The following is a 556,221-nucleotide window of genomic DNA, read 5'->3' as shown; positions in this document are numbered from 1 at the left end:
GAATTTAAAATGGATTTAGGTTTTGTGTCACCGGCCTACACACACAATACCCCATAATGTCAAAGAAAAAAAAACGTTTTTAGAAATGTTTACAAATTAATTAAGAATTAAAAGCTGAAATGTCTTGAGTCAATAAGTATCCGACCCCTTTGTTATGCCAAACCTAAATAGGTCAATGAGTAAATATGTACTTAACAAGTCATATAATAAGTTGTATGGACTCACTATGTGTGCAATAATAGTGTTTAACATGATTTTGAACGACTAACTTATCTCTGTACCTCACACATACAATTATCTGTAACGTCCCTCAAAAACAAGGTTTTCCAATGCCTCGCAAAGGGCACCTATTGGTAGATGGGTAAAAACACTGAATATCCCTTTGAGCATGATTAAGTTATTAATTATACTTTGGATGGTGAATCAAGACACCCAGGCACTACAAATATATATCGTCCTTCCTAACTCAGTTGCGGAGAGGAAGGAAACCGCTTGTGGATTTCACCATGAGGCCAATGGTGCCTTTAAAAGAGTCAGGGCTGCATCATGTTATGGGTATGCTTGTAATCGCAAAGGACCACAGAATTTTGGGGGGATAATAATACATGGATTAGCGCTAAGCACAGGCAAAATCCTAGAGGAAAACCTGGTTCAATCTAACAGACATGGGGAGACAAATTCACCTTTCAGCAGGACAATAACCTAAAACACAAGGCCAAATATACACCGGAGTTGCTTGCCAAGACAATATTGAATGTTCCTGAGTGGCCTAGTTATAGTTTTGACTTTAAAAAAATTGGCATTCAAATCTATGGCAAGACTTGACAATGGCTGTCTAGCAATGATCAACAACCAATTTGACAGAGCTTGAAGAATTTTCAAAAGAATAATGTGCAAATATTGTACAATTCAGGTGTGTAAAGTGCCTAGAGACTTACCCAGAAAGACTCACAGCTGTAATTTCTGTCGAAGGTAATTCTAACATGTTAACTTAAGGATGCGAATACTTATGTAAATCAGATATTTTTGTGTTTCATTTTCAATAAATTTGTAAAAATGTCTAAAAACATGTTTTCCCTTTATCATTATGAAGTAGCGTGTAGTAGATGTCACGTTCCTCAACAAGAAAACCAACAATGCCACTCAAGCAGAAGGAGGACTTCACATCCCTCCTGATATCAATTCTAAAATGTTTTCTCTGAATAATAGGATAAAGAAGAGTAATGACACAAGGGTTTAATGAACCTCTCATTCTTGATACCAGACCTTGAGCAACATTGCCATGGTAACATGATCTCAACCATATGTAAATGATCCAATCGAAATCAGAACTCTAATCGAAATCCGAACAATCTTTGCTGCATCTTCACATTGTAAAAAAAAATATTTTGGAAATATAGATCCACACTCATCACAAAGTGTACTCGCAAAATAAATAACTTTGCTAATTTATTACAGACAGCAGTGCTGTATCCAGGGAGCACGTTCCTGCCTGAAGAGTTGAATCCTGTTTTAGCTGAGATACACAAATAATTTTTGCCTTTGTATCCAAATAAACAAAATGATCCTCTGGATTTCGTCGACCCAAACTTCACTTCAATGTTTAGCTTTCCACTTCCAGACATAAAAGGGGCACTTGACATTCTTTTCAAGAAAAGCACATGTGTAACAGTAGCCTACTCAGTACACAATTTGGACCAGCACTCCAGATATTATTGTACTTTATGTTTCTTGTGTGAGATCAAAAGTCTATAACATATTAAGCAGTGACAACAAGTGGTTTAATGACAGAATAATTGATTCATTGGTACAATGATCTGGTGAAGTTACATCTGAAGCAACAAACTGTGTTAATAAGCCCTGCGTATTTTGAGAGTCAGCGAATACAGTCTGTTTATTGGCAACAAAGAGGTTATGCCAAATGAGCCAAGAACGGCCCACATCTGGTGGGATTTTAATGCCACATTCAAAATAACTGGGAATTAGGAGAAATACGAGGTCAAATCATGACGACAGTGATCTTGGATGACCATTCAAATAGATTTTTCCCAGTCAGAGTTTGTGTTTTCCAAGTTCCCAGTAGTTTTGAATCCACTGAAGTCGGAAGTCTGAAATTTCCAAGTTCCCAGTTGTTTTGAATGCAGCATAAGCATGTGATAGTGCCTGTGAACTTAAAGTCATGTGGGACAGTAATAGGCATAGATATGCGACATAAAGTTAGTAGTAGTAATTGCTTTAATTTAAATCTTAAAATGATTGATTCCTTAAGCCAGTATGAAAAAGAATTTGAGGATACACTACTTTCAATTCAGAAAATATCTGGCATTACAGTATCTAGCAATACGTGGGATTGTGGTGGATGTAACACTAAACTATGAATTTTCTTATTGGTGCCCCCATTTTAGAAAACAGTCAGACGGTAATAATAGTGGTGTTTATGTGTGCTTGTTCTCTAACGCAGTTTTATTAAAGCGCAATGTGAATGCGCTTTGTTACAATGGCAAGCAAAACTATGTTTTACATTAGTTATCGGAGGGGATATTACTTAGTTTAAAGAAGTTAAGCTTTTAAGCTTGAAGAATACAGAAGAGTGTTTCTTGTAATGCAATTAAAACTGTACAGAAAATGTATTTTCTGACATTGAGAGATAATAATCACAATATAACTTGTAAATAATCTTTTATTGTTTTATTGTTTTTTGAAAACGAGTTAATAGGCCTATGCCTACTGTACTTGGACGGCAGGTAACCTAGCGGTTAAGAGCATTGGGGCAGTAACTGAAAGGTTTCTGGTTTGAATCCCTGCACCGACTAGGTGAAAAATCTGCCAATGTGCACTTGAGCAAGGCACAACCCTGATTACTCTGGATAAGAGCATCTGCTAAATGACTCAAATGTAAAATGCCTTCACTGTATACTGCTAACCTGTTAGATATTACCTCTAAATAATTTTCTTCATTGTCGTTCTGAAAGCATTACATTTTCATTTGGACTAAAAGGTTTGCCTCATGTGTTCGAGTATGTATAGTGCTGCTGGGTATTTAGAACTCAGTCCCCCATGAAATAACACCATACACTAAGTGGCCAGTTTGTTTATTAGGCACACCACCCGCTCACGAAAATGGTTCACTCCTACAGACAGTGAGTCACTTGGCCATGGCTTGCTATATAAAGCAAGCAGACAGGAATCGAGGCATTCAGTTACTGTTCGATTGAATCTTAGAATAGGCAAAGCGAGTGACCTAAGCAACTTTGAGCGTGGTATGATCATCGGTGCTAGGCATGCCAGTTCCAGTATCTTAGAAACGGACCGCATCCTTGGCTTTTCACGCACGACAGTGTCTAGAATTTGCCGACAGTGCTGCGACAAACAAAAAACATCCAGGCAGCAGCAGTCCTGTGGGCAAAAACAGCTCGTTGATGAGAATTCGAAGGAGAATGGCAAGAATTGTGCAATTTAATAGGCGGGCCCCAAACAGGTAAATAACAGCGGAGTTTGTCACGGATGGGCTATTGCAGCAGACGACTACACTGGGTTCCACTCCTATCAGCTAAAAACAAGACGAAGCAGCTCCAGTGGGCACACGATCACCAACACTGGACAATTGAGGAGTGGAAAAACATTGCCTGGTGCAACGAATCCCCGTTCCTGTTGCGCCATGCTGATGGCAGAGTCAGGATTTGGCGTAAGCAGTATAAGTCCATGGCCCCATCCTGCCTGGTGTCAATGGTACAGGCTGGTGGTGTAATGGTGTGGGGAATGTTTTCTTGGCACACGTTAGGTCCCTTGATACCAATTGAGCAATGTTTCCATGCCCTGACGCATTCAGGCTGTTCTGGAGGCAAAGGGGGGTCCGACCTGGTACTAGATGGGTTTGTACAATAAACTGGCCACTGAGTGTATATACAGTGCCTTGCAAAAGTATTCGGCCTCCTTGAATTTTGCGACCTTTTGCCACATTTCAGGCTTCAAACACAAAGATATAAAACTGTATTTTTTTGTGAAGAATCAACAACAAGTGGGACACAATCATGAAGTGGAACGACATTTATTGGATATTTCAAACTTTTTTAACAAATCAAAAACTGAAAAATTGGGCGTGCAAAATTATTCAGCCCCCTTAAGTTAATACTTTGTAGTGCCACCTTTTGCTGTGATTACAGCTGTAAGTCGCTTGGGGTATGTCTCTATCAGTTTTGCACATCGAGAGACTGAATTTTTTTCCCATTCCTCCTTGCAAAACAGCTCGAGCTCAGTGAGGTTGGATGGAGAGCATTTGTGAACAGCAGTTTTCAGTTCTTTCCACAGATTCTCGATTGGATTCAGGTCTGGACTTTGACTTGGCCATTCTAACACCTGGATATGTTTATTTTTGAACCATTCCATTGTAGATTTTGCTTTATGTTTTGGATCATTGTCTTGTTGGAAGACAAATCTCCGTCCCAGTCTCAGGTCTTTTGCAGACTCCATCAGGTTTTCTTCCAGAATGGTCCTGTATTTGGCTCCATCCATCTTCCCATCAATTTTAACCATCTTCCCTGTCCCTGCTGACAAAAATCAGCCCCAAACCATGATGCTGCCACCACCATGTTTGACAGTGGGTATGGTGTGTTCAGGGTGATGAGCTGTGTTGCTTTTATGCCAAACATAACATTTTGCATTGTTGCCAAAAAGTTCAATTTTGGTTTCATCTGACCAGAGCACCTTCTTCCACATGTTTGGTGTGTCTCCCAGGTGGCTTGTGGCAAACTTTAAACAACACTTTTTATGGATATCTTTAAGAAATGGCTTTCTTCTTGCCACTCTTCCATAAAGGCCAGATTTGTGCAATATACGACTGATTGTTGTCCTATGGACAGAGTCTCCCACCTCAGCTGTAGATCTCTGCAGTTAATCCAGAGTGATCATGGGCCTCTTGGCTGCATCTCTGATCAGTCTTCTCCTTGTATGAGCTGAAAGTTTAGAGGGATGGCCAGGTCTTGGTAGATTTGCAGTGGTCTGATACTCCTTCCATTTCAATATTATCACTTGCACAGTGCTCCTTGGGATGTTTAAAGCTTGGGAAATCTTTTTGTATCCAAATCCGGCTTTAAACTTCTTCACAACAGTATCTCGGACCTGCCTGGTGTGTTCCTTGTTCTTCATGATGCTCTCTGCGCTTTTAACGGACCTCTGAGACTATCACAGTGCAGGTGCATTTATACGGAGACTTGATTACACACGGGTGGGTTGTATTTATCATCATTAGTCATTTAGGTCAACATTGGATCATTCAGAGATCCTCACTGAACTTCTGGAGAGAGTTTGCTGCACTGAAAGTAAAGGGGCTGAATAATTCTGCACGCCCAATTTTTCAGTTTTTGATTTGTTAAAAAAGTTTGAAATATCTAATAAATGTCGTTCCACTTCATGATTGTGTCCCACTTGTTGTTGATTCTTCACAAAAAAATACAGTTTTATATCTTTGTGTTTGAAGCCTGAAATGTGGCAAAAGGTCGCAAAGTTCAAGGGGGCTGAATACTTTCGCAAGGCACTGTAGATTCTACAGACCCTACTGAGTACTCCCAATTCACGTTTACATCAGCACATAGTCATTTTTTCTCTATAAACCAATATGTAATTAATATGCAGCGTATTGCAGTGCAGTGAATGGGATGGGTGGAGTAAGGAGTCACCAGCATTCTTTATTAAACCCGTTTCCCAGCATAATAGACCAATTTAAGTTTTGTAGACTCTATTGAGTAATTCCAATTACATATATTTTATTAAAGGTGTATTTATTTTCACTTAGCCTACATATTGGCCGTGTTCGAGAGGATCAAAATCGTAATTTATCATGGGTAAATTGTGACTGACTGACTGATCTACAAATAACAATGAGGCGTTGTTTATGATGGAAGGTGATTTGTAGATCAGTCAGTCGGAAGTTGCCTGCACTGTCAGCTGCAATGTTGAACAAGCCCAATTGCTTTCAATATACCAGTATTGGTGTAAACTTTCTAAAGAAATGCTGGTATAAACAATACAATATTAAAAATAAAAGTACGTAAAATGATCCATGCATTTTTATAAAGGTGGTTGCAATGCTGTGAAAAACAATTGTACTGTACTGATATGCAAAAACAAAATCGATATTTCAAAAGTTTAGCATGTCTTTGTAGGGGAACTCTTATTTTGAAGAAAACAAATCCGAATCGCGATGTACCAGCATAATATCCTGCTGCCAGGAGAACGGTAATTGGAAATCCCACTAGCGATCCAGCCTGCGAGTGAGGACAGAGAACCACTTGAAAGGTGGAGCCTATAGCCTGCGTTAAGATAGGCAGTCCAATTCTCCTGATATTTTGTGAAAAGATCTGATGTGATTGGTCAAAAGTGCAGGGGTATTCAACCGGCGGTCCACGGAGGTACTGCAGGGGGTGCACAAAATGTTATTTTTTAATTATGCATGTCGCTAGCAACAACAGAATTAACACATTTTGAATTACATACCTATAGTAGAAAATATGATAATATTTTCTTTCTAATGATGTCAAGTGTATTTCTCAACTCTAATATTAAGCAAATTAAACTTATTAAAGCCAATTACACTCACCGGAGTGTCTGACATGGGCTTTGAAAAAGCACCAGTGAATAGGCTACCAGTGTGGCAAATGCTGCTGGCTTCTGGCAAGCTTTCTCAACCAGGACATTATTTTATAACAACACATGGCTAACCAGCTAAACAGCTGCTCTTAGCGAAAATGTGTTCAGTTACCTTTCTAGCTAATAGGCTATGTTATAGTTTACACTTCCTCTTCCAATTATAATGTGGGGAGGTCAAAATAATGAAAAACTCTTCCAAATCTATTAATTTTAAAATGTTGATTACTTTTCCTTGGCATTATCATTCACCTAATAAGACAAGACGTGAAAAAAATATTTTACCTAACGTATGATGGCGGTCCCGGGGGGTTCTGTTTTGGGCAGAATTGGGCTGCCTGTGTAAACGCGGCCATAAACAAAGAGGCTGTGATGCTTTAGGTTACAGACAGGGACCACACGTTTATCTCAAACTATATTAAATATTAAAAAATGCTTGAATAAATGGATTTATAGCCTACATTTTATTTTGTTACGTTTGCACATTGAAAAAAATTCACTCATCGTTTGTTTTGAGTCATTCATCATTTGTCCATCATTTTCTCACTCACACATACATTTATACACTACACACCTGCACACCCACTCACATACAAGCTGCTGCTACTCTGCTTATCTTTTATCCTGTTGCCTAAGTCACCTTACATATCTACCTCCATCACTCCAGTATCCCTTCATATTTCTTATTATTTCTCATGTTTTTTTTCTAGTAATACATTGTTATTAATTATTGCATTGTTGGTCTATGAGTTTGTAAGAAAGCCCTTTCACTGTACTTGTGAATGTGACATTTAATCTTGAAATTTGATTTTTTTGTTCGTTATTAATCCCCCCCCCCCGGTAATTGGTCTTTACTGTTTCAGACCTGATCTGATTGGTCAAAATATCAATTAGTGACCCCCCCCGAAATGCATTACCATTACAATAAGAATCTCCACCATCTTTGTCCGATTTCCCCAGTCTTCTGAAGTTTTCATCCTTTTTTAAAACTGTGAGCTCCCTCTAGTGATGCATTATTTGATTTGTTCGTTTTGTTCCGCGACATTCGCGTATCGTAATATCTTCGCTAGCTGTTTTTTTGGCTCTAGCGAGACACCGTAGGTCCAAGCCCTGTGTATTTTCCTTTTGGTTTATCTTCAAGCCTGCAAGATAAGTGATTCGAAATAGCTTCATAATCTGGACTGGAGTTATTTTTAGCTGGCGATTAAAGTGTCGTTGGAGGGTATTTGCTGTGTCCCTGTACCTAGAAAGTGTTTTAAATCCACTGACCAGAGAGGCGGACCTAGCTTGGTCTGGATTAGACGCTCTTTGAGACCGCTGGATGCTACATTCCTAAATCGCTCTACACATTGGGCGTCATTAGCAATTTAGCCCGCTACCTAGTGAACACAAATTGCACATCGTCGCTAGGTTTTTGCAACATGTCATATCGGAGGACAATCAAACTCGTGTGTGGATTCGCTGGCGGATCAGCGGTGCTGGTTGTGGCGGCTGCCGCAGCCGAATCCCATGGCTATTTCGGTGATACGCAAGGAGAGCGATCAGGTCAGTGGAGTCGGTTCAATATTCTCCAAGCTGCACAGCCAGCGACATGGTCAACGGGGAACCACACGGTTGCATCTACTGGACATGCCTGGGACTTCAACTGGGATAAGTATGCCTGCTTTATGAGCTCAATCTGATGCAGACTACTGTAAAACACAAGAGGGGTCTGATGGGATGTGGGTCAAGTAGTTAAGTCTACGCTGAGTGTGATTGATTCATATTTGCAGCCAGCAACATGTTGACAGACTGACAGATGACTTCTCTGGGCACAACACACACAACTGATTTGTTCCCTCTGTACTGTACTAGGCGGGACCCGTCCCCACTGTTTACAAATGGGAAGAAGAAGGAGAACACCAGTGAAGACCCAAGCTCAGAGCAGGAGAATGGCAAACCCAAAGCCACACGCAACATCCTTTTCATCAGGCACTCCCAGTACAACCTGAGTGGGAATGGAGACCATGAGAGAATCCTCACCCCTTTAGGTTCTGTACCCTGTTCTGCTATGTATTCATGTTGCTGAAAGCATGGCACATAGACCTAGTTCTCCAATCTACAGCTCAACAGTTGCGTTTTACTAGATAAGAAGAGCATATTCAGCAGCACTCATTAGAGGTGGTGAAAGTGGTACACAAGTATAATCTGCTCATTTATGGGACTGTGTTGGTGTTCTGCAGGTCGGGAGCAGGCTGAGTTTACTGGCCAACGGTTGGCTGCCCTGGGGCTGAAGTATGACATCATGGTCTACTCCACTATGGCCAGGGCCACCGAGACGGCCAACATCATCAGCAAGTACCTCCCAGGTCAGAACCCTAGACAGGCAGACTCTACAGCTGAGGCATATGCCAGAGTCTGTACAATATTCAGAGACACAATTGTCTGGTTCCACAAGTCTAACCAGTGCTGTACAGCCTTAATCTAACTCTCCTGATTCAACTTTAGAATCACGTTTTGACTTCAGAACATGGATTGGTTGAATCGATAGACCATTTGGTTAAATCAGGTGTGTTTGTGTAGAGCTGGAGCAAAAGCCTGCACTCTGCTGCTATTCATGGTGCAGATATTTACATTTCCTTCAGAAAGTATTCACACACCTTGACTTTTTCCACATTTGTTGTTACAGGCTGAAATTAAAATGGATTCAATTGAGATTTTGTGTCACTTGCTTACACACAATAAATACCCCATAATGCCAAAGTGGAATTATGTTTTGGACATTTTTACAAATGAATAAAGAGCTGAAATGCCTCGAGGCAGTAAGTATTCAACCCCTTTGTTATGGCAAGGCTGAATACATTCACAAGTAAAAATGTGCTTAACAAGTCACATAATAAATTGCATGGACTCTGTGCAATAATAGTGTCTTAACATTATTTTTGGATGACTGTCTCATCTCTGTACCCCACACATACAGTTATCTGTAATGTCCCTCAATCAAGCTTTTAAATGCATTTTGTTCTGTCCTTGAGCTGTTCTTGTCTATTAATGTTCTGTATTATGTCGTGTTTGGTGCGGACCCCGGGAAGAGTAGCTGTGGCTTTCGCAGCAGCTAATGGGGATCCTAATAAAATATCAAAGCAGTGAATTTCAAACACAGATTCAACCACAAAGACCAGGGAGGTTTCCAATGCCTCGCACAGAAGGGCACCTGGCAGACATTGAATATCCATTTGAACATGTTGAAGGTATTTAATTACACTTTGGATGGTGTATCGATACACCCAGTCACAAGAAAGATACAGGCATCCTTCTTCACTCAGTTGCCTGACAGGAAGGAAACCGCTCGGGGATTTCACCATGATCCCAATGGTGACTAAGACAGAGTTTAATGGCTGTGATAAGAGAAAACGGAGGATGACATTGTATACTAACCTAATTGACAGAGTAAAAAGAATGAACCCTGTGCAGAATAAAACTATTCCTAAACATGCATCCTGTTTGCAACAAGGCACTAAAGTAATACTGCAAAAAAATGTGGCAACGCAATTAACTTAGTGTTATGTTTGGGGCACATCCAATACAACATATTACAGAGTACCACTCTCTATATTTTCAAGCATAGTGGTGGCAGCATCATGTTATGGGTATGATTGTAATCGTTAAGGACTGGGAAGTTTTTCAGGATGAAAAAGAAACGGAATGGAGTTAAACTCAGGCAAAATCCTAAAGGAAAACCTGGCTCAGTCTGCTTTCCAGCAGACACTGGGAGATTAATTAACCTTTCAGCAGGACAATAACCTAAAACCCAAGGCCAAATCTACATTGGAGTTGCTTACCAAGAAGACGTTGAATAAGGCTGAGTTACATTTTTGACTTAAATCTGCTTGAAAATATATGTCAAGACCTGAAAATGGTTGTCTAGCAATGATCCACAACCAATCTGACAGAGTTTGAATAATTTTGAAAATAATAATGGGCAAATGTTGCACAATCCAAGTGTGGAGAGAGACCTATCCAGAAAGACTCACAGCTGTAATCGCTTCCAAAGGTGATTCTGACATGTATTGACTCAGGGGGTTGAAACCTTATCTAATCATGATACTGTATATTAGGGTTTTATTTTTCAACTTTTTTTTTCTCCAAATGTTATCATTTTTCTACCACTGACATTTAGAGTATTTTGTGCAGATCGTTGACAGAAAAGACTTAAAACCATTTTAATCCCACTTTGTAACACATCAAAATGTGGAAAAAGTCAAGGTGTGTGAATACTTCCTGAAGACACTGTTCGTCACCTGATATCAAGGTTATACCTCTGATAACAGCTTCAGAAGCTTTGATCTCAGATTTTCAGATGTAAAAATTGTCATTAAACATCATAGATAAGCATTTCACTATTCATCACTAACTAACTCATCTTCTGATCTGTTTTTGATTTAGGGGTAGAGCTGGTGAGCTGTGATTTGCTGAGAGAAGGAGCACCCATCGAACCTGTGCCTCCTGTTAATCACTGGAAGCCTGACGCTGTGGTGAGACGCCCAATTCTCTGTCCTACTTACTTCCTGTTTAGTTTCACTTATTAGTTACTGCGGTCTGCATCATTCAATACATAATTCAATGCAATGTATTCCAATGAGAGGTCAGAGGTCATCTCAAACCCTCGCCTGACACCACCACTGTGGACCTCTACCGCTCTACAGCAGTACCACGAGGACGGGGCCCGGATCGAGGCTGCCTTCCGCCGCTACATCCACCGCGCTGACCCCAAGCAGAAGGAGGACAGCTACGAGATCATCGTCTGTCATGCCAATGTTATCCGCTATTTCGTGTGCAGGTGTGTTGGTCTCCCCAGGCAAGCTGGATCAAAGCCTCATTCAACAAGATGCCAATCTACCTTACTTTGTCTAGCAATTTCACTGTCTTGCTGATGTCTTTTTGTATTTCATGACTATGATGATGTGCGTTTCAACATCACATGATATATGTGAATATTTATTTTGAAAAATAGACCAGCTCTCATTTGGGTGTTTTGGTGGATCTGACAGGCTCTATCCCTCCCTATGTGTCTCAGGGCTCTGCAGTTTCCCCCAGAGGGCTGGCTGAGGATGGGCCTGAACAACGGCAGCATCACCTGGCTCACGGTGCGCCCCAGTGGCAGAGTAGCACTGAGGACACTGGGAGACTCAGGGTTCATGCCCCCAGACAAACTCACACGGACCTGAGAAATGTTCCACCTACAGTATTCACTCGTTCTCTCCCGGAGAGCTTTAGATCTCAGTCACAGGGTGAACTGAATGGCTCTTGATTTCTCCATAAGTGTCTTGAAAGTTACTTTTGGTGTTATTTTTGTAACTTCGACATGCAACGATATACTTTTATGTGGTGTTTTGTGATCAACTCCTGTGCCATCGTTTGCCAACTACAGTGCAAAAGGGGAGTATACAGTATGAACTATTGCTGTAGCCAATCACTGAACTCCGAAAGCTGATGGGATGACTGCCAGTGCCCACTCATTATGAATGTAAAGGGCATAAGAGTTGAGGGACTGAAGGATTTTAAAACCAAAACCATTCTAAATTTGTATGGCATATTTACTGTAATGCTGTAAATGTTTAAGCTCAGTACTTTTGTATTTGGATCAAGGCTTCCTCTGAGGTTTAGATAGTTGTTGTATTCAGTAGAAACATGCAATAAAGGAGACATGTAAATGTTTTGTGTTCCTCAGTAGTACGCCAAATAAGTACTCGTAGTCTTAATAGGGTTAGCTCAAGCTGAGACATTGTCTCAAGACTTAACAGCAAATCCAATGCACCTTAGTGTTGGCACTACAAAGCTTGAAAATTACACAATGTCATTTGTTAGAGGACAAGAGCGCAACCACCATTTCAGGCAGTAACAATGTTAGAAAGTGCTCAAATGACAATTCAAAGGTGAGGAAACTTGTATTTATTAGTCAAACGCAAATGAGAAGATCTGGACATACAGAAGAGGGGAAAATTTGCGATCAAGGTAAACTTTATGCCTTTAAAATAAAGCACAGAATGCCAAAGCACAATAAGCATGTTTAAGTATTTAGGTGCAATTTACAGAACACCACGTTCATAAAACAGAATCTAATCTGTCACCTGTAAGCACAAGTACGACAGACAATACAATCCTCTCCATGAAAGTTTGTGCCTTTGATCAAGATTTAAATTCACATTCAATATTACTCACGTCTCTCATACTGACAATATAGTAAGGGTGATTTCTATTGAATTGACAGCTGTTGACTTCTAGATTAGTTTTGCTGGAAAACCATACATTTTACAGCAGTTTGTACATCGACTATTTTAACAGTGATAGCAATCTTCCTCGAGTTTGGCTATTGCAGGTTCTTGCACATACATATTCAGTCAGCCATTGGTTATACATTAGTAAACATGTCTTTGTTGCACTCTACAGTAATCTGTTATGTACAACTTGGTATTTTGCAGACATTTAGAAAAGCCAAGCCTTCAAGAAGTTAAGCTTTCAGGTTTTGTGTAAGACTGATAGTCGTTAGAGAAGTAAAATGTCAAGACAACACAGAAATGACCAGGATGCACAAAGAAACATTGGTACCTAGAAAATGAAAATATTTCAATTTATTAAATAACAAAATAAAAGCATGGAAAAACTCGTATGATCATTTTCCCCATGTTTGCATTGCAGCCATTTGTTGTGCCACCTCCAACAGGATGGCGGTTGCTATGCTGTTGTGTGTCAGGATGCATCAATTTTGATCAAACTGGACAGGATGTGCCTAAATCTGATTGGGGACTGACTGGTCCATCGTTTCTGACAATTAAGGCAATTCCCGAACTGAGAAGAAACAAAAATCATTGGCAGTTGGTTTAATACACACAATAAAAAGTTGGTTTTGTGCTACTTACTGACATACCAAAAACTTTTTACTTTTTAAAAACATTTTTTCAGTTAGTGAATCCTATCGAGGATTATATTCTGAGGTTTAACAAACATCTACTCAATCTTTTGGGGAGTGCAGCTGTATTCAAAGTAGACTGAGCTATGATACAGGTGTTTAACACTATTAATAAAATTAATGTCTATTCAACACTTATACAGTATGTAGTACAGACTGAAGGAAACCTGTTTCTTTAAAAAAAAAGTGAGTATGTCACAACCCAACATACTGAGAATCTCATGTATGCTATATATAGTATTACCATACATCACTAATACAAATCTTCAAGACACTTGTGCATATTTTGTTAGGTACGTGATTTTCAGCTCTGGCATATTTAACCACCGTGGTGGCAGAGTTGTAGCCTATCGTTTCTGGCCTGGAGGGAGGGGGGGGGTGTCGTTGATGTGCCTGAGGCGGATGCGCTGGGTGTAGCTGGCGTGTGCAGGGCTGTAGCGGCTGGTGAAGTCTGGAGAGCCCGTGTGCCGGGCTGGACTGAAGCGGCCACCAGCAGGGGACAAAAGGCTGCTGACAGGAGAGCCATGTGTGAGGGGAGAGGCCCGATGTACCCTGGCGCTGCTTTTTACCGCCACAGGGCTGGGCCAGCTGAAAGACAAACAGAAACAAAGACATAATTACAGTCTGCGTTTATTACTTCCATACGATAGCAACTGACATTTTAAGCACTTGTCAATGTGTTTCCATATTTACAAGACAACTTGCAGGCAATGACAACTGTTCATGGGGGCATTTTTTTGTTTGTTGCTGTGAAGAATCGTCAAACCAACCTTTGCATGTCTGAAGAGGTGTACGTTTGCATTGTACTTTTCCATTTCTGAATGCTGGGGAACTTTGAGGGGTCAATGTCTATGACTTCTATTGCGGACAGGACCTCTCTGTCCAACTTAGTTGGCGAATCCCTGAAAGACAAAACGAGAGAGACAAGTTGAAAGTGTTGACAAATGTAATTTCTGTTGCTTGCTAATGTCCTTAACTAAAAACCTCAGAACCGTCACTGTAATCCCCATCACTTGCCCTTCAATGAAAAGTCCCCTTCTGAAGCGAGGTGGGGTCCGTGCTAGGAACTCATGGGAGTTGTCCAGGGATGTATAGGAGCTGGATGATCCGGAGCTGCTCAGATCCCTCCCCCCGTGATCCCACGACTTAGATCTGGAGCAGAGCGTGCGCCCCGACACCGTCCCTGGCCCGCTAGTCCTCTGGCCCAGAGCCTCCAAGCTCTCCTCAGCCGTAAAGTACTCCTCCGAGCTGCCGCTTCCACCACTGGCCCGGTCTTCCACCTCTCCCTCCCTCACACGCCTCTCCCTGTCCCCAGGCTCCAAGCTACAGCCCCTCTCAAACAAATAGTCCTCGTTGCTGTTACCCCCCAGCGTGAGGCGGCCCACCCCAGCTGCCAGTTCGCCCCGGGAGAGTCCCTCCCTGTGTCCCCCGCTACTCCTCCGCTCCCTGGTAAGGCTGTCCAGCCCATCCTGCAGGGACATCCTCTCAAACTCTACCATCAGGTTGGAGATGGGCGACAGCAGGTGGGAGGGGGACGAGGAGGTGCGGGGGGACCCCTTGTCTCCGTTGTGAGTCCTCTCTGCCCCCGTGGAGGGACAAAGGCCGTTGTTGCAGACGGGCGAGAGGAGGCTCTCTGACACGGAGGAGCACAGGAGGTCTCGCTCGGCAGCTGTCTCGATGAGGTCATCGGCGCCGTGGTGGGACACGGGCAGGATGTGGAACTCATGGAGGGCCAGCCCACCCACAGCGCCCGCCAGACTGTCCTTAGAACACGCTGAGGAGAAGCTGGTGAGCGCCGCATTCTGACGGTTCTTTATCTCCTCCAGGCTGACGTCATCACCCTCATCCAGGAAGGCCCCCACCGAGATGGAGTTGCAGAACTTCTTGGGCTTCCCTGTGAATGGCAGAGAGGAGGGACAAAATGTTTATGTTAAGCTACAAGAAATACATTTACTGGCCAGTCTAAAATAGTACAGGAACACCAATTCAAGACTGATGGCAGCATCTCATCTCTCTCCTTTCTCAAACTAGATCATTGGAATTCAATGCCACAGCTATAGAGTTTATCAAGAGTAACTGGTGAGGGTAACATTACCTGGGGAAGGGGTTCTGAAGCGGTTGCTGGTGATGTTCTCCCCTGCCTCTTCGTGTGCACGCTGACTGAAGTCCTTCTTGTTGAGGTACTCCTCCAGCTTACGGAGGCCGTCTGCAGACGACAGGTCTGTGAAACTATCCAGGAAGTCCCAGTACTCAGCCCAGGGGTGGCCCAACTCCCTGGCAAGGTCTCTGTGAGGGAAAACATAACACACTACTGTTGGAGAAGCGTGCGTACATTTTGGTGGGTGTAAAAATGTATTCTTCCTTTTTCTAAGACATTCAAATGTCAAAGTGACTGCACTGGTAAAGTAACGGAGACACAGTAAAACAACATTGTTGAACTTTTGGACTTCCAGAACGTACCTGCCCACTCTCTCTGCTCCACGGTCAGGGTCAGACTTCAGGATGTGCTGGAAGTACCCTGCCCTGTCTCGGGGGGGCGTCTTCCACACCCGACGGAACTCATCTGCCTGCAAGGAAGACACCAATTAGAAGTCACATACGTCCTGTGTTTCGACAACAGCTTCCCACATGAAAATAGAAAAGAAAGAAATGACGTGTGAAAATAAGAGAAAAAGAGTGTGAGGTGAAAGGAGAGAAGGCGATAGGAGAGAAGGCGATAATGACCTTAGATGGGCTGAGTGGGCCAGCGAAGGCCCTGACTGCCATCACCGGATCCATGGGACTTCGTGTGAGCCTGGGAGCCAGCGAACGAGGAAGAGTTTCTGATGGCTCAGGTGACCAGGGAGCATCAATGACAGGCTGGGATGAGTTGTCTATGGCCCTCAGTAGGCGTATATAACAGCGATCTGTGACAGAAGAGAAGGTGTTATTGGGTAAATAGTGAAGTATAGGAAAACAAAACGTAAGTCGTGTGATTGGGAGGCAGTGAACTTACCTTCCAAATAGTCACATATCTTCTGTTTCACCTCTTGGGTTTTGTTTTTTCTTTCACAAATAACCTGTCAGGGAAACAGAAGAATTTCATGAAAATCAAGTAGTCATGTGGACCAATCAGCAGTCGGTAGCTAGTTGTTAAAAATCTATATTTCTGGAGCAACTCACATCAGATGGCTTCTGGTCGTACTTGTTTTTGCAGTTTTTATCTGTATCAGGATGTGAACACAGGACATTCACCACTTCTGGACACCCGAACTTACAGGCAAAGTGGAGTGGTGTCTCAAAGCCCTGGGACAGACAACCAAAGTTACACACATACAGAGGCACTTCAATCCAAAACACACAAGTCGGTTACAGTTCAACCTAAACATACAGCAGGCAATAGCCATGCACTCAAAAAGTAGTTTATATCATTTGTCGATTTTTTACAATTATTTTATCTGCACAAACGGCTGGCTTATTCAGTGTTATACCTACAGTTAGACCTACAAGGCAGCAGGCAATATACATATGGAGAGAGCCAGTGGTGTAGTGGATGGTATACGCAGGTATACCCACTTTCTTTAAGTGGCCATTGCGTATACTAACTTCTTTTTCCCAACGCTGTGTATACGCCGTACTAATTAATAAGGCTGATGGAACAGATCAGAATGTTTCGCTTAAAAATGTTAGCAAACTATTATTTCTTCACATTTTAAGCGTAGCAATGTGCACACGGCGGTAGGCCTACGAGCAAATGTTCCAACCTGCAAGAAAACACCGGTCTAAAATGCGACACCGCACATTCTAGCGGTTTCATGGACAGAGACGGATATATCCGTTAAGAGACTTAGAAAGAGGGGAGATCTAAAAGATGAAACTACTGTGTCACAGGTAGCTAATTTGACTAGGATAATGCCTTTGGCTGCTAGACAATGAAAGAAATGAAACTACTGTGTCACAGGTAGCTAATTTGACTAGGATAATGCCTTTGGCTGCTAGACAATGAAAGAAATGAAACTACTGTGTCACGGGTTGCTAATCTGACTAGGATAATGCCTTTGGCTGCTAGACAATGAAAGAAATGAAACTACTGTGTCACAGGTTGCTAATTTGACAAGGATAATGTCTTTGGCTGCTAGACAATGAAAGAAATGAAACTACTGGGTCACAGGTTGCTAATCTGACTAGGATAATGCCTTTGGCTGCTAGACAATGAAAGAAAGTTAATTTGAAAACCAATAGAACAGAAGAGCACATATGAGAAAGAAATTATTATTTTATAAAGACTATGGTGGAAGTTTGGTAAGGCTACTTTGAAGCAAGGGATGACATGCCCCATAATATGAAGTAAAGACTATGGTGAGGTCTGTCCAACGCTGGTCCGACCAAGCTGATTCCACACTCCAAGACTGCTTCCATCACGTGGACTGGGATATGTTTCGTATTGCGTCAGACAACAACATTGACGAATACGCTCATTCGGTGTGCGAGTTCATTAGAACGTGCGTTGAAGATGTCATTCCCATAGCACCGATTAAAACATTCCCAAACCAGAAACCGTGGATTGATGGCAGCATTCGCGTGAAACTGAAAGCGCGAACCACTGCTTTTAATCAGGGCAAGGTGACTGGAAACATGACAGAATACAAACAGTGCTGCTATTCCCTCCGCAAGGCTATCAAACAAGCTAAGCGTCAGTATAGAGACAAAGTAGAATCTCAATTCAACGGCTCAGACACAAGAGGTATGCGGCAGGGTCTACAGTCAATCACGGACTACAAAAAGAAAATCAGCCCAGTCACGGACCAGGATGTCTTGCTGCCAGGCAGACTAAATAACTTTTTTGCCCGCTTTGAGGACAATACAGTGCCACTGACACGGCCTGCAACGAAAACATGCGGACTCTCCTTCACTGCAGCCGAGGTGAGTAAAACATTTAAACGTGTTAACCCTCGCAAGGCTGCAGGCCCAGACGGCATCCCCAGCCGCGCCCTCAGAGCATGCGCAGACCAGCTGGCTGGTGTTTTTACGGACATATTCAATCAATCCCTATCTCAGTCTGCTGTTCCCACATGCTTCAAGAGGGCCACCATTGTCCCTGTTCCCAAGAAAGCTAAGGTAACTGAGTCAAACGACTACTGCCCCGTAGCACTCACTTCCGTCATCATGAAGTGCTTTGAGAGACTAGTCAAGGACCATATCACCTCCACCCTACCTGACACCCTAGACCCACTCCAATTTGCTTACCGCCCAAATAGGTCCACAGACGATGCAGTCTCAACCACACTGCCCTAACCCATCTGGACAAGAGGAATACCTATGTGAGAATGCTGTTCATCGACTACAGCTCGGCATTTAACACCATAGTACCCACCAAGCTCGTCATCAAGTTCGAGACCCTGGGTCTCGACCCCGCCCTGTGCAACTGGGTACTGGACTTCCTGACGGGCCGCCCCCAGGTGGTGAGGGTAGGCAACAACATCTCCACCCCGCTGATCCTCAACACTGGAGCCCCACAAGGGTGCGTTCTGAGCCCTCTCCTGTACTCCCTGTTCACCCACGACTGCGTGGCCACGCACGCCTCCAACTCAATCATCAAGTTTGCGGACGACACAACAGTGGTAGGCTTGATTACCAACAACGATGAGACGGCCTACAGGGAGGAGGTGAGGGCCCTCGGAGTGTGGTGTCAGGAAAATAACCTCACACACAACGTCAACAAAACTAAGGAGATGATTGTGGACTTCAGGAAACAGCAGAGGGAACACCCCCCTATCCACATCGATGGAACAGTAGTGGAGAGGGTAGTAAGTTTTAAGTTCCTCGGCATACACATCACAGACAAACTGAAATTGGTCCACCCACACAGACAGCATCGTGAAGGCGGCGCAGCAGCGCCTCTTCAACCTCAGGAGGCTGAAGAAATTCGGCTTGTCACCAAAAGCACTCACAAACTTCTACAGATGCACAATCGAGAGCATCCTGGCGGGCTGTATCACCGCCTGGTATGGCAACTGCTCCGCCCACAACCGTAAGGCTCTCCAGAGGGTAGTGAGGTCTGCACAACGCATCACCGGGGGCAAACTACCTGCCCTCCAGGACACCTACACCACCCGATGTTACAGGAAGGCCATAAAAATCATCAAGGACAACAACCACCCGAGCCACTGCCTGTTCACCCCGCTATCATCCAGAAGGCGAGGTCAGTACAGGTGCATCAAAGCTGGGACCGAGACTGAAAAACAGCTTCTCTCAAGGCCATCAGACTGTTAAACAGCCACCACTAACATTGAGTGGCTGCTGCCAACACACTGACTCAACTCCAGCCACTTTAATAATGGGAATTGATGGGAAATTATATAAAATATATCACTAGCCACTTTAAACAATGCTACGTAATATAATGTTTACATACCCTACATTATTCATCTCATATGTATACGTATATACTGTACTCTATATCATCCACTGCATCTTTATGCAATACATGTATCACTAGCCACTTTAACTATGCCACTTTGTTTACATACTCATCTCATATGTATATACTGTATTCGATACCATCTACTGTATCTTGCCTATGCTGCTCTGTACCATCACTCATTCATATATCTTTATGTACATATTCTTTATCCCCTTACACTTGTGTATAAGACAGTAGTTTTGGAATTGTTAGTTAGATTACTTGTTGGTTATTACTGCATTGTCGGAACTAGAAGCACAAGCATTTCGCTACACTCGCATTAACATCTGCTAACCATGTGTATGTGACAAATAAAATTTGATTTGATTTAAAACGTCCAGGTTTCAAAGAAATCAGGAACAGGACAAATATATTGATGCTAATGATAGACCTAACTATCTTCTGATAGATGGAAAGGCTTTCCCAAAAACCTTCTCTATTAAATGTTAACTAGCTACAAAGTAGCCTATGCCTACCTGGCAGAATGATATGATTATTTTAATCAATCCAGTGGCCATTTGTTTTCACAAACTCCATCGCATGTCCGCAACAGAAACACCGCTAACCAAAGAAAACAGTGCCAGTTGCCTACACAGCTGAATTAAAGAGAGGCCTTACTACACACACACAAAAAAAAAATTTTCATATCTCAAAATGTCCTGTTTTTAAGCATTGTTCTGGACTATTTAAAAGGAGGACCATTCATAACGCCTCATTTATTTTTTATAGACACAATATCAGAATAACCACTTCTCCATGACAATGTCCGTCAATAACATTTTACACCGCTGGAGATCAGCGGTATCGTTAGGAGACTCACAGCTTTGTCTGGAGTGTTGAGGTAAAGGTCCACGATGTAGCGGATGCGTTTCTGCATCATGGCCTCCAGGTCATCAGGGTACATGAGCCTCATGAAGTCCGGGTTCTCCAGAGTCTCCAGCAGGAGCTGGGCGATCCCTGGCTCATTCTCCTTGGCTGCCACGTGCATCACGTTGTACCTGCATCCCTCCTGGGAACACACGGAGGAATGAACTTAGTGTGTGGAGAACCTTTAAGATGAATTATTCTACTAACTAAAAAAAAAAAAAAAAAAACGATTGATTTCATCCACACCACATATATCATTACAGTATATTAATCTGGTGCAGTAGTATAGGCTGTATTAAAGGTGGCGCACATCCACTAAAGATTATTGTTCCACCCTGACTCGCCTGCACTACGGTAGGGTTGTCTCCAGAGCCGATGAGATAGCGTGGGTTGCTCCAGACCAGCTCACTGAAGGCCACCACATCCCCCTTCTCCACAGCTTTCCTCAGTTTGGCTGTCAGGTCCTGGCAGCGAGGGCTTTTGAAGCTGTTGGCCCTCTCCCTGTTGATGGCGTCTACCTCCACGACAGGGACGTTGTCTAGTGCGATAGACCCGAGACATGGAGACAGCGGAATGCGATAAACAGCTTACTCTTGTTTCAAACATGGACGTGTGTCCAAGAAATGAAACGCTATCCAAATACCCTTGAAAAGCACTGACTTTGTGTATCTGTCTAGGATTGTACAAATAAGTACTGAGCTAATGTCTTTTTTTGTGAGGAGAGAATAATTGTCCTCAGCCCAACACTCACCCTTGCAGAAGACCAGGCCTGGTACGACAGGGGAGACACAGGGGGCAAATTTACTGGGAGAGGGGTAGTAGTCACTGATCCCTTTGGCAAATTTCTCAGCATCCTCTCGATTGGAGAAGGCTTTAAAGCGAGCTCCTTTCATCATCTTCACAGCCTGAAGAGCCTCCTTCTTATCTCCATACACATGGGAACTCTCTGAACCAGAAAAAACAAATAAACATTGAAATGTATGTTTAGATCGCTCTGGATGTCTACCTACAAATAGAAACATTCCAGAATTGGATATAGAACAGATCATGGTCAGATATTATGCCATCACAAGCAAAGCAGCTCAAAGTCTTACTACTGCTAAAAATTGTAGTCGCCATGCTGATCCAGAATGCCATATAAGTTGACAGATGTTCTATGCGTCTCAACCACTGACTTCAAGTCAAAACAAAAATAACTCCTGAACATCATGATGTCATGGACAACATAAAATGTCTGAATTGGACATTGACTGTGGTGACAGCATGCGGGGTCAACTTCATTCTTGGATCAACATAGCTTGCCTGCCAACAGTTCTCTACCTTTGCATTTCTGTGTGAAAATAAATAATTACATAAACTTTTGAATGATTAACAGGCCAAAGTAAATTGCAGGTTTGGGTGATTCCTCCAATTTTTTTTTTTTACAAAAATATACATGTTCCCCCCCACAAAATTGGATTCATAGGTCCTTTGGAGGAAGGATTGTTAACATACATTTGAATCTTAAAGCATAATAATTATGCTTACAAATATATGACATATACCCTATATATACACAAAAGTATGTGGGTGCCCTTTCAAATGAGTGGATTTGGCTATTTCAGCCACACCCGTTGCTGACAGGTGTAGAAAATGGAGCACACAACCATGCAACCTCCATAGACAAACATTGTCCTTAATGAAGTGCTCAGTGACTTTCAACGTAGCACTGTCATAGGATACCACCTTTCCAACTAGTCAGTTCGTCAAATGTCTGCCCTGCTATAGCTGCGCCAATCAACTGTAAGTACTGTTATTATGAAGTGGAAACGTCTAGGAGCAATAACGACTCAGCCGCAAAGTGGTAGGCAACACAAGCTCACAGAACAGGACCACCAAGTGCTGAAACGTGTAAAAATAGTCTATCCTCGGTGGCAACCCTCACTACAGAGTTCTAAACTGCCTCTGGAAGCAACATCAGCACAAGAACTGTTCGCCGGGAGCTTCCTGAAATGGGTTTCCATGACCGAGGAGCCACACACAAGCCTAAAAACACCATGCACAATGCCAAGCGTTGGCTGGAGTGGTGTAAAGCTTGCCGCCATTGGACTCTGTAGCAGGGCTGCCCAATTCCCATCCTGGTGGGCTGAAACACTTCTGGGTTTCCTTATCTCCTAATCAGGGAATAATTCACACATGGGACACCAGGTGAGCACAATTAACTACCAGGTAGAAACAAAAACAAAAGTGTTCTGCTCTTCAGGACCAGAATTTCTGTAGAGTATATTATATTAAACAATATATACAAAAATTAAGCAAATCAAATGTTATATTTTAAATATGCATGTTTATAATTTCAATATTGATCAATTAATGGCAGATTTTTTTTATTGAAATCAAAGTACTACTCATAGCAGAGCAAGTGGTACAGCTTCATATAGTGCATTCTGAAAGTATTCAGACCCCTTGACTTTTTCCACATTTTATTACGTTAGTCTTATTCTAAAATGAACGAAATAAAAAATAAACAAATATTCCTCAACCTATACAAAATACCCCATAATAACAAAGCGAAAACACGTTCAGAAATGTTAGCAAATGTATTACAAATAAAAAACAGATCTTATTTACACAAGTATTCAGACCCTTTGCTATGAGAGTCGAAATTGAGCTCAGGTGCATCCTGTTTCCATTGATCCTCCTTGAGATGTTTGATTGGAGTCAACCTGTGGTAAATTCAATTGATTGAACATGATTTAGAAAGGCACACACCGGTCTATATAAAGGTCCCACAGTTGACAGTGCATGTCAGAGCAAAAACCATGCAGTGAGGTCGAAGCAATTGCCCATAGAATGCCGAGACCAGATTGTGTCGAGGCACAGATCTGTGGAAGGGTACCAAAAAATGTCTGCAGCATCGTAGGTTCCCAAGAACACAGTGGCCTTCATCATTCTTAAATGGAAGAAGTTTGGAACCACCAAGGCTCTTCCTAGAGCTGGCCGCCTGGCCAAACTGAGCAATCGGGGGAGAGGGGCCTTGGTCAGAGAGGTGACAAGAACCTGATGGTCACTGACAGAGCTCTAGAGTTCCTCTGTGGAGATGGGAGAACCTTCCAGGCAGACAGCGATCTCTGCAGCACTACACCTATCAGGCATGTATGGTAGAGTAGCTACTCCTCAGTAAAAAGGCATATGACAGCCCACTTGGAGTTTGCCAAAAAGGCACCTGAAAGGACTGACCATGAGAAACAAGATTCTCTGGTCTGATGAAACCAAGATTGAACTCTTTGTGCTGAATGCCAAGCATCACATCTGGAGGAAACCTGGCACCATCCCTATGGTGAAGCACGGTGGTGACAGCATCATGCTGTGGGGATGTTTTTCAGTGGTATGGACTGGGAGACTGGTCAGGATCGAGGGAAAGATGAACGGAGCAAAGTACAGAGAGAGCATTGATGAAAGCCTGCTCCAGAACGCTCAGGACCTCAGACTGAGGAGAAGGTTCACCTTCCAACAGGACAACAAACCTAAGCACACAGCCAAGACAACGCAGGAGTGGCTTCAGGACAAGTCTCAATGTCCTTGAGTGGCCCAACCAGAGCATACTTGAACCCGATCTAACATCTCTGGAGAGACCTGAAAATAGCTGTGCAGCGACTCTCCCCATCCAATCTGACAGAGCTTGAGATAATCTGCAGAGAAATTCTCCAAATACAGGTGTGCCAAGCTTGTAGCATCATACTCAAGAAAACTTGAAGCTGTAATCACTGCCAAAGGTGAGTAGATTGAGGGGGGTGAACGATGTAATCCATTTTAGAAGACTAAGATAACAAAATGTGGAAAAAGTCAAGGGGTCTGAATACTTTCAGAATGTACTGTATGACAGTTTGCTTTGTAGCACATACAGATTAAATAATATGGCGTCTAAAAGGAGGCCAAAATGTAAAATATTCTAAATGAAATTAATTATTTCTCAATTATGCTTTAAAATGCAAATGTAAAAGATATGTCAACAATGTGTCTTACCATTTGTAGCCAAGACATCATCCCACAACGGACACACTCCATAGAAGAACGTTGGTGACATTTGTGCTGTCTTTGAAGGAGTCTCTGTTTTAGACTGAGAGCCAGGGTCTTCCACACCGATATTACAAGGGGTCCTTGACTTTACTGTCAGGCCAAGTTCCTCTTCCTCTGGGGGATTGAGCCCCATTCCGTAACCAAAATCCACCTCATCACTGACAACCTTAAGAGAGTCAGTGCCAGTGGGTGTTGATGTTGTGGCACATGATGGCACCGGTTTGGCCTGCCCTGCTGCACTGGCGGCCTTTGCACTGCTGCCTGGGCCTGTGGTGGTGGCATTACTGCTACTGTCCGTGTCTGTGGCGCTGCTGCTGCCCTCGGCTTCTGTCAAGACGCGGGCCAACTTCCTCTCGAAGATGGCGCGAGTGGTGGCCGTGATTGGGCCGCACTTGAGGTCGGCCCTGGTGAACTCCTCTCGCAGCTCATCTGTACTCAGCCCTCTCAGCCCTCTCAGAACTGCCTCCATGCTTCAGCTAGGCTACCTGCATTGGGGAGGGAGGGATTTGATAGTCAAACTGCTGTGTAATGATAGTGACACTGACAGTATAATACAATACAATGATTAATGTGCCTATGGCGGCTACTTAATCTTTGCATGGTTAGGAAATAGATTTTAAACATATTTAGGAAGAATTAAAAACACAAAACACCCTTTTGAGCTTATTGATAACAAGTCCACCCCATTCACCCTGATCCATACTAGACAGCCGTTAAGTACGGCTCTGCCATTAAAGGACAAAGAGGTATAGCTGTAACTGTTTCAAAGCCTAGAACAAATTATTTATCTTGGATATGAAAAAACCCTCAAACAAACCTTAACCCCACTGCAGCCCGCCTACGTGACACTTGGTTTTTAAGCAGCTTCACAAACATGCAAGCCATAATGAACGGAACGAGCGATTCGAAATATTTGCACCGGGGTGGAAAGCTCTGATCAAAATCTAGGAATAAAGCACATTTTAAAGCCTTTTGCGTTCGTTATTTTTTTACATCACCGATTTCAGAGGAGGCGTGGGAATATTTCGAATCTTAATCGATTCAATCGCATGGTGTCACGCCCAAGTGCCATTCCTGTTGTCTACTTTCGTGCATTAACAATTTGATATCATGTCTTCATGGTAATTTTACCGATACAAATATATTTTTAACTCAGACTTGATTACATCAGACGACACATGTACATCTCTACTTACCAGACATCACCTTAATTTATTTTCGTTCATGATCTGAAATGTATTTTAATATTCAGCAAAGATAATCTGTTGAAATAGACAAAGCTCAAGACGGTCTGGAATCGTCTCATTGTTTACAAGACATTGTACGCATGCTCACTTCCAAGGCAGACCTCATGCCAGTGAGGGGGTTCGATTATTGTGTCCCGGGGTACACCGGCAATGGCCCGTCACTTTATCGGGCAAAAACGGGGAGGGAGGAGAGCCCTTCTCAAATCGAACAGTAATATGGGCAGCTCTGTCATCATTCAAAAACATAGAACATCTCTTTTTCATAAAATAAATGTTAGAATTTTCAAATAGTTTTCATTGGGAAGGCAGATAAAGCGTTTTAATCAAAAGCAAATGTTCATGTGAAAAAGCAATCCTATTCACATTACTACACGTGCTTAGTTAAGTCTATTTTGTTTTGAGCGGACTTGGCCGTCGCACAGAGCCGGGCATCTGGCTCAAGCCCGGGTGGCAGTGCGGATCTAAATTGAATGGAATAAACTTTCAGCCGGTGCAAAACACAATTAATTGCTGGCTAGTTAAACCGGAAGTTTAGCCTAAAAACTAGCTAGCCAGCAACACAATTCTCATAGAACATTGGTAACTTTTGGCTAGTCGAGGAAAAGTATACCCCCACAACATTAAAATCAATTCGATCCTTCAGAAAAACACCACCAGGTAGCTAGCTACCCGTGTATAGGCAGACATACGCGAGTTGCTGTACAACAAACAATTAGCAAGCTCGTTAGCTGTGACAACTGTAGATTGAATAAACAAGTTGGAATACACAATGATATTTTGTTAAGGCAACAACTGGTAAATTTTGACTTGGAAACGTCACTTATTTCACAGTATTTGAAATGACAACATAATCAACGTTAGCATGCACACCTCCTTGATCTCCTCCTGTCCTCACCACGACGGTTTCAAAATGTGATGATAAAGGACCCAGGTTTTGACTAACATAATGCTTGCTCGAAATTGAGCCTGTACTCTGAAGTGAGCCATGCCAGCCATAATCTATCACTGGTTTAAAGTAAATACTTTAAAGTAATAACGTTACTTAAGTAGTTTCTTGGGGGTATCTCTACTTTACTATTTATATTATTGACTACTTTCACTTCAATACATTCCTTAAGAAAACATTGTACTTCTTACTACACACATTTTCCTTGACTCCCAAAAGTACTCGTTACATTTTGAATGCTTAGGACAGGAAAATAGTCAAATTCATACACCCATCAACCGAACATCCCTGGACATCCCTATTGCCTCTGATCTGGCGGACTCACAAAACACACATGCTTCGTTTGTAAATAATTTCTCAATGTTGTAGGGTGCCCATGGCTTCCGTAAAAAAAATTGGTGTCATCTGGTTTGCTTAATATAAGGAATTTGAAATTATTTTAACTTTTGATACTTAAATATATTTTAAACCTAGAACTTTGACTTTTACTTGAGTCATTTTCTATTAAGTCTTTTACTCAAGTATGACTGTTGGGTACTTTTGCCACCACTGTAATCTATAATAAACTATATCCTATTAACAAATTGGATATGTATTTCCAAATATCAAAGATAGCTAAGGAAAAGCCAGTTTGGAAAAAATGATAAAAGCAGGGGATCAATTAATTAACTAATTAAAGGTAATCTAATCAATTATAAATCCTACAGCCAACCTAACAATCAAACGGCAGTGTATGAAATACGAAAATGGATGAGCATTGACGAATAGTTCAACTTTATGAGAAATACAATTGTATTTTTAACATTTTATATATTGGAATGAATCTGTTTAGCAGTTCTATGCAAATATTTGCAAATTAAAAGATTGAACACCAAATACAGCAAGGTTTATTTAGAGAACTAGTATCCCAGCTCCATGTACCAACAGATGTTATGTATTCAAATATACAGATAACAGTAAAAGGTAGCTTAGAATATAGTCAATGTTATCAGTTATTAATTACCAGTCAACTGAACATAGCTTTCCCTTCAACTATAGGTTGTCCCTTTGAAAATACCCATGTAATTACAGTGTGGTTAAAAATATTCTATTTACTTTGACTGGTATGATACAGGTTGTCTCGAATTGAGTATACTGGCATATAAAACATCAGTCACATCACAACTGCATGTGCTGTAGGTTATGGTGCCCATTGCTGCATCTTCATTTGGACTTTTAACAATTGTCAGTTTAAAAAAAATGAAATACTTTGATTTACAGGTTGCATATCATTAAAAAAATTAATTCTCAAATGGTTTTTTTTTGCTCATCACACTATTACATAATGATCAAGTCATTAAATTATAGGAATAAGTAGAGAAAAAAAGTATTCTTATATTCATCTCTGCAAAGAATAATTTCCCTTGACAGAAAACCAACCTCAAAGGAATTAAACAAGCAATTAAGGGGTGGACTTTTTCTGTAAATATGAAACCATAGTAACAACAAAAATGAATACATCTCACTCAAAGTAGTAGTAACATTTTGCGTAAAAGTTATCTTACACCTTCCCCTCAGTCAGTTACAGGAAGCCCTCATTAATTGTGCAACATCGGTTGAGACTACCCAAGTATTTAACTATAAACAATTCAGTTTGGATTTGCAAACACACACTTTCAATAGGAATAATGATAATTTCATTCATAACATTTAGTCCTTCAAAAAAGATTCCTTATTAATGCTTTGCAAAACACATTACTACAGTCCAAATCAGACAACAAACAACTTAATACACAGTTAAGAAGGATTCCACACAGTTGCAGAGCCCACAGTGATATGTCCATAGAAAGCTTTATAAAACGTTTTTTTTTAAAGAACACTGCTTTTTCAACAAGAAGCAATTAAAAAAACAAATAGATTGATGTTAATGACATTAAAATGTGAGGCGTACTAAAAGGAGAATGATGGGGATTCATCAATCAGTCCAAAAGCCATAGGGGCATTTGACCAGATGACTCTCTACATCCCAAATCAACCTCTAGCCTACACCCTATACACTTGTGTAGACCTGAGAGAATTGAATGTGTGTAGTATGGTTACTGTTTCACAGTAACCATCCAGGCTGCATAACAACCGGGTGCGATTGGGAGTCCCATAGGGCGTGCACAATTGGCTCAGTGTCATCCGGGTTTGAATGGTGTAGGCTGTCATTGTAAATAAGAAGTTGTTCTTAACTGACTTGCCTAGTTAAATAAAGGTTCAATAATAAATAAACATTCATCCAATCATTTCAGATCTTCAGGAGTGTCTAAGTGGGGAGATAAGGGATTGATTTGGAATTCATGTTTACGAACCAGCTCTCATTCACAGGCACAGGAAAACAGTTCAGAGGGGTCTGTAGCATGTGTTACTAACAATATAGCTTATAACAACAATGGCAGACACTTTATGCAGGCTTTAAACTGTCTCACTTATCTAACTAGTGCATGAGAAAGTACCAGTATGCGCAAACAAACCTCTACCATAATTAAACTGGGGTAATGGTCAGATGCCATGGCAAATTTGGATTGTTTGAGAGACAGAAGAGAATAGGCCTTACATGGGGTCTATGACTTCAAAGCAGAAGACCAGAGGAATCCCCTAACAGAGGAGTTGTCAATGTTATTTAAGATTCAATCTTGTAATTCCTGAATTTTAAATAAATAAATATGACAGCCATAACAGAAATATAGACAGGGAAAGCCCAAATAAAGAGTAAAGCTATGGTATAAGTACAAATTACTTTACCCAAGCATTGTCTGTGCTAATGGGATAATAATGCCAAATGTTGGCAGCAATTGATAAGAAATAGGGGGGGAATGGTTAGGTAGGGAGGTAAAAAATAAGTGGCCTTGTGGATAAAACTCCACTCTGTCTGCCTGAGAAGGTGCTGCATTACAATGGCTGTGTCTCCTCCTCTCCTCCTCCTCTGTTACTGTCCACATGGTTTAGATGGGTGGATGTTGCGGAGTCATTGTCCAGCGGCACCCCCAGTCGAGCAAGTTCTTCCTCTGCGTTAGTCCATGACGTCATGGACTCGTGCACGGTGACTGTGTGCTCCTCCATCTGCTTCTGAAGGCTGTCCATCTCATGTCTGCAGGGGAAACACAATCACTTTAGTGTACTGGCATCAGATTCCTATTACATCATTATAATACACCATCCACATGTGAGACAATTACGTTTTTGAGAGTAAAGGATTTCATTCTGGCTATCGTGAGGTACAATAGCATATTTTCCCCGCAGGTTTTCCACTCCCAGAAGGTAAGGAAGACATGGTGGTATTTTCTTACTTGAGCTGGCGCAGACAGTTGTGCAGGTTATTGAGGGGCTCCTTGCTGACGGAGGCAGAGGGCTTGAGCAGCTCATCCAGCAGGGAGGCAGGCACAGGGCAGTCTGGGATCTTCACCGGGGTCACTGGGTTCGATGGCTCCATCCTCTGCTGCTCAATCAGGAAAGGAACACATCAGCACATAAAGGAAGACTACATTCTGTGTGATATATGCTCTCAAGCGTGTTTATTAAGAAAAAACAACTTTTTATACCCCTTCATCAAACTAGAACAAAACAGAGTGCATTCGGGAAGTATTCAGATCCCTTTACTTTTTCCATATTTTGTTACGTTACAGCCTTATTCTAAAATGTATAAACTAGTCCCCCCCCCATATGGATACAATAGCCCATAATGACTAAGCAAATACAGGTTTAGACATTTTTGCAAATGTGTGTGTGTGTGTGTATATATATATATATATATATATATATTATATATATAAAATAAAATTTAAAAAATTAAATATCACATTTACATAAGTATTCAGACCCTTTACTTAGTACTTTGTTGAAGCACCTTTGGCAGCAATTACAGCCTCGAGTCTTCTTGGGTATGACACTACAAGCTTGGCACACCTGTATTTGGGAGTTTTTCCCATTCTTCTCTGCAGATCCTCTCAAGCTCTGTCAGGCTGGATGCGGAGTGTCTCTGCACTATTTTCTGGTCTCTCCAGAGATGTTCGATCGGGTTCAAGTCCGAGCTCTGGCTGGGCCACTCAAGGACATTCAGAGACTTGTCCCGAAGCCACTCCTGCGTTGTCTTGGCTGTGTACTTAGGGTCGTTGTCCTGTTGGAAGGTGAACCTTCGCTCCAGTCTGAGGTCCTGAGCACTCTGGATCAAGGATCTCTTTGTACTTTGCACTGATCATCTTTCCCCCGATCCTGACTAGTCTCCCAGTCCTTCAGACTGAAAAATATCACCCCACCATGATGCTGCCACCACCATGCTTTACTGTAGGGATGGTGCCAGGTTTCCTCCAGACGTGACACTTGGCATTCAGGCCAAATATTTAAATCTGATTTGTGGGGTGCTGCAAAGATGGTTGTCCATCTGGAAGGTTCTCCCATCTCCACAGAGGAACTCTGGAGCTTTGTCAGAGGGACCATTGGGTTCTTGGTCACCTCCCTGACCAAGCCACCCCCCCTCGATTGCTCAGTTTGGCCAGATCTAGGAAGAGCCTAGGTGGTTCCAAACTTCTTCCATTTAAGAATGATGGAGGCCACTGTTTTCTTGGGGAACTTCAATGCTGCAGACATTTCTTGGTACCCTTCCCCAGATCTGTGCAGATCTGTGCACAATCCTGTCTCGGTGCTCTATGGACAATTCCTTCGACCTCATAGCTCGTTTTTTGCTCTGATATGCGCACTGAACTGTGGGACCTTATAGACAGGTGTGCCTTTCCAAATCATGTCCAATCAATTAAATTTACCACAGATGGACTTCAAGTTGTAGAAACATCTTAAGGCTGATCAATAGAAACAGGATGCACCTGAGCTCAATTTTGAGTCTCATAGCAATGGGTCTGAATACTTACGTAAATAAGCTATTTTCTGTTTTTTTTGTATTTTTTTTTTTTTACATTTGCTCAAATTAAAAAAAACAAAAAACAGTTTGTCAAGGGGTCTGCATACTTCCGAATGCACTGTATACCATGTGACACTTGGATATCCACCGCCTTCTCAAAACCATTGGATGAGCTGTATATTCTACCAAACACACCAATATGAAATACCATCCCTACTGATAAAAACATGTAAATAAAAAAGTGCACCTCAGTCTCAGCCAGGTAGGTCTCAATTTGACACAACACCAATATTAAAAAGCCATAACATCTGACAAAATTTAAAAAATGTCCTCTTCTTCCTCAGGTAGCTTACCTTCCGGAGGCGGTTCTGTTTGAGGTCCAGTTTGAGCTGCTGGTTCTGCAGCAGGACAGTCTTCATGCTGTTCCTCAGCTCCCCCACCTTGGCCTGCAGCATGAACTTATCTTTCCTGGTGCTGCTGAGCTCCTCCTGCACAGACTCCAGCTCCACCTTAATCCCCTAGAATGCAGAGCAAGGCTAAGTCAGTTACAAAATGGCAACACAATGGTCAATGATAGAGTGATGCATCTGTGGTTTAGAGTCTGGATGATAGCACTGTGCAGTGGAACTAGCCAGCTACAATTGAAGTCTGAAGTTTACAAAACACCTTAACCAAATACATTTAAACTCAGTTTTTTACCATTCCTTTAATCCTAGTAAAAACGTACATACATTCAATTAGAATTTGGTAGCATTGCCTTTAAATTGTTTAACTTGGGTCAAATGTTTTGGGAAGCCTTCCACAAGCTTCCAACAATAAGTTGGGTGAATTTTGGCCCATTCCTCCTGACAGAACTGGTGTAACTGAGTCAGGTTTGTAGGCCTCCTTGCTCGCACATTCTTTTTCAGTTCTGCTCACAAATTTTCTATGGGATTGAGGTCAGGGCTTTGTGATGGCCACTCCAATACCTTGACTTTGTTGTGCCACAACTGTAGAAGTATGCTTGGGGTCATTGTCCATTTAGAAGACCCATTTGCGACCAAGCTTTAACTTCCTGACTGATGTCTTGAGATGTTGCTTCAATATATGCACATAATTGTCCGTCCTCATGAAGCCATCTATTTTGTGAAGTGCACCAGTCCCTCCTGCAGCAAAGCACCCTCACAACATGATGTTGCCACCCCCGTGCTTCCCGGTTGGGATGGTGTTCTTTGGCTTGCAAGCCTCCACCTTTTTCCTCCAAACATAACGATGGTCATTATGGCCAAATAGTTATATTTTGTTTCATCAGACCAGAGGACATTTCTCCAAAAAGTACGATCTTTGTCCCCATGTGCAGTTGCAAACCATATTCTGGCTTTTATTATGGCGGTTTTTGAGCAGTGGCTTCTTCCTTGCTGAGCGGCCTTTCAGGTTATAGGACTGTTTTTTACTGTTGATATATATACTTTTGTACTTGTTTCCTCCAGCATCTTCGCAATATCCTTTGCTGTTGTTCTGGGATTGATTTGCACTTTTTGCACATAAGTACGTTCATCTCTAGGAGACAGAACGCTTCTCCTTCCTGAGCGGTATGACGGCCCATGATGTTTATACTTGCGTACTATTGTTTGTACAGATGAACATGGTACCTTCAGGTGTTTGGAAATTGCTCCCAAGGATGAACCAGACATGTGGAGGTTGACAATACCTTTTCAGAGGTCTTGGCTGATTTCTTTTGATTTTTTCCATGATGTCAAGCAAAGAGGCACTGCGTTTGAAGGTAGGCCTTGAAATACATCCACTGGTACACTTCCAATGGACTCAGGCTAATTGACATAATTTATCAGAAGCTTCTAAAGCTATGACATCATTTTCTGGAATTTTCCAATCTATTTAAAGGCACAGTCAACTTAGTGTATGTAGACTTCTGACCCACTGGAATTGTGATACAGTGAATTATACGCGAAATAATCTGTCTGTAAACAATTGTTGTAAAAATTACTTGTGTCATGCACAAAGTAGATGTCCTAATAACAAACTATAGTTTGTTAACAAGACATTTGTGGAGTGGTTGAAAAACTAGTTTTAATGACTCCAACCTAAGTGTATGTAAACTTCCGACTTCAACTGTATGTCCTCACTACCCTGTTGGGTGTGCGTGCATGTTCCCATCTAGCCGGTTACTCAACCCTGCACCTTAAGAGGCTGCTGACCTATGTACATAGACATGGACTCACTGGTCACTTTAAATGGAACACTAGTCACTTTAATGTTTACATACTGCTTTACACCTTTCATATGTATATACTGTATTTTAGTCAATGCCAAGGAGACATTGCTCATCCTAATATTGATATATTTACAATTTTTTTCTCCCCAATTTTATGATATTCAACTGGTATATCTGTAGTGACGCCTCTAGCACTGTGATGCAGTGCATTAGATCACTGCACCACTCGGAAGCACTGCACCACTCGGGAGCTTAATTCCATTCTTTTACTTTTAGATTTGTGTGTATTGTTGTGAATTGTTAGATACTACTGCACTGTTGGATCTAGGAACACAAGAATTTCTCTACACCTGCAATAACATCTGCTAAATATGTGTATGAGACCAATACAATTTGATTTGATCTGTGTGTGTGTACCTGTAGAGCGGTCTGCAGGCTGTCCAGCTCCCTCTGGCTACACTGCTCCACCATCTCGAGCTGCTGTCTCTGGGCCTCGATTTCCCTCTGCCTCTGCTCCACCTCCCACTTCAAATCCTCCACCTGGGGGAGAGAACACATTCAAGAGTCATTGACCGATGTCACTTTCAACAAACTACTTCCCCATTCAGTCCTGGGTTGTGTTCAGTAGGGCACACCATAGCAAAACAAAAGTGTGTTCTTATTGGAAAAGTTCTGAATGGTTTCTCCCTACTGAACACGACCATGGTTGTGCCTTTTGTATAGCGTGGTGTGGCATAGCTAGTTACCTCCTGGTTGGTGAGAGGCTGCTTGCTGAACTGCTCATCCAGCTGTTTCTGCAGGATCTGGAGGTGGGAGTGGGCCTCTGACAGCTCCTCCTGGAACCTGGAGACCTCCTGAGAGTGTTTCTCATCCTGAGCCCTATGGAGGGGAAGGAAATGATATTAGGGTAAGACAATGTTAAAATAAAGGGGAGACATTAAATCAAAAGAAAAAGATTATTTGAGTTGGATGGGGTTATTCCCTAAAATACAAGGACAGAGGATTCCCTAACGATTCCATCAACTCATAGGGTAATCAAAATCTTCTCTATCTGTTAAACACAGCATCATTGCAGGTCTTATTCACTAAACTATAAAGTGCACATTTAGACTCACTGTAGTTTGTGTGCCTCGCTGTGCAGGACTTTGACCAGCTCCTCCTTGGCCTGCAGGTCCTTCTTGATCTCACACAGCTCCAGCATGGCTGCCCGGTAGTGCCGCCTGTTGTGGGCAGCCTCCGCCTTGGCTGCTGCCACCTAGTGCACAACACACACTTACAGTCTGTCTCCAGTTCATTACAGTATGTTTCAATGTGTTAATGACAACACAAGACTATGTTGTGACTGGGCCAGTTTGTCTCCTTCAGGGGGGGTTGTATGTGTATATAATGTGTTACTGACAACAGGTTATGACTGTTGGGTTGGGAGTCTTTACCTGCTCTTTCAGGTCCTTGACTTTTGTCTTTTCCTTCTCCAAGGCGACCTGTAGTGTCTGGACCAGCTGTTTCATCTGCTGGTCTTCCTCCTCTTTGCGTTTTAGTACGGCTTGCACCTGTGGATAAGGGAAGAGAAGAAAAAATCTCTTCTGTTAGCTTTTTAATGAAAAAGGGCAACCATTAATGGTGTTATCGTATGGGTTTAGTCAGTTAATTGATCATTGATAGTAGTAACTGAATGTAACATTGAAGCCTTTTACCTGGAGGTTGAGCTGGACCAGGTCTGCCTCTCTCTTGGCTAGGGCAGTCTCCAGAATATTGGAATGCTCCCGCAGTGCATTGTGGGACTGCCCTAATCCTGTCAACTTTCCTTTCTCATGTTCCAGCTCCAAGGATAGCTTCTTGTTGGTGTCTTCCAGCCTCCTAATCCGCCTTTTGAAGCATCGTGCCTCCTGCAGCTGTGGATGCCAAAGATCTACGATTTTACAATCAAACCTTTGAGAAGCACTTATACCATTGGCTGCGAGTAATTTTCAAAGGGGTTGGGATAGCATGGACAAAAAGTAATCGCTACGAGAAAATATTTTACCTAAAAAATACATTACAACTTTTAAAAATCCTGCATTGCAGAAAAGTTCTCCTGCAAAATGGTGATCAAATTAAGATCCTGCATTGTAGGTAAGACAACCACTCACCTCATCCTCAAGCTCCATTACTTTCTCCTGGTACTCCTCCAGCTCAGTGCTGGTGAGGGAAATTACCTCCTGAAGCTCTTTCTCCAGCATGGCCTTGCTGTGGCTCACAGCCTGGAGCTCACTCTGCAGAACCTCAATTTTATCCTGGAACAAGTATAGGTTAAGCTATAGAAATATCACCACAGCTAAAGATGTGCTGAAATCTTATGTTATGAGTATTGCCACATGATGTGACCAGAAACAAACTCTGGACCCTAGTTCCTAGTTAAGTCATTTGATCAGGAAAAACACTGGGCCCTTATCAAGGTAGTACTATATGTACCTGCAGGGCCTGATTGTTGCCTCCATCTGAGACCTGGGCCTTGACTTTGACCAGCTCTGCCTCTGTGGTCTCCTTGTCTGCCAGGGCTTCCTGGAGCCTGCGACTCAGGATGCCGACTGCGTTCTCATAGGCCTTGTGCTTGGCCTTCATCTCCTTCTGCGCGCTGGTCAAATCAGTCCCCAGCCGCTTCATTCTCACCTTCTGCTCTGAGATGGCCCTGAGAGAGGAAAACAAGACAATTAGACACATCAACAGTAGCGCACATCTAAGCAAACTGACTTAGAGATTGAGAGAGAAACTTATTTCCGTTCATATAAACTCAGCAAAAAAAGAAACGTCCCTTATTCAGGACCCTGTCTTCCAAAGATAATTCGTAAAAATCCAAATAACTTCACAGATCCTCATTGTAAAGCGTTTAAACACTGTTTCCCACTTTGTTCAATGAACCATAAACAATTAATGAACATGCACCTGTGGAACGGTCGTTAAGACACTAACAGCTTACAGACGGTAGGCAATTAAGCTCACAGTTCTGAAAACGTAGGACACTAAAGAGGCCTTTCTACTGACTCTGAAAAACACCAAAAGAAAGATGCCCATGGTCCCTGCTCATCTGTGTGAACGTTCTTTAGGCATGCTGCAAGGAGGAATGAGGACTGCAGATGTGGCCAGGGCAATGTCCGTACTGTGAGACTCCTAAGACAACGCTACAGGGAGACAGGAAGGACAGCTGATCGTCCTCGCAGTGGCAGACCACGTGTAACAACACCTGCACAGGATCAGTATATCCGAACATCACACCTGTGGGACAGGTACAGGATGGCAACAACAACTGCCGAGTTACACCAGGAACGCACAATCCCTCCATCAGTGCTCAGACTGTCCGCAATATGCTGAGAGAGGCTGGCCTGAGGGCTTGTAGGCCTATTGATGATGTGATGGTCGTATTCGCGTTTATCATTGAAGGAATGAGTGTTACACCGAGGCCTGTACTCTGGAGCGGAATCGATTTGGAGGTGGAGGGTCCGTCATGGTCTGGGGCGGTGTGCTACAGCATCATCGGACTGAGTTTGTCGTCATTGCAGGAAATCTCAATGCTGTGTGACATCCTCCTCCCTCATGTGGTATCCTTCCTGCAGGCTCATCCTGACATGACCCTCCAGCATGACAATGCCACCAGCCATACTGCTCATTCTGTGCGTGATTTCCTGCAAGACAGAAATGTCAGTGTTCTGCCATTGCCAGCGAAGTGCCCGGATCTCAATCCCATTGAGCACGTCTGGGACCTGTTGGATTGGAGGGTGAGGGCTAGGGCCATTCCCCTCAGAAATGTCTGGCAACCTACAGGTGCATTGGTGGAAGAGTGGGGTAACATCTCACAGCAAGAACTGGCAGATATGGTGCAGTCCATGAGGAGGACATGCACTGCAGTACTAAGTATCTGGTGTGGCCACCAGCTGCATTGACTGTTACTTTTGATTTTGACCCCTCATTTGTTCAGGGACACATTATTCAATTTCTGTTTGTCACATGTCTGTGGCACTTGTTTAGTTTATGTCTCAGTTGTTGAATCTTGTTATGTTCATACAAATATTTATACAAAATAAACGCAGTTGACAGTGAGAGGGCGTTTCTTTTTTAGCCGAGTTTACTTATACCATTTATAGAGATTCATAATGAATCTTGTTGGGCCATTACTATGGTAATCAGGCTAGTTCCAGAAGTCAGTCTGCCTTTAGAAATGTTTTGACTCACTTCTTGGCTTCCGACTGCATCTGCTCCACCTGTTTCTTCAGGCCCTCATTCTCCTCTGTCACTGCTGCTAGCTGACTCTGGTCAAACTGCAGGGACTGTGGAGGGACATCAAACGCACACTGATTATTATCAAATGCCTATCTAAGATAGCCAGATAAGGCAATGGGATATGTAATGCAAGTACTGTCATGGAAGTAATGCAAAGAAAACCCTTAGGAAATCCTAGAAAAAACCTAAAGCTTCTAGGGAGGCATTGTGTACCTGGATCTGTATCTCCAGCTGATCCCTCTCGGTCTGCACGGACTGCAGGTGGTTCTGCAGGCTGTTCATCTGCTGCGAGACCTGGACCACCTCCTTCTGCAGCCGGCTCTGCTCCAGCTCAGCCTTCTGCTTCTGCCCCTGGGCCTCCAGCAGCTCCTGCTTCAGCCCCCTCACCTCCGACACCAGACGCTTCTTCGTCGACTTCAGCTCACTGATCAGCTGCTCCTTGGAGCCCGCGTCCCGCCGATAGGCCTCCACCATCACCTGATGGGTGGGGAACAAGAAGAGGTGTGAAGAGATGAATTATATGTGTGTGTGTCAACAATCCTCCCAAAGCCAAAAAAGTGACAAGCACCTTTTGCTGTATGAACTGCTCTTTCAATTTCTGGGCTTGTTTCTTCAGGGTGCCATTTTCCTGCTGCAGAGTTTCAATCTAAAAACAAAGAGGAGAAGGGGTTTACATTCTACGTAAGCTCAAACATGGTTGCTCAACAGCCATAGTAGGGTAGTGTGTGATGGGACCCATTGGCTCGACGGCGGTTTGCTTCTCACCTGTGAGGCTTTCACCTGGACCTCCTGCCTGAGCTGATCCAGGAGGTACGAGGACACCAGCACCTCCTCCCCCAGCCTCTCGGCCCCCTCGTCCAGCTGCCTTTTATCAGTCCTGGCAGCCTGGAGGGCCACCTCCAGCACAATCTTCTCATTCTGTAGATACTGGATGTTCTCGTCTTTGGTGTTGGTCTCTATCTGCAGCTCTGCCAGAGTGGCCTCTATCTCTAGGTAGCGTGCCTCTAGCTGGTTGATGGACTGCTCTTTGGTGTGTAGGCTCTCCTGAGTGGCTGTCAGCTGTCTCATCAGCTCTAGGTGGTCTTTCTGGAGGGCCTCCAGCTGCAGGTCCTTCTGCGATAGGGTCAACTTCATCTGTGGGGGACGCAGAGAGGGGTTACATTAGGCAAATGTTGCTGCAAAATAGCAAACCAGTGAGCGGACATTCAGTTTTTCTCAAAGTATTAGACCTTGTTATTGGACCACACCTTTCAGTGATATTAGACCACTGCCCCAGACTATCAAATACCATTCATTTGAACAATACAAAGGTTCTCATAAGTGTTTTCATAAACCCACAATTAGTTCTTTACCTGCTCTAGTTCCCTCTCCAGAGAGCTGGCTGTGTTGGCCAGTTTGTGTAAGTGCTCTCGCTCCTCCTCAAACTCATCTAGCTTGTGCTGGAGGTCATCCTCCACCATGTTCTTGGCATCCTGGATCTGCTGGTAGGCAGCCTCCTGGGTCATCATGTCAGTCTACGGCCAAAGGAAGGACAGAGGTCAGATCACACGCTGCTTAATAACCTCAAATCTAATTCCTCATATTTTATTTTGCCAGTAAATCTTATATTATTTTTCAGTAAAATGTTTAATAATCACATAACACAATCTAACTATCACCAATCACATAACATGTCATATTTCCTCATTTTCAAGGGGACAGACCTCAATACTCTGCAGCTGTACGGCGATGCGCTCCTTCTCTTTGATGGAGCGATGCTGGGTTTCTGTCAGCTGGTGGGACAGAGTCACATTCTCCAGCTTTAGGTGCTCCATGACACCAATCTGGGTCATCTGCAAAGCCTGGGAGGGAAAACTTGTCAACTCAGTCAAACAGCATATCAACTCCGTACCACATCAATTTCATAACACGTCAACTCTGAAAAACATCAATTCAGTAGAAGGAGGAGCCCTTGTCACAGATAGCCTTACCTGCATGTTGGACACTTCACCCTGGAGCCGTACTCGAGCCTCCTGTGCCAGCGCTAGCTGCTGCTGGTACCATTGGCGGACCTGCTGCAGTGAGTCAATCTCGGCCTGGGAGGTCTTCAGCCGGCTCTGCAGGGTGCTGCGCTCTAGTTGGACCTGCTGGAGCTGAGTCTGGAGTCCACCCATCTGCTGACGCAACTCTTGGACTGCAGAAGGACAACACCAAAACAAATCATTCACAAAGCGTTTTGTTTTTAGCACAGTAATAAGTGAGGCATCGAATTTCATTAGTATTATTGTGTGGAGCATGTTGTGAGGAGATAGTTTTAAAAGCATGATGTCAAATCTGGGCTCTCCATCCATCCAATTTACCAGCGTTGTCCCTGGAGGTCATGTTCTGCTGCATCTCCTCCACTTTCCCCATGAGCCTCTGGTACTGCTCCTCGGCCACCTGCAGGTCATTGCCCAGTGAGGAAAGGCCGGCGTTCTTGCGCTCTAGGTTGCCCTGCAGCTCCACCATGGCCCTCTCCAGCTGGGAGCAGCTCTGGCGCAGGGTGGAGACCTCCTTGTTGAGGGAGCTCTGTTTCTCCTGGCTGGCCTGGGCCTGCTCCACCTGGTCCCGCAGCTGGGCGTTGACTGTAGCCAGCTGGGCCTGGAGCTCAGTCTTCTCTTTCAGAGCCTGGAGAGGAGAGGGAGGAATTGTAGGGTGCTAACCTAGCTATTCTAGTGACGGTAAGTCTGAACATGTAAGGAGTGTTAATTACCTTAGGATCAACTATGTTTAAAGTGTTAGCCATTGAAGACAATGAAGTCCTTACTACCTTGTCTGTATGTTAATTATACCTGGTTGGCCTCAGAAGACAGAGACTCTAGCTGACCCTCCAGTCTCATCTTCTCCTTCAGAACCTGGAGCATTTCATCATGTCCCATCACAGAGCTCTCTAATGACACACTGCAGGAAACAAGCAATTAAACAATATAAGCATACATCTTGCAAGTGCAATTGACTGGGGCATTCTAGAACAATCCATGGTAAATTATGATTGGAAAAATAAGCAAACATAAACCAGTGTACATGCGGATTCGATATATAACAGCAATGATCTAAAGTAGACTAGTGTTCCTGCTTATTTACTATCTGCAACCGCAATGTGCTTATGTTATTCACTAGTTCTACACCAGTCAGTTTGTGTTGCTATGTGTCATTACAGAAGTGCTGTGCTGATGATGGTGTGGCCTACCTGCTGGAGAAGCTGTCCCTGCGGCTGCGTGGTTCTCCGGTGCCCTCTCTGTCCTGCTCCAACTCCAGCAGGTGCTGCTCATCACTGGCAGCCTGCAGAACCTCTTGCAGTGAGGGGAAGTTTCCCATAGCCTCTGGGGCAATCTCCCTACCCTCCACTGTGTAGTTCCCGCTCCTCTGCCTGCCCACTGCTGCAGCCAGCATGCCGTAGGTTCCAGTGCCCCTGGTGGAGGTGGACACGCTGCTGTAGGTCGAGCTGTCGCTGTCGTTCCCGTCTCCACCGGGCCTCGACCCCATCCCTGACTCGCTGCTGGCGTCCACCTCCGAGATGTCCTGGAAAGACATTGACGACCTCAGCGGGGCCTCCGAAGAGGTCGTCTCCATGGAGCTGACCTCTGACCTCATGCTGCTCTCTGACAGGGTGGACACAGAGCTCAAGTTGGACCCCAAGGAGCCCATGGAGGAGTCTGCAGAAGTTCTGACCCCACCTCCACCACTACTGCCCCCTGCTGGCTCAGGAGTCTTGTAGTCGGCCAGGGAGTGGATCTTGCTGGGGCGGGCTGACCGTGACTTCCTCTCCTTGGCTGGGGGGATGCCCAGGCTGCCCAGCTTTGGGCCCCGGGGGACGTTGGTCCGCAGGAAGGAGTACTCTGTGGTCATGGAGGTGGTGTTGGCCCGGGGGAGAGCCTCTGGGTGCATCATGAGGTCTGGGTCCAGAGTGCTGAATCCAGTGCGGCTCTTTAAGGTAGAGCGGTGGGACTGGATGAGAAGAGAGGGTAGCATGAGCAGAGGATGTAGTCTACTTCAGACCAATGTTTCCCCTAGCTTGTTTTCTTGTATGGGCACAAAGAAGCAACATTCAGGGCTGCAAACATCAGACCCTTCAACTAAAACTAACAGAGGATCATTTTTATACTATACTGTAGATAGTGGATAGCAACAAAACTAGGCAAGAAGGCCTGCTATGCCAAAATAATGCTAGAGAAACACTTCTGCTTCAATTCAACTCTGTAAAGCTTGCAACTGACAGCTTCATCCGGATGAATGCCTGACTGGTGACTGACGCGGTTCACACACACACTCACCGTCTCCTTGTGCCTCTGCACCCTGTACTGTTTGAGCTGCTCCTCCAGGCGTCGCCGAGCATCATGCCGAATCTTCTCCTCATTCTCCATCTCCAGTGATTGCTCTTCGACAGCTACAGGAAGAGCAAGTTTAACACAAGAAATAGAAGGTTCTAACTGCACCACCATACAACACAGAATATGCTAACAATAACTTAGACATTGTCATACAAGCATACAATACATTTTAGAGGGAAACCACAACTATGTGTGCTACAACTACTTTGTCGCTCAGTTTAGAGCCCTTTTTATGTAAGAAATGAGTGCTTGTATGACACGGTTTTCCATCCACCATGGTTAGTTACCACCATGTGAAACTGCACGTAACCCAGTACTTACAAAGCCAAATGAGTAAGACTCAAATCAATCCCATATATTAGCCAGTCACTTAGTTATTACAGTAACGTTAATAAAAATGTGACACACAACGTAGTTTAGTATACAAACGTATTCTGTTTTTAGCTTTTTTGGTTAGTTAGTTAGTTAGCAGACAGTTGGTGATATGCCTGATTGATGATGCTCTGACTGCAATTGGCCAGGTGTGCTGAAGACCAACCAACAGGTGTCAAATCAGTGCAACTTAGAAGTTAGCATGAGGACTTCCTGATTGCAGCATCACTTAGAGCAGAGAGCACCATGAACGGAACGAAACCAAGAATGTGATACTCTAAACGAGTTTATGTATGTGACACTGTAAACATTCTATGTGGGAGTGGTTAGCCTAGTGGCTCTTCAGGCAAAATGAGACATATTCTGTAATATAACTAATAAACTTCAAATACTTTGCATATCATGGTACCTGTAAGCCTCGGCCGTCATCCAAAACAACATACACCACATGTAAAGGGGTAGTTTAAATACAGCCACTACCAAGAGAAGCACCAAGACCCAAATCAAGCAATTAAATGACCACTGGCATTGCACAAAGTAAGCAGGCTCAAACCACCAAACAGATAGTCTCTCGATCTAACTCTTTAATGGGAGTGTAGTAAGTACAGGCAAGGGAATTAAATTAGGATATGGAGGTAGGCCTAATCAACAAGTCAGCCTCTGAAGCAACATCCCAGAGCAAAAGGGGGGTGGGGGCACTCACTGCAAGAACAGGTTACAGTATGCTTACACAATTCAGTCTCCTGCATAGGCATACTCAGTCTGAGTGACTGCAATGCGTGGCCCTTGTGAACAGGGCCCTCAGCACTAGTTCCCTCAGACTTCTCTAGTATGGGTGGTGGGAAAGCGGCCACACCTTGGGATGGCTCTTTGGAATGGGGGCTGACGGTGGGGCTGGTGCCCTGAGCAGCAGGGGGCGATGGAGGAGGCAGGGGGCCATTTGGATGGCCGTCCCCTCCAGCACCTGGCCCCGGGCCCCGTGCCACTCGTTCTCCATTAGGCACCACGTCTGCTTTGAAAGATCCTGCAACAAGGGAGTGGGGTGAGTTGGGGGTTGACAGTGGAGTGTGTCAGTATAGTAGGTCATTTACGGCATCCATCCATCCAGTTTGTATTTCACCACACAATGAGAGAAGATTGTGACATACTTTAAATTTAAAAAAGGAAAGGACTTGGAGGTAAGGCTCCTTTTCATGACAAAGTCTATTGTGGCTTTCACAGGAAACCAGTCAAACAAGCTTTGTTGTCAAGCCAGACTAGTGCTTTAGGAACTGAAAGTGGCAGTTTGATATTATTAATTGTGTCAAGATAGCCAAACTATTTTTATTGAAGGTGAGATGTGTAGGAATAACGACAGCATGCAAATATGCCTTAGTGCACTGGTGACTGCGAAGTGACAGTGGATTGTAGATTAGTTATAAGGCCCAGATCTCTGTCCAGACAGTACTGCAATTCCCCATACAAGTACAAAGAGAGATGTAGCAGGGAGGGGCAGATGGCCTGAGGCGACAAAGTAATGGCAGGTCGCACACAAGCATGTCATGCATAGTTGGGAAAAAATACTGGTAGAAGACAGGGGAATTGCCTCCATATAAAGGACATATAATTATGTCCTGTGAAAATAATACAAGCATTCAGTTATGCTTTCCTATTAACTTTTGAAATGAATTGTTCTCCTACAATTAACTGGTTGAGGAAGAACACACTCCATTGTTTGATGATGAGAGTGGATGGAATCATTAAATCAGTCAGAATTAGGTCAGAGTCAGGTTGCCTAGAATGCCTATATATATATATATATATATATATATATATATATATATATATATGCCTATATATATATATAAAATAAAGCTAATCAAATCCTATCATTTGAGGGGCAGGCTAGGGTATTAACTAATTAACTAACACTTACCATTATGCCCTCCTTTCTTCAGTAGCTGAGCATCATTCTCCACAGGATCAGCACCATCCTCTTTGGACTGCGGTATCAGGTCTAGTTGATGGTTTTCTCCATTGGCTGTCTCCATCTCAGCAACGGCTGCTTTGTGGTTTTTCATTTACATACAGAATCAAATGATGTTGCACTGGAGCCCATGGAAGAGAGTAGCTATAATCCTTTCAAAACATTTTCTTCCCGTTTGTCCAGTTGAAAAGGTTGAATACAATTCATGCGTCCAAGGAAGGACAACCCAAAACAATGGTCTCCGCTGAAAATGTAAGGTTTAGTTAGTTAATATTTAAGTAGTATGAGCATCATAACGTATTTACTCTGATCAAAGAAAGAGTCATCTAAATGCAAATTAGCCGTCAACTGAAAGGATTTGCCACGGTGATGGCGTAGTGTGGATGTAGCGAAAATAAACGAAAGTGGGCGTGGTCTGCAATAATAACATTGCAAATGTATTGATAAAGTACATTATTTGCAATAGATTTGGTCAAATGTTCTGACCAACTGGGAGAATGTGGTTGGGAGGAACAACTCCAGCTAAAGCTGTCTAGCTAACTGACGATAAGTGGATTGAGTTACTAAATATAGCTAACTTCATTGCCAAGCTAACGTTAGGCCTTTGAATATTGTAAGTAACAAATGTGTATGTTTTTAAGATGGCTGGGCTTTACAAACGACATGCATTTCACTACACCCGCAATAACATCTGCTAAACGTGTATGCGACCAATACATTTGATTGGATTCAGTAACAAGCAAGGTAGCTAGTTGGCTTTACCAACCTGTCAAGCAAAGACAGCCTACGTTTGCAAGTTAGCTAGTTAACACATCAGTCCCATAACGTTACTTTAGTTATACAAATATTTGCATTAACTGTGTGTTGTGATCCTACGAGGTTTATGGGGCTAGAATTATTCTAGTATGTCCCGATTTTCACACCGGTACAAGTTGTGTAATTTATATATCAACGCACAACGTGAAAAGGTTTAATAAATAACCATAATATATATATATATATACATAAAAATTGACATGACAATGGTTGAAATGCACGGAAAATGTTTACAAGCCAACCTTTTTCAGACGACTTTTCGTTCTGCTTCTACGTGGCTAAATGGATGCCATTTAGGATATTTGACATCAGGATACTTAACATCGTTCTGTGACTTGATGTCTAGTAAACACTTATTAAATAATTCTCTCTTTGATAATTATATATTAATTATTGTTATTTTTCTCTACCTAATAATGTATACATTATAAGCCTATGCTTGGAAATGAGCTAGATTTAAAGGTAAAAATGCCAAACCAGTTGCTGGCCGAACAGTAATAATGAACGGACACCAATGACGTTTTGTCTCGCGCGGGGCGTTGTGGGTGTTAGAGCCCGCCCCTTTGTAATGAATAGAAAAAACATTTACTCCCTCTGGCGGTCGTGGAGTAAAACTGCGGTCTTTTTATCAGACATTTTTTCTAGTTTTGTCAAAACTGTAACAAAATGTTTATTTAATTCTGTATCCCCATACAATATAAAGGTTACAGTGTGTATTACCATGTGGATGTTTTACTGTCATTATGATGTCTCTCTATGCAAAATAGGGTGTGATTAGATAATGCCTTGTCATTAATGATGAGGATTGTTTCTACCTATTCAGCACATATTTAAGGTTTCATGAATATCAATAATTACACAGCTAGTGACAAATATACATAGCCTATTATTATATCCATTTGCAAAAATATCTCTCCAATGACATGAATAGAAGTCTATTTTAGTGTAGTTAGGAATACAGTCTACAACACCTTTTCAGTGTTGAATTACTGAATTTGATTACTGACTGTCTAATGATCTCAGATAGGAGATAAATGTGGCAATTGAGAAGGAACAGTCAGAGAGGGGCTTGAACCAGCAACCCTTCAGTGTAGTACAAGCACATTTTCACCTGTGCCATAAAGGTCCAGACCTCTTGGCAGAGGTAGCAATACTCTGAATAGGGAGGCTACATAAGGATTTCTCTGGCCTGCACATGTAGTCAACAAGAAAATGTGCCGAATCTTGTTTCACCACAAGACTGTCCCATATACTCGCTGACATGCTTATGAGTGAGCATGCTCATGAAACAGTGGTGTCCCGTCATTCAGAGCGAGCTCCACCGGTTTAGCTAAAGAAAATATGTTTTTTTTTGTTGATGCCTGTTTTGCATGTTATTTTTGCATTAATACGTGTGTCACATATCCGATCGCAAACAATGTACATTTAAAAAAAAAAAATCATTAAGTTAATAAAGCCGCATACAAACATGGTCTGGCATGCATCTACATTTTTGTTGTTGTGGAGTTTTTCCCCACCAAGATTGACATGCTAAAATCGCCACTGTCAAGGAATGATTATTTAACATTGACAGGGCAGACAACAGACGCTATTTCCTCCTGATTTGCCATTAACGCTGTTAAAGTCAGACAAACAATATGCTTAAGGGTTTAGTGAGCATTTTGTTCTATAGGTCTACAGCACTGTTAATCAGCATGCTTATGAATACCAGCTAATCTTAGTAACTCCATACAGAGTTTACACAAAAGGATTCTCAACTCTGCATAAGTCAAGTAATTTATGCTATATATGCTACATAGCCTTCCTATATGATGGTATATTGCCTCTGCCAAGAGGCATGGGCTTTTATGGCACAGGTGGTAGTGCATTTGCCCTGTAACCAGAGGTCCCTGGTTCAGCCCTGCTCCACTCCAGCTTTCCCCTCTCAATTTGCTGGAAATTCATTCATATAGTCACTATACCCACACCTACACTGCTCAAGCTCACTCTTCGCCCTGTGTTTCGATGCCCCCCCTCTATTGCTTCATTGGTGGCATCAGTGCAAGAGTTGGCTTCACATGTTCACATTGGGTTTGTGCTCCGGACACTTCTAGAGAAAAGGGGGAATAGTGTAGCCTGTTTGAGAGTACTACTACCCCTCTGTCAAGATGCCTGGGCTTTTATGGCACAGGTGGCAGAGCTCTGCTCCTCTTAAATCACTACATAACCATAAAGTATCTCCATTATCAATGGTCTGCAGCTGACCAACTACAAGGAAATGTAGGTTACTGTTTCTAATCCCACAGCTGGTGCATTGGAAGCTATGTTCGTCAAAATTATTGTTGACAAATAAGACTGACTGACAAATTGTGGGCGCTTCAGGACAACCCCCTGTGATTTCTGTATGCGGGTCCACGAAGGATGAAAGCGCGCTCCCGAGAGTTCAGGTGAATGGAGAGTGGGAGCGAGAGCGGGTCACGGTTCAGTGTGCGTAGGAGAAAAGGACGAAATAAGGAAAATGAACTGCAACAGCTCGTTCTGGGCACATGTGTTCTTGACAGCGTATCTACTATGGGTCACGGGATGTGTTGCACAGAAAGTAAGTAATACATGGCTGCTCTTTGTTTACAGTCTCATTTGCCTCATGGAAAAGCGCAATCAATCGTTTAACCCGTCAGCGGGCTCCTAGTGACTGGCAGAAAATTTGTAAGCAAGAATGAAACACGTTTCCTTGTTGTGTAGTTGGTACCCACACTGGGAAAGACATAATATAGCCTATCCAGGGTAATTCGTCATTATGGTGAACGTACATGATGCAATGCACTGTAAACGTGTTTTAGTAGAATAGTCCAGCGAATACAGCACCCGTGCATACAGGGCTCACGTACAGAAGTTTGTGTATAGTTTTACATCATCTTTATTGTATTATTATTTATTTTTTTAATCCAATACCATTATACTAACTATAATCTTATCGAAAGCTACAAAAAAGTTTATTGACATGCATTTTAGTAGGACGCTTCCAATTCTAATAATCCCAAATTCAAAGTCATGCTGGGTTGGTAACTATGGAAAATAAACCATTATTTTTATGGGATTTTCCATTGCTCGTGTTGTCAATGAATGCATAATTGCAGATATCACAACTGTAAGACATTGCAAATATACATCAATATTAGGTTATAGCCACGTGTTTGAACGGAACATATTGAGTAATGACGAACTTTGGGACATCTCAGGGCTTAATGCCCTCTTCTATCCCTCTTGTCTATGTATCTGTCTGTTGAAGGTCAGGTTTGTCAAGATACAAGAGGGAGGTGGTTGTGGAATTATTTTTTCCTCCTCAACTTGATTTGGTTAAAACAAACTTTAATGGATTTAAACATATAAAGAAGTAAAGTAAAACAATTATAATAATAAAATAGAGAAGGGGTTTGGAAAAGGATACGAACCCGGTTTAGGGTAAAATGATTTGGGTTGGGGGAAAGGGTAAATAAAAATAGGACGTAGGGGATTCTTCAGGATACTGGGAGGGGAGTAATGGTTTGTAATATTTGAATAGTGGGATGAATGTTTTTTTTTTATGTTTGTGTCTCCATTGAGTTGTGTGAAAAAATAGAAAAAATCTACTTACAGCGAAATAAAACCGTCTGTTTAGGTTGTTAAAATGTCAGCTTCTATTGCAGTGGCCCACCATCCTGGACAGATGAGTTTAATTATTTAAATAGATCGGGTAAAACCCAGACTTTAAAATGTTGAGATATCAGCGGGAGTAAAAGTGGATAAAATCACAATAAAATGCATAAATTATCCACTCTAAAAGGGTTTTAAAAGTGATAAATATGCGCAGTATTTAATAAGCACGGAAAGGGAGTTGATAAATAAAAATCTTGGCGGGTGAGCTTGTTCCTCCCCAATCATGGGCTCAGGTCCACCGACCCGAGGGTTCAGAGATCCAGATTGTTGCAGGTGTGATTGCAGGGTACAGTGAAAATCTTAGGTTTTGAGCTCCAACATACTAGACTAGTGAAATAAAATAATGAAAATGGTAAAAAAAAAAAAAAAATATTTATATATATAAATAGACATAGCACTATATATATAATAACAGCTGATGGATATTTATTATGAATAAATAAATGTCCATTGGGATGTGTGCAGAGTAAAGACAGTTGGGGGGGGGGGGGGGGTTTGAAGAACCATAGGGTGAGCAGCAGGCTGATCAATGAGTGAAATAGAAATCAAAAAAGTAATAATATACATATTAACAACTGCAATAGTGATCAATGCCATTGGGGTGGGGGCAGAGTAAAGTCTGTTGGGGAGGTGAAATGCCCATAGAAGGGGTGGGGCAGCAGGAGAGAGCATGTCGATAAGGGGAGTAGAAGGGGTGGGTGGAGCAACAGAAGAAAGAATGTCCATAGGGGGAGTAGCAGGCAAGATAAGTGAGAGTTGAGGATGTGCATGAGGGAGAGTAGCGAGGGAATGTCCATAGGGGGGAGTGGGGGGAGCAGCAGGTAGCTAACTAGTGGTGGCTAATCAGCAGCCTGATGGTCTGAAGGTAGAAACAATTGGCTCTCAGTTTTTGCCATGATGCTCCTGTACTGCCCGCGTCTGAGTGATTTGAAACGGGGAGAACAGGGCATGGCTGGGGTCCCTGATGATCTTCTTGGCCTTCCTGCGACACCTGGTGTTGTAGGTGTCCTGTAGGGCGGGCAGTGTTTGCCCAATGGTGCGTTAGGCTGCATATATCACCCTCTGAAGAGCCTTGCGATCCGCGGTGGTGGTTTTGCCGTACCAGGCAGTGATGCAGTTTGACAGTATGCTCTCGATGGTTCTCCTGTAGAACACTGTGAGGGCACTCAGGGTAAAACTGAACATCTTCTTGAACATCCGTGGCAATACTTGGTAAAGCTACATTTACAACCATGGGGAGAAACACGTCCTCAAAGTGACTGTACCTTAGTAGAGGTTAACGGCAATGGTATGCCATAGTCAGACAGAGAGAGCAGAGAGCAGGGCATGTTCATCTCCTGTTCCTCTCTCTGTCTGTCCCAAATTGCCTATAAAGGGCTCTGGTCAAAAGTAGTCTACTACATAGGGAATAAGGTGCCATTTGGAACACAGCGCCGGCTCACTCTCTCACTTTGTGGTGGAAACAACCCAACCTGCTTGCCTGCCCGACACTGACATGGACTTCATGTCTTCATTCTTGAACCATAGCTCTCATGAATCACCCTGTACATAGTGTAGAATAGTGACACCTTACCCCTGCTCTCTGCAAGTAGCTACACAACACACAGCATTTTGTCTGAGAGAGGGGGTTCTTAGTATAGTAGTATTTAAGTGTAACCCAACCGGCCCATACAATTCATGGTCGGAGTGTTACATGGCACTGGATTGCATGGTGTTGGGTTTCCACATCCACACTATGGTGGGGTTTGGAGGTGTAACTCACCTGAAACGTGTTCAGCTGGTTGTGCAGCAGAGATGATGGTGACACTAGTTAGGGTTTATTCTCAATTCGGTATAATTTCCAAACTAGGAAGAAACCTGCTAGCCTCGTACAACCAGACTGATCTTGCAAGATTACATAAATTATTCGCTACACTGATCCACTCTATCTATTTGGCCCCCCTTTTATGTCAAAATTGTTGGACATAAAAGACAACAAAAAAACAAAAAACACCAGCAAATCAACTCCCAGGTGATTTTAATTTAGTAAATCTCTTCCAAAGTATTCCAACACATAATAGAGAGATATATGTGATTGTTTTAGTCAAATAATATATCTGTTTGGGCTTCTTGTTGTCAATTTGCAGTCTACAAATTATTTGTAATTTTGTTCCTGCCCCCTCACCATCCGCTCAATAAAAAATGGTCCCGTGGCTGAATCTAGTGGATTATCCATGCTGTAGGCATTCTTAGTCATATCTGCTCTCCTCTTCTGACTGTTCTGTATGTGACCAACGGACACTACAGTATTGATTCACTGCACATGTACTTCTGCTATTTATCTGGGGAAAGGGAAGCTATTGATCTGCCACTGTACTGTAAAAAAAATAGAAGGCAGACATGACCTAGTGAATCCATAACACGACCATGCTATAAGTAGTGTCTATGGGCCATGTTAATGTGGTATTTAATTATGTTCAGTTGTTAGCATTTGGAAAATACCCCCCCCCCCCCCCCTCTAATCTGTTCAGTGCTTACAGGTGATTAACAGAGTCTGGCAGAAGGCGTTCTTTTTAATGACCAAATCCTTCCTGACAACTTTGGCAGCAGAGTCAGATTGCAGTACTATAAAATAATTCTCCCACTTCCTGTGTATTCTGGTGCTGTAGCCTACTGTCTCCACTATGAGTTGAATATCACATGGTCATTGTATGTCTATGGCAATGTATGGTGTCATTTACATAAAAGGCTTACCTGTCTCATTGCAGAGTTCTCCTTTGCGCCATGTCAGAAGAAATATTATCTATGACCACACACTACTATAACACTAGGAAGGAGAATCGATAAGGCCACGAGCTGTCAAGACTCGTCTCCAGCCACTGTGACTGAGTGAGGGTGAGCAGCAGAATTCTTAGAACTGAACAACGAAAGCCCTTAGTATATTGAATTGTCAGCGTCCCCAGCTTTAGTTTCTGTGTGCATAGGGTGCTCACTATCTTTGCAATTATCTGCCTGAGGGGGCACTCTAAATGATGTCTTTGTCCTCTTGTCCTCTTTTGTATTAAGTTGATTTTTGGAATAGCGTAAACAAGCTTGGTATTCATTTCATCCAACCCCAAAATGAAAGGTTCAACTCTGATAAATCCACCACCCTAACAGCTCCAAAAATGAGTGCATGTTTGACGTTAGAAGATACTGCAATCATTTCATTGGCTATTGTCATGTTGATTAAAAGAGGGAACAACCTAAAAATAGAACCACTGAGGAATTCATTGCCTAGCTAAATGTTTAAATTCCGCAAAGAGACTAGATCATACTGTAAACACATATTGGTCAGACAGTGAGGTTGGCATGGTGGTAAATAACCTATACTGTTACTTTAAATGAGATGAATGGGCCAGGCGGAGAGAGCTGCCCTGCCCTGCTAGCTGGTCTGGCTGTGTGTGTTGTTGTCATCCTGCATGGTGGGGCTACTCGCTCAGCTGCTGAGAGATTAATTACTTAGGATGCATCTATTCGCTGCCTGGGTCACATTCCAAATCTGGAAATGATTTATCCTAATTGGTCCAAACCACCATGGTGACAGATAACACTGACTGACTGCATTTCGCCCACATGCTTTACTTTCTAGGCTAGGCATACTTAGTTAATGACGGTTACTGCAACCTCCTTCCATCCAGAGAGGAAGAAAAATCCAGGGAAACTGTTAATTGGTGTGTGCAGCGCAAATCTGGAACCCCTCCATCCAACAGCCCGCCCACCCAGCCACATATCTATGTGGAGTTGGAGGGTCCACCACCACCACAATGCTGAGCATTCCACTGTCTCATGCAGAGCAGAGATCATTTGTGGCACCAACATTGACGACCAAAGAACTTTATGGTCTTGATGGAGGTTTGTAAAGGTCCATATTTTGTGAGGTGAAGACTATGCTCTCAGAGGTTACTGGGGGCAGCTTCAGTTAGAGCCCAATCAGGAAGCTAACCGGTTGTTTTGTAAATTCACCCTGAGTGAATATGATGGCACAGAATAACCGCATGCACGCACACCATACTTATTGTTCAAGTCGTGGGCTTGTGTATCAGTGCCTTTTCACAGCTGTGGAAAAACAGCACCGGGTGCAAGGCAAGGACCTCCTTTCTTCTCTTAAAAAATACACTATATATACAAACGTATGTGGACACCCATTCAAATGATTGGATTCAGCTATTTCAGCCACACCCGTTGCTGACAGGTGTGTAAAATTGAGCACACCGCCATGCAATCTCCATACACAAACATTGGCAGTAGAATGAACTTACTGAAGAGCTCAGTCACTTTCAACATGGCACCGTCATAGGATGCCACCTTTCCAACAAGTCAGTTCGTCAAATTTCTGCCCTGCGAGAACTGCCTCGGTCAACTGTAAGTGCTGTTGTAAGTGTAAGTGCTCAACAAAGGCTCAGCCACAAAGTGGTAGGCCACACAAGATCACAGAAAGGGACCGCCGAGTGTGTAAGAATTGTTTGTCCTCGGTTGCAACACTCACTACCTTAGTTCCAAACTTTCTCTGCAAGCAACGTAAACACAAGATCTGTTTGTCGGGAGCTTCATGGAATGGGTTTCCATGGCTGAGCAGCCGCACACCAGCCTAAGATCACCATGCGCAATGCCAAACATTGGCTGGAGTGGTGTAAAGCTTGCTGCCATTGGACTCTGGAGCAGTGGAAGCATGTTCTCTGGGTTTGTCGGATGCCTGGAGAACGCTACCTGCCACAATGTATAGTGCCAACTGTAAACTTTGGTGGAGGTGAAATAATAGTCTGGGTGGTTTTTCATGGTTCGGCTAGGCCCCTTAGTTCCAGTGAGGGGAAATCTTAACGCTACAGCATACAATGATATTCGAGACACTTCTGTGCTTCCAACTTTGTGGCAACAGTTTGGGGATCTAGTAGAAAGCCTTCCCAGAAGAGTGGAGGCTGTTATAGCGGGAAAGGGGGGACAAACTCCATATTAATGCCCATGAATTAGTAATGAGCTGTTTGACGAGCAGGTGTCCACATAATTTTGGTCATGTAGTGTAGCTCTTCTAGCTTCTATGACACACGGATCTAGTATGCGCCATTGGAGAAATGACCCTACAGTCTATGATCTAGATTTCTGTCAGTGTCTGACCTGACCAGCAACAGTGGCTAAATTATTGGACCGAGACAGAGCTGCTGAGTTCTGGGTTATACACATCATCTGGGGGTTGACACAGCTGAAGCGTTAGCCTTTTGGGGCAGTGTCACTTTTCTACTCCCAGTAAATAGCGCATGTGGGAGTCCCTGCCCCTTTTGAGGGGCCCGTCTGTCTGTTTAAGAGCCAGTCAGGAGTTGTTTGTGCATGTGAAGGAGTGAGGGAAGGGAATGAGTGAGTGTGTGTGGGTGACAGCAAGCGCTATGGGAAGTTGGGCGTCAGTGTTTTGCAAGGTTTTAGCTGGGGGTTTCATCATACTAGTTGTATACTCACTAACCTGTTGCTAAGGTTCAATTAGGCAATAGTAGATTTCTCTAAGCTCTTCAGTTAAGTTCTATTTGTCACATGCACACAGTGCATGTGAAATGCTTAAAGGGCAACTCCACCACTTTTCCAGCACAATACCAGTGTCTACATATGTGAAAACAAAGTTTTACCCGATGACGTCATCAAAATATTTTCAAAGACAGATTTACCATGGCTAGAAACTAGTTGCAGGTTTTGAAATCACTTTTTTTTTGGGGGGGGGGGCTTTAATTAAAATATTTTAACAGCACTTTGTTTTCACATATGTAGAGACTGGTTTGGTGCTGGAGATAATGAATATGAGGTTGAAAAGTGGCGGAATTGCCCTTTAACTTGCAGGCCCTAGACTCCCGGGTGGCGCAGTGGTTAAGGGCGCTGTACTGCAGCGCCAGCTGTGCCACCAGAGACTCTGGGTTCGCGCCCAGGCTCTGTCGTAACCGGCCGCGACCGGGAGGTCCGTGGGGCAATTGGTCTAGCGTCGTCCGGGTTAGGGAGGGCTTGGCCGGTAGGGATATCCTGGTCTCATCGCGCACCAGCGACTCCTGTGGTGCACTGCACGCTAACCCAAGGTTGCCAGGTGCACGGTGTTTCCTCCGACACATTAGTGCGGCTGGCTTCCGGGTTGGATGCGCGCTGTGTTAAGAAGCAGTGCGGCTTGGTTGGGTTGTGTATCGGAGGATGCATGACTTTGTCTCTCCCCAGCCCGTACGGGAGTTGTAGCGATGAGACAAGATAGTAGCTACTAACAATTGGATACCACGAAATTTGGGAGAAAACGGGGTAAATTTCACACACAAAAAAAAAAAAAAAAACTTGCAAGCCCTTCCCAACAGTGCATTATTCAATATCAAATTAAACACGAAAAAAAGAGACTATATACAGGGTCTGTGTCAGTACCAAATTCATGAAGGAACAAATGGGATGCTTGAGGGGAGGAGTTTCTGCAGATGCTGGAATGCCCCAAATTGCGGGTTGCAGTTGCACACTTTGAAAAAAAACCTTGCCAAAGACCAAAATGAACTAAAACGTCAAAAAATGTGGTCATAATATATGCACGCACTGTTCCGAACAGTTTCGTATGGGAAGCATGTGAACGCCTTCTGTGTGTGTGTAAGAGTGCCAGTGTAGGTGTGAAAAGTGACTGGCTGAAAAGTGACTGGTGGTGGGAATATATAAATACTTATGTTAATATACTAATGGTAATACATGTAAATACATGTAAACAGGAGTGATAGTGACCAGTAGCGGGATAAATAGATACAGTAGATACTATTGGTAATCAATGAACAGAAGCGCAGTGGTAGTAATAAATCTTTTGAATAATCATTTTAGCAGCAGCGTAGGGGTGAGGGGTACAGTAGTTGTTAGCCATTTAACAGTCTTATGGCTAGGGGCTAGAAGCTGTTTAGGAGTCTGGTCTAAGCCTGGATGCACTGGTACCACCTGCCGGACGGGAGCATGGAGGATAGTTCATGATTCTCTGATCCACCTCTACGCAGACGATACCATTCTATATACTTCTGGCCCTTCTTTAGACACTGTGTTAACCTCTTACATCTATGGGGGCGCTATTTCATTTTTGGATGAAAAACGTTCCCGTTTTAAACAAGATATTTTGTCACAAAAAGACGCTCGACTATGCATATAATTGATAGCATTCGAAAGAAAACACTCTGACGTGTCCAGAAATACCAAGATATTCTCTGTGCGTGCCCTAGAACGTGAGCTTCAGGCAAAACCAAGATGAGACGGCATCCAGGAAATGACAAGGATTTTTGAGGCTCTGTTTTCCATTGTCTCCTTATATGGCTGTGAATGCGAGAGGAATGAGCCTGCCCTTTCTGTCGTTTCCCCAAGGTGTCTGCAGCATTGTGACGTATTTGTAGGCAGATCATTGGAAGATTGACCATAAGAGACCACATTTACCAGGTGTCCGTCCGGTGTCCTGTGCCGAAATTGGTGCGCAAAAGTCACCTGCCAGTATTTTTTTTCCATGGGATACAGAGAGGAAAGCAAGCTTCCACGAACTGCATATCAATGAAGAGATATGTGAAAAAACACCTTGAGGATTGATTCCAAACAACGTTTGCCATGTTTCGGTCGATATTATGTAGTTAATCCGGAAAAAGTTTTACGTTGTAGGTGACTGAATTTTCGGTTCGTTTCGGTAGCCAGACGCAATGTAGAAAACGGAACGATTTCTCCTACACACAGACGCTTTCAGGAAAAACTGCGCATTTGGTATGTAACTGAGAGTCTCCTCATTGAAAACATCAGAAGCTCTTCAAAGGTAAATGATTTTATTTATTTGGTTATCTGGTTTTTGTGAAAATGTTGCGTGCTAAATGCTACTCAAAATGCTATGCTAGCTTTGCATACTCTTACACAAATTAGTCAATTTCTATGGTTCAAAAGCATATTTTGAAAATCTGAGATGACAGTGTTGTTAAGAAAAGGCTAAGCTTGAGAGCAGACGCATTATTTTCATTTTATTTGCGATTTTCAGAAATCGTTAACGTTGCGTTATGCTAATGAGTCTGAGGCTTTAGTCACAAACCCGGATCCAGGATGGGGAGTTTCAAGAAGTTAACTAACCTCCAGACGAGCTTCAATGCCATACTCTCCTTCAGTGGCCTCCAACTGCTCTTAAATGAAAGTAAAACTAAATGCTCTTCAACCGATCGCTACCAGCACCTGCCCGCCCGTCCAGAATCACTACTCTGGACGGTTCTGACTCAGAATCTGTGGACATCTACAAATATCTAGGTGTCTGGTTAGACTGTAAACTCTCCTTCCAGACTCCCATTAAGCATCTCCAATCCAAAATGAAATCTAGAATCGGCTTCCTATTTCACAACAAAGCATCCTTCACTCATGCTGCCAAACATACCCTCGTAAAACTGACTATCCTACTGATCCTTGACTTTGGCGATGCAATTTCCAAAATATCCTTCAACACTACTCAGCAAATTGGATGCAGTCTATCACAGTGCCATCCGTTTTGTCACCAAAGCCCTATATACTACCCACCACTGCGACCTGTATGCTCTCATTGTCTGGCCCTCCCTTCATATTCGTCGCCAAACCCACTGGCTCCAGGTCATCTATAAGTCTTTGCTAGGTAAAGCCCCGCCTTATCTCAGCTCACTGGTCACCATAGCAGCACCCACCCGTAGCACGCTCTCTAGAAGGTATATTTCACTGGTCGTCCCCAAAGCCAATTCCTCCTTTGGTCGCCTTTCCTTCCAGTTCTCTGCTGCCAATGACTGGAACGAATTGCAAAAATCCCTGAAGCTGGAGACTCCTATCTCCCTCACTAACTTTAAGCACCAGCTGCCAGAGCAGCTCACATATCACTGCACCTGTACATAGCCCATCTATAAATAGCCCATCCAACTACCTCATCCCCATACTCTTTTTTTTGTTGCTCCCCAGTATCTCTACTTGCACATTCATCTTCTGCACATCTATCACTCCAGTGTTTAATTGCTAAATTGTAATGAATTTGCCACTATGGCCTATTTATTGCCTTACCTCCCTTATCTTACCTCATTTGCACACACTGCATATAGATCTTTTTTTATTATTGTGTTATTGACTGTCTGTTTGTTTACTCCATGTGTAACTTTGTGTTGTTGTTTGTGTCGCACTGCTTTGCTTTATCTTGGCCAGGTCACAGTAAATGAGTACTTGTTCTCAACCAGCCTACCTGGTTAAATAAAGGTGAAATATATATTTTTAAATGTTTCGGTTGGCCAGAGTCTTTGGCATTTTTTCTGCCCTTTTTCAGGCAGCAGTTAGGGAGTTTTATTTAGTTAAGACATTTGAATTGTGTTTCAAGCAGCAAAACAGTATACAGAATGTGTCTTTTAGAAGGCTTTTGTATTAAGTTCAAACTACATTTTTGGTAATTAGCATTTTAGTTCTGACATAGGATTCAAGTTCCTTAACAATATAATTATGGTAAACCTCAAAATAATGACTGTGCTTAATTTGACCATGCACAAGTAATTTCAATCAATTATTTGCTTGGGTACTTTACTTTTGTACAAGGATAGTCTAGTCATCTCCATATAGCACAACTGGGGCGCGATGACCGACGAGCAGGGCCTTATGTAAACTTTCTGCCTGCTCCTACTTATTAGCTTCACTTCATTAAAATGTTATCTCCCATCCCACCATGAAGTGGTGCAACCAAATGGCACTGTGGCCCATTGTGCCCCATGAGAAAAGGTTTCCTCAAATAATGACCGCCTTGGCTGCCAGTGGAGAGGAGAGGCCTGCGTCTGTGATGTAACAGAACTGGGATGTTTGGCATTATAAGAATGTCCCATTTCCATTAAACACTGTGGCACTTTGGAGACCATTCATGTGTAGTCTACCTTGTGCATCACATCACAGTGAGGGTGGCAGACCTCCAGATAGCCAGCCCAGTCCTATTGGAGTCAGGTCCATGGAGATGACACAGTCTCTGACCCTCTCTCCCTCCTTGACACAGTTCTCTCTCTCTGATGGGGGATGGATATGTAGCCCACAAACTGTGAATAGAAAGAGCATGCATAAAGAAAATTTGATTTGGTCACTTTTTTTGGTCACAGAGATACATACACATACACACACACACATACCCCTCCCTCCCCCCCATGTTGTCAAGTTGCTCCCTTCAATCTATAGTGTATTGCACAACACCGTTGAGCAAAACCGAAAATTGGCTTACTCTCTGCAACCTCTCGGGAATGACATTTGACCAGTTAAAATGTCATCTGTGTAATTATGTGTTGTGGTTGTGGCATTCACGACACGAGTTCCTAGTAGGTTCGAAGGCCATTTTCTTGGTTGTACCTTACTATGATGTAATGCTTTCATGCTAAACTGCATTCTGAGAAAGGAAAAGCCATCATACAACACTCTTAGAACTAGTTGGGCATCAAAGTACTGATTGTACCATGACGTTTGTAATTTATCACGGTACCAATCACTTTACCAATGGGCAATTACACATTAACAGAAGGACGCCGAGATGCAGATTCTTCACTTTAAACGTGTGCCAAAGAGAAACTATTGTTTGCAGTTTAACAAACCATACAGATCTATGCACAAGGACTACTTTACTCGAACAGTGCAGGTGTAAAGTTTGGTAACTATGCGAAAATGTCTGTGACCACGTTTTCCAAAAACTGTTAAATATCTACTCCGAATAAAAATTCAAAGATGTCTGCAGAAAGAATGGGGTGTCAGCTATGATATGAAACCTTGAGATTGAAAAAAATCTATTTGGTTATTGAACTACAGCAAGTGAAGTGGATTAACACCCGGTAACAGAATGACATCATGGGTCCCTGATCTGTACTATACAGAAATGCCATTCTCTTCATGGTGATGTATCCTGAATAGATACACAAAGGTAGACATTTTGTATATCCTCCTTTGCATGTTTGGGTATTAACCTATACACTGTGGGTTAACTGCCTGTTCAGGGGCAGAACGACAGATTTGTACCATGTCAGCTCGGGGATTTGAACTTGCTACCTTCCGGTTGCTGGCCCAACGCTCTGGCCACTAGGCTACCCAGCCGCCCCGGTTGAAGCACCCTTCGCAGCGATTACAGCCTCGAGTCTTCTTGGGTATGACGCTACAAGCTTGGCACACCTGCATTTGGGGAGTTTCTCCCATTCCTCTGCAGATCCTCTCAAAATCTGTCAGGTTGGATGGGGAGTGTTGCTGCACAGCTATTTTCAGGTCTCTCCAGAGGGTTCAAGCACGGGCTCTGATTGGGCCAGTGAAGGACATTCAAACACTTGTCCCGAAGCTACTCCTGCATTGTCTTGGCACTGTGCTTTGGTTCTTTGCCCTGTTGGAAGGTGAACCTTCGCCCCAGTCTGAGGTCCTGAGCGCTCTGGAGCAGGTTTTCATCAATGATCTCTCTGTACTTTGCTCCGTTCATCTTTGCCTCGACCCTGACTAGTCTCCCAGTCCCTGCCGCTGAAAACATCCCCACAGCATGTTGCTGCCACCACCGCACTTCACCTTAGGGATGGTGCCAGGTTTCCTCCAGATGTGACGCTTGGCATTTAGACCAAAGAGTTTAATCTGAAACAGAGAATGTTGTTTCTCATTGTCAGTCCTTTAGGTGCCTTTTGGCAAACTCCAAGCGGGCTGTCATGTGCCTTTTACTGAGGAGTGGCTTTCGTCTGGCCACTCTACCATAAAGACCTGATTGGTGGAGGGCTGCAGAGATGGTTGTCCTTCTGGAAGGTTCTCCCATCTCCACAGAGGAACTCTAGAGCTGTGTCAGTGACCTTCGGGTTCTTGGTCACCTCCCTGTAACGTAACAAAATGTGGAAAAAGTCAAGGGATCTGAATACTTTCCGAAGGCACTAAGTGCTCAGCATATATGGGAACTCCTTCAAGACTGTTGGAAAAGCATTCCAGGTGAAGCTGGTTAAGAGAATGCCAAGAGTGTGCAAATCTGTTATCAAGGAAAAGAGTGGCTACTTTGAAGAATCTCAAAACACTTTTTTGGTTACGGCATGATTCCACATGTGTTTTTTCGTAGTTCTGATGTCTTCAGTATTATTCTACAACATAGAAAATGGTTTTTTTTTAAGAAAGAAAAACCCTGGAATTAGTATGTCCAAAATGTGACAGATTCTGTATATATGCCTTAATTAAGAACTACAGACTCTTAGCTTTCATTTGACACCACATTTGATGTGCTCCTACAAACTTCAAGTTAATGCTCATGGGGCTTTTTACATGGAAATTCCCCAATGCATACATTATAATTTAATTTATGTTATTTTTTGCCCAAACTTGACAATCGGTGTACTGTGTCCACAGCAATAAAAGTTAATCTTAATTTTTTTAACAGAAGCTGACCAGTGGAATCAAAACAGCCCCATAACATCAAATATCCAATACCATATTTTACAGTAGGTATGGGGTTCTTTCTGCTTATGCATTCTCATGTTAATGCCAAACCCACTACTGTTGTGTGTGTGTGTGTGTGTGTGTGTGACCAAATAGCTCTATTTTCATGTCATCTAACCCAAAGCACTGGTTCCAATCCAAGTGGCAATGCAGTTTAGCAAACTTCTTGCCTGGCTACCCAAACTCTTTGCTCCAGCCAAATGCTAAGCTACGCATAATGAGTCTGGATCGGACTACCTCCTCAACAATTTCTAGAATTTAAATCCATTCTAGACCATCTGTTTGGTCCCAGAACCCGACGGGTTGGCCAGAGTCGGAACACACATGGGTAAAGCGACGTTTGAAAATGTGTCATTGGTTTTGATACTCTGATTGGGACTTTGTTTTGTACAACACCACAAACGACTTCAATGATGGCCTGAGGTTTGACTTCTGAGTTTGACTTCAGAGGTCTGAGATTTGACTAGGCCATTCCAATACATTTAAATGTTTCCCCTTAAACCACTCGAGTGTTGCTTTAGCAGTATGCTTAGGGTCATTGTCATGCTGGAAGGTGAACCCCCGTCCCAGTCTCAAATCTCTGGAAGACTCAAACAGGTTTCCCTCAAGGATTTCCTTGTATTTAGCGCCATTCATCATTTCTTAAATTCTGACCAGTTTCCCAGTCCTTGCCGATGGGAAAACATGATGATGCTGCCACCACCATGCTTCACTGTGGGGATGGTATTCTCGGGTGATGAGAGGTGTTGGGTTTCCTTGATGGCCGAAAATCTCAATTTTAGTCTCATCTGACCAGAGTACCATTTTCCATATGTTTGGGGAGTCTCCTACATGCCTTTTGGCGAACACCAAACGTGTTTGCTTATTTTTTTCTTTAAGCAATGGCTTTTTTTCTGGCCACTCTTCCGTAAAGCCCAGCTCTGTGGAGTGTACGGCTTAAAGTGGTCCTATGGGCAGATATTCCAATCTCCGCTATGGAGCTTTGCAGCTCCTTCAGGGTTATCCTTGGCTTCTTTATTGCCTCTGATTACTGCCCTCCTTGCCTGGTCTGTAAGTTTTGGTGGGCAGCCCTCTCTTGGCAGTTTTGTTGTGGTGCCATATTCTTTCAATTTTTTTTATAATGGATTTAATGGTGCTCTGTGGGATGTTCAAAGTTTTGAATCTTTTTTTTATAACCCAACCCTGATTTGTACTTCTCCACAACTTTGTCCTTGACCTGTTGAGAGCTCTTTGGTCTTCATGGTGCCGCTTGCTTGGTGGTGCCCCTTGCTTAATGGTGTTGCAGACTTTGGGGCCTTTCAGAACGGATATATATATCTCACACACACACACACAGTGGGGAGAACAAGTATTTGATACACTGCCGATTTTGCAGGTTTTCCTACTTACAAAGCATGTAGAGGTCTGTAATTTTTATCATAGGTACACTTCAACTGTGAGAGACGGAATCTAAAATGAAAATCACATTGTATTTGCATGACATAACTATTTGATACATCAGAAAAGCAGAACTTAATATTTGGTACAGAAACCTTTGTTTGCAATTATAGAGATCATACGTTTCCTGTTGTTCTTGACCAGGTTTGCACACACTGCAGCAGGGATTTTGGCCCACTCCTCCATACAGACCTTCTCCAGATCCTTCAGGTTTCGGGGCTGTCGCTGTGCAATATGGACTTTCAGCTCCCTCCAAAGATTTTCTATTGGGTTCAGGTCTGGAGACTGGCTAGGCCACTCCAGGACCTTGAGATGCTTCTTACGGAGCCACTCCTTAGTTGCCCTGGCTGTGTGTTTTGGGTCGTTGTCATGCTGGAAGACCCAGCCACGACCCATCTTCAATGCTCTTACTGAGGGAAGGAGGTTGTTGGCCAAGATCTTGCGATACCTTGTCCCCATCCATCCTCCCCTCAATACAGTACAGTCATCCTGTCCGCTTTGCAGAAAAGCATCCCCAAAGAATGATGTTTCCACTTCCATGCTTCACGGTTGGGATGGTGTTCTTGGGGTTGTACTCATCCTTCTTCTTCCTCCAAACACGGCGAGTGGAGTTTAGACCAAAAAGCTATATTTTTGTCTCATCAGACCACATGACCTTCTCCCATTCCTCCTCTGGATCATTCAGATGGTCATTGGCAAACTTCAGACGGGCCTGGACATGCGCTGGCTTGAGCAGGGGGACCTTGCGTGCGCTGCAGGATTTTAATCCATGACGGCATAGTGTGTTATTAATGGTTTTCTTTGAGACTGTGGTCCCAGCTCTCTTCGGGTCATTGACCAGGTCCTGCCGTGTAGTTCTGGGCTGATCCCTCACCATGATCATTGATGCCCCATGAGGTGAGATCTTGCATGGAGCCCCAGACCGAGGGTGATTGACCGTCATCTTGAACTTCTTCCATTTTCTAATAATTGCGCCAACAGTTGTTGCCTTCTCACCAAGCTGCTTGCCTATTGTCCTGTAGCCCATCCCAGCCTTGTGCAGGTCTACAATTTTATCCCTGATGTCCTTACACAGCTCTCTGGTCTTGGCCATTGTGGAGAGGTTGGAGTCTGTTTGAGTGTGTGGATGGTGTCTTTTATATAGGTAACGAGTTCAAACAGGTGCAGTTAATACAGGTAATGAGTGGAGAACAGGAGGGCTTCTTAAAGAAAAACTAACAGGTCTGTGAGAGCCGGAATTCTTACTGGTTGGTAGGTTATCAAATACTTATGTCATGCAATAAAATGCAAATTAATTACTTAAAAATCATCCAATGTGATTTTCCGGATTTTTTTTTTAGATTCCGTCTCTCACAGTTGAAGTGTACCTTTGATAAAAATTATAGACTTATACATGCTTTGTAAGTAGGAAAGCCTGCAAAATCGTCAGTGTATCAAATACTTGTTCTCCCCACTGTATATACTGAGATCATGTGACACTTAGATTGCTCACAGGTGGACTTTATTTAACCTGTCTAGGACTGGGGACCCTGTTCCGCTAGCGAAACCTCTCGCCAACAGCCAATGAAATTGCAGGGCGTCATACAAATCAACAAATCAAATCTCAAATCAAATTTCTCAAACATACAAGTATTAGGCACCATTTTAAAGATACAATTCTCGTTAATTCAGCCACAGTGTCTGATTTCAAAAATGCTTTACAGCGAAAGCTCCCCAAACTATTGTAAGGTCACCACCAACTCACAGAAAAACCCAGCCATTTTTCCAGCCAAAGAGAGTCACAAGAAGCACAAATAGAGATAAAATGAATCACTAACCTTTGATGATCTTCATCAGATGACACTCATAGAACTTCATGTTACACAATACATTTATGTTTTGTTCTGGAAAGTTCATATTTATATCCAAAAATCTAAAAATATTTAACATTGGTGTGTTACGTTCAGTAGTTCCAAAACATGCATTGATATTGCAGAGAGCCACAAGAATTCACAGAAATACTCATAATAAATGTTTATGAAAATACAACTATTATACATGGAACTTTAGATACACTTCTCCTTAATGCAACCGCGGTGTCAGATTTAAAAAAAACTTTACAGAAAAAGCATAATCTGAGAACGGCGCTCAGAGTCCAAACCAGCCAGAGAAATATCCGCCATGTTGGGTAGTCAGCATTATTCATAAATAGCATTATAAATATTCACTTACCTTTGATGTTCTTCATCAGAATGCACTCCCAGGAATCGCAGTTCCATAATAAATTGTTGTTTTGTTCGATAATGTCCATCATTTATGTCCAATAGCTTCTTTTGTTATGGCGTTTTGTAAACAAATCCAAAAGCGTGATCTGGTCCATTCGGACGAAACGTTCAAAAAGTTACATTACAGGTCGAAGAAACTTGTCAAACTAAGTATAGAATCAATCTTTAGGATGTTTTTATCATAAAACTTCAATAACGTTCCAACCGGAGAATTCCTATGTCTGTAGAAAAGCAATGGAACGAGAGCTACCTCTCAAGTGAAAGCGCGTGACTGAGAACGAGGCTGCAGGCAGACACCTTAGTCAAACAGCTCCCATCTGGCCCCCTTCACATGAGAAGCCTGAAACAAAATTCTAAAGATGGTTGACATCTAGTGGAAACCTTAGGAAGTGCAAAATAACCCATATCCCACTGTGTATTCGATAGGGGAGAGTTCAAAAACTAGCTGTCTATCAAGCTAGCAGGGTTTTCATGAGGGCTTGAACACAGACCGCGACATGGTAGGCCATTGTGGCTAGGACCTCAGATTGTCCCAGGCTTGTGGCTGTCTAGACCCCAGCTGTTTGTTGTTGGATTTTCAATCTTCCCTGCGTCCTTCCCTGTCTGGAACGGCGAGGAGTAACAGCGTAATCTATTGTTGTTACCATTATAAAGACCAAAGCCAACGGGAGTACCGTTGAGGACAGTGGTGTCTCTCTATCACAGGTGAAAGATTTTTTTAAACAAACAAAAATTGTTCCACAAGCAGTTGTTACAACAAGAAAATAGCTTCCAGTGTTTTGTCCAAATCCTGGTGGAGTCAACTAATAGAAGAATCGACAACCTGACCAGAGGTCGAGGACCTGAAGAACAGTTTGCAGTTCTCCCAGGGTCAGCTTGACGAGTTTAAACAGGAGAATATCAAGATGACAGCAATCTGTAAGTCATTGTGAGTGTACATCAGTTCTGTATGTGAATCCATGATATCAATGACGGATAAATCAGATTATCTTGAGGGACAATCAAGGCAGAACAACATGGTTGTGGACAGAATTGAAGAATCTCCACATGAGACCTGGAAGGAGTCTGATGATAAAGTGAGGGAAATGATCTCAGAGAAACTGAAGATGAACCACAGGAAGATTGAGGTGGAGCGCGTACAAGGATATAATATCTATAGAAGAAACAGGAATGCTTATGGGGGAGGTGTTGCTGTATATATTCAGAGCCATATTTTATTTATATTTTTTTACCTTTATTTAGCAAGTCAGTTAAGAACAAGTTATTATTTACAATGACGGCCTACCCATATCCCTGTAATGCTTAGAGAAGATCTTATGTCAAGTGTTATTGAAGTGTTGCGGTTCCAGGTTCACCTGGCACATCTAAAGCATTTTATTTTGGGGTGTGGCTATGAGTCACCAAGTGCTACCAGTCAGTATCTAAATAATGTGTGAAATGCTTGATAATGTTTACTTTCCACTTTCTTGGGGACCTGAATATTGACTAGTTTTCATCAAGCTGTCCGCTCAAGAGGAAGCTTCTCACTGTAACCAGTGCCTGTAATCTGGTTCTAATGTATTAATCAACCTACCAGGGTGTTTACAAACACTACAGGAACAAGATCATCCACACATATTGATCACATTTACTAATACTGTAGAACTTTGTTCTTAAGCTATATCTGTACACATTGGATGCAGTGATCACAATATAGTGGTTATATCCAGGAAAGCCAAAGTTCCAAAAGCTGGGCCTAAAATAGTGTGTAAGAGATCATACAAAATATTTTGCTGTGACTCTAATGTGAATGATGTTAAAAGAATTGTTGCTCTGGTGTGATTTAATAAGGAGCATCCAGGCACTGCACTTGATGAATTTATGAAATTGCTTCTTCCAATTGTTGGTAAACATGCACCTGTTAAGAAACTGACTGTTAGAACTGTTAAGGCTCCATGGATTGATGAGGAATTGAAAAACTGTATGGTTGAAAGAGATGGGGCAAAAGGAGTGGCTAATAAGTCTGGCTGCACGTCTGACTGGCTGAATTACTGGAAATTGAGAAATTATGTGAATAAACTCAACAAAGAAAACTGTATTCTGAAGCCAAGATCAATGATATAAAGAGTGATGGAAAAAACATTGGAGTACTTCAAATGAAATTATGGGCAGAAAGACTAATTCAACTCCCATCTTTCATCAAATCAAATGGCTTATTTATCACAAAAAACATTTGATTTTGCCAATTATTTTAATGATTACTTCATTGGCAAAGTTGGCAGATTTAGACAGGAAATGCCAACAACGAACAGTAATCCATCATACTTGTGTATAAACAAACTAATAATGAAAGAAATGCATTGCAAGTTAGAATTGTGTAAAGTTATTGTGGGAGAGATGAGGAAATTGTTGTTGATCAATAATGACCAACCTCCTGGCATGGACAACTTAGATGGAAATCTACTGAGGATGGTAGCTGACTCTATAGCCACTCCTACCGGTCATATCTTTAATCTGAGCCTAGAGGAAAATTTTTGTTTTCAGGCCTGGAGGGAAGCCAAAGTCATTCCGCTACCCAAGAGTAGTAAGGCGGCCTTTACTGGTTCTAACAGCAGGCCTATCAGCTTGCTGCCAGCTCTTAGCAAACTGTGTTTGACCAAATACAATGCTACTTCTCTGTAAACAAATTAACAACAGACTTTCAGCATGCTGATGGAGAAGGTTGCTCAACATGTACTGCAATAACACAAATGACTGATGATTGGTTGAAAGTACTTGATAATAAGAAGATTGCGGGAGCCGTACTGTTAGATTTCATGGAGCCTTTTGATATTATTTACCATAACCTGTTGTTGAGAACTTGTGTTATGACTTTTCAACCCCGGAACTGAATCCGCAATATGGCAATCTATCTAATATAAATCAGAAGGTTTTCTTTAATGGAAGCTTCTCTAATGTTAAACATGTAAAGTGTGGTGTACCGCAGGGCAGCTCTCTAGGCCCTCTACTATTTTAAATTTTTACCAATGCCCTGTCACTGCCATTAAACAAAGCATGTCTGTAATAAAGAGATGCTCTGCTTTTTTGACTCCACACTCCACAAAGCAAGTCCTGCAGGCTCTAGTTTTATCTTATCTTGATTATTGTCCAGTCATATGGTCAAGTGCTGCAAATAAAGACCCAGTTAAGCTGTAGCTTGTCTATAACAAAGCGGCACATCTTGCTCTTCATTGTAATCCGAGGGTTTATTAAAACTATGTATGCCATTCTCTCTTGGCTAAGAGTTGAGGAAAGACTGACTGCGTCACCTCTTGTTTTTATAAGAAACATGAATGTGTTGTAAATTCTAAATCGTTTGCATTGTCAACTTACACACAGCACTGACACACACACTTACCATAGCAGACATGCCACCAGGGGTCTTTTCACAGTCTGTTTGAATTGAAGAGGGCAGTTCATAAGCGCAGACGAAGGCTATCAAGGATCTGGAAGATTTCTGTATGGTGGAATGGTCTTAAGATCCTTCCCAATGTGCTCTCCAACTAATTTTAGAAAAATGCTCAGGGCTGTTATCCTTGCAGGGTGAGGTATTGAAAACAGGGGTGTCAATAATCCTGATCCCTACCTTTTTGGGGAAAACAAATTTTGATTGTTAAACAAAATATCTTCCTCTATGCAATTGTATTAGAAAAAATTATATAATTTCTCCTTTTTTTTGTTGCATACAATGTAGCTCAGTATTTTAATTTATTTGATTCAGTAATTTATGCTCATTATCATGGTGTCAATGGCAGGAGGTCTGAAATGGATGACACAGAATACATGGGCTATGATGGTCAAGTGGTCAGGACTGTCACACCGCTGGGGTGATGTCAGTAATTACATTTATTCAATATTTTCATTGCATTCATGTGCTTTGAAAACACCTGTTTCATCACTGTACAGAACACACACATATGTATGCCCATACTGCCCTTCTTCTCTCTGACCTGGCTGTGAGGATGCCAGCTGTATCAGCAATAGAGAGGCCTTTGAGTTGCAGTCAGAAGAAGGTTGGGTGAGGGGGGGTACTGGGGCCAGACCTAGCAACAGCCCTTTTTATACAGTCATGATTGCAAAGTACATCTAGATTTGGCTTGTTAAAATAAACTGTCTGAGGGAATGCTTTTGATTAATGCACTCATATGGAGAGAGATGAGATGGTCCATGTAGCAGCAATCAAAGTGCCTGTCTGGCGTTGGTCGACCGCAGTGGTGCTGGTGCTCCTTTTTACAAACACACACACACACACACCATGTCTCGAGTGCATTTTAAATGTGTTCACAGCCAGTACTAGTGTTGCCTGGAGGTAGTTTAATTTGTTACCTGTCTGGTGGTGCTGGTTGAGCCCCAGGTGGGTCTTCACTCGGTTCCCACAGTCCAGAACCTGAACCAAGAGGAAATCTCATAAACACACCATCCCCCCCACAAAGGTCTGGACCTGAGCTCTGGGGCCCAGTGGCCCCAGCAAACACATCTGCCTTTGCTTAGCTAGGCTGAGGTTCCCCTCAATCGTCCACCTCTCACACCTGGGAAGCATTACAGCCAGCTCGGCGTGTTTGAAGAAATACCCTCCCCAGAGTTACCCAAGCACAGGCATGCAAGGCACCGCCACCACTTTGATATACTGGCTGGCAGAGTAGGAGGGTTGAGTAGTTCAGGTCTGGATGCTTTTTGTTGTTTTGAGGCATTCTGAATTCCGCTCAACAGGGTTATTTGTTTAAAAGTCAGACGTCATTTGTATTTCAAAGTTCTACACAAAATAAGACATATTTTCTGTAAGTTTGACAAGTGCTAGTATGGGTCGATCATTAGAGAGGCTAGCATTTTAACGTACACTCACGTCCCCCTCACCAAGCCCATGTATATTGTGATTGCAGGTCTACTTTGACTGTGGAGCGAAGATGGATGTGGTGGATGTCCAAGGCCTCATCCTGTCTCCTGGTTTCCCCTATAACTACTCCTCCGGGACCCATTGTGTCTGGCAGTTCTTTGTGCCCGTCGGTCACCAGCTGATACTGGAGATATTTGACTTTGACGTGTTCGAGAGTCACGACTCTGCCGCCCAGTATGCTGTCATCTCTGACTTGGAAGAGGTCGATGGTGCGACTATCCCAACTGGGGGTCCCATCACTGATAAAGATTCCACTGTATCTCAGGCTCAGAGTGTCACAGCGAAAGCCCCCCGGTCCTCCTCCCAAAACGACAAAGTCATGCAGGTGGTGGTGCAAGAGCAGTCCACCAAGATGGAGATAGCCAAAGTCTCCAACTCTGCTAAAAGGTCCACCTTTGATGCCACCTCTGACCATGCCTCCCCACAGCCCCTCTCAGACCTCCTCCTACCAGGGGCCCATGTACCAGGAGAGAAGGCAATGAACTCAATCACTGCTCCTCTACTCAGAGGCAACCCTGACCTTAACCCTATCCCCAGAGCATCAGCCCCAGACCAAGTCCTGGCTGTGATTGGAGACGAGGCCACCACTCGGACCCCTCTGCTTCTCAAAGACACGGACACCGAGTCGGTGAGCCCTGAGACCCAGCAGTCTGTGGTGGACGCATGCCCCCACGACGTCCTTTACATCTCGGACCTCCTCACCTTTTCCTCGCGCTTCTGTGGCTCCAACCGGCCCTCCAGCAGCCAGCTGGTGTTTGGCTCCAGCCAGGAGATGGTAGAGGTCATCATGGAGTTGATCACCACCACCCACTGGGGCCGTGGCTTCGCCCTGCTCTTTTACTACCACAACCGGACAGAACCGGGTGGAGATGATCCCCGGCATACTTACGCCCCTGCCGGGGCCAGCAAAATAGACACTCTGCTGGCTGCCATGAGTGGAGCAGCCTTCTTTGCCATGGTGCTCACCAGCGCTCTGTGTATTATATTCAGGTATGTAAAAGCATGCAGAGAAAGTTATTGTGATATGATAGCCCTTTGTCACACACGTGTTGTGCTATAAAAAGGTTTCCCTGACTCCCTGAGATCAAACCAGCACTTGAGAGAATTGTGCTAAAACATCCTTTTGTCCTATACGCCTTGTGATGGCTTTCCCTATTTACTCCCAGAGACATACTGTTTTCAAACATAAACAAACAAGATCATTTCCATTGTGCACTATTGTCCCTTTATGAACCTTGTGGGTCACCTGTGCAACATCTTCAGGTACAGTAAAGCAAGGCATGCAGAAAGAAAGAAAGTCATAAAGATACCTTTGTCATACATGTTTTGTGCTATAAATACATTTCCCTGACAACCTAACATAAACAGGACCGTGCACATTCTGCACAATGGGGAAAAATTGTCCTTTTATTTCTTTGTCATCCAAGGAAACTGGCACAGTGCTTTTCCTTTGAGAGAGCGCAACTGTTGGGTCTTTGATGTTGGCCAATGTGACAGTTTCCTCCCATGAATGAGATGGTAGCCATGAATGGGATAGTCTGCCAGTCAGTCCTCCTCCAGCACACAGTGTGGTGCTGCTGCAGTGGATGGGCTGGTTGTTGACTCAGCTGGAGGCCTTGGTCGGTCCCTGATTTGATCCAGTGAAAGGCAGTGTTCGACTGTAGCTGCCCTCATGTGCCGCATTGTCACCATTACAGAGAGCGAGCATGAGCAAGAGAGGGCCGTTCGAGGTGCAGCACCTGGCATCAATTCCAACGGACAAAGAGAAACGCAGCCATACAAAAGCGAGCAGAGGGAAAACGAGGAGAGCGGAGAACCTCATACTGCTGTGCTATGAGCCTCTGTCCCGTCGAGGTGCCATTGTAGTTTAATAGAACAAGAACAACATATCAAAAGGTGTCATTTACAGGTTGTTCCCTCGGCAAATCCCATGAGGAGACAACATTAGTACATGTATCAGTTTTTGCAGGGTGTAATATCATGTATGCCAGGTAACTAAATGAGCATCACTGTTTAATCTACTGTCATGATTCTCATCTAGTTCCCTCCAGGAAGGTTCCAATTCCCATAAAGATAAACCCCCTTGCATCCCCCATGCATGTTGGAGAGAAGTTTAAGCCGTATCGGTCTCGTCCTGGGGCCATGTTTTTAATTGTGCCAAAAATTGACACACAAAAGCATTTACATCTGTTATTGAACAGAATCACTTTAAGTCAACACTTTCACTGTTATGTTGATATTATCCAGTGAAAATTCCCTTATTGGTATGTCTTTATGCTGATGCCTTATAGTGAGACCACCCCAGATAGTGTAGTTTATGGCATTACATGGGTTTAGCTACTAGAGCCATCCTTGAGAGGAACAACCGAGGGCAAGTTTAGGCTGTTTGTATGTAGTGAGTCAGCTAGCTAGACGTTGATTATGTTTGGAAGAAAATCTTCAGTGAAGGCAGTCTAATCTGTTCCAGTTTCTAATTGTGGGAGAATGTTCATTTTGTACATTTCTGGTCAAATTTGGAGAGCAGTTGCTCTAAATAAGTCAAGCTTTCACAAATAGCATGGAAGAGAATGTTTCCAAAAGTCAATAAAGTAAACAACATACATAAAAGAAAGTATGCTAATGGGTTTCAAAGATATGTTAAACAGTCAAACACAACTGAAATGTTGTGGATCTCTTTTTTGTTTTCCAGACCTAAACTATGTCTGAAAAGAGCCAGCTCCTGCTCATCCAACAACTCTGAGGTAAACGGATAAAGACCCCTGTCTGTCTGACTGTCCAGACATTCCTTTGTAAACTAGCTTCTGACTGGGATCAGGGAACATTTCCTTCATATCCTCTAGACCAGGGATGGGCAACTTTGATGGGGGTTGGTGCCACACAAAAAAAACAGAGAAAAAATGTCCTGCAATTCTACACATTTTGCCATGGGGCAGAGAGATAAATATGCAGTTGTACAGCTAATTTCCTGCAATTAAGGAAAAATCCATAGGGTGGAGAGAAATGTTTGCAGTTTTTAATATTATATCTGAGTGAGAGTCACTAACAAATTTAATGGGGGCCTCCTTGGTCAGTAAATCAACCATGATTACAAAGTTTAGATGGCTAGCTAGATTTAAAATCTAAAACATGTTAGCTGACATGGGCTGAGTGATAAACAGTGCATTCGGAAAGTATTCAGACCCCTTGACTTTTTCCACATTTGTTACGTTACAGCCTTATTCTAAAATGTATTAAAAATGTATTTTCCCATCACAATACCCCATAATGACAAAAAAAACAGGTTTTTAAACATTTCTCTAAATGTAAAAAAATAAATATACTGAAATATCACATTAACATAAGTGTTCAGACCCTTTACTCAGTACATTGTTGAAGCACTTTTGGTAGCGATTACAGCCTCGAGACGCTGCAAGCTTGGTACACTTGTATTTGGGGAGTTTCTCCCATTCTTCTCTGCTGATCCTCTCAAGCTCTGTCGGGTTGGATGGGGAGCGTCGCTGCACAGCTATTTTCAGGTCTCTCCAGAGATGTTCATTCGAGTTCAAGTACCGGCTTTGGCTGATCCACTCAAGGACATTCAGAGACTTGTCCCAAAGCCACTCCTGTGTTGTCTTGACTGTGTGCTTAGGGTTTTTGTCCTGTTGGAAGGTGAACCTTTGCCCAGTCTGAGGTCCTGAGCACTCTGGAGCAGGTTTTCCTCAAGGATCTTGCTGTGCTTTGCTCTGTTAATCTTTTCCTCCATCCTGAATAGTCTCCCAGTCGCTGCTGCTGAAAAACATCCCCACAGCATGATGCTGCCACCACCATGCTTCACCATAAGGATGGTGCCAGGTTTCCAGACACGGCGCTTGGCTTTCAGTCCAAAGAGTTCAATCTTGATTTCATCAGACCAGAGAATCTTGTTTCTCATGGTCTGAGAGTCCTTTATGTGCCTTTTGGCACACTCCAAATGGGCTGTCATGTATGTGCCTTTTACAGAGGAGTGGCTTCCGTCTGGCCACTCTACCATAAAGACCTGGTTGGTGGAGTGCTGCAGAGATGGTTGTCATTCTGGAAAGTTCTCCCATCTCCACAGAAAAACTCTGGAGCTCTGTCAGAGTGACCATCGGGTTCTTGGTCACCTCCCTGACCAAGGCCCTTCTCCCCCGATTTCTCAGTTTGCCCGGGCGGCCAGCTCTAGGAAGAGTCGTGGTGGTTCCAAACTTCTTCCATGTAAGAATGATCTAGGCTACTGTGTTCTTGGGGACCTTCAATGATGCAGAAATGTTTTTGTACCCTTCCCCAGATCCGTGCCTCGACACAATCCTGTCGCGGAGCTCTAAGAACAATTCCTTTGAACTCATGGCTTGTTTTTTTTCTCTGACATGCACTGTCAACTGTGGGACCTTATATAGACAGGTGTGTGCCTTTTCCAAATCATGTCCAATCAATTCAATTTACAACAGGTGGACCCCAATCAAGTTGTCGAAACATTGAGGATCAATGGAAACAGGATGCACCTGAGCTCAATTTCGAGTCTCATAGCAAAGGGTCTGAATACTTATGTAAATATGGTATTTGTTTGTTATTTTTCAAATCGTCAAACATTTCTATAAACCTGTTTTTGCTTTCTTATTATGGGGTATTGTGTGTAGATTGATGAGGGAAACAAATAATTTAATCAGTTTTAGAATAAGGCTGTAATTTAACAAAAAGGGAAGGGGTCTGAATACTTTACGAATGCACTGTATATACTGAACAAAAATATATGTTCACCTGTCAGGTGGACTAACAGGGATGTAAACAAATTTGTGCACAATATTTGAGAGAATTGATCCACAGGCCTACAAAAGGGGGCCATGCAGCCCGCCACTTTCCAATCCCTTCTCTAGACTACAGACACTGGAGCAAATACAAATACCCTACACTGGCCTGGTGCTCTTGTTGTCCAAATTCTCCTATGCAGGGCAAGCAGCCCCAGAGGTAGACAGGTTCACTAAAGGTCAGACTAACTGACTCTCCTATAAAGCAGAACTGGACAAGTTACACTTCCCTATTTTCTAGTCATGAGATGAATTTGTAATTAAGTTGTCAAAATGTGTCCATCTGGGATTGAATTTTAGAAAGAAGCAAAACAGTCCTACACAAGTTCTGGCCACTAAGTATCTTATTGCCACTAGATCCTTATATTGACTGGGTATCGAAACATTTTATTAATTGACAAGAATAACTTCAGTTCATATGGCTTTTTCATAGTGCTGTGCAGCCCTACTCCATTGGTGTATGTGAGGTGGCAGGCATGTGTAGTAGTACTAGCTGACACTAAACTGTACTGGCTGCTGTAGGTGCAGGAGGGAGTGCAGAACTCTGGAGCTGATGTCCGTGAGCTGCAGCTGGTGGCTCCTAATCAGCCAGGCCTGGAGGTCCCTTGCCCTGCAGAGAACGACAACAACAACCACTCTCTCAGCCTCACACACAGAGGTGGGTATTCGCAAGTGGGCGGGCTCACATGCACACGTGCGCACACACACACAAAACACACACACGCCATCTACTTTCTCCCTCTAACACTCCCCTGTTTTTCCCTCTCTGCTTGTGCTCCAGCCGCCTAGCCTAGTCTAGTCAATCCCCCTCGCTCCCCCTGCCCTGCGCCCCCTCTCTTTCTCTCTCCATGATCGAGGGGTACCGCTGGGGTGTTTGGTCTGGTTCCAACCTGGCTGACTGACTTTATCTGCCCCTAAACTGAATTTACATGTTCAGCGTAAATGGGACACTTATTTCATTACGCTCTGTAACTGTGACAGAAAAATGGTACACCGGGTCTGACTATCAGATCTCCAACACACAGTAATAGAGCTGCCAGGATTCTACCACATACTGAATTATCTCATGGTGTTATGGCCATAGAATGGCTCTAATCGGGTGTAAAACATACATCCCGTGAGGGTTTTAAATGGCCCGTGGGTGGTTTTAAATCATTATTTTAAAAAAATATATAAACAAATTGAGGTGGGGGGGAAAATAAACTCGATATACTTAAAAATGACTAAAACCAAATTAAAATGATGGAGAAATTATAATGGACCTACATTCATACAGTATCTTGACTGTTTCCAGCTTGTTAATAATCACCTAAATGAAAGCTAGACAGTCTGGGAGCATCAAATTCCAAAATCTATGGACAGAGGACATTTGTTTTGCAAATTTTGACAGCGAGGAAATATTTTTTTAAATGTCAGTGCGTCCCTCCAAACCTTGTTGAATACTGAATGCGGACCTCGGGGGAAAATTATTTTGACACCTGAATGATAGCTCAAAATATGTCAAACAAAAACTGTTTCACATCTGAAGTCATGTCTAATACAGGTGCATAGAAGAAACGTTGTGTAGTAAAATTCACCAATACAGCTCATAATATGTGAAATCATTAAGGTATTCTGTGTGCTCAGTAGCTGCATATACAGTATTTAATCAATAACCTATATGAAAGGAAGTTGGCTGCAACATTGCACTGTCCACATAGTATCTTCCTGGAGTCATTTGAGTGTATTTCTTCTCTTATAAAAGTTGATCAGATTGTGTGGGAATATGCAAGGCCAGCTTGTAGTGGATTTAGCTGAGTGAATGGGAGATGCAGCATTTCAAAGTCTCAATGGAAAATTGCTTTCATTTTGGCGTAACACTGGGTTTATCCCAGAACAATCCAAATTCTCGCTCATTGTAGCTGATCCCACAGAGAGATTTACAGGTCGTGACATTTAACCTATATAACAGCGTGGGAGCATTGGGAACATCCATGTTTCTCCTCTCGCTGAGTTCAACCATGTCACTATGAGTTAACAGGAATATGAGTGGACAAGTACAGTGGCTTCACAGTGTACTGGGGGCACAGTGCAGTAATTTACAGTAGCCTGTGGAGACCAATCTGTAACATTCCATTTCTAGTGCTCTTTTAGGGACAAGCAGTGGAAATTATCATAAGCTGGTGCAATACATCTGACTGTTGTGCCTTCAATGTTTTAATTGTAGGCTATCACCATACGAGTAAGTGATTAATAAAACCACTTTCCCGTTTCTTTCCTAGGTTCACCAGGCAGTGTTGGTGGTGATCTGTCCCAGCATGCTGAAGTGGACCTCTCATCCAATGGTCTCACGGAATTGGACTTGGGGACAGATGAGGTGTTTATCATTTCATCTGTGCCTAGTCCAAGCAGCAGAATGCCGTTCTCGGCCCACACGGTAAGGAGCGAGGCAAGGCAGGTAACCCAGTTGAGGACTCACAGTGGTGCCAAGGCAGTAGAGGGAACCCAGGCTAGGACCCATGGTTGTGCTTTTCTAAAGGGTGACACCCAGGCAGTAGCAGGGAACCCAGGCTAGGACCCATGGTGGTGCCCTCTTCTAGGGGTGACACCCAAGCAGTAGAGAGAACCCAGGCTAGGATCCGCTCTAGGGGAAGGTGACACAAAGGCAGAAGGCTACATCCTGCCAAGTATTTTTTTCCTTGAATCAGCAACCCTCTGCTGGTAATAGCTATGAACCTCACCGCCTGGTGGTCGAGGTGTCAGGGTATAGAAACACAGTGGCAGGAGATTGGCGGTAGGATACGGTTTGACACAGCATTTTTGCTTGTGCTCTATTGGAATAAGAGTTGGCATAAGGCAGGCCTGGCAGCTATTAGGAAGCTGGCTTGCTTTCCTGCAGCCTAGCCTAATGGATGTATTATCTGAGAAGCCAGTTTCCCAGCTCCAATTCTCTCTCTCTCTCTGTGTGTGTGAGTGTGTGTGTGTTTATGCGCGCTGTGGTGCATTGCTGTGTGTGTGGTCTGTATGTGTATATGTTAATTTGCCTTTTTGTGCAGATTGTGTGTATGTACATATTTGTTCAGACTGATGATTGAAAGGACTCGCACAGGAAATCTGTCCAGAGCCTTATCCGTTTATGTAACTAGCGAGATGGAACTCGCGTTAATTTCTCTTGGAAAAACGACATGAATATAAATGGTACCTTAGATCAGTCATGATACGCTCAATTCCCGCTGCATTTTAAGCCCCGCCTACACAAACTCGTGATTTGTTGGGAGAGTTGTGTGTCTGAAGAGCACCCTTCCCGAAATGGCCAAGAAAATCCGACATGATCCCCAGACCTAGTGCTGGTGCCCTAGGTCTAGGATTTCTGAGACTAGGTGTGGGGGGTAATACGGGGCTCTGTTTCACATCTGGGGGGCTTATCCTCCACCTTTTTGCCCAAACTGCAACAAGTTGCCATTGTGTGGGGGGCTTTTGTGGTGAGCAGGGTCCTTCATTTAAAACCTTCCTAATTCTTGTCTAGACTAAGCGAGCTGTGAGTGATTCTGTATAAGGATTATCTGGTTCTTTCTGAGAGGAGCAACCGCTAACCCCCCTCCCCCCAAAACCTTCCCCCTATCCAACCACCAAACCTTCCCCCTATCCTGATTAACTACCTGAATAATGATGGGGGGGGGATATGTGACTAATGTGCCCTTCACCCCTGACCTGCCATTCCTATTAGTGAGACACCTACTGTATAGCCCTAGGCCCGTGTTCACAAAGACTCTCAGAGTAGTAGAGTAGGTCCTACCTGTCCATATAATCATATTCATTATGATCTAAAAGGCAAACCTGATCCTATAATCAGCAGTCCTATCTGAGAATCTTTGTGAATATGGTTCCAGGAATCACTGACAGCATCCACCTGCCAGGCAGGCAAGACTTGTTTTGGGTTACATGTCGGATTACATGGTTTGCTTGCTGCCCTTTTAGGTCAACGGCGTTTGGAGGAGCCGTTCAGCACTTGAATATAATGCGACCTCTGATACAAGCAAGCTATTTTTATTAGGGATCATTTCTTGTGAATGAGTCTCATTCACACTCTGATGCCACTGGTGGAGAACTCCATTGACTGAGGGCTTAAGTCAGTTAAACACACATTGTGTTTAAGCAGTGTTTTTCCCATGGTCAAATAAATATAGAATAGTCACAGGTAGATGCTTTCAGTCTCCAGAATAAGAAGTGTGTGTGTTCCATGGCACTAAATTGTAAACTAAGACACTGTGTAAACATTGCTACAGTGGGTTTGAGAGGTTCTGCTCTTTCAGATGCTTCCAGTTTCCCAACTAAGAAGTCGGTCTGTTTACAAACTACTGTAGGCCTACTCCACATGCACACAAATACACTGCATGCCCGGTTTGATTGAATTCCTTATGTTTTGGTTGTTTTCTCTCTCCCCTCGGCAGCGGGAGAGGTTCCTGAGACACAGTGACACCGGCCCTGGCCCTGTGACTGACTGGCCCTCTCCAGACCCGGCTGCCTCCCCCACAGACACCCGGGATGAACAGGATGGCAGTGCCAGCTGTGCCCGGCCCCGGGCCTGGAGCGTTCGTACCTTCCAGGACTTCCTCCCTCCACTGCCCCAGTTACACAAGAAGTGGTGCAGTTGGAACTCCACCAGTCCCTTCACTAAGCTGGTGGACAGCGTTAGTAGCTATTATGTTATTGGTTATTCAGCATTGCTGTTGAATAATAGTTCAACCATCATATAGTGTATTTCTTTACATTTACATCTTGGTTATTTAGCAGACGCTCTTACCCAGAGCGGCTTACATTACTGTATGTTTGTAAGTGGATTATTGTTTAGCACATTTTATTACTCCGATGCATAATAAATAAACCATGAATGTTGGGTTGCACTGCAGAGGGATATTATTGACTCATGTTGTTCCCCCAGTTACCATCCAGCTTTGTGTCGGACAGCCGTGGGGAGAACAGCAGGAAGGTTTTTTCCGACCCCCAGTTGGAGGCCCAGAATGACAGTAACGCTTCTGACTCCTCCATGAGTAACGCCTCGTACCCCTTCACTCAGCTAGCCCAGCGCCGCCTCAACTCCACGAGCAACCTTCGGCGCTCCCGCTTCACCGGGCCCTGCTTTGGCCTGCTCTCTGGGTCCAGCCCCTCAAACAGCACCAAGGCCCCCGGGGGCAAACACCTCCAGGCTTCTCCGTCCGAGCCCATTAACAACCCCGCTGGGCATTGTGTGATTTCCCGCGATTTCCCAGCGGAGAGCGACCACGTCAGTGTCCCTGTGTTTGCCATCTGTGAGGAGGAGGACCGGCAGCCCCTGGTCCTGGCTGAGCACCTGGGCCAGTCCCCCATGCTGAACGGACTGAGCCGGGGGCCATACGAGGGGAAGGAGCCTGCCAGTGGAGGCCCCAACCCTGGCCCCCGGAGCCCAGCCAACGGCCCCCTCCTCCAGAGGGGGAGGTCAGAGTGGAGGCCATGGGGGAGTCAGGCCTCAGGAGGGACCAGTCCTTACCCTCTCCCTCACCCCTCTGACTCACCCACTGCCGCCTACACCACCGAGTTAAAGTCTGCCTACGTGCAAAGTACAGCCAATCATATCCAGATGCCTTCCCTCAGCCAATCAACAGTGCCATGCAGTGTGACGGGCAAGGAGATGTGACCAGTGACAGTCCAGCATCCAGCCCATGTGACAGGAGAGTGGACAGATCATGGAATCCTGGGTTGGCCGAGCAAAGCAATAATTAACTATTTTTAGTTCCACTTTTGTCAAATGCAAAACTTACCTTTTTGATTACTGAAATCAACTTTTTATTACTGAAATCAACTTTTTATATGAAATTTCTACATTCTTGAAGTCAGTTGCTTCATGGTGACAAATTGGATGTTTTCATACTAGTAACCACAATATATTTTTTTATCAAGTTAAAACCGCTTCATCAATATATGCTGTATACCACACCAAGGCTTTTTCAGCTTCGTTATAATTTGTTTAAAAAATGAAACTTGAAATAATATTGAATATGTATTGCTTGCTAGTATTTTCCAAGAGCACTTCATTTCCCAACTAATCTGAGCACTTTTGTACCAGTTAATCGTTTTGATACTTTAAATCAAATTATTAAACATAAGCACTTTCAATGCAATAGCTCACTCATGCTTGTGGATGTTGTGCTGCATTGTGCCAACTTCTGCCTTTTGTCCAACAACCATGGGCCTTGAAGCATTGAATTATAATAGCGCCACAAAGCTCCATGGGGACTGTATACTACTGCTCTGTTCCCTCTAGTGTTCAAATGATATAGATCACATTATATTAACCTCAACGCTACAACATGTATTCCATAGGCTGATGCTGGGATATAAAAGGGAATTGATCATTATAAAAAATGTGACAAACACCGTAACTAACATTCAATAGAAGTAAGCATATGACTAGCTATAAAGATAAATGTTGCAATTTGTAACCTAGAAAATAAAGAGGGTTGGTGGGAGTTTGTGCAAAGAACTTTTAATAAAGGTTATCGACATACATTTCTGCTTCAGTTCTTGATCATTTGATGTCAGCAGAAGGTAGTAAATAGCAAGTCATGCATCTTAAATCTGTTTTTACCTCATTTCTACCAGCATGTCACATGCAACCTAAGGGGGCGGAAAAAAAAACTTGTACACCTTTACTTCACACACAGATGCATACAAAGCTCTCCCCACACTCTACTTATCAAATCTGACCATAATTATATCCTCCTGATTTCTGCTTACAAGCAAAAACTAAAGCAGGAAGTACCAGTGACTCGATCAATACGGAAGTGGCTGGATGACGCATATGCTACAGGACTGTTTTGCTAGCACAGACTGGAATGTGTTCCGGGATTCATCAAATGTCATTGAGTAGTATACCACCTCAGTCATGGGCTTCATCAATAAGTGCATCGACGACGTCATCCACACAGGGACTGTATGTACAACCAGATGCCATGGATTACAGGCAACATCCGCATCGAGCTAAAGGCTAGAGCTGCCGCTTTCAAGTAGCAGGACACTAATCCAGACGCTTATAAGAAATCCCACTATGCCCTCAGACGAACCATCAAACAAGCAAAGCATCAATACAGGATTAAGATTGAATCCTACTACACCGGCTCTGACGCTTGTCGGATGTGGCAGGGCTTGAAACTATTACGGACTACAAAGGGAAATCCAAACGTGAGCTGCCCAGTGACGCGAGCCTACCAGATGAGCCAAATGCCTTTTATGCTCGCTTCGAGGCAAGCAACACTAAAACATGCATGAGAGCACCAGCTGTTCTGGACAACTGTGTGATAACGCTCTCTGTAGCTGATGTGAGCAAGACCTTTAAACAGGTCAACATTCACAAAACCGAGGGGCCAGACGGATTACCAGGATGTATACTGAAAAGCGTGCGTGGATTACTGGCAAGTGTCTGAAATTTTCAACCTCTCCCTGACTGAGTCTGTAATACCTACATGTTTCAAGCAGACCATCATAGTCCCTGTGCCCAAGGAAGTGAAGGTAACCTGCCTAAATGATTACTGTCAGTAGCCATGAAGTGCTTTGAAAGGCTGGTCATGGCTCACATCAACAGCATCCTCCCAGATACCCTAGACCCACTCCAATTCGCATACTACCAACAGATCCACAGACTCCACATCGCCCTTTCCCACCTGGACAAAAGGAACACCTACATGAGAATGCTGTTCATTGACACCAGCTCAACATTCAACACCATAGTACCCACGAAGCTCATCACTAAGCTAAGGACCCTGGGACAAAACACCCTCTGCAATTGGATCCTGGACTTCCTGATGTGCCGCCCCCAGGTGGTAAGGGTAGGCAACAACCTATGCCATGCTGATGCTCAACACGGGGTCCCCTCCTGAACTCCCTGTTCGCCCACGACTTCGTGGCCAAACGACGACTCCAACACCATTATTAAGTTTGCTGACGACACAGTGGTGGGCCTGATCACCGACAACGATGAGACAGCCTATAGGGAGGTGGTCAGAGATCTGGCAGTGTGGTGCCAGGACGACAACCTCTCCCTCAATGTGAGCAAGACAAAGGAGATGATCTACAGGAAAAGGCGGGCCGAACAGGCCCCCATTAACAGACAGGGCTGTAGTGGAGCGGGTCGAGGGTAAAGTTCCTTGGTGTCCACAACACCAACGAATTATCATGGTCCAACTACACCAAGACAGTTGTGAAGAGGGCACGACAACACCTTTCCCCTTTCAGGAGACTGAAAAGATCTCGCATGGGTCCCCAGATCCTCAAAAGGTTCTACAGCTGCACCATCGAGAGCATCCTGACCGGTTGCATCAGTGCCTGGTATGGTAACTGCTCAGCATCTGATCATAAGGCGCTACAGAGGGTAGTGCGTACGGCCCAGTACATCACTGGGGCCAGGCTTCCTGCAATCCAGGACCTATATAATAAGCGGTGTCAGAGGAGAGCCCATGAAATTGTCAAAAACTCCAGTCACCCAAGTCATTGACACTTTTCTCTGCTACCGCACAGCAAGCAGTGCCGAAGCGCCAAGTCTAGGACCAAAAGGCTCCTTAACAGCTTCTACTCCCAAGCCATAAACCTGCTTAACAATTAATCAAATGGCCACCAGACTATTTACATTTACACCCCCCTCCCATTTGTTTTTTTTACACTGCTGCTACTCACTGTTTTCTATGCATTGACACTTCACCCCTACCTACATGTACAAATTACAATTACAACTGTCATTCTAACTGTGATAAATAGGTATTTTATTTTAACATGACTTAACAGAAACATTTTATCAGCCCTCTTCATTTACATTACATTTAAGTCATTTAGCAGACGCTCTTATCCAGAGCGACTTTTCTTCCTCAAACAGAGGTATGATGACGCAATCGGAGGAATCAGATTTCATTGGTCCTCAATCCGCTGCGCCTTGCTGGCAGGGGTAATAAAGGGCAAGTGTACTAATTTGGTAATAAAAATATATTATTTTGTAAAGTTTTCATTTTAGAAAAGTGCTGCATCACCCGCATCACCCCTACTTCCCGTGGCTCTGGACATATGACGTATGTAGTATAGGTACCTCAGATATATTTTTTTAAAAGCAACTTTCATGCCTGAGGGCAAGAGTTGTGTTCCCCTGCATTAAACGTAACTATTCAATCTGTTCAGCGCTATATTGTGATAGAAATTGAAAGGCAATGTTTGTGGAGACTGCATTCATGGTAAACACGGCATATGTTGACGCAATAGGAAATTACCTTTATATTTCAATCGTGTTATAGCACTGCACTTCTGCGATACAGATTGAATCAAGCCTTGAGTTTTGCTCTACATGCCCATTCAATCAGTCCTCCACTTCTTAGAATCTATTAAATGAAGTACAGATGGGTTTGTTCTGAATGTCTTTGGGGGGAGGGGGGGGGGTTCATGAGGTAGAATGAAACTTACCTCGACCAGCCCTTTTCTACTTACTAACTGGTCATACTGTTAGTACAGATCAGCTTGGTCCAGACACCATCACAAAGTGAGTAAATATTTGCCCTAGAATACATAGTTTCTCTCAGAGAATGCAAAGCAACCCCACCAAAGCCTCCTTAACACCAATTCCGGATCGGCGGTTTGCACTGTTGTTGGCTTAGGGTGCCCAGATCCTCCTGTTAGAAATAATTAAGGTTCAGCTCTGCTGTGGGGAGGGAACGGCTGGCTGGGGAAGGTTGTGCTGAGCTAGGGCCTGAGCCTCTCAGGAATGCCACAGTGTGAACCCACAACAGGGAAACCACGACTTAAGGCATGAGCTAAGGGCCTTGGGCAGAAGGCGGGCCCATTATTTGTCCCCCTTTATCTCCACGCAAAAAAACATGGGTGCGGGGGTGGAAATATTGCCACTAAACAGTCATCACAATGAGGGTATATCGTTAGGTTACATACAGTGCATTCGGAAAGTATTCAGACCCCTTGAATTTTCACATTGTAACATTACAGGCTTATTATAAAATGGATTGTTCCCCCCCTTCAACCTACACATAATACCCAATAATGACAGCAAATTTATTACAAATAAACTGAAATTACAATTACATAAGTATTTACTCTTTTCAGTACTTTTTAGCAGCGTTTACATTCTTGAGTCTTCTTGGGTATGACTCTACAAGCTTGGCACACCTAATTTGGGGAGTTTCTCCCATTCTTCTCTGCAGATCCTCTCAAGCTCTCAGGTTGGATAGGGAGCATCGCTATTTTCAGATGCTCGATCGGGTTCAAGTCCGGGCCACTCAAGGACATTGAGACTTGCCCCTGCGTTGTCTTGGCTGTGTGCTTATGGTCGCTGTCCTGTTGGAAGGTGCTCCGTTCATTATTTCCCTCGATCCTGACTCGTCTCCCAGTCGCTGCTGCGCAAAAACATCCCCATGCTTCACCGTAGGGATGGTGCCAGGTTTCCTCTGCTGCGGAAAACATCCCCATGCTTCACTGTAGGGATGGTGCCAGGTTTCCTCTGCTGCGGAAAACATCCCCATGCTTCACCGTAGGGATGGTGCCAGGTTTCCTCTGCTGCGGAAAACATCCCCATGCTTCACTGTAGGGATGGTGCCAGGTTCCCTCCAGACGTGGCACTTGGCATTCAGGTCAAAGAGTACAATCTTGGTTTCATCAGACCAGAGAATCTCGTTTCTCATGGTCTGAAAGTCCTTCAGGTGCCTTTTGGCAAACTCCAAGTGGGCTGTCGTGCCTTTTACTGAGGAGTGGCTTCCATCTACCATAAAGGCCTGATTGGTGGAGTGCTGCGAGAATCTTCCAGAAGGGCAACCATCTACACAGAGTGCATCGGGTTCTGGGTCACCTGCCTCCCTGACCAAGGCTCTCCTCCCCCAATTGCTCAGTTTGGCCAGGCAGCCAGCTCTAGGAAGAGTCTTGGTGGTTCCAAACTTATTCCATTTAAGAACGATGGAGGCCACTGTGTTCTTGTGGACCTTCAATGCTGCAGACATTCTTTGGCATCCTTCCCCAGATCTGTGCCTCAGAACTCTACAGACAATTCCTTGAAACTCATGGCTTGGTTTTTTTCTCTGACATGCACCGTCAACTGTGGAGCCTTTCCAAATCACGTCCATTCAATTGAATTTACCACAGGTGGACTCCAAGTTGTAGAAACATCTCTTAGATGACAAATGGGAAACAGGATGCACCTGAGCTTAAATCGAGTTAGTTATTTATTTTTAATACATTTGTAAAAATGTCAAACAGTTTTCGTTTTGTCATTGAGGTAGTGTGTAGATTGAGGGGGATTTAAAAAAAAAAATCCATTTGAGAATAAGGCCGTAACATAACAAAATGTGGAGAGTCAAGGGGTCTGAATACTTTCCAAATGCACTGTAGGTCGAGTTACAGCACCAATCCCGAGTTTCACACACATTGATTGCACAAGGACGTTTCTCAACAGATGCCGTAATCGAGAATAAATTAAGTCGTATACTCCACCTTTTCCTCAGTGCTTATTACAGTTCAGCTTGGGGCTGGGAATCAAACACAAAGGACCAGTAAACTGTGATAGACTAAGGTCTGTCTGCTCAAGCCGATATGACATCTGTGGCCTTTACAGCTCATTTAATCTCCATGAATGTTTGGACAATTTCCTTCAATCTATCGCTGTGCACAGGTCATTAATCGGTGTTTGTTTGAATCCCCACCTAATTGTAATCTTGTGTGTCATCAAAAGAACAGTTGGGTGCCGATCGCAGGTTATGGGCATTGCAGCTTTTGAAGGCAATTTCCGATTGAGCCGACATATGCAGCGTTTACGGTTAATGAGATCTCCGTGAACATTGCTTTTAAAACCCGCAATGCCTATAACACACAACCAGATTGAATCCCAGCCTAACTGTTCAAATGAATGATTCAAATTTGTCAATGTGTGCGAGCTGAATTAGAAGCAAATACCCTCAGCTAGTCTTGCTTGTAAACAGATCTAACAGTTTGGACATTCTACTTTTTCCATATTAAATCAATGTTGTAATTTAATGTCACAATTTACAAAAATCAAATTTTACAATTGATATAAAACAACTTCTTTTAATTACACAAGACATTGGATCAAAGTGAATAACCTCTTCATTTCTTGCAAAGTAATTTTTTTCACTTTAATTACTGTATATCAAGGCATTCTTGCTAGCCTAAAAGGTCTGCAGACACTGGGCCGATTAGACTTTCATATGATTGGTCACTAATTTAAAGATAATGGTAAGAGACAAGTGAGTACTGTGTAAATGCAACACTTTGTCTGACAGTGAAAACACCCTAAACAAGTTGGAATTCAAACGGCAATATAGTATTTCCTCAACTTAATACAGGAAATTTGCACCAATTTAGGTTTAACCAAACCATGGCACTTTTTCCTCTGTTTCTCCAAAACAATAAACACTGCACAAAAAAAACTGATAAACTTTGTTATAAGATTGATACAAAATGCTCCAAGGTTACACTTCAATACGGCAACATATGTCGAAAAACATGTACTCATCGTATGAACTAGAATACAAAGCAGAATAGAGTCAAGTTTAACATTACTACCTGGGAGGGGGTTCTGCAAAATTGGGCTTGCAAAACAATACAGAATAGTAATCCTTACTAACAAGTATGATACACCCAGTATGATCAAGTTGTTGGCTAAACATGTTGATTTAAGCCAACACCACTAACCTAACAATGCAAAAAAGGAGGAACAATTCTACCCCCCTGAACCCAAGTCTAACAAACCATTGTGCATTCTAACAAAAAAAAACTGCATTGGCCATTACTACTAGTTCAGAGCTGAGAAAGCTTCTCTAATACACTACTTAAAAGAAAAAAGAAATAAATCTGCTTTACGTTGATTATCCCGAGCAAAGCATATAACTGAACACCCCTGCCTTTCCCAGCCTCAGATAAAACAACATTTCAACATAACCCTCATTATCCCCACCTGACAAACTGAAATCCTATACAACTAACTATCCCATGGATTCTCACTCAGCCCTATTATGCTTAGCTTGTACATGGCTTTTTGCCCTTGTCGGGAAATCCAAAGAAACTCAGCAGAAATCCCCCTTTACCAAAACTAAGTATAACCCCCCTTTTCCAATAAACACAAATTGCATCGTCTTATTAATATGTGGAAGCTGTCTGAATTCAAAATGGTGCCACTGAGTATCTTTGTCATCTATACAGTGGCAAGAAAAAGTGTGTGAACCCTTTGGAATTACCTGGATTTCTGCATAAATTGGTCATCAAATTTGATCTGATCTTCATCTAAGTCACAACAATAGACAAACAGTGTGCTTAAACTAATAAACACACACATTGTATTTTTCTTGTCTATATTGAATACATAATTTAAACATTCACAGTGTAGGCTGGGAAAAGTATGTGAATCCCAAGGTTAATGACTTCTCCAAAAGCTAATTGGAGTCAGCTAACCTGGAGTCCAATCAATGAGATGAGATTGGATGTGTTGGTTGGAGCTGCCTTTCCCTATTAAACACTCAACAATTTGAGTTTGCTATTCACAAGAAGAATTGCCTGATGTGAACCATGCCTTGAACAAAAGAGATCTCAGAAGACCTAAGATTAAGAATTGTTGACTTGCATAAAGCTGGAAAGGGCTACAAAAGTATCTCTAAAAGCCTTGATGTTCATCAGTCAACAGTAAGACAAATTATCTATAAAATGAAGAAAATTCAGCACTGTTGCTAATCTCCCTTGGAGTGGCCATCCTGATTGAGCATTCTGCACTGTGCTTTTGCAATGAGGTTAAGAATCCTAGTGTCAGCTGAAGACTTACAGAAATCTCTGGAACAAGCTAACTTCTCTGTTGACAAGTCTACCAAACATAAAACACTAAATAAGAATAGTGTTCATGGGAGGACACCACGGAAGAAGCCACTGCTGTCCAAAAAAACAAAACATTGCTGCACATCTGAAGTTTGCAAAAGTGCACCTGGATGTTCCAAAGCGCTACTGGCAAAATATTCTGTGAACAGGTGAAACTAATGTTGAAGTTGTTTGGAACACACAACACTATGTGAGGAGAAAAAAAAAAGGCACAGCACACCAACATCAAAACATAATCCCAACTGTAAAGTATGGTGGAGGGAGCTTGGGGCTGCTTTGCTGTCTCCAGGCCTGGACAGCTTGCTATCATTGATGAAAAAATGAATTCCCAAGTTCATCAAGACATTTTGCTGGAGAATGTTATGCAACAGGACAACGACCCAAAACACAGAAGTAAAATCAACAACAATGGCTTCAAAATAAGAAAATACACCTTCTGGAGTGGCCCAGTCAGAGTCCTGACCGCAACCTGATTGAGATGCTGCGGCATGACCTCGAGAGCAGTTCACACCAGGCATCCCAAGAATATTACTGAACAAAAACAGTTTTGTAAAGAGGAATGGTCCAAAATTCCTCCTGACCGTTGTGCAGGTTTGATCTGCAACTACAGAAAATGTTTGGTTGAGGTTATTGCTGACAAAGGAGGGTCAACCAGTTATTAAATCCAAGGGTTCACAGACTTTTGCACTGTGAATGTTTACACGGTGTGTTCAATAAAGACAAAATGTATAATTGCTTGTGTGTTAGTTTAAGCAGACTGTGTTTGTCTATTGTTGTGACCTAGATGAAGATCAGATCAAATGTTATGACCAATTTATGCAGAAACCCAGGTATTTACAAGGGTTCACATACTTTTTCTTGTGTGTGTGTGTGAGAGATATAGAAACCACAAGAAGCCTCAATGTCTATATATGCATATGAAGTCTTTAGACAACACAGCTGTGATTCTACCCCGTAGGTTTGGGGGGAAGGTTCCAACATATGAATACTATTTAGAACACCATTTGCTGCTGTATTTTCACAAAAGTAGGAAGCTTTCAAATACAGAATTCTCCAAGATATCTAAAGCACTACACCAGAAGTTGAGAGAGAAAAACAAAATTCATCTTTTTTTTGTGCAAACTACTCAGGCACACGGAAATAGAAAGTGTCAACGGCTTACTAATATCAATATATTTATGCCTTCTAAGCTACGGTCACAAAAGATGCCATTTCATCCAGTGTGTAACAGTACACATTTTTTATTTACCTTTATTTAACTAGGCAAGTCAGTTATTTTCAATTGTTCTCAGTGTATTTAAAAATATATATATATATCCCTCAAACTAGTCATATGATCATGTACCCAAAAGAAACTGATACTGCAATGAAGGGTGCTGATCATTATCCCCATAGGATATTAGTCCATCATCATATAGGGGAATCCGGTCCTACTGTGTGGAGTGCATAGTACTATCCCACCCTACTATGCCTATAAGACTGGGCTAATCATTACCTAGCCAGTCTTATCAAAAGAGTTTGTATTTGATTATATGCAGAAATTACAATCAAAGTCTATAGAACCTGTTAGAGAACTACAAGTTATTACCTAAGAGAGAGACACTTTTCCTCTGGGCAATGAGCTGCTTAATAAGGGAGTGAGGAAAAAAAGGACCACTTTGTATAGAGACAGAGAGTAATACAGGAGATCCTTGGAAGTCAGTCTTTGCTCCAGTGATTGGAGAGGAGCCTTGCATAGCAGGTCACCCACAAGGCTCTTCAGCTCTTGAAACGCGTCTGCTCACATATGTGGTTGAATTTCCTGCAACAAGGTGAAAAGGAAACAATACAAATGTGTCACAACATGAACCAGAGCTGCTGTGAAGAAGTGATTGCAGCTTTCCTCTACTTGCAGGCGTTATTGGCCAAGCTGATACAACAGTGCCCCCTGCTGGTAAAATACATGTACAGCCACATTGAAGCCTCTAACAGAGACCACACAACTATACACACAGTATCAGTCAAAAGTTGACACACCTACTTATTCAAAGGGTTTTATTTAATTTTTAGTATTTTCTACATTGTAGAATAATAGTGAAGACATCAAAACTATGAAATAACATATGTAAAAATGTGGTAACCCCCCCCAAAAGTGCCAAATCAAAATATATTTGAGATTCTTTAAAGTAGCCACCGTTTGCCTTGACAGCTTTGCACACTCATGGCATTCTCTCAACCAGTTTCATGAGGAATGCTTTTCCAACACTCTTGAAGAAGTTCCCATATTTGCGGAGCACTTGTTGGCTGCTTTTCCTTCACTCTACGGTCCAACTCATCCCAAACCATCTCAACTGGGTTGAGTTAGGGTGATTGTGGAGGCCAGGTCATCTGAGGATGCACTCCATTTATTTGGGGTGAAAGGCTGGTAACTTTAACAAACTTATCCTCTGCAGCAGAGGTAACTCTGGGTCTTCCTTTCCTGTGGCGGTCCTCATGCGAGCCAGTTTCATCACAGCGCTTGAAGGTTTTTGCGACGGCACTTGAAGAAACTTTCAAAGTTCTTGAAATGTTCCGGATTGACTGACCTTCATGTCTTAAAATAATGATGGATTGTCGCTCCTCTTTGATTATTTGAGCTGTTCTTGCCATAATATGGATTTGGTCTTTTACCAAATAGGGCTTCTGTATACCACCCTTACCTTGTCACAACACAACTGATTGGCTCAAAACGCATTAAGTAAAGAAATTCCTCAAATTAACAAGGCACACCTGTTCATTTAAAGGCATTCCAGGTGACTACCTCATGAGCTAGTTGAGAGAATGCCAAGCATGTGCAAAGCTGCCATGAAGGCAAAGGGTACTACTTTGAAGAATCTCAAATATAAAATATATTTTGATTTGTTTAAAACTTTTGGTTATTACATGATTCCATGTGTCATTTCATAGTTTGTGTCTTCACTATTATTCTACAATGTAGAAAATAGTGTAAAAAAAATAGTAAAAAAAAAAAAAAGTAGGTGTGTCCAAACTATTGACTGGTACACATATATATAAGCTTGGACTGTGGAGACCTATTCAGAAGACAATGGCCACATGTAACTTACGTGGCGTGGTGTGCCTTTACTTGAGTCCGGCAGTTGCGTCCCCAATAACAGTCAGGCCGAGACGTCACAGCAACTGTGGGAAAGAATATCAAACAAATAAAGCTTCATTCATAATTTGGATATGCTAGTTCATTGCCATCTCACAGTCTACAGTCGTTAGAGGCTGTGTCGTTGTGGGCAGTGCTCTCTCACCTGGGAGCTCCGAGCCAGGAATGTTCTGTCTATATTTGTAGGCCAGCTCCTTGAAGGCACGCAGGCCACAGCAGAAACACATTATGGCATTACTGTTGATGCGATAATCTGGGGTAGAAAAATTGGAGAGCGAGGGTTACTAGTGTGTTCCAAAGGGAGGTGGAAGGATGCTCTGCACTGCCACTGGGACTTAGAACCATGTTCAAGATGGGAAGCTTAATAGAGACGTTCCAGCTTATCGTTTTTGCAGTTGTGTTGATCATATCTCATAACATCTGCAGATGTGCCTCAGAAACACTTTATTATGATGTAGCAATTTTCTGAGATGTGCAACTGCAAAAAAGGCAACCTGGAAAGCTTCCAATCTCAAGTTATGTGAGATGAAGAGGATAGTGTCAAGACTGACCAGAGAGATAGAAGGTTCCCTGTTGCAGGCCCCGAAGACCCTCCTGTAGCATGTCCCTCCACGACATCCCTCTGGCCGACAAGTAATTCTGTAAGCAGAAGACTTGAGGCTGTAATTGCTGCCAAACGTGCATCAACAAAGTACAGTGTAAAGCGTCCGAATGTTCAATGTTCAATGGAGAATCGTCATTGAAATAGTGTTTTACTCCAGGACTAAGATCAATCTGTGTCTGGGAAACCACCCCAAATAGTGCAGATACTGTTTCTGGGTGTCCAGACAGACCAATGGTTAGAGCCAAGGAGTATAAAAAGGATGTACCTGGAGGATCTCTGATTCATAGTTATTGCTGTTCAGAACACCGTCCAGACATTTGTCTGTAAGGTTGAGTTCTGTGGAAGAAGACATGGATATTATATTTCTCATACTGGTAAACATGCTACTGCAATGTGATACAGTAACAAATGATGAGTAAGACATAGGGGCAATATAGGAAATCTATCTTGGTAAACTTCCATTTGCAACCACTATTGTCAAACTTTCTAAAATGATAGTGTTACCTTGGAAATCGCCCAAAAGGCCTGGTTAACTAAGCATCAAATCACATTTTATTGGTCACATACACATGGTTGGCAGATGTTAATACGAGTGTAGCGAAATGCTTGTGCTTCTAGTTCTGACCGTGCAGTAATATATAACATGTAATCTAACAATTTCACAACAACTACCTTATATACACACACACACAAGTGTAAAGGAATGAATAAGAATATGTACATATAAATATATGGATGAGCGATGGCCGTGCAGCATAGGCAAGATGCAGTAGATGGTATAGAGTACAGTATATACATATGAGATGAGTAATGTAGGGTATTTAGACATTATATAAAGTGGCATTGTTTAAAATGACTAGTGATACATTTTTTACATCCAATTTTTTATTATGAAAGTGGCTAGAGATTTGAGTCAGTATGTTGGCAGCAGCCACTCAATGTTAGTGATGGCTGTTTAATAGCACAGTGTGAAGTTCGTACCGGTTATTTTCTACGGTCAATTAAACAAATCTCCACAAACTTACTTGCAATTAAGTACTGCAACTTAGTTTGGGATTTTGGCAATGAACTTGTGGATAAAAATGTTATGTATTTGCATCAGGTATGAAGGAAGTTAGTATAGCTATATGCCCGAAGACTTCCAGTCTTGGCGTTAAGCTAGCGTTGGCTAACGAAACTACTTCTAACTTCCTTCATACTGGACGCAGAGGCATACAAATTGTATCCATGAGTTAATTGTAATGCCAAAATCACGAACTATCCCTTTAACCTTAAATTACCATTTTGTTCCACCTTGTATTCTTTATTTACCTTTGAAAAATATCAGGGACAAACTTTGAACCAGTGCTTAGGAGTACTAGAGCAGAGACAAACCATTGAAACGTGCTAGGCAGCCTTGACAGCCGATCCTCTGGCAGCCCCAATACATGTGGCAGAAGGGCCGTTGGCACGCCACACCTGCCCAACACAAAGAACCACACCCGTCAGCACATTCAGCCAAGGCAACCGTGCCGTTGGTCCATTAACATTGACTGACAGGCCCGTGGGCCACTCACATTGCTGAGAGGAGAGTTCGGTGCGGCGGTCTGGCATGGGCTGCAGGCAGCAGGTGCAGATGACATGGCTGCCCTGAGGAGGACACGTGTACTCTCGAAGAGCTGCAGGAGGAGGACAGGACACAGAGGGAAACATTTCAGTGGGACACATACGCATATCGTCTGGGTCAAGGCCCTGAAAGGTGCACACTGTGTTGTTGTCGAATCTGCAGATGGAATGCTTGTAGCGCATCTGACCAACACGTTTCTCTGTTCAGGCGAGTGCAACATTTTGATAGCCAATTTGATCACACAATGTAAAACGATTACATATCAGATATAAAATCACTGTACAAAAAGGTCATCCATTATTGTGATCAACAGGTTCAGCACAGTTCAGTAACCTGTAGTAGGGAAGTCAGAGCGTGTTGATGATGTTGATGGCCTCTCTCCAAGGGGTTTCCCATCCCTGTCCTCAGGAGTTGGTGGGGCTGGTCCTTGAGGAGCTGGCCCTATGGCCCACAGTACCTGGCTAGCCTCCTTCCTGTAGCCTGGACACTGTCTGCACATCACAAAGGGCTGGCTATGGACACACAACAACAGGAACAAGGAGAAAAGGTTTCAGTGGGAGAGAAACAAAACACAGTCACACACACGGTCACATACTATACACACAAGACCACAAACACTCTCACGCATACACACAGCTACTCTTTTGTCTGACCTGATATCGGAGGCGTCGCTGTCATTGTCAGAGAGCTCAAAGAGATAATCAGAGCTGCCCTCATCATCGGAGAAGGAACGCTCAATCTTTGGCTGCAGCATGTCCCGAGTTATCTTGTTGTGGCCGTCCATGCTCTTCAGGTCCTCCTCACTGCGACACTTCTCTGTGGACACACAGGGTCAATATTGCAATGCTTTATCCACACACAAAAAGAGATGGTACAAACAAAAGGCCCACATATTTGTTTATAGGCTAGCCCTGTACAGATATTCGGGACAAGGAGAAACACATAAGACAAGATGCACAAATGCTGTGTTTAACAGGGGGAAGAGCTGAGGACCATGCCCAATAGTGTTAATGAGGGTCCAAGGGTAGAGTAGGGCAGATTGGATACAAACCTGGGTGTTGGATAAGGTAGGCCTCCACCAAGTTGTTGAGGATGTGGTTCTTGCGGATCCTCTCTACGGGGCAGCGACATGTGGGGCAGAGAGACGAGCGCTCCATCCAGCCAGAGTAACACGCAGCACAGAAGGTGTGCATACAGGGCTGCAGGCTAGTTGGGAGACGATAACATGAACAATGAAACAAGCAGTGGAGGCAGCTTTCTGTCTTACAGAATGGAATTACACATGTTTATATGACTATATATTATATTTATTGAAACAGTTATTTGCATCTGCTGCGAGGAGCCACAAGCAATGAAAATGTGGAGTGGGCCTATTTTCTAATTTAGTAGTAGTAGTAGGTAGAGTCTTGCTGTACCTGACACAGTCATGAAGTAGGTCCTGACAGATGATACAGGTGAGGGACTCCTCCATTTTGTCAGTCGTGGCTCCTTCCACAGTCACGGCAGCTTTTCCCAATAGATCCTTGATAAGAGTTCCCTTAGCTGGGCCCGGGCCCACCACCTCAATACTGGAAGTATGTGGCAGTCCAAAATCATAGTTCTTATCTAGGGAAGGAAAAGGGGGAAAACTGTTACAATCAAGCGTCACCAACCAAGTATCAAGACCCCACAAGGTAATGACACTGACCAGCACCGTCAGTTTTCCTCCTCTTTCTCTCTGGCTCCATGTCCCCCTCTTCCAGCATTGGGACTCTGCTCTGGGCTTCAGTCTGTCGCACGTCTGTTGAGCAGAGGAGGTTAGAGTTGGGCTCCTCAGCCTTGCCTACAGAGGATGCAGCACATTTAGGACCCTCGGAACCTGAGAGACAAAGAATTATCAAAAGCCCATGAGATTGGTGCACATTCAGTTACCTGTGCCTATCCTTGAATATCAGGAGTAGTAGTGGCCATATAAGTCTGATCAAATCGGATAAATTCTATCATATTATCAGTTGTCCAGAGCCGCCCTTGAATTTGGGGATTTTGAAAGAGGTAAAGGACAGTGAACAAAGCTGGCACAATTCAAGGGAGACATGCTATATCGGTTAAAACATTTGAGGGGGGGGGAGGGCGGCAGACTTCACAATTAACCAAAATATAGAGCAAGCACAGGCCAGATGGAAAGCCTACCTGAGGCAGAGGAGTGCAGGAGGGAGGCTGCAGAGGAACATGCTGTGGAGGGGGAGAATGTGTGGAAGAGGTGGGAGGAGGTGGAGGGCTGGGGCTCCTCTAAGGCCTGCTGTTCCCATGGAGGTCCAACCAGGAATGGCTCCACAGACACTGCTGCTGGAACAGTGCAGGGTTGGGCTTTCTGCTGCATATCTGAGCATTTGGTGGCGTCGCCTGACAGGATGAGAAAAGGGTGGTAAGCAGCAAACAAGGTAATGAGCCTACAAATGTTTTTCATAAAAAGGATGCAGAGGTCGCAGTCATACATCACATTGATTTGGGTATTACCTACTTACAAATTGAGTCTTGTGAGAATATCCTCTCTGGTTTTATGGACTGATATATGTAGGCAATATCTGTACGAGCAAAAGATTGCACACCATACTTATACTTTACTCAGTTGTTGTGGCAAACTTTCATAAACAATTCATTAAATATCCCAAAAAGGGAACATATTACTCTTATTTTGATCGGTCAAGATTGAGTTTAGCTGACCTACTTGTCCAACTCAGTTTACACACATTATGTAAGTTAATTGTGTATGTATTATATAACCAAGGTGTCAGCAGCGGAAGATACACAGGAAAGCAAGTGGCTAAAAGACATTCATGCACTATGAACTACTGATTTATATACACTTTCTGAAGAAACTTAAGAAAAACGTTATATTCTTTATACAGCCTACCACACGCCAACGTTTTTTTTTTTTAACTGTGCTCCCTGTTTGTTTAACAAATTAATTGAAGTTATCTTAAGGAAATATAACCGATGTAAAACAGAGAAACCAACATTATGGTTTAGCAACAAAGAGACCACAGAGTGAAACACCCCAATCAATATAGGGGAAAAAAAACATACTTAGCTCTGGCTCGTTTTTCCTGTACACAAAGTAGATGACGTCTCCATTATGCAGCATATGAACCTGCTTTTTCACCAGCTTTGACATGTTAATCACTGTACCATTGGTGCTAGAGGGGTGACGGGAAAAAAACACAAAAAACAACACTGGTCAGTCATTTCTATCGTGGATTTATCAGCAGCTTTGGAAGAAATCCCAGACTAGGGATACAGTTATTATTATAGTAGCAATGAACAGGGCATTGATTAAATAGTAGCTTCTCTTCATGGGATGTATAGGGATGGAATTGTATCCTACACTATTGAGTAACTACACTGTCGCATTTCGTCTTTCCATTGCAGAGGTTTCCACAATATTCAGAAGCAGAACAGAGTTACCACTGTGCTCAATGATGCATAGCCTAATGCAGTGGGTGTGTGCGCGGACACTAGAGTGATGTGTGGAGAGAATACTTTGCTGACTCAGAGCATGGTAAAACACAACATCTAATTACTGGTTAGTGTCATTTGCCTCATTACCTCCAAGCTGGTTGCTTTACACTGACAATTAGACTACACTGTGATGTGCAGGCCTAGATCTGTTCAATCTACCATTAAATACACTGACCAGTCACAACAAACAGGACAATCTGCATAACATATTTTTCTCTCATAATAAAACCTAACATAAAACACAGGTTAAAATCTATTTAGCCTGATTAGGCTAACAGGTAAAATGTTTCACATTACTGTGTTATCGCATTGTTAAACATACAGAATTGATCAGACGAGCCTTGAAAATGGGCCTACATTGAGCCTATAAGCTGTACAGGACCGAAGAGAGAGAAAAAAAAACACACAACAAAAATATTGTTAGAGACCCCCCCCCTCATACCTCATGTCCTCTAGCCACACCAACCCTGATCTCTCATCCTGGACTATCTTACAGTGATCCCCCGAGACCAGTTTGCTAGCAGGAAAGGAAAGATCACAGCCTGGTGAAAGAAAATGACGGTTCATAAAAATGCACAGAAAATCACAACATCGTCTAAGATGACTATTTTAAGCATGATTTGAATAAGCTAGATGTTCTCGTATGGTAGAGGCTACTTATGATGCCGATTAAGGGTACATCTCCTATTCAGAGGGGTTGGGTTAAATGCGGAAGACATGCAGTTGTACAACTGACGAGGTATCCCCCGTTCCCTTATGGAGCTGTTGTGCTATACCGTGTGTAAAAAGCATTACTTTGTTTACATCACGTTACTGCAAACAAGGCCATTTAAGACTTATTCATGATCCATTTTAAAATACCAGGAAAACATGTCTTTAGGTAATGGGCAGTTGATATTGTCACGAGGCGGGTCAAATTACTAGACTGAGATTGTACGATTATGATGATTTATTGTTGATATATTTACACCGTATTTTGGATGGTGCATAGCATACTAGCTCATTAAACTCAGACCACTTGTATTGGAAAGCAGACTCCTGGAATTCAATATAATAGAGACTAAACCTTTCCTTGAGCAAAATTCATACAAAGAAAACATACCATTCTGCACACATGTCCTCAATAGACACCTTTGATATCATCAGAGGGGATGTCTAAGTTTAGTGGCCTTGGGCATTGTGCCTTAAATTAACTGGTTTTATTAAAGAGCCCAGACACTGCCTGGCTCTCATGTCTATGACATGTTGTCTTTTGTCACAAACATCAAGACATTTATAAACCAGATCCTCAAAACAAGCAACATAGATTATATTTCGTTTTTAAAAAGTGTCATGCCTTATGGAATATATATTTTACACATTACTATTATTGTGGGAGCAATAATCAGTCATATTTATAACAGGTATTTTAGTAACTCATTAAATATTTATATAATTTATAGATAACAGTTAGTGTCCTACCACAGAACTTTCTATATATTTCAGAAAGTAGCCTACAATATGGTGAAGTGAGTTAATGTCACTGTGTGGAATGTTAATTGTACCTTTTCTTCGCCCGACAGTGCATTCCCTGTTGACAAGCAATACTTCCGATTCAGTGTCCACTTTTACTAACTTCCCCCATGGTTGACTTCTTTCGTGAATATCCATGTTCAAAGCTGATACGTTCCAGTCTTCTAGCTATATTTTTAGAACAAATCATGAACTATAGAAATGCAAACACACTTCTTAAATCGGTGGCAGCAAATATGTCATCTAAGAAGCGAACCCCATTCTAGTTGAAAAATGTGGAGCACTTGCTAGCTAAGTAGCTAACATTAGCTACTAGCTTAGCTTAGAAGGATATACAATGAATTAACCACCCTGTTTAGAACAAGAAACATAAAGATGTTACTGTACCTAGCTTGCTAAACTAACTACAGTAACTAATGTGGCTAAAACGTTTGATTAGCAGGGTATTTCATCCTTGAAGCTAGTCAATCAAACATCAAAACAAGTTAACGGTGGACATGCAACAACAATAAACTTCGTGTTCAAAATAAACATTGCTAAAGCTGGCTACTAGTAGCTAGCTAGCTTAACAACTTTCAAACTGCTTCGGTGCTAGAATCTAGAAATAATACGATTTAGCTACCTTGAAAATAGATTTACTATACTCTCAAAAGCGCGATTATTTTAGCTTGAAGATGTGTTGTCCCTTCATTTTCCATCTTGGCACGCACACTAGTTTACTTCCTGGCAACAAAACGTATTTACAAGCATCAGCTGATGGAGGAGGGGCGGAGAAAGTAGTCTGGGGGAAAAAGCTGTTAAAACAAGATTAATATCACATAACTCTTTGCAAAAATGCTTTCATTTGTTTATTTTCTAACGCATCTGCGTGGAATTATACTGTAAGGCCAATGTCAAAACTCTGCATATACAACCAGGGGTTCATTGGGAATTTGGAGTTGGGGAGGGGGGGGATAGGGTTGTGGTTGAGGCAACTGCTAGGGTTGCACTAGGATGTTGACATGCAGCCAGTGGTGAAAAAAGTACCCAATTGTCATACTTGAGTAAAAGTAAAGATACCTTAATAGAAAATGACTCAGGAAAAAGTGAAAGTCACACAGTAAAATACTACTTGAGTGAAAGTCTAAAAGTATTTGGTTTTAAATGTACTTAAGTATCAAAAGTAAATGTAATTGCTAAAATATACTTAAGTAACAAAAGTAAAAGTATAAATCATTTCAAGTTCCTTTTAGTAAGCAAACCAGATGGCATGACTTTATTATACATATATTTTTTGAGGATAGTCAGAGGGACACTCAGACGTGTGTTTAGTGAGTCTGTCAGATCAGAGGCAGTAGAAATGATGAGGAATGTTCATTCCTCGTTCATATTCGTCACATACTCGTGATTAGCAGATGTTATTGCGGGTGAAGCGAAATGCTTGTGCTTCTAGCTCCGACAGCGCAGTAATATCTAACAAGTCATATCTAACATATTACACAACATACAGTATACTCAATACACACAAATCTAAGCAGGAATGAATTAAAACTACAAACATATGGGCAAGCAATGTCAGAGCAGAACGGACTAAGATGCAGTAAAAAAGTATAAAAAACAGTATATACACATGAGATGAGTAATGCCAGATATGTAAATATTAAGTGACTAAGATACCGTAGAATAGTATAGAATAGAGTATATACAGTGGGGCAAAAAAGTATTTAGTCAGCCACCAATTGTGTAAGTTCTCCCACTTAAAAAGATGAGAGAGGCCTGTAATTTTCATCATAGGTACACTTCAACTATGACAGACAAAATGAGGAAGAAAAATCCAGAAAATCACATTGTAGGATTTTTAATGAATTTATTTGCAAATTATGGTGGAAAATAAGTATTTGGTCAATAACAAAGGTTTATCTCAATACTTTTGTCTGTCATAGTTGGAGTGTAACTATGATGATGAGAACTTGCACAATTGGTGGCTGACTAAATACTTTTTTCCCCCACTGTACATATGAGATGAGTAATGCCAGATATGTAAACATTATTAACCTCTTACACTTATGGTGGCGCTATTTTATTTTTGGAAGAAAAACGTTCCCGTTTTAAACAAGATATTTTGTCACAAAAAGATGCTCGACTATGCATATAATTGCTACTGTTCGAAAGAAAACACTCTGACGTGTCCAGAAATACAAATATCTTCTCTGTGCGTGCCCTTTAACGTGAGCTTCAGGCAAAACCAAGATGACTTGGCATCCAGGAAATGACAAGGATTTTTGAGGCTCTGTCTTTCATGATCTCCTTATATGGCTGTGAACGCAAGAGGAATGAGTCTGCCCTTTCTGTCGTTTCCCCAAGGTGTCTGCAGCATTGTGACGTATTTGTAGGCAGATCGTTGGAAGATTGACCATAAGAGACCACATTTACCACGTGTCCGCCCGGTGTCCTGCGCCGAAATTGGTGCGCAAAAGTCACCTGCCAGTATTTTTCCATGGGGCACAGAGAGAGAAGCAAGCTTCCACGAACTGCATGTCAATGAAGAGATATGTGAAAAAACACCTTGAGGATTGATTCCAAACAACGTTTGCCATGTTTCGGTCGATATTATGTAGTTAATCCGGAAAAAGTTTCACGTTGTAGGTGACTGCATTTTCGGTTCGTTTCGGTAGCCAGGCGCAATGTAGAAAACGGAACGATTTCTCCTACACACAGACGCTTTCAGGAAACACTGCGCATTTGGTATGTGGCTGGGAGTCTCCTCATTGAAAACATCAGAAGCTCTTCAAAGGTAAATGGTTTTATTTATTTGGTTATCTGGCTTTTGTGAAAATGTTTCGTGCTACATGCTACACAAAATGCTATGCTAGCTTTGCATACTCTTACACAAATTAGTCAATTTCTATGGTTCAAAAGCATATTTTGAAAATCTGAGATGACAGTGTTGTTAAGAAAAGGCTAAGCTTGAGAGCAAACGCATTATTTTAATTTTATTTGCGATTTTCAGAAATCGTTAACGTTGCGTTATGCTAATGAGCCTGAGGCTTAGTCACAATCCCGGATCCGGGATGGGGAGTTTCAAGAGGTTAAAGTGACTAGTGTTCCATTCCTTAAAGTGGCCAGTAATGTCTAGTCTATGCCTATAGGCAGCAGCCTCTAATGTGCTAGTGATGATGTTTAACAGTCTGATGGCCTTGAGATAGAAGCTGTTTTTCAGCCTCTCGGTCCCAACTTTGATGCACCTGTACTGACCGCACCTTCTGGATGATAGCGGGGTGAACAGGCAGTGGCTCGGGTGGTTGATGTCCTTGATAATCTTTTTGGCCTTCCTGTGACATCAGGTGCTGTAGGCCTCCTGGAGAGCGGGTAGGTTGCCCCCGGCAATGCGTTGGGCAGACTGCACCACCCCCTGGAGAGCCTTGCGGTTGCGGGCGGTGCAGTTGCCGTTCCAGGCAGTGATACAGCCCGACAGGATGCTTTCAATTGTGCATCTATAAAGAATTGTGAGGGTTTTAGGTGACAAGCTGTTTCCTGAAGTCCACGATCATCTCCTTTGTTTTGTTGACATTAAGTGAGAGTTTATTTTCCAGGCACCAGACTCCCAGAGCCCTCACCTCTTCCCTGTAGGCTGTCTCGTCATCATTGGTAATCCAGCCTACTACTTTTGTGTCATCTGCAAACTTGAGTTGGAGGCATGCTTGGCCACGAAGTCATGGGTGAACAAGGAGTACAGGAGGGGGCTGAGCATGCACCCTTGTGGGGCCCCAGGGTTGAGGATCAGCGGAGTGGAGGTGATGTTTCCTACCTTCACCACCTGGGGGTGGCCTGTCAGGAAGTCCAGGACCCAGTTGCACAGGGCCTCAAGCTTAATGAGGAGCTTGGAGGGTACCATGGTGTTGAATGCTGAGCTATAGTCAATAAACAGCATTTTTACATAGGTATTCCTCTTAACCAGATGGGATAGGGCAGATGGTGATTGCATCTTCTGTGGATCTATGTTCTCTTGATAAGTGCATTAATTTGACAATTTTCCTGTGCTGCTTAGCATTCAAAATGTAATGAGTAGTTTTGGGTGTCAGGGATAATGTATGGAGTAAAAAGTAAATCAGGAATGTAGGAATGTAGTAAAGTTGTCAAAAATATATATGTTCAAGTAAAGTACAGATACCCCAACAAAAACTATGTAAGTGGTAGTTTAAAGTATTTTTACTTAAGTACTTTACATCACTGCATGCAGCTAGAGTTAGGGTTAGGGTACAATGTACCTATGTTTGTCCTCTGTAATTGTCTACCTTTCTTTGTTTGCTGAAATCCATAAGTTTTAATAAGACGTTAATTAAATAGAACCACAGACTGTTTCCATGTTGAGATTCAATTGGCACATGCGCGTTTGCGCTGAGCGGCCATCTTAGAGCAACAGCAATGAGGATAACCGTTAGTGGTTGTATTTGATTAACGTTTTATTAAAGCTACAATAAGTAACATTTTGGGCGACCCAACCAAATTCACATCGAAATGTGAGTTATAGATATGTCATTCTCATTGAAAGCAAGTCTAAGAAGTGGTAGATCTGTTCTATGTGCGCTAGTTCTATGCTTCGTGTTCTTAAAGGGTAGGTAGCATAAATTTAACCATATGTAACAAATGGATTTGCATTAGAATACGCATCAAAAGACCCAATGCAAAGTTACGCCTCACTTTCTATTTTTCAAGTTCATCACATAAAACTGATATTCAGAAAAATGCTGAAGTCATGCTGGAAAAAAACATTTGAGAGGTGTGACGTAATATGGAGGAACCGGAAAGCCAGCCTATTCCATAAAGTTAACTCCAACAGAAATAACTTCAAATCTATAACTTCAAATTAAACCATATAATTTGCATTCATGACTACTGGCTTCAATGTAATTTTCAGCCAACTTACAAGCAAATACTTTATGAATATATTGTTACAAATCAGCTTACAAGGTTGCTAGCCAACTAGCCTGATAACGTTAGCCCTACTAGTCTGCTAACGTTAGCCCTACCAGCCTGCTAACATTAGCCTTAAAAGCCTGCTAACATTACCTTAGCACTTCATGAGTGAGCCAGTTGCTATTAATGCCTAGCTTACAGCTACATGAAAGTAAAAGTAAGTTTTTGAAATACATAACTACATCTAACCATTTTTGCGTCTTTTACTTTCGGTTTTGTACACCAGCTTCAAGCAAGCTGAAAACATAATATTTTTTGTTATTGAGAAATATATTTCACAGCGGTTTAGATGGTAAAATGATTCTGTACATTATACATTGCTTGTTTTGTCACAAACTGAAATTAGGCAAACTATTATAATTTTAGCAACCAGTAAATGGTTGACAGATTTCTGCATATTGCACCTTTAAAAAGTATGGACTTTAGCAAAAAAAAGAAAGGATTGGAGTGATGTTCATGGAGGATGGCATGAGTAGATCTGTGGAGGGAGTATGGCAGCAGTGGATGACTTGATACTGAGTTTCCTGAATTCCCTCACGAGATGGAATTCCAGTCGGAGGCCCGGGCGAGGAAGAGGACAGATGGTGAGAATGGCGCGAGGTGCAAACCCAAACCGACTGTGAAATACAAGCCTGTAACGAAGATGCTGAGAGTCGAGAAGCAGGTGCTACCTTTAATAAAACAACAAACATGGAACGAGATAACATAGCAGCGGCGTCTTCACTTAAACACAGAAACAATACTGACTTGGGAAAGGACCTAAGGGAGTACCAGATATAGGGAAGGTAATAAGTGAGGTAATGGAGTCCAGGTTTGCCTCATGATGAAGTGCAGGTGCGCGTAATGATTGGTGCCAGGTGTGCCATTTTCACCTTTGAGTCAAGTACAGGTTACGCAATTGAAAACCCTGAGCAATCGACGGATAGTGAACTTGAAATTGATCCTGACAAAAGTGAGGAGGAAGATTCTGCATCGTCAGGTGAGATGAAGGCTTCAGAGCCTCTCCCCAATGATCAGGAAAATGTCAGACATGACTCTGGCCCAGTGGGAGTACAATTGGTGGAGAAAGTGGACCCATACCCTTTGGCCGGTCCGTCTGTGGTATCAGGCTGGGTGAAGAAGGAGTTGGGTTCTGTCAATCCTGTCAAAGTATCCAGAGGTGGACTTGCATTGATTTTTTTGTGTGTCTGCTGGTCAGAGGGAGAGGGGCGCTGTATGTTTTCGAGAAACTGGGGTGGGGTTAAGTGTTAAGGTAGATTGACTGAAGTTGGAGTTCCCCAGTGTCTGTGATACATGTCGATTGGTGCAACACAGACCCGGTGGGCATCGCGAGACTGAGGAGACCCTGTCTGTCCTGAGTTTTGATGCAGAGTGTTTGCAGGATAAAGTTATGCTAGGGTATATAAGTTATCCCGTGAGAGCTTTTGTTCCGAACCCACTACAATGTTTTAGGTGGCAAGTTTATGGTCATGTCGCAGCAGTATGTAGGCGGGAGATTCCGAGGTGTGAGAAGTGTGCAGGAGGGCATGGGACAGAAAGTGTATAGATTAGGTGGAATAAGTAATGTGTTTCAATTGTGGGTGAGGCCATGTTGCTGGGGATCATTGAAAGGGAATCCCAGAAGATTGAATTGGTAGTAGCAGTAGAAGAGAAGTTTTTGGGTATCAGAGATTTTAATGCAGAAGAACTACAGGGGGTTTTGAGAGAAGGGGCTCCAGCCTGCCAGGCCAACGGCCCACACAAATTATATCACACTTAATATAATCGGAACCGTTATCTTTTCTTTAAAATTTTCAGCTAACAAGGGGTAGGCCTGTGCTTTTTGTCATTTTCTTTAGTGAAATTTAAGCCTATAGCATACCCTCTTAATTCAAATCTTTGTTTTAACATCACAGCCCTTCACTGACACGGAGGTAGCCTATAAAGAGTGCATGGTGGGTGGAAGGTTTGACAGACAAATCTATAGACATGAAGTAGCAGCCTCATTTTGTCTGTCAAACAGGTAGACCTACCTCTTATTTCTTCAATAGGAGAAATGGGCTCCAACACAAAGCCCTCTTGACGTTAGTAAAGTCCAGTGTCGATTTTAGCATGTAAATCTTGGTGGGGCAAAAAAGAAAAGAAGTGGGATGCTGTCACGAGAATTTTAATCCCAATGGTTGAACTCAACTGTCACTATAGCCTTGACCAATTCCCAGAAGTTTGTAAGACCCTGGTTAATGAAGAACTAGACAAAGCCCCCAGTCTGCAATAGATCAATCCTTTAGTCAGAGAGTACTCTGAAGTCAAAAATGAGAACACAGTCATTTTATAATTCACACACACACACACACACACACACACACACACACACACACACACACACACACACACACACACACACACACACACACACACACACACACACACACACACACACACACACACACACTCTCTCTCTTCTGCAAGCCTAGACATTTCTAGCCGTTCCTCTCCTCCCTAGATTAGAGGGGCCTTGGATGTGGCCTCTTTCCTGTTGTCAGTTTTCAGAGTTATCACAAGTCGACAGTTCAGTTGGCCTTGAATGTCTCAACTCTATCTTGCTCATATTGCGAAATAGTAACACAATGGTCTAGTCACACACATTATTAAATTATGACTCTAACACATTTCATACAATTATATGATTTCAGGGTGGAATACTTTAATCATTACTTTAAACATATAAATTCCTTTATCAGATGCAAGCCAGCAAAGCCACTACACAACACTAAACAATACATTAATTGCACTATAACGTTGACAAACAGTGCTCACATACAGTTAGGGCCTACACAACAGCAGTCCCAACAGCTTACCAAATCAAATCAAATCAAATGTATTTATATAGCCCTTCGTACATCAGCTGATATCTCAAAGTGCTGTACAGAAACCCAGCCTAAAACCCCAAACAGCAAGCAATGCAGGTGTAGAAGCTACACCTGGCTATCAGCGGAGCGAAACATTTAATTCAGCCTCATTTACTGTCTCTTAAAAAACATTGCTGATATTGCTGACTTGCTTAAACAAATGTGGTTTCTAATGACAATTGAGACGACACGCGGATAATAGGCAATCCGTAATTTCGATTAAGACATTAATGAGCGAGCTAGGACAAACGTAGTCAATATAACTATTTGTTTAGCACTTTTGAAATGCACAGCGACAGCATTCGGAACATGGGCCGTTCTTACAGTGTTCTCCCTGTACACCAAGTCAGAATCGTCTGATAAATAAAGGGGGCATATAAGCAGACAATGAAAGCTCTTACAATATTCAATGATTACATTTCTCCAAAACAGGTTATAGGCTACGTGTGCACCACTAAGTCAGAACAGTAAGCAAAATTAAATAGACCAAATGATTAGGGTGAGGCACATGGTACTGCTTGATCTACAGAAGGCCTTTGATACAGTTAACCACTGTCTCCTAATCTCCAAACTGGAGGCACTAGGGTTAAGCAGTATCCCTCTAGGCTGGGTAAAATCCTATTTATCAGGGAGGGAGCAAGTAGTAGAGGTTAATGGTTCACTGTCTCAGGCAAAACCAATGAGTTGTGGCGTTCCGAGTGGGGAGAGAGTTTGGGCCTCTACTGTTATTAATGATATGAAAGATGCTTGTTCTGACTCCTAAAACCTCTGTTAGCTACTTGGGATGTATCCTTGATGGAAGCTTGAGAGGTGTGAGCACGGCCAATAAGGTGCTAGGTTTTGTCTAGAAAGTCAAAGCTGCTTGATAAGGACTCCATGAAAGTGCTAGCTACTGCCCTCATTCAATGCCATTTTGACTATTCTAGTACTTCCTGGTTTTGGGGCTTATCTAAACTTATGAAGGGGAAGCTCCAGATAGCCCATAATAAGCTGATCAGGGTAGTATTGAAGGTGAGTCCACATACTCACATAAGCAGGAGCTGCTTTCAGGAACTAAACTGTCTGCCTGTTGAGACTAGGGTGTCCCAGATTAGACTAGGCTTGGTTTAGAGGAGTATTTATGGTTCTGCGCCCAGATATTTAAGTGTTAGGGATGCACACAATCACAGCACCAGATCAGGTGTTGCTGATGTGTGCTTATACAGGTTCAGGAGTAATGCTGGGAAAGGCACTTTCTTGTATACTGGAGCCTCAGAATGGAATGAGTTGCCTCTGCCTATAAAAACAACGTCCTCTCTGGACAGCTTTAAACATAAAGTAAAAATATGTTTGATGTCTTCTGTGTCCATATGAATAACCCCTATGATGTCACTGCAATGATGAGATAGATGTTCTTCTTTTATGTTTTTGTTTTATTATTTCACTGCCATACTGTGTTCGATCTTGTCTCAAGAGGACCACAATGGAAATAAGTCCCAGACTTTATTGTGTGTTATCCTCGATGATTAGATACATGTGCATGTTTGGCTTTTAAATTTTATGTGTGCTTGTTTTTTAAAATGGTCGAATTAATAAACTAAACTAACCTAACATCTCACTACATAACATACACTTAGTATTACTTTCCTAGCTACAGTATACATATCTCCCTGGCATATTACATCATTTATGCAGCGACATACAATACATTTTTGGACTCACCTTGTTGTGCTGTGCTCACTTTAACAGGAAGGTGGCGCGCCGGTCCTTCGTGGGCAAATGTTGTCTTCAAAGTCTGTCATTCTCTGGATTTATGGTGCTTTCAAAACAACTAGGAACTTGGAAAAAAAAACAAGATTGAATCATGATGACGTCATTGATCTTCAGGTCGTAGCTCTAGAAAGAGTCCGGATTTACAATTCTGAGTTTGAACGGATGATCGTTCAAAACTTATTCTCCCTGTCGGAGCTCGTTTATTCCCGACTTTCCAGTTGTCTTGAACTCACTGAAGTCAAGTTTTCGCAGTTCCGAGTTAACAATTGTTTTGAGCGTGGCACAAATAATGCTTCATTGACAGCATGGCCAATGTTGAATGTTTATCATTTTAAACTTGGAAAAGAGCCCTTTAATCCCAGATATGCGGCCACATCACTGATTCCTTCCAAACCACTCATTGTTGAATTTCTGATTTCCAACTTGTTGTGTAATACTTATGTCCAATGGCCGATGAGCACCAATTCGTTTCATCTATAATTTATTTTCATTATTTCTCTTCATATGACAAGGATTAAAAGGGATTTGCCAGTAGATTGTCGACTTGATTCATGATGATGACTGCTAGCTAAGATTTTGAAAGTATGATGTTGACATGATCAGTCCAATCAAAGCTACTGTACATATAACATGATTTGACATCATTTTATCTGTGGCCAATGACCTTGAGCCTTCTTGGATGGGCACTTCTAATGTAACTCTATGGCAGCACCCAGGGGGCTATCATTTTCAACGTCTAGACTTGGAGGTAACGTAGTGTCCCCATGAGTGACAGTACACTGAGCCAATCACGGCGCAACGTTCCGTATTTTCTGTTGGCTGCCCCACCACCACCACAGAATCACTGAGCTGGGCTGAAACACCTGAATTTTGGAACTGCCTTAACTCAAGAAAACAAAAAACAGACCATGTTTGTATGCGACTTTATTAACTCAATGATATATATTATTTTTTACATTGTTTGCAAACTGATATGAGACACGTGTTAATGCCAAAATAGCATGCAAAACAGGCAAGCCCCCCTACTGCTAAAAACGTAGCCCTCAAAACAGGTGGGCCTCTGCCCCACCTGCCCTGAATGACGGGTCGCCACTGGTAAAGTCTAATTAAAATGAAGATGGTTGAAATGAATTATACTCGAATTTGCCTACTTTCAGCACCATGAGCTGTCCATTTCTGAATAATTGTGCAGCGGCTGGTGCTTAAAGTTTCAGCACCACAATGTAAATTACTCAAATATGGCTTATTGTGAGTTCGATAACACATAGTTCGATAAATACATCATGGGAAAGGGACATGTTGTTTTTAATCAAATCTAATACAGCAGTAGCGAGCTATCAAAATTGACCTCTGGTCCTCCATCTAATTTTTGCGCTCTCCTTCTCAAACTGAATAGAACCTATGCTAATCCGCAAGCATTTTTTGGACTAGGCCGAATCCAAAATTATTTTCGGAAGAAGCCTTTGACTCTCCTCCTGAACTGCGACCATAGGCCTACACAGCACAGCCATTGGTTAAGTAGCACACAAAAAAGAGCAGAGCAGGCCGGGGCTCAGGGTTGGAACATCCATTGCAGTGTGTAATGCAGCTTAGATTTATTTACACCACCCTAACAACTATCTTAGAAATATAATAACTTTGCTCAGTGCTTCTCCGAGCATGCACTTCGTAGCCTATAGCCTATGGATCATTTGATTGAGACCACACTAAATAGCCTATAGGCACACTTGATATTGTGCGCCCAGCATGGAGTCAGAGATGAGGGGCGGCATCGGGCACACATCGATATATGGACTAATAAGCAACTAATTCTAAAACATTGAGAAATATTTACATTTCATCAATTACAAATTACATGACCCTCCCCTGGACTAGATTTAAAAAATACTATACCCTCCCCTTGACCGAAATTGAAAAGGCATGACCCTCTCCCATTTTCCTCCAGGCACTCATTGTGTAATTTTGAACTGGGATGTGGGTTTGAACCGGGATGTGGACATGGAGCTCGGGTTATAGTTTGAATGGAAAAATACAGCCTTTGCCACCAACACGAGGAGGAAGTTCAGGAAATAATATGATTTATTTTTCTTGATTTGTCTCTAGTTTTGTCTTTTGTCTTTAATCTATTTGACTTATATTCCACACCTTTACTAAGCACTTATTTTTGCTGACCTTAATCCCTTTTGATCAGTTGGTGTTGTTTTCATTATTTACTTATGTAGTTATTTATTCATTTATTGATCCATTTTGCATGCATTATTACATTTATTCTATTTGCTTACCCTCAGCACCTCATTAGCCCTTGTTTTCTTCCTTGAACCATCAAAAGTGACCCCTCTGAGCTCTTGGCCTCCATTGATCCTGCAGGCAAACCACCATCCCATCCCGCTGGGCACAGACATCAGTTCAATGTTTAATCAACAAAAAATGTCACTGTGACATTGGATTATGGATCAACGTTGGGTTAAAAAAAAGACAAAATTCCATTTACTTTGATGAATTTTTGCAAATTCAATCAGTTTTCCAAATTGATTCAACGGCATCACATTTAATTGTTTTTGTTGAAATGAGGTGGAAACAAGTTGATTCAACCATTTTTTTTGCCCAGCGTGATGCTTCTCTAGACCAGGGTTCAGTTTTTAGAAAAGCATTTTAAGGATCAGTTCATTGTTATGAGCGTCGTTAAATATCCAAGCTTTCCCAAAACCATCATTATTAACATTGCACTTGTAAACGCTCATAATGGAACTCCTGCCTCAGACCACTTGTAGAACAGCCGTGCTTTGCCCTCCTGCATCACTTAATACACAGAAGAGCTCCGCTAAACATAGAATCACATGGTTGATCCATCTCTCTGATACCACAAATAATGGTAGAACAAAAGTTGAATACTAATACGAAGTTGCCAATGTATTTGCAACTGATACAAACAAACGAGGTAAAAAAAGATTCCTCAAATGAAAACCGAGATGACTGCATTTAAATATTAACAGTAGGCTATAGCTGTTTTCAATCTTATTGAAATATTGTACATTTCATGTTCAGTCAATAGAGTTTTATTTTGTTATTGTAGGAAGGCTACTGTCTGTAATTTGTCTCAATATATTTAATGATGTGTATGTAGCCTAACATGTGCACAATGATGTGCTAAATCGGTGATTTTGTCATTTTTTTATTGCAAAGGGGAGAACTAGAATTGTTGGAACACCTGATAGTTGTAACACTTGAAATTTCCCCAATCATGAGCGAGGTAGAATCAAGTGATTCAGATCAAATCTTATTTTTTCACATGTGCCAAATACAACAAGTGTAGACTTTACCATGAAATACTTACTTACAAGCCCTTAACAGGCTTGCAGTTCAAGAAGAAGAAAATATTTACCAAGGAGACTAAAATAAAAAGCAAAAGTAAATAAATAAAAGTAACACAATAAGAATAACAATAACGAGGCTATATACAGGGGGCACATGTACCAAGTCAGTGTGCAAGCTAATTGAGGTAATCTGTACATGTAGGTGGGGGCGAAGTGACTATGCATAGGTAACAAACAAACAGCGAGTGTACAAAAGGGAAGGGGGGGTCAATGTAAATTGTCCGGTGGTGATTTTATGAATTGTTCAGAAGTCTTATGGCTTGGGGGTAGAAGCTGCAATTACATGGGCTTTCCTCTGACACCGCTTATTATATAGGTCCTGGATGGCAGGAAGCTTGGCCACAGTGATATATTGGGCCATACACACTACCCTCTGTAGCGCCTTGCGGTCAGATGCCGAGCAGTTGCCATACCAGGTGGTTGCCATACCATACAACAATGCTCTCGATGGTGCAGCTGTAGAACCTTTAGAGGATCTGAAAAGGTTTTGTCGTGCCCTCTTCATGACTGTCTTGGTATGTTTGGACCATGATAGTTTGTTGGTGATGTGGATACCAAGGAACTTGAAACTCTCGACCCGCTCCACTACAGCCCCGTCAATGTTAATGGGGGCCTATTCGGCCCACCTTTTCCTGCTGATCTGTTGGGGGGCTATGCATATTGGGTCTAGGGGGTCCGGGAGGATGCTGTTGATGTGAGCCATGACCAGCCTTTCAAAGCACTTCATGGCTACCGATGTGAGTGCCAAGGGGCGGTAATCATTTAAGCAGGTTACCTTCGCTTCTTTGGGCACAGGAACTATGGTGGTCTGCTTGAAACTTGTAGGTATTACAGACTCGGTCAGGGAGAAGTTGAAAATGTCAGTGAAAACACTTGACAGTTTGTCCGTGCATGCTTTGAGTATATGTCCTGGTAATCCATCTGGTCCAGCAGCTTTGTGAATGTTGACCTGTTTAAAGGTTACCGAGAGAGTTATTACACAGTCATCCAGAACAGCTGGTGCTCTCGTGCATGCTTCAGTGTTGCTTGCCTCGAAGCAAGCATGAAAGGCATTCAGCTCGTCTGGTAGGCTCCTGTCACTGGGCAGCTCACTGGTACTTCCTGCTTTAGTTTTTGCTTGTAAGCAGGAATCAGGAGGATAGAATTATGGTCACATTTGCCAAATGGAGGACGGGGGAGAGCTTTGTATGCATCTCTGTGTGTGGAGTAAATGTGGTCTAGGATTATTTTCCCCCTGGTTGCACATGTGACATGCTGGTAAAAATGTGGTAAAACTGATTTAAGATTGCCTGCATTAAATTCCAAGGCCACTAGGAGCGCTGCTTCTGGGTGAGCATTTTCTTCTTCACTTATGGCCTTATAGAGTTGGTTGAGAGCGGTCTTAGTGCCCGCTTCATTTTGTAGTGGTAAATAGACGGCTACGAATAATACAGTTGAGAACTCTCTTGGTAGATTGTGCGCTCTACAGCTTATTATAAGGCACTCTACCTCAGGCAAGCAATAGCTCGAGACTTCTTTAATATTAGATATCACACACTAGCTGTTATTGACAAAAAGACACACACCCCCACCCCTTGTCTTACCAGAGTTAGCGTCTCTGTTTTGCCGGTGCATGAAAAATCCTGCTAGCTCTCTCTATATATTTTTTTTAAATGATGATCTAGTTTTGTTGGTGGAGTTTAAACACTTGATCGATGTATATATCATAGAATAGTGTAATTGTCTTTAGGACAGCTGTTTTTAGTCAAGACTTTCGTGTTTGTTTACGTAAAATATTTTTGTTGTACTGTATGTGTGTTTATAGTTTTGTTTAATATTGTGTTAGTGTATGTAAGTTGTTTTGTCTGAAACGTTGTTCCCCCTGCTGCTATTGGACCAGGTCTCTCTTGGAAAGGAGATGATATCTCAATGAGAAAAACCTGTATAAATAAAGGTAAAATAAAAAATATTGTCCTTATCTTCGTTCAGCCACGTCTTGGTGAAACATAATGTTACAGTTTTTAATGTCCCATTGGTAGGATAATCTTCATCGTAGGTCGTCCGTTATGTTGTCCAGTGATTGCACGTGAGCGAGAAGAATGGAAGGCAGTGGGAGTTTACTCACTCGCCTCCAGATTTTCAGAAGGGTGCCCTATCTGAGGCCCCTTTTCCGTGATCTTTTCTTCATGCAAAGGTGTGGATCTGGGCCTGTTCCAGTGAAAGCAGGATATCCTTCTCGTCGGACTCGTTAAAGGAAAAAGTTCCTTCCAGTCCGCGGTGAGAAATTGCTTTTCTGATGTCCAGAAGTTATTTTCGGTCATAAGAGACGGTAGCAGCAACATTATGTACTCAATAAGTAAAGAAAAAAAACATTACACAAAATGCAAAAAAAGAACAAGATAGCACAATTGGTTGGGAGAATATAAAACGTCTTCAGCGCCATCTTTCTTTCACTGTGCACATGCTCAGTTTAGTCCTGAACCCTCAATGAAAAAGCAAGTCCCTGTCATAAACTGCAGATTCTATTGAGAGAAATCGGATTTTGAGGTAAGAAAGTAATTGTTTTGACCAAATTTGTTTTTGTGATGGCATCAACTGCTTTGTAGTTCCATTCACCAAACCAATCAGGTTTATAACCAGTCTTAAAGATATTTCATGCAAGTTAGCAATGCTAACGCTTTAACATTTAGCTAAAATGGAAGCTGGCTGATGGCTGAAAGGGTCAGGGTTAGTTGTAACAACTTGTGAGAAAATGTTACAACTAACCTTGAGTAAAACTGAATGTTTTCTTTTACTTCCAATATGTCTAGATCATGGAAAAGAAAGACAGAGGAGTACCTCTCCACAGTTTTGAAAAGAGAATGGTGTTTGCAGAGCAGGGGAAGTCAATCAGATCAGTTGCAAAGTTGTAGGGTATATGTCATGTGACGCTGTACAGATTCTGCAAAGAGAGAAAGAAGCTACTGGAGAAGGGGTTGAGAGAGCTTCCCCATGCAGGCTACCGTAGTGGAAACAGGGTCTTCATGGATGAACAGGGGCAGAAGTTGTCAGTCTCTTGAGGGCAGCTGATTTATATTATGGATTGTCTCCCCATGAGGTAAGCACTTGATAGGAATTAGTGAGGAGTAATTCAGGGAAAAGTCAGCAGTTAATGTTGGTGGCAATTAAGGTCAAGGGAGGGAGTTCTAATGTAAATGATTAATGTAAAGTTTTAATTGGGAGAGGTATTGAACATATTTGATTATATTGTTACAAGTCAGGAAATTGCCTGCCAACTCGCTGTACAATATGGTTGCAAGCATACTCAGTCATGGGATGAGACCTCTATGGTGGGAGCAGACTGGTTCTCGTCTTACCTAAAGCGGCACCCTACTCTCTCCATTAGGAGTGCTGAAGCAACTAGTCTGTCGCGGGCTACAAGTTTCAACAGAACAAATGTGGCAGAGTTGTTCAGCAAACTAGGACAGGTGATGATAAATGAATACAGCTTTGATGGCAATGACATATGGAATGTTGACGAGAATAACCACAGTACAAACACCTGATAGAGTGGTTGCGAAACGTGGCACCAAACAGGTTGGAGCGATCACCTCAGCAGAAAGGGGTACACTAGTGTCAATGGCATGTGCTATAAATGCAGTAGGAAACTCAATCCCCCACCAACTTTTGTTTTCCACCGCAAAAGATACCACAACCACTTTGTACGGGATGGACCAATTTTGGAAGTGGAAATCCTGGCTGGATGCAGGAGGATGACTTCCTTGTTTTCCTTGAACACTTCGCCAAACGTGCCACGGTCAGCCTGGAAAGGAAGGGGGTCCTTCTCCTGGTCAACCACACCTGTCTATCAAGGCAATTGATTTCTGTAGGCGGTCTGGCATAGTCTTGCTTTCTTTCCCCCCACACTGTTCACACAAGCTCCAGCCCCTGGACAGGAGTGTGTACGGGCCATTGAAGAAAATGGTGAACTCTGCCATTGATGCCTGGATGAGGATGAACCCCAGAAAGACCATGACCATATATAACATTCCAGGCCTTGTCAAAACAACCCTTCCAGGTGCCACAACACCCACCAGTGTACAGGCTGGGTTCAGGTGCCCGGGCATTTGGCCATACAACCCTAATATACTTCAGAAATATGACTGAACCCTCCCTTGTCACTGATTGCCCTGCTCCAGCTGACACACTGGCCTTGCCAGCTGCCTCCCAGGTCACCTCTTCAGCCACCACTCATGCCACTGTCACTGAAGAGCATAAAAAGTCAAGCACTCAGAAGGAAAAAATACAAATTGCCCTGTCAAAAAAAACAACTGGAAAGATGCAAGCCAAGACAAACCATACTGAACAACAAAAAAAAACTGTCCAGCCTAAGAAAAAAGTCCTAACAAAGCACATTGAGCCAGAAGGTTCATACTCCTCCAACGAGGAAAACTTCTGCATAGTGTCCATGGAGCACTTTAACAATTCCAAGTCCAAGGAGGTCCGGGTGCAATGCTGAGAATATAAATGACGGACCCACCAAGCCTGTACCTCAGGACAGCCATACTACTGTCACGACTGTGACTCTGATTTAAGTGAACATGTCCAACACTCAGTCACAGGCATGCGCACACACATACACACACACACACACACACACACACACACACACACACACACACACACACACACACACACACACACACACACACACACACACACACACACACACACACACACACACACACACACACACACACACACCGTTCAGGTGTTTAATTTAGCCCAGTTGTTGTTTGGTTGTGAAAGACCATTTAGTGGAGGGTAAAATAGTAAACATTTTATTTCTGCCATTTGATACTATCACAAACTGAACCATTCCTAAACCAGACCCTAACTTCATGTCCACATCCCGATTAAAGCCTAACCCGAGCCTCTATCACAAAAACATATAAATAACCCGAACCCTCTATCACAACCACAGATAAAACAATGAGCAAACAAATATTTTCCATAACCCTATAACCTTAGCTCCATGTCCACATCCCAGTTCATCCCCAACCCAACCCAACTCAAGCCTCAATCGTAATCCTAAACATAGCTCCATGTCCACATCCCAGTTCATCCCCAACCCAACTCAAGCCTCAATCGTAATCCTAAACATAGCTCCATGTCCACATCCCAGTTCATCCCCAACCCAACCCAACTCAAGCCTCAATCGTAATCCTAAACATAGCTCCATGTCCACATCCCAGTTCATCCCCAACCCAACTCAAGCCTCAATCGTAATCCTAAACATAGCTCCATGTCCACATCCCAGTTCATCCCCAACCCAACTCAAGCCTCAATCGTAATCCTAAACATAGCTCCATGTCCACATCCCAGTTCATCCCCAACCCAACTCAAGCCTCAATCGTAATCCTAAACATAGCTTCATGTCTACATCCCAGTCCAACCCTAACCCTCAACCCTAACCCTAGCTTCAAGTCCACATCCCGGTTGAACACTAACCCTCAACCCTTACCCTAGCTTCATGTCTACATCCCAGTTCATCCCTATCCCTCAACCCCAACCCTAGCTTCAAGTCCACATCCCCGTTGAACCCTAACCCTCAACCCTACCCTAGCTTCATGTCCACATCCCAGTTCAACTCGAACTCCAACCCTGACCCTTACCCTAGCTTCATGTCCACATCCCGGTTTAACCCTAGCCTCAACCACAACCCTAACCCTTACCCTAGCTTCATGTCCACATCCCAGTTTAACCCTAGCCTCAACCACAACTCTAACCCTTACTCTAGCTTCATGTCCACATCCCGGTTCAACCCTAACCCTCAAACCTAACCTTTGCTTCATGTCCACATCCCAGTTTAACCCTAGCCTCAACCACAACCCTAACCCTTACCTTATCTCTAACCCTAGCCTCAACCACAACCCTAACCCTTACTTTATCTCTAACCCTAGCCTCAACCACAACCCTAACCCTTACCTTATCTCTAACCCTAGCCTCAACCACAACCCTAACCTTATCTCTAACCCTAGCCTCAACCACAACCCTAACCCTTACCTTATTTCTAACCCTAGCCTCAACCACAACCCTAACCCTTACCTTATCTCTAACCCTAGCCTCAACCACAACCCTTACCTTATCTCTAACCCTAGCCTCAACCCTAACCCTTACCTTATCTCTAACCCTAGCCTCAACCACAACCCTAACCCTTACCTTATCTCTAACCCTAGCCTCAACCACAACCCTAACCCTTACCTTATCTCTAACCCTAGCCTCAACCACAACCCTAACCCTTACCTTATCTCTAACCCTAGCCTCAACCACAACCCTAACCCTTACCTTATCTCTAACCCTAGCCTCAACCACAACCCTAACCCTTACCTTATCTCTAACCCTAGCCTCAACCACAACCCTAACCCTTACCTTATCTCTAACCCTAGCCTCAACCACAACCCTAACCCTTACCTTATCTCTAACCCTAGCCTCAACCACAACCCTAACCCTTACCTTATCTCTAACCCTAGCCTCAACCACAACCCTAACCCTTACCTTATCTCTAACCCTAGCCTCAACCACAACCCTAACCTTATCTCTAACCCTAGCCTCAACCACAACCCTAACCTTATCTCTAACCCTAGCCTCAACCACAACCCTAACCTTATCTCTAACCCTAGCCTCAACCACAACCCTTACCTTATCTCTAACCCTAGCCTCAACCACAACCCTTACCTTATCTCTAACCCTAGCCTCAACCACAACCCTTACCTTATCTCTAACCCTAGCCTCAACCACAACCCTTACCTTATCTCTAACCCTAGCCTCAACCACAACCCTTACCTTATCTCTAACCCTAGCATCAACCACAACCCTTACCTTATCTCTAACCCTAGCCTCAACCACAACCCTTACCTTATCTCTAACCCTAGCCTCAACCACAACCCTAACCCTTACCTTATCTCTAACCCTAGCCTCAACCACAACCCTAACCCTTACCTTATCTCTAACCCTAGCCTCAACCACAACCCTAACCCTTACCTTATCTCTAACCCTAGCCTCAACCACAACCCTAACCCTTACCTTATCTCTAACCCTAGCCTCAACCACAACCCTAACCCTTACCTTATCTCTAACCCTAGCCTCAACCACAACCCTAACCCTTACCTTATCTCTAACACTAGCCTCAACCACAACCCTAACCCTTACCTTATCTCTAACCCTAGCCTCAACCACAACCCTAACCCTTACCTTATCTCTAACCCTAGCCTCAACCACAACCCTAACCCTTACCTTATCTCTAACCCTAGCCTCAACCACAACCCTAACCTTATCTCTAACCCTAGCCTCAACCACAACCCTAACCTTATCTCTAACCCTAGCCTCAACCACAACCCTAACCTTATCTCTAACCCTAGCCTCAACCACAACCCTAACCTTATCTCTAACCCTAGCCTCAACCACAACCCTTACCTTATCTCTAACCCTAGCCTCAACCACAACCCTTACCTTATCTCTAACCCTAGCCTCAACCACAACCCTTACCTTATCTCTAACCCTAGCCTCAACCACAACCCTTACCTTATCTCTAACCCTAGCATCAACCACAACCCTTGCCTTATCTCTAACCCTAGCATCAACCACAACCCTTACCTTATCTCTAACCCTAGCCTCAACCACAACCCTAACCCTTACCTTATCTCTAACACTAGCCTCAACCACAACCCTAACCCTTACCTTATCTCTAACCCTAGCCTCAACCACAACCCTAACCCTTACCTTATCTCTAACCCTAGCCTCAACCACAACCCTAACCCTTACCTTATCTCTAACCCTAGCCTCAACCACAACCCTAACCCTTACCTTATCTCTAACCCTAGCCTCAACCACAACCCTAACCTTATCTCTAACCCTAGCCTCAACCACAACCCTAACCTTATCTCTAACCCTAGCCTCAACCACAACCCTTACCTTATCTCTAACCCTAGCCTCAACCACAACCCTTACCTTATCTCTAACCCTAGCCTCAACCACAACCCTTACCTTATCTCTAACCCTAGCATCAACCACAACCCTTACCTTATCTCTAACCCTAGCATCAACCACAACCCTTACCTTATCTCTAACCCTAGCCTCAACCACAACCCTAACCCTTACCTTATCTCTAACCCTAGCCTCAACCACAACCCTAACCCTTACCTTATCTCTAACCCTAGCCTCAACCACAACCCTAACCCTTACCTTATCTCTAACCCTAGCCTCAACCACAACCCTTACCTTATCTCTAACCCTAGCCTCAACCACAACCCTTACCTTATCTCTAACCCTAGCCTCAACCACAACCCTTACCTTATCTCTAACCCTAGCCTCAACCACAACCCTTACCTTATCTCTAACCCTAGCCTCAACCACAACCCTTACCTTATCTCTAACCCTAGCCTCAACCACAACCCTTACCTTATCTCTAACCCTAGCCTCAACCACAACCCTTACCTTATCTCTAACCCTAGCCTCAACCACAACCCTTACCTTATCTCTAACCCTAGCCTCAACCACAACCCTTACCTTATCTCTAACCCTAGCCTCAACCACAACCCTTACCCTTACCTTATCTCTAACCCTAGCTACAGCTTTTATCCTACTTTCTTGTACAGTACTGGAGCTCTTTCTTGTGCAACACTGGAGCTTGGCTCCACCTGGCTCTCACTTTGACCCAGAAGGAAAGTACAATCAAAGTAACAATTACAAATATATATTTATATATTTATAATAGTGAATATAATAATAGTGAAGAAATCAAAACTATGAAATAACATATATTTTTGAATCATGTAGTAACCAAGAAAGTGTTGAACAAATCAAAATATATTTTAGATTTGAGTTTCTTAAAAGTAGTCACCCTTTGCCTTGATGACAGCTTTACCAAGCCTGAATATCATACAGTAGATTGCCCATTTATTATTTCCCAAATCATTCCATACACCAACTGCACCAACTGTATTCCAACCCCAACAGAGACAGATCTTCTCCTCACTGGGGTCAGGTGGTGTCATATGATAATTGTGCAGAGGTGAGGACGGAGTCAAGCGCAGGACACAGAACTGAGTAAAAGAACGTACATTACTCTGAAAAATAAATCAGCCAAAATAATCCAAGCAGGGATAACAAACCCTAACACAAACCAGGAATAATCACGCACAAAACCTAATGGGAACCAGAGGGTTAAACAGGGAAATAATAATAACTTAATGGGAACCAGGTGTGTACACTCAAGACATAACAAATGGAAAAAGAAACATGGCAGCTAGAAAGCAGGTGACGACGACCACCGAACGCCGCCCGAACAAGGAGAGGCACCAACTTTGGCGGAAGTCGTGACAGGTGGTCAAGTCAGTCACTAGGGGAACCTGTCGTTCAGGCCTACAGACAACAGTGACGTGCGTTAGCGGACCAGGCTGAAAAAGCAGCAGCCAGCTCACCTCACTGTGATGGTCCTAAGATTGGATGGAGGGTCTCTGAGGGTCCCGGGCCAGGTCAACGGACGTCTGTTCTCTGTCTGGCCCTGATAACAGAGTGACAACCTCTTTAATCTGATTGCCTGTCTGTTTGTGCTGCTCTCCTATCCTGGCTCTGTTGTTTATCTGCTGCTAAGGCTGGGTGTCACCAATTTGGATGAGGCTGAGTGATAAACACCAGGTTATAGAAAGAGGTGGGAGGGTGTGTGTGTGTGTGTGTTGGTGGTTTGGTGGAATAGCAGAACTTGTCAAATCAAATGCATCCCCCTAAAATGTGATTTATGGACTTGGAACTGAAATTCACCTTACAGTACCTTGGGGTTAAATAGTTATTCTAAAGATGGGCAGAGGATATCTGTTGGCTTTGACATATTCATCTGCAGGCAGAATGGTATTCTTGGATGATAGGTGACTAAAATTGCATCTATTTATTTCATATTTGGGCCTGATAGTATTCCCTTTCAATCCTGATGTCTCTTTGATTCCCTTACAAATCAACCAATCAACACCAGGAATTATTGCATGACAAAGATATGTGGGAATCCTTGGGAACCATTCTTCACAGTAATATGTTCCTACCATAGACTATATAGGTGTGTTAGTTACTGCGTAAATGCGTAAATACACACATGACATGTAGTCCTGTCATCACATAAGGGTAACATATGGTTATTATCTTCCATTATAAAATAACTGTATTTATAATTAAAATGGTGGTGTTTGGAGCTGTATTGAATTGACTCTATAATCATTGCTAAAACTGACCTCAGTTTAAGCCTCTCTCTAGTCTACAACACCACAGCATCCCTCTCATGCTCTGATTATATGTGTTTGTGACTCACTGACTCCGTGTGAACAGAAACCGTGCTGTCACAGAGCTCTCAGATCCCTTGGTCCAGGGGGGACAACTAAATATATACTTTGATATAGCATGTTTATCAACTTCAATTACAATTGCACTAATCTTTCCTGTTTAAGAAACACCAAAGCCTCTGTGTAATAGAAATAGCAAATGAGTCCTTAATACAGGGCTAATCTCTGCAATTCCCCCTCTTCTCTTCCCTGGCAGGCAGTGCATTATTAATGGGCAGAGTGGCTGATGAGTGCAGGGGCCTCTCCTCACTAATGCATTCATTTCTCATTATTAGCTGTCTGTCTGGAGAGGATGGCAAGGTGCGCGGAGGTCACTCACACACAAACACATTCACATGAGAAACACATACGAGACACACACTCAAACACAAATGTAGAATATTACATGTGCGTGGGCACTCGTGCAGGCATGCCCATGCACACACACACGCATGTGCGCACACGCACGCAAACCATCATTTTTCAAAATGGTCCTTTCAATTAAGAAATCACTTAACACGATTGTGAATCTTTGGCAAGTTTTCAGATAGCAGGGCCGTGATTATAAAAAAAGCTTTAAAACACCCACAATTATAATCAATATCTCCTAATTGGATCAAACATTACGCATGGCAGCTGTAGAAAACATTTTTTTTAAACAAATTAAATGAATAAATGGGAAATAGACACTCAATGTTGCCAAATGGGACCGAGAGGAGCCGACTGGAGCCCAGGAAAAACTGTTATTTTCTGCCCTCTGAAATTATCTCCCTGACTCGGGCTAATTGCTGAGGATGTCCTCTTAACTAACTGTGAAAAGCTGTTCTAATTAGTGCAGTGTTATTCAGGCATTAGCATGTTATCACAAGGTTAACTTATCAGTAGGAGACAGACAGAGGCAGCCGGAGGTGGCAGCCATCACACACACTGTGCACTGGGCTAACACTGCCACAAGGGGTAGTGTTTGTTCTATGCATGAATCATTGTACCCGATCCTACAAACAAAGCTGAACGAAGAAGGAGCAGGCTGTAGAGTTCTGTATATGCAGTGATTTCAGATGCCTGATTAAAAAGGAAACATCCAAAATCAATGCAAGCAAGCCATTTCCTATTGCTAGTAGTGCACGGAAAGGATAAAAATAACATGAATTCATATGGGCATTAAAATGTATTGATCTGCTTCTAATTTTCGGTTTAAGTATTTTAATATCAAGGGCATTAACATAGATATTTGTTTCTGTCATAGTCTGCTTCCAGCATTACACTGTCTGTCTTAAATGATCCACACAATCAATGCCAAGCAATTGTGTGCTTGGTGGAGCAGTTGACTCCACTGTAATAAAGATTGACTAGATGTTGATTGCAGCCCGATCATTCCACAAGTGAGTGGAATGTATCTAAAACAAGACAGCATGAGTTCTTTGCAATTGCAGACAGATAGTATTTTATCGGAGTACATTTTCAGTGAAATGCATTGCAATGTTGTTACTCATGCAGGAACCATTTGGTATGAATTGTTAAAATGTTATCCAAATGTGTTATAATAAACAATGAGAGAATTTGTGGCGTACAGAAATACCACGTGTGATACCTGAATGCATTGTCATCATGTGTATAACGGGTCCATATTATATTATATTAACTCAATGGATGGGACTGCTTTACATTTGTTTTTGTTTGGTTCTGCATTCATCATGAATGAATGTCTCCCAAGACTCATCAGGATTCGACATGAGCACAGCAGAAGAAGAGCCATAGCACCTCCACCTCCGTTGGTTCTGCCAAAGTCACTCGTTTGTCAAAGAGCCTGGAAGATCACAGGCTGACAAATCTCCTGTGCCTCTCCGACTGTCAAGCCCTCTGCCTGCAAATCAAAGACAAAAGAACAGAGAGAGCAGAGAGAAGTCTCAGCCATTCCATTTAGAGATGCTGCCGCGCCATTTAAAGCCCAGAGCATGCCCTTTGATAATGCCTATTAGCCTGGGTGAGAAAGATTACAAGCAAATAAAATTACATTCATTGTGATATTGGATTTCATAATAACCCCAGAATTGTAATTACACCGCACTTATACTTTTCATTTAAAACCATTCTGCCACAACAAAGAAATATCAGGGAAGGGAAATGAGAAGGTTAGTCATTCTATTCGGTGAGCACGAATGGGGGCCTGTTTAAGAAAAAAAAGTAACAATAATGAGACAAGAATGAAGGTACTAATCAAAATCTAATCAGGTGAGAGAGTGTGGTTGATTAATGTGAAATGGGAGGTAGGCCTACTATTTTGATCAGTCTCTCCTATTGTAGCTTAGATCATACTAAAAAAGAAACACAAGGTATTGTATAGACGGTTTGGTTGTTTAGCAACATAACAGATGTGTGTGCAACTATGGGGCAAACAAACTGTGTTGGCTTAGATTGCGGACAACATGTACACTAGATTTTGTCTCCATTGTTTACTGAAAACAGAAATACATTTCCATAATGAGCACGTGTTGTCTCTCAAATTCATTGTTACAATTGTTGGCTAGCTATTGAATTTGAGCCACATTAGCATTGACATTAATGTAGGAACGCCCTGAATTGTGGGCTGCAGTTGCACACTATTGGCTGATAGCTATCTGGCCATCCAGAATCACAGCAACTCACAGACGTCTGCCCTATTGAAGCGTGCACATCGTTATGGTGACGTTGTCAGCTATCCCATCTATTACCTATGCTGCATGGGTAGTGCAGAAATAATATTAGTATGGATGCATCACATTCACTTCAATAGTCCTGTAATGCAAAAAGTGAATAAATAGATGTTGTTTTCCAGCAGCCATTTTCTCGCCAACATCCATCTTAGGACTCCTGTATAGCCTGCCACATGTAAGGGTTCATTTCCCCCTTACATCTCTCACATGCAACACACACTATACATAGAGAAGTATGTGGACACCCCTTCAAATTAGTGGATACAGCTATTTCAGCCGCACCCCTTGCTGGCAGGTGAATAAAATTGAGCCCACCGCCATGCAATCTCCATAGACAAACATTGACAGTAGAATGGCCATACTGTAGAGCTCGGTGACCTTCAACGTGGCACCATCATCAGATACCATGAAGTGGTAGGCCACACAAGCTCACAGAATTGGACCGCCGTGTGCTGAAGCGCAAAGCACGCAAAAATCATCTGTCCTCGGTTGCAACACTCACTACCGAGTGTTACCGAGCTGGAGTTGCCTCTGGAAGCAACTTCAGCACAAGAACTGTTCGTCGGGAGCTTCATGAAATGGGTTTCCATGGCTGAGTAGCCGTACACAAACCTAAGATCACCATGTGCAATGCCAAGTGTCGGCTGGATTGGTGTAAAGCTCACTGCCATTGGGCTCTGGAGCAGTGGAAACGTGTTCTCTGGAGTGATGAATCATGCTTCACCATCTGGCAGTCCGACGAACAAATCTGGGTTTGGCGGATGCCAGGAGAAGACTACCGGTCCCAATGCATAGTGCCAACTGTAAAGTTTGGTGGAGGAGGAATAATGGTCTGGGCCTGTTTTTCATGGTTTGGGCTAGGCCCCTTAGTTCCAGTGAAGGGAAATCTTAACGTTACAGCATACAATTACATTCTAGATGATTCTGTGCTTCCAACTTTGTGTCAACAGTTTGGGGAAGCCCTTTCCAGTTTCAGCATGAGAATGACTCCGTGAACAAAACAAGGTTGATAAAGGAATGGTTTGTCGAGATTAGTGTGAAATAATTTGAGTGGCCTGGACAGAGCCCTGACCTCAACCCCATCAAACATCTTTGGGATGAATTGGAATTCAGACTGCGAGCCAGGCCTAATCGCCTAACATCAGTGCCTGATCTCCCTAATTCTCTTGTGGCTGCATAGAAGCAAGTCCCTGCAGCAGCTTTCCAACATCAAGTGGAAAGCCTTCCCAGAAGAGTGGAGGCTATAGCAGCAAAGAATGGACCAACTCCATATTAATACCCATGATTTTGGAATGAGATGTTTGACGAGCAGGTGAACATATACTTTTGGTCATGCCGTGTTTCTGTCATGGCTGCCCGGCTCTCCCCCATGCTTTAGTCCCACAATGCAGTCTTCTAGGGAGAATCTGGGCATATGCTGCCTGGTTTAAACCAATAAGCGGAGAAAGAGATAAGAGACATTCTTGGGTGGCACAGAAACGAGGCCTGGAGAGCGCCTGCTTGATAGCAGTACTTGTTGTTCCGATGTGTTAAATAGCTGGCCTTCAACACCACAGTAAATCGTTGAGTGAGGCACTGTGTAGCCAAGGGTTGTGTGAGATAGCCAGATGGCTGAAGTCAATGGAGCTTTGCCTGGGCCCCTTTGTGTCACACCGCGATAATTATGGACTTGGCCACGCAGGCTGGAGTCGCTGGCCATGGACCACACATTAAATAGTTCAGAATGAATATATCCCTAGTTTAATAAACATCAGATAAAACATTCTTTACAAATTAGTCTTTGGCTCATGCCTGGAATGAGTACTCTATATCTCCAATCATTTTTATAGTAGTTTTGGTATCCCAAAAATAGTCTGAAGATAAAAAGCATTGTACTGTATCATCGAGACCAATGATAGTCTCTGTTAAGCCCACCAGCCAAAGTGTTGTTTTTCAGTCATTTGACACAAGCACATAGGAGGCAAGCGAAGAGACCCATTGCATGTGGTTACGTGTGCACATAAGAACGTCTGCAGGACAAGGCAAGCATTTTTTTCCACTCCAAGCCCACAAAGGCCTGTGTTGGCTAATCTGCAAACAATCCGCTCTGCAATCCCCATTGCAAGTGGAAGAGCAGCCCTTAAGCTGTGACATTAACGAACAGAGAGCGATAAGATAGGGATTGTTATCATGTGTATGCAACTCCCGCACAGATACCAGATAAGCACTTTTCAAAGTGTACTGCCTGCCAGACAGAGACAGCTAGCCCCTCTACAGAAGCCAGACAGGCTTGTTTCTCAGGGCCAGGGGTGGAATGTCCCAACTTCTTGCTAAAGCCAGATTCATAAAGGATCTGCCCTGGATCTCTTTGTTGCTGTATGCACACAGATTGTACACCGAGAGCAGATTGTACAAAGCAAAGTCAACTATTACCAGGATAGATCTAGGATATTAGCCATTTGGAATGTTCAGATCAACTGTGTGTCAATGTGTTTGAGCACAATCAATATAATGGACTGAATATTGAATTACAAAACAACAATAATGAAAATGCATTGGACTATGATAATAGTGAATATGATTTAATATAAGTATGGACAAATAAACATTATTATCTTACACTATGTTTTATAACATAGTCATTGCACAATAAAGCCATTCATGATATATCCATGTATATTCTAAAGCAATATTCTAATGACATTATTTATATAGACAGAGTACACAGTAAACATACAGTATTTTTTTTTTAACCTATAATAACTCACACGCAAGGGACTCTACTTCGAGAGACTGTTTATATAGTAGGCCTATGAGGTATGTGTTGCCTGGCTGCAAGAGGAATTCAAACACCACGTTGTACACGAGGGACAAAATGTAATCAATGCTCTCTGCATGCACATTGCCACCATATCACAATGCTGGCATCTCCTATGCAGCTTGCTGACTGTAATTAAAACACAGGTTGTACTGTAATGGTCCGACCTCCAACCATACCAAGCTGAGACCAGAGAGGAATGATCTAACCTGAAACCATACTAAGCTAAGACCATTGTGGAATGGTATCAATTTAACATCTCCATTGGGGTGGATTGTGGAGGATGTCATTCGAATGGGCCTATGGTCTCAGCTTGGTATGGTTTCAGGTTGAATCATTCCTCTCTGGTCTCTGGGAGATGTTCAATTGATACCATTCCCTTTTGTGTGTCTTTAACATGCCATAGCTTGTTATCGCTCTCCCAGGCAACAAAAGCACAATCTAAAGGGCATTGATTGAGATTGAGTGAAATAAACATGTTGATTTAATAATTTCTTATTAGAATGGAAGCCCTCATACATGGGAGCCAAAACATGAGGTGTATGGCATATACACTACATGACCAAAAGTATGTGGACACGTTAAGTTTTCCCTTCACTGGAACTAAGGGGCTCAAACCATGAAAAACAGGCCCAGACCATTATTCCTCCTCCACCAAACTTTACAGTTGGCTCTATGCATTGGGGTAGGTTGCGTTCTCCTGGCATCCGCCAAACCCTGATTTGTCCACCGGACTGCCAGATGGTGAAGGGTGATTCATCACTCCAGAGAACACGTTTCCACTGCTCCAGAGTCTAATGGTGGAGAGCTTTACACCATTCAAGCCAAAGCTTGCGCATGGTGATCATAGGCCATGGAAACCCATTTCACGAAGCTCCAGACTAACAGTTATTGTGCTGACATTGCTTCCAGAGGAATTTTGCAACTCAGCGGTGAGTGTTGCAACGGAGGACAGAAGAAAATTTGAAAATGAACTTGTTAGAAATGTGGCATTCTATGAGGTTGCCATGTTGAAAGTTACTGAGCTCTTCAGTAAGGCCATCCTACTGCCAATGTTTGTCTATGGAGATTTCATGGCGGTGTGCTTGATTTTATACACCTGTCAGTAACGGGTGTGGCTGAAATAGACAAATCCAATCATTTGAAGAAGTGTCCACATACTTTTGTACATATAATGTATCTGTGAGGCGCGTCAAACAGAATAAATGCTTATGAATATCAAACATCACCCGAGGGGGGGATACGGATAGAGGGTAAATCATAATTCTCATTCCGCAGCTTGGAAAAACATGGCAAGATCCACATTCAAATAAACTTTGCTCTTGGCCTGTGAACACAAGCCTTGTTGTCACCAGCTGGCAGCAGCTCTCTCTCTCGCTACCCCCTTCAAACACTGAGCCACTTTTGATGAACGTCTCAGCGGCTAATCATGTGCGTTCAACGTGCCAAATTGGACCAGGCATGAGCCCTGTATGAGTACGATCTGTCTTAAATTCCCCTCCTTTTTTTTAAAGAACCCTCATTTCATCCATAAGTATTTAGAGAGGCTTCCTCCCCTGGTCCTCTCCTGCCCACACAAAGAACAGGGTGGCGGCGCCATGCCAGCCTGCAGGCCCTCAACCAGAGAGGACCACCTCCAACCAGCCAGATGCACCCAGCTGCATAAATGTTATTCGTTTTTACGGCTTGTGTACATAATACCGCCAGTGTGGGAGAATGAGGTTCCACTAAACCGTGGAAGAAATCCTTAAAAAATGAATGAAAGTGGAAAAATTATTTTGGCTGCCTTGTGGCTGGACCTGTCTGCAGCCCCCTCTCCCTCCCTCCTTCCTCCTCCTCTTTCCCTGTCTCCATCCACACCTCAACTCTCTGAGCCTCTACTGTTTTGAAATGTGCTGATTTATATTCCGTCTCTCTCTTTGGCCGTTCTGGTCTTTGCACAGCCTTACAGCGCTGTGAGATAGCAGGCATATTTGCCATTGGGCCAGAGGTGCAAAGACATTAGACAGCACTTTGTCACTGGGGCCTGGAATTAACAGGCTCAGTCTGACTCTGTCGAGTCCTCAACTGCAGTGCTGACTGTCCTGGATACTGTCAGCAGGCTATCTGTTGATGCTGAGAGCTATAAAAAGATTACATGGAATGATGTATGCATGCAGGTAGCCTTTTTAGGTTGTGAAAAACATCTACAGTTCACACAGACACCCTGTGACTAGTGTTAATGGTACACTGTAAAGCCCAACCTTCCATTTCCCCTCTTCCTGGGTCAGATACGGGTACTTCCAAAATGGCACCCTATTCCCTACATAGTGCACTGCTTTTGACCAGAACCCGGGCTATGTAGGGAATAAGGTGCCATTTTGGATGCAGATATAGTCTAGCTGTGAACACTATCAAAACCCTAACCATGAACTCTACCAAATCACCAAGCTCAGCGGAGTCTGGGAGCCGGCCGGCCCACATCAATTCAAACACGATCATGGGGCCTCCAAGTCTCAATACCAATCTCCATTTCAAAACACCCTCCAAATGGGAACTAATGCATTAGCCCTCGCTAGGGGGAAGGCTGTGGAGAGCACTGCATAGCTGCTCAAAACGTTTTCATACATGTTTTATCAGGGGGAAGAGAGAGGGAGAAAAGAGGCTTGGACCGATCCATTCATTCGCTGCCCATCTTATTAGTTTGGCACAGCGTTATTAGCTGCCATTGTGAGTGAAGAAAGCCCCCAGGCCTGCTCGTCTGTACGCTGGCTCAGGGGTGAACTCTGTGCCAGGAGCTTTTTGGAGGTATTTGAACACCATGAAAATTCAATCCCAACCTTCAGCATTCAGGTTTCTCCCTGATAAACGCAAGGGATTATCAGAACAAAATACAATGTCCTGCCTCGTATATACCATTCCTTCTATCCTATTAATTGGAACGGTGGAGGAAAATCTTTAAAAAAATATATGTATACTCTTTAGAGTCTTAGAAAGTAGCTTATATTGTAGGCTGAAACATCAGAAACACGTTCTGGTATTTTTCTTCATAAAACTGATATTGTTCCTCAGGGAAGAAATTCTATTTTACATTCTAAACATGAAATATTGAGAAAATCATGTGCAATACTAACCAATGAAGAAACATGATTTCATCCAACAGGAATGCTGAATTGCTCAACTGAACTGCTGTAAAATGGCAGACCTTGTAAATAATCCTCCTGGCTGTGTTAGATATTCCGTGAAGCAATGTGTCAATTGATTCCCAAATAAATGAACCTTGCTAGACAATGAGTAAAATGAATGGAGGCTTTCATCTCCCATAGAACCCCTTAACGCTCAACCACAAAATGAATTGAACTAAGCTGGATAAGGGATGGAGGGAGTAAGGGACGGATGGAAGCAGAGAAAATGGAAGATGTTTTTTCACAAAAGCTAGTAAATAAAAGCCCCCCCCTTCCCAAAATCATTGTGCCGTAGCCTAACAGGTAGGGGGGTTAAGTACCTGCTGTTGACTGTCTGATTAGGAATAAAAGCACATGGCAGTAAAGTGAAATACACAGCCAACAGATGCTCCCCGTCGGGCCATTGTGGAATACAGCCGGCCTAAATTGAAAGTGATAGTGATTTAAGTCTTCCCAATACACCATGCCCCATTCTGGCAAGCCCCATTTTTTTTCCAGGAGACCTTTTAAAGTGGCCTGCCTGCTGGTGAGTGTGTGAGACAAAGAGCTGCATTGATTTTCAATAACATCCCTTAATGACCTCACCACGGTTTGATCCGGGCTTGGCTGTGGCTGTCATGAAATTCTGTCAGCCGGTAACTGCCGGTCTAACTGTAATTAACCGTTAATTAACATAAACACGTTTAGCATCTCCGGGCTTCCACGCATAGTCTAACAAGTCACTGATGCAGACCTTTGGAACATCTACATTTAAAAAAAGTCTAATACATCCATTTAATATAGCCTACACCTTCACAATAAATGCATTGTTTATTTTAAGCAGGTCTAAAGAAACATTATGATATGAAGAAAATGTAGCCTATTTATGAACAGAATAGCAAATTCAGAGTCGTCCTTATGTTAGACCCTGATCTGGCTATGCCATATAGCTGTGGGATACACAAGTTTAACTGGGCAACAACAAATTCAATCCCTTTCAGGTGACTTCCTGGACAAAACGTTTCACTGCAATAGTGAAGGTTTAAACTTGGCAATAGAAAGCCTGAATAGTGTTTGAATGGCGCCGGAGGAGATGGGAACCAATTGTGCTATTGTGTTTTTCCGCTTTATTTGTAACTTATTTTGTACATAATGTTTCTTCCACCATCTCCTATGACTGAAAAAAACAGCTTTTGGATATGAGGACAGCGATTACTCACCTCGTACTGGATGAAGATTTTTTCTTTAATGAGTCAGACTCGAAGGATTTACTTCAGACACCGGACAAGGCCCAAATCCTCACATGAAGAAGAGATGGAGATATCAGAGACGTAGGTCGGGGCGCCTCTACCATCAGTCCTATTAACCAACATGCAATCATAGGATAATAAAATGGATGAGCTCCGATCAAGACTAACCTACCAACGGGACATTAAAAACTGTAATATCTTATGTTTCACTGAGTTGTAGCTGAACGACGACATGGATAACATACAGCTGGCTGGGTTTTCTGTGCATCGGCAAGATAGAACAGCTGCCTCCGGTATGATAAGGGGTGCGGTCTGTGTCTATTTGTAAATGACAGCTGGTGCAGGAAATCTAATGTTAAGGAAGACTCAAAGTTTTGCTCGCCTGAGGTAGAGTATCTCATGATAAGCTGTAGACCACACTATTTACCAAGAGTGTTTTCATCTATATTTTTCATAGCTGTTTATTTACCACAAACCGATGCTGGCACTAAGACCACACTCAATAAGCTGTATAAGCCAATAAACAAACAAGAAAATGCTCATCCAGAGGCGGCGCTCTTAGTCTCCGGAGACTTCAATGCAGGGAAAGTTAAATCCGTTTTACCTCATTTCTACCAGCATGTTACATGTGCAACCAGAGGGAAAGAAACTCTAGACCACCTTTACTCCACACACAGAATGCTCTCCCTCGCCCTCCTTTTGGTAAATCTGACCATAACTCTACCCTCCTGATTCCTGCTTACAAGTAAAAACAAAAGCAGAAAGTACCAGTGACTTGATAACACGGAAGTGGTCAGATGATGCAGATGCTAAGCTATGCTAAGGGACTGTTTTGCTAGCACAGACTGGAATATATTTTGTGATTCTTCCGATGACATTGAGGAGTACACCACATCAGTCACTGGCTTCATCAATAAGTGCATCGATGACGTTATCCCCACAGTTTTTTAATTTTTTTTATTTGACTGTATGTACATACCCCAACCAGAAGCCATGGATTACATGTAACATTTGCACTAAAGGGTAGAGGTGCCGCTTTCAAGGAACGGGACTCTAACACGGACGCTTATAAGAAATCCCACTATGACCTAGGACGAACCATCAAACAGGCAAAGCGTCAATACAGGACTAAGATTGAATCATACTACACTGGCTCTGACACTCGTTGGATGTGGCAGGGCTTGCAAACTATTACAGACTACAAAGGGAAGCATAGCCGTGAGCTGCCCAGTGACACAAGCTAAATGTCTTCTACGCTCGCTTCGAGGCAAGCAACACTGAAGAATGTATGAGCACACCAGCTGTTCCGGACAACTGTGTGATCACGCTCTCCGTAGCCGATGTGAGTAAGACCTTTAAACAGGTCAACATTCACAAGGCCGCTGTGCCAGACAGATTACCAGGATGTGTACTCCGAGCATGCGCTGACCAACTGGCAAGTGTCTTCACTGACATTTTCAACCTGTCCCTGACTGAGTCTGTATTACTAACATGTTTCAAGCAGACCACCATAGTTCCTGTGCCCAAAAACACCAAGGTAACCTGCCTAAATGACTACCGACCCATAGCACTCATGTCTGTAGCCATGAAGTGCTTTGAAAGGCTCGTCATGGCTCACATCAACACCATTATCCCAGAAACCCTAGACCCACTCCAAGTTGCATAATGCCCCAATAGATCCACAGATGACATAATCTCTATTGCACTCCACACTGCCCTGTCCCACTCGGACAAAAGGAACACCTACGTGAGAACGCGATTCATTGACAACAGCTCAGCATTCAACACCATAGTGCCCTCAAAGCTCATCAATAAGCTAAGGACCCTGGGACTAAACACCTAAATCTGCAATTGGATCCTGGACTTCATGACGGGCCGCCCCCAGGTCGTAAGGGTAGATAACGACACATCTGCCACGCTGATCCTCAAAATGGGGGCCACTCAAGGGTGCGTGCTCAGTCCCCTCCTGTACTCCCTGTTCATCCATGACTGCATGGCCAAGCATGACTGCAACACCATCATTAAGTTTGCCAACGACACAACAGTGGTAGGCCTGATCACTGACAACAATGAGACTATAGGGAGGAGGTCAGAGACCTGGTAGTGTGGTGCCAGGATAACAATCTCTTCCTCAACGTGATTAAGACAAATGAGTTGATCATGGACTACAGGAAAAGGAGGGCGGAGCACTTCCCATTCTCATCCACGGAGCTGTAGTGGAGCAGGTTGAGAGCACCAGGTTCCTTGGTGTCTATAATAAGAAAGGAAAAAAGAAATAAAACATATATATTTAAAAAAAAATGATTAAAGACAACAATAAAATAACAGTAGCCAGGCTATATACAGGGGGTACTGCTACTATTTAAGAGGACGCCATAGGCAGACCTGGCTCTCGAGAGAAGACTGGCTCCGTGCTATCTGCCCACAAAATGAGGTGGAAACTGAGTTGCACTTCCTAACCTCCTACCAAACGTTTGACCATAATAGAGACACGGTATTTCCTTACACAGACCCACAATTTTGTTTTTTTGTTTTGTTGATACATTCCCATATCTATTAGGTGAAATTCCAGTGTGCTTTCACAGCAGCAAGATTTGTGACCTGTTGCCACTAGAAAAGGGCAACCAGTGAAGCACAAACACCATTATAAAAACAATCTATATCTATCCCTTTCGTACTTCAACTATTTGCACATTGCTACAACACTGTACATAGCCTGAATATAACATTTTAAATCTCTATTCTTTTGAAACGTTTGTGTGTGCAATGCTTACTGTACATTTTGTATGGTTTATTTCACTATTGATTATTATCTATTCCACTTGCTTTGAATTTAATTGAATTGAGAGAGAAGGGCCTTCGTCGATAACGGGACGGGGCGTCTGGATGTCCCTCTCCTCGGACCACTCCAGAGAACCTTCCGGCTTCATTAGCGAAACAGATGAGTGTGGGGATAGGAGGTGAGAGAAGGAGGGGGGAGAAAGGGGAGAGTGATCAGGGGAGAGCGGCCCTCCTCTCCTCTAACATCCGATAGCCTGCTGCCTCCCTCCCTGGCATTGCTCCTCTTAATGAGTCCAGGCCGCAGGTCAATACTCCGCTCGGCCTCCAGTCAATAGTGGTTAGCTGCAACACAAACACTAAAAATCTGCTTTCTTACAAAATCAATGTTCTATTAGTCCCACCCTCTATTGCCTTTCCTCTCCCCAGACCCATCGATCCCCCAGGACAGCTGTGAGAGCCCTGCAGCTAATCCCTGTGAGATGACTTGTCAAATGTTCATAAGATCAGAGCCCCCCCTTGGCTTTAGATACTTGGCTACTGCACTGTATTTCATTTAGGATGTTCGAAATGTGCTAAATGAAATGAGCAAGCTAAGATGCCGGCAGTATTGTCAAATCTATGAAAAAAACGTTTCCTTCAGTGATTTGTGAATTATTGTTATGTCACCATTTTACATTTTGAAGGGGTTAACATCCAGTATCCCTGGTTTCAGAGAATGATCCTGAATGTGAATAAAAAGCGATATAATGCAGGTATTAGGTCCAAACTTTATTCCGTACATGAATGTTCGTTTTCATTTTTTTGCACGCCTAAAACTCTACTTGTTTTGTATACAAGTCTAAGAAAAACAACTGCACAACACCACAACGGTCGACAGAGAAAGTCCTATTGCCGCCCAATCAAACGTGTCTTCCTTTGCTGTCACTGGGGCTGTATGTAAGCTTCTGGTACAGTTTATCTGTAACCAGGAAGTCTGTAGGTTTAATTCCATGTCCCATGATTGGAAAGAAAAACATGTTGAGTTAATCCAAGTTCCTCTCACAGAATCAACATTATCCAACAGTCCATTCCATTCCAGGTGGCTCTCCATCGGGGTGCTCAGTGCCTCTTTGCATAGATTGCAGAAGATCATTCCAGGCACCCTTCTGATGCCCGCCCTCCTTCCCTCCCATTGGACAGGCTCGTCTGTTACCATGGTTTACAACCGGGAAGTGGTTCTGTTTTGATTTCATTTGTTTTTCTAGAAACATTTAAAAAGCCTAATAAATTTACATTGTCATTTTTTTTGACACGAATTCTTCTTTACAGAGACCGAACAAAGACCTCGTAATATATATTTGTCTGCATATCTCAAAGGCAAAACAAATAAAAAATGCAACAAATCTTTAATGTAACTTTGTACATGATCATTTATGAGTATTTTCAGGTACCATGAGGTTAAATTACTGGGTAAAAACTGTGGAGCATCATCCACTGTGGAGCATCATCCACTCCCATCCACTGTGGAGCATCATCCACTGTGGAGCATCATCCTTGATATGTCTCACAATGGAACTGGGATAAATATTGAAAAAATGGACTAATGCACAAAATACAAATTCATAAAAATGATGTCTATACATGGAACATGGATAGGAAATGTACAAACTCATTTCAATCAGAATCTCTCTTTTCAATCAGAATCTCACTTTTCACGGAAAAATCGACAAAAGGTATTGGATTAATATATTAATATCAAATTTTAAGTCGGCAACTAACATACACATACTTTTTGATTCGTGTTCTTCTAACCAACATTCTCATCAGCCTGTCCATATAAAATAAAAGCATGGCATGTGCTTCTTCACCCTTACAAATCTTTACTTTGTACAATCATACTGTTTTCGCTTTTACTTATGCCTTTCTCCATTGAAAAGCAGTGCATCTTGTTCTCTCTAGAAGGTTCTAAATTGGGGAGTGCGCCTTTTTAAGCATTCACGTCCTTTGTCTGTTATGTCAAGCTACCGTGCCTCCACTTCTTTGGGGTTGCGGGAGGGGGAGTAATCTCGGGGGTCCTGGGTGGTGTGGGGGGTAGTCCTTCTGGGGGAGGCTGCTCTGGTGCTGCCCGCGGGCACTAGGGGAGCGCTAAGGGCAGCAGTGGGGGGCGTCCGGTTTAGCAGGCCGTTGTGTCCGGTGGAGGGGCTGAGTCTGGGGTAGGGCATGCCGCCCAGGTGGGGCATGAAGGGGGGCATGTGTGGCAGGTGTCCCTCCATGGGGGACTGGTGCAGCTGGTGGAGCCGCGCTCGGTCCAGCTCCTCCCTCAGGTGCTGGCGCTCTCTTTCCTCTGCCTGTTGCCTCATCCTCTCGTGCTCCCGCCGTACCTCCAGCATGTGCTCATGGTGGGAGTAGTCGTGGGCCTCTCTCTCCCGGTAAGCCCGCTCCTGCTCGTACATGCTGGGGAAGCGCTGGGCCTGCTCAGCCCTCAGCTGAAAGTCCATCCTGCGCTGCAGGTCCAGGTTGCGGTAGGCCTCCCTCAGTGGGTCCCAAGGGAAGGCTTGGTGGGGCATCCGGTCCCTACCTGCAGCTGCAGCCAGGGGGCTCACCCCCATAAAGGGAGCCATGCGGGCCCGGTCCAGCACGTTGAGACTGCCCATCTGGTGCATGGCGCTCATGGAAAGGGGCAGGGAGTGGGCCATGTGCACCCCATGCAGGGAGCCGTGGGTGGGCAAGTCACTGCAGCGTGGGGAGGGGGGAGGAGGCTGCTGGGACAGAGGAGGGTGGTGGTGGTGGTGGTGGTGGTGACCGGGCTGGGGAGGTGGAGGAGGTAGAGGCTGAGGAGGAGGAGCAGGCTGAGTGGCAGGCTCGGAGCTCACCACCATCACCTCCTGGTCCTCTTTGCGCTCCTCCTTGATCTTCATGTCGTTCTTCACTTTGTGCAGCAGCAGGTCCCCCCCAGAGGACGGAGGACCTTCCTTCCTGTCCCTGTCCCCGTCCTTGAGTAGAGTGGGTGGGGGACCACCAGCCATCTTCATTCCTGTCTCAGATAGGACAGCCTTGGGGTAGGGAGAGGGCGTGCGATGGGCTGGTTTGATGGGGTCCTCTGACGAGCGTCTGTCTCTGTCAGACACCTCCTTCCCTCCTCCAGGGGAGCGGCTCTCCTTCACCTTGACGTCCCCCAGAATGGCTGCCTCTCGGTGGCGCTCCAGGAGCTCCTTCTCGGCCTCCCGGACCCGATCCACACTGGCGCTGTGGTGGCGACCAGAGTCACTGGAGTTCTGGCTGTTAGAGCGGATCAAGCTGCTGATCTGATAGCTGGTTTGGGCCGACGCAGGGGAGGAACGGTTCGAGTGACGGTTACGGTCAATCGAATCTCTGTGAGAAAGACAAACAAAATAAAAAATATGCATTTATCAGAAGGGTAGAAGGTTGGAAATAGTTTTGGGGGGGAAATATGTGTGCATGAGAATTTGTATTCAAATAACACAATCATTTGTGTTACTTACAACTAACAGAAATGATTCAGAGTTGTACTCATATAGAATACACACCTGTCTTTATCCTTCTCCTCCTTGCTGATGGATGAATCCCTTTTCTCCCGTTCTCTCTCCCGTTCTCTCTCCCGTTCTCTCTCCCTCTCCCGTTCCCTCTCTCGTTCCCTCTCTCGCTCGTGGCTGTTGACTGAGTTGCTGCGCTCCGCGTCTGCAGACTTGGGCCACTGCGGCGGGGTGGGGAAGGAGGGTGGGGTCCGGTGGAGCCTGTTCCAGGTATCGTGGTGGGGGCTGCCGAAGCCTGGCAGGCCCCCGGGGCCTTCTTTATGGCCAAAGATACTGTTGGAGCCTTAAGGAGAGGAGACATCGAGAAAAGAGCGTGAGCAAAACAAACTAAAACCCCTCCTAGGCACAGATCATCAGAGGAAGAGTCTGAAGACGAGGAAATAAAGAAAATCTACACAAAAGCAACGTTGTCTTTGTCCTGAGGGTTCTGAGTGGTCTCTTGCTGCAAAGAGCTCTGCTTTACAAAGACTGGCAGGGTTAATGGCTTCCCCCTTTGCGCTTCTAGCTGCTTGGACCAAGGGCCCTACTTTGCTCTGCTCCCCAATTCACTCCTCATTCTCAGGGCCTTTTTACTGGAAAGGGGGGTGGATGGGGGGGTAATCAATTTCCCTCTGGGGGTAAGGGTTGTGAAAAGCCAGGGAGACCTTAGCATTCCATAGCGTGTCTATTTCACTGACATCCATTTCGCTACAGGGGAAATGATTTGGCAGAGGAGAATATGAGAGAGATGGAGAGGAAGAGGGAGAGAGAGAGAGGGTGAGAGTCCTCCACAGTGGCGATGAGGGGGCTTGTAGAATAATTAATACATGAATAGCAACCAAACAGCAAGCCTGTGAGTGCTGTGTGCGTTGGCAGTGTTGCTGTCAGATTGAAGCCAAGCTACTGGGGAGAGCGGGGTGGAGAGAGAGAGAGAGAGAGCTGTGCTGTTCTGCTGCTGTGCTGCCTGCCTTTTTGCTCCTCCCTGTGCTAGTTTTATTTTGGCATTTGATGCAGCGCTAAGTGCCTTGATTTCTTTCCTTCCTGGCCCTTCCCTGTGGTCTAAAGCTGAGCTGCGCTGTGTCTGGCCGTGGGGGGGCGGGGGAGGGGGGGGGGTCGGCGCTTACCAAGCGAGGGGTTGCCTAATCCTCCGAAGGCACTGGTTGAAAGGTTGCCGAGGCCGCCAAAGGTACTGGAGCGACTGAAAGGATCTGCAAAATGCCAAACAGGGATTAGCTGAGCTGGCTGGAGGAGCCCGACCACTCGTTCCACTCGGCTTTTCTCTTACAAGCGGAGCTCTGTCGTACTACTTCCTCTAATCCTACTGTATGTAGCTAGCTAGCGAGGCTGGCTGCCTGCTCTGGCCACTCACGCCTCTTGGACACTGGATTTACTCCCACACTGTCCGTAATGGAGCGGAGAGCCTTTGATCTCTGATCCTGATGCTAGGGAGTATGATGGGGTTATGGTTGGAGCTGGACTACAAATGGAAAGGGGATTTGACATGTGCAATGTGCCATGCTAGTCTGGAGTCTGGACAGTCAGGCACATAGTTGCATGAAAGGAGAATATTTGTCTACTAGTTTTTACAGAGGCTTCAGTGTTTGATGCTTCCATTTTAACCTGCATACTCTGAGAAAAAATGTTCTACCTAAAACCATGGGGATCTTCGGCTGTACCTGTAGGAGAACCCATTTTGAATCCCGGTTCAAGGGTTATTTAAGGGTTCTTCGTTGGATGAAAAGGTTCCGCCTGGATTCAGAAAATGGTTCCAACCCGAATAAACCTTCATCATTCTACGTAGTGCTTTTAAAAATGTTATTTTACTAAGTGCCTTAGTTAAACCTGGCCACAGTTTACAGGGGGTAACGGAAATTGGAAAGGTATGCATACCTACCGGAGGAATCAGGAGACAACATTATCAAGATTTCAAGGTTGACTAACACTGTCAAGAAGACACAATGGAAAATTACTGAGGATATATCAATAATGAATGATCCTTTAATCTCGTTTTGAAAGTCTTCCACTCTGTGGTGAATGCAATGCCACGGTTTGTCAATTTATCAGCAAACAACAGCTAGGAAATCATTCCTGCCGAGTCACACTTGAGTTCGTTCTTTGGGCAGGAATTTCACCCAAAATCTTTGAGGGGTGTAATAACATTTCCCCCCTGTGCACCAGGTGTTTATAAACTCAAATTGGATTGACTCAAGAGCTTATCCCATGAAATCACCTTGCTGCACTGAAGCCAAACAACATCTTTGATAGGAAATACAGAAGAATACAAAAACCTCTATTACTCTGCCTGTGTAATAGACGAGCAAAACTTGAAGATGCTATAGAAAGAAGCCTCAAGGTAAAATGTCATCTTTGCTGAGGCCATCTGCCTCTGTCCAAGACAGTATGAAATAAGTGTTGTGCAGTGAAAAACCTTCACTTGAACAAAGGGGCTGGAAAATAAAGTTGGGGGATTAGAAATAGTACCTCAACAAGCCCAGAGTTGCCTTCCATCCACATCAGTACAGGCAGGAGGGTTATTCAAGGGTGTATTTAATGAATCACAGGGGGGAGGGCTCTCTATACACAGCTCTAAAGTCAAATTCAGTGCAAGAAATGGAGCAACAGGATGACCTCACTAGCTAACTAAGGACCTCTAAATGCCGATTATAACCTTCAAGTGAACTTCGTTTCCAATCAACAAAGGGCTATGTTATGAAATGATGCCGTAGTAGGGTTGCAAAACTACTGGTTATTTACCAAAGTTACTGGAACTTTCAGTAATTTTAGTAATTAACAGGTAATCTATGGCAATCTATGGTAATTTATACTTCAATAACTGAAAAAATATATATTAATAATATATAGTATTTGTTTTTTATCCGTGTCCATAATGTCCTAGAGTCTCTAGTGGATAGGCCATATGGCTCAAGAGAAAATAGCCTAATTAATGAAAAAAACATCCAATCAACAATGGCACACTTCCAACCACTGACTTTTTTTTTTACAACTGGCACCAGTTTGGCGCCAAAACATTTACAGGGCTCGAGACTCACTTTGTTTTACACCAACTTTTTCAGTTGATGGCACCAGCACAGGATTTGGTTGCATACATTTTTTACCACCGAGCGGCGATAATGATCTGACCTGTGTCCAGTAATGTACCTGCATTTCATACAGAACCAGGCTAATAATAACTAGCCACCTTTTAAATGATGCCCTTGCAGTGCCAACTGAAAGCTACTGGCCGAATAAAAACAATACCGGCACTGGAAAGCGGATGATACATAATTTAAATGTTATCTTTAATGTGGGGGCTGAGCAAATAGCCTAAAGCCTATAATGACCTACCGTCCATACACAAATAATTACATTTTAACTTGACAATATCATATTTACATTGCTTGTTTGGAGGGGAAAAAAATCTCAAAAAGGCTGTTATTATTTGTGATTTTGAACAGTCACTCTACAGTTGTAGGGCCCTATAGGGAGATCACTTCTGAGATCACCAACCCCCAAAAAATGTAGTTGCCCTTTAAATCAATTGTAGGGTGGCAGGTAGCCTAGCAGTTAAGAGTATTGGGCCAATAACCGAAAGGTCGCTGGTTCGAGTCCCAAAACTTATTAGGTGAAACATCTGTCAGTGTGCCCTTGAGCAAGGCACTTAACCCGAATTGCTCTTGTAACTAGCTCTGGATAAGAGTGTCTTCTAAATGACTGAAATGTAATTGCGTGCCTAGCAAGAGACAGTGTCTTTGTAACGTACAGTGTAGGCTACATGTGATGGCAGAGTTTGCAAAAACAAATGCCCCGTGATTGATACAAATCATCAGGATATCATTCACTTTGCAGTCAACATTTAATTGGGAAAGCCTTTAGAAAAGTTCATTCAAACAGGGTATGATGACTGAATTGCACATCACAAAGATTCATACCCATTGTTGCATACCCATTGCTATTTGAATAAATCTGCAAAAAAAATGAAGGTGAATTTTGAACCAAAATCTAACGCGACTTGCACCTTAGAGACCAATAGAAAATTGGTGTTGCACTGGGTCATAAACACAAGTGTTTTGGTCGCAGTTTTGAGCCCTGATTTACAGCAAAAACATATTGACATAGTAAAATAGATGAAAGTGTGTAAAAAATAAAAATAAAAAATGCTGAAAGTCTCATATTAAACAGCAGTAAGTTGATGATTTATAGTTATGATAATGTTTTACAGCGTTGTCATTCTATTAATACATTTTCTTTCATCTTATTTGATTATTTTACATATTTCTAAATGCAATAAGGCCACACAAAGGGCCAGAGATAATTCCAGTACCCAAAAAGGCAACCAGATATCATACGATAAAATTCCCCCCGAAACTTAAAAGTTACCAAAACATTGGTTGTTTACTGGTAAAACTTAGAAAGTTACCAGTAATATACCCTCCCTTCGCAACCCTATGCCCTAGTGACTGTAGAAGTATTCTCAAAACGAGTGCAACACTGTGAGAGAGGAAAAAGAAAAAAAAGTGACTGTAAAATGTGGTGCTACTTACACTTACCTGCCAAGTGGCTGGGAGGCAGGAAGCCACTGTGGTGGGGGGAGGGCCCGTACGGGGAGGCGGCCGGATGGCCAGAACCTATGGGAGGAGAGAGAGGGTGAGAGACCATGTTACCTCAGTGTTACCTCAGTGTGTCCACTCATTTAGTAGCGCGACAGCAGCCATCTGTCACAACCAATCAATATTTTACAGTAGCAATGCTAATTAGATAAACATTCAAACCACTGCAAATACAGTGAAGGATATCTGATTTTTCATCGTGGCTGGTTGAGAAAGGCTTGATAGAAATTACCATAACATTCAATAGTTTCACGTGAGCGTGTGTGTGTGTGTGGATGGGGGCGCTTTGTTATGAACAGACGTTGACCTCTCTTACAAAACGCTCTTCACCCATATATCATGAATGGTTAATGAACGAGCCAATTACAAGCCCATACACGATGATACAATACTGCATAATTACAAGCTAAAGGGCACCCGCCTCCATGTTGCCCTTCAAGGCAGGTTCTACCAGTCAATTATCACACTGATTGTGTTCCAAATGGCACCCAGCCTTGGTCAAAAGCAGTGCACTATGTAGGGAATAGGGTGCTATTTGAGAGACACACATAGAGAAACATCCATATTCATGTCCACATCTGACACAGTCTGGAACAACATTTACAACAACAGCACTTCAACTAGTCAGCTGTTGCCTGACGACTCAAAGCGAGTTATTCCGCTGCTCTATGCTCGCTACATACTTCAGTCTGAGACGTTGAAGTTGTTTGTGGTGACGTTCAAATGAGGGGTGTTTTACAAAACAAAGTCATCAGCGGTTGGATCGTCTCTAACCAATCGGAGTAACCAAGCCAATGACGAAGTTTCAAAATGCCACTTGACCCATGTGAAAAAAATGAAGGTCCGCGGGCGTGGTGTAGCGTTTGGCCAGAGCAAGGGGTCAGCTGTGGGTAAAGGAGAATAGAAGACAACCATAGCCGCGGGAAGTAGGGGTGCTGAGGGTGCCTCAGCACGTCTGTAGCGTGATCCCCACAAAATGGTCTGTACCCTCCCCCCTCCGTCCACAAAAAAAATCCTTCTGTGCCCTGTGCTGGGTGGCTGACGATGAACCCTATACTGACCTGTGGAGGAGAACATGGGTCGTGCCAGGTCGTGGGTGTAGGGGAACCCAGGAAACACCCCCGGGGCGGGGGGACGGCTGAACAGGTCCAGCTTTCCATTCATGTCCAGTTTGTGAGGGTCTACCTGCATCTGCTGTTAGCAAGAGGGAGAGGGGTAGGGGGGCCGAGGGGGAGAGAGAGAGAGAGAGAGAGAGAGAGAGAGAGAGAGAGAGAGAGAGAGAGAGAGAGAGAGAACACAAAGGTGGTGAAATAAAAAAAGATAAAGAAAAGGTAAGAGGAGGAAGAACAGAAACAGAGGAACTGTCAGTGTTTGCATGTGTAAGTAATTAACAATAATTGATGCCAGCACTGTCATAGCTCAAGGAGGGACTTGTAATCTGCTATAATCAGTACGATAATCACTGTGTGAGATCAGACAGGGGTGACAACATATATAATGCCACTAGATCCCCAACACATACTGTGTCATAACAACATCAGGGTAAGCTGATTAGGCCCACTAAACCCCATGAGGACGGGGTGCCTATGACAGTGACACCATGACAGAGACAACAGGAGTTTTCCAAGCCATAACCAAAATGTCCGCTGCTTAACTAGATACAGAAAAATAGGAATCCTCTGGAAAGGAAAACACAGCCCCCCCCCTGCCACCCAAGACGCAGACAGAAACACACACTCACTCCCTCACACACTCGCACTCAGACACTCGCGCACGGGCACACGCACACACACGTACACACACGCACACACACGTACACACACGTACACACACGTACACACACGTACACACACGTACACACACACACACACACACACACACACACACACACACACACACACACACACACACACACACACACACACACACACACACACACACACACACACACACACACACACACACACACACACACAGAGACAGCTGGCCCACCTTCATCTTCTGCTGATGGTGGTAGATCTGCCAGGCAATCTGGACGTGCACCGCACACCACTTGCCAGGCTTCTGAAAATACGCAAAAGACTTGAGGTCAGACCCAAACCCTCAATGTTATGACACGAAGGTACTGTAGAATTTACTCAATGTTATGACACGATGGTACTGTAGAATTTACTCAATGCTATGACGCGAAGGTACTGTAGAATTTGCTTAATGCTATGACACGAAGGTACTGTAGAATTTACTCAATGCTATGACGCGAAGGTACTGTAGAATTTGCTCAATGCTATGACACGAAGGTACTGTAGAATTTACTCAATGTTATGACACGATGGTACTGTAGAATTTACTCAATGCTATGACACGAAGGTACTGTAGAATTTACTCAATGCCATGACACGAAGGTACTGTAGAATTTACTCAATGCCATGACACAATGGTACTGTAGAATTTACTCAATGCTATGACACGAAGGTACTGTAGAATCTACTCAATGCCATGACACAATGGTACTGTAGAATTTACTCAATGCTATGACACAATGGTACTGTAGAATCTACTCAATGCTATGACACGACGGTACTGTAGATTTTACTCAACGTTATGACACAATGGTACTGTAGAATTTACTCAATGTTATGACACGACGGTACTGTAGAATTTACTCAATGTTATGACACGACGGTACTGTAGAATTTACTCAATGTTATGACACGATGGTACTGTAGAATTTACTCAATGCTATGACGGTACTGTAGAATTTACTCAATGCTATGACGGTACTGTAGAATTTACTCAATGCTATGACACGACGGTACTGTACTTGATTTGACAGTGCATGAAAGGAAAATGAAACCATCTCTTACTCTGACTGATGTCCTGAAAGGATCTGATACCTGCGTCGAGATAAGAGAAAAACTGAACCATTATGAACCCACAGACATAACAATCAACAACAACCAAATCAATTGAATGAATCTCTATTGTTGACAGAAAAGTGTGTGCTTGGTGCTTTCGAGGGACAACCGGGGCCTGTGTCTACTAACCCGTGGGTCCTTCTGTAGGAGTGTGTGAGGTACGGCCCCCGGGCGGGAGGCTACGTCTATGGGGTTGGAGGACTAAAACAGACGATAAAGAGATATGGAGGAGAGAAAGAGGCAAAGCAAAAGTGTTACAAAGATGGTGGGAAATATGGACTTTGCACAGACTGAAGCATAACATAGGCAAACCAGTACACACTCAAAAACATTGGCTCTTCTGCATTGATTCACGGCAAAGAGTCTCTGCAGCTAGAAACTGTGCGTGACGTCAATGGCTAGCACACCTTTAAGGGCTCTGGTGCAGTGTCAGAAAAAGACTGCAAAGGATATCTTTGAGGTCTAGAAGAACCAGAATGCCTAGATTCGCCATCGTAATCCATCCCAGAGTACTCGGTGATCCCTGTAACCCCTAGCACCACACCTTCCATCCGTCACCCTTCTGCCTCCACAGTGGGGGGATTAAGGTGGTGTACTGTACTCTGACCACCACTAGCACCAGACCACCCTCCAACCCCTCTATCCTTCAACCCCTCTCCCCTCTCTCACTGCTGCTCAGTGGTGCCCAGTGGATGGGGGGGGGGATTTAGGTGGTGAATGGAGGGGGCTAACTGTACTGCACTCTAACCATCTGGAGGCAGCCAACAAAAGGCCTCCATAATAGAGCCTGTGGGGAATAAGACCAGGGGATTTAGGCCAGCTTTGATTGGTGGCTTACAACAGGGTCAGAGCCTATTGGGCGCCTGCCAGGCCCTGATCGACACACACACACACACACACACACACACACACACACACACACACACACACACACACACACACACACACACACACACACACACACACACACACACACACACACACACACACGGCTGCTGCTTATCTCCCCTTGCACAGTGCAGCGTGGCGCGGTGGCTGGCGGCTCAGGCCCAGCCAGCTTAGAGACAGGCCTTGTTTGCATAGTCCATTATTGGGAAAAAAGAAGCAGGAGCAGATTTATCAGGCCGGTTCAATTCAAACGCAGCTGTCTGCTGCCCTGTACACAGAATGAAAAGTAAGGCTTTGGTGCTATTCAGACCCCCTGATTCTATCCTCATTTCTTGGGTGAGACGTCGAGAGAATGGTAAGTTGCCAGTGCGGGTGCGTTTGTGAAAAACCGGGTGCTCGTTTATTTGTGCGTGTGGGTTTTTTGTCCTGTGTGGGTGAGGGAACGAGTTCGGATACATGTGTATGTCTGGGTGCGTACAATGGACTTGCTTTGTGCGAGCGGAGGAGTAAAAGCAGGTGCTGTATTTTGTATGTGTGTGCGTCTGCAATACATGTGTGTGTAGGTCTGTGGGGCTAACCTTGGGCTGGAAGGCTCCTTGCAGTGAGCTGAAGGGTCCTGAGTGTGGGAGCAGCGGGGGCATGCCTGGCATTGTGGGGGGGTAGGAGGGGAAGAACTACATGGGGGAGACACAAAACCACCTCTTAAAACAGATTACAACAAGACACATAGAGACGACCCCCACACATACTTCAACACGTGCAGAAGAAGAAATGACCAAACTACCTAACCACAGTAAATATTTGATAGAAAACATACTGAGGGCACGGTGATGGAGGTGGAGAGAAGTAAATAGGATTACTTACATTAGAATGTCTAATGAATGGACTGTCCAGTTTTGGAGCGTATTTGTCGAACTGCAAAAAAAAGAAGGAAAATACAGTAACACGTCAGTGATGCCAAACTGACCAATGACAATAACAGGAACTCTGCATCTATGAACCAAAGACCATTAAAGGATATACAGTGAAACACAATTTGGACTCATTACACCTATTCAGTGATACAACAACACAGGAGAGAGAGGAAGTTCAACAGTAGTACGACAGCAGTCAGATCATAAGCCCACGTTTGACAGCAGCTGGCTTAAAGAAAACACTGAGCATTCTGGGGTAATGAGATTGATTCATTTAGCGTGCGGTTGGCCGGCCGAACGGCAGACGGAGAAGGCGTTAAATCGTCAGCGATATGACTAATCAACTGGACTACCACGATTAGGGAGACATGATTTTCGCCTGCACCACAGAAAAAGAGCCATCGAATTAGGTGTAGATACAGTACTATACTTGGGTGGGGGGAGCTCTCCTTACCTTAAAAAAAGGCCCCAGTGTAAAACGAGAAGATTGAGTAATGATTCTTATTGGGTGGAACATTTGGAGAAATGTTAATGTAATTGGCTGCGACAGATGTAGGGTTTTTACAATGATCTCTGCTGTCGAAACGGAGCACACAGAGAAACATATACTAACGGGGGGTTGTCAATTTAGTGTGTGAGACAAAAGAGAGACTTGAAAGAATATCGACATGTCAATATTCTATGCGTAAGATCATATAACTGTGGGTATAAGAACAGTAAGTCTCTTGTAGGGGAAATTGAATTGGGCAGACTATGTTTTCCATGCAAGAGAGCTCGTTTTGGACATGTACAGCATGAGACTGAAATAACTTTGGAAGCCTCAAATGGTTTAATATAATGAAACATTTTTCCGAAGCATACCCTATGACTAATAGAATAATGACATTTGGATTTCAACAGAAAGACTATAGCCTCATATACAGCATCAGATTATGTATGCCTTCATGTAAGCCAATACTGAAACTAGCTAATTGCAACGGACAGTAACTTATTCCTATTCCGTAAATACACAAACCATTTGCATGTACTTTTGAAAGTGTTTTGACAAAGACTTCTTGGCATCCACCGCTGGTTTGGGTTTACATATAAAGAAAAATGGGTTGCACATGTATCAGTGAAATGTGTGTGTGTGTGTGTGTGCCTCCCTCCTGCGACACAAACGGGAAAGGAGGCGTTTTTTCTCGCTCAACACACTCGGCACAGCTCCTCTCTCTAACTGGGCTGGGCCTCCCAGTGAAGCGGGGCCATTCAACATCCAGCCACAGAGAACGGCCACAGCGGCGGGCAGCGTGTTTGTGTTTGCGGGCGATAATTGGCCCAAATCAAACACAGACACCCTATTGAGTGGAAATGCTGACGCAGCTTCCGAGCACATTCAACCGGTCAGCTCCCCTTCTCCCCCCCCTTCTGAAGCACGGGCCTGTTTAATGTTTTACACCGGGGGAGCAACACTCGCTGGTGGCTTTATGGCTGTCTATAAAACTCCTTCTTTGTAATTTACGCGACCCTGTCAGAGGTTTATTGTAAACAGCTTTGGATAATTAAAGCTCAATAATTCATCTTTAAACAATTAAGGATGTTCCTTTTCCCTAAGAAGACAGAGGGGAAAATAGACACTCACTGTTGCCATTTGGCAAGGCCACCTGCTTGAGGGTGTAGAACAATAAACAAATACAGAGGATTCATAATTTCATTAATTACAGCTATTAGCCAAGGGCTGTTACGTAGCTGGAATGACATGGAGCACTCAAAAGTGAGCACAGCTGGGCCAATGCGATCCAACTGCACACATCATGACCAACACTAAACACAACCACAACATCAACATGACTCGTGCCTCTCTAAACAGTCAAATGGAAGTGAAATAGCGATGCTACTGGAGGGAAGGGAGAGAGAGAGAGAAAACAACACGGGTTAAGGAAAAACAGTCTCAATGAAACATAATACATTAACAGCCTTAAATTCCATTGTGACAACAATGCATCGGCCACAACATACAGATGAGAACGCACACAATCACACACACACACCACATTATACCACTATTAGCAAGCGGACAAAATAACTCCAGTTCTTTTCCTCTTCAAACAGAGTGCATATCAATGCATATAAATAATGTCCGGCTGACATATAGAGGAATGGAGGGCTCAGCTGCAGACAGAAGAGGATAACAGCAGCCTACACATGCTTTTTGACTAAGAGACACAATCTAAACTAAACAGTCTCCCTGACTGCTTATCACATAGCTGTGTAATGTACTGTAAATAAGCTAAGCCTTTTTCCTGGGGTTTATGACATGTTAGATTCCACAAAGCAAATAGCTCCCAGCGCTCTAAATGGGCCCTAGACTCTTAATCAGGGGTCATGACATGATGGATTGTATCTATTAGGCTAATGTTGAAAGGGCACAAATGCGAGTCCTGTCTGAATGGGTTTCTCAGATTGCTATATGCATTCCAAATGATTGATGGATGAATACTCAGAACTTTTCCGGGGAAATTTTTTCCGATCTAGAGCTGCCAATTTTTTGCCCTTGGCTGACTCAATGCCGGTGCCTTGCCTGATGGCGGTTGAAAAGGCACGGAAGCAATTATGCATTATCAAAACAGTCCGAATGACGTCACTCCCTTTCATCTGGAATGAAGTCATTGAGTGTAACCACAGGCTTTGAATTTGTCATTGCTGAGCATAAGCCCCCAGTGCACCGCAGTCACGCCACACATCTGTTGGAAGGCCCTTTTTGTTTCTGTTGCGGTGCAGGGAAATCAGGACATTCAAAAACATTTAAAACACATCCATATGAAAACAATGAAAACACTCCCTTCAATCGGTCTCCTTTGTTCCAGGGCAAAAAAAATTGAAATGGCAAAATGTATGTCATGTTCAGAGAGAGAATGATGAATAAATTGAATCAACTGTACTGACGTACATTGAACGGCATGGCTTCTGCAAGCTTCCTTGTGGTGGAAAGGAAAAGGGGCATATTGTGAGCCTCTGTGCATTGTAAAGCAATGAAGCTTGGGGCCATCTATACAGGCTAATCCACATGTAAAGCTCTGGTCCCAAAGCATAACGTCTAGTATTATATGTAGCAGCAGTCTGTGAGTTAGGTCTGGTTTCAGCATTGAGGATGAACCACTACAAACATGTGTACTGTTGGAGGGGAGACTACTCATTCTGGGGTTGTAGTGAGGATTATGCCCCTGCCTCCTATTTCTCAGCCCTCAGTAAAAACACACGGTTACAGTGTCACTGTAACATGTTGGGTGGGGAAGGAGGGCAGGCTCTGGCCCTATCAGTCGGGGTGGGGGGGGGGGGGTGGGGGTGGTACTGGAGGAGGGCGACCAGGGGAGGCGTTTGGAGATTTGGGGGACAAGGAATAGGGGGGGGGGGGTTGAGGTACTGTATATGGGAGCTTTACTTATCCTCACATTTCTGGCTGGGGTTCGCACCATGGGGGGTGCGGTGGGCGGAGTAATGATGGCGGCCGGGGGCAGACTGGGCGGGAAGGGCGTGAAGGTGTGCTGGTGGGTGTGTTGGTGCTGATGCATGTGCTGGTGTTGGTGAAACGCTCCCCTCAGGAGTGACACAGGGGCCAGCGGGGACCCCGCGGAGGACGGCCCCCGGCTCCGCCCCTCTGAACTCTGAACCAGGAAGCGGTTATTCAGCTCCTGCCGCAGGAGGTCATGCTCTGCAAGAAAGGAGAGCGAGAAAAGGGGGGGGGAAGGGAGACACAAGAAAGGCACGGACGCCAGTCAGTTTTAACAACAGGTAGAAGAGAAGAAAGAATAGTCACCTGGCATTCTCTGTTTCTCCAGCTCATGCTGTGAGGGTTTTCTACGTGAGGACTCATTGGTGGCGGTAAGAGAGTTGCCTGTGACAATGTGCCAATCAGAATCCCCGAATGAGGCTGGCAATACATGATTGGTTGGTTGAATGATATCAACAGGCTGGTATCTAAAGACAAGAGAGAACCAAGAGTCACCTCAGCAGAAAACACAGCAGACTCTCCCTCCACTCTGTCTTAGATGTCAATGCTACATATTCTAGCTACTCCTAGTGCTATTACTTTAATCGTCTATTACAGTACAATAAACATTGAAATAGTATCAATAAAGAATAATTGACAACAAACAATCATTTCTCTTATACAGAGACAAAGTCATTTAAAGATACAATTTGTCTACATTTGACATATTTCAATACAATGTAGACATTACAGCATTTGCACAGTAGAAGAACAAACGGGCAGCTTTAATAGGAAAGTCTTACGTCATTTCGCTCAAGTCTTATCTAATGTGACCTCCCCCTGACCTGGCATAAGAGAACAGTTAGTTGACAGCATGCAGTGTGGAGGTGGGTGAAAAGATCCTCTGCCATTTCCCCCCAAACCCAGACGACTAAAACTTTGTTTGGGTTTGGAAATCTCTACCACCTCAATACATTGCAGATGCCTTTATAATTTGTAACGGGATTATTTAATAGTCTTCTATCTAACCATTATTCCCTCTGTTGGTGCATGTGAAATTGTAATAAATCAGTTCACTTACCACATCATCAAATTAGAATTGAATGGTTAGAGCGCTTGTTACAGAACCATGTAACCTGGCATGTTAACGTCTACTTAATGTTACATAAATCACTTCATTTATTCCCTCTGTACTTGGAAGCTTGTACTGTACAGTTGGGTTTACATTTATTTCTGCAACAATTGACTTGGAAATCACAATATAAGATTGTTACTTTGGCTGAATTGCTACTTAATGTTAGAGACAGACGAGCCTTCATTCCAGAGCGGTCAGGAGGGCAGTGTTACCTGGGTAGGGGGTGCCAGCGGGGTGCCCAGGGACCACAAGGCTGTTGGTGGGTAAGGTCGGAGGTGGCGGAAGTGTGGCGGGGTTGCGAACATGGCCGGATGGCGATGGGCCGGGCTTCGCAGGGAGGAATAGTGCGAGGTAGAAAGGTTGGCTATGGACAGGGGCAGGGCCGGGGTGGAGGAGGGGAGGCCGCTCAGGTGGTGGGGAGAGGGGGGCAGGTGGTGGTGCTTGGGGAGGCCTGCACTGCCGCCGCTGTGAATGTAATGTTAGAGAAGACAGAGAGAGAAAAACCTTGTCAGCAATGAGTTATAGATTGTGTATTCAGTGAATTTGTGTTGGTTTATTACATGACTGGAAGCTGCATCTGTAAATGCTGAGAATATGTGTATATAATGTAATGTGCTGACCTGAATTTCCTCTTGAGTAGACAATATAAAAGGAATTATATATATTTAATTATATAATTATATATATATTAATATTGTAAACTGGGTGGTTCGAGCCCTGAATGATGATTGGCTGACAGCCGTGGTATATCAGACCATATACCACGGGTATGAAAAAACATTTATTTTTACTGTTCTAATTACGTTGCTAACCATTTTATAATAGCAATAAGGTACCTCGGGGGTTTCTGGTATATGACCAATATACCACGGCTAAGGGATGTGTCCGCGATGCTTCGTGCCTAAGAACAGCCCTTAGCCGTGGTATATTGGTCATATACCACACCCCCTCGTGCCTTATTGCTTAATTATATCATATCAGCAAGGCATAAAGCAGGGGTGTCAAAGTCATTCCACGGAGGGCCGAGTGTCTGCGGGTTTTCCTTTCAATCAAGACCAAGACAACCTTTCTAATTAGTGACCTTAATTCATCAATCAAGTACAAGGGTGGAGCAGAAACCCGCAGCTTCTAGGCCTCTGTGGAATGAGTTTGACACATGGCATAAAGCATAAGAAGAATGCTAGGCATAACTAAACAGACCCAGAGCATAGTGATCTGACATTACTAAACAGACCCAGAGCATACGGATCAGACATAACTAAACAGACTCGGAGCATACGGATCAGATGGTGTCCTACTGTACCTGATGTCGTGCAGGCTGTTGTAATGCAGCGGGTGATGCTGGTGCACTTGGTGGCTGATGAGAGGCCTGGCGTGGTGTTGGTGCTGGGGGAGGGAGCGAGACGGGGACCCGGTGCTCCTGGAGAGGGTGGGGCTGGGCCCTCAGCAGGGGAGGGGTGGGGAATCTGGGGATGGGCGGCACCCGATCTGACTCTCTCTTGATGAGGAGGGGGGGCGGGGAGGTAAGCTGCGCCTTGGGGAGGGGCTGAGGGGGGCCTGCCGCGGTGGCAGCAGGGGCAGGGGAGCCCGAAGGCGGGGAGGCCGGAGTGGGGCTGGACACAGGCGGGGCGAAGGACACCTCGTTACTCTGCTCCTGGCTACGCTGGAGCCCAGAGACTTTGGCCGAGCTGACAGTCTTGGACTCGGGATTCTCATTCGTTGACACACCTGCATAGACAAAGAAACAACAAACGTGAAGGGAGGCGGTAGATATACACCTGTTGGTAAGCATCCACCATAATAACAATTGAAAATGTTTCCCTTATTAGAATTCAACCCATTTCTTGGTACGGTTCACCATTGCCTGGTGAAAGGAAAAAGCTTGGAGAAATGTCTGTTAAACAGTTATGGAGAACTATGTGTGGTATGTAGGTCCAGAAGACAGAGCTAAGCCAATAGCTGCCTGCCTCCCCCCTTTCCCCTGCGACTCTCTCCCTCAACTTACTGCCTCTTCTTCTACCCAAGGTTCCCCTTTTATTTCCCTTTCTAGGTTTCATGAAGTGTTTAATCAGGTCATTTTCATGCTTGACTATAATCAGATGATCAAATTTCTGCGAGCGATCCAGTCAGTATGAATAAATCACACCTAATTAAAGTTAAATGCCGCTCCTATTCAGGGCTTTGCTGAGCACACAATCGGGCATGAAATAATTATGTTTCAATTGTGCTGTGAAAAGAGATCATTGCCCCTTATCATGGACTTTTTGCTTCTCCCTCCCCCAGATCTTTCAAGGGATTTCTAAAGCTGTAGCCAAGCACTTTGAACCCAGCCAGCCACTTCATCACAGCCAATTCATCTGGGTGCCTGGGAAGACAAGGAGCTTTTATAATGAAGAGCATTCCATAGAACTGCCCTGATCAGTACCGAGAGCACAACATTTTAATGGGTTACAATGTTTCTACGAAATAACTAATACCACAAAAAGAAATATACAGCTCAAGGAGAATTTAATCGGAATCTACTGACAAAAAAGCACTGCTGGAGAAAATGGTGGATGACAGAACAAGTGCTAGTAGTGATAATGGCATATTTCACCGCAGTCAGCTAGCTACATTTAAACGCGCAGGGTGGATACAATATTACTAAACAAGACAGTGGTAGCAGCGGTAAACCTAAAATATACGTTTCAAATTAGCAAAGCAGCAAGGAGCAAGTGGAATCCCTCTGAATATAGAAATATCACAGAACAAATATGAAAGGAGCAAATTGAGAGTGACAGATCGAGATAGAGGGAGAGAAGAGCTAAGGAGAGAATGGACCTTTAAGCATCTCTAATCTCTGCTTCTAATGCAGCAGATTCAAGAAGGCTTACTAGAGTCTCAATTAAACAGCTCCATGGGTGCAGCACAGCCCTGTAGCAAGCAGCCAGTGAGAGTTAGCCTCCAGCCTTTAGCAGCCAGTGAGAGCTAGCCTCCAGCCTTTAGCATCCAGTGAGAGTTAGTCTCCAGCCTTTAGCAGCCATTGAGCGCTAGCCTCCAGCCTTCAGCATCCAGTGAGAGTTAGCCTCCAGCCTTTAGCAGCCAGTGAGAGCTAGTCTCCAGCCTTTAGCAGCCAGTGAAAGCTAGTCTCCAGCCTTTATCAGCCAGTGAGAGTTAGCCTCCAGCCTTTAGCAGCCAGTGAGAGCTAGTCTCCAGCCTTTAGCAGCCAGTGAGAGCTAGTCTCCAGCCTTTAGCAGCCAGTGAGAGCTAGTCTCCAGCCTTTATCAGCCAGTGAGAGTTAGCCTCCAGCCTTTAGCAGCCAGTGAGAGCTAGTCTCCAGCCTTTAGCTGCCAGTGAGAGCTAGTCTCCAGCCTTTAGCAGCCAGTGAGAGTTAGCCTCCAGCCTTTAGCAGCCAGTGAGAGCTAGCCTCCAGCCTTCAGCATCCAGTGAGAGTTAGTCTCCAGCCTTTAGCAGCCAGTGAGAGTTAGCCTCCAGCCTTTAGCAGCCAGTGAGAGCTAGCCTCCAGCCTTCAGCATCCAGTGAGAGCTCAGCTCCTCAGCTCCTCTCAGCTCAGAGCCTCACAGCAGATAGACTCCTAATGGAATATCCAGGGCTTATTAGAACCCGCTTGCTTAATCGTCCAAGGATTCAAACGCCCATAAAAGGTAATAAAACGCTGTATGGCGATTTTAAACACGTTCCCCCTTCAACTTTACAGGAGCAACGGGGGAGGCAAAGGTGTCACGACTTTCCTAATGAATTCAGGTCTGGTTATAATAATACGCCATTATTATAAAAAGAGTCTGGAATTTGATGCCTTGTCTGGGTGGGGGCCTTGTCTCAGAGCGAGAGGGAGAGAGAGAGAGAGTGAAAGGCAAATCATTCTCTGTTGAAATGTCACCCTTCACTGATGTTGCCGTGGAAACCCCTCTCTTTCCTAGACACATTGTGGAGGAACTGAAGGCAGCAGTGTTGCTACCAGAGTCGAGCCACTAGGACGGCTGAAGCTGTGACACTGAGAACACAATGAGTGGTGGTGGGTTATCTTAATGATGATTATAATGGGTTGTAATGGAGGCGGGGGGCGACTCTCAATCTCCTCATTAAAACAGTTTGCCAGACTAGACCAGGCCGAGGGGGGTGGAAGTCCACTTCACACATGCATGCGCACACACAGATACACACAACCATGCACCCACGCAAGCATACACACAGCCAGGGCTGCCATTTACCTTCTCATTCTAATGAAGGGCACCAGGATCTGATTCAAAATCAATGTTTAAGGCAAGATGGTGACATAACAACCCCTACTACTGTCTGGTCTGCCTAGGGCCTGTTGCTAAAATTATATACTATCATACAAAGTTGAAGTGAGAAGTTTACATACACTTAGGTTGGTGTCATTAAAACTAGTTTTTCAACCACTCCATACATTTCTTGTTAACAAACTATAGTTTTGGCAAGTCAGTTAGGACATCTACACAAGTCATTTTCCCAACAATTGTTTACAGACAGATTATTTCACTGATAATTCACTGTATCACAATTCCAGTGGGTCAGAAGTTTACATGCACTAAGTTGACTGTGCCTTTAAACAGCTTGGAAAATTCCAGAAAATGCCATGGCTCTAGAAGCTTCTGATAGGCTAATTGACATAATTTGAGTCAATTGGAGGTGTACATGTGGATGTATTTCAAGGCCTACCTTCACACTCAGTGCCTCTTTGCTTGACATCATGGGAAAATCAAAATAAATTAGTGAAGACCTCAGAAAAACATTGTAGACCTCCACAAGTCTGGTTCATCATTGGAAGCAATTTCCAAACGCCTGAAGGTACCACATTCATTTGTACAAACATTAGTACGCAAGTATAGAAACCATGGGACCACGCAGCCGTCATACTGCTCAGGAAGGAGATGCGTTCTGTCTCCTAGAGATGAACATACTTTGGTGTGAAAAGTGCAAATTAATCCCAGAACAACAGCAAAGGACCCTGTGAAGATGTTGGAGGAAACGGGTACAAAAGTATCAATATCCACAGTAAAACGAGTCCTATATCGACATAACCTGAAAGCCCCTTCAGGAAGGAAGAAGCCACTGCTCCAAAACTGCCATAAAAAAGCCAGACTACGGTTTGCAACTGCACATGGGGACAAAGATCATAATTTTTGGAGAAATGTCCTCTGGTCTGATGAAACAAAAATAGAACTGTTTGGCCATAATGACCATCGTTATGTTTGGAGGAAAAGGGGGATGCTTGTAAGCCGACGAACACCATCCCAACCGTGAAGCACGGGGGTGGCAGCATCATGTTGTGGGGGTGCTTTGCTGCAGGAGGGGCTAGTGCACTTCACAAAATAGATGGCATCATGAGGTAGGAAAATTATGTGGATATATTGAAGCAACATCTCAAGACATCAGTCAGGAAGTTAAAGCTTGGTCGCAAATGGGTCTTCCAAATGGACAATGACCCCAAGCATACTACCAAAATTGTGTTAAAATGGCTTAAGGACAACAAAGTCAAGGTATTGGAGTGGCCATCACAAAGCCCTGACCTCAATCCTATAATCCTATAATTTGTGGGCAGAACTGAAAATGCATGTCTACAGGGCCTATAAACCTGTCTCAGTTACACCAGCTCTGTCAGGAGGAATGGGACAACTTATTGTGGGACGCTTGTAGAAGTCTACCCGAAATGTTTGACCCAAGTTAAACAATTTAAAGGCAATTCTACCAAATACTAATTGAGTGTGTGCAAAAGCTGAAATAAATCCTTCTCTCTACTATTATTCTGACATTTCACATTCTTAAAATAAAGTGGTGATCCTAACTGACCTAAGACAGAGCATTTTTCCTGGGATTAAATGTCAGGAATTGTGAAAAACCGAGTTTTAATGTATTTGGCTAAGGTGTATGTAAACTTCCGACTTCAACTGTATGGCTCTCAGCTTCTATCTGCTTCATACTGTGTTGGGCAAATGCCTTGGAGTTCTGAAATGCCCTTGTAAATTCATAGCTATATACACAATCCCCCTACAACAAACAAACAGACATGAGAAGTGAACAACCAAAGGAAAACCTTGTTTGTTATTGCTGAGAATGTACAAATCCCATAACAACTCTAGATTGTCTTTCTGTCTGAAGCGAAACAGAAGGCCTGGTGGTATCCAAGTGACAGGAAGTCTTCTCTGACATGTTTCATCACAGGGCTTAATGCGGTTACAAGAACATTTCAACTGGTAACACTGTCACCGCCCAAAGCGACTAACAGCTCTCCTCGCAACTGAACCTGGCGACTGTCAACAGTGTTTCCACAGTCAATCACAGCTGTCAGGTTTTCACTTTGCCATTTTCTCTCAGGACAACATGTTCTTTTCCTGGAAAATCCCACACCTTTATACAGTAGGAAAGTCGACCTGTACTAATAAACATCATAGACAGTGTTTAGACAGTCATTCAAATTAGGCCATGAAAATGGAGAGGTAAAAAATGCCCCAACAACAACCTGTCATGCATGGTACAACATGGCAACAGATGGAGATAGAACCAGGATGAGGACAGCCCTTCTGGGAACCTCCCAGGCCCAGTTAGTGCACGAGTTGACAGTGACACTCCCTTGGGGAGTGTTGGCATCACTGTTCACCAGATGACATTTCAGGCCACTATTGATCTTTTTAAAAGCCGTTCCTGTGGCCTGGGTACTCTGGGGATTTAGCCCTTATGTACACGTGCCTGGTGTGGCACTGAGGGGAGGGATGGAGGGAGGAGAGGATGGATGGGGTGGGGGGATGAATGGAAGGAGGGAGCAACAAAGGGAGGGATGGAGGGAGGGAGGAGGGGACACCAGACTGACGACAGGCCAAGGGACGCCCCCTCGATGACTGATGTGTCCATCGGGGATGTGTGTGACCTCTGTGACCCGTGTTGTTGCTCCTGTCTCTGATACCCTTCACATCTGACCCTCTGTGCCCCTGGAACATCGCGGAGAGCTGGCCACCAGGAATAGGGTGGGAATAGGGTGCCATTTGTGATGCAGGCATCTCCACTCCTCTTCACTCTCCATCCTGTCCCTCTACACTGACAGAAAGACACAGGGAGGCTAGACGGTCTGTGCAGCCAGCAACCCGGGCCATCAATAAAGGACAAGGTGGTCCATCATGATCATGACAACACCATTTCTCCTCACAGAGACCATTAGGTTACTCTGAGTAGATTGACTGATAGTTGATGAGGCTTGGATGTTTTACATGTAAATAAATGCAGGTTGTGCATGACCTACTTCACATGAACCATTTTGCCCCTTGGGGAAAATAGGTTGTGAATAAGAGGTTGCGTATGACAATAAACAATTCGAGAGGATTTGAATGAAACAAGAACAGACCATTGAGAACCAAAGCAGTTCTACTGTGTGCGCATATAATTACTATTTTTGCATATGTCTTTGTTTACTTTACTAGATACCCAAATGCAGGGTGACTTGCAAAGTATGGAAGAGAATCCATTGTCAATGCTTTGCTATTTATTTCAGGCACACCAGGGATGTGGCCACCTGCAAACGAACCCAAAGTCCCTCTGGATCAGTGATCTAAAACCTGTCCTAATTGGGTTGCCACAAAATCATCCATCATGCAAATCAGAGAGTTGTATGAATAACCTGGCCACCACAGCCACCACTGGCCTGCAGTCCAGTACAACCCAGGGCGGGAGGAAACAAACCTGCATGCAAATGCAGTTTTAAGATTAGACATTGGGATTACGCAAAAAATCCGCAACATGACCAGAGGCCATTGCAGCCAGGCGCTGAGAGAAAAAAAGAGAGAAGATCCAAGCCACCCCGCGCCACCACAGTCACCTCGCCCGCCAGCAGTTCTCATTGACAAGGCAAACGCTGCGGTTCGCTCACATTACATCATCGCCTTGCCGAAACATAAACAGTCAGGGATGCTCACAAAAAGAGGATATCTAAAAAAAAAAAAAGAAGACGCGAATAAATACATGAAACGAGGAGTCTCCTGAAAAAGTTGGAGGATGCCGACGGTACTGTAGGACACGCTTCACCTTGCTCTCCCTTCCAACTTGGCTCTGTTCAATAGGAAACTCTCCCGTTTCTCCGTAGAACCAGGCTTCTTTGTGTTCTTTTTTCTTTTTAATCTCTCCCGTGTCTGTCTGTGCACGCCAAGGCCTAGCGAGCTCTAGCTCACGACTGACTGAGTGGCTGTGGATGATGACTAAAACAGATAATGGCAGGAGACAGAAAACCAAATGGAGTCTTTGGAATCAATACCTCATTGCCGCCGGCCTGCCTGCCTGTGAGGCATTCTGGGTAACAAGAAGAGAAAAAGAGGCAGTGATTTGATCTAAATAATTTTGGAGGATAATGAATGAATGGGAGACTGGCTCGTCGAGTAGCGGCAAATCGTCATGTTGATAATCAAATCACAGCAAAATTTGCGATGGTCAGTTTTCCCCTCCTCAAACTATTTCATCTGCCTGGGAGCGTTTGGAATGGCATTTAGCGGGAGGCCAAGGCAATGCTTTGTAAATTACTCAGAGATGTTAATGGGAAATGAACAGGGAGAGGCAGCCAAGATATCTAGAAAGTGGGGACAGCTGGCGTGTTTCAATTAGTTCTTTCCATTGCAGCTGACAAAAGAACTCGAATGGCAACAGAATAGGATGGGTGTTAAGCTGTAACACGTTTACTGTCAAAGCCTGCACATCAATTGTGAGCACCTAATGTTAATTTGGAAGAGTTGGGCTGGCAGCCCCGTCTGGTATGAATCAGTGTCTCTGTTTCTGGATTCAAACCCATATGGCTATATGTGGCACCAGGCATATGTCATTGTCTCTTGTGGCACATGTGATTGCTGTTGAAGGGGATGGTGCAGATTCAGATTAGCGGGCGTTAAATATGGATGCCTGTATGTGCCGACTAGCCAAAATCTGGTACAAGCCATGTGCTTCAGTGGTGGCTAAACCATTAAAAAGCTCTGGTCACAATGAAATTGTGATTCCCTCAACCCCCTTTCCTACCCCAAAACCCAGCAGGGTTTACCCCCACAGTACTGCTTTGTTGCAGAGTGGCCACGTGCTTCAGCGTGCCAATCACTCCCAGGCCCATATGAAGAACCTCGGGTCGTTTGAGGTCAGTGCCACTGAGACTTCCTGAAGAGAAAAGGCGTATGACATCTTTGAGCCTTTCCACATAAAGCTCAAGTTCTAATGGCTCATCTGACACACACAGGCCACCCCCCGCAGCATGGAATGTGTCCCCTTTCACAGCCGTTGACCCCTGACTAAGGCAGTTGCCCTGGGGAACGTGTGGACAGACATACAGCGGGAGGAACAGCTATCAACTTCAAGGGTGAATTAAACAGAGAGAGAGAGAGAAAAAAAAACATCTCCGGAAGTTGTTTGTGATGTGCGGTACGGCTCTGAGCTGAGCGCACTGGCCTTATCATTCCATTAATTAGCACGACACGCTTGCCCACTGGACTCGAACGCAGCGGCGGCAGCTGTCTCGATTGATTACAGGAGCGGACGCAGCGCCGCAATTATCTAGATGACTGGAGACAACGCCTGCCACTTCTAATAAAGGCTCCAGACTCCTGTTCCCCATCATGGTGCAGTGGAGAGAGACAACCAACCAACCAAGCCTCCCCAACCAAGCCTCCCCAACCAAGCCTCCCCAACCAAGCCTCTCTGATACCTTCTAGACTTTTTCAGTCTCTCTACAGGGCACAACAGAGCTCGACGCGGGCTGTACTTCTTTAGCAGCGTGGCAGATTTATTTAGGCTTGCATAATGCCTTAACAAAACTGCTTTGTTGCCCTGGCGGAAAGCATCCTCCATTAGGACCGCCAGCATGGTTTACAAGCCACAGAGAAACGAGGTGAAAACAGGACAGAGAAAAGAAGAGAGAGAAAAAACATCATCTTCAAGCTTCAAGTCTCAGCAGAGATGTGTTTGTCAGATACGTTTCTTCTGGGGATTTGGGGAAATGTAAATAGAGGTACTTTCCAGCGTCAGTTCAAGCACGAACCTGCAGCGAGCCCACGTCACTAAGTGGATGTAATATTATATTTCAGTGACTGACTGAGTACTTCTCAATGGAAGGAAATGGCTGAATGAAAATCATTCAACGGATCCCAAGTGGCATGACAGGGAGCTGAAAGAGCCTACATGTTTTTCTTCTCCACTCATTTCAGTAAATAGCCTAACTGTTCTCCCCTCTCCACCCCAAAAACAAAGCAACAATTGGGAGGTTGACAACTCTCCACCATTTGTCATACATCATTCAATGTTTTGACGTGTTGCCACCATAGCTTTTCAGAACCATGAAGGGGTAGGATAAATACTTTCTGCAAGATCGAGTTTCGTCAAGTGCTTCCCAGATAACTGTGTCTATTCGCTTTGAATTGGACTGTGGGTTCCAGACCAGATGTTGATGTAGATTCCCACCTGTTTTATGCAAATTGTTAAATAAATAAATAGATTCTTATCCAGTAAAATACTAGTACAACAAGCTTCATAGTCATAGCTAAGCTAAAAAACGAAATCAACTATGATGTCGTTAGTTGGAACTAGATCATCCATAAACTGTTGCATGTTTCTGTCATGTCTATTTGACATGTTTTACCTTGGCGTTATTACAGGCCCAGCCTTCCAGTTCTCTACTGTTATGATCAGAGCCTGCAGACCACTGCCTGTATACCTATGTAGTTATTGGAGCTCGTCAATGGTCCATCCTTCACTAATGCATTCCTGCTTCCAGTTGAACATCCCCACTGGTGTCTCACATTGCATTTGCCCAAGATTCACATAGGATATATACGTCATGGTGTTTTTAGTGTGATGTTCTCGGAAACAGACAGGCCTAGCTCCTAAAGGTAAAAGATTGACATATGCCTAATGGATGGGCCTGGGCACAGGACACAGGACACAGGGCACAGGGCACAGGGCACAGGACACAGGACACAGGACACAGGGCACAGGACACAGGACACAGGACACAGGACACAGGACACAGGACACAGGACACAGGACACAGGGCACAGGACACAGGACACAGGACACGGGACACGGGACACAGGACACATACTGCGCCTGTGACAAAACAAATGGTTAATCAAAGTAAATATAAATAAATACAGTTCATAGTCGACAAAAGCAGAATAAGAAGAATGCACATTTATTCATTTCATCTAACAACACTATCAGACAGTTAATATGAGTTTCCATGATAAATACACCCACTGTTTATCATCCTATGTTAGAGGCTAGCAGTAACCCTATCTACCAGACCAGGGTGGAGGGTGGGGGCCTTAAACCTTTGTTGGCTGTTTTTCTATAGATAGCACCCCCATGAGATGTGATTTAAAGTGCCCGAGGTTTCAAATGCTGTCCCCCTAAGGACACAAGCTGTCCAGTAGACAGACACACTGATGCAATCAACACCAAGCCTTCATGAGGCTTCTGTTCACAGTGTGACCAGTGCTAAGCTGCTCCTGGGGTGGTTTACCATTAGGCTAGGACTGCAGACGGAGACGTGACAGCTGTTGAAGATGAGCGAGAGAAACACAATTCTCCTCTAATTGCCATATGTGCAAAATAAGTCAATCTCAGCAGAAAACTGAAAATAGCTCCAATCTTCATTTGTCAGAGCTGAGGACATTTCAACGGAGGTGACGTTTCTAAATGGCACACAGAGAGAAGAGATTAAAGACAGAAAGAAAGCCCCCATTTTGCTGCTACGAATCTCTTCCCTTGTCAAAGCCGATGACATAGTCAGAAGGCTACGGTGCAGATGTTTAGAATAGCTCTCATGCAGAGCTTAACTAGACAAACACTCAAAGCCTCCTCTGCTTTCGCTCCATTTGGGATCCCCCATGTCCTCCACACAAACCACAAAAAGGGTGAGAATACGCTGGTGTATCAGGTTAGCATACATTCCCAGTGTGTCCTAGCAACCAATCCATCATTCTTAATTAGAGTGCTTCCATGGAGCGCAAGGGGGATAAAAAAGAGACAAAGATACACACTCAGAGGGAGAGTGGAAAGACACACACTCAGAGGGAGAGTGGATAGACACACACTCAGAGGGAAAGAGGAAAGACACACTCAGAGGGAGGGAGGAAAGGAAGAAGGGAGGGGAGAGTTAATAGGGCAGAGGAGAGGAGCAGAGGGCAGGGAGTCATGTCAAGAAAACTAATGGAGACAAGGCCCAGCCCCTGACCTGTGGGGCTGCTGTAGGCTGCCTCCCTGCTACAACACATGCAGCTCTGTCTGCTCACTGACACACTCGCACACATACCCACACTTTGTGCTGACGGGGCCTGAGGAATTGGGTCAAGACTCATGGTAGCACCAGAGTAGAGAGGCCAGCACTAACGTACCGGACACCTGTCATCAATGTCTATTTTTTTTTAGATTTAGTAAATCATTTTGATAGTAACCCGCCAAAAAGTTTTTTTTACTGATTGAATGTAAGGGGATATCGGTGAATAAATGCCGTGGTCAAGGCTACGACGGCGCCAGTGCAATGAGTGGAGCTTACTGGGGTCTTCAAAAGTGCATAATTCAAGTCTAAGTTTAAATTGCGTGCAGCGCAATGGACACATAACGCACAATGTCTCAGGAAAGACTGTCTGGGCTGTCAATACTGAGTAGGCATATAGTAGGTCGCAACCTGGATCTACAGGCCATGGGAAAGGACTTCAGAATACCATGGGAATCTCTCAATCTGGATTTCATTTCATGAAATTAAATTTACCTTGAATGCAGCCCATTTGTGTAGGCCATTAGACAGACAAAAGTTGCTGCGTTCAACAATAAATAGCTGCTGAATTTATCCTTATGTTTGTTGTGTGGTAAATGTTTCAGTTTTGTTTTCGATTGTTTTATTTGTTTTTTCCTGTGAAACACATTGCGTTGCATTCCATGTCTGAAATGTGCTGTATAAATGAGGGTTGTCACGGTACCAGTATCGTGGCAAGGAAACAAAACATGAAGTGGAATATATTTCTTGAGGAAAAACTGTCCTAATGTTAGAAACAAACAGCATTATTGTTGTCACCTAGAGTAACATTTGTTTATTGTGCAAGCTATAGCACCCACAATTTTACATAAAGTAGGTTTTATAGGACCATAGAGTTTAATAACAAAATAAAATTGCCATAGAAAATATGGAATTGTAATATTGCGATACTGGTATCGTGACAACCCTAGTGTAAATAAAGCTTGATCTTATTTGATTTGAGGGAGGACTGACTGTATTATTTGGCATTAATAGACTGGTTTTACGCAAAACAACTTTCTATCTAAGTGGGAGAGAATGCGAGGATGGCTCATGTCGTGCAGGTTCATGTAGTCTATACTGGACGGTTGAATATTTAAACAAATCAATTGGTTGCTGATTAGTATGCTGTTGTATCTATACTGAACAACAATGTCAACGCAACATGCTACAATTTCAATGATTTTAATGAGTTACAGTTCATATAAGGAAATCAGCCAATTGAAATGAATTCATTAGGCCCTAATCTATGGATTTCACATGACAGGGCAGGGTGCAGCCATGGGTCTGCCTGGGAGGGCATAGGCCCACCCACTTGGGAGCCAGGCCCACCCACAGGCGAGCCAAGCCCAGCAAATCAGAATGAGTTTTTCCCCGCAAAAGGACTTCATTACAGACAGAAATACTCCTCAACACCCTTCCCACCTCAGACGACGAAGTCGGATGTGGAAGTCCTGGGCTGGCGTGGTCACACGTGTTCTGCAGTTGTGAGGCCAGTTGGACTTACTGCCAAATTCTCAAAAATGATGTTGGAGGCGGCTTATGGTAGTAAAAAATTGCACACTCTCTCAAAACTTGAGACATCTGTGGCATTGTGTTGTGTGACAAAACTGCAAATTTTAGAGTGGCCTTTTATTGTCCAAAGCACAAGGTGCACCTGTGTAATGCTGTTTAATCAGCTTCTTCATATGCCACACCTGTCAGGTGGATGGATTATCTTGGCTAAGGAGAGTTGCTCATTAACAGGGACGTAAACACATTTGAGATAATTAAGCTTTTGTGCGTTTGGACAATTTCTGGGATGTTTTATTTCAGCTCATGAAAAATTAGACCAACACTTACAGGTTGCGTTCATATTTTTGTTAATGTTAATGTTATGTTAATGTTAATTTTACTCTCTGCAATGTTTGAATTTCAAATTTTAGTACTGAACAAGTAATTGCATTATTGCCACTAGCCAGGAGTCTAAATGTCAGCCTTGCGACACCGTGTATAGCTTTGTGAAATGTTAGGCTTAAGATATGAAAATGACAACCAAATAGTTCTACCAATAGACATTTTTCCTTTAGCTAAAGCAAAGCTTTAGATTACATGCCCTGGCACCACAGAACGCTTATCATCAATTCGATAGGCAGCCGCATAGATATGTTGCAATTTCAGCACCATGGACAGCGATCGGTAAACTATACTTGGTGAGTGGTGGGTGGGGAGGTGAACTCCTTTGCGGGGGGGGGGGGGTCTAGACAAACTGCGTTACGCCAGTGTAGGCCATGGAAGGTTAACAATTGCTTGTGAGCTGTAGCATTTCACTTTACTACTCTAAGTACTGATAAAAATGGATTTGTTTTGAGCACGGAAAAGGAGAAGGTGTGACAGTTGTACGGATTGGGGATTTGGAGCCAGGGGAGAAATTGGACTTCAACCAGCCAGATCATTCAGGAGATTAAACAGGTCTACAAAAATCTTGAGGAGCTTCTGGCTCACTGGTACACACAGCAAGCTGAGACGAAACAAACAACACACTTAACTACTAAATGATAATGATGTTACAGTAGTATCTGCATGTTGTCTCAAACCCCTAGATTGGAAAGACACAAACCAAACTGAGGTTTGAGTCTCTCTCTCTCTCTCTCTCTCTCTCTCTCTCTCTCTCTCTCTCTCTCTCTCTCTCTCGTGTGTAAATGCTTGTGCTAAAACTGTCACACTTGTGAGTGTTTTTCTTAAACCGCTTTAAAGGGGTTTAGGCACAGATGGCTCATCCTCTCTGAGGACCCTGTGGCCTCCGTCTCGACCGCACCTGCTCCAAGATAAGCCTGATGTTACAGTGGGCCTGGGCTAAAAATACTGTTAATGCACAGCACTATGCTAACTTACAGCTGGTCTATTAGGCCTCCTGTAGGGTCTCAGCACAACACTGCATCCACTTATAGTCTATCCCTCGATCAACACTCCACCTCCATCTTAGGCTGGACAAAATAAGGCGAGGAAAGCAATGTTGCACATCTGGAAGAAATCCTGAGTAGAGAAAGAAAAGAGCATCCAACCATCTCAAAGACTATAACATCTAGCAAAAAAAAGAAAGAAACGTGTGTCTGTGTAAAATAGTTGACCTATGATAACTGGTGCTCAGGGCTCCCTGGGTGATGTGGCACTCTGTCTCTACGCTCCTCCTCTGTTCTATTTCCACCCAACGCAAACAGCAGTGGTCTCTCAGTACTGCTGCTTCCTCCTCTCCACAGCAGTACTAGAATAACAGGCTCTCTGGTCTGGTCTGATACCAGGCTGTCCTGCTCTGGTTGTCTGAATGGGACATTAGAGCGAGCAGCCATTAGGGGGATAGTCAGAGCCGGTCGGTCCCAGAGCCGCAGCGTGGGGAATACCAGTGGTAGCCAAAACCAACAGCCAAACAGATGACCGCTTGATTATTGGGGGGGGGGGGGGGTCTACACTGTGGTCTCCATGTTTATTTTCTCCAAAGGCGGAACCCATGTCTGAACGAATTACCGCTTGTCTCTCTTAACAAAACACTGGGAGCGATTAATGACGCTGGCCCTGCATGCCGTGGGTAAAATATGGGGTTTGATTTAAACAAACTGTTCCTTCTCAGTGGTGCATATCTGGTTACTCATTTGGCCATGTGCTGAGTTTAGGGTAATTGCCAGGGTCTATCCCTACTAACCCAACATGTGTGGTGCTGCGTGGAGCAGAGAAACCTGTAGTTTGTCGTCTCAGCCTGCTCTGTGGTAGCAGACAGAGAGGCCACTGACAGCAACACATACACTACGTTTACGATACCACATGATGCGTGTGCTGAGGGGGAGTTAGTAGTGTGCTGTACAAATACCAGAAGTGGACCACCCGCCTCCTATGAAAATGCTTCATATGCCATGGCTGATTTTTCTGTTTGATTTGGACTCACTTCCCTAGTGTGGCCTCTCATCTCACACAGCATCCTTATGGCATGCTCTCTCCCTCAGAGTGTGGAGTATGGATGTCCTTGCCCCATCATGGAATTTAAACCCTTTCACTTCCATCCTGTTCTTGGCTATGGACTTCCAATATTTATAAGCCTGTGTGAGCTGCTTCCCAAAACATAAAATCCATTACAAGCATGTTTGTAATATCCATCTAGGCTGCTGACTGTCCTCTGCCAGTGATTGTATATTATCCAAGCTGCATGTTTGCCCCAATCACCCACCATCTGGCTTTGTCAGTGAACATTACAGCCTCACAGCCTCATCTGCAAACAACATTGGCTCTGAAAGCACAACACAGACAGGCTAAAAGCACAGAGCTGGGAGCTGGGATTTTCTTCAAACAAAACACAGCAGCAAAAAAAACACACACAGCTCAGCTTAGACAACAAGTGTAGCTCGGAAGAAAGGATTGAAAAAAAGCGTGTGGGGCGGCCCGAGCTGCATCCACACAACAAACAAAGCACACTTTACATTCAAGGCTGACTAGCTTCAGAGATAAGACAACCGTCATGCATTTCCCAACCAAACAACGCAAAATACCTCTGCCTATGCTGATTGTCTTTCTCTTGGCGAAGGAGAGATAATACTGGATTCAGATGAGTGGTGCCACCGCACTAGATCAGCCCCCTACTGAAACGGTCACTTAAACGGAGCTGCCCATGGGTTTGGTTGATTGGTTGGTTGGTGGCTCATTTCCATGGAGACGACAGCATTCTGTCTACATGACAGAGTGGTTCTATGGCTCACAAGCTGGTCCCATAGCCGCAGGGGAGAGCAGATTATCTCCAAAGGAGCATTTCCATTATCAGGAACCCTCTGATCTAACAGCCTAGCCATGCCACAGTGAGATAGTTAGAGGGGACTGGGCTTCCTAAAGGGGCTCGGTCAGACAGAGCAGTGGAGACCACAGCTAAGTAGGGTTAGGTTGAGTTCTTTTTACTATCTCTATGTCCTGTCTATACTCTCAGCTCATCACCAAGAGGAGCCAGCCACTTATCATCCTCTCTCTGTTCAAAAAGTGTGTGGCCAGCCGCCACAGAGCAAACGCTAGCTAACAAACGCCACAGAGCTGATTGGCTGACAGCCGTGGTATATCAGACCATATACCACAGGTATGACAAAACATGTATTTTAATGACATTGGTACCCAGTTTATAATAGCAATAAGGCACCTCGGGTTTGTGGTATATGGCCAACATACCACGGCTAAGGGCTGTGTCCAGGCACTCCGTGGGGTGACTTATTGCTTAAATATCTCACCCTCTTGTCTCGCAAACAAGAGCCGATCAATGGTTAAATGGGCCTGCTTCGTATTTACTCATAGAGGGTGCTTCAGTACCGTGGTGTGTGGCGGAGCCCATCCGAGCGTGGGCCGATGGGATGTGTGCACAAATAGAAATGTCAGCCGAGGTGTAAAGTAGTGTCACCTCGAGGTCACAGCCGCGGCAACGCCACATCTGTTTTCCTGATTTGTTGCGCAGTGCCGCTGACGGCAGAAGTTAACACATGGGAGGTGTAAAGGCGAAGGGGAAATAAAGATGGGACTGCCCACGCGTCAGTTTACCATTTAACCCTGACTCCCGGTGTCTCGACTGGCCGGGGGAATGGCTGATCGAGCAAAGCCGTCCTCAGATGGCCACTGAAACAACGAAAACCTCTTCTGTTCTGTCTGTGTAGAGGAGGAGGAAGAGGGGGGAGGAGGACGAGGAGATGCAGAAAGGCTCTGTTGCTCAGGCTACTCAGTGGCTCCACACAAAACAGTTTCGTATGTTTCAGAGACTGGATGAAGACAGCATGTGGATTCAATATAGTAAACCTAATACTCACTAAACTATCTATCACTCTGTATTGTAGTAAACAAGCACAACTGAGATAGCAAATCAAATCAAATTGTATTTGTCACATGCGCCAATAGGTGTTCACCTTACAGTGAAATGCTTACATACAAGTCCTTACCAACAATGCAGTTTAAAGAAAATAACCCCCCAAAAAGTAAGAGATAAGAATAACAAATAATTCAAGAGCAGCAGTAAATAACAATAGCGGGGCTATAGACAAAGGGCACCGTTACAGAGTCAATGTGCGGGGGCACCGGTGTCGATGTAATTGAGGTGATATGTACATGTTGGTAGAGTTATTAAAGTGACTATACATGAATAATAACAGAGAGTAGCAGCAGCAAAGAAGTTGGGGGGCAATGCAAATAGTCTGGGTAGCCATTTGATTAGCTGTTCAGGAGTCTTATGGCTTGGGGTAGAAGCTGTTTAGAAGCCTCTTGGACCTAGACTTGGCGCTGTCCTCCGTGCGTAGCAGAGAGAACAGTCCACAACTAGGGTGGCTTGAGTCTCCGACAATTGCCAGGACCTTCCTCTGACACCGGCTGGTATAGATGTCCTGGATGGCAGGAAGCTTGGCCCCGGTGATGTACTGGGCCGAACGCACTACCCTCTGCAGTGCCTTGCGGTCGGAGGCCGATCAATTGCCATACCAGGCAGTGATGCTCTCGATGGTGCAGCTGTAAAACCTTTTGAGGTTCTGAGGACCCATGCTAAATCTTGTAAAGGGGGAAAAAGTGTTGTTGTGCCCTCTTCATGACTGTCTTGGTGTGCTTGGACCATTTTAGTCTGTTGGTGATGTGGACGCCAAGGAACTTGAAGCTCTCAACCTGCTCCACTACAGCCCCATTGATGAGAATGAGGACATGCTCGGGCCTCCTTCTCCTGTAGTCCACAATCATCTGCTTTGTCTTGATCACGTTGAGGGAGAGGTTGTTGTCCTTGCACCACATGGTCAGGTCTCTGACCTCCTCCCTACAGGCTGTCTCATCGTTGTCGGTGATCAGGCCTACCACTGTTGTGTCATCAGCAAACTTAATGATGGTGTTGGAGTTGTGCCTGGCTGTGCAGTTGTGAACTGGGTGTACAGGAGGGGACTGAGCACGCACCCCTGAGGGGCCCCCGTATTGAGGATCAGTGTGGCGGATGTGTTGTTACCTACCCTTATCACCTGGGGGCGGCTGTCAGGAAGTCCAGGATCCAATTGCAGAGAGAGCTCTTTAGTCCCAGGGTCCTTAGCTTTGAGGGTACTACGGTGTTGAATGATGAGCTGTAGTCAATGAATAGCATTCTCACATAGGTGTTCCTTTTGTCCAGGTGGGAAAGGGCAGTGTGGAGTGCAATAGAGATTGCATCATCTGTGGATCTGTTGGTGCGGTATGAAAATTGGAGTGGGTCTAGGATTTCTGGGATAATGGTGTTGATGTGAGCTATGACCAGCCTTTCAAAGCATTTCATGGCTACAGGCATGAGTGCTATGGAATGGTAGTAATTTAGGCAGATTACCTTGGTGTTCTTGGGCACAGGAACTATGGTGGTCTGCTTGAAACATGTTGGTATTACAGACTCAGACAGGGCGAGGTTGAAAATGTCAGTGAAGACACTTGCCAGTTGATCAGCGCATGCTCGGGAGAACACATCCTGGGAATCTGTTTGACCCAGCAGCCTTGTGAATGTTGACCTGTTTAAAGGTCTTACTCACATTGGCTGTGGAGAGCGTGATCACACAGTCGTCCGGAACAGCTGATGCTCTTATGCATGTTTCAGTGTTATTTGCCTCGAAGCGAGCATATAAGTAGTTTAACTCGTCTGGTAGGCTCGTGTCACTGAGCAGCTCACGGCTGTGCTTCCCTTTGTAGTCTGTAATGGTTTGCAAGCCCTGCCACAACTGACGAGCGTCAGAGCCGGTGTAGTACGATTCGATCTTAATCCTGTATTGGTTGGGGTATGTACGTACAGTCACTCATGGGATGACGTCCTCAATGAAGCAAGTGACTGATGTGGTGTACTCCTCAATGCCATCGGAAGAATCCCGGAACATGTTCCAGTCTGTGCTAGTAAAACAGTCCTGTTGTTTAGCATCTGCTTCATCTGACCACTTTTTTTTTATAGACCGAGTTACTGGTCCCTGGTAGCACATTATATTCCTTTTATCATTCAATGATAAAAACAATATATTGAACAATATGCTCGGCAGCTGTATGGCCAGACATCACACAGCCCTCATAAACCACCTTTCTGAAAAGATCCGTGGTGGCTACAAGTGACTTAGTAATTGCTCCCTTAGCTGTTGTCTCTTCAGCTGCACTATAGCTGGATCCATATTCAGTCAATAAACCACTGAGACAGCTGCACAGAGAGAGGCCTAATCACAAAGCCTTCAACTACACGCCCACTCTCTGTCACAACAGCCCTACGCCACCCATTGACACTGACGACAGCCAGTGATAAGGATGATGGACAGGTGTTGGATTTCTTGCCAGCCTGGCCGTTCTCTTTAAGGACAGGGATGACAGGGACTGGCATGACTGCAGCTTCTGTCTAGAGTTGCACTCTATTAGAATGTGGGGAAACGTTTAAAAAGGGTTTTTGCAAAGACCTCGTGGTTTCACTCTGTTTGGGACCATTTTAATCAGTTTCGTGCCTACTGAACACGACCCAGGTGCAGTAGCTAAAATATCTGCTTGGAGCCAATGTTAGGACGGCAAGTCCCCACTTAGCATAGCGCAACTCTACACGGAAAATAAGTTAATATATCATTAAGAGCGAGGTCTTGCACAGAGCAGTCCGTTTTCTAATGGAACTAAAATACCCTCTAAAGGGGACAACTAGCAAAGCACTGTGGGATCGCATGACATACCAGCATTGATGTTGCAAGGGAATTAATTGCCCTTCTAGAAAAGCCTGAGAGAAAATGGACATGAAAAAACCACCTAGTATATTTATGACAGAAAAACAGGACAAATATCTTGTGCTGCGGTCTGACATCATTTCCTAAGAGCAGAGGAGAGGAGCGACCAGAGAGGTGCTGTGGCTGTGGCTTAGCCCTGTTGGCACGCCCGTATCCCTGCCTCCCTCCCTCCCTCCCTGCCTGCCTCTCCCTATGAATAGAACATGACAATGTCGTCGTCATTTAAAACGCTATAAATATTGAAGAAGAATTAAAATAATTTATGGAAAAAGACGGTTTAACACGGTGTGTTTTTCCACTCTCGCACGGCAGAGCAATGGGCAGCTGCAGTGCAGGCTGGGAATTCTGTAATTGCTTTTTCTCTCCCTGAAGCCAGCTTCCTGCCTTAAATCAAAAAAGGCAATCTCTGTCAGTAATGGCTCAATTAATAATTAAACACGTGTCTTATCTCCGCAGCGCTCCCTCTATTCATTTTCATCTCTCTGACAGGGACGACTGCACAAACAGCATTAGCACTATCAATAAAAGGAGCATTAATAACAGGCGCTTTCTCCAAAAACAAATCATCACCCAGCTCATAAGCTCTCCTATGACCGTGAACAATAATAGCTGAGGGGATTAATAAAGAAACAAACACAAACACGCTTTGGTTTCCCCACCGATTCTAGTGATGTTGTTTTGTCCCCGGCTGGCGACAGACAGCACAGGGAGGGAGAAACATATTAAGGGGCTGGGCATTCTGAAAGGATTTACTCCTGTTTAAAATGTAAATTGAATCAGGGAAACAAATGAGCTTTAGCGCAGAGGCTCGACAATAACTACGGAGGTGGTAGTGTGGGGAGAGCAGTGACGGAGGAACCATAGAAAGATAATCATACTATTCTATGGGCGCAACATCCAGCTGAAGCATGGAAATTCTGGAACAACCCAGCTCCTCATGGCACAGTACACAGTGTGTCTGTGGTCTATGTGCCAAATGACGAACCCCCCCGAGCGCCCAGACATAAGTGTTCTGTCAATACAGGCCATCAGGCCCTGATAAAGAAGGCATTTCCAGCAAGCTGCGCTTCGTCAAAACCAATCAGAGTAGGTACCGCAGTGAGGTTTACCGGGCTTAAGATTCCTCCGCAGTGACGGCTGCATTTAATACAGCCCTGTAATCTGGCTGCGTGGGCTACAGAAAGCCCCTGCGCCCTCCCTGCGTTCTCGCTATTACGCATCCTGTCTGCCCCCAACCCAGCCCAGCCCAGCTCTGCCTGGCCCAGTCAGCCACTCTCTCCTACGCGCTCGCTCCACTCCTCCAGTCAGACTCAACAGCCTGCAAAGCTGATTAGCTGGTCATTATTTAAATGGGCGAAAGCCCACAAACACTGTGCCGCCGCCGCGCTGAGGTTAGCAACATCACAATGACCTGGCCAGAGGAGCATCGCCTGGTGCATTACAAACACACTCTCATCTGCTTGTTCTCCCTGCCCCTGACCCACCCAACCTCCCCCTCTCTAGTCTCTTCTCTCTCTTCGTGCATGCAAGAGGTATGACTGACTCTATTCTATATTCCTGGCTGTGTGTGGAGTGGACCTATAGGCTGCTATACCCAAGCCATAGCCCTGTTATTGACATGCAGCAAACAGCAGCCTTCAGGAACAAAGGGCACTCAGCACCTATTGAGTGGCAGGCAGGGCTGCAGAGCAGACAGGCCGCTTGATTAGTGATTCGACACGGGGACCCTGGGCTGTGTAGCACATAATGAGGGCTTAGAGAGCTACCATGAGCTCATAGGAGGGAGAGAGAGGGAGAGAGAGGGGGGCTTCAGCCCCACAAGGAATGGGTTCTCAATGTTGGTACTGAGAATTCTGGATATGAAAAATGCTAGGAAAAAAAGCTATTCTGAATACCATTCCTCTGGATATTGGTGTTTGTATTGTATGGTTCTTTATATATGAACAGGTATGGATAAACAAAGCTAAATCCTCCACAGGGGAAGCTAAATGGTTTATTCATTCGTTTATTTGTTTACCCTCATGTCAATTAAGCTAATTAGTCTCTGACATCCGTGACGAGTTGATGTCTATATCCAACTACAGTGGATTCCACCTCCGTGACGCAAGCAGCAGTAGCCTAAACCATGTCCTACCTTTAACCGTGGCTACAGTAACAGTTACATGGAGTGTCATTTGTGTGTGGTGGTGGTGGCTGTTGTGTTTTTTCCACCACTTCTTCTGCTCTCTCGCTCTCCTCCTTCCTTTGTTCCGCTCGCCTAATCCAGTATGTGTGGGCCGGTAAGTTTAATGGAAACAATTTATTAAGTCCAGCTTAAAATGCCATCTGCTGCTAAGCCTCTCAAAGCCGCTAAGCTCCTGGTTTAGCCCGAAGCTCGCTGTGTTCACGCTTACTGTAATGCGCTGTTTAAAATGAGCACAACGGGTCAAAATTAATCAGGATTATATGGGCACAAATCCACTTCAGAAATGGGTTTTCACCAATCTTTCTCCCCCACCTATCCCAAGATGCCCCTGGTTTGGCTCAGGGAACAAATTGGGTTCGTCTGTCCACTCAGATGAAACCCCTGTTAGACACGACAGAGCCAAAATGGCCTCCCAGGCAGAGTGAGAGAACTAGAGTGCTGTTCCCCTCAGACATTTCCTGCTTTCACTAGCGTCTCTGTGTGTTTCCAGTTTCTGGTAGGTAGGTGGTATGTCACGCTCTCTTTTTCCATAGGAGCTCTGCTTGAGTTTCGTAAGTACCCACGAAGTATGTTTATCCTCTCCTGGTGGCAGAACCCATACATCCTCAGCAGCTACATTTAGCTTTTCATTCGCCTTCCAAGAACTGAGAAATGTCAACTCTGAACTGCAACCAGATCTCTTTCAATAAATGCAATGCCCCAAAGCCCCACACAAGACTTTAAGACAGTGTTTCTCCTTCAAGAAATCAATAGTTCTCAGGAAGTTCACGACGAAGCTAAACAACAACTCTGATAATAGTTAGGTAACGTCTGTCCTTTACCATACTGGAGCTAGCTGGTAGCTACCGGAACCTTCTTACCTAATCATTGAAAGCACCGCAGTCATGCACTAAGGTCAGACTCCAGAAGGTTGAAGAATACTGTTTTCCATAGCATAAAGAAAACTGCATTGATGCTGTGAAGGAGGTAGTGATACTGAGATGAAGAAATGCTCGGATTTCTGAGTGTTACTAAAAGGGAAACATTTGCCCTTTATCTACTTCCACAGAGTCAGATGCACTCGTGGATACCATTCTTCTGTCTCTGTGTCCAGTATGAAGAAAGTTTAGAGGTAGTTTCGCAAGCCAATGCTAACTAGCATTAGTGCAATGATTGGAAATCTATGGTATCTGCTAGCATGCTAGCAGATATCATAGAATACCAGTCATTGCGCTAACAGAGATAGCAATTACACTAGCGCTAGTTAGCAACTTCTTTCAAACTGCACACGGAGACATAAAAATGGTATCCACAAGTTCCTCCTACTCTGGGGAAAAAGATAAAGGGCCTCCTTGCCAAAATCCCAACATATCCCTTTAAGGCCATTATTGTGGTTGACTGCCTTCAATGATTACTATGTTGGACTGTCAACTTGGTGATGATGCAGCTCATCTACAATGACTAATGAAAGGTGAAATTGTCAGAAACGAGCAAAATGTCAAAATGCAGGAAATTAGTCAAAATGCTCATTAGCACTTTCAGTGCTTTACCAACTGTGTGCGTGTGCGTGTGTGTGTGTGTGTGTGTGTGTGTATGTGAGTGAGTGCGCCCAATCTCTCGGAGCCAAGAGCTGTGTAGGCCCAGTGATCAGAGGCTGAGAGGATTGTAGAATGTAGATTGGTCCCTAAGGACTGAGTGGCAGACTGGTAATAGGACATAGATACAATGCATGGTAAACTAGAGGAAAACATCCTCCAGGCTGCTCTGCATTCTACACACAGGCCTGGCTTACACATACACATGTATGAACCACACATTAATGCACACACACACACGCACACGCACACACACACACACACACACACACACACACACACACACACACACACACACACACACACACACACACACACACACACACACACACACACACACACACACACAGAGGACCTAAAACTAGGATCCATTACAGTACGTTGGCAAAGGGACTGCGTGCAATGGTAGCAGCTAACACGATAATAACCTCTCACTCATCACTGAATCAGATGATCCAGCCAGAGCCATCCCCTGGCTTTTCCTTTTCATCCTAATCCTAATCTGGTGCCCTTATTGTTGCCGGACTTTCACACACACGCACACACACGCACACGCACACACACACACACACACACACACACACACACACACACACACACACACACACACACACACACACAGTGCCGTTGATCCCTGTGACAAACAGGCAGGGACCTCTGATGGGATTGCCTGGATGTAATTCTCCAGTCCTAATTCCTGGGTCCGCATGGTGTGCATTGGACATGGAATGGGATTCACATTAGCAGGATTTCCCCAAGACCCACTGACACAGCTAGGCCCTCTCCAGACTGGATGTGGGAGAGAGTCAGTGTATGTGTGTGTGTGTGTGTGTGTGTGTGTGTGTGTGTGTGTGTGTGTGTGTGTGTGTGTGTGTCTGCACATGCGTGCATGTGATAAACCAGCAACTCGGCCAACAACAACAATCGTAACTGACAACGACGGTAGTACACTCGAGGCTTGGACATGTGTCCTGGCTGTTTTGAAAATCATGAGCTCCATACTGTAATGTCTGAAAGTTGTAATTTACTGTTTCTGTTCAGGCATAAAACAGGCTGGGTCCTAATCTATCCAAGGCAAGCTGGCCCGCAGACATGCACTCTTTCTATCTCCTCCTGAAAATGGCCCCATTTTACACAATATCCATCATGCGGCATCTGTTAATGGGTCTGGTTCCTGCCCTGGGGGGGACGTGGACTACATACTGCTATCTTTCATCAGGCAGGGGACTGTCCACCCCTCCGCTCCCCTGCCCGCCTCCATATCCTTACACCAGCTCCCCATTCAGTCTGAGTACAGGTGCAGTACTCCTGTCCTACACTCTTCCGACCCCTAAACCCTCCGTCAATTCCCAGTGGACCTGTGATTATGTCGACTGAGAGGCTCAGGCCCCTCCCTCCTCATCCCTCCTCTGTCCTGGCCTCTGGCCGCCATTACTGTCTGGCCTGCTGTCAGAAGCCTTGTAGCCTGGGGGGACCTTCCCATTTATGGATTGGGAGCATGTGGCACGGAGCCTGTAAATCCACTCTAATGAGCCTGAATGTTGTGTGTGGGAAGGGAGATATGTCGGCCTTCGGTTGGGTGTCCCAACACAGTTCCACAGGGAAGAAAATATACAAATGTGGATGTTCTGATTTGTGCTCAATCAGATTAGAATCAGAAGACATTGTTGGCATGTTATAAACTGCCTTGGTGTTCATTGAAATGTAATCTATAAGGACGATAGTGGACCACACAGGGGGGAAATGGTTTGTGGTGACTAGAGAAGAACAAAAGTCTTACCTTTGGGTGTAGTGGGGGAAAATAGTTTCTCGGATCCTACGTCAGATACCTGGAAGACAAGAGGACGGAGAAACATTAATAGTCTGGTTAGATGGATGACCTCTGTGGAAGACATTGGTAGTTTCCAGACGAAGGTGGGACACCTCAGAGAACGTGACAAACTGCATTGCATTCACGACACAATAGAGGACGGGATTGGATCCTTCAAAAACCTCAGCCAAAAATGTTCATGATTATAACACACTAATTCTATTCCATTTGGGACCACCAAGATGGCTAACATGGATGTCTCTATTGGGTCCAACAGACATATTTCCACTGATCTACTGCAACCTATGTATATGGACACAATAGCTCCCCATTCCAATACAGCTCCTGTACTCCACTTCACCCATAGATAATCATCACAGTGCCTCCTTGACTTGTGTTCAATCTACTTCATTGAGAAGCAGCCCCTCTGCACCTGACTGAGTTCCTTATTCTCACAACGTCTCTCTCTCTAAGCAGAGCTGAACTCTTTCAGTCCAGACAGAGCCAAGGTAACATTAGGGGGCACTGTTGTGCCACCTGAGAGCCAGCCAGCCCACTCATACTCACAGCACATGAGGTTGTCAGAGAGGAGAGCAGAGGAAGAGGGCACTACTGTATGGTGGATCAGCCTCTGCAGGATCTTAGCAGGAGCTGAGAACGTACAAAGACCCTACACACAACACAACACACGACCCCGCCGCGACACTATGAACGACCACAACACAACGAACGACCACAACAACCTAATGCTGCTCAACCTGTCAATTGTAAATCGAAGAAAATCGAACTCTCGTTCAAGCCACACTGTAATAATTTTCATTATTGAATCATTGTCGTCAAAATATGATTTTAGAAGAAAATGTTACATTAAATATTTGCTTTATCCAACTCTGCATTAAATCACGACTATATAATGTCCACAGTTATAAAGGTTCAGTTGAGAGAAGTTGTTAAGAGGCGAGTCCCTCCTGAGAGTCGAGCAAATACACCACTGTGAGTAATGGCCAGAGACAAAAAGCTGGAAGGGGAAAAAGGCATCTGACTATGAAGTGACAGCAGAGACGTGTAGACTAAACATTGGGAGCGTTTCCCTCCCTGGTCAGATGTATGTGGAGATTCTGGCAAGCCTCTCCAGAAAGAAAACACGCCATACATTTGAACAAAAGTACACATCAAACCGGCCGGCGAGACACAGAACTTTTAAACACAGCTCTGGAGTCATAAATCAACCACAGACAACCTGCTATTTTGCGAGAGGGTGACAAAAGTATGCATTCAAAAGATAATATTAACACGAAACATCTTCCTTATCCTACGAGGTCAGTCTTGGTGTAAATCACTGTTTCCCCTCCTCGCCTCCTCGCCAGGACTAAGAAAAGCTGTTAAAACTGAGCTTCATCCATTGGGCCCCAGTGTCCTTAACTGCCACCATTGTAGTTTACACAGCACAAAGAGAACATATGTAAAGCACTGTCAGTGAATCAGAGGGAGAACACACTGTAAACACAGATGTCGCTCCTTGGCTTCTCTCAGTCTGCTCAAGTGTTTTGAAGACTCTTCTTCTAATACCTTCCAATCTAGACACTGCTACCGCCTTTACTGAACAAGAGACTAAAGTGTTTATGTGGAGACACCCTCTCTTTTAATATAAACTATAACAGTGCTCCTCCAGCCTCTAAAGTGCTCCAATAACTCTTTAACACCCAGTCAAGGTATGGTACAGTATAAGGGCATGGTGTATTTTCAAGGCAGAGGTAGAAGTGAATCCTTAGCTTCAGTAGCAGTGTTGCCGTGTGGCATTCCACCCTGTTGGTGAAGAGGAGAAAAAGACAAGTGTTCCGCATTGGCCTCGTCCATTCTCCCAGAACCAGGGTGTCTGCAACACTACGCTCTTTGTGAGCTAGCGCTCCACATTAAACGCTCCATGTAGCAAGCCTCACCACCCGTCCGCCTGTCTGAATCACAGGCTGCCCTGGAGGGCCTGTGTGAAAATATGGACCAGGAGAAATGAATGCTTGTCAAGTGGACACGGGAGCTGGGTCGAGGTCTGGGTGCTGGGAGCTCGGAGAGGCACACACGACCATGAAAACAAAATGGTTTGGTCATTCTCTAAACTACTACTATTACTAGTCCAACGCTCTAACCACTAGGCTACCTGTATTGGATGTTAAACAGGGGTGTCAAACTAGTTTTGCCCCAGTGGCTGCATTTGGTCTTTAACGAGGTCCGGATGGCTGCACTGAAAATGTATTATATTTCCTTGCGGTCAAAACTAGCAAAAAATAGTCCTCTATCCATTGTTTTTTGGAATTTTCCACGATACCTGACTGTCTAGTGAATGTTAGCGAGCTGGACAGTCAAGAAACAGAATGAATATAGGTTGATTATCATGTCTACACAGTTCCAATTTGATTTAGTCATTTTAAAGTACATTGAGTTTGTTTCCCTCCCCCGAACGGTGTTTTTTAAAACTCAAATCACCCGTGGGCCAGACTAAGACCTCTGTATCCGTATGTGTTCAGTAAAGGCGAATTCTGTTGCTAGCTAATTGTTTTTATATTCCAACAAACTTAGTTGTTTCAACAACCAGTGTTGAGATGTAATGCTCTGTTTTGTATCCACTCTTCCCCACATGAGTCAGTAATTCATAATTACAAGGCCAAATTACAAAGGCAGTTCTTAGGCATGTCAAAACAGGGTCTGCTTTTGGCAAAAAAATGTTGTTGCTATGAACTTCTGGGTTAGCTTGGTCAAGTAAATTTTTTTCCAGGGGGCTGTTCTGTTGGCAGTTTCTGCGCCTGTGGTTGCGGTGCGCAGAGGTCATGTATAAAATAACTAAATCACACTGTCTTTGTTGAGCGGAACCCTGGCCACTATTAAAAAACAGACAGGGAACGAAAGAGGAGAACTGAAAAAGAGGAGAGGGGAGGAAAGGAGAGGGGGGCACCAACCAAAGGCCAGGTTTTCCAAAGGAAACAGGGAAATCTAACAATTTAAAAACAAAGGAAATTCAAGCCTCATTGCCGCGAGCCAAAAGCCCTTGGACTGGGCTGCAGGAAGCCTGACTTTTGGGGCAGTCTGCTATTTGAGCCTGAGGCTTCGTGGCCTGGCCTTCTCTCAGGAGAGCCGTCAGCAGGCTTTAGCTTTCCTTCTCTATTCTATTCATTAGCCATGCTTTATGATTCAGCTTCCTCCGAGCCACACAAGGGCTCCCTGAGGAAACATGCTGCCTGCCTGCTGGAGAGAAAAAAGAGAGAAAGAAAAACGGACAAAAATGCAACAAGGAGGTCATAGAACTCAGCCGGGGCCTGCTCACAGCAGCTGTGAAATCCTCTCGTTTCCTCACCAGGCCTGGTGTGGGGAGAGAGAGAGAGAGAGAGAGAGAGAGAGAGAGAGAGAGAGGGAGGGAGGGAACGAGGCAGGTAGGCGGTGGAGGGGGGGAGGGGCGTGTAATCCCACCAACGGAGTGCTAACTCCCCAAACAGCCACACACAGCACCATAGTTCCAGGATTTAGGGAATGCCAAATTACGAATTACACCACAAGTTACAAGTCCCTCAACTTCCCAGAACACGTCTGACGTATTGGCTGCATAAATCTCCAGATAGTAGCACACAGAGGGAGGGAGCGGGAAAACCAATACCCAACATTTAGTGAGACACTTAATGTAGTGGGGCATTTCTACATCTGCTGTCACTGCAGAGAAATATAACAAATGGTTAGCAATTGTAAAAAGCATTAAAAGCGTTTCCACTAAATTCTGCACAATGAAGCTAATGAGCTTTGGCTGTAGCTCTGTAGCGGGCTGGGTAGAAATGTAATCAACAGAATGACCTTCAGCCAGGAATTTATGAAAGGCATTGATCAGTTAAGGATGTGATTTCACAAAGACAGGAAGGTCAGCAATTACCCACATTCAATTAACCTCATTGAGAAAAGACTGCTGAGAGACCAATTTCCCAGTGCTTTATATCAAACGATCTGTCCGGGGCGAAGCCTTACCTTTGATCTACAGCTCATATTGCGTGCTTTGCATTCCTGAACACTGAGCTAGATATTTCCAAATGGAGGAGGGGGAGGAGGGCTATAGGTATGTGTGGTGGTTAGGGAGAAAACTAAACCATAACAAAATGCCAAACAGAGACCCAAGCAGAAACCCTACTCCTAGTCCTCGTGAAAATAATCTCTGGGTACATTTTGTACAGAATAGAATCATTTGACTGTTTAACTGCGGAATATCAAAAATAGGCTTTGCTGGTGCTGTGTGAGGGATTATGTTGTGGTTCCAAACCCACAAACTTTCACATTTGACTGTTTATATTTCAATCATAGCAGATGCTCTTTTCCACATTGACTATCCTCCCAATCCCTTTCGGAAGCATGGAACAAACACCCACTGACCACCACAGACCAGCTATGGCCTATAACACTCCAACCAAATGCATGCAGTGGGTTTAGCTGACAAAGACATGGGAACAAACTTACTGTATTTCATCCATGGGCCGATACTGATCGATAGTGATGATGCCTTATTGCCTCTGCTCTACCTTCGAGCCTAAAGTCGGGATTCTTTTTACACAAAGCCAATCAATATGCACCATATTCCCTGCAGTGCTGTTTGATGCATGAACCATTCAGCCATATGTTCCTCCAACATCCCCCTGCATCCCTCCCATGGTACAACCCACCTACCACCATCCATCCATGGGGAGAGGAGAGGGAAGGCAGGGCAGGGAGGGTGTGTCACTACCACTCCTGTTCTGTCTGGACTAACACAGGTGTGGGCACTGGGCGGCCATGACATGATGCAACACTGCACATCACAGAGCATCCACTTCACAGACCATTCATTTATCAAAGCGGGAGAGGGAGCAGAGAGATATGCGGAGGGGGGGGGGGGACTCAGAGGAGGCACGCTAGCTGGCACAGACAACCAAGCTCTCAATTACCCTGGCAGCCCCACTCTGTCCCTGCCCACCCGCCACCTCCCCACACCACCCGCCACACACTTCTGTTAATTTGCGTCCCGGGTTGGTGTTTCATCACTGTCACCCTGCTCCGACACCTACTCTCCTCCTCCACTGTCACCCAACGGCCAACACCCCCTCCAACCTCCTCTACCCACCTTCTGGCTCCAGCCACCTCCTCCAGCCACCCTCTGGCTCCAGCCACCTCCTCCTGCCTCCTCTACCCACCCTCTAGCTCCAGCTACCTCCTCCTGTCTCCTCTACCCACCCTCTGGCTCCAGCCACCTCCTCCTGCCTCCTCTAGCCACCCTCTGGCTCCAGCCACCTCCTCCTGTCTCCTCTAGCCACTCTCTGGCTCCAGCCACCTCCTCCTGCCTCCTCTACCCACCCTCTGGCTCCAGCCACCTCCTCCTGCCTCCTCTACCCACCCTCTGGCTCCAGCCACCTCCTCCTGCCTCCTCTACCCACCCTCTGGCTCCAGCCACCTCCTCCTGCCTCCTCTACCCACCCTCTGGCTCCAGCCACCTCCTCCTGCCTCCTCTACCCACCCTCTGGCTCCAGCCACCTCCTCCTGCCTCCTCTACCCACCCTCTGGCTCCAGCCACCTCCTCCTGCCTCCTCTACCCACCCTCTGGCTCCAGCCACCTCCTCCTGCCTCCTCTACCCACCCTCTGGCTCCAGCCACCTCCCCTGACTCCTTCATCCCCCTTACAGCCATTCTGCCATTAAGAGCCTGGACTGGATCCAAAGCCGCCACGAAGGTCGTATTTCATCTGCCATTTATGTAACAATCATGTCAGGGTAGCCATTGCTTTGATAAATATTTCCCCCCAGCAACAACCACGCATAAAGTGAAATCACTCTCTAACCCCAACTCTCTTGCTTGCTCGCCATTTGGCATACCTGTGCCGAATTCATAGCGTCTCAGAGTAGGATTGCTGATCTCCAATCAAGTTTAGCATTTTAGAATATAATGATTACTATTACGTACTATATAATATTATGTACAGGGGTACCTGATCCTAGATCAGCACTCCCTACTCTTGGATGCAGTACAGTAGCAGTAGAAAACAAAATGTCAGGCGGTGGGACTGATACAGCAGCTAACGTGAAGGTGGATCTGAGACTGGAGTGGCTGCTGCTGTGTTCAGCCATACATGACCGGCCTGCCCGCCTGCCTGTCTGTCTGCCACCGCACTGCAACAGGGACACCAAATTAATTATCTCCCTCCTCTGATCTACGCTCGTTTGTCCTTCTTATACTCCTCCTCTGTTCCACAAACTTAATGACCTCCCGAGTGGTCGTTTATCATAAGCCCGTGAGCATTTTCCCCACACTGTCAGGCAGATAGGCAGGGTTAAGGGGGGCGGGGGGCTGGAGGGAGAGGGGGAGGGAGGGAGGTAGGACGCCCCACCAGTCAGAACAGGTGTGGCGCGGCAAGATTACAGACACCCCTCCACATACACACCCAGAAGTGTAAAGAAGACAGAGACACACTCCCACATGACTGTCAACCAGAAACCATTAGATATTGAGCCTCCCTCACCTCGAGCACAATTAACATAGTAATGCATTCCACAGTGTGAATGGAGTCGTCCCCCCAGCACACGGTGACGTTTTCACAGCCAGCCATGATGTGTGTGTGTGTGTGTGTGTTTCAAGTTTCACGTTTTTATTGTCACATGCACAATTACAGTGAAAGGCCTTTCTTGCTTGCTCTTTCCCAACAATGCCGCAATCAACATCAGTAGCACGATAACAAATAAATACAAAAGTCAAGTGTGTGTTTGTGTGTGCGCAGGGGAGACGACTCCATGGTCTTCCTTTCCCTAGCAACAGTGGCAGGGTAAGTAAATGTGGAGAGAGAGAGAGAGAGAGAGGGGCTTGAGCTTTGTGTAAAATATTACCCTGTATCTCAGATACCACTCCCCCTTCTCCCTTTACCATCACCCCCCCCACCCACCCACACACACACACACACACACACCAATCTCCCCTTCCCTCCCTGCTGTTGAGGAGCAGTTGCTAGCCCTTATCATGGCCGCCTGTCAGTTTATTATATAAATTAGCAGCCTATCAGGGGAGTGCAAGGGCCTGTTTCATCAGCAGGAGAAGGGCAGAGGCATGGCATTAAAGCCCCATGCAGCCAGAGATAGGCAGGGTCACAAATCACAGCGGCAGCAGCCCCCACTTCTACCATCAGCCTCCTGGGGCCACCGTAACCAGATAAAGAGAAATTAGGAAAACGGACATGACATATTTCACAGTACTTGGTACCTGGAGGGAGGGGGGGGAGACAAATGAAAACCTCAACCAAGGGAAGAGGAGAAAAATAAGGACTGAGGGAAATCGAATAAATCAAAAAGAAAGGAAGAAAAACTCAACTGTAAAGGCAGGAAATGACAGTCAGAGTTGCTTAAATCAGATTACCGGATTTAAATTCCCTTTGAATTAGGGAACTGGGCAAGCTATCAGTGCCAGTTAAGTGAACCTGTGCAGTGATATTCCTGTTTCACATTCCAACAGAGATAAACCGCTGAGAACGGCTTTCATTAAACAGCATAATGCACCGAGCCACATGCTAAATTGGCCTAATAAAGGAAAGACAGACGAAATCATCTAAGCTATCACTATCCATTTAACTCAATTAGCCCCATGCTGAATCTGAGCCTAAAAGATGCAGGTAATAAAACAAGGATAATATGTGGCTAGCTAGGCTAGCTCCATCTCTAGCCATGTCAAGTATAACACAGAGTGAGGGATCACACTGATAGAGATGGTGCCATGCAGGGTTAAATCACGGTCAGTAGCACAGTCATCGTACTGTGAAGAAAGAGTCCTGGAGGGGGCTATGGGCTAGGTGGAGGTCTGAAAGACCAGGCAGGAGGGAGATATAGCCTGGTGGGAGACGGTAGGAGGAGGGAGATATAGCCTGGTGGGAGATGGTAGGAGGAGGGAGATATAGCCTGGTGGGAGACGGTATTGAGGAGGGAGATATAGCCTGGTGGGAGACGGTATTGAGGAGGGAGATATAGCCTGGTGGGAGACGGTAGGAGGAGGGAGATATAGCCTGGTGGGAGACGGTAGGAGGAGGGAGATATAGCCTGGTGGGAGACGGTATTGAGGAGGGAGATATAGCCTGGTGGGAGACGGTAGGAGGAGGGAGATATAGCCTGGTGGGAGACGGTATTGAGGAGGGAGATATAGCCTGGTGGGAGACGGTAGGAGGAGGGAGATATAGCCTGGTGGGAGACGGTAGGAGGAGGGAGATATAGCCTGGTGGGAGACGGTAGGAGGAGGGAGATATAGCCTGGTGGGAGACGGTAGGAGGAGGGAGATATAGCCTGGTGGGAGACGGTATTGAGGAGGGAGATATAGCCTGGTGGGAGACGGTATTGAGGAGGGAGATATAGCCTGGTGGGAGACGGTATTGAGGAGGAAGATATAGCCTGGTGGGAGACGGTATTGAGGAGGGAGATATAGCCTGGTGGGAGACGGTATTGAGGAGGAAGATATAGCCTGGTGGGAGACGGTAGGGAGAAGGAAGATATAGCCTGGTGGGAGACGGTATTGAGGAGGGAGATATAGCCTGGTGGGAGACGGTATTGAGGAGGGTGAGATAGCATGGTGGGAGACGGTATTGAGGAGGGAGATATAGCCTGGTGGGAGATGGTTTTGAGGAGGGAGATATAGCCTGGTGGGAGACGGCATTGAGGAGGGAGATATAGCCTGGTGGGAGACGGTATTGAGGAGGGAGATATAGCCTGGTGGGAGACGGCATTGAGGAGGGTCTGATAGCATGGTGGAAGATGGTAGGTAGAAGGAAGATATAGCCTGGTGGGAGACGGTATTGAGGAGGGTGAGATAGCCTGGTGGGAGACGGCATTGAGGAGGGAGATATAGCCTGGTGGGAGACGGTATTGAGGAGGGTGAGATAGCATGGTGGAAGATGGTAGGGAGAAGGAAGATATAGCCTGGTGGGAGACGGCATTGAGGATGGAGATATAGCCTGGTGGGAGACGATATTGAGGAGGGTGAGATAGCATGGTGGAAGATGGTAGGGAGAAGGAAGATATAGTCAGGTGGGAGACGGCATTGAGGAGGGTGAGATAGCATGGTGGACAATTTGTAAGTCGCTCTGGATAAGAGCGTCTGCTAAATGACTTAAATGTAAATGTAAATGTAAGATGGTAGGGAGAAGGAAGATATAGCCTGGTGGGAGACGGCATTGAGGATGGAGATATAGCCTGGTGGGAGACGGTATTGAGGAGGGTGAGATAGCCTGGTGGGAGACGGCATTGAGGAGGGAGATATAGCATGGTGGAAGATGGTAGGGAGAAGGAAGATATAGCCTGGTGGGAGACGGTACTGAGGAGGGTGAGATAGCATGGTGGAAGATGGTAGGGAGAAGGAAGATATAGCATGGTGGGAGACGATATTGAGGAGGGTGAGATAGCATGGTGGAAGATGGTAGGGAGAAGGAAGATATAGCCTGGTGGGAGACGGCATTGAGGAGGGAGATATAGCCTGGTGGGAGACGGTATTGAGGAGGGTGAGATAGCATGGTGGAAGATGGTAGGGAGAAGGAACATATAGCCTGGTGGGAGACGGCATTGAGGATGGAGATATAGCCTGGTGGGAGACGGTATTGAGGAGGGTGAGATAGCCTGGTGGGAGACGGCATTGAGGAGGGAGATATAGCCTGGTGGGAGACGGTATTGAGGAGGGTGATATAGCCTGGTGGGAGACGATATTGAGGAGGGTGAGATAGCATGGTGGAAGATGGTAGGGAGAAGGAAGATATAGCCTGGTGGGAGACGGCATTGAGGATGGAGATATAGCCTGGTGGGAGACGGTATTGAGGAGGGTGAGATAGCCTGGTGGGAGACGGCATTGAGGAGGGAGATATAGCCTGGTGGGAGACGGTATTGAGGAGGGTGATATAGCCTGGTGGGAGACGATATTGAGGAGGGTGAGATAGCATGGTGGAAGATGGTAGGGAGAAGGAAGATATAGTCAGGTGGGAGACGGCATTGAGGAGGGTGAGATAGCATGGTGGAGAGACGGTATTCAGGATAAGATAGCCTGGTGGGAGACGGTAGGAAATGTAAATGTAAGATGGTAGGGAGAAGGAAGATATAGCCTGGTGGGAGACGGCATTGAGGATGGAGATATAGCCTGGTGGGAGACGGTATTGAGGAGGGTGAGATAGCCTGGTGGGAGACGGCATTGAGGAGGGAGATATAGCATGGTGGAAGATGGTAGGGAGAAGGAAGATATAGCCTGGTGGGAAACGGCATTGAGGAGGGAGATATAGCCTGGTGGGAGACGGTATTGAGGAGGGTGATATAGCCTGGTGGGAGACGGTAGGAGGAGGGAGATATAGCCTGGTGAGAGACGGTATTCAGGAGGAAGATATTGCCTGGTGGGAGACGGTAGGAGGAGGGAGATATAGCATGGTGGAAGATGGTAGGGAGAAGGAAGATATAGCCTGGTGGGAGACGGCATTGAGGAGGGATATATAGCCTGGTGGGAGATGGTATTGATGAGGGTGAGATAGCCTGGTGGGAGACGGCATTGAGGAGGGAGATATAGCATGGTGGAAGATGGTAGGGAGAAGGAAGATATAGCCTGGTGGGAGACGGCATTGAGGAGGGAGATATAGCCTGGTGGGAGATGGTATTGAGGAGGGTGATATAGCCTGGTGGGAGACAGTAGGAGGAGGGAGATATAGCCTGGTGGGAGACGGTAGGAGAAGGGAGATATAGCCTGGTGGGAGACGGTAGGAGGAGGGAGATATCGCCTGGTGGGAGACGGTAGGAGAAGGGAGATATAGCCTGGTGGGAGACGGTAGGAGGAGGGAGATATAGCCTGGTGGGAGACGGTAGAAGGGAGATATAGCCTGGTGGGAGACGGTAGGAGGAGGGAGATATAGCCTGGTGGGAGACGGCAGGAGAAGGGAGATATAGCCTGGTGGGAGACGGTAGGAGAAGGGAGATATAGCCTGGTGGGAGACGGTAGGAGGAGGGAGATATAGCCTGGTGGGAGACGGTAGGAGGAGGGAGATATAGCCTGGTGGGAGACGGTATTCAGGAGGAAGATATAGCCTGGTGGGAGACGGTAGGAGGAGGGAGATATCGCCTGGTGGGAGACGGTATTCAGGAGGAAGATATAGCCTGGTGGGAGACAGTAGGCTGTTAGAAGATATAGTTTACATCCCAAATGCCACCCTATTCCCTATGTAGTGCACTCCTTTTGACCAGGTCCCACAGGGTCCCATTCGGGATGCAACCATAGCCTGGCTCAGCCCAGCAAGTTCAGCATGGATAGCTGGCCCACAGCACTCCAAGCCCTCCTCCTCTCCTGCTCTTTAAAGAGCCAGTGCAGACGTTTTTTTATCTCATTATCTAATCATTTCTGGGTAACAATTAAGTCCATTACTGTGACGGTTTTCAATTAAACTGGTCAAATAGAAACGAAAATGGATTCTTATCAAAGAGCATCTTCTCAAGCAAGAATATTGCTCGGACTGTCTGGGATACTGGTCTTTGTGCGGAAGCAAAAACTGAAAAGTAGCTGCTATTGGCAGAGACTGTTTTCTTATTTATCTATGAACTCATTTACTGCCAGGCCAAAATTCCATCCCACCAAAACAGGCTGAAATCTCAAATAGCTCTTACACTAAAAGGGCATTATTATAATTTTCATAATTTAACTGTATTATTCCAACCTTATAGTGTGGAAATATATATATATATAAAACATAGGACAATCACGTTTTTAACTGCACTGGGCCTTCATGTCAGAATCCTCTCTCTCTCTACTGACTGACTGACAGACTGGCAGCTGAGACCAGAGATAGAGTCAGGAGGGAGGCGGCTATTATAGTCCATGCTTGCTGGTCTCTAATTGGTTGGCTGACAGCCTTGACCAATCCCTCGTCTTCCTCCTGTGTGGGTGTCTTCCTAATCTCCGAGGCTCACATCCTTTTGTTTGGTACCTTAACCCAATCCTGACAATAATTAAAATTATGTGATGAAAAGTACCGTCCATGTCAAAGCCTCAGGTGCATGACAACAAACTTCACATCTGTATTCAAGACCACCATTGTTTTCACCAGCATCCTCATACTTTAATTTTTTTTTATTTTGTATTTTTTATTTGACCTTTTATTTAACCAAATCTTTTTTGAATGTATTTGTTTTTTTGTTTTTTTAACTGAACCTTTATTAACTAGGCAAGTCAGTTAAGAACAAATTCTTATTTACAACAACGGCCTACCGGGGAACAGTGGGTTAACAGATTTTTACCATGTTAGCACGGAGATTCAATCCAGCAACCTTTCGGTTACTGGCCCAGCTCTCTAACCACTAGGCTACCTGCCGCCCCAACTATGGAGGCATTGTTCCTGTAGAAAGGAGCAAAGTACCACAGGATACACTATAATAATCCACCTCTGTTGCAGTGGAGCTCCATCACCAGCCACCATCCTAACAGAGACGCACGCATATCACAGAGACGCATGAGCCCACTGTGACATGAGGAGCGTCCAAAATGGCACCCTATTACCTATTTAGGGCACTACTTTTGAGCAGGGCTCATAGGACTAGTAGTGCGCTACATAGGCAAAAGGGGGCCATTTGGGCACAGGCTTGATCGCCCTGCGGTGGGGAGAGGATAGCTGGAGGCAGTGTGGTTGGTAGGCAGAACCACCTCTCCTCTTACTGCAGCTTGTTAGAGGAAGGTGTCTTAAAGCGCCGCTCAACAGAACTCTTGTTCACCCTGTTTTCCTTCCAACCAGAACAATGTGAGTCATCTAGTGAGCCTACCTCAGGCTAAAAACAAAGTTCTATTCCTCCTCCCTGACTTAAGACCACACTGACTGTAGCCGCTTTGGCTTTGACTTTGACTTGAAGGAATTCGACCGAAAAGGGATGTTTCTTTAATGCAGTGATAACAAGGCATTGTGACCCTTCTCCTTCTCTTCCCTCCAACCCACACACAGTGTATTTCCACCAACCCAGGGAGGCTGTCTCACTAGGAGAAGAAAAGGTCTGGCTGACGCCACACTGAACAGTGTGGTAGCCCATGGTATGCTCCTCCAAGCACTGAGGGCAGCTTTAACGAGAGGAAAAATGCGCAGAGGGTGGCACATTTTCACCCGGCCGTGCCATGACGTTAACATGAATCATTCCCCTCTCTCTTCTAACAAAAATAAATGTTGTGCCAGAGCAGAGCAGGGATCCAGAGCAGAGCTGAACTGACTGTGGGTGGGGTGGGATGGGGGCCTCTGCGGAGCCAAATCTCCACACACACTTTAGACTGATTACCCATACTGTCCACACCCACATCCTGGACTGACTTGAGTGATACAATTTATGATATTATTAAACACATATCCTACAACCAGATACACGAAAGAACTTGCAGTACATACAATAATACACAAGAGGCTAAACTGTTTGTGCGTTTTGGCATGCCAGGATGCGGTTGCTAGGGTAGGAGACTTTAGCCGAGTCGTAGACTTTACGTTAGGGTGCTACAGTCGTCCTGGCTTGCTACCGTAACACACCAGCTCCCCCTGACCTTTATCCTGTCAGCATGGCTCTGCACTCTCTCACACGGGTCTGCTGGAGGACTGGAGTGCGTAACAGCATCTCCCAACAGTCACAGCATCGGAATTCAGTCAGGGATTTAGGAATCCCGCTCATATGTCAGCCACCGGCGTGAAAGTAGGCCAGGCTCTCGCAGGATCAATACAGCCACTTGTCTGACGGCTGGTGGAGAAGGGGAGGCAAAGTGGAAAACTGAAATGGCAGCTAGTGGGGCAGGAACTGGCAACCCTGGGCAACACATACCCCCTGGCCGCCCCCTTATCCCCCTCCACTCCTCTCCAGCCCCCCCCCCTTCACAAACAGACATGGTATGCGCTATATAAAGGAGGTTCAGACCTAAGCCCCTGTTCATGTTGGAAAGAGACGCGGCACGTTAAGTGGAATTTACTTTTAAAGCAGACACCAGGCCTCGGGTTACTGGCAGCTGAAACCCAAACTTCTCTGGGAGGCCTTGCGCCCAGGCCAGGCAGGACACCCAACGCCCAGGCAGCCCTTTAGAAATACTTCTCCCACCCACTCAGCTGTCCTTAAAAATAGATGGATGGAGAATGGAGGAGGGAGAGAGGGGGAGCAGGGGTCAGCCCACCTTTATGTTGCTTCATTACACCTCCATGTTTATGAGGGGAGAGACTTCCACCACCGCCAAACGCGGTAACACGTCTACATCGCTGGCCGAGGAAGAAGAGGCCGGGCGGTGTGTTTCTGGGTTTGCGGTCTGTCAGGTGCTCATTGGTTGATGGACTTCAGTTGGTGACAAGCTGGTGGGAGGAGGGGTCAGGGTCCTAACACCTGAGGGGGGGGTCCAATATAGAAATGGCAGCCCAGCAACTGTGCTTTGACCCCTGTGGCGTTAGAGACATGCATCCTTTATTCTGAGGACGGCGTTGGTTTTTAATTGACGTCTTTATTTTACTCGTGACTGTATAGCATGACACAACCGGGGCCCAGGCATGTCAGAGAGACAGTTTATGGGGAATGCTGGGGCAGACAGTAGACAGGGGGCGCGTCTCAAATGGCACCCTATTCCCTCTATAGTGCACTACTTTTGACCAGGGCCCATAGGGAATAGGGTGCCATAGTGCACTACTTTTGACCAGGACCCATAGGGAATAGGGTGCCATAGTGAATTACTTTTGACCAGGGCCCATAGGGAATAGGGTGCCATAGTGCACTACTTTTGACCAGGACCCATAGGGAATAGGGTGCCATAGTGAACTACTTTTGACCAGGACCCATAGGGAATAGGGTGCCATAGTGAACTACTTTTGACCAGGACCCATAGGGAATAGGGTGCCATAGTGAACTACTTTTGACCAGGACCCATAGGGAATAGGATGCCATAGTGAACTACTTTTGACCAGGACCCATAGGGAATAGGGTGCCATAGTGAACTACTTTTGACCAGGACCCATAGGGAATAGGGTGCCATATTGAACTACTTTTGACCATGACCCATAGAGAATAGGGTGCCATAGTGAACTACTTTTGACCAGGACCCATAGGGAATAGGGTGCCATAGTGCACTACTTTTGACCAGGGCCCATAGGGAATAGGGTGCCATTTGGGATGCACAGAGTGTTGTTGGCCGGTCCCATTCCACTCCCACAAGGCACTGCATTGTGCTAGTGCTCCTCTGTCATTGGCTTGCTCCAGATGTGTGACTTACGAAGGCTTGAGATGTATAAATAACCAAGGTGGCACATCACTGTGAATACCTGGAGCTTTGCTCTTTGGCGCTGAGCTAACCTTGGCTAAGCGCGTGCTGCTATTGACAGACCAGGGAGTCCAGGGATGTTTCTCGCCGGGCTGTTTCTCTCGCCAACGTGACAACTGCAGAGACCTTGTGAGAGAGCTTATGATTCAGACTTTCACACTTACTGTGTAACCTCACCCTGGTCCCTGGCTGGCATGCCCACCGTCAGTACCACACACACCTGACCTTGTGACAAAACACCGGGGACTCAATGGGTTTTCAGTTACACAGCATTCATTGTCACACGCTGAATGAGATCTATGATGCACTCAACAACATACAGACACATATTTTCTACATCCGCTGCTGATAGAGTGGCATGTACAGTAAATAATCAGATAGTTATAGATTTGAATTATAGATTCACTACCCATAAGCAGATGGATCCGTATGATACACTCATAGACATAGAGCTTCTAGTAGTTCTATTTCTATGGCTACACCCATAAAAAAAACAAGCATTCTTTGCTACACAGCAAAGATAGGGAAACTAGTTTACTATCTATCAACTGTAGGCATACACAAGCTTTGGTGGACCTCTGTGCTGGCAACCCTAGACACGGTTATGTCTGATTAGGAAGGAGCACCTGTAGAGGAATTTGGATCTGGCAACCATCAACAATCTAAACACAAATCCCTCGACAGATTCACTGGGGGAGGATGCAACGCATGCGATACCATGAGTTTCACTTTACATTGCATCATGGGGTAGAGAAGATTTACAACTGACCGACCTCTTCAGAGACGGAGACGCATTCGAAGCTGTCTGCTGTGCCAAGCTATGCTGAGCGATGTTCACTCCACTCCAAATTCAAATACAATGAAGCAAGTAAATGCAACTTTGTCTTACATGGCGACTCCCTCAATTATTCATGTGGAAAAGGAACAACAACAGCTAGAGTTTTCCCCCTGAGCACTCATCCCATTTTCCAAGGCTGCTCATGATGGCTGCACTCTGGCTAAGTCTTTGTTCTTCTGAACTCTCGTATGAGGAGTCAACCTAATGGATGGACAGAGAGAGACCGGTAACACACACAGCACTGTAGTATCTAGAGCCCCTTGGGTGTCACTTGGTTCGACTGTCTGATCTCCATTTCAGTTGAGGCTATTGGCAGGTGCACATTATGCAGTATATTGATCATGACTGTACAGTATGGGGAAGAGGAGAGGTTAACCAGCTAATTACTCTACGACAGCGCCAGCCGGGCCAGGCAGTCGGATCACTCTAACAAAGCCACTTCCTGTCAATTAACCAAATGCGCCTCTAAAATGCACCTCTTCAATGTCAACATGTTTCTTTCTCTAACGGAAGTCTTCTCGGGCAGGCTGAGTGTTTACTATTAAGACAACAGCTGATAACTCTGTAGTGTAATTTACAAAAAAAAATTTTTTTTAAAAGGCCCTTAAGCCTTTGTCTGCAGTGCTATGAGTTCATTTTCCTGTCTCTCTTTGAGTGCTAGGATTATCTCAGTGTTTCTCAGGTGAAGCATCTTGTCTGTTTTGTGTGGATGAGAGCCATTGACGGACAAGACATTCTATCGTGTTAAGGCAACAGCCCTTCTTAATTTTCCCCAAAGAAGATGTTTCCATATTTTGTGAGAATCCTTGGATTACCAAACCCATGCTCTGGGGCCTTCATACAAACATACAGCATTCAGCGGAATAAAGCGGATTGGAAAGCTGTTTTTACGGAGCAGTGTTTGCATATTATCACGTCTGTTGTAGTAAGGAGGCATCTCAGTCAACGGCGGAGAGATATCCATTGTAAACAGGCCCTGGTGATAAAAGGTGCATAATCCAGCCAATGGAGCCTAAACACATAATCCAGAATCCCCATATCCCTCTACAGAGCCCGGGTAAAATGAAACCCTGCGAGCTGCCTCAAACACAACAGAGCCAAGAACTTCATCTACCCCCAACTCATCTCCTCTACCCTCTATCCCCATCATACAGCTCTCTCCCTCGCTCTCTCTCTCTCTGCTCACACTGCTTAAAAGCTTTAGCAGAGAGAGGGGGAATTAATCAAGTGTTAAAAGCTGTGAAACTGGGCGCAGCAGGGAGGGGTGGATGGGGGGCTAGAGAGAGAGAGACCTGCTTCCAGGCATGTCTTCCTCTCCTCCTCTGGTTGTTATTCTCCTGTAACAAGGGTCCTTAAAGCCAGTGCTGGCTGGGATTGTTCTGGGTCAGAGTCAGGACCAGGGAGGATCCAGAACTATTGTTAGAGGCGAAGGAATGAAGGGAGAGGGAGGGATTGTAGGGAGTGAGGGATTGTAGGGAGTGAGGGAGAGGGAGGGAGTGAAAGAGGGACGGGAAGGAGGGAGGGAGTGAAGGAGGCAATGGACATCCCCGCCCATGCAGGCCGCCACCCACCAGTGTGATTGACAGACAGAGCAGAGCGCTGGCTGGGCTGGCAGGGTGCCAGCGGGAGCCTGGCCTTCTGGTAGTGGTGCCCTCCTCTCTCCACAGATCAATACCTCCATATGCAATTAGGGTTAGAAAAACAGATGGGCTTAAAGACTGCAACATCCACCCAGCTCCCCAATCCCCCCAACCACAACACACTGTGGACCAAATCAGATCACCTAGCTGCCTGTTTCTCACATATTCTACTCCTGGTCTCACCAAGGGTTCTCACTTCTTTAGATATGATTTCGTGGTGAATATAGAGCAGTAGTAGATTGGAAGTGCAGAGAGTAGTGTGGGCCTACTGTAGTTGGTGCTGAGGCCTTTCCAAAACAGGGCCCGGCTCCCAATGGGAGAGACTTTACACCTGTGTCTCTGACAGCTACACTTGTTCTTTCAACCACCCACTACCAACAGGTGGGATGTCCCCACACAGCCATGTCATGGGCCTCTCACACACGCGCACGTGCACACACACACACACGCACACACACACACCAAGCCAAGCCACAGTCAGTCAGTTCTCCAGCAGCCCTGGCGCAGGACAAACCCCTGAGAGAGGCATATTCAGAGTACAGAGTGGAGAGGGGGAAGGAAAGGAAAGCGGGGAAATCTAATCTGATCAAATGAATGCCACAGTAAGCACAAGTGACATGTCTTGTTTGGGGACATCCCTGTGCGGAGCCTGAAAGGCCATGGACGCCTCCTCTTCTCAGCCGTGACCGACGAGCACCGTGGATGAGAGGAAAAGAGAGAGGGAGAGGAGGAGCAGAGCTGTTGTCTGAGTCTGCCCTGTAGCCAGGAGAGAGAGAGGCTCAATTATATTTCCTATCCCTCATGAGCCGCCTGGCCTCCTCTGGCACAGAGAAGCCTGAGCCTTCTCTCCCCCCCTTTTCTCTCTTCTTCTCTCCTCTCAGTTGATAAATAAATGGCAGGCCCGTCGGGGGCACGGTCTGGCCTCCCAGCGCACACTGCAGCCGCCCGCCTGCGTTCCCCTCACATTACCGTAGATAGACATTTTACACATTATTGTTGTTACACGGCCGTCTCTCTCTCTCTGTGCCCTGCTCAGTCACTGAATCAAGGAGGGGAGGAGGACGGCAGGGGTGCAGAGGAGCTCGGTGGAAATGTCTGTCGAAGTCGGCACGATTAGCAGAAACGAAACATGTTCCCTGAGCTCTCTCTCTCTCTCTCTCTCTCTCTCTCTCTCTCTCTCTCTCAGAGCAGGACTGACAGCCACGGATGCGTCAGTGTCAACTGATTGCTGAGAGAGAGAGAGAGAGAGAGAGATTCCGCAGACGGGGCCAGTCGACAGGAGTCAAACCTGCAGGGTCAACTCCGCTCAGTTCCATGTCATTAGTGTAGCCTGCAGCATTTCCCGCTCTCCGACCGTACGAAATACAACACACCTTTACTTACAGGTAACAGACAAAGGGCAGCAGTGTGGCTCAAGGCACCCCAAAATGGTTGCTGTTCAGTTTACATTAAAGTACATTTGTTTAATAGAGTAAATTACATACATATCACAGGTAGGTTGCAGCTTAATTGTGGAGGATGGGCTCACAGTAATGGCTCGAACGGAGTAAATGGAATGGTGATCCAACTCGTCAAACACATGGTTTGAAACCGTTCCATCCACTCCATCCCAGCCATTATTTTGAGGCGTCCTCCCCTCAGCAGCCTCCTGTGATACAAATACACCAAACTGCAGTTGTGTATTTAGCAAGGAGCTAAAAGGAGTAAATAAGTCTTTAGAAAAGTGGCACGTAACTTGAAATATCTTGTTTTTGTGCAGCTGGTCCTTTTGTCCACTGCGATTGATCTGTTTTTACAAGGTGCATCTCTGTAGAACATCACAACCGCGAGAGGAGAAGAAGAAAGACGTCACAGGATGTTTGTGTGGTTTCTTTCTCTGTCACAATTCGTTTGGGGGATCCACAAAGAAACACTACCCGAGCGTAAAACTCCATGTGGAGGCCATTTTCTTCCCACCACACATCATCACGCCCCTATAGCTAAAACCCGAACCAGATGTGAAGGATCAGCGCGGATAAAATAAAAATAAAGGGCGGAATGTGACACATGAAATACAATCAAAAAGAAACCAAAAAGAAACGAGAGAGCAGGACACTTGAATTACTTCTCACATATCATTTGGTTTTGCTGGACACTGCCAGACACTGCCGAGAACAGTAAGACGAAAGGAGACTGGAATCACACGGAGAGAAAGTCTACAGGCGTTTTAATTAACATGCATGCCGACCCACCATCCATATGCTCCACAATAACTATTGAACAAGACTGGGACGGACAGACAGACAGCCTGCCCCCCAAAATCAGCATGTCAACTAGATTACCCAAGGATACGCAAAAGCCAGGCACCGCCTCCTAACTCTTTCACTCTCGAACTTAAACACAGGCACCGCTGTGGCCTTAAAGTACTGTACGGTACGCACAAGATCGTGAAAGGCCAGCGTTTGTCAGGCTATAAATATATTTACCCAAAGACGAAAGTCTGTTCTATTTAAAAGTCTGTTCACATCTGGTAGTTATATTTGCTACCAAACATATTACAGCCTTCAGTCTTTAGAGGCAAAGTTTTTAAATATTCTATGAATAATATGCCTTTCCCTGGCTATCCTGCTGAATAGAGGGCCTCTGTATGGTTTGGCCGTGGGGGGCCTGGTCTAGGTGGTCTGGTCTCTGAAGCAGCCCTCTCTAGCCTTCCTCTGTTTGCAGAGCTTCCCTCTCTCTCTCTCTCGGCTCGCTGGTGTTGCCACAGTGCTAAATTGCACAGCTGTTCCACAATCTGTGGCGGTGTTAATTACCCTAACTTGAGCGGCAGCTCGTCAGCTCCTTGCTAACGAAGGGGCCTGCTTTCCAGCGAGGGCGCCGTATGTTTGGTATGTAGGACCATTTCCCACCCGGCGCTATACAGAGCCCCCCAGGCAGCTCGGCTCACAGACAGACCACCCGATACATCCGTATCCAGTCTCCCTCCCTCCCTCCCTCCCTCCCTCCCTCCCTCCCTCCCTCCCTCCCTCCCTCCCTCCCTCCCTCCCTCCCTCCCTCCCTCCCTCCCTCCCTCCCTCCCTCCCTCTCATCTAATTAAACCAGCTTCCAAGTCCAATCTGCTTACCAAGGGGGAAAAACACAAGGCGAGATGAAAAGAGAATTTAATACACTGCTAGTAGAAAGGGGCTTAAAATGAAATATGAGAGAAAGAGAGTGCTCAATGGTTGTACTGTAGCTTAAGATCCTCAGAGATGTTGAAAGGAAGCGCTGGGTGAATCTGTGCCGATCAATCAGCGTTTGTCAGTCGGATCCCTAAGAACCTCCAAAGCCTCAGCGGTGAAACATGTTTTTTCCAGAAAGTGCCTTCAATAGCCTGGTTGCTGCTCATCTCACTTGTCAGTGATACAAACACACCATTTCTCAACTCTAAACCAACCACAATCAACCTTAACCCAACCACAATCTCAACCTTAACCCAACCCAACCACAATCTCAACCCTAACCCAACCACAATCTCAACCCTGACCCAAACACAATTGCAATTCTAACCCAACCCAATCACAATCACAACCCTAACCCAACCACAATATCAACTCAAACTCAACCACAATCTCACCTCTAAAACAACCACAATCTCAACCCAACCTCAATCTCAACTCTAACTCAACCACAATCTCACCTCTAAAACAACCACAATCTCACCTCTAAAACAACCACAATCTCACCTCTAAAACAACCACAATCTCAACCCAACCTCAATCTCAACTCTAACTCAACCACAATCTCACCTCTAAAACAACCACAATCTCACCTCTAAAACAACCACAATCTCACCTCTAAAACAACCACAATCTCACCTCTAAAACAACTACAATCTCAACCGAACCTCAACTCTAACCCAACCACATTCTCAACCCTAACCCAACCACAACCCAACCCTAACCCAACCACAATCTCAACCCTAACCCAACCCAACCACAATCTCAACCTTAACCCTAACCCAACCTCAGCTCTAACCTAATCCAATCTCAACCCTAACCCAACCACAATCTCAACCCTAACCCAACCACAATCTCAACCCTAACCCAACCACAATCTCAGCTCTAACCTAATCCAATCTCAACCCTAACCCAACCACAACCTCAACCCTAACCCAACCCAACCACAATCTCAACCTTAACCCTAACCCAACCACAATCTCAGCTCTAACCTAATCCAATCTCAACCCTAACCCAACCACAAACTCAACCCTAACCCAACCACAATCTCAACCCTAACCCAACCACAATCTCAACGCTAGCCCAACCACAATCTCAAATTATACCTGCAGGTATATAGTCAGATATTCTTTCTCCTCTGCATTGAATAATTGAAAGTAATTCACAGTAATAGACTAAATTATTTCCCCACATAGCAATTTATTTAACATATGTAACCTTTGACATGCAACCGACAAAGTAAAGGTGTAAGCTGTTTTCACACTTCCCACGACACCCCATTGGCTACAAGCCTCTAGAACCTACCACCCGCCATAGGATGAAACATGAACACTCTAGCTAGCCTGACATAGCACAGGGAGGCTAATGAATCCATGAGCCGGGAGTCATAAGGGGGCACAAAACGATTGGGCAATTAGGCCCACAAAACATCTCGGATGGCGTGATGGAGGACTCCTGGGTTTGTCTCCTCTCCTCCACTGTGTTCTCTCTCTCTATCATTAGAGCTGCAGTAGAGCCACATCTGGCTAATGGCACGCCTGGGGTTGGTGCTCAGACAGGGTGCCACGCAGCGCCGCACAGAACACATTTAATTACGCCTCATAAAGGTAAAAAAAAAAGACAGCCTGCTCGCTGGAAAGAGCTGCTTTGGGGACAGGATGGGGCAGGCGGGGAGGAGGAAGGGGGAGGTAGGTGCAGGAGGAGAGAGAGGGATGAGGGCTGAGTGAAGGGCCTTGCAGGAAAACTGCCAGAATTACAGGTTGACCCTTGTCGGTAGCTTGAAAGCCGGAGAATTCACTCGAGTGTCTCCACCTCTCAATGAGACGGCTGTGGCACAATAAGGAGAGGACGCTGGAGAGTGGAGGCGATAGATGCTCGCGAGCACCAGAATCAAAGACCCCTATTTTCTCTCCTTTTAGATCATGGCCCTCGCAGCATCCGACGTCCGCGGCTAATTGGAGAAGGGCCGCGAGGATTAAAGGCAGAGGTCTCTGAAATATTTATGATGGGGTTGGGAGACTGTTTGATGTGAAGTGGGGGTCCTTTATCCCACGGCTATAGTGAGAACAACAACACCACCATCATCATAGACACACATTCCCATCATGGCAGATGAGTGCTGAGGGGCCAAGCTCTCTTATCCCCCCCACACACACACACACTATCTCTCTACCCTTCCATAACCCCGTCTCCCTCCCTTCCCCCTTGACCTCTCCGGTGGTGGGTGGGGGCATTGTGTTGTGCAGTGGCCCTTGCCCGAGCGGCCCTCGTCTGTCCACTGTGAGCTGTGAGCATGAAAAACACATTACCCGCTGAGTGACTGGCTGACCTATGACTGCAGCAATACCTGGAGGTATTTAAAAGGCCTTAGGTGGCCGCTTTGTTGCGGCGCACAGTTGACATTTAGAACTGAGGGGCGAGGAGAAAAAGAAGAGGACGGGCCCCCAGGACTCAGCGCAGCACGAGCAGATGCCCCAACATTTAGGAAATAACATCTGATAGGAGATGAGGGAGAAAAAGCTGCGCAGTTGACAAATTGGCTGAGTCTAAAATGGTCCCCTATTCCCTATATAGCGAACTACTTTTGGCCAGGGTCCATTAGCTCTGATCAAAAGTAGTGCACTAGGGAATAGAGTGCCATTTGTGACACAGACATTATGGAGGCAGCAATCCATTGTGTGACAGTGTCAGAGCTGGCCAACACCACGGGAAAGGTCACCGGTCACTTCCATTTGAACAAAGGCATAAATACCACCCATCCAGAGTGGTTAACAACACACAGACTCCACAGGGACCCACTGTTCGTGGACCGCAGCAATAAAAAAATAGGAAAAAATGAATTTTGTTTTGCCAACACCTCCCTGTCCCTTTATGGCCAGTGGCCTTGTGGGGCCCATTCATGTTATTTATAACGTTAATGTTAAAAACAGACATCTCTGCAGTGCACATTAAAGTGGTGCTTGCCAACCCCGTCTCACTCTTTCTCACTGCTTCTGGTTTCCTCTGTTCCTCTTTCTCAGGTCTCCCACTGCTTTTGGTGCAGAGAGAGTGCTTTATGGTCCTTCTCTTGCCAGCATTAAGACGTTATAAGTACCATGGGGAAGCCTGTAAATTCCCCATTGCTCTCTCGCTCTCAAACACACACACACACTCACACACACACACACACACACACACACACACACACACACACGCACACACGCACACACGCACACACACACGCACACACACACACACACACACGTAGAGTATAGAGGAGGGAGTGTTCTCCTCTCCAAGTATGAATACGATCACGTTACACGTCATTTGTTATATAGTAATGACGTGTTTTCTGAATAATCCTCTAGAACAAATCAATCCAAGACTAATAACAAGCAGCCGTCTCAGTCTGTATAAGAGGGAAATCATAGACTAAATACTGCGAAGGGGGCCTCTACCCAGCCAATCGGACAAAGGTATCTACCCAGCCAATCGGACAAAGGTGAGCCACATAACAAGCAATACAATTCACCCAGCTTAATAGGCTTAACACAAGTGCCCAGACAACAAATTGGTACAATAGATGTACGTAATGTGATTTATGGGCGCTGGTGCTGTGTCAGGGGATCTGCAGGAAAGAAAGCACACATTCAGCACTTGGAAGGGAATGTCCATCCATCCTTCACTGAAGTGAATGGACTGCTAATATTCTGCCATTCCAAAGAGCAAAATAAGAGATCACACTCTCTCACTCCATACTAAAAAAAAAAAAATACAAGAAAAACAGAATGAAGAGCTCGATAGAGATGAGATGAGAAACACTCCCTCTACAGTACTGCCTGAGGGCTGGCCTTGAATGAGCAGTACCACGGCTAGGCTGCCGAATGAATGTGAAGTGAAAGTGTTGCTGTGTTTTTCACTCTAGTATGTAAGACACCTACCCTACCGCCATATTTCACCATCCTGTTCTCACAGTGGGCAGGCAGGCAGCATCAGAGTAAGCCAATTTGGATTTAAGATCTACATTCCAGACAGGTTGCAGTTGGGGATTTAGAGCAGTTTATCACCCCTTTAAACCAAATAGTAAAAAAACAAACAGATTTAACATCAAATGCATCAACACATTTTTCACTGCCACGTTTTTAGTTTTCTCTCAACATTTCACGGCCCATCGCAATGTGCAGCAGCAGGCCAGGCAGGTGATTCCAACCAAAACAGCTTAACTGCTCATTCACCTTTAATGATAGTGGTTGATAGCATTACCACTTTCCAGTCGATATTGTCACGATTAAGACCTCTGAATAGGGTTATTTGCGTAACGTTTCCACTTCCTCTCCGATGTTTCATGTTTCACTATTGCTTTTAAATCCCCACATTAAATCCAACACAAATCTCCATTTAATGTTTGTCCTTCCCCTCCTCCCCTAGTTTGAGGCATGAGGCATTAGGCTTATGACGCAAGGTTTGTCATGTATCCCCGAGCTCGCTGTGATCAGCCTGAACTCTTACATTACAAATAGCTGGAGGAGGTTTTTTTTCACCCTCTTATCAGCCTTGTCAAGCAGGCCTCTTTCTTATCAGCTTTCTGCTGGAGATAAATGGGCTTTTGAAGATACGAATAAGGAGAGCTTTTTGCAACCTAATTCCAGAGCTGCATCTGTAGTAGATTAAAGATTTGGTTGAAGGAAATGGAGAAAGACACATATTTTTCAAGGGAGGTGGTAGAGGCGGTGGGTACTGTGTTGCAGTGGCGTTAATGTATTAGTAAGGTCATATTTTTCAAGGGAGGTGGTAGAGGCAGTGGTACTGTGTTAATGTATTAGTAAGGTCATATTTTTCAAGGGAGGTGGTAGAGGCGGTGGGTACTGTGTTGCAGTGGCGTTAATGTATTAGTAAGGTCATATTTTTCAAGGGAGGTGGTAGAGGCGGTGGGTACTGTGTTGCAGTGGCGTTAATGTATTAGTAAGGTCATATTTTTCAAGGCGGTGGGTACTGTGTTGCAGTGGCGTTAATGGTAAGGTCATATTTTTCAAGGGAGGTGGTAGGCAGTAGCAGTGGCGTTAATGTCATATTTTTCAAGGGAGGTGGTAAGGTCAGTGGCGTTAATTTTAAGGTCATATTTTTCCAGGGAGGTGGTAGCTTTAGCAGTGGCGTTAATGTATTAGTAAGGTCATATTTTCCCTATCCAATAGCTTTAAAATAAACATTTACGACAAGGTCAAAAAGGAAACACTAAGACCACGTTATGAACACGCCGCAAAAAGGAGACAGGAGTCTGTGTTATTGTTGTGGTAAAGTGTGAGGAGATCAATCCACTTTTCATAGAAACCACTACACAAAAAGCCAAGCATGGTTGTCCAAATCACCCACTCAACGTGTAGGCCAGTGACCCTGTTGAACTCTTGAGGCCCACCATTTTCAAACAGCTTTTCCAATAAAAATAGCAGTATTATCTCTCATGATCATAATACGGACACATTTCTAAGTTTGAAATGACATAAACATAAAAGTAACCGTGTTACAACGCACAGGTTTGTGTAGTATGGCTGTAAGAAAAAGTTCAGTATTAAATAAATGTAGGCCTATACACATGTACACCGACAGCTTTTTCAACCGTAGAGGGGCAATCTAGAGGTAGGCGCTTTAAAGTTTTCAAAGAGCTATTTGCTTACATTGTTATTACCTTACTAATGCTTTGCACACTGAAGGGAATAACCTATCCATAAGACATGAAGTTGTAGCTATCCTAATAAACACAGCATTTTGGGGTTCAGTTCTATGGTCGAATAGACACTTTCAACCTGAAATGACGATAGAGACGCCAAGACAACATAAAGTAAAGTAGCCTACAGGTGTGTGTTGTTCCAAACATAGGCTACTTAGACAGACACAACAACAGTGTAGATGCTACGGATCACTTCCATTTTTTTTTTTTAAATACATGAACACGGAAATAACTGTTAACAAACAAGCCAAAAGCCGCCATAGAATTGCGGAGCGGTAAGCGCGCAAAACAGCCTCTCTGCGTCTTTGGGTCATATTGAAAGACGTTTTGATATAACCTTGAACATCCACATTCTTGCGTGCTTTGGTGATAAAAACTAATTATATAGCCCCTCCTGTGGTACTTGATGCCAGACATAGCGCAACCTTAAAATGATGTCAATGTCGTGCGCTGCATTTATTGTCGACTGGACTAGGCTACTGTCTGTCACGATGAGACTTAGACATGTATCAAAAATAATTCGATTAATATAATTGACATATATAGTAAGTCAAAATGTGCAAGTAATTGGGGTAACAGAATAGAATACATTGTGCATAGCCATTACTCAGGGAAAAACGAGTAAATCGAAATCATCAATAGGCTACGGAATAGCCTACCGGTAGTCTTATTCTTAATTCCTATCGGCCTATGTAATAATGTAAATATTATTTGATTTTTGTGTTACCATAAATCTTACATAGGGAAAACGTTGCAATAAGGCAAAAGGTTGGCTGGCATGAGCCAATTATCAAATTTCATAACCTTACCGAAACAAATGAGTTGCGCTGTCCTCCGTGCAAAGAACCATTGGGGGAAGAAATGTAATATAGGTTCACAAAACCATTCGACCGAGCCGTATTCAAATAAATCCAGATCGGGAATAGGCTACGCAACAGAAATTCGAGCAGAATTCCGTGTAGAATAGTCGACAGCGGAGCAGACAAGACAGAAGAACCAACCTGCTTAACCAATAAATCTTTACTGAGCGTTTTTTCCGTCTGCAGCGGCAAAAACTGTCAAACCATAAGCAATATTTTTTATATTCTGTTTTTTCTTCTTTTCTTCAAAGTTCAATCACAAGCAGAAACTATTCGTGCTCTGAGAATAGTCCTAAAAACAGGTTCCTTGTTCCCGAAAAAGGAAAAACAGTAGATCTTTGTGTCAAACCAGATTACTGTTGATATGAATCCAAGTCTTTAAAATGCTCCGATGACAGATCATTAACAATAGATTCCAAGAATAAGACGGCTTCACGCTGGAAATAACAGTATGACATATCCCAGGTTGTGAAAAACCTTTCAAGTGAGTTAGGCATTTCAATAGAATGTATCCACCATTTCTTGACGCTTTTAGAGAACTCCCGAAAAAACGCAGCGCGCTCTGCGCCTCGGACACGATGCTCTCCAGGCACATACGAGAGAGACTGGCTTCAAATGCGTTGGCAGGCTGTGCTTCAAGCAGCTCGCTCCGCTGGGTGTGTTAAAAAAAGAGGACAGGACGAGACCAAAGCAATCAATGCACGAGAGCTAGATCTTTAATTTGATTCACTGTGCCGTCGTTCTCTCAATTTAACATGTCAACAGTCCTGTCTTTTTGTATCTTGAAAAACGTTTTGACAAATCGGGTTTTGCAAATGGCACAGGGACTATGTGTATAGGCCTATTATTATGCTCAATGGTTTAAATTGCAATTTACTAAGACAACACCCCCCTTTTCAAGGACATTCCAAGCCAAAAGCACAATGTATGTACATCTGAATATACAAAAGAACCCTACCAACGACCAATGATCGTTCATGTCATCCCTATCCAACAATGTAACATAAATACACATTAACATAACCAAATAATATTGTCTGATATAGTTCAGTGAAAGACAGGGTACTAACACATAATAACACAACTATTATTGTTTTGTAATGGGCTGTTATTTTGTTACACTCACAAATCCACATGCTGTGCCAGTACAGTGGAGAGCATCTTGGCCTCTTTACTTGGATTTTAAAGACATATTTCTCCAACCGAGCTAAAAATCAGGGAGTTCATCCATCTTGACCTCCCAAGTCTGCAATGATTTCTCAGACTCCCACTTTAACAGTGGTCTGGGGAATACCGACTGGCATTCTGACAGGCATCTGCCTCCCTTTTAAAGCTGCAGATACTGTTCTAAAAACGTACTGTTGGGGGGGGAGAAGAAAATCTTTGAGGCTGAAGAGTAAGTTATTTCCCACATCTGCGTTAGAAAGTCAAGTTAGCCCTGTGGTTAACTTGTTCACCATTATGACCTGCTTAACTCACATGATTGAAGTCTGATGGAGAAAGCAGATGCTACCAAACGCGAAGAATAAGAATCCGACAACCCCACTCAGTCTCAGTGGATTTGGCTAAAGACGAGTTTAAGATGAGTGTTGACTCTCTTCCATGTCATGTGATGCCCTGGAGAGAATGAGGGCTGTATTATGTGAAAAGACCTTGTTAAAAGAATGATAAATACAGTATCACAAATGAAAAAATAATACACTATCGTGTTTCCCTCAAACTGGCATCTATTTTGTCTATATTTAATGCAGCCTTCCATGTTAATACGAGTGATCGGTGGGTTTGTGTCTGGAATGCAAGACTTGTAATTATTTCCCAGCTGACTGTAATTACAGGTCATCCCCAATCCTACCGACTTTCCATTAAAAACACGAGGCATTACGCACGCACGCACGCACGCACGCACGCACGCACACACACACACACACACACACACACACACACACACACACACACACACACACACACACACACACACACACACACACACACACACACACACACACACACACACACACACACACACACACACTTACTTTATGGCTACCAGTCTCTGAGGATGTATTAATGGCAGAGGGACGGATTTAGGGCCATTATGGTAGTAGAGCACAGTAAGCAAGAGGAAACATTTTCATTATTGGACTTTTGGTCAAATAGTCAATTTCAGTTCTGTTTTTTTTTTCCTGGGCAGTTTGAAAGAATAGGAAAGCTAAATTGAAACATGCATATGCTAGACTTGGGGAATTATCCTGAAAATATAAGGAACATAAAAGCAGATGTTGGATAAAACAAGCCACCACAAACGATATGTTTAACATTTCAAGAGAAACTAGTGAGATTCTGTATCTCTGCAACCCTGTGTTCGGACCAAAAATAAAAAAATTAACCCATCACTACATTGTAACACTACAAATTAGCCATTCATAAAGAATGATTTAACAGTTGTAAAGGTTTTCAAATAAATGAAATAGGATTGAGGCATGTCTACAGGTAGCTGTAGGCCTCTCCTAAAACAATATTATGCATATGAGGACAGGTTGAGTACTACACGTTTGTGGGCCAGCCTACTCTCTGTCCTTCAGCGGTAACCTGACAGCTTTAGGCCGGAGGTCCACTGAGTTGTGGCTTGCTAATGCCACCAGCCTTGACGAGGAGAACAGTTAATCTCAGGTAAGCCAGCAGTGACTGAGTGGATATGGAGCCCCGTCCACATATCTAACCCTGTGGAAATAGCATCCGGCATACCAATCTCCCCATGCTGGCCGCCATGTCCCTGACTCCCTCAAGTCCTAAATTAGGTGTGTACTTTACAGCCAGTGGCAGTGCAGCATGTTATGTAAAAGAAGACCTTAGACAGTGGATAGACAGGTTCATTACAGATCCCTGACAGCAAACATTGCAATCAATGATGTATGCTCGGTAATTACCTTTTAGATGGCGCCCTTGGTGTCATGTTCCACAGAACACATGTACTCTATTCCCTGTTATTAACACCTTGTACAATTCAGCCTATTGGAAATGTCACTAGCATTATGTTTCCATGAATTATTATGTGGTCAAAATAATGTCTTATTTTGAAAATGAATCCATGTGGTGCCCAATTGTCAAGTATTGCAACTGGAAAACAATGAGTGCAGTTACGTGTTTCCATAAAAATGTGCACCGGCAAAATTATTTTAACTCGGCAACAAATTACATCAATATCTTTCCCCATCTAACCATGGCAAGGAATCTGTGCCATCATTGATAATGACGGTGGAGAGGCAGAACTTAGGCTGTCAAAACTCAAACGGAATGGCAGCCGATGTTCATGTTTTATTCCCTTTTTATTTCTGTGCGCATGAACATCCTGAAACACTGTAATTTCTACCCGCAAGTGCCTTCGGAAATCCATGATTTATTCATTACAGGGCATGAGTAGCTTAGACCTACACTGTTGGAAAGAGCACCTTATTCAATGGGCCCCCATCTTTCAATAAAGAGACAGCGTTTCTAGGTCATCCATTTAGAGCACCTGCATACTTCAAAATACAAGTACTGCTATCGTGAATGGAGGCCAGTGGGTGTCAGACACTCTGAAAGACTTTCGGGAGACTAGACTTACTGTAAAGGGTATTATAGTAACGGGAAGCTCTATAAATATGAGCCGCTGCCCGCAAGATATCAAGACAAAAAGCTCTCTGTATAATAGTATGCAGAAATGAAGTCAGACAGACAGTAATGGATTTTTCATTTATCAAGAAGAGCCTTTTGGAAGCTGGCTGGAAGGCATTTGGTGAGTATCGCATCAATCTATGCGTCTTGTCAGGCTCATCTTAGCTTCTTAAAGGCCCAGTGCAGTCAAAAACAAGAGTTTCCCATGTTTTAAATACATTTCCACACTTTGATGATGACGATAATGTTCTATCATTGTAAGAGCTGTTTGAAAAGACTATCTGAAATATCTGCCTGTTTGGTGGGATGGAGTTTTGGCCTGCCTGATGACATCACCAGGCAGTAAATGTGTTAATAGATCAATAAGAATGGGGTTCCAAACCTCACTGCCAATAACAACTAGTTTTACTTTCCCCCCTCCCCACTCAGACCACTCCCAGACTGTCCAAGCAAAATTCTTGCTTGGGAAATTGCGCTTTACTAAGAAGGTTATTTTGTTTTAAATTAAAATGGTCAAAAATAAACAATCCCAGTAAGGTACTTAATTGTTACCCAGAAATGATTCGATATTGGCTGGATTGGACCTTTAACTTTCCTTATAGATCTCCTCATCACGGGCCTCATGGTGAAATATTTCTGGAGGGTCCTTTTCAACATGAAAAGCCGTCCTGATTCCTGATTGATCGAGATGATGTAGATCAAAAAGCAACCCTCCATCCATCAGGCACATTAAAAATGAATTACGTCAGAGGAGATAAAAAAGGCTGCAGGGCTGGTGATAGACCGACCAGGGCAGGGGGAGACGAGATGAGAGCTGGTAACTGCACTAGTTTGCCTCAGGAACCCCTCTACCAACCAGTCCCAGTAGATCTATTCATCCATCAGGCTTCAATCCCAGAGATGAGTGACTGTTTGAAGGCTTTGCTAGGCACCTTATCCCCAGGCTTAACAATCCAATATTGGTTGTTGCCGAAGATAATGACTCTCCATTGATGATAAAATACCCTGGGCTAGCTACAGCAATTTGCATTGCCCAACACTGATGATCGATAACGGTGGGAAAGCATGAATGAAATGACATTTTTGAATGAATGATTTTCGCCAATTGGCAACCCATCTCTTATGGGATTAATTGACCCATAAATAAACATGACAATAATTCACTGTGGTAATTCAATGATAATTCTTCTTCTGGCGTTCTCTGCATTGCGCATTGCATAAAGAGGTACAAATCAATACATAATAGTACATAAGGTTATACAAAAAATTATTATATCCCTAGAGCAGTAAAATAATATATACAATAATATATACATAAATAAATACAGAAAAAAAGAAACAAAAGGCATTTGAACCCAGTCTGGCACAAAGAAAAGATTAATATGGGAGACAAGCCTATAAAAAATCAATACACACACGTACCATTTACCACATAGAAGATTCATATGGGAGACAAGCCTATAAACAATCAATACACACACGTACCATTTACCACATAGAAGATTCATATGGGAGACAAGCCATTTACCACATAGAAGATTCATATGGGAGACAAGCCTATAAACAATCAATACACACACGTACCATTTACCACATAGAAGATTCATATGGGAGACAAGCCTATAAACAATCAATACACACACATAGAAGATTCATATAGCCCATTTACCACATAGAAGATTCATATGGGAGACAAGCCTATAAACAATCAATACACACACGTACCATTTACCACATAGAAGATTCATATGGGAGACAAGCCTATAAACAATCAATACACACACGTACCATTTACCACATAGAAGATTCATATGGGAGACAAGCCTATAAACAATCAATCACCACATAGAAGATTCATATAGCCTATAAACAATCAATACACACACGTACCATTTACTATAAACAATCAATACACACACGTACCATTTACCACATAGAAGATTCATATGGGAGACAAGCCTATAAACAATCAATACACACACGTACCATTTACCACATAGAAGATTCATATGGGAGACAAGCCTATAAACAATCAATACACACACGTACCATTTACCACATAGAAGATTCATATGGGAGACAAGCCTATAAACAATCAATACACACACGTACCATTTACCACATAGAAGATTCATATGGGAGACGAGCCTATAAACAATCAATACACACACGTACCATTTACCACATAGAAGCAAATTATTTTAACAATTTAATTATAGGTAGCCCTTTTTCTTTTATTCCAGGCTTTATCTAAATATTCCGCAAAAGGAAATACACAATGGACAAAAAAACTATTTCAGTTTCCCCTCATCGCTCAGCCACATAATGTCAGGGTATATCTGGTGTGCTTTCTGAAATAAGAGCAAGCGTATATAGTGGTAGAAAGGGCAATAGAGGATAAAATGAGTTTCATTCTCTCTTTCTTCGAGGTCACAATAGTTACATAGTCTTTCCTCTTCCATTTCACCACAATACCGACCTGTTTCAATACGCAGAGACAATATCCCTGATCTGACCTGTTTCACGCAGGGGCAATATCCCTGATCTTACCTGTTTCAATACCCAGAGGCAATATCCCTGATCTTACCTGTTTCAATACCCAGAAGCAATATCCCTGATCTTACCTGTTTCAATACCCAGAAGCAATATCCCTGATCTTACCTGTTTCAATACGCAGAGGCAATATCCCTGATCTTACCTGTTTCAATACGCAGAGGCAATATCCCTGATCATACCTGTGCACATAGCGATCTCTTGCTTTTAGGAAGGTTATACATAATATATATCTCACACACAAATTCATCCTTAATCAGATAAAAGGTCCCCAATTTGGGTTTATGATTAATCTCATCCACCCATTTTATTTTCATATCGCATCAACAGTTGTTTTTAAATCATATCTATGTCTCCCTTCATTTGGTTTTCATACATATGTTCACAGTCAGACTGTAGAAAAATGTCAGACATTTCAGTTGCACAAGGTCCCCTTATGGACAGATTCCATTGAAAAACTTTACTAGCTCTTCTGGCAGTTGGCATATCCAACAGTTTATTTCAAAGTCTCACCATACATGCCTTCCACCTCACCTAAAAAGTAACGTACTGCTCTGTTATGGACATGTTCATTTTTAAAATACCTCTTAGCAACCCACACTCCTGCTGAATAGTCCAGAACAGGACACATGCATGTCTGACACAGTTAGGAACCCGTAGCATAACCAGTATCTTTGAGTGTTTTAGTTTTTCCTATAACTCCCCCAAGATCTCTACTTGCTGAGTCGGCCAGGGTAGATGTTCCGTATAGAAAGGTATTATGTTCATCAATAAAAAGTCCCAAATATTTATAATTGCTAGTAAACTCAACAATGTCTTCACCAAAACAAAACACTTCTCTTAGTAGCTGGTTTTCTAAAATCCATTATCGGTGTTTTTGTCTGGTTAACCATGAGTCTCCCTCTTTTACACCAAGTGACTCTGCACATAATAACATGTTCTGCAGGTCTTGTTCAGGTTCTGCCATCAAAATAATATCATCAGCATATAAAACAATGCTTAGCATTTCTTCATCATATCTTACTCCAATATTTAACTGTTTAATTTACTTTGCCAAGTCATTTATAAAACACACCAAACACAGTTGTTGATAAGGCGTCAACCGAGGGTGTGGGAAACCAGTCTTTACGATATTCATTAGCATGCACACAAGCAATTGGTACTTTGTAAAGAGACTGGATTGCATGATAAAATGCCCCTTCAACCCGTCTTTAACAAACTATAGGCTAAAAGATCCCTATTTACAAATTCTAGATCTTTCTGGAAATAAATTAAACATGCAAAAGTAGGCTTCTATTCGTGTATTCTATTTCTGATTATTGTACAGACCGAGAAGATATGATCTATACAGGCTCTGGATTTACGAAAACCATGTTGTTCTTCCACTAGAATATTTTGATCCACCAGAATATTTTGATCCTCCAAAAAGGTCATTAGCCTATTGTTGAGGATAGATGAATATCATTTATAAACTGTACTTAATAAACTTACGTCTCTATAGTTTAGTAGCACTCTCGGGTCAAAAAGCAGTTGGTACCCGATAAGCATGCACGTTGGACTCGTGTCGGTTTATAGGAGGAATGCCAACCTCTCTCTTGCTCTACAGTCCTCTATTCTCGCCTCCCCTCCTTCTTCCCCCTTTCCATCTCCCGCTCCTGCCCTCCCCCACTCTCTCTCCTGCATTCCTATGAGCGAGCAAATAATGGCTGCTCCTGATAGAATCAGCAAGGACATTGCCGTCTTTATTCTCCCTCAAAGACCATGCACATGTCACCTTGGCGTTCTTTATCTTCTTCGCGGCAGCGCGGCGGCGGCCAGAGGAAATGTACAAAGCAGATCCTCTATTCGATACACAATTGTTTATGGAGCCTGCGCTTGCCTTGTAGGACAACCACTTATTTTCTCCTATAAGAGCTGTTTGGGAAATGGACAAAAAATACACTTCATAGACCTACATCTGTTTCTCTCAACAACAAAAACATAGACGCTAAAGATTTTCACCCATTCTGTGGTTGTATCACATATTGGTCTCCTCTGAAGTACAAACAAAGAAATGGAAATGTAAGAGAGGCGACATTAGCTGCTGATCCAGGGACTATTATCAGGGACATATAATAACAACATCTGACAGGCTACAACATTGCTTGGCATTTGTGGACAACAATGGCTGACAGATGGACATGCTGAAAGTTAGACGCACGTCACCAAAACATTGGTGGATAATATTGATAACGGCTAAAATGATTTTGGGATATTTCCTGGCTCGTAAAGTGAATTTCGCACTGACAGTTTTGGACCAGTTTTTTCATGCACATTGATCATTTAATACCGAGTGGCGCCAGTTTATTAACATTCTATGACTTTTTGTCTCTCAGACAATAATAAGCATATAATCTTCGGCACTGGGGAGGAACAGGCATTAACGCCTCAACAGACACTCAGCGGTTGTCACCATAAAATAAAATAAAAATTCTGTAGTGTACGCTCTGATGAGTGATCCTTTAAAACTTTACTCTCATCGCAGCGTCATAATGTAGAAAGAAAAGACCATAGGGTGCTCTGTGGCTTCACACTACAGACACTGGACACTTAGCACATGGCAGACAGACAGACAGACAGACAGACAACAACGTTGTCGGATAGATAAAGGTCTATCTGAAACACAGGGAAAAGAAAAGGGTTGGGAACGTGATAGAATAGTGGGCGGTGAGGGATGGATGGCTTCCAGGTGCTGGGAACTATGCCAATTTATGCAGCGGCCTTCTAAACGGAAGTCTGGAAATTGGCGGCAAAGTTTGAGAGAGCAAGAACACTCTTTCAGGGATGAAGTATATTACTCTCCAAATCAAATCGTCTTACTGTACATACGAGGACAACAGATGTCCACAGACATCTGCAACAAAGACACGAGGACCAATAGAAAGAGCATTACTACTGTGCGGTGAATCGCAACAGTTGAAGGCCTTGGAGAGGAAAATGACAGAGTGTTTGTTATGGGGAGAAACATAGAGTAGCTGGACGGCAGAGGCTGGAGTGAGATTAAATAAAGGCTTACCAGAGCAAAGACCTAATCCATTCAGAGATAAATGCAGGGTCTCAGAAGCACATTTGTTGTGCGGCCTGAGGTTTACCAACTGGCATTATAGCTCCATTCCTCATCATTACCGACCTGTATCAGTGGCCCTAAGATAGGGTCAGCTTGGGAATAGAGGCCGGGGTAGAAGGCAGGAGAGAGGGAGAAGGGCACTGATGGAGAAAGAGGGAGATAATGGATACAGGGTGTGTGTGTGTGTGTGTGACGTGGGGGGGGGGGGGGTGCATTGATATTTCTTCCCTGCACACCTGCACACATCTGAGTTCTATCTCAGTTTCAATTTTGATGATGTGTGCGTTAGTGGGAATGTCATGCAAACGCTAGATTTGGTGTGTGTTTGAAAGGGTGAGAGATAAATAGACGATTGAGAGAGGGAGAAAGCCAGGGGGGAGAGAGCGAAAGAGAGAGAAAGAGAGATGGAAGAGCGTGCGGCTGTGTGTACGCGGTGCACCTCGGTCGCCATATGTTGCAGCACTTCACGGTGGAGGGCTGAATAAGGACACAAGTGCTCCCAGCAGTAAGCCAGGCAGGCAGCAGCACAGTGTCAGATATGGAAATACACCAGCACTCATGAACGATACAAGGCCGCTCTTCAGGTCCACACGTCAAAGGATTTGCCAGGGTGGATGCGGCAGATGCTTTGACAGATTTAAAGGAGCCAAGAGGAGGGGTTCTTGGCTCTCCACTGTGGAGCACATCGACTTCTCTAGTGTTACAGAAGTGTATAATAAGACCCCTTGAGAGAAAAGTGTTGGAGAAAAAAAAAACAAGCACCCTGGCTTAAAAAAAGCCCAAAACAACTAAATGTGATTGCATTGAAGGCCCTTATTAACATAGTCTTTCACTCAGTGAGGATGCCACCGGTTTTAATTCAGAGAGACACAGCTGCCGGGGCCCTGCAATTTCTATTATGACTCTATGATTCAATCAATTACAGCTCAAAAACTACGGCTTAATTAACTATATACTCTCTCAGGCTCTAGGTTTCCCTCAGAGCCAGTCTAAAAACAGACAAACAAAATGTCTGCCTGCCTCCTCCCCCCCCCCTGACACTGTGAGGCAAAGATGGTGGTTGGGTAAGAGTGTTAGAATGTATACTATAAATGTGCATCCCAAATGACACCCTTATATCAGGGGTGGGCAGGGACGCATGCTTGCGGGACAAATCTGGCCCGCAAGCACATTCAATCTGGCCCAAGGGAGGTTGGAGTAAAAATGATTGGGAAATGATTATTTTGGGATAATAAAACACTTGAGGCCACACTTCAAGTCTAAAACCAGATATAAAGCATGTAGACATTATAATGGAGCTGTACATTTTCAATTTTGATGAATAAATCGGTCTCCAAAAAACCTGTGCTTCCCTCAGTTGAATTTCAAAATCTCGATGTGGCCCTCGAGCCAAACAAATGTGTCCACCCCTGCCCTATTCCCTATATAGTGCACTAGTTTTGACCAAGGCCCGTATATATTGCTTCTATTAATCATACACCTACGTTCGGTGTAAGTCTAGTAGGATGCTGAGCAGGAACATGGGGCACATCGTTGCATAGCTCCAGCCCCAGCCTTCTCTACTCACTATGAGGAGGACTAGTTGTCTGTGGATGGCTTGACATTGGCCTGCTTATAGACAGTCTGCTGTTGATCTAATGGATTAAATCTTTAGGAGTAAAATGCTCAGAATTATTTATGTTAGATGGTGTCTAGTGCTTATGGTGTTTTTATATGGGTGCTACAGGCCTAGGGCATAAATCATCTGTTGACACACTGTGATAAACAAAATGGAAGGTAATACAGTATATTGGTACTGATGGGCTCCAACTATTACATCATGTTTCTTTTGCTGATCACAGTGCTTCAGTTACAGGGTACTTCCAAGCATTTCCCTTCCCCTGATCCAGTTGACCAGAATGTGGCAAGAATAGAAAATACTAGGAGTTAAATCATCCCATTTCAATTAAATCATCCCATTTCTACAACAGAAAAAAAAGTTATAAATGGGCATAAAGAAAATCCCCATTGTGAAAAACAAATCAACAGCAAGCAAATGAGATGAATTGAGTTAGGAATATCACATTACAATCATTACATTACATTTACGACAGTAGATTTCGAATCAAATTAAGAGAAAGAGGCCCGCTGTTTACACTGCTCTCCTCTGTGAACCGTCGCTGAAACTCGGAGTTGACTCGGAACTCCAATCTAACTGAGCAAACCCTAGGTAAACAAACCACGGGTGCTCCTAATTAGATTCAGGTGAGCCGTGGATCCTTCCATCCGATTAGAGGAAAAACACGAGAAGAATTGTAACCAATCTGTAAAACTTCACGCAGCCGAGGTTGAGACCTAAGCTCCGCCTCAAAAGCCTTGAGTGTCTTGGATACCACGCACAATCATTTGACCAGATTCAATAAGCCAGGACAGCTGGAAATTCCAGCCACGTGAACTGTGAATCCTCTCTATTTATCCACCCCTCGACTCCTCACAGAAACTAACCACACTCTGCTAGCCAACGACCTCTTTATCCCCATCACATTCTGAGGCGGGCGTTTAGTAACATCATAGAGCTAACGGCAATTAAAGGCGGCGGAGGAAAGCTGCACCATGAGATATGAGTGTTTTAAAAACAGCACATAAACAGCAGAGTGGCTGATTTAATCACTAGCCAACGTGATGATTTGTAGTCCAACTGAGGCCATGCCAAAATAAGAGGCGAGAGTCCCTGCATTAGCAGGTTTATGGGCAGCACTAGCATGTAGCCTAAACATAGTTCTGTGAAATAAATCAGACTTCAACGGTGAAACATAGCCTACATAGCTACATCAACTCTAGTCAACCTAAAGCAGAATGGAGAGTAATGAACAAGTATATCACCAGAAGGCGTTAAGACGTTAACACCAGTCAGATGCATTCCATTTAAGCCCATAATTGTGTGCGCCAGTAGCAGGAAATCCCATATTTTCAGCAATAAGACCCGACTTCCACAATAATGGCTTCCACAGTCTAAAGGGTTATGGTTCTAACCTTGAATACCTGAGAACCACAGAGTGTGGCAATCAATTCAATTCAATTCAATGGGCTTTATTGACCTGGGAAACATATGCTTACATTGCCAGAGCAATCTTTCTCTCTCTCTCTCACACGCGCATGCATCCTCCACAGTTCTGCTTTAAAAATATATATCTGTCTGGTCCATTTTAGCAAATAAGTGGAATTTCAATTCAGTTTGATCAAGACGTCTGCTAATCTCTGGGGCCTTTCTGCAGCTAATATGGATTAGGCACTTTAGCTGGGGAGCTCAGCCATGATGCCAGCAAAGCCTCTTTTCATCACAGCTCCCTGCTTCATCTGGCCACAAGCCTGTGATGACTTATAACCCTGTTTTGTCCAGGGACGTCCCCTCTAGGACCTCCTACTCCTTCCTCCCACTCACCCTCCCCAGGGGGCTGCTCTGCCCCTCCCAATACCAAGCCCCAATGGTGGTTGATGGAAGGGTGGTGAGAGGGCAAGGGGGCTTTTTCGCTAATTACAAGGACAGAGCCCGGGAGATACTCTTCAAAGAGTCTCTTAAATAACCCCCCCCCCCCCCCCCCTTACAAGCCCTGACTTTGCTGATAGTTACTTTATTGAGGACAATTTGACTTACTATGACTGTGATATGTGGTTGTCCCACCTAGCTATCTTAAGATCAACACACTAACTGTAAGTCGCTCTGGATAAGAGCGTCTGATAAATGACTGGAATATACATTAAATGAGACCGGGGTGGCGGGTCTACGCTCCGACATCAGTTCGAGCGCTCCAGAGGCATCCTTCAAGACTTCCCCCTGAGCTGTCTTTCATTTAACACCCGAACCAAAGAGTGGTTGGAAGAAGGACGCAGATAACAAGCAACTTTATGATTTTTTCTTTTTTCTTTCTCAAAATATCAAAGTAGTGTGTACCATTAAACGACCCAAACATTCAGAAGTGGAGCCGAATGTAACTTCTTTAAGCTTCTCGTTTCCCTGAGCCACGGCACGGGGAGTCTACACAATAATACAGCTCTGTCTTTCCCTGAGCCACGGCACGGGGAGTCTACACAATAATATAGCTCTGTCTTTCCCTGAGCCACGGCACGGGGAGTCTACACAATAATACAGCTCTGTCTTTCCCTGAGCCACGGCACGGGGAGTCTACACAATAATACAGCTCTGTCTTTCCCTGAGCCACGGCACGGGGAGTCTACACAATAATACAGCACTGTCTTTCCCTGAGCCACGGCACGGGGAGTCTACACAATAATACAGCTCTGTCTTTCCCTGAGCCACGGCACGGGGAGTCTACACAATAATACAGCACTGTCTTTCCCTGAGCCACGGCACGGGGAGTCTACACAATAATACAGCACTGTCTTTCCCTGAGCCACGGCACGGGGAGTCTACACAATAATACAGCTCTGTCTTTCCTGAGCCACGGCACGGGAGTCTACACAATAATACAGCACTGTCTTTCCCTGAGCCACGGCACGGGGAGTCTACACAATAATACAGCACTGTCTTTCCCTGAGCCACGGCACGGGGAGTCTACACAATAATACAGCTCTGTCTTTCCAGTCAAACACTTTACAGGTTATTTAAACTCGATAACAACGAGAAATGCTCCAACTCAGTGCATGCATGCTGTGATACATCAGAGTTGACAGATATACCCTGAGAGGTTAAAACAACAGCGGGCGTACGTCTGACCGTGAGGAGAAGACAAAATGGCTTCGATCATATGTGAAACCACAACACAGAAGAAGTCTAACTGCACTAACAGGGACGCATGCTACAGACCAACTCTGTGCTTTCGCTACAATTCTGAACCTTGGTACTCGGTAGAACGATTGCTACAAAACTGCAGGGGATAAGCTTTGTCAGGCTGAAAACACTTTCTATACTGTTCATTCACTTCATCAAAGCCACGAGTCTCGTGTACACCTCCACACCTTAAACCAGAAGGGCTTTGGAAGATTACTGGGATTCCTGAAAAGGGCTAAGTTCATTAAACATAACCTTTAGAATGTCATTGACATCTCCTGTTTGTCATGGGACTTCTATCATCAGGGTAGCCCTTTGGTTTGCATGTGTATTCTGATATATCTAATCGCTTTAACTGTACAGAGTGTGCTTATTGTAGCCTTGGGTAGGTCAACAAACATAAATCGCCTTTCGCTTACACGAAGTGGCTTAACACCTGGTTCCTTACACGAAGTGGCTTAACACCTGGTTCCTTACACGAAGTGGCTTAACACCTGGTTCCTTACACGAAGTGGCTTAACACCTGGTTCCTTACACGAAGTGGCTTAACACCTGGTTCCTTACACGAAGTGGCTTAACACCTGGTTCCTTACACGAAGTGGCTTAACACCTGGTTCCTTACACGAAGTGGCTTAACACCTGGTTCCTTACACAATGTGGCTTAACACCTGGTTCCTTACACGAAGTGGCTTAACACCTGGTTCCTTACACGAAGTGGCTTAACACCTGGTTCCTTACACAATGTGGCTTAACACCTGGTTCCTTACACGAAGTGGCTTAACACCTGGTTCCTTACACAAAGTGGCTTAACACCTGGTTCCTTACACAAAGTAGCTTAACCCCTGGTTCCTTACACGAAGTGGCTTAACACCTGGTTCCTTATACGAAGTGGCTTAACACCTGGTTCCTTACACAATGTGGCTTAACACCTGGTTCCTTACACAAAGTGGCTTAACACCTGGTTCCTTATACGAAGTGGCTTAACACCTGGTTCCTTCTACGTAGCAGGGTAGAGTGGCGGGTGGTATAGGGGGGAATGTACTGTATGTCAAGGGACGTTCAAATGTTTGTTATATGGGGGGGGTAAGATGTTTACCAACGGATCGAGAAGTCTACTACAGCAGAGCTTCCTCCCCTCCGACTGAACGCATTTAACAATAAAAAGTGGTTTATACAGTGATCAAGCCATGAGCAAGTGAGAGGAGAAAAGAATGTCAGAAAAAAAATGGACTCAACATGAAGTCACCCAATCCTACTCGCTAATAGAAAGCAGAAAAACGGCAGCTCACTGCTTCTCTTCTCTATCATAAAGACAAACAAGCATTAGGCGGGGATGTTTTAAAAAGCAACAACAGAGTGGTTTTATTTAATGTCTTAAACATTTAATTGGTGGCTAAGTTATTTCCTCTTTAAGGAACTGGGGTAACAGTAAACTCAGTGTTGGGAGGCCCTCCCTGGCCGCACCCGCCCTCTCAGCCTCACAGGAGCGCCAACATCTGTGATCTTTACCAATTAAGGTCAAGAGGGTACGACCCCTGGCACTGACTGCCGACAGCGCTGGCCCCTCAAATTGGGCTGGGAGTCTAATCTGCCTAGAAGGGCCCTGTCAACCTTTTGCCCCCCTGGCCACATATGGAAGTCACTAAGGCTATTCTAAAGTCACCCGGGGATATTCATAAAACTCAGGTCTGTTTTCTTAAGCTAATAATTGGAGAGACACCTCTCTGTGGCTACAAGTTGTGTCTGGCAATATTATGGTACCAATTTGGCCCCTCTCTTAGGATGCCGAGGCACGGAGGACTCCCTGCCGCACAGGAAGTGAAAATCTCTAGTAACATCCCCAAATTGCTCTCTAAACAGCCCCAGTTCCAGGTCCCCTGTAGGTTCTATTTTATATCTCCTGGAGGTTCTGTTTTAGAACATAAAAAATATAACCTATTGAGTTGCAGACAAGGCAAGGACACCACTGCTGTCTGTGTGATGGAAGAAGCACCAGTAGGTAGTCCATAGTCCATTCGCAACAGGAATACAATTTCACCCCCCGGGCCTTCTTAAGTAATGAGACCAGCTAGTCTTTAAATCACAGTATCTCTCTCTCTCGCTCTTCCCCTCTCTCTACCCCACTCTCTCTCCCACGTCATGGTTGTTTTAGTCTGCTAAACTGATGGTGGTGAGGTGGATCCGACAGAGAGACATGTTGCCTGTAAATCTTTTCCTCACTGTGTGGAGAACAACCAGTCCTTTATGTAAACAGTTTACAGCTCCATATGCGTTTTCACTTCAGATTTATTTAGTGGGGAGCTTTCTGAAGGGTCCAGTGGGATCCATAATCCTCTGAGTTCAATCTCCCCCTCTCTCGTTTGATTTACATCTTCACAAACACAAATAAGACAGTTCTCCCTCAGGAGCCCAGCTGGGAATCAGGCTGCTCTCCTCTCCATCCAAGCCAAAAGAGAGCAAGAGGAAGCAAGGGAGGGAGAGAGAGAGAGAGATAACCAAGTTCACACTACACTCCCAGGGCTAAACCATAGGGACAGACAAGCCTGGCTACCACAGACCACCAGGCCACAGCTTCATGGTGACATATGCAAGACAGTCCATAATCATTTGAAGGACAGAACTGAGGAACGTCTGGCAAGGGTAGGCTATGGGGGATTGATGGAGGTGAGGCAGTTGTCCAAGCGGAAGAAACATGGGGGCCCATGGTGAATACATCAGCCAGGACTGAGACAACATGATCTGGGCTTACGCTGTGAAACCCTCCATCCTCTCACTGCATTGTCTTGTCTGACATGTTGAGGGATGGCTTGGACCTGAGCACAGACAAAGCCCTCTCCGGGTCGGCCCATTAGCTGGAGAAAGTGATGTCCAGAGCCCTGGAGCATGTCTGGGGTCGGGTGTGGGCTGTTTTATTAATGAGCCAATCCGGTGAGTGCAGGTTGGGGGCTGGACATTGCTGACTGGAGCACCTTGGGGGCCAGTGAACGAGTGTGGGTGGAAGGTACAGGGCCTCCCTGCAGGGGCCAGCCAGTAATGCACTCCCTGGTGGGATGGCGTGCAGCACGCTGGCGGTAGAAAGGGTTTTGACAAATGGACTCCTTCAGCAGGGGGACTGGGGCCTGGCGTCTGGCTCACGGCTGGTTTACCTGCCGATACGCTCGCTCCTTCATCCACACGGCCTCTCCCCTGAGCTCAACCATGCACTGCCTGATAATGGTGCTGAACACACGCAGGCAGACGGATGGGCCCTGCCACTAAGCGTGCACACACTCAGGTCAATACCAACAGAGCTGATATGGACAGACATGGGCAGTGCTGGCAAGGTGAGGTTGGATGGCAGCATGCATTCTATGTCTGAGCATGAATCTATACCTCACAGTAATGTGGGTGAAAGAAGTCATAGAAAAGAGTGGAGGTGTTTGGAGTTTGTTTTTCATTGTGTGAGTTGCCTTTGATAGACAGGTAGATAGATAGACAGGTAGATAGATAGACAGACAATGATGAATCCCAACGCAGGAGAACCTGACTGCAACAAGAAGAAAGACGATCATGATGGTGGTATTTGGGGCGTGTTTTCCATAGATATGTTGACATTTATGCACCCACCTCCCGAACAAATCTAATCTTTAACTGACTTTTTGGGGCAAACAATCCTTGTTTTAACGGCGTATCTGTGTGAGGAGGATGTTGACGCACGAGCCAACCACCCTGACAGATCTGGAGGTATGTAAACAGGGAGCGGAGTGCATTCGTGTTTGTGAGGTTTGCCACAGACGTGGGATTGTGTGACGATTTCCAGAGTATGTCTCCAGCGAGTCCCGCTGCTTTGGTGTCAGCGTGCAGAGGGAGCAGCTGTCGGCGCAGTGATGGAGCCGGGCGGGAAGTGTTGAGCACGGGCCTCGTGGGACCGGCACCGAACAAGATGTCGCCTGTCAAGCGAGGAACATTTGAAAATAAATAACATCAATGATGATTTCGGTTTACTTGTCACAAGCCACGCGCTGCTTTGAGAAGTGATGCCATCGCTCCACCGGGAAAAGCAATCACTCTTTTTTCCTCTTTTCTTTTTCCAGGCCGTATTGGCGCAGGTTGCAGGGACGTCTACTCTGCACATTTACTATTCAGATGAGTGTACGAATCTGTCAGTGGATCATCTTAATATTCATCTTAACAAGCTCATGACAAGGGAGTGTGTAATGATCATTCATTCAGGATCATACAGTGAAAATTAATATAAACGCAACATGAAAAATGTTGGTCCCATGTTTCATGAGCTGAAATAAAAGATCCCGGAAATGTTCCATACGCATATAGTGTGCATTTCTCCTTTGCCAAGATAACCCATCCACCTGACAGGTGTCACATATCAAGAAGCCGAATAAACAGCATGATCATTACACAGGTGCACCTTGTGCTGGGGACGATAAAAGGCCACTTTGTCACAAATGTGACTGCAATTGGCATGCTGACTGCAGGAATGTCCACCAGAGCTGTTGCCAGAGAATTTAATGTTAATTTCTCTACCATAAGCCACCTACAACATTGTTTTAGAGAATTTAGCAGTACGTATAACCGGCCTCAAAACTGCAGATTACGTGTATGGTTTCATGTGGGCGAGCGGTTTGCTGATGTCAACGTTGTGAACAGAGTGCTTCATGGTGGCGGTGGGGTTATGGTATGGGCAGGCATAAACTACGGACACTGAACACTGAATTTGGTCCTGCCATACATACCTACACGTACGCTGTAGTCACAAGACGCAGGCCTCCTTACTGTCCCTAGAATGTCTAAGCAAACAGCTGGAGGCAGGGCTTTCTCCTATAGAGCTCAATTTTTATGGAATGGTCTGCCTATCCATGTGAGAGACGCAGACTCGGTCTCAACCTTTAAGTCTTTATTGAAGACTAATCTCTTCAGTAGGTCCTATGATTGAGTCTAGTCTGGCCCAGGAGTGTGAAGGTGAATGGAAAGGCACTGGAGCAACGAACAGCCCTTGCTGTCTCTGCCTGGCTGGTTCCCCTCTCTTCACTGGGATTCTCTGCCTCTAACCCTATTACAGGGGCTGAGTCACTGGCTTACTGGTGCTTTTCCATGCCGTGCCTAGGAGGGGTGCGTCACGTGAGTGGGTTGAGTCACTGACGTGATCTTCCTGTCCGGGTTGGCGCCCCCCCCTTGGGTTGTGCCGTGGCAGAGATCTTTGTGGGCTATACTCAGCCTTGTCTCAGGATGGTAATTTGGTGTTTGAAGATATCCCTCTAGTGGTGTGGGGGCTGTGCTTTGGCAAAGTGGGTGGGGTTATATCCTGCCTGTTTGGCCCTGTCCTGGGGTATCGTCGGATGGGGCCACAGTGTCTCCCAACCTCTCCTGTCTCAGCCTCCAGTATTTATACTGCAGTAGTTTATGTGTTGGGGGCTAGGGTCAGTCTGTTAAATCTGGAGTATTTCTCCTGTCTTGTTCTCTCTAATCTCTCTCTTCTCTCTCTCTCTCTCTCTCTCTCTCTCTCTTTCTTTCTCTCAGAGGACCTGAGCCCTATGACCATGCCTCAGGACTACCTGGCCTGATGACTCCTTGCTGTCCCCAGTCCACCTGGCAGTGCTGCTGCTCCAGTTCATATTTTTGCAAAGTATCAACACAGGAATAATGTATTACTCAAAAATATGTATTCCTTAATGTTGGAAAAATACAAAGCTGTCTATTATAGTGCGTCACCTTGACCTCCAGTGGACAGTTCGGATTGGAGGTTTTAAACAGCCAACAGAAGTGGGTTACATTGCGTGTATGACAACTTAAAACAAACTTTTGATTACCTGCAGTAACCTCCTACATACTGGAGCTAAAGAGTAAAGATGTTATACTTCACATCTGCTCTATCCAAAACAACATTGCATTGTTGTGCAATTTTCATATTCCCACCGCACACATCAGAAATGTCTTCATTAAAATACAATGGAGAGCCATGCACAATAGTTTCTTGTCTTGATCATCTGTGTTCAGTGAAGTCCAATACTATTTTATTAGATTTGACTTTAACAGAGTTAATTTAATAACTCACCCTGCTGAGACAGGTGAGGCTATCTGTTAGTCTGATAGAGGCCCAACTTGTGTTTGTGTGTGAATCCATATGTGTGTGTGAGTACGTGTGTGTGTGCCGTGTGTGAGAGCGTGTCTGTGTGTGTGTGTGTGTGTGTGTGTGTGCAAATGTTCCTACATGTGTCTCTCTCGCTCTCTTTCCTGGAGGAAAGTCCAACAGGAGAGCCTGAACTGATTTGAGTCTCAGAAATACCACTTGTAACAACGAGCCTCATCTCTGCTCCTTAAGGAGAAACATCTGTTGCTGCTCAGACTGCAGTCGATTGCAGGTCAAGAGCGGGAAAACAAATGTGTGCTGGGCTCACACGTCTGTCTGCCATTCCTCTATCCAGAGATTACATATCAGAATGTTCCTTTGGCAACGCAGCAAAGGGAGAAAAAACTTGCCAAAGAGTGCAGCTCAGATCTGACTTCATCAGAGAGATATCATAAATTGTTTACAGTGTGTCCATATTTTTTGAAACTAGGCTGGGGCACATCTCCAGTGGATAGAGCCTGGGAGGAGAGTGGGGGTGAGGGGATAGGTGCTGAGGGAGAGGAGGTGGAGGAAGAGGTGGAGGTGGAGAGGGGGAGCTTGTGTGTGTTTGGATTATGTTGGTTGGCTCTGAGACACCGTTCAACACGGTTGTCCTGGCTTCCTTCCTGCATTTTGTGAGCATGACCAAGGCTGTCATGGATCTTAACTTGTCTGCTGTTGACTGTTGGGGCAGCAGCAAGACAGTAAAGGGGTAGCTGGTGTAGGTGAAGTCTGTCCGTCCATCTACTGGTAACTCTGGGATCCCCACAACTCAGTCAGCACCAGGTCGTCCTCACTTACAACTAGCTAAGGGGGGTGGAAGACAGCAAGACAGTGGTGGGGGCTCTTGCGCAATGCTACTCCTTCTCAAAACCATTTTTCCTAGAATACATTCTCCTCCTTCCTGTGCAGCTAGCAAACTGAATCAACCCCTCACTGTGCTGCCCCACAGTGCTCCTGAGCTCCTAAATCTCCATGTGTTTTCCTCTCAGGCAGCAGATATCTGGGTTTGATTTGGGCCGGTTTGGGGGGGCAATCGATCAAGGCTTAAAGGCCCCCCTAATCAGGAACAGGAAGGAGGGATGAATCAAATCATACATCATGGACTTTCTGGAGAGCCCTCCTGTGGCTACTGGGCCAGGCAAGGACTGCCCCCCCCCTCTCACTACCTTCCTCCGACTCCCCCTTCTCACCCCCTCTGCCCCCATCAACTCCCACGGCTGGGCTTGATGTGTAAAACACCCAGGAGTGCTGAGTGCAGCTCTTTGCATAGAGAGGAGAGAGGGAGGGAGAGATAGAGGAACATATTACAAATCTTAGAATCAGCTATTAAAGACTACCAGAACCCACTGGATTCTCCAATTACACTGAATGAACTTCAGGACAAAATATAAACCCTCCAACCCAAAAAGGCCTGTGGTGTTGATGGTATCCTACATGAAATGATACAGACCACAAATTCCAATTGGCTATACTTTTAACATCATCCTCAACTCTGGCATCTTTCACAATATTTGGAACCAAGGACGGATAACCACACTCCACAAAAGTGGAGGCAAATTTGACCCCCCAATAACTACCGTGGGATATGCGTCAACAGCAACCTTGGGAAAACCATTAATTAGCAGACTTGTACATATTCTAAGTGAAAACAATGTACTGAGCAAATGTCAAATTGGCTTTTACCAAATGACCGTACGACAGACGACATATTAACCCTGCACACCCTAATTGACAAACAACCAAACCAAAACAAAGGCAAAGTCTTCTCATGCTTTGTTGACTTCAAAAAAGCTTTTGACTCAATTTGGCATGAGGGTCTGCCATACAAATTGATGGAAAGTGGTGTTGGGGGAAAAACACACAACATTATAAAATCAATGTACACAAACCACAAGTGTGTGGTTAAAATTGGCAAAAAACCCACACATTTCTTTCCACGGGTCCGTGGGGTGAGACAGGGATGCAGCTTAAGCCCCACCCTCTTCAACATATATATCAATGAATTGGCAAGGGCACTAGAACAGTCTGCAGCACCCGGCCTCACCCTACTAGAATCTGAAGTCAAATGTCTACTGTCAGACCTGGGCCCTGACAGTAAATCTTAGTAAGACAAAAATAATGGTGTTACAATAAAGGCCCAGTTGCCAGGACCACCAATACAAATTCCATCTAGACACGGTTGCACTGGAGCACAAAAAAACGATACATACCTCGGCCTAAACATCAGCACCACAGGTAACATTCCACAAAGCTGTGAACAATCTGAGAGAAAAGAAAAGAAGGGCCTTCTATGCCATCAAAAGGAACATACCAATTGGGATCTGGCATAAAATACTTGAATCAGATACAGAACCCATTGCCCTTTATGGTTGTGAGGTCTGGTGTCCGCTCACCAACCAAGAAAGACTCTGCATGCAGAATTCTGCAAAAATATCCTCTGTGTACAACGTAAAACACCAAATAATACATGCAGAGCAGAATTAGGCCGATACTCGCTAATTATCAAAATCCAGAAAAGAGACGTTAAATTCTACAACCACCTAAAAGGAAGCGATTCCCAAACTTTCCATAACAATGCCATCACCTACAGAGAAATGAACATGGAGAAGTCCCCTAAGCCAGCTGGTCCTGGGGCTCTGTTCACAAACACAAACAGACCCCACAGAGCCCCAGGACAACAACACAATTAGAACCAACCAAAGGATGCGAAAACAAAAAGATAATTACTTGAGACATTGGAAAGAATTTACAAAAAAACAGAGCAAACTAGAATGTTATTTGGCCCTAAACAGAGTACACAGTGGCAGAATACCTGATGACTGTGACTGACCCAAAATTATGGAAAGCTTTGACTATTTACAGACTCAGTGAGCATAGCCTTGCTATTGAGAAAGGTAGCCGTAGGGAGACCTGACTCTCAAGAGAAGACAGGCTATGTGCACACTGCGCACCAAATGAGGTGGAAACTGAGCTGCACTTCCTAACCTCCTGCCAAATGTATGACCACAGAGACACATATTTCCCTCAGATTACACAGATCCACAAAGAATTCAAAAACAAATCCAAATTTGGATCACAGCAGCAAGTTATGTGACCTGGTGCCACAAGAAAAGGGCAACCAGTGAAGAACAAACAGCATTGTAAATACAACCTATATTTATGTTTATTTATTTTCCCTTTTGTACTTTAACTATTTGCACATTGTTACAACACTGTATATAGACATAAAAAGACATTTGAAATGCCTCTATTATTTTGGAACTTGTGTGAGTGTAATATTTACTGTTCACTTTTTATTGTTTATTTCACTTTTGTTTGTCCATTTCACTTGCTTTGGCAATGTACACATATGTTTCCCATGCCAATAAAGCCCATTGAATTGAATGGACTTGATAGAGGGAGGGAGGGAAAACATAAACTGAGTGCCAGGCAGTGCGATGGATGCCTCGCCCAGATTTGGGAGCCCACCTCAGAGCAGACTCAGCTAAAACCAAGTGGAGCAGGGGCTTAAGATGTCGGTGACCAAGAGAAGGGAAGGATAAAGGAAGGAGATGGGGAGACAGCGAGAGAGAGAAAAGGAGAAAAGTAAGGAGGGATAGACTAGAAACCCAGAAGCCCCTGTCATTTGCTGGCTGGCTGATCCTTTTATCTAAGGGCTCTCGTCAGGATTCGTGTTCAGAATAAAGTGTAGGAGGACAGGTTAATGAAGAGCATTGACTGCTATCAGCCCAACAGCACACCCTGGCCTTTACAAAATAATTAAATCCTTTCACCTAATTAAAAGGAAATAGTTTTACCTAGAGGGTGACCCACTGAACCCTTTCTCTCTAACAGCCTCTCCTCTCCTCCCTCTCCCCTCTTCCTCTACCTCTCAATCCAAGCCCCGGGAGAGGAGAGACAGTGAAGTACCTACATACATAGTGGAGTACTGGTCTCAGCCTGCGCCAAAAAGCATATCTCCTCTCCTCCTCCTTGAGCTGAATAAAAAGACTAATGCCTGTCTGGCTCACCGCAAATCATTGTCTGTCCATCTGCTCTGCATTGGCTCTGATTGTATAGGACTGCCTCATCTTTCCCCCATCCTCATTCTTTCCTCATCACCAATCCACCTCCCCCATCTCCCCTAGTCCTACAGAGTAATTGACTCTGCACTGTGGTATCAGACGTTCATTGCTAATTTGGAGGCCTGTCTTATCAGATTACCGGTGAGTGCAGGGACCGAGCCCTCCTCCCTCCTTCTCCTCCCCCTCCCTCCATCGCTCCACCTCTCTCTTCCCTTTAAAGCACAACGCAACAAAATAGCTACATCAGGCATTATTAATGAAGTGAAGGGGGGAAATGAATTCCTTATTTATGAGAAGCTAACCAACTGGCAACCTCTCTGACAGTACTATTAATGATCTTTAGTGGCCCTCAGGCGATTACAGCTCTCTCTCTTAACTTACCCATTTTCCCCCTCATTCGTCCTGTGTCCACCTAGACACCCCCATTTCCCTACACAGCACTCCCCCCACCCCCCCCCGCCATGTCTTAACCTGGCCGTAGAGGCAGAGCAGAGGGGAGCGAATCAGGGCTGTAATTTGTCTGGAGGATTTAGACATTACAGGGGGAAAAAGGGGCCTCCAGGGAGCAAACAGTTGATAAGCCGAAGCCCTGCTGGAGGGAGGCAGACAAATAACAAATGACAGGTCTCTGATTAAATCTAACTTTCTACTTTAAGTGTTGAAGTATCTGCCTGTCACTAACAATCTAGAGCTTGTTAACCCTCCCTCTCCACCTTCCCTTACCCAAACACATCACTCAAACTGCTGGAGCTACGACCCATCTACCCCACCACCCCCCGCTCCCTCTTTAGCCCTCAACTCTCTGGAGATTGTATAGACCAGGGGTAGGTAACCCTGTTCCTGGAGTTCCGCAGCTACTGAAAGGATTTTGTTCCAACTCGGCACCACACCTGACCAACTGAGATAATTGTTCAGCTCAGTGATCGCTTATGTTCAACACACCTGGTCCTCCAGGTTCGGTTACCTACCCCTGGTATAGAGGAAACACAACTTTACACACAGAAATGCACGCACACACGCAGCATGGGTATACATAAAATCCATGGCCTTGTAGCGATCATTAAAAAGGAAAAGGCTTTTTTCTTCAAACTCATTTCAGAAGAGCCACCGTAAGAGGATGTCTTGGTGGCTCTGCCTGGCTAATGCAGTGGAGTACAATCATCCAATACAATCTAGATCTGAATCCATGTAATCAAGCATGCTGATTCCATTACAGAGAAACCATGCAGTACACTGTGATCCAATATAATAGCTATGGTTGAATGACGCTATCCGTTACCTATTAGTCTCTTTCTCTTCCGGTAAACTGCCTTCGGACTTGGGGTTGAACTGTAATGAATGCATAGGCTACTCTTAAAGGAGATGGGGGGGGTCTAAATCATTTGCTTGCCAGACTGAAAGTGGAGGGGCTAGAAGGCTGAGAATGGTCCATCATTTTCAGCTCAGTCCTGGTGGTAAAGGATTTGCATGGTAGTACAGTGGAAAAGTAATCCTAGCTAGTGCAATGCTATAGGGTCGGCCGAGGCTCTAGAGTATTCGAGACATGAGCTAGGCACCATATTAAACCTAGGAACATAGGAATTCTGCACATTCTCAAAGTAGCAACACAATAATAGATGTTATTACTCCTCGTCTCCATAGAGAGAATGCAACACTCATGGACACACTGTATGAACTCACTTCAGGGGTTGCAGTTGTAAAGGCCTCAGTCAATTTAATGCAAATCCCCCAACTACCATGTTATTATAGGGTACAGAGCGAATCATGAGGCGCTGGTTAAAAAACAGGACCAGCGACAGCGTTAAAACACAGCGTGAAGCTCTGCTCTGCTGCGCAACCTAGTCTTTTTCACGCCACATTAAAAATCATAACATGCCTCAACCCCCTCCCCCAAAACCAGCGCCATCAAAGAGGGAGTCAAGCTGGGGGATGGTGAAGAGTGTTTAGGATTTTCATTGTGCAGGGCCACGCCACAAGGTCGCCACTCTCTGGATATATAGAGAGATTCCATTGGTAGGCTTTATGGGCTTCCAGCATATAGTTCAACCATTAACCCCGCAGCATCTGTGCTAGGACTCCACTTAATAACCACGCTAACAGGCCCTGGAACAGCTAACATTTACAGGAAGCAGTGCTATAACCAGCTGGTATAAAAGACTGTGAAGAGAAGAGGAGACATCTTTAAAGGTTGCACTCAGACAACAGTAGAAGAGTCAAAAGGTACACTATGTCATATGGTGGTGACCTTATAAAATGTCTGTCTGTCTGGATCTCACCTGATCTTCATTTTAGGGTGTGTGGGATGGCGGGTCCATAAAGTGACAGGATTTAAAGGGAATTCGTATTAATTACACCAGTCACACGCCATTAACTTAATATTGAGAAATGCTGTGATATGCTAATTGTGATGCGATGCACAATAACTTCTACAAAATGGCCGCCTCCGCATCATCAACATGGGGCCCGATATTGCACTAGTAGTGTAGCAGTGGTTGTCTCTACAAGGAGGTCAAAACTAAGAAAGAGCATCAATACAGTGCTCCTCCTATGATATAATCATGGGTGGCCCTCTCTATTCTACCACAGTGAAATGAAAGCAGACACGAAGGCAGCTCTACCTGCTACCAGACCCTGTCATATCTGTGGCTGGGGTCCTGGGCCATGTGGATTAGGTCCAATGACAGATGCTCAGGAGACACAGCATAGATAGCACGGCCTAGGGAGAGCAATTAACACAAACGAACCTGTCATGTAATGTGCTGCCCTTTATTAACATTATGATCAGATTAGTATCCATTACTCCCTTGGTGTTGAGAGGGATTGCCGTGCCAGCGAAGCGCAGATGAAAGGGGCGCTGCTCTGGCCATTACGTCCTTGACACCACTCTGAGGGAGGTCAGAGGTCAGGGGGAGTCGGAATACAGAGCTCTCTCCCCTCATATGATCCGGATAAGTCATCCGTGACAGAATGCAACTAGGCAGAGGGCTGGATTTAATTTCACTGTACAGTCCAGTCCAGAGTACAGCCACTTTGTGAATTTTTATATCCACATAGTAAATGTCTTGAATAGTTGTTGTGAAATTACCCTTCATCAGAGCAAATTGCAGCTGCCATCATGGTCAACATTCATACGTTTTTAGACTGGAAAGTTTACCCATCAAGGTTTCATCTTTAGTCATCATGTTTAGTAGTGCTTTATTCAATGTTTGTTGCCCATTGCCTTGAGATCACTATGACTCTTCTCCCCATGCACTCTCTTTCCTGATCATGATGGCACAGATTGTCCAGTACCCAATACCCTCTATACCCAGCATCAGGTGAGCTATATGGCTTGGGAACAAGTTAACTACTGACTTTCAGCATGCATATTTTTTAAAATAAAACAATTAAATAAATAATAAAAAAATATATATTTTACCTTTATTTAACTAGGCAAGTCAGTTAAGAATAAATTATTACATTCAATTACAGCCTAGGAACAGTGGGTTAACTGCCTTGTTCAGGGGCAGAACAACAGATTTTTATCTTGTCAGCTCGGGGATTCAATCTTGCAACCTTTCAGTTACTAGTCCAACGCTCTAACCACTAGCCTACCAGCCACCTGAGAGAAGGGCACTCAACTTGTACTGCACTGACTCAGATTACAGATAATTGGTTAAAATAAATAGATAATAAGATGATAGTTGGAGCTGTATTGTCAGATTTTATTGAAGCCATTGATGTTACTGATCATAAATTGTTATTGAAGAAACTCACTTGCTATGGCTTTACATCACCTGCCATCACATGGCTGGAGAGTTATTTATCCAAAAGAACCCAGAGTGTTCTTCAATGGAAGCTTCTCTAACATCAGATACAGTGCCTTGCGAATGTATTCGGCCCCCTTGAACTTTGTGACCTTTTGCCACATTTCAGGCTTCAAACATAAAGATATAAAACTGTATTTTTTTGTTAAGAATCAACAACAAGTGGGACACAATCATGAAGTGGAACGACATTTATTGGATATTTCAAACTTTTTTAACAAATCAAAAACTGAAAAATTGGGCGTGCAAAATTATTCAGCCCCCTTAAGTTAATACTTTGTAGCGCCACCTTTTGCTGCGATTACAGCTGTAAGTCGCTTGGGGTTTGTCTATCAGTTTTGCACATCGAGAGACTGAAATTTTTTCCCATTCCTCCTTGCAAAACAGCTCGAGCTCAGTGAGGTTGGATGGAGAGCATTTGTGAACAGCAGTTTTCAGTTCTTTCCACAGATTCTCGATTGGATTTAGGTCTGGACTTTGACTTGGCCATTCTAACACCTGGATATGTTTATTTTTGAACCATTCCATTGTAGATTTTGCTTTATGTTTTGGATCATTGTCTTGTTGGAAGACAAATCTCCATCCCAGTCTCAGGTCTTTTGCAGACTCCATCAGGTTATCTTCCAGAATGTTCCTGTATTTGGCTCCATCCATCTTCCCATCAATTTTAACCATCTTCCCTGTCCCTGCTGAAGAAAAGCAGGCCCAAACCATGATGCTGCCACCACCATGTTTGACAGTGGGTATGGTGTGGTCAGGGTGATGAGCTGTGTTGCTTTTACGCCAAACATAACGTTTTGCATTGTTGCCAAAAAGTTCAATTTTGGTTTCATCTGACAAGAGCACCTTCTTCCACATGTTTGGTGTGTCTCCCAGGTGGCTTGTGGCAAACTTTAAACAACACTTTTTATGGATATCTTTAAGAAATGGCTTTCTTCTTGCCACTCTTCCATAAAGGCCAGATTTGTGCAACATACGACTGATTGTTGTCCTATGGACAGAGTCTCCCACCTCAGCTGTAGATCTCTGCAGTTCATCCAGAGTGATCATGGGCCTCTTGGCTGCATCTCTGATCAGTCTTCTCCTTGTATGAGCTGAAAGTTTAGAGGGACGGCCAGGTCTTGATAGATTTGCTGTGGTCTGATACTCCTTCCATTTCAATATTATCGCTTGCACAGTGCTCCTTGGGATGTTTAAAGCTTGGGAAATCTTTTTGTATCCAAATCCGGCTTTAAACTTCTTCACAACAGTATCTCGGACCTGCCTGGTGTGTTCCTTGTTCTTCATGATGCTTTTAACGGACCTCTGAGACTATCACAGTGCTGGTGCATTTATACGGAGACTTGATTACACACAGGTGGATTGTATTTATCATCATTAGTCATTTATGTCAACATTGGATCATTCAGAGATCCTCACTGAACTTCTGGAGAGAGTTTGCTGCACTGAAAGTAAAGGGGCTAAATAATTTTGCACGCCCAATTTTTCAGTTTTTGATTTGTTAAAAAAGTTTGAAATATCCAATAAATGTCGTTCCACTTCATGATTGTGTCCCACTTGTTGTTGATTCTTCACAAAAAAATACAGTTTTATATCTTTATGTTTGAAGCCTGAAATGTGACAAAAGGTCGCAAAGTTCAAGGGGGCCGAATACTTTCGCAAGGCACTGTATGTACAGTGCAGTGTCCCTCAGGGCAGTTGCATTGGGCCGTTACTCTTCTCTATTTTTTACAAATTATTTGCCCGCTGGTCATACACAAAGCTGGAATGACTATGTATGTGAATGAATACACACTCTACATGTCAGCACCTAAAGTCAGTGAGCTCACTGAAATTCTAAATAAGGAGTTACAGTCAGTATCAGAATGGGTGAATAATAATAAACAGGTCTTAAATACAAAGAATAATCTAGCAAAGCTGTAGCTGGCTCAAAAAATAACAGCACAACTGCACAAACAGAACTAACATCATCAACATACAGTGGGGCAAAAAAGTATTTAGTCAGCTACCAATTGTGCAAGTTCTCCCACTTAAAAAGATGAGAGAGGCCTGTAATTTTCATCATAGGTACACGTGAACTATGACAGACAAAATGAGGGGAAAAAATCCAGAAAATCACATTGTAGGATTTTTAATGAATTTATTTGCAAATTTTGGTGGAAAATAAGTATTTGGTCACCTACAAACAAGCAAGATTTCTGGTTCTCACAGACCTGTAACTTCTTCTTTAAGAGGCTCCTCTGTCCTCCACTCATTACCTGTATTAATGGCACCTGTTTGAACTTGTTATTAGTATAAAAGACACCGGTCCACAACCTCAAACAGTCACTCTCCAAACTCCACTATGGACAAGACCAAAGAACTGTCAAAGGACACCAGAAACAAAATTGTAGACCTGCACCAGGCTGGGAAGACTGAATCTGCAATAGGTAAGCAGCTTGGTTTGAAGAAATCAACTGTGGGAGCTATTAGGAAATGGAAGACATACAAGACCACTGATAATCTCCCTCGATCTGGGGCTCCAAGCAAGATCTCACCCTGTGGGGTCAAAATGATCACAAGAACGGTGAGCAAAAATCCCAGAACCACACAGGGGGACCTAGTGAATGACCTGAGAGAGCTGGGACCAAAGTAACAAAGCCTACCATCAGTAACACACTACGCCACCAGGGACTCAAATCCTGCAGTGCCAGGCTTGTCCCGCTGCTTAAGCCAGTACATGTCCAGGCCCGTCTGAAGTTTGCTAGAGAGCATTTGGATGATCCAGAAGAAGATTGGGAGAATGTCATATGGTCAGATGAAACCACAATTTTGGTAAAAATTCAACTCGTCATGTTTGGAGTACAAAGAATGCTGAGTTGCATCCAAAGAACACCATACCTACTGTGAAGCATGGGGGTGGAAACATCATGCTTTGGGGCTGTTTTTCCGCAAAGGGACCAGGACGACTGATCCGTGTAAAGGAAAGAATGAATGGGGCCATGTATCGTGAGATTTTGGGTGAAAACCTCCTTCCATCAGCAAGGGCATTGAAGATGAACCGTGGCTGGGTCTTTCAGCATGACAATGATCCCAAACACACCGCCCGGGCAACGAAGGAGTGGCTTCGTAAGAAGCATTTCAAGGTCCTGGAGTGGCCTAGCCAGTCTCCAGATCTCAACCCCATAGAAAATCTTTGGAGGGAGTCCGTGTTGCCCAGCAACAGCCCCAAAACATCACTGCTCTAGAGGAGATCTGCATGGAGGAATGGGCCAAAATACCAGCAACAGTGTGTGAAAACCTCGTGAAGACTTACAGAAAACATTTGGCCTCTGTCATTGCCAACAAAGGGTATATAACAAAGTATTGAGATAAACTTTTGTTATTGACCAAATACTTATTTTCCACCATAATTTGCAAATAAATAAATAAAAAATCCTACAATATGATTTTCTGGATTTTTCCCCCTCATTTTGTCTGCCATAGTTGAAGTGTACCTATGATGAAAATTACAGGCCACTCTCATCTTTTTAAGTGGGAAAACTTGCACAATTGGTGGCTGACTAAATACTTTTTTTGCCCCACTGTATATCCCAGTGTTTCTGGGTTGAAGGTTGACAAGAGAATAACTGCATCTCTTCTAGTTTTATGAGAAATATTACTGTGATGAAAATGACCAGATTGTCAATCAAATAACATTCAGCTCAGACACCCCACATGACATACCCGTCGGGGGTCTTTTCACAGTCCCCAAGTCCAAAACTAATTAACGGAAAAGCACAGCATTATACAGAGCCATGATCGCATGGACCTCCCTTCCATCGCCAATTACTCAAGCAAACAGCAAAATCACCTTTAAAAAAATGAATTAAACCAAATCTCATGACACGGCAGGGACAGTGAGGGGACAAAAACATGCACACACAGACACACTAACACAGACATTATACATTGTTTGTATTATTTGTTAGTTGTATTGTTTGTATATCACTGTATTTAAAATGTGTGTGACTGTCCTTGTCTATCAGTGTACCAGAGTTTTGTTACTGTTCATGTTTTGTGTTTTTGGAGGACCCCAGGAAGAGTAGCTGCTGCTTCTGCAAAAGCTAATGGGGATCCAAATAAACAAATACATTGTGGGTACAGACAGACAGAAAGGAGAGTGGGCCTGTTTGTATTCATCTTCCCCTGCTCTATTCCTGGGAGACATAGAGTTCTGCTACCCAAAACCGAACCCGAAAGGCCCCGACAGTATACAGGACATTGGCTTATGGCCGGGTAGGGCCTATTTTTTTCTCAATAACTAGGGTAGGTGTACGGCTCGGGTATCACTAAATTGATCACTAACAATTTGAAGCTGATCCATTTGCTCGTGCTCTGCTGCACAGTGCAATCATATCTTACTAAGATCATAACATGGCGCCAGAAGTGCTTCAACCTCGTCAAATATAGAACGGGAGAGATTATTTCACAGAAAAGTATAATATTCCTCGAGTTTAGAGATGACGAAAAGTAGCTACTTGTCAGGCTGGTGGGTGTAGTTGGTGTAGAAAGTCAGACGCAGGAGAGCAGAGATGATTGAAACATCGCACTTTACTCGACAGCACAAAGTAAACAATTTACAAAGTGCAAAAAGAACGGTTGCCACAAAACATGGGTGATAAACAGCACCCGGTACAAACCAGCCGGAACATACCGACCTGAACAAATAACAATCACACACAAAGACATGGGGGAAACAGAGGGTTAAATACATGACCAGTAATTGGGAAATGAAAACCAAGTGTGGGGAAAAACGAGACAAAACAAATGAAAATGACAAATGGATCGGCGATGGCTAGAAGACCGGTGACATCGACCGTCGAACACCACCCGAACAAGGAGAGGCATCAACTTCGGCCGAAGTTGTGACACTACTGTAGCTAACTGCTCTCGCATTTCTCATCATTGAGCAGAGCCACAAAGTCAAAATTGGGTATATCGTAAAAATTCATGAAAACAAAAAAAAGCCTTTTGGTTAGGGTTAAAGGGGTACTTCGGGATTTTGGCAATGAGGCCCTTTATCTACTTCCCATATGTGTCAGATGAACTCGTGGATAAGATTTGTATGTCTCTGAGTGCAGTTTGAAGTATCCCTTTAAGGTTAGGGTTAGGTTTAAAATCAGATTTAAGAAGGGAAATTGTAGAAATAGGTGGGGTTTGTGACTTTTGGTAACTAGAGCGCATGCAGAGCAAACGCCGCAGGCATGTGTAGGGCACGGGCTTAAAATTCATGCCCGCGCAGGGCTCTAAGGAGACCCTGCTGCTAATGTTCCCTCTGTTTTACAACTGCACTTCCTGGAACAGCTTCTAAAAGTCATCAGATGCTACATTAAGGGAGCACTCTGCAGTATTTTCCTACCACTAAGGGCCCCTGATTAATAACTTATGGAGTAGAGCTCTAACGCAACTTCTCTCCTATAACTAGCCTCCCTATTCATTTTTAACTGTCCCAGGGGCCCCCATCTGTCCTGCACTTCAAACAGCATGGCGAGAGAGAGAGAGAGAGATCTTCTGTATGTAGAGGCCCCTGTGGACTCCCTGTAAAGATAATAGGGAGGACAAATATGACAGAGTTGCCTGCATGGGAGCTTTCAGCCACAACAGAATGTGCCAAACACATCTCTCCCATATCTCATCCCTCTATCTCACCCTCCTTTCTTCTACCCTCTAAGGAGAAAAGAAAGGAAGCGTTTGAAGGGGAAAAGAGGAGTGAAGTGTGTAGTTTGAGGAATGGGTAGAAAAAGAAGGAGGTATTGCTGGTTCAGGCATCATGGTCTGGCTCTGAGCTGCCAGTCTCTGTCAAATTATAATGCATCCAAAAATGTGTTTTTCCTCACTCACAATTACAAATGAGTCCATTAGGCTGTCGGCGGAAGTGCCTTTTCTTCTCCCCGCTGGAGATGAGTGTGTGTGTGTGTGGTTTTTTTTGCGTGTGGGAGTTGGTTGCTGTGCGGCAGGCCCATAAGGGTGGGGAGAGGGAGCAGAGCAGATGGGAGGGGACCTTCCTAGATGGGAGATGGCAGTTTCAAGTCATATAATGAGACAAACAAGCAAACCAACAGTTGTAATTTGACGTGATGTCGACAGTAATTGTCTTTGATGCCGGGGATGGCGCAGGGCGGCGGAGCAGGAGGAAGGGGGAGAGTGGTAGTTATGGAATACAAATTGGGCTGCATGTTATCTAAAGGACAGAAAATCACAGGCGCCCACTTTAACGACCGTTAGGGTTGTGTTTTAGTCAACTGCCCTATCAGCTCAAATGGATTTTAAATTAGCGGTGAGAGCATGGCTAACAACATGCCTCCACACTGAAAGGAACACAATGTATTGAATGCACAGTGTATATATCACGTGTGGCATTTTATGGAGAGATACAGAGGGCGCCATTGAGTGATCATTATACTAGCCTACAAAATGGCCAGGAGAAGATGAAAATCCCTTGCCTTTTAAATGTAGAGCCATGATGTCTCAATATCTTAACCAATTGACGTACTAAATAACAACAAATGCAATACAGTACGCAATTTACGTGTCATTTCCCAGGAAGTAGCCATGTAGTTTTTTTAAGCTCTTGTAGGCTTTTTGAATGATAGTCAATGGGCAAAAACATGGCAAAATGGATCTTCAGTGCAAAAACTTCATAAAGGGCATCTGTGGCAGAAGTCAATTCATCCATAAACACAAATACAATTTTATATTTATCTAAAATGACTGCGTTGTCACGAATTTGTTGATATAATCGTCAAGTCTATTTAAAGATTAGGGGTGCATGATATGAAAAGTGAAAGAGGCAGTTACATTCACAGGGTATTTTGGACTTTAGTCATTTAGCAGATGCAAATCCAGAGGAGTGAGTGTATACAGTTTCACATCTACTTGTACTGGTCCCCCATGAGAATCAAACCCACAAACTCTGGCATCGCAAGTGCCATCCTCTACCTACTGAGCCACATGGGACCACCGTATCACTAGCACCACAATGCCTGCTTTTTTTGTTGACCTACTACAGTAGATATATTGGTTTATTGTTCTTATTGTAGGCAGGCTGCTTAGGATTCAAACCTTCTCAAACAGTCTAATTCATACTCTTAGAGGAGGTGCTCCGGCAATACTGTGATTATACCGGATACATACAAAATAAAGTATCACACGCTTTCTGCCTCACACTCGAGACATTGTGCCTATGAATGGAGAAAACGGAGCAGCTGCATCCCCACTTTCAAAATAGGGGTGCAATTGTATGGTTTTGCACATTGGAAAGTTTTGCTTCCCTCCGGCGTGCCACTGTTTTGATTCAGTGCACTTAGAAAGTACTAGTTACACCACTGGTATCTAACAAAAATGTATCTAATTGATGGGATACACAAGCTAAATTCCTTACCAAATGACGACAGTATTATCACAAATTCAAAAGGGACTGATTGATTGATTGATGTAGGGAAATACAGTGGGGCAAAAAAGTATTTAGTCAGCCACCAATTGTGCAGGTTCTCCCACTTAAAAGGATGAGAGAGGCCTGTAATTTTCATCATAGGTACACTTCAACTATGATAGACAAAATGAAAAAGGGCTCTCACAGCCCTGTAACTTCTTCTTTAAGAGGCTCCTCTGCCCTCCACTCGTTACATGTATTAATGGCACCTGTTTGAACTTGTTATCAGTATAAAAGACACCTGTCCACAACCTCAAACAGTCACACTCCAAACTCCACTATGGCCAAGACCAAAGAGCTGTCAAAGGACACCAGAAACAAAATTGTAGACTTGCACCAGGCTGGGAAGACTGAATCTGCAATAGGTAGGCAGCTTGGTTTGAAGAAATCAACTGTGGGAGCAATTATTAGGAAATGGAAGATCACTGATAATCTCCCTAGATCTGGGGCTCCAAGCAAGATCTCACCCTGTGGGGTCAAAAGGATCACAAGAACAGTGAGCAAAAATCCCAGAACCACAATGGGGGGACCTAGCGAATGACCTGCAGAGAGCTGGGAACAAAGTAACAAAGCCTACCATCAGTAACACACTACGCCGCCAGGGACTCAAATCCTGCAGTGCCAGATGTGTCCCCCTGCTTAAGCCAGTACATGTCCAGGCTCATCTGAAGTTTGCTAGAGAGCATTTGGATGATCCAGAAGAAGATTGGGAGAATGTCATATGGTCAGATGAAACCAAAATATAACTTTTTGGTAAAAACTCAACTCGTCGTGTTTGGAGGACAAAGAATGCTGAGTTGCATCCAAAGAACACCATACCTACTGTGACGCATGGGGGTGGAAACATTACGCTTTGGGGCTGTTTTTCTACAAAGGGACCAGGACGACTGATCCGTGTAAAGGAAAGAATGAATGGGGCCATGTATCTTGGGATTTTGAGTGAAAACCTTCTTCCATCAGCAAGGGCATTGAAGATTAACCGTGGCTGGATCTTTCAGCATGACAATGATCCCAAACACACCGCCCGGGCAACGAAGGAGTGGCTTCGTAAGAAGCATTTCAAGGTCCTGGAGTGGCCTAGCCAGTCTCCAGATCTCAACCCCATAGAAAATCTTTGGAGGGAGTTGAAAGTCTGTGTTGCCAAGCAACAGTCCCAAAACATCAGTGCTCTAGAGGAGATCTGCATGGAGGAATGGGCCAAAATACTAGCAACAGTGTGTGAAAACCTTGTGAAGACTCACAGAAAACATTTGGCCTCTGTCATTGCCAACAAAGGGTATATAAATTCATAAAAAATCCTATAATGTGATTTTCTGGATTTTTTCTCCCATTTTGTCTGTCATAGTTGAAGTGTACCTATGAGGAAAATTACAGGCCTCTCTCATCTTTTTAAGTGGGAGAACTTGCACAATTGGTTGCTGACTAAATATTTTTTTGCCCCACTGTATGTGTTGCAACAACGAGCTGTATTTTTTGAATATTTTCCGCTTAAGCCACTTTGCGAACTGCTAGTGCCATTTAGAATTGGCTAACTTATGGCTAGCCTATAACCCCCCTAAACATAGACAGGTTACACACTGTAAATACGCAAAAACATTAGCTTGATAAAGACAAAGAGAGTATTTTCATCAGAATCATTAAGCCTAGGACTACTCACCAAACAGATGCCGTAGCTGTAATTCATCACCATGCAGTGTTCAATGTGGAATTGTCAATTTTGAAAATTCCAAAGAACAGGTAGAATAAACTAAATCGAACGTCTGTATATCGAAAAGGTTTGTAACCCTGAAAAAATGGTCCTTCAACTCACCAAATTGAGCACCGTTTCAAATGATCACTGTTCCAGAAACGAGATGCGCATCACTTTGCACCTGCAACCGTTTTAATTAGAAAAAATATTCTGTCCTATTTTATTCTGTCTTATTACATAATGTTTTTTTTACTATAAAATAGATGTGTCTTGCCTGGGATAAGGTTTCGGAAATAAGAGTGTCTGCTAAATTAACAAAACAATGTTATGCCTCGTCTTATAAATGTTTTTCTCTTTCTTCATTCGAGTACACAAGTTCAATATTATTTATTGTGGCAGAACCTAAGAAACATAGTTGTGTTCTGTTCATAAATATGGATTCCCCATGTGAATAAACAGTGTAGAATTGCATAACACAATTTAATTCAAAAAATACATCTTTCAGACAAAATCAGGTGCACATAATCCCATTCCACTACTTGTTCAAACTTTTTGAATTCTATCAAAGCCAGCTTTGCTAAGACCATCAGGCTTAATTGAGTGAGCTTACAAACATAACTTTAGGCTACATATTCATTTGGCTGTTTATTGATGAAGACCGAATTGATCAAACAGGACCACATTTGCAAAACAAGTGGTTCTGAGCTCATGTCAATGTTACATATTCGGTTACAGAAATGAGGAATGGATCAGGACCTCTCTATATGATGGACAGAGCTGCATACCTACTGACCAAACAAGGATGTTATTATGAAATATACAGTCTATTTTTCAAAATGACGTACACTGAGTGTACAAAACATTAGAAACACATTCCTAATATTGAGTTGCAATTCCCTTTTTGCCCTCAGAACAGCCTCAATTCGTCGGGGTGGGAACTCTACAAGGTGTTGAAAGCGTTCCACAGGGATTCTGGCCCCATGTTGACTCCAGTGCTTCCCACAGTTGCGTCAAACTGGCTGGTGGTCCTTTGGGTGGCGGACCATTCTTGATACACACGGGAAATTGTTGCGTGTGAAAAACTGCAGCGTTGCGGTTCTTGAATTAAACCGGCGCACCGGTCTAGGGCTCATGAAATTTTGTCAGCCGGTGATTGTCAAGCAAATAACTGCCGATCTCACGGTAATTTACCGTTAATCAACATAAACATATTTAGCATCCCCTGGCTTCCACACAAGCCACTGCTGCAGACCTTTGCAACATCTATATTTTAACAAGTCTAATACATCCGTGTAGTATAGCCTACACCATCACAATAAATTCATTATTTATTTTAGGCAGGTCAAAATAAACATGATATGAAGAAAATGTAGTCCATTTCAAAAGAACAGAATATGATACTATGAGTTGTCCTTATGTTAGGCCCTGATCTGGCTATGCCATATGGCTGTGGGCTACACTAGTTCAGTTAGCAGACAAGATTTGCTTAGAATTCCATGGCAAAATTGAACATAGCTGAATAAAATAGAAAGGATATTTTCTCCAAACGATTTGAAGTGTGCACATAGGCTATTCTGTACTGAACAGTTAAAAAGGAAAAGCAATACTCCTATATGCTTAATTTAGAGTTATTTATGTAACTTTAGTTGTGATACAAATATTGGGTTGTATGTTTAGATGTTTAATATATTCTAAGGTATGAACTCTGCCTTTTGCGGCCAGTGGCCGTTGTGCACTTGGGCTGAATATAATAATTATAATTCCCTACTCCAGGAAGCAGCTCTCACATGGCTCTGCGTCACATGGTCAGGTCTTTCTCACAGGTTACAAGTGAAGACAGACACATTGGGGGCGGAACTGCGCACATCCTTATCCAATTCCTAGGCGCATGTTGAAGATCTTGAAAGAACTGTCCACATTTACCTTTCATCAGCCAACTGGATGAATAGGCCTAACTGTCACGAATCTCACCGAAGATGGTGCCTCTTCCTGTTCGGGCGGCGCTCGGCGGTCGTCGTCGCCGGCCTATTAGCTGCCATCGATTCCCTTTCCGTTTGTTTCTGTTTATTGGGTTTAATTGGGTACACCTATTTTAAGTTAGTGTTTGTTTGTAGGCTATTTAAGGGCACTAGGCCCTCATTCACAAGTAATAATATACAATTCACAAATGATAGGCTAATAATGTCACCCATCACACTATTCTTGATTTAATCTCGTCTTTACATATACTAAATAAAATATGTGTGGAATTTGTTTTGATTTACAATGGACCATTATCATGCAATTATCTCGAAAGAATTATTTTCCAGTGGTTCTTCTTCATGCCAGCCAGGGAGGCTATACTCCTGTTGTAAAGATAAGCAATGTGCTTAATATTAGGAATGTTGAGAAATAAATATAGTAGGGCTACAGATCCTACTTTAATAGAGTTCATCACTCTGTTTTCTCACGCAATTGCATAGCCTAAAGAAATGTTGCGCAACACGAAGTGTTTGATTCGATATTTGATTCCATTTATGTCAGAGTGATTAGAGGGACAATAGAGTGGTTTTCCGATAACTTTTAAGGTTTTCAAAAGAATGAGGTGGGTTTTCCGCTAACTTTTTATCTAGGTTTTGCTACTTTCATATTTCTTTTGATCCTAACAAACTCCCTTGCCATTGAAAATCATAACCATAACATGATGCTGCCACAACAATATTTGAAAACACAAAGGGACCAACAACAAAGCATTCACTCCATATTACTGGCCTGTAAGACAAAGTTAAAAGAAAGAATCCTGTGTTAAATAATCCACTCCAAATCATCCATTTTGTTTGCAACAAGGCTGTTAAGTAATACTGCAAGATAACACAGCAAATGAATATGCTTTTTGGTCTAAATAAAAAATGACTGGGTTAGTTAAAGGAGCATTCGCTTCCATGCCCGCCCGGGCTTTTGGCCGGGCTTGGTTTTTCACACCCTTTGAAAAACAGTGTGGGCCGGGAGTGGGGCCTTGTCTTGCTGGCATCTCGGGGCAGGTGAGGGCGAGTGCACCCACTGATCAGAGCATCCACTGTGGGAGTGGCCATTTGTATTGTCTGCATTGTATTGCTGTTTTAAAGAAAAAATATATACAGTACCAGTCAAAAGGTTGGACACACCTACTCATTCACTATTTTCTATGAAATAACACATGAAATCTTGTAGTAACCAAAAAAGTGTTAAACAAATCAAAATGTATTTTATATTTGAGATTCTTCAAAGTAGCCACCCTTTGCCTTGATGACAGCTTAGCATACTCATGGCATTCTCTCAATGAGCTTCATGAGGTTGTTACCTGGAATGGAGTTCAATTAACAGGTGAGCCTTGTTAAAAGTTCATTTGCGGAATTTCTTTCCTTCTTAATGCGTTTGAGCCAATCAGTTATGTTGTGACGAGGTTGGGGTGGTAAACAGAAAATAGCCCTATTTGCTAAAAAAATCAGGTCCATATTATGGCAAGAACAGGTCAAATAAGCAAAGAGAAATGACAGTCCATCATTACTTTAAGACTTGAAGGTCAGTCAATGAGGACAATTTCAAGAACTTCGCAAAAACCATCACGCGCTATGATGAAACTGGCTTTCATGAGGACCGCCACAGGAAAGGAAGACCCAGAGTTACCCCTGCTGCAGAGGATAAGTTCATTAGAGTTACCAGCCTCAGATTGCAGCCCAAACTGAAGGACTTTGTTGTTCTTTAGCCATTTTGCCACAACTTTGGAAGTATGCTTGGGGTCATTGTCCATTTGGAAGACCCATGTGTGACCAATCTTTAACTTCCTGACTGATGTCTTGAGATGTTGCTTCAATATATCCACATAATTTTCCTACCTCATGATTCCATCTATTTTGTGAAGTGCACCAGTCCCTCCTGCAGCAAAGCACCCCCACAACATGATGCTGCCATCCCTACAACATGATGCTGCCACCCCTGTGCTTCACGGTTGGGATGGTGTTCTTCGGCTTGCAAGCCTCCCCCTTTTTCCTCCAAACATAACGATGGTCATTATGGCCAAACAGTTCTATTTTTGTTTCATCAGATCAGAGGACATTTCTTCAAAAGTACTATCTTTGTCCCCATGTGCAGTTGCAAACTGTAGTCTGGCTTTTCTATGGCAGTTTTGGAGCAGTGGCTTCTTCCTTGCTGAATGGCCTTTCAGGTTACAGTGCCTTGCGAAAGTATTCGGCCCGCTTGAACTTTGCGACCTTTTGCCACATTTCAGGCTTCAAACATAAAGATATAAAACTGTATTTTTTTGTGAAGAATCAACAACAAGTGGGACACAATCATGAAGTGGAACGACATTTATTGGATATTTCAAACTTTTTTAACAAATCAAAAACTGAAAAATTGGGCGTGCAAAATTACCAAATGACCAGGCATCCTCAACTGACAGGATGAGGTCAATATCCTTCCAGGATACCCGGGCCAGGTCAATTAGAAAGGCCTGCTTGCAGAAGTGTTTTAGGGAGCGTTTGACAGTGATGAGGGGTGGTCGTTTGACCACGGACCCATAGCGGATACAGGCAATGAGGCAGTGATTGCTGAGATCCTGATTGAGGACAGCGGAGGTGTATTTGGAGGGCCAGTTTGTCAGGATAATGTCCATGAGGGTGCCCTTGTTTACAGATTTACGGTTGTACCTGGTGGGTTCCTTGATGTTTTGTGTGAGATTGAGGGCATCTAGCTTAGATTGTAGGACTGCCGGGGTGTTAAGCATATCCCAGTTTAGGTCACCTAACAGAACCAACTCTGAACAAAAGCTAGATGGGGGGCGAGCAATTCACAAATGGTGTCCAGGGCACAGCTGGGAGCTGAGGGGGGTCGGTAGCACGCGGCAACAGTGAGAGACTTATTTCTGGAGAGATTAATTTTTAAAATTAGAAGTTCAAACTGTTTGGGTACGGACCTGGAAAGTATGACATTACTTTGCAGGCTATCTCTGCAGTAGACTGCAACTCCTCCCCCTTTGACAGTTCTATCTTGATGAAAAATGTTATAGTTAGGTATGGAAATCTCAGAGTTTTTGGTGGCCTTCCTAATCCAGGATTCAGACACGGGAAGGACATCAGGGTTGGCGGAGTGTGCTAAAGCAGTGAGTAAAACAAACTTAGGGAGGAGGCTTCTGATGTTGACATGCATGAAACCAAGGCTTTTTCGATCACAGAAGTCAACAAATGAGGGTGCCTGGGGACATGCAGGGCCTGGGTTTACCTCCACATCCCCCGTGGAACAGAGGAGGAGTAGGATGAGGGTGCGGCTAAAGGCTATCAAAACTGGTCGCCTAGAGCGTTGGGGACAAAGAATAAAAGGAGCAGATTTCTGGGCGTGGTAGAATAAATTCAGGGCATAATGCGCAGACAGGGATATGATGGGGTGCGGGTACAGCGGAGTTTGCGGCTGGGGCCGAAAGATAAAAAATAAATAAACAGAATGGAGTACCGTGATTAATGGACAGTCCAGCAGGCATCAGCTATGTAGCCAAGTGATCATAGTGTCCAGGGGGCAGCAGTAGATGGAACAGACCAGTCGTGTTGGTGCGGCGGGGCGCCGTGTCGACAGAGAATCCAAGCCAGATGGCGAAAGAGGTATTGTAGAATTTAGTTGCTAGCCGGGAGATGCACCTGGCTCACGGCTTACACGGCTAACTGGTGCTAGCTTCGTGGCAGTGGCGTTAGCCACTATAGCCAATCGGTAGCAGCGGTGATCCGGTGCCAAGGTCCAGAGTTTACAGCAAGGATCCGGTGGGGTGTTGGGCTCTAGCCGTGTATGAGTGGGGTTCGGGTGAACAGCTGAGTAGGCTGGGAGGTGGGCCTCAGGGATAGCTTCGGTGCCACGGTGAATGCAAGCTAGCTGTGAGCTAGCTGTGAAGATCAGAAGTAGTGGTCCAGGGATTACGGCAGGAATCTGGCGTTGTTGTGGAGAGACAGTCCGATACTGGTAGACTGGCAAGCATTATCCAGGCTAAAAACAGGGCTGGTATCTGTGCAGAAGGTAAAAGCCGCTTGCAGTGGCTAACAATGACTAAATAGCTTGTAGCTAATTAGCTGGTTAGCTTCTGGAGGTTCTTGAATGTGTTCTAAAATTAAAAATAAATGTGATTCCGTATCACATTGGGTGAGGCAGGTTACCGGAAGGTATAATCGAATTAAAAATCGAAAAGAGATTGAAAATAAAATTGAAATATATACACAAAAAATATGAAAAATACAAAAGTACACGAGAGGACGAAAAAAACATGTCTTCACTGCTACGCCATCTTACCGACAACCCTCCACCTCAGCATCACCACCAGCTATAATAACCTTATAAGACCCGTCATTGGTTGGAACTCATTTATTTATTTTTTTAAATTTCATTTTATTTTTTTAAACCTTTTTTTAACTAGGCAAGTCAGTTAAGAACAAATTCCTATTTAGGGGAGGGGGGTTTCGATGCCAGCAGCCCCACATAGGGCTTACCTGCCATCACATCATCTGGCTCCGAGGATCATTCCCCAATATATTTAATAAAATGTTATTTTGCATTCCGTCTCTGTTGTCCATTCGATTCAGCCTGTACTAGACCTTGGTAGAGTGTGCAAAGCTGTCATCAAGGCAAAGGGTGGCTACTTTGAAGAATCTCAAATATAAAATATATTTTGATTTGTTTAACACTTTTTTGGCTACTAAATGATTCCATATGTGTTATTTCATAGTTTTGATTTCTTCACTATCTACAATGTAGAAAATAGTAAAAATAAATAAAAACCCTTGAATGAGTAGGTGTGTCCAAACTTTTGACTGGTGCTGTATTCAACATTTAGTTGCGGTGAACGAATGTCCACACCCCTGTTTTGGTATCGTTGGCTAGTTAGCTAGCTAACTAAATGGCTTTAGGACGTGAGCTAGATAATGTTAGCTGCTTGAAGTAGCCAGCTAGCTAAGTGTTGAAGTCAGCTGTTGTTTGGCTCAAGCTAGCTAGCTAATTTACATTTTAGTCATTTAGCAGACGCTCTAATCCAGAGCGTTTTATGGGAGCACGTGACTAACTCAAGGGCACATCGACATATTTTTCACCTAGTCGGCTTGGGGATTCAAACCAGCGACCGTTTGGTTACTGGCCTGCTAGTAGATAGCGCAATGACTGGAAGTCTATGGGTAATGCTAGTTAGCATTGGCTCGCGAAACTACTACTATAAAAATGGTATCCATAAGATTACAATTCGTTGGTTCATATTGGGCATGTGGGAGCGATAAATTATACATTTATTAACCTGTTGAAACTCTAGGGGCGCAATTTCATTTTTGGATGAAAAACGTTCCCGTTTTAAACAAGATATTTTGTCACAAAAAGATGCTCGACTATGCATATAATTGGTAGCTTTGGAAAGAAAACACTCTGACGTTTCCAGAACTGCAAAGATATTTTCTGTGCGTGCCCTAGAACGTGAGCTTCAGGCAAAACCAAGATGAGACGGCATCCAGGAAATGAGCAGGATTTTTGAGGCTCTGTTTTCCATTGTCTCCTTATATGGCTGTGAATGCGAGAGGAGTAAGTCTGCCCTTTCTGTCGTTTCCCCAAGGTGTCTGCAGCATTGTGACGTATTTGTAGGCATATCATTGGAAGATTGACCATAAGAGACCACATTTACCAGGTGTCCGCCCGGTGTCCTGCGCCGAAATTGGTGCGCAAAAGTCAGCTGCAAGTATTTTTCCATGGAATTTAGAGAAGAATGCAGGCTTCCACGAACGATATATCAATGAAGAGATATGTGAAAAAAACACCTTGAGGATTGATTCCAAACAACGTTTGCCATGTTTCGGTCGATATTATGGAGTTATTTCGGAAAAAGTTTGACGTTGTAGGTGACTGAATTTTCGGTTCGTTTCGGTAGCCAAATGTGATGTACAAAACGGAGTGATTTCTCCTACACACAGACGCTTTCAGGAAAAACTGCGCATTTGGTATGTAACTGAGAGTCTCCTCATTGAAAACATCCGAAGCTCTTCAAAGGTAAATGATTTTATTTATTTGGTTATCTGGTTTTTGTGAAAATGTTGCGTGCTAAATGCTACTCAAAATGCTAAGCTAGCTTAGCATACTCTTACACAAATTAGTTGCTATGGTTCAAAAGCATATTTTGAAAATCTGAGATGACAGTGTTGTTAAGAACAGGCTAAGCTTGAGAGCAGGCACATTATTTTCATTTTATTTGCGATTTTCAGAAATCGTTAACGTTGCGTTATGCTAATGAGCCTGAGGCTTTAGTCACGATCCCGGATCCGGGATGGGGAGTTTCAACAGGTTAAAAACTGTTGCACCTACAAACGTATTTAGTCCGACAAAAGTCCAATGGTCACGTATGGACGCTATAGTCTCATTTTAATCCATGGTCTAGAATTTGAGCTAGATGGGGCCAAAAAATGGTCTGATATTCAAATGCTAATGACCCTGTAAAAAAATCTGGTATGTGGTTCTCGGTAACAGCTGAATGGCGAGAGGCAGGCATTGTGTTGTGTACCTCGAATCAAGTTGATTTGCATATTGGCTTAGATGTGATGGTCGGTTTGAATTGACCATTGAGCAATAACTTATGTCTACAGCATTATAGTACTCTATATAATACTGTATACTGATGGTATAACATAAATCAATTCAATCTCCTCTCTTGAGCTTAACTTCTCTTCAACCTCTGCATGAACACAGACAACTATACAATTCTAGTCACTGCTTCGCCATTTTGGATCTCAGTGGCAAGTCAGTAACTGCTCCTCCATCTTGAATCTGTGGCCTTGGCTCTCTGTGCTCAGTCACTGCTTCACCCTCTATGCCCAGACTACTATTTCTGTCCCTGACCCTGTCAGCCGCATGGATACACAGCACCGCATATCTGATTAATAATCAGCTGGGCTCATTCTGCGTCAGAAAGAGCAAAAAGCCTAATGAAATCACGCAGGAATTAAGTCGTTAAGGGGCTAAACACTGGTTCTTGGCTCATCGTAATGAGCATGGAAAGGAAAGCGAGAAAGGAACCCCCCTGCCGCACAGCCAACCCCCCCCCCCCCCATTTGTAAAGCTACTCCAGAGGCTTTCATCCAGCCTTTAAAAAAAAAGCTCAACTGAGAGAAGTCCTTCTTTAAAAATAAATATGGTGAGGGGGGTTGGGGTAGCTGGGGTGAACTTAACAAGGAGGGATCTTACAGATTTAAAGGTACTGCTAAAAATGTATGGAGGCATGTTTGGATGGAGGCCACGGAGAACAGCTTGGCCAGCTGAGCAACATCACAGTGGGATACCTAATAAGCCCCACGCAATTTTTCACCCATATTTTAGCAATAAAAAAGCAGTTAAAAACCCCACCAACAGCCGCTGTACTGCTTGCCATCTGGAGCCCTCTTTCATTTTATAATCCAACTGTCATTAAAATACTTTTTGGCAGTTTACAGCTCGTTTTCTCTGTTCAGATGTGGAACGAATCTTCAGACACTCCTCTGATCAAAGTGCTCTCTCGTCGACAGCAGACAGAAAACTTACCACCCTCGGGCTACCAGAGTCCTATCCGGGGTTACCGCCTTAATTATTTATTTATTTTCACAGTTATTTATTTATCAGCATGCACACTCTCCCACCAGAGGCCGGGTCAACTCTGAAGCCTGCCCTTCCTTCCTCCCTCCCCTCCTCCCTTCTCTCTCCACAGTAATAGTGTATTTTCAGTGGGTAGATGAGTCTTTTGTCTTAAAAGCTTTGTGATCTGTGGCTGCTCTCTCTTCAAGACTATGGCTCTGGCCCCACATTCATTTCCAGCTCAACAGTAGTAATTTATGTGTTATTCTCTGGCTTGAACAAACGGCCTTGGTACAGCCATATTTTCTCCCTCCATCCACAATGAGTATTCATAACACTGTCATTCCAAAATAGCTACTACCCTACTGCTTGCTGGGTTTTCATTTGTATGCAGCTCTAGCTCGGCGTGAGTGTCTGCAGGCGTTTTTTTATTTATTTATTATTATTTACTCTATAAGAGGTGCTCTTTGGAGCAAAATGGAGTTATCAAATAATGACACACGGCTCGCTCGCCTATCTAGCGGATTTCAATCCAGCCTTTGATTTGAATTATTGATCCGATTTCTGCTGCAGATCTCCAACGGAGCGGAACGCCAAACAATGCTGCGTGTTGTGAGGTTGGTTGAATATTTATGGAGCATAAAAGCTTTCCTATACAAGTCATCCGGGGACTAACAACACGACAGGCTTCTCAACATGGGTGACATGATATCTGCCTCCATCGACATCTCGTTCGGGCAGCTTTTTTTTTTTCAACTCAATATACAGCTACAGGATTATTGGTTACACAAATCATATTTCAAATCACTAGAGAATGATGTATTCGGAATTTGATTTCCAACCCTTAGTTGGGAAAGCTGACACACTAACATCGTCATAAAATGACTCACTGCTTCTAAATGACTATTTATCAATTGTCTAATGAGCTTTACATAGACTGTAACACAATAACATGATAACTGTTGACGCCACTTGGAGAGGGGGGATGGGAACAGGTCGAGTCAACCCGGTGGTGCATCTCTTCTGGATCCCCTCACGCTGAGGCATTCACCATGTGCCCACGCATTACTGGTATGCAGCCCAGCAACCACGAGTGAGTGAGTGTGTGTGTGGCCTGTTGATGTGGCAGAAGCGCATTGGCGTTAATATTCTGACCAGGTGTTGATTGAGCCCCCCTAAAGCCAGTGACGCACGTCGCCCCTTGTTTGGCACCCGTCCCGCCGCCGTCAGAGCATGGGGCCTATTCAGGCTGTCAGAGCTATGTGTTAGATCTTCTCAGTGCCTCCCTTGCTGTCTCCGCCGGGTTGGTCCTTTGCCACGCCGCCACTCAACCCTCTCCCTCCGGCAGCGTCATGGGTCCCTGGGCCGGAGCAGGTTTAGTGCTAATGAAGTCAAATGTATTTAAATCGAGGCCTGTATAGGCTGTGTCTGTGGTGACGGCAGGGTGGCTGTTTTAATGCCAGCTAGGTCCTCCGCTATGGCGGGCTCTGACTCCGAAACTCACTCAGACACCCAATTGTAAGGGTTCGCTAGCATAGCACTGTGCTGTTTGTCAAAGCCAGAAACGGACATGCAAATCAGGTTAGATTACACCAATGAATCCATCGTGGGTGACAACTTGTTGGAGTGATAAAAGTCCAAGTAAAGCAGCATGGCGGGATGGAGTGGGGAGAAAAATGTTCTCGCATAAAAGTTAAAGGAGAGGCCAGGTGCACCACATCATTAAAGAAGGCCCCCTGAAAGAGGGAAAGAGCTGGCAAATGAACATGAGTGGCAGGCATCGTTAGTACCTGCTTCCCTCTTCCCCCCTGCGCCTCTAAATCCCCTATAAAGTTTTATGTAGGTCTCTTTGATACAATAATTATTTTTTCCTGTAATCTTTCAAGCCCTGCACCTTTTCCCCTGGCTGCCACAGATCAAAGGCAGCTGGTTTTGCGCATGAGGGACTGAGTCGCTGAGTTTCTACTTCAATTGAAGGCAGCTGGCTCTGTGTGTTCTGGTCCTGATCTCAGCGCTGCTCTTCCAGATCTCTACTCTACTCCCTCTCTGCCCGCCAGCTCCCCACATCACACACACACACACACACACACACACACACACACACACACGGAAAGTTCCCCTCTAAGGCCAAAGCGACTTAAGGGGGAGAGCAGGCTTGAGGTTTTGGCGTTCACTACCCTCCACAGGCATCTGGGTGTTTAGATTAAGTCAGAGATGTTCAAGTGGTTGGTGGAGTGAAGACAGACGATAGGTTTTCCTTTCTCACTGAGAGAGAGGTAGAGCAAGAGAGAGAGAGAGAGAGAGAGAGAGAGAGAGAACTGGACAGCGTGCTCTCCTCTTTTCCTGGTTTATTGTCCGTCATAATCATTATGTGGGGTCCGGTTAGTCAGATCCCCTTTACAGGACCCTGTTGAGGTTCACTGAGTCCGTTAATGTCAACAAGCCCAACATAATTGGCCATGTCCTGTAAGGGAAACCAGCGAGTAAACAGACAAAATATAGAGCTTCGAAAAATAATGATGGTCTATGCCTGTACTCAATGAATATGTGTTTATTTCCCTATAAAATGTAAAACTGTAAGGCTCAACGTCCTGTTTGGCTGACTGGCCTCTTTGTCTGTTAAGGGATTTCATGCTCTCTCAGCACTCCTTTCTGAGCACCACGGGTCAGGTTGGTCTGGGTTCCATATATTGATGTGTTCCAGGCCAAAAAGAAAAGGTCAGTTTCGTCAGGGAAACATTATCCACGATGGCACAGATTACTAGGAACAATGGGGAATTCTATATTTGTCACTGAATGCGTATGCCATTTGCAGGAAAGGAAAAATAGGTCCTGTTGCATTAGGGAAGTTTCTCTGGACAAGCCAACGGCTGGGACAGGGCTCAGTCACAGGCAGCATCCCAAAAGGTACCCTATTCCCTATATAGTGCATTGGGCTTTGGTCAAAAGTAGTGCAGTATGTAGGGAATAGGGTGCCATTTGGGACTCACACACAGAGCTCCAAGCTCCGTACAACACAAGGTCTGCCTTCCACTTCCAGCCAGAAGAAATGTGGAAGTAATTAGGGTTCACCGATGTTTATTGAATAAAAAGACACTTAGGCATTATGTTTATGCAAGATCAGAAACACTCAAATCTGACACACTCATACATATTTTTTTTCTCTACTGAGAGGACATCTGCAACCAATATGGACTAAATGTTTATTTTATTACTGATGTGGAAAAATGTTTATAGTACTTGGCTTGTTATTCAAACGCGGGCCTTTGCGAAAACAATGGACGGGCTGCCATGATACTTGGACTGGACAATGGAACACAGTTTAGCTACTACCGTGTGTGTGTGTGTGTGTGTGTGTATGTGAGGTTACCTGAGTTTTAAGCGTTTTAATCTCTGTCAACACATTACAAAACGAAAATGTTTTTTTTAAATATTTTTTTTATGAAATAAAACCTCCACAGCTATTCTGTTTGATGTTCGAGGTGAACCAGATGTATCACTAGGAGATCAAAGAGAGATGATCTCTTGTGGAAAATTGTAAAATCGACAATCCCACTTGGCCCTTGTAGAAAATTCTTCAGACTATTACAGTACAGGGCTTTGGTTCTGAGATGGGAAATTGGTATTTGAAGAACCTCTTCAAAAGTGGAGCAGGTGAGGGTGTAGGACAAGAGGACAAGTACGCAGCGAAACTTGAAGTTCATCCAGGCAAGAATCATTTCCACAATGACTATGATCATAAGCTGTCTCTCTACTGCAGCAGAGAACAGACACGGTGTTCTGAAAAGGTTAGAGGTAGGGCCTACTCTATGGTTGGGAAATTGGAAAGAGTGCGTGTTATGATTTCCAAAGAACAAAGGCCTGAATACCTGTTTTAACACCCCCTGCCAAAGTAAACGCCACAAGAACAAAGAGGACAGAGCTAAACAGAGAGATAAACTGAGCTTCTAGATTTGACACTTTCCCACGTAGCCATGCAAAGATAATTGCTTTATCAGTCACAGGTTTCTGTTTACATGATTTACGCTCATGGCAAAGTAACCAATAGAAAGCAATCCAGAGTAGTGTATTCAGCCAGTGGAATGAATGAAAAAACTTTGGTCGCGGCATCATTGCTGTTACTGTCACTCTTACTGTGACATGCATTGATAGTGACATGCAGGCTTTTCTGCTATCAGTTGGCTGTGTCATTGCTTTGCCTGGCCCTACAGGGGACAGAAGACATCCTCCGCGTCACCCACCTTGTCAAGACACCACAGGGTTTTAATTATATGCTTAATTTGCCCGCCACCCACCCCCACCCCTCAAATTATTCCCTGTCTGAAAATGTTCATACAGTAAATGTCAAGACAATTAGCCAAATCGTTCCGGAAAGGTCTGCGAAGGTACAACTAAGTACTAGGCATAATAGTTTTTCTTAAAATGATCAAATTCAGATTTAAAATGTGCCACTTAGCAGACCACGACTCAGATTCCGATTCAGTCAGAAAGAAGAAGAATGAACTGGAACTCTAAAATCACCACATAGTTGTGATGCACTAAATGTACAACAGATGTATCTCTTGACAACCAGGGGAAAAAAACACAGACTTAAACCGGATAAACTAGAGAAGAGAGAACATTGCAAACAGCCCAATATAAATGAAACAGAAGAGTGTTTCCAGACCACTGTAATTGCTACAGCTATAACATCATGACACCAGCTGATGAAAACACAGCCTTTTCCAGAGGCAGCCACGGTTCATCACATAGAGGAAGAAAGAGAGAGAGAGAGAGAGAGAGAGAGGGAGAAAGAGAGAGAAAATAGAAAGAGAGACAAAGGTGGGGAGGAAAGGAGAAAAATGACATCTCCATATTAAAGCCTCTGTTGCCGGTGTCAGTTATAATTTGGTGCTGCCTGTGGGGACCGGAATTAAACTAGTCAGCTCTGGTCTGATCTCATTCGTCCTCCATTTTGAATCTGCTTAGGAGAACCCCGAGCTGGGGGGAATATTGCTGGCAAATTGGTTTTAAATTAAAGGAGGTGGCAAGGCATTCTGCTTCATCAGCTCTTTCCCAGGTGCACTTAATCTAATTTCATTAAGGAGATGAGGACGGATGATCACTTGTGTCGAAACATTAAGTCGGTCAATTTTTTCCCCCATGAAAAACTATTAGGGCTGTCAGCGACCTGGTGGGTGGGCTGTTTGTTATTGAATATGAGGAGTCTGGGAAAGAACCTGGGCTTCACAGGGGTTGGGGGAATGGAAGAGGGATGTGGGGGGTGGGCTGGGTGATATAAGGGGCCAGAGGCACAGTCATTGCCATTCCTTTTTCCTTTTCTCTGACATGGGTGTGAGAGTGAGAGAGGGAAGAAAGCAACACACAGACCGATAGAGGAGAGAGAGAGAGAGAGAGAGAGAGAGAGTGAGATGGACGACAATATGACAGAATCCTCTGAGAGAGGGGAAGAGAGATAATAAAACTGAAAGAGATAGGAAGAAAGAGAGAGGAAGAAGAAGAGGGAGGGGTAGAGTGGGTGTGTTCTGTGTTTCCATAGACACGGTGCTCCGTATGTAGGTGCATGCTACCTTAAGACACACTACCCAGATACATCACCTAGGAGGACACTACCTGACGAGCCATTACTGATAAGCTCTCAGAAACACTCGTCTCTGTGATACACCATTCACTCCCTATACCGGGAGATAAGAGAGCGAGGAATTAATGTGTCAATCAAGTCAGCGTTGTGCCCTCCTGTCAAGCGAGTATTGAAACCATTAAAGAGCTGTAGCAGGGATGTGGTAATGGTCCCCTGGGAGAGAGGAGAGAGGCAGTGGGAGACTCAGACAGATACAGTTACTGCTGAATGACTGCCTGCCTTCCTGGAAAATAGAAGCAAATGGAATTAGACGACCTGGGTGTCGACACTGGGCGAATGAGCATTACGCCATCGCTGCAGAGCCATGACAGGGCAGGCCAGCCACTGTGTTAGCTAAGACTGGTAAAGAGAAGAGCACTGGAGTAGCATATTAGAGGCTAATGCTAGTATTCCTGACATGGAGAGGAGAGACAGGGAGCCATGATGTTATTTGCTAAAGCTAAAGAACACAGAGGAAATTGGAGGAGCAGTGGCGCAGACAGGCGAGCTCAGCATAATAGAGATAGGACGACACTTCAGGGCAGTCTTTGGAAACAGAGAGAGAAGGATAAATCCCGCCTTTTTTCTCTTCCTCTTAAATGAAAGAAAATGACCCTCTTCGCTTCAAGTAGCATGAACACAGACATGAGAAAAGTTGCCCACTTTGGCTCGCTGATATTTCTAAATAGATGCATGGAATAATAATTGATCTGGTTTGAACTACTTGGGGGAACAGAGGTCAATGAAGGTAATAGTCACAGCTAACGGAGGCCATGTGGTCCTACTGAAACAGTGGGAATAACATTCTCTATCTGCATGACGGATTCCACCAAACAAAACATGTAGACTATGGTGGTATAACATTTTGTTTGGTTTCTTTTTGTGTTATTGCTCTGTCTGTCTGCGTGCTAAGTGTTGGACAATATGTCGCTCTTCATGTGCTTATTGTCTGTCTGTATTTTTCTTAAAGGGTAACTCTCAACCCCAATTTCAGCCTTTGCCCAACCCCTTCATATTAAAAAAAAATGCATTCAGTTTGTGGACCGGGGGGAATTGCTCATACATATTCATTTTGGGGGTGGGTAAACGTGGTTGTACCTGATCTCAACACTTTCTCACTAAAGCATTCTTACCAGAAGTCCACTGCAATGCTCAGATAATAAAATGATGCGCATCACAAGCAAATATGGCGCTAAACAGTTAGCTAACAGTGGTAAGGCACCTAGTATCTGACATCTATTGACACTTACGGTGCAAATTTGAATCACCCATGGTGCGCCAAATATGTTTGGAAAGGAAAGTGCAATCATCACCTTGAAAATGAAGACTAAGGGCTCAATTCAATCCAATCTGCATTGAAGTATTACAGTAGCTTTTTCCCAATGGCCAAATATACTCAGTTCCCTTTTCCACATTTTGTTACGTTACAGTCTTATTCTAAAATGGATTAATAAAACAAAAACCCTCAGTAATCTACACACAATACCCCATAATGACAATTAGACATTTTTACATAAGTATTCAGTGCCTTTGCTATGAGAGTTGAAATTGAGCTCAGGTGCATCCTGTTTCCATTGATCATCCTTGAGATATTTCTACAACTTGATTGGAGTCCACCTGTGGTAAATTCAATTGATTGGACATGATTTGGAAAGGCACACACCTGTCTATATAAGGTCCCACAGTTGACAGTGCATGTCAGAGCAAAAACCAAGTTATGAGGTCTAAGGAATTGTCAGTAGAGCGCCAAGACAGGATTGTGTCGATGCACAGATCTGGGGAAAGGTACCAAAACATTTCTGAAGCATTGAAGGTCCCCACAAACACCGTGGCCTCCATCATTCTTAAATGGAAGGAGTTTGTAACCACCAAGACTCTTGCTCGAGCTGGATGTACGGCCAAACTGAGCAATTGGGGGAGAAGGGCCTTGGTCAGAGAGATGACCAAGAACCCGATGGTCACTCTGAAAGAGCACTAGAGTAACTCTGTGGAGATTGTATTACCTTCCAGAATAGCAACCATCTCTGCAGCACTCCACCAATCAGGTCTTTATGGTAGAGTGGCCAGACAGAAGCCCCTCCTCAGTAAAAGGCACATGACCGCTCGCTTGGAGTTTGCTAAAAGGCACCTAAAGACTCTCAGACCATGAGAAACAAGATTCAACTCTTTGGCCTGAATGCCAAGTGTCACGTCTGGAGGAAACCTGGCACCATCACTACGGTGAAGTATGGTGGTGGCAGAATCATGCTGTGGGGATGTATTTCAGCAGGGACTGGGAGACTAGTCAGGATCGAGGCAAAGATGAACGGAGCAAAGTGCAGAGAGATCCTTGATGAAAACCTGCTCAAGAGCTCACAGGAAATCAGACTAGGACGAAGGTTCACCTTCCAACAGGACAAAAACCTTAAGTACATAGCCAAGCCAAACCAGGAGTGGCTTCGGGACAAGTCTCTGAATGTCCATAAGTGGCTAAGCCAGAGCCCAGCTTAGCCGAACATCTCTGGAAAGACCTGAAAATAGCTGTGCAGCGACGCTCCCCATCCAACCTGACAGAGCTTGAGAGGATCTGCAGAAAAGAATGCGAGAAACTCCCCAAATACAGGTGGGCCAAGCTTGTAGGGTCATACCCAAGATGACTGTAATCGCTGCCAATTGTGCTTCAACAAAGGACTGAGTAAAGGGTCTTACTTATGTAAATGCAATATATTTTTATTTATTTATAATTATATAAAACAGTTTTTCTTTGTCATTATGGGGTATTGTGTGTAGATTGATGGGGGGGGGGGGCAATTTAATCAATTTTACAATAAGGCAGTAACCTAACAAAATGTGGAAAAATTCAAGGGATCTGAATACTTTCTGAAGGCACTGTAAAAACCTACAACTACTACCAGGGCAATCCCACAGGCATGCTTTCACTTTTCAGAATTACAAGTGTATGGGCATGGGATGAATATTATAAATAAAGAATTACAAAAAGATATCTGCCCCGTGTGGGATTAGAACTCACAACCATTGAACTATAAACTAACTGTATTAGCAGACCAAGCAGTAATAGTGGTTGGGAAAAAATAAAACGATTTGAGATGACCACCATTGTCATTCTTTTTTTTATAATGATGCCTCCCGAGTGGCGCAGCAGTCTAAGGCACTGCATTTCAGTGCTAGAGGCATCACTACAGACCCTGGTTTAATTCCAGGCTGTATCATAACTGGCTGTGATTGGAAGTCCCATTGGACAGCGCACAATTGGCCCAGCGTCGTCCGGGTTAGGGTTTGGCCGGGGTAGGCCTTCATTGTGAATAATCATTTGTTCTGACTGACTTGCCAAGTTAAATAAAGAAAAAAGAAAATGTAGCTACAAATACATGTAGAATCCTCATAGCCTACATGTTGTTTTTCTACGTAAATGCACATAGATGTATATGAAACGGTAAGCAAAAACATTTAATTTGGTCATATGCAGAAATGTGCCTTAATGCCCTTTTAATTTTGTGTAACATCACCTACTTTTATAGTAAGACCTGAGGTGGTACCACCCAGAACATCTAGAAGGGAGAGTTTGAGATGACGTAGAGTTGAACTGCTAGGGGCAACTATTACTATTAAAATAGACCAAAATATATTGCTTTTGCAACAAACTGTCAAAAAGATGACGAGAATTCACGTTTCACTATAACTAAGCCTAAAAAGAATTACCTGCCCAGGGACTATGATCGAAATTTAGCCGGCTGGCTAGAACCAGCACTTTTAGTTGATTCATTCTTAAAAGTCTAAAATATTGAATTTGGCCTTTACTACTACAGCACAAAGAAATGCACTGAATAACACATTTATATATGGCAAAAAAGACAGTCAAAAAATAAATAATAAATAAATAAAGAAACAAACTTAAGTGTTTATCATAATTATATCTAGGAGATATAAGAAAACTTAGGATTTTTTATATATTTTTTTACACATACAGTACCAGTCAAAGGTTTGGACACACCTACTCAGTTTTTTTTTTTTTTTTTTTTTTTTTTTTTTTTTTTTACTATTTTCTACATTGTAGAATAATAGTGAAGACATCAAAACTATGAAATAACACATATGGAATCATGTAGTAACCATAAATGTGTTAAACAAATCCAAATATATTTTATATTTGAGATTCTTCAAAGTAGCCACCCTTTGCCTTGATGACAGCTTTGCACACTCTTGATAATAAATAATTGCGTTGCTGTCACGGAAAATAAGTTGACTTAGTTTTAAAATCATTGGAATGCCTGGTAGAAGCAGAATATGATAGCTAAGGAGATGGAGAAAATTCTGGCATTTGATTGCAAATATGTGAAGGGAGTTGAAAAGAGAACACAGAAGGCTGTTGTATAAAACACCTGTTTCCGGATTACATCGTCAAACTAAGGGCAACCATGCCATTCGTGACAGAGAGGGAGAAGCGTTCATCCATCTATACGGGTAAGTCTAGCTAGCTACATATTCAGATATTATAAGTAAAAAATGTTGTCATTAAGTCACTTTCATTGCAAGTTAAAGTGTACTGTTAGCTAGCTAGCTAACGTTAGCTGGCTGGCTCGCTAGCTAACATTACGTGTATGATCTATGTATTAATATTATTCGTATCTCAGAAAGCCATTTGCATTGCTAGTTATAGCCTAATGTTATCTGGCTAGCTAACATCGAAACTAGTTGGTTAGCTTTAGCTACCTGCAGATTCATGCATGGTGGCGAGCTGTGACAATCAGTTTGTATTGCTAGTAGTATGGGTTGAGATTATCGCTGCATTCAAAACAACTGGGAACTCGGAAATCTTCGACTTCCGATTTCAGTGTGTTCAAGACAACTGGGAACTCCGACTGGTAAAAATTGTTTTGACCGGTCATCCAACTCGGAATTCCAACTTGAGAACTCGGGCCTCTTTCTAGAGACCCGACATTCCGACCTGATGATCACTGGTGTCATGATTTAACTTTGATTTTCCAAGTTCCCAGTTGTCTTGAAAGCAACATTAGGTTAATTGTTTAGCTATCTAGCTACATGTCTAAACAAAAGACTCCACTTTGCCAGATGATTACATGACCCATCAAGTTAACCAGGTGTGTCTGGGGGTGATTAGTGTCATCTACTGTATTTCATGAACATGTGTACATGTCTAAACAACAGTGACTCAACCACTTAGCTAGATGTGGCTGGGGGATGGTTTCTTTCACACGACCCATCAATTTGAACAGGTGCGTCTGAGTAAGAATCATCTAATAATTCTCAAATATTTATACAATATATATCTGGACACTATTTTTGATATTACTAATATGCAAATATGCAAGTAACCATTACACTATACCGTTTACACGTTTTGTATCCAGTGCATGTGACAAATAAACATGTATTTGATATAGTGTGTCTTTACTAGATAAATTTATGCGAAGAACAACATGACCTGCACCAAAATTGGATTAGGATATTGGCCAAGGACTAGATAAAGTGTGTATTTGCTACTACTTTCACCACTTTTAGTCTTGAAATCTTTGGTTGTTTACTACAGTACCTTACTCCCTCTGTTTAGCACATGGCCTCACATGTGAATCCTTTTAAGAGATGGGTGGGGCTAAGGCTTAAGAGGGTGTGAATGAATGGGTGTAGACAAAGAAGAGCTCTCCAGTAGGTGTACCAAAACATTTAAGTGCCAGTTTCTTAAAAGTAGGGCTACAAGTTCATCAACATTTAAAGCAGAATTACTTTCCCATTGTTCCTCAACTGCAGTGGATGATATACCATTTTCTAGCTCGGAGTCTCTATTTTTATCAAATGTAACAAACAATATTTTAGACCGAATTGAGCCGGTCAGTCACATATTTAACCCCTTTTTTGGTTAGGCACAAAACAGCCTTCATACTTCCATATTTTTAGAACCGGTACCAGTTACGTTTAGATGAGTCTTAGAACCGGTGCGTCAATCGACTATAGGGGGTTAATGTCCACTTTCCCTGCAAAAATAAACGGAATAAAGTAAATTAACACATACAATCTGATTCACAATTACATTAAATATTGTTAAAAATAAATTGAGTGGCTAAGTTGGTGACGTCCTGTTTGATCAAACATCAACCTTAGACAAACAGTGCCATTGAGGAACAGATTTTAGTGTAAAGCAGGCTAATGGGTAACACATGCTTTGTATGAACCACTCGACAGACATAAATAATATGTTATCAATAGAGTCACAGAGAGCCGACCGCCCAGAATAGGATGAGTTGAACTCATTTGACCCTGATACAATCTAATGGGCCCTTCATATTCCACTAAAATGCCTGTGACAGTACAACAGAGTTTGTTTACACACAGGTCCTTCTGTTGTGGAGGCAATTCTTCAAGCACGCGGTTAGCCCTCTTCATGAACATTTCATTTAGCCAGGCTACAAACACACATGCATGCACGCCCGCACACACACCCACACACACGTTTTAATAGTTGAAACAACACAGAGACTTCATTATGCTCTCCATAAAAGAGAAATCATCGTAATCATCTGAGCTACGCTTCAGGCCACAGCAGGGGGTTATTTGGTGGGTTATTCAGGGTCAAGGATACTATTTCTGACTTTGAATACTGTTCATTGTCAAACATTATGTTGGGATAATGGAGGAAAATTACACATTTCTTTAAACAGAGGGCTAGGCTCCATGGAGGAAATACGAGCGATGAGAAAACAATCTGAGTAGGCCTGTAGACCTATATCTGGGGCAGGCACAGCCATGCAGGTGTATCTACATAAACATCCCTACTGACAACATAGGACTCAGAGGTTACTGAGCAATCTCAAAAAAACAACAACACGGGAATACATCTGCAGTCTTATCTGTTGTGTGTTTGAATATAATGGCTTTACGACATGCTCGTATCTACCCAGGCTGGCCTGCAATACCATACACCAGCCTGGCTACCAGACAGTTTTATTCAAATAACTGTAACTGATTGCACCAAATGTGCACACCTGCAAGCAATATTCTAATTGATGTAATCTGTTAAATCCTGACAATGTGGGTGTTCAGGTGGCTGCTGATTTGAAGTGAAATAAAGCAGCCATTGTTGGCAGCACCTGTTGCAGTTAACATGCTAGAAATTAAACAGACAGAGTTATTGTAAGTGTGGCCAATTACAAATGACAGTGTTTGTCTTTCCTTCATGAAAACCAATTTTACACTGGTGATTTGACTCCACTGATGGCTTGTCAAGATTGATTTTTTCCCATCTCTCTCTGACCCTCATCATTCAATTTTCTATGGATGCCACTCTGTCATCTTGATGAAGTTAATAGTCCTCTCCATTTCCTCAACCTAGAAGAGGTCCGTTTACTACGGCCCTTACCCAAACACAGACATTCTTTTTTAGCTCATGTAATGAACATGGAAGACATGGTGCTCTTTCAGAGAGGAGTACTTTAGGAATTCACAACGGCTCCACTGTGATGTACGTCAGCTCTGTCTGGTTTCTATGGACAGTGGCACATTTGTCCGAGGCCACATGACTGCCTGGTAGGAGTTAACTACCGCCAGTCAAGTCCAGAGACTACTGCACTCACATGGACCAACCCCACCCCATTCCCTATGCGTTCACTGAATAGATAAAAAAAAGGTTCTGATAGATTAGCCTTTCTGGAGAAAGAGAGAAAACACACTCTTTGAATTTCCAGCAACTCAGTAATTGCTTCCACATGTTGTGAACAACACGTACACAGTTAAAACAACCCCCTGACATAACACATATGGCATTCCTATTTCAAATTAGCAATGAACCTACCATGTGGCAGGTGTAGGAGGTAGGGGTATGGATAGACACAGAACAGCAAACAGAGAGCGAGGGTTGATCTGAGGATACAGAGGTGGGGGCTTCTGTCTGTAGAGTAGTTCCTTCCTCTCCCCTCCCCCTCCTCACCCATAGTGATGCCAGGGAGCTGTATGGAAACTGACAGGCCCTGAAAACTCCCTTCCTGTCATGTCAAACTGACGGGTGAGAGAGAGGCTCCCCTTCCCACACTCACTCATTCACTCACTTTTTGGTTCAATGAAGAGATAAAAGCCTATTGACTTGCCAAAGCTACAGTTCATGCAAATTATGCTGCTATCAATGTATTATTTATAGGGCGAGCGGAGACGCAGACATTTCCACAGAACTGGGAGATAAGCTTACAGGAGATTAGGCATGCTATCTCATTCATTTACCAGGGAGTAATTGCTAAACTGCGGGGGAATTAAGATGTGTGAGGCTCCCATTGGTGGTTCATGGTGGAATGGCTGCAGGTGGTGGTGGAGGAAACCATAGATGAACAAGCCAGCCACCCAAGTAAACAAGTGTACAGTTGTGAAATTGATATTATTACAAATACTCTGTATAGACGCTGGCCAACAGCTGTCAAACAGACTGACAGAAGATTAATAACTGATGGCAACTTGGAAAATCTGCCATTTAACAACATAAAGACTGTGATACTGTACATGCTGCAATGCTATCCCTAGGATATTAGAGACATCAGTGGTGTATTGTCTGCATGAAATTAATTGGAATATGATAACTCAAATCTACATAATAGAGTGATCAATGACATTTATTATCTTGATTTGCGTCACATTGTTGTACTGTATATAAAATGTGATACATGTTGTACACAGTCTGGGGTTATCATTGAGGTTAAAGGAGTTGCAAATTGAAAGACGCAACATTTCTCTTACACCTATAAAAGCAGTGTTATTATTTGCGTTGTGAACAACTAATAATGGGAACATTTGAGTAAATGAGGGATACAAAGGGTATTGAAAGCAGGTGCTTCCACACAGTTGTGGTACCTGAGTTAATTACGCAATTAACATCCCATCATGTACATGAAAAATGCTAGGCAGGCTATTATTTTGGCTACCATGTTTATGCCCCTATAGGATGACAATGAATCCATCCAAAGGGCACGAGTGGTAACGGAAAGATTTTTTGAGCATGAAAACAATGTTAACTCTATGCCATTGCCGTCTCTGTCACCAGATCTCAACCCAATTGAACACTTGTGGGAGATTCTGGAGCGGCAACAAAAACAGCGTTTTCCACCGCCATCAACAAAACACCAAATGTGTGTGCATCCCTCCAACAAGAGTTCCAGACACTTGTAGAATCTTTGCCAGAATGGCGCTGGAGTGTACAGTGTATAGCGTCCATTTTCCGAGCTCCTGACCAATTCCGCTATTTTGTGTGTATTTTTGCCCTGATCTTCACTCTTTTAGTACATAATGTGTCCGCCATCATTTCCTACGACTGAAAAGATCTTCTGGACATCAGAACAGCGATCACTCACCTCGATTTGGATGAAGATTTCAACTTCAACAAGTCAGCGGCACAGGACATACTGCTCACCCCTGGCCAGGCACTAATCCCTGACACTCGGAAGAGAAAGAGACGGCGATATAGAGGCTGATGTGAGCTGTGATGTCCTATGTTTCTCGGAAACGGGGATGATCAAGGACATGGATAATATACAATCGGCAGGACAGAACGGCAGTGTCAGGTGAGCTCAAGGGGGGTGGTGTGTATCTCTTTGTTAAAAACAGCTGGTGTGCGATCTCTAAAATGAAGAAGTCTCGAGATTCTGCTCACCAGAGTTAGAATACCTTATTAGCTGTAAACTACACTGAACAAAAATATAAACTCAACATGTAAAGTGTTGGTCCCATGTTTCTTGAGCTGAAATAAAATATCCCATAAATGTTCCATATGCACAGAAATGTATCTTAAATGTTTGTTTAAATGCACAAATTTTGTTTGTTTAAATGCACAAATTTGTTTACATCCCTGTTAGTGAGCGTTTCTCCTTTGCCACGATAACCCATAGACCTGACAGGTGTGGCATATCAAGAAGCTGATTAAACAGCATGATCATGACACAGTTGCACCTTGTGCTTGGGACAATAAAAGGCCACTCTAAAATGTGCAGTTTTGTGTCACAACACAATGCCACAGATGTTCTGAGGGAGTGTGCAATTGGCATGCTGACTGCAGGATGTCCCCCAAAGCTGTTGCCAGCAAATTGAATGTTAATTTCTCTATCAATAGCTGCCTCCAACGTCGTTATCGAGAATTTGCCAGTCCAAATGGCCTCACAACCGCAGAACATGTGTAACCATGCCATCCCAGGACTTCCACATATGGCATCTTCACCTGCGGGTTCGTCTGAGACCAGCCACCCAGACAACTGATCAAACGGAGGGTTTGCACAACCAAAGAACTATCAGAAGGGAAGCTCATCTGCGTGCTCGTTGCTCTCACCAGTGTCTTGATCTGACTGCAGTTCGGCGTTGCAAACAACTTCAGAGGGCAGATGCTCATGTTCATTAGATACTGGCCCTCTGGAGAAGTCTTTAATGGTGAATCCCGATTTCAACTGTACCGGGAGGATGACAGACAGTATGTATGGCGTCGTGTGAGCGATCGGGTTGTCTGAGGTCAACGTTGTGAACAGAGTGCCCCATGGTGGCGGTGGGGTTATGGTATGGGCATGCATAAGGTACAGACAACAAACACAATCCCATTTTATCGATGGCAATTTGTAATCACAGCGATACCGTGACGAGATCCTGAGGCCCATTGTCGTGCCATTCATCCACCGCCATCATCTCATGTTTCAGCATGATAATGCACGGCCCCATGTCGCAAGGTTCTGTACACAATTCCTAGAAGCTGAAAATGTCCCAGTTCTTCCATGGCCTCCATACTAACCAGACATGTCACCCATTGAGGATGTTTGAGATGCTCTGTATCAACATGTACGACAGCATGTTCCAGTTCCCGTCAATATCCTTGGTAGAGTAACGGGGAAAAAATTCCACAAGCCACAATCGCAAGCACAGAATAAAATAGGTTCCGGGACTCTGATGGCATTGAGGAGTTTCACATCAGTCACCAGCTTCATTAAAAAGTGCATCGATGACGTCGTCCCCACAGTGACCGTACATGTATATTCCAACCCGAAGCCATGAATTACAGGCAACATCCGCACTGAGCTAAAGCATAGAGCTGCCACTTTCAAAGAGCGGAACACTAACCCGGATGCTTATAAAAAATCCTGCTACACCCTTTGACAAACCATCAATACAGGACTAAAATCGAATCCTACTACACGGCTCTGACGCTCGTAGGATATGGCAGAGCTTGCAAACTATCACGAATTACAAAGGGAAACCCAACCGTGAGCTTCCCAGTGACCCAAGCCTACCAAACAAGCTAAATTCCTTCTATGCTTGCCTTGAGGCAAGCAACACTGAACTATGTGTGAGAGCACCAGCTGTTCCGGATGTGAGTAAGACAGGGTAACATTCACAAGACCAGACGGATTACCAGGATGCGTACTCAGAGCATGCACTAACCATCTGTCAAGTGTCTTCACTGACATTTTCAACCTCTCCCTGACCCAGTCTGTAATACCTACATGTTTCAAGCAGACCATCATAGTCTCTATGCCCAAGAACACCATGGTAAACTGTCTAAATTACTATCACCCTGTAGTACTCACATCTGTAGCCATGAAATGCTGGTCATGGCTCACATCAACACCATCCTCCCAGACACCCTGGACCCACTCCAATTTGCATACCGCCCCAACAGATCCACAGATGACAGAATCTCTATTGTACAGTCTATTGGAACGCTGGTCACTTTAATAATGTTTACATACTGTTTTATGTATGGATGACTGATGAAGACCTAAGGGTCAGAATGTTGTACTATAAAAAAATCACATAGGAGCATGAGCAGCAGTGTACAGCGTTTTCCTTTCTGTTTTCCATGAGTTTGCCTACAACTCCAGCACCTGCAGAAAGTACCTGGATGTGCGTATGTTCTTCAGCTTTTGTACATACTGTTTTACTCATTTCATATGTATATTGTGTATTCCTGTCAATGCCATCCTATTCAACTTTTGCTGTATATATATATAAGAAAATATATAAGAAAAGAAAATGTACGCTCACCATGCTGCACCTTGGTCCAGTTCCTTCAATATGTCACGGCTGTTGAAGGAACTGGACCAAGGTGCAGCGTGATGAGCGTACATCTTTTATTCGAAATGACGCCGATAAGACAATAAACAATACAAAACAAACCGTGAAGCTTCAGGCTATGTGCCATAAAACAAAGTTAACCTCCAACAAACACAGGTGGGAAAAAGGGTACCTAAGTATGGTTCCCAATCAGAGACAACGATAGACAGCTGTCCCTGATTGAGAACCATACCCGGCCAAAACATAGAAATAGAAAATAATAGAAACACAAAACATAGAATGACCACCCCAACTCTCGCCCTGACCAAACCAAAATAGAGACATAAAAAGGATCTCCAAGGTCAGGGCGTGACAGTACCCCCCCAAAAGGTGCGGACTACGGCCGGAAAACCTAAACCTATAGGGGAGGGTCTGGGTGGGCATCTATCTGCGGTGGTGGCTCTGGTGCGGGACGTAGACCCCGCTCCACCTCTTGCTTGGCCCACTTAGGGCCAAGCCCCGCCTCTAGAGCGGGGACCCTCATTGCGGGCCCCGGACTGGGCACCCTCGTTGCGGGCCCCGGACTGGAGGGCGACACTGTAGGCTCCGGACTGGAGGGCGACATGGAGGCTCCGGACTGGAGGGCGACACTGGAGGCTCCGGGCTGGAGGGCGACACTGGAGGCTCCGGACTGGAGGGCGTCGCTGAAAGCTCCGGACTGGAGGGCGCCTCTGGAGGCTCCGGACTGGAGGGCGTCGCTGGAGGGTCTGGACTGGAGTGCGACTCTGGAGGGAGGAGACGCAGAGACAGCCTGCTGCGTGGGGCTGCCACAGGGCCCTCCAGGCTTGAAAGACCGATAGGAGGCCTGGTGCGTAGAGGAAGCACCGGATGAACTGGGCCGTGGAGGTGCACTGGCGGTCTCGAGCACAGAGCTGGCACCAACCATTCTGGCTGGATGCCAGCCTCCACCCGGCAAATGCGGGACGCTGGCACCGAGCACACCGGCCCGTGAATGCTCAGCCTCGACACAGTGCGCATCACCCCATAGCACGGAGCCTGACCAGTCACATGCTCGCCACGGTAAGCATGGGGAGTTGTCTCAGGTCTCCAATCTGACTCAGCCACACTCCCCATGTGCCCCCCCAAAAACATTTTTGGGGCTGCCTCTCAGGCTTTCTTGCCAGCCGTGTTCCCTCATAATGTTTTCGTTCCGCCTTAGCTGCCTCCAGTTCCTCCCTTGGACGGCGATACGCCTCAGCCTGCCTCCAGGGTCCCTTACCATCCAGGATCTCCTCCCCTGCCCAGGAGTCCTCTCTACCACGCTGCTTGGTCCTTTGGTGGTGGGAGGTTCTGTCACGGCTGTTGAAGGAACTGGACCAAGGTGAGCGTACATTTTCTCTTTTATTCGAAATGACGCAGACAAAACAATAACCAATACAAAACAAACCGTGAAGCTTCAGGCTATGTGCCATCAAACAAAGTTAACCTCCCACAAACACAGGTGGGAAAAGGGGTACCTAAGTATGGTTCCCAATCAGAGACAACGATAGACAGCTGTCCCTGAGAACCATACCCTGCCAAAACATAGAAATAGAAAATCATAGAAACACAAACCATAGAATGCCCACCCCAACTCACGCCCTGACCAAACCGAAATAGAGGCATAAAAAGGATCTCTAAGGTCAGGGCGTGGCAATATAGTATTCTATCCTACATATTCTAAATATTCTATCCACATACTGTCCATAATTTATCAAAGGGGTTGAGTACTTATTGACTCAAGACATTTCAGCTTTCCTTTTGTATTAATTAGTAAATGTTTCGAAAAACATAATTTAACTTTGACATTATAGGGTATTGTGTGTAGGCCAGTGACACAAAATCTTCAGGCTGTAACAAAACAAAATGTGGAAAAAGTCAAGGGGTGTGAAGGCACTGCAAATAGTTAACCAAATAGCTACCTATCTGCATTTATACTATCTTCATTGAACCCTTTTTGCACCAACTTTTTTGACTCATCACATATGCTGCTGCTATTGTTTACTATCTGCCACTTTATGTCTCGTTATACTGTATGTACACTAGGGGTGTCCATGACCTCAACAAAAATACTGGTCGACCAATCAATTTATTTTTTGCATTTTAGATGACTACTTCATGAAGCTGGTTGAGAGAATGCCAAGAGTGTACAAAGCTGTCATCAGGGCAAAGGGTGGCTACTTTGAAGAATCTAAAATCCATTTTTGGGGGGGTTACTAGATGATTCCATATGTGTTATTTCATAGTTTGATGTCTTCACTCTTTTTCTGCAATGTAGAAAATAGTCAAACAAAGAAAAAGCAGGGAATGAGTAGGTGTGTCCAAACGTTTGACTGGTGCTGTATATGGATGATGTATAAAGTCAGGCACATTTAACAGTCAGGCTGTTGATTATAGACCTAAATAAGTTGGTTTCCTCTCTCCTCACAATTCTTAGACAATTAAGACATGTAATAGAACCATGTACAATTTCTGTGGCACATGTCTTAAGAGTGATGGACTGTCCCATTCCCACGGCCTCCACAATGGATTAGTCTCCAGGCGCGAATCAGACAGGCGTCTTGTTGCACCTTGATTAAAACAAAATGTTGTTGCTATATGCTTGACTAAAGAAATCTCGGTCGACCAACAGCTATCGACCAATCAATCGACCAGTTGACTACATGGGGTCATCCCTAATGTACATATCTACCTTGATTATCTGGCAATCCTGCACATTAAATTGGTGCTCCTTATATATTGCCATGTTATCATAATTCATTTTGTTTTTATTATTACTTTCATTATTACGTGTTTTACTTGTCTATTACTTCTCTATTGTCTTTCTCTCTGCGTTGTTGGGAAGGGCCCGTAAGTAAACATTTCACTGTTAGTGCACAACTGTTATTTACAAAGCACGTAGCAAATAACATGTGATTTTGACTGAATCTAAACTGGCCCTCCGCCCTCTAAAGACACTTTAACTTCTTCGATATAGGGGGCGCTCTTTTAATTTTTGGATAAAAAAACGTTCCCGTTTTAACCTCTTGAAACCCCCCTCATTAGCATAACGCAACAAGATATTTTGTCACGAAAAGATGCTCGACTATGCATATAATTGACAGCTTTGGAAAGAAAACACTCTGACGTTTCCAAAACTGCGAAGATATTACCTGTGAGTGCCACAGAACTGATGCTACAGGCGAAACCACAATGAAATTTTAAACAGGAAATGGCCCAGATTTTGAGGGTGCTGTGTTCCAATGTCTCCTTATATGGCTGTGAATGCGCCAGGAATGAGCCTACACTTTCTGTCGTTTCCCCAAGGTGTCTGCAGCATTGTGACGTATTTGTAGGCATATCATTGGAAGATTGACCATAAGAGACTACATTTACCAGGTGCCCGCTTGGTGTCCTCTGTCAAAATTATTGCGTAATCTCCAGCTGCGTGCATTTTACCATTTGCTTCAGAGGAGAAAGTCAACTGCCACGAATCATTTATCATCGAATAGATATGTGAAAAACACCTTGAGGATTGATTCTAAACAACGTTTGCCATGTTTCTGTCGATATTATGGAGTTAATTTGGAAAAAAGTTTGGCGTTGTAATGACTGAATTTTCGTGTTTTTTTTTCTTAGCCAAACGTGATGAACAAAACGGAGCGATTTCTCCTACACAAATAATCTTTTTGGAAAAACTAAACATTTGCTATCTAACTGAGAGTCTCCTCATTGAAAACATCCGAAGTTCTTCAAAGGTAAATTATTTTATTTGAATGCTTTTCTTGTTTTTGTGAAAATGTTGCCTGCTGAATGCTAGGCTTAATGCTATGCTAGCTATCAATACTCTTACACAAATGCTTGTGTAGCTATGGTTGAAAAGCATATTTTGAAAATCTGAGATGACAGTGTTGTTAACAAAAGGCTAAGCTTGTGAGTGAATATATTTCTTTCATTTCATTTGCGATTTTCATGAATAGTTAACGTTGCGTTATGCTAATGAGCTTAAGGCTATGATTACGCTCCCGGATACGGGATTGCTCGACGCAAGAAGTTAAGTTGCGGTTTCCTTTATTTTGGCAGTTGCCAGTGTGTTTTCCTTGTTAGTTTCTTTCTTTTCTGTTACTTATCTGTGGGACGCAAATGCTCAACAGTAGTGGGACTAGCAGCGTTGTTGCTCCATTATAGCTCCTCCTCATCTCCTCTCACTTTTCTTCTTCAGTCAGGAACTCAACGTTTGTTGTTCACAACTCCTCAAATACAAGTGATGTGGTGAGGAAAGATAAACAGAAAAAAGCCGTACCTTGTCATCAACGTCACTCTCGCTGTCACACTGCAAGGGAAGAGGAAGGGAAAACATAAGGAATTATTCATTTACCCCCCCCCCCCACCACCACCACCAACAACCTCATAATCAGTGCAGATGTTATTTTTATGGGAGACTTCTTGTTCAGTGACAGCTTTCAACACAAATGAGGGGAGATGAAGGGAAAGAAAGTGTCACGTTTGAGTGAGCTTTCAGGGTTCTAAAAGGAGTACACAATACAATACAATAACGCTATTCTTGAGTTTTCTGTGCAAATACCATAGTTTGCAAAAAGTGGAAAACAAATATCAGTATAGACTGCACGAGTTGTCGAGTGTCCATTTTGCAATCAACAGAAAAGTGTCCTTCACTCTTTTGATTAGAATATGAATTGTGCTTTCCACACATCATCAGACCATCATATCCTATAACCAACTTTCTCCATTAGTATGTTAACATGAATGTATTTCACATTTGGTTATAAAAAAGAACTAAAACTTTTGAAATGCAAATGTGCAATTATGCCCACAATGTATATAACCACTTGTCTCCTGCATGGCTAGCATCCCTTTATAAGGCACAAAAGCTGATCTCTCATTTAATCTCTACTTCCATTTCTCACGTTCATTAGGTGTTAATAGTGAATAAATGCTCCTCCAGGTCACTCCTCTCTCACTACAATGGGAAGTGAAGTTGTGGAAACAGGAGTGGACCAGTTGGTCAGACCTCCTGGACCTCACAGCGGGGGAGCCAGGGAGAAAAGAGAAAATCTATTCACGCAAAGAGCCATAGAGAAGAGAAGAAGAGAAGGTCCCCTGAAAAACACTGCCGGCCTGGCTTCAATCTGTCAATTAAGTTTCTGTGGCAACATATTTAAGTGCCCCTCTTTATTTTGTTTAACTCCTTTTCAGAGCCCCGGCACAAAGGGAGACTTTGGGTCAAAAGAGGCACAGCGGCCCTTTGTGTTGTAGCGTGGTGGGTCCAAATGTATAATTAAGTAACGAGTACCAATCAGCACTACAGACCAGACCTGGGTTCAAATACTAGGCGAAATCTTTCAAAAACAGTTAGCATTTGCTTTAGTCTGCCTGGAAGTGCAGGACGGGGCGGGGTTTGCACTTTTGCGACTATTCTATATGTTCTATTGCAACTGGAAAACTCAATCAAGCCCAGCTTATGTATTTGAAAGGATTTCAAATAGTATTTGACCCCAAGCCTGCTACAGTCCAGAGGTAAGGATGTCTCCAGAGAGCTTCTCTTATGCCCTTGAATCTTCCCATTCTGTGGGTGAATGGCAGAAGACTTTCTCTGACTGGGGAGAGTGGTAAAGTCAAGAGATTCTGTGGCTCAACATGATATGAATGACCGTGTGTGTGCGTTTTACATCTGTCTATATAACATCTTAAGGCCATGCTGTAGTCCTAACCTTCCATTTTGAGCCATTCTTACAGAAGAAAGGGAGTCGAAACATTTACACTGGAGGCCAGATCAATGGAAAAGAGAGAACACACTTATTAATGCATTGATTTCCTTTCTATAACTGGCCATTGTTGATAGTATTCAGAGGCAGTGAGTGAATGAGAGAGAGACTGGGAGACACACACACACACAAGAGAGAAACAGAAAGAGAATGAGAAAGAGAGGGAAAGACAGGAAATCAAATGGCCCTGACTTTGGAAAGCATGTTTAAATGTTCCATTGTATACAATCAGTGTGTGTGTGTATGTGTGTGTGTGTGTGTGTGTGTGTGTGTGTGTGTGTGTGTGTGTGTGTGTGTGTGTGTGTGTGTGTGTGTGTGTGTGTGTGTGTGCACATGTCTATGTGTGTGAGTTCAGGATTAGAGAAAAAAAGCCTGCTTGCTGTCTGTACCTTAATTCTCCAGGGAATGTTTGCAAACCATAATTTCAGGGCTTTACTTGTCAAAATACATTATAGGTACATGGTATTAAAGAAACTGGAAGTGGCTTAGGCTCCCTGTCAATCAACTTCCCATTCAGCATGGAAAGTTCTCTGCAAATTGATTGTCACACATTTCTACCCAGATGAGCCTGTTACTGACTCAACACAACCTGTAATCAAGCAGCATTTGTCTCTCTCTCACAAGTCATTTGTTTGTTTTTTCAATCACCACATTCCAAAAAACTGCAGACCTTCTCCTAGATTTGCCTGTTGACATTGCGCCTGGAAGTAAACGGATCCTGGTTTGAGATCATACCCAGGGAACTGGGAGAAATGTGTTCTTAGTATGCACCACAACGGCTGCCTGCTGCTGCCGGGCGGCTCACACAGTGAAGCTACTTCCCCCTGTTATTGGGGCCGGGCTGAAACCCTGCATGTGCGGTGGAGAGGAACAGGTGGATTCTGGCTGCAGCTGAATTCCCCAAGCACAGACCTGCAGGCTGGTCTTACTGAGGATGAGGATGAGGATGAGAGCAGAGGATAAGGAAGCCACAGAGTGCTGCTGCCAGTGCACTGGAGAGGAGGAGAAGGAAAAATAATATCGAAATAGCACAGCAGGGCTCTCATCCCCCACCCCCCTCACCAATCTCTTTAAGAGACATTTCCTGCAGCAGTGTAAATAGAGGACTAGAGGAAGGATGGGGTTGTTCTCAGCAGGATAGGAGTTTCAAGTCAAAAGTGAAAAAAGAAGCATTAAACACATAGTGGGGACATGGTGGTGGCTCCTGAGGAGATGAAAGAGGTCTGTCAGGGCTGTGTTTGGTTAGCATGTGTCCAGGCTATAACTACATACTATTATAGGTCTACACTGAGTCTATGCTAGGTTTACATTGCGCCGATGTGGGAAAGGGCTACAGTGGGGGCTGCATTAGGCCAATGCCATCCTGTGCAACAGGGTTCTCTCGCTGTTCAACTGAGAAGAGATCCTCTGTGCTGTAGCAGTCAACTAGGGCCAAGCCAGGAGAGGGAACACATCAGCCAAATGGGTAAAATGGAAAACCACAAACACACCAACCTCCCCTAACCAACAGCAGGACAGCAGGCCAGGCCAGTCAGAGGGGACGTTGTTAAAAACCGAGAGATATGTTGCTCGCAAAATTCCCTGACAGGAGCCCCAGCGGGTCCACCCTCTCATGGATATTCAAACACAACCCCCACCAAAAAAGAAAAAAATGAGAGAAGATAGAGAAAACCTGGCTACTGGTTCAGAGGCAGGCGGAGCGAGGAGCAACATCTGCACCTGGCAACCGCTGCCGCAGTGAGAAGAAATCAGGGAATAGCTTCACCGGATGGCTCAGTCTCCCTTCCCTCTCCTCCCCTCCACACCTCAGACGGATGGTTTTGACATTTACACAGCTTTCAACACTTTAGGAGCAGGAGATGTATTTTGACAGAGGAGAGAAACACCAGTCGAGACTGGACCCGGGTCGGGTCTCAGTGCTAGGCTAGCCCCAAGACGACCCCATATCTCAGACCTGGAATGAGGCAACAGGGCTGAGGAGGGAGACAGGCGGCTTCAGGATTTTTTGTTGTTGCAGATTTGGTAATAGACGTGTGGGGGAAGACAATAAGTGCTACGCATCCCGGAGCACATTAAAAAACGACTGGCCAAATTAATCACACAGTTCCACCAGTCACATTCTGGGGAGACTTGCGATAAATTTGCCTCGAAGATAGAGGGAGAAACTTTTCTGGCGACATAAATACTGGCACAGCGTCAATGTCTGTCGGGGCTGTCTGCTTGAATACTGATTGGGGCCGTCCTGGCTGTGAGATATCCACAAGGATGTAAAAAAAAAGAACGGAGGCTTGTGGCGCATACATTTCACTGCCAGCTTGTGCTCCAAAAATTAAACTGTGACATTATACTGAAACTATTCCTATTTGTGCCTCAGTCAAATAAAATAGTCTCAGAACTACCACCACCCACAGATATGATAAGACCTCATATTCACTATTGACAAAGCCAAAAGGCTAAGACAGTTGGGCATCTTCATGTTGTCAGAGAGAATGGCCTAAGTCCAGGTACTGTTTTCCTCAGTCCTAAACGGCCATCTTGGTTTATTATTGGAGAACGTGGTGAAAAGCACAAATTTCATACTGTGTCAGACCTCAGAAGCACTCTCTGTCGGCCTTATTGCCCATCCAGATACACGGGGATCTAATGGTAGCTTTACCCAAGAAACAGTCACAATTTCCTCCACCTCAATTTCCCTCCTGTGGCTCCGGAGATGAGGTGTGTGATATTGGGTGTGTCCCAAATGTCACCGAAGCGGAAAACATTTTTGATACCTCAGATTGTTCTGGCAAGTCTCACATAGAAACTTAAGTGAGAGGAAGGATGTTTGACATGCTTTTTACATTAGTATGGCAAACCATTTTTTGAAGAAAATCATGATTAAAGTGGCCATTTTAGGCCCTTTTTAGACCTATACATGCCTCCTGTAAGACCTGACGATCCGTGTACCCTACATGATACAGACAACATACTGGTGTCATTGTGCTCCTTAGAGTGTGCTCCAACATATGGAATATGTTTAGATTCTGAAATGCACATTTTCTAATGAATTTATCCAACATTTAAAAATATGAATATTTTAAAACGACCCCTTTTTGATTTTGTTCAGTTTAAGACATTGTTTGAAAAAAATATAAGTACATCAAATGCCCAGTGGGATCTCTGCTAGAAGTTCTGATCAATTTCATGAGCACCACCAACACAGTGGATAGCAAATAGAATCAAAGGGTATTCCTTCTGCTGGTGATTTGCTGAATATGCAATCCTAAAAGAGGGCTGTGATTGGTTAATGACCTAAAAGGTCAATTTCTATGTCAAAAATGGGTCATTTCAATAAAAGTACCAGAGAGCCCACTCTGGAGTTTGAAGAGTATATGGTTCCAGACAATATTTCTAAACAAATAAGCAAAATCAAAAACGGTAGTTTTGAGATATTCATCTAAATATTTTTCACGTGAAAATGTGTATTTCAGAATGTAGATGTACTCCATATGTTAGAGCACACTATAAGGGGTGTAATGACACCAAGGAGTTGTCTGTATCATGTACGGTTCAGGGATCACTATGCATACATCATGACTCAATCAATTGTGATACAAATGTAAAAAGTGTGTCTAAGATCCTTCCTCTCAAGGACGTTTCTAAGAATTGCCAGAACAGTCTTAGATACCAAAAAAAGTTTTTTTGCTCCCGTTGGCGTGGAATCGCACAATAGGGTACCTTTTAGGAGGCAGATTTTGGCCCTGCTTGGGTACCCTGCCACTGTCGCCACTCCTAGGGCCGCATGACCAACAACCACCAGGCAGGCATGTTGTTTACAACAACACTGGAAGTTTCTATTGCACCACAGAGCATGGCACAAGGTTAAGCACTTCTTCCTACAGGACTCACACATCCATAATTCAAGGAGCCGATGTTTCTTGCAGGCTCCTGTGTTTACAGCCCCCTCTCAGTCTCAACACCATCCACGGGAGAAAGAGAGGGAGAAACATAATGATGAGTCATCGCAGAGGCTCGGGGGTGGGAGAGGTTGAGATGACGCTGAGGTTATCCTGATTGTGTGACAAACAAGGGGAAAATTCGATAAATAAACCTCTCTTCTGGGTGCCAATGGAAGAGCCCACAATGCCCTGGGTTTGCTGTCAACCAAAGGTGGAGCGAAAACAAAAAATGCAACATTTTCAATAGAGGTCAGTGGTTACGTTATGTTCTCCCACAGTAAATAAAATAGTTTACTGACACCACAGAGTTCATAGTCTCTAACACTGGGCTTTGCCGTTGACGTGACTACCAGTGTCACCACCACTCAACATTCTTAACCTTTGAGACGACAAAATAACAAAATGAAGCAATTCCTCATAACCCCTCCTGGCACCTGCATATGGGTCCTGCACTCTGACTTGACCAAAGACTCAGATCCATTCAGGCATTTGACCCTTGACCTTGCCTGGGGGCTGCACGGAAAGTCAGGGGCCTAATTTATAAACTGTGTGTACGTACATACAGTTGAACCCAGAGGTATACACACACTTAGGTTGGAGTCATTAACACTCATCTTTCAATCACTCACACATTTCTTGTTAACAAACTATAGTTTTGGCAAATTGGGGTTAGGACATTGTTTACAGATTATTTCACTAATAATTCACTGTATCACAATTCCAGTGGGTCAGAAGTTTACATACACTAAGTTGACTGTGCCTTTAAACAACTTCTGCTGAGCTAATTGACATCATTTGAGTCAATTGGAGGTGTACCTGCGGATGTATTTCAAGGCCTACCTTCAAAGTCAGTGCCTCTTTGCTTGACAAAAAATCAAAAGAAATCAGCCAAGACCTCAGAAAAAGTATTGTAGACCTCCACAAGTCTGGTTCATCCTTGGGAGCAATTTCCAAACGCCTGAAGGTACCAAGTTCATCTGTACAAACAATAGTACGCAAGTATAAACACCATGGAACCACACAGCCGTCATGTCGCTCAGGAAGGAGACGCATTCTGTCTCCTAGAGATGAACGTAGTTTGGTGCGAAAAGTGCAAATCAATCACAGAACAACAGCAAAGGACCTTGTGAAGATGTTGGAGGAAACAGGTATAAAAGTATCAATATCCCCATAAAATGAGTCCTATATCGACATAACCTGAAAGGCCGCTTAGGAAGGAAGAAGCCACTGCTATAAAACCGCCATAAAAAAAGCCAGACTACGGTTTGCAACTGCAAGTGGGAACAAAGATCATTCTTTTTGGAGAAATGTCCTCTGGTCTGATGAAACAAAAATAGAACTGTTTGGCCATAATGACCATCGTTATGTTTGGAGGAAAAACGAGGAAGCTTGCAAACCGAAGAACACCATCCCAACTGTGAAGCACGGGGGTGGCAGCATCATGTTGTGGGGGTGCTTTGCTGCAGGAAGGACTGGTGCACTTCACAAAATAGATGGCTTCATGAGGCAGGAAAATCATGTGGATATATTGAAGCAACATTTCAAGACATCCGTCAGGAAGTTAAAGCTTGATCGCAAATGGGTCTTCCAAATGGACAATGACCCCAAGCATACTTCCAAAGTTGTGGAAAAATGGCTTAAGGACAACAAAGTCAAGGTATTGGAGTGGCCATCACAAAGCCCTGACCTCAATCCTATAGAAAATTTGTGGGCAGAACTGAAAAAGCATGTGCGAGCAAGGAGGCCTACAAACCTGACTCAGTGTCACACCAGCTCTGTCAGGAGGATTGGGCCGAAATTCACCCAACTTATTGTGGGAAACTTGTGGAAGGCTACCCGAAATGTTTGACGTAAGTTAAAAAATGTAATGGCAATGCTACCAAATACTAATTGAGTGTATGTAAACTTCTGACTCACTGGGAATGTGATGAAAGAAATAAAAGCTGAAATAAATTATTCTCTTTACTATTATTGACTGACATTTCACATTCTTAAAATAAAGTGGTGATCCTAACTGACATAAGGCAGGGGTAAGTCAGATTAAATGTCAGGAATTGTGAATACTGAGTTTAAATGTATTTGGCTGAGGTGTATGTAAAATTCCAATTTCAACTGTATATACCCCAAAATGTATGTGCACAATTTTTCACGCAAAAGTTGGCATTTATAATAATTTTACTTGACTTGAGAATGTGTTCACCTCCCCGTAATCTTTAAACCATGCGTACACACACCTGCTAGTGGTTAAAATATTGCATTGCCAGCTGGAAAGTAGGTCAAATTATTTGGTGCAAATCGGGGATATGATGAAAAGCTTATTCAGAAAAAAACAAAAAACAAGAAAACATATTAGCAAGATGGCAGCCATTTGCCGATTGTGAGAAGAGGGAAAATCTGTGTTTTATTTTTACAATCTAAAATAATTAGACAGGAATCCTTTTCCTATTTATTTTTATTTTCATAACCATTGCAAAATAAATTCCTCACCTTTTCTGGCCGTAAATAGATACAGGAGACTATATGTATTTCAAGTTTTGCATCATCGGCAGCGAGGTTATCATCGGCAGCGAGGTTTATAATACAGGTATACAGTTGCATTTAACAACTGAACAGTCAATCTTTTACATTGAAGTAGGCCTTAGTAAACTACTGTAAGTAGTGTAATTGACAGTCCATTATCCAGATACAGAATAAATGACCGCTAAAGATTTAAACATTCTACCAACAAAGTAAATAGACTGGTAGCCTGTGTAAAATATTTGACAGTATGAGTAGGCTACAGTATTGGTGTGTGATAGGAGCGTGACATCATTGCCTATTTAATCTCAGAGCCTATACCAAGGCAGGGCATAGAACCCAATAATCTATTGATAAACAAAGATGAACGGAGGGTGTTTTCCAGGCAGAGTTTCAATGCTCGTTCACGGGCACCGTTTTATGACAGGTCTGACTTAGAACAGGAAACAGGAAACTGTGTATGCCGTTGCGCCAACTTTCTAAATGTCAATCGTTTGGAAACGCGCAGTCTTTTCAGAATCGGTGCACGCAGATTCTTTTGGGGAAATTTACGCAACGGTTATAAATGAGGCCCCAAGTGATTACCAGGGGTCAGACCCAGGGCTGGGGATTAGGGATGTATCGATCCAGCTGAAGATGGACGCTCGGAGTGAAAAGTGCCCACGGGCGGAAATGATATCGACCACAAGAAGAAAAGGCCCCGGCTCTGATGTAAACTCATGTTTGAGCTGGGGACCTCTGAGATGGCTGTACAAACAGAGAGCTGAGTTGAGAGCGAGAGAGAGAGAGAAGCATAGCGAGACAAGGGCTGAGAGCATTACATTACATTAGACAGACACCAAGGTTCCTTCCCTGGGAGGAGCTGAGGAGCTGACACACTTCAGGGAGCTGAATAACAGACCATGTAAATCAACCAGAGTGATGAAAGATATAGGCCTGACCCCCGACACTGCCAGGCCAAGCCAAGCCAAGCACGGCTTTACAAAACCCAGATCCCGTGCACACAGCCTCCTTCAGGGACAGCCAGCCCAGCGTTTCACTTCACTTCCAGAGCAGTGTAGAGCATGTGGTCAGAAGACAGGCAGGAGGGAGGGAAACAGATGGGGAGATTCCCTACTTTTAAATTAAAAGACTGCCTTCCCACTGTGCACACGCTGGTTGAATCAATGTTGTTTCCACGTCATTTCAATGAAATTATGTTGAACCAACGTGGAATAGACATTGAATTGACGTCCGTTCCCAGTGTTCCCAGGTTGTGCCTTCCAACTTGAAATCCCTCAGCCTTTGCTTTCAGCACTCGCTAGGGGAGGGGGGCTGGAGGGGTGTTGGCGGTCTCTCACAGTAGTCTGGCAGGGAGAGGAGCAGACTCTAATGGGACTGATAGGAGAGAGATTGGGGAGCATTTATTCATGAGGAAAAAAAACAAGCTGCCAAAAAGCCAGCAGAAAAGGGATTGGGAATCCACAATGGTATTATGAATACGCAACAGCCCTAGGAGAGAGAAAAGAAATGGAGGCGCTAGGGGAGTACGAGACAATTGGACAGAGAAAGAAGGGGAAAATAGAGAGAGAGAGAGAGAGAGAGAGAGAGAGAGAGAGAGAAAATACTGATTTACAGCGTCCATTTTAGCAGCTCATCTTACATATTGTGCTCATTGGCTTTCTGTTTTCTCCCCTGACCCTCTCCTCTCTCTCTCTCCTTCGCTGCTTCCAGATAACTCCTCAACTACCTCCCTGTCAGAGACACACACCCACCCACACACACAACCCCTGTTTTAACATGGCTCCTGGCCCCCACCGCAGAGCAGAGCTGTAGTAGCAGCAGAAAGCAGGCACTGGGCATTGTAAATTTAAGTCGGGTGTAGGAGAAATTAGCAGAGGAAGGAAGGAAATGGGATGTTGACTTGAACTGGCCCTGAGGGCAGCTGAGAGTCTCCCTTCTCAGCTCGGCTCCGCTGGCTACCTGACAGTTTGATGGAGTGAGTGGAGGCTTCCCTGAGGCCTGTCTCTCACACTGATGTAGCTCAGTGAGGAACAGATTGAGCCTCCGGGCATTGCTCTACACAGTTACTCTCTCTCTCTCTCTCTCTCTCTCTCTCTCTCTCTCTCTCTCTCTCTCTCTCTCTCTCGCTCTCTCTCTCTCTCGGAGAGAGAAAGGGGGAGGGAGACGCAGACATGCAATACATACACACACCGCACACATACTCCCCCTTCCCTGTATCTCTCCCTCCATTGGACAGCATTGTGATTAGCACTAGAGATGCTGTTAACAGAGTTCCAGCATTCGCACAGGGTGAGAGAGAGAGAGAGAGAGGTAGGGAGGGAGAGTGAGAAAGAGATAAATAAATAGGAGCTAGGGAGAGAGAGGGGGGGGAGTCAGGGGCTGTGAGGGAGCAGACAATGAAAAGAGTCTTGCGGCAGCCCACTGTGCGCTGGTCAAGACAAGCATGTGCCGCCGGGGGGCTCTACTGCTAATTTCAGGGGGCAGCCAAGCGCTTCACGCTAGACTTGTCATTCGGCCAGAGGGGCATTCATGCTGGGTGACAGCAATTGCGAAAGCAGTCCATTCTACCCCCTCCCTCCCTTCCCTCTCGCCTCCCACCCTCTTTTCTCCTCTGCAATGATCAAAAACTGTCATAGGCAGGCTAAAGAATTACAAATGAGTGTCCTGTGGCACTGGCGGGGTCTGGATTCAACTCTCCCTCTCTTCTCTCCTCAGATAGCCAGGACAGTGCATCTCATCTCCAACCCCCTGTCTGTCTGCAGGCTTTTGTACTGCAGCTTGCTCAACAACCAGTTATCACCACATTAATCTACAACAAAACAACAGGGTTAATCCCAATCACAAATCTAATAGAAATACAAAATGTGAGCTCCTGTCCTGGGATGAGCAGAGAACAGCAGCTCCCACACTAACACTGCATCCTAAATGACACCCTATTCCCTAGAAAGTGCACTAGTTTTGACCATAGGGCTCTGGGACGCACATACACTAAGGCCAAATCTCTCCCCTGTTACATGCTCTGTCTGTCTGTCTGTCTGTCTGTCTGTCTGTCTGTCTGTCTGTCTGTTTGTCTGTCTGTCTGTCTATCTGTCTATCTGTCTGTCTGTCTGTCTGTTGTAGAGATGAAACTGCTGGCCAACAGATTTAATCAGTGACATCGACTTCCAGAGGATTTGGCTTGCCCTTGGGTTACCTCTGAACTTGGATAGAAAAGGAGAACAAAGTCATTGGAAATCATTAGGGGGTAGTGTAAGGAAGACAGAGCAGAAGTCTGGTCTTCGCTGTGGTGCAAAACAAACTTTCCTCACCCTTGACTGTGGTGCTCATCAGGAAGACTAGGCTACTGTTTAGAAAAGAATAGATCAGGCACTTGTTTTCCACGGCACTACTGACAGCTATGGAGAGAATGAATAGCACTACTGACAGCTATGGAGAGAATGAATAGCACTACTGACAGCTATAGAGAGAATGAATAGCACTACTGGAGGGAGGGAGGGAGGGAGAGAGAGAGAGAGAAAGAGAGAGAGAGAGAGAGATGTTAACAGCTGGTTCTATCCTCCTTTTTTAAAGCAGTGTCTGCTTCAGATATGTCAAATGAGAGAGAGAGAAAGATGGGGGGAGAGGAAATAGACAGAAGCAAGAGGGATGAAAGGAGGAGGGTGAGAGATGTAGTCGTTAATGAATGGTTGGAGGGGTGGGGGTTGAATTAACCTGAGAGCAAGAAGGAAACTTCTGTTATCTTTCCAAACAAGCTATCACGAGAGATGGAGTAGGGAAGAGAGAGGGAGAAGGGAAGAGAGAGGGAGAAGGGAAGAGAGAGGGAGCAGGGAAGAGAGAGGGAGAAGGGAAGAGAGGGATGGAGCAGGGAAGAGAGGGATGGAGAAGGGAAGGTGAGAGGGAGAAGAGAAGAGAGGGATGGAGAAGGGAAGAGAGGGATGGAGAAGGCAAGAGAGGGATGGAGAAGGGAAGAGAGGGATGGAGCAGCGAAGAGAGATGGAGAAGGGAAGAGAGGGATGAAGAAGAGAAGAGAGGGATGGAGAAGGGAAGAGAGGGATAGAGTAGGGAAGGTGAGAGGGAGAAGAGAAGAGAGGGATGGAGAAGGGAAGAGAGGGATGGAGAAGGGAAGAGAGGGGTGGATGGAGAAGGGAAGAGAGGGATGGAGCATGGAAGAGAGATGGAGAAGGGAAGAGAGGGATAGAGAAGGGAAGAGAGGGATGGAGAAGGGAAGAGAGGGATGGAGCAGGGAAGAGATATGGAGAATGGAAGAGAGGGATGGAGTAGGGAAGAGAGAGGGAGAAGCAAAGAGAGAGATGGAGCAGGGAAGAGAGAGGGAGAAGGGAAGAGAGAGATGGAGCAGGGAAGAGAGGTGGAGAAGGGAGGAGAGAGATGGAGCAGGGAAGAGAGAGGGAGAAGGGAAGAGAGGGATGGAGCAGGGAAGAGAGGGAGAAGGGAAGCGAGGGATGGAGCAGGGAAGAGAGGGAGAAGGGAAGAGAGATGGAGAAGGGAAGAGAGGGAGAAGGGAAGAGAGGGAGAAGGAGCGAGAACAGAAAGAAGGGCAATTCCATGGTAACGGAATTTTATTTTGAAATATATATCAAACAGAAATCATTTTACAGGAAGAACTGTGCACATACAAAGATTGGTAACAGAATATTTTACCATAATTCTGTTACCAAACTAAACTGCAGTTTTTCCAGTAAATCCTCATTTATTTTTTACTGTGTAAATTGTTCAAAGTGGTCATTGTGAATAGAGTTGAATGGTTTGTTAAACTTTGAAATCAATGGTTTGTGGTTGCCATACATATCAGCGTAAATCTGTTTCCATGGAATTACCCAGAGAGAGAGAGAGAGGCATGAGAGAGAGGGAGAAAAGAGGAGGGGAGAGGAGGAGGGGGTACAGTATTCACAGTGAACATCCTCAGGCTGTGAATAATTTAGTGGAGCACAGGGAAGACGAAACAAAGACGAACACAAAACACTGGCAGCGTTTGACCCAGAGCTGCAGCTACATCAGCACACATCACAGTTGAGAGCTCCCTTTCTCTCTCGCTCCTCTCCCTCCCACTCTCTCTGCTTTTCGCTCTATCCCCTCCCTCTCTCCCCCACAGAGCCTGCCAGTAAGGAAACAGCTGTGCTCTCTTCTTGTTTAGCCTCACAGTCTATGAGACCCAACAGAATGGCTGACAACTCAGTTCCATGTACATCCCACTGTCACTTCCCCCATTCATCCAGCTCCCCCCCCCCCCCCCCAGAGAGGAGAGAGACATGACGCTGTCTGCCACTGCTAATACTGAAGCAGGGAAGCTGGGCTCAGCCCAACCTTCATGGAGCCCGGCCGTCCCTGCAGAGTGCAGACACAGTGCCCCTCACAGTCAGGAGCTCCTCTCCTTTGCCAGACGTAGAGACAGCTCTGAGACAATGCAGCTGTGGATATGACAGGGCAGGGTAGGGTACTGCAGACAGTAGGGTTCTATAGCGCAGATGAAACAGACCTCTGCTCTCTCCGTTATTAGGGGGAGGAGAGATTAAATGGAGCTGATTAAGCACACTTCGACAGGGCACCATGCATCACTGTGTTTGTGTGTTTGTTTGTGTGTGTGTGTGTGTGTGTGTGTGTGTGTGTGTGTGTGTGTGTGTGTGTGTGTGTGTGTGTGTGGTGCAGTGGGCTGAGGATGGCATCTGCGGGGGGGGAGGCAGTTGGGTGGAGGGGAGTGGGTCGGCCGGAGGGGTGGGGTCCCGCCGCTCATCAACACTGCAGGGCGAGGTCATTTATTACCGTAATTAAAATGTGGCCATTTACAGTACGGAGCACTAAAATAATCTGAGCAAAAGAACAAACAAACAAAACAACTAACATATTTTCTAATACAAACAGTTATTATCTCTCCCCCTCTCTCTCTCTCTCTCTCTCTCCCTGTCTGTCTCTCTCCCTGTCTGTCTCTCTCTCTCTCCCTTTGTCTTCCCTCTCTCTCTCCCCGTCTGTCTCTCTCTCTCTCCCTTCGTCTTCCCTCTCTCTCCCCCCGTCTGTCTCTCTCTCTCCACGTCTGTCTCTCTCTCTCTTCCCCTCCGTCTCCCCTCCTCCCCTCTCCCCTCCTCTGTCTCCCCTCTCTCTCCTCCTCTGTCTCCCCTCTCTCTCCTCCTCTGTCTCCCCTCTCTCTCCCCCTCCCTCTCCCCTCTCTCTCCTCCTCTGTCTCCCCTCTCTCTTCCCCTCCGTCTCCCCTCTGTCTCCCCTCTCTCTCCTCCTCTGTCTCCTCTCTCTCTCCCCCTCCGTCTCCCCTCTCTCTCCTCCTCTGTCTCCCCTCTCTCTCATCCTCTGTCTCCCCTCTCTCTCCCCCTCTGTCTCCCTGACATTAATGGGAGGTCCCTTGTTTGTAAACGTGCCAAGTTGTGTGCACCACCGCAGGCTGTCTATTACAGCAGCCCTCTGGGATGCCTGCTCCATATGGCTCCACATATGGCACTCAGCAGCATCAATTAATGTTGTTATAATACAGATTTTTATCAGCTGCGTTTTCACTCCTTCCCTCCTCTCTTTTACCTTCGATTCTCTTAATTTCGTCCCACTCTCTCTCCCTACCTCCTTTTCTTGTGTGCGTGTGCGCGTGTGTGTGTGCGTGTGTGCATATGTGAAGCTTTCGCCTGCCCTCCTTCCCCCGATTCCTCACAACCTGTCTTATCCCCTATCAGAGAAGTTGGGCTTTTGAGCTCACCTGTCAAAGCTGCGTGGTGCTATAGAACCACATTCAAAGGCCCTGAAACATGGGGCTTTTGCTCCCTCCTGCTTTCATGCACTAGCTACAAAAGTTGCACAATTGTCAACGTGTCAGATTCTCCTACAGCAAAGGAAAGAAAAGCCTCTGAAATAGAAAAACTGCAAAAAGTGGAAAACACTTCAAGTGTACCAGGAAGGGAACATGTGATGATGTAAATGTATAATGGTGACTATGGGGGTTGGATGAGTCCTCTATTCATCTCTTCCACCTCCTGTAGTGGTCACATTGGGTCAGCATTAGGCCTTATCAGAGGGATCATTTGTGCCTTAAGTGTGTACAGTACAAAGCCATCCTCACACAGACAGACACAGCGGAACGGGGTGGTTTCTAAACCGGAGTGACTTTGGTGTGTTGATCCGATAGGGAGGAGAACAAGAGAGCAGCAGAGAGCGGTGGCTGGGCTCAAAGGGCTCCCACGCCAACACGCACAGCAAGCTTCATCAGACAACGAGAGACTGAGAGAACGCCACAATTAGAGGAGAGATCACTGGCAGCCCGGTGAGGAACGCTCCTCCCGAAACAAGAGCCCCCCCCCCTCCCTTTAACACAACGCAACTCTCTGGTTTTGAGGAAGAACAACCTCAAAGGGGCTTTAAAACGTTACGGATTGGCTAATCACTCTCAGGATGAAAGCGTTCCGAGGTGAGGAGCAGGCGTGTACGGCGGAGGAATCTGCGGAGAATTGGGGGGAGACGACGGGGAGCTTCCTCATTCTTCTGATTCCTGATTCTGATTGTTTTGTTTCAGCACCTCTTTTTGGTTTCAGGCAGGCAGTGAAGCCAGACAATGGAGGCAAGCAAGGCAGGCCCGTCTGAAGGTGCAGTCAGACTCATGCTTTGTAGTGATACCTCCAGCAGCGCAATCTCATTACCGTGTGATGTTAGGAGGAGAGACGCAGCGCAGGGGTGGATTGTCATCGCGTAGCTGTCAAAAGTCCCAACAGGGGATAGAGATCCACTGACTAACTTCTCTGATCTATTACTGTATATCTCCCAGGCTAGGCTTTAGTTTAGCATGCTAACACAGTCTCGCGTCCCACAGGACCCGGGAGTTAGCACCGCGGTAAGGAGGCACACTATGTTCCCCAGGCCCATAGAGCTGATTGGGATTCAAATCGGCAAATGAAGCCCTGCCTGTAACAAACAGTAAGTCTATACATCCCAATGTCCAAACCCCAGATGCAACTATAAATACTCTGTAATCCCTTATCTCTACGGTGGTGTTTGTTTCACTTCACGGTGGTTCACTTTCTGTTACAGTACATCTACTTCATTTGAACACATAGTGTATTACACAGCCTTAAGGTACAAACACAACCACAAACAATAAGCTATTTGTGTCTTGAAGGTGAACAAGCTCCAGAGGGCCACGACATCCCACATCTCTCTGAAACTGGGTCGAGATCTCAGCTCAGAGGTTCTACTTCCTATTAAATAATCCTTGCCAGCTCCTTTTGGTTGTCCTCTCTGTCCTCTCTCAGTTGATTTCACACGGGTCCCTCAGACCAAGCCTTCCGACGAAACGTTGCTTTATTCCGTTGAAGAGGCCAGCCAGAACCAGGGATTGGTTGAGAAAAGAGCCCGGTTACCATGTGAACCCGGCCTGTTGCTGGGGAGACCGTCACAAAGTGCTTCCTGGGTAATTCTCGAGGTCACTGGTTTGGTTTGCGCTTGGCCGTGTGGTGCAGATGGGTCCACCCTCATTCGAGGCCCAGAGGGAGCTCTTTCATTAGGCACCGTGAATACCCTCATTCATCCCCCCAACCTCAATTGGTCACGCTGTGTCTATGCACAGGGCCCAGGACAAACTCCCCCCCCCTACCCACCTTCGTCATGGTGTTGTTTTTGTTCTGGCTCATGAAAGGTATTGTCAAGCCTCAGGCCCCAAACTTGAGACTCACAAAACACACCAGTCAACACATACAGATTTATGCTGGTCTGCAGAAACAGAGGAAAGGTAAGAGACTAACATTCCTTTGTTTTTGTTGTTGATGTTCTAAACCTTTCAAAATGACATTCGTGACCCAGCTCCATTTTGGTACGTGATTTTGTGATCGGAAAAGCTCCCAATCTCATAACAGCCCTGCATAGACAACAACTCTGACTTTTGAGAGGAGGAGGAGAGGCAGCCATCTTGGACTGGAGAATGAGAGGAGGAGAAGAGACAGCCATCTTGGACTGGGGAATGAGAGGAGGAGGAGAGACAGCCATCTTGGACTGGAGAATGAGAGGAGGAGAGACCACCATCTTGGACTGGAGAATGAGAGGAGGAGGAGAGACTGCCATCTTGGACTGGAGAATGAGAGGAGGAGGAGAGGCAGAAATCTTGGACTGGAGAATGAGAGGAGGAGGAGAGACAGACATCTTGGACTGGAGAATGAGAGGAGGAGGAGAGGCAGCCATCTTGGACTGGGGAATGAGAGGTGGAGAAGAGACAGCCATCTTGGCCTGGAGAATGAGAGGAGGAGGAGAGGCAGAAATCTTGGACTGGAGAATGAGAGGAGGAGGAGAGACAGCCATCTTGGACTGGAGAATGAGAGGAGGAGGAGAGACAGCCATCTTGGACTGGAGAATGAGAGGAGGAGAGACCACCATCTTGGACTGGAGAATGAGAGGAGGAGGAGAGACAGCCATCTTGGACTGGAGAATGAGAGGAGGAGGAGAGACAGCCATCTTGGACTGGAGAATGAGAGGAGGAGAGACCACCATCTTGGACTGGAGAATGAGAGGAGGAGGAGAGGCAGCCATCTTGGACTGGGGAATGAGAGGTGGAGAAGAGACAGCCATCTTGGCCTGGAGAATGAGAGGAGGAGGAGAGGCAGAAATCTTGGACTGGAGAATGAGAGGAGGAGGAGAGACAGCCATCTTGGACTGGAGAATGAGAGGAGGAGGAGAGACAGCCATCTTGGACTGGAGAATGAGAGGAGGAGAGACCACCATCTTGGACTGGAGAATGAGAGGAGGAGGAGAGACAGCCATCTTGGACTGGAGAATGAGAGGAGGAGAGACCATCATCTTGGACTGGAGAATGAGAGGAGGAGGAGAGACAGCCATCTTGGACTGGAGAATGAGAGGAGGAGGAGAGACAGCCATCTTGGACTGGAGAATGAGAGGAGGAGGAGAGACAGACATCTTGGACTGGAGAATGAGAGGAGGAGGAGAGACAGACATCTTGGACTGGAGAATGAGGAGGAGGAGGAGAGGCAGCCATCTTGGACTGGGGAATGAGAGGTGGAGAAGAGACAGCCATCTTGGACTGGAGAATGAGGAGGAGGAGGTGGGGTGGAATGACACTCCTTTATAAATCAAAGAGGACAACCTCCAAGAGGGAAGGAGGATGACAACAGAGTCCATATGAGCACAGGCAGGGGGTGCGGGGGGTGTACCCATAACAAAAACATAGCAGGAGTCCTCAGTGATGTTTAATGCACCATTATATCCCACATTGGCTGCCGCTAGAAACAAGATGGCGGCAGGGTGGAAGACAGGTTTGATTAAGACTCGAGGCTTGTTTCCATTGACGCTCTGGAAGGTGCATGGCTGATGCTCAAGACAGAGAGAGAGACAGAGGCAGAGAGAGACAGAAACAGAGACAGAGAGAGACAGATCGATAGGGAGAGAGACAGAAACAGAGACAGAGAGAGACAGAGAGAGAGAGAAACAGAGACACAGAGAGAGAGAGACAGAGCGAGAGTGAGAGACAGAAACAGAGACAGAGAGAGACAGAGAGAGAGGCTGAGCGAGAGAGACAGAAACAGAAACAAAGACAGAGCGAGAGGGAGAGAGACAGAAACAGACAGAGAGAGAGAGAGAGACTGAAACAGAGACAGAGAGAGAGAAGGAGAGAGACAGAAACAGAGACAGAGCGAGAGAGAGAGAGACAGAAACAGAGAGAGAGAGACAGAGTGAGAGGGAGAGAGACAGAAACAGAGACAGAGACAGAGAGAGAGAGAGAGAGAGAGACAGAGCGAGGGGGAGAGACAGAAACAGAGACAGAGAGAGACAGAGCGAGAGAGAGAGAGACAGAAACACAGAGAGAGAGACAGAGCGAGAGGGAGAGAGACAGAAACGGAGACAGAGACAGAGAGAGAGAGACAGAGCGAGAGGGAGAGAGACAGAAACAGAGACAGAGAGAGACAGAGCGAGAGGGAGAGAGACAGAAACAGAGACAGAGACAGAGAGAGAGCGAGAGGGAGAGAGACACAGCGAGAGGGAGAGAGACAGAAACAGAGATAGAGAGAGACAGAAACAGAGACAGAGAGAGACAGAGCGAGAGGGAGAGAGACACAGCGAGAGGGAGAGATACAGAAACAGAAACAGAGACAGAGAGAGAGGGAGAGAGACAGAGCGAGAGGGAGAGAGACAGAAACAGAGACAGAGAGAGACAGAAACAGAGACAGAGAGAGACAGAGCGAGAGGGAGAGAGACACAGCGAGAGGGAGAGAGACAGAAACAGAGACAGAGAGAGAGACAGAGACAGAGGGAGAGAGACAGAAACAGAGACAGAGAGACAGAGCGAGAGGGAGAGAGACAGAAACAGAGACAGAGAGAGACAGAGCGAGAGGGAGAGAGACAGAAACAGAGACAGAGACAGAGAGAGAGAGAGAGAGAGCGAGAGGGAGAGAGACACACCGAGAGGGAGAGAGACAGAAACAGAGACAGAGAGAGACAGAAACAGAGACAGAGAGAGACAGAGAGAGAGGGAGAGAGACAGAGCGAGAGGGAGAGAGACAGAAACAGAGACAGAGAGAGACAGAAACAGAGACAGAGAGAGACAGAGCGAGAGGGAGAGAGACAGCGAGACAGAGCGAGGGGGAGAGACAGAAACAGAGACAGAGAGAGACAGAGCGAGAGAGAGAGAGACAGAAACACAGAGAGAGAGACAGAGCGAGAGGGAGAGAGACAGAAACGGAGACAGAGACAGAGAGAGAGAGACAGAGCGAGAGGGAGAGAGACAGAAACAGAGACAGAGAGAGACAGAGCGAGAGGGAGAGAGACAGAAACAGAGACAGAGACAGAGAGAGAGAGCGAGAGGGAGAGAGACACAGCGAGAGGGAGAGAGACAGAAACAGAGATAGAGAGAGACAGAAACAGAGACAGAGAGAGACAGAGCGAGAGGGAGAGAGACACAGCGAGAGGGAGAGATACAGAAACAGAAACAGAGACAGAGAGAGAGGGAGAGAGACAGAGTGAGAGGGAGAGAGACAGAAACAGAGACAGAGAGAGACAGAAACAGAGACAGAGAGAGACAGAGCGAGAGGGAGAGAGACACAGCGAGAGGGAGAGAGACAGAAACAGAGACAGAGAGAGAGACAGAGACAGAGCGAGAGGGAGAGAGACAGAAACAGAGACAGAGAGACAGAGCGAGAGGGAGAGAGACAGAAACAGAGACAGAGAGAGACAGAGCGAGAGGGAGAGAGACAGAAACAGAGACAGAGACAGAGAGAGAGAGAGAGAGCGAGAGGGAGAGAGACACACCGAGAGGGAGAGAGACAGAAACAGAGACAGAGAGAGACAGAAACAGAGACAGAGAGAGACAGAGAGAGAGGGAGAGAGACAGAGCGAGAGGGAGAGAGACAGAAACAGAGACAGAGAGAGACAGAAACAGAGACAGAGAGAGACAGAGCGAGAGGGAGAGAGACACAGCGAGAGGGAGAGAGACAGAAACAGAGACAGAGAGAGACAGAGCGAGAGGGAGAGAGACAGAAACAGAGAGAGAGAGAGACAGAGTGAGAGGGAGAGAGACTGAAACAGAGACAGAGAGACAGAGCGAGAGGGAGAGAGACAGAAACAGAAAGACAGAGAGAGAGAGACAGAAACAGAGACAGAGAGACAGAGACAGAGAGACAGGAGCAGAGACAGAGAGACAGAGAGAGAGAGACAGAGACAGAGAGAGAGACAGAGAGAGAGAGAGATAGAGAGAGAAACAGAGACAGAGAGACAGAGAGAGACAGAAACAGAGAGAGAGAGACGGAGAGAGAGGGACAGAAACAGAGATAGAGAGAGAGGGAGAGAGACAGAAACAGAGAGAGACAAAAACAGAGAGAGAGGGAGAGAGACAGAAACAGAGACAGAGAGACAGAGTGAGAGGGAGAGAGAAAGAAACAGAAAGACAGAGAGAGAGAGACAGAAACAGAGACAGAGACAGAGAGACAGAGAGAGAGACGGAGAGAGAGAGAGAGAGAGAGAGAGAAACAGAGACAGAGAGACAGAGAGAGACAGAAACAGAGAGAGAGAGACAGAGAGACAGACAGAAACAGAGACAGAGAGACAGACAGAAACAGAGACAGAAAGAGGGAGAGAGACAGAAACAGAGAGAGAGAGACACAGAGAGAGAGGGAGAGAGACAGAAAGAGGGAGAGACTGAAACAGAGAGATACAGAGAGAGAGAGAGACTGAAACAGAGACAGAGAGAGAGGGAGAGAAAGACAGAGAGAGAGGGAGTGAAAGACAGAGAGAGGGGAGAGAGACAGAAACAGAGACAAAGAGAATTTGGCTCTTTATTAGAGGTGATTAGAGAAACAGACAGGGAGAGAGACAGAAACAGAGACAGAGAGAGACAGAGCAGAGAGAGAGACAGAAACAGAGAGAGAGACAGAGTGAGAGGGAGAGAGACAGAAACAGAGACAGAGACAGAGAGAGAGAGAGCGAGACAGAGCGAGGGGGAGAGACAGAAACAGAGACAGAGAGAGACAGAGAGACAGACAGAAACAGAGACAGAGAGACAGACAGAAACAGAGACAGAAAGAGGGAGAGAGACAGAAACAGAGAGAGAGAGACACAGAGAGAGAGGGAGAGAGACAGAAAGAGGGAGAGACTGAAACAGAGAGATACAGAGAGAGAGAGAGACTGAAACAGAGACAGAGAGAGAGGGAGAGAAAGACAGAGAGAGAGGGAGTGAAAGACAGAGAGAGAGGGAGAGAGACAGAAACAGAGACAAAGAGAATTTGGCTCTTTATTAGAGGTGATTAGTCTTTCCTCTCTCCTCCTCCTCACAGAAACAGACAGAGAGGGAGAGAGACAGAAACAGAGACAGAGAGAGACAGAGCAAGAGAGAGAGACAGAAACAGAGAGAGAGACAGAGTGAGAGGGAGAGAGACAGAAACAGAGACAGAGACAGAGAGAGAGAGAGCGAGACAGAGCGAGGGGGAGAGACAGAAACAGAGACAGAGAGAGACAGAGCGAGAGAGAGAGAGACAGAAACACAGAGAGAGAGAGACAGAGCGAGAGGGAGAGAGACAGAAACAGAGACAGAGACAGAGACAGAGAGAGAGACAGAGCGAGAGGGAGAGAGACAGAAACAGAGACAGAGAGAATTTGGCTCTTTATTAGAGGTGATTAGTCTTTCCTCTCTCCTCCTCCTCACAGAAACAGACAGACAGAGAGAGACAGAGACAGAGCAAGAGAGAGAGACAGAAACAGAGACAGAGACAGAGAGAGAGTGAGAGAGACAGAAACAGAGACAGAGACACAGAGAGCGAGACAGAGGGGGAGAGACAGAAACAGAGACAGAGAGAGACAGAACAGAGAGAGAGAGACAGAAACACGAGAGAGAGAGAGACAGAGCGAGAGGGAGAGAGACAGAAACAGAGACAGAGACAGAGACAGAGAGAGAGACAGAGCGAGAGGGAGAGAGACAGAAACAGAGACAGAGAGACAGAGCGAGAGGGAGAGAGACAGAAACAGAGACAGAGAGAGACAGAGCGAGAGGGAGAGAGACAGAAACAGAGACAGAGACACAGAGAGAGGGAGAGATGGACAGAAACAGAGACAGAGAGAGACAGAAACAGAGAGGGAGAGAGACAGAAGAAACAGAGACAGAGAGAGACAGAGCGAGAGGGAGAGAGACACAGCGAGAGGGAGAGAGACAGAAACAGAAACAGAGACAGAGACAGAGAGAGAGGGAGAGAGACAGAGCGAGAGGGAGAGAGACAGAAACAGAGACAGAGAGAGACAGAAACAGAGACAGAGAGAGACAGGGCGAGACAGAACACAGAGAGGGAGAGAGACAGAAACAGAGACAGAGAGAGACAGAGCGAGAGGGAGAGAGACAGAAACAGAGACAGAGACAGAGAGAGAGGGAGAGAGACAGAGCGAGAGGGAGAGAGACAGAAACAGAGACAGAGAGAGACAGAAACAGAGACAGAGAGAGACAGAGCGAGAGGGAGAGAGACACAGCGAGAGGGAGAGAGACAGAAACAGAGACAGAGAGATACAGAGCGAGAGGGAGAGAGACAGAAACAGAGAGAGAGAGACAGAGTGAGAGGGACTGAAACAGAGACAGAGAGACAGAGCGAGAGGGAGAGAGACAGAAACAGAAAGACAGAGAGAGAGAGACAGAAACAGAGACAGAGAGACAGAGACAGAGAGACAGAAGCAGAGACAGAGACAGAGACAGAGAGACAGAGAGAGAGACAGAGACAGAGAGACAGAGAGAGAGACGGAGAGGGAGAGAGAGAGAGAGAGAGAGAGAGAGAGAGAGACAGAGACAGAGACAGAGAGACAGAGAGAGACAGAAACAGAGAGAGAGAGAGACGGAGAGAGAGAGACAGAAACAGAGACAGAGAGAGAGGGAGAGAGACAGAAACAGAGAGAGACAGAAACAGAGAGAGAGGGAGAGAGACAGAAACAGAGAGACACAGAGAGAGAGGGAGAGAGACAGAAAGAGGGAGAGACTGAAACAGAGACAGAGAGAGAGGGAGAGAGACAGAGAGAGAGAGAGACTGAAACAGAGACAGAGAGAGAGGGAGAGAGACAGAGAGAGAGAGATACAGAGAGAGAGAGAGACTGAAACAGAGACAGAGAGAGAGGGAGAGAAAGACAGAGAGAGAGGGAGTGAAAGACAGAGAGAGAGGGAGAGAGACAGAAACAGAGACAAAGAGAATTTGGCTCTTTATTAGAGGTGATTAGTCTTTCCTCTCTCCTCCTCCTCTTGTCTTTATTTTGTAATGTGCTGTTATTCCCTACCTGCATTCCACTATGCCACCTCAAGCCTCAACTAGTACAAAAAATGGATTATGCTATGATGAACAATTTACATTTTTCACGTAATATTTAAAAATGTAATTTCTTTAAAAAGAAAACAACATCCCCTATTGCCTATCGTGTTAAGGAAAACAAAGGAGTCTTAAAATTAAATTAACTCTTGCGTGAGGCATATTTTAAACCCCAGCAATCATTTACCATGTAGAAAGAAATAAAACAACCCCCAGCCACAGTTATGATTTCAGCCCCTGTTCTAGAGAACAAATGCCTACCCTCCATCCTCCATCTCATCCCTCCATCCCTAACACATGATATTAGTGCTGTGAGATGGTCTCTCCACAAGAGATTAACCAGGTTAAAACTCCCAGGCAGCTCTCTGGTGGGGCCGCTCTCCCAACTCTGGGGTCTGCACTATCATTTGCAGGAAAATGTCTTCAGTAATGAAGACTCCAGGCCCATAAATCCTACTGGCCTCGCCTTCCTTTCCTCGCCTTCCAACTCCATTGAACAGCTAGTAAAAATTCCCTTTAAAAAATTCATAGAGCAATTTTACCTCAAATCCCTCCCCGCAAGCACAATTATGGAACTTTCATCTCAATTGATTTATGTGCTGGGCAGGGGAAGAAAAAACAGGCTGTAAATCATTGTTTTTAAAGGGAAGGAGTGCTTAGGCCTTTAACAACCAGGCAGGCAGGCAGGCAGGCAGGCAGGCAGGCATACAAGCTGCGTGTTACAGTGGGAGGAGAGAAGAGTGGGAGGAGATGCAAGGGAAGGAGGAGGGAGGATGGGGAAGACAGGGGGGTATGGGAGCGTAATGGAGAGGGAGCGAAGGGAGAGGGGGGGAAGCTATTCCACTTGATTAATAACACTAATCAAATTATACAGTGTTCCACTGTGCCCTGAAATCTGGGGCCATAATGTGTTCTAATGGCGAGGTTCATGGAGCTAAACTTCAGGAGGGAAACACCTTGCCATCGCATCTGACTGCTGCACATCTTAATGAAGGCAGTAAAACCCCATTTCCAGCAGCCATGCCCGCAATGGAAGGAGAGGTTGTACACTAGTACTGCGCCCTGGCTCCACATACTGTAGCAAATGGAAGACTCTAACAAAAGACTGAGTAAGAGAGAGAGAGGTGCGTGCGTGTGTGTGTGTGTGGGGGGGGGGGGGGGGGTTAAGAATATGGCGGCAATAAGAGACAACTATCTGAGGGGATTTAAAGGAGAGAGCTGCACCAGACATAAGTGGATGTGGTGGCAGAGGAATTGGTGGTCCTTCTAAGTGATTTATTTTGGGCGAGAAGTCCGCCTTTGACACGCACAATCTCCTGCCTGCTTAGGGATAAGCCGGCCTGCTTCTGCTACGACTGTTATCCTTAAAGGGTCTGACAACAGCCACATTTCATTACTATTTTACGACCGATGTGCCTAACCACAGCCTCGCTCTACTCATCAACACACACCCTGTCTGTACAGCTCCTGGTAACTCCTGCTTCTTCTCGGCAGTACAGCAGCAACAGCCATTGGTCAACTGGACTAAAAGATGGGCTGGATGCTGGATAGTGCAGGCGGGAGGTGGGGGGTGGGGGGAGATAGTTACTTAACAGTGATAGAACAAAGGAATAGGGCCACGGCCTTGGCTGTCTTCTAACCTCTGAATCTACTCGTAAGCTGAGTGGAACACAGCAACTCTGCTGTGCGTGGTTTCATTTATCCTGTCTCTAGACACGTAGTCAAAAAAAAGAGAAGCACGACGGTTCAGATTAAATCAGGTAAATGACACACGATGAAAACAATCAGATCCGCTGTAAATGTCTCAATAAAAGCAAACCTTATTTTAGTCTTTAGGCGGATGTCATGTGGGAAATAAAACTAACAAACCTGAGAAAACACAGATTGTTACTGTTATTATTATCATAATTACATCTGGTCGTGTTATTGTTGTACGTGAGAGCAGGCAGCTTCAATCAGGATGAAATGCAGTTTTAATTTGACGGAGCTTCCTGTTCTGACTGGCTCCGTTTCTGTTTCCACACAAACAGTTTGGCTCAATCAGGCCGAATTACATGTCTATCAGATCAAAATGTCATTGATTTGAAAGGCGACATGATATATAACTACATGACAGTGAAGGCCCAGTGGGAGTCTCCGTAGGGATCAGCCTATGGGGAACTAATTAACGCGAGCCAGGTTCTGAATTATTGAGTACTAAACTAAAGCAGTGGCATTGAGGAATAGGAATCCACCATAACAACTCCTTAAGTGTTTGTCTCAACTTACAGCGGGGCAACCCAAGACGTCCGTGGGCCCGCCCGCACATCAATATTACAGTGAGTGATGTTGTAATGGTCCATAATTGAAAGGGTTCATAAAGGTGGGGTCAGGTCAGAGCGTACATAAAAGTCATCCTATCTCTCTCTCTCTCTGTAATGCTCAGACATATCATCCTATCTCTCTCTCTGTAACACTTCAGACACATCATCCTATCTCTCTCTCTCTCTGTAACGCTCAGACATATCATCCTATCTCTCTCTCTGTAACACTTCAGACACATCATCCTATCTCTCTCTCTCTCTGTAACGCTCAGACATATCATCCTATCTCTCTCTCTGTAACACTTCAGACACATCATCCTATCTCTCTCTCTCTCTCTGTAACGCTCAGACACATCATCCTATCTCTCTCTCTCTGTAACACTTCAGACACATCATCCTCTCTCTCTCTGTGTAAACCTTCAGACACATCATCCTATCTCTCTCTCTCTCTCTCTCTCTCTGTAACGCTCAGACACATCATCCTATCTTTCTCTCTCTCTGTAACGCTCAGACACACCATCCTATCTCTCTCTCTCTCTGTAACGCTCAGACACATCATCCTATATCTCTCTCTCTCTCTCTCTCTCTGCAACGCTCAGACACATCATCCTATCTCTCTCTCTCTGTAACGCTCAGACACATCATCCTATCTCTCTCTCTCTCTGTAACGCTCAGACACATCATCCTATCTCTCTCTCTCTCTCTGTAACGCTCAGACACATCATCCTATCTCTCTCTCTCTGTAAACCTTCAGACACATCATCCTATCTCTCTGTCTCTCTCTGTAATGCTCAGACACATCATCCTCTCTCTCTCTCTCTCTCTCTCTCTCTCTCTCTCTCTCTCTCTCTGTAAAGCTCAGACACATCATCCTATCTCTCTCTCTCTTCCTGTAACGCTCAGACACATCATCCTATCTCTCTCTCTCTGTAACGCTCAGACACATCATCCTATCTTTCTCTCTCTCTGTAACGCTCAGACACATCATCCTATCTCTCTCTCTCTCTGTAACGCTTCAGACACATCATCCTATCTCTCTCTCTCTGTAACTCTTCAGACTCATCATCCTATCTATCTCTCTCTGTAAACCTTCAGACACATCATCCTCTCTCTCTCTCTCTCTGTAACGCTCAGACACATCATCCTATCTCTCTCTCTCTCTGTAACACTTCCGACACATCATCCTATCTATCTCTCTCTCTGTAACGCTTCAGACACATCATCCTATCTCTCTCTCTCTGTAACGCTCAGACACATCATCCTATCTCTCTCTCTCTCTGTAACGCTCAGACACATCATCCTATCTCTCTCTCTCTGTAAACCTTCAGACACATCATCCTATCTCTCTGTCTCTCTCTGTAACGCTCAGACACATCATCCTCTCTCTATCTCTCTCTCTCTCTCTGTAAAGCTCAGACACATCATCCTATCTCTCTCTCTCTCTCTGCAACGCTCAGACACATCATCCTATCTCTCTCTCTCCCTGTAACGCTCAGACACATCATCCTATCTCTCTCTCTCTGTAACGCTCAGACACATCATCCTATCTTTCTCTCTCTCTATAACGCTCAGACACATCATCCTATCTATCTCTCTCTCTGTAACGCTTCAGACACATCATCCTATCTCTCTCTCTCTGTAACGCTTCAGACTCATCATCCTATCTATCTCTCTCTGTAAACCTTCAGACACATCATCCTCTCTCTCTCTCTCTCTCTCTGTAACGCTCAGACACATCATTCTATCTCTCTCTCTCTCTGTAACACTTCAGACACATCATCCTATCTCTCTCTCTCTGTAACGCTTCAGACTCATCATCCTATCTCTCTCTCTCTGTAACGCTTCAGACACATCATCCTATCTATCTCTCTCTGTAACGCTTCAGACACATCATCCTATCTCTCTCTCTCTGTAACGCTTCAGACACATCATCCTATCTCTCTCTCTGTAACGCTTCAGACACATCATCCTATCTATCTCTCTCTCTGTAACGCTTCAGACACATCATCCTATCTCTCTCTGTAACGCTTCAGACACATCATCCTATCTCTCTCTGTAACGCTTCAGACACATCATCCTCTATCTCTCTCTGTAACGCTTCAGACACATAACCCTATCTATCTCTCTCTGTAACGCTTCAGACACATCATCCTATCTCTCTCTCTCTCTGTAACGCTCAGACACATCATCCTATCTCTCTCTCTCTCTGTAACGCTCAGACACATCATCCTATCTCTCTCTCTGTAACACTTCAGACACATCATCCTCTCTCTCTCTCTCTCTCTCTCTCTCTGTAAACCTTCAGACACATCATCCTATCTTTCTCTCTCTATGTAACACTTCAGACACATCATCCTCTCTCTCTCTCTCTGTAAACCTTCAGACACATCATCCTATCTTTCTCTCTCTCTGTAACGCTCAGACACATCATCCTATCTTTCTCTCTCTCTGTAACGCTCAGACACATCATCCTATCTCTCTCTCTCTCTGTAACGCTCAGACACATCATCCTATCTCTCTCTCTCTCTCTCTGCAACGCTCAGACACATCATCCTATCTCTCTCTCTCTCTGTAACGCTCAGACACATCATCCTCTCTCTCTCTCTCTGTAACGCTCAGACACATCATCCTATCTCTCTATTTCTCTGTAACGCTCAGACACATCATCCTATCTCTCTCTCTCTCTGTAACGCTCAAACACATCATCCTATCTCTCTCTCTCTCTGTAAACCTTCAGACACATTATCCTATCTCTCTCTCTCTCTCTGTAACGCTCAGACACATCATCCTATCTCTCTCTCTCTCTGCAACGCTCAGACACATCATCCTATCTCTCTCTCTCTGTAACGCTCAGACACATCATCCTATCTCTCTCTCTCTCTGTAACGCTCAGACACATCATGCTATCTCTCTCTTTCTCTGTAATGCTCAGACACATCATCCTATCTCTCTCTCTCTCTGTAACGCTCAGACACATCATCCTATCTCTCTCTCTCTCTGTAACGCTCAGACACATCATCCTATCTTTCTCTCTCTCTGTAACGCTCAGACACATCATCCTATCTTTCTCTCTCTCTGTAACGCTCAGACACATCATCCTATCTCTCTCTCTGTAACGCTCAGACACATCATCCTATCTCTCTCTCTCTGCAACGCTCAGACACATCATCCTATCTCTCTCTCTCTGTAACGCTCAGACACATTCCTATCTCTCTCTCTCTCTGTAACGCTCAGACACATCATCCTATCTCTCTCTGTAACGCTTCAGACACATCATCCTATCTCTCTCTGTAACGCTTCAGACACATCATCCTATCTATCTCTCTCTGTAACGCTTCAGACACATCACCCTATCTATCTCTCTCTGTAACGCTTCAGACACATCATCCTATCTCTCTCTCTCTGTAACGCTCAGACACATCATCCTATCTCTCTCTCTCTGTAACGTTCAGACACATCATCCTATCTTTCTCTCTCTCTGTAACGCTCAGACACATCATCCTATCTCTCTCTCTGTAACACTTCAGACACATCATCCTCTCTCTCTCTCTCTGTAAACCTTCAGACACATCATCCTATCTTTCTCTCTCTATGTAACACTTCAGACACATCATCCTCTCTCTCTCTCTCTGTAAACCTTCAGACACATCATCCTATCTTTCTCTCTCTCTGTAACGCTCAGACACATCATCCTATCTTTCTCTCTCTCTGTAACGCTCAGACACATCATCCTATCTCTCTCTCTCTCTGTAACGCTCAGACACATCATCCTATCTCTCTCTCTCTCTCTCTGCAACGCTCAGACACATCATCCTATCTCTCTCTCTCTCTGTAACGCTCAGACACATCATCCTATCTCTCTCTCTCTCTGTAACGCTCAGACACATCATGCTATCTCTCTATTTCTCTGTAACGCTCAGACACATCATCCTATCTCTCTCTCTCTCTGTAACGCTCAAACACATCATCCTATCTCTCTCTCTCTGTAAACCTTCAGACACATTATCCTATCTCTCTCTCTCTTTCTGTAACGCTCAGACACATCATCCTATCTCTCTCTCTCTCTCTGCAACGCTCAGACACATCATCCTATCTCTCTCTCTCTGTAACGCTCAGACACATCATCCTATCTCTCTCTCTCTCTCTGTAACGCTCAGACACATCATGCTATCTCTCTCTTTCTCTGTAACGCTCAGACACATCATCCTATCTCTCTCTCTCTCTGTAACGCTCAGACACATCATCCTATCTCTCTCTCTCTCTCTCTCTGCAACGCTCAGACACATCATCCTATCTCTCTCTCTCTGTAACGCTCAGACACATCATCCTATCTCTCTCTCTGTAACGCTCAGACACATCATCCTATCTCTCTCTCTCTCTGTAACGCTCAGACACATCATCCTATCTCTCTCTCTGTAACGCTCACGCTCAGACACATCATCCTATCTCTCTCTCTCTCTGTAAACAGACACATCATCCTATCTCTCTCTCTCTTCAGACACATCATCCTATCTCTCTCTCTCTGTAACGCTCAGACACATCATCCTATCTTTCTCTCTCTCTGTAACGCTCAGACACATCATCCTATCTCTCTCTCTCTCTGTAAAGCTCAGACACATCATCCTATCTCTCTCTCTCTCTGCAACGCTCAGACACATCATCCTATCTCTCTCTCTCTCTGTAACGCTCAGACATATCATCCTATCTCTCTCTCTCTCTGTAACGCTCAGACACATCATCCTATCTTTCTCTCTCTGTAACGCTCAGACACATCATCCTATCTCTCTCTCTCTGTAACGCTCAGACACATCATCCTCTCTCTCTCTCTCTGCAACGCTCAGACACATCATCCTATCTCTCTCTCTCTCTCTGTAACGCTCAGACACATCATCCTATCTTTCTCTCTCTCTGTAACGCTCAGACACATCATCCTATATTTCTCTCTCTCTGTAACGCTCAGACACATCATCCTATCTCTCTCTTTCTCTGTAAACCTTCAGACACATCATCCTATCTCTCTCTCTCTCTCTGTAACGTTCAGACACATCATCCTATCTTTCTCTCTCTCTGTAACGCTCAGCCACATCATCCTCTCTCTCTCTCTCTCTGTAACGCTCAAACACATCATCCTATCTCTCTCTCTCTCTCTGTAAACCTTCAGACACATTATCCCATCTCTCTCTTTCTCTCTGTAACGCTCAGACACATCATCCTATCTCTCTCTCTCTCTGCAACGCTCAGACACATCATCCTATCTCTCTCTCTCTGTAACGCTCAGACACATCATCCTATCTCTCTCTCTCTCTGTAACGCTCAGACACATCATCCTATCTCTCTCTCTCTCTGTAACGCTCAGACACATCATCCTATCTCTCTCTCTCTCTCTGTAACGCTCAGACACATCATCCTATCTCTCTCTCTCTCTGTAACGCTCAGACACATCATCCTATCTCTCTCTCTCTCTGTAACGCTCAGACACATCATCCTATCTTTCTCTCTCTCTGTAACGCTCAGACACATCATCCTATCTCTCTCTCTCTGTAACGCTCAGACACATCATCCTATCTCTCTCTCTCTCTCTCTCTCTCTCTGCAACGCTCAGACACATCATCCTATCTCTCTCTCTCTGTAACGCTCAGACACATCATCCTATCTCTCTCTCTCTCTGTAATGCTCAGACACATCATCCTATCTCTCTCTGTAACGCTTCAGACACATCATCCTATCTCTCTCTGTAACGCTTCAGACACATCATCCTATCTATCTCTCTCTGTAACGCTTCAGACACATCACCCTATCTATCTCTCTCTGTAACGCTTCAGACACATCATCCTATCTCTCTCTCTCTGTAACGCTCAGACACATCATCCTATCTCTCTCTCTCTCTGTAACGCTCAGACACATCATCCTATCTTTCTCTCTCTCTGTAACGCTCAGACACATCATCCTATCTCTCTCTCTGTAACACTTCAGACACATCATCCTCTCTCTCTCTCTGTAAACCTTCAGACACATCATCCTATCTTTCTCTCTCTATGTAACACTTCAGACACATCATTCTCTCTCTCTCTCTCTGTAAACCTTCAGACACATCATCCTATCTTTCTCTCTCTCTGTAACGCTCAGACACATCATCCTATCTTTCTCTCTCTCTGTAACGCTCAGACACATCATCCTATCTCTCTCTCTCTCTGTAACGCTCAGACACATCATCCTATCTCTCTCTCTCTCTCTCTGCAACGCTCAGACACATCATCCTATCTCTCTCTCTCTCTGTAACGCTCAGACACATCATCCTATCTCTCTCTCTCTCTGTAACGCTCAGACACATCATCCTATCTCTCTATTTCTCTGTAACGCTCAGACACATCATCCTATCTCTCTCTCTCTCTGTAACGCTCAAACACATCATCCTATCTCTCTCTCTCTCTGTAAACCTTCAGACACATCATCCTATCTCTCTCTCTCTCTGTAACGCTCAGACACATCATCCTATCTCTCTCTCTCTCTGTAACGCTCAGACACATCATCCTATCTCTCTCTCTCTGTAACGCTCAGACACATCATCCTATCTCTCTCTCTCTCTCTGTAACGCTCAGACACATCATGCTATCTCTCTCTTCTCTCTGTAACGCTCAGACACATCATCCTATCCTCTCTCTCTCTGTAACGCTCAGACACATCATCCTATCTCTCTCTCTCTCTCTGTAACGCTCAGACACATCATCCTATCTCTCTCTCTCTGTAACGCTCAGACACATCATCCTATCTCTCTCTCTCTCTGTAAAGCTCAGACACATCATCCTATCTCTCTCTCGCTCTGTAACGCTCAGACACATCATCCTATCTCTCTCTCTCTGTAACGCTCAAACACATCATCCTATCTCTCTCTCTCTCTGTAAACCTTCAGACACATCATCCTATCTCTCTCTCTCTCTGTAACGCTCAGACACATCATCCTATCTTTCTCTCTCTCTGTAACGCTCAGACACATCATCCTCTCTCTCTCTCTCTCTCTGTAAAGCTCAGACACATCATCCTATCTCTCTCTCTCTCTCAGTATCTATCTCTCTCTCTCTGCTCAGACACATCATCCTATCTCTCTCTCTCTCTGTAACGCTCAGACACATCATCCTATCTTTCTCTCTCTGTAACGCTCAGACACATCATCCTATCTTTCTCTCTCTCTGTAACGCTCAGACACATCATCCTATCTCTCTCTCTCTCTGTAACGCTCAGACACATCATCCTATCTCTCTCTCTCTCTGTAACGCTCAGACACATCATCCTATCTCTCTCTCTCTCTCTGCAACGCTCAGACACATCATCCTATCTCTCTCTCTCTGTAACGCTCAGACACATCATCCTATCTCTCTCTCTCTCTCTGTAACGCTCAGACACATCATCCTATCTTTCTCTCTCTGTAACGCTCAGACACATCATCCTATCTTTCTCTCTCTCTGTAACGCTCAGACACATCATCCTATCTTTCTCTCTCTCTGTAACGCTCAGACACATCATCCTATATTTCTCTCTCTCTGTAACGCTCAGACACATCATCCTATCTCTCTCTTTCTCTGTAAACCTTCAGACACATCATCCTATCTCTCTCTCTCTCTCTGTAACGTTCAGACACATCATCCTATCTTTCTCTCTCTCTGTAACGCTCAAACACATCATCCTATCTCTCTCTCTCTCTCTGTAAACCTTCAGACACATTATCCTATCTCTCTCTTTCTCTCTGTAACGCTCAGACACATCATCCTATCTCTCTCTCTCTCTCTGCAACGCTCAGACACATCATCCTATCTCTCTCTCTCTGTAACGCTCAGACACATCATCCTATCTCTCTCTCTCTCTGTAACGCTCAGACACATCATGCTATCTCTCTCTTTCTCTGTAACGCTCAGACACATCATCCTATCTCTCTCTCTGTAACGCTCAGACACATCATCCTATCTCTCTCTCTCTCTGTAACGCTCAGACACATCATCCTATCTTTCTCTCTCTCTGTAACGCTCAGACACATCATCCTATCTCTCTCTCTCTCTGTAACGCTCAGACACATCATCCTATCTCTCTCTCTCTCTCTATGTAACGCTCAGACACATCATCCTATCTCTCTCTCTCTGTAACGCTCAGACACATCATCCTATCTCTCTCTCTCTGTAATGCTCAGACACATCATCCTATCTCTCTCTCTCTGTAATGCTCAGACACATCATCCTATCTCTCTCTGTAACGCTTCAGACACATCATCCTATCTCTCTCTGTAACGCTTCAGACACATCATCCTATCTATCTCTCTCTGTAACGCTTCAGACACATCATCCTCTCTCTCTCTCTCTGTAACGCTCAGACACATCATCCTATCTCTCTCTCTCTCTGTAACGCTCAGACACATCATCCTATCTCTCTCTCTCTGTAACGCTCAAACACATCATCCTATCTCTCTCTCTCTCTGTAACGCTTCAGACACATCATCCTATCTCTCTCTCTCTCTGTCAACGCTCAGACACATCATGCTATCTCTCTCTCTCTCTGTAACGCTCAGACACATCATCCTATCTCTCTCTCTCTCTGTAACGCTCAGACACATCATCCTATCATCTCTCTCTCTCTGTAACGCTCAGACACATCATCATCCTACGCTCAGACACATCATCTCTCTCTCTCTGTAACGCTCAGACACACACATCATCCTATCTCTCTCTCTCTCTGTAACGCTCAGACACATCATCCTATCTCTCTCTCTCTCTGTAACGCTCAGACACATCATCCTATCTCTCTCTCTCTGTAACGCTCAAACACATCATCCTATCTCTCTCTCTCTCTGTAAACCTTCAGACACATCATCCTATCTCTCTCTCTCTCTGTAACGCTCAGACACATCATCCTATCTCTCTCTCTCTCTGTAACGCTCAGACACATCATCCTATCTCTCTCTCTCTCTGCAACGCTCAGACACATCATCCTATCTCTCTCTCTCTCTGTAACGCTCAGACACATCATCCTATCTCTCTCTCTCTCTGTAACGCTCAGACACATCATCCTATCTTTCTCTCTCTGTAACGCTCAGACACATCATCCTATCTTTCTCTCTCTCTGTAACGCTCAGACACATCATCCTATCTCTCTCTCTCTCTGCAACGCTCAGACACATCATCCTATCTCTCTCTCTCTCTCTGTAACGCTCAGACACATCATCCTATCTTTCTCTCTCTCTGTAACGCTCAGACACATCATCCTATATTTCTCTCTCTCTGTAACGCTCAGACACATCATCCTATCTCTCTCTTTCTCTGTAAACCTTCAGACACATCATCCTATCTCTCTCTCTCTCTCTGTAACGTTCAGACACATCATCCTATCTTTCTCTCTCTCTGTAACGCTCAGCCACATCATCCTATCTCTCTCTCTCTCTGTAACACTTCAGACACATCATCCTATCTATCTCTCTCTCTGTAACGCTTCAGACACATCATCCTATCTCTCTCTCTCTGTAACGCTTCAGACTCATCATCCTATCTATCTCTCTCTGTAACGCTTCAGACTCATCATCCTATCTCTCTCTCTCTGTAATGCTTCAGACACATCATCCTATCTCTCTCTCTCTCTGTAACGCTTCAGACACATCATCCTATCTATCTCTCTCTGTAACGCTTCAGACACATCATCCTATCTCTCTCTCTCTGTAACGCTTCAGACACATCATCCTATCTATCTCTCTCTCTGTAACGCTTCAGACACATCATCCTATCTCTCTCTGTAACGCTTCAGACACATCATCCTATCTCTCTCTGTAACGCTTCAGACACATCATCCTATCTCTCTCACTCTGTAACGCTTCAGTCACATCATCCTATCTCTCTCTCTCTGTAACGCTTCAGACACATCATCCTATCTATCTCTCTCTGTAACGCTTCAGACACATCATCCTATCTATCTCTCTGTAACGCTTCAGACACATCATCCTATCTCTCTCTCTCTCTGTAACACTTCAGACACATCATCCGATCTCTCTCTCTCTGTAACACTTCAGACACATCATCCTATCTCTCTCTCTCTGTAACGCTTCAGACACATCATCCTATCTCTCTCTGTAATGCTTCAGACACATCATCCTATATCTCTCTCTCTGTAATGCTTCAGACACATCATCCTATCTATCTCTCTCTGTAACGCTTCAGACACATCACCCTATCTATCTCTCTCTGTAACGCTTCAGACACATCCTCCTATCTCTCTCTCTCTGTAATGCTCAGACACATCATCATCATCTCTCTCTCATCTCTCTCTCTCTCATCATCTCTCTCTCTCTCTCATCTCATCTCTCTCTCTCTCTCTCTCTCTCTCTGTAACGCTTCAGACACATCATCCTATCTCTCTCTCTCTCTGTAACCCTTCAGACTCATCATCCTATCTCTCTCTCTCTCTCTGTAACGCTTCAGACACATCATCCTATCTCTCTCTCTCTCTGTAACCCTTCAGACTCATCATCCGATATCTCTCTCTCTCTCTGTAATGCTTCAGACACATCATCCTATCTCTCTCTCTCTCTCTCTCTCTGTAACCCTTCAGACTCATCATCCTATCTCTCTCTCTCTCTGTAACCCTTCAGACTCATCATCCTATCTCTCTCTCTCTCTGTAACGCTTCAGACACATCATCCTATCTCTCTCTCTCTTTGTAACGCTTCAGAAACATCATCCTATCTCTCTCTCTCTTTGCAACGCTTCAGACACATCATCCTATCTCTCTCTCTCTTTGTAACGCTTCAGACACATCATCCTATCTCTCTCTCTCTCTGTAACACTTCAGACACATCATCCTATCTCTCTCTCTGTAACTCTTCAGACACATCATTACTCTCTCTCTCTCTCTCTCTCTGTAACACTTCAGACACACACTCAATACCACTCAATACTTGGACATAAAGTGCCTTCTGAAATGCTATTCATGTGCAGTGATGACACATTCTATCTCTATGTTGTTTTAGTAGGCAAACCACCACTGAGACCGGAGTGAAAAGGTTAGCAGTTAGCTAGCATTAGATCCCAGTGCAGCACACCACATACTGTGCCTAGTATGAGAGCTTTATCCCTGTCTCTGTATGCGCTAGTACTAAAGTAGACACAAAGAGCTAAAATGAGACAGTAGCAGGCATTCTCTGCTCTGGGGGACCCAGTATGCTCTCTCTCTTTCCGTCTCTCTCTCTGAAACCCAGCATGTCACCCTGACCCTGAAACCCACAGGGCCTCCCTGAACCTTAAGCTTGCAGCAGGGACCCTGTGGTGAAGATAAAGATATAAGCCAGCACAGCGCTGTACGGCGCGGCGTGGTGGGGCCTCCACATCCCTGAGGTGCCCAGTGGCTGTCTACTCCCCCTGAGAGACTGGAAGAGCCATACTTTTTCTCTCTCTCTCTCTCTCTCTCTCTCTCTCTCTCTCTCTCTCTCTCTCTCTCTCTCTCTCTCTCTCTCTCTCTCTCTCTCTCTCTCACACACACACACTTTTCCCCCTTCTGCTAGCTTAACCAGAAAATGAGAACTCAATTAATTCCGGGGAAATGAGGGTGAAGGAGGAGGAGGCCCTGGAGCCCTGAGAGACAGAGTGAAAGAGAGTGAGACAGAGAACGACAAAGAGAGAGAGAGAGAGAGAGAGAGAGCGAGAGAGCACAGTGGAGCTCCCTGTCGATTCTGTGGCCTGGTTAAGGCAAACACAGGCAGAGCTGTGACTGGGTGCATAGGGGAGCAGAGGAGTGAGGTACATAGGAGAGCAGATGAGTGAGGTGCATAGGGGAGCAGAGGAGTGAGGTGCATAGGGGAGCAGAGGAGTGAGGTGCATAGGGGAGCAGATGAGTGAGGTGCATAGGGGAGCAGAGGAGTGAGGTGCATAGGGGAGCAGAGGAGTGAGGTGCATAGGGGAGCAGAGGAGTGAGATGCATAGGGGAGAAGAGGAGTGAGGTGCATAGGGGAGCAGAGGAGTGAGGTGCATAGGGGAGCAGAGGAGTGAGGTGTGCATTAAGTCTTTATTAAGTTAATCCTGTCTACAGTTCAAACATGGCTGATGAAAGTCCCTCATTAAAGAGCCAAGCGGAGCGAAGGGGGGCTATGTACACGAACCAGTCACAATGGGACAGACAGACAAACAGACTGGCAGGCAGGTAGAGGCAGAGAGAAAGAGAGAGAGAGTGAGAGAGAGAAGGCGGAGCATGAACTCAAAGCCCGGAGATGTAATTAAAACAAAGCTGACACTCAATTACCACTCAATACTTGGACATAAAGTGACTTCAGAAAGTATTCACACCCCTTGACTTTTTCCACATTTGTTAATCATTTCAGGAAACTAGGAGCCCGTCACTACTTCACAGGAGAGGCAGTTTTATGGCAGAAATGCATTCTGGAGCATGTGAACTTTCATGTGCCTTAATAACAAACGTGTATGCCATCTGCAAATATGAATACAATTGTTCAAATATGAGCCTAGTTGGTTTAGCCAAGGAAAAAAACAGGAACCTTCCTGCTAGCCATAATTGGCTGAGATAATGAATGGGCTGGACATGCCAAGAGACGAATTTGGATTGATCTGCCATGTAGCATGCTTCTGGCTATAACCTGAGCTTAGTACAGTGCCTTGCGAAAGTATTCGGCCCCCTTGAACTTTGCGACCTTTTGCCACATTTCAGGCTTCAAACATAGATATAAGATATAAGATATAAGATATAAAACTGTATTTTTTTGTGAAGAATCAACAACAAGTGGGACACAATCATGAAGTGGAACAACATTTATTGGATATTTCAAACTTTTTTAACAAATCAAAAACTGAAAAATTGGGCATGCAAAATTATTCAGCCCCTTTACTTTCAGTGCAGCAAACTCTCTCCAGAAGTTCAGTGAGGATCTCTGAATGATCCAATGTTGACCTAAATGACTAATGATGATAAATACAATCCACCTGTGTGTAATCAAGTCTCCGTATAAATGCACCTGCACTGTGATAGTCTCAGAGGTCCGTTAAAAGTGCAGAGAGCATCATGAAGAACAAGAAATACACCAGGCAGGTCCGAGATACTGTTGTGAAGAAGTTTAAAGCCGGATTTGGATACAAAAAGATTTCCCAAGCATCCCAAGGAGCACTGTGCAAGCGATAATATTGAAATGGAAGGAGTATCAGACCACTGCAAATCTACCAAGACCTGGCCGTCCCTCTAAACTTTCAGCTCATACAAGGAGAAGACTGATCAGAGATGCAGCCAAGAGGCCCATGATCACTCTGGATGAACTGCAGAGATCTACAGCTGAGGTGGGAGACTCTGTCCATACGACAACAATCAGTCGTATATTGCACAAATCTGGCCTTTATGGAAGAGTAGCAAGAAGAAAGCCATTTCTTAAAGATATCCATAAAAAGTGTTGTTTAAAGTTTGCCACAAGCCACCTGGGAGACACACCAAACATGTGGAAGAAGGTGCTCTGGTCAGATGTGCTACGAGTGGGTGCTGCTATGGTGACCAGTGAGCTGAGATAAGGCGGGGCTTTACCTAGCAGAGACTTGTAAATAACCTGTAGCCAGTGGGTTTGGCGACGAGTATGAAGCGAGGGCCAAACAACGAGAGCATACAGGTCGCAGTGGTGGGTAGTGTATGGGGCTTTGTTGACAAAACGGATGGCACTGTGATAGACTGCATCCAATTTGTTGAGTAGAGTGTTGGAGGCTATTTTATAGACGACATCGCCGAAGTCGAGGATCAGTAGCGTGGTCAGTTTTACGAGGGTATGTTTGGCAGCATGAGTGAAAGATGCTTTGTTGCAATATAGGAAGCCGATTCTAGATTTCATTTTGGATTGGAGATGCTTAATGTGGGTCTGGAAGGAGAGTTTACAGTCTAACCAGACACCTAGGTATTTGTAGTTGTCCACGTATTCTAAGTCAGAGTCGTCCAGAGTAGTGATGCTGGATGGGCGGGTAGGTGCGGGCAGTGATCGATTGAATAACATGCATTTAGTTTTACTTGCATTTAAGAGCAGTTCCAGTCCACGGAAGGAGAGTTGTATGGCATTGAAGCTCGTCTGGAGTTTAGTTAACCCACTGTCCAAAGAGAGGGCAGAAGTATACAGAATAGTGTCATCTGCGTAGAGGTGGATCAGAGAATCACCAGCAGCAAGAGCGACATCACTGATGTATACAGAGAAGAGAGTCGGCCTGAGAATTGAACCCTGTGGCACCCCTATAGAGACTGCCAGAGGTCCGGACAACAGGCCCTCCGATTTGACACACTGAACTCTATCAGTGAAGTAGTTGGTAAACCAGGCGAGGCAATCATTTGAGAAACCAAGGCTGTCGAGTCTGCCAATAAGAATGTGTTGATTGACAGAGTCGAAAGTCTTGGCCAGGTCGATGAATACGGCTGCACAGTATTGTCTCTTATCGATGGCGGTTATGATATCGTTTAGGACCTTGAGCGTGGCTGAGGTGCACCCATGACCAGCTCTGAAACCAGATTGCATAGCGGAGAAGGTACGGGCAGGCAAGTTAGCAGAAGGGCCTTTGGGGGACATTGCGATGGAGGTAAGTCTGTTTTTGCCTCCTCGTGCGGTGATGTCGATAGACCAGTCGTGGATTAGTAGAGTTCCAAGTAGCTCTAGATAGCTAGCAGGCTGTGGTTAGCAGAATGGGCCTTCAGCGGACGTCGCGCCTGAGGGGCCTGTTGGTATTCCAGTCATAGAGGATCGGCGGGGTTCCGTGCCACATACCGGCAGTAGAAGGGGTCTGGATATTGTAGCCCAGGAGTGGGCTTCGGTGGTAGCCCAGGAGCCCTAGCCGGGCTAGCTTCAGGCTAATTGGTGCTTGCTCCGGGATGGAAACGCTGGCCAGGAGGAGTCACCTGGGATTGCGGTTAGCTAGTTGCAAAGATCCAGATGAAAAGGTGCAGAGTTTGCGGTAGGAATCCGGGGATATGGAGAGACAAATACGTCCGTTATGCTCTGATTTGAGTCACGTTGTGCAAACTTTCGAGAGCTTTCCGAGCTAATGGTTAGCTGGTGACCGCTAGCAGTGGTTTGCTGACTGATAGCTGGTAGGTCGTCAGCTTCAGTTGAGGGATTCCAGAACCGAAGTAAATAGAAATAATATAGAAAAACAGATCCACGCCACATTGGGTGATGCGGGTTACAGGAGAGTATTTAGAAGTTGAGGTTTAGGATAACATTTAAAAAAGATATGGGAAGAAAAATATATAAAAAGATATATACAAGCGACAGGACAAAGACGTCTGACTGCTACACCATCTTGGAAACCTGCTGTTTTTTTTAAATATTCTGTACAAGCTTCCTTTGTTTTTTTACTCAGTCAATTAGATTAGAAATGTGAAATAACTACAATGTTGTTGATCCCTACTCAGTTTATCCTATCACAGCCAGCGGCAGGTAGCCTAGTGGTTAGAGTGTTGGGCCAGTAACCAAAAGGTTGCAAGATAAAATCCCTGAGCTGACAAGGTAAAAATCTGTCTTTCTGTCCCTGAACAGGGCAGTCAACCCACTGTTCCTAGGCTGTCATTGTAAATAAGCATTTCCTCTTACCTGACTTGCCTGGTTAACCTCTTACACTTATGGTGAAAGTCTATTTCACTTTTGGAAGTACATTTAAACTCAGTTTTTCACAATTCCTGACATTTAAACAAGATATTTTGTCTTACTTAAAAAGATCACCACTTTATTTTTAGAATGTGAAATGTCAGAATAATAGTAGAGAGAAGATTTAAACATTTCTTTCATCACATTCCCAGTGGGTCCAGAAATACAAATTATATTTGGTGTGCATTGCCCTTTAACGTTTCGGGAGCTTCCAGGCAAAACCAAGATGAAGTTGGGAAATGAATTTTGAGGCTCTGTCTTTCCTGACAGGCTGTGTAACTAAGAGGTTTGAGTCTCCTTGCTCACACACTGTTTTTCGGTTCTGCTGTCAAATGTTCTATAGGATTGAGGTCAGGGCTTTGTGATGGCCACTCCAATACCCTGACTTTGTTGTCCTTTGCCATTTTACCACAACTTTGGAACACTTGGAGTCATTGTCCATTGGAAGACCCATTTACGACCAAGCTTTAACTTCCTGACTGATGTCTTGAGATGTTGCTTCAATATATCCACATAATTGTCCTGCCTCATGATGCCATCTATTTTGTGAAGTGCAGCAGTCCCTCCTGCAGCAGAAGCACCCCCACAACATGATGCTGTCATGTCGCTTCATGAAGTTGGGATGGTGAAAAAACACCTTTCCCCCTTTTTGATTCCAAACATAACAATGGTCATTACGGCCAAACAGTTCTATTTTTGCTTCCACAGACCAGAGGACATTTCTCCAAAAAGTACGATCTTTGTCTGCATTTGCAGTTGCAAACTGTAGTCTGGCGCAATTTATGGCAGTTTTGAAGCAGTGCCTTCTTCCTTGCACAGAGTGGCCTTTCAGGTTATGGGATATAGGACCAGTTTTACTGTGGATATTGATACTTTTGTACCTGTTTCCTCCAGCATCTTCACAACATCATTTGCTGTTGTTCTGGGATTGATTTGCACTTTTCGCACCAAGGAGACAGAACACGTTTCCTTCTTGAGGGGTATGACAGCTGCGTGGTCCCATGGTGTTTATACTTGCGTACTATTGTTTGTACAGATGAACGTGGTACCTTCAGGCGCTTGGAATGCTCTGAAGGATGAACCTGACTTGTGGAGGTCTACAATCTTTTTCCTGAGGTCTTGTCTGATTTCTTTTGATTTTCCCATTATGTGAAGCAAAGATGCACTGAGTTTGAAGGTAGGCCTTGAAATACATCCCCAGGTACACCTCCAATTGATTCAAATTATGTCAATTAGCCTATCAGAAGCTTCTGAAGCCATGATATAATATTCTGGAATTTTCCAAGCTATTTAAAGGCACAGTCAACTTAGTGTATGTAAACTTCTGACCCACTGGAATTGTGATGCAGTGAATTATAAGTGAAATAATCTGTCTGTAAACAATTGTTGGAAAAATGACTTGTGTCATGCACAAAGTAGATGTCCTAACTGACTTGCCAAAACTATAGTTTGTTATCAAGAAATTTGTGGAATGGTTGAAGTACGAGTTTTAATGACTCCAACCTAAGTGTATGTAAACTAAGTGTATGTTAACTTCCGTGTGGGTTCCTTCCTCTCCGACAACTGTGTTAGGTTCCTGATACACCATCCAAAGTGTAATAATAACTTCACCATGCTCAACATGATACTCAATGTCAGGGGCCCTTCTTTGCGAGGCATTGGAAAATCTCCCTGGTCTTTGTGGCTGAATCTGGGTTTGAAATTCCCTGCTCGACGGAGGGACCTTACAGATAATTGTGTGTGTGGGGTACAGAGATGAGGTAGTCATTCAAAACTCATGTTAAATACCATTGTTGCACACAGAGTGAGTCCATGCAACTTATTATGTGAATCGTTATGTACATTTACACTCCTGAACTCATTTAGGCTTGCCATAACAAAGGGGTTGAATACTTATTGACTCAAAACATTTTAGCTTTTAATGTTTTATTAATTTGTAAAAATTGACATGATGGGGTATTGTGTGTAGGCCAGTGACAAAGAAATCTACATGTAATCGATTTTAAATTCAAGCTGTAACACAACTAAATGTGGAAAAAGTCAAGGGGTGTGAATACTTACTGAAGGCACTGTGCATTGCTCAATAATTGGACAATGTGTATCTCTCATGTGGATTTGAGATCTGTTCATACATAACCTCTCTGTGACTGAATGCATTCCAACTGTCAAGGATAATCCAACTACCTAGAGGCACAAAGGCTGATATGATCTAAACAAACAAACAATATTCTTTCCAAATGCTTTGTTATATAATATGCTGAAGCTTCAGTGCGTAAGAGGTAATCTCCCTATAAGTGATGAGGGTGAAAATGGTTTGTGTGTGTGTGTGTGTGCGTGTGCGAGCATGCGTGCATGTGACCCTTAGCTCATAATGACCTCACCTCATGTCTCCCAAACGGGTGCTCGTCTCTTTTTAAAGAAGTGAACTGCAAAGAAGAGACAACAGTCATTAATCGGGATGGGTCTGTCCACCGCCACCCTGCTTGCCTGCTGCTATATTAAGATCTGGTGCACAACCCGCCTGGTGTACATCAGCTCTTTTTCTCCTGGCCTTGCAGAAAGTTAGCCTAGCAGCTGGCTGAGGAGTAGCTGTTGCCAGAGGGTGTCACCAGGTTTGAGGTCACAAAAACACAGTGACACTGAGAAGCAGGAATGTGACAGGATGTTCAATCTTATCGGCCTCCTCCACTTACACTAGGCTATTTGATGGTGGGCCTGTGTGGCTCAGTTGGTAAGTGTGTTGCCCTAGTAATGCCAGTGTCATGGGTTCAATGCCTGTTGGGGTCATATATACAAAAAAATGTATGCACTCAGTGTTCTACGCCACTTTGGATAAAAGGTTGGTTAGGCTACGCTCCGTTTGCAAACCGCGAACAAGGCTAGACAGCACGAATAACTCCAACCGAACATAAACCATTTTCTCAGACATTGGGGATATTTTTCTACGTGTGCTTTGTTTTCAGTTACAGTTTAATATCGAGCCCCGAGGAAAAGAAAGTGAGACACAAATTGACCCATTTAAAAAAAAGAAAAAAATAAGCCCTTGCAAAGATCACACAGCATCTACAGAGGCTTTATAAGCGTAAACCACTTCAGTTCATCAGAGAGACAATCTTTCGGCACTCAGAGGTATTTCCTGACGTACATTACGGCTTCATTGCTTTCTATTACTCCACCTTAAGTTCCCATTTACCCCCACACACCGCTACCCGCCAACCCTGATCCCCCATCCCACCCCCTAAGGCAAACCTAGTAAAACAGACCAGCCTGACAGATCCAAATGTTCATATGATAAGTAACACGTATGCTAAGAGCCAGGGGGGATTGTAGCCAATGTGTTTCCAAGAAAATCAGTCTGCCACCAGCACTTAAAGTGATTGAATAGCCTGTAAACAGAAGCTGCAGGCTTTCTTGTTCCTGTCTGGGAGATACTAATAAGGTTGTGCTTCGAGCAAACTAGCTAAGGAAGGAGGATAAAAAAAAAAAATAAGTGAAGTTCATGAACTGAGCAGTAACTGCAATAGCTTTAAAAAAAATACCTCTGAAATCTGCCTTGTCCGTGAACCGAAACTGCAGACTGAGAAAAACCACAAGACCAAAGAGCGTCAAGCGTCGAGCCAGTCATAAGATGCCCCGGGTCAATGGATGATAGTGTTCCTCACATTGCCCAAATTAAAATGAGATCTGTCTTTAACAGTCTAATAAAAAGCCATATGAGGATTGTTTCCCTCACTCTGTCTCTTTCACCCTTTCCACTTCTGAAGAGAATAAATTCTCCTTTGTTCACATTTCTTGTAAAGACCTCTTTGCTCTCATGCCAACATCTTCTCCCTATCTGCAAAATCCATCACAGTCAAAGTTCATTTTTTTGGCAGATTAGCCGGGGGAGCCACAGTATGTCCAATTGAGAAAGTGTGGAGGTTGCAGATAGGGCTTGTTAATGTCGCAGGCGACATTAGACGTGTGATCAGCGTGAAAATGAATTGAGCACACAATTCAGTCGTTAAGCTGAAAGAAGGCCTTTGTGGTCTCCTCAATGTGTCAGCTGACAGTGATACTGTATTTAGACTCAGGATATTACACTAATAACAACACCCAAAACAGCACACTACTCTAACATCAGTCGATACCCTGAATACAGGTGAGGTGGGCTTTTAATGAAGATAAGCATGTTGTTTTTTACCACGAGACAGACAGACAGACAGTGGTTAAGCAGGTTTGTCATTTAGTGGGAAATGTATCCGTCGACTCTAGAATGTTGTACTTGACAAAGCCTGTCCTAAGTATCTGACAACAGCCTTTCTTAGTGTTGGCTCAGTTTACAAAACACAGCAAGTCTATCAAACCTATCAGACATGTGTTAAATACTCAAGTATAGAGACAGGCAAGCAAGCAGGCTCTTTAGCGTCTGTAACCTCAACTGTTGTGTGGTCGAGGTTTTCTGCAGCAAACAGTGCTAACTGTAACAGGATGCGGGGAAGAAATAAAGCGCAAAGTAAAAGTTCAAACCTCTGAATGTAACAGCGGGCTGTTTCACTTATGGTGAGTCATAGTGATACTGGAGTACAACCCGTAGGGTATGTGCCATTTGTGAAAAACACAACAAGTGAGATATGAATTGCTAATGTGAGAATTAGTGAGGGTGAGCCAGACTACAAACCAACCTATTAGTAGCATGGACTGCCTCTGCCCTGACCTGCTAGCCTAGCGAAACCAAGATAAGAAACAACAGACAAGCCAGGCATTTAGTTTTGTTTGTCCTCTCTGGCCTCCTTTAGTTCAGTGAAGCCTAAACCACAATTAGGGCCTTAATCCCCAGAAGAGAAGAGGAGATGCTGTTGCAGTAGCAGACTGATAGATAAGGATAAAGCAGCAGGTGAACAGAACCTTTGTGATGGACCAGACCACAGAGGAAACTAGGCCCAGACTTGGCCCTGCGTTACACTGCTAATTTGATGTCCGTTACCCCCACTGACAGCACTCGGCTTCAGAGTTAGGCTGTATCCTCTTACTTCCCTCTGGTCACCTTAGAATAACAAGGTTCGCTGCATCAACCGAATAGATTCAATTGAGCAGAATTGAACCCAGTTAATTGGCTTTGGTTTTTGGCCGCCTGTGGGAGACTCCAGGAATAGATGACAGCCCTGTTGGAGCCAGAGTATCAGTTGACTCTGACTAATTATTCAACAGGTTTGTTGTGATTGGTTGTTGCTAGGGTTCAGGGTTCAGGACAGGGGTGGAGCTACACAGCATTTACTACTTTGATTTAAAAGGGAAGTGGCACTACTACACTACTGTGTTTATGTGGGAAATGTACCAAACCTAAAGTGTGCTGAAACCACATACTACTGTAAATGAGTTTTTCAGTGTGTGGTACAGGAGTATCAGCGGCTATACATCTCCAATTACAGGTTGTATTGAATGTGGTAGAATGGTAAACACCACCACCGACCGTGTTAGGGGAAATCATGCGTGGCTGAGAGGAAGAAGAGTACATAGCAGGACTCCTTTAATAATTGTACCCTCCATTTATTCACCACCACAGGCATGCGTCAACTTGAAATGTATAATTACAGTAATTGTGAGCCGGGCGAATGGGCCTCCAATACACCCTTCACCGTTACATTGAAAATACACAGCGTGCCATCCAGGATGAGACCACCGAAAGCATACTTAGGGGGAGGCCTCAATTTGTGTGCTTGACAATAAGAGAGAGCTGCGGAAATGTCTAGGTACCTGTCATAAGAGAACCATCATTTCTAAAATTCGTTCACTGTGGCCGAGACCTAATAAAAAAATTGTATTGACAATGGCCTACTGGGTTACATAAAACATGGTGCTGGCAATCCCAGGGTTGCGGGTTTGATTCCTGCACTGGACACATATACTGCACTGTATATCAAAGTTGCTTTGGATAAAAGTGTTTGCTAAATTACCATATATAATTCATTCCCATATAGAGAATACATAAAATCCTTTACACTTGTGTGTATAAGGTAGTTGTTGTGAAATTGATAGGTTAGATTACTCGTCGGTTATTACTGCATTGTCGGAACTAGAAGCACAAGCATTTCCATAACCTCGCATTAACATCTGCTAACCATGTGTATGTGACAAATAAAATTTGATTTGATTTGAAATACCTACACTAGAGTGTGCATGATATTCTAAAGCCCAAGGCAAAAATAAATAATGTATACTCTTGGAATTATCTTGTTTTAACGACTTAGTGTCTCGTTCGAACAACTTAGTATCTCATTGGAATGACTTAGTATATCGTTTGAAATACTTCTAAAAAAAAAAAAGTTTTTCTACGTCATTCAAACGAGATACTAACATACTGACTAGACAGAGCACGAGCATGCGTCCTCATGCACTATCGCGCACATGTTGACTTTGTCCATCCACACCAGACGTGATCAGGACTCGCACGGCTGAAATATCAAAATGAATTCTGAACCACCTATATTAATTTGGGGACAGGTCGAAACGCCTGAAACATTCATGGCCATTTAGCTAGCTAGCTTGCTGTTGCTAGCTAATTTGTCCTGGGATATAAACATTGGGTTGTTATTTTACCTGAAATGCACAAGGTCCTCTACTCTGACAATTAATCCACAGATAAAAGGGTAAACAGAGTAATCTCTCTTCCTTCAGTCTTCTTCTTTGGACTTTATATGGCGGTTGACAAACAACTTTAAGGTGCATTACCACCACCAAGTGAACCTCAGTTCAGCCTTCAATCACCCACGTGGGTACATGCTCCTAAAGACCAATGATGAGATGAGAGAGGCGGGAAATGCAGGGCGTCAAGAGTAAAAATTGGAACCAAGTTCTATTATAGCGCTTGTTTCCACAGACGCTCGTTGACGCTCGCGAGCAGATTGGATGAAATGATTGAATAACAAGTATGTGTACATTTATTTACTTAGAATATTTTAGAGAATAAAACCGGGGCGGGGGGGGTTATTTAGCTATTTGATTTGGAATTTTAGGACCCCTTAAGGAATATATAAAATATATATACAGTTGAAGTCAGACGTTTACATACACTTAGGTTGGAGTCATTAAAAACCTCTTGTAACTAGGGGGCAGTATTTTCATTTTTGGAAAAATAACATACCCAAAGTAAACAGGCTATTTTGTCAGGACAAGATGCTAGAATATGCATATAATTGACAGCTAAGGATAGAAAACACTCTAAAGTTTCCAAAACTGTAAAAATATTGTCTGTGAGTATAACAGAACTAATATTGCAGGCGAAAGCCTAAGAAAAATCCAATCCGGAAGTGACTCATGTTTTGAAAGCTCTGCGTTCCGATTTGTCCCTATTGAGCAGTGAATGGGCTATCAAACAGATTCCTCTTTCTACATATTCCCCAAGGTGTCTACAGCATTTTGACGTAGTATCACGCCTTTATGTTGAAGAATGAGCGTAAGCGACTACATTGCGTAAGAGGTCACCTGATGGCTCTCAGAGTGATTCTTGCGTAAAATACAGAGGTAGCCATTTTTCCTCTCGGTCCTACTGAAAAGCCAATTGTCCCAGTGGATATATTATCGAATGGATATTTGAAAAACACCTTGAGGATTGATTATAAACAACGTTTGCCATGTTTCTCTCGATACTATGGAGCTAATTTGGAATATTTTTCGGTGTTATCGTGACCTCAATTTCCGGTCGATTTCTCAGCCAAACGTGAAGAACATACAGAGCTATTTCGCCTACAAAAATAATATTTTGGGAAAAAAGGAACATTTGCTATCTAACTGGGCGTCTCGTGAGTGAAAACATCCGAAGCTCATCAAAGGTAAACTATTTAATTTGATTGCTTTTCTGATTTTTGTGACCAGGTTGCCTGCTGCTCGCTAGGCATAATGCTATGCTAGGCTATCGATCAACTTACACAAATGCTTGTCTTGCTTTGGCTTTTCAAAATAAATCTGAGATGACAGGGTGATTATCAAAAGGCTAAGTTGTGTTTCAATATATTTCACTTGTGATTTCATGAATATAAATATTTTCTAGTAATATTTATGTCCGTTATGCTAATTAGTGTCAGACAACGCTCCCGGACCCGGGATGGGTAGTTACAACAAGAAATTTGTGGAGTGGTTGAAAAATTATTTTTAACAAACTATAGTTTTGGCAAGTCGGTTAGGACATGACACAAGTCATTTTTCCAACAATTGTTTACAGACAGATTATTTCACTCATAATTCACTGTATCACAATTGCAGTGGGTCAGAAGTTTACATACACTAAGTTGACTGTGCCTTTAAACAGCTTGAAAAATTCCAGAAGATGATTTCATGGCTTTGGAAGCTTCTGATAGGCTAGTTGACATAATTTGAGTCAATTGGAGGTATACCTGTGGATGTATTTCAAGGCCTACCTTCAAACTCAGTGCCTCGTTGCTTGACATTATGGTAAAAATTTTAATTTGACCTCAGAAAAGAATTGTAGACCTCCACAAGTCTGTTTCATCCTTGGGAGCAATTTCCAAATGCCTGAAGGTACCACGTTCATCTGTACAAACAATAGTACACAAGTATAAACACAATGGGACCACACAGCTGTCATACCGCTCAGGAAGGAGATGTGTTCTGTCTCCTAGAAATGAACATACTTTGGTGAGAAAAGTGCAAATCAATCCCAGAACAACAGCAAAGGACCTTGTGAAGATGCTGGAGGAAACAGGTACAAAAGTATCAAAATCCACAGTAAAATGAGTCCTATATCGAAATAACCTGAAAGGCCGCTCAGCAGGGAAGAAGTCACTGCTCCAAAATCACCATTAAAAAAGCCAGACTACGGTTTGCAACTGCACATGGGGACAAAGATTGTACCTTTTGGAGAAATAGCCTCTGGTCTGTTGAAACAAAAATATAACTATTTGGCCATAATGGCGTTCATTATGTTTGGAGGGAAAAGGGGAGGTTTGCAAGCCGAAGAATACCATCCCAACCGTGAAGCATAGGGGTGGCAGAATCATGCTCTGGGGGTGCTTTGCTGCAGGAGGGACTGGTGCACTTCACAAAATAGATGGCAAGATGTGGAAGGAAAATTATGTGGATATAAGCAACGTCTCAAGACATCAGTTAAAGCTTGGTCGCAAATGAGTCTTCCAAATGGACAATGACTCCAAGCATACTTCCAAAGTTGTGGCAAAATGGCATAAGGACAACAAAGTCAAGGTATTCGAGTGGCAATCACCAAGCTGTGACCTCAATCCCATAGAACATTTGTGGGCAGAACTGAAAAAGTGTGTGCGAGCAAGGAGGCCTACAAACCTGACTCAGTTACACCAGCTCTGTCAGGAGCAATGGGCCAAAATTCACCCAACTTATTGTGGGAAGCTTGAGGAAGGCTACCCGAAACGTTTGACCCAAGTTAAACAATTGAATGGCAATGCTACCAAATACTAATTGAGCGTATGTAAACTTCCGACCCACTGGGAATCTGATGAAAGAAATACAAGCTGAAATAAATCATTCTCTCTACTATTATTCTGACATATCACATTCTTAAAATAAAGTGGTGATCCTAACTGACAGAAGGCAGGGGATTTTTACTCTGATTAAATGTCAGGAATTGTGAAAAACTGAGTTTCAAATGTATTTGTCTAAGGTGTATGAAAACTTCCAATTTCAACTGTATATATATTTATATTTGATGCAACATTGAATTTGGCCTTACTGCTATGAGCCTGTAGAAACTCATTGAATAACAGCTTCATATATGGATAAACAGACCGTCCCCCCAAAAAACCTGAAGGAAGTTTGTTCTGAAGTGTCTGTTCTATATCTGAGAGATATAAGGAACAAATGTATATATATATATATATATATATATATTTTTTTTTTTTTACATGTATCTAACTGCTGATTTTAGGCATAAAATTATCTCCATACACAGTATAGTTCCATAAATGTTTTAAAAACTGGTACCGGCTATCTTAATACTAGTGTTGTGAGGCTTGTGGGCATCCTAGAGCAAAACAACTGGCATGAGAAACTCTACTTTCCATAGAGGGTAATACCGGTGTGTCGCCCAAACTGTTGGGAAGCTTTAGACAGAAGTTGGCAGACCGGCTGTACCAACTTCAGACGAGACCGGTGACGCTTGTGGTGGCCGTAGAGCAAAACGGAGAACACCATCATGTTCATGAGTCTCATCTTTCCACAGGGGGGACACTACAGACATGTTCGTGAGAAGAGCGATTTTCAGGATGTCTCATGGTCTGACAAACACCAGAGCGGAATCGGAGCGGGAGAGAAGGCCGACACCATCTACCTGAATTAAGCTTTGCTCCTCGCTCAACACTCACCTACTTACATGCTCTGGCACTCAAAAGCAGGCCTGCTTTAGGCTGTCAAAGAAGTGTCAATGAATAATCATATCAATGGATTGATCCAGTGAATGAATGGTTGCAGCCACCATTACACCGTCTGACAAGATGCATAACAAATGAGGCCTAATTAGGCCTATAGAACAATGAACTATTTTCTTTACTAAGTAGTTAAAATGAGATACTAGGTTGTTCAAACAAGATACTAAGCCGTTCAAACGAGATCCTTCCAAGAGTCTACGTTATTTGAAAAATATGTTTTGCCTTGGGCTCCAGGGCTTCCATATATTCTCAACAAAAAGATTGAGTTGAACCACATCCCCAACCTACACCACCCCTAACAAATCCAGACAGATACACATAAACGGCAAATGTGTACCCACAAGTACCACTATAGAAGAAAAGCCCACTTACAAGCCTGCTGCACAATAGCCTGGCAATTAGCGGGTAGAGAGGAGGAACGACAGATCTGTTACAGTTGTTGAATGTTAATTACAGCATTTCACGGTGGTGAGGAGATAACGAGTTACTGTGAGAGAGAGAGAGAGAGAGGCGTGTTGCTGCGTGCGTTCTTTAACGAGGAGCAGTGTTTTTTTTCATGAAACTTGAGATCAAGGACGATGAAGCGTTACTGGGCCTGTCAGCGAGCAGCGCCTTCCAGCGCTTTGCCCCCCTCCCTTTGTCCTAACGAAGGCAGACATTAATTTCTCCTCTTTAAGAACTCATCCTAATGCTTTAGATGGGAGCAATTAGGCATACCCAGCTCTGCTCTGTCTGGACAACAGCAACAGCACAGAAAACTGGTGAGAATTAGAAGAACTCAATCAATAGTGTGTAAGGATGAAAATATACATTGTTTTCTATACTGTTCAGCTTTGAACCTTTTGAACATTCCCCCGCCCCCCCCAAAATAATGTAAGATGTAAGACACATCAGCGCTAACAAAAAAATGTCTCTAAAAACCCAACCATCACCTCCTACATTCATGACCCCACGAACACTAAGCTGTTGTTATTGCAGCCATATAGACGATAAAACAACGAGCTTACAGAACTCACAGATAAGAAAAGTACGTAAATCTAGGGTCATGTTACAGATAATACATTGTGGGGGGGGCAGTGTCCAGTGGCCAAAGCAAAGCATGTGTGAATTAACATCCGTTCCTGCCTATCGACAGGATAAAGAGCTTGGTCAAATCCCAGCCAGGGTTAATAGCCTTGTTATGAGCCTCAGTTCTGGACCTGGGCTGATGGAACCGTTGATAGGAGTTGAGCACTAATACCAGGGACGGATGCTTAAGATGATGCATACCTGGTGATTTAGGGGAATCCCCAGAGACATACTTTAAAGTACCACCGTTACATTTGTACATTTTATTTTGCCATTTAGCAGACGCTCTTATCCAGAGCGACTTACAGGAGCAGTTAAGGTTAAGGGCCTTGGTTAAGGGCCTTGGTTAAGGGCCTTGGTTAAGGGCAGATTCTTCACCAAGTCGGTTCGGGGATACTAAACAGCGACCTTTCAGTTACTGGCCCAACGCTCTTAACTGCTAAGATACCTGCCGCCCTAGCATTGACCCAGACAGACCCCCTTTAAACTGGCGAGACACAGGACTGCTGGGATTTATGTGGTGTTTATCCAGCTACTACCATAGATAGGCTAGGCTACACTCTTACACTCCCCAGGGCTTTTTCAACAGCATACACTGTTTTTTTATAGACAATGACATCAGTTACAGTGGCTGACTGGGGCACATGGGGCCGGTTCAGTGGTGATATTAGGGTATTTGATAACATTGAACTTATTCCACTCCAGCCATTACCACGAGCCCGTCCTCCACACTTAAGGTGCCACCAACCCCCTGTGACGTAGCTATACCTCATGTCTGGACTTTAATCTGGGAAAGAACCAACTGAAATGTTCCTACTGGATCATTAAGTCCACTGATTAAAGTTAAATGATCAACTAATCAACTGAGCAAAATAACTATGGTGGAATCTGATTTGATTTTAGACCCAAATGTGTGTTTTGTCAACCTGCCTATCATGATGTGAATAGCACTATCTTCCAGATGTATAAAGAGTAATATAGAGATGATAGCAAACACATTTAATGGCAGGTAGCCTAGAGGTTAAGAGCGTTGGGACAGTAACCGAAAGGTCGCTAATTCAAATCCTGAGCCGACGAGATGAAAAATCGGTTGAAGTGCCATTGAGCATATCACTTAACCCTAATCGCACCTTTAAATCGCTCTGAATAAGAGTGTCTGCTAAATGTGTAAATGTAACCATGAATATTCTTAAAAGGAAGCAGAGAAAGAGCGACAGGACTGGGATGTTGTTGAGAAGTCAATAAAAACAAGTGTTAACCAGATTAGCTAAAATGTTAAGAGGCAGGCTAATCCTTGCCCAGATCCAGCAACAATCCATCCGGCCCCAGAATACTAATACCCAGGATGCACCATTAATTCACAGAGGGTTGAGTGTGGGTCTGGTTGGGAGGAGGGAGGAAGGGATTTAGTGAGAGCACTATAATAGTGGTGCTAAGCCTCTCAAAGTTAGGCCCATATGCATCAGTACTAGGCTACATACAGGAAGATAGAAGAACGAGAGCTGTTCTCTGAGACGGCTCCTGTCTTTAAGTGGTCCTTTCATCCCTTTGACCACCTCTTGTTGACTGTAACACGAGGATCATTCTCTATGAAGAGAGCAATAACTCCCACTTTGATGTTCCATCTAATGGTAGCCTACACTGGATCGTGTTCTCGGACTCTTTCCACTCACTCTGTGTATCAAAGTATACCATCTTTTGTTGTTAGCTATCAACAATGGCATAAAACATTCTGTTCTTTTGTACCAAATGGATAATACAACAGACGAGCAATGCTTGCCATGCTTCAAATGTTTACAGTCTGTGCGGCTGAGGGGCGCCATGTTAGCGGCATTCATCAAGCAGGCTTTTATCAGGACTGACCATCCTCACCACAGTTGAGCTCTGTTTCTATCAGCCTATCAGCGCACTGCTATCAGCGCAGTAGCAGTCTCTTGCAATCAAGTGTGTCATTATGTGATGATTGGATCTGAACACAGCACAGCATGGGTTATTTTCTCCGTCCTTCCTTCCAAGTCGATCAGCTGAGCGGTTTGCTGTCATTCTTGGAAGCAAATTAGGGAGAACTTCGTAGAATAGAATGTCCTCGTGTCCTCCATCGATGAAGAGCTATTTCAAAGAACTGAGGAATAGATGTGTCTCAGACGAGCACTAAAAAAATGATCAACACTTCAATAAAAGAGCATCAACCTTTAAAACGTTTCTATTTGGCGGTTGGGATTAAACTGGCTGAAAAAAGTCCAGATTCCACAGTTTAGCTACTTTGCATTTATTATGTACTGTATTTCGGCTGCTAAACCTTTCTTAACACAGACAAGTATATCCTTGTTAAATGTCCCCTCCGATTGAAGAAAAGCACAATCTCACACATGCAGCAGTAAACACGCCTTCAAGTAAACAAACGCGCACTCCACTCTGGTAAAACAACTATCTTTCTCTTTCTCTCATAAAAATCATCCTTTGACATTTTGAAGACAACAAACACCTCAGTAAGGAGAACAATTCAATGTGACAGACAGTATTCACTGTCTCGCTCCACCCACTTAGAATGAGGCGTCGACATCTAGCTGTCCCAAAATTACATCCCATAACCTAATCAGCAGCCGATGGCTCACAGAGCTTCGGGCCAACAGGACTGCATGCTTATAGAGCTGATGGCCCACAGGGCTGTGTGAACACCGAGCTGAGGACTCACAGGGCTGAGTGCTCACAGAGCTGAGGGCCCACAGGGCTGAGTACTCAGAGTTTGGGCATCCTCATTTGTAAACACCATCTGCTTGTTTACACCCCTCCTCGTTGGGTGTTATTAGTGTGAGTGTGAAATCGGATTCTGTACACAGCCAGCCCAGCTCCCACCACATCTGACTTTTCTCACACTGGAAAGCAGGCATGATGAGTTTATGGTCCCGTATGTGAGAGGGGTGTGAGGAGGAAGGGAAGTAGCGCTGTATGTGAAAGTACATTGCATGCGATACAGTATCAATAAACATGCTTTGAGTGGATGATTCCTCCACACAGCTCTACATAATCTAATAGCGTCTAGCAGTAGTATCCTTGTCTTCATCAAGGCAGAGAAAAAATAAAGAAAGCCATTTCCTCTTATGTGTACAGTTCTAATGACAGAGCAGGGATGGGCAACATCAATCGGGGTGGGGTGACAAAAGATTCTGAACTCATCATGAGGGGCCACAGTTGCTCGCAGGTCTGCGTCTCCACAGCCACATCTACAGTTGGAGTTGGACGTTTACATACACTTAGGTTGGAGTAATTAAAACCCGTTTTTCAACCACTCCACAAATGTGTTGTTAACAAACTATAGTTTTGGGAAGTCGGTTAGGACATCTACTTTGTGCATGACACAAGTCACTTTTCTAACAATTGTTTACAGACAGATTATTTCACGTATAATTCACTGTATCACAATTCCAGTGGGTCAGAAGTCTACATACACAAAGTAAACTGTGCCTTTAAACAGCTTGGAAAATTCCAGAAAATGATGTCATGGCTTTAGAAGCTTCTGATAGGTTAATTGACATCATTTGAGTCAATTGGAGGTGTACCTGTGGATGTATTTCAAGGCCTACCTTCAAACTCAGTGCCTCTTTGCTTGACATCGTGGGAAAATCAAAAGAAATCAGACCTCAGAAAAAAAACTTGTAGACCTCCACAAGTCTGGTTCATCTTTAGGAGAAATCTCCAAACGCCTGAAGGTACCACATTCATCTGTACAAACAATAGTACGAAAGTATAAACACCATGGGACCACGCAGCCGATATACCGCTCAGGAAGGAGACGTGTTCTGTCTCCTAGAGATGAACGTACTTTAGTGTGAAAGTGCAAATCAATCCCAGAACAACAGCATAGGACCATGTGAAGATACTGGAGGAAACAGGTACAAAAGTATCTATATCCACAGTAAAACGAGTCTTATATCGACATAACATGAAAGGCCGCTCAGCAAGGAAGAAGCCACTGCTCAAAAACGGCCATAAAAAAAGCCAGACTGCAGTTTGCAACTGCACATGGGGATGAAGATTGTACTTTTTGGAGAAATGTCCTCTGATCTGATGAAACAAAAATAGAACTGTTTGGCCATAATGACCATCGTTATGTTTGGAGGAAAAAGGGGGAGTCTTGCAAACCGAAGAACACCATCCCAACTGTGAAGCACCGGGGTGAGAGCATCATGTTGTGGGGGTGCTTTGCTGCAGGAAGGATGGCTGCACTTCACAAAATAGATGGCATCATGAGGCAGAAAAATTATGTGGATATATTGAAGCAACATCTCAAGACATCAGTCAGGAAGTTAAAGCTTGGTCGCAAATGGGTCTTCCAAATGGACAATGATCCCAAGCATACTTCCAAAGTTGTGGCAAAATGGCTTAAGGACAACAAAGTCAAGGTATTGGAGTGGCCATCACAAAGCCCTGACCTCAATCCTATAGAAAATACTAATTGAGTGTATGTAAACTTCTGACCCACTGGGAATGTGATGAAAGAAATAAAAGCTGAAATAAATCATTCTCTCTACTATTATTCTGACATTTCACATTCTTAAAACAAAGTGGTGATCCTAACTGACCTAAAACTGGGAATTTTTACTAGGATTAAATGTCAGGAATTGTGAAAAACTGAGTTTAAATGTATTTGGCTAAGGTGTAAACTTATGATTTCAACTGTACACATGCAGTCAGAGCCAGCCTTAGCCTATTGGGGGCCCTAACCAAAAAAGAAGTGGGCTCCTCTATGAGCAATACATTTTAACGGTCCGCATTTTGACAGCTGAGGGGACATTTTAGCGTACATTTTCGACACATTTTTCCATGTGGTGCGGGTCTGTGTACCCCACTCCAAACACACATTTTAGTGGCCCCACTCTTTACATCCAAGAGACATTTTGAGCAATTCTACACATTTTGTCTTGGGGTGTAGAGAAAATGTTGCCATTTTAAAGTTAGCTAAAGCTAAGTCTCATGCAATTCTACTAATTTTGCTATGGTGAAGAGGAAAATTAGCTGTTTTAAAGCTAACTTCCTGAAATTCTACACATTTTGCCATAGTGTGGAGAGAAATGTTTGCAGTTTTTAATATTATATCTGAGTGAGACTGAATATCAAAATCAATGGGAGCTCCCTGGCTGGTAATTCGACCATGACAACAAGTTTAGTTACTGTATGTAGCTGGCTGCTAAACTAACTTAGTAATCAAAAACCTTTTAGCTGACATGGGCTAATTGACTTGACTATCAGTGACCGACATTACAAGAGCAAAACTGCTGATTCGCAACCAAATTTCGAAATTGCAACTTCTGTATTCTACTATTCTAACTCCTAACAGTGGATTGAAAACCTAAACTGAGTTCCTAAAAAAACTTGCCCCCCGTGGGGGTCGCCAGTTGCCCGACCCTGCAGTAGATCATAGTTAGTGTTGTGTATGCCTGACATTGATGTCTCCTTTAAACTTCACTGTGAAACCCTCCCATACAGTATTTCTCCTACCAAACGGTTAAGTCACTTAGCCACTCGACAATGACCCGCACTATGTTAATCACATAAATCCCTGCTATTAACTCCGAGTATTTAAGAACCACACATGGCCTATGAGGATCAATCAAAATACAATTTTCTGTGTGAGCGCTTGACTTTGGCTAACACAATTGTGGCCCATGTCTCACAACTTCTGAGTGATCGCACATAGTCCAATCAAGTTTCTATTGACAGATTTATTTTGGAGGTATGATTAGATTTCACTGAGATTTGAGATTCTTCAAAGTAGCCATCCTTTGCCTTGATGACAGCTTTGCACTCTTGGCATTCTCTCAACCAGCTTCATGAGGTAGTCACCTGGAATGCATTTCAATTAACAGGTGTGCCTTGTTACAAGTTAATTGGTGAAATGTATTTTCTTCTTAATACATTTGAGCCAATCAGATGTGTTGTGACAAGGTAGGGGTGGTATACAAAAGATAACCCTTTCATCTAATTTAAATTAAGTCAAAAACAGCTCAAATAAGCAAAGAGAAACGACAGTCCATCATTCCATTAAGACATGAAGGTCAGTCAATGCAGAATATTTCAAGAACTTTGAAAGTTTCTTCAAGTGTAGTACAAAAAAACATCAAGCGCTATGATGAAACTGATTCTCATGAGGACCTCCACAGGAAAGGAAGACCCAGAGTTACCTCTGCTGCAGAGAATAAGTTCATTAGAGATTCCAGCCCAAATAAATGCTTCACAGAGTTCAAGTAACAGACACATCTCAACATCAACTGTTCAGAGGAGACAGCATGAAACAGGCCTTCATTGTCAAATTGCTGCAAAGAAACCACTACTAAAGGACACCAATAATAATAAGAGACTTGCTTGGGCCAAGAAACACGAGAAATGGACATTAGACCGGTGGAAATCTGTCCTTTGGTCTGATGAGTCCAAATGTGAGATATTTGGTTCCAACCTCTTTGTGAGACGCAGAGTAGGTGAACGGATGATCTCTGCATGTGTCACGCCCTGGCCATAGAGAGGCTTTTATTCTCTATTTTGGTTAGGCCAGGGTGTGACTAGGATGGGCATTCTATGTTCCTTTTTCTATGTTTTTGGATTTCTTTGTTGTTTGGCCGGGTGTGGTTCTCAATCAGAGGCAGCTGTCTATCATTGTCTCTGATTGAGAACCATACTTAGGTAGCTTTTTCCCACTGCGTTTTTGTGGGCAGATAATTTCTGTTTAGTGCTTGTTTCACCTTTCAGAACTGTTTTGATTATTCCTTTTGTTATTTTTGTATTTAGTGTTCAGTTTATAATAAATAATATGAACACATACCACGCTGCATCTTGGTCCTCACCTTCTTCCACCAACAGCCGTGACAACATGTGTGGTTTCCACCGTGAAGCATGGAGGAGGAGGTGTTATGGTGTGGGGGTGCTTTGCTGCTGACACTGTCTGTGATTTATTTAGAATTCAAGGCACACTTAACCAGCATGGCTACCACAGCTTTCTGCAGCGATACGCAATCCCATCTGGTTTGCGCTCAGTGGGACAATCAGGACAATGACCCAACATACCTCCAGGCTGTGTAAGGGCTATTTGACCAAGACGGAGAGTGATGGAGTTCTACATCAGATGCCCTGGCCTCCACAATCACCTGACCTCAACCCAATTGAGATGGTTTGGGATGAGTTGGACCACAGAGTGAAGGAAAAGTAGCCAACATGTGCTTAGCATATGTGGGAACTCCTTCAAGACTGTTGGAAAAGCATTCCAGGTGAAGTTGGTTGAGAGAATGCCAAGAGTGTGCAAAGCTGTCATAAAGGCAAAGGGTGGCTACTTTGAAGAATCTCAAATAGGACATATATTTTAATTTGTTTAACACTTATTTGGTTACTACATGATTCCATATGTGTTATTTCATAGTGTTGATGTCTTCACTCTTATTCTACAATGTAGAAAATAGTAAAAAAAGAAAGAAAGAAAAACCCTTGAATGAGTAGGTGTGTCCAAACTTTTGACTGGCACTGTATATTCATGAGACCTGAACTCTGCACCTGCCTCGCAACACAAGCCTAACAACGTTCACTTAGTTAGTATGCCAGGTGCACTGCTACGTGTGCTATATTAAAGTACCCAGAGACATCACCTTTAAGCTGCCATGGCCTTGTAGAAACAGAAGGATGGAAAGGGAGCAAAAAAAAACAACACAATTATAAACCTTCATTTCTTCAGAGAACCATAAAGTCCTCTCCCAAAAGAGCCTCTGAGAACAAATCCATTTATTTCAGTCGATTACAAGCACTAAGGTTCTAACCTTCATTTGTGAGTCTAATACTCAAACAGTTATGTAGAACACATACCAATTAAGCAATTCTGCTCAAATAAGAGGGCCGTGAACTGACGTGATTATGGAGGCCAGCCCCCCCGGGAGACCGGGTTATCTGCTCAGGTGCAGGGAGAGCGAGGGAGCAAGGGGAGGAGAATGGGAAAAAGAGAGGAGAGGGAGGAGGGTAAAAAGTAATTTATTAAGTCTAATACTGTGTGAAATATTCCCATGGTAATAAGGCAGGGAGATTGCGTTAATATCGGAGGAGCCATAGGGAAAGGTCACTGGATATCTGTAACGCCCACCAGAGTCATGTTGATGGGGGCTGTTCAAACAGATCGGATAATGCTCTCCTCTCTCTCGCCGTGATCGTTTGGAGCGAGCAGCAGTGAGAGATCTAGTGTTCGAGAGGGAGGAAATATGTCATTTGTGGAAATTGTGACTACTGCTGTGCTCTCTCTAACTCAATTTCATTTTCACCCTGTCAGCATTTTATGCTTACCAAGCCGCCAATGAAGGGAACGCAATTATGAGATAGAAATCAATCAAAATGCTTTGTTTCGTATAGACGTAGTTATGGGCTATTATTCATATCAATGTTTCGATTTTTATGTTTATTCATATGCATTAATATATATGCAAAGCAAAGCCAAATGATTTGCATCCAGAATGCTACAGTATGGGCATTGCAACAATAAAACCCATTCCTTGTTAACATTTAAATATCTTTTCTTGCCAACCGCTCAAGAAAGGAGACACACTAAAGGCGTTTTCATTCCCCCTTTTATATCATCTCATGCTAATACCAGTGCCATTTTCTCTTGATTTAAACAGCACGGATGCCTCTGTCTCTCTTGCCAAGATATATTGAGATCAACACATTGTCATTCTATGCCCAGGCGCACCTTAACCACAGTCTCGCTGCAGGGAGATTTATGATAATTCCTGATAGAATGTGATAGGATACAGCACATAAACCCATGTGAGGGAGGTATGTGTTTCTATGGTAACCCTCACTCCGTTTGCTGCTAGCCCTATGCAGCTCAGTGCTGTTTTTTTATTTATTCTTGTAGGCGCTCGGTCTATTTGGAATCCAGCAGCAAAGAAATGAAATGCAGATCGCAGGGCAAATCGGAGACACAGATGTTTTCCTCGTTGCCTTTTAATCTCATATTCCCTGGGCACCGAGCGAGAAACATTGCCCCTTTAGAAATGGAAATTGGACGCAATGAATAACAAATAAATGAAACAAAAACAGACCCATATTTATATTGAGCAGTTTAACACATTGGAATGATGACACTTTATAGTCATCATTAACACTAGCTAGAGAGAGTGAGTTTTCTTTTTACAGGCAAACAGGCAGACTGGTTTTCTTGGATCTGAGGCCTTGAAGGTTCACCAATGTAATCATTAAAAGACCCAGCAGGCAGGCAGGAAGGCCGAACAGGGAGAAATGAACACTGTTTCAGGTTCATTCTCAGTACTGCCGTAGCCTAAGACCAGCTAGCAGCACAATGCTAATTGTATATACTGTAATACACTAGGATTGGAAGCATACCTGTATATAGCCTTGTTATTGTTGTTTTATTGTATTACTTTTTTATTACTTTAGTTTATTTTTACTTACTTACTTTAAAAACAATATGGACTGTTGGTTAAGGGCTTGTAAGTAAGCATTTCATGTATTCGGTTGATTAGTGTACCCAATGTAACAATCCGGGTGTCGTGGGTATGGAGTCAAAGGCAGGAGACAGAGAGTACCATGCTGTGCTCTTTAATGCACTAAACGCACCTCAGGGTGCTAACAATGATCACGGCCCCAAAACACAGGGAATGTCAAAATGACGATTCAAAAAGGCACGACTAGGAACTAAGACGTTCCTCTGATACAGAGCAGAAGGTTACAAAGAATAATCCCGCACAACAACCAGGCGGGCCGGCTGTCTAATAAAGACAAACTAATCATACACACAGGTGCTACCAATAAACATACAAGGAGGGGGAGAAAAGACAATCAGTGGCAGCTAATAGGCCGGTGACGACGACCGCCGAGCGCGACCCGACCGGGAAGGGAAACCACCCTCAGTCGGACTCGTGACACCCAAGTTGATTATATTATAACTTCCCCATCCAACTTCCATTTGAAACCATTATTTCCTCCTCATATTTTATATCGTTTGAGTGTTCATCTTTGCCTCTTCCTCTCTCGGTTTTATCTCTGGGTTCCATGTGTCTACCATATGTACTGACTAAGACCTTCTTCCCTGAAATTGCTGTTCAGTATATTCATAGCTTGTGAAAGTTAGGATAATGATTTCATTGTTAAGTGTTAGCAGCTATGTCATATGGTGAACACTACGTCACCTTTCCTCAATTTAGCCCAACAATCCTCCATCTCAGGACCAGGAAATCATCTGGATGTGTTGACTCCACATATAGATACGTGGATATCTCTAGTTTACACTCCATGACATGACGAATGACTTGAGTTTGTTCAGAGGTATTTAATTGCCATTATTTTGCTTCTTAACATCTCTCCTTTTTTTCCGGTCAGGGATGATACGACTGCTTCGTTAGAAGAGAGATCTCAAACAGCTCTCAAAATGTGCCAAACCTTTACTTTGATAACTCCATCAGATGATGGCTGCCTTAGTGCGCCTGAGAACCTGCACGCTCTCAGAGAGAATAATGTCGGGCAGAATGAAAGAGTATGAAAAGAAAGAAGGAAAGAAATGACTTGTCCTTTTAAAACACTCATAAATAATGCATCAAATACACTTGAGATATCTAGACTATTTAACTATGCATGCATGACACAGAGTTTTCCCTGATTCCTGTGCTGCTTCAGCCACGCACATTGTGTTCTGTGGGTCAACATGTAGGAGAGGGGAGACCTGGGGCTACATCAAACCACTCAGCCTTGTACTACTCTACCACTGTACCACCCACACAGAGCAGAGCCCTCACTCTCTACTGCAGGCTACACGGTCATGGGATGCCTTAACATCTCTCTTAGCAATTGTAGCCACAGAGAGAGACAGGGAGAGAGAGAATGGGCGAAAGAAGAATGAGATATATAGCAAATGAACGAGTATGTCAGAAAAAAAGGAAAAGATAGAGACAAACAGAAACAGAAGGAATGAAGAAAAAAAACAAAGCGAACGACTAATTATCCAATTAATGGGCAATTAAGCTCATGCGGGCTAATGGTCTGTGTTGGATTTGGTAATGGCTCTGCTACCAGATTGAGAAGTCTATTAAACACACCGTGTGCTGCTGTGGAGGAGACAGACTGAACACAGTAATAGTATATGTCCCAAATGGCACCCTATTCCCTATATAGTGCACTAATTTTGAGTGAAGACAACCACAGGGTGCATCCCAAATGGGACCCATTACCTATATAGTGGACAAATGTTCACTAAATACAATAAATAGGGAATATGTCGCTGTAATTGGCACTACGATGGGACAGTCTGTGTATTATTCACAGACTTCACCAAAGACTATCCACACCAGCATATTACTTAGAATGCATGCCCATATAAATTACTTGATTCTAGAATGGACATTGGAACATACTCATACATCTATACAAAACTGTACATGTGATGGAAAAAGTCACACTTTACTAGACATTTGTGGAAATCGACACTATATATACAATATATACAATATAGAAAAGTATGTGAACACCCCTTCAAATTTGTGGATTCGGCTATTTCGACCACACCCATTGCTGACTGGTGTATACAATCGAGCACACATCCATGCAATCTCCATAGACAAACATTGACAGTAGAATGGCCTTACTGAAGAGCTCAGTGACTTTCAACGTGGCACTGTCGTAGGATGCCATCTTTCCAACAAGTCAGTTCCTCACATTTCCAGTTTCAGCATGACAATGCCCTCGTGCCCAAAGCGAGGTCCATACAGAAATGGTTTGTTGAGATCGGTGTGGAAGAACTTGACTGGCCTGCACAGAGCCCTGACCTCAACCACATCGAACACCTTTGGGATGAATTTGAACGGCGACTGAGAGCCAGGCCTAATCGCCCAACATCAGTGCCCGACCTCACTAATGCTCTTGTGGCTGAATGGAAGCAAGTCCCCACAGTAATGTTCCAAAATAGAGTGGAAAGCCTTCCCAATTGAGGCTGTTATAGCAGCAAAGGTGGCCCAACTCCATATTAACGCCCATGATTTTAGAATGAGATGTTCGATGAGCAGGTGTCCACATACTTTTGGTAAGGTAATGTAACTTCCCTCATGAAATTCAACAAAGCATTTCATTAGGCATTTCATTATCTCGTATAGCACAGTTAGCTAATGAATGCTAATTGATTCAAGCTAATATTTAATCACACACACTATTTCTAGAGTCAACACGATTCGGAGAAATATGAATTCTAATGAATGCGTTCGTTCATCAAGCAGTTATGAACTGCATCAGTCTGGCAAACGAGTGAAGAAATGTGGGTGATGTTTAAAAATGCTTTTTCAACTATGAGCGTTATTTGCTTTGACTAATTTCCTCCCCTAATTAGATCCTCTTGGAGGGATATTTTGGAGCAATTAATAATGCACATAGAATAATTACAAATATAAATATTTATCATGTTGTGTTCTATCTCAAATGGTGTGTGGACTCGTTTGAAGGCCCTCAGATCCCTTGTAGCCTAGGGGAGGAAATAAAGATGGATCTCAACATTGAATTTGGACTCAAAGCCATGAATCGCAGGATGGTGGTGAAGAAAAGCAGATGGAGGGACCATTAACAATGAATTGACTTGTCAAACGGTCAGACCACACATCGGAGAGGGGCAATAATTGCTGATGGAAAGTGAAAAGGGCTGTTGGGGCCTACCTTCTCAGATGCGTTCGAAATCTCTGCGCTAGGCCTCCACAGAACATGGACTCTAGGCCCTTGCAGCCCTCGAATTACAACAGAGAAGATGTGGTGGATTAATGGAGGCACGAAGGTGGACTCAGTGTCACCCTGCCACTAAATATCAAACAGATCTTTCAGACACAAAAAGAGCAAACAAAACAAGACAATCTAAAAAAGAAAACCACCCTCCCCTTCTGTTCATTGTGTAAACTAAGGAACATATTGGCCTCAATTCAAGTGCAATAGTAAACGCAGACATGTCGTGTGACACATTGATGACTTTCTGTGGCAGGGTGAACTCAATTTACCCTTGAAGGATCCTATCAAAAAGGTAAATATTTCTGGAACACAAAGGCTACTTCTACAAGTAAATGTAAACAGACGAAGAACATTGTGTAGCCTAACCCGGATAAGACCACTCATATAAGCAAAACGTTACTCAACCTCTATGCCGATAATAAACCTTCACAATCTTTATTGTGCTGCTAGACGACTGTGCAAATACACTTTAACCATAGAAGGATCTCTCTGAGATTTGCTCTTTGGGTGCAATCAGTTTGTCTCTCTATGGGCACACTTTAAGCTAATCTACAGGGGCCTAGAAGGATAGGGTATGACAGTGGGTCTGCGTCTGAAATGTCACCCTATTCCCTATATAGTGCACTACCTTTGACGAGAGCCCTTATTCCCTATACAGTGCACTACTTTGGACCAGAGCCTATGGGAAATAGGGAATAGGGTGTCATTTTGGACACTGCATGGGCTATGTCAGGTACAGTTTCCTCCCCCCTCACCTCCCTAGCCAGGGGGCCAATGTCAACAGGACAGGGTGGAAGTGGAGCTGGAGAGGCAATCTGGGCGGCCGTGTCTGCAGAAACGGGATAACCGGAGTTCAGGCTCTGTGTAATGGAGTGCCTGTGTCTCCTGGAGCAATGGCATCCCCTGGGCCCAGGCACTGTAACGGCAGCCATCTGGAGCTGATCTCTATCTCTTTCACCTCCACTCTAGACACAAAATGGCAGACAGTTTCCCCCAACTCTCTCAAGGTTCAGCCACAGGTATTTAAACAATTAGACACACTTTGTCGCAGCCATGTTTCATTGATTTCTTGTCTCATTGCCTCTAATCAAGCCCTTCACGGGTTTAATCTTCGGTAACTGGATCTGTTTGAGCAGCTTGGTTTATTTTCACATTGGTCAAATAAACATTTTCTATCCCCTCAGGTCTTTTAATCTAAACGTTGCTTTTAGATATCTTTTTTTAAATTATTTTTTATTATTATTATTATTTATTTTTTTTACAAATGTTTAAAGTAGACCGTTTCAAAGAATGATTTGACTAAACAGCGTGCGGGTGACAAACTGGTAGAAGAAGTAAATGGAGGATTTAAGCATTCCACAAGGAGAGACCTTGTATTGAATGACAAATTTCTCATAATAATGTTGAAGAAGGTTAAATAGGAGCTCCTTAATATAGCTGTGCTCTGCTGGAGCAGGCATGGCGAGACCCATAAAGGTGGGTCGGTCGCAAACTCTTTGGAACAAAAAGGCCGCCGTTCTGCGCTAGCAGGAGCACGGCGGGCCCACAGCTTGCTCTAGTTACCAGACTGTTTTAAATACTTCACTCAATGTGAATCCAATTACCGGCAGCCTTTGTTTGCTCAGACAAAAGCAGCAATGTTCAAGGTCTGTGTCTCTCTGATTTTAATCAATTCTCCAGGGAAGTGTGTGTGGGAGATACAGATCAGATTTTGCCATAAGTCAGTGAGAAACGTGTGTGTGTGTGTTCGCTTTGTGCAAGTGTGAGAATGTGAGAGTGAAAGAAATGGAGACACAGAAAAATTATTGTTGAAGTACGAAAAGCTTTTTAAAAGCATTCACAGCTTGACAACAGTGGCAACGTTGTGCATGAAGCCACAATTTTTTGATTTATTAAAAATGTTTTAAACACACAGTTAGCTTGGATATTGGCTGACAAGTTTGAGTTCTTGTTTTGGAGTAAGGAACACAATAGCAGCCATACAGTTTCTAATGTGATAACAGATGACATAGTCAGTAAATAAATATGTATTGATTGCAGGCATTGCCTTCCATATCCACATAGAGGTGATGTATCGTGTGTGACTTGACTATAACAGTTGTTCTCGCAGCCTGCATCATTAGAGTAAGAGGGGAGAAACCACCTGTTCCTCTCAGAAACACAGGGAACCAACCTGACAACAACCATCTTCACATTGGGAATCCAATACAAAATGTAATGGAGGGGGGAGGGAGGGAGCGGAGGGAGCGGAGGGAGGGAGGGAGGGAGGGAGGGAGGGAGGGAGGGAGGGAGGGAGGGAGGGAGGGAGGGAGGGAGGGAGGGAGGGAGGGAGGGAGAGGGAGGGAGGGAGGGAGGGAGGGAGGGAGGGAGGGAGGGAGGGAGGGAGAAGAACCAAGTCAGATCAAAAGAGGTTCGCCAGTGCCTGCCTCATTTTTACCCATCCCTCTTTAAAAACGAAAATAACCCATCCCTCCCTCTTTCCTTCCCACCCTCCCATCGTCTTGTTTGTTGTTGCATTGGCTGTGTTGCCCCTAATGAATTTTAAAATGTGAAGATTTGCATTTCAATCTGGAAACCTCCCCTCTCGGAGGCGATAAAGGCTCTCCCCAGCACTAAATCACATTAAGCATGCAGCCATCTTTTGTAAAGGCCCCACAACAATGTCATCGCGGTTCCCCTCTTCATCATTATGCAGAGCGTTTTTGGCGGCCTGTTTACAAGCTAAATAAATAGCTACAGAAAACATCTGGAACCACAAAAGAGACCTTAAGTGGGGCTCTTTAAGAACCTCCAGAGCACAGACCCAGACCAAGGAGGTTAACCCTTTCTGGGCCTCATATAAAACCGCAGACGAGACCTTGGAAAGTAACTAGAATTGTTTACTTTTAAAAACACTACAAAAAGGTTTGCGCAATTCAGCGAGTACTGCAGCCCAGAAATGTTGTTGTATGTAATTTCTGCCAAAAATTGGAGAAAGTTCTTTAACATTTTACTGGAATAATTCATACATAATGATCATTTACAACATATCTCTTTGTACCTACTTTAGTCCCATTTGTGGCACTAGCCTTTCTCCAGTCATACTGCAATAACACACTACTCTCTTTCTGTGATTTCAGGTAGTTCTTTAGTCTTCAGTGAAAACACATCAATATTTAAACTGACTTACAGGAATACAAAAAATATTTTTTTCACTGGACGGGACGGGTTTTTTTCTTTCATTGACGTGTCTGGTAAATAGCCCCTTGGTTTTATTGTCCTCTTACCATTTAAAAAGCACACCGAGATTGATTTTCGCATAATACAAACAGCATGTGATGTGTGTGCCTGTAAAACCCTCTGGTAGGCTATGTTCTGCTATTAACTGGGGAACTGCGCACAGATTCTTGGACTTGGGCTCTATATCCACTGCTAGACGCCTCCACTTTTCACGCCCACCGACAGTATGTATATCTATTTCGTAAGTGGATATCTAGGACGAAAGGTTGAAGTTGGAGGAAGATTTCCAGGAGCCCTGAAGAAATGTCAATAAAAGCTGTGTTGGAGGTTGAAGTGCATCACAGCAGTGCAGTGCTCTGAATGGGGATCTGCTGACATTTAGGGGTGCCAGGCCTAGCAAGTCACAGTGATTCCATGTAGCAGCATGAGCATGTGAATCTAATCCTGACAGTGTGTGTGTGAACTTAATGGTCCGTGGCCCGTTCTGCCTTCTCCAACCTGGACTTCAAGCTCACTTTATGGGGTTACTTTCTCCAGAATTTATGAGGCTGATTGGCTGTGAAAGGGTCCGTTACCCTGGGGTGTGCTCTCTGACCAGGTGGGCTCATAGAATGTGTATGTGTTCACCGTTTGGAGCTTTGTTTGGACAATAAAGATCTAATGTTTTCCTCCGAAGGGAGGGGAGGGGTGTGTGTGCGTTAGGCTTTGGCGGTATCCAGATGTTCATACCTTCATTCATTCCTTGTGCCATTCTGGGGTATACGGTATTACCGTTACTGAACACAAGGAGCATTATTTTCAAACCAAACTGAGCCTCTGTAATCCAAAGGTTAGTAATGATAACATGTAAAATCCCATAGCGGATCCTAGCTAAATGCTATCGAGCGTATGCACATTTTATCTGTAAACTATTTGCAGAACAGACATCCTAGCTCATAAAGTTATACAAGTAAGTAGCACAACTCAAAAATGCTGCTCATAGTTTGCTGCACGCACAAAACAAGTATTACACAGCAAGGATCTTGATCCAGGAGAGGATTATCTGCTGTTACAAAGAGACGCTTAATTTCGCAAGAAGCTAACTACTTAGATAACTAGCTTTTAAGTTAGCAAGCCAAATGCACAACCTCAGAGTATTTAGCACATTTTAGACAGTTAACTTAAAGACATGCTCTGGAACGTTGGCGCCTCCTAAGGGGGAGGGGTCGCAACACTCCCCCTCTAGTCGAACCTCTCAGACACTCAGACAGTCTTTGAGGTCTCTCGCCTGTAAAGTGCCAAGAGGAACAGTAATAAGCATTATTTTCAAACCACACCGAGGCTCTGTAATTTGAAGGTTAGTAATGATAACAAGTACATGTTAAATCACACAGTTAACTTAAAGACATGCACTGGAACTTTGGCGACCACTATATATTTTTTAAACCTCCCGCTTTGGGCTGGATGTGTCAGTGTGTAGTTCATATCAAATCAAAGTTTATTTGTCACGTGCACCGAATATAACAGGTGTAGACCTTACAGTGAAACGCTTACTTACAGGCTCTAACCAATAGTGTGAAAAAGGTGTGTGTGTGTGTGTGTGTGTGTGTGTGTGTGTGTGTGTGTGTGTGCGTAAAGAAATAAAACAACAGTAAAAAGACATTTGAAAATAAGAGTAGCAAGGCTATATACAGACACCTGTTAGTCAGGCTTATTGAGGTAGTATGTACATGTAGGTATGGTTAAAGTGACTATACATATATGATGGACAGAGAGAAGCAATAACGTAAAAAGAGGGGTTGGCGGGTGGTGGGACACAATGCAGATAGCCTGGTTAGCCAATGTGCGGGAGCACTGGTTGGTCGGGCCAATTGAGGTAGTATGTACATGAATGTGTAGTTAAAGTGACTATGCATATAAGATAAACAGAGTAGCAGCAGCGTAAAAGGGGGGTTGGGGGGCACACAGTGCAAATAGTCCGGGTACATGCATGCATGCATAATCTATGGGCAGCATTACTAGTATACCTCAATTAGCTACGAAATCCCTAGTTTGAAAGCAACTGTTTTCTGGAAGTTGTGCAGTGCCATTTCCCTACATTTTCCCCCATCTGGGCCAGCCTCCTAGCAACTCGAGTTCAACCAATGAGCTTCAGCTCTCTCGCCTGTTGGTGACAGTTAGCAAGAGGCACATCATGCAACCACAGCAGAGCGAGAGAAAGAGAGCAATGATGTGGTGCACATACCTGCACATATGTGACGTAGTGCACAATTTTCGGGGACCACTTTTGGCTTGTGAGCACTACTTTTAGAACTACTGGCTAAAAAGTATACAAAAGTATCGTAGAATCTCTTTAATAGTTAAGAAGTTAAGATGTCTTAAGGAACTACCGGTAAGCTTCATAATGAAAAATTATGTAACACTTAAAATGATCTGCTTTATCTCGTAACCTAGTGCACAAGTTTACTTCAGGTATTTACCTAAAAAGTCCCCAAAATATTAACATTTAATTTTAAAAAACGACATAAATAGTTTAAACAGTATTGAAAATTATACCTTAGGTATTTCAAAATGAAGACACTGGTATAAGGTATAGACAGTATACCGCCAAACCCTGCAGTGCGTGTGTGCGTGATTGAAGAGAGGTGGATATGGATTAAACAATGAATCAATTCCCAGGTCAGAAGACCGACACAATAACTTTGTGTTGAAATGTCTCATCACGTCTTCAGTCTTGTATAGGAGGATAAGTCATCTGGAGAGTTTCTAGCAGATGATTAGTTATAGGTATACAGTAGCATATGCTATGTGACAGTTTCAAGATTAACAGTCAGTTATAAAGCAATAGATAAACACATGCTAGCTGCTTTTCAAAACACCAGACTAGACTGATTAGGATAGTCTTATAATTAAGCAATAAGGCACCTCGGGGGTTTGTGGTATATGGCCAATATACCACGGCTAAAGGCCGTTCTTAGGCACGACGCCTGGATACAGAGTGCCTGGATACAGCCCTTAGCCGTTGTATGTCGGCCACACACCAAAAACCCCTGACATGCCTTATTGCTATTATAAAGTGGTTACCAATGTAATTAGAGCAGAAAAAAATGTGTGTTTTGTCATACCTGTGATATACGGACTGATATACCACGGCTGTCAGCCAATCAGCATTCAGGGCTGAACCACCCAGTTTTAAATTTAGCGTATGATGCTTCTCTGAACACTATGTTGGGTATTGTATTACAAATGTGGCAACAAAACATTTGATGGATATCATGACTCGGGGATTGATAAGTCATCAGTAACAATTGATGAAACAGTTCTGCGTGTAAATATCTCCCAGCTGTAGTAGCCTCCGTTTGCTGTGTTGATCCCACTAAGCATTAACTGAGTGGGAGGCGAAAACAAGCAAGAAAACACAAAAAGTGAAAACCTTCCACAGTTAAGCCTGCTTCAAATTGAACATTTCTGCATGGGAGTAGGAATCGTCTTGGCCTTGACCCTGCTTCACAATGCACTTTCAATCTCACAGTCAGGAACATTATTCTATTGGAAAATATCTCAACAGTTCAACTGAAAACACATCTTCAGAAGAGAACAGGTACGCAGTAGCCTAATGTTTTTTTTAATGATCGTCCAAAGGAAATTTGTCAGAGCTTGGAAAATGTTTATAGAAGAGGACAGATGTCTCCTTTGGATTCAATTTATAATTCCATCCTCAATAAGATGTCTTATCTCTTATCTCCCACCTTTCCCTGATTAGACCTTCAGTCTGAATCAGCCAGACATGCTGAAATGAAAGAAGCCCGGGAGAGAAAAAGAGAGAGAGAGAGAGACAGAGACAGAGACAGAGAGAGAGAGAGAGAGAGAGAGAGAGAGAGAGAAAAGAAAGAGAAATATCTACTAAATATAATAAAGCCCATGTAGTCAAACCCAGTCAACATGAAATGCTGAAATCTCGACATGTGCGAGGAGAAGAGACATCTTTCATGTCTGAAATAAAAGGTCAACTGCAACTGCCTGGCACACGAGTCCAACCTCTAATCGTCTCACTTCCCCACCCCAGAATTAGAGCGGCAGTTAAGTGCATATAATGAACGCCGTAAAGCTGCCCAGTAAAACAGGCATTTGGCCAGCCGCTGAGAGGGAAACGAAGAGAGAGACGGAGAGAGAGATAGCGAGAGAGAGTGCAGGCCTGCTCCTGGATTCGATTTAGCCCACCCCGGTGCAGAAGATGACCGCTGACAGCCAATGAGGCCCTTTCGCCGCAGGCAGAGGAAAGGGGGGAAGGGGTAACTGCCTCCACATCATTCATGAACGCTAATATTTCAAAGGGAAGACAGCGGGCTGAGCACGGACCATTATATTAAAAATCAAACGGTGTGATCTTGTTAAGATGGATGCATGGTCTCCCCTCTCTCCCCAGGGTTCTACTGAGCCTCGGCGGAGACGCCAGGACCACTCACTGCATTAAAGGTGACTCGTCTCCTCGTCTTATAACCACGATAGCGGCAGATACAGGGCTCCCTGAGCATTCAGAGTGGCATTTAATTCATTTGTATAATTTCCAGGTTTTATAGACTGGCCGGGGCTCCGTTTCCCGGTTAGTACGGCTCGATCGAAAAAGTAGTAAGTGGAAAGGAAGGAAGCTTTAAAGGCAGCATTCACTTAACCTTCCTATTGCAGTAACAGTCAAGGAAGGACACCGTAGGCCGTCGTCTACTGTGGGCCTGCAACGTTAGCAAGCACAAATAGCAAACTCAGCATCACAATATTACTGTGAGTAGCATTATCAGAGAATATAAATAGAGTAAGATGTGCTTTACTTTGCAAACATGTCCAATTTCCCCCAGAGGCTGATTACTGCCAATTCAACATGTTGATGAAACAGCAAATTAGCTACAGTACATGAATAGTATACACACAGTTAGATACTCTACTCCATCATTGAGGATTTCTCAGATCCTGATTGTACGATCCATGTAGCTACAGTAGTAGTGGTCCATTTGTAGTGTTGGTATTTGGCCCGCACTACCTTAACTGTGCCACTGTGTTCCTCCCAGTGTAAAAGGCTGGCCCAGGTCACTGTTGTGATTCATGGAGCAGTTATTAGCCCCGGATGACAGTGATGAATGCACTACACTAGCACCTTTGTAGGCTGCCTTGTTAGTGAACATCTGAGAAGCCGAGCAAAGCTATCATTTAGGACGAGGCTCTTAATTACCCTGCATGAACAATTATGAATGTAGCACAAACAGACGCCCAGCTGTTTTGATGCAGTGCAGAGGGAAATAGAGACAAAGAGAGGGAGGGAGGGGTACTGGATACAGAAGGAACAAAGCTGACAAAGCTCGGCACAGATGTGTACAGGAGATAGCTTGAGTAGAACAGCTCAAGGACATTCTCCTCGGCTCAAAGGGCCGGAAAAAGAAACATTTGTCTCCGGGGTAAACAAAGTTTGGTTGGGTCAAAAGGTGTGAGATGAAGGGAAGGAAGAGGAGCAATCAGACGTGAACTAAAATGAAATGTTTTCTTCTCACAGTTCAATTGAAAAAGTGATGAATTGGCCCGTGGACACATCTCCACAGGGCAGGAGCGTATGGTTTTTCAGTGGCAGTTTGGAACGGGCCAATTCCAACTGCCTGAAAACAGAGACTTGAAACACATATAACCCAATCCCTCTTCCTTCTATCCCCCAGTCATGTCCTCTAGTCCAGGGTTTCCCAACTTTTCCCCCGCAAAATATTTTTAAAAAAATGTCACGCCTAGGGCTGTGGCGGTCATGAAATTTCATCAGCCGGTGATTGTCATGGAAATAACTGTCGGTCTCACAGTAATTGATGTTAATTAACATAAACACATTTAGCATATCCTGGCTTCCTACAAGCCACTGATGCAGACCATTGGACATTAAACTAATAATACATCCATGTAATATAGCCTACACCTTCACAATAAAACCATTATTTATTTTAGACAGGTCTAAAGAAGCATATGGAAAAATGTAGTCTATTTCAGAAGATTTTCAGAAGAACAGAATAGCACACTCTGAGTTGTCCTTATGTTAGGTCCATCTGGCTATGCCAAATGGCAGTGGGATGCACTAGTTCATTTAGCAGACGAGATTTGCTTAGAATTCCGTGGCAGTATTTTATATTATTTTATAGTATGAAGAATACAATTGAACAAAGCTGAATAAAATAGAAAGGATATTTTCTCCAAACAATTTGAGGGAGTGCACATATGCGGCTATTCTGTGTTGAGCTGTTCACAAAGAAATAGGTCCCCCTATATGCTTAATTTAGAGTTATTAATATAACTTTAGTTTTTCTAAAAACGTAGGGCTATGTGATTTGATTTGAAATACATTGTAAGGCTGCATGATGTGACTAATGATGATTTGAAAAAAGTCGCTTGAAAGGCATGAGCTCTGCTTTGTTTATTGCGCCGGCTGTACAGTCTCTCAGTCATAGTCTCTCATTCACAATTTGACAAGCACTTGCTAAAGCCTCAGATTTCACAGCGGCATCCCTTTTGTGTGGCCGTAATGCAGCCTTTTGCGGCGAGTGCTGTGTTGTGCCCTTCTCCCTCAGTGCTGCGCGCTCCGAAGCACCTCTCACTAACATGGCTCTCTATCACGTGATCGGGTCTTTCTCACAGGCTACAAGTGAAGACAGACACATCGGGGGACGCAACTGCGCACATCCTTATCCAATTCCGAGGTGCATATTGAAGATATTGGAAGAACTGTCCACATTTACTTTTTGTCAGCCAACAAGATGAGTAGGCCTAACGAACAGCAAAAGCACTAGCATATGTGTGAATCTACTATGCCCCACAGTACAAAAGTTGACCTATTCTATTCTGTGCGACAATTCCATTTCAACATTTCAAATTTTCCTTTATTCCATGAAGTATTTGATTAGATCTTCGATTACATTTGCATTGATGTCAGAGTGATTAGAGGTACAATAGAGTGCTGAGTACCAGGCAGTTAGCAAGTTTGGTAGGCTACTAATGACCATCTGCAGCATCGGAGCTTCGAGAAGCCTAATTACCGTGACTAAATGGCCTGTGTGGAATTTGACTGCCTTCATGACTCGTGACTGCCGGTGTGGCTGTAATACGGTCACCGCAACAGCCCAAGTCATGACCCTCGCTCTGGACTTGAAGGACCTAGGGAAATATTGTTTTAAAGCAAATTTCCTGCAATTCTACATAGTTTAACAAGACTCATGACATGTTATGTTATTTAATGACGATGATAATAATAATAATAATAAATAAGGAAAATAAAGTCGGACCCAATTTCCCCAAATGTTATTCAGATACCAAATATGTTTCATTATGATAATTTACATGAACCCTCAATTTCATTACACATATTATCTTTTGCAGAAAGTGAAAAAAATCAGATTACTTCCCAAGCAAAGTTAATTTCTTTGACAAACCATGTGCATCAGTCACATCCTCTGGCATTTTACCGCTGTTCCTAGCAGAAAGCATTGCGGATTTACATGTATGTGTATAAACAATCACACATTTTTATAAAAAATGTAAATGTTTTATGTACCCCTCAAATCAAGGAAAGTCGCAACTCACAGACACTCAGACAGTCTTTGTGGTTGCTCGGCTGTGGCAAGAGGAACAGGAAAAAGATCTCCGCTTGGCCATTTCAGTTCCCCATACATCAGAACAAATCATTTGGCAAGTTCTGTGTCTGCAGTCACATTCAGTGCCAGAAAGGAGCCACTTCCTGTTCTGTGAGGGTTTTAGGTCCTTGTTTGACAAACTGTATCCTGAGGAGAGAGCAAGAGCCTCTCTCTGAAATCAAAGTGCACACTTTCCACTTCCCATAATCACCTCCTGCCGTCTTGTCACAGAGGTCAACAGGGGTTGTCTCCTCTGCTATGCACCACGCGGCGCCCCAACTGTTTATTTTCTCTTTTTTAAAGCTTTGTTTAAATCCCAAATTCGAGTTTCAGAACAGGAAGCAGGACCCAGAAAGGCTGGTCTCATTCTCTAAATATTTGGAGGCCTGGTAATTTACTTTTGTGATATGAAATTATTTCCTTTGGAGTTAAGAATCAAATATTGATGTCCATCTGAGGCTGGGCTGGGAGGCTGGGTGCAGACGTGTGTGTATGTCTCTCAGTGTGTGTGTGTGAGTGAATGAGTGAGTGAGTGAGTGAGTGAGTGAGTGAGTGAGTGAGTGAGTGAGTGAATGTGCAGATGGATTCATCTGATCTTTTTTCCACTAATTGGTCTTTTGACCAATCACACCAGATATTTTCACATCAGATCTTTTTCAGAGCTGATCTGATTCGTCAAAATACTATTTAGTGAAAAAAAGATCAGAATTGGTCTGCCTGTGTAAATACAGCCATAGGAAGTCAGATAGAGAGCCCAGTAATCTGTATCTCGGTGAACTGCCTGAGCCTGAACACACAGACACAACACAGAGGGAGTTATAGAAAAAAACTATGTTCATAAAACTATGTCTAAATATGCACAATGTATACATGCAGTATACTGTATATTGTTCAATCTTGGCACATTTGATCAGTATAAAAAAACTAGATCATCCAGTAATCCTGGATATGTACTTCTAGTTGTTATTAATTTGAAGCGCTGCTAGTATACTAGCATCATCATGTAGTCCCAGCAGTAATGTGGAGTCTACAGTCTGTGATATTTAAACCCAATAATGATCCTGTCTATAGAGCACTCAGGGGAATTCACAAAGGTACACAATTGGCTCAAAACAACAGTAATTACATGGGTTTTGACAAGCATTTACAGCCATATGTTAGACAGAAATGGTATGGTAATTATGTTATTTACGGCTCATCACACGTACAAAAGACAGTGATTGTTATGGGTATTCATATCCATGTCTTTTGGCTATGCAATGAGGAGGGGGGGGGGGGGGATACTAGATAATGCAGGGGAAAGGCAAGATGGAGGAATGTCCAATATAAATGGTAAAGAGTGGATTGCAGTGCTTCAGGAGCTTAGACTTGATTGTAGGTCGAATGTGTACAATGTAATTGCACGTAAGTAAACGTTTAAGTAAATTAAACTACAATGAAACAACGGATTGCTTTGAATAACTTTGAATTGCTTTAGTTACTTTAGTGGAGTGAGATATGTTCAAAATAACACTTTTTAAAAAATCCCCTAAAAATGCTTCTATTGAGCTGCTATGACAATAAATTGAACTGAACTCAATCTTCAGAAGAGAGAGATTCATTTCTCAGATGAAAAGAAACACCCCAAAATAAAAAAAGTCTAGTTCAATAATGGACACCCAGAAAAGAGAAAACAATTTTTAACTCATCTATGAGTGTAAAACTACAGTAGGGCTATGCTATTTGGAAATACACTATATATACAAAAGTATGTGGACACGCCTTCAATTTAGTGGATTTGGCCTTTTCAGCTACACCCGTTGCTGACAGGTGTATACAATCAAGCACAAAGCCATGCAATCTCCATAGACAAACATTGGCAGTAGAATGGCCTTACGGAAGAGCTCAGTGACTTCCAAAGTGGCACCGTCATAGGATGCCACCTTTACAACAAGTCAGTTCGTCAAATTTCTGCCCTGCTAGAACTGCCCCGGTCAACTGTAAGTGCTGCTATTGTGAAGAAGAAATGTCAAGGAGCAACAACAGCTCAGCCGTGAAGTGGTAGGGCACAGAAGCTCACAGAACAGGACCGCAGAGTGTTGAAGCGCGTAACGTGCAAAAAGCGTCTGTCCTCGGTTGCAACAGTCACTACTGAGTTCCAAACTGCCTCTGGAAGCAATGTCAGCACAAGAACCGAACAGCCGCAGACCAGCCTAAAATCACTATGCGCAATGCCAAGCGTCAGCTAGAGTGGTGTAAAACGCGCCGCCATTGGACTCTGCAGCAGTCGGAACGTGTTCTCTGGAGTAATGAATCACGCTTCACCATCTGGCAGTCCGACGGACAAATCTAGGTTTGGCAGATGCCCCAATACATAGTGCCAATGCTACAACATACAATGACATTCTAGACAATTCTATACTTAGAACTTTGTGGCAAAAGTTTGGGAAGGCCCTTTCCTGTTTCAGCATGACAATGACCCCGTGGACAAACAGAGGTTCATAAATAAATTGTTTATCGAGATTGGTGTGGAAGAAATTGACTGGCCTGCACAGAGCCCTGACCTCAACCCCGTCAAACACCTTTGGTTGAATTGGAACGTTGACTGCGAGCCAGGCCGAATCGCCCAACATCAGTGCTCGACCTCACTAATGCTCTTGTGGCTAAATGGAAGCAAATCGCTGCAGCAATGTTCCAATATCTAGTGTAAAGCCTTCCCATAAGAGTGGAGGCTGTTATAGCAGCCAACGGGGGACCAACTCCATATTAATGCCCATGATTTTGCAATGAGATGTGTGACGAGCAGGTGTCCACATACTTCTGGTCATGTAGTGTACCTCCATCATTCAAAATACTGTGGCATGCACCAGATCTTATTCCAGAAGAGAGCACAATGAAAAAGGTGAAGTTACTTCACTGACTGGTACTTATATCAGTCGGACATTAGTTCACTAACCTCGGTATGTATCAGGTCTATGCCATGCTAAACCCTAGGTCACAAATACCCATTACGACCTGTTTTGTCAGAGATGACGAACAACAGATAATGGCTGAGGAGGATAAACAGCAACACTTACCAGTGGCATGGTGCTAGGGCTGTTAATAAATGTGTTGCCTGGAGTACCAGTAAGGTGTGAATTAAAAAGAAAGATTGCCTCTGACTGGTACCAGTACTGTGACTCTGTTTCAATTACCATGTACATCTCCCTCACATTCCAGATGCCTGCCCCTGCTCTGTTCTGAATCTCAGACTGACACACTGTCTATTGGGTTAACTCTCTCACTGTCACTGCTCTCGGTACACTCTGCACACACACACACACACACACACACACACACACACACACACAAACAAACAAGCTACAAATGCAACGGTAGTAATTTTACATACGCAAATCCACTTGGAATAAACACAAACAAACCGAGCCCCTCCCTCCCGCTGTGTGTTGTAAAAACCAGTCACAACAAAGAGCTGAGGAATATTTGGAGGAGAGGAGAGGGAGGAAACGGGGGAGAGGGAGTGAACCCAACCCCAACCTGCCCGGTTGGCATGAGCTAAGGCTTGGCTGTCATCCCCAGGCTGTCATTGGGACCTGTGCTGCTGTTAGCAGGTGAGGCGAGGCGCCAGCCGCCACTGGCAATCAAGGCGGGGGGTGACACCTCAACATCACTCTGCCTGGTGTGAACTGAAGGCAGCCCTCCCTCGGCCTTGCTCTTCACTACAGTCCTGTATCTGCTGCGTGTGTGTGTGTGTGTGTGTGTGTGTGTGTGTGTGTGTGTGTGTGTGTGTGTGTGTGTGTGTGTGTGTGTGTGTGTGTGTGTGTGTGTGCGTGCGTGCGCGTGTGTGTGCCAGGAACAGCTTGTGATGTATTGCCTTAGTCTGTAGTTAGACACATCCACTAAACACTGTGATCATTCCTTATGTGAAGCACATCCCCAAAATGCCTGTGCACTTTACTCTGTGGTTCCTAATTATGGGTGTCTCAGAGAAGGGGTGAGGAAGGGGAGGAGTGAAGCGAAGGATGAGGATGGGGGAGGAGAGTAGTGGAGGGAGTAGGGGAGGTGAATAGAACAGCAGGGTTTCTCATCAGGCAGGCAGGTGTAAATGGTCTCTCTTCCCTCGTTTATTGGCACTGTGGTAATTGCTGCACTGGCTCATTTGAGCTTGTCATACCTCCAGATAAGGCCCTAGTATTAACAAAAGATTGAAACACGTTCCCATATTTCATACCCACGTGAAATAGGGAGTTAATGCAGATTCAGAGGCGAGATATTAGAGATGTGATTTAACATTTTAACAGAGGTAGACTAAAAATGATCAGGTATCACTCTGCATAACAATTATATGCCTTCAGTGAGAGATAATTTAGTACAAGTATGCATTTGGCAAAACACAAAGACTGCAACAAATCAAAGTCAGAGCAACATGGATGAATAGATATGACGCAAATACATAGCCTATGTTATGATGGGTTGCTACCTTGATCAGCAAATATATAAATGAGAGAATATCTACATGGTTGGAAAACAATATTATTATAAAAAATCGAATAGATTTTGGACCAAGGAAAATGGGTTGCGTTCTGGTTCAAAAACCCAATTTAGTACATCAATATCACTGACGTGAAAGTAGAGAAAATTGAGCAAACAGTCATTCAGACATTGCATATTAACTAAGTTAATTTCAAGCTGTGTCTGGATAGAGTAATAATATGGTGTTTGGCACAGAGAGCATGAAAATGGGTGATACCTCTGCTCCAAATTGAAGGAAGCAGCGTGTTCACAGTTCATTACCACTTACCTTCTCTCGCTAATAAAAAAGCTTGCTAATAAAAAAGCTGCATGCTCCAATGTGTCAACAGGGGTGTGTTTTCATTTACACAGAGAGAGAGAGAGAGAGAGAGAGAGAGAGAGAGGGAGAGAGAGAGAGGAAAAAAATATATGAACAAAATTAGAGACCATAAGTCATTCTAATGGTTCACTATTCTGCTTGATTAGAGCTGTGGGGATGTTTGTAACATTGAATGGTTTTACATTCCACATCAGTATTCAGGGAGAGAGAAAACCTTCATGTTCAAGAAAGGCGACTGCCACAGCTCAGCTCTCACACAGCCAACCAAGGAGCCCAGGGTGACCAGAAAGATCTCATGTGTGGCTTTCTCAGGGCCACTAGTTATTAGCTGAGTCAAATGATTCTACAAGTGTCACAGGCAGGCCATGCAGGCCCAGTGCAGTGTGGCGAGGGGGGAGAACTTTACAGATTCCATTAGAGGGATTCTAAAGGCATCACAGAGAACGGATGTGCCCCATCAAGTGCCTAAAGCCAATGTCACACGAAGCAATCTGGGCACAATTTATGTTGCTTGCAAAAAAGTTGCATCTGGGTTGCTCAGTGTGTCAACCCCCCAAAAATCTGCCTTGGCAGCAGCTAATGGGGATCCATAATAAATAAACATACAAATACAAACTGACTGTATGCAATGTCCAAACAGTGAGTAGAATTTTTTCTACACGACTTGTCATATTGTTCCATTCGGAACTTCGATCCAGTTGTCATGTCAACATAGCTGTCAGTGCTGCTGCAAACCACAACAAAACAGACATGCCAAATGCTAGTCATGGTTTATGAACATGGTCTGGCAATCAATAAATGTCATTTTAAAAGTGAACCCAGACCTTTCTCTGTCTAATTTCAACTGAAATTGTCCAACAGGAACTGCACTAGCTAGCTAGCTTAGCTTGTTGCTAGCTTGGTAAAACACAGTTGGCAAATAGGAAACATGTTGGCTAGCTAGCTGAATTCTACAGCAAGCATTTTGTCTGTATTGAAGCTGTTTCAATTACCAAACGTTTGGATAAACAAATCATTTTGCAAACCATGATGTGATGTATGACATGATGGCATTTGAATTGCTTTGGGTATCAGCAAAGTTGCTTGAGATGATGTCACTAGCAACTTGCATCTGCCACAGAAATTGCGTCCAATTTGCTTCGTGTGACATAGATTTTAGTTTTTGACACTCGTAATTAAAGGTATTTTTAATATCAGTCTATGCCCTCGAACAATGGTTTTGTGAACCTATCTCAGGCAACGGCCATAAAGACTGTTAAAGATTGAAGCTTTTATTCATATTAACTCATCATATTATTAACATTCTGCCAAGCCAATCACCAGTCAGCCCTGGCACTGGCCAGCCAATCCAAAGCCGCATCTCCCTGCACCATGAACGTGGATGTGCTGCTATGGCTCTCAAGCAGACTTTGTCCTAATAATTCTCTCTCCAAATCGGCTAGCAGGTGATGTGAGAGCATTGTGCCGACTTCCCCCAACAATTAGGACATGGATTATGTGGCTCCCACTGCCACTACTAGCCATAAGGAACTGTTATGATCTCCATCTGTGAGTTTAGCTAGTTAAAAGACTGGTTAAAAACAACATTAGTATAGCTATGCGGTATGTATAGTCTTTGGTATTCACTGAAAATAATTGATCTTAGTACTAAACAGTGCTGGGAAAAGCACCCAATTGTCACACTTGAGTAAAAGTAAAGTTTCCTTCGAAAATGACCCAAGTAAAAGTGAAAGTCACCCAGTAAAATACTACTTGAGTAAAAGTCTAAACGTTTTTGGTTTTAAAAATGCATGAGTACCAAATGTACAAGTATATATCATTTCAAATTGCACATCAGACAGATTTTTTACGAATAGCCAGAGGCACACTACAACACACAGACATAATTTACAAACAAAGCATTTGTGTTTAGTGAGTCACCCAGATAATAGGTAGTAGAGATGACCAGGGATGTTCTCTTGATAAGTGTGTGAATTTCACCATTTCCTGTCCTGCTAAGCATTCACAATGTAACAAGTACTTTGGGTGTCAGGGAAAATGTACGGAGTAAAAAGTACAATGTAGGAATGTAGTGAATTAAAATTAAAAGTCGTAAAAAAATGTTTTGTAAAGTACAAATACCCCAAAAAACGACTTATGTAGTACTTTAAAGTATTTTTACTTAAGTACTTACACCACTGGTACTAAGTATATCTATAATTTGGTCTCTGATGACAGACTTTATATATGATATGTGCAACAAAGACAGAAATACATAACTAATCTGTCATTGAAAAACAGAGGTACACTACATGGCCAATAGTACGCGGTCACTCCTTTGGGTATTTCAGCCACATCTGTTGCTGACAGGTGTATAAAATTGAGCACACAGCCATAAAATCTTCATAGACAAACATTGGCAGTAGAATGGCCCGTACTGAAGAGCTCAGTGATTTTCAATGTGGCACCGTCATAGGATGCCACCTTTCCTGCAAGTCAGTTTGTCAAATTTCTGCCTTGCTAGAGCTGCCCCGGTCAACTGCTCAGCCACGAAGTGGTAGGCCACACAAGCTCACAGAACGGGACCGCCAAGTGCTGAAGAACGTAGCGCGTAAAAATGATCTGTCCTCAGTTGCAACACTCACTCTCAAGTTCCAAACTGCCTTTGGAAGCAATGTCAGCACAATAAGTGTTCGTCGTGAGCTTCATGAAATGGGTTTCCATGGCCGAGCAGCCACACACAAGCCTAAGATCACCATGCGCAATGCCAAGCGTCGACCAAAGGGGTGTAAAGCTCACTGCCATTGGACTCTTGAGCAGTGAAAACTCGTTCTCTGGAGTGATGAATCATGCTTCACCATCTGGCAGTCCAAAGGATGAATCTGGGTTTGACAGATGCCAGGAGAATGCTACCTTCCCCAATGCATAGTGCCAAATGTAAAGTTTAGCGGAGGAGGAATAATGGTCTGGTGCTGTTTTTCATGGTTCGGGCGAGGCCCCTTCGTTCCAGTGAAGGGATATCTTAACACTACAGCATACAATGACATTCTAGACAATTCTAACTTTGACCGGTAGAGTAAGTACCATATAAATATTTGCATAAGTTAATCCACATTTCGGAAGTCTCTCTTTCCCAGCTGGCATTCAACGACTTTCAACCAATTTAAAGAGACTGTCTTGAAACCAGATAGAGGAATTTATTGAGCTAATAAAAACTGTGCTCGGGTGAGAATCACTGTGGGCAACTCATTAAAAGTGTAAGAGTAAGTGTAAACTCTCTTTGTGGAAATGGCTCATCAGGTCTGGGGGTGAAGCTCACGACAAGAGACGAGGACATGTAGTCCACAGGGCTGATGAATAGAGCCATTTTGGGGATTGGCTTTTCACTCAAAAGAAAGTCTGTGCCTCTTACAGAAAAAAAAGTGTGAGAGAACGAAAGAGAGAGAGCACGCGCGAGAGAGAGAGCACGAGAGAGAGAGCATGCGAGAGAGAGAGAGAGCACGAGAGAGAGAGAGCACACGAGAGAGAGAGAGAGCACAAGAGAGAGAAGAGAGAGAGCACGCGCGAGAGAGAGAGAGCACGAGAGAGAGAGCACGCGAGAGAGAGAGAGAGCAGAGAGAGAGAGCACACAGAGAGAGAGAGCACACGAGAGAGAGAGCACGAGAGAGAGAGCATGCGAGAGAGAGAGAGAGCACGAGAGAGAGAGCACGAGAGAGAGAGAGCACACACGCGCGAGAGAGAGAGCACGAGAGAGAGCAGCACAGAGAGAGAGAGCACACGAGAGAGAGAGAGCACGAGAGAGAGAGCATGCGAGAGAGAGAGAGCGAGAGAGAGAGAGCACAAGAGAGAGAGAGAGAGAGCACGCGCGAGAGAGAGCACGAGAGAGAGCACGCAGCAGAGAGAGAGAGAGAGCACACGAGAGAGAGAGAGAGCACAGAGAGAGAGAGAGCAGAGAGAGAGAGAGAGCACGAGAGAGAGCAGAGAGAGAGAGCACAAGAGAGAGAGAGAGAGAGCACGCGCGAGAGAGAGAGCAGAGAGAGAGAGCACGCGAGAGAGAGAGAGCAGAGAGAGAGAGCACGAGAGAGAGAGAGAGAGAGAGAGAGAGCACACAGAGAGAGAGAGAGCAGAGAGAGAGAGAGAGAGAGCAGAGCCTACTTTGATTCTAATACTTGTTGCTCGTCAGGAAGAACAGGATTCCTACCCTGTTAACACATATACCGAACATGAGCAAATACACAGACACACAAGAACACTGATATGGTGGGGATAGAAACATCACTCCTAGGTAAAAGAAGCCAACCTGTGGGATAAATAATCCTCCCTTTGCCCGGTGGTTGCTGGTTGTCAGGTTTCGGATGCACACACTGCCCCGGGTGCAGAAGCAGCGAAAGGATTTTAGCACAGCTAATTATCAACCATGGCAACATGCAGCCATTAAAAACACAACCAGAGTGTCTACTGAGCTAATTTGTCTAATTACATCTCTGTAACTTGTGAAAATACTAAATGTATCCTAAAGGCTTGCTTTCGGAGCAGAGTAAATGTTAAATGAAAGCTTTCCTGCTTTGCCTCCACGGTATAACTGAGATCCAGATAGCTGCTGGGGCTTTGAGAGAGAGGTGGTTTAGGCTGCCCTGTTGGGTGATATCTAAGCAATCTAAACACCCAGGAGACTCTCCTCATCTCCCCAGAGACAGACAACACCCCCACCCACGTCTGCTCGCTAGCGTCATGTTTATTTATTCACTCATTAATGTGGCATTTTTCAGTAAAACCAATATGTTGTGTCAGTTGTGTAAAGCGTGGGCCCTCAGTGTAATAGATGGTGACTTTAGCAGTCACAGCAATGAGGGCCTATGGCAGCTCTGCTGACAAGCATCCCCCAGCCAGCGAAGAGAGAGGGGGAACACGCTCATCATGACATGTTGTGTCATTTCAGCAAATAAGGGAGTAAACCAACTGAAATGGTTGTTCCAATTACCAAGATTGTTAAAGATACATGTATGTGAATAAATAGGACAGACAATACGGGGACTAAAATACATGTTATATTAGTTTAGAAATAAAGTCCACATAAACTGTTGAGTATTATATTACTTACTGCATGGACATGTAGCCTACAGTATTGTGTCACCAAGCTAATGTAGGCCGTCAATGTAAATACGAATTTGTTCTTAACTGACTTTCCTAGTTAAATAAAGGTTAAATAAAAATAATAAAGTAACGTGCTGAAGCCCATGCAATCTGTGATCATCAGAAACCTCCGAAAAAAGACAAAGCTAGGCTGACAGAGAACACATGGGGGGGGGGGGGGGTCAACAATAAACAAACAAGACGATGTGATCAAGTCAACCCATTTCTCTTCACAACAAGAATGACCAATTTGGCTGTGTGTGATAGCATCTCTGTGTCGTAGCACAACCAGTCCCAGAGGGAGTGGCCTCCGGGGCTATTTCAGGCCAGATCTATGCCTACGTGGGACTTGGCTCATCTAAGGATGCATCCCAGTTGGCACCCTACTCCCTATATAGTGCTCTACTTTTGACCATGGCTCCATTGGGCTTTTAGTCCAAAGTAGAGCACTATATAGGGAGTAGGGTTCCATTTGAGCCGAAGCCTAACAGCCCCAGGAGTAGGACTCCTCCTAAAGAAGTAGGACTCCCACGTGGCTGCCGTGGTGTGGCACATCTTGTTCCTGATGCAAATTAAGATTATATGAAGACAAAGGAGATGCTACGTCATTGTAAGGTGTTTCAATGTTTCCTACTTGGAATAGAAACACAAGCATTATGTTGTTTAGGATGCCAAAAAATAACCACTCCCTAAAATGCCTTAAATTTGTTTGTGCAGTGGAGATAAATTCTGGGTAAAACAAATACATGGCAGCTATTTTTTGTGATAAACTTTTGATAACCTTGAATAATAGCTAGTTCTAAACAACCCTACTGAAACTGCACAACTGCTGAACCTTGCCTCGTTAAAAAAACAACATGTCAATGAGATCATGAAAAGGAGGTCGAGTAAAAGAGAAAATAAATGAAGCATCTGTGGTTCTTGCCCCGCCCCCGGTCTTTACACCTCTTCCACATCTGTAGAGAGTGTAGGTCGAAACACAAACACACACACAGGGCAGGCCAAAATAGCGATGTGTCAATCGAAACCCAGACACCAACCTCAGAGGGCGGATGAGTGTAGATTCTGTTCTGCTTTCTCGCTCACCGTTTCACACTGCATGTTTTTTTTTCTCTAATCGTGTGAGATTTTATCAGGCTCTTCTCTGTTAGTAACCGCTATCAATTGTGAAATTTCAGAAGGCAGAGTCTGTGGGAACCAAAGTATCAGTTGAGGACCTTTATAGACGCGAGGCGGTTTCTGAAAAGGTGAGAAACTTTACAAAGCACATCTCCGAAGCTGTTAAATGCAAACGGCAGTGGAAATAGTTCTCTCCCTCCTCTTCCTTCCTTCCCCTCTCCTCTCTCCCTCCTCTTCCTTCCCCTCTCCTCTCTCCTTCCTCTTCCTTCCCCCCTCCTCTCTCCCTCCTCTTCCTTCCCCTCTCCTCTCTCCCTCCTCTTCCTTCCCCTCTCCTCTCTCCCTCCTCTTCCTTCCCCTCTCCTCTCTCCCTCCTCTTCCTTCCCCTCTCCTCTCTCCCTCCTCTTCCTTCCTTCCCCTCTCCTCTCTCCCTCCTCTTCCTTCCCCCCTCCTCTCTCCCTCCTCTTCCTTCCCCTCTCCTCTCTCCCTCCTCTTCCTTCCCCTCTCCTCTCTCCCTCCTCTTCCTTCCCCCATCTTCTCTCCCTCCTCTTCCTTCCTTCCCCTCTCCTCTCTCCCTCATCTTCCTTCCCCTCTCCTCTCTCCTTCCTCTTCCTTCCCCCTCCTCTCTCCCTCCTCTTCCTTCCCCCCTCCTCTCTCCCTCCTCTTCCTTCCCCTCTCCCTCCTCTTCCTTCCCCCTCCTCTCTCCCTCCTCTTCCTTCCCCTCTCCTCTCTCCCTCCTCTTCCTTCCCCTCTCCCTCTCTCCCTCCTCTTCCTTCCTCCCTCCTCTCTCCCTCCTCTTCCTTCCCCCTCCTCTCTCCCTCCTCTTCCTTCCCCTCTCCTCTCTCCCTCCTCTTCCTTCCCCTCTCCCTCTCTCCCTCCTCTTCCTTCCCCTCTCCTCTCTCCCTCCTCTTCCTTCCTCCCTCCTCTCTCCCTCCTCTTCCTTCCCCCCTCCTCTCTCCCTCCTCTTCCTTCCCCTCTCCTCTCTCCCTCCTCTTCCTTCCTCCCTCCTCTCTCCCTCCTCTTCCTTCCCCCTCCTCTCTCCCTCCTCTTCCTTCCCCTCTCCTCTCTCCCTCCTCTTCCTTCCCCTCTCCTCTCTCCCTCCTCTTCCTTCCTCCCTCCTCTCTCCCTCCTCTTCCTTCCCCCCTCCTCTCTCCCTCCTCTTCCTTCCCCTCTCCTCTCTCCCTCCTCTTCCTTCCCCTCTCCTCTCTCCCTCCTCTTCCTTCCCCTCTCCCTCTCCCTCCTCTTCCTTCCCCCCCCCTCTCTCCCTCCTCTTCCTTCCCCCTCCTCTCTCCCTCCTCTTCCTTCCCCCTCCTCTCTCCCTCCTCTTCCTTCCCCTCTCCTCTCTCCCTCCTCTTCCTTCCCCTCTCCTCTCTCCCTCCTCTTCCTTCTCCCCTCCTATCTCCCTCCTCTTCCTTCCCCCCTCCTCTCTCCCTCCTCTTCCTTCTCCCCTCCTCTCTCCCTCCTCTTCCTTCCCCCCTCCTCTCTCCCTCCTATTCCTTCCCCGCCTCCCCTCTCCCTCCCTTCTGACTCTTTGGTTGTTTGCGTTGTATTTCATCTTCACAAGATTGTACTTGCTGATTGCAAGATCGATTTACAGCATTGAAAATAACAATTGGGAGAGGCTCTATCTGTTTTGCATGCATCTGTACAGCAGATAAAAAAGATGCAAGATGTGATAGTCCAGCCTTAGAAATACCTATCAATCAGAGCATTCCGAGCCATGAATACAAAACAACTCAATGACAAAACTGAGGATGAGAGATGGCATCTCCCTGCAAGACAGCCATTATGTAGCAGTAACACTGCCATTCAGCACAACCTCCATTCTTCTCCGGATAAATCAATGCAGTACATGCAATATCAAGATCAAAGTTAATTATTTGTGCTTACAATTGAGCTCACTTATCGAATTTCAGGAGTACAATTCTGCCAGCCATTAAAGCTCCCATAGCAGCTCACGGTAAATCCCCTGTGCCATTCCATTACACGATCCCTCACAGAGGTGAGAGAGAGACATATTTTGGTTTCATTTTGGTTCCCCGGTCAGAGCCGATGGCTGACTTTTACCTCAGCCAAACATATCGTGTAGGATAAATTGCAGAGGTCCTGTTAACTGCTGCAAACACACTCTATCCACTGAAGAACTCGAGGAGAAGCTCTGAAACCGCTCTCTAGGATTAAGGGGCTTGGGAGAATATAGGAGGGAGTACTTTGGCTGCTTGGTGGTAACTCAGGTGAGTTATAGTTTGAGAGCGGCGTGAAATGTGCTCGTGAGAGTTGGTGTGTGATTATGACATAGAGATAAAAGAGACAGAGAGGTAAAGAAAGAGAGAGGAGAGGAAGATGGAGAAAGCTTAGCCTCAGGTGACCACTGAGTGCAGTTCAGTACCCTAAGCTCCTATCCAAATCAAATGCTCAAAGCCAGGTATGTTGCTGCTGTCCTCCCCTTCCTTCTTCTCTCTCCTTCCCATACAGTGCCATCCAGCCAGCCAGGATCATCTCCTCCTCCTCCTCCTCCTTCCGGAAGCATTAGCATATAGCTGGCTGCACCGGGACGGCTGCTCCATCAGTCATGTCATGGGCACTTTAACATGATGAAGAGTGCGGTGGCCCCGTTGGAATGAATAATTCACATTAGCCCTCGCTCACGCCCGCCCACCAGAGAGGAGAGGGATTGACTATGCAACAATGATTTAGAGGAACAGATGTGTGATCTTTAAGGCATGCAGGCCTCTGTTTTGGGTGAGCAAGCAATTTTAATTCAATTTGATATTTCTTTTTAAACTGCCACTCGGCTGACAGGTCGACTCGGAGGCTTAAGCCAGCCAGGCCAGATAACAGTAAATAGGTGGGATCAGATCAGAAATTAAACACGCCAGGGTGGCAGGTTGGGGCGTTGAGGCCTGGCGCTATCGCTATTGCCATTAATCAAGGTGGCAGTTCAATAATTGTCAAATAAGTACCTCCGTCTAAACCCATCTTCTATCATTAAGTATGGATCTATCTGCGGATCACAGCATCTACCTGCCAGATTGGAGGAGCCCATCTCATATACATAATAATACAATGAATTCATCAATGGATTCATATCCATTAGTTGTGTGGCAATAAACAAATCTGAATCACTGGCTGGAGGCATGGACCGATGTTCCATCTGAGGTCCCGAGAATCTGAAATGTGTAGGCTATTGCTTTACCCAGGGTTGCTCAAGCCAATGTATACTGTATCATGTGCAACATATCATTTGACAATTTCATCTAAAGTGTCTTTTCCCCCCGCACCGTTGCCTGCCAGTGTTGGATTGACATATCTGATTCTTCTCTCCACATTGCGCCAACAGCTTTAGAAGACACTCGACACCAATGATTCTGTTGGTTTACCGTTTGGTGAATTAACTGGTAGGTAGGAACCTTGAGGCGCTTGTGCTTGACTCAAAAGCCCATGTGAAAATTTGATGTAAAGCGTTTCCAGGTAAAGGTGGGTGAGAAATCTTGGCTTGGGATTAGGAAAACCACAGCCGTGAAAGCTCGACTCGATCCTTTTCCAAACTGTCACGGGGCCTCTAAGAAGCAAACAACCCTTCCTTAATCTTTTCTTAATCATACTTAAGCATGAATGTTTCATGTGGAAATTCCTGGTTACAATTTAAAGGCTTGTTGCTTCTTCCTGGGGATAACCCTGCTATGGTTGTAGCCAACTATCTTCCTCATACCGCGAATCCCATTGGCCACAAGAAAGCCTCACGAGGCTTACAAAGATGTTAGGCTACATATGCATAACTTACAACCACAAAAAAAATCACACATTGCTGACAACAACAACAGTGGTGTATTCTTCCATCCATTGATAATGAAGATTAGATCATGTATTCCCACTGGTTACAGTTTTCATTTACATTTGGTTGAGTTGTCAACTAACATGAATTCAATGTGAAATCAACCAAAAATGTCACCCTGTCCTTTGGATTTTGGTTAAAAGTTCTGGGGGAAAAAGAGGATATTCCCTGACGTTGATGACTTTTTGCAAAACCAATCAGTTTTCCACATTGATCCAACATCATCACATTTCATTTTGGGGTTGAAATGACGTGGAAACAACGTTGATTCAACCAGTGTTTGCTGTTCACGTGTCACACTAATTCCACGGAGGGCCGAGTGTCTGCCGCTCTCCGCTCCACCCTTGTACTTGATAGATGAATTAAGGTCACTAATTAGTAAGGAACTCCCCTCACCCGGTAGTCTAGGGCTTTCATTGAAAGGGAAAAACAAAAGCAGACAAATATCCGGCTTCCGCGGAATGAGTTTGACACCCATCTTAGATGTATTGAGAGATAACGCAGTGGTTAAAAAAAAAAGCAAAGACAGAGTTAGTGATTTGTTCTTATTAACAACCGTGTTCTTCGTAGCTTTGCAAAATGCAAATTACAGGGAGAATAAGGAATGCCAGACAACAGTGAGCCTAATATTATATTCAGAACAGTGCATAACCCAATGTTATGATGATTACATTTGACTTGCAATGTTTTCCTTTTTCCAGATGGGAATACAAACTAATACAGCATATTCCCCAAAGTAGCTTCGCAGCTCCTGCTTCCGCCTTACTTTAAATAAATCTCATCAGTGGCAACCCATGTTCTGATTTCTTCAGAAGCAGGAGAGATAAAAGTCAAACCCATCTGTCTCAGTCCCAACTTCTCTCTCCTCTCTGGTGGTGCAGTGCAGCAGGAGAATTTATCACAGCTCGAACGTGACAGTAAAGTGGGATCTGCATCCTCTGCACTGTTCCTCTCTGCTCCCCCTCGCATCGTTATCCCCTTTCACTTTCCCAGCTGAGCCCCTCGGATAGAAAACAACAGGGTGACACATAAATGGCGGGTAAACACATTTAAAAGGATCTGACGGCCGGTAATGGGAAAAAAGAGCTTCCGTATTGTTATAACCTTTCACTTTTGTTTGGCTCGCGGAAGGAAAAGTACGCCATTGTCCCTGTCAGCTAATTGGATCAAGGTTGTTGTGTGGGAAAACAGATGTGAATGAATGGCTGTATGAGGTACTTGCCCAACAAAAGACGATGGAACTGAAATTGCTTTAAAAAAAAAATCTTTTCCCACTACCAATGTGAAAGTATGGAAAAATACAGTATAAAAGTGCATTAATGGCACAATTTTAAAATGTCTGGAAATACAAGGAAATTGTACTTCAGTATGTTGTCTTGTTCTTTTCAATGGTCTGTATCTGTTTTGGAAAAGGGATGCTGCATCTGAAGAACACAGGCGTACTGCAAAATGAACTGCAGTTTAAAAGCCATCTTGTTATTGCTCATAGCTATGTGATGTTATTTGGCACAGTGGAGACATTACAGCTCAGAAATGGAATATCCCTGATCCAATTAAAAACTGGCTCCAAAGTGTCACCGGGTTCTTGCTGATTCCTGCCCTGAGCACTCGCCATTTTCAAACAAGCCACTGTCAAAGCAAGAGATAGGAGCACGAAACATGAAAAAAAAATGTAAAAATAAGAGAAACATTATTTCCAATCTAGCAACGGCTGCCTACCCTTCCCTCCTCTCAGACACAGCTCAATTTAACCTTGAGGAGTAATAAGATCTGACTTGTTTAAATGTTAGCATTCTTAAATCATCAGGAACTGCCTCAGAGGAGACCATAATCACTTTGCCAAATTGCTGTGCTCGCTAATTTCATTTCTCCCCAGCATTTGCTTGCAGTTAGTGTCGATTATTCAAGAACAGTCATTTAATACTCCCGGGTCCCAAGAGGTGTTACATTAAAATGTAATAACTTGCAATGTAAATGAAAACAAAAACCATTATTTTTCCCCCTCTAATCCACCACCACCTCTCTCCCTCCTTCCCTCCCTCCCAACGTGGGAGTAGAGATCTAATTCTCGGCCCATCTGGCAGGTGTAATGAAGCCGGGCCTGGCCAGGACGACCCGCTGCCATGGCTCGACGCTCTGCGGGGGAAGGCAGGGATGGTGACAGGAAAGGAGGGAGGGAGAGAGAAAGCAGGAGGCTAGGTACCAGATTGGCCTTCTCTCGTCTGGGCACAGGGAGACAGGGATCCCACTGAGACAGCAGGGCCCGCTTAATCTTCCACGTCCTGATCTGCTCCACACTGTAGCGGTCTGACCAGTGTCAGTGGACAACAGGAGGAGGTCACCATCACGGGCACCATCTCTGTGGACATGAATCTTTAATGTGATTCTGTTTTATTGGGGGGTCATGTAGGAGGTCTGAGGACAATGTGATTCTGTGGGATAGGCCTACCTAGGAGTGGGCCTGGTTTCCATTGGGGATAGGCCTACCTAGGAGTGGGCCTGCTTTCCATTGAGGATAGGCCTACCTAGGAGTGAGCTGGTTCCAAGTGGAGATAGACCTCTCTAGGAATGGGCTAGGTTCCTAAAGCGGATAGGCTGACCTAGTAGTGGACAAGGTTCCTAGGGGGATAGGCCGACCTAGGAGTGGACTAGGTTCCTAGGGGGATAGGCCGACCTAGTAGTGGACTAGGTTCCTAGGGGGATAGACCTCTCTAGGAATGGGCTAGGTTCCTAAAGCGGATAGGCCGACCTAGTAGTGGACAAGGTTCCTAGGGGGATAGGCCGACCTAGGAGTGGACTAGGTTCCTAGAGGGGGTAGGCCGACCTAGGAGTGGACTAGGTTCCTAGAGGGGATAGGCCGACCTAGGAGTGGACTAGGTTCCTAGAGGGGATAGGCCGACCTAGGAGTGGACTAGGTTCCTAGAGGGGATAGGCCGACCTAGGAGTGGACTAGGTTCCTAGAGGGGGTAGGCCGACCTAGGAGTGGACTAGGTTCCTAGAGGGGATAGGCCGACCTAGGAGTGGACTAGGTTTCTAGAGGAGATAGACCTCTCTAGGAATGGGTTAGGTTCCTAGAGGGGGTAGGCCGACCTACGAGTAGACTAGGTTTCTAGAGGAGATAGACCTCTCTAGGAATGGGCTAGGTTCCTAGAGGGGATAGGCCGACCTGAGTGGGATAGATTTACATGACTACTCTTTGTAATGTTGGGAATGGGATGTCTTATTCCACATTTCATTGTGTTACAGCCTGAATTTAAAATCTTATAGTGTTTCTCACCGATCTACACACAATACCCCACAATGACAAAGTGAAAACGTGTTTTTAGAAATGTTGGGAAATGTATTGAAACTTAAATACATAAATATCTAATTTACATAAATATTCACACACCCGGGTCAGTCCATGTTAGGATCACCTTTGCAGCGATTACAGCTGTGAGTCTTTTGGGGTAAGTCTCTAAGAGCTTTGTGCACCTGGATTATACAATATTTGCACATTATTATTTTTTTAAATTCTTCAATCTCTGTGTTGGTTGTTGATCATTGCCAGACAGCCATTTTCAAGTGTTGCCATAGATTTTCAAGCCAATCTAAGTAAAAAGTATAACTAGGTAACTCAGTGTATATTTGGCATTGTGTTATAGATTATTGTCCTGCTGAAAGGTGAATTTGTCTCTTTTTTTTACCTTTATTTAACTAGGCAAGTCAGTTAAGAACAAATTCTTATTTTCAATGACGGCCTAGGAACAGTGGGTTAACTGCCTGTTCAGGGGCAGAACGACAGATTTGTACCTTGTCAGCTCGGCGGTTTGAACTTTCAACCTTCTGGTTGCTAGTCCAACGCTCTAACCACTAGGCTACCCTGCCGCCCCAGTCTGGAAAGCAGACTGAATCAGGTTTTCGTCTAGGATTTTGCCTGTGCTTAGCTCTATTCTTGTTTACTTTTATCCCCCCTAAAAAACTATTCCTTGACAAGCATACCCAAAACATGATGCAGCCACCACTATGCTTGAAAATATGAAGAGTGGTATTCAGTATTATGTTGTGTTGGATTTGACCCAAACATAACACTTTGTATTCAGGACATGAAGTTAATTGATTTCCACATTTTCGCAGTTTTACTTTAGTGCCTTATTGCAAACAGGATGCTATATTTTTTTATTTAGGTACAGGCTTCCTTCTTTTCACTGTCATTTAGGTTAGTATTGTGGAGTAACTACAATGTGGTTGATCCATCCGCAGTTTCATCCTATCACAGCCACTAAACTCTGTAACTGGTTTAACAAAGGGGTTGGGCCATAACAAAGGGTTTGACTTATTGACTCAAGACATTTCAGCTTTACATGTTTTATGAATTTGGAAACATTTCTGAAAACATAATTCCACTTTGACATTATGGGGTATTGTGTGTAGGCCAGTGGCACAAAGTCTCAAAATGTGGAAAAAGTCAAGGGGTGTGAATACTTTCTTAAGGCACTGTACATGGAGGACAGTTGTGGGCGAGGCTGATGAATAACTAATATTCAAACCCTCAAGAAATGTAAAACACAATTTCTCACATTATCGGGAAGTATGTGACTGTATCAGAAAGTAGGATCTCTATTTCTATTTCATCAAGGCTTCAAAGACAAAGCAAAGGCACATCTTGGTCAGATGAGAGATAGGGAAACAGGTGGCTTTCATATCAACAGGTGCATGGGGCCTTTGAGGAGACAAAGACAAATCCTGTCTCTTCCTGGTCTGTCTGGTTTACCCAGAGACACAGACATTAGCTTTACACTGACTGACTGGCGATTTCCATATAGTCAAATAACACCAATAATGACACAGTGACTAGTGAGGCTGCTGAAAGCAAGCAATCCAGCCTCTTTACACTGTGAGATCAGGCATCTGCCAGATGGACAATGCCACTGGTTCAACACTACATGGAAACCCTGTGATTATGTTTAAGCTCCTTTATCTAAAAACAAACTCATTTCCTATCATGGAGATCAGATCTGGTCAGCGTGTGTGAAAGCACATAGGGGGGATACATCATGCAGGGCCTGGGGGTAAGACGCCTTGGCTTGGCTGGTCAGAGCCTCTCAGAGTGGTGGGGGAGGAGGTGGCAAGTCAGGGCCCCCTTACCCCCCTTACCACGAGCTAGCCTGCATGTGCGTACTGCACACCACAGTGAACTTTTGAAGGCTCACTGTTGTTTGCCTCGTGCAGCGCCTGTGAGCGCCCATACAACTCACACACACACACATGACAGGAAATCTGGGTTGTACCTGCTCTGCTCGTCGCATCTGTTAGCCCCAGGCCAAACCACAGTGGAACGAGGTGAGAGAGAGCCATAAAACCGCAAGCTCTTTCTCTGTGCTCTTTAAAAAAAATTTTTTTTACATATTTTTTTAAAGAATAGAAACGAGAGAGAGGGAAAGAGATAAAAAAAAAAGAAGTAGAAGCTGACGAAGAAAGCAAGCCAGGCTCCTCCCCAGACTACTGTACTCTACAGGACTTGGCCTCAGGGGACAGCACAACACTGTCATTAACAGTTATTTTCCTCATAAACAGAGCAGGATCAGCTGGAAGTATAATTATACCGCTCCTCCTGTAATCTGTCACTTTACCTGCTGCGCCGCCAGACACATTCTGGAGGGAGGGAGAGAGGGGGTGTGGGTGGTTGTTTTACGTCGACTGTCATACATGGGGTAAGGGAAAGAAGAAAAAACATGACAGAAAATCAAATGAGCGAGTGTGTTGGCGCTGGGAGTCCCAGAAGTAAGGCTCAGGGGCTCAGATAGAAGAAATTGTGGTTTCGTCAAGTGATTCGAAGACAAATGGCAGAACATGACCTATTTACTAACTTTTTGTATGGTTTTACGAACCACACATTTATGTGAGGGGAAATTTTTGGCACTGATGAGTATCTGGAGGGGGGGAAAGAAGCCAGATAATTCCAAGGGGGTGTTAATGTGTACGGAATGTAGTACTATCATCGTGTGCTTATTTTGTAACCTTAAATAAGGCCTCGCCACAAACCACTGAAGTGTGGTACGGCAACAAAAGTCACAGCCTGCATTACATCTAAAGGTGTTAAGATTTTAGGCCTTAAAGTTATTCATTATGTACCATCACGAACACCCTTAAAAGGCCAGGGTTTTAGTGCCTTTAAAATTAGCTAAGGGAGTGTGTGAAAGTCGCACGGAACGAGGTGAGGAAGAGAGATGAGAAAAACGCTGTATTAAAATCAGAGATTGCAAAAGGCAGGCAGGCAGCGTTCATTTTTCCGCCCCTGAAATTCCAATGCTGGAATCCACTAGGGCCATAAAAGAAACATTTTAGCAGCGCCAGCCCCAGGCTCTCCGTAATTTCAGGCTTTGTTAACGCGGTGGTGGGTGCTCTCGGGGTTCGGTGAGGCCCGCGGGCCTTTTGTTTCACAGGAGAGGTCTGCTCTCAGCTCCGCTCTGCTCCAAGCCTGCAGCTATCTGTTGCATAGCGCCTTTTGTTCTTCCTCTCTCGGTAAGATTTGGCCACAGGTCGCAGATTACAGAGAACAGAAGCCATCACAGGTATTTTTACTGTTTGTTTCCCGAAACAATCGTTATGGAGCTCGGGAGAGAGATGAGGCGGAGAGATGATTTCAATAGCTAGGCACAGCGGCGCAGTAAGATGTCTTCACATGTGGGAATGAAGGATGGAACAATGTACATTCAAGGTAAGTTGTGCTGTCTCATGAAAGAGGGCCTCAAAATCACAAAGATGTATTATTTTTACCAGATCTAAAATGGCTTCCAGTGAATACCTGGAGGGGACGGACATGACATAAGGCTGCTGTGATGTGTCTGTCAGTGTATCTGTACCTTGAAACACCACAGACTAATATTACACTCGTGGCGCTGAATTAATAAGCTGCAGCGGCATAATAAATCCCAATTATTTATTATGTTCCCTTCAGTGAATAATCAGGTTAACGGCTAGAGGGAGATAGAGGGAGTGAAATGGAGAGAGAGACAGATATATACACTGTGTATATACAGTACCAGTCAAAAGTTTGGACACACTTACTCATTCAAGGGTTTTTATAGATGTTGACTATTTTCTACATTGTTGAATAAGAGTGAAGACATCATAACTATGAAATAACACATATGGAACCATGTAGTAACCAAAAAAGTGTTAAACAAATAAAAATATTTATTATATTTCAGATTCATCAGAGTAGCCACCCTTTGCCTTGATGACAGCTTTGCACATTCATGGTATTCTCTCAACCAGCTTCATGAGGTAGTCACCTGGAATGCATTTCAATTAACAGGTGCGCCTTCTTAAAAGTTAATTTGTGGAATTTCTTTCCTTCTTAATGCGTTTGAGCCAATCAGTTGTGTTGTGACAAGGTAGGGGTGGTATATAGAAGATAGCCCTATTTGGTAAAAGACCAAGTCCATATTATGGCAAGAACAGCTCAAATATGCAAGGAGAAATGGCAATCCATTATTACTTTAAGACATTAAGGTCAGTCAATTCGGAAAATGTCAAGAACTTTGAAAGTTTCTTCAAGTGTAGTCGCAAAAACCAACAAGCGCTATGATGAAACTGGCTCTCATGAAGACCACCACAGGAAAGGAAGAACCAGAGTTACGCCTGGTGCAGAAGATATGTTCATTAGAGTTAAATGCACCTCAGATTGCAGCCCAAATTAGTGAATCACAGAGTTAAAGGAACAGACACATCTCAACATCAACTGTTCAGTGGAGACTGAGAATCAGGCCTTCATGGTCTAATTGCTGCAATGTAGAAAATAGTACAAATAAAGATAAACCATGGAATGAATAGGTGTCCAAACTTTTGACTGGTACTGTATATATTCAAAAATCTTGCGTATCATAATTTCCATCATTAACAATCAACATGTGTTATAACGTCGGCAGTTCATGCAAAGGTTTGTTACCTATTACCAGGGTTGCCATTGCATTACATTACATTTTTGTCAAGCAATTATTATTTTGCCAAACAATTATTGTGAATTATCCTATATTGTCCATAACTCTCCCTTGCAACAGATACATGGGATACAGACACACACTCTTACACACTCAACCCCTTTTCCCCACAATCAACCATACGCTCAGATGCTCAACGGTTGTTACATCCCAGAGACCAGCTCAAAAAAGGACTGATTTATGAATGCATTAACAGTTACAGCTGTTTGAGAAAGCATGCAAGATTGAGCAAAAATGTTCAAACATTTTAGATTTGATGAATCAATATCCAGTCCTAATTGATGGAGATCAGATTCAAAGCTGTCATCAAGGCAAATGGTGGCTTCTTTGAGGAATCTCAAATATAAAATATATTTAGATTTGTTTATTAACACTTTTTTGGTTACTACATGATTCCATATGTGTTCTTTCATAGTTTGATATCTTCACTATTATTCTACAATGTAGTAAATAGTAAAAATAAAGAAAAATTAGTAGAGTAATGAGTAGGTGTGTCCAAACTTTTAACTGGTTCTGTAGCTGTACCATACTATTTGCACTGTTAACCATACTGTAGCTGCAAATGTGTAAACCTCCAATTGTCCTCTCCAATTCCACACTAAAACCTTCCCCCCTATCTAGGAGGTCTGTTGTCCTTAAGCTCATCAGACCTTTGGCCGGCAATTGGCGTAGGCCAGAGGGAAATATGGGCAGTCCCACAATAACCTAGTTCACTCACACATTCAAAGCCCCATATGTCTATGGGGATGCTTCTTAAGAGAAAACTAGCCAAATAATATGGAAAACAGAAAAATGAAATAACAATAATAATAGAAATAACAGCAAAATATTATAGATTCATGCACATTTTAAGAAAATCCTAGAAAAGGCTATAAGCATGTCATCCCAGCCAGCTCAGTTCATTGAATCAGATTTTTCGAAAAAATATTTAAAAAATGGAGAGAGAGAAAAGGTCATACATAATTTTGCAAGACCAGTTCTTAATGTCAATTACATGCACGCTGCCTATTGGCAGAGAGACATATGTAGTCCTTATTATATCCTGTTAAATTCTGGCCAAAAGGAAGAAAGAAAAAGGAACATTTTAACAGCTGCTAATGACCGCCAGTTAATATGTGTCTTATGCATCACACTACCCATGAATGGATTCACATGACCCATGAATGGTTTCACACTACCCATGAATGGATTCACACAACCCATGAATGGATTCACACGACCCATGAATAGTTTCACACGACCCATGAATGGATTCACACGACCCATGAATGGATTCACACTACCCATGAATGGATTCACACTACCCATGAATGGATTCACATGACCCATGAATGGTTTCACACTACCCATGAATGGATTCACACGACCCATGAAGGGATTCACACGACCCATGAATGGTTTCACACTACCCATGAATGGATTCACACAACCCATGAATGGATTCACACTACCCATGAATGGTTTCACACGACCCATGAATGGATTCACACGACCCATGAATGGATTCACACGACCCATGAATGGATTCACACTACCCATGAATGGTTTCACACGACCCATGAATGGATTCACACGACCCATGAATGGATTCACACGACCCATGAATGGTTTCACACTACCCATGAATGGATTTACACGACCCATGAATGGATTAACACGACCCATGAATGGATTCACACGACCCATGAATGGATTCACACGACCCATGAATGGTTTCACACTACCCATGAAGGGATAGTTGAACTTACAGTCTACCCTGACACAGCCATGGCAAGATCGCAAAGAAGCACATGCAGTATGACAATCTAGGGTGAATAAACCTATAAAACCACCCTTCCCCCCACACACACACAACACAAAACCTCGGCTGTATTACACATAGGCTCATGACATTACGAACTAAAGATATAAAGGTAGTGTATATATCTTGTGTAAAAAATATAATATACTTCTCGCTAGGAGAAGTGCTTCCATAAGCCAGTAATTATGTTGGCTCTACTCTCTCTCACTGTATATAGACTTTGTGTTTTCTTTTGTTCTACTGTATTATTGACTATGTTTTGTTTATTCCATGTGTAACTGTGTTGTTGTTTGTGTCAAATTTCTATGCTTTTATCTTGGCCAGGTCACAGTAGCAAATGAGAACTTGTTCTCAACTAGCCTACCTGGTTAAATAAAGGTGAAATAGAAAATAAAATAAAAAATGAACTTTAATCATTATAACCCAGTGTTAACCAGCCAGCCGCACACTAATAGAGACAACAACCCTGTTGACAATACCAAATCCATTTGCTGGTGTGTATCAGAACAATACATCCTCAAGATTGAGATCTATTTTTTAAATGTAAAAAGACAATGACACCAATTATTATAGGATCGTGTAGACCTACTCCAGTAAAGAACCTAGACAGGTTTTTATCCTAGCCCTACATTAGATCTATTCATATATATTTAGTTTTATCTTAAATGATATTTGTTTCCTATTTGCTGTACATCCACCAAAAATTAGGCCATATAATTTGAAACTCAAAAACAACCTTGGATTTCCTATGTTACTGCAGTCTTCATTTTTTTAAATACATTTTTGCTATTTTATAAAAAATAAAAAAATTGAAATATTACATTTACATAAGTATTCAGACCCATTACTCAGTACTTAGTTGAAGCATCTTTGGCAGAGATTACAGCATTGGTTATTCTAGGGTATGCTTGACAAACCTGTATTTGGGGAGTTTCTCCCATTCTTCTCTGCAGAACCTCTCAAGGTCAGGTCGGATGGGGAGCGTTGCTGCACAGCTATTTTCAGGTTTCTCCAGAGATGTTAGATCGGGTTCAAGTCTGGGCTAGGCCACTCAAGGACATTCAGAGAATTGTCCCGAAGCCCCTCCTGCGTTGTCTTGGCTGTGTGCTTAGGATCGTTGTCCCGTTGGAAGGTGAACCTCCGCCCCAGTCTGAGGTCCTGAGCGCAGGATCTCTGTACTTTATTCTGTTAATATTTGACGCAATCCTGACGAGTCTCCCAGTCCCTGCCACTGAAAAACATCCCCACAGCATGATGCTGCCACCACCATGCTTCATTGTAGGGATGGTGCCAGGTTTCCTCCAGACGTGATGCTTGGCATTCAGACCAAAGAGTTCAATCTTGGTTTCATCAGACTAGCGCATCTTGAGAATCTCGGAGCCTTTTGAAGGTGGGAAACAGGGCACGTTGTCTCTCCACTATTTCATGGGGAAATTGTTCATTAATAGAGAACGGGGTGTTCTTCAGTTCCCTACCCTGATGTATTAAGGCAATCTTCATTTGTAGTGAGTTAGCCTAGCTACTATCGGACTGGGCCTTCCCTCTCCTCTGCCACCAAAACGGTGAGCCCATTGAAAATCAATTGCATCCACCTGTTCGTTTGCCATCGAGAGATTATGTTTCATGAAAATCATGACTTTTTCATCCACTGACTGACAGTTGTCGTTTTCATTACTCTTCATACTTCTATACTTTAGATCAAAAAATTCTGATTTCACTGTTTTATTCTCATACCATAACCTCTCCGTAGTGTCTTTTAGGGAGACCACGGTAGTTTTCAACATCTTCTTTTCAGCTCGTATTTCTTTCATCATTTTATTACTGTAATTCATTCCTGTTTTTAGTTTTTAAGGCCTCATCCTCCCCCAGTAGCTCAGGCAATAGATGCATTTTTTTTAAACCGCTCGCTCATGTGTGTAAGCAATGCTTTATCTTCTAGAGACATAGTTATAAAACAAATCCTTCTCCAATGTTGCGTTTGGAAAATTAGACGGGGGCTTCCCTTCAGTTTTGCTCACAGAGCCCGGGGAGAGGTCTTCTCTTGTTCGCTTAGATTTTTCTGATTCTTTTTTCAAGCATATCGAAATGCTGATCAATAAATAGTTCAAGGTTTTCTAGGATGTTTGTTTCGCAGTTTATCAGCTAATCCTACATCTGATGATTAATTCATCGGACAAGCTGTGCCTATCACGCTGCCACTTGCCACGTCATCACCCACCTATAGCCAATTATGATTTTTTTTGGAGGGGGGGGGGGGGTTAGAAGTGTTTGCATCACAACCTCTCGACCAAGATGGCCACCGCTTGGGAACTAATGCGCTTTTAATGTGGCCTCTGAGCTTTGAGCTGGGAGGAGAGGAGGCAGAGAGAAAGAGCCAGGGCCGATTATGGGAATGAATGCCTCTGACTGATGAAGTAAGTTATTCACAACACATTGGAGGCTATTCTCTCCCACTCTCTCTTTCTCTCTCCGCCTCTCTCTCTCTCTCCTTCATTTCTCCCCCGGTGAGAATGCAGCCAAAGAATCACTCCCCAGGCAGATAGAGGTTTGTAATTGGAGGTTTAATTTATGATCAGGTCTACGGTTGGATAATGATATCGAGCATTGTAATTTGCTGATGCAAATTGTATGTTATAATGGGCCATAAAAGCCACAGTAACATCTAGGAGAATTGCCAAACACCCTGAGCGTTCATTACAGCGCTCATTAAAGCATTCAAGTCTGCGTTCAGAGCTTTTATAAATGAAAGTAGCATGTAATTGGGCCTTGATTGTGGTGTATGTAACATATGATAGAGTGGAATTATCACTTTATTTGTCTAGAGCGGCCATATAAGTTAATGTGGAGAGCCAGCGGTATACAAATCCTGACAGCATCGTTACTTAGTTACTGTACATTACAGACAGACCTTTTTCTTAGTGGGGCCAATGTGAGTTGGGGGGCATCGACTATGACAAATCAAGACTGATGACCAAGAGAGAGTGGGGGCTGTATTGGAAAAACAAACACTTATTTGCATTATGGCTACGGCTTCTGCCTGTGTTTCAATGTCAAATAACTATCACGGTTGATGAGAACACTGAAATTCTTTTTAGAATCTATTCGATTTACTTAGAGCCTTGTACATTCTCTGACCACCAATGCCATTACTATATTTCTACTTGGATTGAGAAAGAAAGGGCTGAAATGAACCATTAAAATCACCTCTAGTGAAAAATACCACAGGGCCAAAATCACTTCACAGCCCTCTAAGCTAGTTCTAAGTTGTTTTTCAATCACTGATCTCAATTTCATTCTAAAAGGCATATGCAGGTATGCAGCGATGCCGAACTCCCCAACTCTTGCACAAAGCCTTAAGAGCAAAGGCAAGTGGGCAAAAGCAATTAAGAGTTCATTTAGAACAAGTGAACTATGCCGACGGTTTCTGAGGCCAGGCCTACACTAATTCACCATGTCGCCTTTTTATTCAAATGACCTCTCTCAGAGTACCTTTTGTGTTGGCGGATTTTAAATGGCATCTCCATTAGGACAAAACGGAGCTGAAGCTGTCCACGAGTGAAAATTAAGTTTCCTCTCACTGAATGATTGGGAGCCCCCCTCCACTCCTCCATTCCACCACCATAGGGGCTGTGCAGTCACTGGAAAGGGGATTGTCAGTCCCCGCCATTCAGAGTTGCGGGCCTCCAGAAGCCTAAAGCCTTTATCTGGAGCACATGATTGATGTGTTGTGGGCCCTGCTGTGGTTAACAGCCATTTTTATCTGTTGCTAGCGGCAACAGCCGGGCTCCCCGGAGAGAGGGGAGCAGCAGGCCCCTGCTCTGAAGCTGGCCCACACACAGGGATAAACAAATAGGGTTTTCAACCCAGACAACCCTCATGAAGCGCCCCTGACAGATACCGCCCCACCAGAGGGGTGGACAATGTCAGGGCTCCAACCCTGTCCTGCTGGGCTATTCGTTTCTTTTACTAATTTTCACCATGGGCAGGGGCCGCTGGTATGTAGCTAGACACCTGCAAGATGATGGAAACTACGGTCGAACAGTCAGGGGTCTGGGAGGTGGGAATTTAAAGGTGAGACAGGGTAGACAAATCTATTTTGGAGAGGGAGAAAAAGGAGAGAGAGAGTTTTATTGTAGGTGAAAGGAAAGGACCTTTCTCTATAAGACAGCTCATTGGGTTATGTACTGTATCGGTGGTTAATGTGTGACGTTATGTTCACTGAGCGAGATTATTTTATTTATTGTTTTATAGTAAAATCACATGAAATATGATGTATCCTTTCCCTCGATTTCCCTCCTTGGCTTTTATAACAATCGGTTTATTTAATCTGTGTCATTTTGTTAAATAAAGCGTGAAGCTTTGTAATAGTGCCGATTATAATTAAGTGACATAATCCTTGTATTTGACAAAGAACTTTCTTGTATTTTTTACCTCATCAGTGAGACAAGGACATTTATTTGGAACAAAGCGTAGGTCATGAATGCCAAATCAATTAAATGAAGCTGTTTAAAAAACGCACAGACGACTTTGCGAATGCTGTGTTTGAGTGTTGACTCAACTAGCGTAAAATACGCTTAAATAAACCAGAGTGTGGTGTCTGAAAGCTGCAAGCACTCCAGCTCAATCTAGACAGACCAGCTAAGGTTGTAACCTCCAACAAGAAAAGTGTAAATGCAACTGATAGACCATAAACCCGCAAAACCTACCAGAACTCCAGCCACACCTCAGAGCACAGTCTATCTACTCTCAATGTGAAGAGAAAAGAAACTGGGCCTTCAGTGGTTCAGTGGGCTAGGCTGGGGGAAGCTCAATCGCTTCATCTGGAGAAAAGGAAAAGGAGCTCGTTTTTTTCCGTGAACTGTCTCCCTCCTCGGCTCCGTTTCAAGCCTGCGGAGAAGATTGGAAGAGCAGATAGACGCACCAAGATATTTTGACATTTTCCTCCGTCTCTTAAAGCCTATCTCGCCGAGCGAGGCACAGAAGAGGACTGGAGGTTTTTATCGAGAGCCCCAGAGAGAAAGATCAATCACCAGACAAACCTAGGCCAGGGCCCATCTTCTTCTCTTCTCCCCTGTAAAAACAAGCAGGTAGCGAACAGTTGAGGAAATGGACCAGATATTGTCTTCCCAACATGGGTGGCACTATAATGAAGCCAGCAGAACACAGAGGAGAGGAGAGGGAAGCAGGACCTGATAAACTATTCCACATTTTACCTCAGACTGATTGAGGTGCTCTGTGGCTGTGCTGCATATCGACTGTTGTCAACAGTCAAGTTTTCAACAGATTAGTGTAAGGAGTGATGGGTATGGATGGTGGGGGTGGGTACAGTCATCAACAAACAAAAGAATCTCAGAAAATCTATGTGTACAGCTTGTGTATGCCAGTCCAATGGAAAATGGAGAACTTACCATATTGCACGTTCTAATCTACACCCACGCATGTATAGATTGATCCAGGGGTGTTACCCAATAAAATAATATCCACAGGGAAAAGCACAGGCAGGATATCAAAGTTGGGTGTTTATGTGTTGGCTCTAAATAAATGAAAATACTAAGGATATAACTTTGATATCCTGCGTGTGCTTTTCCCTGTGGATATATTTTTACGTTGACTCTTTTTGGAATTGGTATCGCAAAAATGTACTTGGAACAATTTATTATAATCTTGGCTGCAAGGAGTGTTTGAGTGTTACCCAATAATACATGCCAACATGTACATATAAAAAGTCTGTTCCAACATTATATTCTTTAACAACCATTGCAATTTGCTACAGCCTCAGTCCTACAAAAGCTCCAATTTCTAAATCTGAGTCTAAATCTGAACCATGTCTTCTTTTATGTCTCAAATGTGCCTCTCAGATATAGCAGCCTGGCAGGCAGCATTAGATATAGCAACCTGGCAGGCAGCATTAGATATAGAAGCCTGGCAGGCAGCAGCAAAGACATATGGTAGGGAAATAGTGGAGGTGTTATCTCCTATAGAAGCGGAAAACAAACAGTCAAGAGAGATTGGGATTTTACCTCTTAGTGCCTTGTGACAGATAACAACCCCCCCGAGGCCAGGAGATGGTGATAAGAGCCCAGGGCTGACCATCAGATAACCCAGCTGTCTGTGCCTCCTCTCTGTGTGCCTGCCCTCCAACCCTCCACCACCTCCCCCCTTCCTCCCACAACGGCTGCCTTCATCTCTCCCTCCCTGTCTCTCTCTCAGACAGGCCCTACCACAGAGCCCGGAGCACCTGCTGATAAGGGCTCCTGCATGGCCCCAGAAGCCTGTGCCAAACCCTCTGTCAGTCTGCCCACAAGCAGCCCAAAGGGCTCCACCACACTGCAGCGCAGCACACACCATCAGATAGGGAGGCAGGGCAGGCGCTTGACAATGTCAGACTTCCTGTGCACTTTCTTAGGTTTTTTTTCTTACTTTCCTCCCTCTCTCCTCTCCTTTACTTCCTACTACTCTCTCAACCTTTCTCGATCCTACTCCTACCCTCAATAATATCACCCCCCCCTCTCTCTCCATAAAGAACAGATGAAGAGGGGGCCTCTTCCATCCTTCCTTGCCTCCACCAGACTTAAACTGACAGCTCGAGCCAAAGGGCCGCAGCAGCTTCCGGGAGGTCTTGTTTGTTTTCATCTCTGCGAGAGTATGCAGCCGTGAGGGAATAGGAAAGGGACATGTTCCATTTCCACGCAGAAGCACCATAAAACCCCACACAGATCACTGTATTTTAACTTAAGCTTTGTTCGGCTCTTTAAGCGCTACCTCAGCAGATACTCTTCCCCTGATTGAGCAGTGACAAACCCATTTAGAGATGTTGTTTATTTGTTTGAGCACACCAAAGCTACGATAGGAATTGCCTTATGTCACTCGCAGGCAGGTCTAGTGGTGTAATGGGAGCTAAAAATGTCTCTCTAGAAATTGTCCCTTCATGTAGAGGACAGCAAGGACAACAACAAGACTCAAGACTGCCTCTATCAACTCTGAACCTCATAATTGAAACAATACTCATCAGCTTCCTGGAAATAATGATAAGTGAACAGGTTCATAAGGTTTTAAAAAAAACACATCCTGTTGACTTGTGTAGTCTGCAAAATATGCTTTCAAGTGGTAAAAATAGTCTCCTAGTGACACAAAGTGAGACAGTGTGCTGTATAAAAGAACTGGGATGACAAGATGTATCACTTTACACAAGAACGCATAATACATTTTCAATTCAAAGGTAATGAAAGTATAGAGTTGAATGTGAAAGCAGTTATATTTCCCCTATTCATAAGATAGGGCTACATTAGAACAGCTATGCTATGGGTATTCTGAAAGAATAAGGGCGCATATGATATTAAATGTATTGTGTGGGGAGGGGGTATGTAACAATGCAGTCACTCACTTTTTTAAAGGCTTTTAAGCATATTGTCTGACAACTGAATCAAATGGCTTGTAGTTGGCAGGAAGACATCTCCTCCAACACTTAAACTGCAGAACTACTGAATGGCTGCCTTCCTGCACGGCCTGATGTGATGGATGTCAATAAAAGAGCCACATTTACCCACGGTAGAGCAGGACACCTTGGCTGCATCCCAAATGGTATCCTCTTCCATAAATAGTGCACTACGTTTGACCAGAGGGTCCTGGTCAAAAATAGCGTACTACATAGGAAATAGGGTGCCATTCGGGATGCACCTCTTCCTTTCCTTCCTACAATTTAATCAGTCAGTCATCCAGGAGTAATGTCCCTAATATCATGATTTCTCCATTACTCTATTTAACATAATTAAAGTGTCGAGCGGCGGGGCAATAAAGAGAGCCGTTTGAGATTGTAATTCTGCCGTAAAGCCATGAAGCATGAAAATGTCACTTACCGAGTAGCCCCGGCCTGACAGCGAGTGAGTGGAGCTCTGTAGAGAGAGAGGAGAACAGGGTTGACCTTTAGGGACCGTGAGCCAGCCGCTGACACAGACATGATGAAGCCGCTACGCTTTAATATCAATATTCACGTTAACCTTCTCCCTCCCCGCTTGCGCCCGACCTGCACTAGCTAGCAAAAACGTCACTGCCATTAATTTTGGATGGCCTTGACTAGGGAGAGGGATATGAAAAGGGTATTTTGCTCAAAACAACTGCTTACTGCAGTGCAAATGAAATGACGCCACTGGAGTCAAGGGTATCAAATCAAATCAAATTTTATTGGTCGCATCCACATGGTTAGCAGATGTTAATGCGAGTGTAGCGAAATGCTTGTGCTTGTAGTTCCAACAGTGCAGTAATATCTAACAAATAATCTAACAATTCCCAACAACTACCTAATACACACAAATCTAACAAGTAATCTAACAATTCCCCAACAACTACCTAATACACACAAATCTAACAAGTAATCTAACAATTCCCCAACAACTACCTAATACACACAAATCTAAAGGGGTAACTGACAATATGTACATATAAGTATATGGATGAGCGATGGCCGAGCGGCATAGGCAAGGTGCAGTAGATGGTATAAAATACAGTATACAGTATTTACATGTGATATGAGTAATGTAAGATATGTAGACATTATTAAAGTGTCATTATTTAAAGTGGCGTTGTTTAATAAAGTGACTAGTGATCCATTTATTAAAGTGTCCAGTCTCAATATAGGCAGCAGCCTCTGAGTTAGTGATTGCCTTTTAGCAGTCTGATGGCCTTGAGATAGAAGCTGTTTCTCAATCTCTCGGTCCCAGCTTTGATGCACCTATACTGATCTCGCCTTCTGGATGATAGCGGGATGAACAGGCAGTGGCTCGGGCGGTTGTTGTCCTTGATCTTTTTGACCTTCCTGTGACATCAGGTGCTGTAGGTGTCATGGAGGGCAGGTAGTTTTCCCCGGTGATGTGTTGTGTGGACCACTCCACCCTTTGGAGAGCCTTGCGGTTGAGGGCGGAGCATTTGCCGTACCAGGCTGTGATACAGCCTGACATGTTGCTCTCGATTGTGCATCTGTAAAGGGTTTTGGGTGACAAGCCACATTTCTTCAGCCTCCTGAGGTTGAAGAGGCGCTGTTGCACCTTCTTCACCACACTGTCTGTGTGGGTATACCATTTCAGTTTGTCTGTGATGTGTACGCCCAGGAACTTAAAAGCGTTCTATCTTCTCCATTGCTGTCCCTTCGATGTGGATTGGGAGGTGCTTTTCTGCTGTTTTCTGAAGTACACGACATCTCCTTTGTTTTTTTGACGTTGAGTGAGAGGTTGCTTTCCTGACAACACACTCCGAGTGCCCTCACCTCCTCCCTGTAGGCTGTCTCGTCATTGTTGGTGATCAAGCCTACTACTGTTGTGTCGTCTGCAAACTTGATGATTGAGTTGGAGGCGAGCATTGCCATACAGTCGAGGGTGAACAGGGACTACAGGAGAAGTCTGAGCAAACACCCTGATGCGGCCCCAGTGTTGAGGGTCAGCGAAGTGGAGATGCAGTTTACAAACCTTCACCCCCTGGGGGCTGCCCGTCAGAAAGTCCAGGACCCAGTTGCAGAGGGAGGGGTTGAGACCCAGGGCCTCCAGCTTGATGATGAGCTTGGAGGGCACTATGGTGTTGAATGCTGAGCTGTAGTCAATGAACATCATTCTTACATAGGTACTCTTTTTGCCCAGATGGGATAGGGCAGTGTGTCTGCCCTTAGTCTGCCCTTGCCCTTAGTTTGTCCGGAAGCGTGACGTTGGTATCCGTGACGTGGCTGTTTTTGCTTTTGTAGTCCGGGATTTCCTGTAGTACTTCAAAGGAAAATACAATGGTAGGAATGCTTACGACTGAATATCAATGCTTAAGATTGACAACACCCCGCACCCATGCCGTTAAAACACTTTGAAATATGTGTTTTTGGAGTGATCAAGTCATTGGTGTTGCCTAAATACTGTATACCATTTCATTGCATTACTCTTAAAAACCCATCTTTCATTGATTTGTATATGTATTGGGGTGTAGTTTAGGGTCAAAATTGAGTTTTGACTGCATGTGTGGGCAAATCCAATAATGAATGTAACTTGTGCACTTATAATGTCAAATACACTGACATTGCATAATAAAACTGTCATGCGTATGCTGACAGTGCTTGCTTCTGTTAATAGACGAGGCCCCTGACAGAGTCATCCTGGTTCAACTCAGAGTGAGGGGCCAGACAGACTGAAGAAAGATGCTCTCTATCTCTTTCCCTGTCTCTCTGTATGTCTCTGTCTCGCTCCCTCTCTTTATCTTTCCCTGTCTCTGTCTCTCTCTCTTTCTGTCTCTCTGTCTCTCTCTCTCGGTCTCTCTCTTCTCTCTCACTCAGAATACCAATCTCCCTCTCCTTCCACACCTTCCACTTCCCCCCCTTTTACTTCTCAGTTTCGATTGGCAATTTCTCCTCCAGTCTCAGGAGGGGACTTTTCTGCTAGACCAATTTTGCCCATAGTACCTCCAATCCCTCCATCCATCTCTCTCTCCCTCCATCCCTCCTTCCCACACCTGCTTCTGTGCTTTAGCCGTCATCAGTGCCTCTGCTCCCTCTGATTCACAGACTCAACCCCACTGTGACGATTAGGGAGGTGTCCTATGGCGAACCGGAAAGTCAGCTCTGCGGGAATCAAAAGACTATTCCCTCTCTATTCACCCCGTCTGTCTCCACTGCCAGAGAGAGAGAGAGAGGGAGGGCTAGAGGTGGAGGGCAGAAGGGCAGAGCCGGCCATGTATGTGGACACAAAGGGGATAAAGTGAACAACATATTTGGTGTGTGTGTGCGTGCGTGTGCATGAGTGTGTGTATGTGTGTGTGTGTGTATGTGTGTGTGTCAGTAGTGGTAGGCCAAACCCATTTGGAATTAGCCTTACTATGCAGGTTTTATTCAAGTTGGAGCGTTTGGAGTAGAAAGAGAGTCTTATTTAAATGATAATGAGGGACAATCCATTGGATTTAGTCCGGGTGAAGGGAAGAGGGGAAAAAATCCATTAAAGCAGGTAGCGGTTCATAAGCCATGGGGTCGGGATATAGCTAAACACTCTCTCTTAAAAGCCATTATACATGGCTCTCAATGGATTTCTGCAGCGCTTAAGACTTCAAAAGGATTTAAGAACCTGCCCCAGAGACGCAGCAGCGAGGAAGGGGGGGATAGGGGAGAGGCATAGGGGTGTGGGGGTGTGGAGGACACTGGCGGTGTTTTAGGGTTAACTAAACAGCCCCGGAGAACAGAAATGTTGCTAAATCCGCCCCCTAATCCTCTCCCCATTTCCACGCCCCCTCCCCCGGACCCTCAAAGCCACGGTGACATGCAGGGCGGTTGGTTTTCCTACGGGACAGACTATTGGTTTTTGAGGTGCGAGAACTTAAAGGGGCCAATCATGGCTTGGCGGAGCGTGAAGTGTATTAAAAAAAGACGGGGCCAGCAACCAGCATGCAACCAGCAGCAGGACTCACAGCTCTCCAGAAGATCTACACTCTTAGACAAAAGGTGCTCCAAAAGGGTTCTTCAGCTGTCCCCATAGGAGAACCCTTTTTGGTTCTAGGTAGAACCATTTTTGGTTCCAGATAGAACCATTTAGGGTTCCATGTAGAACCTCTTTAGAAAGGATTTTACATGGAACCCAAAAAGGTTCTAACTGGAAGCAAATGGTTCTACCTGCAACCGGAAAGGGTTCTTTAAAAGGGTTCTCTTATTGGGACAGCCGAAGAACCCTTTAAGGTTCTAGATAGCACCTTTTTTCTAAGAGTGTGGGTGGTTGTGTGGATGGGTGAGACCCCAGCAGTAGTGTTCTCTTACCCCTTCTCCCATCTCCCCTCCCCCCTCCAACTCCCTCCCCACACTAACACAGATGCAGAGAAAATCTCCCTCTACATTTCCCTAATCCCTGCCTGTACGGCAGCTTTCTGCCTAGGCCCAGCTGAGCCAAGGGTAGAATTACCTAGTCAACGTAAACAGATACAAGACCCTAGCTACCGTGGAGATGAATAAACAACATCTCCACGCACGTCTCTATTGCTGCTTCCTAAATTGATGCATGACTGTTCTCAGTACGGAGAGGAGGCAGCAAGCTTCTCGATTGTCTCTGTTTCCTTTTGGCAGTCCAACAACACAAAATCCATTTGACTCATGAATCGTGGGTACAGTACAGTACATATTTAGTTGAGAGCGCTTACAGCCTGGGACCACTTTGATGTGGATATTAAATGTGCGTTATGTATTTAATGAAAATGTCCAATGCAGTGGCAGAGTTGAAAAAGGAAAATAGTGTTATTAGAAATAGGAAGTCCTTCCTCTCCAGTAGTGGCCATCACCCTCGCTCTCTCTCTCTCTCTCTCTCTCTCTCTCTCTCAGAGAGCCAAGCTATATTTCAGAGAGATGGATAGGGATGAATGGCATGGCTACAGCGATCAGTGTCTTTGCACCATCTATTTGGCAGGAGATTAGAGAGATGCCATATCTAACACCGTCAGCGATTACAGCATGCCATTTTAAACAGTTCTCCCCCTTACCCTCCCGTACCCCCAACACCCTTTTCACTGCCGCATTTCCCTGTCAGAACTGTCATCCGCCAGCATCCTTTTATCTGTCAAACCCGGCTCTTTCTCCTGACTTTTTTATTTAAAAACAGCCTTTTACACAAATTCATGAGGAATGGCAGGGGGGAGACAAGAGAGGCAGAGAGAAAGAGAGAGAGGAGGCTTAGAAAAGGAGGTCGAAGGGAAGGGAAAATAAAATGTTGGTGGGGAGTGTTTGTTTTTCTCTCCCTCTCTCCACATCTCTAGATTTTCTTTTGGAATTCTGAATAGCTTGAACAACGCATTTAATAAGTTCATTAAAATCTTTTCTCTCCATCATTTTTCCTCGATCACTTCTTCAGCTGTAGAAGCAGCAAACCCCCCCTCTCCCTCCATGCTCCCCCCGTTCTGTGCAGCTAAATTAACTGTCTGATTGAATTTAGTGAGGTTTGGGAGGCCCGGTTGACAGGCATTAGTTAGGAAGCATATTCTACATTCATTTAAAATGAGCCGCTTGGGGATTTTGCATAAATTCTCATTACTTCCTCTGTATCTAAATTGCATTATTTCATCCCTAGCACCAACCGACCTCCTAGCTGCCTCCATTTACTACGCAAGCCACTCACCTTTTAAATGTGCTAGCATATGGACACAGGCTCGGCAGTAATTGGAAAGACCTTTAACCTTTTAACTCGGCGAGGGTCAGCTACCACCTGGCTGAACGGTGTTAGGTCACATCTACATAACCATAGCAGGCTTTTAATAATGCAGGGGCATCTAGGCTGCATGCCAAATTATACCCTATTCCCAATGGGCCCCATGGTCCCTGGTGAAAAGTAGTGCACTATATAGGGAATAGGGTGCAATTTGAGAAGAACACGTAGTGTGATGGCTGTGTGTCTGTGTGTCTTAGATAATCGTTTCCTGCTTGTCTCTGTTGACCAGGCAAGTTTTCTAATGCATGGGGATTTATGAGGTGTGAGTCTGGGCCAGTATGAGCTACTGCACCAGCTGCCCTCTCACTGCTGCCTCTCTGCCCCCTCTCTCTCATCCTCCTCAGGGCCCTTCAGCCCTGGACAGTCTGCCGCTGGCCTGGTCTCTTGCTAGGAGCTCTGAAGGGTCTGGGAGAGTAATGGCCCTAGTTAACCGTGTTGCAACAAGGTAGGTAGATATGGTCTGGGATTCTGGAAGTGTGGTGGTTGGGAGGTATTGGGGCCTGATGGTCTGGGGGGTAGGACTAGAGGGTCTCTCTCACCTCACTGTGGTGCTCTTTAGAGATGCTCCTGTTGGGTCTGTTGAACTCTTGCATGGCCCCATCCTCATCCAGCTTCACTGGGCGTACCTGCAGGGCCTTGATCTGGAGGAGAGAAACAGAGGAAGAAGCATACATTATTATACAGTATAAAATGATAGAAAAAATATGTAGTACATTATAATGCATTATGCAAAGATCATAACGCATTATACATGTGCTCGCAATGCATTATGAAGAGGGTAATCATAAAGTGTTACAAATAAGTTTTCTAGATCAGAGACAAAGTATCTCTTCGGGCTCCCGAGTGGCACAGCTGTCTAAGGCACTACATCTCAGTGCAAGAGGTGTCACTACAGTCCCTGGTTTGAATCCAAGATGTATCACATCCGGCAGTGATAGGGAGTCCCATAGGGTGGCGCACAATTGGCCCAGCATCGTCCGGGTTTGGCCTAGGTAAGTCGTCATTGTAAATAAGAATTTGTTCTTAACTGACTTGCCTAGTTAAATAAAGGTCAAATAAAATTGCTATTGCCTGCCCCTGTTGGAATATTAAACTATTGTTTATTCGATGTGGTCTGCATCTGGGTCTTACCTTCACACTCGATAGTACGAACTGGCCATGACTGACCCAGCAAACCCAGACCAGCTGCACAATGTCATCTTCTCCCAAGAAACATCCATTGGTAGGCACGAGGAATTGCTTCGTGGGCTGATGGAGTGGGTCCAAACGTTGGCTGAGCACCATGACCGGGTGTTGGACAAGCCGCTGGAGCAATTCCGCGGGTCATCTGGGGGGCAGCCTGCCACAGTGGTAACCCCACCGCTCCTCAGCAACTCAGCAGTTAGCAGCACCACCCGGTTACCTCCTCCAAAACGCTGTAATGGAGAGCCAAGCACCTGTCGGGCGTTTCTAGCTCAGTGTGCCCTCATTTCCGAGTTTCAGCCCTCCTCCTACCCCTTGGATCGCTCCAAAATAGCCTACCTCATCACGCTAATGTCTGGAAGGGCTCTCACCTGGGCTACCGCCGTATGGGAACGGCAGCCGGCCATATGCGCGAGCCTGGAGGAGTTCGTGGGAGAGGTGAGGAAGGATTTTGATGCCCTGTTCTACGGCAGAGAAGCTGCTGGAAGCCAATCCAGCTCCGGCCGGATGCCCGCACTGTGGCCGACTATGTGGTTGATTTCCGCACGATGGCAGCTGTGAGCGCATGGACTCGGAAGCACTGTTCGACATGTTACTGCACAGCGTCTCGGAGGAGGTTAAGGACGAGGATGCGGCTCGGGAGTTACCCACAGATTTTGACTCCCTTATTGCTTTGACCATCCGCATTGATGGGCGACTGTGAGAGGAAATTCGATTTCACTCGCTCATCCAGGGATTCCACCTCGCCTCCGAGTCATCCGAGAAGTCCTCGATGGGCCCTTGGCCGAGACCACCCAAGATTTCCCAACCTTTTTCGAGAGTCGCGAGCCCATGCAACTAGGCAGGGCTGGGCTGTCGCCAGCGGAACGGCATCACCGGATCAGCACAAGGAGCGATCTGTGTTGTGGGACTTTTGGTCATTTTGTGTCCTCGTGCCCGGTAAAATACCAGGCTCACCAGTAGGAGTGAATACTCTGGTGGGCAATATGGGGAACTTTTCTGGTTACTTTTCCCTTACTCGCACCCCTTTTCATATCATTCTGCTGTGGAGAAACCTCTCCAGGTCCTCATTGACTCTGGGACCGATGAGAGCCTTTTGGAGGCCACACTGGCTTCCGAGCTGAACATCCCCACTCAGCCCCTCTCCATTCCCGCAGATGTTAGAGCGTTGGACGGGCGTTCTATAGGTCGGGTCAACCATAAGACCACTCCCATCAACCTACGTGTGTCAGGGAATCACAGTGAGACCATTCAGTTCCTGCTCATCATGTCCCCCCAGATCCCTGTGGTTTTGGGATTCTCCTGGCTCCAGCGACCCATGTTATCTGTGACATGCTGAACTGGTTCGTCTTTGTCTACATTGATGACATCCTCATCTTTTCTCCCGGACACGTGCTCTGTGTCTGGCAGGTTCTCCAGCACCTTCTGGAGAACCAGTTGTTCGTTAAGGCAGAAAGTACGAGTTCCATCGCTCCACAATTCGCTGTTCATGTGGTCCATGGCCGCGGACCGCGGCATTCCGGGAGCTTAAACACCGGTTCACCACCGCTCCAATCCTAGTTCACCTGGACTCGTCCCGTCAGTTCATGGTGGAGGCCAACGCTTCGGATGTCGGAGTTCGGGCTGTTCTGTCCCAATGTTCTACCCTGGACCTTTAAGTTGCATCCCTGCGCCTTCTTCTCCCCCACCTCACTGCCACAGAGAGGAATTACGATGTGGGGAATCGCGGTTAAGATGGCATTGTAGTAATGGAGGCACTGGTTCAAAGGGGCCGAACATCCGTTCATGGTGTGGACCAACCACAAAAAAACCTGGAGTATCTCCACACCGCCAAGCGCCTCAACTCCAGGCAGGCAAGAAGGGCCCTGCTGTTTACCCGGTTCAATTTGCCCTCTCCAACCGGCCGAGTTCCAAGAAAGTCAGGCCGGATGCCCTGTCACGCCACTATAACCCCACGGCTACCACCCCGGAGCCAGAGACCATCTTTCCCACTTCATGCCTGGCAATGGCACTCAGTCGGGGTATTGGGAAACAGATCCGAAAGGCACAGTGGTCCCAGCCGAACTCTGGGGGGAGGCCTAGGTAACCGGATGTTCATGCCTGACGCTGTCCGTTCCGTGGGTCCTGGAGTAGGCCCATTCTTCCAGGCTTGCCTGCCACCCAGGCTCCTGGCGGACCTTGGCCTTCGTGCGACAACACTTTTGGTGGCCTACAATGGTACCGGTGTCACCGCTTTGTCTCTGCCTGCAAGGTCTGTGCACAGAACAAGACCCCTCGACAAGCCCCGGCTGGCTTCCTCCGTCCCTCATCACCCCTGTTCTCACATCTCCCTGGACTTTGTCACAGGTCTCCCCTGTCTGATGGCAACACCGCCATCCTTACCATGGTGGATTGCTTTTCCAAGGCCGCCTACTTCATTCCTCTCCCCAAGTTACCCTCTGCCAATGAGATGCTCAGCTCATGGTGCAGCATGTCTTCCGGATCCATGGACTGCCCGTGGACATGGTCTCCGACCGTAGCTCTCAGTTCTTGTCTTGGTTCTGGAAGGCATTCTGCACCCTCATTGGGTCGTCGGCCAGGCTATCCTCCGGGTTCCACCCAAGTCTAACGGCCAGTCGGATCGAGCAAACCAGGACCTCGAGACCACCCTGCACTGGCAGGTCTCCGCCAACCTCACCACCTGGAGCCAGCAGCTGTTGTGCTCTTCCTGAGCAGGAAGAGCAGGTCAGCATACCTTCTGCCCAGATGTTTGTCCGCCGCTGTCGTCATACCTGGAGGAGAGCCCAGTCGGCCTTCCTCAAGATCACCTCCAGGTATCGACGAAAAGCGGATCAACATCGGACCCCGGCTCCCCGGTATCGTCTCTGGCAGAAGGTATGGCTATCCAAACGAAATCTGCCCCTCCAGGTGGAATCCTGCAAACTCTCACACCGGTTTATTGGCCCATTCCCCATCTCCAAGATCATTAGCCCCTCTGCTGTTTGTCTTCTGTTGCCCCGTACCTTTCGTATACATCCCACCTTGTGTCCAGGGTCAAACTCATGTCTCACAGCCCTTTGTCACCCGTTTCCAGGCCCACCCCTCTCCCCCATCTCATCGACGACCAACCGGCTAACACAGTGAAGCATCTCCTGAAGGTTCGACCTTGGGGCAGGGGGTTCCAGTACCTGGTTGACTGGATTGGGTTATGGCTCGGAGGAGAGGTGCTGGGTCCCTGCAAGGGACATCCGTCTCCCCTGTCAACCAGGTATGCGCCGAGGTAGGATGTCAGGTGGAAGTCTTCAACTGGCAGCTTCATTAAATAGTACCCGCAAACACCCGTCTCAACGTCAACAGTGTAGAGGCGACTCGGGGACTCTTGCCTTCTAGGCAGAGTTGCAAAGAAAAAGCCATATCTCAGATTGGGCAATAAAAATAAAAGATTCAGATGGGCAAAAGAACACAGACACTGGACAGAGGAACTCTGCCTAGAAGGTCAGCATCCCGGAGTCTCCTCTCTGACGGTGAGGCTGGTGTTTTGCGGGTACTATTTAATGAAGCTGCCAGTTGAGGACTTGTGAGGCATCTGTTTAATCTAATGAACTTGTCCTCTTACTCAGTTGTGCACCGGGCCTCCCACTCCTCTTTCTATTCTGGTTCGAGCCAGTTTGTGCTGTTCTGTGAAGGTTGGTTGCTGATATTGGCCCTCTGTACGCCTATGTAGATATTCCATTAAAAATCTGCCTTTTCCAGCTATAATAGTCATGTACAACATTAACAATGTCTACACTGTATTTCTGATAAATTTTGTTATTTTAATTGACAAAAAAATAGGTTTTCTTTCAAAAACAAGGACATGTCTAAATGACCCCAAACTTTTGAACGGTAGTTTATATATAGATAGATATATAGATATATATGTATATATGTGTGTCCCACTTCTAAAACCAAAGTTGCGCCCCTCAATTCACACAAAGGGAATCCATTTAATGTATGCAAAGCAGCACTGGCAGTAACCAAAATGTCCGCCTGAAAGTCATGACCTCCGCAATGATGTAACACCTGTATCCAACAACAGTCTGCAGAAAAGTGGTTACCAAAATCATGAGCATTTTGTTCATTGTTTACAATCTGCACATAACGGTCGAATGATGAAGTTGCTTGTTTGGGTCTGCCAACATGAGAGCACATGTTGTTTGGTGGGAGCTAGACAGACAAGCCATGTGAGGCGTGTTGGCTTGGCAGCAACCCATATTCCTAGGACAGATGGGAGGCAGCCACACTGCCACAGTCAGACGAGGAGGTAGGAGGTAGTCCTCCCCACCTCATCCTATCAGTCCTCTACAAGCCCATCTCTGAAAACAATTGGGATGGCTGATGGCGGATGGCTGCCTGTGGGGTGTAATCCACTTGACTAGCAGCTTGCCACTCTGCCTGCTCTAGTCCCTGGTGGCGTAGCACACCATGGCTCGCCTCGGTCTCCAGATTTCCACTGTAATTTAAGCAGATCACTGCTACAATTAACCTTTCCCGAGAAATATCAATTATGGCCCCCGGCAGAGTAAAATTAAAAGGGTCATCAGCTAATCTGACAGGTCCTCTACTGAGGCGGCATGGCAGAGTCGCTGCCACCTGGCTGGCCGAGATAGAGACTGAGAGAAAGAGAAGCTGCCCTGGCTGTTTGTGTCTGTCTGTCCATTTGCCCGGTGACCAGCAACCAGCAGCGACAAGCCAACTAGACACAATTCCCTTTTAATTACCCTGCCGAGACCCTGGCCAGAGCAAGCCAGATGAGGCCTGCTGATTGGACGAAAGGCGCTAGCGTATGTTGAGGTCAGTAGTGACAGCCCGGCAGAAATGGCACAATGCCTCAGGCAACATACTGCAATCAGGGTGCAGACACACAGACAGGAAGGAGAGAGAGACCCTGCAGGTGGTCGTAATCAGGTGTCTGCCATCCTACAACTCCCACCGTCTCTCTCCCTCTCTACATTTCTCCATCTCTCTCTCTGAATCTCTCTCCCTGGCTGTCAAGCTAATCACTCCTTGAATCTGAAAATGGATGACAGGCTTTATGATTACTACTTTTTTTGGCTCAAAGAATCCCCTTCCAGAGAGAGGTGAGGTTGGGTTCACGTCATCTTGTCAAGTCAAGTGCAGTGCACTGAGAGCCAGGGAGACAGTCAGGCACTCTGATTACTTTGTTTACCAAGCATCAGCACTGACAAATATCCAAGCCAAAGTGTTTACACCCCTTCCAGCAGGTCCGTAGTGGTGGATCCTCACTCAGCAATCACACTGATTATTGATCAGAGCAGAGGGGCTAATTAGCGACCCAGCTTAACGATGCTGCCTGCCGGGTTGGCTGTAAGGAGGCTCTCTAACCTATTGTTCAGCAGGACAGGAGGAATTGATCCAGGCTAAAATTCAGCGCCTCTGATAGAGACTGGCAGCCCTGTCGGCCTGTGATTAAGTATGTGGTCAGTTCAGGTTCAGGGAGAAGCTTTAATTGGTCTTGAGATCTATCTGTATCTCTTTATTTCTTTTTTTGTACTCAAGTGGCAGCCTATTCCCCATGTAATGCATGACGCACACAATTGTTTTCTCTCACTAGCACTGAAGGGCAAGGCCACAATATAGAGGAATATTGGGTGGAGCTAATGTCTCCCCTGAGATCTGATTGGCCGATCAGGTGACAAAGATCAAAGTCAACATAGCTTTGAAATGCACTCTGGGTAACACTAGAGGGATGGCCCTCTGTTTTACAGCCCTATATTCTGTCCTGTGGATTAATTTAGTTTACAATGCCAGGTGCAGCACGGGGCAAGGTTAAACAGGTTGAGAACAAGAGGCGGCAGCGAGTGTTTCTCCACTCCGCATTAAAGGCACTCTGAAGAAATAAAAAAGAGTACACAAGTAACGTGTGTGTTGTACATGAATAATGCACTGGAAATTAGGCCCATTAGTCTGGGTATTGAACGTGTCTGCTCTGAGGAACAGACTCTCTCTGGAGGCTCTCCTCTGTACTCTTTAATTAGCTTCAAAGGGCCCTCTAGCATCTTAATTTCTCCCAAGTTGATTAGCTGCTGACTGCCGACTTGGGCCTGCTCATTTACACTGAACTGAACTGCAGGGGTTTATAAAGACAGGAAAAACCCCTAAGAACAAACCGCCTAAGTCGTGACATTGTTACAAACAGCAGTCCATTCACACTAGGCTATGCTAACCTGCCTCTCCCCCATGTCGATCAATCTGCAGCCAGCCAGTCCACAGGCAGACAGGCAGGGAGCTGGTGGCTGCTGGTTGATGCTTTGTTGTGATGCTCTTTTGACCCCCCCCCCCCATCTTGTAGGGCAGCCATTTCAGGGCCTTTGCATCAGAAGGGTCTCCACCTTCCTGCTCAAATTAAAAAGCTTTCAGCCCCTCTCCCTCGTCATTCTCCTCTCCCCGGCATCTCTTCACCTGTCAGCTGTTGTCTGGGAGGTTGTGCCACGGCCTCATCCCAGTGTCAGTCCTTATTACCCTCATCCAGACCTGAGCCTCCGCCTGGCATCTCTTCTCCTCTCTGCTGGCTATATTTTGGGGCTGTGGCGGGGCAGCAGGGTGGGCCAGGTGCGGTGCCGGGGAGGAGGAGGCCCTCTGCCAGGATACAGATCCTTCCTCTAATTTGTTCTGAAAAGTGTCCTGTGCAAAGGATCCTCACCCCCATTAACCCAACGAGACGCAGCGAGGGATAGAGCCACTGCTGCTGGGGGATGGGGAGGAGGAGGTGGCGGGGCCCAGCCCAGCAGTGCTGAGCATCAAGCAGGCAGGCAGCAGCAGAGAGAGGCACCTCAGTGCCGCAGAGCACTGGCTCAATCTATTGGCTCATTATCCCCAGCGCAGGCTGGGGCGCAGACAAGTGCACTTTAGGGCCACAGGCCAAATTGATTCATCTGCCTTCATTTTCTTCAGGCTCAGAAGTGGCAGCTGCTCGGAGGCAGGGGAAGGAAGGAGAGCGAGCGAGCGGTGCTGGAGTTCCTGGCTTTGTTCATCCTCAGCTCAGCAGCACCCGACACGTCTCGTCTGCCTCCTCCTCCTCTCACACCCCTCCCTCCTCCTTCACCATTACACCCACCTCCCTCCCTCCCTCCCCTTCTGTAATGGTAACAGCCACAACACCCAAAGTCCCCGGCTAGAAATTAGCCCAAGGACAAAGTAGTGGGTTTACTACAGGGATAGAGCAAATGGATTTTTGCATTTATTTTGATGAGTCCCAGCATATCCATTACGTGTCTTAATCCTGTATTATTCATCCCCCTTGTAATAAATGACCACATAAAAAGGGAACACGTGTTATATGAGAGCTCAAATGCCCCAATAACTCTCTCCGGGTACAGTGAAGTCAGTCAGGAAGGACTACATCATATTTGCCAGGGGAACAAATACGAGCTTGTGAAATTGCAACAAGACCGTGTTTCTATTCTTGGCAGTGACACCAGGACAAGAGAAAACAGTCACTCGTCAGATTAAAACAACACAGGCCCACCAGACAAACGAGCTGCAGCACACAAACAGACGAAGAATAACCCACCACCCGGCATGTGTTCGTGTGAGGATGATAAACCACACACAGATACTGTAGCTAAGTAGGAGGCCTCCCTCCTCCTCCTCATCCTCCACCGCACCGTAACAAATGAGTCAACCTTAAAAACCACAAACGCTTCTTGCCCTAATTCAGTGGTCCCCCTCAGGAGCGATCAGAGTCCCACAGGCCCTGTCTGTAACAGATGAACAGTGTAGAGTGGAGCTGGGCTCCCCTTGGCCCCCTCATCTCATCCCTGCCCTGCAGCCCTCTCCAATCACACTCACCATATGTCTCCTGGGGGAGAAAGGGGAGCTGAGAGAGGTGGGGGGGCCCAGAGGGAGCGGAGGGAAGAAGGCACACCTGCTCCTGAACATGGACTCCTCCCTCAGAACCTATCCCTGGGGCTTTGAGCCCTTCCCTAACACCTCCCACCCTACCCCCAACTCCCCAGCGACCCCCCCCCTCACCATGCCCCCCCTCACCTGTCAACCAGGTTCAATACAACACCGTCTGCCCTGCACTGATAAGCACACAGCCCCTAAGGACGCACAGACACACACCCAAGCACGCACAGACACACACGCACACACACACACACACACACACACACACACACACACACACACACACACACACACACACACACACACACACACACACACACACACACACACACACACACACACACACACACACACACACACTTCTTATCGCAGGCAAGCATTTCTCAGTGCTGCTAACAACAGCAATTAGGCCAATGATGTTGAAATGTTAGTAATGTTATTAGAAATGAGAGCAAGTGCAATCCTCAGGATTTGTGTTCTCTTCATTACCCAAGTCAACAACGCATCCAAATTATGCAGATCTCCCTCTCTCTCTCCCTCTCTCTCTCCCCCTCCCAAGATGCACCCTCTTTGATTCCTGCATAAACTATTAGTGTTGAAAGAAGGAGCGTGTTTTGCAAATGGTTCCGTACACTAATGAAATACATTTAAATATCATTCACTTCCCTTCAGTGTTGTGTTGTTGTTTCTGTCTGTAGCTCAGCTTCACTATTTACAAGTCAAAGTTCCCATAAAAAAAAACATTTAAAGAGAGAGAAAAAAAGCAGGGATAAACAAGTGACCTCTGGGTTCGGCAGCATCACATTCAACCTTTACTAGTTGAAATATGGTTTAGAAAGAAGGATTCATTGTTGTAGTTGCTTTTCTATGTGACTAAATATCTCCACAGAGGAAATGATAGGAGCAGGCTAATATAACATTTGAAATACAAGCGTGCCACACATGATGCATGATGCAGTACCTGCCCTCCAGGACACCTACACCACCCGATGTTACAGGAAGGCCATAAAGATCATCAAGGACAACAACCACCCGAGCCACTGCCTGTTCACCCCGCTATCATGCAGAAGGCGAGGTCAGTACAGGTGCATGAAAGCTGGGACCGAGAGACTGAAAAACAGCTTCTATCTCAAGGCCATCAGACTGTTAAACAGCCACCACTAACATTGAGTGGCTGCTGCCAACACACTGACTCAACTCCAGCCACTTTAATAATGGGAATTGATGGGAAATGATGTAAAATATATCACTAGCCACTTTAAACAATGCTACCTAATATAATGTTTACATACCCTACATTATTCATCTCATATGTATACGTATATACTGTACTCTATATCATCCACTGCATCTTTATGTAATACATGTATCACTAGCCACTTTAACTATGCCACTTTGTTTACATACTCATCTCATATGTATATACTGTACTCGATACCATCTACTGTATCTTGCCTATGCCGCTCTGTACCATCACTCATTCATATTTCTTTATGTACATATTCTTTATCCACTTACACTTGTGTGTATAAGACAGTAGTTTTGGAATTGTTAGTTAGATTACTTGTTGGTTATTACTGCATTGTCAGAACTAGAAGCACAGGCATTTTGCTACACCCGCATTAACATCTGCTAACCATGTGTATGTGACAAATACAATTTGATTTGATCTGATTTACTCGAAAAGATGGCAAATGCATGAGACACACTCATTTACTGTGGGTTGGTGGTATAGATCTATTGAGATTCAATCCATTATGCATGCCAGCTGATCTGCATTGGCTCAGTACCATATTTCTTCATATTTAATGTTGTTTACACAAATAAATAATAACTTGTATTGAGATCTGATGGCCGTGTTGGCGTTCCTGATTCAAAACAAAATAGTGCATTATATGATAGAATGGATGCTATAATTATATTCTAAAACGATGGTTGCTATCATGATACATAAATCAAATAATCATCTTGCGAAAATAAAGAAAGATAGAGAGATATATCGTTGTCCCAATGGAAATGTAGGCCGTTACTGTAACAGACAACGTGTTCACAAAGACTTCTAGTTAAATGAATCAATTCAGTTTGTTCATTGTATTACGCAATGTAATAACCTTAACTAGGCCTCATATGCTATATATCCGGTTCATAAATACCAGAGTTATTTCATAACAACAGGGTTAAATCAATTATGACTCTCTATAACCTCATAAATCAGTGGAGATGAGAGATAAGCACAACACGGGTTCTGCGAGAGGTCGAAACAACAGAGTGTCGCCTACGACTAAAGACAGAGCTTTCATTGGCCCTTGGCTTTGCCTCATACACCTTAACGCGAACTGACTGAACAAACACACACCGTTACAAGCTATCATAAAATCTCAACGGCTCTGTGTAAAGCCCGTGTCCCGGCAAAACGCACCAACGCATCATTCGACCGGGACTCTCTTTAGCCGTGTCATATCATATCCATGTGTTAACAGCAACAGGGGATATCAGCTCCTTCGGACAGAACACTTCCAGGGATACGGCCGGCGTCCCAAACGACACCCTGTTCCCAATATAGTCACTTTTTGGGGAAGTGGTAACATTCACACTGCACGCTAAGAAGTGACACCGGATAAGAGTGACACTCTCCTTCGAACACATAACCTGAGAAGTATCAATCCCTTTAATTACATCCGAGATAATAAGTCAGCGCAGTCAAACTACTGTCGAGGGTCTGTGAAAAAAAGGGACTTTATTGTATGAGCTTTTTGATTCAAAACACGCACCGCAGACACTTTGCTTTCTGACTCGAGGGCGTCATTATAATCCTGGGAGGATAAAAAGAGAAAAGCAGATGAGCAAAGGACAGAAATGTTGAAAACCAGTGTGGCATTATAACCAGGTTGCCAGAGCCATGCTTTATCCAGCTTCTATTTTGAGCTGTCATGCTATACCTCACTCTGAAGAGCTGTCTAAAGCACAAACTGGTACGTTAGCTCGGGCAACTAGGCTAATGTACAGCACCTCTTACCTAGCCAGTATGACTACAGACAGCCGTGACCGAGGACACCATGGTGAGCAATGCTCCTCCAGTGATTACAACACGCCCAGCTCAGGCATTTGAAAGTGACAGTGTGTAAAATGTAGGTGTGTCCAAATGTAGCCCCAGTATAGAGGTTTATCCGCAGGCTTATAAAGCATCAACTAGAGTTAATCTGGGTCTTACTCAGGAGGCTGTGCGAGAGAGCAGACAACCAGATGGGAAAGGGAGAGAGAGAGAGAGAGAGAAAGAGATAGTGAGAGAGAGAGAAGGGGCTGGGGTTGTGAGGCAGAGCCAGAGGGTTGCATCCCAAATAGTACACTATTCCCTATATGGGGCACTACTTTTGATAAGAGCCCTTGTCAAAAGTAACCTAGTGCACTATATAGGGAATAGCGTGCCATTTGGGACGCATGCCAGAGACAGCCAGAGCTCTGGGCCTGTTTAAATCGGAGGCAGATGTAACACATGTAATGAATCAACCTGGGCTAATACTGCTCCCTCTGATGTCTGAGAACTCTTCCTGCCCTTGGAAAAGTCCTGGAACGTTATCTCACGCCTGCACAAAATGCCAGTGCATTTGTTGTGTAGGAGTTTGTGCATATGAATGTGTAGGAGAGTGCGTGTCTCTCTCTCTGTGTGTGTGTGTGTGTGTGTGTGATGATGTTTGTGGTCTCCTGGACAGCTGCACAAATCCCCTGTGGAATCATGTTCTGACAGCTGCAATTTTATATTAGGCTTAGGGATGCATGTGTATGGAGGGGCGAGTTAACGCATGGCCCAGCAACGGTCACATGAAAGACGTAGGACCTAATCAGAAGACCATTGCTGTTCGAATGGTAACGACAATCCAATAAAACATGTTGCAGTGCATAAATCTGAAATCGTCAATCAAGTTTACTGCATATCGATCTGCAGCATATAAATAAATACCTGTGCAAATCTCACAGAGGCTTCTGAAACACAACATATAGATTTTACAAGGGGAGAAAGAAGAGGTCAAGAGTCAAAGGGGTAAATATAGAATTGAACAAATACACGGTATAGTGCCCCTGACCCTAAAACACCAAATCACCACTGTGAACCTTTAACACTCTTATTTAAGGAGGCAGAGAGCCAACATTACAATATATCAAAGGCCGCAATCATCTGTGAACCCTACCGAACACAGGGAACGTCAGCCAGAAGATCTACACATGGTTTAGATTTGCCATAATTGCAAAGTTTGGGAGCAGAACTTGGAAACAGGAGCAGATAAATATAGTACATCTCCTCCCCTCCCATCCCTTGGTTATTCCCGCAAAGCCTCTAACGCAGTGAAAGAGAAGAAAATATGCAGATCTTTCTTCCACTTGTGGCAAACCAGTATCACATCATCTCTACCAATGTAGCTGTTTTCTTCCATGCAAAAATTATGAGAAAATAATTTCAATCGCTATGTAAAAGCATTAATGTTACACAGGTTGTATGGTCGATAAAGGTCACACACATGCATGCAGAATTATGCAAACATATCTTGTGTACAACGTAAAACACAAAATAATGCATACAGCGCAGAATTAGGCTGCCAATGATCAAAATCTAGAAATGATACGTTAAATTCTACAAACACCTAAAAGGAAGCAATTTCCAAACCTTCCATAACAATGTCATCACCTACAGAGATATGAACCTGGAGAAGAGTCCCCTAAGCAAGCTGGTCCTGGGGCTCTGTTCACAAACATAAACAGACCCCACAGAGCCCCAGGACAGCAACACAATTAGACCCAACCAAATCATGAGAAAACAAAAAGATAATTACTATTGAAAAGAATTAACAAAAAAAATGAGTTTAACTAGAATGCTATTTGGCCCAAAACAGAGAGTACACAGTGTCAGAATACCTGGCCTGTAACGGCGTTCTTCGTTTGTTGAAAGAGAGTCGGACCGAAATGCAGCGTGGTGGTTACTCATGTCTTTAATGTAGAAGATAGCAATACATGAAATAACTTAAATAAATACAAAACAACAAACGGAACGTGAAAACTAATTACAGACTATCTGGTGAACACTACACAGAGACAGGAACAATCACCCACAAAATACAAAGTGAAAACCAGGCTACCTAAATACGGTTCCCAATCAGAGACAACGAGAATCACCTGACTGATTGAGAACCGCCTCAGGCAGCCAAGCCTATGCAACACCCCTACTCAGCCGCAAATCCCAATAACTACAAAACCCCAATACGAAATACAACAACATAAACCCATGTCACACCCTGGCCTGACCAACTAATTAACGAAAACACAAAATACTAAGACCAAGGCGTGACATGGCCACTGTGACTGACCCAAAATTAAGGAAAGCTTTGACTATGTACAGACTCAGTGAGCATAGCAGACCTGGCTCTCAAGAGAAGACAGGCTATGTGCACACTGCCCACAAAATGAGGTGGAAACCGAGCTGTACTTCATAACCTCCTACCAAATGTATGACCATATGAAAGACAAATATTTCCCTCAGATTACACAGACCCACAAAGAATTTGAAAACAAATCCAATTTTGAAAAGGAAGGTAAGATGGCGGACTGAACGCAGTCTTGCAGATCGCCTCAAGATAAAAATGTAATATTCAATATCAGTAAGTTAGACTAAATATTAGCACTTCATATACTCGTGGGTAATAACCTTCAACCTGGATAACACAAAACAAATCACGAGGCTAGAGAAATTTACTGGTTGAGAGAATGCCAAGAGTGTGCAAAAAGCTGACCTACCCCCTAAAAACCTATATCTATTGTGTGAAATACCACAGTGTGCCACCACAGCAGCAAGATTTGTGACCTGTTGCCACAAGAAAAGGACAACCAGTGATGAACAAACACCATTGTAAATACTACCCATATTTATGTTTATTTCTTTTCCCTTTTGTATTTTAACTATTTTCACATCTTTACGACACTGTATATAGCCAAATTTACAGACAAATATGACAAAAACAAGCAACACTGTGGTATTGTGTGAAATACCACAGTGTGCCACCACAGCTGCAAGATTTGTGACCTGTTGCCACAAGAAAAGGACAACCAGTGATGAACAAACACCATTGTAAATACTACCCATATTTATGTTGATTTATTTTCCCTTTTGTATTTCAACTATTTTCACATCTTTACAACACTGTATATAGCCAAATTTACAGACAAATATGACGAAAACAAGCAACACTCAAACATATGACGGAGAGTAAATGGGGATGATCAAACTTCAAAAGAAAAAGTGACTCCTCGAAGGATACAGACAATTTATGCTCTTCACAACCGGTGAGGGTGGACAGCGATCTGTTAAAGTTGATAAATGACAAACGGCGCATACTTGAATTAGTCATGTAAGGATATAATGGAGTTGATGGCGACCCTCGAAATGAGTGACCAAAAATCTGCAACAATGGAGAAACATACAAACAAGCAAAAAGGGCCAGTCAATAAGATAGAAACGGACGTTAATGAACTTAAAAAGGAGAACATCTTTCAGAGAAAAGCCTTCCTTGACGTACAGACTAGATCTACAAGAGAAAATCCAGTACTTACGGGTATCCAAGAAAGAGAAGGAGAAGTTCCCGAAAAGGTAGTGAAGGAATTCTTTCATACAATGCTTCAAATCCCACTCGATGCTGCATAAATGTGTACTCCATTTCGGACAAAGACAGACAGACATATGAGTGCCCAATCATTGCCAAATTAGCTTTCTTTAAGGATAACGTAATGGTTAAAAGCCTGGGTAAAAGACTCGAAAATAGCCATGAAGGCTCAGTTCCCGAGGGAGATTGCAGAACGGAGCAAAGTTCTGTACCCAATCTTTAAGGAGAATAGATTAAAAGGGAAGCGTGTAGCTCTCATAGTCAATAAACTGTATATTGACAGCCAAATGTTGTGAGACACAAAAACTACTCAATGGCTATTCTAAAAATGACAAAGAGGAGGAGTCGAATAATGGAACATCCAATACAAGCCATGGTAGGGATTGTATTAATACTTTTTAAAAACAGATAGAAAAGCAATAAAATAAAATTGTTAAATAAATAAACTACAAATGCACTATACCATTCAAGATAGGGAATGTTGTAAAATAATTAGTATTCAATTTTCCATTTACAGTATTTCATAAATGGTGGGGATAAAAACCCAGCAAACAGAAGACATAGAAGGCACAGTATGTGGGTATGAGTGGATGTGTTGTGATGGAAGGTGTGGAGTGCTTGGAAAAGTGTGGCGTTAAGTGAGTGAGAAAGAAAACATACCCAATAACCAATGTGTGTCTGTGAATAGGGGTTGTGAGAGAGAGCTTTCAATTTGGTGCAAATGAGGCATATACATTTTAAAATAAATAATACATCTAATTTATTTATTTATCGTCCTATCATGATGAAACGGTCCCCAACCCTATACCCTAGACACCCACCTGAGCGACCCATACACTAAAGAGAAGTCCTTACCTGTTTTGTGGGCCTGCTGTAAGATGCCTATATGCAGCCAAAACAGAAAGATAAATGCGGTCAGAGACCGACAAGAGCAGCACCGCACCCTCAAGATTCTGAGGCTGCCTGGTAGGATTGGTCCTACAAATCCAGAGACCCCTGATGGGAGAGCATAATATACAAAGAAATTATCAAAGCTGCTAATGAAACCTTGACGACCTTGTACCTAGCCGGTGGGGATTCCGGTGGGTTACCCCCACCCAGGAAGTGGCAGCGCTGGCTACACTGGCTGCAGTAACCCATGGGGAGGCAGTCACACTCAGACAATCAGATAGGGGGCATATTATTGTGGCCCTGGTGGCACAAAATAATCAAAGGTCTGACGACACAGAGATGCTTGGGAAAATCGTCACAACGAGGGACACACTTAAAGCACTCTTTAACCAGCATGGCTACCACAGCATTCTGTGCATCTGGTTGGCTCTTAGTGGGACTATCATTTGTTTTTCAACAGGACAATGACTCAAAACACACCTCCAGGCTGTGTAAGGGTTATTTGACCAAGAAGGAGAGTGGAGTGCTACATCAGATGAGCTGGCCTCCCCGATCATCCAACCTCAACCCAATTGAGATGGTTTGGGTTAAGTTGCACAGCAGAGTGAAGGAAAAGCAGCCAACAAGTGCTCAGGATAAAGTGGGAATTCCTGCAAGACTGTTGGAAAAGCATTCCAGGTTAAGCTGGTTGAGAGAATGCCAAGAGTGTGCAAAAAATATATGGGGGATTGGAAGTTATGCAGACAATTACATTGATGGAAGCTACAATCTATCTGCAATATTAAAGCTGACCTACCCCCTAAAAACCTATATCTATTGTGTGAAATACCACAGTGTGCCACCACAGCAGCAAGATTTGTGACCTGTTGCCACAAGAAAAGGACAACCAGTGATGAACAAACACCATTGTAAATACTACCCATATTTATGTTTATTTATTTTCCCTTTTGTATTTTAACTATTTTCACATCTTTACGACACTGTATATAGCCATTGTTAATTTCACTTCTGTTTATTATCTATTTCACCTGCTTTGGCAATGTAACACGTTTCCCATGCCAATAAATCCCTTTGAAATGAACTGAGAGAGAGCGAGAGAGCGAGAGAGAGAGAGAGAGAGAGAGAGAGAGCAGTCTACAGTTGATGGAACCCTTCTTTCCCTAACTGCAATGCACACAGGAAAAGACTCCATACTTGTCAGAGAGGAAGGAGGCGGGAGGGAGGCGAGGGGAGGCGGGGGGGAAGCATCTGCTATCTGAAACTTCAATAGGCAGTAGATGATGTTCATCGCCTCTCTCTTGTCACTCTACGTTGGCAGTGATGTCTGCTTTTTCTGTCAGATTCATCTATAATAGCTCCTGCTGGACCGTAAGAGAGAAAGAGCGGAGGGTGGGGTGGGGGAGGCGAGGGGGAAGAAGAGATGACTAACTCTCAAGCATCGGGTCGGTATGGAATTCAGGTCTAAAAAAAGGGAGGAGGAAAAAGCACATACCATGACAGCATCCCGCCTTGAGCTGAGATATACTGCATATGCAATTACACAGGCCTGTATTAGCATGTTTATGATGCCTCAAAATGCTGACACGTGCTAGGCCAGGGCCTCCATATCTATCTCTCTGTGTGTGTGTGTGTGTGTGTGTGTGTGTGTGTGTGTGTGTGTGTGTGTGTGTGTGTGTGTGTGTGTGTGTGTGTGTGTGTGTGTGTGTGTGTGTGTGTGTGTGTGAGAGAGAGTAGCTATCTGACAGGAGTGGCTTGTCATGATGTGATGTACTGTACATAGAGTAAGGATCAGACCTGTGCAATAGGAACAGCTCTATTGTATTAATAGGGATGACGGGGAGTTAATAGGCTTACAGGGGATTTGACTGTGCATCCTAATGGCCAGGCAGTAGTCTTAAAATAGAGTCATAAAACAGACAGACAGACAGACAGACAGACAGACAGACAGACAGACAGACAGACAGACAGAGAGGCTGACTGAATGCAGCACAGACAGACAGACAGACAGACAGACAGACAGACAGACAGACAGACAGACAGACAGACAGAGAGGCTGACTGAATGCAGCACAGACAGACAGACAGACAGACAGACAGACAGACAGACAGACAGACAGAGAGGCTGACTGAATGCAGCACAGACAGTGGCTCATAGAACTGTTAATGAGATACAGAGGGATGAGGAGGAAGAGGAGGAGGAAGATAACAGCAGAATATTCTGGGGGCAAATTGTCTTCCGGAGCAGAAGCGGGGAGACGTTAGCAGGCGCGAGGCCAGGCAGGGGGCCATGGAAGGGCACGGTAACGACACGGGGGCCGGGGTAATTGTACCGTTATCTTGACCTCACGGCACGCCGGCCCTCTCCAGTGGAAATGGAACGTGGCTGGCTGGCTAATGATGTCAGCTCTCAGAGGAAGTGTCTGTGGAATCTCTACATCTCCCTCGTTCTCTGGGTCGGTGGGTGGGGGGGGGGAGTGTAGTATGTGTGTGTCAGTGAGGCAGAGGGTCAAAAGATACCCCCTCCACCAGAAACCTCCGGGCAGCATTAACAAAAAAGCTCCACTCCTCCTGACTCCTATTGACTTCTGTTGGCCCCTTCTGACTCCTATTGACTCCTGTTGGCCCCTGTTGGCCCCTCCTAGCCCTGGTACTGTTTACTGCTAATGGAGGTCTCGGGAAACTAAATACTGCATGGTGTGGAGGAACAGGGGACCATTTAAACAAAGCCTGTTAGGAAAGAACAAGAGGGGAGAGAGAGACCAAGACCTAGAGAGAGAGAGAGAAAGAGAGAAAAGCAGGGATATGCATTCAGACATGGCATCAAACGAAGACATTCAGGAGGCGCTTACTTTTTCAATACCATGTGGAAACTGACCCTTTGTCCTTTTACTTTATTTGATATAGAAAAATAAGCCTTTTTCCTTAGATAAAACCCAGCACTAGGCTGTCTGTTTGAGCCATTGAAAGCAGGTAAGTCTGGAATTTGTAAACGGGGCAGCTGGTCAGCAGTCGGCTGAGTGTTGCGGTGGAGCTTCCGGGTGCCCTTTGAGAACGTGTTCGAGGCTACGAGCGGCAGGGAACTGCAGTGAGCTGTGTCGTGATCCGCTCCGGGGCCTGTCTGCTGCCATTTGAGCGAAGGTTCTCTTAATTCAAATGACAGTGTAGGTAGGGGAAGCAGAGTAGCAGCTAGTAGCCAGCCAGCTCTCTATCTACAGGGATCACACAGAAACCTCAATTGATTCCATGAGCAGCAGCAGAAGAGAGAGAAAGAGAGAGAGAGAGAGAGAGAGAGAGAGAGAGAGAGAGTGAGAAGAGAGGGAGAGAGGAGATAGAGAGAGAATGAGAAAGAGAGAGAACAGGGATCCCGTCTCGAGAAGACATTTACCTCCAACCAAGCACCGCTGTGAACAATCAAATATGCCCTGGATTAGGCCTCTGTACGCCCCAGACTCTCATCAACCTACGGCCCTGCTGCGACAGGCCTCACTCAAACACACACAAACACACATTCTGGATACGTTATCCCATTTATCTGTCAGACGATCACTGTAGCCAAATGGTTTTCTGTGCTCTATTTAATGGCGGTACAGGGGACCTGAAAAGTGGTGGTGTAAAGTACAGCACATGGGGACAAAATAAGAACGTGTCATCCAGCGTGTCACTTGGCTTTCCCTGTCATTTCACAACAATCCCCTTTGGACCATCACACGATTCACTCCATCTGCGGACACTTTTATGTTGGTCTATTGAATTTCATCAGAAGGAGAGAGATGGTGAGGCCAAATACCATCAATCTGTGGGTGTCTACCTGTGTACACTAGTAGTGAGGAGGAGGGAACACGCAGTTCCATAAGAGCCCACTCTGTCTCTCCACCATGACCTCCTTCACATTGCTATTGTTGGCATTGAGGGTCTCTCTCTCTCTCTCTCTCTCTCTGCTAGAACCATCCCAAAAATGGCCTGTCTGGTTGACCTTCTTGGAGATGGAAAGCTTTATTCCTAATTTTCCTCCTTTCTGTCACCGCTGCTTCTATGTATGTCGGCTGCAGTAGGCCAGGGAACATGTCAGCCTTGCACATCGTTGTGAACAAAGTCACTTTGAACCCGATGTCCTGCTGCATTCAAGCCTGTCAATTTGCCGGACAGAGCTTTTCAGAGCTGTTCAGGCCTCCATATGGGGATGTAAATGCCTGTGTTTTGTCATGTTTGGGGACAACAATACAGTATTTATTCTCCACTGATTATTTCTTCACTGGAATACTTGTGTTGCCTGGTTGTTGATGGCAAGCCATTATCGCTACGGTATGGTAGTGGAGGTGACAGTATGGTAGCGGAGGTGACAGTATGGTAGTGGAGGTGACAGTATGGTAGTGGAGGTGACAGTATGGTAGTGGAGGTGACAGTATGGTAGCGGAGGTGACAGTATGGTAGTGGAGGTGACAGTATGGTAGTGGAGGTGACAGTATGGTAGTGGAGGTGACAGTATGGTAGCGGAGGTGACAGTATGGTAGTGGAGGTGACAGTATGGTAGTGGAGGTGACAGTATGGTAGCGGAGGTGACAGTATGGTAGCGGAGGTGACAGTATGGTAGTGGAGGTGACAGTATGGTAGTGGAGGTGACAGTATGATAGCGGAGGTGACAGTATGGTAGCGGAGGTGACAGTATGGTAGCGGAGGTGACAGTCTGGTAGCGGAGGTGACAGTATGGTAGTGGAGGTGACAGTATGGTAGTGGAGGTGACAGTATGGTAGTGGAGGTGACAGTATGGTAGCGGAGGTGACAGTATGGTAGCGGAGGTGACAGTATGGTAGCGGAGGTGACAGTATGGTAGCGGAGGTGACAGTATGGTAGTGGAGGTGACAGTATGGTAGTGGAGGTGACAGTATGGTAGCGGAGGTGACAGTATGGTAGTTGAGGTGACAGTATGGTAGTGGAGGTGACAGTATGGTAGCGGAGGTGACAGTATGGTAGTTGAGGTGACAGTATGGTAGTGGAGGTGACAGTATGGTAGCGGAGGTGACAGTATGGTAGTGGAGGTGACAGTATGGTAGTGGAGGTGACAGTATGGTAGTGGAGGTGACAGTATGGTAGCGGAGGTGACAGTATGGTAGTGGAGGTGACAGTATGGTAGCGGAGGTGACAGTATGGTAGCAGAGGTGACAGTATGGTAGCGGAGGTGACAGTATGGTAGCGGTGGTGACAGTATGGTAGTGGAGGTGACAGTATGGTGACATTTGTGTAGAATGTCATTGATGGATGCAGACAGTGAACAACAGGCATGAGAAAACCTAGTCAGACTCAAAACCAAAAATGCCACTATGTCTGGATGACAAGTACAGTATGCTGTACACACACAGACACACACACACACAGGCACACACACACAGACACACACAGACACACACACACACACACACACACACACACACACACACACACACACACACACACACACACACACACACACACACACACACACACACACACACACACACACACAAACCCTGACTGAGTACTCTCAGAGAGTCAGTGCTACACTCCAGCCCTTGCCCTCTCTCTCTCCCTCAGCTCAGCGAATGTTACAAATTACACCCTTGTGCAAACACTCCTAAAAATGGAGCAAGCAGGCCAGACACGGAAAGCTGGAAGTCTCTCAAAGCAAACACTACATGGCGTGTTGTGCTACGGCTCCATTCCAGTGTGTTTTTACAGTAATGTGAACACCCGGACGCTTGGGTCAGCAGCCCAGTGAGGGCTGCACGAGGCCCAATAGCCAAGCTAGCGCTAAGCTGGGAGGTACACAACAGCGTCAGGAGCTCCCTCTCCCCTCTCTCCCTTTTTCCAGTGGTTGGGTTTTGAGATTAGCGGGGGTTGTAGTTCTCCCCCAGAGCCCCACTGATGACTGATGAGGCCGGGCTGCACATCCGGGGGGAGGGGAGCGCAACAGAATCAGTGCCCCGTAATGATGCCTACTAAGGGGGCCATGTCTCTAACGACGCAGACGCCCATGACCCAGGACCATTTTCCTTGCTCTTCCCACAGACAGGAGCCTGGGATCCAGCCTCTCTGATTACAGCCTCCCCTGGCTGGCTCTGTTTTCCGATCTGGCCTGCCATTATGGTGGGTGAGTGGCAGCCTTCCTAGGTGACGTCTTAGCCTACCTCGGTATGCGTGTGTGTGCATGCACTCAGTCCCCTTCAAAAGTGTATGGTAACGCCAACAACAAAACAACATCTCGTTCTCTCTTCTAAATTCCAACAGGGTTTCCCTTTCCTTTCCCCACTGCCGATAGGTCAACACGGCAGATAAGATAAAGCACACATTTGATGGCTGCCGTGTTTAGTGTCTAAACATGAGGCTTTGATAAGGCCTAATATTATGACGCTGGCTAGATCAGTGCTACAGATAACGCCGACCATCGCCAGTCAGGCCACAACTCAACCCAGCGGATTTCACTTACTGTTGACCCGGGACTGTTCTAATGCCCTTCAGGTTTGCGTTGCGTTAACATGGTGAAACGCCTTCTATGTGCTACCCAAAACAATCCGAAGGCAGCTCCCACCGCTCTTATCGCGCCATCGCCCGCAGTGCAGTGAAGAACTCTGTTATCTCTGCCCAGACTGCTTTACCATTTACATTACTATTATAATTATCTCCATGTATCTGATAAGCTTTGTAATCAGCCTTATCTGGCGACTGCCCCCCCCCCTCTTGTTCAACAAGAGCGACTGGACTCCGCAGAGGTTCTCCTCCACTTTGCTCGGCTACAGAAACACAGCGGGGTTTGTTCATTACAAGGACAAAATACGCTGTCCTGTGGTGATGGTTGCCTGCATTTAAACATGCCTGAGATTGGGAGTCAGTAGGATACAGTATGAATTCACGAAAACCTGAGTGGACGGACGCTAGGCCGAGGCAGCGACGGTTCTGTATATAAAATGAAATCACCTGTTGATGTGGTTGGGGTGGTAATACAATAGCAAATGTAAGTAAAGGCTACGTCAAACTGAAAGGTGAGCTCTCTCCCTGACCAGCTGAACTCCTAAATAACATAAAACAGTTTTACCTTTGGTGAAACCCAAGATAAACGTGCCAATAAATCCTGGGACCAAGGCCCGTAGGCAGGTAGGCCATTTTGAGGAGCGCTTTCATCACTCTCTCCACGACAGGCAATAAAACAGGAGATGGCGGCTTGCAGGTATTTTACGCACGCACGCACGCACACACACACACACACACAAACACAAACACTCACAGAGGCACTCAGTGTCCCGAGCCAAGCATCTGGAAAATATCTGCACTACTGAAAGCCCTGCATGAGGGCAGCCACAGTCCAACACCAAGTGGGGGAGATTTCCATAACTGCAGGGAAGGAGAGAGAAGGAGTTGAGGGCTTGAGTTCTCACAGCACCCGACCATAACACATGTTGAATGAAATCAATAGGACCTGGGGACAAAGGGCCAGTGCATGATGTCCCAGTGTTGGACAAGGCCTCTGAACAACTCTCCTATTTCCAATGACTTTAGTTTCAATCTGGCCCCCGCCCTCGCCAGACAGACACGTTACTGCAGATGCAAACAGGGCAGCATTATCAGTTGATTTCAACCACAGACTGGGAGTTTCATCTGAACCACACACCTCAGCAGGGCATGAGACCTTTCACTAGGCTGGAGATGGCAGCAGAGAGCAAGACCAAAGACATGATAGCTAACTAAACCATCAGTCCTTGCTATTATGAAAATCGAATTCACCAATACCAATGCTGTTTTCAAATCGACTTGTGCTTTCAAAAGCAGCTCAAACAAAACATGTAAAAAATGAACAATAGCCATTGAATTCTACCGTGCAAAAATGTGGTGCATTATAATGCATGCTCTAGAATGCCCTTCAAGCCAATCAGAAAGGAGCATTCAACAATGGCATGGTATAAAATGCTTTAAACCTGGACAAGGATGGTGATGACAGTAGATTAAGGTACAATGGCTCCTGTGGCTCTATCCAGACTGGTACAGAATGATTGCCCTAGGGCCTGGGGGGAAGGAGGAGGAGGTGTATCATTAGAAATGAGTGATGTATCGGGGAGGGAAGGTGGAGCGGGGACTTTGTTAAATGGCAGCACGTGGCAAGGTCAGCTCTTCTTCTGTGTGCTGGCTGGAGGCGAGCGGAGACGAGGGGTGGGGACGCAGCGGTCCATGGCTCTGCTTCCTCCTGACAACCTCCCATGGCCTCCGAGCGATAGGGGTCCTCCATCTTGTGTCACGCGGGATGTCTTGGAGTAGCACAGCGCTGAGAGAAGAGAAAAGTGCGTTCACTCCCCTCCGCCACACAAAGAAACCCCCGCCTCCCGGAAGCATCCATCACAGCGGTCGCCGGTGGGGCGTGGGTAACGGATCGACTTTCCTCCAAGCGCTAATCAATCCCCAGCTAGCAGTCTATCCCTGGGAACATTTATGGCCCTCCATAAAGCAAGCCTTTGGGGCATTACGGCACCCAGTAATCCTACTAAGTGAGCAATATTTCCCATCTCTTCCGCTGCCATTAGACGGGCCCAAGTCATAAATACTAGAGTTAATCTGTGGCCGTGACCCTAGCCCACTCCCACCCCAACTCCCCAGCCGACGTGCGGCCCCCAGCCATCAGCGCTCCAGCGGGGACAGGTGGAACCCACGGCCAAGGTAACAGTAGTCCCAGAGGCGGGCCTTCTAACTCTGATGATGACTGGACATGCCTCAACCTCACTACACTGGCCTGATAGATCTGCTAGGCCTGGAGGGAGAGCACTGGGATCAATTATGGCAGTCTGATGCACTGGTGCTCTACTCCATCAGCAAGAGCAAGTTCATTATGCATCAACGAAGGTAAACAGATCAGTCATTAGGCACTTAGAGGCCTTTCATTCAGTCCCACCTTCATCAATCGTTTTATGTGTTATATGCAACATGCTGGGGTCTGAATGGTGCTACAGAAGAGCAATATTTCCATGTTCAATATTACTCAAATGTTTTTACCATTATTACAAATGTTTATATAATCTGGTATACTAAATAATTAAAAAGGCCAAGTCATATTTTGATCATGTCATTACATGCATTACCCTATGATATCCCAAAATAAACTAAACCGGATTCATAGGTTGCTCCTCCGTCACTCGGTCGCGTCATGTCATTGTTATGAACGTTGGCAAGCCGCCCTCTGCCGGCAGCGGGGTACAGTCATTCCGGACAGAGGCTAACTACTATTTTGTCTAAATTACACTATAGTGCCTGGAAATAGAATGGCATTGCTAAAGTAGTCAAATATTTAGTAGGAAACAACTTTGCCAGCATTATCATGTATTCAAATGTACTTTAGACAGATGGCAATGTTGTCATTAGTAGGCAAAGTTTGTCGAAAGAAGCTAGCAATAGGATCCAGCTGTTCTGTTTCAAATATTCTGCCAAAGTCCCCCCCCCCCCGCCCCACACACACACACGCATGCACACACACACACATTAAAATGGAGACCAGATTGCAGTTTCTCTGCGGGAGCTAGTGTGAGGTTGATATCCACCATTCACCACACCAGAGCCCTAGCCTTGGATTCAAGAAACACCCAGAGGGCAATACCTGCCCTGCACCCATAACTGCAGAACAGATGCAAGGCAAGGCAAGGGTCGATGTTATTCTGCCCATCATGCATCAATTCGTCTCCCAGAGGTAACCCTGCTCCAAACAGAGACCTCCACCTAATATCTGCTGGAAGGCCAAGTCTCTCCATCCACCCATCGGTCTGTCTGCCGGTGCAGAAGGCAGGAGGAGGCAGGAGTCAGGGCCTACAAACCCACAACCCTGCTCTCCTGACTGTGCCTGTTCTGTTCACCCGCAGGCTCCCTGGCTGTCAGAATAGAAAGCTCTGCTCTGGCATTTACTCTCTCTGCTCAGGTCAGGAAGTGTATGTACCAGTTCATTGTTTTCAGCTTCAAAATCAGGGGAGACAAAACAGGTGTCCGTGGAAACACTGGGGCTACTGTTTCTGCAAACACTTGATCTTTCACAGATGAGATGTTCTTTGAGATGTTCCAAGGTCAGTTTGGTCACCTTTGGACACCAGACTGTATCTCTTTTATCAAACCAAGAAAGAGTACAATGCCATGTTTTTGCCTCATTTATTTGAATGTAAACCACCGTTCAAAAGTTTGGGGTCACTTACAAATGTCCTTGTTTTTGAAAGAAAAGCGAATGTTTTGTTCATTAAAATTACATCTAATTGATCAGAAATACAGTGTAGACATTGTTAATGTGGTAATTTACATTTTGCAGCTGGAAACAGCAGAGTTCCTCTGTCCAGTGTCTGTGTTCATTTGCCCATTTTAATCTTTTTTTTTTATTGGACTGTCTGAGATTTGGCTTTTTCTTTGCAACTCTGCCTAGAAGGTCAGCATCCTGGAGTTGCCTCTTAACTGTTGACGTTGAGACTTGTGTTTTGCGGGTACTATTTAATGAAGCTTCCAGTTGAGGACTTGTGAGGCATCTGTTTCTCAAATTCGACACTCTAATGTACATGACCTCTTGCTCAGTTGTGCACTGGGGCCTCCCACTCCTCCTTCTATTCTAGTTAGACCCTGTTTGCATTGTTCTGTGAAGGGAGTAGTACACAGCATTGAACAAGATCTTCAGTTACTTGGCATTTTCTCACATGGAATAGCCTTCATTTCTCAGAATAAGAATAGACTGACGAGTGTCAGAAGAAAGTTATTTTTTTCTTTATTTTAAGCCTGTAATCAAACCCGCAAATACTGATGCTTCAGATACTCAACTAGTCTAAAAAAAGGCCCGTTTTATTGCTTCTTTAATTAGAACATAATTGCAAAAGGGTTTTCTAATGATCAATTAGCCTTTCAAAATAATAAACTTGGATGAGCTAACACAACGTGCAATTGGAACACAGGAGTGATGGTTGCTGATAGTGGGCCTCTGTACGCCAATGTAGTTATTACATAAAAAATTCTGCCATTTATAGCTACAATAGTCATTTACAACATCAACAATGGCACAAGGGCACTGCGTTCATCCACCTCTGGCCTGCTCGCCTCCCTACCACTGAGGAAGTACAGTTCCCACTCAGCCCAGTCAAAACTGTTCGCTGCTCTGGCCCCCCAATGGTGGAACAAACTCCCTCACGACGCCAGGACAGCGGAGTCAATCACCACCTTCCGGAGACACCTGAAACCCCACCTCTTCAAGGAATACCTAGGATAGGATAAAGTAATCCTTCTCACCCCCCCCCTTAAATGATTTAGATGCACTATTGTAAAGTGGCTGTTCCACTGATGTCAGAAGGTGAATTCACCAATTTGTAAGTCGCTCTGGATAAGAGCGTCTGCTAAATGACTTAAATGTAAATGTAAAATGTAAATGTCTACACTGAAATTCTATTTAATTTTATGTTATTTTAATGGACAATGTTTTACATTTTATTTCATAAACAAGGGAATTTCTAAGTGACTCAAAACGTTTGAAAGATAGTGTTTCGATCGACATGATAATTCAATATTTTATATTAATTTCGATTTAAGTCAAACATTTGAATATGAAAGGCCTGAATATTAGCCAATGAATCAAAAGTATTTTATGCCATCTTTCTTTCAGCAGAAACTCAACTCTCGCCTTGCCAGACTGAAGGGAAGACAATCTGAGAGCTTCTGACATGTTCTTTGATACAGCCATTTGTTGTTCTTCATTTTATCTTTTCATATTTTTAGTAACAGCACACAGCCGGTAGTGGTTAAACTCTACTGATGTATCTGTCAAGTGCATTGTTATTATCTCAGAGCCTTCTCCTTTGAAGCCTGGTCTGTGGAGGCCTCCTCTCTGTTAGAGACCTGGGCATCGTCCAAGAAGAGTCCAGCCTGCTGAAGCACCAGCCTCCACACAGTGAGAGGCCCTCAGTGCATAGTGGAGCAGAGGAAGGACTCCACGGCCCCTCGGCCCCAGTCTGGGCCAAGCCTGAGTAATGCTCTGGGGCTCTGAAATCATTTCCACTTGGACCAGGAATGAACCCATCTCAAATTGGATTCGTATGCTCTGGAAGGCTGACAAGAATCCCTCCGGTCTTCATCCAAGCGCAGTAGCTCCCCCGTCAGGTTGAAGGACTTATGTCTGTATCTCTCTCTAGATCTGCTCGATAGCTCTCATATGGTACGCCTGCAATGCCCTGTTATCAAAGGCCATGTCTGTCTGCTTAAGGAAAATATTGTGAACTGTAGATCTGTGGCTGATTGACTGAAACGTTGCCCCTGATGTTATCCGTTGGGGACCCTGTAGGAGTGATGAACTCTTGGTCTAGTATCGTCTCCAGGACAGAGGTTAAAACATGTCCCACACTGTGGAGGGGCAGCCAGGCAGGGAGCGTCAACCGAGTGTAAGGGAATACCTCAATTATAAAAGACCCTGGCCGTCTCCTCCAGCTCAAATCAAAGTGAATGAGGGGAGAGGAGGGGGAGGAGAGCGGGAGGAGGGAGGATGTTCTTAGCTCTGACAGTGTGGCAGCTTGTAAAACCTTTGCCTTATCGCTCAACAATCAGCCTAATTATGTTCTTTGAAGGGGCCAAATTAATCCGCCATTGTCAGCCGGCGGCTAAGTGTTTCTCTCCCCACATCCAGAGGAATCCGCAATTAACCAGAGCCAAATTTATTTAGTGACACTTCTCAGCTTCTGACTCCCTCCAATTATCACTAATCAATTCTAGCGAGAGCCCATGGAACGCGGGCGGGGTCACTGTCATTTGTAGAGGGAGCGTCAACAAACCCCTGAGAGCATCCACAGAAAGACCAGATGTGTCAACGCTGTCAGGGTGCCTGCAATAAGCAGAGGGACCGGCCCTGATGAATTGCAAAGAGGCCTGCAGGCCTTCGGGCCAGGAACAGCCCCTCTCGCTCCAGAGTCAGTGTTAATTGAAAAGAGTCTGTGGCCGGCGGACCGGGTCCCACACACATCAACCCCATCCTGGCTGTCACTATGCTCCCGTCGCTCCCCTGGACATGACTGGGCCTAGCCTGATCAGTCACCTCATCTTCCGGCTGTTAATGATTATTAGGTGCCCATTGGATTACTGCACGTTCTGTGTTTAAAGACTCTCTGCCGCCAGTGGAGCTGAATGATGAATCTCCGTGGGACAGTTGAGTAGAGCGATAATGTTTTAGAGGCGGTAAGGCTAAGGGGAGCACAGTGAATGGTAATGTTTTAAATGGGGTAAGGCTAGGGGAGCACAGTGAATGGTAATGTTTTAAATGGGGTAAGGCTAGGGGAGCACAGTGAATGGTAATGTTTTAAATGGGGTAAGGCTAGGGGAGCACAGTGAATGGTAATGTTTTAAATGGGGTAAGGCTAGGGGAGCACAGTGAATGGTAATGTTTTAAATGGGGTAAGGCTAGGGGAGCACAGTGAATGGTAATGTTTTAAATGGGGTAAGGCTAGGGGAGCACAGTGAATGGTAATGTTTTAAATGGGGTAAGGCTAGGGAGCACAGTGAATGGTAATGTTTTAAATGGGGTAAGGCTAGGGAGCACAGTGAATGGTAATGTTTTAAATGGGGTAAGGCTAGGGGAGCACAGTGAATGGTAATGTTTTAAATGGCGGTAAGGCTAGGGGAGCACAGTGAATGGTAATGTTTTAGAGGCGGTAAGGCTAGGGGAGCACAGTGAATGGTAATGTTTTAAATGGGGTAAGGCTAGGGGAGCACAGTGAATGGTAATGTTTTAAATGGGGTAAGGCTAGGGGAGCACAGTGAATGGTAATGTTTTAAATGGTGTAAGGCTAGGGGAGCACAGTGAATAGTAATGTTTTAGAGGCGGTAAGGCTAGGGGAGCACAGTGAATGGTAATGTTTTAAATGGGGTAAGGCTAGGGGAGCACAGTGAATGGTTATGTTTTAATGGGGTAAGGCTAGGGGAGCACAGTGAATGGTAATGTTTTAAATGGGGTAAGGCTAGGGGAGCACAGTGAATGGTAATGTTTTAGAGGCGGTAAGGCTAGGGGAGCACAGTGAATGGTAATGTTTTAAATGGGGTAAGGCTAGGGGAGCACAGTGAATGGTAATGTTTTAAATGGGGTAAGGCTAGGGGAGCACAGTGAATGGTTATGTTTTAGAGGCGGTAAGGCTAGGGGAGCACAGTGAATGGTAATGTTTTAAATGGGGTAAGGCTAGGGGAGCACAGTGAATGGTTATGTTTTAGAGGCGGTAAGGCTAGGGGAGCACAGTGAATAGTAATGTTTTAGAGGCGGTAAGGCTAGGGGAGCACAGTGAATGGTAATGTTTTAGAGGCAGTAAGGCTAGAGGAGCACAGTGAATGGTAATGTTTTAAAGGCGGTAAGGCTAGGGGAGCACAGTGAATGGTAATGTTTTAGAGGCGGTAAGGCTCGGGGAGCACAGTGAATGGTAATGTTTTAGAGGCGGTAAGGCTAGGGAGCACACTGAATGGTAATGTTTTAGAGGCGGTAAGGCTAGGGGAGCACAGTGAATGGTAATGTTTTAGAGGCGGTAAGGCTAGGGGAGCACAGTGAATGGTAATGTTTTAGAGGCGGTAAGGCTAGGGAGCACAGTGAATGGTAATGTTTTAGAGGCGGTAAGGCTAGGGGAGCACAGTGAATAGTAATGTTTTAGAGGCGGTAAGGCTCGGGGAGCACAGTGAATGGTAATGTTTTAGAGGCGGTAAGGCTAGAGGAGCACAGTGAATGGTAATGTTTTAGAGGCGGTAAGGCTAGGAGAGCACAGTGAATGGTAATGTTTTAGAGGCGGTAAGGCTAGAGGAGCACAGTGAATGGTAATGTTTTAGAGGCGGTAAGGCTAGGGGGCACAGTGAATGGTAATGTTTTAGAGACGGTAAGGCTAGGGGAGCACAGTGAATGGTAATGTTTTAGAGGAGGTAAGGCTAGGGGAGCACAGTGAATGGTAATGTTTTAGAGGTGGTAAGGCTAGGGGAGTACAGTGAATGGTCATGTTTTAGAGGCGGTAAGGCTAGGGGAGCACAGTGAATGGTAAAGTTTTAGAGGCGGTAAGGCTAAGGGGAGCACAGTGAATGGTAATGTTTTAAATGGGGTAAGGCTAGGGGAGCACAGTGAATGGTAATGTTTTAGAGGCGGTAAGGCTAGGGGAGCACAGTGAATGGTAATGTTTTAAATGGGGTAAGGCTAGGGGAGCACAGTGAATGGTAATGTTTTAAATGGGGTAAGGCTAGGGGAGCACAGTGAATGGTTATGTTTTAGAGGCGGTAAGGCTAGGGGAGCACAGTGAATGGTAATGTTTTAAATGGGGTAAGGCTAGGGGAGCACAGTGAATGGTAATGTTTTAGAGGCGGTAAGGCTAGGGGAGCACAGTGAATAGTAATGTTTTAGAGGCGGTAAGGCTAGGGGAGCACAGTGAATGGTAATGTTTTAGAGGCAGTAAGGCTAGAGGAGCACAGTGAATGGTAATGTTTTAAAGGCGGTAAGGCTAGGGGAGCACAGTGAATGGTAATGTTTTAGAGGCGGTAAGGCTCGGGGAGCACAGTGAATGGTAATGTTTTAGAGGCGGTAAGGCTAGGAGAGCACACTGAATGGTAATGTTTTAGAGGCGGTAAGGCTCGGGGAGCACAGTGAATGGTAATGTTTTAGAGGCGGTAAGGCTAGGGGAGCACAGTGAATGGTAATGTTTTAGAGGCGGTAAGGCTAGGGGAGCACAGTGAATGGTAATGTTTTAGAGACGGTAAGGCTAGGGGAGCACAGTGAATAGTAATGTTTTAGAGGCGGTAAGGCTCGGGGAGCACAGTGAATGGTAATGTTTTAGAGGCGGTAAGGCTAGAGGAGCACAGTGAATGGTAATGTTTTAGAGGCGGTAAGGCTAGGAGAGCACAGTGAATGGTAATGTTTTAGAGGCGGTAAGGCTAGAGGAGCACAGTGAATGGTAATGTTTTAGAGGCGGTAAGGCTAGGGGGGCACAGTGAATGGTAATGTTTTAGAGACGGTAAGGCTAGGGGAGCACAGTGAATGGTAATGTTTTAGAGGAGGTAAGGCTAGGGGAGCACAGTGAATGGTAATGTTTTAGAGGTGGTAAGGCTAGGGGAGTACAGTGAATGGTCATGTTTTAGAGGCGGTAAGGCTAGGGGAGCACAGTGAATGGTAAAGTTTTAGAGGCGGTAAGGCTAGGGGAGCACAGTGAATGGTAAAGTTTTAGAGGCGGTAAGGCTAGGGGAGCACAATGAATGGTAATGTTTTAGAGGCAGTAAGGCTAGGGGAGGATACATTTCCTTGAATAATAGAAGAGCGGGTGGTTAAGAGCAGGCATACACTTACTATTCTTAGAGCAAAGTAATGACAAGGTAATTACTGTTCCCGTAAGCCCCCAAAATGCCACCCTATTCATTTCAAGACATCCAAGACGTTTACGGAAACCAAAGATCAACAAAGAGTCCATACAGTACCTTGTCATTTGAAGTATGAAAACATAGTGTACCTTACAAAGTGTTAACGGAACAAATCTAGGCGTGCCGTAAAAGAACGGCTTTCAGGCCACAAACGACCATGAGATCTCAATGAGAATGTCCCTCAAACCAAAACACACACAGATTGAGCAATGCATCTACGTCGGAATTGTGTGTGTGTGTGTGTGTGTGTGTGTGTGTGTGTGTGTGTGTGTGTGTGTGTGTGTGTGTGTGTGTGTGTGTGTGTGTGTGTGTGTGTGTGTGTGTGTGTGCGTGCGTGCGTGCGTGTGTGTGTGTGCGTGTGTGTGTGTGTGTGCGTGTGTGCGTGTGTTTGTATTTTGTGTGTGCGTTGTTGGGCCATCCCAGGCAGGTTGCTGTCCATCAGGCTAACCCTCCACCACCACCACTCTGTCTGTCACAGCAGCGCCGTGGTCAGTGATGCTGTGAAGGAAAGCTCACTCACCGGAATAACCATGTTACAAACCCGCCGTAAACGCTACTAATATTTAATGCCTTGCTGTCAAGACTGAGGGCCCTGGGCAGACAGTGGAACTGTGCACTCAACTGTGTTTGCGTGCCGGTGGTTGTGCGTTCAGGTACCCTAGCGGTCAGAGCGTTGGGCCAGAAACCGAAATACCGAACACCCTAGCCGACAAGGTGAAACATCTGTCGATGTGCCCTTGAGCAAGGCACTTAACCCTAATTTCCTCCAGGGTTGGCTTACTACTATGGCTAACCCTGTAAAACAGCACATTTCACTGCACCTATCCGGTGTATGTGACATTACAACCTTTTTTTTATGTGAGTGGAAAATCAGAGTGAGTGACTGTGTGTGTGTCTGTGTGCCGCTGACTGCACTATCCAACTGACCAATAACAAACCTGATCCATATCCTCCTGAATCTGCTCAACTCTACCAGACCTTATTACCTGACCTTTTTAGATTCATAACAACAATACTGCTGAGCCTCGAGAAATCACCTTCCTTCCTTCCTCACTCACTCTGCAATGCTACTATTCTCCCACCACAGACCCATAGCAAGCCAACGGCTTATCCATCCACATCAGGTGAGTGAGGAGAGAGAGAGAGAGATACCATCAGACTGGCTCTAGCTGGATCAGCATGGAACAGCGCCCGCTGTGTTAAGGCCAGACTAATAATAGCAGCACCCTGTGGGCGGATGACACCAGATACACATCCTTATGGGCTGCCACTATATAAACTTCCTATGGCTTATAGAGAGGCAAGGAAATAGGAATTGGGGAATATACTCCAGTGATGAAACTGAGAAACTAGTATCAACGACGGCGGCCATGTTGGATCCAATGAAAAGTCAATGTGGGGCAGATAGAGTATAAAACAATATTATAGTACAGCAATGGCCATTTTGTGCAGGTAGAATCTGAGAATAGCAGTCTCCTCCCAACCTCGGTGCACTTCTCTCTTTCTGGTATAATCCTCAAGAGCTGTCGGTGCTGTATTACTTTCACTTAGACAGCAGTTTAAGAGTGGTCCACACCTACACTGTGCAAACACCAGCACCAGGGGATGCTTTCCACTTAAAACAAGCAGTGGGAGCGCATTAACATTTCAAGGTATTATTTCAAAAGGGGAAATTGCTGCTGAATATTTCATGCGTTTGGTATTTAGCCCTATGACTCGCTGCCCGCCGCAGCAGACAGGAGGGAGCTGTGGAGCGCTGTGGAGTCTGAGGTGAGGCGAGGGGTGAGATCTCAGAGAGGATGAGAAGGAGTCCAGTGGGAGACGACCGACGGCAGCGGTTAAAGAGAGAGAGATCAGCAGTGCTGTGATATGAGGAACTCTACTGGTGACCAGGCTGCACTCTGAGGACCAGTTAAGTTACAGGGTCATTAATTAAACTAGGAAGAGAGAGAGGGAGAGTGAGTGAGTGAGTGAGTGAGTGAGCGAGTGATTGAGAGAGAGAGAGAGAGAGAGAGAGAGAGAGAGAGAGAGAGAGAGAGAGAGAGAGAGTGAGAGAGAGAGAGAGAGAGAGAGAGAGAGAGAGAGAGAGAGAGAGAGAGAGAGAGAGAGAGAGAGAGTAAAAGCGCCGGAGGAGATGGCTGCAGTTTTACGGGCTCCCAAACAATTGTGCTATTGTGTGTGTTTTTTCGCTCTATTTGTAACTTATTTTGTACATAATGTTTCCGCCACCAAAAAGAGCTTCTGGATATCAGAATATCGATTACTCACCTAGTACTGGACAAAGATATTTTCTTTAACAAGTCGGATGAGCAGGATTTACTTTAGACACCGGACAAGGCCCTAATTCCTGTCATTCACATGAAGAAGAGACGGGGATGTAGATCGGGGTACCTTGTACTTTCCGTACTATCAGCCAGTGTGCAATCATTGGATAATAAACTGGATGAGCTCCGGTCAAAACTATCCTACCAACGGGACATTAAAAATGTTAATATCTTATGTTTCACCAAGTCATGGCTGAACGACGACATGGATAACATACAACTGGCTGGGTTTTCTTTGTATCGGCAAGACAGAACAGCTGCCTCCAGTCAGACAAGAGGTGGCGGTCTGTGTCTATTTATCAATAACAGCTGATGCACAAAATATAAAATTAAGGAAGTCTCAAGGTTGTGCTTGCCTGAAGCAGAGTATCTCATGATAAGCTGAAGACCACACTATTTAGCAAGAGTTTTCATCCATATTATTCGTAGCTGTCTATTTACCACCACAAACCAATGCTGGAACTAAGACCGCACTCAACGCGCTGTATAAGGCTATAACCAAACAAGAAAATGCTCATCCAGAGGTGGCGCTCCTAGTGGCCGGAGACTTTAATGCAGGAAAACGTAAATCCGTTTTAAATAATTTCTAACAGTATGTTACATGTGCAACCAGAGGGGAAAATACTCTAGACCACCTTTACTCCACACACAGAGAAGAGTACAAAGCTCTCCCTTGCCCTCCATTTGGAAAATCTGACCATAACTCTATCATTCAGATTCCTGCTTACAAGCAAAAACTAGAGCAGTAATTATCAGTGACTCGCTCAATACGGAAGTGGTCAGATGATGCAGATGCTAAGCTACAGGACTGTTTTCTAGCACAGACTGGAATATGTTCCGGGGTTCTTCCGATGACATTGAGGAGTACACCACATCAGTCACTGGCTTCATCAATAAGTGCATTGATGACGTTATCCCCACAGTGACCGTACTTACATACCCCAACCAGAAGCCATGGATTACAGGCAACATCCACACTGAGCTAAAGGCTGGTGCTGCCACTTCCAAGGAATGGGACTCTAACCCAGATGCTTAGAAGAAATCAAGCTATCCCATCCGATGAAACATCAAACAGGCAAAGCGTCAATTCAGGACTAAGACTGAACCCTACTACACCGCCTCCGACGCTCGCCTGATTTGGCAGGGCTTGCAAACTATTACAGACTACAAAAGGAAGCACAGCCACGAACTGCCCAGTGATAAGAGCCTACCAGATGAGCTAAATTACTTCTATGCGCTCTTCGAGGCAAGCAACACTAAAGCATACATGAGAGCACTAGCTGTTCTGGACGACTGTGTGATCACGCTCTCCATAGCCGATGTGAGTAAGACCTTTAAAAAGGTCAACATTCACAAGGCCGCAGGGCCAGATGAATTACCAGGACGTGTGCTCCGAGCATGCTCTGACCAACTGGCAAGTGTTTTCACAGACATTTTCAACCTCTCCCTGACCGAGTCTGTAATACCAAAATGTTTTAAGAAGGCCATAGTCCCTGTGCCCGAGAACACCAAGCTAACCTACTTAAATTACTGCCGACCCATAGCACTCAAGTCTGTAGCCATGAAGTGCTTTGAAAGGCCATAGCTCACATCAACACCATTAATCACAGAAATCCTAGACCCACTCCAATTTGCATACCGCCCCAACAGATTCACAGATTATGCAATCTCTATTGCACTCCAAACTGCCCTTTCCCACCTGGACAAAAGGAACACCCTTACACCAGGTGGTAAGGGTAGGTAACAACACATCTGCCATGCTGATCCTCAACACGGGGGCCCCATTCTCATTGACGGGGCTGTAGTGGAGCAGGTTTAGAGCTTCAAAGTCCTTGGTGACCACAGCACAAATCATGGTCCAAACATGCCAAGAGAGTCATGAAGAGGCCACAACAACAACAATTCGCCCTCAGGAGACTGAAAGGATTTGGCATGGGTCGTCAGATCCTCAAAAAGTTCTACAGCTGTACTATTGAGAGCATGACTGACTGGTTGGTTGCATCACCGCCTGGTATGGCAACTGCTCGGCCTCCGACCGCAAGGCACTACAGAGGGTAGTGCGTACAGCCCAGTACATCACTGGGCCAAGCTTCCTTCCAGGACCTCTATACCAGGAGATGTTAGAGGAAGGCCCTAAAAAATTGCCAAAGACTCTCTCGTCTACCGCACGGCAAGCAATAACGGAGCACCAAGTCTAGATCCAAAAGCCTTCTTAATAGCTTCTACCCCCAAACTACAAGACTCCTGAACAGCTACTCAAATGGCTACTCTGACTATTTGCATTGACCACCCCCCCACCCCCACATTTTTTATGCTGCTGCTCCTCTCTGTTATTATCTATGCATAGTCACTTTACCTCTACCTACATGTACATATTACCTCAATTACCTTGACTAACATGTGCCCCTACACACTGACACTGTACCGGTACCCCCTGTATATAGCCTTGTTACTGTTCTTTAATTGTTGCTCTTTAATTATTTGTTATTTTTCCATTTTATTTTTTACTTCAGTTTATTTGAGTAAATACTTTAACACTTATTTCTCTTAAAATGGCACTGTTGGTTAAGGGATTTTAAGTAAGTATTTCACTGTAAGGTCTACCTACACCTGTTACATTCGGTGCATGTGACAAATAAAATTGGATTTGAGAGCGTAAAACAGTGAGAGAGCGAGAGAGAGATCAACTAATTGGCAAAGGCACTAGAACAGTCTGCAGCACACGGCCTCACCCTACTAGAAACTGAAGTCAAATGTTTACTGTTTGCTGATGATCTGGTGCTTTTGTCCCCAACCAAGGAGGGTCAACAGCAGCACCTAGATCATCTGCACAGATTCTGTCAGACTTGGGCCCTGACAGTAAATCTCAGTAAGACAAAAAAGGTGCAGTTACAAGGACCACAAATACAAAATTTCATCTAGACACCCTAGAGTACACAAAAAACTGTACATACCTCGGCCTAAACATCAGCGCCACCGGTAACTTCCACAAAGCTGTGAACAAGCTGAGAGATAAGGCCAGAAGGGCCTTCTATGCCATCAAAAGGAACATACAATTCGACATACCAATTAGGATCTGGCAAAAAATACTAGAATCAGTTATAGAACCTATAGCCCTTTATGGTTTTGAGGTCTGGGGTCTGCTCACCAAACAAGAATTCACAAAATGGTACAAAGACCCAATTGAGATTCTGCATGCAGAATTCTGCAAAAATATCCTTTGTGTACAACGTAAAACACAAAATAATGCATGCAGAGCAGAATTAGGCCGATACCCGCTAATTTGATCAAAATCCAGAAATGAGCCGTTAAATTCTACCACCACCTAAAAGGAAGCAATAACCTTCCATAACAAAGCCATCACCTACAGAGAGATGAATCTGGAGAAGAGTCCTCTAACAAGCTGGTCCTAGGGTTCTGTTCACAATCACAAACAGACACCACAGAGCCCCAGGACAGCAACACAATTAGACACAACCAAATCATGAGAAAACAAAAAGATAATTACTTGACACATTGGAAGAAATTTACAAAAAATCAGAGCAAACTAGAATGCTATTTGGCCCTAAACAGAGAGTACACACTGGCAGAATACCTGACCATTGGGACTGACCAAAACTTAAGGAAGACTTCGACTATGTACAGACTCAGTGAGCATAGCCTTGCTATTGAGAGAGCAAACAAACCCAATTTTGATAAACTCCCATATCTACTGGGTGAAATATCACAGTGTGCTGTCACACCCTGATCTGGTTCACCTGTCCTTGTGGTTGTCTCCACCCCCTCCAGGTGTCACTTATTATCCCCGGTGTATATATCCCTGTGTTTCCTGTCTCTCTGTGCCAGTTCGTCTTGTTTGCAAAGTCAACAAGCGGTTTTTCCTTAATCAGATTTTTCCCAAGTCTCAGTTTGTTTAAAGTCCTGCTGGTTTCTGACCCCTGCCTGGCCTGACCTCGAGACTGCATATCGTCTTGTACTGTGTGGACTGTTTGGAAATATTGGAGCTCTACCATCTGCCTCCTGTGTCTGCATTTGGGTCTCGCCCTTATAGTGTGCCAACACAGCAGAAAGATTTGTGACCTCTCACTTCTTTCACGAACACAATGTATACGAAACGCTTCACGCTGGTTTTAGACCCCATTATAGCACTGAGACTGCACTTGTGAAGATGGTAAATGATCTTTTAATGGCGTCAGACAGAGGCTCTGCATCTGTCCTTGTGCTCCTAGACCTTAGTGCTGCTTTTGATACCTTCAATCCCCACATTCTTTGGAGAGATTGGAAACCCAAATTGGTCTACACGGACAAGTTCTGGCCTAGTTTAGATTTTATCTGTCTGAAAGATATCAGTTTGTCTCTGTGGATGGTTTGTCCTCTGACAAATCAACTGTACATTTCTGTGTTCCTCAAGGCTAAGTTTTAGGACCACTATTGTTTTCACTATACATTTTACCTCTTGGTGATGTCATTCGGAAACATAATGTTAACTTTCACTGCTATGTGGACAGCACACAGTTGTACATTTCAATGAAACATGGTGAAGCCCCAAAATTGCCCTCCCTGGAAGCCTGTGTTTCAGACATAAGGAAGTGGATAGCGGCAAATGTTCTACTTTTAAACTTGGACAAAACAGAGATGCTAGTTCTAGGTCCCAAGAAACAAAGAGATCTTCTGTTGAAACTGACATTTAATCTTGATGGTTGTACAGTCGTCTCAAATAAACCTTGAAGGACCTCGGCGTTACTCTGAACCCTGATCTCTCTTTTGACGAACATATGAAGACTGTTTCAAGGACAGCTTTTTTCCATCTATGTAACATTGCAAAAATCAGAAACTCTCTGTCCAAAAATTATGCAGAGAAATTCATCCATGCTTTTGTCACTTCTCGGTTAGACTACTGCAAGGCTCTACTTTCTGGCTACCCGGAAAAAGCAATGAATAAACTTCAGTTAGTGCTAAACACAGCTGCTAGAATCTTGACTAAAACAAAAAATGTGATCATATTACTCCAGTGCAGCCTCTCCACACTGGTTTCCTGTTAAGGCAAGGGCTGTTTCCTGTTTCCTGTTTAAGGCAAGGGCTGTTTTACTGCTAACCTGCAAAGTACATGGGCTTGCTCATACCTATCTTTCCGATTTGGTCCCGCCGTACATACCTACACGTACGCTACGGTCACAAGACGTAGGCCTCCTAATTGTCCCTAGAATTTCTAAATAAACAGCTGGAGGCAGGGCTTTCTCCTATAGAGCGCAATTTTTATGGAATAGTCTGCGTATCCATGTGAGAGACGCACATGTGTGTGTTGGTCTCAACCTTTAAGTCTTTATTGAAGACTCATCTCTTCAGTAGGTCCTACGATTGAGTGTAGTCTGGCCCAGGTGAACGGAAAGGCACTGGAGCAACGTACCACCCTTGCTGTCTCTGTCTGGCCGGTTCCCCTCTCTCCACTGGGATTCTCTGCCTCAAACCTTATTACAGGGCTTACTGGTGCTCTTCCATGCCATCCCTAGGAGGGGTGCGCCACTTGAGTGTGTTGAGCCCCCCCCCCCCCGGGTTGTGCCGTGGGGGAGATCTTCGTGGGCTATACTCGGCCTTGTCTCAGGATGGTAAGTTGGTGGTTGAAGATATCCCTCTTGTGGTGTGGGGGCTGTGCTTTGGCAAAGTGGGTGGGGTTATATCCTGCCTGTTTGGCCCTGTCCGGGGGTATCGTCGGATGTGGACTCATTGTCTCCCGACACCTCCTGTGTCAGCCGTCAGTATTTATGCTGCAATAGTTTGTGTCAGGGGGCTAGGGTCAGTCTGTTATATCTGGAGTATTTATCCTGTCTTATCCGGTGTGGTGTGGGAATTTAAGTATGCTGTCTCTAATCTCTCTCTCTCTTTCTCTCTTTCTCTCTTTCTTTCTTTCTTTCTTTCTCACTAGAGTTCTTTCTTTCTCTCTCTGAGAACCTGAGCCCTAGGAACATGCCTCAGGACTACCTGGCCTGATGACTCCTTGCTGTCCGCACCGGACGTGCTACATGTCCCAGACCTGCTGTTTTCAACTCTCTAGAGACAGCAGGAGCGGTAGAGATACTCTGAATGAACCGCTACGAAAAGCCAACTGACATTTACTCCTGAGGTGCTGACCTGTTATTTGACCCTGCTGGTCATCTATGAACATTTGAACATCTTGGCCATGTTCTGTTATAATCTCCACCTGGCACAACCAGAAGAGGACTGGCCACCCCTCATAGCCTGGTTCCTCTCTAGGTTTCTTCCTAGGTTCTGGCCTTTCTAGGGAGTTTTTCCTAGCCACCGTGCTTCTACACTTGCATTGCTTGCTGTTTGGGGTTTTAGGCTCGTTTTCTGTACAGCACTTTGTGACATCAGCTGATGTAAGAATGGCTTTATAAATACATTTGATTGATTGATTGACCTGCTGCCACAAGAAAAGGGCAACCAGTGATGAACAAACACCATTGTATATACACCCCATATTTACGTTTATTTTCCCTTTTGTATTTTAACTATTTGCACATTCTATTCTTTTGGAACTTTTGTGATTGTAATGTTTACTGTAAGTTTGTATTGTTTATTTCACTTTTGTTTATTATCTACTTCACTTGCTTTGGCAATGTTAAAATGTTTCCTATGCCAATAGAGCCCTTAAATTGAATTGAGAGAGAGACACTCAGGCTGTTGCGTCCTGGGTGGAATCATCATCCGGATAGAGAGAGGTACAGTCTATGGTCCATCCAACAGGTGGAGAGAGAGAGATGCCCCTCAAATCCATAACACTGTAGAATGAACATTGTGCTCACTGGACTCACTATTATAAAGAGGGCTGGACAGCCTGAAAAGTCTGATAGTTTGTGTAAAAAAAAACTATCCAATGCAGAGGAAAGTGTATAACAAGAGCCCATTGAAACCCACTTGGTAAAAACGTGAAACAATTCACATGAAATTGAGTGGAAGAAAAGTACAGTTTATCTACACAGTGAGAAATTATACCTTAAGCAACGTTTGAGACGTTTCAAAAACAACACTGTCAACCATTTCCTGTTGTTTTTACGGTAACTTATAGGCAGCCAGTTGCTTGTAAGTTACTGTAAAAAAAAGGTATGGTACGTTACCATACCATATTTTACAGTATCTGTTACTGTAACCTTTTTTTTACCATTGTTTTTACAGTAACTTACAGGCAACTGGCTGCCTGTTAGTTACAGTAAAACAACAGTACAGTGCATTACTGTAATCTTATTGGGTTTGTATTTTACAGTATTTCACTGTAAGTACATAGTATTAGTGCAAACAGGTTGGCTGTTAGGTAATGTGATTACATATTACAACATATCAATGAATGTCATATTAGAAGCTTTTGTTAAGGCCTCCAAAACTCCAAGTGATATAAAAGACCAAACAGTGACTATAGGTCAAAACAGAGCAAAGGACATGGCAAATACTCAACTATTCAAGGTATAAAGGGTGAGTACGTTATTTCAGAAGCTAGCAGATTTGGTACTTACCAACAACAGTTGCAAATCCCAATAAATCCACATCACGTTTTAAAGTTCACTTTACTTGCTTTGTGTAACAACCCTATGAATAATCTAGCAAATACGTTTTGTGGGTCAGAGTGCAGTTTGCTGGCAAGTCTCTCATACTGGCTTTAGCCAGGGCCTGTTCTGGTAAGTCCAGAAGGGTTGCATAGCAACAAGTGCCTCGAATGGAGGCAACGTCTGCATAGCCAACAAATTCCCATGATTTGTGAATCTGTTCGGACTGAACAACTAGAGTGACAGGTCAAATGGTTTTGAAAAAAATAAGTTTTTGGCTAAAAGGGATAAGTATCTAACAAAACAACTACATTGTGGCATTCACTAATCATAAACTATTTACATTAAATAGAAATGTGGTTACATTTGGGGACACAATTCTAAATTACTCAACCTTAAAGACTTGCTGCCACTCCAACCTGTCCCCTATAAACATTTAATAGACGGGGCACTTCTACCACATATCAGTTAAATTGGTAAAGTACTCACAAATAGGTGGTACAAATGTAGCCTCTTACAAGGCACACCTCTAAATATGTTAATGAGCCAGAAACAACAATACCATGCACCCACTAGTGGTCAAAAGGTTTTTGGCACTCCAAAAATGCATTACGGTACTGTATTCTGTGGAGTGGAATTACAAGCCTTTGAAATACAGCAAAAATGTTATCTCTTATTTTAGAAGAGATGCTTTGATTTTGTCAACCTTGTGCTCTTTGTGTAGAATTTTTTTGGGAACATTCACAAATACAGTAGGTGTACTTCTACTGTATTTTACACATTTTACGGTAAAGTCCAAAATACATCTAATATTTCACCACAATGCAATGTAATTTCATTCATCTACTGCTTTCAGTCTATGCTGTTGATTATACGGTAATATACCATGAAAATAACATGATGGTTTTACATTGTACCATATCAAATATTCTACACCACGAAATTAAAACAAAACTACTGCTAGATTAACAGTTAAGTCCACCCTGGCCACTGTTTTGACAGACCTGACAGACCACACCCACACACACCATCTACTGTTCAAGGGTTAATCAGCTCAGCGTTGCTGGCCTGGTGGTTTGGCTGACTGCTCATATTGGACAGACTGGATAACAACATCTCCTCAAACCCCCCTCAACCGCTCAGAGAAACAGAGGGGGTTGAGGGGGTTCCCCCTGGCCCCTGAGGACCCACCCTGAGCTGCCCCCATCTCAGGGGTCAACGACAGGAACCCTGCGACATCTGGGGGCCAACTCCACTGGGAGAAGGAGGGCGTGTTCCCCCGTCTGCTTCTCACACCCCTCCAACTCCTCCATCCCAGGGCACTCCAGCCATCGTCTGCAGGCGATTATTCCTACCCCCTTTTGTTTTGCAAATAGGTTATCCCACATCATTTTGCATACACTCTCCTGGCTCTGAGCACTAGGGACCAAACAGACAAGTACTCTGTGTTGCTTTTGGCCCCCTTCAAAGGAACACTGGTTCTGTTAGCCCTCCCCTTTGTCAGCTGTCATCATCATATAACTGCCGTCAAACTCCGGGCATACATCCGTAAATGGAAGGATCTAATGGCAGGATCTATAGAAAATATAATTACAGCCTGTGAATGTGAGATGATGTGGATGGTTGTTGAATTGTAAAAGACATTGAACATGATTACTAGCTCACATATATATAATTTTCCAATCAAATGCAAGCCTATACAGTTGATACTTGAATACTACACCATTGTCACGTGCGCTCCCTCTCCAGTCTCTAGGTCACCAGGGTGCTCGTTATGGCGCACACCTGTCACCGTCGTTACACGTACCTGCGCATCATCAGGAGTCCATCACCTCCTTGATTACCTGCCCTATATTTGTCACTCCCTTTGGTTCCTTCCCCAGGCATTATTGTTTCTGTTCCTGTGTCATGTCTGTGCGTCGTTCGTGTTTCTTATTTTGTATTATGTTGTGTTAATTTATTGAAACACTCACTCCCTGAACTTGCTTCCCGACTCTCAGCGCACATCGTTACAGAATAACGCCTCACCAAAGGGAAGCACCAGGGAGTGGATTTTTTGTGGGTGTGTCAGTTTTTATGACGTAGGGCTTTCATGCCTTCGCCGGATCGCCAGGCTCCCCTGCTTCCACCGGCTCGTCAGACTCTCGTGCCTCAGCCGGATCGCCAGGCTCCCCTGCTTCCACCGGCTCGTCAGACTCTCGTGCCTCAGCCGGATCGCCAGGCTCCCCTGCCTCCGCCGGCGACAGGTTCCCGCGCATCAGCAGGGGTGACCACTCCGCTCCTGATCCCCGGATTCGTCCCTTGGGTTGGCGTCCTGTGGCTGGAGCCGAACGTGCCGGGGAGGGTGTACCGTTAGGTATGCTCTCTCTCCGGTGCTCTAGGTCACCATGCTCCCGCTTCTCAGCCGGACTGACAGGTTACCCGTGCCTCAGCAGAGGTGACCGGTCCGCTCCTGATCCCCAGGATCGTCATTTTGGTCAGCGTCCTGCGGCTGGATGTGCGCGTTGGGGAGGGGGTACTGTCATGTGCGCTCCCTCTCCGGTCTCTAGGTCACCAGGCTGCTCGTTAAGGTGCACACCTGCCACCATCATTACGTGCACCTGTGCATCATCAGACTCACCTGGACTCCATCACCTCCTTGATTACCTGCCCTATATATGTCACTCCCTTTGGTTCCTTCCCCTGGCGTTATTGTTTCTGTTACAGTGTCGTGTCTGTACGTCGTTCGTGGTTCTTGTATTGTATTGTGTTTATTTATTAAAACACTCACTCCCTGAACTTGCTTCCCGACTTTAGTTATATATCGTTACAACCATATACAACTAAACATAGTTTGATACTATTCCCATAGTATTTCATCTTTCACTTATCTTTCCTCTTAATTGTACTTGTTTACAGAAATACGCGGAACCACATACAGTCAATGGAATAATTTGACTTTGGATTACTCCAAAGGTATAGTACACCATGGTGTTGTTAACAAGGTATTACTGTACGCGCCGCAGCGATGGACTGTATTATAATATACAACATCAGCATTTGAACTATCGTGTTGGAGGTATTTTATTATCTCTGACAATGTTTTCATGGCAACATTTCATCGCCACATTAAGCATCCATTGCACACCACAGGACACATCACCATGACACCTGCAACATGGCACTAGATCCGCTGCTACGCCTGCTTTACAAAATGAAACAACTCAAGACGCCTCGCATTGCATTTGGCTTTGCAAGATGGCAGCAGAGCTTCTTCGACTTCTCCGTCTTTCAAATGGGAACAGTGACCCCCAATGGACGGCAAGATCCTGAAAATCCCCAGTAAAGGGTTAATATCCCCAGCTTGGGTTTACCATCCCCCTACCGGTACATGCAGTACTGCTCATACACAGCAGGGGTCACTGTTGTAGTGCAGTATAACCAGGCTTCTGCAGTGGGCTAAAAGGGGAACTGACTGTGTAGTGCATGCAGCTCAGCTGATAAAATCACATCTGTTTCAGTGACACCACTAATCCCATTTAATCCATCTGAGTTTATGTCCAGCTTTGCTGGCCTCCAGACACAGGCTATGAAAACAGGCCAGGGGCCACAGATCCCATTAATGTATTGACCCTAATGGTCTAATTTGGATCACAGTGGTGCTTAAACACATGCAGGCACGCAGAGGCACACACACACACACATACATACAAGCAAATATACAGGCACGCACAGGATCTCACCCCTCCCCACCCACACCCACACCCACGCAGGCAAACAAATGACTTTAAGTCAAATAATGATTAATGGAATCCTATGAAGTAGTATTATGTATTTGGATACATTATAGATATAATATTGTTCCTAACCATTGTATGAAGTAATCCATGTAGTTACAGTACAATAACATTTAAGTACATAAAGCTGGATCAATGTATCAACACCATCACAGTGTTATTTCCCAATGACCAAGCCCTGTCTGTTGTCTTTCCTCTTAACGGGCCTATCACAACAGACAGGATTCCGATAGGAGAGCTCCTTTAAAAATATATATATATTTGAACAGAATATTAAAGTAAAATGTGAATCCCAAATACACTGACATACACAAACCCCCAAAATACAATACAAGAACAAAATATCCACCACACAACAACATTCCTGCACTCGCCCACAATAATATAATAATAAATAATATATCCCATTTAGCAGACGCTTTTGTCCAAAGCGACTTACAAGTCGGCTGGGGCCACTACTTTTACATATGGGTGGCCCCAGCGGGAATCGAACCCACGACGCTTGGCGTTGCAAGCGCCATGTTCTACCGACAGAGCCACACAAATACAATCTAGCCCCCTGCCTCCCAGAAAAATGCGCGCTCACGAGCCAGTCGGAACCAGGGAACTCGGATATCCCCGACCCGCCAACCAGCCGAACGCGACACGCACACAACCAGTCAGCAATTCGGAAACCCCCGAGCGTGTCACCTCCACTCAACCACCACACTCCCCGAGATGGTTCACATACAGTCTCCAAACTCTGTCAAATAAGTCTGGTTTTTGCTTCTTTATGGTATATAGAATCCAATGGGCTGTAGCTAGATAGTTCAGTATTCCAATGTGTTATTGAGGGTGAAAACAAGGCTTCCAATTGATGGTTATACATTTTTTCTTGCAGCAATCAGACCTAGCATAAACATCTTTCTCTGATATTGATCACCAATATTTACATTCCCCAACAGACATAATTGTGGAGACAGAATGAAATGATAGCACATACATTATCCCAGAATGGTGTTAGTTTGTCACAGAACCACAGCATGCAGTACGTAATATACGGTCCTTTGTTCTTTTTGTATCGCCAACAGAGAGGAGACATTTCTGGGTCCTATGAATTATCTTCGATTGCATTAGTTTGTCTTAGGTTGTAGGAGCAGGTATGAACATTTTCACATATCTGTGACCAATGGTTCTCGTCAATGTCTTCCTTTAGATCTGCTTCAGGGTTGGGTTAAATACGGAAGAACACATTTCAGTTGAATGCATTCAGTTGTACAAACTGACTAGGTATCCCCCTTTCCCTTTCCCATCGTTTCCTCATAGAGTTTCAACCAACCCTTGCTATAACTTGGCAATTAACTTCTTTGGCGTAGCAGGTTCTTTCAGTATTTTGTCTACGCTATATGCCTTAGGGTCATCCAGATTCTGTTGAAGCGATTGAAGGAGATTTTGAGTTGTAAAAACTTTAAGAAATCGGCCAAATCTTTCTTAGAATTGATTGGATGACTGTAGAGCGTGACCATAGTACACATGCTCAAAACTCATGATGCCACTTTGGAACCAGGACTTAAAGGTGATATCATTCAATGCTGGAGGTAAGGTGGGGCTATTCCAAGTAGGGGTGCCTGGTGTTAACTCGAAATGACACAACGACAAGGTTCCAGTTTAACAAAGTTCACTATACCATATGAACATCCTCAAAGGTCGCCATTACACTCAAGGCTAGGTCCATCAACGACTAGACTTCCTGCGCATGCGCACTCTTGACTGAGTGATAGCCCTGCAATAACAGAAATATTGGGATACTTAAAACATGAATTTAACACCTGGCAATATTGGTTCTTTCCACCTCCTGAATGTATGTACATTTTCCCAAATACAAATAGAATTGAGAATCATTGGATTGCCTTCTTCAGTGCCTTGGACTGGAAGTAATGAATATATTTTAGATTATAAGGTGTTACATTTATGTCTTTGATAGACCTTCATGCACAAGGACAGTCTGCTGTCCATTGTTTAGGTGAAAACAGTTGTTCAGACCAGTAATACATCTTCATATGAGGTAGTCCCCAAGACCTCCATCTTCATAGGGTGTCAATTTGGCTCGAGGTCTTTCCATTCAAAATAAAGTCGGAGAGCAGGCCACTTACTTTATTTAAAAAGCTGGTAATATATCAACCTTGGTAATATATTTATTTTGATTAAATTGTCCCTACCTAGCATAGAAATAGGGAGAGATCTCTATTTATTAAAGGAAAGTAATTGATTTTATTTGCCTCCTCCTCCAGATTGCATGGTATCAGTATACCCAGAAATGTAATGTGTGTCTTTGTCCATTTCCACTTAAATTTACTTTCTAAGCTTGAAAAGTAATAATTAGAAATAGGCACTACTTCAGGTCTCTGAAATACAGCACCATGTGTGTCCAACAGTAGTAAAATAAATGACAGAGAATGTTCTGGTTCAGATAAATAACGAAAAATGTAATCTGCATACACTTATATCACATGTTGATCTCCACCAATCTCTATGGCCCAGATTGAGCCATGAGTTCTAATTATTTATGCTAGGGTGTCTGTGGCTAAAGAAAATAAATAAGTCAACAAAAGAGATCTTAACGTAATGGGTTCCGCTTTCAGCCGGCCCAGAGTCCCTTCCCCCGCCCTCTCCCCACTGTTAGCAGTTGATGTTACTCTTCAACAACACAGACCCCAAAGCAAATCAGGGAGAGGGAAATAGCTTTATTCAAAGAGAACAAATCATGCGGGGAGGTAGATGTACATTCTCCCCTGTCCTCAGTGATTCTCCTCAGTGATTCTCTCCACAGAACAAAGGGGCAGGATGTAGTTTAATAACCCAGCCCTAGCCTGTGCTTGACCAATTAGAATTCCTTGCAAAAAAACCTGGACCATTGGCCAAATAACAAGTATCCTATTTCAGGTTCAATGTATACACAATTTGGACCAATGAGAACTTGCCATGCAGCTATGAGTCCTGAACTGAAATTCCTCCCATGTCTCTGACCCATTGATATTATAGAAAAACCACTATTTCCATTGATCGTTACTACTCTACTGACCTCTCGTCCTCTGCGTTGTGTATTTATCTTCAAACTATTCTTACACCACTGACAAAAAGTAACGCATATCTCTCACCAAGGCAGAAATGATACACTGTAACTATAAATCAAGGAAATTTTTATTGATATCGATAATTACCATAAGTGGCCTATACTACAGCAATGTGACGTTTGAAATGAAATAAGTCTGCTACTATGCCCAATTGCTAAAGTGACAATTGATGGCTACAACAAGTAGTAGTAGTTTTAATGGTAATATAAAAGCGTAAAAGTGCACATTAAATGGTATAAACATAGCGTTCTATTTATCATTATCGTGATAATTCAGTCAATATATCGCAGAGCTCTACTCTATTCCCTATTATACTTATATTTAAAAACTATACCACTACAAACCAGACAACGTACGTATTATTATCACAGTTCTACAAAAATGCCTGAAACCCAAATAACTGCACAATCACATTCATCGTCCCACTAACAAACATTACGCCTGCCTGCCACCACTATAGATCAATCAAAAAGTAAAAGCAACGTCAGCCAAACATTAGAGCCGGTATATACAGCACGGTTTTGCTTCTCCAGGCCGGTAAACCACTAACCCATACCATTACTGCACCTGACCTTACACCATGTCTCTTCAGCCTTGCTAATTCAATGTTCCCTGCCGTAACTTCTTTGGGATAGTGGGCAGCATTTTCACTTTTGGATGAATAGCGTGCCCAGAGTAAACTGCCAGTTTACAGTCCCAGATGCTAATATGTGCATATTATTATTAGTATTGGATAGAAAACACTCTGACGTTTCTAAAACTGTTTGAATGATGTCTGTGAGTATAACAGAACTCATATGGCAGGCAAAAACCTGAGAAAAAATCCAAACAGGAAGTGGGAAAGCTGAGATTTGTAGTTTTTGAACTCAGCCCCTATTTCACAGTGGGATATGGGTTATTTTGCACTTCCTAAGGCTTCCACTAGATGTCAACCGTCTTTAGAACGTTGTTTCAGGCTTCTACTGTGAAGCGGGACCGGATGAGAGCTCTTTGAGTCAGTGGTCTGGCAGAGAGTCACGCGCTGGTCACGCGCATTTCACATGAGAGCGACCTACGTTCCATTGCCTTTCTACAGACAATGGAATTCTATATTGAGCATTTATGATAAAAACATCCTAAAGATCGATTCTATACTGAGTTTGACAAGTTTCTTCGACCTGTAATATAACTTTTGAACTTTTTGTCCGATTGGACCTGAATGTGCTTTTGGATTTGTTTACCAAACGCCCTAACAAAATAAACAATTTGGACATAAATGGACATAAATGATGGACATTATCGAACAAAACAAACATTTATTGTGGAACTGCGATTCCTGGGAGTACATTCTGATGAAGATCATCAAAGGTAAGTGAATATTTATAATGCTATTTTTGACTAATGTTGACTGCGCAACATGGCAGATATTTATTTTGGCTGGTTTGGGCTCTGAGTGCCGTACTCAGATTATGCTTTTTCCATAAAGTTTTTTTGAAAGCTGACACAGCGTATCTAAAGTTCCATGCGTAACACTTGAATTTTCATCAACATTTATAATGAGTATTTCTGTGAATTCATGTGGCTCTCTGCAAAATCACCACATGTTTTAGAACTACTGAATGTAATGTGCCAATGTAAAATGACATTTTGTGATATAAATATGCACTTTATCGAACAAAACATACATATATTGTGTAACATGAAGTCCTATGAGTGTCATCTGATGAAGATCAACAAAGGTTAGTGATTAGTTTTATCTCTATTTGTGCTTTTTGTGACTCCTCGCTTTGGCTGAAAAAATGGCTGGGTTTTTCTGTGGCTTGGTGGTGACCTAACATAATCGTTTGTGGAGCTTTCGCTGTAAAGCATTTTTGAAAACAGACACTGTGGCTGGATTAACGAGAATTGTATATCTTTTAAATTGTGCCTAATACTTGTACAGTATGTTTGAGAAATTTGATTTATGAGATTTCTGTTGATTTGTATTTGGCGCCCTGCAATTTCATTGGCTGTTGGCAAGGGGTTCCGCTAGACAGGTTAATTGTCCATGAGTGCTACTTCTGGGTTCCCAACAGCCTCTACCCCGGCTGCAGCAGGAAACAGCTCAACAAGGGTGGACTACTAGAGAAGAGCTGGGACGTGTGTCTGTGTGTATGGGCCCTGCACTGTGCCCGCTATGCCCTGGCCAAATGCCTAACATGCCCCAGCATTAATCATGACTTACCCCCCCATGCAATATTCACCTGACTAAGCGCGCCGGGCCAGAGGTTGTCAGAGCTGTGTGTGTGTGAGTGATTTGATTTAGGATGTTTTTTTTCACTCACTCTTTTTTTTCGCTGAGCACCATGCAGTGCTGAGAGATTGATGTGTTGGCCCAGGGGACCTGTGGAATAATGGAGCTGGTAGAGGAAGGCGAGTCCTGAGAGGACCAGCAGTACTGGAATGCAGCAGGCCTGGGTTTAGGGCCCTGGGGTTATGGTATAAGATTGGGGGCTGGTGTATAGGTTTGGAGTGGGTTGGATGCAGGGACTGGGACTACGGCAGGAGTTATGAGAACCTCCTACTCAGTGCAGCTTCATTTGTAATTTTAACACTAATAGGGCTAGGGCTAGGAGCTAGGGTTAGTGCTGGGAATGGGGCTAGACTTATAAGTGCAGCTCCACTCAGCGCAGCACCATTTGCAATTTGTACACTGCTCCCCAGACGTCCCTGGCACTGTGGGCAGGAGGCTGCCGTCCAAAAGCAAACAAGGTGGGCCACACTGAGCCCACTGAGGAGTCTGGAGTCCTTAGACAAACTCTGGAGTGTGGTTGGAAAGCTTTTCAGAGCAGAAAATAGACAATTTAGATTAGCTCTGGACACACTCTGAGGCAATGGATTTACACCGGTCAATGTATACCTAGTCAAAGCTAAATAGAGATTTTAGATGGACATTTCAGTGAGAAAATGTCTACAAAGTCTAGCCTGTTCCTCAAATGACTCCGTGTTTGCTAGATTCAGTTTAGACTGTAATACTTAATTGACGTCCTCTGAGGAAATGATCTGCACAGTCTTGTGTAACATAAATACAGAACATTAGAAAATATAACACAATGCCGTTACTATATCCTTCTTGTTTTTTATCCTGAGTTAACAGTTGCTATTCTCCTCCTACTCATACGACAACACAGAAACAGGTAGAGAGACAGTGAGAGCCGAGTGCCACTGCCAGCCAAACGCTCATCTCCTCTCTTCTTCTCTTTGATGCAGGAGCAAAAGACAATTAGCCCCAGCAGCATATTCATCATGCATATGTGTTTGTGTTACCGGCAGCCCACTAATTGGTCCGTCAACTTTTATTAGCACTGCCACTACTCTGCACATCGCTGTCTTTGTCTGTCTCTTTATCTCTCCTCAGTGAGTCTAGATCACCCTGCAGAGTTCAGTACAGATACCTCAGCTGGACTGTGTTCATTAGGGCATACCGTCACAAAATGTTTTGCACGGAAAACGAAAACAAGTGTTTCTGGTTCAGATAGTTTTTTTACTAAGAGAAGAAATATAAAATATGCACATCCTACGTATCAGGTGCAAGACAGAAGAACATATCATAGACAAAAGGAATGTCCGCAGCTCTGGTTAGTCCCTCATGGTGATTTAATCAGACGCTCAAAAAAGGGAAAGTTTCGATCCTGGAGTTTTGGACCTACAGTAATGAACATGACCCTGGCTCCAGCGCCATTCATCCTTTCATTCTCAACTCTGTTAACAATACCCCATTCGAGTCCAAATGTTAACCTGAATCATGGGGGTCAAGTCCCTCTTATCACAGCACCCCTAAAAGCCATCAACCAATGACATAACACGTTTTATGTTTTACATGCCCCCAGCCGATAGTTTATTTTGTTAATTTATTTGCGTTGTTTGTAACTTATTTTTGTACTTACTTTTTTCATAATGTTGCCACTACCGTGTCTTTTGACCGAAAATAACTTCTGGACATCAGCACTGCGATTACTCACCACGGACTTGCAGAATCCTTTTTTTCCTTTCACGACTCTGAATGCGAAGGATAGCCTGTCCTCAGGAACAGGCCCCGATACACGTGATCTGCATGAATAGGAGGCGGAGAAAGAGAAGCCGAAGGGCGGGCCGCCTTCTGAGAATTCGTAGGCGATCGAATAAACCACCACTTCCTTCCATTCTGCAAGCAAACGTGCAATCATTGGAGAATAAAATCAACGAGTTACGCGGAAGATTAAACTACCAATGTGACATTAAAAACTGTAACATCTTATGCTTCATGGAGTCGAGGCTGAACGACGACAATATAAACATGCAGCTGACTGGTTATACGATGTACCGGCAGGATAGAACAGCGGCATCTGGTAAGACAAGGGGCGGCGGACTATGTATTTTCATAAATAACAGCTTGTGCACGATATCTAAGAAAGTCTCGAGCTACTGCTCGCCTGAGGTAGAATATCTCATGATAAGCTGTAGACCACACTACCAACCGAGAGAGTTTTCATCTGTATTCTTTGTAGCTGTTTACATACCACCACAGTCAGAGGCTGGCACTAAGACAGCATTGAATGAGCTGTATTCCGCCATAAGCAAACAAGAAAACTCTCACTCAGAGACGGCGCTCCTAGTAGCCGGGGACTTTAATGCAGGGAAACTTAAATCCGTTTTACCAAATTCTTATCAGCATGTTAAATGTGCAACCAGAGGGAAAATAACTCTAGGCCATCTATACTCCACACACAGAGACGGATACAAAGCTCTCCCTCGCCCTCCATTTGGCAAATCTGACCATAATTCTATCCTCCTGATTCCTGCTTACAAACAAAAATTAAAGCAAGAAGCACCAGTGACTAGCTCAATAAAAAAGTGGTCAGATGAAGCAGATGCTAAGCTACAGGACTGTTTTGCTAGCACAGACTGGAATATGTTCCGGGATTCCTCCGATGGCATTGAGGAGTACACCACATCAGACATGGGCTTCATCAATAAGTGCATCAATGATGTCATCCCCACAGTGACCGTATGTACATACCCCAATCAAAAGCCATGGATTACAGGCAGCATCCGCACTGAGCTAAAGACTAGAGCTGCCGCTTTCAAGGAGCAGGACTCTGCCTGAAACCAGGAAGCTTATAAGAAATCCTGCTATGCCCTCCAACAAATCATCAAACAGGCAAAGTCTCAACACAGGACTAAAATTGTACTACACGAATTGTACTATACCGTCTCTGACGTTCGTCGGATGTGGCAGGGCTTGCAAACCATTAAAGACTACAAAGGGAAGCATCGCCGAGAACTGCCCAGTGACACGAGCTTACCAGACGAGTTGAACTTATTCTATGCTTGCTTCGAGGTAAATAACACTGAAACATGCATGAGAGCACCAGCAGTTCTGGAAGACTGTGTGATCATGCTCTCCACAGCCGGTGTGAGGAAGACCTTTAATTAGGTCAACATTCAGAAGGCCGCAGGGCCAGACGGATTACCAGGACATGTACTGAGAGCATGCGCTGACCAACTGGCAAGTGTCTTCACTGACATTTTCAACCTTTCCCTGTCCGAGTCTGTAATACCAACATGTTTTAAGCAGACCACCGTAGTGCCTGTGCCCAAGAACACTAAGCTAACCTGCCTAAATGACTACCGACACATAGCACTCACGTCTGTAGCCATGAAGTGCTTTGAATGGATGGTCATGGGTCACATCAACACCATCATCACATAAACCCTAGACCAGAGGTGGGCAAACTTTTTGACTCGCGGGCCACAATGGGTTCTAAAATTTGACAGAGGGGCCGGGCCAGGAGCATTTGGAGGGAGTGTTTGGGCCGGATATACTAAAGCATTAAATGTAGTGTGTGCAAACCTCATAGCACAGTAAGAACACTACAACCCAATTTATTAACTGTCTTTCAAATGTGAAAAATAGCCCTTATCAGTTAATAAATTTGTCTCAAGGAATATGCAAGATATGGCATTTACATACTATTTCGGAGATACTGGGAGGAGGAAATGTAAATAGATTAAAATAACATACGCACTGTGATTTATCAAGATTGCGTCTGTTTTTAATAAGTTTCAATCGAAGGTGCAAAGTTAAAGAAATCAACATTTATTGAAAAATGGAATCACTTTCAACATTCAAAACATATTATTACACAACGAAATACTCAAGCTCAATAATATCTACTTGTGTTAAACTCCGCAAAATCATGGATGGATTGTCCTGACCGCGCGCTCTACAAACTCGCCACGGACGCCCTCGCCTTCACGCGCAAACAGTACACGTGTATCGTTGCCAAGCACACAGACATAGGCTGTATTAAATATCAGCTGAAAATTTAAATTTAAATTAAGAGCGATGTTAATGTTAATTAAGCTACTGTACCGCTGCTGTGCGTAAATGCGCATTGCTCTTAATTAAAAGACGCACTTCCAAACTTTCCATATGCATTTTTTCATAACACAGCAGAAAAACTCACCATTTCAGTGGGAACAGTGTTGTTGGTCTCCCTTTTTTGCCAGTGCATCAAGGTCTGGAGTTAGTTTTGTTGTGGCAATTCTCAGGACAGATCTGAGGTGTTGGTCAGTTAACTTGGATCTGTGATGGGCTTTGTTGATTTTCATGACGCTAAACGCTAAATTAGCTGCCAACCTCTGAGCAGTAGCCGCCCGTTCTTGTGTTGACTGCTTGCTAGCATAGTTTGCATGCTTCCTGGCAAAGTGACGGCTGATATTGTACTCTTTGAAAACCGCAACAGCTTCTTGGCATATCAGACATACAGCCGTTGATCGGACTTCAGTGAAGAAGTATTTTGTTGTCCACTCATTATTAAACACTCGGCATTCGCTGTCCACTTTCCTTCTCTTTGGTCCGCTCATTTTCACAGAAGGGCTTAATGGTGAAGTGAAAATTAAAGTGAAATAAAGAGAAATACGCGCCACTCCAACAACGGTCAATGTGTTTTGAGTGCGCCATCTATTGGGGGAAACGTGGGCATTGCAGGGAAAGGGGAAAAAAGGAGGTTTTTACTATAATTTGGACAAGTTCGGCGGGCCGGATTAAAAAGCCTAACGGGCCATATGTGGCCCGCGGGCCGTAGTTTGCCCATGTCTGCCCTAGACCCACTCCAATTTGCATACTACCCCCAACAGATCCACAGATGATGCAATCTCTATTGCACTCCACACTGCCCTTTCCCACCTAGACAAAAGGAACACCTATGTGAGAATGCTATTCATTGACTACTGCTCAGCGTTCAACACTATAGTGCCCACAAAGCTCATCAATAAGCGAAGGACCCTGGAACTAAACACCTCCCTCGCAACTGGATACTGGACTTCCAGACGGGCCGTCCCCAGGTGGTAAGGGTAGGTAACAAAACATTCGCCACGCTGATCCTCAACACAAAGTCGTGCTCAGTCCCCTCCTGTACTCCCTGTTCACTCATGACTGCACGGCAAGAAACGACTCCTTCACCATCATTACTTTTGCTGATGACACACCAGTGGTAGGCCTGATCACCGACAACGACAAGACAGCCTATAGGGAGGAGGTCAGAGACCTGGCCGTGTGGTGCCCGGACAACAACCTCTCCCTCAATGTAGTCAAGACAAAGGAGATGATTAAATGTAAATGTAAATGTAATGATTGTGGACTACAGGAAAAAGAGGACTGAGCACGCCCCCAGTCTCATCAATGGGGCTGCAGTGGAGCAGGTTGAGAGCTTCAAGTTCCTTGGTGTCCACTTCACCAACAAACTAACATGGTCCAAGCACACCAAGACAGTCGTGAAGAGGGCACGACAAAACCTATTCCCCCTCAGGAGACTAAAAGGTTTTGGCATGGGTCCTCAGGTCCTCAAAATGTTCTACAGCTGCACCATCGAGAGCATCCTGACTGGTTGCATCACTGCCTGGTATGGCAACTGCTCGGCCTCTAACTGCAAGGCACTACAGAGGGTAGTGCGAACGGCCCAGTACATAACTGGGGCCAAGCTTCCTGCCATCCAGGACCTCTATACCAGGCGGTGTCAGAGGAATGCCCTAAAAACTGTCAAAGACTCCACCACCCTAGTCATAGACTGTTCTCTCTGCTACCGCATGGCAAGCAGTACCGGAGCGCCAAGTCTAGGTCCAAGAGGCTTCTAAACAGCTTCTACCCCCAAGCCATAAGACTCCTGAATATCTAGTCAAATGGCTACCCAGACTATTTGCATTGCCCCCCTCTCCCCCTCTTTACACTACTGCTACTCTCTGTTGTCATCTATGCATAGTCACTTTAATAACTCTACTACATGTACATACTACCTCAACTAACCGGTGCCCCCACACACTGACCCTGTACCGGTACCCCCCTGTATACTGTATAGTTTCGCTATTTGTTTTACTGCTGCTCTTTAATTAATTGTTACTTTTATCTCTTATTCTTATCCGTATTTTTTGAAACTGCATTGTTGGTTAGGGGCTCGTAAGTAAGCATTTCAATACACCTGTTGTATTCGGCGCATGTGACTAATACAATTTGATTTGTTTGGCGACATTACAGACCCAGAGACTGGTGTCGGAGTGCTCTGCACTGAAGGGTGATATGCTGTTTAAGTGGTGGGGTGGTGGGGTGGTGACGGGGGTCATTTGGCAAGAGATTGTGTGCCCTGCTGCTTCGGATGTGTAAAAGGAGGAGGAAGAGGGACAGAAGCTGGAGGAGGAGGGGAGGAGAAGCAGGAGTAGGAGGAGGAAGAGGGACAGAAACTGGAGGAGAACAGGGGAGATATTCTATCAGCTTGGAGAAGGAAGGGGAGCATGAGACGGAGGGGACAGGATATTCAACAGAGCAGATAACCTGGGTCTTGGTCTTCATCTGCTGCATTACTTTACAACCTAACAGCCTGTACTGTTTTCCCGCCTATCAGGCTTTGCAGCCTCCAGCCGCCACCGCTATCCCACTACGCAGCAGCAACGTAAGAGTGAACACAACAGTGAACTATGCCCCAGTGAACAGTTAGCCCCGGCTGATCTGATCCCCCCCTCCCGGCTTAGTGCTTAAAAACATACCTAGATAGGCTATGCAGTGTGGACCTAATCCTGCACTCCTCCCACAGACAAACAGATAGGGTATACAGGATACATCCGCAGGTTCATAGACTCTGACTCTGGGTCAGCACTGATGTCCAAAGGGCTTACAGTGGAGCTAAAAGGCTGAGGTTAGTTTAGATATGACCATATGACGTTAGTGAGATAATGTTTACCACACCAGGGAACAACACTAACGTGTTCTACAGGAGCACCATCAAGAGCATACTGGGTGCACACTGCAGCACTGGATGCATACTGCTTGCCCTCCAGGACACAGGAAGACCAAGAAGATAATCAGGCCAAGAAGATAATCAGGGACCTCAGCCACCCGAGCCACGGCCTGTTTACCCTGCTTCCGTCAGTCAGATGCGGGCAGTACAGGAGCATCATGGCTAAAACTAACAGACTGGCCAATATTTTCTAGCCCCAGACCATCAGGCTGCTGAATAGCCACCTCTAGTCAGCTGCCTACTCCCCCTGTCACCATCCTAACCTCCCCCCGTACTGCTCCCTCTATGGATTTTATTCCCCGCCCCCCCAATGGACAATTACCCCGCCCACATCCCAATGGACATTTATATTTATCCTTTTTACAGTATGTATATATTATTTAAAAAATATGTTTTATTATTGTTTCATTCACACCTGCACTGTCGGAGCTCGGAGCTTAAGTATTTCACAGTACACAGCAACTACATCTGTGCATGTGACTAAATTAGAATCAAAATAAAAATACAAATATAATCACTAATAGGATACTAGGCCACGCAGCAGGCTGGAAGAGGAGAGTATGATGTATATATAGTGTGTGTGTGTATGTGTGTGTGCGTGTGTGTGTAAGGGCTGGGCAGCGGGCAGGGCTGTTGTTTCACTACAGTCAGCATTATCATGTGTTTTCATAACCAGTTTTGAGGTCATTGAAGATTACAATGCCCTAAGTTGTCACAATTCATCATATAACAGATATTGTCTTCCCTTGGTACATTTTTACTGAGGTAACGCAAAAGAGGAGGCCGGGAACTGTGAACAGAACAGAATTCGAATAAATTGTTTTTGACATGCTTGCCATACATGCCTGAGAGCAGAGAAGCTGCTTCTGCTCCAGTTGCCAGCCACGGAAGATCAGGAAGAGGATAAGAGCACACCGGGGACATCTCTTCACTGACTGACGTGAGAGCTAGTCAGGCAAACCGGGAGTAGAGAGGAGGAAGGACATGAGGTCCTAGGGTAATTGGTTCAGTTGAGTAAAAAGTCTCCCCTAAGTGCAGTCCTTCTAATACATAGGCTGGTTCAGCGAGGGGGCAGTAAAAGTCCAAATTCACATGGGCCAAACACTGACATCAAACCCAGTGAATCTCTTACATACAGACATGATAGTTAGAGCCTTGCTCTTAGGACACATCTCAAAAAGCACCCTACTCCCTTTATAGCGAACTACTTTTGACCAGATGCACTATAAAGGGAATAGGGTGGCATTTACAACACATACCCATCCTCCTCTGACCCCAGGGTGTTCCTGGGAAAAATCTGTTAGCTGTATTTTACCCTCCAACATCAAGCAGCTAGCTCTCTATTCAAGTTCCCTCAATAAGCAGCGTGATTAGAGGGGCTTTGGAGGCTTTTATAATGACTCTCTCTCTCTTCTCTGTGATATCAAAGCAGCTATACGGAAACCTACACACACACGTACATAAACACCATCTTTCATATCCAGATGGCTGCTTTGTTGAGGCTTCCAACCCCACTACAATTACCACGGTATGAAAGTTGTGTGTGTGTGTGTGTTATCGAGGAGGAAACAAACTAAGTTGCCAGTGGGGAGAAGCGAGGATGATAAACAGCCACATGGGCTATAATAGCCTCAGTTTACAATGGTGCCAAGGACATTTTCAGTAGGAGATAAAAACACAAAGGCTCTCATCAAACCCCATTCCCATCTGGAATGCTGTGTTTTATATGCATTGGATTCCAGAGATGCTTTGGAGCTGTTTTAGGAGACTCTGATAACACGGCTGGAGGGAAGGGAGAAGAGAGAGAGAGAGAGAGAGAGAGAGAGAGAGAGAGAGCGAGAGCGAGAGCGATTCTGCCACTGCATTCTACATAAGGGTTCTCCAGTCCATGCCATAGTCTAGATATATGTGTAGAGCATGTTAACTTCTAGTGATGTCACAATACCAGAATTTTGATTTCAATACCGATGCCAGATTTCTTATCATGATACTCAATACCGAAACGCATATTAGCGAAACACAGAAAAACCTTTGGGCATCTTTTTTGTTGTACTTTGTGTTAAGTTCAAGCACAGATGTAATGGTAGGCCGACTCACTGTAGCAGATGGAGTGGTGGGCACTTGACTTTAGACTAAAATCCTTCTGGAAAATCATATGAGACTCAGAGCAGACAGCATAACTTTACAATTCAATATATAGATACACACACACACACACATATATATGTATAACTTTAGACCGTCCCCTCGCCCATACCCGGGCGCGAACCAGGGACCCTTTGCATACATCAACAACAGTCACCCACGAAGCATCGTTACCCATCGCTCCACAAAAGCTGCAGCCCTTGCAGGGCAAGGGGAACTACTACTTCAAAGTCTCAGAGCAAGTGAAACGCTATTTAGCGCGCACCGCTAACTAAGCGAGCCGTTTCACATCCATTACATATACACACACTATAATATTGGGTCAAATTACATCAATGTTGAAATAAGACACTGCCCCTTTAAGAGAGACTGGCTCCAGTCGTCAAGATAAATGCTAGACTGCTTTTTGTAGAGCTGTATACTAACATATTCAACAGTTTGCTACTATGTTCTCTATTGAAAGTTCACTCTTGTAAATCACTTTCTCTAAATGAACTCAGCGAATGGATTGATGAGTGCTTCTTATTGCTCGTCTGGACAGCTCGTGTGTGCCATGTGAATGCATCAACTCCCTTGACTGAACGGTGCTTGAATGAACAACCAATCAGTTTTCCATGTGTAGTCTCAACAATGTGGTGCTGACTGCGACGCAGAACCAGCGGATTCAGAGCATGTAGGCTAAATGTTGAACTGGAACGCCAAATGTGCTGAGAAAGTACTGGCCCAGTCGACAAATCACCAGACAGACCTGATTCTCTCAGTCAGTGTACGATGTGAGACACATTTGATAAAAGAACCAAAAATACTGAAGTAAAAAATACTTTACTACTTAAGTATTTTTGGGGGGTATCTGTACTTTACTATTTATATCTTTGACAACTTTTACTTTTACTTCACTACATTCCTAAATAAAATGATGTACTTTTTACTCCATACACTTTCCCTGACACCCAAACGTACTTGTTACATTTTGAATGCTTATTAGCAGGACAGGAAAATGGTCTAATTCACAGGCTTATCAAGAGAACATCCCTGGTCGTCCCTACTGCCTCTGATCTAGCGGACTCACTAAACACAAATGCTCCGTTTGTAAATGATGTCTGCGTGTTGTAGTGCGCCCTAGGCTATCTTTTTCTATTAAGGTCTGTTTACTTTTACTCAAGTATGACAATTAGTACTTTTTCCACCACTGCAATTTTCATGTTATAGTATCGAGAAAGTACCTACGTTTTGGTACACCGTACAACACTATTAACTTCCTTATTAACAAATCTTACCAAGGAGGTATTCGGGTCAGATGAGGAAGGCTCTCATTACACAGCCTCATTATTTGCTTTAATGGCTTCCTGCCTAATCTTCTCCCTGTGTCAGACTCTGACTCAAATGGCCTAGCAGTACAGGCTGCCCCTGGCCACCAGTACTGGCCTCAGTCAGTCTGAGCGTGACGGAACTTCCAACACCGTGAGTGATTCAGGGAACATACAGAACGAGAAACAACACCAGCAACAGGACCCCCATGGAAAATAGCCTTCAGCCTTAATTATGTCTATCCTCCATAACTTTACGTAATGGCGTCTCCGGCTGATGTGGCTTCATTTACATTCCAATAGAACACCACACAGCACTCAGATCTCCCTAAAAGAGGTCTTCTGACCTCAATGGTACTTTCTCCATAACTAAGTTAAATAAAAAACCGACCTGTTTGTTCTTCTTGGAGTAGGTTTTTTTCAGCAGTCTGTCGTTCATCCTCTCCTGCTCTCTCTGGGCGTGGTTGATGAAGCCGTTCTCCAGGGGGTCCAGAGACGTGGGCATGACGTTCTCCTCCTCCTCCTCCTCCTCCTTCTGTCTCTTCACCACCGTCTCCTGCTGCTTCTCCTCTCTCCACCTCTCCTTCTCCTTCTCCTTCTCCTTCCGCTCCTGAGACTTCAGGGCCCCAGTCTTCTTCTGGAAGAGAAGAAAAGAAAGCATATTAGAGCATATTAGCAGGATATTCATGTATGGAAAAATAGGATGCGGGGGTTAATGTTAGCGAACAGTCAAGTGCACAGCTGCACCTTTGCTGTGTCAGATTATTCAAAGCAGAAAGAAAGACTATGTACAGCAACAAAGTCAGTAGTAGACTCTCAAGACATGTTTTATTCAGTCAGCAGAAGCACAATACTACCCTCAAGTCCCTAATCATATTATGGCTCTGTCTTTGATAAGCTTATAATGATAGGAAGGAACCTTTTCTTGAAAAAAAAACAGTACAGTCTGGTAAAAATGGCCCCTTGTTAGGTTGACAGATAGCTACAGTTAGCTACTGTTACATCATGGCCAGGCTACCTCATCTTGATGTCTAGCACTTGAGTCATCCCTGGGTAGGGCTGGGTAGTGTATACCCATAATTATTGATTAAACCAAGGAAGAGCACTGAGGGTGAGGAACCTCTCTCGCGAGGGCGACTTGCAAATAACCCAGAGAAAACGTTGCAGCCAGGATATTGATATGGCTTCAGTTACACATCATGACATAGCTATTGGCAAACAAACAAAGTCTGAAATAACAACAAAGGAGAGTCCAACTGGCGGGAGGTGGTGACACTGACACACTGCTGCTTGAAGCCGCCCACGGTGCCCTGCACGGGGCTGTAAGTTTAGATTGCGACATCTGTTCTCTGCTACATGGCTCTGCTAGGCTAGGCTACATTACAGTCACCCCTACCGTGTGGATTACTGTGGAGAGGGAGCAGCTCCGTCTGAATAATCAAATAATTGGTTTGGGGGGGGAGCAGCAGATGGCTATCACATTAGCGCTAACACAACAGCACTGATACATTTACAAAGGTGCGTGAGCAAAGCTTCCCTCCAGGCCCTGTGTGTTAGCTAGGCACATCGAACACAAACACAAAAAAATGGATGTAACATCTCTGGGGTGAGAGTCTCGTCTGGTCTCTCTTCTCTCCCCGAGCCTCATATTGGTGCTTTAAAAGGACGACGGAAAGAAAGAGGTTGCGGGCTGAGCTGACACGACTTTGAGAGGAGGCTTTAATATTACTGACATCCAGCCCTGCGCAAGGCCGAACAGAACAGTCCTCTTCAACCCCACTAAGGTGTTACATTCATTTCTCATAAGGCCAGAGAGAAAGCCAAACTGGGCCACTTGTCACGCAATTCATTACCGTGAGAGCCATCTCTGAAGTGATTTATCTGGGAAAAAGAGAGACAAACTGACAATAAAGGACATGAAAAGTGCTACCAGGTGTATTCACTCTTTAGGGGGGCTGAACCTTCACATGCCACCCATCAATATTCATCATCTCAAAGAGGAGATTGGCAGTTCAAAGTTATTCAATTTGCATGGCAAACCCCACCTCCTAGGTTATTATTAATAGAAGCATGTCTAGTTAACACGCTAGGTGTTTGAGCTGTGGGATCAATTAGAGTTACACTCACTGATATTGTGTCTGATCGTCCATGTGTGAGTGTGTGTGTGTGTTTCATGGCAGGAAGAACACACACGACACATTAATATTCAAACGTTCACACATCACTCAGAGATGGGCAACTGGCGGACGCGGCACCACTTTTGTAGGCCAGCGGATCAATTTCCCCCCAAATATACAGTGGGGCAAAAAAGTATTTAGTCAGCCACCAGTTCTCCCACTTAAAAAGACGAGAGACGCCTGATCTCCAGATCTCAACCCCATAGAAAATCTTTGAAGGGAGTTGAAAGTCTGTGTTGCCCAGCAACAGCCCCAAAACATCACTGCTCTAGAGGAGATCTGCATGGAGGAATGGGCCAAAATACCAGCAACAGTGTGTGAAATCCCTGTGAAGACTTACAGAAAACGTTTGACCTGTCATTGCCAACAAAGGGTATATAACAAAGTATTGAGATAAACTTGACCAAATACTTATTTTCCACCATAATTTGCAAATTAATTAATAAAAAATCATACAATGTGATTTTCTGGATTTCTTTTCTCATTTTGTCTGTCATAGTTGAAGTGTACCTATGATGTAAATTACAGGCCTCTCTCATCTTTTTAAGTGGGAGAACTTGCACAATTGGTGGCTGACTAAATACTTTTTTGCCCCACTGTATATACAGTTGAAGTTGGAAGTTTACATACACTTAGGCTGGAGTCATTAAAACTCATTTTTCAACCACTTCACAAATTTCTTGTTAACAAACTATAGTTTTGGCAAGTCGGTTAGGACATCTACTTTGTGCACGACACAAGTCATTTTTCCAATAATTATTTTCCAATAATTCACTGTATCACAATTCCAGTGGGTCAGAGGTTTACTACATACACTATGTTGACTATGCCTTTAAACAGCTTGGGAAATTCCAGAAAATTATGTCATGGCTTTAGAAGCTTCTGATAGGCTAATTGACATCATTTGAGTCAATTGGAGGTGTACCTGTGGATGTATTTCAAGGCCTACCTTCAAACTCAGTGCCTCTTTACTTGACATCATGGGAAGATCTAAAGAAATCTGCCAAGACCTCAGAAAAAAATTGTAGAGCTCCACAAGTCTGGGTCATCCATGGGAGCAATTTCCAAACGCCTGAAGGTACCACGTTCATCTGTACAAACAATAGTACGCAAGTATAAACACCATGGGACCACGCTGCCGTCATACCGCTCAGGAAGGAGACACGTTCTGTCTCCTAGAGATGAACGTACGTTGGGGCAAATCAATCCCAGAACAACAGCAAAGGACCTTGTGAAGATGCTGGAGGAAACAGGTACAAAAGTATCTATATCCACAGTAAAACAAGTCCTATATCGACATAAATTGAAAGGCCACACAGCAAGGAAGAAGCCACTGCTCCAAAACCGCCATAAAAAAGCCAGACTATGGTTTGCAACTGCACATGAGGACAAAGATTGTACTTTTTGGATAAATGTCCTCTGGTCTGATGAAACAAAAATAGAACTGTTTGGCCATAATGACCATCGTTATGTTTGGAGGAAAAAGGAGGAGGCTTGCAAGCCGAAGAACACCCTCCCAACCATGAAAGACGGGGGTGGCAGCATCATGCTGTGGGGGTGCTTTGCTGCAGGAGGGACTGCAGGTCGGACTGGTGCACTTCACAATGGCATCATGAGGCAGGAAAATTATTTGATGATATTGAAGCAACATCTCAAGACATCAGTCAGGAAGTTAAAGCTTGGTCGCAAATGAGTCTTCCAAATGGACAATGACCCCAAGCATACGTCCAAAGTTGTGGCAAAATGGCTTAAGGGCAACAAAGTCAAGGTATTGGAGTGGCCATCACAAAGCCCTGATCTCAATCAGAAAATTTGTGGGCAGAACTGAAAAAGCATGTGCAAGCAAGGAGGCCTACAAACCTGACTCAGTTACACCAGCTCTGTAAGGAGGAAAGGGCCAAAATTCACACAACTTATTGTGGGAAGCTTGTGGAAGGCTACCCAAAATGTTTGACCCAATGTTTTGGCACTGTAGCAGCAGCTACACATTGGTTGTGGAGGAGTACAAATTCCAGGCTACAGAGAGGCTGAGCTGAGAATGACATCTGGGCCAGCCAACCAGCTCCATCACCATTATCTGGCATCACAGGCCACAGATCGAGAGGCCGAGGATAACATTAGAGTCGGCAACCCATCATCTCAATTCTGGAGCCTGAGATCGCTGATCTACTAAGGGAGTCCTGCTCTAGGACCTAGGCTATGTCGTCCTGTCCTTTGTTTAGTTGTGTTGAATGTGTAACCCAAGTTTGTCTGGTAGGCTAGGTCTACTGTGTAGGCCAGGACTACTATGTTTATATTTGTACATTTTGAAATGGTCAAATCAAACTATCTATACAGACAGTGAGTCACGTGGGCGTGGCATTTTCAATTCAACGTTAGAATGGGCAAAACGAGTGATGTAAGCAACTTTAAGCGTGTATGTCGTCGGTGTCAGGCACACTGAATCCAGTACCTCAAACAGACAAATAATGGCGCGGTACAAGTGTGGTGTGCAGAACGGCATCTCTGAACGCACAACTCGATCTTTGTCACAGATGGGCTATTGCATCAGACGACCACCCCGGGTTCCACTCCTATCAGCTAAAAACAAGAAGAATCGACTCCAGTGGGCACGCGGTCACCAACACTGGACAATTGAAGAGAGGAAAACATTACCTGGGACATGACAGCAAGTTCAGTTTACTTGAGTGGCCCGTGCAGTCCCCAGACCTCAAACGATAGAGCATCTTTGGGATGAGAAGGAAGGGGCTGTTCACAGCATGAATGTACCGCCGTCCAGCAACTAGATGCCATCATGTCAGCATGAAAAAACATCCCTGTGATATGTTTCTGGCAACTTGTAGAATGCCTCAAATAATTCAGGCTGTTTTGGAGGTGGGGGGGGTTCGACCCGGTAGTACATGGGTGTACCTAATAAACTGGCCCGGCAAGTTTATTTATATTATACAACATTTCACTCTGACTGCATGTGTGGGTGGGTATGGATGTGAATACACAGACCCACAGCAGCCCCTCATAATTGTGACCCCCAACCCCATCAAAGTTGCCCATCCCCGATTTAGCTGGTTGCACTGTAACCTCTGTGAAGGTCTAAATAATATTTTCGCATGCAAGACTAAACCAGCTTTCAACCTGCGGAGCATAAACACACACGCACCCACACACCGACGCACACACGCACGCACACACAGACACACACATAGACACACACATAGACCAAAAACCAAAACAGCAAGAAATGATGACACCATCTGGAAAGCTTTAGCTGGGAACGCCTGGAAATGAGGAGCATGTGGAGCAGATTCTGCAGGAGTGCTTGAGCGTGCCACAGGGCTGCACAGAGAACAAACACTCAACCGCAGCAGTTTACCAGGATAATGTTTTGTCACATGTACACACCCTGAGCCAGACAGGGAGGGACAGAGAGAGTGGAGAGTGGAGGGTAGAGAGAGAGAGAGAGAGAGAGAGAGAGAGAGAGAGAGAGAGACTGGATCTGGACCTGGAAGGGAACGGGGATCCGCTAGTCTTTACAGGCAGACATAGTAACAGGAGAGACCACTAGACTGGCCTGACCCCAACACGTTGCCATGGCAACGGCGAGCTTTGTTGCCAAATTGCACAGGAAGGGAGGGGAGAGTGGGGGGAAAGGCTTGTATAAAACCCACACAGTCATCCCAGGCAGGGGGAAAGTATGGTATGGCCTGCATCTGAATATGGAACATATGGATGTGGAAATGCACTGCAGACAGGCCATATAGGGGCGGTAGTACAGCGAGTCAGCCGCATGAGAGAGAGAGCAAGGCAGAGGGAACAAGAGAGAGAGAGGAAGAGAGAGAGAGAAAAAGGCAGAGGGAACAGGACAGCGAGGAAGAGGGAAAGGCAGAGCAAGCGAGAGAGAGAGAGAGAGAAAGAGAATGGCAGATAGAAAGAGAGCGAAGAGAGAGCGAGAGAGAGGGTTCCTTCTGGTGGTGGTGGCTAATGAACATCATCACATTTCGCCGGCACTTCTCTTTCCATCCTCAGTAATTATTTAGGAGACACAAAGAGCCCAGCTGGGGATCACTTTTACATTAGAGGCTACAGAGAGGTTACAGGGGCATCTTTAAACAATTAGATACACTATGCCAGCCACGATGTGCTTACAGAACCACACTACTTAGGTAACAGTTATCCTGTGGTCGTTTCTAATGGCATGTGAATGGTTTTGTAGAATGATGTTGCCTGTTTCTGCTATTTTTGTTTCCGTAAGCTGTTGTCAGACGTAATAATTGTGTTTCAATTAATCCCATTGGGAGAGAGTTTGTGACAGCTTGAACACATTATCAATGCTCTGACGGTTTAAATCCATGTCTCTGTTACAATGTCCACTATAACAACATCACAGCCCTGATCAAAGTCCTTTGTGTGTGTGTGTGTGTGTGTGTGTGTGTGTGTGTGTGTGTGTGTGTGTGTGTGTGTGTGTGTGTGTGTGTGTGTGTGTGTGTGTGTAGGCAGTCAGTCAATCCCCTGAGAGTAAACTAGGGACTACTTCTGCTTGGTCCCAATGGTTTTGCTGTCACAACTCAATGATAGCACCACCTTTCTGTGCCACATTCATACGGTCGGGTAACTTCTCCCCATTACAGCTGAGTATCTTCTCACTCCATTAATGGAACCGGGCTCCCAGACATTGGGGCCTGTCAGAAAGAGTACACAATGTGAAACTCCTGCCACTCCCTAATTATTTATTTTTTTAAACACACAATCTAAAACTACAGAAAGACTCAAACACTCCTGTCACACACACACGCACACACACACAAATGTCTAAAAAATATTTTTTGAGCATACAGCTTGATCTGCCAGCAGGGTGAGGTGTAGAGGCGTCTATTCCGCCAGCTGCCTCACCTCCATTAAACATGTCATCCTACGTGGTCCTCTTCCTCCCTTTGACAGGCAGCCGTCATCTCTCTCTCTTTATGGTGTAAATTACCAGCACCTGCAGCTGCTTCTGCCACCCGCTTCCCACAAAAATACTTAGCTCTCTTCACGGCCGTTCAGGCTGTGGCATTATGCATAAATGGTGGACTGTTTCTGCACACATTAGCAGCCGGTAAATTACTGGGCCTGGTGGTGTGATTTAGATTGCATTGACTTAGCTGAGCGCCGCCTTGCTGCATTTATAGTACAACATTGTGCAGGCACTACCCCCTGATCAAATGCTGCTGTCTGTCCACACACAAGCACAGACACAGGCCATGCACGCAGCCGAGCATAAAGGCACGCACACTGGCGTGCATGCACACACACACACACACACACACACACACAAACATACACCTTTAACTAAGTGGTAGTATACCCTTTACTTTACTCTGGCACACTGGCTATATCCATTTCTAAAAAGCACTGACTGCATTGAGACAAACAGCTAATCAGTCTCTGAACATAACAGTCCGTAGACAAAAACAAACACTTCAACAGTGATCAATGTCATAATTGTCCCAACAAAAGGATCAAATAAACCAGATATGTTCACTGTTGTTAACAAATATCATGCCATTTTCCTTTTCATTTACTAATCCCTTCTCCACAGAAGAAGTTAAGAAGTCATTCTAGTGCTCTCTCTCTCTCTCTCTCTCTCTCTCTCTCTCTCTCTCTCTCTCTCTCTCTCTCTCTCTCTCTCTCTCTCTCTCCACATCCACATCCAGATAACAGGTAGTTATCTGTAAACCCAAGCGAATTAGTACTCTGCTCTCCAGTCTTCTCCAATCCTTTCTCGCTCTCCTTTCTCTCTGTGCCTGTCTGTTTTTATTTAGAGAGGTGTGAGTGCTGGATAGGGTCCTGGACAGACTGGCACCATGTGGCCTGGTTGGGTCCCGTGAAGAAGAACGAGGGGAGAAGTATGGGGGACATGGTGACAATGGGGTGGTGCAAACAACAACAAACCCCACTCTAAATCTCTTTAATGGATCTGCTCTGACAAGTTCCCAGGAAACCAGAGAGGCCTAGCAGGGGCTGCATGTGCAACATCATTGAGTGAAAGAGGAGGAGGGAGTGAATGACAGAAAGGAAGACAGAACTGGCTGACGAGTTGACAAGCTTACTGGCTTGCTGACTGGCTGGCTGCACTGTACAGTACAGTACCAGTCAAAAATATGGACACAGCAACTCATTGAAGGGGTTTATCTCTATTTTTACTATTTTTTTTTACATTCTACAAACCTGTAGGCCATCATTGTAAATAACAATTGTTTCTGAACTGACTTGCCTAGTTAAATAAAAAATCAAATAAAACATGAAATTGAAGTTGAAGTTATTAAACAAATCAAAATGGATTTTAGATTTTTCAAATTAGACACCCTTTGTCTTGATGACAGCTTTGCACACTCTTGGCATTCTCTCAACCAGCTTCATCTGGAATGTTTTTCCAATAGTCTTGAAGGAGTTCCCACATATGCTGAGCATCTGTTAGCTGATTTTCCTTCACTTTGTGGTCCAACACATCCCAAACCATCTCAATTGGGTTGAGGTAGGGTGTATGTGGAGGCCAGGTCATCTGATGACGCACTACATCACTCTCCATCTTGGTCAAATAGCCCAAATAGCCTTGTTTTTTGGGGTCAATGTCCTGTTGAAAAACAAATGATAGTCACACTAAGCGCAAACCAGATGGTATGGCGTATTGCTGCAAAATGCTGTGGTAGCCATGCTGGTTAAGTGTGCCTTGAATTCTAAATAAATCACAGACAGTGTCACCAGCAAAGCACCCCCACACCATTACACCTCCTACTCCATGCTTCAATGTGGGAACCACACATGCAGAGATCATCCATTCACCTACTCTGTGTCTCACAAAGACATGGCGGTTGGAACCAAAAATCTAAAATTTGGACTCATCAGATCAAAGGACAGATTTCCACCGGTCTGATGTCCATTGCTCATGTTTCTTGGCCCAAGCAAGTCTCTTCTTCTTATTGGTATCCTTTAGTAGTGGTTTCTTTGCAGCAATTCGATCATGAAGGCTTGATTCACACAGTCTCCTCGGCAACACTTGATGTTGAGATGTGTCTGTTACTTTAACTCTGTGAAGCATTTATTTGGGCTGCAATCTGAGAAGCAGTTAACTCTAATGAACCTATCCTCTGTAGCAGAGATAACTCTGGGTATTCCTTTCCTGTGGCGGTCCTCATGAGAGCCAGTTTCATCATAGACCTTAATGATTTTTGCAACTACACTTGAAGAAATGGTCAAAGGTCTTGAAATTTTCCAGATTGACTGACCTTCATTTCTAAAAATTAATGATGGACTGCCATTCCTCTTTGCTTATTTGAGCTGTTCTTGCCATAATATGGACTTGGTCTTTTACCAAATAGGGCTATCTTCTGTATACCACACCTACTTTGTCACAACACAACCGACTGGCTCAAACACATCAAGAAGGAATGGAAAATCCACAAATTAACTTTTAACAAGGCACAGCTCGTGAAGCTGGTTGAGAGAATGCAAAGAGTGTGCAAAGCTGTCATCAAGGTAAAGGTTGACCTACTTTGAAGAATCTGAAATATAAAATATATTTAGATTTCTTTAAAACTTTTTTGGTTACTACCTGATTCCATATGTGTTATTTCATAGTAGTTGACATCTTCATTATTATTCTACAATGTAGAAAATAGTAAAAAATAAAGAAAAACCCTTGAATGATTAGGTGTGTCCAAACTTTTAACTGGTACTGAATGTTGATTCAACATACAAACTGTAAGGCTTCAAATCCAATTGTATTTGTCGACAAAAGGTGTTCACTTTACTGTGAAATGCTTACTTTCGAACCATTTCCCAACAATGCAAAGTAAAAAAGGAAACAGTAACACTATAAAGTAAAAATAACGAGGCTATATACAAGGTGCGGATGTTGCCTGTAATCCATGGTTCTGGTTGGGGTATGTATGTATGTAAGAGTGGGGACGATGCCGTCGATGCACTAATTAATGAAGCTGGTGACTGATGTGGTAAACTCCTCAATGTCATCGGATGAATGCCCGAACATACAGTGGGGCAAAAAGTATTTAGTAAGCCACCAATTGTGCAAGTTCTCCCACTTAAAAAGATGAGAATGGCCTGTAATTTTCATCATAGGTACACTTCAACTATGACAGACAAAATTTGAAAAAATATCCAGAGAATCACATTGTAGCATTTTTAAAGAATTTATTTGCAAATTATGGTGGAAAATAAGTATTTGGTCATCTACAAACAAGAGGCTCCTCTGTCCTCCACTCGTTACCTGTATTAATGGCACCTGTTTGAACATGTTATCAGTATAAAAGACACCTGTCCACAACCTCAAACAGTCACACTCCAAACTCCACTATGGCCAAGGCCAAAGAGCTGTCAAAGGACACCAGAAACAAAATTGTAGACCTGCACCAGGCTGGGAAGACTGACTCTGCAATAGGTAAGCAGCTTGGTTTGAAGAAATCAACTGTGGGAGCAATTATTAGGAAATGGAAGACATACAAGACCACTGATAATCTTCCTCGATCTGGGGCTCCACGCAAGATCTCACCCTTGGGGTCAAACTGATCACAAGAACGGTGAGCAAAAATCCCAGAACCACACGGGGAGACCTAGTGAATAACCTGCAGAGAGCTGGGCCCAAAGTAACAAAGCCTACCATCAGCAAGGGCATTGAAGATGAAACGTGGCTGGGTCTTTCAGCATGACAATGATCCCAAACACACCGCCCGGGCAACAAAGGAGTGGCTTCGTAAGAAGCATTTCAAGGTCCTGGAGTGGCCTAGCCAGTCTCCAGATCTCAACCCCATAGAAAATCTTTGGAGGGAGTTGAAAGTCCGTGTTGCCCAGCAACAGCACCAAAACATCACTGCTCTAGAGGAGATCTGCATGGAGGAATGGGCCAAAATACCAGCAACAGTGTGTGAAAACCTTGTGAAGACTTACAGAAAACGTTTGACCTCTGTCATTGCCAACAAAGGGTATATAACAAAGTATTGAGATAAACTTTTGTTATTGACCAAATACTTATTTTCCACCATAATTTGCAAATAAATTCATTAAAAATTTTACAATGTGATTTTCTGGATTTCTTTTCTCATTTTGTCTGTCATAGTTGAAGTGTACCTATGATGCAAATTACAGGCCTCTCTCATCTTTTTAAGTGGGAGAACTTTCACAATTGGTGCCTGACTAAATACTTTTTTGCCCCACTGTATTCCAGTTTGTGCTCCGTCAAAAAACATTCTTGTAGCTTTGCATCCGCTTCATCGGACCACTTCCGTATTGAGCAAGTCACTGGTTTTCCCTGCTTCAGTTTTTGCTTGTAAGCAGAAATCAGAAGGGTAGAGCTATGGTCAGATTTGCCAAATGGAGAGCGAGGGGGAGCACTGTATGCATCTCTCTGTGTGGCAAAAAAAGTGATCTAGAGTTTTTTCGCCTCTAGTAGATATTAATTATGACAAATTGTCAAGTTCTGACCTTAGTTCTTTTATTTCTGTTTTTGTTTTAGTATGGTCAGGGTGTGAGTTGGGTGGGTTGTCTATGTTCGTTTTTCTATGTTGTGTTTTGAGTTTGGCCTGGTATGGTTCTCAATCAGAGTCAGGTGTCATTAGTTGTCTCTGATTGAGAATCATACTTAGGTAGCCTTTTTCCACATGTGTTGCGTTTTCTGTATAGTGTCTGTGTTTACCATTCAGGACTGTTTTGATGTGTTTCACTTTGGTTATTTTGTCATTTCAGTGTTCATTTAAATAAAAGCATGAACACGTACCATGCTGCGCATTGGTCCTCCGATCCTTCTTACTACTCCTCCTCAGAAGAGGAGGATGAGAATCGTGACACAGATTTCAGTTTTCCTGCATTAAAATCACCAGCCACTAGGAGCGTCGCCGCTGGGTGAGAATTTTCTTATTTGCTTTTGGCCCTATACAGCTCATAAACTTCTTCAGGCTAGGGTCCTTTTTTCTCAATTTCCGCCTGAATGACGTGCCCAAAGTAAACTGCCTGTTTGCTCAGGCCCTGAAGCCAGGATATGCATATAATTGGTACCATTGGAAAGAAGACACTTTGACGTTTGTAGAAATGTTAGAATAATGTAAGAGACTATAACACAATAGATATGGTAGGAGAAAGTCCAAAGAAAAGCCAACTGAATTTTTTTGAGAGCCCATGCTCCTACAATGGAAAGTATGGGAAAATAATTACATCTAGCTCCCAGTATGCAATTCCTATGGCTTCCATTGAGTGTCAGCACTCAATGTTCAAGGTTTCAGGCTTGTTTCTTCCAAAAATAGTGAGAATAATACAGGGACAGTCTTGGAAATTCATGTATGCGCACGTAAATGAGGAGAAGACGCACCTGCCAATATCGTTTTCCGATTGAACATACACTTCTTCCCGTATGAAATATTATAGCTTGATTTCATTTTAGGGTATCTGAGGAGTCAATAGAACCCTATTTTGACTTATTTTAAGAAAGTTTAGTGGTAGATTGTTGGATTCCTTTCTCTGCATGTTGAACAAGTGGAATACTCAAATCAATGGTGCCAACTATACAGACTTTTTGGGATATAAAAGAAGGATTTTATCGAGCAAAACGACACTACATGTTATAGCTGGGACCCTTTGGATGACAAATGAGGGGAAGATTTTCCAAAAGTGAATATTTATTCGCTATTTGTGAATTTATGAAACCTGTGCCGGTGGAAAAATATTTTTACGTAGGGCGCCGTCCTCAACCAATCACATGGCATGATTTCGCTGTAATGCCTACTGTAGAAATCGGACAGTGCAGTTAGATTAAAAATAATTTAAGCTTTCAACCGATAAGAGACTTGTATGTTCATAAATGTTTAATATCCATAATTGTAATGATTATTTATTTGAATTGCGTGCCCTCCAGTTCACTGGAAATTGTCCCACTAGCGGGATGCCTAGCCCGAGAGCAAACTCACAACAAAAAGTTTGTGTGTGAACATTTTGTTAAGCAAACTCACAATAATATTACAGCTGGTTGCCTTACAATTGTATGTTTAATCAACGTCTTATTTTAATATTTTTTTCAGTTTGCTGACTGGCTGCTAACTGGCTGACATGATGCTTTGCCAGTTCATGCATGGCAGCCCATATGGCCTGCGAACTTTCCGCCCACTATTTCAGGAAGCTTCCTGCATTCCCCTCCTCGTTCCAGGCCCACACAGGCCCAAAAATACAATGTGGTGTCAGTGACAGATGCACATCCACTGGGGCTCTGTCTGTGAGTTTCTCTCTCTCTCTCTCTCTCTCTCTCTCTCTCTCTCTCTCTCTCTCTCTCTCTCTCTCTCTATCTGTGTCCCTCTGTCTCTCTCTCTCTCTATCTGTGTCCCTCTGTCTCTCTCTCTCTATCTGTGGAGAAGAGAATGTGAGAAGTCCACCTTCCCGTATGGCTGCCACCTCAGCAACACCTACTGCCACCTACCTCCTGCTACTTCCTGCTCCTGATCTCCTCCAAAGGCTTCGCAGCAACACAACTAATAACCAAGTGTAGAGGCTCAATTCATAATGCTAACTGTACGATGATGACAACAAATCAATCTGTTAAGTCCTCACCCACTGTCGAATAGATTTAATATCATCAGCGAAGCTGTGTCAAATATTGTCTGGCTCTTATTGACAGACTAATGCCTTTCCCCTGGAGACAAAGTCTGAAGAAAAGCTCAAACTGCCTCTTAATTAGATGACAGTTGAAAAATAACACATTCTTTCCCCACTCTATTGAAAGTATAACAGTTTTGTCAGTTTCTCCCCCAAGCTCATCAGAGCAACAATGAAAAGTTTGACTGGATTCCCACTACTGAGAAGACAGAGGCTTGGATACCAGTGTCCATGTTGCTTGTTGTCTGGTACCCAGGGAGAGACTCACTCTGTCCTGCTGTGAGGTGGATGAGAGTGTGGGATGAGCTTTATTCACACTGGAGGAGTGAGAGGGAGAGACTGTGGTGCAATGTTCCCTGTAATTGTTTTCTTCACTGAGCAAATTTCAGGTCTGCTGAGCACAAACTTGAACTTTGTGAAAATTCCGTGCAACTTCCAGCACATGTTTACGGTGAACACTAAGGCTGTACCCTCTAAGTTATCGTTTTAACAGTGGCCAAGTAGGCCACTATGGATTTTTGACCATAATACCTGAGTGACCTACCATTAAAAACAATGGAGAAAAACGCATCCCATAACATTGGAAATAGCTGTTCTATCATTCAGCCTACAGTAGCAGCTACTCAATGCCTACATCCCATGAGACTTTAAAAATAAACTTCAGACAAGAAGGTGACTGAAAATGTGTTTGACGCAAGAAACCACTTAACAAAGTAAAATTAACTAATATTACAGAGAATCAGACAAAGTCTGCTTCGCTCTACCGATTGGCTACTTAGCGTCTCAAAATACAACACTTCCCCTTTAAGAAATAAAACATCTCTTTATCTGACTCACTTTTCAAAGATGGCTAGAAATGCACACGTTTGGTGCTCTTGTAGGAAGCAACCACTCCCCCATTGTTGACTACAAATGAGTTATAACTGGGCTAATAACTCACTAACTAGCAAAGAATATGAACAAGTGTGCACACGTGGCTACAAGCAGCACTTACTTTGATCGCAAAACAAGCACATCTACTCACGACCACACATCCTGTAGCTTAAACACAGTCCAGTTCAAAGTGAATGGCACAGATCCATACTGCAGCTCTGATTGGTTATGGCGCCGGTCTGTGTAGAGTACGGGCCTGAGTCATTCCTGTCAATGTGGAACAGTATAACTTTACACCATCCCCTCACCCATACCCGGGCACGAACCAGGGACCCTCTGCACACATTAACAAACGTCACCCACGAAGCATCGTTACCCATCGCTCCACAAAAGCCGCGGCCCTTGCAAAGCAAGGGGAACCACTACTCCAAGGTCTCAGAGCAAGTGACATCACCGAATGAAACGCTCTTTAGCGCGCACCACCGCTAACTAGCTAGCTATTTCACATCCGTTACAAATGCAATAGAATCCTACTCTAATGTGCTCTGCCTACAACAAAAATCTCTTGCACAGTTTGTTTTGCATATTTAATCTTGCATAGTTGTTTCGGTATATTACATTAAAAATATCTAATATCGCGTTGATTCGATCACAATTTCCACAGTAGAGCGAAACGTTGATAGTGTTAACTAAAGGGGAAAACTCTAGAAAGTTGGGTGAAGTTCAATCTCATGCTTCTCTGCACAGGCTGATATTACTTCTGCGTGGACGACCTAGGGGAGCTGTGCGCACAAATGCTGTCACACCCTGATCTGTTTCACCTGTCTTTGTGATTGTCACCACCCACCTCCAGGTGACACCCGTCTTCCCCATTATTCCCAGGGTATTTATTCCTGTGTTAGCTGTTTGTCTGTTGCCAGTTCGTCTTGTCTTGTCAAGCTTACCAGCGTATTTTCCGAGTTCCTGTTTTTCCTAGTCTCTGTTTTTTATAGCCCTTCCGTTTTTGACCTCTTGCCTGCCCTGACACTAAGCCCGCCTGCCTGATCATTCAGCCTGCCCTGACCTCGGGCCTGCCTGCCGCCCTGTACCGTTTGGACTCTGACCTGGTTTAGGAACATTTGCCTGTCCTCGCCCTGCCTCTTGCCTGACCCTTTTGTCTCCACTAAATATCAGACACTTGAACCATCTGACTCCTGTGTTTGCATCTGGGTCTCGCTCTGTGCCGTTATACATGCAGCGTGGAAGGAACATTGCTGTGGAGCCCTGGAACTGTGGAGAGAGGAAGGAAGGAAGGAAGGGAAGGAAGGGGGATGGAGGGAGGGAGGGGAAAGAAGGTTGATACACACCAGACCTATGTTCAAATTTGATGTTTTATTGAAAATACTTCAGCTGTGCTTGATTGAGCTTGCCTGGCGCAATGGAACTAAGGTAATCATCCCAAAACTGTAAAGCGAACTCCGGTCTGGCACTCAAATGTGGTTATAGCGTGTCTCTCCTCTATATGCAGATCTTTCCCCCTCCCTCCTCCTCTGTAGCCTGCCACTCCATTACCCTACATACTGTTTCCAGCCAAGGAACAAAGAGTGTGTGTGAAGTGAATGTGATACACACTACAATAGCCTATTGCCATAACCTGCCTCTCACTCAGGGCTTTCTGTGACTGGCTGCTGAGTAACACACAATGCAGCTCTCCACTCCCCAGGGAGGCGCCGGTCATCCGATCCCTCTGATCCGACCTCAGGAGAGTCCCTGGCAGGATGCTAAACTGGGCCAGATTACAGGGGGCCACTTAAACACGGAGTTTTCTGGAACCTATAAATCATAACCAGTTGGCACCTTGTGTTGGTGGAGGGCATAGATTTGAGCATAGAGTCTATTGGTGTCAAAATACATTTATTCATATAAGTCCTGTTAAAGGCTTTGTCCATTATGTTATCAGATCACAATTAATTTAATAATGAAATCTAGTGCATGTGCTATGTGTACATGTATGTTTATTGACCCCCATACATGTTCGTATCTATTATCGATAAAGACTTTATTTCATCTGATAAAAGTAGCAAAATCCTGAAGAAACACAGAGCACTAAAGAAAAGTAATCTTGTCAGACAGGCACCAAAATAATACAGCAAGCACAACAAGCCCAGTTCTCAGGTCTGTGTCTGAGTCAACCAGTGCAGTGTAGTGAAGTGTTTAGTATTTGTGTAACTGCATGCAGGTGGCTGCTCTGCCTCCGAGGGAGAGGAGGATGGCAGGGAAAAGGGTACTTAAAGAAACATGCGCCATCAGAGGCCCCACTCATCTGTGAATGTATTGTGCTCCCTGTTGACCCAGCCTCCACACTGCTGCACACACACACACACACACACACACACACACACACACACACACACACACACACACACACACACACACACACACACACACACACACACACACACACACACACACACACACACACGCACACGCACACGCACACACACACACACACACACACACACACACACACACACACACACACACACACACACACACACACACACACACACACACACACACACACACACACACACACACACACAGAAAGACACACACATACACAGCAAACTCTTTCAATCTCTCACACTCCAGGCTTTAACCCAGATAGCTGGGTTAACCTTGTTTGTATTTCTCCCTCTGCAGGGGCAGGCAGCACTCTCTGTTCAGTATAGCACTGCCTTTCCACTCCACTATGTTCCCAGTTCACTTTCCAGTGTGTCTCTGTTTAATCACAGACAGGCCCTGAGCAGAGGGCAACTTCCTCGGTATAGCCTACACTGCAGAACATCCTGGTTAGTGTTAGATGAGCCTGACAACCAGTAAGGTGACGACTGCTTTGCATCCGTACCATTACCCCATGGGTTCTAGCACTAACTGAACAACATGGTGCTGCGTCTACCTAGGGGGCCATACTATACAACATCCTGACCTCGGAGAACAGAGGGAGAACACAGAGAGAGGAGCAGAAAATAAGTGCAGACAGGAGGAAAGTCCAAAAAGACAAGTACCTCCAAGGTCTACGACTTAGCAGAGTCAGCTCAGCTCAGGCAGTAGCCTATCCTCTATGTACACCTCAATTTAATAGATTCATGAATTATGTATACTATACATAAAAAATCCTCAGAGATCAATCAGTGCATCAGTGTTTTGTCAAGCCGGGGGTTTTAAGAGCTAAAAGTAGAACACTATTTAGTATAGGCTAGGTGAAGTTCTGCTGATCTTCTGTATCGTCAGTAGGATCAGAATGGAGGTCAAGGAGAGGGCATCAGTAAAATGACAGACCGACGGACAGACCAACCGATGGGCCGACCGAAGACAGACAGGGCTGAAATCTATAATGGGAATTTGCAAACTGACAAAAGGTGGCCAAGCAGCACAGCAGTCTCCCACAAAGATGCACTCTGAAAGGCAAGGAGAAATCGCCACCAATCTATTGACAACCAGACAACTTTTCAGTACGACTGGCAAAAGACACCCAATCGCTGAAAAAGACATGAGAAAGGGAAGGCTGTGAATTTCAGAGAGGCTCTTCTACTGAAAGGAAATGGGAAAGCTGAGTGATTAAGCGTATTGAATGCACCAGTCAATCCCCTCACACACATACAGTGGTTGCTCCACGAAAAGTTTTGCGATTTGCTGCGGTACTTTGCTGCGGTCATTTGTGGTTTAGTACGGTACCCTGCGTCACCACTTCATTGCTCCAGACCAGCGCAAGGGGGAGTTAGAGCACTAATTATGCTTTTGGGTCCTTCTGTGTGTCTAACTGACAATGAATGGGGCGACATAAACCTAAATAGAAACTGATAATTGTGCACGACTTCAGTATTACTTACTAAAACTGTTGTTACACCAAGGTTTTTAATATTTAATTTTGTTATGGTTATTTTGCTCTTACTGTAGTATTGTAGCCCACTCTCTACCAGTCATTTTGTACAGTGCCATTTTGTACAGGTTTACGACACTGCATAGCAGCATCTGTGTTGCTACAGATGCTGGTTCAGTACCTGTACCGAACTCGGCTGGGAGACCCATGAGATGACTGTAGGTATTTGGTTTCTCTCCCTCTAAAAACAGAAATAAATCATTCTAAATAACAAACTGGCTTGATTAGTAACAATCTCTCACCCCATGTTCAAGAATGTCCTTGTTCTCGCTCATTTTACATGATTTTGAAAAAACGAAATCATCTCCAAAATATAGTTACTTTTTTTAACAAAGCGATTATTATGATTTTTATTATTCATTTGGAATTACAGAAAAGCACCTTGGATATTCTCACAAATATATTATTAACCCTGTTATTAGCAGGACAATATATATTGGTTATGGCTCCCGAGTGGCGCACAATGGGATTGCCTTGCAGTTCTCCAGCTGTATCCACTGAAAACGCGCAAGGTTTAAGGCACGCGGGAAGGGAAGGGGGCACCGGATGGGCCGCAGAGCCGCGTACAGAAGACAAACCTCGCCCATGGGGAAGGGAGGAGAAGGGAGGGGTGGTGGACCCCCACCCTGCCACACTGGGTAGCACAGAGAAACACTTTAAGGGGCATTGCACTAATAGTGGCGCTGACTAGGGAAACGCTCCAGCTGTTCTTAGTGCCAATCTGCACGTTCAAACTAAAACAATGTAACTGATAATGGCATCTTTATGCTTTCGTTAATAAAATAATGATTAAAATACCCTTTCAAAATGCCGATGTTTATTTAGTTATGGATCGATAATGAATTACTATGGGAATAAATATCACTTAATTACAGAAATATTGGAACAAAGTTGTCTAATGAAGGTAAACAAATTGTTGCTTACTGGAAAATATTCTTTCAAACACACACAGTCACGTTGTACAGCACCATTATGGCTATTAGCAGGTAGCTGGAAAATAGACCTAGAAGGAGGATAAGGGGCGAATTCTATCATCAAATGTATTTCTAAGTTAGGTTGAATGTATCACATACGACTGTGATTGGGAGTCCCATAGGGCAGCGCACAATAGGCCCAGCATTTCTCTCCCTCTAAAAACAGAAATAAATGTTTTGGCCTTTACAAATATTATTTTGGCCTTTATTCAGATTACCATTGCTCACTTTCGTTTTTTTTAAAACAAAATAACCTCCAAAATGTCATTATATATTATCAAGTTTATGGCACAGTCATATAGCCCAGCACCTACATAAAGCTGAGTGACTCACTCATTCATGGCTTTGGATCCAAATAAATACGTACCAACATTCTTTCTGATAGTCTTTAATAAAGAAATGTTTTGGTTATCCTGACCTGGACACCATGTGGGCTATTAGCAGGACAATATACCTTTACCAACACCTCTCTGTATTTTAATAGTTTGAGGATGGGGCCTCCTAAGTGGCGCAGTGCAAACTGCATTGCTACAGATACCCATGCCGGCTGCCACAGGGAGACACATGACGCGGCTTTTGGTTTTAATTTAGAATCCAATCCTCTGTATGTAATTATTGGTGGAGAGTCACGTCATATTTTTCGATATACTGTAGGTCCACCGTAGGTGACTAGTGTTGAGTAATGTGCTGTTAAAAATGGAGTAGGTCTTATTTATTTAAAGAGCATATTGAAGTTCCATCCTAATGGAAATCCAATCCTAATGGAAATTATTCAAATTAATTAAGCAAGAACCTGTCAAAAGATTGGACACACCTACTCATTCCAGGGTTTTTCTTTAATTGTACTATTTTTTCATTGTAGAATAATAGTGAATAAGTCTCAACTACGAAATAATACATATGGAAACAGTTAAGAACAAAATCTTATTTACAATGACAGCCTACTCCATCCTCCCCATCGGGGATTTGAACCCCAGTCTTTCGTGTGCCCACATGACAAGGTGATTCTTTTGCTAAATAGCCCAGTTGTCACGATCGTCGTATTGAGTAGACCAAAGCGCAGCGTGGTGTGAATGCACACTTTAATGAATGGACGAAAAAACATGAAGTACACTAAACAAACAAAACAAACAAACGTGACCGCTATAGAAACTGAGTGCTAACATGCAACATGACATAGACAATACCCCACGAAATACCCAAAGAAGATGGCTGCCTAAATATGGTTCCCAATCAGAGACAACGATAAACAGCTGCCTCTAATTGAGAACCAATCTAGGCAACCATAGACATACATAAACACCTAGATGGTAAACAACCCCATAAACCCACAAAAAACCCTATACAGTACAAAAACACATACATCACCCATGTCACACCCTGACCTAACCAAAATATATAAAGAAAACAAAGAATACTCAGGTCAGGGCGTGACACCAGTACTGTCGTCTACTCCCTGACCGTCACGTTGTACAGCGCCATATTTTCCGCTCCATCCTAACGGACATCCAGAGGGTTTTTTGTTTTTCTTGGAGTAGAAACACCATAATATTAATTTAATTAATTAAGCAAAATTTCTTAAAATCAGTCCCATATACTATGTTCTTTCAAAAAAGGTTTTAAATTCTTTAGTACAGCCACTATTGAAGGCTATCAAATGCCTCTCAAAGATGCCCTCTGGTGGTCAAACTAGCACTAACTAGCATTAATGCTACCAGTGGTTGACACTTAAATAACGTGCTATAGAACTCTGCGGCACCACACAAGCTGTGCTGCAGTATGCAACTTTTAAAGGACGAATCACTGTAGACACACACACATCCATCGCCATAGCTCCTTTACCAAGACACTCCTTGAAAAGCAGAGGTCAAACCATAAAGCAATTATGAGTAGGTGTCATCAACTGAAGCCTGACAGTAATACAATTACCTCCTGGCTTGACTGGATGAGAGGATAGAGAAAAACAGAAGGTTATGTTTAATTCAATGCAATTCAACCTGCCTTTTGGTCTTCATAAAAAATAAACTAAGTGACAATGGTGGTGTTAATAAGTGTATAAACAGGTGAATGATTGAAAAGGTGACTGTCAGTCACTCTGCACAACACTTAAAATGTCCTTGTGGCTGTACTGAGTGCTAACACCACATGGGTGAATGATGAGTCATTAACTGTTATGGTGTCAGTCTGTTAGAGCAATGGACTACAGTGGAGGGGTTTTACAGGTCCCTGAGGTGCTATTGGTCCTGCTGACGCCTTGACAGAACTGTGAGCTTAGGCATAGCCAGGCAGGACAAAGGTGGTTACTTTAGTCTGAACCATAACAATACAGCATATCTGATGGGCCATAGCCCACTAGAGATTAACCGATCAGAACTAACCACTTGAGTCAGGACCGTGTGTTCTTCAATAGACTCTTTAACCATTCAGGTTAAGAATGACAGGACAGATACTTATACACTACATGACCAACAGTATATGTGGACACCTGCTCGTCGAACATCTCATTCCAAAATCATATCATCCATAATATGGAGTTGGTCCCCCCTTTGCTGCTATAACAGCCTCCACTCTTCTGGAAGGCTTTCCACTAGACGCTGGAACATTGCTGCAGGGATTTTCTTCCATTCAGCCACAAGGGCATTAGTGAGGTCGGGCACTGACATTGGGTGATTAGGCCTGACTAGCAGTCAGTGTTCCAATTCATCCCAAAGATGTTCGATGGAGTTGAGGTCAGGGCTCTGTGCAGGCCAGTCAAGTTCTTCCACACAGATCTCGAAAAACCATCTCTGTATGGACCTCGCTTTGTGCACAGGGGCACTGTCATACTGAAACAGGAAAGGGCCTACGCCAAACTGTTGCCAAAAAGTTGGAAGCACAGAATTGTCTAGAATCTCATTGTATGCTGTAGCATTAATATTTCCCTTCACTGGAACTAAGGGGCCTAGAACAAACCATGAAAAACAGCCCCAGACCATCATTCGTCCTCCACCAAACTTTGCAGTTGGCAGTATGCATTGGGGCAGGTAGCGTTTTCTTGGCATCCGCCAATCCCAGATTCTTCTGTCAGACTGCCAGATGGGGAAGCGTCATACATCACTCTAGAGAACACATTTCCACTGCTCCAGAGTCCAATGGCGGTGAGCTTTACACCACTCCAGCCGACACTTGGCATTGCGCATGGTGACCTTAGGCTTGTGTGCAGCTGCTCAGTCATGGAAACCCCTTTCATGAAGCTCCCGAACAGTTATTGTGCTGACGTTGCTTCCAGAAACCGTTTGGAACTCTGTAGTGACGTTTGCAACCGAGGACAGATGATTTTTACGCGCTTCAGCACTCGGCAGTCCTGTTCTCTGAGCTTGTGCTGCCTACCACTTCACAGCTTAGCCGTTGTTGCTCCTAGACATTTACACTTCACAATAACAGCACTTACAGTTGACCAGGGCAGCTCTAGCAGGGCAAACATTTGATGAACCGACTTGTTAGAAAGTCACTGAGCTCCTCAGTAAGGCCATTCTACTGACTATGTTTGTCTATGGAGATCACAATGCTGTGTGCTTGATTTTATACACATCTCTCTCTCTCTCTCTCTCTCTCTCTCTCTCTCTCTCTCTCTCTCTCTCTCCCTGCAGGAAAGACTTGTTTATACATCTCTTAGCTCTGAGGCAGCACCCAGAAAAAAAGAATTACCGAAGCACTCCGGTCAAATGTCAACACAGCTCCACGGAGAAAAAACATCAAACGCAACACAGTCTAAAGTGTGAACTGCTAATGACTAGGAACTGGCTCATAACAAACACCCGGTCCCTTCCCTCGCTGTCCTTTTGACAAATGGGGGGCATTTCCTGTCGCCTTGGAATCAGTCGCCATTCATTCAGCCGTCCTGGAAAATGAAAACCTAATACTATCTCATTCTAACACCACTCCTCCTTCTCCTTCTCCTCCTCCTCCTCCTCCTCCTCCTCCTCCTCCTCCTCCTCCTCCTCCTCCTCCTCCTCTCCCTTCCCCTACCTTCTCTTCCCTCCTCTATGAACAAGTGTTCATTTATTGTTGTTGTAACACATTCAGGCAGAACAGTTAATCACCTCAGAGCAAACAACACTATTTTAACCGTATTACAAGACCACCTGCTCGCCTCGCTTACCTGCCATGCAGTCAGGCAGAGGAATGTCCTGCTAAACGGCTCCTCTCCTACACAACACAAGCACAGCAGCCTCACAAACAGGAGAGATGAAGCAGCTGTTTAGACACCAGACAGCGCCAGTGCGTGGCCCTGCAGTCCCCAAGGCCCTGCATGCCGAGGCTGTATGTCTGCCGAGGAATTGGGGCAGTGGGTCTGTAAGAGTGATTCATTAGAGGGGCCCCCTGTGCAAATAAAGAGGGAATCAGGAGCAGGCTTCCCAGGGAGACAGCCTGTGATGATCCGCCTATGTTTCTCTCTCTCTCTGTGGCCGCCTGCATGCTAGGATGATGAAATAATTGTGGTGAATAGGCTCTCAAGCACAGTGGGGCATTAGGGAGTCATTTTGACTGGAGGCGAGGAGCAGTAATTGGGTAACGCGAGCAGGAAGGGAGATTTAGGCCACCTGCCGGAGAAGCCCAGGCTAAATGGAGGGAGCTGTGCCACGGCCTTTAGCATGGATAACATGGGAAATAAAAAGGTATGGGTGGATAAAGCCAACTGGGTTCTCACTCAGGGTCGTTTCCTCTTGTATCTGCTGGCCGTGAGGTCATTTTCTCAACCACTGAGAAACCACACTGCACCAGGAGATGGAGAAAGGATGAAGAGAGGGAAGTGGAAGAAATGGGGAGGACAGTGAGAAGGGGAACAGAGGGGAAGAGGAGGGTGGAAGGAGTAGGAGGAGGAGGAGAGGTGTCACATCCCAAAGGTGAAGTGCCTGGGTAGAGGACATATTGTTGACAAACTGGGCCCAGAGACATATCCATTTCTCTGCTGCTGCCTCCAGCCAGCTGTCACACTGGCTGACTAGCTAATACAGTCACAATGGCACCTCTCGCTCTCCACTGTACAACATTGTAGAAATGGCGGTTCTATGTACTTGTAATGTAATAGCCAGACATTTAACTATAATATGCTTTGGTTTGGTTTTTGAAGCAGTAACTATGACAATCACAGAGAACTGCTAGCCAACTAAGGTCAATGTCCAACGGTCTGCAATCACGTTTAAAAACACGCCATTGAGCTCTTAAATGCTGAGAAGTGATTTCAGTTTGCCTTCCCGATCCCGAGCAGATGGAACATTAAGGCTTGATTAATTCATTTAATGTGACTCACAACCCTGACAACTCAGTCAACAACAACTACTACAGCGACAACGACAATACTACACCTTCAAAAACAAAATTACACGGAATCCAAGTTGTTTGATTTTAATAGATGTGAACGCGGTTAATAGATTTCAACGTGGCACTGGATGGGATTGCTAATGACGCAGCCGTCCAAATGTTTCCAATCAGAAACACAGAGAGGAGAGAGTTAGTCGTGTCCCTCCATCTGTCTCCTGGTCCCAGATCACAGTGAGCTGAGACAAACCCAGATGTGAGTAATGTATGCATTCAGCTTCAGCTCCAAGCCCTGGCAGTGCCAGGCCTCCAACCCTCTCCCCACACCGCCCAGAGTCAGACCCAGTTGGGTGCTGAATGAGATGGCACCCACCCAACCCCTCCCTCCATCTCTCCATCCCTGCCACCACGGACGAGGTACGGAGCGCCATAAAGCCTTCCAGTCAACAACCCCGCCGCCTGCCGGGCATTGTTAGCCCGCCCCGTGTAAATACTACAACACTCCACACACAGTAACTCACAGCTGTCGTGACTGTTACTCCAATTACACATACAGCCAAGATTTTCATTCCATATTTTCTCAGCGACTTTATGCAGGGATTAAAAAGCCATTGATCAGCGTGCTGGTTGTCGTGGTGACGATGCGTTGATGTTTTTGTTGGCTAGGCAGCAGGCAGGAAGTAGTGTTTGGTCTGCTAGAGAGGGTGTCATGGCCGCCCCGCGACCCCAGCTGACCCAGATTAACAGGATTTCTTTACACAACAAACTAGAGCTGGAAACTCAGGGACAACAAGTGTTGGGAGCAACATTACCCATGTGCACAGACAGACAGACACAGACAGACAGAAACAAACATATGTTTTCTTGGATTTGACATATAGGCCTGCTGTACAAACATTGACTGAAACCCATGAACCGTGGCTTTTTACACTAACTGAGTACGCAGCTGTAGTAATAAAATTACAATCAGAGGTAACAACATGATAAGGGAGAAATGTGTAATATCACTCAACCCTGTGGATATAATGAAAACAGATCTTCACCGGTATAGGCTCTCTCTCTCTCTCTCTCTCTCTCTCTCTCTCTCTCTCTCTCTCTCTCTCTCCCTCTCTCTCTCTCATCTAGCAGGGTATAGTGTTTTAATATCCCTACAGCCCCATCTTAATATTCAGAAAGACATATAAAAGCACTAATGCCATTCTCATCCACATCGCTCAGTGGAATAGCACCTCATCACATTCCTTAGCAGTGAGACAGAGGTGGGGAGGCAGTTTAATGGTAGAGGGATCACCACACTTCTTACGACCTGCTCCTCCCATTCATCCTAACCTAAACATCTCCCCAACATCCTGGCCGGGTCAGCCCAGCGCTGCCTAACCCATCATATCACAGCACTACTACACAGACGGACTCTAGCACGGCACGTTCTCCACACTCCCGACTATTTCAGCTAGCTAGAACCCAAACTGCCTATGTTTCTCATTCCCAGTTCATCTGGGTAACTTGCAGTACATGTACGAAGAACCTGTTTCAGGTGATACATGTATGCTCTAAACCAGGTATATAACACAATTCACAGATATGGCTGGTGGAAAGCTCCCTGTGCCACTTTCTCTTAGCAATCATTTCATTCTGTCCAACGCACCAACCCTGTGGTAACCTTGCTCTCTGACCAGCTCTTGGTATGTTTATTCACTATTTCAACTTCAACTAAAAAGTGAGTATAGAAATAATACAGCTCCACCAAAAAGCTACGTAACCTCCCCTGGATCGTGAGCGGCTGACATTACTGTGGCATTTCCCGTGAGTCCAAACACACGTCATCGCCACTACCCTCCACACAGACTCCCTTCCATGAATGCTACCTTTCTGCTCAACACAAACAGTGACTTGTGATTCCCTGCTCAGTCAGCATGATAGGCTGACAGAGACAAGGGAGGCACGTCTCTCTGAGCTCAGGTGCACTGAAGAGGACACCTAGGCTGAATCCCTATTCCTTATATAGTGCACTACTGTATATAGGGAATAGGGTGCTATTTGGGACACAATGTCACGTCTGCTCCCGCTAACGCCCTGGCTCTTGAGGGCGCCAGGCTGCCCTGCATCACGCACTCCTATCATCCAATACGCACACCTGCCTTCCCTCGTAATGCACATCGCCGATATTGGACTCGCCTGGACTCACTCATCACCTGTTATTACCTCCCCAATATTTGTCAGTTCCCCAGCTCTGTTCCCCGCTTCTGCATGGAGATTGTTTTTTGTCTTTGTTTTCTTGTATGCTGACGCTGTTACTGTCTCGTTCCATGTCCGTTCCTTATTAAATGTTTGACTCCCCATACATGCTTCGTCTCTCTAGCATCAACTCATGTGACACACAACCCCAAAGAGGTAACATGATAGGGCAGAGGTCAGCATGAGCCTGTCTAACCAATCAAAGAAGTTCTAGTTTAGACACACTGTAATGGAATGAAGTCTCCGCACTCTCAGGATCAATGCACACATTTAATATAATTCGGCCAAGCTTTCGGTCGCAAGACCTTCATCAGAGCATTAGTTTAGACACACGCCACAGTCTGGGGCTGCTGTGCGTGGCGCAACCTTGTCGTTTGTCATCCAATCAATTATGATTTGAAAAGATTGACTCAGTATGGTGACATCTAATGTTTGGCTTGAATCATTGACAACTTAGTGAAAACATCTTCTGGCCCCCAGGATCCAACCACACAAAATACATGACATACATGTTAATTACATAACAAGAATAACATCTTACACTACTTAGTTACAAATGTGCCCGGGTGGATAGGGATATCTCCAGTACTGTTCTTGTACTTCCTCAAGCTGGGCGAATCCCTACTCGGGCACTGTACTGTACGTGTTGGAGTGTTTGACACCTTGTAGCCAGTCAGTCTCAGCTTTAAACCAAAGTAGGTTTTGGCTGCCATCCCCCAAAAGCATAGCTCCTTTTAGCCTTGTGTTTGTGCCATCACAGCACGTCAATGTGCTACTTGTCTGCAGGACTAATGTCCCTTTGTCAGACAATTACAGTGTCTGTCAGAACGACAAAACATTAACACGGGCAGATTGGAGACGTGTTGAGAAAGCAGTTACTGACGGCTGGTAAATTAAAAAGACACTGAATGCACATTCTGATTCATGTTTTTTTTTTCATCTACTTCCAGAAACTCCATTCCTGTCTCAAGGAAAAATATGGCAATCATTTACGTACAGTAATAGTCAATGAGAGAGAGGGGGGAGCAAGAGAGAGAGAGAAAGAAACGGAAGGGGGAATATGAGACAGAGAGCACTTACACACAAGTGGTGTAACACGGGGATGTGTGCAGAGGTCTCAGAGAGGGAAAGCTAATGTATAAGGAAGCCTATCTATCTATGGCTGTGGAGTGATAAGAAGCTCTGGGGTATGGCTGTGCAGTGCTGTGTGCTTCAGCAGGGACCAGGCAGAGAGAGAGCCCTTATATTACACACAGCTAGTGATGAGCACTGTCTCCAGGCAGCCGTTTTTGGGGACAAAAGCCTCCTTGTTAGAGCTCAACACCAGCGCTTAAAACTAGCAGTGCAGAAATGCTCCTCTGCTCTTCAGCAGAATATAAATTACCTGGTTCATATGGCATAGAATATGGTAAGTAGCACTTATCTCTCTTATGACCTTATGGGGCACACATGCGATTCACACTGTCATGGTAACTTGCTGGAGCTGAGCTGAATAGATTGCTCTCTATGCTATGCTGTGCAGCACTTGAATTCATATTTACATTACATGACCAAAAGTATGTGGACACCTGGAGTTGGTTCCCCCCTTTGCTGCTGTAACAGCCTCCACTCTTCTGGGAAGGCTTTCCACTAGATGTTGGAACATTGCTGTGGGACTCTCTTCCATTCAGTCACAAGAGCATTAGCGAGGTCGGGCACTGATGTTGGGCGATTAGGTCTGGCTCGCAGTCGGCGTTCCAATTCATCCCAAAGGTGTTCGATGGAGTTGAGGTCAGGGCTCGGTGCAGGCCAGACAAGTTCTTCCACGCCGGTCAAGACAAACCATCTCTGTATGGGCCTTGCTTTGGGCACGGGGGCATTGTTATACTGAAACAAAAAAGGGCCTTCCCTAAACTGTTGCCACAAAGTTGGAAGCATACAGTCGTCTAGAATGTCATTGTATGCTGTAGCATTTAGATTTCCCTTTCATAGCCCGAACCATGAAAAGCAGCTCCCGATCACCATTCCTCCTCCACCAAATTTTACAGTTGGCACTAAGCATTCGGGCAGGTAGTGTGCTCCAGGCATCCGCCAAACACAGATTTGTCCGTCGGACTGCCATATGGTGAAGAGTGATTCATCACTCCAGAGAACACGTTTCCACTGCTCCAGAGTCCAATGGCGGCGAGCTTTACACCACTCCAGCTGACACTTGACGTTGCGCATGGTGATCTTAGGCTTGTGAGTGGCAGCTCGGCCATGGAAACTCATTTCATGAAGCAGTTCTTGTGCTAACGTTGCTTCCAGAGGCAGTTTGGAACTTGGTATTGAGTGTTGCAACCAAGGACAGACGATTTTTTCGAGCACTAGGCGGTCCCATTCTGTGAACTTGTGTGGCCTACCACTTTGTGGCTGAGCCGTTGTTGCTCCTAGACATTTGCACTTCACAAAAACAGAGCTTACTGTTGCCCGGGGAAGCTCGAGCTGAGAAGAAATTTGACGACCTGACTTGTTGGAAAGGTGGCATCCTATAACAGTGCCACGTTGAAAGTCACTGAGCTCTTCAGTACGGGCTATTCTACTGCCAATGTTTGTCTATGGAGATTGCATGGCTGTGTGTTCGATTTTATACACTTGTCAGCAACAGATGTGGCTGAAATAGCCATATCCACTAATTTCAAGGGGTGTCCACATACTTTTGTATATACAGTGTATATACATTATGGGCGCATAATATATTTATGTCTTCTATATAGCAGCATCTCACAGAAAAAAAATGTAATATACATCTTTGATATATGATTACTGGTTGATGCAGTGGACCATTTAACTCCATGGATGCGTCCCAAATAGCACTATTCCCTTTATAGCTCTATGGACCCAAAAAGTAGTGCACTATATAGGGAATATGGTGCAACTTCTGACGCAACCCATGCATATGACTGGACCTGTGGCCTGGCCATATAGTATAGAGTGTGATTGCGTCTGCGAGCGGAGAGAGAGTAACAGACCTGGCAATGGTGTTATTCTAGGGGCAGCTGCCAGGTTAATGAGCTCAGTAACAGGGCTTCAGGCTGCCATTCACATCGTGTTAATTTGAGACACCTGTGTTTGTCCATATGGCTCAATGGACTCTTTTACAGCCTATCAGGGTTAGCTTAAACACTGACAGACATACGCTATGCTATGAATGCCAGGCAGGTCACAGCAGCAGGGATAGAGAGCTTAAGAGCAGCAGTGATTGATTGAGCACATTATGAGGTATTCTCAATTCTTAGAATGCAAAATCTGTCGGTCTACAGATAAAACAGCTTAACTTAGTAGCTACTGTAAGTACTTTAGTGTGACCATGTGACCACTTGAGAAATGCCATAAGGGCAGAGTTTATATAATGGCCAAAACCATATCTATTTTTGGTAAATTTGCAGCGCTGCAAATTATTATAATTTATGTTCCTGCCCCCCGACAATCCACTCCGACATAAATCTAGTTGCCAACTATGGTTTATATGGTCGCCTCAGAAGCAATTATGCAATGGAAAATTGACAATCACATTCTGAAACTTCACACTGGAATTTGTAGACTGGACAACAGAAGAGTTATTGTTGAGATGCATCAAGCATCTTAAACATTTCTTATTGCACCAGTATGAGACTCAAATATTCATGCAACATAAAGCATAATACGTTTTACCAACAAACTCATCCTTGGAATCAGCACTGATTCATGTTTTTCCCTTTTTCTTTTATTGCCTCCAGCCGTCGGTCCACTTCCACTCTGTTTATAACGCTTATCCTTTCCATTGGCAGGGCTCTTACGTGTTTCAACAGCTAACTACACGTGGGCAGCAGCACAGATTAAGCACATGAGACTTGAAAGAGGGCAAAACATTAGCTGATATGTTATAAAGTAACGTGTGAGTGAGGATCTGAGTACATTAATCATTGTGGGGGTTTTTCTCTCACCTTTCTATAGTTTTCTCTGTAAGGTTGGGGAATACATTACATCACGGAACTATTTTTCCCACAGACGACAAAAACGCGATGATTCATTTTAGCTGAGAGACCGTCACGTACTGTATATGTAAAGATATGGTAATGCGGTCGATCGGTTCCGCAATCATCAACCCAGTCTGTTGTGTAACGAGGTCTGAAACAAACAACGCTTTCAAATGATGCCACTCAATAACAGAAAAATCACATAAAGCCTGGCATTGTCATTTTTTGAAACAGTATTTGCTAGTTTCTGGGAAGAATAGGAAAATAGAAAAAAAGGTGTAGGTTAAATAGAAAAGGAAAGAAAATGAATATTCTATCCTCCCTTTCAGCAACTAGGCAAAGATAATACAGCCTGTAATGTCTTATCAAAGAAACCAACAAAGCACAGCTCCATTTCTAAATGCTCTCTAATCAGCAGCATTCCTTCTACTTCATTAGAGTCACACAGGACCATTGAGCAGCTTTAAAAGAAACAATTTAAAAAGCTCTGTATTTGGGTTTAATATAATTTAATTAGAGGGGAGCCAGAACAGAGACAGGACAGAGCTGGCATGAGATCTCCTTGTCTTGGCAATTCAGACAGTAGCTTAATGTGATTAATTGGGGGCTTCGCTTTCCATTTCCATACAGGAACTCTGCCTGTCATCCTGCAGTCATGTTGCAAGATTGAATAACTGGCTATAACCTAGCTAGCAGAGGAAGCTAGCGTAGCTACCTCCCTTCCTGCTGTACTCTTCACTGCCTCAGACAGAGAGAGCCCACCAGCAGCTCTCTATTCTACAGTGCTCTGCCTGCCGTTGAGTTAAAGGAAGGCTAGAAATTGAGCAAGTAATTCTGTCGTTCAATGTCTACGGGCCATCTCTCGCTCAAGCCAACCTGGTGTAGCCCTAGTCCAACCTAAACCGGTGGTCCTTTCTGCTCTACTTTCATGAATCTATCATGTCATGTGTTCTTCTGTAACTAAATACGATTTCTAAATGGTAAAAAGGAAATGGCATTAGTACTATAAAATGGAGCAAAACTCTCCACCCTTTCCTCCCTCTCAAACTATATTGTCACACGGAGGGATTCTGCAGCGTGCTCACGGCGATGTAGCAGCGCAGCACACACAGCTGAGCCGGCGTTCTAAATATGTATGTCTCCACACAAATCTTTTCTTTGAAGATTTTCTGTAGCAGGGCTGTTCGACATGTCCCTGTCTCCAGAAGCCAGTGGCTCAGAGCGCTTGCTGCCTGCCTGAGCTGTACGAGTGTAGAGTAAACACGCAGCCCGTCTGCCTGGCTGCCTGCCACAGCAGCTTTAAAGTTAGTCTCATCCCTGTCAGCTTGTACTAGTCTCTTCTGTTGCACCTCAATGTGCAGCAAGCAGCCCCAGCCTCTCTTCCTAACAGTGTGTGCCTAAACACTTTTCCACTATTTCATTCTTGAGTGCACTTTGACGTTTTTATTAATGGATTGGAAATACAGTATGTCTGGCTGGCTGCACAATGTCAATTTTGTAATAATGACATATTGACAGAGACTGGAGAAAAGAAGCTGACCCATATTGTATTATATCAAATATGAAATATTGACCACTATGTAACCTTTCCTTGCCTCTTCCCGAGAGCAAAAACAGCTTGGGTTAGCATTCAATGGGGGGGGGGGGGGTCCATTCACCAAAATAACTGAATGAAAATAAGCGAAACACATCTTTAGAGAACCGTGAAAACGATTCTATTAAATATGAAATCCGCAGCAGGGGAAACAGCGCCACTGTCCGCCCCACAGGCTGTTACAGTACATATTGTATACTGCTGTTCTATCTCTCGTGGAATGATGTATGAGGTGAAAAAACAGCGTTTACTGTTTTCAGTCACCTTTTGTTGTGGTTGTACGCGGCAGTTTTAACAAATTAAGGACTCCAGCTTTAAAACTCTATTTACAGGCCTATCATCCTGTCAAAGCTTCAAGCCACAGTGAGTCACACGGTAACACACTGGTGATCCAGGGCTGTTCAGACAAACTGCCCTAAAAACATCACCAGCATCACTAGGCTACCCAGAGGTTTTCTGACATGGTCGTGTTGTGTCGGCTGAGTTTCCTGAAGACGTTTTTTTGTTGTTCTGTTTCCCCGAGCATTCTGGGTAATGAAAAGCCACGACAGAACGGGGTAGAGGTAGTAGAATGTTGAAGCATTCATCTTACTACAGTAAATCTCCCCTCACTCACACAGCAGAGTGCCAGAGTGGTGATTGCCCAGGGGGTTTTTCATATGCCCAGCCACTTGTTGGCCATCCGCTCACAAAAGCAGAAACATGTGCTATTAAACTAAAAGCGCGCTAAACAGATTGCATACAGTACAGTGCGTTATTTAATCCGGGGGGGGGGGGGGTAAATGGAGTTGTAGATCTAGAATCCGGCTACTCTGTAATATCCCCATTTATGACCCAGTAAAAGGCATAAAGGAGTGAACCTATTTACAGAATAGTTATAATAATGAGGTCAGCAACAGTTCAGAGACCAAACATCTACCAAGTACTGTAGCTAGAAGACAAGATCAGTGTCCTCTGCGATTAGACACTTATTGTCACGCCCTGGCCATAGAGAGGCTTTTACTCTCTATTTTGGTTAGGCCAGGGTGTGACTAGGGTGGGCATTCTAGTTTCTTTATTTCTATGTTTTCTATTTCTGTGTGTTTGGCCGGGTGTGGTTCTCAATCAGAGGCAGCTGTCTATCGTTGCCTCTGATTGAGACTCATACTTAGGCAGCTTTTTCTCACCTGTGTTTTGTGGGTAGTTGTTTTCTGTTTTGTGTTTGCACGAGACAAAACTGTTTAGTTTTGTTCCACTTTGTTATTTTGCGTCAGTGTTCAGTTTGAATAAATTATCATGAACACCTACCACGCTGCTCTTTGGTCCTCTTCTTTAGACGAGCGATACAGAACTATCCACCACCAAAGGACCAATTAGCGTGGTAAAGAGGACTGGACATGGGAGGACATCCTGAACGGCAAAGGATCCTACACGTGAGAGGAGATCCTGGCCGGCTAAGATCGCCTGCCATGGGAGCAGGTCGAAGCAGCAAGGAAGGTGGAGGCAGCTAGGAAAAGGGCCAAGGATTACACGTGAACAAGGCTGGCACTATAGACCGGGAGGCCACTCCCCACATTTTTTTGGGTGGGGGCAAACGGGGAGACCTGAGCCAACTCCCCGTGCTTACCGTGGCGGGCGTCGTACTGGTCAGGCACCGTGTTATGCAGTGGAGTGCACTGTCTCCAGTACGCGTTCTTAGCCCGATGCGCTACATCCCAGCTCCCCGCATCTGCCGGGCTAGGGTGAGCATCCAGCCAGGACGGATTGTGCCAGCCCTGCTCTCCAGACCTCCAGTACGTCTCCACGGCCCAGGACGTACTGGAGGTCGGGCCAAAGTCACCATCCAGCCAGGACGGGTTGTGCAGGCTCTTAGCTCGAGACCTCCAGTGCACCTCAACGGACCAGTGTATCCAGTACCTCTGCAGAGGACAGGGCCTCCTGTATGTCTCTACAGCCTGGTGTGTCCTATGCCTGCGCCCAGAACTAATCATCTTGTATGTCTCCCCAGCCTGGTGAGCCCTGTAGCAGCTCCACGTACCAGACTGCCCATACGTCTCCTCCCTCCAGTGATGATCCATGGCAAGAAGCCTCCAGTGATGATCCATGGCACGAAGCCTCCAGTGATGATCCATGGCAAGAAGCCTCCAGTGATGATCCATGGCACGAAGCCTCCAGTGATAATCCATGGCACGAAGCCTCCAGTGATGATCCATGGCACGAAGCCTCCAGTGATGATCCATGGCACGAAGCCTCCAGTGATGATCCATGGCACGAAGCCTCCAGTGATGATCCATGGCACAAAGCCTCCAGTGATGATCCATGACACGAAGCCTCCAGTGATGATCCATGGCACGAAGCCTCCAGTGAGTAGTCATGGCACGAAGCCTCCAGTGAGTAGTCATGGCACGAAGCCTCCAATGATGATCCATGGCACGAAGCCTCCAGTGATGATCCATGGCACGAAGCCTCCAGTGATGATCCATGGCACAAAGCCTCCAGTGATGATCCATGACACGAAGCCTCCAGTGATGATCCATGGCACGAAGCCTCCAGTGAGTAGTCATGGCACGAAGCCTCCAGTGAGTAGTCATGGCACGAAGCCTCCAGTGAGTCATCATGGCACGAAGCCTCCAGTGAGGAGTCATGGCACGAAGCCTCCAACGACGGCCTCCAATCCGGAGCCTCCAGAGAGGGTCTCCAGTCCGGAGCCTTCTGAGAGGGTCTCCAGTCCGGAGCCTCCAGAGACGGTCTCCAGTCCGGAGCCTCCAGAAACGGCCTTCAGCCCGGGACCCGCAACGAGGGTGCCCAGTCCGGGGCCCGCAATGAGGGTGCCCAGTCCGGGGCCCGCTGCGAGGGTCCCCAGTCTGGGGTCGGCGGTGAGGGTCCCCGCACCAGAGGCTCCACCAAAGTGGGGGGAGCCAGAGGCAGAGGGGGGTCTACGTCCCGCACCAGAGCCGCCGCCGCAAAGGAGGTCCACCCGGACCCTCCCCTTTAGAGTCAGGTTTTGTGGCCGGAGTCCGCACCATTGGGGAGGGGTACTGTCACGCTCTGGCCATAGAGAGGCTTTTATTCTCTATTTTGGTTAGGCCATGGTGTGACTAGGGTGGGCATTCCAGTTTCTTTATTTCTATGTTTTCTATTTCTGTATGTTTGGCCGGGTGTGGTTCTCAATCAGAGGCAGCTGTCTATCGTTGTCTCTGATTGAGACTCATACTTAGGCAGCTTTTTCCCACCTGTGTTTTGTGGGTAGTTGTTTTCTGTTTTGTGTCGGCACCAGACAGAACTGTTTCGTTTTGTTCCACTTTGTTATTTTGTGTCAGTGTTCAGTTTGAATAAATTATCATGAACACGTACCACGCTGCGCTTTGGTCCTCTTCTTCAGACGAGCGTTACACTTATGTAATTGTATATAATGACTTAACTAGGACCGACCTGAAGCAACAAGTCAAGTACTTATAAAATTACATAAAACAGACAAATTTGAAGTGATTTGAACCTCAGACTAAAGTAGCAAAAGGACAAACTGCAAAACAATTGATTGTAAGAAATCAAAGGAAACTAAACATGAATTTACTGTATCGGTAAGTAATGTTGCCCACGTAGTTTCTGTTTACCTCGCAGCCTATCCTACCACCTATTTTATGTACTCTCTGTGTGGGTTTCTGTGGATAGAATCTGAGGAAACAACACATTAATGCACCCAGGTATACACGTTGCAGTCTGTCGTGCCATCACTAATGTTGCCCACGTGTTTTCGATATGACCGGCTGTCTAACCCACTCAATCTTTCATGTGGGCTGTGTGGGTTCCTGTGGGTACTACAGGGGAGAGATCTGACATAATTGATCTTTATCTGCTACTTGAGACGGCTAGGCAAAAACAAGGCCATACCTGTTTACTAGTCTATGAGACACTGCATACAGCTCTGGGGTGAGATAATGTGTATGGGACATATGGAGACATTGAGTCAGACTTAAACTCGTAGAGGGCTAAATATATACAGACTGGCCAGGTGAAAGCCATGATGTCACTTGTTAAATCCTCTTCAAGCTGTGTAGAAGAAGGGTGGAGACAGGTTAAAGAAGGATTTTTAAGCCTTGAGACGTGGACTATGTATGTTCTTTTCTTTAACTAGGCAAGTCAGTTAAGAACAAATTCTTAATTACAATGACGGCCTAGGAACAGTGGGTTAACTGCCTTGTTCAGGGGCAGAACAACAGATCTTTACTTTGTCAGCTCAGGAATCCAGCAACCTTTCGGCTTCCTGGCCCTACGCTCGAACTACTAGGCTACCTGGTGAATTGGCAAGACAAAAGATTCCAGCGCCTTTCAACGGGGTATGGTAGTTGGTGCAAGGCGCACGGGTTTGTATCAAGAACTGCAACGCTGTTGAGGTTTTCACGCTCAACAGTTTCCTGTGTGTATTAAGAATGGTCCAACACCCAAAGGACATCCAGCCAACTTGACACAACTGTGAGAAGCATTGGTCAACATGGGCCAGCTTTCAACACATTGTAGAGTCCAGGTCCCGACAAACTGAGACTGTTCTGAGGACAAAAGTGGGATGGGGGATGCAACTCAATTTTAGGAAGGTGTTTTGAATGTTTTGTACACTCAGTGTAGTCGCCATTGCAAATGGGATGACTAAGAGATGTCACATGAGAAGTATCTCATTCAAAGCCTGTGACTACAGCGACAACTGTATTTGTTTTATTCATGTTCAAAAATACAATGGACATTTAAAAACTTGCTCCCTCTATCTTTTGAAACCTTTCAGTGCATCACTTTCACCTGCAAATTCCCGAGATCAACCCATATTCTTTCTCAATGCTGCCAGCTTTCAGCGCTCTCAGTTCAAAGGTACAGTCAGATGTTTCACTACAGCCTGCTGCTTCCCACTCTGAAAGAAACCTCAATCAGGCACCAACAATGACTGAGGAAAGTCATGCCCACCCCTACAATACTCCCTTTCAGAAGGAGGTTGCCATTAATTTCAGCGCTGCACATTCCACCCTGGTAATTACGCCCTCGTCTTTTGTCTCCTATGCCTCCTTTTCAAAGGAAATCCTTCTGCTGCTAAAAGCAGAGCGATATTCTGACAACTGACGCCTGGACATGGCTGGCAAAAGCCTGCAATATGTATGACGTGAGAGAGAGTCTTCCCCTGACAACAGTTCATTCAAAATATGACAACTTGTCGGAGGAAAGAGGACTGAAAAGGGGCAGAGGCAGAGGTCTGCTGTGGACAAATTAAGTCCAGCTGGTTATAACAAGAGCTCTTGTTGACTCTATGACCCTTCTACTCAGCCTGTGATGTACAAAGGCTGAGGGGTTGTCCTCCTATAAGACAATGAGCCAGAGAATGCAGACAGACAGAGAGAGCCAGGGATTAAGCCTTCAGCAATGGTTGGTCAGGTAGCAGAGCTTAGACTGCTGCTAACATCAGTGGATAGAGTCTGGATGGTTCTCCCCAGGGGTTCTTAGGTATAAACCATAGTGGTTCTTACAGGCAACCTCCACTACTGCTTCAGGGCTCCAGTTTTCCCTCCCGCCAACATTCCCAGCAAACTAAACGAATAGAGATAAATACCAGAGAATGTAATGTGTTCTCAGTTGTCTTCAGCCTGCAGCTAAAAAATCTCAAACCTGGGGGTCAAACCTGACAGTCAGTCAGAGACTTCACATTTGACATGATCACTTTGATTTGGAGTGGTCCATCTATGTTTTCTTTTGACCGCTTTAGATAGAACTCGTGTTTTTGTAAAACTCGACAGACATCTTCAGAACATGACATTTCCGTCCTTTGTTTGGTGCAGACAGGACAAGAATGTGATAATGGAAAAAAGTATTTTAGGGACTTTTAAATGCACTGTGTGTATAGGACTCAACGTATGTTGTTGGTGAAGCATTCTGTTTGGAATACTTAATAACTGACACTTTGAGGCCAACACAAAAACTCAAAATGCTGCAAAATACTTATCCAGTCTAAACTAATTATATCTCTGGCTGAATACAATATACTCATGTTCTACCAATTTCTAAACATCTTGTTGATCTGCTTAATCTCAGTGTCCAGTGGCTCATGGCTAATTCCTATCATTAGTGTGTATTGATGGCGTGTGGCTGGTGGAGCCTCCATGATAACAGCCAGGCTGTGGTGGAGGCAGAAGCAGAGTCAGAGCAGGGGAAATGAGAAAGGATTTATGGCCATTTCCTGCCCCCGCTCACTCAGCTCTATGAGGCAGCAGACAGGGGCTTCCTGTGGACTCTTTCGCCCATGGAGATAAAAGCGCCTGGTGCTGGGATTTGGGCATGGGGCTGGGGCTAGGGTAGGGCTGGGCGATTTGGCCTAAAAATCATATCTCAAGTTTTTCTAATTTATGGCCGATTGACGATAGAGTGCATTTTGAAAGATGTTGCATTACAGCCTTATTCTAAAATGGATAAGATCAAATAAATTCCTCATCAATCAACACACAATACCCCATAATGACAAAGCAAAAAACATTTTTTAGACATTTTAACATATTTATTAAAAATAAAAAACAGATTGTGATATAAACACTGATCAATGATATCACATTTGTGGTGATAAGAACACATTCTTATTTTCAATGACGGCCTAGGAACAGTGGGTAGCCTCATTCAGAGGCAGAACGACAGATTTTTACCTTGTCAACTCGGGGGATTCAATCTTGCAACCCTACAGTTAACTAGTCCAACGCTCTAACCACGAGGAGCCTGCCTGTTACGCGAATGCAGTAGAAGCCAAGGTAAGTTGCTAGCTAGCATTAAACTTATCTTATAAAAAACAATCAATCAATCATAATCACTAGTTATAACTACTAATCCAGGTTAGTAGGCAATATTAACCAGGTGAAATTGTGTAATTTCTCTTGCGTTCATTGATTGCAGAGTCAGGGTATTTGCAACAGTTTGGGCAGCCTGGCTCATTGCGAACTAATTTGCCAGACTTTTACGTAATTATGACATAACATTGAAGATTGTGCAATGTAACAAGAATATTTAGACTTAGGGATGCCACCCGTTAAATAAAATACCGAACGGTTCTATATTTTGGGGCGGCAGGGTATCCTAGTGGTTAGAGCGTTGGACTAGCAACCAAAAGGTTGCAAGTTCAAATCACCCTCGCTGACAAGGTACAAATCTGTCATTCTGCCCCTGAACAGGCAGTTAACCCACTGTTCCGAGGCCATCATTGAAAATAAGAATTTGTTCTTAACTGACTTGCCAAGAAAAAGAAATTCATTGACATAATAAACATTTTGTTTTCGAAATGATAGTTTCCAGATTCGACCATATTAATGACCAAATGCTTGTATTTTTGTGTGTTATTATGTTGTAATTAAGTCTGATTTGATAGAGCAGTCTGACTGAGCAGCAGCAGGCTCGTAATCATTAATTCAAACAGCACTTTAGTGCGTTTTGCCAGCGGTTCTTCGCAAGCACAGCGCTGTTTATGACTTCAAGCTTATCAGCCTAATGGCTGGTGTAACCGATGTGAAATGGCTAGCTAGTTAGCTGGGTGTGCGCTATTAGCGTTTCAAACATAACTCTCTCTGCAAGGGCCGCGGCTTTTGTGGAGCGATGGCTAACGATGATTCGAGCATGGTCTGGTGCTCGAACCAGGAACACAACGACAACAGCCACCCTCGAAGCAGCATTACCCATGCAGAGCAAGGGAAACAACCACTCCAAGTCTCAGAGTGAGTGACGTTTGAAACGCTATTAGTGCGCACCCCGCTAACTAGCTAGTCATTTCACATCGGTTATACCAGCCTAATCTCGGGAGTTGATAGGCTTGAAGTCATAAACAGCTGCTGGCAAACGCACGAAAGTGCTGTTTGAATGAATGGTTACGAACATGATAACACGCAGAAATACGAGCCTTAGGTCATTAATATGGCCGAATCCGGAAACTATCATCTCGAAAACAAGACATTTATTCTTTAAAATACAGAACAGTTCTGTATTTTATCTAACGGGTGGCATCCATAAGTCTACATATTCCTGTTACATTGCACAACCTTCAAAGTTATGTCATAATTACGTAAAATTCTGTCAAATTAGGCTGCCCAAACTGTTGCATATACCCTGACTCTGCGTGCAATGAACGCAAGATTAATCGGTCGGCATCTAGTCCCCAGTCCCAGATCCTGGAGCCTAAACAACAACATCCAAAACACACACATCCCATGTTCAGAACAAATCTGTCGCTTGAGGTGAACTGTGCTTACTAAGCATGGAATATTTACTTCAACAGGCATCTTTGAAAACAACACAAATTGACATTTATAGATAAGCAGAGTATTACCTGTAACCCTCGGACTCTCGAGTCTGGCTCAGTTATTCATCAAACTGGATTAGGAGGAGTGGAATATCCACACTGGCTCCAAAGTCTCCCAGGTAAGAATTACTTCACAAGCCTGACACTTCTCCCACAGAGACCTTCGCCACCTCTTCTCTCTCTGTCTTTAATCAACTTGTAGATAGAGATTTAGCAACACATCTTGAGATATTCATGCCGACGTTGGCATTTTTAGGACCCTGATTCATAGTGATGGTAGAAAAAATATATACAGTTACACAGTGGCGACCCATCATTCAGGCAAAGACCCACCTGTTTTGAGCACCACATTTTTAGCAAAGAAATGTAATAAATAATAAAAAAAATGAAAAAAATGGGCATTAATACGTGTCACATATCAGTTTGCAAACAATGTGAAAAATAATCAGTATTAAAATGGTGGATATATATATATATATATATATATATATATATATATATATATATACCCTTGAGTTAATAAAGCCGCATACAAACATGGTCTCTTTATTGTTTTCTTGAGTAAGGCTCCAAAATGCAAGTGTTTCAGCCCAGCTCAGTATTTTCTGTTGTGGTGGAGCAAGCCAGCAGAAAATATGGAGCGTTGCACCGTGATTGGCTCAGTGTTCTGTCACTCATGGGGAAACTACGTCGCCGTGAAATCTAATGGGAGACCTCAAAAATTCTCACCCTTTGGTTGTTGACATTGAGATACATTAAAGTGCCCTTCCAAGAAGGCTCAAGGTCATTGGCCACAGATACAATTATGTCAAATCACGTTACATGTAAAGTGGCTTTGATTGGACTGATCATGCCAGCATCATACTTTTCAAATCTTAGCTCGAAGTCATCATCATGAATCAAGTCGACAATCTACTGGCAAATCCTTTTCAAACCTTGAAGAGAAATAATGAGGAGAAGTTATAGATAAAACGTATCGGTGCTCATCGACCATTGGACAAACATTACACAACAAGTTTGAAATCGCAAATTCAACAATGAGTGGTTTGGAAGGAAGTGAGCACAGCACGAACAAGGTGAGTCCAAAAATGTATTGTATGATGCTGCATAAATGTTGTAATATGCCAGGGAGATATGTATACTGTAGCTAAGAAAGTAATACTAAGTGTATGTTGTGTAGTAAGCTGTTAGTAGCCCATGTGCCACACGTAAATAATTTAGTCCCTTTTCCCCTCTTTCACATACTGTTCTGACATGGTGGTGCACGTGCACATGTAGCCTATAGCCTGTTTTAGAGAAATGTAATCATCGAATATTGTAAGGACTTTCATTGTCTGCTTATATGGCCCTGTTATTTATTCTACAGTTCTGACTTGGTGTATAGGGAGAACACTGTAAGAACGGCCCATGTTCTGACTTCTGTCGCTGTACATTTCAAAAGTTCTGAACAAATAGTTATATTGACAATGTCCGTCCTAGCTCGCTCATTGTCTTAATCGAAATTACAGATTGCCTCTTATCCGCTCGTCATTCCCTTATGCCATAGTTTGTACATCTCAGTAGAAACCACATTTGTTTAATCAAGTCAGCCATATCAGCTATGTTTTTTTAAAAGGCAGTAAATGAGGCTGAATGAACTGTTTTGCTGCCAGACAAGGCTCCGCTGATAACCAGGTGTAGCAGTGGTTAGGTGTTGGGACTGCTGTTGGGACAGCTTTATGTAGGCCCTAACAGTTTGTGGGCACTGTTTGTCACCGCTATAGTGCAATTAATGTATTGTTTAGTGTAGTGTAGTGGTTTTGCTGGCATGCAATAATTATTATTATTATATATTTTTTGCCCCACCAAGATATACATGCTAAAATCGCCACTGCAGTTACATACCGGAATATTATTTTTGACTATATATCATATCGTTTTGACAATATTGCAATATTATTTTTGTCCTAGTTGGTTGTACCTGCATCAAAAGTCCAGCATTGTTCCTTCATTGCTTGTTCTCCATCTTCTTTTTAAATAGGGAGTCAACTGGTTTTCAGCACTTTAATTTTCATGACTAATCAAAACGTGTTTACTCAAGGTTCTTTCATGTCCCTCTGTAGCAGATCTATGGTGAGCAATATGTTTGGAACAAGAAATTGCCTGTTACCAAACTTTGTATCCGCACAGTTCTTCCTGTAAATGTTTTTATTTTTAAATGTTCAGTGAAAATTGTTCAAATTAGTCCTTATGCATAGAGTTCTATGGTTTGCTAAACTTTGAAATCAATGTTTTTTGTTTGGTATACATTTTACAGTGCAAAATCTGAGTATCAGTCTAATTCCGTTACCATGGAATTGCACTGCCCTATAATCATATCCCATTTCCCCCTAAAGGTGGTGAGATATGCACTAGGTGATGCATCTTAGCTAAAACAGATGAAAAGCCCCTCACAATGTAAGCAATCAGGGTCCCTGGTTAAATGTTAATGTGGTGGTGTTAAATATAGGGTATGAGGAGGAAGCTATCAGAAAGTGTTAGGTCAGCAGTGTTAAAGAAGCCACGGCTCTCCAGCTGAGAGAGATAACAGCATGATTAAGATGGAAGGAAAGAGAGAGGGGAAGAGAAAGTGAGAGAGAGATTGAGAGAGCGAGAAAAATGTGCTCTTTGCCAAAAATAAAAAATGAATACTTTGGCAGGGTTCTTCTGTTGATTTTGTGAACAATCTCTGTGCTCTCTCTCCATCTCTCTTTCTTCCTATCATTGGACCACATCAATAAAGGAAAATGTGATCCTGAGAGAGAGAGAGAGAGAGAGAGAGAGGGAGAGTGCTTTGGCTCATCTCACTCAATACTTAACAAGTCACCTCTGACAACCTTCAAAGTGTCTCCTTCTGTGTATCTCAGCTTTCATAACGGCTTGTTTTAACACCCAATAGAAGAGCCTATAGTATAATATGTGTTTTTTGTTCTAGGAGCAGTAATGTGTTTGCCAGCAGGCATGTAGTGACAGAACTCTTTATGGCAGATCTGACACTTATCAGCTGAAATGAGACGACAAGACAAGTCATGGAAATAAGATAGAGTCAAGTCATGATGAGATATTCATAGCATGGTATCCTTCATAACAGTATTATGACATGTGTTTCTGTGGGCACATTTCTACCTAACTCAATTGATTGCTGGAACCAGTTATTTACATATCCTCCCATCATAGGGGGAATTCTTTCAATTCCAAGAATGTATGATACATTCCTATGCATGTTAAATAGCATTGGAATGGATCATACTTTTATAACTGAAATTATAAAAATGATCAACAGCATTAAATCATGCATGGTCACACCAAGCTTGAATTTAGAATGATTTATTCTCAGAAAAATTCAAAGAAAAACAATGAATAGATGTTCAGATTATCATGCAAAGTACGGACATTTCTTGAATGGCTAGTAGTGTTAATTATTTGCCAATTTCCACACCACTTGCATCTTAGATGTGTAATCCCTCCACGGTTGTTACAATCTCCCATAGCAGTCAGCGCTTTTCAAAGACCAAGACCATGCAGCTGTCCAGCCAGCCAGCAGACACAACAACAGACCAATGGGGGTCAAAAGGTCAGGAGTCATCACTCTGAGTGACAGACAGGGCCTCAGTAAGGAGGGATAGGCTGCATCCTAATAGGTTTGCATCCTAATAGGTTTGCACCCTAATAGGGCTGCATCCTAATTGGCACCCTATTCCCAAAGTGCACTACTTTTTTTTTTACCAGGGCCCATAGGGCTCTGTTCAAAAGTAGTGCACTAGGGAATAGGGTGACATTTGGGACAGACGGTGTCTCACACTGCCACACATTAGCCCAGCCGGCAGCAGCCCAGTCCCTCAGCCCAACGTGTCAGTTCTGAACTTCTGACAGGCCCTTGGATGGTGGACAGGGATCTTAAATACACAGTGCTTAATGTGACTCTGAGTTAATGGCAGTTAAAGCTTGTATTATCATACCTGAAGCCAAATCAAGTCAAGATCTGAGATGCAGTGCAATGAAGAAAAAAGGAAACCTACAGGGATGGATAACCCAGTCAGCGCCCTAACTCCCTCGCTCGTTCCCTCCCCACCCACCATAATGAGAGTGACAAATTACTTCACATTTTCTACCAAACAGCTGTCTTTTTTTTTATCAGGGCCTTTCTTATGCTCCCTCCCTCCTTTCCTTCCATCTTTCCCTCCCTCCCCTCTGGGCCGCCTGCCTGAGATTTTCCAGACGTGCAGTATTAAAAATCAATAAGCGCATCCGTAATGCGATCTGAAAATATCAAACTGAAACAAACAGCAAATCCCCTCAGCTCCCATGAGGGGCTGGAGAACATCCTCGCCTAGCACACGACTAGAAAGGCAAGCACTGTCGCTCTCAGTGTCTAAGGCTTTCAAGGACTTGCAGCTTTAACAGATGGCAATCTCTGTGCTCTCTCTCCATCTCTCTTTCTTCCTATCATTGAACCACATCAATAAAGGAAAATGTGATCCTGTTTTTTTATTACGGGGTGGCTTAGATAAGAGCAGACGCCACACACAGACAGAGAGAGAGAGAGAGAGAGAGAGAGAGACAGAGAGAGAGAGAGAGCTCTGATCTGATCTGACCGCTGGGAAGAGCTCAAAGGGAAGAGCTTCCATATTTCCTCCTCTTTACTTTGACAACAGCCCTGGCTGTGTACTTTGTGCTGTCACCCTCTTCTTACTCAATGTCGAGTTCAAGTCCAACACTTGTGAAAGCAGAGAAATTGTCTGTGACCTGGTTAATAAGAGATCTTTAGGGGCGGCAGGTAGCCTAGTGCTTAGAGCGTTGGGACCGTAACCAAGAGGTTACTGGATCAAATCCATGAGCTGACAAGGTAAAAATCTGTCGTTCTCCCCTGAACAAGGCAGTTAACCCACTGTTCCCCGGTAGGCTGTCATTGTAAACAAGAATTTGATCTTAAATTACTTTCCAAGTTAAATAAAGATTAAATGTAAAAAGAAACATCTTAATCTAAGATTGTATAGGATGACAAATGGCCATATCTGATGTGCACTGTGTAATAAGAAATCTCTATATTTGAGTTATAGGCTGTCTTTCAACTATTAAAAAGTCACTGTGGCTCGACCTCTGATATGTTTCTGTAGACTACCCATGTATCATTATTTTTGTGCATTGCAGGTCTTGATAAAATTATACAAATTGAAAAAGCTTACATACAGTACCTCTAAGACAAGGGAAAAAACAGGTTTAACAACGTCTACACAGAAGCACACTGACGTCAGTCACCACAAATGATTACAATACTGAACTCCACACACTCCCAGGAGTCTGACTTCCTGTCTTCCACTCCAGCATGCATTTGTGGCCTGTCTCTTGACCCAGCAATATACAAATTGATACAACAAACCCAGTAGAAATATAGATGTACCTGAGCTCAGATGGCATGACAGAAAACAAATTCAGAGGAGGACTGAACTGAATGTAATGGGGCTGTGGACAATTCCCTGACCAGTCTCTCCGGCTGACGGGATACCTGCCATCTCTGCTGAAGGAGGAGAAGTGACTCACACATTTGCATGAAATTGCTAGGGAGAGCCCCACCAATTCATCAAAACCCTCACTTAGCTACAGTACAACAGCCTGCATGGCTGGGAAAGAGACAGCGAGAGGCTGTCTGTGACAACCTGTGCTTAACGGACAGCTAGAGAGCACTTAATGCATTTCCCTCAAGCTGATGCAGGCCTGGGTGGGTGGGCCAGCCTCCCTCTGCAAACGGATGTTTTTATTAGTGGAATGAAGGGGAAAGCAAGTGGGAAGACAGACCGACAACTGATGATTTAACAGGGGTTGAGATGTTCTTTAAGCATATTTAGCTATAGTACATGAGACCGAGTGAATCTGTTTAGATGAGACAGACTAAATGTGCATGAGAATCAATGCTTGAGGTTACAACATATACTGAACAGAAATATAAACGCAAAACTTTCAACAATTTTACTGAGTTACATTTGATATAAAGAAACTGGGCAGGGGCGCAGCCATGAGTTGGCCTGGCAGGTCATAGGTCCACCCACTTGGGTGTCAGGCTCACACTCTGGGGAGCCAGGCCCAGCCAATATGATTGAGTTTTGCGCCACAAAATAGCTTTATTACAGACAGAAATACTTCTCAGTTTCATCAGCTGTCTGGATGGCTGGTCTAAGACGTTTCCTTTAGGTGAAGAAGCCGAATGTGGAGGTCCTGGGCTGGTTTGGTTACATGTGGTCTGCGGTTGTGAGGTCGGTTGGACGTACTGCCAAATTCTCTAAAACGACATTGATCCATATGGTAGAGAAATTAACATTTAATTCTCTGACAACAGCTCTGGTGGACATCCCTACTAGAGGTCGACCGATACCGATACCGATTATTGGAGGACCAAAAAAGCCGGTACCGATTAATCGGCCGATTTTTTTGAACATGCATTTGTAATAATGACAATTACAACAATACTGAATGAACACTTATTTTAACTTAATATAATACATCAATAAAATCAATTTAGCCTCAAGTAAATAATGAAACATGTTCAATTTGGTTTAAATAATGCAAAAACAAAGTGTTGGAGAAGAAAGTAAAAGTGCAATATGTGCTATGTAAGACAGCTAACGATTCAGTTCCTTGCTCAGAACATGAGAACATATGAAAGCTGGTGGTTCCTTTTATCATGAGTCTTCAATATTCCCAGGTAAGAAGTTTTAGGTTGTAGTTATTATAGGAATTATAGGACTATTTCCCTCTATACCATTTGTATTTCATTAACCTTTGACTATTGGATGTTCTCATAGGCACTTTAGTATTGCCAGTGTAACAGTATAGCTTCCGTACCTCTCCTCGCTCCTCCCTGGGCTCGAACCAGCAACGCAACGACAATTAGCGTGCGCTAACTAGCTAGCCATTTCACTTCGGTTACACCAGCCTCGTCTCGGGAGTTGATAAGCTTGAAGTCATAAACAGCGCAATGCTTGATGCACAACGAAGTGCTGCTGTCAAAACGCACGAAAGTGCTGTTTGAATGAATGTTTACAGTCAGATACTTAGATACTTGTATGCTCAGTCAGATTATATGCAACGCAGGACACGCTAGATAATATCTAGTAATATCATCAACCATGTGTAGTTAACTAGTGATTATGATTGATTGTTTTTTATAAGATAAGTTTAATGCTAGCTAGCGACTTACCTTGGCTTACTGCGTTCGCGTAACAGGCGAGTGCAACGAGAGAGAGGCAGGTCGTTATTGCGTTGGACTAGTTCACTGTAAGGTTGCAAGGTTGGATCCCCCGAGCTGATAAGGTGAAAATCTGTCATTCTGCCCCTGAACAAGGCAGTTAACCCACTGTTCCTAGGCCGTCATTGAAAATAAGAATGTGTTTTTAACTGACTTGCCTAGTTAAATAAAGGTATAAAAATAAAAATTGGACAAATCGGCGCCCAAAGATACCGATATCCGATTGTTATGAAAACTTGAAATTGGCCCTAATTAATCGGCCATTCCGATTAATCGGTCGACCTCTAATCCCTACAGTCAGCATGTCATTTGCACACTACCTCAAAACTTGAGACATCTGTAGCATTGTGTTGTGACAAAACTGTACATTTTAGAGTGGTTTTTATTGTCCCCAGCACAAGATGCACCTGTGTAATGATCATGCTGTTTATTCAGCTTCTTGATGTGCCACACCTGTCAGGTGGATGGATTATCTTGGCAAAAGAGAAAAGTATGCTCACTAACAGGGACATAAACTAATTTGTGTACAACATTTGAGAGAAATAATATTTTTGTGCATATGGAAGATTTCTGGGATCTTTTATTTCAGCTTATGAAACATGGGACCAACACTTTACAGGTTGCATTTATACTTTTGTTCAGTATATATATAAAACCCCATTTCAAAAGGAAGCATGCAGTTGGCTATACAATGGATCAACATGACTTACAGAGTGTAAAGGTTTTCCTCCTCTTCGTCTGAAGAGGAGAGGCGAGAAGGATCGGAGGACCGATATGCAGCGTGGTAAGTGTTCATGATGTTTCAGACAAACTGAACACTAAAATACAAAAACTATAAACGTAAAGTAAATAACCGAAACCGTACCGTGTGGTGAACAGACACAGACACGGAAACAAACACCCACAAACAAACAGTGAAACCCAGGCTACCTAAGTATGATTCTCAATCAGAGGCAGGTGTCATTAGTTGTCTCTGATTGAGAATCATACTTAGGTAGCCTGGGTTTCACTGTTTGTTTGTGGGTGTTTGTTTCCGTGTCTGTACTAGGCCGAAACATAGAAATCCCAAAATCATAGAAAAACAAGCATAGACTGTCCACCCCAACTCACGCCCTGACCATACTAAATAACGACAAAACAAAGGAAATAAAGGTCAGAACGTGACACAGAGACATACATGGCTAAAACAGGACCTTGGCCTTATGCATGATCTCAACATAAAGAAGCCTTTGTGCTGTGTATCAATATGATACTATGCAGCCTGAAGTACATAACCTTCAAACCCCTTTCAATGAAGCGGAGAAAAACGTACAACAACACAATCTATCGGTTCCTTTGAATATGGACCACAGAGCAACAAGAGTGTTCAGGCTACTCTCTTCCCATCAAAGGACCATTACAGAAAATGAATAGAGGCCTATATAAACAATGAGAGCATCAGCGCTTTTCTTTGGATCCAGAGACGACATGTCAAGCTGCCTTTGGTGAGAAAGGTTGCATCAGCAGGTAGCTAGGGTATTATGGTAATCACGCGACCGTCACCAGCTGAACCTCAGGACCAACCAACCGAGGAGACGATGGGATGGTTAACGGCTTTCTCATTTAGCGCCCAACCAACATGAAATATTCCGTTCACTAAATCAGCTACTCCATTCAGATTTAGATCTCAATCTAGTCAGACATATACCTCAGAAACTAAATCAAATATAAGACAATAAAGGTGAATTTTGACTTCAGAGTCCGTCTGAGGGCAAGCCACAAGCAGGCAGTGTGGGTGTGTTTATCTACACTCTAAGATAAAAGTGCTATCTAGAACCTAAAAGAGTTATTCAGTTGTCCCCATAGGAGAGCCCGAATGTTGAGTTCTACCTGGAACCAAAAAGGCTTCTCCTATGGGGACAGCCAAAGAACCCTTTTTTCTAAGAGTGTAAGAGAGGTCTTCACTGATCCACCTGTACCCGAATACCCGAGACCCGGTCCAGGACACGAGCGGTTCCGGAACCAGACTTTTAAATAATGTCACGGGTCTGGGTCGGATCTGATATGATAGTCACACTTCTCAGGTATGTGTAATTTTAACTGACTTGTCTGGAAGGGCCCGTGCAGATCCGAACGCGACTGCTGCAGTAGAGAGAGACATTTCATCATTTATGCTGCTGCTCTTGCTTGTCACGAGAGTGGAGCGTGGTGCGTGTAGATTGTTGTTGGCCAATCATAAGTCATCAAAGCGGCAATAGGCTACAGTCATATAGCCTCACTCTGTGTGTGGCAAAAGTTAGGAGGTATCTAATCATTGGAAGATGGAATTAAAATGCCGGATTTAAAAATTAAAGGAGAAGGATAGGCTACAACAACCAAGAGCCAACAGGTAGGCTGCTAATTTATTTTCTGAATGTTGCTATTTGTAACTGTAGGATGAAAAGGCACATGCACTGCCGCCTCGGTTAGCCTAGCTTGCTAATGTTATCTAGATTTACTAGCTTCTCCTGGTTTGATGCAGTCAAGGCAGGTACTACGTAATCATATTTCATGATAAATCACCAAGCTATTGCAACTATTAGTCTACTAACAGTGTGAGTCAGCTTGGTCGGTTGCTGTCTCTCACCTCTCTCCCTCCTCTCGCACCTTATCAGCTCTGTTCTACCTGGAACCAAATGACTCCCTCACTTGGATCGGACCAGGTCTATAAGGAACAGGTCTAGTTATCTTCAGGTCCGTTCGGAACAGGTCTCTATATTTAAATGTTTTATTTATGCCTATCGGGTCCGGGTGGGAAAATCCCCAGGTCCATTTCGGAACACGTCCAACTTTGTGGACCCGTGAATACCTCTAGAGTGTAGGGTGGCTGTGTCTAACTCTGCAATGCAAGGCCAAATACATTTAGGCAGGAGGGAAGTGATCTGAGCTGTAATTCAATATAACAACATCCGCCTACATGCCGAGTACAGCACTGCTGCCATTTTTCAAAATAGTCTGGTTAATGAAAAGAATACTAGGACAGAGAAGAACACAACTGAAGAGGTGGGGAAAAAAGGGGCTAGTAGGGGGTCTGAGGGTTTCTCTCAACTGATTTGAAAATGTAAATACCTGGGCTCATTTTCAAATAGAGCAAGGAATCAACATTAGGCCTCGAGAAACCCTGATCTGTTCTCCTGGAACTGTCACGCCCTGACCTGTTTTCTTTATATTTTGGTTAGGTCAGAGTGTGACTAGGGTGGGTACGCTAGTGTTTGTATTGTCTAGGGTTTTTGTAGGTCTAGGTGATTTGTATGTTTATGGTGGCCTGATATGGTTCCCCAATCAGAGGCAGCTGTTTATCGTTGTCTCTGATTGGGGATCATATTTAGATAGCCATTTCCCTTTGGTGTTTGTGGGATCTTGTTCTATGTTTAGTTGCCTGTCTGCACTATTCATATTAGCTTCACGGTTCGTTTTGTTGTTTTGTTAGTTTGTTCAGTGTTCAGAACAGATACAGCCCTTGGTTCACTCCAGATCTGACTGCCCTCGACCAGCACAAAAACATCCTGTGGCGGACTGCAATAGCAACGAATAGTCCCCGTGATATGCAACTGTTCAGGGAAGTCAGGAACCAATACACACAGTCAGTCAGGAAAGCTAAGGCCAGCTTTTTCAGGCAGAAGTTTGCATTCTGTAGCTCCAACTCCAAAAAGTTCTGGGACACTGTGAAGTCCATGGAGAACAAGAGCACCTCCTCCCAGCTGCCCACTGCACTGAGGCTAGGTAACACGGTAACCACCGATAAATCCATGATTATCGAAAACTTCAACAAGCATTTCTCAACGGCTGGCCATGCCTTCCGCCTGGCTACTCCAACCTAAGCCAACAGCTCCGCCCCCACCGCAGCTTCTCGCCCAAGCCCTTCCAGGTTCTCCTTTACCCAAATCCAGATAGTAGATGTTCTGAAAGAGCTGCAAAACCTGGACCCGTACAAATCAGTTGGGCTTGACAATCTGGACCCTCTATTTCTGAAACTATCCGCCGCCATTGTCGCAACCCCTATTACCAGGCTGTTCAACCTCTCTTTCATATCGTCTGAGATCCCCAAGGATTGGAAAGCTGCCGCAGTCATCCCCCTCTTCAAAGGGGGAGACACCCTGGACCCAAACTGTTACAGACCTATATCCATCTTGCCCTGCCTATCTAAGGTCTTCGAAAGCCAAGTCAACAAACAGGTCACTGACCATCTCGAATCCCACCGTACCTTCTCCGCTGTGCAATCTGGTTTCCGAGCCGGTCACGGGTGCACCTCAGCCACACTCAAGGTACTAAACGATATCATAACCGCCATCGATAAAAGACAGTACTGTGCAGCCGTCTTCATCGACCTTGCCAAGGCTTTCGACTCTGTCAATCACCATATTCTTATTGGCAGACTCAGTAGCCTTGGTTTTTCGGATGACTGCCTTGCCTGGTTCACCAATTACTTTGCAGACAGAGTTCAGTGTGTCAAATCGGAGGGCATGCTGTCCGGTCCTCTGACAGTCTCTATGGGGGTGCCACAGGGTTCAATTCTCAGGCCGACTCTTATCCCTGTATATATCAATGATGTTGCTCTTGCTGCGGGCGATTCCCTGATCCACCTCTACGCAGATGACACCATTCTATATACTTCCGGCCCGTCCTTGGACACTGTGCTATCTAACCTCCAAACGAGCTTCAATGCCATACCACACTCCTTCCGTGGCCTCCAACTGCTCTTAAACGCTAGTAAAACCAAATGCATGCTTTTCAACCGATCGCTGCCTGCACCCGCATGCCCGACGAGCATCACCACCCTGGATGGTTCCGACCTTGAATATGTGGACACCTATAAGTACCTAGGTGTCTGGCTAGACTGTAAACTCTCCTTCCAGACTCATATCAAACATCTCCAATCGAAAATCAAATCAAGAGTCGGCTTTCTATTCCACAACAAAGCCTCCTTCACTCACGCCGCCAAACTTACCCTAGTAAAACTGACTATCCTACCGATCCTCGACTTCGGCGATGTCATCTACAAAATTGTCTCCAACACTCTACTCAGCAAACTGGATGCAGTTTATCACAGTGCCATCCGTTTTGTCACTAAAGCACATTATACCACCCACCACTGCGACTTGTATGCTCTAGTCGGCTGGCCCTCGCTACATATTCGTCGCCAGACCCACTGGCTCCAGGTCATCTACAAGTCCATGCTAGGTAAAGCTCCGCCTTATCTCAGTTCACTGGTCACGATGGCAACACCCATCCGTAGCACGCGCTCCAGCAGGTGTATCTCACTGATCATCCCTAAAGCCAACACCTCATTTGGCCGCCTTTCGTTCCAGTACTCTGCTGCCTGTGACTGGAACGAATTGCAAAAATCCCTGAAGTTGGAGACTTTTATCTCCCTCACCAACTTCAAACATCTGCTATCTGAGCAGCTAACCGATCGCTGCAGCTGTACATAGTCTATTGGTAAATAGCCCACCCTTTTTCACCTACCTCATCCCCACACTGTTTTTATTTATTTACTTTTCTGCTCTTTTGCACACCAGTATCTCTACCTGTACATGACCATCTGATCATTTATCACTCCAGTGCTAATCTGCAAAATTGTAATTATTCACCTACCTCCTCATGCCTTTTGCACACAATGTATATAGACTCCCCTTTTATGTACTGTGTTATTGACTTGTTAATTGTTTACTCCATGTCTAACTCTGTGTTGTCTGTTCACACTGCTAAGCTTTATCTTGGCCAGGTTGCAGTTGCAAATGAGAACTTGTTCTCAACTAGCCTATCTGGTTAAATAAAGGTGAAATAAAAATAAAATAAAATAAAGTTCATTCTTTTAATAAATTAGAATGTACATATACCACGCTGCACCTTGATCTCATCATTCATATAACGGACGTGTCAGGTACAGATACATTTTTCAATACAAGCGTCTTGTACACCACTGGAAAGCAGATCTAATTCATTTCTCAACATTTCTGCCTCACTCTTTCCTTTAAATACTACATTCCTTTCGGAGAGGAGTCCTCGAAACATCATATTGGACCGAGGTCTATTGTTTACGGCACGTTCTGGAATGGAGCCATTATCAGCAGCAGAAAAAATTCTCATTCCTCTCCTGGCTCCAGGAGGAAATCTTCAGAGCCGAAGCAACCGAGCACAATCCTCAGCTATCTCAAGGGGATTTCACAGGGCGGCGGGTTCGAGTCATGTGTTAATTGAACCCGAAACGGTGCAAGTGTTATTGAGGAAGAAAGAGCGGGGAGGAAAGGAGAGCGGTGAGAGATGGTGGAGTAGGGAGCTGGAGGGAGGGAAGGGTAGTGGGGGTTAGTGATTTTGGTGAGCTTCATGCCGCTGTGGTGAATCTGTGAAAACAGCCTAGTGGGGGGTCTGGTCTTGGTAAGATGAGCTTTTACAAGGCGCTGACCTCAATGACCTAAACGTTCATGCACTTTAGAGAGTTCTGTGTCAGGATGCCACAGACAGCACATATGTAATTACAGTAATTAAACAGTGCCAATTGGTTGTGAGTCAATGGATGCTTCACACACACCCTCCTTCTCTGGATCGAGACTAGAGTGAGTCAGATGAGCACAATTAAAACATATACTTTACAAAGGCAATTACACAGACCAATGTGATACTCTGCAATGCAGAGCCCAGGCAATACTGCTTGCTTAATAACACTTGATGATATGGTCTTTATCTATTCCTGTCAACTGTGTGCTTTACCTCTTATGGAAAGGAGAAAGATAAAAACATAGACTAAGGCTATTCCCTACATTCTATATTCTAAACTAAGATTACCGCCTGAGGCTAGTAAAAGAGAGTGCTTGCTTTCATGGAATCCTATGGAAATATCATATCAAGTGCTATAAATAAGTCATTGCCTTGTCTATCACCCCAAATGTTAAAAGGTATCAATTGAAGGTAAAGCAACTGGTGGAACAATGCCAAAATTGACAGGTGATTTGTATTATTTTCTTGTAAGGTTTATATCATAGACAAATCCTAGCGGCTGTGGTAGAGGCAGTAACAGTGTATTTCCGCTCTGGAAAAGCAATCACCATCTTTCTAATGGAAATTGCTCTTCATAACAACACACGGTCTTGACTTACAGACAAACACAGGGGAGGTTTGGAAAGGAAAGTCATAGTACTCCAGTTCAGCCACTATACCACCATTCACCAGTCTGAGTCTCTTATTTTTCACTTCCTCTCTGCTCCCAGATAGCTTTCCCACCCACTGCACTGTGTCACACTGACACAGTGATAGGAACATAATTATTTGTTCCGCCCCCTCCTCTCTCCAGGGAGCCAGCCCAACACCACTGGTGTGGGCTGCTTAAATTCCACCTTATTGGACCAGGGCCTGACCAGGACCTATAGGGCTCCAGTCTGTCAAAAGTAGTGCACTTTATAGGGAATAGGGTGCAATTTCAGAAGCAGCCCTGGTCTGGTGACCCGCTGGATTCCTGGCTCTGACAGATGCTTTTAAAACCGCTGTGCAAATCACACTTACAGACTCCCTCGTGTTTGCTAAACAAAAGCCAATTGTGCCAGGCTGGCAGACATAAATGACAGAATACAGATACCAGCTTGACAAAAGCAGTTTGGGTCTTAGTGGTAATATGAGTGTGTCAAAAATGTTTTTGCATTAAACTCCAACTGAAGTTTCTCTGCAAGGACTTCCCAGATAAGTCAGTTGTGCCCCCCCCCCACCCCGCATTCATCCGTCAGTGTCGGTTAACTACTGGAAAGATTTTGTGCCTTTGCGTCAGATTCTTGCCAGATGCATGAGATCTGCACTGGGTTTGAGTAGTGCTCATACTTCTAAACCGAGTATGGCGTGGTGTATATGGCCCAACAGTGAAAGTGAAATGGGAGGCTGCAACAACAGACAAACTGCACAATGTCAGCTCTCGGTTAGTATTTTCTCTTGTACCGTCGGTTGTGTGTTATGTGTGTTGTGTGTTATGTGGCCCAACATCATTAGTACAATGATTGGACCAGAGCGACTTACAAATATACATTGAGTGAAGTACAGTATATTTAGTACACCCATTTGAAGAAGTATCATACTTGGACTATTAATGTAATCAAAAAGTTTAGTATTTGGTCCTATATTCCTAGCACGCAATGACTATATCAAGCTTGTGACTCTACACTCTTTTGATGCATATGCAGTTTGTTTGGATTGTGTTGTGGGTTATGTTTTGCCCAATATAAACTGAATGGTGAATGATGACGGAAGTAATTTCCTTTCTAAGTGAGTAGATAGAGTAAGATGTTTCTGAACACTTCTAAATGAATCACAGTAATGCCACAAATCATGAACAAATCATGAATAATGATGAATGAGATAGTTAGAGGCTACAACAAAACATGCTTCCCTCTCCACATTACCAATAATGGTGAGATTAACATTTTGGGGGGGTATGATCTTTGTCTCCCTGTAACTTCCTCATTTTTTATAATTCATAATTAATTCATGATTATCCATAATCATGTTAGAATCCACATTAACGTAGACATGTTCAGAAACATCTATTCTTAGTTACTTTGTTTCCTAGGTCTCTTTCCTTCTTCCCTTTCCTAGCTCCCATACCTTTTTCTTTCTAGACAGTCCACCCTCTTCTTAATCTAACAATGTCTTTGCTCTTGTCCACCACTAGTCCACCAGATTCCTCAAGACCATGAAAGACCTCGGCCCCAGCAGACACCACCACAAGAACATCCGAGGATTCATTACATGCTCTCCTCCTTCTCCTGGTGGGCAGCATCAAAACACTCACACATGTTTCAGTACCAGTTGGTGAAGGGAGAGAAGGACACATCCCTCCAAATTAGGGAGTTTGGTAAAGATTGATCTGATTTAAAAAAATGTCCCATCATGACACAAATTGCCCCCTATAATGCGATTACAATAACATTGCAACAATTTGTGCTCTTGTTCATTAGCTGTGGTCTGGAAAAATACGATAACATCTTGTGTGTCTGACAGCGATGTGGAGTTGGTCATGAAAAATTGGTTGCAGCTGGCAGCAGACCGGGAAGGAGGGATAAAGAGACGAGCCAGGAGTGTGGCATCACCTGTGCCGTGATGAACTTGTGGGGAGGGGTGTATCTGAGGTTGGAGAATGGTATGAAGTGGACAGCCGAGGACAGACACATCTTCCCTGTCTCTCCTTCTCCTGGTGAGCAGCAATACCTCACTCCTGCTTCAGTACCAGCAGGTGAAGTGAGAGATGGGGAGGATGTGTTCAGCTGACACAGAGGACAGACACATCTTCCCTGTCTGTCCTTCTCCTGGTGAGCAGCAATACCTCACTCCTGCTTCAGTACCAGCAGGTGAAGTGAGAGATGGGGAGGATGTGTTCAGCTGACACAGAGGACAGACACATCTTCCCTGTCTCTCCTTCTCCTGGTGAGCAGCAATACCTCACTCCTGCTTCAGTACCAGCAGGTGAAGTGAGAGATGGGGAGGATGTATTCAGACAGACACACATCTTCCCTGTCTGTCCTTCCAGCAGCTCTGGAAATATACACTAATCCCATCAACCCCAGGTAGAATTCTCAGGAATTGTTATTAGAATTGCTATTATAATGCAATTGTTAATAGTTCAACCAACTGATGGTGTGCTCTGTTAAAATGTTGAAATAGAATGTTCAGAATAACAGACAGTTCAAAGTCAATGGATTATAATTATTTTACATCATTTTAGGCTTTGAAGCCCACTGGTGTCTCCCCGCTCCTACTTACACTGGGAACACAAATAGTTTATACAATAGAACAGTGCAAAAAAATCTGAAATGAAATACAGAAAACAATGAATCCCATCAACACCAGTGGGAAACAGCAATTAAATGGCTAGTTCAACCAAATGTCATTGCCCTGTAAACTGTCTATGGACAAGGTATGATAGTCCAGTCCATGTTTTGTTTTTGTTTACCTGGCCAATGTTTTCAAATGCTCCTGTTTTAGCAGTTCCAATTCAAGTCAATGCTACTTATTTAAGAATGTTTCATGTTCCCTGTTGCAAGATGTTTTGATTGACCGGATCTGAAACTGTCCTTCTCTTTTGTTTAAATACAACATTTAATAGCAGAGTTTCTGAATGTAATTTGGGGATTATAGCTGGTTTAATGCTGGATTAGCTGGTTTAATGTAGCCCCATATAAGGTCTGTGTGGCAGCCTGCATCTGACCCACTTCTGGACTGGGGACCTAGGTGGGAACTCACCCGTACCTTTGTGCAGTATGTGGGCCAGACCTGTGCCTCACTTTATTTGACAATTATTTTTCACTGTATGGCCCAGATGTTACAGTGTGTGGGCCATACCTTTCTAATTTGATTGTGCATGGTGTGTGAGCCAGATCTGTGCCGGACCTTTTTAATCTGATGGTGTTGGAGTATGTACTAGAGGTCGACCGATTAATCAGAATGGACGATTAATTAGGGCCGATTTCAAGTTTTCATAACACAATTTTTTATTTTTTTTATTTTACACCTTTATTTCATCTTTATTTAACTAGGCAAGTCAGTTAAGAACATTCTTACTTTCAATGACGGCCTAGGAACGGTGGGTTAACTGCCTCGTTCAGGGGCAGAACGACAGATTTTCACCTTGTCAGCTCGGGGGATTCAATCTTGCACCCGTATAGTTAACTAGTCCAACGCAATTAACGACCTGCCTCTTGTTGCACTCCACAAGGAGACTACTTGTTACGCGAATGCAGTAAGTCAAGGTAAGTTGCTAGCTAGCATTAAACGTATCTTATAAAAAACAATCAATCAATCATAATCACTAGTTAACTACACATGGTTGATGATAATACTAGATATTATCTAGCGTGTCATGTGTTGCGTATAATCTGACTGAGCATACAAGCATACAAGTATCTAAGTATCTGACTGAGCGGTGGTAGGCAGAAGCAGGCGCGTAAACATTCATTCAAACAGCACTTTCCTGCGTTTTGCCAGCAGCTCTTCATTGTGCGCAAAGCATTGCGCTGTGTATGACTTCAAGCATAACAACTCCCGAGATGAGGCTGGTGTAACCGAAGTGAAATGGCTGTCTAGTTAGCGCACGCTAATAGCGTTTCAAACGTCACTCGCTCGCTCTGAGCCTTGGAGTGGTTGTTTCCCTTGCTCTGCATGGGTAACGCTGCTTCGAGGGTGGCTGTTGTCATTGTGTTCCTGGTTCGAGCCCAGGGAGGAGCGAGGAGAGGGACGGAAGCTATACTGTTACACTGGCAAAATTAAAGTGCCTATAAGAACATCCAATAGTCAAAGGTTAATGAAATACAAATGGTATAGAGGGAAATAGTCCTATAATAACTACAACCTAAAACTTCTTACCTGGGAATATTGAAGACTCATGTTCTGAGCAAGGAACTTAAACGTTAAGCTTTCTTACATGGCAAATATTGCACTTTTACTTTCTCCAACACTTTGTTTTTGCATTATTTAAACCAAATTGAACATGTTTCATTATTTATTTGAGGCTAAATTGATTTTATTGACGTATTATATTAAGTTAAAAATAAGTATTGTATCATTCAGTATTGTTGTAATTGTCATTATTACAAAAATGTTTTTAAAAACGGCCGATTAATCGCTATCGGCTTTTTTGGTCCTCCAATAATCGGTATCGGTATCGGCGTTGAAAAATCATAATAGGTCGACCTCTAGTATGTACTGAACGCCAGCTTTGGGCCGGGGACCAATGCATATGCTGGACCTGAAAAAACACAAAATATTTGGCCCACAGCTGCACCACAATAATTTTGCTACGTGGGTTATTAATTAAACTCATAGTACTGACTTAACTGAAAACAAAATGCTTAATTTAATCAGCATGCCAAAGTCTGTGGGGGAGATAATTATTATCCAAATTTGGGAGTTCAAAGATAAACCCCTGATTTCATTGGAACTGAATACTTTTTCTATGCAGAGGGCATGCTGTCTCAAACAAAGGAGCACAGTGTATTCTATTAAAACGACAAACTCCACTGTGTCCCTCCACCCCCCAGCCGGCAGGCTAGGCTAAACAAAACAAGTCATTCAGAGCCCTCCCTCTGACTAACTCTGCAAAATTGATTATTGCTTTCTCTTTTAAGTGGCATTGCTGCTTTGTGACTTGCACATGACTTGGCTGGAAAAGGCCAGCTGGCGCTCCATTCTGGGCTTTATTCACATGACTGGTGGCTGACAAAAGGGCCGGGCTGTGGGGCTGCAACAGGCCTGAGGCCGTGCTTACACACACACACACACACACAGGCAGGGCAGGTCTAGAAGCAGCAGCATAGTCACACACACATTCATGAACGACCAACATAGATAAGAAAGTCCAATCGATGCACCTGAGAGATCAAAATAGTGGAGCCAAAATGTCAAGGATACCGGAGTCAGACAGTTATCAAGTCATTTACTAAACACAATGGTGCTTTTCTCTACTTCATCATCCTCCATATATGAGTATAAGGCCATTCATGTTCTCGTAGAACAAAATAATATAATACATATGTTGATAAAGTCCTCTTTCAGAAGAACACTGCAGCGTACTGTAAAAGAACTGGAAGCCATTTGGTTATCTCCCCTGAGCCTTTATAACAATGCAGCAATGCGAGAAAAAGTGCTTCAGAACTCAACCCCTTCTATCATCCCCCCCCCCCCACACACACATGGTTCGTTCAAACAAAGTGCATGACATTTAGCTTAATGAAACCACCAGTTTAAAACAAGCTCTTTAACAATCTCTCTTATGTGATTTGAAGGGCTTATTGAGTTAGTGTCCCTTTGAAAAGACCAGCTGAGGTGTGAAGCATTGAAAGAGAGAGAGAGAGAGAGAGAGAGAGAGAGAGAGAGAGAGAGAGAGAGAGAGAGAGAGAGAGAGAGAGAGAGAGAGAGAGAGAGAGAGCGAGGGCGCACATCATCACAGTTCCTCTCTGTTGACCTTTCAACACAACGCATAGACTACTGAGTCCACTAGGCTAATCAAGCAAAGTCAATTGGTGTGAGGACTGGGTTCATGGCTAGCTAAACAGCTTTTCCCCATGTGTCATAAACCATAATAAAGTCCTCATGTTGACCTGCCTGCAGTGAACCAGCCATAATCATCTTCAGGAGATAAAGGACACCAGAATCAAACAACTAACCCAACCCAATACTATTACAATAAAGTACTGGAAACCAGACAACAACGTGGCCAAAACAAAACAAAACGCTTCTTGTTCATGCTCACATGCGTTATTAGTATTCCTGCAGCCCCGTTTTTCTTCACTTAGTTGAGAAAATCTACGCAATTGGTCAAAAGATGGCTGAGCTATTGACAAATCAAAAAACTGATTTTATTTTTCCCTTTTAACCACTGTAAATCCACTCCACAGTGGCCTATCAACTTGAAACTCGTCGCTATCATGGACGTCCCTAAGATGAACCACTACATTTTGGTATTGATATCTCAAAAAACAAGGAAACTATTAACATTTAATTATTTGCATATGTAACGCTAAATCTCAAAATCAAACCATACATAGATTCACTCCATATTATTTATTTAAACTCATGATTGCACATAAAGGAATTTAGCTCCTACATGATAGTTACTGCTTTTTTATCCAACTGATCTTGAGTCCTTTCTGTCATTCTGTGAACCCCGTTCATTGCTGCTCGCAGCTATATTTAGTATTCCTGCAGTCCCCCCTTTTAATTCCCTAAATAATTGCTGCTCTGCTTTGGAGCTCTGGAGGGAGCCGCATGTTGCTTAGCCATGGGAGGAAGGCAGGCGGGAGGGAGATGAGTTGGAAGCAAGTCCTTTTAATTATCCTTCAAATGCTTCCTGCTCTCTCTCAGCAGATGTTGGGCTGCAGGGCAGAGCAGGCAGGCAGGAAGGCAGCCGAGCAGCACCCAGGGCTCTTCCATTACCACAGAGCATAGGGTTGTGTCCCAAATGGCACCGTATTGGCACCCTATGAGCCCTGGTCAAAGGTAGTGCACTTTATATGAACCCAGATTAGGGCTCCCTCCACACTACACACACAGATCATGGTTCAGGAATCCCCCACTATGTATTACATGATGCTGGCTTTGGCCTATTACACACAACAGTGTTCGTCCCAAATGGCAACCTATTCCCTATTTAGTGCACTACTTTTGACCAAGGCCCATAAGGAGCAATAGGGTGCAATGTGGGACGCAAACTTTGAAAGTAATTTATCGGCTCATATTAAACTGAGTTTAAGTTACATGCATTTCCATGTTTTTAAAGAGGAAAGGAAAATATGCAAGTTAATAACTGGAGGGGACAAATACAATGCATTTTGTGTCATATCCTAACAATAATGCAGCCACTGATTCACTCACACCCGCCATCAAAGCAAGTGAGGCTTGACTGAATGGAACAGTGATCAGATATGAGTCCACTCCATGCTTCATAAATGTCATCACCTAGTCAAGCAATTAGGAAAGCCCTTGTATACAATTCTGACTACGAAGTGGTAATACAGTGCTTTGGGAAAGTATTCAGACTCCTTGACCACATTTTGCTATGTTACAGCCTTATTCTAAAATTGATTTAAACAATCCTCAGCAATCTACACACAATACCCCACAATGACAATGTGAAAACATGTTTTTAGAAATTTTGGCTAATGTACTAAAATAAAAAAAACAGGAATACCTTATTTACATAAGTATTCAGACCCTTTGCTATGAGACACGAAATTGAACTCAGGTGCATCCTGTTTCCATTGATCATCCATGATTGGAGTCAACCTGTGGTAAATTCAAATAATTTGACATGATTTGGAATGGAACACACCTGTCTATATAAGGTCCCACAGTTGACAGTGCATGTCAGAGCAAAAACCAAGACATGAAGTGGAAGGAAATGTCCGTAGAGCCCCGGGACAGGATTGTGTCGAGGCACAGATCTGGGGAAGGGTACCAAAAATGTCTTCAGCATTGAAGGTCCCCTAGAACACAGTGGCTTCCATCCTTCTAATTAAATGGAAGAAGTTCGGAACTACCAAGGCTCTTCCTAGAGCTGGCCGCCTGGCCAAACTGAGCAATCGGGGGAGAAGAGCCGTGATCAGGGAGGTTTTAGAATAAGGCTGTATCCTAACAAAATGTGGAAAAAGTCAAGGGGTCTGAATACTTTTTAGGCCCTGTATTTTTAAAGGACTTAATATGACTCCTAAGGATGAGCCATTCGGGTTTTCTTCAGAAATTCAATACTTTGGAAGTTCTAACAGGTCTCTCTGATTAGGTCTCACACACACACACACACACACACACACACACACACACACACACACACACACACACACACACACACACACACACACACACACACACACACACACACACACACACACACACACACACACACACACACACACACAGCTTTGATTGAGCTCAGGATGGAGAAATGAAAGAAGTGTGCTTTTCTTCACCCTGCTAAGAGAACAAGCAATCTGTGTGCTTCAATGCCTGCCAGGCTTAAATTAAGCTGAGAACAAACATAGCCCAGAGTGCAAAACTTCAGATTGAGAAAGGTACAGTCTAACAAGAAATCTAACAGCATTTGCAGGCATTTAGAAGGCTTTTATTTTCAATCAAAGCAATCTAAAATGCTAACATCATAAAGTGATGTAATTACTCTTCATACAGTAGAAGTATCAAACAACATTTGAATACCAAGTAATGACCAATACCATATTGTTTATGACCAGTATGCCCTACAGAGTATAATAGTTTCCTAAGAATCTTCCTTGATTATACCACTGCAATGGAGAGCTATTCACATTTTCTTTTGGTACTTGCTGCAATTTAATCAACTCAAAGTTCTCTCAAAGTCAACACACTGTTTTCTTGATGTAGCCTACAGTAGCTGTGAAGTCGCCTCGGCTTATGAAGAACTGGTGGCTGGCTGGTGAAATATTAATGAGGTCTAGTGAAAATGTCATTTGTTTTAGCCTACCTTTGACTGAAAGATGTCAGGCAGCTTGTTGGCCCCTTTCCTCTCCCCAAATAGCATGAAACAATGGTGCAAACGTCTATTTCCTCAGGCACTTTTGTGGACAGTGAAGCAGCCCTTTTGTGATTAGCAACATGTGAGATAGAGGTTGCGTTCAGCCTGGCACGTATAGTAAGCAATAACAATTATAGAAGACTTTATGTTGAGTAGATATGGGAAGCTGCGAGCGTTGTGATGACTGGTCTAATGTATGAAGCCAGAGTTTTGATATGGCCAAAAGTATTCAAATGAGCGGATTTGGTTATTTCGGCCACACCCGTTGCTGACAGCTGAATAAAATCAAGCACACAGTCATGCAAGCTCAATAGAAAAACATTGGCAGTAAAATGGCCCATACTAAATAGCTCAGTGACTTTCAAAGTTGGACCATCATAGCCACCTTTCCAAAAAAGTAAGTTGGAATGTTCTTTTACAATTTATGCCCTCCCAGAGCTGCCCCGGTCAACTATAAGTGCGGTTATTGTGAAGTGGAAACATCTAAGAGCAACAACGGCTAAGCTGCGAAGTGGTAGGCCGCACAAGCTCACAGAACTGGACCGCCGAGTGCTGAAGCGTGTAAAAATCATCTGTCCTCGGTTGCAATACTCACTACCGAGTTCCAAACTTCCTTTGGAACCAACGTCAGCATAAGAACTGTTTGTCGGGAGTGAATTGAATCACGCTTCACCATCGAGCAGATGCCAGGAGAACGATACCTGCCCCAATGCATAGCACCAACTTTAAAGTTTGGTGGAGGAGGAATGGTCTGGGGCTGTTTTTCATGATTTGGGCTGTGCCCCTTAGTTCCAGTGAGAGCATACAATGACATTCCAGACAATTCTGTGCATCCAACATTGTGGAAACAGTTTGGGGAAGGCCCTTTCCTGTTTTAGCATGACAATGCTTCTTGCGCACAAAGCAAGGTCTATACAGAAATGGTTTGTTGAGTTCGGTGTGGAAGAACTTGACTGGCCTGCACAGAGCCCTGACCTCAACCCCATCGAACACCTTTGGGATGAATTGGAACACCGACTGCGAGCAAGGCCTAATCGCCCAACATCAGTGCTCGACCTCACTAATGCTGTTGTGGCTGAAGGAAAGCATGTCCCTGCAGCAATGTGAATAGTGGAGGCTGTTATAGCAGCAAAAGGCGGACAAACTCCATATTAATGCCCGTGATTTTGGAGTGAGATGTTCGACGACGAGCAGGTGTCCACATACTTTTGGCCATGTAGAGTATGTCACATGTATATTTAGTATTTTTACATCTTGGCTAATTTACACTTCTCTTTCTTGGCATATCCTCTCACCAGTTGTGATATTTTGGGTGAGGGTAGGCTATTGCCGTCTTTTTTTTGCGCTGATCTGTATAGGCAGTAGGACTGTCCCCGTAAAGAAAAAGGAAAAAATGTATTTTTCCATATAAATAAAAATCAACACTTTGCAATGAGCTTGTCTGATGCTTTAAGCTTACTGTTTGATGAAATAAGACACAAATGACTCAAGAGGGAGCCAGACATCTACATACATAAAATAACTTTTTTTTTTTACCTGACCCAACCATTCTCCTCCCACACCTGCTGGATTTCGCAGATTCTGCCATTACTCTCCTGAAGTTGCCAGTAATAGGCTACACAAGGAGTTGGCAAACGTTCTCATATGGAATGCCAATTTATCTTACCATTTCTACCGATCTGCATGCCAGTTATGGTTTTCATACGCACATTTTTCATGGAACAGTTTCATTTAATTTAAAATAAAGTCTACATATCTCAAAATCATAGTCATGTGGTTAATCAAAATTCGGTCCAAATCTAAATGAAACTAAAAATAAAAAACAGCCTACATAAAGCAAACAAATAAAAACATTGCTACTGCTCAACAACAAAAAATCTTGGCCGACCAACAGCCTATCAACCAAACAATCAACCAGTCAACTAATTGGGGTCAGCCCTAATATCTGGTAGGCCTACTTGCTATTTGCAATGGCATGATAGGAGAACCCTTCACACGCAGCGCTTTGAATTTATGGTGACTTTGTGTATGTAAATAGGCCTACGGTAGACTACAACAGCACACACACACACACACACACACACACACACACACACACACACACTGAGCGTTGATGATTGATCATGCAGATAGCTGAGCAGAGAAGACTGAAGGGAAGCCAGATTTAGACATTGCATATCATTTAACATTTCCATTTCACTTCACAATTTTCATAGAAATAATATATTATAATTTGCGGTTTCTCTCAATTATATATCCCGGGAAACGAGAATGGGTTTGGGCGGGAAATCTCGGTAACCCGGTTCCCGCTATTAAACCCTAATACCCACAGAATAATCCATTCTAAAGAATTACACAATATTAATTCAACAATGGAAAATTCCCTCCCCCAAAAAATCTTGAGTGTGACACAAAGTGACAGAAGTGGCCCTTTCTGTGACACCTGCTCTCGATGTTGGGTGTGTGTCTGTGCCACAGGGGAGCAAGGAGCCAGGCTTTGCTTTATTCACTGGAGCAGTAGGGAGGGAGCACACACGCACACACACACACACACACACACACACACACACACACACACACACACACACACACACACACACACACACACACACACACACACACACACACACACACACACACACACACAGTGGAGCAGTAAGGAGGGAATAGCAGGCAGCAGCAGTAGGTAAATCAGTCCATTACTAACACTCTGCTGGCTGGACCAGCCTCCAGGGAGCACACTGACAATCTACAATGTGCTCCAGGACCATTCATCCATGTTCAGATAATATTCATACACACACACACACACACACACACACACACACACACACACACACACACACACACACACACACACACACACACACACACATAAAGTATGTGCCCTCCATGAACACGCACGCACACACAGTAAGCCGAGCAAAATCCCAGTTTGAGTGTAAAATTTATATAATTTATATAAAATGCCTCTAATTAAAATGTGAGGAAATATGTGTCTGCCTCTTCCCCTCGCTCAAATCAAAGTAAACAAGATACTAAAATGCTAAAGCAGCAACACAGTGGTAAAAGCTGTTGCCAATGTGAAGCTCCAAACACAGTGTTGTGGAAGTGATAATTATACATAGGAGGGAGCAATTAGAGAAATCGAGCTAGGCTGTTATATCATGGTTTAAGCCATTCATCCGACTGAGTGAGAAAGGACAGAAATAGAGATTCAGCAGTACAGAACTGTGTTAGAGGTAGTGATAGTCCTCCAGTCAATTCTACTGTACTCTGTACTGCCGGCACTTCATCACATATTCAGCTGACCTTTTTCTCTGGCAACTGTAATCCAATGATATGAATCAAATTACATGTGCATGATGTACTATGAAACAGCGAATAACTGTACAGTATGAGTTATTACTGAACAAGAAAAGCCCCATACCTTAGAACAAGGATGGGCAACTTCAAAGGGAGTGGGGGCCACAAAAAAATCGGAACTCATCATATGAGGGGCCACAGTGGCTCGTGTGTCTGCGTACTCACACATGCAGTCAGAGCCAGCCCTAGACTTTTTGGGGGGCCCTAAATTAAATGTTGTTTTTGGAAAATGATCAGCGAGCCCATCCCTGCTGTAGAAGAACCAAACAGCACTGATGGTTAATGCAAACGGTCAGGAGAAACATTGAGATGAAAACAAGTCTTTTTTTTTTTAATGGTCCAATCTTCAGGCACAAATGTGAAGTGTGTGTTTCACACAGTTAGACTTCACCAGTGAAGAGAGAGAGATTAGATGTTCTCCTGTACGTGCAGGGTTTCCCTTAGACCTGGCCACCTGTGAGCTTGTGTTCTGTTCCGACAGCAGCCTCACCACAGCAGCAGCAGCAGGATAGAATATTAACATCAGTCTGATGTCCCACCTGCCTACTACGCTAATTAGTATAAGCGATGGAGAGGAGAAGGTGCCTCTTGACAGTGTTAGTACGGCGACTCGAGTCTCGCTGGAAATCAGCAAACCAGGGCTAGGCAAGACATTGAGCGTGGGAGCATCAATTGTATAACAGTGATTGTGGCATCAAGTCTCTCATAGTGTTTTAGAGCATAATACAGTTCTGATCTATTTGTCACTAGTGAAGAACACTTTGCATAAATGTCTTGTGGTGCTTCAGACCCACTGTAGCTTATCTGTAACACTCAGCAAAATGGATTTTTTTTTCCCTCCTTTGCCTTCATGACTCACTAGAACTGTCATATCATAAATGTGTTCTATGAATAAAATATCATGTTTCAGAAATGGTGTGGAAATAACAATGGCAAATCAACAAACTATTGTCTACATATGTTCAAATGTATTACTAAGAGGTGAATGTCCAATTAGTAACTCCACATTTTCACAGACAAAGAGAAAGAAGGTATCCCTCTTAACCCTTTACACTCGTGGGAATTGGCCTATATGGATAGGGCTAAATAGAAATGTTTCTTACGTAAGAAAAATGAAAAGCATATGCCTAACCATGGTAGAAATTAAAAGGGAAACGTTTGGAGATTATGGGGAAATCACAAGACTAAAATTGAGGACAAAACAGTTGATCTGACACAAGACTGAATCCAAACATTACAGTGTTGATGTTATGTGCATTTTACATTTACCATACTTTCGCCGCATTTGGTGAAAGCGAAATCTGAAAATACTCTGGATACATGAAGTAACATGATGAGAATATCCATGGAAAATTTGGTGTAGGTGCAACTTAAGAAAAAAAAATGATTTAAGTTTTTATGGCTGCAGGGGAAGTATTGAGTAGCTTGGATGAAAAGGTGCCCATTGTAAACGGCCAGCTCCTCAGTCTCAGTTGCTAATATATGCATATTATTATTAGTATTGGATAGAAAAGACTCGTTTCTAAAACTGTTTAAATTATGTCTGTGAGTATAACAGAACTCATATTGCAGGCAAAAACCTGAGAAATTCCACTTCCTGTTCCGGTTGGAACGTTATTCAAGATATATGTCACACCTTGGTCTTAATATTTTGTGTTTTAGTTAATTAGTTGGTCCGGCCAGGGTGTGACATGGGTTTATTGTTTGTTGTATTTCTTAGTGGGGTTTTTTAGTTATTGGGATTGTGGCTGATTAGGGGTGTGTGTTGCATAGGTTTGGCTGCCTGAGGCGGTTCTCAATCAGAGTCAGGTGATTCTCGTTGTCTCTGATTGGGAACCGTATTTAGGTAGCCTGGTTTTCACTTTGAATTTCGTGGGTGATTGTTCCTGTCTCTGTGTTAGTGCTCACCAGACAGGCTGTATAGGTTTTTCACGTTCCGTTTGTTGTTTTTGTTTTTTCATGTATTGTCGTTTGTTCAATTAATAAACATGAGTAACCAACACGCTGCATTTCGGTCCGACTCTCTTTCGACAAACGAAGAACGCCGTTACAGAATCACCCACCACACACGGACCGAGCAGCGAGTCAACAGGCAGGAGCAGCCCAAAAAGGAGCTGCATATTAAGGATTTCTGGACATGGGAGGAAATCCTTGACGGGAGAGGACCCTGGGCTAAACCAGGGGAGTGTAGCCGCTCAAAGGTGCAGCAGGCGAAGAGGAAACAGGAGCAGCCCAAAGAGGAGTACAGTATGGATTATACGACGTGGGAAGAAATAGACAGGTGGGCGGCCGACCCAGAGAGAGTGCCGGAGCCCGCCTGGGATTCGCTGGAGCAGTGCGAAGAGGGCTATAGGAGAATGGAGTCGGAAAAAAGACACGGCGGCGCAGAGCGAAGCCCCAAAAATATCTTGGGGGGGCTCAGAGGGGGAGTGGCTGAGTCAGGAGACAGACCTGAGCCAACTCTCCTTGTTTATCGTGAAGAGCCAAGGAGGAGACCAGAACCGGTGTTGGAGGTGAGCGAAGCAGAGACTGTGAAGGAGTTAATGGGGAAATTGGGGGAGAAAGTAATGAGGGAGTTGCTAGTTTGGTGCTTTAGGTACAATATTCGTCCGACGGAGCGTGTCGGGGATTTAATGGCACCTGGGTCAGCGCTCCATACTAGTCCTGAGGTGCGTGTTAGTCGGCTGGTGAAAAATGTGCCAGCCTCACGCACTAGGCCTCCTGTGTACCTACCTAGCCTTGCACGTCCTGTGCCAGTCCTGCTCTCAGGCTCTCCAGTACACCTTCACGGTCCAGTCCATCCTGTGCCACCTTCACACACCAGTCCTCCGATGGTAGCTCTCCGCACCAGGCTTCCTGTGCGTGTCCTCAATCCAGTACCACCTCCACACCCCAGCCCTCCGGTAGCAGCTCCCCGCACTAGGCTTCCTGTGCGTGTCCTCGGCCCAATACCACCAGTGCCAGCACCACGCATCAGGCCTTCAGTGCGCCTCGCCTGTTCAGCGCAGCCAGCGCTTTCTCCCTCTCCTGCGCTGTCGGAGTCTCCCGCCTGTTCAGCGTTTCTAGAGCCTTCCTCCTCTACAGCGCTGCCGGAGCCTCCTGCCTGTATGGAGCAGCTAGAGCTGCCAGTCTGCATGGAGCAGCCAGAGCTGCCAGTCTGCATAGAGCAGCTAGAGCTGCCAGTCTGCATGGGGCAGCCAGAGCTGTCAGTCTGCTTGGAGCAGCCAGAGTTGCCAGTCTGCAATAAGCCGCCAGAGCTGTCAATCTGCATGGAGCAGCCAGAGCCGCCAGTCAGCATGGAGCAGCCAGAGCCGCCAGTCAGCATGGAGCAGTCAGAGCCGCCAGTCAGCATGGAGCAGCCAGAGCCGCCAGTCAGCATGAAGCAGCCAGAGCCGTCAGTCAGCCAGACTCTTCCAGATCTGCCAGTCAGCCAGACTCTTCCAAATCTGCCAGTCAGCCAGACTCTTCCAGATCTGCCAGTCAGCCAGACTTTTCCAGATCTGCCAGTCAGCCAGACTCTTCCAGATCTGCCAGTCAGCCAGATTCTTCCAAATCTGCCAGTCAGCCAGACTCTTCCAGATCTGCCATTCAGCCAGACTCTTCCAGATCTGCCAGTCAGCCAGACTCTTCCAGGTCTGCCAGTCAGCCAGACTCTTCCAGATCTGCTATTCAGCCAGACTCTTCCAGATCTGCCAGTCAACCAGACTCTTCCAGATCTGCCAGTCAGCCAGACTCTTCCAGATCTGCTATTCAGCCAGACTCTTCCAGATCTGCCAGTCAACCAGACTCTTCCAGATCTGCCAGGCAACCAGACTCTTCCAGATCCGCCAGTCAGCCAGGATCTGCCAGATCTGATAGTCAGCCAGGATCTGCCGGATTCAACTGCCTGGCTGGGCTTCATCTCAGTACTGGGCTTCTTCTCAGTACTGGGCTTCTTCTCAGTACTGGGCTGCCTCTCAGTGCCGGGCTGCCCCTCAGTCCCGAGCTGCCCCTCAGTCCCGAGCTGCCCCTCAGTCCCGAGCTGCCTCAGTCCCGAGCTGCCCCTCAGTCACGAGCTGCTCCTCTGTTCAGTGGGGTTCTGGGTGAGGACTATTCGGCCATGGTCGGCGGCGAGGGTAGATTATCCCAGGACGCGAAGGGGAGGAACTATGACATTTATGGAGTGGGGTCCACGTCCCGAGCCGGAACCGCCACCATGGACAGACGCCCACCCGGACCCTCCCTATGGTTTTGAGGTGCGTTCGGGAGTCCGCACCTTAGGGGGGGGGGGGTTCTGTCACGCCTTGGTCTTAGTATTTTGTGTTTTAGTTAACATTTACATTAACATTTAATTCATTTAGCAGTCGCTCTTATCCAGAGCGACTTACAAATTGGTGAATTCACCTTCTGACATCCAGTGGAACAGCCACTTTACAATAGTGCATCTAAATCAGTAAGGGGGGGTGGTGAGAAGGATTACTTATCCTATCCTAGGTATTCCTTGAAGAGGTGGGGTTTCAGGTGTCTCCGGAAGGTGGTGATTGACTCCGCTGTCCTGGCGTCGTGAGGGAGTTTGTTCCACCATTGGGGGGCCAGAGCAGCGAACAGTTTTGACTGGGCTGAGCGGGAACTGTACTTACTCAATGGTAGGGAGGCGAGCAGGCCAGAGGTGGATGAACGCAGTGCCCTTGCTTGGGTGTAGGGCCTGATCAGAGCCTGGAGGTACTGCGGTGCCGTTCCCCTCACAGCTCCGTAGGCAAGCACCATGGTCTTGTAGCGGATGCGAGCTTCAACTGGAAGCCAGTGGAGAGAGCGGAGGAGCGGGGTGACGTGAGAGAACTTGGGAAGGTTGAACACCAGACGGGCTGCGGCGTTCTGGATGAGTTGTAGGGGTTTAATGGCACAGGCAGGGAGCCCAGCCAACAGCGAGTTGCAGTAATCCAGACGGGAGATGACAAGTGCCTGGATTAGGACCTGCGCCGCTTCCTGTGTGAGGCAGGGTCGTACTCTGCGGATGTTGTAGAGCATGAACCTACAGGAACGGGCCACCGCCATTAGCAGCAGAGACAGAGGAGGAAAATGTAGAGAGGAGGGAGTGAAAGGATGCCAGGTCCGCAGGGAGGCGAGTTTTCCTCCATTTCCGCTCGGCTGCCCGGAGCTCTGTTCTGTGAGCTCGCAATGAGTCATCGAGCCACGGAGCGGGAGGGGAAGACCGAGCCGGCCTGGAGGATAGGGGACATAGAGAGTCAAAGGATGCAGAAAGGGAAGAGAGGAGGGTTGAGGAGGCAGAATCAGGAGAAAGGTTGGAGAAGGTATGAGCAGAGGGAAGAGATGATAGGATGGAAGAGGAGAGAGAAGCGGGGGAGAGAGAGCGAAGGTTGGGACGGCGCGATACCATCCGAGTAGGGGCAGTGTGGGAAGTGTTGGATGAGAGCGAGAGGGAAAAGGATACAAGGTAGTGGTCGGAGACTTGGAGGGGAGTTGCAATGAGGTTAGTGGAAGAACAGCATCTAGTAAAGATGAGGTCGAGCGTATTGCCTGCCTTGTGAGTAGGGGGGAAGGTGAGAGGGTGAGGTCAAAGAGGAGAGGAGTGGAAAGAAGGAGGCAGAGAGGAATGAGTCAAAGGTAGACGTGGGGAGGTTAAAGTCGCCCAGGACTGTGAGAGGTGAGCCGTCCTCAGGAAAGGAGCTTATCAAGGCATCAAGCTCATTGATGAACTCTCCGAGGGAACCTGGAGGGCGATAAATGATAAGGATGTTAAGCTTGAAAGGGCTGGTAACTGTGACAGCATGGAATTCAAAGGAGGCGATAGATAGATGGGTAAGGGGAGAGAGAGAGAATGACCACTTGGGAGAGATGAGGATCCCGGTGCCACCACCCCGCTGACCAGAAGCTCTCGGGGTGTGCGAGAACACGTGGGCGGACGAAGAGAGAGCAGTAGGAGTAGCAGTGTTATCTGTGGTGATCCATGTTTCCGTCAGTGCCAGGAAGTCGAGGGACTGGAGGGAGGCATAGGCTGAGATGAACTCTGCCTTGTTGGCCGCAGATCGGCAGTTGGTCAGGCCAGGGTGTGACATGGGTTTATTGTTTGTTGTATTTCTTAGTGGGGTTTTTAGTTATTGGGATTGTGGCTGATTAGGGGTGTGTGTTGCATAGGTTTGGCTGCCTGAGGCGGTTCTCAATCAGAGTCAGGTGATTCTCGTTGTCTCTGATTGGGAACCGTATTTAGGTAGCCTGGTTTTCACTTTGTATTTCGTGGGTGATTGTTCCTGTCTCTGTGTTAGTGTTCACCAGACAGGCTGTATAGGTTTTTCACGTTCCGTTTCTTGTTTTTGTTTTTTCATGTATCGTCGTTTGTTCAATTAATAAACATGAGTAACCAACACGCTGCATTTCGGTCCGACTCTCTTTCGACAAACGAAGAACGCCGTTACAATATATGTAAACAACATTCTAAAGATTGATTCAGTACATCGTTTGACATGTTTCTACTGACTGTTACGGAACTTTTGGACATTTCGTTACGTTATAGTGGACCCGCTTTGTGACTTTGGAATTGTTTACCAAACGCGCTAACCAAAGTAGCTAATTGGGCATTTAAAAAAAATCAAGCATTTATTGTGGACCTGGGATTCCTAGGACTGCATTCTGATGAAGTTCATCAAAGGTAAGGAAACATTTATCATGTATTTTCTGGTTTCTGTTGACTCCAACATGGCGGCTAATTTGGCCACTGTTCTGAGCTCCGTCTCAGATTATTACAGGGTTGCTTTTTCCGTAAACTTTAAAAAAAAAATCTGACACAGTGGTTGCATTAAGAAGAGGTATATCTATAATTCCATGTGTATACATTTATGATGATTTCTGTTTTTTGTGAATGCTATATTTCGCTGGAAAATGGCTGTGCTTATTGTGGTTTAGTGGAGACCTAACATAATCGTTTGTAGTGCTTTCGCTGAAAAGTATATTTGAAATCGGACACTTTGATGGGATTAACAACGAGATTACCTTTAAAATGATATAAGACACATGTATGTTTAGGGATTGTAATTATGAGAGTTCTGTGGTTTGAATTTAGCACCCTCTATTTTCACTGGTAGTTGTCATATCGATCCCGGTAGTGGGATTGCAGCCATAACAAGTTAAGTGAGAGGTCTAACTGGTGTCTCTGAGTGCCCCCCCCACACACACACACACACACCTCCAAAGTGTGCACATTGAGTCCACTTTATTTTTTCAAAGCACTTTTATGACTCAAAGAAGAGTCTTTAACTATAAGGTGCTATTTTGAGCTCTCCTAGCTGTGCTGTTGAGGAACTACAGCAAACACACTCGTAGTTGTTTTGTTTGGAACACAACCCTGCATCCTTGCCATCACACAATAGTTGTTGTTTACACATTCCAAAAACGGTCCATTATAAAATCAGGTAGGCATCATTTGAAATGTGTTTTATTGCCAACATGACTAGCTAAGTTACAGAATACGATCTTACAAGGAAATGAAGAGAAGCCGATCGTAATGTTGGAGCATTCAGATGGATGTTCCCCTGACAAATTTTCTTCACAATACGACAAACATGGGCTCATTCCGTTCAGAACAATCCAGGGTATGACGCCATGTCATCTTGTAACTGTACATCAAGCATAGTGATCATAAGCGTCAACATCGTATATTACATGAGTTTTATGGTATGGAAATGTGAAGTGCACATTTGGACTCATTTGGCTTGCATGTATGACATCAAAGCAGTATTTATTATAATCCTCATCATCTCATCTAGCAAATACATTGAGTCCACTTTATTTTATTTTCAACCTGTAAACGGGTACTTGTTTAAAGAGCTGTTAGAATATTTTTTTTTCCTAGACAGCTGGGTCTTGCTAGCAGCCCAGCTGTTGCGTTGTGTTCCCCAGCCTAATATTGAATGACAAATCGGAAAGTGGAGAAACCCTGACGACTCCATTTGAAGTCAGAGAGCCATTTCAAACCCTACTTCTAAAACCTAGCTAAGAGGTAAAAGCTCACCACTTTCCATTCAATCCCCTTCCAAGCTGAACACGAGAACTCTAGTCGCTACACACATTACAGGAGAACACACTTTTCCATTCAATTACTGATACTCTGTATAAAAGCCCAATTGCTATACGTGAGAACAGACATGGGACGCTGCGGCCTGAGGTTGGCGACAGAGTTGAGGGGGCGGACTAGTTCTCAGTCTCAGAGTACACCAGGTGAGAGGTATACCACTATTGGATAACGTAAGCAGTGTCCGAGTGCGGGTGTGCTGTGGTGTAAGCTACGCAGAACAGTGTTACTGAGCTGTGTAACCCAACACTTGACTCTGGCGCTCACCCCGAACAAGCTGCATGGGCAAACACACACAGGAAACCTCATCACCCTTCCTCCCACTCCCATGGGCAGCTCACTTACAAAAGCACAGCTACAGTGCCTAGCACAACTCCCCTGTGTCCCGCAGCCAGCAACGGCTAACTCTCAACGGACCATATATCCCTTGGCCTCCGTAAACACGTTCACATTTGCACACACAGGTACATCACACGGACACCCGCGCGCACGCATACACCCGCGCGCACGCACACGAGCACACACGCACACACGAGAAAGGACCAATGTAACAACTCCTCAGAACAACACATGCACAGTCTCATAGAATCTAAGGGGGAAATGTGCTAAAATGGCCTTTGACAATAGAACAATACATAATTGATCATGAGAAATAGAAGTGAAGCATTAGTGGTGACAAGGTAAAAAGAGGCAAACACATTTTGGATCTAACATTGCCGTCTGGGTTACTAAGGTCAGACAAGCAATCATCAGTGAGGATAAACATGTGTCTCGGTAGCCGAGCAGAGGTGTAATAAAATATTCCTGCCATTTCATCCCCGCTGCCGCAATCGAGACATATTTTGTCAGGCGCTGAGTCACATTATTTATAAGCCAGGCAGACAAACTATTTACCTTTTTCAACTACAAAGCACCAGCCTCTGCCTCTGACATTGACAAGAATTCTTATGGGGGGATAGAAAGTGAGCGACTGTCCTCTCAGAGGGAATGAGAGAGAAAGGGAGAGAAAAGGAGAGGGACAGAGAGACAGGGGAGGGGAGTGAGAGCGAGGGAGGGAGAGAAAGTGATTGAGAGAGAGAAAGAGATTGAGAATGACAAAGAGAGTAGGAAAGAGAGAGATAAAGAGAGAGATATACAAAGAGAATAGAAAAAGACAGTACTCTCTAGCCTTTCCCCTCCAGTTGTTGGCTGCAGGCGGAAGCCTTGGACTCCTTTCTGTAGGAGACTGTTTAAATGGAAATATTTATGTTGTACGTGGGCTGAGCGATGTTACTTTAGGAAGAACAAGGATCACTGTGTGCTTTGAAACGGGAGATCTGGATTGCAACTTCACTAATCCCTGATTCCTGTAGGGGCAGCAGGTAGCCTAGTGGTTAGAGCGTTGGACTTATAACTGAAAGGTTGCAAGATCAAATCCCTGAGCTAACAAGGTAAAAATCAAGGCAGTTAACCCACTCTTCCTAGTTCATTGAAAATAATAATTTGTTCTTAACTGACTTGCCTAGTTAAATAAAGGTAAATAAATAAATAAATAAAAATAGTTCTGAAGTTTGTGGTGACGGGCCATTTGTAACAAATACTGAAGTGGCATGCTACCATGCCAAAATATGTTAAGGCACATAGTGACTGACCTTTCAGCTAATACAGATTAAATCCTAGGAGAAGTGTGGACTAGAAATCTATATATATATATAGCCTCTATAATGACAGATGAGCAATGCTCTGGTGACTAAACACTCCTCCAGCCAGGAGTCACAACCACAAGATCAAGTACTTCATCCCAAATGACGCCCTATAAATACACTGAACAAAATTATAAAATCAACATGCCATGATTTCAGTTGAGTTACAGTTCAAATAAAGAAATCAATGGATTTCACATGACTTGGCAGGGGTGCGGGCCTGGGAGGGCATTTGTTCCGGCCAGAGGAGAGTGTTCAGTCATTGCTCATCTGTCATTATAGAGGCTGGAGAGATAGGCCTAGGGCCTGGGCTAATAACCTGGCGGAGCTCTGTGGGCTTGTGGTTCTGGTTTAGTGCTGACTGGTTTACAGTTTCCTTACAGCTCTCCTTTATGGAGTCCTTTACTTTGTGGAGTTCTTTCTATTGGTTGGTTGACACTTCTTCACTTAAGTAGATGTGCTGAGGCAGGTATACCCTTCAAACCCTCAGGCTACTCTTATTCTAGGAGCTAAGGCCAGCAAATCAGAATTCGTTTTTCAGCACAAAGGGGCTTTACAGACCGAAATCCTCAACAGTATTTTTTTATATATTTGTTTTGTATGTTTTTTACCTCTTTTTCTCCATAATTTTGTGGTATCCAAATGGTAGTTACAGTCTTGTCTCATTGCTGCAACTCCCGTACGGACTCGGGAGACGCGAAGGTCAAGAGCCATGCGACCTCCGAAACACAACCCAACCAAGCCGCACTGCTTCTTGACACAATGCCCGCTTAACCCGGAAGCCAGCCGCACCAATTTGTCGGCGAAAACACTGTACACCTGGCGACCATGTCAGCATGCACTGCGCCCGGCCCGCCACAGCAGTCGCTAGTGCGCGATGGGACAAGGACATCACTGCCAGCCAAAACCTCCCCTAACCCAGACGACGCTGGGCCAATTGTGCACCGCCCCATGGGTCTCCCGGTCGCAGCCCAGGATCTCTAGTGGCACAGCTAGCACTGAGATGCATTGTCTTAGACCACTGCGTCACTCGGTAGGCCCTATACTCCTCAGTTTCATCAGCTCCGTGGGTGGCTGGTCTCAGACAATCCCGCAGGTGAAGAAGCCGGATGTGGAGGTCCTGGGCTGTCATGGTTACACTTGGTCTGCGTTTGTGAGGCTGGTTGAACGTTGGAAGCGGTTTATGGTATGGAAATAAACATTAAATTCTCTGGAAACAGCTCGTGTGGACATTCCTGCAGTCAGCATGCCAATTGCAAGTTCCCTCGAAACTTGAGACATCTGTAGCACTGTGTTGTGTGACAAAACTGCACATCTCTCTCCCTCAATTTAAGGCGGCTTTACTGGCATGGGAAACATATGTTTATATTGCCAAAGCAAGTGAATTAGATAACAAAAGTTAAATAAACAATAGAAAATAAACAGTAAGCATTAACCTCATAAAAGTTCCAAAATAATAGACTTTTCAAATGCAATATTAAGTCGATATAAAGTGTTGTAATGATGTGCAAATAGTTAAAGTGCAAAAGGGAAAATAAATAAACATAAATATAGGTTGTATTTACAATGGTGTTTGTTCTTCCCTTGTTGCCCTTTTCTTGTGCCAACAGCTCACACATATTGCTGCTTTGATGGCACACCGTTGTATTTCACCCACATTGTCATAGTCAAAGTCAAAGATGTCCTTAATTTTGGGTCATTCATAGTGGTCAGGTATTCTGCCACTGTGTACTCTCTGTTTAGGGCCAAATAGCATTCTAGTTTGCTCAGTTTTTTTGTAAATTCTTTCCAAAGTGTCAATTAATTATATTTTTGCTTTCTCATTATTTGGTTGGGTCTAATTGTGTTGCTGTCCTGGGGCTCTTTGCGGTCTGCTTGTGTTTGTGATAAGAGCCCCAGGACCAACTTGCTTCTCCAGAAGCATTTCTCTGTAGGTGATGTCTTTGTTATGGAAGGTTTGGGAATAATTTCCTTGTAGGTGGTTGTAGAATTAATCAGCTCATTTCGGAATTTTGATAATTAGCGAGTATCGGCCTAATTCTGCTCTGCATGCAATATTTGGTGTTTTACATAAATATAGGTTGTATTGTGGATATTTTTGCAGAATTCTGCATGCGGAGTCTCAGTTTGGTGTTTGTAACATTTTGTGAATTCTTGGTTGGTGAGTGGACCCCATACCTCACAACCATAAAGGGCAATGAGTTTTATAACTGATTCAAGTATTTTTAGCCAGATCCTAATTGGTATGTAAAATCATATGTTCCTTTTGATGACATCGATAGCCCTTCAAAAGGTCCTGGCAACTGGACCTTTTTTGGAACACCATAATTTTTTGTCTTACTGAGATTTACTGTCAGGGCCCAGGTCTGACAGAATCTGTGCTGAAGTTCTAGGTGCTGCTGTGGGCCATCCTTGGTTGGGGGACAGAAGCACCAGATCATCAGCAAACAGTAAACATTTTACTTCAGATTCTACTATAATGAGGGTGCTGCAAACTGCTCTAGTGCCCTCGCCAATTCGTTGATATACAGTTGAAGTCGGAAGTTTACATGCACTTAGGTTGGGGCCATTAAAACTAATTTTTCAACCACTCTACATATTTCTTGATAACAAACTATGGTTTTGGCAAGTCGGTTAGGACATCTACTTTGTGCATGACACAAGTAATTTTTCCAAAAATTGTTTACAGACAGATTATTTCACAAAAAAATCAAAGTATCACAATTCCAGTGGATCAGAAGTTTACATACACTAAGTTGACTGTGCCTTTAAACAGCTTGGAAAATTCCCAAAAATTATGTAATGGCTTTAGAAGCTTCTGATAGGCTAATTGACATCATGTGAGTCAATTGGAGGTGTACCTGTGGATGTATTTCAAGGCCTTCCTTCAAACTCAATGCCTCTTTGCTTGACATCATGGGAAAATCAAAATAAATCAACCAAGACCTCAGAAAAAAAGTCTGGTTCATTCTTGGGAGCAATTTCCAAACGCCTGAAGGTACCACGTTCATCTGTACAAACAATAGTATGCAAGTATAAACACCGTGGGACGACGCAGCCGTCATACCACACAGGAAGGGGACGTGGACTGTCTCCTAGAGATGAACGTACTTCGGTGCAAAAAGTGCAAATCAATCCCAGAACAACAGCAAAGGACCTTGTGAAGATGCTGGAGGAAACAGGTACAAAATTATCAATAGTAAAATGAGTCCTATGTCAACATAACCTGAAAGGCCGCTCAGCAAGGTAGAAGCCACTGCTCCAAAACCACCATAAAAAAGCCAGATTATGATTTGCAACTGCACATGGGGACAAAGATCGTACTTTTTGGAGAAATGTCCTCTGATCTGTTGAAACAAAAATATAACTGTTTGGCCATGATGACCATCATTATGTTTGGATGAATAAGGGGTAGGCTTGCAATCCGAAGAACACCATCCCAACCGTGAAGCACGGGGGTGGAAGCATCATGTTGTGGGGGTGTTTTGCTGCAAGAGGGACTGGGGCACACGAAATAGGAAGGAAAATGATGTTGCTTCAATATATCCACATCTCAAGAGATCCGTCAGAAAGTTAAAGCTTGGTCACAAATGGGTCTTCCAAATGGACAATGACCCCAAGCACACGTCCAAAGTTGTGGAAAAATGGCTTAAGGACAACAAAGTCAAGGTATTGGAGTGACCATCACAAAGCCGTGACCTCAATCCTATAGAAAATGTGGGCAGAACTGAAACAGCGTGTGCGAGCAATGAGGCCTACAAACCTGACTCAGTTACACCAGCTCTGTCAGGAGGAATGAGCCAAAATTCACCCAACTTATTGTGGGAAGCTTGTGGAAGGCTACCCAAAACATTTGACCCAAGTTGAACAATTTAAAGGCAATGCTACCAAATACTAATTGAGTGTATGTAAACCTCTGACCCACTGGGAATGTGACTTCAATATATCCACATCATTTTCCTTCATCATGACGCCATCTATTTTGTGAAGTGCACCAATCTGTCCTGCAGGAAAGCATCCCCACAACATGATGCTGCCACCCCCGTGCTTCACGGTTGGGATGGTGTTCTTCGGATTGCAAGCCTACCACTTATTCAACCTCATCTCTAGGAGACAGTACGCATCTCCTTCATGAGCGGTATGACGGCTGCGTGGTCCCATGGTGTTTATACTTGCGTACTATTGTTTGTACAGATGAACGTGGTACCTGCAAGTATTTGGAAATTGCTCCCAAGGATGAACCAGACTTGTGGATGTCTACAATATGTTTTCTGTGGTCTTGGCTGGTTTCTTTTGATTTTCCCACGATGTCAAGCAAAGAGGCACTGAGTTTGGATGTTGGCCTTGAAATACATCCACAGGTACACCTCCAATTGACTCAAATGATGTCAATTAGCCTATCAGAAGCTTTTAAAGCCATGTCATAATTTTCTGGAATTTCCCAAGCTGTTTAAAGGCATAGTCAACTTAGTGTATGTAAACTTCTGATCCACTGGAATTGTGATACAGTGATTTATACGTGAAATAATCTGTCTGTAAACAACTGTTGGAAAAATTACTTGTGTCATGCACAAAGAGGCGACTCCGGGATGCTGGCCTTCTAAACAGAGTTGCAAAGAAAAAGCCATATCTCAGACAGGCCAATAAAAAGAAAAGATTAAAATGGGCAAAAGAACACAGACACTGGACAGAGGAACTCTGCCTAGAAGGCCAGTATCCCGGAGTCACCTCTTCACTGTTGACGTTGAGACTGGTGTTTTGCGGGTACTATTTAATGAAGCTGCAAGTTGAGGACTTGTGAGGCTGTCTACGCAATCTATAGAGTCACTTGTAAATGCCTTGCAGGTCAGGTCAGGGGTGGAGATAAAATATACAGTACCAGACACTTCTTAGGTTACTACAGGATTCCATGTGTTATTTCATAGTTTTGATGTCTTCACTATTATTCTACAATGTCGAACCTAGTCAAAAAATAAATAAAAAACCCTTGAATGAATAGGTGTGTCCAAACTTGTGACCGGTCCTGTATGTCATGTTCAGGTAGCTCGCCTAGCTCCTCCTCTCCCGGGCAGCACAGCACTGTGTGTGTTGCAGTTAGCCAATCAGGACGGGACGTTTTTAAACCCACCACATATCATTAGAAAGTACAGCAACGACGGCAGAGAGAGCGTGAAGGGTCAGGCTGCAGGAGGGCCTGCTGCTGAGGTATGACTGGGTTCAGTCGGTTTTGTTCACACACGCGTTCAAACAATATCCCCTTTCTAATGCTTTGTCAATACACACTTCATGGAGGAACACAGAGGAAATGTGTTCAAAAGTATTCCACATTAAATACAGTAGAAACATTGTGTTTGTTGCCTGCCACCTTGTTGTTGTATTTTCTTGTAATGTAATGGAGCTGTATTTCAACAGACTGTACTGTAGTATATATCTGATGTTGTGAACTCTGGTTTAAATGATAAGAATACATTTATTATATATATAGCGCCTTTCGTACAGAAGTGGCTTAAAATAAAGATTTCTGGGAGCTGGTCGTTCATCGGCGATGGTCTTTACAGATAGATGATGATGCATTGCAGTTCAATAAAGGTGATAAGTACTGATTCTGAAATGGAACAAAAACATTCACTGAGGAACAGGATGTCTCATATGAGATAAAGAAATGCAACAGAAACAGCAAACATCTCACTGGAGAACAAGAAAATAAGCTATTGATCATCAGTGTTTTGAAGTTAAGTCCACAGAAGGGGAGATCTCTTTCCACTTTTCTCTCGCTCCATTTTGCCCATCTCTGAACACTTCTATTTCTCTCCACTTTGCCTCCCTTTCCACATCTCCGCATCACCTTATTCCTACCTGGCCCCGATGGAAACAACATTCAGTGGTGTTACTATAACCACTTCCCAGCTCACGTGTGGATAACCAGCATATGATTGCTGTTTTGCCTTCTCCTGTCCTGTGGGGGTTAGTTGGTTTGCATGGTTAGCAAGGTGGCACCCCAGCCTTTCTTCCCCCCCCCCCCCACACTGGAATGTGCTGCAACTGATAAGATGGTGTTCAGAGCAGCAGATACCTGCCACCAGCTTCCAGCCCAATCATGTAATCCAATTGTGGCGATATAGAGGCTGAGGCCAAACACCTAAAAACCACCAAGCATGCAAATCAGCACTCAGGCAAAGCCCCAGCCCAGGACCATATCTTTACTGAGATAAAGAAGCTTGGGTTACTATGGGAACACAAGCCTCTTCTACACCCATGACTTCAGGTTAGGGAAACAACACAATTACTGTTTGATTTTTTTACAACACGTTTTCTCACTCTCACTCTTCCTATCTGTCTTGTTTTCACCCCTCCCATCTATTTCCTCTGAAGGGCTTATAGGGCTGCAGTGTTTGAACAGAAAAAACATTGTGCATTCTGCTGCACTGAACAATGGCTTGTGTTCTTGACCTACGGGCCCCAAATTACACATTAGCTCACTTCCTCTTTGTCTGCTATGGATTCCTGACATGTATCTACTTACAAAACAAATGAACAACCAGGCAGATTCTTGCAGTGCCTGTAGCAGAACAAACAACCGAACCACTGTGTAGGGTAGGTAGGCCTCTGCCTGTAGGATAGCAGAACCAGTGTGTAGTGTAGGCCTCTGTCTGTAGGATAGCAGAACCAGTGTGTAGTGTAGGCCTCTGTCTGTAGGATAGCAGAACCAGTGTGTAGTGTAGGCCTCTGTCTGTAGGATAGCAGAACCAGTGTGTAGTGTAGGCCTCTGTCTGTAGGATAGCAGAACCAGTGTGTAGTGTAGGCCTCTGTCTGTAGGGATAGCAGAACCAGTGTGTAGTGTAGGCCTCTGTCTGTAGGATAGCAGAACCAGTGTGTAGTGTAGGCCTCTGTCTGTAGGATAGCAGGTCTGTAGGATAGCAGAACCAGTGTGTAGTGAGGCTTCTGTCTGTAGGCAGAACCAGTGTGTAGTGTAGGCCTCTGTCTGTAGGATAGCAGAACCAGTGTGTAGTGTAGGCCTCTGTCAGAACCAGTGTGTAGTGTAGGCCTCTGTCTGTAGGATAGCAGAACCAGTGTGTAGTGTAGGCCTCTGTCTGTAGGATAGCAGAACCAGTGTGTAGTGTAGGTCTCGGTCTGTAGGATAGCAGAACCAGTGTGTAGTGTAGGTCTCGGTCTGTAGGATAGTAGAACCAGTGTGTAGTGTATAGGATAGCAGAACCCCTGTGTGGGGTAGGCCTCTGTCTATAGCAGAGGTTCCCAAACTCTTTATAGTACCCCCTCTAGCACCAGGGTCAGTGCAGTCTCAAATGTTGTTTTTTGCCATCATTGTAAGTTTGCCACACACACCCACTATACGATACATTTATTAAACATAAGAATGAGTGTGAGTTTTTGTCACAACTTGGCTCGTAGGAAGTGACAAAGAGCTCTTATAGGACCAGGGCACAAATAATAATAATCAATAATGTTGCTCTTTATTTAACCATCTTACATATAAAACCTTATTTGTTCATCGAAAATTGTGAATAACTCACCACAGGTTAATGAGAAGGGTGTGCTTGAAAAGATGCACATACCTCTGCGATGTTGGGTTGTACTGGAGAGAGTCTCAGTCTTAAATACTTTTCCACGCACAGTATGTGCCTGCATTTAGTTTTCATGCTAGTGGGGGTCGAGAATCCACTCTCAGATAGGTACGTGGTTGCAAAGGGCATCAGTGTCTTAACAGCGCGATTTGCCAAGGCAGGATACTCTGGGCCCAGCCCAATCCAGAAATCTGGCAGTGGCTTCGGATTAAATTTTCACAGAACCGCTTGTTGCAATTTTGATAGGCTCTCTTGTTCAGATATCGGTAAGTGGGCTCGAGGCAGGCCATGAAAGGGATAACAAATCCAGTTGTTTGTGTTATCTGTTTCAGGAAAGTACCAGCGTAATTGCGCACCCAACTCACTCAGGTGCTTCGCTGTATCACATTTGCTATTGTCTGTAAGATTGAGTTCATTTGCACACAAAAAAAAAATCATACAATGATGGAAAGACCTGTGTGTTGTCTTTGTTAATGCAGACAGAGAAGAGCTCCAACTTCTTAATCATAGCCTCAATTTGTCCCACACATTGAATATAGTTGCGGAGAGTCCCTGTAATCCTAGATTCAGATCATTCAGGCGAGAAAAAACATCAGAGAGAGAGAGAGAGAGAGAGAGAGAGAGAGAGAGAGAGAGAGAGAGAGAGAGAGAGAGAGAGAGAGAGAGAGAGAGAGAGAGAGAGAGAGAGAGAGAGAGAGAGAGAGAGAGAGAGAGAGAGAGAGAGAGAGAGAGAGAGAGAGAGAGAGAGAGAGAGAGAGAGAGAGAGAGAGAGAGAGAGAATTATTTTACTTTGTGTTGTTATTTCACTGAACACAAGGTGGTTTCATTTTATTTTTGGCAGTGAAACGAGGCTACTCAGGTGAGAAAAAAACTCACCCAAATGTATAGTAGCCCTGTTGGAAAATATTAAATGGACTGTTTGGAAATGTCAAAAATATATAATATATATATTTTTTACATTTTCAAACAGTCCATTTAATTTATATATATATGGGAATACCTGGTCTATAGGATAGTAGAACCACTGCGTAGTGTAGTGTAGGGTAGGACTATGCCTGTGCTGTGATTTTCTCCCTTTCCCATGGTTAAACACTAGTAACCACCCACTGACTACTACAAAATGTAGCTATCGGTACAAATGGAAACAAATCACTCTACCAAAAGAACATATCTCAGATGTCTGTATGTTTGTCAAGTCAATTACCTGTACAGATAAATGTATTTCAGTGAAGCAGCCTGGCTAAATGTGTTGACAATTGTCAGCTCAGGCGACTGCATTCCCACCATGGTAGTCACAGCAGAGCTTTGCCTCCCCCCCTCCGTCCATTACTCGCCTGCCTGTTTCTCAGTTTAGCATCACTCATCGCCTATGAAGGCTGAGCTGCTGTGCCATGCCATTCTTTCTATTTATGGCGCGGGTGGATCTGGCTGTGAGTACACATGACGACAGCCACCGTTCTGTCACTCACTGTCACTCTGTAACCCCCACCTCCCCACACATACACAGCCCCTGCTCCGAGTGGCACCACTGTACCATGGTGACGTGCGTCACCCGGCTGAAACATTCTACCACACACAGAACCACTCACATCACACAACCCCTGCTCTGAGTGGCACCACTGTAACATGGTGGCGTCAGCCGGCTGGAACACCCTATTACACACACACAGACACACACCCATCCCTACCTCCCTCCCTCCTCCTCCTCCACCATACATTCCTCCCTTCCTGAGTGTAGTCTGCCTGTCAGTGTCTGCAGCCTCTGTTTCCTGCCCCTTTTCCTCCCCTAGTATTATTGTGCAAATTGAAATGCTGGGAAGAGGGGGAGTCTAGTCATTCAGACGGATGCAGATCGGAGCTCCCTTTCTCTCTCCTCTCTTTCTCTCTCCTCTCTTTCTCCTCTCTCCTCAGTCTTTTTTGGCAAGCGGGAAGGGAAATATGATTATCCAGCAGGGGAATTGTTTCATCAACACCTGGAGCAGATAATGAAAATAGGAGGATTTATGCACTGTGCTGTGTGAGGCTATGCACTGGGATGGTTTCTCTCTCTGCTGCCTGCCAGGCAGAAGGATTCTCTCTGCTGTCTGCCAGACAGGAGTTAATTAACCAGTAGCCTGGAAGACTACAGGCCGCCACTATAGTTACTTAACTAATCGTAAAATTAACAGAAAATGACGGTCAATGTTCTGGTGAGAGGCAAAAGAGTAGCCACCAATTCCTTTGAACCATTCCTCGATAGTCTGTTTTGTCCTTTAACAAACAACTACAGCGGTGATAGTTTCACCAACACATAGAGAGCAGTTGGGTAAGAAGCTAAAGGAGATACCAAATGCAAATCTTAGGGCTGGGAATTGACAGGGACCTCAAGATACGATATTATCACGATACTGAGATGTTGATACGATTCTTTTTGTACTGAGATTCGATAGTGTGATTTTATTGCGATTCGATGTTCCAAATATATTGCTCACTATATGTCTGCTGCAGAGGGACAGCAGAGAGTCATGAGAAAACGAGCTTTGATCAGTCATGGAAATAAAAGTGTTGAAAACATGTCTATTTAAAAAGAAGAAGGAGAAATACCAGAGTGTTGGCACAGGTACAGCCAACTAGTTCTAGCTAGCGTTAACAACCTTGCAAGAATCGGTAGTTGGAGACGTAGAATCTATGTGATATCGTCAAAATGAATATTGTGATAATCTAATGTATCAATTTTTCTCCCATCCCTAGCAAGCAGTGGCTGTGGGGGAGCGTTACAGCACCTTTGCAAAGTATTCAGACCCCTTGAAGTTTTCCACATCTTGTTACGTTACAACCTTTATTCTAAAATGAATTACATTTTAAAAATCCACAGCAAATCGACACACCAATATATATATATATATATTACATAAGTAAATTAGACTTTTTGCTATGAGACTCGAAATTGAGCTCAGGTGCATCCTGTTTCCATTGATCATCCTTGAGATGTTTCTACAACTTGATTGGAGTCCACCTGGGGTAAATTCAATTGATTGGACATGATTTGGAAAGGCACACACGAGTCTATATAAGGTCCCACAATGCATGTCAGAGCAAACACCAAGCCATGAGGTCGAAGGAGTTGTCTGTAGAGCTCCGAGACAGGATTGTGTCGAGGCACAGATCTGGAGACGGGTACCAAAACATTTCTGCAGCAGTGAAGGTCCCCAAGAACACAGTGGCCGCCATCATTCTTAAATGGAAAACATTTAGGAGAAACTCCCCAAATACAGGTGTGCCAAGCTTGTAGCGTCATACCAAGAAGACTTGAGGCTGTAATTGCTGCCAAAGGTGTTTCAACAAAGTACTAAGCGTCTGAATACTTATGTAAATGTGATATTTAAGTTTGCAAAAATGTCTAAAATTCTGTTTTTGTGTGTAGATTGATGAGGAGGGAAAAACAATGTAATCAATTTTAGAATAAGACTGCAACATAACAAAATGTAGGGAAAGTCAAGGGGTCTGAATACTTTCCAAATGCACTGTATATATTATTATTAATACTTTTTTATGCACTTTGAGATCATTATTGAATAACGAAAAGCACTTTACAAATATAATAAATTCTACCTTTCTCTCACCACCATCTGTTTTCATCTATATTGACTTGACAATTTGCCTCACGCTGTATAGGTGTGTGTGCCAGTGTAATTGTTGTCTCATTCCACACCGTGAGTAAAGAGAGAGAGAGAGAGTGTGTGTGTGTTTGTTGTGTGTGTGTGTTTGTTGTGTGTGTGTGTGTGTGTGTGTGTGTGTGTGTGTGTGTGTGTGTGTGTGTGTGTGTGTGTGTGTGTGTGTGTGTGTGTGTGTCCTTGTTTTAGAAAATGTGGCAAAGTGCTCTCCCTGAAAGGAGCGAACAACCCCGAATCAAGTAAGATGAGTACATAGATTTACATAGAAAAAATGGTTCTTCGGCTGTCCCAATAGGAGAACCTTTTTGATTCCAGGTAGAACCCTTTTTGGTTTTGGGTAAAACCCTTTTAGGTTCCATGTAGAACCCTCTCTGGAAAGGGTTCTACATGGAAACCTAAATAGTTCAACTTGGAACCAAAACAGTTCTACCTGGAAACAAAAGGGTTCTACCTGGAACCAAAGAGGGTTATCCTATGGGGACAGCTAAAGAACCATTTTAGGTGTATATAACCCCCATAATGCAGAAGTCAGGAGAGAGAGCACTGATTCTAGACCAAATACTATGGCACATCTGTCAACCTGAGTCATAAGTGTTAGATCTCTTCCTCACTATTCCTGCCAAACTGGTTGCAGAAGTCCAGCATAATGTACTAACTACATCTCACATGTCTATATCTTCACACAAAATATTGTGTAAGACAGAAAATATAACAAACCCTTGTCTACTGTTCCTACAGACGCAGTCAGCTTAACATGGATAAAGCAGCTCAGCATTGGCTAACTAGCCATAAAAAGACTGATAAAGAATGAGGGGTAAAAGTAGAAATCTAAATGAGACAGATTCCCCAGTGTTGCGTGACCAGCTCTTATCATAGCTCTATGAACTTGGCCAGGCACTGCTTATTATTCTGCTGGAAAACAACATCAGTCCAAGTCCAAGTTTGGATATCTTCTCACACAAAAGCTAATATTTGACAGACAGACAGCTCTGTCTGTCTCCGTTGACGAGGCCTTCTGAGATATGACCGGCGGCTGAAGCACCTCATTGACTTCTGAATTCCACATTTAAAGAGTGCAAGCCCGTTGGAAATAGCCTTTGGCATCATTACGAGTCAGAAGCAATTATTCTAGTGTCAAAATTGACTACAAAGTGTAAATAGGAACATCGTGGTCACAAAGTCACTCGTCTCAAATGGAGTTGGGAACATCCGTGCATCACAACGGGTAAATTCTGTTTGGGCTTTCACTTGACGATGTCCATTTGCCCACAAACATGGGATGAACAGCTGCCGTGATCATTTTTTATTCAATAGCATAGACAGTGAGACAGACCTGCCCAGCAGTAACGACTTTGTTTACATTAGACATGTTGCGTAGTTAGATGTAAAATTGCCCAACTAAAATGACAAAATGACAAATTTCTTACAATCTTACAATCATTTTGAAGAAGTGAAATAGGCTTCGGTGTCTACAGTGTCTGATGGGGGGGGGCAAACCTCATGAACTAAACGCAGAATCAGTCCGGAAACATATCTCTAAGACTGAAATCTCTTTCTCTAATGAGCAACAGAAAAACACATGCCAATCGGTGTGTTCAGTGGCTCTTTAACAAGGAAGGCAGAGAGAAGCTGATCCACGGAGGGAGGCCAATGGAGGCAGCAGCAACGGCAAGCAGCAGCCGCCTCAATATCTTATTTCAGGCTGGGAATAGAGATCTGCAGCAATTATTGTTAGTATCACTCCAACCAGAAAGACTATTCCCCTCAGAGCTAATGCTCCTATCTCACATTCGTAGGAGGGAGCATGTCGACAACTGTTACGCTAATTGCCTTCACAGCTAGAGTAATTTATAAAGAAAACATGCTCCGAGACCCTCTATAGAGATATAGCCAGTCATGGCATCTCTCAAAATAAACGCTTAAACCTTGAAATCATGAGAAAGCTAACGGAAAGTAGGGATGGACACGGTTATTAGAATATTCTAATATACGAACAGACGTTAGCATTCAAATTTTGAAAATCCTATTCGAAAAATCCTATCAATGTGACATTGCTACACACAAGGATATTCCATGACATTTAAAACTCTTAATGTAATAAAACAACAAACTTTTAAATGTATTTTTTTTTATGTGCGCCTACACTCTAAGAGTGTAGGTAACCACAGGTTGTTTTCACCACAGGCGGGCGGAGACGTGACGTTCTATCTAATACTGACCGGGACTATCCTCAGTTCACTCAAAGGCGTGCATAATTAGGCAATAACATAGGATGGTGGTGATTATTATGTCTATATTTATTTGTTGTGAGTATAAAGTTAATGTTTAGTTGATCTGCATGATGATGCAGGTATTGTATTACTGACTGTATGCATTAGTCCTCTCTACTGCACTGAATGTTCCAATGGTAAATAAAATGTAAAATTGCCTTTTTACTTACTACTTTATTCTGAAAGCAGGGGGATTTTGTAAATGCGCTACTCAGCAAAGCCAGCCAATAGACCTTAGTACATGATGGGCCCGAGTGCCCAGAAAAGTACTTGTATATAGACCTCCTTTATAACAAGTTTTAAAACAGGGATCCACTTTAGAGATGTTGATGTAACTATATGAGAGTATGAACCAGCAAGCCATTCACTGTCTGTTCAACTGCTCTCTGTCAATGAGGGGACTAGGCCAAAAGGAAAACACACATGATTTAATGAGCCACTTAGTGTTCCCTCTACTTATGTTTCATTCTTTTTATTGTAAAATCTTTCACATGCCTCCTTGCCAGCCAGTAATTTAGCATTTTCTGCAGCCAAATGCCAAATTATGTAAACCATTATGCAAAAATTAATGTTGCTTTATTGGCAAATGGGGAGACATTATCTCCAAATAATGTATTATTTAACCTTGTTTTATTCAACATTGTTTCATTGATTATGAGTGAATGAGCACAGAGGAAAGCAGAGCCTGGTCAGACTCAGGAAATCCCATAAATAAAAGCAGCAAGCAGCAAGCAGCCAGCGAATTAACAGGCAATTTTAACCAGTCAAAGGTCTAATCCTTCTCAGGCTTCAAGACAACATCTTAATCACTTGATAATTACATCCTGTCACTCACCACACAAAGCAGATCAAGAGAGAGAAAGGAAGGCGCAAGAAACAACAACCCAGCAGCACATAACACATCTAGCTATTACACTGGCAGAGACAGAAGCAATACCTCTCATAGGGAAACAACAATCAAATTAAAAAGGAATCAAAAGCAGCACATAACACATCTCAAATCAAATCAAATGTTATCTGTCACCTGCTTCATAAACAACAGGTGTAGACATCAAATTTTATTTGTCACATACATGTGTTTAGCAGCTGTTATTTTGTGTGTAGCGAAATGCTTACTTACAGGCCCTTCTCAACAAAGAGACAAAGAAAGAGAAACAATAGAAAAATAATAACAAAATAAATAAATACACAATGAGTAATGATAACTTGGTACTGCTTGCCATGCGGTAGCAGAGAGAACAGTCTATGACTCGGGTGGCTGGAGTCGGACAATTTTTAGGGCCTTCCTAGGTCCTGGATGGCAGGGAGCTCAGCACCAGTGATGTACTGGGACGTACACACTACCCTCTGTAGCGCCTTGTTGTCAGATGCCAAGCAGTGGCCATACCAAGCGGTGATGCAGCCAGTCACGATGCTCTCAATGGTGCAACTTTAGAACTTTTTGAGAATCTGAGGGCCCATGCCGTTGTTGTGTCTTCTTCAAGACAGTGTTGATGTGTGTGGACCATGATCATTCCTTAGTAATGTGGACACAGAGGAACTTGAAGCTGTTGACCCGCTCCACTACAGCTCCGTCGATGTGGATGTAGGTGTGCTCGGTCCTTTGTTTCCTGTAGTCCATGATCAGCTCCTTTGTCCTGCTGACGGTGAAGGAGACGTTGTTGTCCTGGCACGACGCGGCCAAGTCACTGACCTCCTCTTTATAGGCAGTTATCGTCGTTGTTGATCAGGCCAACCACCGTCGTGTTGTCAACAAACTTAATAACGGTGTTGGAGTCGTGTGCTGCCATGCAGTTGTAGGTGAACAGGGAGTACAAGAGGGGACTAAGCACGCACCCCTGAGGGCCCCCTGTGTTGAGGGTCACTGTGGCGGATGTATTGTTGCCTACCCTAACCACCTGGGAGCAGCCCGTCTGGAAGTCCAGGATCCAGTTGCAGAGGGATGTGTTCTATCCCAGTGTCCTGAGCTTAGTGATGAGCTTGGAGGGCATTATAGTGTTGAACGCTGCGCTATGGTGTTTCCTCTTGTCCAGGTAGGAGAGGGCAGTGTGGAGTGCAATAGAGATTGCGTCATCTGTGGATCTGTTGGGGTGGTATGCGAATTGGAGTAGGTCCAGGGTGTCTGGGATGATGGTGTTGATGTGAGCCATGAACAGCCTTTCAAAGCATTTCATGGCTACATATGTGCGAGTGCTACGGGGTGATAGCCATTTAGACAGGCTACCTTGGCATTCTAGGGCACAGGGACTATGGTGGTCTGCTTGAAACATCTAGGCATTACAGACTCGGGTCAGGGAGAGGTTGAAAATGTCAGTGAAGACGCTTGTCAGCTGGTCAGCGCATCTACTAGTGATAGTCACAGCAGCCAAGCTATTCATTAATTCTCATAACAGACAATGACGGTTCAGCAGGGGGACCATAAGGGGTGCATGTGACATCCCCACAAACCCTCTGGAGAGAACATTCCCTTCCTAGGGTGGGGATAATATGTCTATATATATTGGACACACAGCCTCAGCAGCATAGCCAAAAGGATGCTCTCGCTCCACTTTCTCGCCACCACCGAGCATGACAGTTTGGGAGAGATGGATCCCAGGGACACCCCATGGGCCTTATTAAGCCTTTCTTCACGGGACGTGTCAGGCTCGCAATGTTGCACTACAGCCATCTCACCGAAAGAGCAACGAAAACATTGAGCGGTATTGCAACATGAAGACCATAAAGAAACTGGTTACCGGCCTCTGGAAAAAGAGACCAAATACTATAGGTGTTGCTGTATGGCTTGTAGTTCAACACACTGTTGAGTTGTTCTAACAACAGCCTTTAGCAACATCCCAACTAGTCTAGATATCGAAATCTATTATACTGTTGATGTACAGCATTCGGTTTATTCCTCCAACACACTGCTGAAATGTTACATATGCAGCTTCTATTACAACAGCTATAACAGAAAACAGTAGGCTACTGACTTGATATGTTTGTTTATGACAAGTAATATACTATTTTAAAGGATATAATGTAAGACAGTGTAATAACCCCCCCCCCCCACACACACACACACACACACACACACACACACATACACACAAACATTCCAAATGAATGTAGTTCTGATGGTCAGAGGGAGGGGGGGAGGGGTCTCTGTAAATGAAAAAACATATAAATTACACAGTTCATGCCTAAACAGATGAACATAAGAATCAACTCTGTGGATTAGCGAGGGGGATTTGCCACTCTCGTCTCAACGTCACACAAAAGAGTGGGGAAAAATCACACATCTCATTTCTATTATGGAAGGTGGATAATTGCAACATTTTCTTATCATTGCTGTTAGTTCAATACCCACGGGGGGGGGCTTTTGAGGGGCTTAAGCAATATTGTATAATTGTCTTAATAGCCCCCCCCCCATATGACAAAGCAGGCAGGTTTTGTTTGTACAGTTGATTTACACAGGTTAGCGGCTCTCCGGATGAAATGGGGACTCCAAACAAATAAACCAACCATAATCAAATGTGTCCAATGTGGTGGATTGGTTTCTGACATAATAAAATGGGCTACGGGAGCAGGACAAGCTGCGGTATACACACAGCATAAGCCATCATAAGAGCTGCGGGCATCTTTATCCTATCGAATCCAAAGCTGCTATATGAACCACGACTGAGACATGTTTAATGTGAACGCAATACATTCCAACGGCTACACTGGATAGTCAGTGCCACATAGATAAAGCAGCAGAAACTCACCAGGCACGTTTGCATAAACACTGTGTACAGTAATATAGAGCAGCATGGGTTCAATGAACCCTGGGAAAATGTGAGATTGATCTCCATTTACTGTGAGAGATCCCACTTGAATCAGATCCACGATCTGTGGTCCGTCATGAACAGGGCATTGGCCATCGGTGAATAATGTGAGGTTAAGAACACTCTTTCAACTATACTGCACTGTGCTTATTAGAGCATGATGCAATAGGACAGAATGTTATTTAATAGCTAATGGTGTCGTGCCAGTTGGATAATTGATAAGCAATTAGCGCTGCAGTCATGCTAGGTGATAGGGCTCTCCCTGTATCAAGAAGTATCAGTAGCACATTGAATAGTCTCTGCTGCTGATACAAATCATAAACAGAACATAGAGTGGCTGCACCTAAACTGAAGCTGTATTTAGTGTCAGGGGAACAGCTGGTCGTATTATAAACAATGTTAACATCATTCCTGCTTAGCCCTATCACATATGTAGGCTTTCCAGATGTGAGTATAACCCACACGTAGCTCTATGCAAACTATCACTGCATTCAACCCATTATCATGCAAATATGACAACTATCCATTTGATGGAATTAATTAAATGAATTGGAATGAATTGATGAAAGCTGCATCATGCCTGATTCGCTGTCTGGTCGAGTACAGCATTCATTCACGTGTAGATGTCACTGAAGGACGAGACCCTGTTGACAGACTATCCACTGCTCTCCTGGTGAGATCCTATTTGAGAAGCACTTTGCTCAGACTTCCCAGAGGCCTTTCAGAGTCAGAACCTGTCAGACTGCCATAAGCAGCGAGCACCGGAGGCACGCACACAAATATCACATCTGAGCACATAATACACCCATGCACTCACGCACCAAGCACACACACACACACACACACACACACACACACACACACACACACACACACACACACACACACACACACACACACACACACACACACACACACACACACACACACACCAGGCCTCTCCCCATCACCCTCTCCTACATACACACACTTCCATGTACCCTCTGCACCCTCCTCTTAGACACTATCTTCTTTCACACTGAACCCCGGTAAGTGGCATTGAAGGCCTAAGTTAATGGAAGAGCAATGTAATTACTGGGACCCTGACAGGTTAACCTTGTTAACAGATGAGAGGTGACAAATTGATGACAAGCTCCCAGTGAGTAAACACTGTTGGCCATTTATGTCCACAAAAAAAAAGATGATATCAGGGACAATACGTATGCACTCAAATCTAGTAATAAGCCAATAGGTCAAGCTACGTAATGCAGTCCTGTACCATGCACGTGGTTTGGTCCCTGTGGGGAACAAGCAGAAATTACAACACACTGTGTTGCTTACATCATCACACTCAACTGAGTAAAGTAGTAGCAGATGTCTATGGGTTTAGTTCCTCTGACCTTTGCAGCCACAGCCAGCCACTAACATGTAGGCTAAAGGAATTATTGCAGATACTAAGTAGGCCTCACATAATTATTAATTACCAATACAAAAAAGTATTCATTACCAATTACTAATACAAATATAAACTTTTTTAGACAACTCTAGAGCTTGGACAGATGTTTCATGTTACTACAATAGATCATAATGAGATCTAAGGATAGAGATTACTAATCCGCAATCTCATCTGTAGACTTCACCTGAGGTTCAATCACCATTAAAGCTACTAGAAACAGATGATCAATGACACGTTGGACCATCCAATGAATACATGCACACTCCACATGCTTATAGATGCAGGAAATTATGTAAATTGTGTATCTAATGAATGTAAAGGGTCTGTAGACCCTTGTTGAGTACAGTAGCTATATAAAAAGAAAAGCCATAATAACAAGAACAAGAAAAAGATCTACAAGTCATTCCACTCATCAACACTGCAGAGAAAACAGCACCTGTTTATTTGCTGTCAAACAAACCGTTATGTGACAGCATTTCATGAATAGCAACTCATTAGTCACGCTGAAGACTTATGCAAATACGGAGGTGTTCGACATGTGTAATTATAAGCCTTACCTCCAGACAGTCCAGGCTGACGAAACTGGCAATGGCAAATTCATCAATGATATCCTCTTCTTGAGAACTGGATTCTCGTCTCTTTCGACGAGGGGGGCGCGAGGTTCTGGTAGAGGGTGTTGAGTGTGGAGACTTTTTACCATTCTGGGAAACGAGATCCCTCCCAGGACTTTGCTCCCTATCTGAACAAGACGAAGGTTTCGGACTGCGGGCATCCTTGCCCACTGCCTCCCGTCTCCGTACCCTCTCACGTTTGGAACGGGATCTCCGGCTCTGCTTCAATTTTCCATCCATTTTAGAAATGTTGCAATGACAAAATCACTATAAATCACCTAACGTAAAGCGGATTCCCTGTGCGGCCAACCGAAATAATAAACTATAGTGTTATCACTAGTAGATACGGATGTATAAATAATACATCTATAAGTAATCAGATTCACGGAATGACCTTGAATATAAACCTCACGAATACAATAAACAAATGTTCAAATATTCCATGCGGGCGAGGAAGAAGCGATGCAAATCCTCACGTATTTTAAGCGATTAGATACTGTAACGTCGACGCGTTCTTCACATAAGCAGGTGCAAAACAGCGAAATAGTTACAATTTATGCACTCCACTTCCTTTGCAACTTTGTTGCATTGGAATAACACAATGTTAATAGCTGAATACCGCAGACAGCGCAGAGAAATCATGTCGCTGCCCGTTGTTTTCCACCACCCAATCCATGATCCGCTGTCAAAAAAAGAGTCTAGATAATATCCGTCAAAATGCGTATTAGGTGCTTATTAATAATGGATAAGATAATAGGCTACATAAGTTGATAATCCTCTCTGTAGGCTATTAGCGTGTTTCAACGGTTAACCATATTCATCTGACAAGTTCCACCGTAGGGCTAAACCTTTGCGCGATAAAATCCACGAGGGCAGGGATCTCCAAATCTCTCGCTACTTATGCGCAATATTTTCCAAATGATCCTCCGTTTAGCGACTTCAGCATACGACAATCCACTGTATATGATCAAACCCCATAAGGCAAAGGCATCGGCTATTCCAGGCCCGTGTAAGTTATTAAACATCAATCCACTCCTGAATTCCGTCCTTGGTTGCTCAGTTGCTCGTGGCTCATCGTATTTTTCCCTTTCGCATATATGCAAAGCTTTGATAAGTGTCCTTAAAGCGACAGGGGGTGATTCAAATCTACTCTCCCCTCTTTTCCCTACATCTGAAATTAGTGTGCAATAAAAGCCTCAGAGAGCCGAGATAACTGACGTAGGCTACTTCCGCCAGCTCTGCAAATTACCCAAAGGAAGTGAGCTAGTTTATATATAGCCTAGGCCTACTTTTAAATTCCGCACAGTAACTTTGTGATGAGGCATAGGCTACAATATTCGCATTCCTTTTGTGTAATTTGTCTGGCTACAAATACGTCTGTCGCAGCCTACGGGTCCATGTAGTCGCCCCCACTCTGACGTCCTACTGTTAGCGAATAGAAATGCCCCACTGCCCAGGCTACTGGTGAGCGGTCTGTCTGCAGTTTGACAGTTGCCAAATGCGTATCAGTCAGGCTTCCCGAAAAAGTATACTACCAATATGCCAATCTCTACAGTATAGCCAACATCTTTAGGCTATAACACTTTTTCAACTATAATGCGCGATTTGACTTGAGTGGGCAGAGGATATGCTTCTTTAATCATTGTGGCCTATTTATCTATTTGGATAGGCTACTTGCCACATTGAATTATGTGTAGCACTCTCCTCTCCAGTGGTGTCCGTTCTCCACCATTGTATGTTCTCTAGGTTATATCTCCATTCTGCTGAGTAGATACTTCAACAAGGCTTCTCTTTCTGCACTTCACCTCATCACATATTTGCATGGGAAATAAGCACATGGTTTTTGCATTTTCACTACCAGCCGCCACCATTCAGTACACATAGTGAAAGTGTAAGAGAACAGACAGCCTAATATACAGTATAAAACCACATTGCATAAGGCTCAACCTCAAGCCTTCTCACAGGAAAGTATTATGTATCTGTATCAGCTAGGTGCAAAGTAATTACATAGGCCTACCGTATTATTCCTGTATAGTCCTTTTGTTGCCGGTGCAGCACTATCAAAAATGGAGAGAAATATAACAATTAGCACAGGGAGGAGCAAACTGCGGGTGCGCTAAACAGTATATGAAGTAATTGTCACCAATTCAGTAGTAAACGTTAACCAGGGAACACCCCAATCATTTAGTATTAGCAATAGTCTCTGAAGACTTAGTGCTATATCATTCTCCTGTTAATGCAACCTCCGCTGCACTGCAGTGATATATTCTCTCTCTGTTGAACTACTTTGAATGAAATAGTTCAGTGAGGAGATTAGAGAGGGACAGGTATAGAGGAGAGAAGCAGAGTACCATGGATGAGAGGGGAGAGATTACCTCTGTGTTTTACTCATGCCACTGTATTTTCTGGTAATCCATACAGACTCACTGAGCCTCACATCACTTTCATCCCAATGAATACAGAACTATTTGAAATGCTTTAACATACTACTGTATAAGCAAATAAGAGGGGTGTCAAGATTTTATAACGCGAGATGGTAGACTTGTTTTTCATGCATTTTCACACAAATCGCACATCAGGATTCAGCACCTATGGGAAAGTCAGAATTGTCTCTAATGATTACAGAGGCAACATGTTCATTGAATTTGTTTGTTTATTTAATCCATTGAAAATCCCCATATAAATTTAAACCAGCTGTACTGTATCTCCTATATTTGAAGATTGAGTGTCTAGTGGCATAACTGAGACCACCCAATCTGTGGCCTAGTTGCCTCTGAGGAATGACTGCGGAAGAAAAACACAAGGCCACATTTTTTGCCTATGGGGGTTTTAGTTGAGTAATTCAGTATTTTGCTAGCAATTTACAAGCAGCAGCAGACTCAATATGAAAGTGCCTGGGGGCTGCAAGCTGGAGAAGCTAGCCCCCCCCCCCCCCCCCCCCCCTGGAGACAGTGGTGGACATCCATTGGATTATCTGGGGGATAGGCCCAGTATACCATGATATAAAATATTAACCTGTTAGCTACACACAACAAGAGCTTACATCTTCCCAGTTCCTAGAAACCCTCTGTTGCTCAATATTCTCTATCTCCATGTCTCTCTCTGTGACTGTAGGCTGTGACATCATAGTGATATCATAAGTGCTCTTTCAGCCTGATTTGAGCACATTCATTTATGTTTCTTTTGATTAAACACTGTGTTCCGTTCTTTTATACTGTGTATGGTTACATTGTATTGAAATACTGTGGTATTCTTTTGTGTCTTCTAAAAAAAAATGATACAATAACTCTATAATACTATAATCAGTTGTGGAAAAAGTACCCAATTGTCATACTTGAGGAAAAAGAAAATGACTCAAGTAAAAGTGAAAGTTAATGGGGAACCCACACCTGCCTACTTTTTCTTTCTCTTCTACCTATGTAGCCAGACGCCGCTCTGACCTGGTGGAACTGTCGCCACCGTGTCGGCTCTCCACAGCCGACGAGCCGGTAACCTACAGGGATCCCTCCCCGAACGGGTCTCCCCCTTTCCTGGAGAATGGAGCTAGTAGGATACATGAAACTCTATTCCACATCAGGTAACTGATGCAAAGCAGTAGAATCAGATTTTGTTTAAATGATACAAATACACCTTATGGAACCGCGGGGACTAGGAAGAGACACATACATACACACACACATGTACAGACACACGCACATGCACACAAACACTAGCACACACAATCTAAACACACATACATTGTTATATTGTTGTATGGTGGTATTATAACTCTACCGGTCAAAAGTTTTAGAACACCTACTCATTCAAAGGTTTTTCTTTATTTTTACTATTTTCTACATTGTAGAATAATAGTGAAAACATCAAAACTATGGAATAGCACATATGGAATCATGTAGTAAGCCCATAAAGTGTTAAACAAATCAAAATATATTTTATATTTGAGATTCTTCAAAAAGCCATCCTTTACCTTGATGACAGCTTTGCACACTCCTGGCATTCTCTCAACCAGCTTCACCTGGAATGCTTTTCCAACAGTCTAGAAGGAGTTCGCATATATGCTGTTGGCTGCTTTTCCTTCATTCTACGGTCCGACTCATCCCAAACCATCTAAATTGGGTTGAGGTCGGGGGATTGCGGAGGCCAGGTCATCTGATGCAGCACTCCATAAACTCGTCTTCTTGGTAAAATTGCCCTTACACAGCCTGGAGGTGTGTTGGGTCATTGTCCTGTTGAAAAACAAATGACAGTCCCACTAAGCCCAAACCAGATGGGATGGCGTATCGCTACAGAATGCTGTGGTAGCCATACTGGTTAAGTGTGCCTTGAACTCTAAATAATTCACAGACAGTGTCACTAGCAAAGCACCATCACATCTCATCCTCCATGCTTCAAGGTGGGAAATACACATGCAGAGATAATCCATTCACCCACACCGCGTCTCACAAAGACACGGCAGTTGGAACCAAAAACCTCCAATTTGGACTCCAGGACAAAGGACAAATTTCCACCAGTTTAATGTCCACTGCTTGTATTTCTTGGCCCAAGAAATTATCTTATTCTTCTTGATGTCCTTTAGTAGTGGTTTCTTTGCATCAATTCGACCATGAAAGCCTGATTCACACAGTCTCCTCTGAACAGTTGATTTTGGGATGTGTCTGTTACTTGAACTCTGTGAAGCATTTATTTGGGCTGCAATTGCTGAGCCTGGTAACTCTTAATTAACTTATCCTCTGCAGCAGAGGTAACTCTGGGTCTTCCATTCCTGTTGCGGTCCTCATGAGAGCCAGTTTCATCATAGTGCTTGATGGTTTTTGTTCTTGAAGAAACTTTCAAAGTTCTTGACATTTTCCGTATTGACTGGCCTAAAGAGTAATGATGGACTGTCATTTCTCTTTGCTTATTTGAGCTGTTCTTGCCATAATATGGACTTGGTCTTTTACCAAATAGGGATGTCTTCTGTATACCCCCCCAACCTTATCACAACACAACTGATGGGCTCAAATGCATTAAGGAGGAAAGAAATGCCAGAAATCAACTTTTAAGAAGGCACACCTGTTAATTGAAATGCATTCCAGGTGACTACCTCATGAAGCTGGTTGGGAGAATGCCAAGAGTGTGCAAAGCTGTCCTCAAGACAAAAGGTGGCTATTTGAAAAATCTCAAATCTCAAACATTTTTTGATTTGTTTAACACCTTTTTGGTTACTACATGATTCCATGTGTGTTATTTCATAGTGTTGATGTCTTCACTGTATTCTACAATGTAGAAAATAGTTTAAAAAATAAAGAAAACCCTTGAATGAGTAGGTGTTCGAAAACCTTTGACCGGTAGCGTACATTTTGTATTGTAGATATGTAGTGGTGTTGTAATCTTATATGAAGTACTGTTTTATATTTTGTTTTATATTTGTAATGTAAGTGTCTTAATGTGTTTGGACCCCAGGAAGAGTAGCTGCTGCCTTGGCCGCAGCTAATGGGGATCCCTAATAAATACAAATACAAGGTCACCCAGTAAAATACTATTTGCGTAAAAGTCTAAAAGTATTTGGTTTTCAAAGGTAAATGTAACTGCAAAAAAATATTTAAGTATCAAGAGAAAGTATAAATCATTTAAAATTGCTTTTATATTAATTAAGCAAACAAGCACAATTTTCTTGCTTTAAAAAAAAGTTATGGATAGCCTGGGCCACACTACAACATGCAGACATAATTTACAAACCAAGTATTTGTGTTTAGTGAGTCTGCCAGATCAGAGGCAGTAGGAATGACCAGGGATGTTCTCTTGATAAGTGCGTGAATTGGACCAATTTCCTGCCATGCTAAGCATTCAAAATGTAACGAGTACTTGTGGGTGTCAGGGAAAATGTATGGAGTAAAAAGTACATTTATTTAGGAATGTAGAGAAGTTAAAGTAAAAGTTGTCAAAAAATATAAACAGTAAAGTACAGATACACAAAAAAACTACTTAGGTACTTTACACCACTGACTATAATGATACTGCGACTCCACTGCTTGCTTCAAAGAAATACTCTATAGTCTCCTTTTTTTGCTGTAAAGGTTTTAAACCTATCCGAGGACATTTAAGTTGGATAAAATAAATATTAGATTATCCTTCTTCCCTTTCCAAGGCTGATAGTGAAAGCAGCAAGGTGACAATCATTTAATGAGCTTGTTGTAAATCTAAGAGCCTTTGGATATTTCATATCACAGGGGAACAAAGTTTAATCAAACAGGAAGATTGGTCTGGGAGAGCTCTGTATATGAACAGAAAGGTGCCGAATGCATTGGCAGGCCTTGAAAAGCCAATTGACTTTTTATTACAGGCATGAAATTAGTAATCTGACCTGCTATTTTAGTGAAATAAATCGAGTTAAGAGATTGATGTGGATAAATGTCACAATAAATGTCATAATGAAAAAGTATAGCTGGTAAGACATGTTAGCT

At 44.3% G+C, this 556,221-nt stretch overlaps 6 protein-coding genes across 12 annotated transcripts; 2 read left to right on the top strand and 4 right to left on the bottom strand.

Annotated features, from left to right (window-relative positions):
* The first annotated feature begins 7,711 nt into the window (after window positions 1-7,711).
* On the top strand, window positions 7,712-12,335 carry LOC135543326 (serine/threonine-protein phosphatase PGAM5, mitochondrial-like). 2 transcript variants are annotated; one of them, XM_064970513.1, is made up of 6 exons: window positions 7,712-8,296; window positions 8,497-8,672; window positions 8,865-8,990; window positions 11,068-11,156; window positions 11,328-11,461; window positions 11,699-12,335. In XM_064970513.1, the coding sequence occupies exons 1-6, from the start codon at window positions 8,064-8,066 to the stop codon at window positions 11,847-11,849; spliced, it is 909 nt and encodes a 302-aa protein (XP_064826585.1). In that variant the 5' UTR covers window positions 7,712-8,063; the 3' UTR covers window positions 11,850-12,335. The 2 variants fall into 2 exon arrangements, with proteins under 2 accessions (XP_064826585.1, XP_064826578.1); XM_064970506.1 differs by having other exon boundaries at window positions 11,265-11,461.
* An 892-nt stretch (window positions 12,336-13,227) lies between these two features.
* LOC135543311 (ankyrin repeat and LEM domain-containing protein 2-like) lies at window positions 13,228-27,130 on the bottom strand. Of its 2 annotated transcripts, none has more exons than XM_064970496.1 (13): window positions 27,077-27,130; window positions 24,906-25,444; window positions 21,652-21,846; window positions 21,245-21,438; window positions 20,854-21,042; window positions 16,754-16,876; window positions 16,587-16,650; window positions 16,316-16,497; window positions 16,052-16,158; window positions 15,687-15,877; window positions 14,609-15,485; window positions 14,362-14,493; window positions 13,228-14,179 (listed from the first exon to the last, which is right to left on the bottom strand). In XM_064970496.1, exons 2-13 carry the CDS (start codon window positions 25,426-25,428, stop codon window positions 13,939-13,941), a joined length of 3,018 nt encoding a protein of 1,005 aa, XP_064826568.1. In that variant the 5' UTR covers window positions 25,429-25,444; window positions 27,077-27,130; the 3' UTR covers window positions 13,228-13,938. The 2 variants fall into 2 exon arrangements, with proteins under 2 accessions (XP_064826568.1, XP_064826560.1); XM_064970488.1 differs by lacking the exon at window positions 27,077-27,130 and adding an exon at window positions 26,156-26,264.
* An 886-nt stretch (window positions 27,131-28,016) lies between these two features.
* On the bottom strand, window positions 28,017-46,488 carry LOC135543301 (golgin subfamily A member 3-like). The gene is made up of 24 exons (XM_064970478.1): window positions 46,240-46,488; window positions 45,131-45,425; window positions 43,946-44,239; window positions 42,787-42,899; window positions 41,703-42,460; window positions 41,305-41,413; window positions 40,834-41,140; window positions 40,465-40,667; window positions 40,198-40,335; window positions 39,847-40,008; window positions 39,260-39,628; window positions 39,063-39,140; window positions 38,708-38,971; window positions 38,447-38,541; window positions 36,692-36,908; window positions 36,370-36,513; window positions 35,935-36,132; window positions 35,674-35,790; window positions 35,356-35,495; window positions 34,987-35,119; window positions 34,658-34,780; window positions 32,382-32,546; window positions 30,464-30,612; window positions 28,017-30,264 (listed from the first exon to the last, which is right to left on the bottom strand). The coding sequence occupies exons 2-24, from the start codon at window positions 45,273-45,275 to the stop codon at window positions 30,066-30,068; spliced, it is 4,620 nt and encodes a 1,539-aa protein (XP_064826550.1). The 5' UTR covers window positions 45,276-45,425; window positions 46,240-46,488; the 3' UTR covers window positions 28,017-30,065.
* Window positions 46,489-48,418: 1,930 nt separating this feature from the next.
* LOC135543294 (uncharacterized) lies at window positions 48,419-82,042 on the top strand. Of its 2 annotated transcripts, none has more exons than XM_064970464.1 (7): window positions 48,419-48,575; window positions 70,704-71,707; window positions 73,407-73,458; window positions 76,042-76,177; window positions 77,781-77,935; window positions 79,950-80,180; window positions 80,441-82,042. In XM_064970464.1, exons 1-7 carry the CDS (start codon window positions 48,495-48,497, stop codon window positions 81,170-81,172), a joined length of 2,391 nt encoding a protein of 796 aa, XP_064826536.1. In that variant the 5' UTR covers window positions 48,419-48,494; the 3' UTR covers window positions 81,173-82,042. The 2 variants fall into 2 exon arrangements, with proteins under 2 accessions (XP_064826536.1, XP_064826526.1); XM_064970454.1 differs by having other exon boundaries at window positions 79,950-80,189.
* A 5,536-nt stretch (window positions 82,043-87,578) lies between these two features.
* Window positions 87,579-100,509, bottom strand: LOC135543272 (E3 ubiquitin-protein ligase CHFR-like). 4 transcript variants are annotated; one of them, XM_064970427.1, is made up of 18 exons: window positions 100,364-100,509; window positions 99,774-99,934; window positions 98,672-98,771; window positions 97,798-97,907; window positions 97,236-97,295; window positions 96,901-97,113; window positions 96,419-96,589; window positions 96,147-96,336; window positions 95,783-95,937; window positions 95,385-95,547; window positions 95,065-95,243; window positions 94,682-94,783; window positions 94,500-94,583; window positions 93,391-93,461; window positions 93,073-93,160; window positions 92,667-92,774; window positions 92,475-92,547; window positions 87,579-91,192 (listed from the first exon to the last, which is right to left on the bottom strand). In XM_064970427.1, exons 2-18 carry the CDS (start codon window positions 99,877-99,879, stop codon window positions 91,150-91,152), a joined length of 2,016 nt encoding a protein of 671 aa, XP_064826499.1. In that variant the 5' UTR covers window positions 99,880-99,934; window positions 100,364-100,509; the 3' UTR covers window positions 87,579-91,149. The 4 variants fall into 4 exon arrangements, with proteins under 4 accessions (XP_064826499.1, XP_064826506.1, XP_064826489.1 ...); XM_064970434.1 differs by having other exon boundaries at window positions 96,419-96,553; window positions 99,774-99,909; window positions 100,364-100,508; XM_064970417.1 differs by having other exon boundaries at window positions 99,774-99,909; window positions 100,364-100,507.
* Window positions 100,510-136,458: 35,949 nt separating this feature from the next.
* Window positions 136,459-551,130, bottom strand: LOC135543262 (autism susceptibility gene 2 protein-like). Its single transcript, XM_064970405.1, is given in 22 exon segments — window positions 136,459-139,054; window positions 139,231-139,519; window positions 140,340-140,423; window positions 143,757-143,840; window positions 144,884-145,016; window positions 145,815-145,886; window positions 146,687-146,716; window positions 146,867-146,938; window positions 148,204-148,299; window positions 148,490-148,540; window positions 151,971-152,230; window positions 153,356-153,433; window positions 153,436-153,608; window positions 154,447-154,536; window positions 154,538-154,871; window positions 179,680-179,728; window positions 275,981-276,010; window positions 320,013-320,057; window positions 385,224-385,259; window positions 391,106-391,207; window positions 453,440-453,685; window positions 549,725-551,130. Coding segments are annotated over 22 exon segments (3,999 nt in total). The 5' UTR covers window positions 550,019-551,130; the 3' UTR covers window positions 136,459-137,703.
* Window positions 551,131-556,221: the final 5,091 nt, after the last annotated feature.

The sequence above is a fragment of the Oncorhynchus masou genome, chromosome 1 (genome assembly GCF_036934945.1).
Source record: "Oncorhynchus masou masou isolate Uvic2021 chromosome 1, UVic_Omas_1.1, whole genome shotgun sequence".
In the NCBI taxonomy this organism is placed as follows: domain Eukaryota; kingdom Metazoa; phylum Chordata; class Actinopteri; order Salmoniformes; family Salmonidae; genus Oncorhynchus; species Oncorhynchus masou.
The sequence above is the reverse complement of the archived record's forward strand: the minus strand, read 5'-3'. Positions and strand labels throughout refer to the sequence as shown.

Bases quoted from the DNA above. Each gene is read 5' to 3' on its own strand.
- LOC135543311 (XM_064970496.1), bottom strand. From the start codon at position 25,428: ATGGAGGCAGTTCTGAGAGGGCTGAGAGGGCTGAGTACAGATGAGCTG. The intron at 16,877-20,853 runs GTGAGTCTCCTA...TGTCTGTCCCAG, and splicing joins TCAACACTCCAGACAAAGCT to GGCTTTGAGACACCACTCCA. The intron at 16,159-16,315 runs GTCATTATCGCC...TCTTCCTTGCAG, and splicing joins GCCCACTCAGCCCATCTAAG to GCAGATGAGTTCCGTCGGGT.
- LOC135543326 (XM_064970506.1), top strand. From the start codon at position 8,064: ATGTCATATCGGAGGACAATCAAACTCGTGTGTGGATTCGCTGGCGGA. The intron at 8,297-8,496 runs GTATGCCTGCTT...GTACTGTACTAG, and splicing joins TGGGACTTCAACTGGGATAA to GCGGGACCCGTCCCCACTGT. The intron at 8,991-11,067 runs GTCAGAACCCTA...TTTTTGATTTAG, and splicing joins CATCAGCAAGTACCTCCCAG to GGGTAGAGCTGGTGAGCTGT.
- LOC135543272 (XM_064970427.1), bottom strand. From the start codon at position 99,879: ATGGATATTCACGAAAGAAGTCAACCATGGGGGAAGTTAGTAAAAGTG. The intron at 94,584-94,681 runs GTGAGTGGCCCA...TGTGTTGGGCAG, and splicing joins CGAACTCTCCTCTCAGCAAT to GTGTGGCGTGCCAACGGCCC. The intron at 92,775-93,072 runs GTCAGTCTTGAC...TTTCTACCCCAG, and splicing joins GGGAACCTTCTATCTCTCTG to ATTATCGCATCAACAGTAAT.
- LOC135543301 (XM_064970478.1), bottom strand. From the start codon at position 45,275: ATGAAAAACCACAAAGCAGCCGTTGCTGAGATGGAGACAGCCAATGGA. The intron at 42,461-42,786 runs GTGAGTGTGTGT...CTTCTCATCCAG, and splicing joins TGCAGAGGCACAAGGAGACG to TCCCACCGCTCTACCTTAAA. The intron at 30,613-32,381 runs GTAAGCTACCTG...CTGATTGAGCAG, and splicing joins AACAGAACCGCCTCCGGAAG to CAGAGGATGGAGCCATCGAA.
- LOC135543294 (XM_064970454.1), top strand. From the start codon at position 48,495: ATGAACTGCAACAGCTCGTTCTGGGCACATGTGTTCTTGACAGCGTAT. The intron at 48,576-70,703 runs GTAAGTAATACA...TTGTGATTGCAG, and splicing joins CGGGATGTGTTGCACAGAAA to GTCTACTTTGACTGTGGAGC. The intron at 80,190-80,440 runs GTTAGTAGCTAT...TTGTTCCCCCAG, and splicing joins TCACTAAGCTGGTGGACAGC to TTACCATCCAGCTTTGTGTC.